Source organism: Podarcis bocagei (assembly GCF_964188305.1).
Source record: "Podarcis bocagei genome assembly, chromosome: 10".
In the NCBI taxonomy this organism is placed as follows: Eukaryota; Metazoa; Chordata; class Lepidosauria; order Squamata; family Lacertidae; genus Podarcis; species Podarcis bocagei.
Window position 1 is genome coordinate 39,920,360 of NC_138135.1, and position 576,716 is coordinate 40,497,075.

The 576,716-nt window shown below is 42.1% G+C and overlaps 6 protein-coding genes and 4 long non-coding RNA genes across 28 annotated transcripts; 7 read left to right on the forward strand and 3 right to left on the reverse strand.

Annotated features, from left to right (window-relative positions):
- The first annotated feature begins 6,792 nt into the window (after positions 1-6,792).
- Positions 6,793-11,007, forward strand: BTG1 (BTG anti-proliferation factor 1). The gene is made up of 2 exons (XM_081210965.1): positions 6,793-7,230; positions 9,669-11,007. The coding sequence occupies exons 1-2, from the start codon at positions 7,083-7,085 to the stop codon at positions 10,031-10,033; spliced, it is 513 nt and encodes a 170-aa protein (XP_081067091.1). The 5' UTR covers positions 6,793-7,082; the 3' UTR covers positions 10,034-11,007.
- A 138-nt stretch (positions 11,008-11,145) lies between these two features.
- Positions 11,146-281,874, forward strand: LOC308596132 (uncharacterized protein). Of its 10 annotated transcripts, XR_014012332.1 has the most exons (7): positions 11,146-11,559; positions 76,267-76,347; positions 90,804-90,939; positions 159,965-160,088; positions 238,655-238,833; positions 239,900-240,016; positions 241,097-242,346. XR_014012332.1 is itself a non-coding variant. In XM_081210966.1 (6 exons), exons 1-6 carry the CDS (start codon positions 69,862-69,864, stop codon positions 279,062-279,064), a joined length of 483 nt encoding a protein of 160 aa, XP_081067092.1. In that variant the 5' UTR covers positions 69,534-69,861; the 3' UTR covers positions 279,065-281,874. The 10 variants fall into 10 exon arrangements, 2 of the variants coding, with proteins under 2 accessions (XP_081067093.1, XP_081067092.1); XR_014012333.1 differs by lacking the exon at positions 239,900-240,016; XM_081210966.1 differs by lacking the exons at positions 11,146-11,559; positions 238,655-238,833; positions 239,900-240,016; positions 241,097-242,346 and adding exons at positions 69,534-69,866; positions 274,977-275,059; positions 279,011-281,874.
- LOC308596139 lies at positions 140,898-372,583 on the reverse strand. 6 transcript variants are annotated; one of them, XR_014012350.1, is made up of 16 exons: positions 372,396-372,583; positions 370,033-370,134; positions 284,295-284,415; positions 277,226-277,312; positions 220,853-220,911; positions 176,424-176,584; positions 174,312-174,575; positions 161,280-161,395; positions 153,071-153,213; positions 149,181-149,312; positions 148,604-148,760; positions 147,757-147,899; positions 146,172-146,230; positions 144,543-144,690; positions 143,324-143,588; positions 140,898-141,009 (listed from the first exon to the last, which is right to left on the reverse strand). It is a non-coding gene; the product is annotated as an uncharacterized lncRNA (long non-coding RNA). The 6 variants fall into 6 exon arrangements; XR_014012353.1 differs by lacking the exon at positions 372,396-372,583 and adding an exon at positions 371,850-371,949; XR_014012354.1 differs by lacking the exon at positions 372,396-372,583 and adding an exon at positions 371,460-371,843.
- DCN (decorin) lies at positions 299,441-324,794 on the forward strand (the record flags this gene model as incomplete). The annotated part of the gene is made up of 7 exons (XM_081209449.1): positions 299,441-299,645; positions 308,021-308,133; positions 317,423-317,636; positions 318,297-318,410; positions 320,182-320,275; positions 321,642-321,780; positions 323,346-324,794. The coding sequence occupies 7 exons, from the start codon at positions 299,441-299,443 to the stop codon at positions 323,538-323,540; spliced, it is 1,074 nt and encodes a 357-aa protein (XP_081065575.1). The 3' UTR covers positions 323,541-324,794.
- Positions 335,772-347,403, forward strand: LUM (lumican). The gene is made up of 3 exons (XM_081211928.1): positions 335,772-336,070; positions 340,140-341,054; positions 346,330-347,403. Exons 2-3 carry the CDS (start codon positions 340,160-340,162, stop codon positions 346,482-346,484), a joined length of 1,050 nt encoding a protein of 349 aa, XP_081068054.1. The 5' UTR covers positions 335,772-336,070; positions 340,140-340,159; the 3' UTR covers positions 346,485-347,403.
- Positions 360,920-366,357, forward strand: KERA (keratocan). 2 transcript variants are annotated; one of them, XM_081212122.1, is made up of 3 exons: positions 360,920-361,077; positions 362,606-363,498; positions 364,981-366,357. In XM_081212122.1, exons 2-3 carry the CDS (start codon positions 362,613-362,615, stop codon positions 365,145-365,147), a joined length of 1,053 nt encoding a protein of 350 aa, XP_081068248.1. In that variant the 5' UTR covers positions 360,920-361,077; positions 362,606-362,612; the 3' UTR covers positions 365,148-366,357. The 2 variants fall into 2 exon arrangements, with proteins under 2 accessions (XP_081068248.1, XP_081068249.1); XM_081212123.1 differs by lacking the exon at positions 360,920-361,077 and adding an exon at positions 361,114-361,285.
- EPYC (epiphycan) lies at positions 370,388-402,588 on the forward strand. 3 transcript variants are annotated; one of them, XM_081210957.1, is made up of 7 exons: positions 370,388-370,406; positions 376,383-376,561; positions 388,413-388,566; positions 397,890-398,048; positions 398,306-398,508; positions 399,295-399,390; positions 401,766-402,588. In XM_081210957.1, exons 2-7 carry the CDS (start codon positions 376,394-376,396, stop codon positions 401,934-401,936), a joined length of 951 nt encoding a protein of 316 aa, XP_081067083.1. In that variant the 5' UTR covers positions 370,388-370,406; positions 376,383-376,393; the 3' UTR covers positions 401,937-402,588. The 3 variants fall into 3 exon arrangements, with proteins under 3 accessions (XP_081067083.1, XP_081067082.1, XP_081067084.1); XM_081210956.1 differs by lacking the exon at positions 370,388-370,406 and adding an exon at positions 373,489-373,756; XM_081210958.1 differs by lacking the exon at positions 370,388-370,406 and adding an exon at positions 375,853-375,872.
- Positions 389,988-414,928, reverse strand: LOC308596144. Of its 2 annotated transcripts, XR_014012362.1 has the most exons (4): positions 411,768-414,928; positions 406,122-406,235; positions 398,921-399,085; positions 389,988-390,134 (listed from the first exon to the last, which is right to left on the reverse strand). It is a non-coding gene; the product is annotated as an uncharacterized lncRNA (long non-coding RNA). The 2 variants fall into 2 exon arrangements; XR_014012363.1 differs by lacking the exon at positions 389,988-390,134 and having other exon boundaries at positions 398,826-399,085.
- Positions 414,929-416,000: 1,072 nt separating this feature from the next.
- On the reverse strand, positions 416,001-422,598 carry LOC308596145. Its single transcript, XR_014012364.1, has 2 exons — positions 420,748-422,598; positions 416,001-416,894 (listed from the first exon to the last, which is right to left on the reverse strand). It is a non-coding gene; the product is annotated as an uncharacterized lncRNA (long non-coding RNA).
- Positions 422,599-434,115: 11,517 nt separating this feature from the next.
- On the forward strand, positions 434,116-448,382 carry LOC308596061. The gene is made up of 3 exons (XR_014012292.1): positions 434,116-436,029; positions 445,632-445,812; positions 447,593-448,382. It is a non-coding gene; the product is annotated as an uncharacterized lncRNA (long non-coding RNA).
- The last annotated feature ends 128,334 nt before the right edge of the window (positions 448,383-576,716 follow it).

Below are 576,716 nucleotides of genomic sequence, written 5' to 3' on the forward strand. Positions count from 1 at the left end.
TTGTTAACTGATTCTCTGAGTTCTCAAATCCTTTTTTCAAAGCAAGCAAAATCAGAGTGCATTAAATGCAGAACAGTTCTGGATACTGGACTAAAATCCTGGATACCTGGATTCTTTTTCTCTGAGACAACCAATGACATCTCCACCATGCAAGACCAGCAGTAAAGGGCTAAAAACATACCAAGAAGTTCCTTCTCTACATTCTCCTTGATAATGGGTCTTTCATTATTTCTTTTTGTCTGACTGAGCTTGATCTGCTTTCATGTCTTCATTCATTGTCTAAAAACCCAGGTGTTCCCCACAAAACAAATGAAAAGAGCAATGTTTGCACATTTTGCTGCCTATCTTGGGTTCTACAAGAACTAGAGGCTTACAGTTTTTACATGAAAACTGGGAATCAGGGGTTTATGGCTCACTTGGGATGGGAACTGGCTCCCTTGCACTCCTCAGCAGATGCCCAGGCTGCATTTCATTCTGAGTGGGACCTGGAAAATTTGTCCCCAAAGCTCTGCCCACAGTACACTACTATGCACTGGTAGCCTGAAATGATTAGTGAGGGTACAGACCAGGGATCTGAAACAGTTCATCCAGTGCCACATTTAAGTACTGCATCTAGAATGATATCATTCTTTTTCTTATTTTGCTTGTGTACATGAGTGGGGTTCTTCATCTTTTGCTATATCCATAAATACATCAGAGGCAAGCTGAGAAAACTGGTCATTGTTTGAAAGAGACTGGAGAATAATCAAATGGTCTCGTTTTTTGGTTTGCTTCTTTAAAGGTAAGCAGCAAAGATACGGAAAAGCAGTTTCTCCTTTTCTCCAGTACAGCCACTATTCAGATATGCAGTTGATAGAAAGGGAATGATGATTTCCCCACTAAGTGGTAATTCTGGGGCACTTTATAGGAGATGGGCATATTTATTCATTTATTGCATTTATTTCCCACCTTTTCCTTCAGGAAATTTAAGGTGGCATACATGGTTCCCACCTCCCTATGTTCTCCTCACAACCTACCCTGTGAGGTAGGTTAGGATGAGAGGTCCAAAGTCACCCAGTAATCTTCATGTCTGAGCGGGAATTTAAGCCCTGGTCCAACTCTCTAATGACTACACCAAACTGGCTGTCCATTTTTGTTCCCATCACATATTTGTTTTTAAGAACTGCTTTGGGCCTGATCTCTGGGTAGCAGGAGGAAGTAGGAGTGGTGTAAGAGCAATGCAAGTAAAAGTTGAACAGCAAGCAAGCAATGGTTGAAGTAGCATGATGCAAAGTAGGAAGGAGCCTACATCCCAGATAGGATGGCCACCTCAGAACTTCATTGTCTTCTGAGACAGCTCAGGAACAGCAAAAAGGATACCTAACATGATGTTCAGTGTTGGCTTTGGGGTAACATGCACAAGGACCATTTGCTAGATTAGAAAGTCTTCCTGAGTGAATATTAACAAGTTCTGACGAAAACAATGCACACTAACACAAAATCAAATATGTGATCTATAAACCTCTTAATTAGGTCCTGTTGCAGTTAATCAAATGGCGCCAATGTAAATGCAGATCCACCAGTCTAATTGATTTATGGTGATTAACAAGCCATTTGTCTTTCAAATAATCTTGGTGCAAACAGTTCACAAATGCACATTTTTTGTGCATTTAAAGCTTTCTTGTCCATAACCAGGTGCAAATGTATTGAATTAAAGTAATGATGTTGAAAGAACAAGAAATGCCAATACAGTATGGGTTGGGTCAGCTAGCAGAAATCTCTGTAGTCCTCTTAAATAATCAATATGTGCTGTGCTTTCTAATGCCTCAGATTATTGTAAGCAAACAAAAACTATTCCTTGTATGAGCCACCTCATTTGTGATTGAAGCTAAGAAAGTGAAGTAAAATCATTAATGTGTTTTTCTTTTTTATTCATTGCCTAGAACACTGCATAAAATTACAAATGAATGACATTTACAATATAATCCTATAGATGTTTATTCGCAAGTAAACCCCACTGAGTTTAATGAAATGTTAGGGCTTATTCACATTTACCCTTTGTCTCATTCTTTCCACGCACACGTCTGTGCTTAAAAGTCCCATGTCTGAGTATGTGGGGGTTTTGGTTTGCTCCAGAGCTCTCTTCATGAAAATGTGCTCTTTAGTGCTCACAGGAGCAAACGTCAATTCAGGTTTTCTGCAGATTGCTGTTTGCTCCTATTGAGCTTGAAAGAGCAGGTGTTTGCAGGCAAAACTCTGGAGCAAAAACAAACAAAATGCTTGGATATGGAGCTTTATAAGCCTGGAAAGAGCAGGGCAAAAGGTAAGTGTGGATAAGCTGCTTTCCTAGGAGTAAATCCCTTTGAACTCAATGGGACATACTTTTGAATAGATGTCTAGGGTTGTACTGTTAATCGCTTTCAGCCCTGATTCTATTGATTTGTAGCCAGTCATACCCCTTCTCATCCATTACTGACCTGTCCTTTCCTCAACACAGTTATGTTACAGTTGATGATTAAAACATCCAGCGATAGTGAGTTCTAAAGGTCAGGAGTGTTCTTTGTGAACCTATTTTCTTTGTTCAGCCATCACAGAATATATCTGTTCTGTGATGTAGCAGCAGGCTTTCGATCTAGGAGTATGACCCAGGGAAAATTAATCACTTTTAAGTCTTATTGATTTCAAGGGCAGAGTTGCTCAGGTTACCTTTGGTTGGGCTACTAGCATTCTAGCTTTGTGTGTTCATGACTTTAAAAAAATGGACTAGCAGCCTGTCTCTAAAGAGTTGGCTGATAAAATTCCAATCAATGCATAAAGTTCAGCCTCCTTGGGTTCCACATGGAACCTCCAAGATCGAACCTGAGGCTGTATACCACGACAGATTGGTTGCAGAGGAGCAGCAACAGTAGGAGAGGGCTTCTGCCTTTATGCCCTGCATGTAGGCTTGTGGAGGTAGCCAGTTAGCCACTGTGGGCAGCAGGATGCTTGAGTATGATGCTGCCTGCAAATTCCCAATGAAAAGGCCGCCCCAGATGTCAGCACTCCCCATGGCATGCATGCATGACATCAGCATGCATGGTGGCATGCTCGAGGCATGCTGACGTGTCATGTGGAGGCCCTGTGATGCAAGCATGGCCCATGGCGTGTGCACATGGCCCTGCAGAACCTTTGGGGGTATGGCCCTTTCATTGGGAATTGGGGGGAGCCATGGTGCCCTGGCCCCCTTTCCCAGGACCCTTGCTGCCATTGAACCCAGCGTGTTTCGATTATACACAATTTTGGCTTTAGACGCGACCGCAGAATGTAACCCCTGCATAAGTTGCAGGCTTGCTGTATTTTAAGGGCATGGTCTGACCCCACCTGTCTAAAGCATAATCAAAGACGTATGTACATGCCAGAGCTCAGGAATGCCCTGATGATCAAGCAAGGTTCAACTGCAATAATAATAATAATAATAATAATAATAATAATAATAATGTACTTCACTGATAGGCTGCATTTCAGCAGTTCACCACATAGGGCACTGCACCCAGACACAGTAGCTCATGCTGCTGCTCTTGATTTGCCTTGCCTCCAACTGTCTTGTGTCTCATTCTCACACCCACCTTCTCCTGGCAGAGAGGTTAGGTAACCAGCACACTGTAGCAAGCAAAGCCATGCATGTTCCAAATGGCCTCTCCCCGTAGCTGCAGCCTTCCCGGTGTATAACACACCCCTTTCCTCCTCGCACCATTCCTGCTGCTGGAGCTTCACCGCCTCGAGCACCCTACAAGAGGCTCGGCTCTTTCCTCAGTTCAAAGCAGCTTGTGAAATTAAAAGGTTACGTACTCTAAAAGCAAGTGATCTAAAAAAAGATTCCAAAAACCATTCAACTCTCCCCAAAGTCAAGCAGCAACAACTGAACTTGACACAGCAGACAAGCAGCAGCAAAAGATTAAGGCGTACTCTGGCAGGCGTGTCGGAACAGGGAAGCTTATAAAGCCTAAGTGCCTCCAGGATTCAGCACTGGCAAATATTCCCAGGGAAACCGATCTGGAACGCCAGGCCCATCAGGGCTGAAGATTTAGAAGGCCCTGCTTGGACAGTGCACACCAGGCTAGAGGCCTCTATGCTGACCCTTACATATGGAATGAAATACACTGGTACCTCGGGTTACAGACGCTTCAGGTTACAGACTCCATTGACCCAGAAATAGTACCTCAGGTTAAGAACTTTGCTTCAGGATGAGAACAGAAATTGCCTGGAGGCAGTGCAATGGCAGTGGGAGGCCCCATTAGCTAAAGTGGTACCTCAGGTTAAGAACAGTTTCAGGTTAAGAACGGACCTCCAGAACGAATTAAGTTCTTAACCCGAGGTACCACTGTAGATAACGGGAAACAACATTTGAGGTATGGAGGACCTTGGCCAGAGATGGGGAAACTGTAGCCCTCTTTGGCCCCAACTTCCAGCAGCTCTAGCCAGGAAGGCCAGTGAAGGGTGTTGTCCTGCAACATCTGGAGGTCTACAGATTCTCTATCCATGACCATAGACATATTGAGCTTTATAGATGTAAACCCGCACTTTAAATTGGCTCTGGAAGCGAGTAGATAGCCATCATAGTCCAGGTTTTAATATGCTCACTCCTTCCCAGTAGTTATAAAGGCTTTAGAAATCCACCAATGAAGGGGTCATGCCTACCAATCCTTGTGGCATACCTACCTTAGATCTGATAAAGATCCACCCCCTGCCCTGTTCCCAGCATATCAAAGGGCTGCTTGCCAAGGTACATGGAATTACACATTTGGAGGCACTGCTAGGATTATATTTAACAAGGGGAGCACAAAATGCTAAATTAATTGGTTTTCCAACTCTATTGAGTTCTGTGTTAAAGCATTATGTATATTGGTACATTGTGAATAAAAAATTATAGAGAGATCATATAGGCCTACAGTGGGATTTAAAATACTATTCTACATTGTCATCTGCTTTCAAAAATCTGATGACACACACAAGATTTAGCAAGAGTGTAGTCTTCCTGGCTATATTATAAGGTTCTGAGAGGTAATTCAACCTGGATTGTGTTCAGTCTGTTTTTGTTACTGCTCCCTCCCCCATCTCCTCCATACAAAGGCGATTTCTCAGCTGACAGCCACCGAAGAGTTCAGATGAAGAAAAGCCTAATAAGGGCCTGTGACTCTTTCCTATCTGCAGATAACATGACACATTTCTGCTTGAGGAAAAGCAAGATGAAGATTGAAAATATGTTGACCCTTTGACCAGCAGAAATTAGTCCAATGAAAGAACCGATAAATGTCTCTCATATTGTCTGAAACCCAATGCAGCAACAATAACCAAGCAATCATACTGCTGAGCTGTTTCAGGCACAATAACACGAGTGTGGTTGATTTTTTGTTTTTCTTTATGTAAAGCAATCGTATCTTTCCTATGCTGTAATGCAGCATGATAACATAAAGCAGGGATGAGTATTATGAAGCCCTTAGAAAGGGATAAAAACCTCTGAATCCCAAGTCTGACCAGCCTCAGCCAGTGTGGTCAATGGTCAAGGATGATGGGAATTATATGTTATAGGTTCTCAGCCCTGGCTTAGAGAGACCAGGCACCTATTCTTGGGTGATTTTCTTTTACACAGTATAGGGGTGTATGGGTGTGACTTTAAAAAGAAGAATGGCTGAATGAAGCCTGAGAAAATGAACAGTTCATAAAATTTCTGTCCCATACAACTTACTGTGCTGACACCAGAACACAGCCTATTTTTTTAATTTTTGTGGTGTGCAAAGAATGATTTGTTTAGGCTACTGCTGTGAAAGCATTAGATGACAACATGATCATTGATAGGTTCTAGAATACTATGATTCTATGATCTGGAGCACAGTTGTTTTCCCTTGTTATGAGAAAGTGTACCAAGTCCACCAATGTACGGTCAAGGGGACAAAGACGATGCCTCTTTAGTTCAAGGTCGGTTAACCTTTGATCCACCAGATGTTGCTGGACTACAACTCCCATCGCCCCTGACATCTGACCGTGCTGTCTGGAGCTGATGGGAGTCTTGGGACGATGCCCCCTCCGTCTCACCGCTTTCCATCTACCGGTTAGAGCACCAAAAGACGCTGCATTTGTTTACAATGGTGCTGTTTGTGATATGGCTGCAGGCACCAGAAGCTTCCTGAGCCCTTCTCTCCCAGGCCTCGCCACATTCGTGACTGCTGCGGCTTAAGGAAAGCGGCTGGTTTGCGAGCTCCCAGCTGGAGGTTGGGGGAAGGGGGGGATGAGAAGGCAGCAGGCTCTGCAAAGGCCCGGCCGCGCCTGGTTTTGCCTCTGAGCAACCCCGGGGTCCTCCGCCTTCTCCCCGGTTCCGCGCACGCTTCCAGAGCTAGCTATGGATTTGCACTGAACCGGGGCGCGGATCAGTTGGACGTGAGCGGGAGCATGTGCGAGCAAGCAGGCAGCAGAGGACTGCAGATGCGCAGTCGGGGGAAAGAGGAGCGGCGGCCGGAGAAAGGCGGCTTGCGTCGTTTCTCCCTTCCGCGCTGGCTGAGGCGAGCGAGGCCGGCAACTTTGCGCTCCCTGCCTTGCGCGTCTCGAGGGCCAGACGCCGCGCTCTCGAGCAGCTGCTCCCGCCGCCGCTGCTGTTTTCCAGCCCGACGACGCAGCTCCTCTTTCTTCTTCTGCTTCTATTTGTTTACAACCGGGTGACATCACTCCTCCCCCGCGCCCCTCCACTCCGAACGCGACGTCACAATGGTGCGATCCCCGGATTGGCCGCGGCGGGTTCTCAGCCGCCATTGCCGCCCGGACGTGGTTATAAAAGGCGGCGCACGCACAGCCACTTCCTTCGTGCCTCGTAGAAGGAGATGCTGGAAGTGTCTGCTAGTGCAGCCGCTGCTGCCGCCAGCCTACGTCACAGGGAGGCGGCTGAGCAGGGGGGCCTGCTAACTTAAAAGTCCCTTGAACTCGATCGCTCCGTCCCCCTTCTAACCCGCTTCTTTCTCGCCTGCTCTCTCGCCTCCTCCTCCGCTTCCCACCCCCCTTTGAGGCGGCCCCGTGTGCGCCCACCGTGCCCCCTTCTACTCAACGCCCGGAGCTGGCTACCCCTTGCCGCCTCCATGCATCCTGCCCTTTACACCCGGGCCAGCATGATACGCGAAATCGCCGCGGCCGTGGGCTTCATCTCCAAGTTCCTGCGCACCAAGGGGCTGATGAACGAGCGGCAGCTGCAGACGTTCAGCCAGAGCCTGCAGGAGCTGTTGGCAGGTATGGGGCGGGGGGGGGGCAGCAGAGGGGGGTGGGAAGGGGACGATTTTAAGTATTTTTCTCTTCTCCGCCACCCGCCGCCTCCTTATCTCCCCGCTTTTCTAATGCTGCCTCATCCGCCCTCTCCAGGTTTCTCTTTCCATCGCACCATTTGGAGGAGCGGGGAACGCTGCCTCGACTGCATACTTTTTTTCTGTGGTGGTGGTGGGAAGGGTGTTCTGGAGTTAATGACCTCCTATAAAATGTGCCGCAGAAAGAGATGCATTTCGCATAAGACCAGGAAATGGCTCTCTCCCCCCCCCCACCCCCATGCGCTTTCAAAATTCGGGATTCACGAGATTGTAGTGCGTTGTTTTATAGTACTATCGCAGTAACGGTTCCTTCGTGCTGTCCCGTCCAGAGGGGCGCGGGGGTGGCACGTTCCCCCCTCGTATGTATGTTCAGCTGCGTGCCTGGAAAGTCCCTTCCTTCCCTGCCTTCCTCTGTTCCTTCTTCAGTGTTTGTACTCAAGTTCACGTCATGCAGATTAGTTCTCCTCCCCCCACCCCCGGCCACGCATACACACACACACAAAACCCAGACACCAATCGCACTTTTACGCAGTTATGGAAATAAAGGCGGGGCGGCGCTATTCCCCGCCCACCACAGTGGTTATTTGTTTTAGATGTTTTAATCTTTTCACATTTGGAGACTTAGAATCCTATTTATTTTTCCTCCTGGTTTCTTAGGGAAGGGATTTTTGTCAACACTTCATCTCTGTGGCAAGGCTGTGGTAGTGAATAGTACCGTTTACCCTTTTCTGCTCATTTGGGGGAGTTCTTAGCTGCAAACACACATTTACATGGAAGCAAGACCCAATGAACAGAAAGAGGACTTGTTTCTACGTAAACTTGTGTGAGATTGTGCTGCTAGTGTCCCTTTTCTACCTCAGCTGTTCTCCAAGCTGTAGTGGTAGCCCTTTTCCCTTCTCTCCCTTTGGTGGCTGCTGCAGGGGCATAATGCCATGCTAATTCCTGCTGCTGCTTATCCCACAACACACAGCTGCCCCTCATTTTCTTTTCGCTTTGTCTTAGTGTGCTTTCCCTTCATTGTACTAAGACAAAAGAAATGCCAGCAAGGAGATTGTAATGTAGTAATTCAGTATGATGTGGTTAGGTTCTGTGTGTACATTATAAGACTGGGTCCAAGATGCTCCTTGAAGTACATTTATCATAACAATAAAACAACCTACATTGGACTTGGCTATTATTCTTTTGCATATTTTTTTAAAAAAATAACCCCACTGTTTCTAAACAGTAAAAATGGTTCAGAGGAAGAAACAGCCCTTCCAAAGAAAACGACCATCTGACCATCTTATTGGATTAAATGCATCTTAATCTGAGTTGCTTACTTGGAAAGGCTCCTAAGCACAGTTCTGGAAATAATAGATAAATAAAATGATGAGTAGCATTGGAAGATTTTAGTTAAAGCAGTTTAACCTAGTGTAACAAGATTCCTGTTCTAATGTAAGAGCAAATGTTGTCCCGCTGAGAGTAAATACCTAATCCATACATGTAAACATATAAGGATGAGTCCAAATTTGAGCAAAACATTAAGATTATTGAGGGAAATGTCAAAAAGTTCATTTTTTCAAAAATCAGTCACCCAGTGTGTTTCAGTAATAATAGACTCAAGAGATAGCAAACCAATTCTAAAAAAGAAATATGCATAACTTGCCTATCCCAATTGTTAGGAATCCAGAATTCTGAAAAACTTATAGCCAAACATATAGGCGGTGTGACACAGTACTTAGAGCACCTCTTTGTTTAGCACTGCAGGCAAGGTTCCACTTGTTAGAATTTCATATGTGCATATTCTTATTTGCTTATGGAGAAGGTTGCACAAGTCTCTGTGAAATGTTGCACATATCAGGAAATAGATTTTGTGCTTATTTCAGATGTGTATGGTACATCTGAAAAAAGATTTGGGGAAATATTACTGCATTACAAACTACACATAATGAAACTGTGAAAAGAGGCCTTTGGATATATACTCAAGATTCCCCCCCGACCCCCAAACTGGTTTTATTGCCCTACTTTGAGGTGTCTGTGTGCCCAATTACATGTTTTTCTCACCCCCATTTGTGGAGGGTATCATTCAGTACTGATTTTATACATTCATAGGCTGTTAAATGTGCCTTTAGCTGCAATGAGCAAAATACTTGGTTTCTGTTGAGCCTGCCATTACTTTCCAGGCCATCGAATATTATTCTACATTTTTGCATCTATGTCGTATTTCTTTCTCTCTCTCTCTCTCTCTCTCTCTCTCTCTCTCTCTCCCCCCCCCCCCCCGTGCTCTTGTTCTAAGCTACCATTTTCAAGCGTAATAACACGACTACACACATTGGTTATCTGAAGAGCAAAGTATGATCTTTTGTTGCTTTTCATTTTGTTCTGTAGAACACTATAAACACCACTGGTTCCCTGAAAAGCCATGCAAAGGATCGGGCTATCGCTGCATCCGGATCAACCATAAAATGGATCCCTTGATTGGGCAGGCAGCACAACGAATTGGACTCAGCGGTCAAGAACTGTTCCGGCTTCTTCCAAGTGAACTCACTCTCTGGGTCGACCCTTACGAGGTATCCTATCGCATCGGAGAGGATGGCTCAATCTGTGTGCTGTATGAAGCCACACCAGCAGGAGCTAGCCAAAACAGCACCAGCATGCAAATGGTAGACAGCAGAATAAGCTGTAAGGAAGAACTCCTCTTGGGCAGAACCAGTCCCTCCAAGAGCTACAATATGATGACTGTATCAGGTTAAGATAATAGCCTATGGATGGATCATCTTATAATGGATGGATAAAATTTGGTTTTTACTTTGGGTGGGCTCCTCTGGGGATGGATTATGGAATTTAAACCATGTCACACCTGTGAAGACCTGGCACAAGATAGAATGGTAAACTTTTATTTTATAGTGGCAGTGCCATAGTTTCGACAGTACCTTTCAGTGATTTAAATAGCCTGTGAGTAAAGATGATTGCTTTATTTCCTAAGGTGTGAAGTTGTCCAAGGAAGGCTGCAGTTTTCTCCCAGATGTCTTGCTTAATTTTTTTCCTTTTTTTTTGAAAAAAACATCAGTTTTCAGCCTAAAGCTATAGCTATAAAATTTATTCTCTGCAGTAAATGTTGCAGAGTAAATTTGCACTATTGACATTTTTAGGAAAAGAAATTGTTAACATTTTTGGCAGCTCAGTAACAAGACTTGTTATGAACATGGTAGTACTGGAAATTTTATCTGACAAGACTTTTACCTAGCACTTAACAATCTGTATAAACTGTACATAAGTCACACTTGGTGAGCATGAACTGGGGGAAATGGTCAGATCTCTGTATATTGGCCTTCAAGGTAGCAAGTGAGCAGGATCTGCTATGCCAACAGGCTTGAGAGAGACCATATAAAGACACTGTCTGAACTGTGGTGTGTTTTACCAGCCAGCTATCTGTACATTTGCTAGCTTGTAGTTTTCTAAGACTGAGTAAACCTCTTATTTTTAGAAAGTGGAGGTCTGGTTTGTAATTTCCTTGTACTTAATTGGGTAAAAGTCTTTTCCACAAACCACCATCTATTTTGTGAACTTTGTTAGTCATCTTTTTTTTTTTTGGTAAATTATGAACTGGTGTAAATTTGTACAGTTCATGTATATTGATTGTGGCAAAGTTGTACAGATTTCTATATTTTGGATGAGAAACTTTTCTTCTCTCTATAATAAATTGTTTCCTATCTTGGCATTTTAATTTAATCTCTTGTCGTGCTTGCATAGGATCAGTTTAAATTATTTTTAGTCCTAGTGGACTTTTGTAAAGGATGGGAGCACTTGAGGTAGGGGAGAGCTTGATAAAAGTTTTGGATGGAAGAAGAGGATCATTGGGTATAAATGTTTGAGGAGCCCAGACCATACATTAATGTATCACTTTTAACACCTTTAAAAATGGGCCATAACGTGGAAATAATGCAAGGGTCCAATTATTCCTAAATATGAGGAAAACATGCAGAACGACCAACAGACATGCAGAACAACCAACAAACGAGCAGTGAATAAATCCAGCGGATCAATGTTTACATGGTTTCCTGATGAATGAGGAGCTAGAAACCATTAAAACAAGAAAAAATAAAAATAAACCTCATTTCCAACTTGACGGATGCCCAGCTCAATTGGTATTTACTAGGATCAATGTCACACAGCCCTTAGGAGCAGGTTAACCACTCAACAGAAAGGTTGATTGCCTTTTGGTTTTCTTCAAACACAAGATTCTCTTAGAGTTCAGTGAGATGGGATCCAGCAAAAGGTATGTATGTGTATGTTTTTCTTTCCCAATGATAGCAGGTGTTCTGGTGCTGGCCTGATGACACTAAGGCAGACATCTTAGGCACTTTGCTTGGAGGTAAGCAGGACTTCCAAGTAAATGTGTAGAACTGGGCCGAAAGTCTGAATTTATAAACTTGTAAATAGAGCTTGTATCCTGCAAGTTTATATCCTTTTCCTGGCTGCTGATGCAAATGGCCCTTCCCCTAGTCCATGGCTGGTTTCATCCTGTCTCATCCATCTGTGTCCATCCTATATGGCTTGGCACACTGCTAAAGTATTTCCTATTGTGGGAGGTTCATGTTGTATGATGAGCCTGCTAAATCTAAAAAAAGCCCCATTTTAGGGGCTAGTAATCTTGGATTACCTCCATACCAAATTGTTAGTTTATGACTTAGATGAGGGATGGGGGCAAATCTGTCTCTCCAGATGTTGTACTACCACTGATAATGCTTGTAGATGATAGGAGTTACATCATCTGGAGGACCAGAGGTTCTGTTCCTGTTTCAGACGTACCCTAACAATATTGATCATAACACTGGGAAGTCCAAGGTTGTTTACATTAGGAAATCTATTAGCTTGGATTCTGTAAGCAATAGGCATAGTCCTAGCTTCTGAAATTATCCACCCTCTCAAAAAAAATTTAAAAATCAAACGCTGAAGGGTGGTCTGAACTCCCACAGCTCATCATTTGATACATGTGTAACTTGCTTTCCTCAACTTTCCTTCAGTTTCTAAGTGGTGGAGAATGTGTTGCCCTCCATACGTCGCTGGACTAAAGTTCCCATCGTCCTGATTATTGGTCACGCTGGCTGTGGCTGATGGGAAGTCCAGTCTAGCAACATCTGAAGGGCCACATGTTCCTGAACCCATTCTAAGTATTGAGGAAATGCCATAGCCATCTGTAGAGATGATGCACTTCAGCTTCTTGGCTGAGGGTTATTGTTCACTTAAGCACTACATGAATGCCAATTATCCATGGCCAAGCTACGCTGGAAAGCAAGTTCCTAAGCACCTGTAGAAGCTGAATTATGACATGAGCTTGAAAGAGCTACATTTTCATGGTCTCGCACACAACTTTTCATTAGCTTTAAAATGCCCACACAGCCTGGTCCTTTCCAGTAGTGTATTATTTCTATAAAGCTCTACTGATTTTAATTGTAGGCAACAGTGAGTGCCACTTTTTCCTAAGCAATTAATAAATTAATTTCACTTTACCTGAAGGTCATAGTAAAATTGGGCTAGAGCGTTACGAACTTTTCGTATAGGGAATGAACACTGTCACATACTTGAGCCTTTTGGCCTTCATAGGTCCAGCTTCCTATGTGCTTGTCTTGAAGTGTAATTATTATCAATATTTATTTATTTTTTTTTAAAAAAATGTGTTGGCATTTGTCTTGGCAACCCTTTTTTAATTTGTGCATGGGTTTTAGTTGCTAAGTAGGTCAGCTGCTAGGGGGAAAAGGTGCTTTTCTGATAACACTGAAGACAGCTGCTTTATGTAAACAGTTTGCATCTTTGGTGAGCCAATGCTTGCTCTGAAACCTTGCTTATTTGAAACAGCTTGAAAGATTGCAAATATGTGGTTGCACTTAAGCAGAACACATAACCCCTTTTGGAAAAAAGTAGTAATTGAAAGTACATTGACAGTGGTTTCCTGTGACTGAAATACTATTTTGTTTTGCAGCTTCCTTTTTTTGCGCATGAAAGACTTGCAGATGCAGCTCTGCTTGATCTAGCATGCTTATGCTTTTCTCTTTGCTTTTTAACCAAGCTTTGGAACCTGAAGCATTTGGTTGCATTCATGATGTCAGTTCTGGCAGTCATGGAAGCAATATAAGTCTCGTCTTTTGTCAGGTGGCTGCTACACCTGCTGCAGGAGGCTTATTTGCGATACTGAATTTGGAGCAGGCCCTGTGTGATGGCTAACATTTTGAATCCTTTTAAGGCTTGGGTGACTTTGTTCATGACCCTTGTTAAGAGCTTTTGCATAACTTGTAGAGCTGACCCTCACTTTGTCTCTCACAGCTTGAGTAAATATTCCTCTTGACTACAGATCTTACTAGCAGCATTTAAAAAAACCAGGAACAAGGCATTTGCATTTAAAACAAACAGCTTTTGAGACTGTCAAACTATGTGGTGTATAGTTGCACAGAACCTAGTCAACCACAGGAAAAGCTCATCTGTTATGCTGAAGAGTAGTGCCATCACTATAAAACTGACTTTTGGACCAAATATTAGCAGAATAGTATAATTCTAACCTGCAAAGTTTGTTGCAGAGCAGTCTTAAATTGATCTCACAGGAACACTGAGAGGTAGACTGCTGTTAACTTCTCTCAGATGCAGAAATTCATTCTGAGAGGAAGCTTATTAACACAAGGTGACCCAGCAACTTCAGAGCTGAGGGAAAGTGTGAAATAAAGTTGTGCAGGGATAGGTAACATGGAGCCTTCCAGGTGTTGTTAGGCTACAACTCCCATAAGCCACAGCTGGCATAAGTTTTACTTAGCCAGATGACTATATATACATAAATCTTTATACGAATACAATAGTTCTAAAGGAAAAGTCATACTTTATTTCTAGGTGATGGAAGCAGGCCTAGCCTTAGAGGTACCGATTTTCTCACATAGGAGAGTGTTATAAGGTGACACCAACTGTAGTTTTTATATATCTGCTTATAGTAAAAAATAAATATGTGGCTGATAAATTGGACCTTGTTTTCAAATCAAATAAAAACCCTTTGATCAATTGGCTAATCAAACATGGCAGTCCTTATAACAATCTGTGTTCATAATTCAGTGATGATCTACCCCCTACTTCTTGTTTGACTTCAGAGTCAGTTTAAGGGTGCAATCCTATACACACTTAAGCTGGGAGTGAGTTTCATCATATTCTGTGCAGACGTGTACAGGATTGAACAGCACAAGTTAGAATAAGTAAAGCATCCTGTTATGCTTTTGAGGCCATTGCTGCTCCAGCTCACTCTAGGTGAGACAGTTGCTTGTTTTGCTGCCTCATGAACATAAGAGACAATATTTGTTTTTTTAAAGACTTATTCAGTCAGTGGATCAGTATTTAGTTTCTAAGCGGTAGCCTTTAAAGCAGAATTGGGCGTCTTCCATATGTTGTTAGAACCCAACGATATAGATAGCGAGATATCAAATTTTATTGTTTTTCAATATCAATAAAAATTCCACAGGTAAAGAAAAAGAATAAAACTCAACTGCTATCTGCTTCATCCAGCATGTGCAATGTTCAGAAATGATAAGTTTTGTAGGTTCTCCACTTGCCTTAAAGCATTAGAACGCTTACCCTACCTAACATCTTTTTGGAAAATGATATTAAATATGTCTTTGTGAGGTAGCAGTGGATATTTAGACCACAGAATGTTAGATGACACAGTCTTACCAGACTTTGTGCATGGCTAGAGGACAAATTATGACACTTCTGAAATGTCCATTATGAAGGGAGGTGACCTTCCTTAGCCACTCTCAGCTAAAAGCTGTGGTTAGGTTTTTTTTCCACAGCTAAAACTTCAGTAATAGCCTATCCTTTCTCATAAACACAGGTAACTGCCAGAAACAAGTCAAGTTTTAGCATCTGTGTGTTTGGATGTGTAATACATCTCTTGCCAACTGAGACTTCCAGGCAGTTGAGGTAACTAAGAGGCCTGCTGTTTCTGATGCCAGTGCTCAAAATGGTGACTCACCTCTTCAAACGAGAGTTGGGCTTAGAAATGGTTTGAAAGCAAAAGGCATTTTTTTGAGTTTCGTTTACAAAACACTCGCTTTAGTTTATCAGCTTTTGAAATACCTGGCCCACTTTTATGTTTTCTTTTGATCCAAGCCCTAAATTTTAGGGTTCTAGTGAAAGTCTCTTTTCTCTGTTCAGCTCAGCCTACTCTGATTTTGGTCTTGAGGGAGTTTTTATTCCTCCCCCCCCCCCACACTTTATGGCCAAACAGCTTGCCACACATTTCCAGGCAGAAAATGAGGCTCAACGCATGCTGAAGGACAAGTAGTCACTGTAAGTGATTGAGAATTCATTTGATAGTGTGGAATATGTATCTTCATTTGTAATCTCTGGAAACTGATCCAGCAGTTGCTCTTTATACAGGCTGAATTAATCCTGAATAATAAGCATTTAGAGCTTTTATAAATGCCCTCTAGACAGCACACAAAATAATATTTTATCTTAATAATACCTCTCAAATCTGTGGTGTGTGAACTATTATTCCTTTTTTATGTATTTTATACAGAAGTCACTGGGAGATTAGCTCCTCCATATTCATGCAATTGTGAATGTGAATCCTGAGGAACGAAGTCACCGTGTAGTGACTAGTTCATTTCAAAAAATAGTTGTTGGCCTTTCTGGATGCAGCAGGAACAACTGTACATTGACCATTTCCCCAGGTCTGCAGTCCACAGTTGGTTGTTTGCTTTGTAGGACTTTTGTTCACTCATCATTGCTGCAGTTCATAGTTGCAGGTTCTTTGGTGTATAAAACTAGGCCTCTAATGAACTGGCAATGTTATCGATGCGGCATAAATAACTTATCAGGACTACAAGAGTTGGTAATGAGGAATTAATAGGAACTCTATGAAGAAAGTACAGTGTTTTCTGACGGCTAATTATGACTTTTCCACTCCCACAAATATGATGCTGCATAAAAACATCAAGGCAGAAGGGCAAGACTTGCAAAATCAGTGAAATGGACAAGCATACAGCTGGGTTCTAGGTGAATTCTCTCTTTGCCATGGTTTCTTGAAACTAATCAAATTTCTACTTTGTTCCTCATAGGATGCTAGGGAAAAGTTTAAAGCATGTTAAGTGTACAGTTAAGAGTTTGTGATTTACAAAAATAGATTGTAGGGATAAATAGCCAGACCAAAAGCAATAAGAAACTGCGATTTATTAATGTGTAAACTTGTGACAGAAGGTTTTTTGTTTTTTGTTTGTTATACCTACATTCCTGGGTGGTAGCAAGGTCGTGTGAGAAGCAGGATATTAAACTAGCAGCTTTAAAATATTATTTATTTTATGAATCGATTCCCGTAAAACATCCCAAAGCGATTTGACAATTGAAATGTCAACAATAAAAACACACATAAAAACAATTTAAAGTCCAATACAGATACAAACATTGGATTTATACCCTAATGTAGCAACCACACTGTATACACGGGATCTGGGGGCGCTTGGGTGCAAGGTGACTTTCACAACCAATAAGGTCAGATACTGTTTAGCTTTGTTAGATATGGAAACAGAAAGCAAGCTGCAGCTGCACACATATAAACAGTTATCCATTGCTAGACCTCTGTTCAGGCAGACCCATCTGCTCAAAACATACAGTTGAAAAATGTCAGCATGGAATGCTCTTAAATTTAGGACAAAGCTAATTTGCCTTTAGGGACGCGAGTGGCGCTGTGGGTTAAACCACAGAGCCTAGGACTTGCTGATCAGAAGGTCGGCGGTTCAAATCCCCACAACGGGGTGAGCTCCCCTGGGTGAGCAGTTCGAAAGCACGTCAAAGTGCAAGTACATAAACAGGTACCACTCCAGCGGGAAGGTGAACGGCATTTCCGTGCACTGCTCTGGTTTGCCAGAAGCAGCTTAGTCATGCTGGCCACATGAACCGGAAGCTGTATGCCGGCTCCCTCGGCCAATAAAGCGAGATGAGCACCACAACCCCAGAGTCGGTCAGGACTGGACCTAATGGTTAGGGGTCCTTTTACCTTTACCTTTAATTTGCCTTTGGATTGTGCCCATTGTATCTTAACAGATTTTAGTTCCAATGCTACTATCTTCCTCAGGCCCAGCCCACCCATAAGGTGACTGCCTCAGGCGGCAGGATCCACAGGGGCAGCAGATCTTGATGTAGAGCTTTATTCAAGGCTGGCCCACCGATGAGGCACGGTGAGGTGACTGCCTCACGCGGCAGGATTCATTGGGACAGCAGATCCCAATGTCAATCTTTCTTTCCCCCTCCCCTTGTTCCTGATGTAGCTCTTCCCTGTCGGGGAGGGGGTGTTATTATGAATGGTTTCGAATGGTTTATGCCTAGTGGGCACAGTCCCAAGAACTGTCTGAGGCATGCTCTACTGCTGGTAAAGCATATCAGCTATATCGTATCTAGCTTCTCATATCATTAGTCAAATATAATATCTAGACAAAAATAAGTTTAAGGAAGATGTTGAAGTTTTAAGCAGCTTCTTGTGCAGTAGCTTCTTGGGTTCTTGTTAATCATGGCTCTCTTTTGGGTGCATGGATGTCTCTAAAAATAATTGTCCTCTTCCTGTGGAACTCTGAATGCAAGTAGGAATAGTGCATCTGTGACATTATACCACTTCCCAGGCATTAGATTTTTGACTTTGCAGAATCAGCAAGACATATGAGTTTAGGTACAGTGTATGCGCAACCATCACACATGCATTAGGTATTCATTTGCCAGTGTTTGAATTAGGCCTCAGCGAGTGAACAGCAGGGCATTTTATAACAGGTGAACTTCAGCAGCAGTATAAGGCTGGGGCATTGTGTGTGCTTGTTCACAGTGAAAGAAACTTCTGTCTTCTAGTAATCATCCACTTGACCTCTAATCCTTCAACTTGTTTGTGTACCCTTTTACAGGTATTTGGCTTTCTGTTTGGGTCATGGCCTTTCTTAACACCTTTTCCTCTCAAATGTCAGCATTTGACCTGTCGTCTCAGCTTGTTTGACGTAAACTAGAATCTGGATTGTTTTATTCTTATGATGCTTTGTTTTCATTCTTATAATATTGAATCAAAGCAATTATTTAGACTGTACTTACTATAGATAATACTTTACGTTCATCCAATTCATCCTGGGAAATAGGCAACTTCTATTACAATCCTTCACAGGTTCTTGACAAGTTGGTAATAAAATTGGCATTTGTACCACGTTGTAGTTTAACTTGGTTTGCATTTGGCCTTTCTGACTGGTCATGGAAATAGCTTTACCACAAACTCAGATAATTAAATATGTTTGTTAAAATGCTTTTATTCTGTCTTCCCACCCATAACAGAAAGTCTAAGGTAGCTAACAACAAATCAGTAATAAGGTACTTCAAGATAAGAATACAAAATAGCAGTGCCGGGCAATAAAAACAAACAATCATAAAGTGATAGCTCATAGGACAATTCAGTTGCCATGTAACTTGAATTCATGCTGCAATGGCAGTGTTTTAGGCAGGCATCTGAAGATGGGCAGGGGAGAAATAACAAGCCTTCCTGGGTTAAGGAGTTCCATAGCTTGGCTCTACCACCAAGAAGGCCCTGCCAAACATATCAGCTCAACATACCTCAGTTCATAAGGGGGGGATACAGAGCAGGAACTCAGTTGAAAGGGAGTGGAAGGTTCCAGTGCAAGGAGTCACTTCTTAAGATACCGTGCATGGCACTTTAAAGAGTATAAAATCCCAGGTTCCTGCCCTGAGGACCTTACAGTCTATAATTTGAGATAGGAAACCACAGAGGCACAGGATGGAAGCTGAAGGGGGATCAATAGGAGAAAAAAATATTAAGTTTATTTTATTAGTATAGTTCAGGCATCCCCAACCTGCAGCCCTCCAAATGTTTTGGCCTACAACTCCCATGATCCCTAGCTAAGAGGACCAGTGGTCAGGGATGATGGGAACTGTAGTCCAAAACATCTGGAGGGCCGAAGGTTGGGGATGCCTGGTATAGTTGTATCACACCTTTCTACAAGAAGCTTAAGGTGGCATCCACGTTTCTCTCCCTATTTCATTCTTACAACCACCTTTTTAAGGCAGGTTGGACTGAGAGATGGTGATTGGCTCAAAGTTACTCAGTGAGCTTCATGGCTGAGTGAGTATTTGATCCCTGGTGTCCCAGATATTAGTCCAACATTCTAGCACTATACCATATTGGCTTTAAGTTAAATATACCTAGACTAGACTTGGTAGCAGGGCCTGGGAAACTACTATTGCAATGTGTTCTGGGTCCATGGGGCTGTATTTAAAGTGTTTGGAAGCTTCAACTGAAGCAGAAATATCACCACCAGATTGCTGATAGGAATTGATTGACCAATACCAGACTAATACCCCTCAGTCAATCTGCACTGGTTCTCTGCTCAGTTTAAGGTGCTAGGTCTTACCTTTAAATATCTAATCACCTTGGGCCTTGGGTACCTTAAGGCAGTGTTTCCCAACCTTTTTTGGGCAACGGCACACCTGTTTAATGAAAAAAATCTCGCGGCACACCACCATTACAGCCCCGTGACGTCAGCGCGCAGCGTCACGCCGGGAGGGACGCACAAAAGTGAAAGTTTTTAATCTTTTCCCCTCCCCCTTGCTGGGGAACCTCCAAGCTTTGGGGGTGGGGGGGGAGGAGGCAGCAGAGCGAGGGACTGAGGGACGGCGGCAGCTGAGGCGGCGGCGGCTGTTGTGGTGGTGGCGGCGATAGCGGGCGGAGGAGGGGGCGGCGGCGGGAGTTGCTGCTGCTGTTGTTGCTGCTGCTGCCCGGACATGCCGGCCTCCTCCTCCTCCGCTGTCTCGCGCTCCTCCCTTTTGCACGCGCTGCCCCGCCGCTCGGCACCACCACCGCGGAGCCGCCCCCGGCTCGACGCGGATCCTCGCCGCTGCCGCCTCTCACCGCCCGACTCGCCCGCCTCCCTCCCACGGCACACCAGCCGATGTCTCACGGCACACTAGTGTGCCGCGGAACACCGGTTGGGAAACACTGCCTTAAGGATGGCCTCCTCTGTGCTCTCTAGGTACAAAATCTGAGATCCTTCTCCATGTGCTTCCACAGTCTGGGGCCAATGATGTTGTCTTGCAGTGGCAGCAGCCTTAAGGATTCACATTTACAGGGAGGCCCACTAGCCCCAATTTTGGGTGTTTTCATGAATCAGGCAGCAACCTGGCTTTAAGAAGGCTCTTTTGGATTCAGCTAATCTTTATATTTCCTGGTTTTCTGCTGATTGAAATAGTGGCTAGTCCCCCTTGTATTATTGATTACTGCTGCTTTATTCTGCTAGCTGCTGCCAGTTTATTTCTTTGTAGTTTGATATTTGCTGTTGCTATGATTTGTTACAAGCTGCCTTGGGAGAGCAAGAATGTGTGTTAGTAGTTCTGTCTAAGGAACAAGCAACATGTAAGTTTAGAAACAGAAAGAACAATTCAGAAATGGAAAGCATCAAGGGCATGGAGGCTTCGTTATGGTACTGGAATAGGCAGATGGGCACAAGAAAGCACTAGCCATTGAGGTACTTCACAGTCCAAGTTAGTGCTGTGCCGAAGTCTGTCTTCCAGTTTCTCAAAAGTGTCCTTCCTCTGCTGGAGAGGCGTTTGTTTTTCTGTCTCATACTCATAGTGTTTGAAGATCTTTTTACAGTTTCTGTCATTGCAGGGTTGTGAGCTTACCAGGATGGTTACACGGTCCCCAAAAGCAATGCATGCATTTTTCTCCCCAGTAAACATTTCTTCAGCAATCTCCAGCCCCCCTGACTGCTCACTCTTCCTCATCTAAAAAGGCCCCATAAATTTTCAGTACAGTAGCACTAGTCCAAGTAGCCATGCATTGCCCACGGAGATTGATCTAATTTGTAAGAGGAGGTTCAAGAACTACAGATCAAGGTGGTTCAAACTTGGGGGTTTCCTCTAATTCTGTGAAAGCTAATCACAAATACTGCTGGCTCTCAGGTATTTATGGGTCTCAAGTGCCTAAACTGGAAATTGAGAGTTGTATCCAATATTTGTCTTAGAGTAGACCCATTCAAATTAACGGACATAAAAGGGTTGTGTCTATTATTTTCAATGGGTCTACTGTGCTGGGACAAGCGTTGGACACAACCTTGAGGAATGGAAGAATCAGTGCCAATGTCCATGGATCTGTGGTCTCAAACGTTTTTTCAAGGATACTACACTGATTATTTTCTTCAAAAGAGTCCCTTATTACAGATGAATGCCTTCAAATTCTTTTTATCTACACAGGTCTTTCAGGAATATTTTAGAAGGCTTGTCAGTCTTCGTAATATGTTTGTGGAACTCTTCCTACAGCTTAAACTTTTTTTTTTTTCATTAAAGGCAACAGTCATCCCAGATGTCAGTTGGTGCCTGGAATTTAATAGGTGTTAATGAAAACAAATGCTTATGAAAGTCCATCTAGAGCCTGCTCCCTCACATCATTAACTGTCTCTCCCTTGTAATGCAGCTGTTTCCTCAGCTCCCTTTGGAGGTAAACATTCTATTTAAAAGGGGAAGGGTGCAAATCACATTTGATCTATGTGGAAGAGGAAAAACAGTAAGTGCTCTGGGGAAATTTCAAGTTGTTGTTGTTGTTGTTATTATTATTATTATTATTTTACAAAACTAAACCTCAAAGACAACTATCAAAATGTTTCTGTTTTAAAAAGATAAAGTAAAATACAGTTGCATAATATGGCTAATATTTGTTACCTTTATGTTGTTGTTTAGTCGTTTAGTCATGTCCGACTCTTCGTGACCCCATGGACCAGAGCACTCCAGGTACTCCTGTCTTCCACTGCCTCCCTCAGTTTGGTCAAACTCATGTTGGTAGCTTCGAGAAAACTGTCCAACCATCTTGTTCTCTGTCATCCCCTTCTCCTTGTGCCCTCAATCTTTCCCAACATCAGGGTCTTTTCCAGGGAGTCTTCTTTTCTCATGAGGTGGCCCAAAGTATTGGAGCCTCAGTTTCAGGATCTGTCCTTCCAGTGAGCACTCAGGGCTGATTTCCTTAAGAATGGATAGGTTTGATCTTCTTGAAGTCCATGGGACTCTCAAGAGTCCCATGTTGCCTTTATACTTGCCACTTTTTGTTTAGCCATGTCTTCTGCCCTTATCCATCCCTGTTTCTTGGGATGGTTTCTGCTGGTATCACAGTTGTCCTGCAAAGCAGTCCCTTTTCCAATAAACATTCAGTAATTTCTAGGCTGGCCTCAACAAATAGCAGTATGGGCAGCTGCCTTGGGTTTCAAAATTCAAGTGACACAGGGCTACTCTGCAAAGTTCTCCCTCGCCTTAAAAACCCAGAAACTTGGAATAAGCCATAATATTCCCCTCCCTCAAAGGACAATTAGCATACAGTTTTTGTATGTTTCATATGTGACATTTAGAAATAATTATTACAATTTAAATAGAGCTACAGTATATATAGTTAATGGGCAAGTTCAAGGTCCTAGCTGCTCTTTCTTATGGTTCTTTAAGTTGGCCTTAAGTTGGACAGCTATTTAAAATAAAATAAAAGGGTAGCCAAGCAAGGTCCACAGATGGAGGAGGAGGCCCACTAGATGTTATGTTTCCCAAAGCCCCCCCCCCAAAAAAAACCCCTGGAGCCTGCCCTGAATATAAGTTTTCCCCACTGACCTTTATTTTACATCTCCCCAAATGATGTCAGAGTACTATACTGCAGCTTTCTGTGGGATCTGAAAAGCTGAGAAACACAAACATTTATAACTTCATGTTCCAGTTTAACCCATGTAAACTGTGCTAAGCAACAGATTTTAGCTGTTCCCCACAGAGCTACCAATCTTGGCAGTTAATTCAGCCATCAGTAAATGAGTCATGGCAGTTGTACAAGGAAGGGGCTCCATCTTGGTGCCAGATTCTCTGTTTGGGGACTACAGGTGCAGGTGAGCACTTATTTATTTATTAATTATTCAAAAAACCCATCTGAAGGAAGGAAATGGAAGAAAGCTGTATGTTGGAAATATAGAGCATTACTGTTTCCAGCTTGGGCTGCTATTCAATTCAAAACTTTCAAAACAGATGCTTAGAGCGCTACAAACTAATTAATAACTCAAGGGAAGCAGAGACGAGCATCATTTTTTTAATGAATATACAGTTCTATATAACAACACATATTGTGTACTCAATGCCATCATTTTAACAGATGCAATACAGATGCAATTTTTTAATGAGTGACATTTTAATTCATTTTTAATCTTTGTTGGAAGCCGCCCAGAGTGGTTGGGAAAACCCAGCCAGATGGGCGGGGTACAAATAAATAATAATAATAATAATAATAATAATAATAATAATAATAATAATAATAATGCAAGTCTTACTGAAGATGCACAATTGTGACAGTACTAGTTAGCCTCACTCATTTCACACACATGCTGAAACTTTTTTGATGCAACTATTAAGACTTTTCCTGGGTGGGGTCAGACATTTGTCAGGACTCTACCATGAGTTTCCCTTGCCAACTGATCAGTGAGTGCACATATAAGGGCTGGGGGTTTCCCATACACACACTATTAAAAATTTTGTTGTTGTTTTCTACAAGCAAATATTTAACAAATGCGTAAAATAAGAGGTGCTACTTGGAAGTAAGCTTGCTTTAGCTGTGGAAGTTCCTCCTAATTTTAGCTGTTTTGAGACTGGGTTTGATTAAGCATTGAAAATGGAAAACACTTAGTACATTATTATGTGCATTGCCATTGCCATCATCATCTTTATGTGCTTTTGGGCAAAATGGGGAAAAGCAGAACGATCATCTTGGATGCAAGGACCCCACAAGAACCTGGAGATAGTGCAAAAATGGCTGGATGCACCATCTTCTTGAAAACTACAGCAACACTGAAATTTCAGATGTGGACACTTGTGTGAACAGTCAATATATGTTTTAATATTCCCCTGGGTTCTTTGTGCAGCTTGATTCTCTCTTAAGAGATGTGGGAGCAAGCTAACCTTGTCCCCGTACTCACAGTGTCTGTATTAAACAGGGTTGCTGTGATATCTCGATCCATCTACAGTTACCTGGGTTGAGATCCTGTTGCTTTGGAATAAGCCACAAGCTGGAATAAGGCAAAACATTTCCTGCAGCAAGTGCCTCTTAAGACTGTTTTCCATTTAGTGATGCCAACCAAATTATACGGGCCCTTTCTCTTGTGTTTATCATACATGTGATCTGATTGACCTCTCGCTAGCCAGTTCCAGCCTTGGTGTGTTTGTTTGCTCTGGTCTGTGCTGGACTTTCACAAGAGCTGCTCAGTTCGCTTTTTCCAGCTTGTTTTTTAGGCTTTGTATCTGATTTCGGTTGCAGTTGCACAATAATTAAGCTACCAAGCTTGCTTATGAACTAAGGAGTGACTGTTACATTTCCTTCTTGTCCCTTCTCGTTGCTTTTTCACAGAGCTCTTTCAGTGTTGAGATCTGAGGCAATGGTTTCCTTTCCTGGCCTGTCTCAAATCAATCTCAGTTTCTCATGGTACTTCACAAATGCTGTTTTATTTGCTTGATCCAACATGCAGGCATTAAACAGCAACAGATAACATATTAATATGGCACATTAGACACAAAACACTTTTTTTAAAAAAAAATGTGTTGAATTTAATCCCTCTGAAGTGCCTCATTGCTGCTTTTCTAGTTCATGGGCGAGATTTTTTTTTTAGATGGATAGTAGAGGAGAATAAGTTTGCAAAAGGAAAAAAATGCCAAAGCTAATGTATGGGCAAAAAAGATAGCTACATTTTGCATAGCATTTGCTCAGATGCAAATTTAGAAATAATCACTGTAACTTAAATAGAAATACACAGCATTTGGGCATCATGGAGAAGATGTGAATGGACGACCTGAGTGCCTGTCCAGTTTGCTATTCAGATGCTAGTTGCTGATAAGCAAGTTCAAGGCCCCTGCTAGTCTCCCATGTTAGGAATTTGAACCAGGCAGCCCTTCAGATAGAGTCCTGTTCTTAGTAACATAGGCCATATGGCCATCCTAGAAGTAATCCTACCTCCAAGATGGCAGCATCACTTTCTCAAGGATATAAGGAGCTGCCATATTGAATTGCATCTATGGCTACTCAAATCTACCACAATGCATGCTCTGGCAAGGCTTGCCTTAGCCCTGCTACATGAGATTTTAAACTGGGAGTGCCGGGAAGTAAACCTGGTGTTAGAAAGCACGACATAAAAATGTAGAGTTGTGAGTAGTCTTAAAACGTCTACATCTCCATTCTCTGTGGTCACTTAAACACTAGGGCCATTTAAATTGTCAGTTACTGTGAATGATCATATTTGGAGGTTCCTCTTACCACTGTTTACCAGAACTGTAATTCCCAGGACCTTTAACAAACTACAGTTCCCAGGATTTGGTGGGAGAGGACAAGCCATGACTATTAATGTGGTATAAGAGTGCTTTAAATGTAGAATATGGATGTGATATATGCTGTCCTGATCTACAACTGTAGTTAATGTAACCTATGGCTAATTTAAACCAACTTAAACTTAATCATGACTGATTTAAACAAATCATAAAGTATGGTTTGAAGTTGACTTGCTTGAAACTAACAATAGTTAAGATTAACCACAGTTTGTTTGCTAGTTCCAGAGGACATGACAAGCTTTTGTTAAGCAAAATTGGAATTAAAAGCTTCCAGACTGCTCCTTGTGACTGTACTGAAGGAAAGGGAAGCAGGGAGTGTGTGAATCTTAAAGTTCACGCCAGCACACATGGACATGGTCATTATCTTTTAAGGAGACACTTTCCCAAGTAGTACCTCACTCAGAAGTTGGAATCCCCGATGCAGTACTTATCATGGGTACCAGTGTGGCTGCCAGTACCTCCCATTACACCTCAGCAAATATCCCCTCAAAAATTCATAGTGTATCAGATACTATTTTTGTCTCTTTCTTGGTTCTTGTTTACACTGGCTCAGCCTCTTCCACACTGAATATGCCTCCTTAAACATGCCCACATTTCACTGACTGCTCTCCCTTCAATTTTGAACAGAGGAGGGGTACAAAGAGCTTTTCGTGAGCGAGCATTCTTCCATGGGAGGGGGATGACTGATGGGGGAGCGTGCCCACACCATTTTGTGGCCCTGTCTCTTTTTGCTGTTTTAGATGCGGCAGTCATTTTATGTTGTCCCCACCCCCATGGCAGCCATTTTGTGATTGTCACCCAGGGCACTTCCTCAAAATTCCAAATGTGTCCCCTGGGCCAAAATCCATTGTCAACCCCTGTCTTATCACACTCTTATCACATGGCATCTTGTCAAAAATAGTCATGCAATTTGCTTGAAGACCCTTTGACACAGAGCACTAAGCTGCTCACTCCTTGAGGCATACATTCCACATTTCTGCTGAGGTGATAAAACTGCTGCTTCAATGGAGGTAGCCCAGCCTGTTTGAGTTTGTCCTTGACATGCTTTTATGAAAATGAAAGCATAGACAGAATAAGGAAGGTCTTTGGAATTTGTTTATTGCCCAACAACTTCAAGCACCAGTGGCCTCAGTTCCCACATCCAGCTGGGTGATATTAAGTAAAGCCATTGGGTGGTGAGAGCATGTGAGACTCAGATCTAAGCATTTGCAACATTGTTGGAAAGGGAACATTTAACTTGTTGCTTATGTTGCCTCTGGGCTTTATGGTTTTCCTTTTGAGGGTTGGCAGGATAATTAAGGCTGCCTATCCTATATATTCTTACCTAGGAATTAGTCCCATTGAACTCAATGCTTCTAGGTTGGCACAGGATTTCAATATTAATTCTTTGTTTGAAATGAGTTAATGTCCCAGCAATGAAAAAGTGATGAAAAGTGTGTCATCCTATACAATGGTAAATAAATGGACTTTGTGCCTAAGGAGCCAAATAGCATATTAAAACAAAAGGGAACATTAATCCTCTTCTCCTAAATTACAGTATTCTTGAGGCTAGAGTATTTGTTGTGGGCATCTTCTTGTTCTGCACAAAAGGCTTATTATTCTGTTGTGTTTTGGAAATCTTAATGGGTATTAGTAAGTGAGCGTTCAGAGAATTTTTTGGCAATTTGTCTTAGCGAGATTTGTGTGAATTTAAAAATAGCTTTTAATGGCTACTGCATTTCATGAGTTTGAGCAGCAAGACAGCCTGACCCAATCACTTAGTGCTCCGTCTCCCAGGTGGCATCGTTGAATGGAGCTTATGAGGAATGGCTTCAAAAACTGAACAAGCTGTTCCTAAATACTCAAAATGGACCACGGCCATGTGATTTTAATAGGCGCATCCTGCATATGCAACCTAAAAATGTCAGTTTCAACATTTAATTTTTTTTTAATTGCTTCTTTTATTTTTATCATACTGTGTGTCCTAAGTATTTTCAATTATTGGTCCTTCCAAACAAAACCTTGAGTTAGGTTGCCATTACTGATATTTTGCAAACTAGAAACTGATGAATGCTTGTTAAAGGCCACAGTGGGAAATTATGGAGAGGGATCTAAATCTATATTTGGTGCTAGGGTGGTCTAAGTTCTGCACTCTATTCCAGGTCCACAATGATTTTCAAGTGTATCTCAATCCAAAACCAGCCTAGCTGAATGTAGCTTGGTGCCAGCATCTCATCATTCAGCATGAAAAAGGTTACGTTTTTGTGAGCATTCATTGTGGGTCCTTGCAGTTAGACTCAAAGGCATTTGCATTAAGTGCTCGCCATTTCCATTTCCAGCCCCCTTTTTGAGTGCTGCTGCTGCTCCTGCCACCACTTGAAAGGTAAGAAAAGAGGAAGGTGGGGAATATTTCGAGGAATGGAGACTAGTGTGGACGAATTTGGAGAACTGTAAGGATTGCTGGAAGGATCCAATAATTCATTTCTGACATGGATTTTAATTGAAGCCAGGAAACCTATTTCATGGTGAGCTTTTACCAGCTCTGAAAGTTCATTTTCTTTAAAACAAAAAAGGGAAACGGGGGAAAAGCTGTGCATGCCAGTGGCCATCAAAATACTGCGAGCTTGATAATGCATTGAATGAATGTTTGCCCACCCTGAGCCTACAGGCCAAAAGACTTAAGAAATGGACTCTACACTAATCATGCATGCGGACTAAAAGTACGGAACTGCCTTATACTGAGTCAGTCTAATGGTCCATCTAGCTCAGCACTGTCTACACAGACTGGCAGCATCTCACCAGAGTTTCATGCAGGAATCCCTCCAATCCCTATCTGGAGATGCTGGGGGTTGAAGCTGGAACCTTCTGCATGCAAAGCAGATGTTCTACTCTTGTTACAGCCCTTCCCCAACCCTTCTCATAAATTTCTATTGTTTCCTCTTGATCATTAAAAACAACAACAACAACAACAAAACACCTAAGCCCCAAAGATCCAAATTCTTAAGTCTCCCACATAAGGAAGATGTTTTGCTTTCTCTGTTTTAGTTGTTTTCTGTGCCCTCTGTTTCAAGTTGAGGCATGAATTTGCCTTGTGACCCTTTGCAAAAGAGGGAAAAATCTGTGCATGCAGCATTAGCACAGTGAGCATAAAGCCCTTCTTGTCTTTTGTGTCTTTTGTCTGAAGGCAACTGTGCACGTGACAAAAGCCACACAGATCTTGAGCAAATGTTTGAAGAGCTTCTTGCACAACAGAGCTGAGCAAACATTCGGGCATACCATTTTTAACGCAGTGAGGGAACACATGGCAGCAAATGTGCTGGCACCAAGTGCATTAAATGACGTTTGTACTGCAGAGAATAAATGGCATGAGAATTTGGTTCCTGTGCCCGTTTTTGCAAGGAAGAGGTGCTGCACATTTTAGATGTCATTCAAAACTAACAGAATAGTCCCATTGTAGGACTGCAGTAACAAGCTGCAATCCTCCAAGCCATTCCTCTAAAATAGGTATGGGGAACTTGTAGCCCTCCAGATGTTGTTGAACTCCGACTCCCACTAGCCCCAGACAGCCTGGTCAGTAGTCAAGAGTGATGGGAGCAGAAGTCCAGCATAATCTGGAAGGCCACAGCTTCCCCAGCCTTGGTCTAAAATTTGAGAGCCCATTCTGATTAGTCACTCATATTCTCAAACTGTCCCTATTTTTTTTCCACGTGTCTCTGGTAAAACACTTCCACTTGCATGTCCTTATTTGCTCTTGGGATGGGAAATTCTTGGGAATCTGGATATTTGTTTTGTAAGCGGACTTAAATACATTGAATGGAGAGGGACCATAGCTAGGGGGTACAAAGATCATGTTTCATATATGAAAAGTCCTAAATTCATCCCTGGCCTGTCCAGTTAAACGGCTGCAGAACACTGGAGAGATTCTGTCACTCAGGGCATACAAAACGGGTTAAATTATTTGACCTTGCAGAAACCAGTTTCCTATTTCCCTGTGGTTGTTCAGGTTTCAGCTTCTTCTACTGGCTCCTTGGATGATAATTCTCTTTAGTGGAACCGGAGGCTTGTTGATCTCAGTGCACTTTCATATAAATGTGCACTCACAAACAACGTGGCAGAAAGTATTGTGCAGCATGACATATATATCACATGTTGCCACTTACAAGGCTCATTTAGGATTATTGCAAATAATGAGCATGTATCAGTCACAAGGGCTGAATGTGATCCTCTAAGCCCCTCTATCCAGTCCTTGGGAGTCTCCACAGACCATGCCCCCTCTCTCAAACCTAGGGCTGCCATACGTTCTGGATTTTCCTGGACATTACCAGATTAGACATCTGGGGAGAATTTCCTGGATCTTAGGCAAGTCAATTTTGGGGTGTCCTGGTTTATACTTTTTGAAATATGGCAACCCTTGATGGGCTGCACCTCACAACGGTTGGGAGGAATGTTTTTGCCAAAAATCTCAGAAACCTCATCAGGAGGGCTTTAAACTCTCTAATGTGGGGGAGGCAGTGCTCCTGAAGGTAGGAGTCTATCAATTGAGGAAGATGATAATCCAAATGTCATAGACCAAATGGAGCAAACAGCACGCAGACCTAGTGGTGGGAGGAAAAAATCCTTAAATAAGAGACACGGGGGAATGATTAATAGACTTCAATGTCTGTACACTAATGCGCAAAGCATGGGAAATAAACAAGATGAGCTTGAGCTCTTGGTACAGCAAACTAAATATGACATAATAGGCATCACTGAAACCTGGTGGGATAAGTCCCACGATTGGAATGTAATAATGGAGGGATACAATCTATTTCAGAGAAACAGACCAGACAAGAAAGGAGGAGGAGTGACGTTATATGTCAGGGATGTGTATACCTGTGAAGAGATCCAAGATTTAGAACCTCAAAGCTAAAGTGAGAGCATTTGGGTCAAAATTAAGGGAGAGAAGAATAACAGAGACCTCATTGTGGGAGTTTACCATAGATCCCCAAGCCAAACGGAGGACATAGATGATGCCTTCCTGGGACAGATGGCCAAGCATGCAAAAGGAAGGGAGATAGTAGTAATGGGGGACTTCAATTACCCGGATATTTGTTGGATGTCAAACAGATTCCTCACTGGCCTTGCAGACAACTTCATTGTCCGGAAAGTGGGAGAAGCAACAAGAGGAACAGCCATTTTAGATCTGGTCCTAACCAATATTGATGACCTGGTTAGTGGGGTAGAAGTGGAAGGATCATTAGGCGCGAGTGATCATGCTCTTCTGAAGTTTACTATACAGCGGAAAGGAGCAGCCAAGCATACTAGGACTCAATTTCTTGACTTTAAGAAAGCCGACTTCATAAAACTTAGGGAAGTGCTGGGTGAGATCCCATGGACAGTAATACTAAAAGGAAAGGGAGTTCATGATGGCTGGGAGTTTGTTAAGAGGGAGATAGTAAAAGCACAACTTCAGGCAATACCAATGAGACGGAAACATGGAAGGTGCCCAAAGAAGCCAGGGTGGCTATCTAAAGAACTTTTAACTGAGTTAAGATTAAAAAAGGATGTGTACAAAAAATGGAAAAGGAGGGAAACCACCAAAGAGGAATTCAAACAAATAGCCAGCACGTGTAGACACAAAGTCAGAAAAGCTAAAGCACAGAATGAACTCAGGCTTGCTAGAGAGGTTAAAAGCAACAAAAAAGACTTTTATGGGTATGTCCGTAGTAAAAGGAAGAACAAAGAAACAGTGGGGTCACTCAGAGGAGAAGATGGTGAAATGCAAACAGGGGACACAGAAAGGGCTGAACTCCTCAATGCCTTCTTTGCCTCAGTCTTCTCCGATAAAACAATGCCCGACCTGAAGAATTTGGAGCAAATGATTCAGCAGAGGAAACACAGCCCAGAATAACTAAGGAGATAGTACAAGAATACTTGGCTAGTTTAGATGTATTCAAGTCTCCAGGGCCAGATGAACTGCATCCAAGAGTATTAGAAGAACTGGCAGATGTGATCTCAGAACCACTGGCAGTCATCTTTGAGAATTCCTGGAGAACAGGCGAAGTCCCGGCAGACTGGAGGAGGGCAAATGTTGTCCCTATTTTCAAAAAGGGGAAAAGAGAGGACCCAAATAATTATCGCCCAGTCAGTCTGACATCAATACCAGGGAAGATTCTGGAGCAGATCATTAAGCAAACAGTCTGTGAGCACCTAGAAAGGAATGCTGTGATCACCAATAGTCAGCATGGATTTCTGAAAAATAAGTCATGTCAGACTAACCTGGTCTCGTTTTTTGACAGAATTACAAGCCTGGTAGATGAAGGGAACGCAGTGGATGTAGCCTACCTTGATTTCAGCAAGGCATTTGACAAGGTGCCCCATGATATTCTTGTAAAGAAGCTGGTAAAATGCGGTCTTGACTATGCTACCACTCAGTGGATTTGTAACTGGCTGACTGACCGAACCCAAAGGGTGCTCATCAATGGTTCCTCTTCATCCTGGAGAAGAGTGACTAGTGGGGTGCCACAGGGTTCTGTCTTGGGCCCGGTCTTATTCAACATCTTTATCAACGACTTGGATGATGGACTCAAGGGCATCCTGATCAAATTTGCAGATGACACCAAACTGGGACGGGTGGCTAACACCCCAGAGGACAGGATCACACTTCAAAACGACCTTGACAGATTAGAGAACTGGGCCAAAACAAACAAGATGAACTTTAACAGGGAGAAATGTAAACTATTGCACTTGGGCAAAAAAAAAATGAGAGGCACATATACAAGATTGGTGACACCTGGCTTGAGAGCAGTACATGTGAAAAGGATCTAGGAGTCTTGGTTGACCACAAACTTGACATGAGCCAACAGTGTGACACGGCAGCTAAAAAAGCCAATGCAATTCTGGGCTGCATCAATAGGAGTATAGCGTCTAGATCAAGGGAAGTAATAGTGCCACTGTATTCTGCTCTGGTCAGACCTCACCTGGAGTACTGTGTCCAGTTCTGGGCACCACAGTTCAAGAAGGACACTGACAAACTGGAACGTGTCCAGAGGAGGGCAACCAAAATGGTCAAAGGCCTGGAAACGATGCCTTATGAGGAACGGCTAAGGGAGCTGGGCATGTTTAGCCTGGAGAAGAGGAGTTTAAGGGGTGATATGATAGCCATGTTCAAATATATAAAAGGATGTCATATAGAGGAGGGAGAAAGGTTGTTTTCTGCTGCTCCAGAGAAGCGGACACGGAGCAATGGATCCAAACTACAAGAAAGAAGATTCCACCTAAACATTAGGAAGAACTTCCTGACAGTAAGAGCTGTTCGACAGTGGAATTTGCTGCCAAGGAGTGTGGTGGAGTCTCCTACTTTGGAGGTCTTTAAGCAGAGGCTTGACAACCATATGTCAGGAGTGCTCTGATGGTGTTTCCTGCTTGGCAGGGGGTTGGACTCGATGGCCCTTGTGGTCTCTTCCAACTCTATGATCCTATGATTCTACAAACCACTCCCTTCACCATCCTTCCTTGCATGATTTTGTTAACCAGAATGTGGCCTTGAAATGTGGTTCTGCTTCTTGTTTGTCTAGATGGAAGGGTTTGTTTTATTTTAAAGCATTTATAAACTGCACAAAATTTCAAAAATCTCGTAAGTGGCATCCAGTTTTAAAAAAGCAAACAATATTCCATTAAAATACAACGTAAAAGCAGTAAGGCACACAGTCACACCCAAAGCCCATATAAAAGGTGGAGGGAAGCAAATCCAGAAGATTCAGACATGTAAAACAAAATCCAATCTTCTGGGTCAGGGAAAGCCCAGGCAAAGAAAAAAGTTTTTGTAAGACGTCTGAAGTAACTGATGGGTGCTGCTTAACTAACGGCACAGAAAAGACATTCCACAGTACAGGGGCAAAATGGCTAATGATACTCAGTAGGTTGTGGTGCTATAAGGAATCTCTCTCTCCCCCCCCCCCCCCGATTATCTAAGTGATTTTATGGATCTATACAGGCACATGTGATCTTTCTTGTAACCTGAGTTGTTCATATGTTAACAACAAGACCGGTAGCTGATTTTATATATGCGAAGAATTTAAATTTTAAAAAAATCCTCTAATATTGTGCACCAAAGAGCTTTAAACCATAGGCAATTTAATGTGAAAGGGTTTAAAATTGCAGTCTGCAAAATCATGAGACAGGCTGTCCTATGGAGGCAAAAAGTATTGCTAAAGAGAGGTTCAAGCACAAGTAGGAAAAAGAGGAGAGGGAAATCTTGGAACAACAACAAAGGAAACAGGAAGGGGACGCAAATGTGAAGTGATTTCAGAAACAAAGGCTTGCAAAGACTGTTCGCACTGACGAAATTTTTGACTGAAATGCTAAAGTACACAGTATAGAACAAAAGCTGTGTTGAGGCTGTTCTCGCTTTCAGCTGCCCCACCAGCAAAACCCAAGTCCACGGAGTAGCTTACCACATTAAGTGCACCATCCATGCCATCAAAATTTTATGCATTTATTTATATTCATTTGAAATATTCCTGTCCCATCTTTCTTACAGGAAGGAAATCTGAAGCAGCTTAAAATATTGTATTTAATTACTTAAGTGGGGAAAATATTTAGCAGCAGTTTGAGGCTTGCTTCTGCCTTTTGAACCATTTGATTTATTTTAGTTCTCTGGAAAGTTTATACTTGCTATTTTGTGTCAGATGGCACATCAAGCCAGATTTTTTGTTTTAAAAAAGAATGGAGTGGGAGTATTGCACAAGGGATAAATGGGGGGGGGCATGTTTTTGAGTAGAAACTTTCTTAACCTTTTCCCCTTTAGGCTTTTGAACATTCCCTCCATATCATAACAAACCTTCTTCTCTTCTCTGGGTATAAGACATGTCTAATGTGGCACTGGCTTGGAATCTACCACAAGGAAGTGCCAAATATGTGAAACTGATGATTGCCGTGCTGTTTTCCCCATGTTCTTTGCTGCTGAATCAATTCAGTGCCAGCCGTTGTTGTTCCAAAAGAGTAGAACTGTTAGTGTGTTGTGGCAACCCCCCCCAACAAATTCTGTGACATCTTAAAGCAAAGGTGAGGAACCCTCTACCCTCCAAATGTTGCTGGATGACAATTCCACTGTCCCTGAAATATACTCGGAGTCGAGTGTGAATTTCATGCTCTTTATTCAACTTGTAGTAGCAATGAATGAAACTTTCCCCAAAAAGTCTAGCTACATATATACATTATTTACACAATGGGCCCCGCATGATTGGCTAATTCTGGGCTGCTCCTGCAGGCCAATCAGGTTGCGGATTCACTTCCTCCAGGAGCCTGATTGGCTGCTCCTGCAGGCCAATAAGGTTGCTGATTCACTTCATCCAGGAGCCTGATTGGCTGCTCCTGCAGGCCAATCAGGTCTCTGATTCACTTCCACCTGGAGCTGGATTGGGTGGCTCCTGCGGACCAATCAGACTGCTGCATTCTGGATCCTATTGTTGTAGGATCCAGCTCAGTACATAACAGTCCCCAACTGTGGCATGAACTTCCAAGGCAAAGGCATTGGAGGTGAGCTTCATGCGTCTGTTGGAAGTGGGTTTTTGCTTATGAAAGATCATGCTACAGTTCATCTTTTAGTCCCTAAGGGGCCATGAGGATTTTTACAGTGCAAATCTATACATGTCTACACCATTGTGTTTAATAGGTCTTATTCCCTGAGTATAGGATTGCAACCTTAGTTGCAAGCAATACGTGAGGTCAATCAAGCTGAATTTGAGTTGTGCATTCCCTACTTAAGCAGTTGTCAGTGTGATGTCTGTGGGCACACACATGCCCTTAGATGTCCTCCTTGGTGCCCCAAGTGACACAACAATAACAACAACATGCAACACATTGTGCTAAGGTCATGGGCAACTAATGGATGTGCTTTAGATTTATAGCATGCCTCAGCCAAAAAGAACCTCCCTCTTATCCCCATAGGCAAATAACGTCAAATTAAGCATTCACTGTGATGTTTCATGCTTTTCTGACTTATGTTTGAGCCACAAAGAGCAGCTTAAAGAGATGCACTTGGACTTGACTTTCATGTGTGTATGAAACTCAGGGATTGGGCACTGAGGGCTGTGTTCCCTTGTGGGCAATCTTCAGGAACCACATGTCAGTGGTGGGTGAGGAAACAGATGTGGCTCTGATATTTTCACAGCAAGCTGCACTCCAGCCATGCAGAAGCGAGAGGTTTCTACATGAGTATCTGTCCATCCAGGCAAGATAGAAGTATTATCATAGTTCAATGATATCTTCCAACCAAGCAAAAATAAGGAAACACCAGAGCAGGACCAGTGTGGGATATAGTCTTGGTAGTTGGGGTATGATGTGGTCTGGACAGAGCACTGAGGGCCAAATAGAAAGGTCTGGAGGGCTGCCTTAGGCCCCTGGGACTAAGGTTATCCACTCTTGGTGTACGGAATAGCTGCATAAGGTGTTGACCTTCTTGTTAATTCGGTTGTTAACTGTGATAACACATTTGGGAGATTCATAGTGTAAGAAGAGGTTGCATCCTGCCATTTACTACCCAACAGAGCCAGATCCTGAAAGTTAAAAGAAAACCCAGTAGATATAAAATCCTCAAATGCTGAGAAAATAGAAACAAAGACATATCAGTCGTGAGCAGAGACTGAGGCTGCTGGCGATGCTGGGAGAGAAGGACCCTGTTAAGTAAGAGACAATACTGGAATGATTGGACAGGCTTCAGCAGGTCCTGGCTTCACATCGTATCACACCACGCTCCAGCTCCAGACAGTATGGAACCACTTGGGCATTTGACGTCCACTCTCCTGGAATGCAGACTAAGTCGATTAGGTAGTTCAGCTGATTTAGAGAAGCTTCTGGTTTAAATACAAAACCTGAAGCTTACTAAGTACTTCAGCTGTCTTCAAAATACATATGGTAGAGGAGGAATTCCTCTTTGCATCCTATAATTCTGAATCCGTTCATAAGAGTGACATCTATTGTCATAACCTATTATTACATTATGCCCAAATACTTGTCCTTTAAGCCAGACAGTTCAAACGAAAATGGAGGTGGTGGTGGTAGGAATTCATCTGCTTTTCTACCTTGAAAAAAAGCCTCACAGTCTGATGGGAGTTGGTGTGCAGTCTCCCTGTGCTACATAATTCCCTATGAAGGGGAAGGGGAATGCCAGCCCATAAGGCCAAATCGGAATGATAACTCTTTGTGCCAATGCCATTTGGACACCAAAGTGGAACCCTGAAGGGGAAGAGTGTCCCTGAGAAATACTTAAATATTTCTGCTGTAGGATGGAGTCCTCCTGAAACCTTTGGCCTGGTGGGATTGGAAGCAGTGGAATCAACTTCTAAAAAACACAAAATTTGGGTATGGCTAAGGTTTTAAAAGTGTGTATGTGTGTATGGTAAAGGACCCGAGAAGATAATAATAATAATAATAATAATAATAATAATAATAATAATAATGTAACATATGAAAACTATTATTATTATTAGTTCATAGCTTTTAGTAAAATGTCTCAAACTGGCTTACAAAATACGGCAGTAGGCAAATTACTATGAAGGAGGAATTTTTCCCCACTAGGTAGGAATGGGTGCTTGAGCCTCTAAACAGAAGGTTTGGCTCAGAAAACAATACTCTGTGAACTCTTGTCCTAATTTCTATATACATAAAACTAAAATGGCTTGAGGAAATTGGTGTGGTGTGTAGAGTGTTTGTCAAAGAATTCACATCCTTTCATTTCATTTTGGTTTCCTTGTATTGTGGTATCACAGCTCTATGTCTTTACTCATTAACTGTTAACATTAAAAGTGTTGTTTTAACACTGACCTTGACTTTAGCACGGTTGGTGCTTTTTCTACAAAGGTTAGGAATTTGCAGTGGCATCTAGTGAGCTGGAAAACAATCAGACCTGAAAGTTTGGTGTGTGTTTTTTTTACATCACTCCACCTGAAACAATACACAGAGACAATATTTTCCTTTGCTCTCTCTGTCACGCACCATTTTGATTTCCAAGGGCACATGTGCATTTGCACAACTTTCTTCTTGGATTTTGTAAAACTCAGTTTAAATTAAAGGGAGAGAAAATATTAGATAGGAATATAGGGAGCTGCTTTAGTGCCTTATACCAGGGCAGACATTTTGATCATTGGGCACAGTAATGTCTAAATGCTCTGTGAATAGTCCTACCCCCAGCCCCAAACCAAACAAACAGGTACGGGGAGCGGGGCAGGATGGGCTTCACAGTGAAACATGTGAGAAGGATCTTGGAACTGCAGTTTATCCCAAGCCAGCAGTGTAGTGCGAAAAAGGGCAAATGCCATTCCAAGCTGCATTAATAGAACCAGAGTTTCCAAGTTAATGAGAAGTAATAGTTCCACTTTATTCTGCACTATTCAGACCACATACTGAGCATTATGCTCAGTTCTAGGAATGACACTTTCAGAAGGATGCAATCTGGAATGGTTAAGTTTATTAATGATTAAGAGACTAGGGAATAAGAAGACTTACTCTGTTTTATTTCCCCTTGTTTGCTTCATTGTTTCTGAGACCTGGCCTTCTGCAATTTCTTTTTTTCTGTGCAAAGTCCAGGTCTGTGATTTAATTGGCGGGAGTGGATTCTGCCCACAGTCTGCAGGTACCTCCTAATAATAGCGCTAGGCAGACATCAGCCTAGACATGTCCAAGATAAGTTTTTAATCTGAATTTTATTACTAATGACTAATGGGGAGAAAAAGTGTGATTGGATTTTTGGCTCATTTCTATAATTGCTGGCTGACTCAACAGAATTTTTACCAGTTCTCTCTCTCTTGTAACTTCTTTATTATCTGTGGAAAATACACCACCAGCACCATCAACACATAGTTCCTGACCTTTGCAACAGTTCTGAAACCAACAGGCACGTTTTGCACATAGTAGCTGTAATTTATTGATGTCCATGGGAGGTAAGAGCAACATTTATTTTCCAAGTCAAATTGTGGCTTAAGAAAAGCATTAGAGAAAGTTGATAAGGCTCTTCCTCTTGATGGAAATTTTATGCATACATCATATTGCACTTGTAGATGAACCAGGGAAATCCCTCCATATGGAACTGCACTCTCAAAACAAACAAACAAACAAACAAACAAACAAACAAACAAACAAACAAACCAGTACCCCTGCTCTATCAGTTAGATTTTGTACTAAAACCATAGAATTGTAGAGCTGGAAGGGATCTCAAGGATCATCTAGTCCAACCTCCTGCAGTGCAGGGATCTTTTGTATGTTATGTTAAGAGTGCAATCCTGCACTTATTTATCTGCAGGCCAATCCCATTGAATTCAATGAGGCTCACTTCTGAGTAGACATGTATAGAATGGCACTGTTAGTATCATACAAAATGCATATCTTCTGCCTGGAAATGTTTATGTCCTGGGCAGACAAACCGGCACAGATGGTTAGAAAGTTGATGCAAATCTTAATATATTTTTAGTCCATTTTTGATCTAACTTTTTGAACGTCTTAAATTATTGTTGTTAATTTTTCTTTGTGATAATTTTAGTGTTTTCTCTTTTTTTGTAAACCACTCTAAGGTTTTTTTTTAAAACAACCAAGCAGTGTATAAATTTTATGTTTATATGTAAGTGGGTGTGGGTGTGTAACACCTCATCATGCAGATCATGTTCTTGATTCTTTTCCTTTAGTTATAACAGGTTAACCCTGTTGTTCAAATGAATACTGCATTTTGAGGCTGATCTTATTAATGGCAGGGTTGGGACTGTTAGAATTCCTGCTCCATGATTGCAGTCATGGGATTGTTGTCTTTCACATGTCGGTATATGTTTTGACTCCACAGAGTGGAAGGTGACGGAGACAGGCTGTTTGTGTTACTGTGTTCCGTGAAGAGGGACTATTGTCCTTTGTTCTTTTTCTCTTTGCTGTCTGATGCTAGAGAGAGAGGGAGTCATGTTGCAGTGCTCCGTATGTTTTTATATGTAAATAAAGTAGACTAGCCAAAATGCTGAGTTGCTGAGGTCTGTTACGCAAAGCTGTGAAGACTCTGCGGATCCCTAAGTGTGCCAGTGTCGGTTGGCATTGGTCGCTGTGATGTTCGGGATGAAGAAAGCTTTTGAAGCTCCCGAACGATCAACCAGGGGGGAGAGAACATGCCAGTTGGGCATGTGTCTCTGCCAGGGTCCTACTCGAGTGTAGGCCAAGCTCCTGACAGGGACATTAATAATAGAATAAAGATTGCAGCAAGAAGGAAAGGGACCCAAAGCCACACAGGAGTTAGCAAAAGAACTTAAGGAGGAGTCATTCTGGATTGGTCATGATTGAAAAGTCAGGGCAGAGAGGCTTGGACATAAGGGATGGACAATGGAAGAAGGTGGAACATGAGAGAACAAGAGCAAGATGAACTGAAATCCCTTAAAGTACCTTGTTCCATTGCCCAGGCAAAAGCTCATGCTGCATTTGCCCAGAGACATATTACTGGTAGTCTATCAATACCACTGAAGTCTCTCAGCTAGGTAGGCATTTCTGGTAAAACCTAGTTCTGTGCAGCTTATGAGGCTGTGTTCCAGAATTGGCCGTTGAGATGGCCAGTCCCTGGAATAAATCCCCCGTCATATTCCAGGAAATGGAAATATTATTACCGCAAGCAGTTATCCTTTGTACATACATAAATGAGAAAAAGACACTTGGAGGCATGTAGGAAAAGTTTATAGTCTTTACTCTTATTTCATTTTAATGGATTATATGCAAAGTGGCATAATAGTGTACTGCTTTTGATGCCAAAGCAGTTCTCTTTCATTGCCTATAGGTAAGCCATCCTAGGGGGCTAACCATAGCTGCAAAGGGAATTTAGTTCAAGAAAATAGCACAAGAGAAACGGCAACCCTTCCCTCCCCCTGAGCTCCTCCTCCAATCAAATACAGAAGCCACTCTACAGTGGCTTCAAAGTAAAAGCAAACCTTTGGGGACATCCAGTCATACAGTTTGGCTCTAAACAAGTCTATTCTCTTTATCCTTTTAGTAGAAAATGTCTTATTTTTGCTGCATTTTCCTGTCCGTTTCCCACAGCTCTTTACAAAATAGCAGGAAATGACTATTGTTTTGAGGCTAGTTTGATTTATTTTTAAATGTTGACTGCCAAAGGTTGTTTCTTCTTCTTCTTCTTCTTCTTCTTCTTCTTCTTCTTCTTCTTCTTCTTCTTCTTCTTCTTCTTCTTCTTCCCAAATTCATTTGCAAAAGAAATCCAGCTGTTACAAGGAGAAGGCACTTTTGAGCTTCAGGGCTTCACTACATGTAGGAAATACAAAAGAGGAGTTGTCACAGGGACAAATCCAAAGGGCTAATGATGCTGCAGTGTGCATCTAAGGGCTAATCCAGATTTCTGCTTGTGCTGCTGCTTCCCCCTGGGAAAGCCTGCTATTTAATGCTGAATCAGAGCATACTGTACGTCAGTCAGGTTTTTCACAGATTTACATTTGCTCTGATTTAGCACTAAAGAGCAGGTTTTGCCTCGGAAAGTGGCCGGACAAGAGGAAAACCACTAGGACCTGTGCTTTCTAGCCACAATACAATACATATGTACAAGCAAAATGCCACTACCAGTTCTCTTGAGTGCATAAATGAAATGAAATACTTACCAATTCATGTGATGTGGGAATAGTGCAACAAGAAGTCCGAGTGACTTCCACTCCTTTCCCACATTTCCAGGGTAAAGTGAGAAGGGGCATCCCTTTATCGCAGGTAAAGGTAAAGGGACCCCTGACCATTAGGTCCAGTCGTGACCGACTCTGGGGTTGCGGCGCTCATCTCACTTTATTGGCCGAGGGAGCTGGCGTACAGCTTCCGGGTCATGTGGCCAGTATGGCTAAGCCACTTCTGGCGAAACCAGAGCAGCACACGGCAACGCCGTTTACCTTCCCACTGGAGCGGTACCTATTTATCTACTTGCACTTTGACGTGCTTTCGAACTGCTAGGTTGGCAGGAGCAGGGACCGAGCAACGGGAGCTCACCCCGTCGCAGGGATTCGAACTGCCGACCTTCTGATCGGCAAGTCCTAGGCTCTGTGGTTTAACCCACAGCTCCACCCGCGTCCCTTTATCACGGGTATATTATTATTATTATTATTATTATTATTATTATTATTATTATTATTATTATTATTATCTGGTGAACCTATGGCTCTTCAGATGTCTTTGGACTACCATCAGCCCCAACCAGCATGACCAATGGTTGAGGATTATGGAAGTTGGAGCGCAACAATGTCTGGAGGAGCACAGGTTCCCAAACCGTGCTCTATGGATACTCAATGTGGAGTCAGCTCATACATCTCCCCCCCACCCCCATTCTGCTTTGCAGAATTTCCTGGATGTGAAGTTCTTCCCATCTGCACTTTCCCATCTCAAACTATCTGAAGTGACAGTATAAGTATATATGAAAATCTATGTATTTGGGGCTGATGGAATGTAATAATGAAGAGCTATGAGTCAAAGGAATCCCTCACCCATAATTTTTTAGGCAGGACACCACCAGTACTCTTACCTCCATATTGCAGAAGGGGACAGGAAGCTAAGGGGTAGAAGAAAATGCCTAATGCATTCCAGACCTCTCAGGTCCTCCTTCAGGGAATTCTACAGATAAAATTATTTGTATGCAATTTTGTTTGGGAATTCTGAAAACTGCATGTACTACCTTTGTATATCATAACAGATTTAAAAAGAACAATGAAAGAATAATTGTAACCAATACAGATGGAAAACGTGCATAAAGTGTTTGTGGTTATATATTAATACGATGAAAGCAGTACAGTATAACTACAATGACAAACACTGATTACTTAAACACAGCACTTCAATCTTTCTTTGTTGTAGGCTCCTCTTCTACTGAATAATAATGCTGGCTTATTTCACACTGTTGTTAAACAGATTGCTGAGATAATGTCCAAGAGCTGCCATTTCAGTACTACGTTGTTATTTAAAATATAGCTTTATTTCAAACTCACAATCTGATTTTTTGTTGAACTAAGAAGCATTTTTCCCAGCAAAAAATGCACTGTTGTACCAAAGTATGAAATGTAGCAATAAACCACTAGTAACAAAAAGTGAACCCAGGGGCTATGGCAGCTGGGAGGGATATTGTAGGGTTGGGAAAGGTCCGGAAGAGGGTAACAAAAATGCTCAAGGGCACAGAGACACCCTTATGAGGAAATACTGCAGTGTTGGGTGGGTGGGGAGGTTTAGTTCAGAGAAAAGCTGAATAAGAGGTGACATGATAGAAGTTTATAAAACAATGCATGGCATGGAGAAAGTAGATAGAGAAAAGTTTCTCCCTCTCTCTTAACACATGGACATTCAACTCATGGACATTCAATGAAGCCCAATGTTGGAAGATTCGGGGCAGATAAAATAAAGTATTTCTTTACCCAGTGGAAAAGTAACTGTGGAACTCACTGTCACTGGAGGAAGTCATGACCACCAACTTCAATGGCTTTCAAAGAGGATTGCACAAATTCATGGAAGATAAGGCTATGCTGTGCCTCCATGGCTGGCAGCAGTAATGTTTCTGAATACCAATTCCTGAAAACCACAGTGGAGAGTGTGCTCTCGCACTTGGCTACTGGTTGTGGGTTTCCTGTAGGCATCTGGCTGGCCACTGTGAGAACAAGATGCTGGACGAGATGGGTCACTGGCCTGATTCAGCGGGCTCTTCTTATGTCCATCAATAAGGTTATGGTGGTAGCAGCTCTTAAAAGGAACTACAAAAATCCTTCTACATACGTTGCATATTTTCAACCGTAAGGCTAGAGCCATTTAAAGCAAACAAACAGACATACAAAAATTGTAACTGTAAGCTTCTCTTTCGGTTTCACTGCAGTATCTATACAAAATCCCATATATGTGGCGAGTTCCCATGTGTGGCGAGTTCTACCAGGTTCGGTAAGCCTCCTAACAGATTAGCCCACGTTATCTTTATGATTGCGTGCCACAAGCAGTGAATAGGATGGAGAGAGAGAGAATGAGAATGATTTTGAACTACTGAGCTGTGGATCAGACAAGGAACCCAGCCAAGTGAAACAGACGAATAGTAGCTCTAGGCATTGTCATGCCAAGTACCTAGGCTGCTTTGCAGGCAGCTTTAGAGAGGGTTTTTTAAAAAAAACAGAAGTGGGAGGGGGGAAGGCGGAGTGTCTTCTTTCTGTCTTAGCCAAGCAGAGAAGCCAATCAAAGGCTGTTCTTCGTGGTCTGCCTCCTTTGTTTCCATAGGAGGTCCCGCCTTCTACCTTTGTCCCCCGTCCCTCGTTTGCTGCAGTTCTGCTTAACGTAAAACAATGGGTATGCAATGATAACAGGCACTTGTTCCAAGGTCGTCTTGTTTATCAGGATTAACTGTTACACCAGTAAACAAAGCAGGGTGTGTAAGGGCTTTCTCCCTCCTGCTGGTCTGCCTGGTCTTTGTGGCTCCGGATTCCAGATGGCACTGTGTACGTACACACACACACACACACACACACACACACACACACACACGGACAGACTCACTCACACACACGCACACACACACATTTTAGAGTGTTGTCCTGGCCGGGTTACTTCCACCCCACCCCATTGTTTGGAAATGGCTTTGATGCAGAGCTCCCCCACCCAGCCCCCTTTCAAAATAATGAAATGCAGTGGCAGCTGGCTAATGGCTGGGAAAGTGCAGACCTGGCACTGAACTCTTCCCATTAGACTATTCAGCACCAAGGCAGTGTCAGTCTCAAGGAGAGGGCAAAGAAAAGAGGCTGGTTGCCACGCAGCTTTTGGACAGGCTGGTGTAGGTGGGGTTTTATTTTGGTGCTGAATGGAGGTGGGGTGGTAGAGGCAGTGGGAAAGTGGATTCACTGTGGTTTACTGTCTTCACTTTCCAAGAATAAGCAAGGCAGAGCAGTAATTTATATATTAAAAAGTTAGGCAGGCTTTAAAACTATGGCTTGTTCAAAACATTCAAGGCCTTGTGAATTTCCTCTCTTTCTTCACAGATGTCAGCTGTCCTTACCTAGAATGCAGGAGGTTTTTACTCTGCACATTATTATATTAATAATAACAACAGATACTTCACTTTGATACTGCAAGCTCATATAGAATATATATCTATGCGGTGTGCAGAATTGCAGTTGAAACCAAAACAGCGTAGCAAATAAAATCAAGCAGAACACGTCAATGAAACAGAAATACAAAAAAAAAACAAAAAAAAAAACAGGTCATACAGCATGTAGGTTATAAAAACTATAAACTGTTTTCATAGGAAGGTTGGTTGAAGGAACCAAGTCTTAAGTAGCTACACCACCATGTTGTACTAAATTTCATTAACTCTAGTGGATGTTTGCACAAAAATGGTGGGAAAGAACTGTGTGCCGAAATACTACCCCAAATTTCATGATGTGGGCAGCAGTGGTGTGATCCATGAAAACTGTATAGAATTTACTCTCACAACCCCCTGGATTATCACACACACATTTTTTGAAGCATTTAACATGGTACACTTCTTCTAGAATTCATTAGATTTTCTGCTAATTCCCCCATACAATGGAACACTCTTCCCTCTTACATACATAAAAGAGCAACCAAGAATTGTTTCAGATGTTTTGTAAACTCTTCTCCTTTTGCCCATGCTTTCCCCAATTCATAAGACCCGACATTGTTTTCTGCATTTGGATCCGCTTAATTTCTCTGTTATTTGTTTTTGTGTTTTTATATTGCTGTTTTATTGGTTGTCTGTTGTATGTTTATTGAAATTATTGTTGTTTTAATATTGTATACTTTTTAGAGCTTTTTTTGAAAATTCAGCAGCCTGTACATGCATTAAAATATATTAATAAAATTATAGGAATTTGGTTCCAGTTCATTGCTTATGGGGATATGCCAGATTCATACATCATAAAGCTGTCCAAATATTGATTGCTTTGTGTTTATTGATCACTGACAATTTCATAATAATTCCTGTTGTTTCAGACGATCACATCTTTTTTCCATTTCCTCTGATTTAAAGTTTTTGTGGATGTTATCAGATCTATCTACTTGGTAGTAACTCAGGAGTTAGTTCTCCCTTTCTTTTAAAATTGTTACTGTTACATTGTGTGGATAACATTTTATCCTTTATTAGAATTAATATGTTGTCTTATGACAGCTTTGAGTTGTTTTTTTAAATACAACCCTTGCTGAAACTATACCAAATTAAAAAAAGGGGGGGGGGTATAATCTATGGAGCTTGAATTCTAGATTGCATTATCTGCACATTAAAAGTGTACAATTTATACAGCAGTTGAGCCAACCTTTACAATGAACACAGTTTACAAATATACATGCATATTCAATTCTAGAAAACCTTATAGACTCAGACCCATTAACGCTACTCTTACTGGTACTTTGCTGTGTTCTAGTAGAGGTGAGAGTTGCAGGAATTTTAGCCTTTAGGATTTATTTAAAACACTTTTACATAAAATGCCTCAAACACAAAAGAAGCTGAAATGTGACCTTTTTTTCTAAATTGCATTAAATTTAAGTAATTTCCTTCCCTATTATTTCAAACTGTCTACTTCCAGCTGAATGAGAAGCAAAATCCAAGCATGTATTAAATAACTTCCTCTCTGCCTCAATAGGGAACATTTGAAGATGGGCTGGTGATCACATTTTTAGACCTTTGTGCTGTAAATGTAATGAACTGGTAGAACAATAGGGAGGAGGAAAAGGAGGCATAGGATCCCGGCAAGGGGTGTAGCCAGGACTGGGACAAACTGGGGCAAGCTGGGGATGGGGAAGGACAGGTTGGTGTAGGAAATGCTCACAGGATGACAGAGGAGGAGGTCAGTGTACAGGAACCAGAGTAGCAAGACCCTTCCCCTATCTCCATGAACATGGCAAGCTCTGAGGCATAAGCAACAATGGATAGTACACTCTAGGAGGCTGAGGCAGGCAATGGCAGACAGCCCAGCTCCCTAGCTGGCCAGGTGGGGCTCGCTAACTCTGGGGAAAGGGGTATGATTTCTCAGCTGGAGTAGGCAGAACAGGTGAGGGCCATTTGCCTCATCGAGACCAGGTGCTGCAATCAGCCTGCAAAGGACAAAAGGGAAGCTATGTGGGCTCAACTGCCCTTTTGATGGATCTTGACTTGGATGCTGTTAGACCTCGGGTTTAACTCCAGACTGCTGGAGTTCAGACTTGGCTACTTAGATGGACTGTATTCCTGGCCTTTGAACTTTTGGACTTTGCTTGTGTGGATTGACTCTGGGACCTTGAACTATGGACTTGGCCTACTGACTTCCTGCCAGGTAGGCCAGGGGTTCAGAACAGTAAAGGCTTCTGCTGATCAGAGCCAGGGATGCAATAGGCTCACTTATTTGTTAGGGTTGTATTACTCAATCCTGGATTTTTAGAGGAAAATTGAGTGCCCTTTCATTTTTATTTTGACCGTATTACAAGTTTTACAGCCAAAGATAATTCAGTTTGCATTGCTGCCCATAAAACATGCAACATTCTACCATAAAATGGGTAGTTACTATGCTCTCTAAGTGCATAAATGTTTGCACGATAAGAGTTTGTATAAGGTATTTCAACATAGTCCTTTGAATGAAAGTAAGCAATAGGATTACATCAAAGTCTGTAGTTTAAGGATGGATTTAACAGCTTGAGTCCAAGATTTGCTGTGCTAGCATGTAATTGCTTATGGTGGGACATAAAACCATTGCACCAGCAGGCATAACATAACTTAATGCCAGTGTTTCAGAGATATTATGCTGGCAGCATAGGTAAATTCATTGGTGTAAATGTTTGCAGTCACTGTGCTGAGATGCTTTGTGTATCCTATATTGTTATAGGTTTGTGGGTGCCAGACTCTCCTAAATTCCTGGATCCAGTAGGTGTTTGAATTTAATCAAGGCTTGGGGAGCTGGACCCAGCTTCCCATGTTCAGGAGATCACCTGGGTGATGGACCATTAAGAGAACAAAGGAAAGGTGGCAAGCCATTAAGAAAGCAAAGGCTCTGTGACAGACAGCAAATGGGTGGTGCCCCTTCCTCAACTCAGAGTTTTAAATATTTTAATATGGACTTTTATTCACATTATTTGGCTGGGAAACTGCACTACGAAATTTAGAGGATTGCAAAGTCTGGATCATGGCTATGTTTTGTGTCTTGTATGGCTTTGGAGAATGTGAGCTAGGCAAATTCTCCTTTACATGAGAAATGACTCAAATGTCTTCCCCATCCCTAGTTAAAAGGCTGGGGTGCTACTTTCTTCAAATGATTCTGTCAGCACAACCCAACAGAACAATTTCTCCTCTCCTCCCCACTGCCATCATTCTGAGTGTTTTCCAAATCCCATTGTGCGAGTGGTGCTCACTGTACTCAGAGGCGGAGCAACCTGCTTCAATACCTGGAGCAGCGCTCGTCCTAGGGGGCATGTCACACATCCTGAGAGGTGCACAGTGAGTGCTCCAGGAGGTGCCGCTTATCATTTGTCACCCCTCCTTTGGAATGGCACCCGGGGCGGACTGCCCCACCTCAGAATGCCCCTGAATGTACTGACTCCAGCTAGCACACCTACACAGGCCTTGATTAGTCCATGCCTTAATGAGGCCTATTGATGTGGTAAACCGAGAGAGAGTGAGAGAGCAACTGCAAAATTCACATGATGAGAATGCTTTTTAAGCATCAACCTTGTGGCAAGTGGCTCTGTCAGGAAGCCATAACTTAACACCGCTAGTGATATTTTCATTTTTCTCAATGAGAAAACAGAGGTACCTTTTTGGAGACTTTCGTATGTGTGTGTTGATTTTCTTGTTCGTTTCTACCCTGGGACTGTTGGTTGAAGGGTGGACTATGAATGCTTTTAATAAACAAAGAAGTATGGTGTACACATGGCTCTGTGACTATAATAGTCTTTGACAATAGTTTGAGAAACAGCCATTGCCACAAAGCAGTCTCACTAAAGCTCTTTAATGACCTTCCTGTCACATCTGACTGGCTGTCTGGGGAGTGAAGTGTCACTTGAAACTTTGTCTGCCAGGAAAATTTAAAGGTGGCTTGGGAAGCAGATACTATACTGTATTTGAGCCTTAAAACAGAAAGTGAACAGGCTCAACCTACTGATTTAGGCATCTTGTGCCCTGATTTAATAAAAACCTGTTTTCTAGATGATGCTATACACAAAAAGAAGTATAAATATCCAGTTGGTTGCCATTAGATTTCATTTCTAAATGATGCCAAAGAAAGATGTATTTTAAGGAGCCCCCAATAACCAGGAGGAACTGTTAGGAAGCTTGGGGGAGGAGATACTGGGTCACAAACATTCTTTGCACCTGACGACATAGACCATGAGACTCACATTCCATACCTAATACTTCTGTTTTCCTGAATATTAAAATGCTGCAAAAGACCCAATGGAACACTCTAAAATTGCTTATTTCAGTCTTGTTCCTTTCCCCTTAGAGAATTTGGGCTTTGGATCCAGGTGCACAAAAGGATGGAAATGTAAACTTTCAGGAAGTGTTATCTGAAGGCCTCTAGGCAGGATTGTTCAACTCTCCAGACACTGATTGATATCATTATCAATAATTTCTAGTCAGAGCACCTGTTATTCTGGGCTCAATTTTGCAGACGAGGGGTAAAATGTAACTGATGGGAAGGGAACATTTTTCAGCTCGAGGGCTGCATTCTCCTTGGAGAAACCTTCTGGTAGCCACATGGTAGGTGGAGCAACAACTGGGAATTTTAGTTCTGTACAGTAGGTTAGTCTTTACCCTGGCTTGAGAAGTATATATATTTTTATATCTCCCACCTTATTTCTGTAATTTTGTTTTAAACCGTTTTTAATTGCTGTAACACGCCCTGGGATCTTGGGCTGAAGGGTGTGACAACATGTTCTACACACCCATACCCCTCTCTGTTCTCCATCCAGGTAAAAAAAGCAGCATTATTGGAGTTCTAGAACATATTCCAGCCAGATAAAAATAGTCAAGGAAGGTGCATAGGAGGGCTTGTGGGGGTGTGTGTGGCCTGGGGAGAATTTCAAGGGCCAGGCAGAGAGTTCTGGAGGGCCACATTTAGCCCCCAGCCTGAGGTTCCCCACCCCAGGGAACTTGGGACAATGCAGTCTCAGGGATGACTATTTTCACTGGTAATGGAGGAAGACTCAGGATGAGCTCTATGCTGTGGTGACTACAGCAGCAAATAATATTTTCTCCATTGTCACTATTACATCTGCACAGACTTGTCCTGCTGAGCTGACTTGAATAGTAAGAGGTATATTGTATCAAGGACTAGAGAAAATCGAAGATGAGGTCTTAGCAGCCTGCTGGGACAATTTTGCTAGACAGTTTGTGGATAAAGTTGCTCGCATCCACTCTGATGCCATGGTTATAGCTGATCCTGAGAGTGTACTGTTGGCACCTATTTGTCTGGTTGTGATGGATACAATTCAATTTGTACAGCCTGAGGAAGATAAGATCTTTCGTAATGTGAGATAAACCACATATGCACTTAATCCTTGCCCATTTGGGCTGATTAAAGGAGTCAGAGGATGCTTGGTGGAGTGGATAAGGAAAGTGGTGAATGATTCCCCAGAGCAAGAAAAATTCCAGCTAGTGTTGTAAGGCCACGGTAAAAAAAGCCCTCTCTAGAGCCTACTATCTTGGATCATTACCAGCTACTCCAAAATTGCTTTTCCTGAGCAATATTTTTGAGAATGTAGTAGCATCTCAGCTCCAGTGGTTCTTGGATGAAATAGACTATCTAGACCCATTTTTTTATTTGATTCAGGACTAGTTTGGGGATTGAGATAGCTTTGGTAAATTGGGTAGACAACCTTCATAGACAGGGAGATCATGTTGTTTCCGCTAGACACTTCAGCAGTGTTCAGTACCATTGAACCTGGTATCCTGGACTTAGTGATGCAGATGGGAGTAGGAGGAACTGTTTTGTGGTGGTTCTGGTGCTTCCTTGAGGAAAGTTCCAGAAATGATGTTAGAGAACCCCTTCTTTGCACCTTGGCTACTTGCTTATAGTGTCCAGAAGATTGTCTCTCCCCTCCCCCCATGTTACCCAGAACTTCTTTGAGAAATCATCCAGGGATTAAGATTGTGTTGTGTGCAGATGACACACAACTCTGTCCCTTCCAGAAAAGCTGCCCACTTCCTGAGGTTATCTGTGTCCCATCTAGGGTGCAAGCATGTTTGAAGTGAATTAGACAGGAGGACTTCTCAGTAGCTACACTTACCGTATGAATTTTCTAGCCTTGTGATTTGACATTTTCCTCCTGTCTCACTTACTCAGCATTTTATTCTGGCAGGCTTTTGTTGCATGTAGTAGATAATGTTTTTATACAGTACTTGGTTTTAACCACTATCCCTGTTTTCTTGGTTGATGGTTTGTTGTTTTCTGAAACTAATTTTAAACACCACAAGTCACCCTAGTCTTCTTTGACCAGGGACAGCTCTATTTAGTTCCCAATCAACCTCCACAAAACCTTTGGAGTTCCCTCCCCCCCAAATCATTATTTTAGTGTTTTGGTGGGTTTACATGTGCCATGTTGGTGTGTTCACAGGTGTTTTATCATGCTATGAGTAATGCACGCATGTTGGGACAAGTTTGTTAAAATAGTTCCTAAAGCCACGAAAGAAGTGGTGTCAGAACTTAAATTCAGAAAATTTATTTTCTCAAGTGGGGAAAGAAAACATTTTACTATTTAAATTTAAGACATATCCAGCTACTGGGGGAAAATAATAAAAATATTTGTTCTAGTTAACTGTAATCTAAGTTTAGCCATCTGGAGGTCAAATCCTACAACTGAATCAACATGCTCTGATCTCATAAGGATATTATATCATATTTCCCAGCATAAATAGTTAGTTTCTACTCTGAATCTCTGCAGTTCCATTATAAGCACCCCTATTAAGAATTTGTTGTTATCAAGTATTTCCTACATGAGAAAAAGTGCACTCAATTTGCCTGGGAAAGTGAACAATGGTGAGTTGTGTGGATGGCCTCTCAAGCAGTTTCACCTATGCTAGGAACATACATCAAAGTTGTCTAATCCTGAGGCCATAGAACGGAATTTTATATACTACCTTGGACAACTTTCAAGGGGTCTGCCATTAAAAATAGTATTCTGGGTCTTTCTTTCTACAACCATTTTATGTAGCTTGGAAAATTGTCAAGAGACAAAGTTTAGCAAAAAAGTTGAAAGGGGAGGGATGTACAACAGTTCTGAAAGCTGCCTTGCACGTGTTAACAATTTGCTCAGTTCTCTTGTTGTCGATCATAACAACGTTTTATAACCAATACAGCAGCAAACATCTCACGTAGGAGTGTCACATCATACTATCCATGTTTGTGGAAATTGCTCAGATTTCTTCTTGATGGAACTGACTTCTGAGCAGGAATGTGAAACGGCCCTGAGCACTGACAATTTTCTCAAGAGATTCTTGAACTGCCATTTGATTTTCACTCAACTTTGCGGTGACATCAACCCACTGCAACGTGCATGTTTAGATGCTAATGAATTTGTGCACTTAGAAATACAATTCCCACCTTTTTCTAATGTAGTGGGGTCTGTCCTCTGAATGTTCAGTTTCTGTATGAAAAAAATATGGGGGCTAGCACCGGGTGACACTCTTCTTTGAGTCAGTATCTATATATAGAAGTAGGAAAATGCAAATCCAAACCAAGTTCACATGGAAGCTTCCCAAATCTTTGTATGGTAATGCGCTTTGCCACCATTCAGGTTCCTTTGGCTAGGCCTCACAACATTTTCTTTGAAAATTGCACTACGGGCAGGAGCACAGATAGATATTCCCAACAACATTTTTCCAGTCCAGCCTTTCTACCCAGTATAAAGATGTCAACCAATGTGTGAGGGAGTATCCAAAACAAAACAAAACAAAAAACAAAACAAAACAAAACAACAACAGTATTTTTAAGGAAAACATAAGTACTTTCCAGTTTTGTTTTCCTTCTCACACAAAATGACTTTGCTAGTTTTTCTAAATGCATTGTTGGGTCTTCAGTTATTTTGGCTACGAACAAGTCATTTCCTCTTTCTGTGAAGCTATCAAATTGGCACCCCTAAAGGCATTTTCCATTGCAGGCCCCAGACAGTTAAGATGGTTCTTTTTCTATTTTCCCTTTATAGTCTCCCTTTATAGAGGATGTTATTGGCAGGTAGGGATTTTTTGGCTGTTAATATCACACCGAGAGAGATACTGCTACTTGGTAAATCTGTATATTATGTTTTCTTTACATTCCTTTCTTTGGTGATTGTAAACTGTTGCCTTCGTATTTTCTTTTTTTAGAAAAAGAATGACCTATTTGTTGCATCTCTGAGTTTCTGACACATACTTTGAAATACATTTTCTATTCTTAGGATGCAGTGAATGTTTCTAGTTTTAATTAAAAAGTCTTTCTATCTTGGCACTTCCCACACTCAGATTATGCTTTTGCTTTCCTTTGAAACCTGGCTGTAAATTGTAGCTGACTGGTAATGGATTTCCCTTATAACCCTCCACTAAAATCTATTCGTTCTTCATGTTACAACTTCCATGGAGAAATATGATGTGGGAGTCGGAGACTACACCAAAAGGCTAAGATTATGAAACAGAAAATAACTATCTTGAGTTTCTTTGCCCTGCTAAATGAATATTTTCACCCAGAGTACAATATAATTTCCCCTATGGGGATTCCATGAGGCTTGACCAGTGGAAGGGCCACGGTTCATAAGCAGAACATCTGCACTGTATCCAGATGGTTCCAAGTGAAATCTCAAGCATCTCCTTAGAGCTGGTAGAGACCCCTGCCTGAAACCCTGGAGAGCCACTACCAGTGAGTGTAGCCAGGACTGAGCTAGATGGACCAGTGGGGTGACTTAGTATAAAGCATAAGTTCCCTGTGGATTGTGCTTTGTCCCCCAGAACTACAGTGGTACCTCGGGTTACAGACACTTCAGGTTACAGACACTTCAGGTTACAGACTCCGCTAACCCAGAAATAGTACCTCGGGTTAAGAACTTTGCTGCAGGATAAGAACAGAAATCGTGCTCTGGTGGCGCAGTGGCAGCAGCAGGAGGCCCCATTAGCTAAAGTGGTGCTTCAGGTTAAGAACTGTTTCAGGTTAAGAACAGACCTCTGGAACGAATTAAGTACTTAACCCGAGGTTCCACTGTATAGGGGCCTTCTGGCGGTTCCCTCATTGCGAGAAGTGAGGTTACACGGAACCAGACAGAGGGCCTTCTTGGTAGTGGCGCCTGCCCTCCCATCAGATGTCAAGGAAATAAGCAGCTATCTTATTTTTAAAAGACATCTGAAGGCATCCCTGTTTAGGGAAGTTTTTAATATTTAATGCTGTATTGTTTTTAACACTTGATTGGGAGTTGCCCAGAGTGGCTGGGAAAACTCAGCCAGATTGGTGGGGTATAAATAAATAATAATAATAATAATAATAATAATAATAATAATAATAATAATTATTATTATTATTATTATTATTTTATTTATTAGAGAAAAGCTTGGTCATGTTGAGTGCTGTGACTAACATCATGTTTGGTTTTGACCAGAGACTGGTGCCAGTCTCATGATTACCTTGAGCTGTGATGAAAACATCATTTTACCACATAACTGTCATCATTCTAAATGATGCCTTAGCAAAGGATTAGTCAGCATTGATACAGTTAACCATGCAGCCTTCTACAGCAGCCACAAAGCTGACATAAGAAAATGAATAACACTCACAGCACAATCCTGCCCTACCTATTTAGAAGTGAGTCTTGCCAAATTTAATTGATCTTGCTCCCAAGCAAGTGTGTTTGCAGCTGTGCAACCTGAATTTATGCATGTTGTCTTAGAAGTAAGTTCCACTGGGTTAAAACTGGGCCCAAGTAAGTGTGCATAAGATTGTTATCATAAAAGATACAAGTGGAAAAACATGCTCCTACCTTCCCAGCTGCACTGTGAATTTACAATTTGATAACGGCTTGTGTTAGCTTGCATGTGGGAAAATGATTGCTTATACATGAGAGCATGAGCAAAGTTCTTATTGTTGCAGGGTGATTTCATAGCTAAAAGCATCCTTGGAGCATGAACAGCGCATGAATAGCTCGTGCTGTCCCAAATGATTGGTCAACTAACATAGCCTGATTGCTCGCGTGGTCTAGTGCGATGGTCCTTATCTGCTGGCTGAGAACAAATTGCTTTGCTTGTATTTTGTATCATTCTGACTTCACACAATAAAGGCTGTGCTGCAGTAGCTCTAAAGGAGCAAAGGGCCAGAGGAGCCAGAGGAGCCAGAGCAGCCATATTTCTTCAACCTATCTTGGTGTGAGACTGATTTCTTCAGATGTCGAGCTGGCACTCGACACTTGCACCAGCTGCCCATACGCTACAAAGCCAGGTTCAAGGTTCTTGTATGAATGTACAAGGCCCTTAACAACTTGGGCCCAGAATTCCTCTGGGACCGTCTGAACCTTTATACCCCCCCCCCCCGAATCACTGAGTTAGTGGTCTGTCATGGCTCAGATGCACAATTCACATCCTCCAGGAACCATGCATTCTGTACTGCGGGCCCAGTTTTATGAAACTCCGCAACTAAATCCTTATGTATTTCAGTTTAGGAAATACATAACTTCCTAACTTCGACTTGTGGGAAAACTCTCTCCCAAGTGGAAATAATGTGGCATCAACACTTTAAACTCATATACCACTATTGTGGTAGTTTCTATGTTAAAAAGAAGCACAACCATTGTCTGTACACAAAATATTATTATAATCACTATTACCATATCTGATCCTAAACCTCCACTGCCTTGCAGGATATATTCAGGAGAAGAAAAGGCTAAGGAGTAAACCATACACAAATCTGGAGTGGAGTTCCTAAGATGGTTGGTTGGCGCCTTGTATGCCTCCTTCCAGCACCACCTGCAGCCCGTTGTTGTTGTTTGTTGTTGTTTAGTTGTTTAGTCGTGTCCGACTCTTCATGACCCCATGGACCAGAGCACGCCAGGCACTCCTGTCTTCCACTGCCTCCCGCAGTTTGGTCAAACTCATGTTGGTAGCTTCGAGAACATGTCCAACCATCTCGTCCTCTGTCGTCCCCTTCTCCTTGTGCCCTCCATCTTTCCCAACATCAGGGTCTTTTCCAGGGAGTCTTCTCTTCTCATGAGGTGGCCCAAAGTATTGGAGCCTCAGCTTCAGGATCTGTCCTTCCAGTGAGCACTCAGGGCTGATTTCCTTAAGAATGGATAGGTTTGATCTTCTTGCAGTCCATGGGACTCTCAAGAGTCTCCTCCAGCACCATAATTCAAAAGCATCCATTCTTTGGCGATCAGCCTTTTTTATGGTCCAGCCCAGCTGGTGCCAAATGCATTGCTCTGCTTTCCTTTTGACCACATCAGCAAGGCTGAGAGGGAGGTCTTGTTGTGTGGGCAGCCTAGGACCTTCAGACACACTGCCTAGGCTTCTTCCCCAGGGAGGTCACTTTGGTGCTGCTAACCAGTACCAGTTTGACTTCACCCCCAAATGTGCACTCCATTATCTCTTGAGACAGATGGATACCAACAACGTTACCATATATGCACTATTAATAACAGTAAGCAGAGTGCCTTAAGGAGTTACCTGGACAGAACCCTGCCCCCAAAGATCTTATAATCTAAAACAGACAATGAGGAAACAACAGAGGGAGGGAGGGTCCCTCAATGGGGTGAGGAGGAATGTGGGCAAATACTGTTACACTTACTTAATTCTTGGTGGAGAATTTTAAGATAACAGTAGTCCTTGGGTTAGCAGAGGGTGGTAGGGATGGGCAAAGTTACTGATAAGGATGTAGTGAAACAAGGGCCAAAGGATAGCTTAATTGACACATCTTTTCCATTTTATCCTTACATTGACTAGTAACAAAGTCAAAGAAACAAAACAAAATGCAGCCATGACCACTGAATTTATTTTTTTCTTCTTCACAAAACATAACTAGGAAAAGAAATGAAAGCTTGGGTGGGGGAAAAGGTTCTCTGTTGACAGAACAGTATGCCAAGTTATATCTTATATTGGGCTGGACTACTCATTTAAGTTTGAACCCAGTAACTTTTCCATCAGGCATGACTATTCTAAGCAAAGTGTAAATGAAATAAGATGGGGTATGTTCTTGTATGTATTGTACTACCTTTTGGTCACAGAGATACCCTGGAGAATAGGCTGTGGGCTGTTGATTTAATGACATACATAAACATTTTGCCCCAGAAGAGACAGGCAGTTCTCAGACCGAGTAATTTTCAAAACTGGGGAAGGTAAAGGAATAAAGTATTCATATTTGGTTCAACATTTTCCCATCTCTAGAGAACAGTACATTGATGGTAAAGAACTCCCCATTTTTCAGAGCTATTTTGTTTCTATTCTTGATTTGTGCTTGGCAGTAATTGGAAAAACAAGCTTTATTGCTGTTAATATTCATTGCTAGTATGTTATGTAAGCTCAAGAGAAAGGTAACAAATTTTGTTACCAGCTGAAACGGCAGGTTAACTGGCTCTTGTTGATTTTATCTACAGAGAATGTTGAAGGACTCATTTTGTGTCAAAGTAATTGCACTAGCAAGTGCAGTTGAGCAACTGTGTTTTGCTTGCGACACTGCTGTGTCTCACTGCTTACCACAAATGTTGATATATATATATATATATATGTATAAAAGAGTCAGTTCTGCTTTTACCATCTCCTGCAAACTGCCTGAAAGAATGGCATAAACAAGGATAATGCAACAGCTAAAAATTAGCAAACCAAAAGCCCACTTGTGTAGCTGTCTAGAGGATGAATCTGCCTAATGACTAATTGCAATTTAGATGATTTCTCAGAAGATGGTACTAGATTAAGCACTGAACAATTAAGAACTGTTATGAACTGGGCTCAGGCTTTTTCTTAGAAACTCATATCAAATGTCCTTCGTTGTTCAGAACATAGAGTACACAATTGCCAGTATTGCAAGGTAACTCTGGCAGAGATGGGGGATATGTAACCCTCTAGATGTTGCTGGAATATAACTCCCCTGACCTTTGTCCATGCTGTCTGAGACTGATGGGAACTGGAATCAACAACATCTGCAGGGTCTCAAGTCCCCCACTCCTGCCCTGAGGGTTATATTTGTGAAGTATTGGTTGGGTACAGCATTGGCTGTCCTATCAGACCCCATAGCTATCCTGCTGCCTCCAAGCACTACAGAGAATAGAGTTCCTTCACCTGTGTTGAAGTAAGATGCAGATGACAGGCTGCTGGAATGAGGAAAGGAGGCACCATTTTGTCTCTTGCCTCAGGTAGCAAAGCTAGGAAATTTACCAAGCCATTGGTGGGACATCATGCGTGGCTGTTGATGGTAGTCAGCTTTGTGGGTCATGAACTACACAGGCCTGCGCTGTTTCTTCCAGTGATTCACAACTTGTGACCCACAAAGGTGAGCACTGCACTCCATCCATGTATATGATGTGCAATCTGTGGATCAGCAAATCTCTCAGCTTTGCTACTTGCCTGAGACTTCAAAAATCAATGAATTGTCAAGCTACAGTTCAACGGATGGTGCTCCAAATTTGGTTTGATGGGTAATGCATTATAAAGGCCCAAAGTAGCTTATGTTGCAGCCCACTGACATTATTGCCAGTGGCTCACCCAAATGTGCTCCAATTCCACCAGCATTGCTTTCTGCAGGACCTAGAATGATCCTGGAGGAAGGGAGGTATGAGCATGTTCAGTTTCATTCTGCAGCAGCAACATGGGCTGTTCACTTCCATTTCTAATTTAAGATGTAATTTTCTTACCTTCTTCATAGCTTACGTTGAGTTTATCTCTCAGAGATTGCCTGCTTGAGGCTTATTAAGGTCATTTTGGGGAGTTCAGTTTAAGGTGCCTTATAGTCAAATCTATAAAATGTAGGAAGAATAATAGAACTGTAGAGTTGGACGGGACCACAAGGGTCGTCTAGTCAACCCCCCGTGCAATGCAGGAATCTTTTGCCCAATGTGAGGCTCAAACCTATGACCCCGAAATTAAGAGTCTCATGCTCTGTCGACTGAGCAGGAAACCATTTTCAATGCTGCGTATACGGCTAAAACTTTCTGCCCATTACCTGCCTTACAATGACCTATGCTGCTGTATTTTCGGAAATAATTTATATAACTCTTATTTTGGAGGCGTTTCAGAAATCTGTGATGATCAATGTTTATATACTGGTGGTTTAAGTACAGTGGCACCTCGGGTTACAGATGCTTCAGATTACAGACGCCGCTAACTCAGAAATAGTACCTCAGGTTAAGAACTTTGCTTCAGGATGAGAACAGAAATTGCGTGGTGACAGCAGGAGGCCCCGCTAAAGCTAAAGTGGTACCTCAGGTTAAGAACGGACCTCTGGAATGAATTAAGTTCTTAACCCGAGGTACCACTGTACTGGATCCTGCATTTCTAATTTTGAATTTGTTGATTAATTATGCCTGATATTATCATTTTCAATGTATTTTGAAGCTTTATCTATTGATACTGATAAGGCAGGATGTAAATGATATAAAGAAACAGGTCAGGTTCAGGCTGCTCACTTAGTGAGGAGCAAGGCCCCATTATCCTTATTAAGACCAGCTTCTGAATAATTGTGCTTAGGATCCTACTTGTTCCATGAAAGAAGCAGCTGGTCACTTTTTGAGGTTTCAGTAACCACCAATAGAATGAGGTGTATGTGAATGGCTAATTAGAAACAATGGGTGGAACCTAATGTCACACTCTTCCCATTGTTCCTTCTGTGCATGCATGCATTCTTGCTTGCCAGACAGAACAATGCCCCCTCTCCTCAGGCATATTGTTCTGGGTGATCTCTTGACCCCCAGAGCCAATTTTGGGGTGCAGCAGGACAGGGGAGGGAAGCCCTGTTGTACAAGCAGAAGTCTTTGTGCAGGGCTGCTGCTCACAGGACTGGTTAGATGCCTCCCTACCAATGCGTTGATCCCAACTAAGTCACACAGCGTAAACCCACTGAAACCAATGGTCGCGGTTAACTTAAATCCATTTATTTCAGAGACTCCTGAGTTGGATACAATCCAGAGTATTTCAGATGAAAACATAGAAGAAAATGTCTCCTTGCAACAGCAGGGAGATTAGCTGCTCATATAAACTCTACATTTGGAAAAATTGGAAGAAACTGTGATCTCAGCAAAACAAGCTCTGTTGCTAAGAGTTTATCATTCAGTTGATGACTGGAAGCAGATTGTTCAACATATTCCACACCTTTCAAGCAGCTTTTAATATTTTTTTTTTTTGTTATATACATTTCTCCTCTGTTTTTCTTTTTAACACAAACTTGTGAAATGTTCTCTTCTGTAGCTTTCCCATGGCTCATTTATTTGCCACCAGGGAAGCTTTGTTCCTGATCTAAACCAGCAGCATGAGGATAGAATTACTACAATAAACCATGTTGCACGGGCAGAAACTTTTCTGCTGGAATACTGAGTTAATGTTGAGTTGCAATACTTTTCCACCCCATTTTATTTTTTTTAAGAGAAAGAGACCTGGCTCAGTGGTGGAGCAGATTCAACCCCTAGGTTCAACCTCAAGTAGAAAAGGGTCTGTTTTTGATAGCCTGGAGAGTTGTCCACCATCACCCCCCCCCAGTCAGTGTAGACAGTGCTGAGCTGCATGAATGCAGTATAAGGCAGCTTCTTAACTTTCTATGGCAAAAATGAGACATCTGGGATGGAAGCATGGCAAGGAGCTGCAGTTTATATCACAAATCCTATCCTCAGTCAGAGGTGGTGCCTTCTGCCAGCAGTAATGTAATGTTACATCTGCAAAATAGGTGACATAAGTAAACACATTCCCAATGGACATCCCACCCCCCAGCCATGGCAGAGGACTCCAGCTAAATTAGGAGCCGATAAGGGTATAGTACCTATAGGTTTTACATGTAGGCTCTTCACCAATGAGCAACTGGAGCCTCCGACAGGAATTGCTGAGGGTGTGTGTTGTCCAAGGGAGGCTGTAAGATGATGGATTTCTGACCATCATTATTGCATTTCTGCCATGACTGTGTGTCGACTGGTGCCTCCCATGCACCAGTGTGTCACCTGCTAGCATTCTTCTGGCTGTGGAATTGCCAGGGAGCTTTTAGGGTGGCTGTTGGTTATGGTTATGTTCCTATTTGTTTATACTACTGTTGTGCTTTTGACTTTGCTCTTGTTTAGTATGGGATCCTGATTCCATTATGTAGGGGACCACAGGTCTGGACTGACCACCTTTCATAATGCATGGTGTGTGTGTGTGTGTGTGTGTGTGTGTGTGTGTGTGTGTGTGTGTTAGTTACAATATGTCGAAGATGACTGTATATTTTTCAAGCTAGAGCAGCTGGTAGTCTTTCAGTTAGTAGTGTTTGTTTATTAAATCACATGACTGTGGGGGCTGGTGAGCAGGATGGTTCTGCTTTTGTTTTTTTTAAAAAGTGGTTTTGTTATTGAACTCCTCAAGAGATCGGCTGCTACATATGTTCAGATAAGTCGTCTCTTCGGTGAAGCTGTACCACAGAGGAGAAAAATAGCTCTTTTTAAACTGAAAACCTCTATCTGAAAAATGAATACAGTACTTGGTAGTTGTTCCTGTTTGTAGACATTGCTCAGTAAATGACTAAGGCTAAGCAATCGTGTCTAGGATATGTCGGACGACAATAGCACACTTATGAGCAATTCTTGGTTCCCTTGAGAACTCAGCCAAACTTCCACCGATTTCAGTGTCTGCACAGAGGTCACTCCCATCCCCCAACGCTGATGTTACATCACACCAGCAAGATAGTTGACAAAATCAAAAATGCAATTGCCAAAAACAAAAAGGGGACCTGGTTGGCTGTCCCCTTCCCTTCCCTTCCCTTCCCTTCCCTTCCCTTCCCTTCCCTTCCCTTCCCTTTTCCTCATAAGCCATAGCAGAAGTTAGTAATCTGATTAACTCAGGAGTCAACCCACAAGAGGAGTATCTAAGCCCCCATAAGGGAACATGGACCATCTAACCAAGAAGCCCAGCATGTGGTTATATCAGCTTTCCCCAGTCTAGCACCCTCTAAACTCCAGTGGAGGCTGGTCCATCAGGGGAAATGGGGCAGTGCCCCATCAGCATCCATTTTTATTCTTCCAAGCCCTCCTGCTTTATTACTTACAGATCCCTCCTCCTTATACTCAGTTTTGCCCTTGTAAAACTCAGCAGGGGGAAAGATGGGGAGAAGAGTAGAATTTGTTGCCTCTGTTTCTCACTGCATCTTGCTCAAACTGTCATCATCTTTGCCTCTGCCTACTGCTGGCCTCTCTGCCTTCCAGCCTACCAGTGCCAATGGGCATTCCCTCCCCCTCCCCAGTGTTGGACTCTGTCCTGTTCAGGGATGATAAGAACTGTTGTCCAACAACAGCAAGCAAGACACGAAGGCAATAACCCTTTCCAGTTGATGCTCCCCAGTAACTGGTACTCAGAGACTTAGACCACATTCACACCATACATTGAAAGCTCTATATAGGCTCAGGCCAATGTGTTTATTGAGGTGGCAGCCCAGCTTTGGAATCACCTTTCCAGAGAGTCCTACCTGTGTATCCCACTATTACAGTGTAGGCACATAGAAAACAGCAGTTTTTAGTTGTCTTGTGCATTTTAAGTGTTTATGCATTTTAAGTTCTGCTCACCCGTTATATATTTTAGATGCTTTGGATATTTGCAATGCTTTGGCTTAAAAAGTGCTTTTATAGCACAATTAACACATTTTACAAAATGAATCCTAGATCAGACCACCTGACAATATCCAAGAATAGGACTGGCCATATCAAATATAGCCCTGATCTAGCCAGTGGGAGAGCTTGAGGCACAGGCTTCACAATCCCACTTGAAACCAATGGGGCTTCTTTTGGACTGAGTTGTGCCCATATTGAATCATTCAGCTAGGGCTCTTGCATAAATGTAATCTCATTTTACCTGCTTCAGGTCAATTTTCCGTACAGATGGCTGAGCTTAAAAGCTCTAGCGGAGCTTGCATGAATCACAAGAAGACAATGCTAACCTCCAATTTCATGGTTGTTTATAGCACACTTATTATCAGAGCCTTTTACCATCACTGCACATGAATTTATATCTCAGAGGTCTAGAAAATTATTTTGCCTGATTAGTTTTAGGTTGGCATGTCAGAAAACATCAAGGAATAGTCCATTTGACTCTGTTTCCAGTGCTTGAGGAGGGTATATGTGTGTGGTAGCAAGAAATCACATTCTTGAGTTGGAGGACATGTTTTTTCTGGTTTGGAAGAACCATGTTTTTGATAAAGTTTAGAGATATCCTGTCAGCTTTTGATAGGCAGGAGGGCATGTCTTGCATGTCTTAGCAAGATTGTGAGAGTGTGCAAGATCCTGGAGATTAGATCATAGCCTCTGCTTTCCTCCCCTGGTTCTCCTGCTACTGCAGTAACCTGAACTAAGCTATAGCTTGGCTTCACATCACTGCAAAATGTCTGCGGCCCTCACATCATCCTTTCCCATTTCTGTTTCATGTGCCTCCTCTGGGACACTGAGCTTCGTTCACACTAAGGGAGATTTTTTTAGAGTCTCTGCGGAAATTTGCTTGCAGTAATGAGCTACTCTTTGTACAATGGCAAAATTCCAAGGGAAGCTTAAGCATGTGTATAACAGGGAAAGAAAACCTGTATCATGTGATGTTCACTGGAAAGCAGAATGTTGCCCAGGGCGGTTATTTGCTCTTTAGTTTTAACATAAACATTTTAAAATGACATCTGTTCTGTGTTATGTTTTCGAAGCTGAATTCTCAGTTAAACTAGTATTGCGCAATATTTTCACAGCAAACTGCAATATTTCATCTATATATTTATTGATTAATTATTAAATTTACATCCCACCCTTCCTTCCAAAGGAGCTCAGGGCAGCAAGCAGCAAGAGATAAAACAATTTAAAAAATCTTAAAAAAATAATTTCAAGACAGATGCAGACTGGGAGGAAGGGCTTCAGTAGATGCTGAAAAGCCAACAAAATGGCACCCATCTAAAAGTCCTACAATGTGCGGGACTAAAAGTCCTACTTTGTGCAGAACAGGCCTTCAGAAAAAATGTTAACTACAAGAGACCCTCACCTGTAGAGCACAATGATCAACTGAGTATATAATGAGTGAGATGATCTTTCAGCTATCCTGGTCCCAAACTCTATAGGTATGCATTCCCCCAAACCAGATACGGTACATCCATTAAAGAATTTTCAAGTGAACCTGTGCCCAAAACTAGGAGATACAGTGAAGAGGATGTTGTCAAGTACAGTGGTGTCTCTGGTTACGTACTTAATTCGTTCCGGAGGTCTGTTCTTAACCTGAAACTGTTCTTAACCTGAAGCACCACTTTAGCTAATGGGGCCTCCCACTGCCGCCGCGCAATTTCTGTTCTCATCCTGAAGCAAAGTTCTTAACCCGAGGTACTATTTCTGGGTTAGTGGAGTCTGTAACCTGAAGCGTCTGTAACCTGAAGCGTATGTAACCCAAGGTACCACTGTATGCTAAACTAAAACCAGCCCACTTCATTTGGCAAAATAGGGTTTGTCCCCCACCCTGGCAGCCTTCATATCTGCCACATTCATGGAAGAAAGGAAACATTTTCAGGCAGAAGTAGCAAGACTATTGCAAGTTGAAAAGGAGGAGGCTGGGGTGGGGGAATGCAGAAATCTACCCAGAAGTAGCAATGCTACTTCTGGATGCATTTCTGCATTCTCCCCCACCATCCATTTCAACTTGTAATTTTCTCTCTGTAATGGTGTGTTGATGGAAGTGAGCAGATTGTAGAAAGCACATTTCTCTCAGGAAAGCAACACAGACAAAGGATATGCTTTTAATTTGAAATTCATGTCATGCTGGGGTTATATTTTTATTTAGAACATTGTTACCCCACTTGTCTCCCAGAGACTGAAGATGTACAAAAACAAATGCATTGTACTGCAAAGTAAAAGATTTCTGTTGTAAATTAAACTCTTCATAGCTTTCTCCTGATACATGACTACTTTTCCTCAGAGAATCTGCTAATAGTCAACTGCCTCAGGGTGCTTGCAGACATGGACAATTTAGCAGTACCCAATCATTCTGTTCTGCTTTAAGCTGGAAGCAGAACAGCAATTCTGAGTCTAGACTTCTATCTGGATGTCACCAAGTGGGCAAATGTTGGAGGGGGAGATTTTCATTGGGACCATTGGGGTGGTGGTGAATGGTTAAATACTGTCTTCTCCCACCATTACTGTTATTATGATTCCCTCCCCTGCAATTTAGGAGAGAGACAAAAGGGGGGGGGGTAGGTTATGAAGCCAATCTTATTCAGAAAATGAAGGGTTAAAGTGACAGAGTTGATTCCAAGAAAGGGAAAACAGGCCATAATTAAATAAATGGTTAGAGCCATCTATCCAGATCATTACTGGCCAGAATAGTAGTGCAACAAGCCATGTACGCTTGGGGAAATTGTACAGCCATCCAACTTATTTTTTAAAAAGATGGTTTTTCTGAGCTTTGGGGGAGGGGTGGAAATGGCTGAACAGGGGGGGGGGATGGAGCCCCATCTCCTTCATTTCCTTAGCTAGATGGGACTTTTGCTGGCTGTAAAAGGAAAACTGGGTCAAGGCACTATGAAGTTTGTTAGACCTTTAGCTGAAAAATGAGGAATCGGAGTGGTACCACACTGGTTTTGCCAGGAAATTGATGCACTGTTCTGATACAGGAAAAAGAGAAGCAGTTTCTTGGCGGTCTTCCTTTCTATACCACTTGGAAAGTACAAGATACCAAGAATCTGTGCAAAATGTTTTATGTAACTTAAGTTAACCTTAACCACATTTCTTTAAATTGTGAAATAAACAGTCCCTTTCTTCTTAGATGCACTGGAGGAGGAAGTGCAAGTGAGCCAGAGATACTTCCCTTTTTTATGACACCAAAGTAAAGTTCAAAGGGAGGAATCATCCCTTCATTGGAAGCACTCACAACCGTCTGTGGAAATTTCCTGACTCATACAGCTTAGGCCTGACCTTGTGATAATGCCCGAAAGCCCCCTTATTTGCACATTCCAACCATTACCATAATGTATCTTTGTTACTATCTGTATAAATGCTGCAAAAGTAGACGCATTTCTACTTGGCACATTCTCCCTAGAACTTCTACACCCCATACACCTAGTTGCTGAGGTTCCTGTTGTTTCTTCCATATCCTTTGACAAAATATGAGATGCATGTAAAACAAATACGTAACAGAATATATGCTTTGTCCAATGTCACCAAAGGCCCCTTTACAGTTGTCAGGGGTAATGCGTGATAGGAATGTGTCAGGAAACTGACATCAAAGCAACAGGCGAAGGAGAGGCTCTCTGATTCTGCAGGGGAAGGAACAAGCACTAGGGGGAGACGCAGCTTGATGGAGGGGGAAGGAAATCAGCGTAACACCAAGGAGCCAGGAGAGCAAATGGGAGAAGAGGTGGAAGGGCTCCGGGATTCTTCCTTGGAAGTCAGTGAGGAGAGCCCTGGTCCTCCACTACCCACGCCCTCCTTGCGCAGGAGACTCCCGTGCAATGAGAGGCGGAGACAATTGGGAGTCAAACAACTCTTATGCTGGCAACGGTTTAAGAAACGCCCACAGACAGACTCTGCGAGCGACTGAGGCAGCCACGCTGAGATGGGCTGTGCAGTCAGGACGGTTTAACCCAGGCAGCCAAGCTCCAAAAGGGGACAGTTTACGCACGAGTAACTCCAAACCACTACAGAATGATATAATGGTTTTGATCCATCCAAGGCAATGGCTAGAGAGCAACATCAACCCTCGCCAGTTTGCCACCACCAGGATTTAAATGAAGCTTGAAGAAGAGAAGCTGAACATTCCCTCCCAAGAGGAAGTTCAGAAGAATGAAGGAAGGCATGGGGGTGGGCTATTCAAATTCTTCATTTATTGAAGATAACAGGAAAGTTGAATTTGGGGTCTGATCCTCTTTGAAGAAAACCTCATGGTGTGGAGACTTGATCTGGTTCTCCCTTACTCCCACTTCATCTATAGCCCTCATCCTCATTGAGGAAAGGAGTAGAGCACATGCAGCCATCACAGTTAGATGGTTTACCAGTAGGCTGCCATTTAATCTCTTTACATGTTGCCATGAAGAAAAGCAAAAGACAGAGTTAGCAAACATGGTGTTGGTCATAAACAACAATTTGAGAGAGAAGTATTTCTGCTGGGTTTGCTTCTAGAATAATCACAATAATGTGAAAGCCTATTTGTTGGAGGTGTAATTTCGTCCAGATCAGCTTTCAGTTGCTATCCTCATAATTATCCCCCTGAACTTCTAATTTTAAATTGTTTTTGGACCAGTTGTGGCCAGCTATCATCAACAGATTACATCATGTAATTGCTCCAAAGCCAAAATCCAAAGGCGAAGATGCTAGAAATTCTGAATGGTTGGTGTTTGGAAAACTGAAAGCTCAAATCTGTATGATCAGCTTAAGTGTAGTTTTTAACACTCCCTGGACAAGTAGTGAGATACAACTACAAGTATTCCCAACGTTTTGCTTCTTCCCTGTACTGCCGGTTGCAGTTTAGGATTGCTTTGCAAGTCTTAATCCAACACATGCATTTAAATGGAAGGGTTTTTATTTTGTTCCTTTTTGAAGCAGGCTCCAGGAATTTATTTGTGTGTGAGGTTTTACTCATTACTTTTATTTTATTTTCACATATGTTTTACTTCTAAATATATTTCTCAAATTTTATGAGGTGAAAAGCAGGTGCAGTTTATGAGGGAACGTAACTTGCTTTTCATCGAAACTCTTACAAATTAGTTTAGTCACCCTGACTGGTCTTCCTCTTCCAGCCTTCACTGCCATTATTCTCACCCGCCATCTGGAAACCTGGGCATTGGTATATAACAGGGGTGGGCAACCTCCAACCCATGGGCCAAATGTGGACCACCTGGGTAATCTGTCTGGTTCTCAGGTCTTTCCCTATGCCAAGACCTCTCCAGCCCAGTCTGTGCCCTCCTTGAGTGCTTTTACCTGGTTGAGAAGTGTCCCTGAACAGTGATACTACCTCTTACATGCTTAGCTGAAGAGGCCTGAATATATGGGTGTAGAAACCTCTGACGTGTGCTTGGAATGCAGCCAACTGCACAAATCCAACTGTACAAAGAATCCATTGCTCCATCCACTTTTACCCCATGCCCTAAACAGAGCTGGTATGTGGCTCACAGAAAGTTACCCTGGAAGAAATATAGCCCTTGGGATGAAAAAGTTTCCCTACCTCCTGACATACAAGATGTTTCAATAAGTGTCTGTTCTAGTTCAGAAACCAGAAGGGGTCCATGTCATGCTTCCAGTACTGTATGACGGCGAGCAGAACTTCAGCATATTCTGTTTTCTGCTTGCAGAATTTAAGCAGTTTGCAGAATTTGTTAAAAGGTTTGTTCACTGCTTGCTTCTGCAGCATGCAAACCTGGGATGTACAGATGTTGCACTGTATTTTGACCAACCAGGTGATCTTAATGTTCAGGGTGGTGGTGTTTTTAAAGAACCTACATTTACTTAGATACTCTAGTCCATTTATTAGGTTCATAAAGAAATATCGCCAGAAAATGCTCTTTTGCACTGGCACTCATTAGTACTTGAAGTAATGAACTTCTATTAGCAATGATCTGCAAAGAGGTTTCTCTGCTTTAGGATGCCCCCTCTTTCTACCCCCTCCTCCCCCACTAAGCATATTGGTTTTCACCAGGCATTTTGAAGGACCCTTTTAATTTTGCGCAGATATACAAAGCCCCATTTGCTATGTAAAGGTTAATCATTCCAGAATTCTATCTCGGCTCTCCAATAAATAATACATGATAAACAAAGCTGTGTGAAGCTGAGCATGAAGGATGCTGTTGATTAGTCATTTATCTTTTAAGCAGGAGACGGGCTGTTTTCCTGCCAATTGGCATGGCGCACTCTAGGCAGTTGTCATATGAAAGTTCTGCCCCCAGGTGTGTGTAAAAGCATAAAAAAGAAAAGAAAAGAAAGGAGATCTATCCTAGTGTCTTGTAACTCATCTAAACACAGCCCACTAGCTGTGGACAGGGCCAGTTCAAGACATTTTGCTGCTTGAGGTGTAAGACAAGATAGCATCAAGCACTCTCTCCCCCAGCATCAGTTTGACATATAGATGGAGACCAGGCTGGCAGCTGAATCTTACTTCAACGCTAGCAACAGGACAGCCTTGTCCTTTGCATCGGAGGGACAGCAAGCTAGCTTAGGAATAAAGGGCAGACCACATGGTGCCTGTCCTCCAACACCTCAGCACCATTTGCTCAGTACTCTTAGATGTCAAAATGGCACGCGGGTGGCACTGTGGGTTAAACCACAGAGCCTAGGGCTTGCCAATCAGAAGGTAGGCGGTTCGAATCCCTGCGACAGGGCGAGCTCCTGTTTCTTGGTCCCTGCTCCTGCCAACCTAGCAGTTCGAAAGCACGTCAAAGTGCAAGTAGATAAATAGGTACCGCTCTGGCGGGAAGATAAACGGCATTTCTGTGCACTGCTCTGGTTCGCCAGAAGCGGCTTAGTCATGCTGGCCACATGACCGGCTCCCTCAGCCAATAAAGCGAGATGAGCGCCGCAACCTCAGAGTCGTCCGCGACTGGACCCTTTACCTTTACCTTAGATGTCAAACAAATGTTTCCGTGCAGATGCTGGTGTGCATCACATGATCAGAGCTATGTGCATGTGTGATAACTGCTGCAGTGCATGGCCTGGGCTGGGCTAGCTGCTTCTGTCTTTGCTTGGTTAGCCTTTCCCAGCAGCATAGTCTGTGAAGCACTGGGAGAAGCCGACTACACAACAGAGCTAGCCAGCCTAGTCCGCAATGAGCAAACATTTCCTCCATTTCTGGGCAGGGCTGACAGTGGATAGGTAGAAGAGGTTGGATTTTGGTGAGCCTAGCAGAGCTTCCAGATTCTTAGGGTTTTTGTTTTTATTTTTAAAGGAAGTTAATTGGACATTTCTGAAGAAAGTGAGAGGACAAAACACAAACACAGCTGTAATGCTTTAGCACTAGGCAGGCAGCACCATTGCTAAGGACACTTAATCACTGTTGCTAGGTAATTAGAGGAAGGGATGTTGACCACTCTCACCTGGAACTTGGGAATGGCCTCTCCCAGAGCAAAAAAAAAAAAAAAAAAAAAAGCAGAAGCTGAATGGGGGGCGGATAATGGGGTAAGTTTGTTAAAGCACTTTACTCATGTCCAGATTGTTTTATTTGCTCTACAAGTGTGTTGCTTTTACAAGAATGGTCTGCTTTCCTTGGAAGTTACTCCCTTGAAATAAAGGTGCATTCCTTCCTACTGAGAAAAAATGGTGATATTGCAGACCCCCACTTTGATTTCCTATGCCCTCCCCCCAAGCACTACTACTCTGCTTGTCATCACTGGGTGTCATTGATTAATATACAGTAAACATCTTTAGCATGCATTAGGGATAGGGGAGAAATTTGACCTGGATCTCATTTAAAGGTGACCCTACCCAATTCATTTCCCAAAACAATATGCAAACCAAAATGCACTTCTCCAAATGTTGCAGTGCAGTTCTCCAGCCAAGTAATGTGTACAGAAATGCATATACTATATGTAAAGTGTAGATAAAAAATGCAGGTATTGGTGAAAATAACACAAAAATACATATTAGGGAAGTTGTTTTGCAAAAATGGCACAAATTTTTGTATGTTGGTAGGCAAAATTGCATGCAAAAATTATGGATATTATGGGAAAAAAATCACTAAAATGCTAATTTATGCTAGGACTTAAAAAATTCTCAAACTGAAATCGACAGATTCACCCATCCCTAGTGTGAATGTGAGAATGCAGAGCACATACTAAACATTTCCTATGCATAACCCTTCCTGTTTCATGTATATTGATGTCATTCATTGCTTTCCACCCAGACCTTCCTAGTGGTGCCTTGCCTGCTGGCTCCCCTACTTCTAAAAATAACTGTTTCTCCCCTAACTTTGGCCTGCGCTGGTGAGTCACTTTGCATTCTTGGTGGGCAAAATTTGGGCTGTGGTTAATAACTGAAAAACCTTAGTATGAAAGTATTCCTCCATTTGCCTTAGCATTGAAGGAAAGTGGTGCAGAGTATTTTATTGTGGAGCAGGGATGACCTAGGTTCTGCTAGACCACTGCTCCCATCACCCCTGACTATTGGCCATGCTTATTGGGGCTGATGGGAATTGGAGTCCACAACGTCTGGAGCACCATGGCTTCCCCATCCCCATTGTAGAGGATGGAGCAGAGTAGGGCTGAATAATGCAGGATCGTTTGCTCTGAAAGAGCAATTGCATAAGTTAATGTAATCCAGTTTGCAAGGTGAAAGGTATTTTCTATAGCTGTACAGTACATACACTGAGTTCTGCTACAATTACAAAAATAACCTGTCAGGAAGAACAGTGGGGCATAGTGACAGCTGAGTAAAGGTTCATAATGTACTCATAACATCCTCTGACTCTGTGGTTGTGGTGTGCTCGCACATGCTCTTTTTTGTGTCAATATCTCATTATTTCCACAGTGGTTGATTTTGCTGCTGTATATCAAATGCACATTACACTGTTTTGTTATTCTGCCCGTTTGACCAAAATGATGTTAGTGATTGCTGAGAGAGGATTTTCTTCTTCTTTGTGATTGATTTGATAAAGTAATGATAATTCTAATAATTTCCTGAGGCTTTTAACAATGCTGTGCTCTATTTTAGTGTTTGTTTTATTGGCATTTAGGAATCATTCATAACCTGAAACAGTACTGGATTAAAACTGTGCAACCTGTTTTGGAATACAGTTGTTGCATCTAGAACTTTGTGACTAGCCTGATGGACAAATAGGTCAACTTTGGTTTCCCAGAGGGTTTTTTTCTCTCTCCTTCCAGTGTTAAGTTCAATATTTCACATTTCTGCATCAGTCTGTGATTTTCTCTCTCTTAAATTCCTCATAAAGGTTTGTCAGCATTTTAGCACACATTTCTTCTAATACAGGTGACTCACAACTTATTTTACTGACACAACCACAGCTTTGTGCATGTGTGTGCGTGGGAGGACAAATTTAAAAAATGGAGAGTGGGGGAAACCCAATTTATTTACTTCCCCCACAAAACTGTGCAAAGCTGCAATTGCAAAACTCTATAATCACTTTTTAAATATTATCTTATGAATATTTATTACAATGATGGGGGAACCTCAGGCCCACAGGACAAAGACAGTCCATCAGGTCTTTTTATCCAGCCCTTGGGACTTTCCCCAGGCTACACCCTTCTGCTTAGGATGGATAGCTCAGTTGGTAGAGCATGGGACTCTTACTATCATGGCTGTGGGTTCGAGTCCCACACTGGGTGCAGTGGCTGAACTTAGATGATACTCGTGTTTCCTTCCAATTATGTGTCTATGACCTTTCACTGCCTCTGTGCCCCCCTGGATTGGTTTTGCCTGGGTGGAGCATGTTCTTGAACTGGGATAATTCCTCTCGCTTACCTGGATAGAGGACGGATGCTATGTGTGTGCAGAAGAAACCTTTGACTTTTTTGTGGCTGGAATGTAGCCTACTGTTCAAAGGAAAGAGTTTTTATCCATCGCTCTGCCTGCTCTTGCTTTTAGCCACACCAATTTTTGCCTCTGCCCTTCCCCCTACTGGCCTGAAGCTTCTGGAAAGTTACCCATGAGCGAAAACAGACTTTGGGCTGGAAAACATTTTCCACTTCCATTTCCGATTAATTGCAAGATACAAGAGTTTTAACACACCTTAGCACTGTGCATACAAATGCATGTTTCCCTGCCTGTAGGTTCACAGGCCAGGAATTTTGCCTGGCAATTTAAAGCAATGCAGTTTTTCTATAGAAAACATTGAGGATAATTTCAATGGAACTGAATGGGTGCGTCTAATTGGGAAAGGCATTTGAGACATTCATTTGCATGTATAGTGTCTGAACCCTTCCATTGTCCATTTGAAGCATAGAAGTTCTAGGCAACTCCTTGCTTAGGAGTTGTCTTAGCTCTGAGCCAGCAAGGCGGGATTGAATTAAAATACAGTAGTTGCGAGCTTTTTTGTGGAGCAGGTCCTGTTGCTCCGCCACGACCTCCCTGCCAATTTGGATACAATAAAGGAACTGGAGGCCCCTCGACTGTCCTCGGGTCCAGTATTGGACCACTTTGACCGGATATCTCCAGCCGATGTGGACAGACTCCTCCAAGGTGGAAAGCCCACCACCTGTCCTCTTGACCCGTGCCCATCATGGCTGATTAGAGTGTATCCAGATGAGGTGCGGCCCCCCCTGGGGGATATCATCAATTTGTCCCTTGGCACTGGGATATTCCCAGGGGAACTGAAGGAGGCAGTGGTGCGCCCGCTCTTAAAGAAAACATCATTAGATCCCTTAGATCTATCCAATTACCGCCTGGGTAAGGTGATTGAGAGAGCGGTTGCTGAACAGCTTGGTAGGTTTCTGGATGAAACATCGGCTCTGGATCCATTCTAGTCCAGCTTCCGCGCTGGTCATGGGACCGAGACAGCTCTGGTCGCCCTAACAGATGATCTCCGCAGGCAGCTGGATCGAGGCGGGTTGGGGCTGCTGATTCTTCTAGATCTGTCAGCAGCCTTTGACATGGTCGATCACGAACGCCTTGCCGACGTGGGGATCCAGGGCACAGTCCTTCAATGGCTGCGCTCGTTTCTCTCTGGTCGGGGACAGAGGGTGGCGCTTGGGGGGGGAATTGTCATCGCGCCACTCCTTGGTGTGTGGAGAGTGCCTCAGGGTGCGATACTCCCCCCGATGCTTTTTAACATCTTTATGCGCCCCCTCGCCCAGCTTGTCCGGAGTTTTGGGATGGGTTGCCATCAGTATGCCGATGACACCCAACTCTATCTGTTGATGGATGGCCATCCTGACTCGGCCCCAGACACACTGACCAGATGTCTGGAAGCTGTGGCTGGATGGTTACGTGGGAGCCGGTTGAAGTTAAATCCTTCGAAGACAGAGGTCCTCTGGCTGGGATGGGACAATATCATAGGCGCCGACTCCATGGGGCTTGAGGGGGCCCGAGCCCCCTCAAAAATTCGTTTGGGGGGGCTCTGCCCCCCCAATAATCTCCGGCGCCCCTCCAGCAGAGCGCCATCGCCGCCCCTCCCCCAGCCCAAAATGCACAGGGTCGGGCTGCATGCCTCCTGCCCTCCCTCCCGAGCAAAAGCTCCACCCAATTTCCGCTCCGGAGCTGATTAATAGGCGCAGCACGCTCTCCCCTATTTGCGGCGCCACTTTATTTGCATATTCATGAGCTTATTTATTATTCATGAGCTTTCCCGGGCCCCCCCAATATTTTTTATAAGTCCGCGTCCCTGGACGATATGGGATTGAGGGGCAAGTCCCATCTCTTGCTCGGGTGCAATTAGTGCCAGCACCGCCCGTTAAGAGTTTGGGTGTAATCTTCGATACCTCCCTCTCTATGGAGGTACAGCTATAACAAAGGTGGTGTTTTTTCATCTCCGCCAAGCTAAGCAGTTGGCCCCTTATCTCTCTCGCCCTGACCTAGCCACTGTGATCCACGCGACAGTCACCTCCAGACTGGATTATTGTAACTCGCTCTACGTGGGGCTGCCCTTGAGAATGACCCAGAAACTCCAGCGGGTGCAGAATGCCGCGGCGAGACTCCTTATGGGGTCTTTGCTGCGAGATCACATTCATCTGGTACTATACCAGCTGCACTGGCTTCCGGTGGAGTACAGGATCAGGTTTAAGGTGCTGGTTTTAACCTTTAAAGCCCTATACGGCCTAGGACCCTCGTACCTACGGGACCGCCTCTCCTGGTATGCCCCACAGAGAAACCTACGGTCTGCAAATAAAAACATCCTGAAGGTCCCAGGCCACAGAGAGGTTAGGCTGGCCTCAACTAGAGCCAGGGCTTTCTCGGCTGCGGCTCCAATCTGGTGGAACGCTCTGTCACAAGAAACTAGGGCCCTGCGGGACCTGACATCTTTCCGCAGGGCCTGCAAGACAGAGTTGTTCCACCAGGCCTTTGGTCAGGGCGCAGCCTGACTCCCTTCTCTGGCAACCTGCACAGAATTTTGCTTAACGGTTGCCATCAAATTTTAATTAATTTACATAATGAAATGTTTTTAGAATGTTTGATTATTTGATTATTTGATTGTTGTTAGCCGCCCTGAGCCCGGCTTCAGCTGGGGAGGGCGGGATATAAATAAATATTATTATTATTATTATTAATTTTATTTATTTACTGTTAAACTATCCGAAGTTCCTGTGTCTGGTGGGCTTGTTGTTGTTTAAATTAAGAAGTTGCTGTGTTGTACACCAGCTGTTTTTCCTCAGCCTCATCTCTTGTGAAATCACAATTCCTCTTTTGTTTGGTGTTAACTGTTTTCAAGCAACCTGAAAACAGTTTTTTTTAAGAAGATAAGAAGAGCCCTGCTGGTTTAGCCAAAGGTCCAACATCACCAGTATCCTATTTCCAGTAGTGATGCCCATTTAGATATTGACAGGAAGTCTACAATTGGGGCCCGAGGGGTTTATTTTTTACATTCTGTACAGTCTCAAAAATCCAAACAAAAACTATTTCAGACTTCACAGTTAATTGACGACATTATGTTTTAATTTGATGAACATATTGATACATTAGGTTATCATGCTGTTCATTGTTTCTAAGTTTTACTCTTTTCTTAAATGTAACTTCTGGAAGTTTGCATTGCCAGAATCAATCATTATTTATTGGAACACTTCAATGGCCATTGGCTGAAAGCAATAGAAGCTGATGGAGAGAAGAGGCAATAAGCTCTCTCCAGCAATTGGTATCCAGGTGAATAAAAGCAGGCTTTGGTCAGGGAGGGTGCCATTTAGCTATCCTCATGAGGGATGGAGTGACCTGTCAATTACAGTTCTCATTTTTCCTGTCTTAAATTTGGGTCTCCACATTTCTGCAGTGATGTGCAAATTTTACTTTTAAAAAAAATCTTCATCAAAATTCTTCAGCATTTAGTGTGAATTTCTCTTAATAAACATATTTTTGTATGCAGTTTTGACTCATACACATTTCTGAAGCAATTTCTCCTAATATACATTTTCTGTGTTCTATTCAACAATATGTTCCCTTTGATTCACACTCCTACCTAATATATGCATTCTTGTAAACACTGATTGGTTGGAGAACTGCATTGCAAAATTTGGATAAGTGCAAATTTTGAAGGAAGGCTGTGTTTTGGTTTCCATATTGTTCCAGAAAGTGCAAATTTGATAAACCGGGCTTTAAATGCAAACTGAATCAAATTGGATTCAAGTTACAAGAAAGAAGATTTTGACTAAACATAAGGAAGAACTCTCTGACAGTAAGAGCTGTTCGACAGTGGGATGGATTCCCTCAGGAGGTTGTGGGCCTCCTTCACTGGAGGTTTTTAAGCAGTGGTTGGATGGTCATCTGTCATGCTTTAGTTGAGATTCCTGCATTGCAGGGGTTGGACTAGATAGCCCCCAGGGTCCCTTCCAACTCTACAATTCTATTATTCTTCTCCATCCCTAATCCTAGCTAATAGTTCTGACTGATAGACCTGTCCTATTTGTCCTTTCAATGATAGGATGTTTTTAAAGAGGAGGAAGATGGACATGCAAAGTAGAAAATCAAGACTGAGTTCCACATTGAAGACGTACTTTAGCAGGTGAGTCCCATTTCTTAAGAGATTAAAATAACTATTCTACATAACCCCTAGGAATGCTGTGCCAGTTGTTCAAAACAGGCCAACAGGTTTTTACGCATGATGGGAATAGTAGTCCCCTAAGATAGCTTGAATGTCTTCTAGCCTGGTATAATACTTTCCCTCATTTTCTTAATTATGGCTGCCTTTACTGGGAGATGCTGTTTGGATTTGGATTTGATATCCCGCCTTTCACTCCCCTTCAGGAGTCTCAAAGCGGCTAACAATCTCCTTTCCCTTCCTCCCCCACAACAAACACTCTGTGAGGTGAGTGGGGCTGAGAGACTTCAGAGAAGTGTGACTGGCCCATTTCTTAAGAAATGGGACTCACCTGTTGTCTGGACAGACCCATAGTGACTCCATGGAGTGCCTGTCCTATTTACAGGAAAGTGTTCATGACCCACCAAAACAACCTCTGTCAAATGTTTCCCACACATTTCCTTTTTGCGCATCATTACAGCTCTGTTGACAGGCGATATATCCCTTTGTGGAGTGTTTGAAACAAAGAGTATTCCTGTGTTGCATCACACTGATATATACAATGTGGTAGTGTGTATATAGCCTTGTTTTATTTATAGAGGTTTTTCTGACCTAGAACTGTGAGCCTTGAAAGGTACGGTAACTCATTCTGGCAGATAACCGCTACACCACATGAGAAGTATGCAGAACGTAGGAGTGTCTCAATAGGAAGAAGTAGAAAATGTGAAACAAGTGACCTTTATATATTTGGAAGGGAGATGTCTCAGGCTTGAGATGCAGTTTATGGCTATCTATGAATCAGAGTGCTGGTATTGTGCATCCAAGAAAATTCAGTTTCTGTGTAAAGAAAGATGGGTACGTTGTGAAAATATTATATTCATTCCAGTTTTGTGTGATGCACGAGGTGTTTAGGCTTTCAAAAACAGTCAAATAGAGAGAGCATTAGTAAAACATGTTTAGTGACTACTGAAACTGAATCAAGAAGATGTATGTTAAAGGTTTTTATATGGCTTCCATTTTACCAGAAGGGCTCTGGAACAAACCAATTTTGACATTTTCTATTTCTGCATCTGCACTAGTTCTATGATAATGATACCAAATTCTCCACCAAGAAAGTCCTGTGTTCTGAGCAAGTTGAAGATACTGTGGTTTTATAAGTTGCTGGAAGTTGCCCAGTCAGATGGGTGACAAATATCTAGATAGGTAGATAGCTAGATGCTGCTGCTGTTAGGAACATGGGGGACTGACTTCTACTGAATCAAGCCACTGGTCCATCTAGCTCAGTATTATGGACACTGGCTGGCAGCATGTCTCTAGTTTTTCAGACAAGAAACATTCCCAGGGTACTTGTAGATGCTGGAGATTGAACCAGGGATACAAACTGTCTGCTCTACCATTGAGCTATTGCGCTTCTTCCTATTCCTCCCCATTACACAGAGAAGGAGGAGGAAAGAGGAAGCACATGGAACTTTACCCCAAGAATTCTGGGAACTGTAGTTCATTAAGGGTCATGGGAAGTGTAGGTCTATGAGGAGTAAATTCTTTGTGGTGGAGCGATGTGCTTTAAATATATGGTGTGTGTACAGCCATAGTTCAGTTAAAAGCAAGATATGCTATTAGAGGGCTGAATGTAGCATTAAGGAATCTCCCTGTTAATATGGAACTTTTCGTCTCTCTTCAGCAGTCTCTAATGCACTGACTCTTCTCACAAGAAACTATGCTGGATGGTGTAATCAAATGACTTTCAGTTGCTGGCAAAAATCTAGGCTCTGAAACAGAATCCAGCTTATTGAAAATTGATGCTTGGATTTATTGATATCACCAAATCCTGCCCTTCTGGCATCTGGGCTAAAAGGCTAATGTCTTGGAAGCTGAGGTGGAAAAATTTCCACAATGGGACTAGAAACCACTCTAGGAAATAACTGCAGGCCCCCAGAGCATGGAAAGGATAATGGTTTTGGCTTTCCCTCTCAAAAAATGTAAATATGCTAGTTAAGGGCTCAAGTTGCTGGAGTTTGTGTCCAGAACTCAATTGCATGCTTTCCCTATGGTTATGTAAAACCACAGCATACCCAAAGCCTTGTCTATTCCTTTCACCCTTCCTGTATCAGAGACAAACAAGTGTGAGCACAGCAGACCCATATATTAGCTTGTCCTATCTTGACAAAAAGCACCAGCATTTTATCAAACATGTTAGGAGTTTTGGGAGTTGAAAGAGTAGAAACTAAAGAAACAGGATTGTCAGATCTAATCTATCAATTTACCAGCATTTTATAATCAGGACATGGACTGACTGTATGTTGGACCATAATTTTCTTTCATGAGTGGGCAAGTAAACAGTAATTCTGCACTCCAATTATCTTTGATGATATGTTTACGTATACATTTTGGGGTCAGTTATTCCCTCTCCCCTCTCCCCCTTCCACATGTCTATGAATGGACCTATTGACTAAATATTTGCAAGACCACAGACAGAGGTGTTTTCTTTTCCTATTAACTCTTTTATTTCTCAACATATGAAGTATGGATGAGATATGGGCGTACAAGGGAGTTAATGTCATTGTGAAAACCATCAAATTCAGCAAGCTGAAGGTTAAAAGCTTTCCCTGGTCATTTTTGGCACCTGGGTTGGCTACTGATCAGGTGTGTTTCGAGCTAAAAGTGAATATGATATTAAGGAAAATAAAATACCATCTTAGCTTTCAAAATAAGACACCAAGAGTAGAATGCACATTTAACTCAAGAGAATGAACCAAACAAATTATTAAACATTTCAAAATAAAATATTATTTCTAAAGGAAGTAAAATATAGAACACACATTTAAAACAGCACAATTAACAAGAGAATCAAATGTTAACTTAAACATAGAACATATCTACTGCTTTTGCTGTCAATGGTGGTTCACGGTGACTGTTGGCTGTGGGAGCTTGGTTTCAATGGCCTGGATCTGCACAAAGTGACTTTGTGGTGGCAGAGGAAGGAGAGGGGCTTGGGGACTCTTAGTGTGGGTAGAAATTCAACTGCATCGGTGGTGGTTGGACTTGGTGGAGACAGGGCAGCAAACTGTACTGGAGCCAGAGGTCAGAATAGGTGAAGCCATCACTTTTTCTCCTGGTCCCACTCCTCTGTCTTTTATCAGCAGCCCTTGTGGAGGCCGTGTTCCTTCTGCTTCAGCAATACTTTTTATTCTATATGTTTGGGGTGGTTGAAGCTACTTCAGACTGCAGTGGTAGAGGCCCTGTTGAGATGGTCTTTCTTTGGAGGCTTACAGCATCTGATGGCTTCCTGAATGCTCCGGGGGACTTTCTGGCTGGCACTGCTGGTGCTGCTGTTGAGACTCTTGTCGCACAGTGGAAAGTTGAGATATGTAGATTGCTCCTGAGTGCTCTCGCCTTCTCTGCTGGAGCATGTAGGTCAACGTGACACTCTAGTGACCTTCAAGGTATCTCAGCCAAGTTTTGCTTCTTCAAAGCCTGTCAAACTCCCAGTAGAATAATGTTCAGCCCAAGCTCTCAGGTGCTCAGAGGTATTTGCTGTGGATGTCAGCAGATGTTAACACAAGGAAGGACTTAGTCTTCAGACTGCAAAAAGTTTTTTGGGGGGGAGGATTGGAGGCAAGTACCACTGTGATCACAGCTTTCCTTCCCACTCTACATGGGAAAGGGCAGTGACTGAGAGGGATGATACTTTGTTGTTGTTGTTTGTTTGAGTGTGTGGGGTTGTTGAAGCACTCCAGTTTGGCTATTGGGGACCATAAACAATCAATACATTTCATCTTGTGGGCAATGAGAGCTCTTACCTTTAAAACTCTAAAATGCCATTATATCCATGTATCCTTATGAAATTAGACTTGTAATGAACTATGGTAGGAGGTCTGTTGCCTCAAGTAACTCACCTAGTGTTAGGAATGTCTTGCTCCAGTCAGGGGTATATGAAGCGGGGGGTGGAGGGGGCAGGCCGCCCTGGGTGCCACTTGGGGGGGTTGACAAGATGGCCCCTGCCTCCCCCCAGCTGTAGAGCAGCTGAGGGCACCCGCTGTCCATATGTGCAGCATCCTGTACGGTCGCCGCACATGCGCAGTCTGTACGGGCTGCCACTTGCATGGCGACTGTACAGGCTGCCGCACATGCGCAATTGGTACGGTATGCCGCTCGCGCGACAGCCCATATGGACGCCGCGCAAGTGGCAGCCCATACAGACTGCACATGTGCGACATTCCGTACAGAGTGCGCACGCGCGGGATGCTGCACATGTGCAGTCCATACCCCTGGTGCCGGAGAGGGTTCCTCAGCCACTGGCTCCAGTGAGAGCCAGTGTGGTGTAGTGATTAAGAGCGGTGGACTCATAATTTGGTGAACCGGATTCAATTCCCCGCTCCTCCACATGCAGTTGCTGGGTGACCTTGGGCTAGTCACATTTCTCTAAAGTCTCTCAGCCTCACTCACCTCACAGAGTGTTTGTTGTGGGGGAGGAAGGGAAAGGAGATTCTTAGCCCCTTTGAGACTCCTTAGGGTAGTGATAAAGCGGGATATCAAATCCAAACTCTCCTCCTCCTCCTCCTCCAAGCAGCTTCTAATGCTATGAAAGCAGCCCCAAGCACTTTAGGACAGTGGTTCCTCCCGTCCATGTAATAAACACTTTCTCCAGAGGAAAAGCATAAAAGGGGGATGAAATTATGTGGGCAACAAACACTTCTTAAAACTTAATCTACAAGTTTTTCATATGCAAATACCCTGGGTATTGTAAAGCCTTATTCCAGAGCTATCAGGTTTTCTATTTGTTCCTATAGATGAGGGTTGCTGCATAATTCATAGAATCTCTTTGGCAATGATGCTCTTGAGGTATGTAATTGGTTTCAGAACAACGAAACAACTCCTCCAAGAAACAGTGCCAAGGTGTATTTCAGGAACTACCCTCTAGTTCTTTATCTTTTCAAAATGGCTTTCTTTTCATATAACACTGTCTTTTTAATGAAGGGTATAGTATACTTCCTCAATGGCAATATTCTCACAAGGTGCTTTTCATAGTAGCACCAAAATTATGTTTCCACATAGTTTTCCTGAGCTGCAACCCTTTACTCACACACTAATTAAATGGCATTGACTTATGGGTAAATGTGCCCAGGATTCACTGATAGTGAGATAATTTGTCCCTTACCAGTGTGATATGGATTTGCAGCATAGTGAAACCAGCATGGTGAATTCTCAGATTATTTAATGCAGAATGATCAACCTCTGAGAGGTCAGCTGGGAAAAAAAACATTTGCTTAAATTTGCATGAGAAGGTTAAATAGGGTAAAGATTAAGTGCTATGATCAAGACCTCTTCTTCTTCTTCTTCTTCTTCTTCTTCTTCTTCTTCTTCTTCTTCTTCTTCTTCTTCTTCTTATTCTTCTTCTTATTATTATTATTTTCTATACCGCTCTTCATCCAAAGATCCCAGGGTGGTTCACAACAATAAAAGACAAAATAAGAATACAAAATACATAATAACACAAAAACAAACCAATAACCTCCCCCCTCTAAAAAGCCATAGAATTTTAATCAGCTAAATGCCTGGTTAAAGAGAAATGTTTTAGCCTGATGTCTAAAGAAATGTAATGGAGTTCCCAGGTAAACCTCCTTGGGGAGAGCATTCTACAAACAGGGAGCCACTGGGGGGAAAGCTCATTCTTGTGTTGCCACCTTCTGGTGCCCTCTAAGGCCGGGGTTTCCAGATTGTGGTGTAGGGAACCTCATTTCATTCCAGTGGTCCATGACATGTCTGTGCAGAACACACAATTTGAATTCTGTAGGATTTGGTGGAATTCCGATTGTAACCCAATGAAATACAACATAAGGAATAAAAGAAGCAATAAAAATATATAGAGAAAGAATAGGTTGTGCAAAGGGAAACACCGGGGCTACAGAAATCTGTTGTGCAAGCACTCATGAGAACCGTGTTGGTTTCCTTTGCCTTCTCTTGCGCAAGCCACCCCGCTAACACAAGTCATTCTGCAATCAGTACACTGCTAAGGGATTTAAACTTAGTGCTATGTTGAATTCTTCCCTGTGTTTCATGGTTGAATTTATTATTGCAATTTACTTTTTGGAGAAGCTACTTATACATCAATAAACAGATCTATGGCTAGACATAAATAGTGCTCTCATAATTTATTTCCACAGCTTCTACAAGCCATCAGGGCCCATAAAGAACTGCAGATTTAAACCAGATGGGACCATCCACCTCTCTCCTCCTTCCTGCTCTAATCTGAGTAGCACTGTCCTTGCATAGTACAGCTGGGGATAAGTTGTCATCTTTTGCCGGTGTCAATACACTGATGCCTCATCACGAGACCTGCCTGCTGCCTCTGCATGGCATTTCATTGGGTTTCAGCATAAAGTTGTAGTGGATAAATAAGCTTTCTGAAAAGGTTTTGTTTATTTATATATATATATATATATATATATATATATATATATATATATATATCACCAGCTGATTCTCTTTTCAATAAATACATCATTTTTACTTCTACATAGACAGCTTGGTGGGCGTCGTTTTCTTTATTCTGGTGGTGTTATCAAGCACTGGTGTATGCAGCAGTGCTGATAAGGAAAGAGAAATGTCACCCATGAGACCGTCAGGGATTATTGTTATTCACAATTGTATAATGAGACAGCCGATCACCTAGAATGGGAAAGTATTCTATTGTTCTGGCTGGGCAGTTGCTATTATTTCTCTACCAGGACACTGGCGCGGCGGATGCATCTGGCTTTGTGTGCGACAGATTGAAATTTCATTGTTCAAAGAAGTTCGACAGTGCTGACCAGGGGAGGTCTCTTGATGTAATTTCTTTGAGGAGGCAACTGAAAGGAGCAAAGATGTAGGGATATATGGAATGAATGAACTCAAAGATTCTGAGGCTCCCCCCCCCTTTTCTTTTTACAGGCAGAAGATAGAATAAAAAGTCAGGTGTTTAGAGCGCAATTCTTTCATGAGCCATAAGTCCATTTTTTACCTTTATCTGAGGAACGTTTAATAAGGCCTCATCTCAGTGATTCCCCACCTACCCCTGCATTCATGAGAGGAAACTGAGTGTGGACACAGTTCTTGTTCTTTGTGCTCCAAATCCTACACTAATGGAGGGGAGTTATTGTCGACTTGGTGCTGCTCATGCTGGATGTGTTTTGTGTTGGCCACACAACATCTTCATCACTGATACGCCCGCCCATACGTTTGACTTGGATTCTCCCTTAACACAGAAAATCCAGTAAGTAAGCTGTGATACATCTCTAGCCACCATGGACATGAAAGATCGTTATTTTCCACTGGGTGGTTTGTCATGTGTATGGTGAGGTTTTAGTTGATTCTCTTTATCACAGGGTTGGGGAAGCCATCTGGCCACAGGCCTAAATAGGTCAGTCAAGGGTCCTAATTGTGCCTGTGATGCCATTCAAAGCCATATTAACCTCCCATATACCTGTTGTGTGTGGCCTCAGATATGTGACAGGTAAGGACATCTTTCCAAAGGGAGAATTGGGATATTAAAGTGATTCTTTGCAAACATAGCTTGCTGGCAGTGCTGATCACAAACAAGAGGTTCCCAGAAACTACCTCCATCCCTCGTATATACCATTGCCAAATATCCTGAACTGGAACTCAGTAGTGATGATGATGATGATAAAAAACGAAAATGATAATTATTGTAACGTCATTTCAGATAAAAGTATTTAAGTGCAGAGGATGCTTGTACTCTTAAATTCTAAATAATTTTATTCATCTTTAAATCACAAAAAATAGCTGAAACATTTATCTTCCAAATGCTATATCATGACCAATAGTTACAGATGAAATAAAAATAAAAATAAAAAATTGTCCTTTAGCACCTTAGAGACCAACTAAGTTTGTCCTTGGTATAAGCTTTTGTGTGCATGTACACTTCTTCACAAAAGCTTATATCAAGAACAAACTTAGTTGGTCTCTAAGGTGCTACTGCACAATTTTTATTTTTTAAAAAATATTTCGACTGTGTCAGACCAACACGGCTACCTATCTGAATAGTTACAGATTTCAGCAAATAAGTTTTGATTTCAAAGGAGATCTTTAGTTCCCTTTCCTTCCTTTATGCTTTTATGAAAAGAACCTTCTAAATAATTTTATTATTCATTTCATTTCTGTATTGCTTTATATTTTTTAAGAAAAAAAAATCAAAGCAGTTTGCAGTCTATATTAAAACATCAGCTGAAACAATCCAGAATAAAACATTACTGAAGAAAGTCAAATATAAAATATACATTCAAAGCAGCATAATTAACAGGAAGCTAAAATATTATCTTAAAGATTTCAAAATAAAACATTACTAAAGGAAGTCAAATATAAAATGCACATTTAAAATAGCATAATTAACAAGAGAAGAAAGCATAGAACATATCTGCTGCTCCAATCCTGCCAATGGTGGTTCATGGGAGGCAATGGTTGTGGAAGCTCAGGCTCAGTGACCTGGGTTTGCACTAAGAGTCAACCAAGATGGTCCATGGGTTCCCCAGTAGCCTAGGTTTTTGTAGCTGGAGTCAGTCAGGGCCTAGGCAGGCAAGGAAAGGCCTGCAAGGCAGGGAACAGTCTTCTGGCTCTCACAGCCAAGATGAGTTGTACTAAAACACTTGGGGTAAGAATCCTACCAGTTCCTGGAAGGAAACCTCTGTTTGATTTTACAGTGGCTGCCATTTATTCTAATTTTCAGCGCTCTCTCTGTGTGTGCTGCAGTTTTTAGATCACATCCGATAATACAGTGCAAGTTGCTGATTGAAAAGAACTTAATGCAAGAAGCCCCTTTTCAGAAAGAGAATGCTTTAATGCTGGCTACAAAACAGAAACATGAGGAAAGTATCAGAACCAGATAGGCGTCTTATCTGAGAATTGTTTTTTTGTTTCTACATTTTTAGAAACAAAAGGGGAAGTGGAAGGGAAAGATTACAATGACACACTTTGTTGAGTTTGGATGGAATAAGTAAACCACATGTTGAACTCAAACCATGTTTTAGCTGGTGAGTAGCTATTCCTAGCAACATTTGACTGGATAATTATGCAGTACTGTATACATGTCCTGAATAAGAAATAACTCTTCTTAATTATTATGAGAACTTTTCTGAGCTGCAATAACTCAAAAATGCCTATTAATGGATACCATACAGAGAAGCTTTGTCGTCTGCCTGAAACAACTGGCCTGAACTCTTGTGTAGATTATAATGGCATGATTATAAAATAGTTCCTGAAATGTTATGCAAAAGTTGTAATGAATAAGACCTTATATTTCTGGGTAGGTTAAGGGTAGTCAATGTAGTGTTCTTCAGATGTTGTGGACTACAATTCCCGTAATTCCTGACCATTGGCAGTTCTAGTTGGGACTGACGGAAGTTATAGCCCAAAATTAACAGGCTACCTCTGAGGTTGGTGATAGGAAAAAAAGAAATCTTGGCAAAGTCAGATTGCAACACCTCCCTCTTTGTCCGGAACTACCAGTGTCATTTCAGTTAACTTTTGACTGTCCGTTGTCACCAGGAACACAAGGAGCAAAATCTGTTCTAGAATTTTAAATAGGAAGGCAAAGGCAGGGGCAGACTTTGGTAATCTTTTGTAATATGGTGCTCTGTGTGAGGCCAAAGTTTGGCTCTCCCAAATGGATTGTCTCAATAGTTTGCCCTCCTCTTCTTGGCTCCCTGTGCGGGGAGACTGTCTGCACTGCCCTAGATCCAGCGCTGCAAAAGGCTAGCAAGGTTAGACCTTGTGGTCAGAGATCATATGCATGCTGTGAACAGAATGCTTGTTTCCCTCTCACTAGATCCCCCAGGGTGATCCAGTGAAGCTGATTGACAGAACACGCAGAAAAGACAAAAAGAAAGTACTGTTTTGTACAATGCCTGATTTATTTCTGGAATTTGCCATCAAAAGATGTGGTGAGGGCCAATAGCTCAGATGGTTTTAAAGGAGGGTTAGGAATGGCTAGAGCTCTCAGTGGCTACTAGTCATGGTGGCTTTATGCAGCCTTTCAGAGACAATGTACTACTGAGTACCAGTTGCTGTTGAGCAAAACAGGAAAGGGCTTTTGTCTCCATATTGGGCTTGGGAGCTTCCCAGAGACATCTGGATAGCCACTGTGGGGAAACAGGATGTTGCACCAGATTGCACTTTGGTCTGATCTAGCAGGGCTCTTCTGTTCTCCTGTACATTGTGCATAATTGACTGGAAGTGATGGAGACTCTGATGACCCCCATAACTGTTGGTTCCCTTGACTGTTATCAGACTTCTGCTTTTACTGCTTATGTTGGAGAAAACTGTAGCAGAGAGAAAGCGATGATGTCACCCAAGTGCGCAATCGCCTTCTTCGGTATGGACACTTCTTCATTTTGTAATGTTTGCTGTATTACAAGGACTCATTTGCTATGCCTGCAGTTTCTCCCCAGAAGTTCTTTCTCCTGCTGAGAATGCAAAATAAGATTCTGTGTATTCATGCTCAGGGTTCGGCAGTCGAAGAATCCAAAGCCAGAGCACATGCTTTGAATGCAGAAGGCATCAGTTGCTTCTCCCCGGTGTCTCCAGTCAAAGGGCTCAGATTGCAGGTGATACAGTCCTCTGCCAGGAAGCCTGGAGACCTGCTGGTAGCCAGAGTGGTCTAGATAGGCTAGATCTGGGGCATCCAATATGGTGCCTTCCAGATGTTATAATGCAACCCCCATTAACCTTGGTCTTTGGCCATGTTAGCAGCAGCTGATGGGAGTTGTAGTTCAACAATGCCTGGAGTGCTCCACTCTGCTTACCTTGGATCTAGCCTAACAACATATGGAGAGTACTATACAGTGGTACCTCGGGTTAAGTACTTAATTCGTTCCGGAGGTCCGTTCTTAACCGGAAACTGTTCTTAACCTGAGGCACCATTTTAGCTAATGGTGCCTCCTGCTGCCGCGGTACCGCCGGAGCACGATTTCTGTTCTTATCCTGAAGCAAAGTTCTTAACCTGAAGCACTATTTCTGGGTTAGCATATGTAACCCGAGGTACCACTGTATTGGTTACCAAAGGGATAGATGGACAAATAGTTTGACCTGGAATAAGATATTTTCTTAGGTTCCAGCTTGAATTAGAAAGAAGAAAAGAAACATAGTCAGTATAAAAATAAACACATTCCAACAGTCCATTTCCAGACCAAATCAATATTACAACCTGTTTAACAAATAGCTTCTAGATAATGTGCCTGTAACAAAAAGCTAGTGCTTCCCCTCTTCTTAACTCTGTGTTGATGCCCAGAGACACTGTCTTCAGTCATATACCATACAGCCAGCCAACACATAGGCCGTGAGGTTTGTTGCCTGGGGCACTATATATTTTCCAGCTATTTTGACTTGTGACACCTGAGATGCATTATTTGTCTTTTTAAAAAGCATCTGTGTACCACATAACTTCTCAGTTATGCTATAACTCATTTAAGAGGAGGTGCATGAGAATCATATTGTCAAACCCAGGTGTTTAGTGGATTTAAGGACTGTCCTAGGCACAAGAAACCCTCATAACTCTGTAGCAGGCCCAGCGAATGAGTAAGTGGGCTTCATGGCAGTTACCCCTGTATAAATAACAAGTTGAATACCTTTCAGCATTTTCCCTGCAAGACACAGCTGGTAGTGTATGCCTGACTCATCACAGTAACTTATTTTGCCAGGAATCAATAAAAGCCTTCCAGAAAATTCATTTTTTTAAAGAAATGTGCCTTCCTTCTTAGTTTTGCTATACTGTGGCATCATACACCAATTTATATTTGATGAAACTCTTGTTGATTATTACTTGCTTACCTTTTGTGTGGCGGTTTCTCCTCCCCACTGTCCTCATTAAAAACCTTGCCTTGTTTCTGGGTGTATTTACTTATGAATGGAGCAATTGAACTTCCAAGCACCTCTCTACCCATGCCTGGTGGATAGGGGAAAGGGAATTACAATTCCCAATGAGCAATATGATGGTATATATGCTCATGACAAGAACTGCATATACCGTATTTTGCGCCCCATAAGACGCTCCGGCCCATAAGACGCACCTAGTTTTTTTGGGGGGAAATAAAGGGAAAAAATTATTTCCCCCCCAGGCGCGGGGCTGGGGCAGCCCGAGCTTCCCCCGACCCCAGCCCCCAAACAGGCAGCTCTCTGCAAGCCGTGGGAGCCCAGCGGTGGTTCCCGCTGCTTGAGGAGAGATCCGCGAAGCCTGGACGCGCTGGGATCAGCGCGTGCAGGCTTCGGGATGCCGGCAACTCTCCCCAAGCAGTGGGAACGTTCCCGCTGCTTGGGGAGAGATCCGCGAAGCCTGCGCGTGCTGGGATCAGCGCGCGCAGGCTTCGGGATGCCTGCAACTCTCCCCAAGCAGTGGGAACGTTCCCGCTGCTTGGGGAGAGATCCGCGAAGCCTGCGCGTGCTGGGATTAGCGCGCGCAGGCTTCGGGATGCCTGCAACTCTCCCCAAGCAGTGGGAACGTTCCCGCTGCTTGGGGAGAGATCCGCGAAGCCTGCACGTGCTGGGATCAGCGCTTGCAGGCTTCGGGATGCCTGCAACTCTCCCCAAGCAGTGGGAACGTTCCCGCTGCTTGGGGAGAGATCCGCGAAGCCTGCGCGTGCTGGGATCAGCGCGCGCAGGCTTCGGGATGCCTGCAACTCTCCCCAAGCAGTGGGAACGTTCCCGCTGCTTGGGGAGAGATCCGCGAAGCCTGCACGTGCTGGGATCAGCACTTGCAGGCTTCGGGATGCCTGCAACTCTCCCCAAGCAGTGGGAACGTTCCCGCTGCTTGGGGAGAGATCCGCGAAGCCTGGACGCGCTGAGGTCAGCGCTTGCAGGCTTCGGGATGCCTGCAACTCTCCCCAAGCAGTGGGAACGTTCCCGCTGCTTGAGGAGAGGTCCGCGAAGCCTGGAGAGCGAGAGGGGTCGGTGCGCACCTACCGCTCTCGCTCTCCAGGCTTCAGCGAAAGCCTGCATTCGCCCCATAAGACGCACCCACATTTCCCCTTCATTTTTGGAGGGGGAAAAGTGCGTCTTATAGGGCGAAAAATACGGTACGTACCAAACATTACAGGTACGGTCAGAAAACAGACAAGCTACTTCTAAACATTGCACCAAGATGATTCTGAATAGAGCCAGCATAAGGAGATTTTGCCCGTCTCTGTTTTGTGTCCCATCTTGCTGCATCTTGGACTAGCACATTTCCTGGACTGGACCTGACTTTGTTTCTACTTTCAAGGTCTTTGGGGGATTTGGACTAGCATAATTTCATGTATAATGTGCTGTTTAAAGGAAGATCAGTAGGGCCATTCATAAATTATCATGTCCTGAAGAAGCATATTCATTAGTAAGATTTAATTTTTAGCTCTCTGAACTAAAAATCAGGTCAGATAACACCGAAGTCATCCATACAGTAATCTTAAAAACTGGCATTCTGCATTTACAGGCACAACATTCATTAAATTAGATTCTGAATATTGAAAATTCTCTGCCTGATTCAAATGAACTCAACTGTACTGTAGAAGGATAAGATAAACTACAGGAAGGCTTTCAATGTGGCTAAAGGGGATGTAATTAACTGATATATGTAACTTACAACGTGACTCTCATGTGGCCCAGAGCACTGAAGACTCACATAAAACTTGCATGATCCTATTAATGTTCTAATGAGAGTGTACCATAATAGCATAGTCAGCAGTGGGGGAATTAAAAGGACAGGGTGCCATTAAGCAGAATATGCGCTTTATAGAGAAGTTTAGTAAAAAAACAAAAAAAGCCTTCAAAATGAATTAACCGTGTTTTTATTACCCTACTCTATATCTATCAGATTAAACTATTTGTTTTCCCCCATCTGGAACTGATAAAGAATGAAAAAGTGGCACTGAGGATTTACTCAAATTCACGGTCTTAAAGTCACCAGGGATTTCTACACGGATTTCACTGCCCGTGATCTAGAATCCCAAGTGTGTGCGCACAAGGTGTCAATAGCCAGCTATGACAGAGTTTTGTGATCATATACATTTCTTTCCTTTTGTCATCTGGCTCTGGGGAAGCTCCAGTTGCACATGTGCAGGCTGCTTTCTTGGCTCATAGCCAATGGCTTCTTTTTTAAAAAAAGAAAAGAAAAAACCAACACCGCCTTTGTTCTTTCTCCAGAACAAATGCTGCTACTCTTTCTTAATTTTCTGCCTACCTCAGTATTCAAATTTAGTTCTGTATTTTCTTACTGCTCATGGAACCACAAAGCCTATTGAGTTCTGCTGACTTCTGCATTCTGAATAATTTCCAACTATACCATGATGAGAATCAGTGTGTCATGGTGGTTAGAACGCTGCGTTTTGAAGCAAGAAATCCAGCTTTGCCATGAAGAAATCATGCTTGGCCATGGACCTCACATGGTTGGTCTTGGGTAAATCTCACTGCCTTTGTTGCAAGACTCTTGTGGAGATACAATATACAATGTGGTGGTGGCGGCGGCGGCGGCGGCGACCTCTGGAGCATTCAAGGACCCACTGTGACCAACTGGCTACACATTTTGATTCTTCTTCTTTGGCGATCACTCGTAGCCAAGTAAGATTGTCTTCCATAAACACGGTTTTAACAATGAGTCCGTAAGTGACTGTGGAGGCCAGTTCTGGACCCACACGTCCTTCCACAGTGGGGACATTGGTTACCATGCGGGAGCTGATCACAGTGTGGATTTGCCAAGTGTGCCTTCCTCCTAGCACGTTTCTCCCTTGCGTCCTGATTTCGAGTGTCTTCAAAGCCCATGACACCTTTGGTAAAGGCTGTTCTCCAACTGGAGCACTCATCTGGAATTGCAATAACTGCAGATTCTCATGTACCAATTGAGGTGAGTCCAAAGTTGAGCATCTTGAGTTAAGGTCACTCCAACTTTATAATCAAGATGTGATAACAAGCGGTACACATTTTGATTATAAAGTTGGAGTGACCTTGACTCAAGATGCTCAACTTTGGACTCACCTCAGTTGGTACAACATGAGAATCTACAGTTACTGCAATTCCAGATGATGCATCCAGTGCCATAGCAATGTGTTGTGGGATAGGCTTCAGTTTATGCAGTCAGCAGGTGTGGATAAGGTGTTGGTAGCGATACACCTGCACACATGCCTTTTCATCCTGGCTTATTTAATGGAGCAGAGGGAGTTTGACTGTTTGGGTCCAGAGCATGGTTCATGGTGTGAGAGGGTGGATATTAAATAGCCTTGAATGCTATTTTTAATATCTATATGAAGCCACTGAGAGTGTGATACGGGCAAGTTGCCACCAGCATTTTCTTTTTAAATTACAAACTGATGAGGAAATAGGGCAAAATGAATTTACGATTGGGGGGAAAAAGAGAGAAATCTAAACTGGGATTCACCCACCCCTGTTAGCAGCACACATACATAAATTAAAAATCACTCAGTCAGTCACTCAGAATGCATATTGGGACTTGAACGATCAGTTTCAGGAAGGGAGGAACTTTCAAACTTGAAAGACCCTGAGAGACACAGATCAAAAGCTTCAAATTGTTGTGTTTTTTTAAGCAAGCTTTTGCTTCACATGCTGCTTTAAAGGCAAACATGGACATAAAAATGAGTTGCTTACATTGCAGATAAGCAAACAGAGATATGGGGTGGATGAGGCTATTTTTGCTTAGAGTTAAATAAGGCTTCACAGCTGTCCACGGGACAAACATTATTATTATGATAATTTTATATTCACATGTCTTACATGATTGACTTCCCCCAGTTTCCCAGTGAAAAGAAGGTTGACAGGTAATTTCTTTAGGAGTGCTTCTAATTACTCCCCCACAAAGCAGAACTTCTGTGTGAGGGGTTTTTTTAAAACACACATTTGCCTTTGTGAAAGTCAGATTCATGAAGAAGTATATAAAAAGGTGCCTCGGAAAGGAAGGGAATAACGGCTGTTCATAATGAATATAGAAAATTGCCACTGCTTTCACAGCTGTTGCTGGATTTGATGAAGCCCTTGGCCTCCTCCTTCCCAGGTAGGGATAGCAGCACCGTAGGAGCCAGCACAGCTGCCCACTATTCAGGTGGCACCATCAGTGGTGGAGGAACAACCCTGCTGGGTAGGTACCCCAGGTGAAAGTAGCTCAGCTCTTCTCTCGTGATAGGTGAGCTAACAGCCTGGCAGTAGCAAAAAGGTGAAGGCAGCATACGAGTGAAACATTGGTGCTGGTCCCCAGCATTTTATCCACCCCCATTGTCTCTAGGGACCCCACATAGTTACCCCATAGGGGCTTTACGATGGGGTCACTTGGGAGGAAATTAAAACACCAGCCGTCAGCAGCAGCACCTGCTAGCTGCACTGACTTCTTTAAAAACATTGCTGCTGTTGGCTCCTTCCTATCTCAAGGTAAACGGAAATGAAATGAGGCAGAGTAGTGAACCCCCCCCCCAAGGGGTAGGGGACACTGGCAAGTGCCCAGTGGTACCAACTCTTCCTTGGGTGTGATCACTGCCCCAGCTAATTTCAAAAACTTTTCAGAATCCTTTCTTCCAGTTAACTGGCATTTTCATCTTTTCAAAACCACTTCAAGCTCTGCCCACCCCCAGCAATCAGGCAATGTATAAACTTTAAGAAATAAATAATCATAATTCTTTAGTTCATCAGATGTCCCCCCCCCCCCAGCTACTTGCAGAAAGAAGTTCTGCTTCCTTAAATTGAGTGTGCGTGTTTTGAAAATTGTTGGATTATAATTTTAATTTTTTAGCCCATTTTCGAGCCTATCCTTTCCCACATGCTTAGCCCCAACCCTGGGACTGGACTGTGTCTCAGCACACCAAATGTTTTGAATGAACTGGGACATGGGCATTTGCAGACTCCACCCCACATTCCACTTTAAAGACATGAGTGGATCACTAGCAGACATGTTAAATGCTTTATGTGCTAGTGGTTGAATCCAGGCTTCCTTCATATCAGACCTCTGGCAGAGGAGCAAGAAGGGCTGGTTGTGCCTCACTCCCCTTGGTCACTTGGCAACCCTAGGAGGGAGTTGCCTGAGGCAGCTGACATCCACTTCCCTAATGGTTGCTTATTGCTAGGTTGGAACCTGTTTGGAAATACTACATTAAAAAAAATCCAAAACCCATGTCTGCATTAATTTACCTCTTTTCATTTAGGCTTCATGGGAGACTTTGATCTTGTACCTGAACCACCAGCTAATTAAGGGATGGATTCTGCTTGCCCTGTTGGTACACATTATTTTTGCATGGAGAATGGGGCAGTTGAATCCACAGTGCTAATGGTTTGTCAAATAGGGGGATTTACAATTCTGAATTGGTACATAGATAAGCTTCTTATGAGTGGGCAACATCAGGGGTGGACTTTGGTCAAATGGGACTCTGAGCAAGGGCAAAATTTGCCCCACCATATCTCTTATTTTCATGCCCTCCTCCCTCTCGCCTTCTGTTCTACGCATGCTCTCAAGTGCACCACGTCAAAGTTGTGGCATATTTTGTGCCCCCTCATCTTGGCATTCTGGGCGGAGGAACCGTCCTCAGTGCCCTAAATCCAGCTCTGCCTCTGGCTCCGACTCCATACCCTTCAGATAAACAATATCACAGTTTTGAACTTCATTCTCTCTCAGTTTGATGGTGATAAATAGTTCCTTTAACAGCTCCCTTTCCCAAGAATATTGCTTCAGCATCTTTCTCTACTTCCCATTTGACTCACGGTACTTAGCCATTGTCTTTGCTTGCCATCCTGTTACTGGACTCAACCAGAGGTCCGTCATCTTGTGTTGCCTGCATCTCTGTTGGAAGGGTGTTCTGCACTATGAGACATGTTTATTACATTTATATCCCACCTTTGCTCCAAGGAACTTAAGAGTAGTGTACATGGTTGTCATCTTCCCTATTTTATCCTCACAAAAACTCAGCGAGGCTAAGAGACAGGTCACCCTGTGAGCTTCATAGCTGAGTGGCAATGGGAACCCTGGTCTCCTAGTCTGGCATTCTAACCATGACACCATACTCTCTCTCTTTGTGAAAGAGTGGTATGTATATACTTTTATAGAGAAAGAAATATTGATTTAGAGGTCTTGAATAACAAACTGATTTCCTCAAAAGGTGGAGCTTTTTGTGATAAGGCAAGTGATGGGGGGAACGTGCTGGAAAGTGTAGGGTAAAACTTGCTTTGATGCATCAACTCATCTCCCGACAAATACATTGGGGTGAGTGTTAAATAAGTAGGCTGCCTGGAAGTCACCTCACCCATAGGGGTGGCTTAACCTCTGTCTTCTACACACTGGTAACCTCTAGGTTAGATTACTGCAACATATTATACGTGGGGCTGCCTCTAAGGACAGTTTGGAGACTTTACCTGGTGCAGAATTCAGCAGTGAGTCTGCTCACCAGGGCGAGATGGTTTGTGCATATGACACCAATTCTGGCCCGACTGTACTAGCAATCATAATCTGAGGCCCTTCTTCGTGTTGCCACCTCTACGAGAGGTCCAGAGGGTGGCAACACGAGAATGAGCCTTTTCTGTGGTGGCTCCATTTGTGGAATGCTCTCTCCAGGGAGGCTAGTCTGGCACCTTCATTACATATATTTAGGAGCCAGGCAAAAACATTCCTCTTCTTCCAGGCCTTTGGCTAATTAAGATTCAATAGCAGGCATAGGCAACCTTTGGCCCTCCAGATGTTTTGGACTACAGTTTCCATCATCCCTGACCACTGGTCCTGTTAGGGATCATGGGAGTTGTAGGCCAAAACATCTGGAGGGCCACAGGTTGCCTATGCCTGATCTATAGCCTTTTAAACTGTGTTGGGAAGAGAGTGTTAATGTTTTCACCCATTATTATGGCATTAATTTTGTGTTTCTATATTGTAAACCACCCTGTTATCTTTAGATGAAAGGTAGCATGGAAATAATAATAATAATAATAATAATAATAATAATAATAATAATAATAATAATAATAATAAATATTTCTCTTTAAACACACACACCAATGTCAGTTGTCTAGGCTTTGTGAAGGAATATCTGTTTTGTATATTTAAAAGTTCAGAATAAAATCAGAGTTCTCAGCATAAGGAAGAGGTTTCTATTACATTCTCCGCTAAACTTCTTTTCTCCTCATATTTCCTCCTTCTCTTTTTCTTTTTGGTTTGGTTTGGCCAGGATACATGTTGCCAATAGTTTGGTGTTTTGATCTTGTTTGAGCTAGATTTACCAGATGATACAGGGAAGCTATATGTTATTAGAGAAGGTTATTATTAAGTTACAACATGCAGAGCATGGAACACTTCACTCATTAATTACTAGATTTATGTCTTATGAAACTGTCAGGCCATCACATATGGCACGATTCTCCTGTTTTTACCATATAGATCAGTTTAATGAGCGTTTCCCAGAGTTGCAGCCGTGGTAGGAATATAAAGAACAGATTGTCGACCCATACATGTTTAAAGGAACAATTCATATGCAAAGCATTGGGTTTTGAAAGTGGCCCTCAACCTGGAATAACAAATCTGCTGGAAAAGAAAAAGAAGGGGTGGGAGTGAGGGAGGGAAGGAAGGAAGGGAGGAAGGAGGCAGGCAGGCAAGCGAACACAGTACCAGGGGTTTGCCCTGCCCTGCCCACAATTTTCACCAACTCCAGTGAGGCTTAGTTGTTTTGGTTTTTTATATATAAAATAGTTCTTGGTGTATCTCTTGTGATTTATTAGCAGCTTTGAGAGTTCTAGTTAACAAAGTGGTATGGAAATCCGCTAAATATATAAATAAATCTACATAATCACTGATTGGCTAGGATTACATATTGAAGAAGTTAGCAACCTTTAAGAAATCTCTGGCCAGGGGTGGATGTCATGGAGGTAGGGGCTTCTGGCTTCCTTGAGATTGTGTTTTTCACTGCAAAAACACTCACAGGGGGGGAAATCAGCATAGTGCTAGTGTCTTGTGGTTCCAGGCGTGGGAGCTGTGTGGAAACTATTAGTCATGAACAACTCTCTTAAAACGAGATGCACTCACATGCACTCATATTAATCTATATGCAGTTGATATTAGAGATCTGTGGGGTGAAATCCTTTTAGCTCGAGGATGTGGATGTCAGTGGAGCACATGAGACACTGCTTCCCACAGAAGCTGCATGCTAACAGTGTACAGAAAGAGCCATCATACTTATGAAACTACATCATGAGCCCCCCCCCCTCTAAGGGTTGTCAGTCTCCCCTTCCGTGGAGCTGTGCTCAGTAAGAGAAAGTGGTAGTCTTGAAGGTCGGTAGTAGTTGGACTGTGTCTGGTGTATAGCTCACGTTTTGATCACGATGCATTTATAGGTTTGCTGTGTAACCTTAAAAAATGCATTGCTGGCTACCTGCCTCCCTGCCTAGGATGGTCATTTGAAAAATAATGAACTCCTGTAGCAATCTTCTTTATTCATCATCAGAATCTCCATGTCAAGTCTTTGTCCCATACTGGAAAGAAGTTTCAACCGTTTTAGAGGGTTCTGTGAAATTCCTTGATGTTGGGAGAGATGGAGGGCACAAGGAGAAGGGGACGACAGAGGACAAGATGGTAGGACAGTGTTCTCGAAGCTACCATAGCATGAGTTTGACCAAACTGCGGGGAAGTAGTGGAAGACAGGAGTGCCTGGCGTGCTCTGGTCCATGGCGTCATGAAGAGTTGGACACGACTAAACAACAACAACAACAACAACAACAACATGAAATTCTAATGCTTAACAGCTGTCAGAAGTGGACAGCATCTACATTCATCCAGCCTACCCATAGATAGCCTAAAACTACTGAAGCCCTGTTAATTTCTGTGGCAGACTCGGCTCGAAAAGTCCACCTGGGATATAACATTAATGTGAATAAAAGATTTCTACCTGTTCTAAAGTTTGTGGAAGGTTTTTGTGTATGTGTTTGTAAGTTCAAATTAAAAACTCCATCCCATTGACTAGTGAGTGGACGTAACACACAAACTTCCATCCCCTGCAGCAATTTATGATACCAGCTATCTCTGCAATTCTATTTTGACTACTTTGCCAAATTTCCAAGTGAAGAAATCTCACAAAATGCATTCCCCGAGGTGGGTCCACTGAAACATAAGCTCCTGATTTTAGAAAGTGGAGTGGTATCCTTGCATATCTCAAGGTTGCAAAGCTGTCAAAGTGGGTCTCCAGGCATTTTTATGACCTATTTATTCCTCATATATCCTGGTGGATTTATTTTTCTAACACAAATGCATGTGAGCAATCAACTTTACAACAGCAGCAAAACTCTGATTGTCAAGCAGCCTGTGAAATCATATATGCAACAGTGATTAAATTTTCTTCAGGAATGTATAACATCTCATTCTCTGAACGTCAAAGGATAAAAGTGTATTCCTTGGTTACTTCACATCTGGTGACTGGCAGCTGAATATGTGAACTGACTTTACTCTAATTCATTTGAGGTGAAATGAAAGTTTTGTCTGCTGGGTTTTATCTGTGGCTACTCACCTACTCACCTGTGGAGGTTATCACCTAATCTAGCAATGCCAAGTGAACATGCATATGCTAAGAACCACTCTGTAGCTCAGGGATGGGGGACCTGTGGTCCTCCCAAACATTGGACTCCAACTCCCACCAGTCCTAATCAACATGACCAATGGTCCAACAACATCCAAAGGGCCATGGGTTCTGGCTGTACTTGGGGTGTCTTGTGTGTTTAGGAGTGGGCTGCCATGATCAGTCACCACCACTTAAGGGCAACTGAGAGGGGAAATGGACTCACATATATAGCAGCAGGTGTCACTGAGTTGGAGGCAGGAGAGAAATGGGCCACATCATAATGGGGAGATGGCTTTGTTGAGGGTCTGCACTATGTGTTCCAATATCTAATGGGACAGTTCACACAGGTCTTAGGACATGACAGTGGTACCTTGGGTTACGAACTTAATTTGTTCCAGAGGTCCATTCTTAACCCGAAACTATTCTTAACCTGAAACTATTCTTAACCTGAGGCACGCTTTCGCAAATGGGGCCTTTTGCTGCCACTGCGCACTGGCGCGCGATTTCCATTCTCATCCTGGGGCAAAGTTCTCAACCTGAGGTACTACTTCCGGGTTAGCGGAGTTTGTAACCTGAAGTGTTTGTAATCTGAAGCATTTGTAACCCAAGGTACCACTGTACTGCTCAACCCCTGCGATCCCAGCTTTCCTTCCCTCTATTATCATGGCTAACCTGGCAGCTGTTGATAAGCTCTGTCTTATCATTTGCTTCTCAATAATAGCAGCCTCTAGTGGAGTTTACCATGACCATACTTCCTGCACACTTGACTGGCCTGGCTTTACCCTGAAACATCCATAGGCAGCAACTACTGTATATAAATTTTATTGCTTAAACATTTTGATGTTTGCTACCCTAGGCTCCTTTGGAAGAAAGGGCAGGACAGAAATATTATTATTATTATTATTATTATTATTATTATTATTATTATTATTATTATTATTATTATTAGCACCATCATCATTTGGGCTATTACTGCTGTACTAATCTTTTTATATATAGCTCAGTGCTAGAACACATGCCATGCATGCAGAAGGTCCTGGGTTTAATCCCTGGCCTTGCCAAGCAGGGATCAGACTCTGCCAGTTGGAGCAACATGGGGAAATGGTCTGGCCTGGCACAGGGCGGCATCCTATGCCGATATATCTTTAAGCAACAGCAGAATGGTGTCCTCAGCATTCATTCCAACAGCAGAACTGTGTGAGAATGAATTCCAGGAGCAAGATTTCGGCCCATGGATTGCTTGCTTCTTAGATCACCCTGCAGCTTCTGTTTGTTCTAGCACATGTAATGCCTCCACATAGCTGTTGTCTTGTCAGCAATATGCAAAACACAATCCACAAAACTACATATAATTCAGCCTCCTCCAATATCCTCTCTCTGTTTCCTATGTCTCTGAGGAAGGAAGGAAGTCTCAGCCCACCATGTTCTCATTTCTTAGTTCTTTATTTGGCCTTTCTACCCTTTGGAGTTGGCAACTTTTCCAGCAATTGCATTTTGGGGATTCTAGAATGAGAACAAAGGAAGGTATGTCCAGGCCAAATATGTGTATAAGTCAATGTTTCTGTGTTGTGAAATGGACGTTAGCGAAGGTCCTGCTTGCGGATTTATCATTTGAAGGCCAGAGTTTCATATGTACATGATGGGGAATTGCTGACTGGCTAAAGTCTCCTCTGTGTGAGGCAGCTGTGGAGTTGATTAGTTTCATCCATGCACTTGGCAATGTCACAATGAATTTCATTTTGTCGGTGGCTAAGCAGTAAGCAAGGTTCTTTCGGAGCTCTTCCTCTCCCTTGGTGAAATAATTCCCTTGCAATAATCAGAGCATGAGAGTTCACACAAGGCAAAATGAAGAAGTCAGACATCTTGAAGGAGGAGAAAGGCAGAAATTATGCCATTACGACAAAGAATACCGCTTCTATAAGGGTTAAAGAAGGTCCATAGAAGCATAATCAATTTATAGAGAACTAAAATATATGTATGTATAGATTGTGATTTGGGGCATAAGGAATTAAGAGTGTAGTCCTACACTACCACCCAAAGTTGATGGCTGGCAGGAGTGTAAAAATAGGATTATACATAGTCTCCTCTTTGCTGGCATGTCAGTGGAGAGGAACTGCAGAGCTCCCCTTCCAAGGTACATAGGATAGCTCTGTTTATAGGAGTCTAAAAAAGAGAGAGGTGTTAACTAATTATTCATTATTTGTAATTATATTTTAAATAAAATATTATTTTAATGAAAAAGGGGGAAATAAATTAGGGCTGTCACCTGATGCAAACTCACTTGGAATTACCGTAAGCTCCATTCAATGCATCATGCTTGCTTCTAAGTAAACATGCATCAGATTCTGCATTTAAAAGTAATCTGAATGTCCTTTCAAACTTTTGGTTAATGAAATCTGGATAACAGCAAAAACACACAAACTTACTAAAGTTGGGGGAAATAGTTTGTTTTTAGAGAATAAACAAATGTATGCACCAAACACCCCCATAGTAAAGGATACTTGTTTTTCTGTCACACAGGAGGGATGTGTCTTCTAAGCTTGAGATTCTTATCCACAGTTTTTAAAAAGAATTTGCATTTAACCCCCCCCCCTTTTTTAGATCCGCTGCTCAATTAATCAGGGCTTCATTGTAATCACTCAAAATGTTTTACATTGATTAATCTAGCCAATTATGGTGGCCTCAGTAGAAATTAATAACTATTATGACTTATTAGGCATTGCATAAGGGAGAAACAATGATTTTCATAAATATCTATTGGCAAATTGAATTGAATTGAAGCCTTTAATGAAAGCTCAGAAGCAGTTGCTTAATCTGGCTGTCATTTTAGCAAGATGAATTATTTTGAGAAAATTAATACACCATAATTTAATAATTATGCAGATTATAAATATGCAATTCCTTTGCAGTATGCTGGTGACAAAGCACTTGCAAAATGTATATGCAGATCCCACCCTGGAAAAACCCAGTGTTTGAACACTATCAGTTTCAGAAACTCAGCATAACAGGTGGGACTTGCTGCATAGGCAAAACTAAGGTTGCAAGTATTGTAGTTCCCAGGTAACCAAAGAGGGAACCGCACCCAGAGATGGGAGGGGAATTTCTATTATATACCAGGCATGTCTCTTAAAGAGACAGGCCACACACTGCACCCCCCCCCATCTTATTGTGTGCCTGGCTAGTGTTCTCTGTCCCCCAAAAATGACACTTCAGTTCTCACACGTGCTCTTGATTTTCTTCTCACAACAGCTTTCTTCAGGTAAAAGCATTACTCTCTCTCTCTCAAAAGAATGTTATCCAAGCACAAATAGCCACTCTGGAGTAATACCTACAACTTAGGTCACCGTTGTTGTCCAACCAACCATCTCCTCGTTTGTGCCTGTGCTCTACATACGTGTTAAATTGAAACTGCTGGTGTAATATGCTAGGAAAGTGGTTTGTTGGGTATAAATAGAAACATGGTCACTACCTGCTTTAAATGTCACTGTTTTCTGTGAGCTAACAGCATATTCCGCTATACAAAATCCAGTTCCATTTGCGCAGAAGTTGATTAATAATTCACAGACGACGCAGAGAGTGAGCTCAACAGGTGTTCCGTATGCCTCTGTAAACCTGGATTTCAGCCTTTGACTTGCTTAGCTCCAGGTTTAATATTTAATAGAGGTTTAATAATATTATTACTAGTGGCATTGCCAAGACTCGACCCTCCATGCTCGGGGCGAGTCTCAAGGTCTTGCAATGCTCACCTCAAATAAGGGATGGGCATGATGACTTCCCACACCAGGTAATTCTCTGGCTCAGAGTTTTATCTTGAAGGATCATAACTCTCACCTTGTATTGAAAGCGACCACGGAGTCACAAAGGCTCACATTCCAAATCAAGGAATTGGGAAGCGCGGTGACACATTTAGTGACACAGGAGTTGTTGCAGTGCAGTGTCCGTCCCCCGTGTTCCTGAAATAACAAGGAAAGCCACAGGTCTTGTGAAAGGAGCCTATGTGGTTTTTCCTCGTGCCATGGAACTTCCTCTCTAGGAAACCGAGGCAACACTGGTCTGCGTAGGGGGAACTGCGCAGGCTCCTCCAGCATTACCTCAACAGTCATGAGAAAGGGGTGTCAATATGACAGCTCCCACGCTGACACTGTAACATAAGAGAGTGTGTGGGGACTTCAAAACAGGGCTCTGGATAGCAATGGCTTTGCAAAAACGAATCTCCAGAATTTTTTGAGAATTTTATCCTGTTCAGCTGTTGCCTTTCTATTTTGAATGAAGAACTTGAAACACATTTATTGAATTCTGATCTTTATTTGTACTTTAGTGTGTTTTGATTTTATAATCTCTCTAAACCACTTAGGGATTCTTGCACAAAAATGTGAAGTGGTATGGTATATTACCCCTACCCCCCACATGTGGTTTCGTGTGCATGTGATCAAGATACGCTAGCACTAGCATTTTACGGAATTCCAAAAACCAATTTGGTGAGATAAAACATTTGCAGTAATGTTGTGAAAGGCTGTTCTATACATTTAGAAGAATTAGTTGTCTGTGACATTAAGCGAAGGTGCTGGTATTTGACTGTCCACCCATTTTATATTTTGATCCTCAGTTGCAGACTATCTAATAATGATGATGATTAATAATTTAATTTGGAATATTGGAGGAGAATTACAGTTGTGAGCTCTTATCCACCCCCTTAGGAGCTCTCTTGGGCCCAGTTCTCATGGGGAATTACTTCAAAGGACAAAACTAAAGTAATTCAATTCTGCTATTAATATGGGCCATGGCAAGTATACGTCTGAGGAATGTTACTTGGGCATTCTAATAAATTTGAGCATTGTTGTGTGCTGATATTCCCCCTGACAGTCTGAAATAATCATGTTTACAGCTTTTCTGCTTAAATTTCTATAGTACACATTGTTGCAGTGTTGTGTGTGTGTGTACACACACAGAAAGAGTCAGTATAATAATTAAATTTCAAATTAAAAGTAGCAAGAATCCTGCTGTTTTAATTATTTAGAAACATTTAGAGTGGAATTCAATGTTGCAGTAATACAATTGTTCCACCGGTGTAAGCATCTTTGTTTGCCAGATGAAACAATATTCCCTACCGCCGTGTGCTGTTCAGGGGGTTTCCTTGACCCCACAGTCAATTTGTGGGGCATGGTGGACATGCAGAGGGAGGAGACACAGTGAAAACCTTGTGCTGGCTCCCACTAGCAAGATTGTTTAGCTGAACCTGGTCCTAAGAGAATATGCACAGTTTCACTAACATGTAATTCCTGGGTTTCTGTCGAGTTTCGGGTAGAGAATTTTCAAATCCCCCATCAACTGAAGTGCTGTGCTGGTTGTTTGAAACACAATACTGAAAGTACTTTTAACACATCTTGAACTGTAATCCTATGTGCACTTACCTAGAAATAAGTCCCACTGAATAAGAGATCCTGTACACAACTTCTCAGCATTCTACAGGGTTTACTCTGGAATGCGAACACATAGAATTGCACCCTTAAAAGTGTTGCGCTTTGGGAATGGATTCAGGCCTACACTCCTTTGAAGGATTAATATGAAGGAGGTGATTTTCCAAAATGCAACACTTTATGTACACTTTATGTATAGGACCACTCAGGTCAATTTTATTCTCTTGCTAATTACGATGTTTTAAATGTGCATTTTGTATTTCACTACCTTTAGCAATGTTTCCTTTAAAAATGTTACAGATAATTTTTTTGGTCGTTAACTTTCCTGCATTTAATGTTCATTTTGCTGTTGCCCTCCTTTGTAATGCTTTCTTTTGAAATCTTTAGGATAGTTGCTTTGAATGTATACTTTATATTTGACTTTCTTTGGTAATGTTTTTGTTCTGCATTGTTTTATTTGGTGTTTTAATGTAGGCTGTAAACTGCTTTGAGATCTATTCTGCTTTTATAAAGCAGTATAGAAATGAAATGAATAGTAATAATAATACATATAAACCAGGTAAAATTTGTGCCGGAACAGAAATGCTAGAGGAAATTCCTGGAACTTCGGATCTTTTGCCACCTGGGAGCTTGTCTACAGAAAAAGGAAACACACACACACACACACACACACACACAGAGAGAGAGCGAGAGCGTGCTCAAAATTCCCATGGTGGGAATTATAAATGGAGCAGGATAAGTGCTCACTACACACGAGGAAATGGCGAGGATTTCTTTACAATATAATTTCAGTTGGGTTGATGTGAAATTGCCATCACAGTTAATTCTGCCCTTGTAGCTGAACCATTTTACAAAGAACATTTAACCTGTCTTTTACAAAGGGAGCAGGTTATATGCCTCTAGATACATTATATGTCAGTGAAAAGACTGTATGGAAGGGAAATCTTCCACCCAGTGTCAAAATTACTTTTGTTTGTGTTGCGATGTAAAAACTGGATCTCTGCAGATTTAATTCCATTTGGTTTTTAATTATGTTTCATCCCTATTCCGGAGGTCAGGGAGGGATGTTAACTATTATGCATTTTTATTGTACACACATGCCCAAGGGCCCTCAGGCAGAGGATACATTTAGAAATCAAGTACATAAATAATGCTTTTTCCAGTTTTCTTTAGAAGCATATCCAGAGTGCAGTGGTGACTGTGATGTACAAGCACCATGTGAGTGTTATCAGCATTCTGAGTCAAATTAAACTGAAATATGCTAGGCCATGGGTGATTTTATATTATCACCATAGCTTTTCTGAGAAATACAACCAAAGCCAGTGGGATTTAGAGATAACGCTTCATGATAGAAAACTGAAATTTGGCACTACATGACCTTAGAAATTATGTCAACTTGCTGGTGTATCTTCTATTTCTTTGCAATTCAAGGATTTCAAGGCACAAAAAGCCCCTTGCCCCACATTATTTTTTATGAACTCGTCTTCCCCCATTTAATTTGTATGAGCAACATTTATCATTTTACCCTGAGTGAAGCTGGGTGGTCTTGCTGAGTTTCTTGTTTATCTTCCTCCCAAATATTTAATCTGATGTTTTCGCTTTGTTGCTGCTTCTTGTCATTTTGTTCCAGCAATGTATATCTGAGAACATAGCAATTAACTCATGCCTTCAGGTCAAGTGCATTCTCTTTTCGCTTGGAATGTCACCATCGATGGTCCTTGGCCAATGAAAGAATAATAAACTTAAATTCCTCATGGGTGACCACAGGGAGATAAACCACATTTTCTGGATCCCCAACTTCCATTTTTTTAAAAGAGAGAAAGTTTATAAAATTTGTGGAACCAGAGATATGGTGTCAGATATACAGGTGCCATTCTTCACTTTTTTGTGTGAGAAAGTAGCACACCCACCATGCTTCTTACGGACATGTTACGAACTGCCTTGAGCTCTATGGGTATAGGGCATTTTTTAATATATTGTTGTTAATAAAAACATTTTTTGCAAATTGTGATGATGATGATGATGATGGGCATCCTTGTGTCCCTCATCTCCCACCTGATGTATTTGCCACATTTTAAAATTCAGATCCAGGGGCACCCTGAGATGTTTTGGCACCTGAGGCTAAATGCTTTGCAGTTGCCCCTGTATTGAGTTAGGGGCATGAGGCTCTGCCAGGGCTTCCCCTCAAGGAAGAGCCCTTGGAATGCCTTGCCACTGGGTATGGGAAGGGACCCAAGCTTATCAAGGGGAGGTCATTGCAGATTCTCTCCTGTCACCTGACGGTGAGGCTTTGCAAGGGTTTTTCCTTCGTGAGAAGCCATTGCCGAAACTCCTCGCCCCTGACTGGCGTGGTGGTGAGGGTTTGTAAGGACTTTTTCTTAAGGAGACACCCTTGAATATTCTTGCCACCCTGCTGGGCAGGAAGAAATAAATCAGCAAAGGCTTTCCTTAAGGAAAAGCCTTTGCCGAGCCTCGCTGCTGGGTTGGAGGAAAGACTCCCTGCCAGGGTGCAACACAGTGCACTGGAACAGCTGCCTCTTGCCCAGACTCTCAACAAGAGCGGGGCATTTTGCAAGGCTTTGGTGCTGGTACCCCCTAGTGGTGGGGGAGGCCAGCAAGAACTGCTGCTCTGCCCTGCCGTTGCTGAAGCCTCCATTGCCTGGGTTGCTTCTCCAGTGGTGGTGGAAGCAGGAGGGCATGTGGGGCACCCACTGGGGTGCTTCTTCTGGCACTTCTGCTTCATCACACCTCATGGCTCTGATTCTAAGATCTCATTCAAAGCTAAAGACCATGGCCAAGTCTTCTGGGTGTCCTAGCTTTAATATTTCAGGAACAAAATATTTGCAAGAAGAATACAGCGGTACCTTGGGTTAAAAACTTAATTCGTTCCATAGGTCCGTTCTTAACCTGAGGTACCATTTTAGCTAATGGGGCCTCCCGCTGCCACTGCGCAATTTCTGTTCTCATCCTGAAGCAAAGTTCTTAACCTGAGGTACTATTTCTGGGTTAGCAGAGTATGTAACCTGAAGCCTCTGTAACCCGAGGTACCACTGTACATACTTTTTAGGCAATGCAGGTTTATGTTTAAAAAATTTAATCACATGGACATGAAAAAAGTCTGCCTGTTCTCCCTGCCCCCCTTTAATGTCAGGAGATGTAATCATGCATCGCCTGCACCTAGTGTCATTCTGCCCTAAAGCCTAGTTCTTGCAAAGAGCAGATGATCCGATATACCTGTGTCATTTGACCAAAGGTCCCTCCACACAAACATACAAAAACTTCACTGCACATGGAAAATGAGATGAAAGAGCAAAGAGCTTTTACCTAGCCTGGAGTGCTGAACGCTGCAAGAATAAGTCCCAACTCTATTTATAATTACTGGCTTAAACCCCAGCAGGAATTATGCTTAATCTTTTAAATTCCTCTCTGAGCACAATAATTGCACACAGCTATATTCTATGCCACTTGAAGTATCCCCCCCCCAAATAAACAACCTTAAAATGTATTGTTTGAGGTGAGAGAAGGAAGCACGTAACTGACCTTGAAGACTGCTTTTCCAAACTTGCTGTGAGATTTCCCTTTGCATCTCACTGGATGCTGTTCTCATCTCCTCTATAGCTCTGTTCAGGTGTTTCCCCTGACACAATTCCAGTTGCACAAGGAAAACACAACGATGCATTTCCTACTCCCCTGTCTCATCACAGTCTCCAGATCCCAGAGTACTCAAATGCACACAATTTAATGAGTTGATATACAGATATATGGAGGATATATATTAGTATACAGAGGCGTCGACTGCCTGTTTCATTCATCTACCTTATGCTGGAAAACCAAAACAAACAAGATGATGCAGCTTTCTTTATTTCTTCCATGCTCTTCAAATGCCCATAATGGTGGACCTGCCACTGACCATGTCCTAGGTCTATGTTGCTCAGTGTGCTTAACTAACAGAACCTTTGATAAAAAAATTTAAGTGTTGGGAAGTCATAATATCTTTAATTAATTTGGCCATGCTTTCTTGGAGGTGCTTACCTTTTGCACTTATAAAATGCTTATAGTTATATCAGAAGATACTTATCAATCTTTTGGGACACTGCTGAAGTGACATAAGCTATAAAACGGTCTTTGTAATCTAATAGGCAAGCCGCCTCATTATTAAGGTACTTCATCAAATTTTATGTGACAGTGTGTAGCAGTTGGAAACTGTTATCTAAGATCTGTCATTTATAATTCCATGTATTTATAACCATTACATTAGCATTTCATTAAACTCATGGAAGAATGCGTGTGCTGGATTTTTTTTTTTTTTTACACATTTATCATTTTAATGATAACAGCCTACAAAAACATTATTATATACTGAAGCTATAAACATTCTATTGTCATGCACTGTGAGCAAAGATTTGGTCCTGGAGCGTCTCTCTAGTTCCCTAATGAAGGGTTCAATCCCAATTCCCTGAGATATGAGCTTGGTAACATAGATAGCTCTGGAAATACCCAGCCATTTCCTCTTCCTTCCCATTTAGTCGTTGATATCATACTTCTTTCCAATGCAAACTTTCATTCGAAGAGAATTTGGAATTTGTGATTCTGGTGGGGTTTTTTGTTTTCTGTCTGGATTTTCAGTTTGAAATATGGCAACCCTACCCATGTGTCATTCTCTCAAACTTCCAATGTGCCCTCAGGCCTCAAAGGTTTGGTGACACTTGTCCTAGAACATTCTGGACCATTGTGGAATCTCATGAAACCTTACAGGCTTTCTTAGAGCTTACGTCTGCTTCAGTCAAACCTCCCGGAATTTGTCAGCCAAGTTTTATTGTGTAATTGTGAAACTGTCTTTGTGTGATGTGATATGCTAACAAATGGAAGGGCATCAGTGCTGTGGTAGATACAGGGATGAAAACTAGGGATGATGAACTAGGACATCCCCATGAACCAGGACATCCCTAGTACAGGGATGATGAACTAGAACATCCCCATTTAAAATACCAACTCAGCATAAAGTCACCAAGTGGGCTTTACAGCAGACCACTGTCTCTCGGCCTATGCCACCTACCCGCTCTTCACTATGGTGCTAATGGCCTTGCAGCCTATGGTAAACATAATTGAGACCAGAGAATTATTTCAGGTGGGCACCATTGCTATTATAAGAGAACAAGGGAGGTGTTCATGGTGAGTTCCAGCACCTCTTTTTCATGAAAAATAGCACTGAATGAAATAGCATACAAGAAGCACATTGGCCATTCCGAATGGTGTGTAAATGCTAAGGATTATTATTTTAATGAATCCTGAGGCCCAGAATATACCCAAGATGTTTGCAAGGTAGTGAAATGGGACACCTTGAAAATTTGCCACACTTTTCTCTCTCTTCACCCTCAAACCTGTAAACGTACCTTTGCTAGAAAGTGATCCCCTAGAGCTCTCTGTCCTCAGGACCATGAGTCACCAATGAACAACAGAGGTGGGGCTCCACAGGTCTTAGCTGTGTTATCTTTAGCATAAATAAACATTATGAGAAGAGAGAACATTCATTTTATATGCCAGATTCGAAACAGGGCGGAGACGATTCACAGCTATACAGAAATTTAACATTTCTATTTTTGTAAGAGCTGGGGGCCAGCAGAATCTGAGAAGGAAGTGCTGCCAACTCACAGTGAAATAGAAAATGACAGTAATTAGTATTTGCCCCCATTTCCTGCCATGCTTGCAAGGTGCATTGTTTTAGTTGAACTGCTGATTATAACATCCGAACAATGACTTCTCCAATTCCAAAAATAGGTGTATGCTGGTTTACATAAAAAATGGCAAATAGCCAGCAAGATGCTGTTTGGATGTACTTTCTACAGTTGGGAAACTCGATTCCTTGCCAAAAGAAAAACAACAACAGCAAAATAATTAAAAAGCTGATCTACAGGCTTTTCTCTCCGTAAATGTATTTTCTTTCATTCCTTGTGGGACTGGGGAGTCTTCAATCAACATTTTTTTAAAAAACAGCAACAACAACCTACATCTTACCTGGTGTCTTTTAAAAAGTAGCAAAAATAAAAGCTAGATTAGACACATTTTTGGTAGCCGTAAATTAAAAGAGATTTGTGTCACAAACAATCACGTGTAAGTTTGAGTTTGATTTTAATTTATAGCAATACATTACACACATACATACATGCACACATGTGGATGCAGCTTTCTGTCAGATCAAAATGAAACTGTCTTGTCACTAGTGCAAGAGGTAATGGATAACTAATATCAAGTGGTATGAAGCCCTAGGTGTATTTAGGATTGCTGCCTCACTGTTTTCTGATACAGGCAATCCTTGTTTTGTGTGGGGGGTTACATTCTGCCCCCCCCCCCACGTTAGCAGGGCCTCCATAAAGCATTCTGCCCCATTTTGCTCCTGTTCCGCCCTCTCAGTGACATTTTTGGGTCACTTCCGGGTTTGGCGCAGTGCACGCGCATGTGATTGTGCATAAATTGGTTGTTGCCTGTGTTCTTCCTCAAATTGTGTGCAATACCTTCAAGGCAGTCTGTGGATCTGTAAATTATAAAAGAATGTGTAAAAAGAAAAAAGGTGAAAAAAGGAGGACAATCCATCTGAAAACACCAAATGGATAGAGCTGCCAAGGAGAACTTTAGGGCAGAGGTTGAACTCACAGCCATGATTTTACCAGGTATTTATTGAGGGATCATTGCTCTTCATGCAAGTTTCATCAAAATGCCAGTTGTATCCTACATTTGATCTGGAGGTACCCTTTCATGGGGGGGGGGGGACCCAGCATGGTGTCGTGGTTAAGAGCAGTAGACTCATAATCTGGTGAACTGGGTTCACTTCCCTGCTCCTCCACATGCAGCTGCTGGGTAACCTTGGGCTAGTCACACTTCTCTGAAATCTCTCAGCCCCACTCACCTCACAGAGTGTTTGTTGTGGGGGAGGAAGGGAAAGGAGATTGTTAGCCGCTTTGAGGCTCCTTAATGGGAGTGAAAGGTCCAAACTCCTCCTTCTCCTCCTCCTCTTCTTCTTCTACCAATGACCCCCTTTGTGATATCTGAATGACCCTCTTGCAGATTAAAGTGTTTGGGGGAATCTCCTCTCCTGGAAACACAGAACAATGCCATATGCTGAATGGCATTTCTAGACCACCAAACAGCTGCAGGTAAAAATGTTGATTAATGGCCAGCTCTGCTTCTTCGGAACCCTTAATCTTTTAAATAATGCACCAGTCAAGTTATTTTTTTGCATTGATTTTATACAGTTTCTTCTGGATTCTAAACTGAGCACATGCACACTTCTTTGCATGCTTGGCTTTTGCATACAGTGGTGCCCCGCAAGACGAATGCCTCGCAAGACGAAAAACCCGCTAGACGAAAGGGTTTTCCGTTTTTGCGTTGCTTCGCTAGACGAATTTCCCTATGGGCTTGCTTCGCAAGACGAAAACGTCTTGCGAGTCTTGCCATTTTTTTCCACTCCCCCCCTTTTTCTAAGCCGCTAAGCCGCTAAGCTGCTAATAGCCTTTTAGCCGCTAAGCCTTTAATAGCCGCTAAACCGCTAATAGCGCTAATCCGCTAAGCCGCTAATAGGGTTGCTTCGCAAGACGACAAAACCGCTAGACGAAGAGACTCGCGGAATGGATTAATTTCGTCTTGCGAGGCACCACTGTACTCTTTAAAACCCCTGATCTCAGCAAAAGATTAGCATGACTTTAAAACTAAGCGATGAGACTACTGATGTGGCCAAAGTAAATTGTGGGCTTAATGGTGTGATAGAGTTGGGTGTAACTTTGAGAAGTCCCCTTTCCATCCTTCCAAATTTGCACTGGATGCCTCTCTAATTTGTTTTGCCAAAATTGCTGACTCTCCCAAACTGCTTTCCCACCCTTCTCCCTGCCCATGGTTCACAGGAATCTCTCAGCTTCTATAAGGCTTTTATTGCAGGATGGTGTCCTGGGTTTAGTTATAGATTCCCAGTGCCTGCCTCTGTGTCCAGCACAATGGAGCATAATATCACCTTTTAAAACGGTGTGCCTCATTTCCCCAAAGGAAACACATACCCTGGGTAAGTGCCTTGATCAGAGATTGGGTTGGCATGCAACAATATTGTAAACTTCCAATGAAGGGTGGTAAAGAAATTAAACAAATAAATGCATTCAAATAAGTTTTATGACAAAGAGCCGTAGCCTTATTCTTTCAACTGTCACCAAAAAAATCACAAAAGGCCTCCTGCAATTCAGATCAATGATCTAATCTAGAATCAAACAGGAACATAAGTGTGATAGAATCCTCCTTGTCTCCAGTTATGCTAGACAGGTCAGAATTGGTGATCCATGTTTTGTCTGCAACCAGTGCCTTTAGACTTCAGGAAATTTTGAACATTTGCAGACTATGCACATGCCAAAGGATAATTTGGATGACATTTTAGCAAAGTGAGGCTTGTATGTAGCCAGCTATTCTGCCTCCTTTGCTGCCGTTGACTGCAGAAATACCTAAGAACACTCCCCATGCCCTACTGCACTCTAGGAATTATAAAAGCTAAATTCTAAAGTTGGATCTGCAGCAGGAAAGGGTGGCTGCTTTCTTCAGGCCCAACAGGCTTTCCACAGCTGACCTTTTCCATAGGATCCAGTGGGCTTTCTGGAGGCATCTAGTTATGCTTTGGTTGGATCATCTAATAATCTGATATCCTTTCATCAGATTGCATTTTGCACAGAGTCTCCATTATATGCTTTTTAAATAACTGTATGTGCATGTTCTTAGGTCACTCTGTTAATACTTTTTGCAGCGTTTGAGGTTTTTCTTCCATATGATTCTTGGCCCTCTAGAGCATGTCTGTGGATTTCACTAAACACTGGATCAGACCTTGTAATGATATTTATGTTTGGCTGAGTGCTCTGGGAAATGAATACTGCACTTTCATGTGGAGGAAGAATAATTATGCTGTATCACAAAACCATATCCCTCAGGATTCAGCATTTTAAATTGGTTGCATCGTATAATTATTGCCAGTACCTGCCAGAGCTCGTCTATTCTGCATAATTAGTTCTTAAAGCCTCTGAAATTATTTGTAAGATATGTTCTTGGGGTCTCCCTCTCCTATCTTTTGCAAGTCCCATGTCTTCTTCACCTTTTACATTGTACGGGAGTATCAGGAAGACACATTTGTCCTCTCTTTTGCACATCCTGTCACACAATCCTGTTGTATGACAGTAAACCAAAGTTATAGCCGATGTACTCAGTTCACGTTCACTTATTTTTCTTGCTAGATTTAAATTATTATCATTATTAGTTATTACATTTGTATACCGGCCTCCATATGTAGATCACAGCACTTCACAACATAAAAATACAAGAGAGTTGGGGCGAGAATAAAATTGTGTTGCAATAAAAAACTTTGTGCTACACTGAAGATGAACCATTTTAATGAAATAGGCTTTCTTGCATTTAGAATGTGCTTCATCAGATGGAGGGAATGTGATCCTCTGTTGTCAGGTATATCTGCACTTAGCTGCAAAGGTGGGGGTAATGAAAAGGTGGGACCTGGTTAGCCACAATGAGAACAGAATATTGGACCCGCTGGACTATTGGCTTGATTCACCAGGCTCTTCTTGTGTTCTTAATGGAATGCAAAAGTACAGGGTATCACAATTCATTTCGAACTGGGGTGGAAACCTGGATTCAGCCTTTTGGCTGGATCTCTATCTCCACATACCCTTACAAGCCAGGTTTGACAGTGAGGTCAGCTGCCCCATTTTTCGCAGCATGGTTTGAAATCAAACCACACAGGCAAAAAAGTGTGTGCAGCTCTTCCCAAGCACTGACATTCAGCTGTTTGTGAACACGTGGGTGACATGAAGAGCAGGGCTTGCTAAGCTCCTTCTGCAATGTTTCCCATCAGCAGATTGTCAGCACTTGTGTTTTAGAAGCCTTGTGCGCAGAGTTTCTCAAGCGCTGACAATCAGCTAGTTTTTGGCACTTGGGAAAATATTGCTAAAATATCAGTGTGAGTATGTTATAAACGCTAGCCTCAAGATCTGAGATCACTACTCTCATCTGTTTTGTCCTTCTCTTCCTGCCTTGTCTTCTAGTTAGCTCCAGGTTTCCTTCTATGCTAGTACTTACGGCCACTTCCCGTGACACTCAATCCATTTTAAGTTTGGAGTTGTTTCCCACAAAGTAGGATCCCGAAAGATACCAATGAAGTCCTTTCGATTCTCCCAAGCACCATTTCAGCACAAGGCCTACTGAAATGGATTAGACTTATGCTGGTCTGAGCAACAGAATTGTTTCGCAGATGGAAATTTGGATGAAGTCCAGGAATACCATTAAGTATACATGGAGCCTAAGAATGGCCTCTTTGGAACCCCCCAGAAAGCAGGAGTGAGGAGAGAGGATTTTGAGGACCTACCTTGACCCTGGAGAAGACTGAGGATGATTAAAGTGTCTCCTCTTCAGTCTTACCTCTGAACAATTTAACAGGGAAAGTGGAATATTTGTTTCCTACCCTGGGGTTCTTCAAAAGAAGGGAGAGGACAGTTGGTTGATAGAACCGAAGATATTGTTCACCAGCAGCTACAGGAGGGAGAGGGGTCCGTGACTGGACTACATGGGTTCTCCCAGGGCTCCGTAACAAAACTGACTTCTTAAAAGGCCAGGTGTTTCTATGGAGACCCATGGAATTTTATTAATGTACAAATTGGAAGAGAAATCAGCAGATGGATCTGAAGGATTCATCATGCATTGTGTAATAATGTCCTTCCATCATTGTGGCTGCCAAAGGCATGAAGTGTTCCGTAAGAAAATGTAATAATAAGTCTGAGAAACTAAGTTAATGGCAATGACATGAAAACTGTAGAGCGCTCCCTCCAAACCTTCCTTCATTTACTTGGCAAATGTTTTGGGGGTTATTTATTTATTTGGCAACATTGCTAATTATTGTAAACTGATGAATTATGAATACGCACTCAGGCAGCATTTGACAAAAGTAACCCTGAAAGAATTATTGTTGTACTGCTTGAGGAAAAGGTAACAATGACATAATTGCTTCTGTTCTTTTTCTTTCTTTTTGGGGTTTAAATGAGAGAGACTGCCGCTGGCTATGGCTAAATGTAGCCAGCATCTTTCTATACATCTTGTTCAAATTAATATTGTTTTTCAGTGATTTGCTTGATAAAATAACAAGATTATATGCTTTTTTTTCTTCAAATCCCCGAAAGTTGTAAATAGAAATCTATCTTGTCACAGACAAACTATGTCCTGCCAAAGATTTATTTTATCCATTGGAAAAGGAATCCTTATTTCCTGTGTAGTGACACTAAAATAAATAGGCTGCCTTTCCTGTTTTAGGAGTTTATTCGTATAAAAATGCTTAGTGCAACATCTAATGTTTGCAAATGCTCAGGAGCCAGTATGATAGCAGTGTAGAAATCTCAAAATTTCTGAATAATTAAGTGAAATTGTGAGCTTATTGTCTGAGGAAGTTTAAGAAATGCAGCCGGTAAGGGATTGCTGGATACTTATTGCTGTCTTATCAGATCAACCAACTTTGAAAGCAAACTAGGAACAAAATGTAGTAGAACATCTACCTTCAAGCTTGTATGCAAGGAAGAATAGACACAAGAACCCAGGACAAATTGTACAATCACTGTTTCTAAATAAGTAGTTGTTCTCAAACAGCACAGATTGGCCCTGATAGTTCAATTCCAAACGTAACAGGATGTCATCAATCCACAGGAAATAAATTTGAAGTAGTTCTAAGAGGCTGAGCCTGCTATTGAACCGTTCTCCCACCCCCGAAAGTTACTGTCTGAACTGGAACCAAACTGGAGAAATGGGAAATACTGATGGAGCTGAATCATAGCTTAACCCACATTTTCAAAATGGTTCCATGGTTATTCATTTATTACTAGCATTTAGTTATTCAATTTATATCCCATCTTTCCTCCTGAAGATGCTCAGGGTGGCAAATATATAAATAAAACAAAGCATTTTTTTAAAAAGCATTTAAAAAAACCCAGTTAAACACATTTTAAAATGGCAAATAGAAGGGGAAGAAATGGAGGCAGTGAGAGATTTTACTTTCTTGGGCTCCATGATCACTGCAGATGGTGACAGCAGTCACGAAATTAAAAGATGACTGCTCCTTGGGAGATAGGCGATGGCAAACCTAGACAGCATCTTAAAAAGCAGAGACATCACCTTGCCAACAAAGGTCCGTATAGTTAAAGCCATGGTTTTCCCAGTAGTGATGTATGGAAGTGAGAGCTGGACCATAAAAAAGGCTGATCGCCGAAGAATTGATGCTTTTGAATTATGGTGCTGGAGGAGACTCTTGAGAGTCCCATGGACTGCAAGAAGATCAAACCTATCCATTCTTAAGGACATCAGCCCTGAGTGCTCACTGGAAGGACAGATCGTGAAGCTGAGGCTCCAATACTTTGGCCACCTCATGAGAAGAGAAGACTCCCTGGAAAAGACCCTGATGTTGGGAAAGATGGAGGGCACAAGGAGAAGGGGGCGACAGAGGACGAGATGGTTGGACAGTGTTCTCAAAGCTACAAACATGAGTCTGACCAAACTGGGGGAGGCAATGGAAGACAGGAGTGCCTGGCGTGCTCTGGTCCATGGGGTCACAAAGAGTCGGACACGACTAAACGACTAAACAACAACAGGAACAGTGTCTTTCAGCCATCGATCACCTGGGTAAACAGGAATTTTTTTAACTTCCTCTTAAAAGACAATAATCAAGGAGACACCTCACCATGGAGGGCATTCCATAAACAGGCAAAGCCACTGAACAGGCCCTCTCACAGGTCAACACAAGCTGGGTAGCCCATAGTGGTGGCACCACCTCCCATGCCAAATGTAGAGTCTGAGATGGTTGATACTGGGGAAGATGTTCATTTTAGTACTTGGATCTAAATCTGTTTAGGGCTGTGTATTATGGTACTAGCAATTTGAATTTGCCCTGGTAGCTCACTGGCAGCAAGTGCAGCACTTTCAGGACCGATCACAAATGGTCTGATAGGGTCACCCCACTTACCAGCCTAGCAACTGCGTTCTCCAAACTCCAGCTTCATGAACAGCGAATTACAGTAGTCCAGATGGGAGGACATCATAGCATGGACAACTGAGGCCAGGCTTCCCTAAGCCCAAGAACAGTGAATTAGTCTAAGCTGGGCATACGCACTCCAAGCCACAGAAGCCCCTTTAGACTCCATTGACAAGTTGGAATTCCCAAACTGTGAAGTTGTTCCTTCAGGGGTGAGCACAGCTCCTCAAAAGAAGGTTCTACATCTCACTCCTGGACATGGGAACTGTCTGCCCACAGCCCTTCCACCTCATCAGCACTCAGCCTCAATTCATTCCCCCCATCCAGTCCATCACTGCGCTGAGGCACCTGTCCAACAATTTAGCAGGCTCTCCTGATTCTGCTGGAATGGAGTGATAGAGCTGCATACTGGTGACACTGGGCTCCAAATCCCCAGATGACAGCAAACAGAGATGTTAAGTAGCATAGAAGACATAATGGAGCCTTTTGGGACCCCAACGCCTGAAAACCATCGGTGGTGGCCTTGTAGGTAGGGGCAGAACTGCTGTGTAATAGTGCCTCCAACTCCCACCTCCTTGAGCCTCTCCAGAAGAATACCATGGTCAATGATGTCAAGAGCTGCTGAGAGATCAAGGACAACCAACAGAGTCTCACTTCTGCTGTCTCAGGGTGACCAAGGCTGTTATTAACCACAACTGCTTCAATCTACAAGTGCCACATATCGTTCATTCTTCGCTTGCAAGGAATTGATCTTTAAACATGGCAGTTCCTACCCTTTGGAATTCTCCAACCATTAATGTCAGGCTGACTCCTTTGCTGCATTGTTTTTGGAGCCCCCTAAAAGTGTTTTTGTTTCACAAAGCCTACCCAGTCATGTAATTTTAATATGTGGTTTTATTATGCATAATTGTTTTTATATTGCTGGTTTTATTTATATTTAAAAATTTTATGCTAACTTGGTTTTAATGTCTTCTTTTATGGGTATTTTTAAATGTATAGTTTAGATTGTCCTTTGTACACCACTTAGATGTTTTCTGTTCAGTAAGCAGCATAGCTGTTTTTTGAATAAAAATGAAATAATATCCAGCCCTAAGTACACTGGCTCTTTTTTCTTCTTCTTCTTTTTCATGGAAGTTAATTCTCTAAATGCTTACTAAGCAAGGAAAGTGAAACCCTGACCTGGAAGTATAAAACCTTTCTTTAGACTTGAACGCTGATCCAGTAGAAGAGGATGGCATTTGTTTATTTTATTTTAAAATAGGTGATGTGCAGAACTATAGAACAGAAGGAATCCAGTTTTTAGTACGATCTCATTCTTGTAATAATGACTGTATTTATCTTGAAATATGGTTATACAATATATTATTTTATGTAGATGTTTCTGAATATTAGCAGTACAATCAAATGGCATTTGTTTGACCTGCTTCCTTGATTCTGTTATTTTGTTAAAAATGAAATCCAGTTCATCTGAAACATGAGAATAGAAAAATACACGTGCCCTAAAGAACCTTGCTTTCTCCTATGAGCTGGACAAAGCATAGCATCTAGATTCTCCCTATTGAAATGACAGTTGTGTTGTTATTAAGAAGACATCTTTTCATTTCCTTTTCAAACTTTACATTCTTTGAAGCTCCCTCACAAGAACATGTTTTATTTAGCCAGCTGCAAGAACACAATGTTCTCTGGCACTTCCTGTTGCTACAGTGGTGGAACTGTCACATACTGATAATGTTAAACGGAGTTAAAAGAGGCAAGTGTGAATACCTGTAGAAAATACAAAACAAAACTGAAATCAGTTCAGATCTCTGCCAGAGATAAGGCATGTTTAACATCACAGCAGAGACTGCTGTCTCTCTCTCACACTCTCTCACACACATGCACACACGTCTCAAGAGAGAGGTTGGTTAAATGTTTAAGCTTCTCCACTCCAGAACAATGCACCACATTGCAACTTACCAAGAAGCTCAGTTCTGTTTCCCAAGGCAAGGTTGAAGATCCTGTGGCTCTCCAGGTATCATTGGGCAGCTTGGACTACAACTCCCATCATCCATGACCATTGGATATGCTGGCTGAGGATGATGTGAGTTGGAGTCCTACAACATCTGGAGGGCCACAGCTTCTTCGTCCCTGTCCCTAGGCTTTAATCAGAGAAACAGTTTTCTATCTCACTGCAGCACATATGCCTGAATACACAGGGGTTACGTGAGAATGGGGGCCGAGGTGGACACACAAGTCCCGCCCCCCCGTCCCTGTGCACATCTGACCCCATATACTTTGCCTCCAGCTTCCCTGTGTCTTACCAGGGTTCATAATAATAATGCAGAGGGCTCATTGTGTGTTTAAGCAAATGCGAGTAAAAGCTCCCTGCAGCCTTCCCAACACATGAAGGTCAAGGATTGAGTGGGCAGGGCTGACATGCAGAGGAATGTATGAGGTGGAGCTTGTGCACACAACCCTGTCTCCATCCTCATTTTTGAACATGTTCAGATGAACACTTCAACACTGCTAGCATGCGCCAATTAACTTAGTAATGCTAGAATGTTTGCGTGGACAGGCGGAGTCCCCAGATCCTGCACGGTCCCCCCGTCATGTGGAATAACGACTCAAGACAACGTGCTATGGGATTAAATTGGCCACAACTTTATTAAATTTCAAATGTGGGTAGACCTTGGCTCAGGCATTGGGCGTTCTCCCTCCCCGGTCCCCAGCCGGGGACTTAGGGAGCATCAGGGTTATCCAGTGTGTGTGTGTGGGGGGGATGGGCCGGCTCTGGAGAACATATGTTCAAGCAGAGATGGCCGCCCCCGTAATGCCGCCGCCGCCGCAGGAGAGAGCAATGACGACCTTTCGGTGTACGGCCAAAGCCTCCCTTCAGAAAACCCCTTTAACGGGGAACCCTGGTATCGCCACCGCAAGAGGAAGATGGACAAAAGGATTCCACCCAAGGCCTGATACCGCCAAAGTTGTGACGTTTTGCTACGGGAAAGGCAAAACCTGCCAATGCAGGGAAATTCCTTTCCGGCCCTTTAACAGCGACCTTAACGTAGCAGCGCCCGCATACCTGTGAAGAAAAGTTAACCTGCAAAACCTGTGAAGAAAAGTTAACCTGCAAAATAAGACATTAACTGAGGGTGGGTAGGGTGGGAGAAGCTCTGGAGCCAAGTGAGGATTCCTAGGTAAGATCCTCCCTCTATTGTGTGGGCAGGTAATCCCTCCCCTACCTGGCCTGGTCTCCTTGGCAACGCTTCCCCCAGGTGGGATTGGACAACTGACTGAGGTAGGCGGAGACCTCCAGGTATCCCACCTGAGGGAAGGCAAAGCCAAGCCTATGCTGTTGGGGCCGCTCCAGATCTAGGGGCTGCACGCGTTCACGCAAAGGGCGCCCCCCGTTTTAAGCGGGGAGCGGTCATTGTGCTGTCATCTGTTACTACTGGTGTTGGAGTCATTGTGTACAAGAAGCTGGACATTTCTGTCATATAACACCAGGGCTCTGTCATCTGCACTGGCTACCAATCCATTTATGGGCTTGAGTCAAAGCGATGGCTTTGAACTTTCAAATCCCCCGAAGGCTGCTTCCTATTTAAAGCAATGCTTCTAGCAATGCAGACCTTGATAGATCTTCAGAGATCATTCTCTGAGTGACCTCACCAAGTGAGGTGTGTCAGGTGGCCACTGAGGAGAAGACCTCTTTTGGTTGTGGTGCCCCAGCTGTGAAATGCTTCCCCCGAGAGGCTGACCTCATGCTGAGTGGCTTACCTCATTACCTTTAAAACCTTTTAAAGATATTTTAAAACTGCCTTGAAATATTGTTAGGTTTCCTTAGGAGTTTGTTTTAATTCTCTGCTGCTAGATTTTCCTTTTTGAGTGTTGCATTATATATTTTGTTCTAACGGGCTATATTTTGTTCTTCTGGTTTTTTAAAAAGGTTTTTATTACTATTGTAAGCCGCCCAGAGAATTTGGTTGCTGGGAGGCAGAGAAATGGTCTTAATAAATAAATAGATGGGAATCTTAGATCAGCTTTTCATGCACAGAGCTTTATGGCAGTTGCATCAACGTTATAAAACTGGAACGAGCAATGATACATCTGAATGCTTTCAAATGATCAAAAGTAGCTCTTGCTGTGCTTCAAGCCTTTAATCCCTCATCTGTCAGCCTATTTTGCATTGAGACAAAAATATACAGGTAATTCATATGAGCCCACACTAGATATGATACTTTTGGGGACGACAAAGGCCATGCCAAAGAGCAATTCTTTGCCGACTTTCAAAAAGTATATTAACTCAACCCACAGACAGACTCTGAACATCACCTGTTGATTTATATACTTGTATTGGTAAGATATACATCTTTAAAATATTATGCAGGATCTGGGTGATAGCTGTAGGATTCTTCAGGGTGGCAAGAAAATGCTGAGAAGTGGTTTGAGCAGAAGATGGTTTTATCAACATATTTAAACATTATGACAACCAAGAATAATTGCAAAGTAGCTAGCATGTAAGACCTTTTTCTCAGACATTCAGGGTTTTTATGAATGCATCTGTGTAAGGAGAGTGGCATTGTGGCAGCAGCCTCCCCAACCTATGTGCACCCATTTGAATATGCAACAAAATCTCCAGCACATATCACTGAATGCTCATTGGCCAGGGGAATACCATTCCTGCCACCATGCATCTGAAAATGAATCCAATAATTCATACAGGGAACTGAGCCTTATTTTAAAAGGGCATTTATAAAGCACATTTCAAGTTCAAAGCAGTTCACATTTGTCCACGCCTCCATTATTCTTAGAGCAGCCGTATACAGTAGATCAGTATTATTCTCCTTGCACTGTGAATGGGTTGTTGGTGCTGAGAAACAGTGGGCTGCCTAATGTTGCCAGATTTCATAGCAGAGATGAGATTCTGAGCTGGGACTTTTTGCTTTGCAGCTCACAAGCCACTGTGCTAAAACAGCCTGTGGTTCACATCCTGATGGCTTCTCAATAGCTGAAAATAAAATGTATTTATCCATTCTACTGCATTTTTATCCCAGCTTCTTCTCCAAGGAGCTCAAGGTGGTGTACATGGTTCCTCCCTCCTTATTTTATCCCCACAACAACCCTGTGAGGTAGGCTAGGCTGAGAGGCAGTGACTGGCCCAAGGTCACCCGGTGAGCTTTGTGACCCAATGAAGATTTGAACCCTGGTATCTCAGGTCCTAGCCTAACATTCTCACCATTAATCCACACCAGCAAGCCGGTTCAGGAGGGATTTGCAAACAGGTTGAAGGACAGAATTCTACCTTCTGGGCCACATTTACGGCTTACTTACACCAACCAGTCTAAAACTGGTTGAATTGGCATGGCCATTGTGCCATGTCTCTAAGAATTGTAGAGCTACAAATTGTAGCTTTATGAACACACTGATGATTCTTTCTTTCAGATCCCTTGTGTCTTCTCAGAACTACAGTTACCAGGATTGCTCGCTTATGAGCTGTGAGAATTAAACAGGACTGTCAGTGGTTTCAATTTATAACGCAGACACACTCACAAAAAACAGCCGAAGTAAACGGAAACAAATTGACCATGTAATGACATAACCAGGTGGCATTCTCTAGGATCAAGGTAACCTTTAACCACAGCTGCCACTACAAGGCATCTGCCGTAAAAGATTTCCCTCAATAGTGCTAAAGTTAACAATTTGTCACCTCTGCAGTCAGAACAAATCCCTTTATCAATGGGTTTTATGCGCAAGTACTGTGTGTTCTCCACTGCTGTCTCTGAAAAATGTCAGCTGAGCAATGGTGACATAAATATGCCAAAATATTTCCCAACGTTTTCTGTTTGTTAAATAACACAGGCATACTGGCTTCATGAAGATGTTCCAGACAGGAACTCTTCAGAGCTGCAAAGTTCAGGGCAAACTACATGTTACACAGAAGAGATGGTGCTGGGCAGTCAAGTCCAGAAGAAGGAGGGCAGGTGGGGAGGAGGTGCTTAAACCTTTCCTTACCAACCATTTCCCTCTTAAATCAATCGTCTTGAAGCTGCTTTTCTGCCCATGAAGGAAAAAAAGTATGTGCAATATACCCTTTTTCTTTGGAGTGGGAAACAATAAGGCCAATTTTGAGAGTTGAAAGCAGCTGGTAGAGAAATAACACATGCCTCCTCCACTTTCTCATATTTTGCATATGATTGCAGCTGCTATTGGCTTGCTTACTTTTGTAAAAGGTTGACCGTAAAGGGAAGTTGCACAGAGCTCCCTCCCTATGTGTGGTTTGGGGTTCAACGATTGTTGCAAAGTGGAATGGTGGTTGCAAAGTGTTTCATATAGCTGTAAAGAAAGAAAAGAAAAAGGTAATTATACTCGGAATGGAAAAATATCAGATTTGACCCCTGGCTCCTATCCAAACGATGCAATGAATAGAAAGAGCTGAGATTTGCAACAGAAGTGTTTGCTTAGCATTTGTTTGTGAAGGGAAGGTTTTCAAGACTGTAGGACTTACTTAAATGAATGCAAAATCAAGTTTGCTCTGACACTGAAAAAGTAACTGAAAAATATGAAACAGTTATCAGTAAGCACCTTTTACATTGGCTATAGATCTAACCATCTATGATAAAGTTGTAATTTCAGAAGCGCTAGGCTGTAGAAGAGTGGATGGTAATATGTGGTAAACAGAGAGAGAAAGAGAGTTGTAGCATCTCCCCTTCTCTTATATACAAAGACAGGAAGTTGCCTCTGTTGACATTTGCTTGATCTGGAATGAGCAAAGGAGAGGCAAGAAAATGCTGATATTTCTGTGAGTGTTTGTATTTTATAATGTAGTTGCTGAATGCTGCATTTGTTGTTTAGTCATTTAGTCGTGTCCGACTCTTCATGACCCCATGGACCAGAGCACGCCAGGTACTGCCTCCCGCAGTTTAGTCAAACTCATGCTGGTAGCTTCGAGAACACTGTCCAACCATCTCGTCCTCTGTCATCCCCTTCTCCTTGTGCCCTCCATCTTTCCCAACATCAGGTTTTTTCCCAGGGAGTCTTCTCTTCTCATGAGGTGGAAAAAGTATTGGAGTCTCAGCTTCACGATCTGTCCTTCCAGTGAGCACTCAGGGCTGATTTCCTTCAGGATGGATTGGTTTGATCTTCTTGAAGTCCATGGGACTCTCAAGAGTCTCCTCCAGCACCATAATTCAAAAGAATGCTGCATACCAGTGGGCATATATAATGATCCCTCAATGTTCACTTTCATTTTGCACTGGCAGAAAGAACAGGATTAGCAATAGGATGGCAGGCTCATTCCCAATACTGATGGTATAATGAACCCATCTCTGCCCCTGAGACATTCATTGGCATTTATGTAAGACATAAGAAGAGCCTGTTGGATCAGGCCAATGGCCCAGCTAGTCTAGAAACCTGTGCTCACACCCCCTTATGACTTCAGAGCACAACTGTAGCAGATGCTGACAGCCAGGAAATGGTTGGAGATCTTTGTCATGTGTTGCTTCTACAAATATATTCAAGATTTAATGGACTGCTTATCATTGTTAAATACTGAACTGCAAGCTTCTCCTTTCTCTTTTCTGTAAGAGTGTCCACAGCAGCTGTTGCATTGCCACATAGCAGCAGGACACACAATCTTCCAACGCTTCTTGTTTCCCCATAACAAACAAGATAATCAGGCCTGGCCCTACCATTAGGTAGAATGAGGCAGCTGCCTCAAGCAGCAGGTGCAGAGTGCTGCTGCTGGTAAGCAGTTGGAGGACACAGCTGCTATGTACAAACCTATCGTTAAAACTCACAACACAAGCAGTTGACAACAGTAAAGAGAAAGCAATTGAGTCGGCATGGAGTAGCTTTGAAATAATTTCTGTAGCACTACTATACATGCCACTGTTTTCACATCGTTAACAGAAGCATAAAATGAAAAAGTGAGCTTAATGTTCTGCCCTGAGCCACTGCTCAATTAAATCAATGAAAAGCCCCTGCGTGATTTCATTGGGCTTTACTCTACTGCTGTTTGAGTCAATGGCACAGACTTTGTTTTAATCAGTAAAATCAATGAAGGTTTGTGAGTTCACTCTCTTACACAACAGGAAGAAGGCATTTTTGCCTCTGATGCAGCTCTTTATTAAACGCGTGAATCAAACCAATGTAGTACGTAACATAGAAAACAGCCATTTTGTCCGAAATCCAGCATTCAGATAAGCATGGCTCTCTCTCTCCCCCCCCCCCTTTCTGCAATCCAGTGGCTGTGTACTTTTCTGCTTCTTGATGTGGATGCAATCTCATCAAAGTGGATTTTTAAAAATAAATGATCTGTTCTTATTTTGAAAACATGGAGGACTGGAGCTGTTCTGTACTTGTGTACGTGCCCTTTCCCAACCTGAAAGCGATATGAGTAGCATAATGAGGATCAGAGTCAGGATCACAAAACTGGCTCTGTGCTGCTGCATAATGCATCTTGGTGTGGTTTTAAGATGGAGACAGAAGAGATTTTAATAATGCTTAGGTATTTTCTGGGAGTGGGCCAAAGACAGCACCTGGCCTTCAATCTACTGACAGTGCAATTCTGCCCATAACTACTATTACTAGAACCAAGGTGTGGACTAGAGGTGCAAGGTGCACCAATAAACAGGAATGTACATTCATTTAACAAATGGAAAATTAATCAAACGAATCTCATTTATTTTACTTGTAAAAATGAAAAGGCACTACAAATTAATGACTTTTGAGTGAATCTTCTATTCATATTGTTGCACACCACCCCAATCACCGAGTGATGTAAGATTCCAGGGGTTCCAGGTGCTTATCCTGGATTCATGTTTCCTTTTGGAAATGAGGCACTGTGGAGACTATGGTGTCTTTATGAGACATACAGTGGTACCTCAGGTTAAGAACTTAATTCGTTCTGGAGGTCCGTTCCTAACCTGAGACTGTTCTTAACCTGAGGTACCACTTTAGCTAATGGGGCCTCCCGCTACCGCCACACAATTTCTGTTCTCGTCCTGAAGCAAAGTTCTTAACCTGAGGTACTATTTCTGGGTTAGCAGAGTCTGTAACCTGAAGTGTCTGTAACCTGAAGCGTCTGTAACCCGAGGTACCACTGTAGTTTATTTACACATACATACAACCTGAGGGGTTCACAGAATTACCCCAAAAGGTCTTGTTTCTTTGATAGCCACAGCCTTAGATTCAAACAGAACTCAGACATTGCTCTCAAACGCTTCTCTGACTCTCCAGCTTGCTGCTTTACCTAAATTGGGCGCTGGTACAGTTCACAGAAAGGTTACTGGGAGGGGGTGAAGAGGCAGCAGGCATAATCCAACCTGACCATTCTGTACCAACGCAACAGGTCTCCAACAATGTAATAGGCCTTTTGCCCTAATTGCCCACAGAGAACTCTCCAGTCATGGTGGTGAAAGGCAAGCAAGGGGAGGGAGTTTATGAAAGTGAGCGACATGTGATTTACTTTCCTTGAGCTGTTTCTCTCGCTGTCTGGTGGTTCCCTATGGTGTTTCCTATACACAAAATCAGTTCAGTTTCTCTCCTACGGCTTCAGACTACCTGGCACCTAAGTTCCTCCACCTTGCTTCTTAAGATTAGCATCCATCTGTCTACCTGGTTACTCCTTTGCTGTGCCACTTAGTAGTTCTGCTTCATTCACATGGCAGTTAGGACAGGTGTAGCCAACATGCTACTCTCCAGATGTTGTTGGACTACCCTCCCATTCCTGACCATTGGCTATGCTCCCTAGGGCACTTGTAGTCTGAACAACACCTGGAGGCACCATGTCATGTTGGCTGTCCCTGTTAGGCTGTGTTGTATGCCTTTTAGTTTCTCATAAATGGGGGCCCTTTGTCCTGAAATGTCACAGGTCTAATCCTTGGGCAGTGGGGGAGTAGAGTACCAGAAAACCCCATGCCATTTGGATGAAAAACAGTGACAGACGAGAAGAGCACTTTCTGGGTCTCCCATTGAAATTCATAGAAAACAAACAAGAGTAACAAGAATGTGTGGACTGCTTCCAAATCAGTGATGAAAGAAACAAAACTTTTAATACCCAAAAAGGCATGGTGTAACAAAACAATTGTGCCTGCCATCCCTCTGGCATGCCTCTGGCATCAGTGTCTCCCAATGCGACTTTCCTGCTCTGTGTTTGCCTTTCAGAGGTGCCTGCGTTTTACAGTTCTGCGCAGGATCCTGCACATCTTCTGCGTGCCCTCGTACATCAGGTGGCAGGATCGTGGTGCATCCTGTCCCTTTCAGCCAGAATGAATGTTTGCATCTCTCTCGCTTTGGCTCGGGCTCTTGAGTTCTTCATAGTAATCATGAAAGCAACCCTGCGAAGTACACCGTGTACTTGCAGCTGGGGTCGTAAGCAGACAGAAAGGCCGTTGCTGAAAATAAAAGTGCTTCTGTCCTTGATGATGTTTCTTTGGTGCTCTTAGCTCTGCAGTTCTTCATGCGGTTGTTTTGATCCACAAGGGAGGGGGATGATTTGCAGCCTCAAGGAACAATATGACCTGGCACGCTGCTGCTTACTGATATCTTCCTCAGACATGTGCAAATACAATTTGCCAATGATGATGTTGTGAAAGCCTCTTTCACTCATGATTGTGCAAATGTTTGAAATGCTTAAAAGCAACATCAGCAAAAGAAAAGTACTGTTTGTAATGGATAGGTTGTTGCCACGAGCTATTGATTAAACAGTATTTTAAAAAATAACCTTAAATTAAACACTTAATATTCATAAGAACGTAAGAGCCCCTGCTGTGTCAGGTCAATGGCCCATCTAGTAGCTTGCTCCCATAATAGCCAACCAGATAGACTTATCTTCCACAAAGTTGCCTAATTCTCTTTTTAAAAACCATCTGAGTTGATGGCCATCACTCCATGTTGTGGTACCAGCTTCCGTAGTTTATGCACTGCATGAAGAATACTTTATTTTGTCTGTCCTGAATCCTCCAACATTCTGATGAGAGAGAAATAGAGAAGCTTCTACATATCCAATTTCTCTACAGCATACAAATATCCTATACACCTCTATCATGTGCCCCCTTACTTGCCTTTGTTCTAAACTAAAAAGCCCGAGATTCCTAGGAGAGTTGCTCATAGAGGAGAGTCTACTTTAGAAATACCACAATTGGTGGTGGGGGTGGGAGTGAACCTTGCAATCTTCTTGTCCTGTCCTGGAATGGGATATGTACTTTCTCTGGTCTCCTTCCACAATGCTGTCAGCATAGAGATGCATATGTGCCAGCTCCAGAGACAGCTTGCACAAGCCCTGAGCAGAGGAAGGTGCAGAAACTGGATATCAGCAGGGCTAACCCAAGACATTCTGCTACCTGAGATGAAGGGCAGGATGGTGCCTCCCATTCTGTTTACAAATACCAACCAGAGTGGCAACTGAATCGTAGTTCAACACTGGGGAACAGCACCTGTGCCAGCATCTTCCACTATCCCTGAGAGCAGCAGGCAACCTGCACAGGCCTCATAAAACACAAAGCTGCAGCAGTTGTTGGCATGTACAGTCCACCGGAATGCACTTTCTGCATTGTATGTTGCTTTGCAACCTAAACTTCTGAAACATCAGGTCACGGGTGATGATTAAATGAACAAATATGTAGTTGTCAGATCTGGTTATGCAGATTTTTACTTATGCAAGAATTAGTTAAGTAGAAATTCAGCTAGAAGTGGGTTGGAAGCAGCCTGGGACTGCATGGTTTGGAGAAAAGCGCTGGCAGGCTACATGCAGATTTCAGCCTTACTTTGTCTACTAGAGAACCACTATCTCTCCCTGCATCCACCACCGTTCCCCACCATCTTTGGTAGCTTGAGATTAGACAGGCCTATATTTCAAAACATGAATTTTATATGTATAGAGATTATGTATCTGATTGGGAGAAGCCTAGCATCGCAGGGAGTTTAAAGCATAACCAAACCACACATTCCATTTCCCCCTTATCAACTCAATTATATGTAATGATGGCTGACTCTTATGGACCAATATCTGCATAAGTTTAGATACCATTAGAGCATCATTGTTAAAGTACCTAACATCACCCAAAATATCATAGAGGCATCTTGGAGGCATCTTTCTAACTTGTTGGCTGCAGTCTGGGTTCAATTGACCCTGCATGATGCAAACATGGCCAGTTCTAGGATTATATTGATTTGCTTGACCAGCAACAGACACAGATCAAAGAGTAAAATCTAGTTGAGGGAGCCCTGTGCAAATGACTTCCTAGCAGCCTCCTGTATAAAAAACAGCACTGGTCAGTCCCATAATAAATGCAATGTAAGCACTTAGGCCTTCTAAGATGTACAGCACAGGGGTTCCAGCACCTCTCAGGTGGGTGCCATTGCCATTATAGGAGAATAAGGGAGGTGGTGAGTTCTGGCACCTCTTTTTCTAGAAAAATAGCAGTGTGTACAGGTATATATGTTCTCTAACTTGTGCACTTCTTATCGGTGGTACTTATTTACATCTACTTAATTGTACCTGCCATACCTTTGGTTGTCTGCTGCCTCAGTCTAAAATGTAATGTTCAGTATCTAGGCTGAACATCTTTCCACCTAGCTTACATTATTTAGTTTTCACTTGCTTGTTGTGTATGAACATGTCACCATGATAATTGGCGGTTTGGCATCACCATAATTTGAAAGCTGTGCTTAGTTATAAGTGCCTTAGTTATAAGTGCATTCAGGATGGGGGTTATGAGTTAGATTGCCACAGTGACCGGGCATAATTAAAGTCAAATAGGCCGTAAGCCATAGTAGAGGGGTGGGGGTGGAGCCACCCTGCTGATACTGAAGCTCCGCCTCCTCGCCCTGCCCCAGTGCTGTCCCAAGTAAGCAGCAGTGATGCTTGTGTTGGGAGGCAGCGTCCCTGTATCTCTGTTTCACGACATGCTAGTTGAAATCAGTATGAACGAACCCACGCGGTATAAAATATAGTGTTATTAGTTTGGGAAGGGAGGAGTCGGTGGCATGCCAATAGCCTTCTAATTCCTGGAACCAGAAAATGTTAAAATCTAAGAAAGGATTCAAATTCCTGGAATAGCCAGGCTAGCTTCCTTGTGAGGTAACAGCCTAAGTATTTCATTTCACTTTTAACTTGTATACCTCTTTTCTATATTACTATGCACAAGTTTGCATCAACAAAATATACAACAAAGAACATAACCTTATAAGCATGGGTCATTAAGGTAACAAAGGAAGTGGTTCAGTGCTGTGGGTGGGTTCCCTTCCCTCAACTCACAGACAGACAAAGGCCAGAGTGGAGAATTAAGTTATGGGAGCTAGAAGCTGGAAGCAGCAGGCTGGGAAAAGTGCTGCTCAGCAGGACTGAGCAGTGCTTGATTTCTGTCTGAATCCAAGGCTGTGGCTACAGGAGAAGCAAGACCCTTTGGGGATGTGAATGCTCTGCACTTTCTCCATCATAGGCTCATATATGTGTGAATAAACCATTTATCATAGAGGCACCACACAGTCTCCTCTGTCCCTCATTCTGAAGGAGACACAAACCCTGGGTAAGCACCTGGAAAACCTGGAATCTCTCACCATTCAGAAACTGGAGTGGCATGCATCAATATATTAGAAATACTGTACTGCAAACACTGTCTGAAACCATGTTTATAAAATCATGGCTGTAGAACGCAGGACATCTGGGTGGACTTTGTTTGCACTTTTCCTCATGACACCTTGGTGCAGGAGGTTAGACTAGATGGCCGCAAGAAGGAACGTTCCTTCCTTACAATTCCATGACTGACTTTTCTTTCATTCCATTTCAGTTCACTCGGAGAGCCCCTTTGCCTTTAGTTAAATTGCTATATAAAGCCTACAGAGAGACAAGAATACTGAATTATACATGGTTTTTTCCCTTTTCTTTTCCTGTCCCAGAAGCGTAGAACTGCCACTTTGTGTATATGTGTGTGGATGTGTTTGTTGGCCTAACGTACGCACCTTTGCACAGTGTGTGTTGAAAAGCAACATTTAAAGTGCTGCGGATTTTTGGCTCCGTTTTTCTTTTTTCCTTTTTGGTGGTGATGGTGGTGTTTAGACCCAGGCACTGTTTGGATGTATGATCAACTGTGATATGAAGCTGATGAAAGAACTATATCAACAGTATGAATAAATGATGGCCCTAACATGAACAGCATAAATAAATGATTCCCTCCCTCTTCTCCCGCCTGCTTCCCCCCCTGAATATAAGATCAGTTAATTGAATGCCTAGTTAGCTGGATTCCCACCCCACTGCTCCATATAGACTACTTGACCAAGCAAGCTTGCCTCCATATGGGAGCATTTGTGCATGCCCACCCACACAAACAGCTAGATCCTATGGTGCTCCTCCATGCACAGAATTAATCCCTCCATAATTGAAGGTTCCTATAAATGGTAGGGCCGGATATGATTTTAGCTGACTCCCCCAACCCCCACACTTCCCAAAAATCTGTTCCAGAGGTTTAAGGAAGCCTCCAAACCCCCAAACTGGCATAGGAGGTAGTTCAACACAGCTGCAGATTTTTTATTTTTAAACCCTACTACCTTCCTTCATGGAAGGACATTTGCTGAGCAGGGAGGAGTCCTTTAGGATCAAACCTTCTGTTTGTGTTCCTGGGGGTTTGTTCTCCCACAATGATATAAGCAACTGGCACTATGTGGGCAGTTTTATGCCCTAGACCAGGGATGCAGGAGGATGAGGAATCGGTTAATAGTGACCTTGAGCATCCTTTCTGTAAGCAGAATTCTGCTTATTGGTTCTTTCCCAGAGGCTCTAGAATCTGTGTCTATGACGGGCATGTGAGTGTGAAAGGGGTTGTGTCTGAGTGTGCGCTAATAGGGGACTGGAGGGTGTGCGAAAGGCATTGTGCGCCCTCCTCGACAACAGCTCAGAACTTTGTGCAGATTTCTGAGCATGCAGAGATCTGTTTACCTGCATTCGTGAAATATGTAAATACTTTTTGAAAAATGTGTCCAGGCTTTTAGGCTGACAGTTTTATGAAGTTTTTATTCCACTGGTTTTAACTGCTGTCATAATGTTTTGAATCATTTCATGTAATTTTACTGCTGTGAGCAGTCTTGGGTTCCCCTTGGGGAGGAAGTGTTAGGGTTAAACATCTGAAATTATAATACACATAAACAGTAATAAAAAAGGGAGCCCATCCCTGCTGTAGCTTTTTTACAAGAACCTAACTAATTGTGTTTATTCAGAAAAGTCCGTTCAGTGCATAGAAAAACGACAATCAGCCATTTCTTACAGAGTTATCACAAAATCAAGCAAGCCAGTTTTTCAGGCTACAAGGTAGTATACTTAATGGGTCACAAAATGTGCGGCAACTGTCTTTTGATCCATAGGTCATGCAAAGTGTATGACAACACCCTTTTTACCCGAGGCAGCCTTGCATCAGTATGAGCAGACACAGGGACTCCATCTACAAATTCCTAAATTTAGGACTCCTAGATCCCTATCAGGAAGCAGGTATTCACTTACCTAGATTATGTTGCCATCAGGTCCATCAATCTATATTGTAATAAGCTGGAGCTAAATACAGATCTATATACGATAGGAGTAACCAAACGCAACATGATTGTTTAATTGGACTGGTTTGTTGTGGCCTGTGTCTGACGTTACATAGCTCCCTTTGCAGTTTCCAGCATAGAAACAGTGTTAGATAACTGAAGAAGGGATCTGTGTAAATTACAGTAATTAAGAATAATAGCAAAGAAGATTCATTTGGGGGCATTATGTAAGCACACATCAAAATTCAGGTAAGTTTCGTGCCATATGGTATTGTAGTAAGTGTATGTCACACCCCTCCCCTCAAAAAGAAAGTTTAAAAGGCTAAAGGCTGTTTAATTAGCCAGAGGCTGGGTGAAGAGGAATGCTTTTGCCTGTCACCTAAAACTATGTAACAAAAGCACCAGGTGAGCCTCTTTGGGGGAGGTTGCCCTGTGAAATGTGAAAGCGCCTTGATTTACTTGGGAGGAGGTTTACGCTAGGGAGGCATGCTGTGACAAAGTGTGAGAACTCCTGCATCATAGAAATCTGGCCTCAGTGGTATTTTAATCTTCTAGGAAGGATTGCCCAACCTGGCTGTTGGTTCAAACATGCTGACGGAGACGAATAATTTTTTTTTATATAAAAAAAAAGTAGGAAAACTGTAGTATATCAAAAGGGCTGTTGAAGGGGTGGAGGAAGGCTGTCTATGTGTGTGTGGGTGCCTGTGAATGCATGTCTTTGGAGTTCTTTGAACGGTCCACGTGCTCCCTTTATCTCCAGCTCTTGTTAAATGCAATTGCTTGGCAGGGGTCCACCTCACATGGTCACCTGAGCTATTTCCATTCCCATTTCCATGGCAGTGCATGAGAGAATCAGCATCACGTGGCTCCTTCAGTGGAACACACAGCAATCAGTTATTATTGCTGCCAAGGAGAACGGCATAAAACCCAAAGTAATGAAGCCACATCAGCGTGTAATAAGAATGCAGTCTTTATGTACACAGGGACAGAGATTTGTGGCAGGTGTGTGGGGTGGGGGGTGCAGAATAGGTAAAACCTCTGCAGAAACAACATATTTGACAGATCAGTAGCATGTGGATCGCCCCTTCCGCTGAATTACAAGACTGTTTTTTCTCTCCTAGCTGCTGTTTTAGACTCCTGCCTCAGACAGGCCAGTGGTCAGGGATGATGGGCATTGTGTTCCAAAGCATCAGGAGGCCACCGGGTTGAAGAAGGTTGCTCAGGCTAGTGGAAAATAAAGAACTGAAAATAAAAAGAGACTGGTTAAAACTAGGGCTCTATGGGAACATAATTCTTTGGAAAGAAGAACCGATTTAGCCAGATTTTTCAAGTCCAGCTTCTTCTAAGCTTAATCATGGCTGTGAAGCCTTAACCTTTGAGGGGCAAACTACAAGATAAACTGTCGTAATGAAGCCTGACGGGTCTTTTGTCATTGCAAAGCACTACCAGGGAGAGGCAATTGCCTCACAGGAGGGACAGGAGTGCTCCTGTAAATATGGATCCAGAGTGCTGTTAGGTGTGGGGAGGTAGAAGCACCTGGGGGGGGAATAATCAACAAAGCTCCTTCCTGGAGTCTTATTTCCACCAGAGACCAGGCAAACGCAACTTCCAAGGGCTACTCACTCCGCAACTAGAGCAGGTGAACTTTTTCAGAATGTGGCTACATTCTGAGGGCTACATTCCATTTGATGGCAGGGCTAGAGGCAAATGTGGGCAGAGCAATGAATGTGGCCTGTACCTTCATACATTTGGCTAGCACAAATAACCCTCTCTATCCTCCATCCATGCAAGTGAGAAGCATAATCAGAGTTTCAAAGACAATTTTGAGCCAGGTAAAGAGGGTGCAGAGCAGGGTGAGGGGCGTGACTTGGACATGTGTGTGACCTGATAAGAATCCTGAGGGCCAGATAGTGATTTGGATTTGGCCCTCAGGACTGAGGTTCCCTCTCCCCCTCTCTACATCCGTTAAGTGGTTGCTGTGTATTTGGCAAAAAAGTATTTGGCAAGCCTGCCAGCTTTGAAAATACGCTTCATGCCTTTACAAGCCTTTCCCCCTCCTTCAGATTCAACTTTTGCAAACACTGGCTCACATAAGGAACAGCATACATTTCTCCTTTTGACTGTGTTTGTGCGCAACGGTTTAATATGCAGCGGTAGACATTGCCAGTGCCTGAGTGACAGATGGGGTTGGGCATACGTTGAATTCCAGGTTTCAAATACAGTATTCTTCAATAATGGGAGGCATAGCCTATCAAAGGCTTAGCTGAAATAGGGACCGCTTTTTGTGAAGTGTTTCACCTCAACTCATGCCCATTTTGGAGAAGTGTTGGGGGCCTCATTAACATTTGCCCCATCCACAGGGTGATCTTTCCCCTTCTGTCAGCAAGCGCTTTGCTGAGAGTAGAAGAGACAGCGAGGAGAAGGTAGAGGTGGGGGAGAAATTGGGTCAGTTAGTATTTTAATGGGAATCAACCTGATTTGCCCTCATGGAGCCAATATGCAAACTGAAATGCAGCTATCTTTCAGAATGCACACATCTCTGAATTTTGCAATTTGGTTCTCCAACCAAAACTGTTATACAGTGAAGTATATACTAGGGGGGAAATGTCTATATTAGTGAAAATAATGAAAATAATGGTCTTATTTTAGGGGAAATACTTGCAGAAATGTTTATATTATGTCAAACATGCAAATATGCATATATTAGGAGAAATGTGAATGTTCATGTGGATTTCCTTTTTAAAATTGCAAATGGGGAGAACTTCAGGCTGAAAACGTGAGAAAGTAAAATTTATGGATTTGTCTCTCCCTAAAGACAAGGAGGCAGTGCCTGCTGCCAGGGTCTGGGATCATCCCTGCTGCAGGTGGGCTTGTTTTGGGGTTTGGGGAGGGGTGTGTGTTTGTTGTCTGATGGCTGCCTTTGTTGTGTGTATTTCATAGGGTGCTTTCAATAAAATATCCACAGGCATCTCCCCATGTGTGTTGCACATTCTATGGTGTAGCCCAGGCAGTGGCAGCGTGTGGAGTGTGGGATGTGTTGGTGTGCTCCACCTGTATTTGTTTTACCTGGTTGATATGTGTCATGCTGTTGGTGCTCATGGCTATGTGATTGGTAAAGTGTGCGGTATGCATGCCTGGAGTGCACAATGTGTGGCCTGTGCTGATAGGCTGATGAATTGAGCATTGCTAGGGACACCACATGTGCCCTCTTAGTTTGCATTCCTGGGCCGGCGGTTGAGAGCCTCTTCCCATGAGCTACCTAGAATGGTGCTTGGGAATTCTCCCATGTGAGCACCATTCTTGTGGCAATGCTGGCTGAGATGGATCTCCGTTTTCATGGTTTCTTTTCACTATGCCAGACTGGGACCAGCCCAGCTGGTATGTATCTCCAAAACAGGGTTTGGATCTGGCATACTTTACTCTGGCTTAAATTAAGTCAGTGTAACTTTTGCTGGCTCCCCATAACCAGGATTGATCTCTGAATTAATGAAGAAATAGAATGTCTATAAATTTACTCTCCATCTAGTTCACTGAGCATTTCAAAGAGCTGTTCTTTTGTGAAGACTTGGTTGCGTATACAGTTGTCTTGTGCTGTATCTTACAGGAGCTTAAAACGCCATTTCTTTCACTCAAACACACCCAATTAAGGCTAGCATTTTAGCATGGAAAGCATGTTAAAGTGAATGTTCATGTGTGTGGCTTTGCAGAGCAACACAAAAGCTATTATAAGAGTCAATTGGGAAGAAATTGCTTGTGTATAGATTTTTGTCATGTGGGCTCTCTCTATCTGTGTGTGTGTATGTGTGTGTGTGTGTGTGTGTGTGTGTGTGAGAGAGAGAGAGAGAGAGAGAGAGAGAGAGAGAGAGAGAGAGAGAAACATCCTGGAGGTTAATTGCAAAGAACAATACATAACTTTTAAATAGATTAAAAGTATATAAAAGTTCAAATAATGTGATCAGTGAGTGCAAATCTTTGTAGATCCCCATAACAATCCTATCCAACTGTACCCCATGAGTAAGGCCCATTGAGCACAGTAGGCTTTACTTCTGAGTAAACATGCACACAATTGTGCTCTTGGCCTTCCAGCATGACAACCTAATCAATCCAAGTAGGCAAGGAAACAAAAAAGACAAACAAAACTGGAAATATATTGAGGGGAGGGGATGTACGTTGCATAAAAAAATAGCAATTAACCTTTGAAGAAGCAATGTGACTGATTAAGTGAGTAAAGAAAAACAAGAGGGCTTGGTATTTTCATGTTTCTCAATTCTGTTACAGGAAAATCCTCCAGGGAGAACCTTTGAAGTTGCTTCTCAAAGTCTGCCGTTTGTGATGTGCTCCACCCTGTGCTGAAGGGGTGGGACGGTGGGGAACCGCTGGGCTTGGGTGAGGTTTGCATGTGCAGACCCCTTCCTACTTGAGACAGCTCTTCTTAGGAAGCGAGGCTCCCTCCCTGTCAGCGTCTTCCTTCCTCTCCCCCCCCTCCCAGCACAGCTGTGTGTGTTGCTTCCCTGCATATGCTGTGTTCTTGCAGGTTGATTTCCACAAGATACTTGCTTGGCTTGCTTGGGAGGCAACCCTGTCACGATAGTAATCATGAAATATCCGCAAATTATCCTAACCTCTGCCTTCAATTAAGATCTGTATCTGGGTGGATTTGTATTAAAATTACAAATTCAAATGCAAGGCCCAAAGATACCCTCCTCTGCGTGTCTTCTTTCAAGTCTGGATTGCTCACTAGCAATGCTTATAAGCCCAGCATTGCTTATCTGAGTTTTTGCCAGTTGTGTTTTCCCTTTGTGTAGAACCCAATTGGCAGTTCTGCCCTTCAACCCAGAAAGACAACTAACATGCTGCCCTCCCTATGCTTTGGACCGTCTCTATCACCCATCACCCTTGACCATTGGCTATGTTGACTGAAGCTGATGGGACGTGCAGTGCAGCACATTGGGCACCACTGTTAGGCCTGCTTTACTTTCTTGCACCAGCTGATTTCCACCCACTAACCTGTCCCCTGTCCCCCACCGACAGCCAGTAGCATTCACATACCCTCAACTCCCCAATGGATCTCTCCAATGGATTTCTATCCCGGCTTTGAGAATCACTGAGATTCAGTGCACCAGATTCTTCAAGTTCATATGGAGGAGGTCTGCTATCTGCCTATAAGATCTGGGCAGCTTAAATGGTCCTATACAGCAGAGAGCAGTTGGTTTTGACTCCTAACCAAGCAAAACCTAGCTAAGCTTTGGAACATTCAGGCTGCGTTTATAATTTTTTTTGGATACTGCATTATTTTTACATTTACTGCTACATACATGAAGGCTCTCCTTCATCCTTATCCTTCCCAGCACACACCCAAACCCTCACTTACCACCAGGCCCACCAGGGCTGGAGACATTTAAACCATAGGGCAAAAGGTTGTGTAAACCTCCATTAAGCTAAAAGCCTCCGCAGATCTTAAGTTGCTAAAAACATCTGAGGCAAGACTATATAGCAGACTCCCTGGTGGGCAAATGTTATTTGGGCACATGAAATGATGGACATACTTAAAGATCCCATTGAATTTGAGGTATGTGTCCTTGGGCTATGAGGTTTCCAAATGCTGCTGCCATCCGCACCACTCCCAGGTTTTCCATGTGGCTATGGAAGCCTGCCTGAAGCTCTCTCTGCCTGAGCTAGTAACATCCAGCTTCCTGTAATAATCCTATGGCGAGGCCGACTGCAATACATCAGACTCATATAATGTTAATGGGATGTCATGCTAATGGGAACTTGGAAGCAAAATCTCCCGACACATCATTGCAGGCATGTTCTGCACTATTTAGTGATAATTGTATTTATTCGTACAGTTGTCATTGTTATTGGAAATCTTCCTAAAAAAATGGAATGTAACAAAATCATGGAGAAAGGCTGTACAGAAACAAAAAAAGGTAAAGGTAAAGGGACCCCTGACCATTAGGTCCAGTCGTGACCGACTCTGGGGTTGTGGCGCTCATCTCGCTTTATTGACGGAGGGAGCTGGTGTACAGCTTCTGGGTCATGTGGCCAGCATGACTAAGCTGCTTCTGGCAAACCAGAGCAGCGCACGGAAACACTGTTTACCTTCCCGCCGGAGCGGTACCTATTTATCTACTTGCACTTTGACGTGCTTTTGAACTGCTAGGTTGGTAGGAGCAGGGACTGAGCAACGGGAGCTCACCCCGTTGCGGGGATTTGAACCACCTGCCTTCTGATCAGCAAGTCCTCGGCTCTGTGGTTTAACCCACAGCGCCACCCGTACAGAAACAAAAGGCAACAACAAATTGCTCTTTAGGATTTTGTAGTTGTTGCAAGGATAGAGGGAGAGCATCTCTTAAATACTCTGGCCATGACTGAGAAGTATTTTGACAAGATGTTTGCAAGCAACGCAGTCTGCATGCTAGGGGAGGGGAGGGTGAGATTTTTTGGGAGGGCAGGGTTGTTCCAAAACATTTGGCTGTCTGAAGCAAAAGATAAGATGGAACCCTCCCATTCCTGTCAACAGCAGTTACTGCTCGAGTTAAAGGAGAGTCACGCATAGATGGTTTACAACAACAGTGGTGGTGTTATGGGTGGCATTCAACTAAGTTTTACCCAGAGTAGACAAATTGACATTAATGGGCCTATTTTAGTCACCTTCATTAACTTCAGTGAGTATACTCTGAGTAAAACTTAATTGAATGCCATACTATGAATATTAATAATATTAGCAATAGCAATAATAACCAGCACTAAGTGTCTTTTCACAAGGGCCATGTGTTATTAGAAACCAATTTAAAAGACATTATGTAGCCTGTGATTTACTGCACTGCTTGCTTAATTACACTAGCGCTTTGCCAAAACCTGACCTCTAATTTCTTGGAAGTTTTCTTTCCCTGCAGAAAAGGCGTCCCTTTTTCTGCCTCATTCCCAGGACTCTTTGGAATTCCTTTAGGATTTTGCTGGGTTTCAGCTTCTCTTCTCTCATTATGAGGTGCCCATGGGTGGTGTGTATGGGGTTTTGGGGGTTTTTTGCATGCAAAATAGATTACATACGGTGGCACTTCTCAGTGAAATGAATGTCCATTGGCACAGCCTCCATTCTGTGTGAACCAGAACCCTGTTTGAGTGACTGTATATGGGCTTGAAGTGGATCAGAGCACATATAAAAGCCCTGCTCCAATGTCCCCACATGCAGGCTCCAGTTCAGACCTTCTTGCAAAAGGGGTTTTCTGAGATGTGTTCAGTTCAGCTTGGTTAGTATCCTATGTACAAGAGAAAAGGAACATATCTCAGTGAGAGAGCATCTGCTTTGCAGAAGGTCCCAGGTTCAACCCCTAACATTCTAGGTACTCAAGCTTGAGGTCCACTAAGGCCCATTAGATCCTTTTCACATGTACTACTGGCAAGCTAGGTGCCCCCCCCATCTTATATCTGTGCAGCTGGTTCTTCCTGCCTAAGTGTAGTACCTTCATTTGTCCCTATTGAATACCCTAACTGTTATGTACTGAAGTTCTCACCCTGGGCCAGCAGGGGGATACTGTAGATAGTTTTCACTCAGGTCCACATATGCAAATAAGGGATTGAAAGTGATGTTCAGTGATTGGATAGTTACAGAAAATGGTTACTGTTGCGTTCTAGTGGAGCTCTATATAAGCAGGCTGGCTGAACCCTTCAGTTCAGTTCTGTTCTGGCCTATGAATAAACAAGAGCTGTTTGAAGAATCGCTGTGTCGTCTGATATGTTCACCCACAACTTAACACTAACCATGCAGTTCGAATCGCAATGCAGACCTAAATGTGTGGAGATCAGGAGAGGAGGGGCAGGGGCAGTGTGCATGGGGATATTGGCAGAAGCAGCCAACACAGTGGAATGGCCTGCACAGCACTGCCCCACCACACCAGCCACTCCTGGACAGGGGTGGCTAGCCAGAACACACTCTCACACACACATCATTGCCCCTATCCAGTCCGAGTTCTCACATGTAATTGTAAATGCTTGAAGAGGACTGCGGACTTGTGAACAATATTGTATGTGGTTTTTGTGTGTGGGTGGTAAGTAAACAAGAACAACAACAGTATATGAGGATCTGCATAACCTATGGGTAACTTCCTCTCGATTCCAGTAACTAAAGTTCATAAACGTTTGCAATTTATTACTACCCAAAGGGGATATTATATATATATATATGTAGAGAGAGAGAGAGAGAGAGAGAGAGAGAGAGAGAGAGAGAGAGAGAGAGAGAGAGAAATATGCTAGCAGCAGTGCTCTGTTGCTGCCATGGGCTAGACCTCTCATTCAGAAACATGCCCCTCCTTAGCCATGTGAACCACTCTGCCAAATGCCTGTGAGAAAGGAGCGCACAAAGCAAATGAAGCTATTTCTGTGCTTCACCACAGAAACACGAAGTTTTTCTCGTAAACCCTGCGAATGAATGTGGAAGCAGAACAAACCGAACCAAAACAAACACCACTTAAATGTGACTGCCAAAAGGCTTATATACCTGAAAATAAGCTGCATATGCCCCAAATTGCTCAGCCCTTTGCCCCAGGAGGTTTCATTTCAGAAGATTTGGATAATGAGAATTACATTGCCTAGACAAACCATTTTTCTTCCAAAGCATACTTTATCGATCCTTTTTAATTTTTTATAAGCCTTTAGAGAAGAAGGCTGTTTTAACTACATATATTAGGAATGAGAATGAGGTCTTTACGTGAACACCATGAACCTTGCAGGGGTGGCCCATGGCATGGAAAGAGCAGCGCAATCAGCGCTTTCTGCCCACATACCACTGTGGTGCAGAACTGAAAGGGCTCCCATGCTCCACGGTGAAGAGAGCCTTACAGTGGTTACAAGAAATAGAATAGCATACTGCAAATGAAGGGTGTGCATTTGTTTCAGAACGAGTGGGAAACTGAACAGAACAGGACCCGTTCAGCCCAATTTCCATATGTTGGGAAATGAATGCAGAGGAGTTTGTTTGGGAACCAATTTCTTCCATTTGTGGTTCTGCTGTGATGTCAGGACTGTCTTCAACTTCCCTTTTTCTTTTGACTCAACTTTTGACACTGGACACTTCCGGTGGCTGCCATTTTGTTCTTCCTAGGATGCTCTGGATGTTGTTCTGAGGTGTTCTTGGGAATGGGGGTGCTGGCTGCTGAGACAGAAGACAGCTCATTGCACTACTTCCACCATTGCTTTTCCAAAAATTAAAAGAAAGAGAGAAAGAGAAAGAAAGAACTCAAGATGAATGCGAGTACTTTAACAAAGTAATTACTAATGAATAAAACATGAAGCAAACTAGATTTTGACAAATGAAAGGCAAACCAAGTAAGAGTTTCAGTAATGGGTATGGATGAAATTCTGAAACGAACATACAAAAATTCCTTATACATCACTCTTGTGAAAAAGGCATTGATGAAGTAAATTGAAGAAGAAATGTTTCATTTTCTCTCTCACTCTTTCTCTCCATGACTCTTATAGTTGTGCATTTGTTTCAGAGCCTCTACGGTGGTTCTCACAATTCTGTATAACTGTTTTATAGAAATCACAATAGTCATGAGAAACTCCCACCACTATGGGCTGGTTTAGACTAACTAGTAATCAGGGATGGGCGAGTCTGTCTCTCAGTTTCTCATTTTTCCAATTCTAAGTTCAGTTGCCCTCATTTCTGCATCAGTTTTCAAAGGGAAGCCCATTGCAGTAATCCAGCGTTGGAGTAAACTACTGTGGTCAAGCTTGCCCAATCCTGTGGTCAAGCATTTGCATGCTACTCTCACAAATGTAAGCATTTTAATGCACACTTTACCCTAGTATATGCATTTCTGTACACATTTACATAGCTGGAGAAGGGCAGCACATATTTTGGATTTTGAAAGATGTGTTTGTGTATTGTTTTGGAACGTTCATCTTTAAATGTGAATGGAATCAAATTCCCCTCCATCCCCGTGTAGTAGTCAGGGCTTTTTCCCAGCAGGTACTCACTGGAACTTAGTTCTGGCACCTCTCAGGTGGGCGCCATTGCCATTCTAAGAGAACAAGAGAGGTGTTCATGGTGAGTTCTGGCACCTCTTTTGCTAGAAAAATAGCACTGTTCCAGAGCCTATACCTGCCCACAAAGGTTGTCGGTTTCATGCCTATAAAAGGTGCCAAATAGGCCTGTGACTAGTTCGTTGGGTCACGGCTGTCCTCCAGGCCTAAGTAAAGGTGGTTGCAACCAGGGGTGAAACTAGGCTTTATTTCCCCTCGGTCAAAGACCCAGTTTGGAACCCCCATGCGCATTTGCATACACACACACATACACAGGCTGGGAGCTTCAATGGGGGCTTCACCCAGGACCAAAAACCTGACTAGTTTCCAGTAGCTATGGCCCTGATCGCAGCACACCAACAGTTGCACAGGAGCAGGGGCAGATCTACTGTGAAACTAATCTCAGAGGGGCTCCAGAAGTTACTTTACTCCACATTGCTTCTAAAAAAATGGGTCGAGTAGATCCAATTTGAGTAGCAAAAACTTGAAAATTGTAAGGCATAAGAAACTTTTGTTCACACCAGTGACTTTGACATGTGAGATAATCCAGTACAGTGGTACCTCGGGTTAAGAACTTAATTCGTTCCGGAGGTCCGTTCTTAACCTGAAACTGTTCTTAACCTGAAGCACCACTTTAGCTAATGGGGCCTCCTGCTGCCGCCGTGCCGCTGGAGCATGATTTCTCTTCTCGTCCTAAAGCAAAGTTCTTAACCCGAGGTAATATTTCTGGGTTAGCGGACTCTGTAACCTGAAGCGTATGTAACCCGAGGTACCACTGTACAGCAATTTAAATCAAAATCTGAGATCATAGAAACATAGAGTTGGAAGGTACCCAAGGGTCATTATCTATTCCAACCCCCTGCAATGCAGGAATCTCAGCTAAAGCATCCATGAGACGGGCATCAAACCTCTGCTTAAAAACCTCCAAGGAAGGAGAGGAAGTAGTTAATGTAGCAGGATATAGTAATCAACTTTTTTTTAAGTTGTAGTGATCTGTCGTGGAACCACCCCATTGAATAAGATAACAGTGATTGCCCAGACTTTGTTGTTGGTTGCAAAGGGGTCATCATAACAGTTCAAGCTTCAGGGCTCCAAAACTGTAGGTCTGCCACTGCACAGGAGTATTTCCAAAGTTAGACAAGGCCACCCATAGTTCATACCATTCTGATACAACGGCAAAGGAATTGCTTTCATGGAGGGGAAGGAATCGTAAGAACAAGAATATGGAACATGAGAACCCTTCAGAATGGGAGAAGTGAACAATATTTACTTCATTCATTTCATACCATTTGGATTGCAATTACCCGGACACTTAGCCCTCTGCTATAAGCATAATGGGATTACTGAAATGTGGGTTAGTAGCTGGCATTACTGGTTATATCACCTGCAATTTAAGATAATGGGCCTTGAGGAAGAGACCTAATTTGAAGAGAACTGACCTACAAAGACTCAAGTCATCTGGAAGGCAGTTTCTGTCACCGCTGCCATTAAGCAACATCACTCTTAACGAGTCCAGGCCATTGATGCAATCCACAGGGCACCGCTGGTGCTCAGACATCATTGCCCTGCATAGACCCCCATGGAAATGAATACAGATGGGCAGCTTCTGTGCTTAGTGGATTGCTTCCAATGTTTGCTTAGCATTTAATTCCGTGCCAAAGCCCACATTCGCTTATCGTGGCTTTCCAGAAATCGGAGCCATTGCTACAAGAAGCCATGGGGAAGAATTGGAGACTTGATTAGTAAAGCTAACAATAAATAAAGGACTAAACTTTGATCGACAATGTCAACGTATAATATGTAAAAACACCCACTCAGATATTCATACTACATAGGATGGATTTACCTATGTCCTTTCCTTTAATTCAAAACCCATGGTTTTTTGGATCAGGGTAATGAAGCTGTGTGAGGGGTGATTTAGCCCTTTGCCCTATGCAGTTTCCCTTACATAAACTGCATGGTATTTCCCCTTCCTCCTCCACTGCTAATAGCTTCAAGGGGGAAATTAAGTTGGGAGATAAGGCATGGAGAAAGCAATTAATTCACTCTTCCCCAATGGTCCAAATATGACTACATTATGACTGTTTTTAATGAAAGAAACCGATTTTTGGAAACCCAGATCTCCTGCATCACTTGAAGTCTGACTGAATTCAATGAGGCTTACTCCTAGGTAAATGTGTATAGAATGCAGCCATAATAGGCTACTGCTGTTCTCCCTCATATGTCCTGGCACTGTTCAGTTGGTTTGCCACATTTTTTATCTTCCTGCCTTCCTCAGAAAAATATGCGTAAGGTTCCCAGGAGACTCCAGATGCTTCCTGTACCCATGGGCAGAGCCAGTCTGGCATTCCTGCTAGTTTTTTGCACCACACCAACCTCCCCACTGCCTCGCCTCTCCCGGGAAGCAACATTGACCCACCTGCCAGGAAAGTGCCCTAGTAACTTGACCCCATTTAAAGCAACAGCCCAGTTCGTTCATTCAAAGGAACATGTCAAGATGCAATGCTGGGGTGGGAGGAGTGGGCCTCTCCTTGACAGGTAAATTATCTTGTGTGTTTGATTTACATAGACACAAGTGTTTGTGCCAACATCCTTAAAAATAAATAAATCAGACCAACAAATCTAAGTTGCCATTCTGAAAATGAATCCAATAAACACCTTCAGCTTTCAAACACTCTCAGATGACTAAATCAGCTTGCAGGAATACTAGCAGTCTATGCAGCCCCATGAGGAGGATTGAATGTAGAAAGAAAGTCTTCCTTATAGAACTGCTAACAAGTTCCAGATGGCGAATTGAGCAATGCACCTTAAAGAAAGAAGGAAAGGGGAAAAATATGTACTACCACATTGAACGGTTTTTCTCATGAGTAAACATATGCAAGGATAACAAAGAGACAGACTGATTCCCACTTTTTTTTACACATGCTCTGTATACAAAGAGAACTAATTAGGCCCATTGAAAACTTTATCTGCGCATACTTGACACTGATTAAAAGGGGGGTTCATTTTTTTCAATGTAGAGTTTGTGACATGCACATTCTGTAGTGTACATAAGATTGGAGGTGCTGCAGGAGGTTGAGAAACTGCAAACAGAATAAACCCTTTTATCCACAGGATTAGTGAAGGACTTGTATTTAGGAGTATGTTTACAAAGCACACAATGACCACATGAATAATGTCCCGTGGGCATAGTTGCACCCATGCTCTTGTATAAGTATTAGTAGAAATAAACCAATATTTATTAATAACGCTGTGTTAACTTTTAGTCAGCACATAAACCAGGAAGTTCGGCTTTTTCCATGCAAATTCTTTCGTAACAGAGCTTTCTTGGTTAAAGTTGCAAAGAAATAAGAGAATAAGCTCTTGATAAGGCAATCATGCTGAAACATGTTAGGCACCTATCTATAATAAAACATTTCCTCATTTTGGCATATTTGAGACATTTCTCTTTATCAACTTTTAATAAGAAAATGAGAAGGGAGACTACAAAACTGAGACTTTCCTATTGTTCTGCAGACAATCACAAGGAACAAAAAGCTCTTATCTTATCAATGGTAGACCACTTGGAGGTATTTTGTTTTAATAAGTGGTACATAAAATTTGTTAAAGAAGATGGATCTTCCTTGCTGATTTGATGACTGCTGACAGATACCCTCTGTCTTCTAACTTGGTCTAAAGAGCAGCAGCTTCTTGCTCAAAAGTAGAAACTGATGAAGAATAACAAAGCATTTACAAGCCCATTTCAAACCTTTCCACTCAATACAGGAACGATGGGGAGAAAGGGGGTGTTCGAGGCGTGAGCAGGGATTCTGAGGGCACGGGCAATGAACATTTTTGTATGGCCTCTGTCTCCAGTTTCAGCTGCCGTGCATTATTTTGAATGCATGAGGAAGATATAAGAATGAACTCTACATTTCCTACGTGCAGCACCTGCTACATCTTGATTGAGAATCATCAACATTACATTCATGCCTTCTGCTGTGTTGGCAAGAACAATATAGTTCCACATGATTCTGAAGAGTCTTGCCTTGTGCAACTACTATACAGCATGTTCCTTGGAGGCCAAATCTCCTCAGCAACACCCCCTCTTGTCAAATAGGAGGTGCTGCTGGTGTCCTCCCACCCTTGTTCCCAATGGATATCTTTATCTCCCTCCCCACCCCCTTGTTCCTGATGTAGACCTTCAGACATCCTTTCTTCCCTGGCAGGGATGGGGCTTGCCTCAGGTGGCAAAATGTCTTGGGCTGGCCCAGGCATCCCCACCCACCTGCCTACCTTCTTACTTACAATCATTTCAGGAGGTTGCACTGGCTCGCAGCCTTCTCCTCCTTAGTCTCAGTGTTGCCCTTGTAGAAATCAGCAGACAGGAAGGCAGGGACAAAGGTAGAATTAGTTGGTTGCAGCTGTCATTGGCTTTGGCTTCATCTTCAGTCAGTCTTTCTGCCTTCTGACCTATCAGTCCCCAAAAGCCCCAGCCCCCACTACACAGCAATCTTGAGTACTGTCAATGTCTAATGATTGCAGAGGAAGGAAAAATATAGGGGGACCTTTTTCTCTGTAGAAAAACTTTCTGCAAAGGAGTGTATAAACAATTGCATGCAGTCATATCTGCAGCATAGTCTTTTCTGGACCCATCAAGTGAGATTCTTTATGTCTCTTCTCTTAGAATTAGGCCCGATGTTGCATGTGATCAGGAGTGTATATTTTTTCAGAGGCTTTTATGAGCTCATTTCTCCTCTTTCTCCTCACACATTCTGCTTGTTATAACTACTGCATGGAAGCTACTATAAATTGCAATGAAAATGCTCATGCTTTGGGGGATATAAATCTACATTTGAAAATGGGAAAAATGGGATTATATTATTTCACAATGGGCCCTGTGTGTACCAAGGCTGCAGGGACGCGGACTTATAAAAAATATTGGGGGGGCCCGGGAAAGCTCATGAATAATAAATGAGCTCATGAATATGCAAATAAAGTGGCGCCGCCTCCTCGTGATCGAATAGGGGAGAGCGTGCTGCGCCTATTAATCAGCTCCGGAGCGGAAATTGGGTGGAGCTTTTGCTCGGGAGGGAGGGCAGGAGGCATGCAGCCCGACCCTGTGCATTTTGGGCTGGGGGAGGGGCGGCGATGGCGCTCTGCTGGAGGGGCGCCGGAGATTATTGGGGGGGCGGAGCCCCCCAAACGAATTTTTGAGGGGGCTCGAGCCCCCTCAAGCCCCATGGAGTCGGCGCCTATGCAAGGCTGCCACTTCTTAGAGTTAAAACCAGCTATAATGTAGTAACATATGCAAAGTAATCTAAATGTATGCAAATTGTACATTGATTAAAGGTGAGCCTGTGACCTTAGACTATGTAGTCAGGGGACAAAAGAATACTGGGTCAGTTGATAGCTAGTTATTTTGAAACCATTTTGTGTAAGTGTAATATATGAAATCTTGACTGTTTTAATTTAGAGAGATGAGGGTCGGGTCATTGGTTGGTTGGTTGGGATTGAGTGTTCATTTTCGTTTAGTAACTGGTTGGTTGCCATAATTTTTGTGTTAGCATTCCATATTAAATCCTGCCTTTTTCAGTTTGGGGGGTTGGGTAGAGTTGTCAGCCATTCATTGTAATATTGGGTTGTTGCTGTTTCACTCTAAATATAAATGTTGCATTAATCTGATAAGAAAGATTATCAGCTTTGGGGAAGCAGTTTCCACTTTTAAGTTTTCCAAGTGAAGCAATACCTTGTCTGTTCCAAGTAGGAAACAGTGTATCAGACCAAAAGTTTAATTAACTTTTTTTTTAAAGTGAGTTACTCAGCAACAAGAGCTCTGTTATCCTTTAAAGACTTTAAGATGCTTCTTTAGTCAATCAGGGAAAGCACTTACTTGCAAACATAACACACACAAATTCCCATTGAGCTGTGAGCGTGGCCTTTTTATAATTTAAGCAGTTAAGCATAATAAATATGTCTTGCTTTTAGTACTTCTCACAGACGAGGTTGACTTTGCTGCTCCCTGTACTGGCAGTCCTAGAATGATTAATTAGGCATAAATGGAGGATGCAAAAACACGTGCTCGTATAGTTTATTATAATAGATATAATTGAGAAATATATTTTAATTGAAATTCCAATCAGCAGCAGCACACAAGACAGGAGAGGACACTAGCTAAGAGAGATGCATTTGAAGTTTCTTTTAATAACACCCATTACAGAAGAATGAATAGAGCATGGAGCTTATGGGCTAGAGAAAAGTGCGACCCTAGGTTTTCAGCAGGACTTTAGACAGCCTATTCCATTAGTATTGTCAAGGTGACTTGTGATGGAACAACACTCCAACAGTCTACCTTTTATCAGCCTAAGGTTACAGCCAGATGGATGTGCGTTCAAGTGCCACTTGGACCATTTCAACCCTTTGGACTCATTTAAGCCAGTTACACATTCTCACATAACATCCCATATGAATTTAAAGTTCAAGAATGGGGCATCCGTAAGCTATTAGGTCTCGACAAGAGGTTTTCTGCACTTGCTATGGGGCTTTCCCAGACAGTAATTGCCCACATGGACTGCAACTCCATTGGCCATGCTGGCTGGCACTGATGAGAGTTGTGGTCCTCAGCGTCTAGAGACCACCACGTTGGCTGCCCTTGTCCTTGGAATTATGTGCATTCATCCTTCCTTTGGGGCACATCTTATATGGATACATGGAAGGCTGTTATCTTTCCAATTACCTACCTCAGCAATTTGTCCCTAGAGGCCAGCCACATCTCCTAAAACAGGCTTTCCTAAACTGTGCTTGCTTGGGCTGATGGGAGTTCCAGTCCAAAACATCTGGAGGGCAGCAGGTTGGCAAAGCCTTCCCCAGGAAGTTTTTCAGGAGGCTTGTCTTCCCCTATGGGATCAACACGATCCAGTTTCTTATAAATGAAAATGGAGATTGCATTTCTAACAATCATGACTAGAAGGCAGTGATGAAAATGGATTATATCTTTTACCAGTTTTCTCATAAAGCTATAGCATAACTCTGACCTTACAGACAAAAATAAATAAAAAACTACATTGGTATCAGTACTTGTGTGTTCTTCTCCCAGTTGACCTATCCTTCATTAACACAACTAATCCTTTAAAAAAGCTATTGCCATGTTTATTTGTGGCCATCATGACATCCTCGCTCATTGAGTTCCATATGTTCTCAGTTCTCACTTGATGACCTTGAGTTCTTGTATCTGTGCATGTGTGGGAGAGAGAAGAAAGCATATTTCTGCAGTCACACTTCCCATACCATCTTACATTACATTCTCCTTTCACTAACCTTATTTGCAAAGCAACCATTCTCAACTGTTTGACGCAGGAGTGGGGAGTCTGTGGCCCTCCAGATGTTGTTGGATGTGCTGGAGCACACATCCTAATTCTTAGGCTGCAGAGCTCTGCATAAGGGGACTTACTTTTGGGTAGACAAGAATAGAATGGCATTTCTAGTTAAGAACTGATAGATTCCCTTGGATCATTTATGTTACCTTCTTTATTTCCAATATATCCATTTGGAAATGGGCAATCATAAATGTACAGACTGTTCCAAATTCAGACACACCCTCTCTTTGTGCAATTATCATGATACTTCTTAATTCCTTTTCTAAGAATTCTTAACAAGCCTTTCCCATTTTTTACTGTCACGGCATATTGAGAGCATATTATTTACTGTGATTGTTCTCTTCCACTGCAAGACTGCTTTCTGTGTCAGCAAAGCCGCATCAGAACCTATCAAAGCACATATGGAGGTAGGATTATTTGACATATGGTGCTTTGCATGTATTAAGCTCTCTCTCACACACACTCAATTCTTTGTCAAGTTTGAGATTTCTCAGACTTTTTGTGGGTTTTACTATACTACTTTTCCCTCACCTGCATAGTATGCCAGCTCACCTTTCATTATTGTTTTAAATAAAATTTATTACATTTTTTTTCTGGGGTAAGATTTTGCTAGTGTCTTACCCTGCTGTTGAAAGAATTGCAATGGCTGGCCATTAGCTGCAGGGCTAAGTTCAAGCTGATTTTGGTATATGAATGCCTGTACAGCTTTGGACCAGATACATGAAAGATCATCTCACTCCTTAAATGCCCATTTCATCATTGTGCTCTGCAGGTGAGGGCCTTCTGCAGATAACATCTTATCAGGAGATCTGCTCTGTACAATGTTGGAGTCTGGCCTTTAGTGACCTGCCCCTTGGAATCAGCTCCCCTTGAATATTAGACAGATACTATTGCTATTGTCTTTTCAGCACCTGCGGAACACCTTCCTATCTCAACAAGCCTTTTAAGCCAGGGGTGTCAAAACTTTATTCAAAGAGGGCCAGATTTGATGAAGTGAACAGGTGTGACGGCTGACCAAAGTTGTTGAGATTTTTTAAGTATTTAACCCTGAAGTTGTGGAGCTTTTTTTAGGATTGAAGTTGTTGTGCTTTGGGGGGTATTTCCCCCCAAAGTTTGTATTTGATATCCCACTTTATCACTACCTTAAGGAGTCTCAAAGTGGCTAACAATCTCCTTTCCCTTCCTCCCCCACAACAAACACTCTGTGAGGTGAGTGAGGCTGAGAGACTTCAAGAAGTGTGACTAGCCCAAGGTCACCCAGCAGCTGCATGTGGAGGAGCGGAGATGCTAACGTGGTTCACCTGATTAGGAGTCTACCGCTCTTAACCACTACACCACACTGTTCAGCATTTTTGGGGATTGAAGTTGTTCAGCTTTTTTCAAAATTTTACACCAGGAAATAAACTGCCACAGGGGCTGGATTAAATCGACCAGTGGGCCAGACTTTGAACATGCCTGCTTTTAAGATGAGATCTTTCCCAGACTAGGAATTGTTTTGAATATTTATTTTATTGCTTTATCACTTGTTGCTTTCTGCCCTGGGCTTCTCGTGGACGATATAAATTGAATAGCTAACTAAATAATACATAAAAAAGAAAGAGGCAGATGAGTGTGATTTAAAAAAAGATCAAAGTACTAAACAAACTGCATTTTTATGGGTTGCTCCACCCCTTCCTTTTAACCTACCACTATTTAAAGTAATGTAATTAAATATTTACTAAGTTGCCTTAGACAGGTAAAACAATATTTCAAGTTTCACTTTTTCTCAACCTCCTCCTAAACCCCCCCCCCACAACTGACTTTATTTACAAAGCAGAAATAAAGAATTATAATCACTCTAACGTCCAAAGCCATTCTCATTAACTTCAAAAAAGCATTTCAGACTCAGGCAGGAAGTTTTAATTCTATGCATGCATTTTCCTCAGCTCTTTCATAAACATTCTGCTTATCTGCATAATAACCGTAACAGGGTGCTAAGGCTGAACTAAATGCTGTGGTGCTGATTCCTGTCTTAGAACACGAGCTGTTGCCAAGCAGGTGCAAAGTGGAGGTTGCTGGGAAGCCGGGTGCAAATAAGCTGAAGGAATCCACCTGCATTGTAATCTTGGAAGAGCCAAAGATCACATGCACACCACACATCTAAAGCGTATTTGTACCACTTTAACAGCCATGGCTCCTTCCCCTCAAAATAATACTGGAAACTGTAGTTTTTACCCTCAAAGAGCTAAAGTTCCCAGCACCCTTAACAAACTCCCAGGATTCTTGGTATAGGGGAGCCATGTGCTTCAGATGCATGGTGTAGATGTGCTCAAAGTTAATTTCTCAACCATGATGGTCAGATAAATTCCCTTAATAGGAACAGGCCGGTCCTACTATTAGGCCGAGTAAGACAGCTGCCTCAGGCGGCGAATGCTGGGTGAGCAGCGCAGTAGCAGTGTGGTGTTGGAAGGCAGAACTGTGTGTGTCATGTGGCATTGCCTGCATCCCCTAAGCTAGCCTGCTAGCCTGCCCACTTCTGAATTGCCACTAGTCAGCTGGCCACAGAGCACTTAGTTTCTGTTGCGGGGGGAGGAATTGGGGACATGGAAGAAATGTAGTACGCTGCAAAAAAGTCTGGCTGGCTGGAATCCTGATCCAGAGCACTTTGCGCTGTCAACATTTTATTGCAAGTCCCATTTGTTTACTAGTGTATGCTCAAGACAAATATAGTTGAACTGAACCCTTCTAATAAGCACACCCAACATGTAATAATAGATATTAGACACATAATGGTCACATATACAGGCTTAAAACGTGAAGGGGGATCAGGGTGTGTCTTCAGTACCTTCTAGACAATATTTTAATCTAAATGATACATAAACCGAGTAATTTGAGCATTTGTGAAACTGAAGCCTGGCCGTAATTATTCTAAGCCATCTGAAGCTCATCTTGAATGTTGCTTTCTGGCTAAGAAGGATGAACTGCTAAGCTTCCCCCCTCCCCTTATATATTTTTTTCATTTAGGAAATTGAGATTTAAAATCCTCCCAGATGACTGAATAGGGTGATCTGGCTGATTAATTGAGGAAAGAAGCAATATATGCTAGACCTCGAGAGGAAGGGAGGAAGAGAAAGAAGATGACTGGCTAGAAAAGACTAGATTTCTGAACAGAAATAAGTAAAGGGCTGCATTTGCACGTCAGTTTATTTCATTTCTCTAACTGTTAATTTCCACATTATAGTTGAACTTTAACATGACCCCAAGAGCCACTTCCAGAAATCTAGCAGCATATAGTGGAGGTTTAGCACTTATTGGTGTGTTAATTACTTCCAGGAAGAAGAAGAAAAATCTGTTTGCAACCCTGTTAACCCAGAAAATTGTGGGAGTAAAGTGATGAAATTTGGGGCAGTGTGCCAGAATCTAGTTCTTTCCTGCCATTTTTCATGTGTGAATACTGGGTGAATAGAAGCACATATGTGTGGAAAGGCTGAGGAGTAGCGATGTTGTCTGGTGGCATTCATTGCTGTGTCACACCACACGACTGGTGTGGCTTATATTTAGCATGAGAGATCGGTATATCAGTGGAAAAGCCATCGTTCCACAGTGCAAACAGCACTGCAGTGTGCAAGAAACATTAGGAAATAGAACAGAAGCACTAGCATAATAATTGGGAAAACTAACACAATATTTCTCATGTCTGAATGATCCAAGGTGCACCAAAAACTGCCCCTTTCTTCTGAGGGTTCTTTGTTCCCCCCACAGAGATGGGAACCCCTTTTCATCTCCTTCTGAGTGAAGTGGGTGAATGTAAAGAAAAATGGCAAGGTTTGGAGTTGAAGGTTTGGTGTATACCTTACTCAAGAGCTGCATAAGACTACAAGTGTTTTTCATTGTTTCTGTTGCTTGAGGAACAGTCATGACTCAGTGCTCTGGGTGTTGAAGTTTCACAGGTTCAATCCCTGGGTAAGGACTGGGAATGTCTCCTGCTTGAAACCCTTAAGAGATAACATCTGTCAGCACAGGCAATACTGAGCTATATGGATCAATGGTCGGATTCACCATACGGCAGTATCCTACACTGCTGTTTTCCTTCCTTTGAGCTTCTCAGACTGCTTGCCAGCAGCACAAGGGACTGCAGCTGTCTAGCCTCGCTGCAGCACTTTCAGAAATGTCCCTGAGAAGATGTTACATCACAAAACCTTCCCATGAGAACAGCCAGAGGGATAGGCTCCAGGCTTAACAACAACAACAAAAGTTTCAAGGAAGGAGCGTCCTTTTCCATTTACAAAACCTTGTCCCAGACCTTGTCATGGTCTTTCGTGTTGTAATTACTTCCAGATTAATCTCCTGTAATGTGTGTTCTACGTAGGGCTGCCCTTGAAAAGGGTCCAGAAACGTCCACTGACACAAATGCTGTATGTTGACCACAGTGAAGTATTTTGACCATATTATTATTGTTTGATCTACACAGGGTGACAGCTTGTTTTCTGGTTCCATTCAAGGTGCTAATCTTCACCTTTAAAGCTCTAAATGGGTAGGGACCTGGGTATCTTAATGACCACTTTCCTCCACAAATCCTATCCTGTCACTGTCTAAGGTACGGCAGTGGTACCTTGGTTCTCAAACAAAATCCGTTCTGGAATTCTGTTCCAAAACCAAAGAGTTCCCAAACCAAGGCACGCTTTCCCATAGAAAGTAATGCAAAATGGATAAATCCGTTCCAGACTTTTAAAAACAACCCCTAACACAGCAATTTAACATCAATTTTACTATCTAACGAGAACATTGATCCATAGAATGAAAGCAATAATCATTGTACTGTACTATAAAATAAATAAGACAGTATTGTAGATGATAAAAATAAAAATTAATGTTTTTTCTTACCTGCACTGATGATAGTCACTGTTTGGATGGGGGGCTTTTATCTGTTTCCCCAGCCACCCAGATCAATCAATCAGTAGCCAAACTGGGTTCCACACATTCACAAAAACAAATTAACTGAAAAAGCCTCAAAAACAAAAATGCAAAATAAATAGCAAAAACAAAAGCACCAAACTTAATCTATTCCGGAAGTCCGTTTGACTTCCGAAATGTTCAAAAACTAAGGCACAGCTTCTGATTGGTCAAGGCACCCTGGAAACAATAGCTGACAGCCACATTGGACGTCCGGCTTCCAAAAAACATTCAAAAACCAGAACACTTCTGTGTTTTTTGAGTTTGGGAACCAAGGCGTTTGAGAACCAAGGTACCACTGTACTCCAGATTCTTTAACCACAAAAAGCTTGGCAGCTAAAGGCTAGGGGGCTTTTTCTGTTCTGGTTCCCCCCATCCCAGTGCAAGGTCTTTCCTACTGAGATCACACATGCCATTGTTTTAGGTGGCAAACAAAAACTTGCCCTTTGAAAAAAGGGCTTTTCTGTTTCGACTACTATTCCCAGAGAGTGGGCTGTAGTCGACTAAGTTTTGCTCAAAGCAGTTGAAATTAATGGTCCTAAATTAATTGTGTTCATTAATTTCAGTGCGTCTACTGAGTATGAGTAATGCTGGATACAACTCACAGTCATTGTTTTTGGTTTTTAATAGCAAAATTAGGATTCTGTGTTGGCACATAAATGTGGATGTTTATTGTTTCATCTGCTGCCTTGAGAAATAAGCAGGAGATACCTTTAAAGGGACGCGGGTGGCGCTGTGGGTAAAACCTCAGTGCCTAAGACTTGCTGATCGTAAGGTCGGCGGTTCGAATCCCCGCGGCGGGGTGAGCTCCCGTCGTTCGGTCCCAGCTCCTGCCCACCTAGCAGTTTGAAAGCACTCTTAAGTGCAAGTAGATAAATAGGCACCGCTTTATAGCAGGAAGGTAAACGGCGTTTCCGTGTGCGGCACTGGTGCTGGCTTGCCAGTTGCAGCTTCGTCACGCTGGCCACGTGACCCAGAAGTGTCTTCAGACGGTGCCGGCTCCCGGCCTCTTGAGCGAGATGAGCGCGCAACCCTAGAGTCGGTCACAACTGGCTCGTACGGGCAGGGGTACCTTTACCTTTACCTTACCTTTAAAATATTTTTTTTGAAATGAAAAACCTTGCAAATAAGGGGAAATAAGCTAAATAGCACCTAGGATTGATAGATCTATATGAATCTCATATTTTTATATGTGGTGCTTTTCCTAAGTATTTCTTAACAAAAGCCCCAGTACAAAAATACAAATCGAAAAAGCGTTATTACTCTCTTATTGCAAAAGGGAGTGGCAGTGGCAGATGAGTTTCAATGCCTGCTGAATTTTAATTAATTATTATTATTCGCTGTAAGAACAAAAGAAGTCATACTTCCCCCTGGACTTTTCAACATTACTTTCACCTTTATTCACATTGCCCAACATTTATTCTTCATTGGAGATCATTTATGAAAAGCTAACAAAGGATGGAGATGGGAAGAAATGGTAGATCCAGCTGCGTAGTTGTAGTTCTAGCTGATCATAAATACAGCACACACATACAGACATGATTTACAGGAATGTAACATGTCAGTTCTTGAATGCTTGCAATTATTCAAACCAGGCCAAACCATTGAATTTGCAGAGATGAAACCATCGTTTGATTTCACTTTCCCAATATTTCATGGATTTCCACAATCCTGTGATGTCTAAAGTTCTTCAACCTTGAAATTAAGTAAGGTATTGATTTTGCTTATTTGTTTTGAGCTATAGTGAACCTGCAATTTATCAAATTGAGACTTGTTGTGGGGAGGGCATGGTTTTAATATTCAAGGGATCTGCATGCTTCTAAAGACCAGTATGAGATCCCAGTTTTTGCATGCCTGGTTTCACATTTATATTGACTTTGAGAAGAATGTTATTAACTAGTGTTGGGGCAGTCATGCTGCTATTCCCCCCTCCCCCCCATTGCCCCCCATGGCAGAAAAAAGGCAAATGGAAGAATATGATTAACTTCTGGCACTCCCATCTCTACACACTGTCCTCCAAACTCTGACGTAGTTCTCTAAAGACTTACCGTATTTTTCGCCCCATAAGACGCACCGGCCCATAAGACGCACCTAGATTTTAGGGGGGGAAATGAAGGAAAAATTTTTTATTTCCCCCCCAGGTGCGCTGCGCTACACCAGGAGCTTGGGGCGTGCGGAGCTCAGCGCGCCCCAAGCTTCTGCGTGCCGGCAAGGTCTCCGCTGCCGCCCCAAGCCTTGCGCACCCAGCGGGACCTCCTGCCGGGTGCGGGAGGCTTGGGGCGGCAGCGGACTGCTTGCCGGCATGCAGAAGCTTGGGGCGCGCTGACCTCAGCACGCCCCAAGCTTCTAGGTGCGCGCAAGCAGTCCGCTGCCGCCCCAAGTCTTGCGCACCCTGCCTTCAGGGCGCCCGACGCTCCGAGAAGCAGGCTGCTATCCGCAGCCTAGACATCCCTGCGGGTCCTCCCACAGGGCTGCCTGGGCGGCGGAATGGTTCCCGAAGCGTCGGGCGCTCTGCCTTCAGGGCGCTCGACGCTGTGAGAAGCAGGCTGCTATCCGCAGCCTAGGCAGCCCTGTGGGACCTCCCACAGGGCTGCCTGGGCTGCGGAATGGTTCCCGAAGCGTCGGGCGCTCTGCCTTCAGGGCGCTCGACGCTGCGAGAAGCAGGCTGCTATCCGCAGCCTAGGCAGCCCTGTGGGACCTCCCACAGGGCTGCCTGGGCTGCGGAATGGTTCCCGAAGCGTCGGGCGCTCTGCCTTCAGGGCGCTCGACGCTGCGAGAAGCAGGCTGCTATCCGCAGCCTAGGCAGCCCTGTGGGACCTCCCACAGGGCTGCCTGGGCTGCGGAATGGTTCCCGAAGCGTCGGGCGCTCTGCCTTCAGGGCGCTCGACGCTGCGAGAAGCAGGCTGCTATCCGCAGCCTAGGCAGCCCTGTGGGACCTCCCACAGGGCTGCCTGGGCTGCGGAATGGTTCCCGAAGCGTCGGGCGCTCTGCCTTCAGGGCGCCCGACGCTGCGAGAAGCAGGCTGCTATCCGCAGCCTAGGCAGCCCTGTGGGACCTCCCACAGGGCTGCCTGGGCTGCGGAATGGTTCCCGAAGCGTCGGGCGCTCTGCCTTCAGGGCGCCCGACGCTCCGAGAAGCAGGCTGCTATCCGCAGCCTAGGCAACCCTGTGGGACCTCCCACAGGGCTGCCTGGGCGGCGGATATCTTCCTGAAGCCTGGAGAGCGAGAGGGGTCGGTGCGCACCGACCCCTCTCGCTCTTCAAGCTTCAGCGAAAGCCTGCATTCGCCCCATAAGACGCACCCAGATTTTCCCTTCATTTTTGGAGGGGAAAAAGTGCGTCTTATGGGGCGAAAAATACGGTATCAGTCAGGTGTAGTCTAATAGTTAATCAGAGAGCAAACTGTGATATGTTTACATGCCTTCCTGATTGGTGCTGTTGGTGGGGAGATCAATGGCTGAGTTGAAATAATTGAAAGTGTTTTGTGAACATGTGTCATGGTCAAAAAGCACCTCCTATTTGGGAGTATTCCCAGCGATTATCTTCTCTCTCAGTTGCTTTTGTTTATTTGCAATGATGTCATAAGGCAAAAAAATTGGCTACATACGGTAGCATTGTGGCTTTGTGCTATTCACTATGTAATCCCTGATTGGCTGGGACCATCCATGTAATTGTATCTACAAAGGTTTGTCAGCATCAACACTTCCCACAGAACCTCCAGTGAAGTCTGCTATGAGCCAGAGAGCAGAGAAATCAAATAGCCCTAGAAGTAGGTTACAGCCATTCCAAAACTTCAGATATATGTACTGGGATAATGATGGCTGCATCCTCATGCCCACAAAAGACAGGGACTGTGGAATAAGCTATTTATGCCACATTCCCAATTATAGACTGGGTGGAGCACACCATAGCAAGCTCCTTCAATGCTGGTGGACTACAACTGCTGGCCATTAACTAGGCTGGCTGAAGCTGATGGGAGTTGGACTCTTAATAACACCTGGGTGGCAATGCATTGAGTGTCCCCGGCTTAAAAGCTTCAAGGGTGGGGCCAGGTTAGGGAATTTAAGGATGAGTGGGATCTGATAGAAACTGGAAATTGGTATTTTTGTTATCTAACAAAATTTACATGGCACTTGATGGTAGTAAAGCCGGTAACAAGTATTAAAATGATCAATAAAAACAGTTTAAAACAACTAAAATATTTAAAAATAATTAAAATGAATAGTGAAAGAGATTAAAACATGCCAGCTTCTGCATGCCTGGATAGACATGCCTAAACAAACATTTAATTCAAAGCCCCTGACCTTTTCATTTTTCTTTTTTACACTGATAATAAGGATCTCTGAACCACACAGCAGTGAGGCATATTTACCCTAGGTTTGCTGAGTTCCTGGAGGCCACACACCTATTCCTAGGGGAATCTATGTCGTATTAGGTAATAAAAAAGCCACTTTGTTATTACTTAGCCTGTGTTTAGAGTTCAGCTGTGTCACCTCTCTCTCTCTCTCTGCCTCTGTCTGTCTCTCTCTCTGTATGTGTGTGTGTTTAAAAAATTGTGTAATGCAGAGCCAAAGCAAAATGTACCCTAAATCATGCCTCTGTTAAAAAAAGAGAGAAAGAAGTGCATACAACAAATTCTCATTCCTCCCTGTTCCAATGTTTGTAGAGAATTTAGTTTTGTACTCCTGGCAAAATATGGCAGGACAAGGGGCAATTGACCAGGAGAGCAAGAGTGTCCCTGGGGCTGCATTAATTTCTTCCTACTTGACCCACGACATCAAAAGAAGCAGGGAGCCCTGTAATCAGTCCAAGCCCCTCTCACTTCCTAAGTGTGACAAAGCAGTAGTAGCAAATACACGCTCTCTGCACCCTGGGGAGGTGAGGGTGGGAGTGCAGCTGATTGCATATTTATATGGAAGGGAGTCATGAAGGATGGGGAGAATGCAGAGAGAGGAGTGCTTTCCCAAATGCTTTCTATTGAGACACAGCCCTTATCTGTTTACTGATGCCCACAGCCTTGTTTCCATAGATAGCCCTGTTTTGTGATCGCAAAGCATCAACGATGGCAGGAAAAGATTGGACCTGATGCCATATGTGGAAACTAATTTAGTAAGAAATTGCACAGCGACAAGGCAATGATGCTTTATTCTAAATGGCAGATGCCTCATTAGTGATGATTTATTTAGATGACCTTCTCAGAGTGATGCCAATTCTCTCCCTTCTTCCCAAGCCCCCCTCCCCTCTCCCGGCTCACTGCGAAATATTCCTTAGGAAGCAGAAGGAAGCACCTCTCATCTAAAGCTCAAACTGGCTTAACCTTTCTGTTCCAAAACATTTCAGTAACACAGTAATTCATAAGGTTTTGCATCGGGTTTAGACACTGCGACTAAAATTTACAATGTGTATGAAACCCTGAACAGGAGCAATGTTTTCCTGCATGTCTCATTTGTAAAACATACATTTTCTTGGTGTTGCTTTAATCTTAAGACTGGGACTAGCTGAGTAAAAGGGTTGCTAGAGACGTGCAACACAGTCAGAAAGGCTTGTGTCATAAGGTGTGTTTTGGACATTACCCAACGACCACACAAAATATCATCATTCGACTTTGGGGTGGAAGTTGAACATTAGCAAAAGGCATTTGGGAGAGCGGAGAAATTTCCCAGTGAAAGTCAGCATGTCCTACTGGCTTCCTGAAATGTTAGAATTATCAGGAAATGCCAACATTCACAGAGTTTCTGACATTTACCAAAATGTATTTTGATTGCGTTTTTTGTTCTGCTTTGTTTTGTTCTAGAATGTGGCAGGCCTTGGAGGGAAAGGGACATACACAGCCAGTTTGGGCTCAGAGACAGAAGGTCCATGTGTCCTTTTGTGGGCTGGAGCCCCTAAAGGACAGCATTGCAGTCAACCACTAGCAGGTAGGATACTCCTGACATTTGTTTATAAAGGGGTCTAATTGCCATATTTATATTCAACATGACTGAAGGTAAGTAGTAAGGGAGCAAAGGTTGCCCATCGCAGGATTTCAAAGCTATCTAATATTTTTCTCTTAATTAAAAATTTTCCCTGAAGGGAGTCATGTCTTTTGACATGTTACTCATAAGTTTTGATAGGCATTATCTTCCTTAGTAATGGTAACAGAACATGCTGTCAGTATTACTGGGTAATGTTGCTATCCCTACGGGGGACCCGATCCCTGGTGTCATTATCATATCTTGTTTTATTCAGAAACACCTTCAACAGAACCACAACAAACTGTTATATAAAGGCAATAATTAGCACTGGATCAACCGTTTGCATTTTCACATCAGTGATTTCTCTCTCCCTCTGGAGCAAATGTTTGTTGCTATGGTCTTATTTTTTAATTTACACTGCAATACCCAACTTGAAGTTAGACTCCATGTGGCATTTCAACTTGGCAGATAAATATATGAATATACACAAACACATCAGGTGTATTAATTTAAGAAACAACATCATGCTTGATTGGATATATTGGGCATGAGGAACTGGATCCAACCAGTGAATTGGAGTCTGATCTTCCTTAAACCCTGTGGGCCAAGTTTGATGGGTGGGTGGAGCTGCTCACCAGTCACCTGACTTCACAATGATGTCGGGGCTAGCAAAGCACTGGGCAGTGTGCTATGCAAGCGTGTAAAATGTGGTCCATTGAGCTTTGACCGGTTTGGATGTGGAGCTTCTGGGATCCTGCAGCAGGTGCTGCAATTATGAAGTCCAATGGAAGGAGAGAGGCGAAGGGGACACCAGATTTTGGCATCACAGTGTGCTACTGAAATTTGAGGTGCCAAAGTCTGCCACTGATTGTTGGGGCTTCTGTACACAGTGCTATGCAAAAATGGGCCACCTAAGGTCATTCTGGCATCAGGTTATTGCTCTAGAAAGTCATGGCTCTGTGTAGCTCTGTGTGGCCAAGCTGGAGGGAGCCTGCAACCCATGTGCTCCATTTGGCAAGCAAGACTGTTTTTGTCAAGAAAAGTTTCCCATATTTTCTCTGCCACTACATAATACATGTACTACATTACTGCATTATTGGAACAATTTCTTGTGCTGCACATTGGGATAGCTGTCTTTGTGCTAATTCTACCTACTTTTCTGTGTTATTTGGATGTATGGTTTCAGCATCTCAGTATGAATTAGCCTAGTCTGGCACTGAAGTCAATCTGTTTGCATTCCAGCATCTCATATTGTGCAATAACCCAATGATCTGTATAGACAAACAGAGCAACGTACCCTATCAGCATATTGTTCATATTATTGACACTCTTGGAAAATAACTTACAAAAGTTGACTAAGTCTGTTGTTTTGAGATGCTCGCCTGGGTTGTGCATCACTCAGTGTTTTGATATTAGGTGGCCACATTCTGCCTCAAGATGGGGGACCTTTTAAGTTGCATAACCTTCTCGTGAGGCTACAACTGCTAATTTGGTGTTTAATTATCTATATTTCACACTGTTTATTTGACAACGCTTAGATTAATTTCTCTTTCCAAGCAAATCACATTTAGGGATGCATTTGCATATCTTGATTGCGGTTTAATGCCCTGGCTATCACAGTGGGTTTTTTTCTTTTCCGAGAAGAGTACTTAAAAAAAAAAAGGAAACAGGGAATGGTTTCACATTACTGCATTGCAGATTGCTGGATGGACATACTTTTATTTGAACGAAGAATTAACTTGACCATAATAAGGATAATATTTTGACAATCTGCAACCTTCTTGGCTTTATGTGATTAAATATTCCAGTAAATGTTGCTGCCCTTGGCTTCATTGGTAGGAAGAGAAAGATATAAATTTAATAAAATATTCAATAAATAAGTGAAAATAAGGCTATATATGCATGTGTGTGTGCATGCACATGCATATACTACAATCATGCATTTCAAAATGGAAGGCAGAGCAATATTACTAGATCAGAGGGAACTATACCCAAGCACTGCCATTCTGTCATTAGCAGGGTAGAAGATGAAAGGAGAGTGGATTTTCATCTTTTCTTTCCCTGCTTTTGGCCTCCCCCTGCATTCACTTTTAAGGAGGTTTTCTCCAGGACAATACCAATACTAATACCAATAATAATTTTATTATTATCCCACCCATCTGACTGGGTTTCCCCAGTCACTCTAGGAGGCACTTTCTGTTCTACACCAGGGGATTGGTCCAGAGTTTGGGGAGCACCAGCACCAGTATTTTCAATGCTGGCTAAGAGGGTGTGCTTCTAAGGATGGATCTCCTCCTCTGAGAGTAGCCTTCCTACTCTGCTCAGGGTACATCCACACTCCTGCTTGCCCCCATCACCTCCCCCCGGAAAACCTGCTGCTTACTGCTGGATCAGAGCAAACGTCAGTCGGGTTTTCTGGGGATTTTCTCCGATCCAGTGCTAAAGAGTGAGTTTTCTGGGGGAAAGCAGTGGGGCAAAGACAAAACTGCTCAGACTTATGCCTAGAAAGCATGGGGCAAGTGGAAAATTGCCCAGACATAGGAGCAGCAGAAGTGTGGAGAAGCCTTCAGAGGGAGAAATATTCTGAATACCACAGGATGCCTTTGCAGGGACCTTTGGGATTGTGCCCTAAGCCTTTGGAATGGAATTGTTGCCTTTGAGAGCATTTGGGTCCAAAAGCAGGCCATCAATATAAGAAACCCAGATCCACACATGTTATATAATTATATGCATTTGCAGACATTCAACACACATTAATCCATTGAATCGGAACTCTTACACAGTTAATGATTGCACCCATAAATCTATTTTTCAGTTTCATGCAGCCACAGTTCAGAGCTCATTGCTGGCTAAAGAAGATGGAGTTTTTCCAGTATCCTGTGTCCATTTTGCATACTACTTTTATGCCCACATGGGATGATTGTCCTTTCTCTGCCTCAGTAAAAAACAACAACAAACCACTTTGCTCCTCAACTCCACCCACTCTTTAGGGCTCTTCTGATTCATGCACATTTCCAGAAGATACACATTCTCTTGAATGTAGGAGAGTCAATCTCCTGGGAACAGTCTGCAGTAGTCTTTATGATAACAAGACCCAATATTTCCCATTCAGATGGAGACAGCTTCTAAACACTATAAATTGCACAGCACCACAGAATACAACATGCACAACTGAATATATTTGAGGCAGAAAATTTCCCCCGCTATGATTTTCTTTTATGATATGAAAACATTTCCCCTGTAAACATTTTTGGTTTGAAGCTAAAATAGGATGGAGATCACATAGTCCAGAGTTAATACAGACACTGCATAGACACATGTACATACCCCATTTAATCAATGCTCTGCAGCTGTTCCCCCATAAGAGGAAAAGGACAACTAAGATCCAACTATAAAATATGATCCTTGAGAATTTCTGTGCACAACCTTTTAAAATAAATATTGTTTGAATTATCATCCTAAACTTGCATGCAAATACACAACAAGAGAAATATGACAGTTTATGAGAAGCTACTATGAGAGTATTAGACTGTTTACCAATGTTTTTATGGGCAATTGCCACAGTTTCACAATACTTCATATAGAGCAAACGCTAAAAGACCTGATGTAGGCACATGTTTTTCAATTCCAAATTATAAAGTGCTTTAAAGTTTGTGGGAATCAAAACTTTAAAGTTCAATCAATCAGTTGTCTGGAATATATTGTATACTTCTTTTATACCTGATCATGATTAGCAATATGTATGCATATGTGCTGTTATGAACTCCTTAAATTAAGCAAAATGAATCACTTTGTTGCTTGAATCGTCTTGTTGCACGGAGCAAATAAACTAAGCCTCATGTGTCTGAACATGCAAACAACAAGCGCACCGGGGAGGAGGAATCATATCTGCAAGCTTGGTGCCTGCCTGCACGCTTGCTCATCTGCAGTGCCTCTCGGTGTGCATAAACTAAATGTGTAGGTTTGAATGTGTGGCTGAGGCCCATGCTTGCAAGGACTCTTGGTATCATGTATGAGCCTTTACATGTGCCCTTTGCAGAAGCAGCACAGGACAAGGCTTAACTCCAAATTTTAAACCCTTCTGTGTATATTCCAACTCTGAACCAGGTTCTTGTAACTCACTCTGCTTGTGAGGGATGGCTGTTTCCACCTGTCTAGCTCCCAACCACCAGTTCTGAGAGCTTTCCTAGGGCAGCTGTTTCCAGGAGAACGCTCTAGGCAGAGGCAAGAAACCTTGGGGAGAGAGCATCTGATTGTTTGGAAGTCAAAGTGCTGTGCAGAACTCCATTGTTGCACACTGTGGTTTGAAGAGCTGGCAATTAGCTGATCATTGACACTTCAAAGTGGCATCCCGAGCTCTTTGCAAGAGGTTCACAAATAAACCTGCACTGTGCTTTGAGGTCCCAGAGATCAGCCAGCTTCAGCACTTCAGAAGCCAGGTGTGCAAAACTTCTGAAAGCTCAAGTGTAGAGCCTCTTGAATATCAGACAATTGTCGGTTCTTCAGAAGCCCCTTTGGACTCAGCCCAGCTGCCCTTTTACCTGCCCATTCCTGATGATGTCAGTGACCAGCAGGTGCATGTGGCTTGGCCAAAGTAGTCAGGTGACCCATTTAGGTCCACAGGCTGGAGGCACCTCACCCCTGATCTATACATCCAGCGGGGGGGGGGGATTGTACTATGCCCTCAATAGCAGCAGTCACCTCACATTCATCCCAGTTGGGTGGACACCATGAGCAGAATGAAGGGGCCATTGTTGGGTGAGAATTATAAAGCCCAACTGTCTCTGTCCATGTGTGGCAATGCAGGGTATAGCACAAGATCAGTTCATCCATAGTTGGTGGTGGACACAGTGCCTTCCTCCACTGATGAAGCAAGCACAGGAGAAAGGGAGGAGAGCCTTTGTTTTTGTTACTTGTGAGAAGAAACAGAAGGAATCCAGTGAGATTGCCACTAGTATCTTAATTGTTTTCCCATGTTATATGACCATGTGATAATGATAATGATAACTTTTTTGTACCCCACCCATCTGGCTGGGTTTCCCCAGTCACTCTGTGGCTTCCATAGTTCATGTACTGCTGAGTTCCATTTCAAAGCATGAATGTTCATTCCTAAAACTGTTGCTCTTCTGCGTAATGCGTCTACCCACCTCCATCTTTCCTGTTTTCAGCATTCTCTTTCAAAAGCAAGGGAATTAAAAGGATGATGAGCAAAATGGGTTTTGTTGTTGTGCTCACCCAATTTTGGCTGCTTTAGTTTTCAGTTTAATGCTTGCAGAGGAAGGCTGAATGGATTTAATTAATGTGTCTAAAATTATGTATTTCAATAGCTATAAACAAATGTACTTGCATTTATTAATATAAAAAGCTCTGCAAATGGCTGCTCTTTTGATTGTAGCAGTATCAGAAAATTAAAGTAATGATACACTGTGATTAATTGATTCAGGATGGGTTTTGTTGAGTAATTTTGTGCTTAATGAGGTTCCATCTATTCAATTTCGTTTTCCATTTCCACTTGTTTCACTCCTGGTCTTCCAGAAAACATGAATTTTTAGAAAAAGCAATGAATAATGTTATAAAAGATATATTGCTGACCACAGAGGCTTGTGTTTTAAAAAAATAACTCACCTTTTCAGTGTGAAGCTGAAGCATGTTAAATGCTTTAGTCAGTGCTTTTTTCTTAAAAAGATGTTTAGGGGTACTCTCATTTTCCTACTCATATCGAAATACTGCCCCTTAATGAGACCAAACTTAGATTCACAAAATGTTTAGGGGTATGCGTACTCCTGCGTCCCCCCAGAAAAAAAGCACTGGCTTTAGTCCTTCGGAATTAGTTTTCTTAAAACCTTAAGAGCATCAGATAGTCAATTAATAGAGCATGGATACATTATGAAGGGAGGGGGGGAGAGGAGTATACATTGAAGATATGTTAACACTACAAAAAAAATGTAAATTTTTGCCATCTTGCGTCAAAATGGCATCCACTTGTATCCAAACATAGATGAAAACATGTGCCTTAATCGAAGGAACCATAATGAAAAATTTGGTTATGATATCTTGAGTGGTGTCTAAATACAAAGCAAACAGAAAACTTTCCAAAGCACACAGTAAATGTTCAACTCTTTTTTGTTCAGTCAGAAAGTAGGAGCAGGAGCAAGAGTCACATACTCCTCTGACCCTCAGGTTTTTTAAATGAAAAACTAATCAAAGTTTCTATTGGGTTCAGTCCATCTTATGGAACTCGGCTTCCCCCACTTTGGATTTTGTGCAACCAAAAAGGAAAGTCACCTTGGCTTTCTGATAGCAGGGAGAAATTTGCTCTCCCTTTTTATCCTGACAGAAAATCACTGCACTCTCCATTGCCCTGGCTATCACATGCACCGTGGCTTCAAAACCATCCAGCAGGAGATTGATTTCTGCAAATGGAATCAGGCTTATGGCAGATGGAAGTCATATCTTCCTGGCTGAATCTCACTCCTCTGTGTAAGCGATCCTTCTCACATGCGAAAACACATTAGCTTGGTGAGGACAGTGGGGAATTGAATCATGACATAATCCAGGGATATCTTCTGGAAGCAGAGGAAGTTACTTGGGCTAATGGATTGATTGATGAAGGCAAAGAAACCACAAATGAATATAAGAGATGTTCAAATTAAAAGAAAATTCAATTCACAGACTGAAGCAGCATTTAGATCACAGTCATGATCTCATGGAAAACAGGCAAAAGTCAGGAAGTCCTTCAGGCAAGAAAATGACCTGTTTCGACTCTAGGATTTCTCTGACTTGGCTTGGTCTATGCCAGAAGTATTAATGTTGCTGAAATGCAATTAGATATGCTCAGTATTAAATTGTGCACTATTCTAGGACATTTAGGCAAAGAGCTCAAGCACACTAACTTGAGAGTTTATGATGAAATCAAACAAGCTGAGCTACATGCTTAGAATTGTTGAATGGCACAGCTATTCTGATTTTAAGCAAACAGTGCCTAAAGCAAGATTGTATTTTACATATATGGAATACTGTTCATACTGTATATAGCAAATCACAGAAGCCTGTGCTATTTTTCTCTCTGCTATGGTTTCCACAGACTTGCTTTTAACATACAACATTCTACTAGTCAGTTCCCCACTTGCTTTCTGAAGCGGTGGTGTTCAGCGTACTGGTTTTTGCATTGGACTGGAAACTGAAAGAACAGGGTTCAATCCTTTGCTCGGCCATCACTGGGTGACCTTGGACCAGTCACCATCTCTTATCCTAATACCTCACAGGGCTGTTGTGAGGATACACTGGGGAAGAAGAGAACCTTGTATGCCACCATGAGCTCCCTGGAGGAAAGATGGGATATAAATGTGGTAGGTAGGTAGGTAGGTGGACCACGTGGTGTTTCTGAACACAGAGTTTGGCTCCAATACTGTGAGCTGAACAGGATTTCAAGTTGTGAGAAATCAACTTTCCAAAAGTAATAGGTAGGAGTGTGTGTGTGTGTATGTGCATGCAGGTACAACAAGTGTCAATATTTTATGTGCCTCTTGCTGTCTCAAATCTGGCAGTGGATATGGGTGACCCTGGAGCCACCATGGATTATTATGACCCCCCCCCCATTCCCACACCCCCTCAAACATCAAGACAGGTGCAGGAAGCAAGGGAGGGCCTATGACGCCATGGCTGTCAATAAGAGACCACATACTCTCTCTTTGTTTAGGTATACAAAATGGTCATGTGATCCAAACAAGGATTCCATTCCCCACCTTCAAATTCTCATTGATCATGGCAAAGCACTAACATCAGAAGCGTAAAAAGGGCTTTCGCTATCTCATGCTCCAGTGCTTCTAACATCCCACGCAGTTGTTTATGTGTCAGATTCAGCCGTGAAACTATCTGAAGGTCTTATCTAAACTGAAGAGCCAGCATGACCAAGGATGGCAGGAACAACTTGCAGATTGTCCTGGGGAGATAAAGGCAATCAAGGCTGCAGGGAAGGAGGAAGGACTGGGTATTAATAAATCTAAAGCCTGACACCCAAGGAGAAGAAAGAAGTGCTGTTGGTGAGAAATGGGCATGTGTCACCAAGTAACCAAGCAACCACAAGTGCAGGCAAACTCACCCACATCATTTCCTCAAATACCCTTCTTAATGTTTTCTGTTATGAAGCTTGCACAAAGAAGCTAACATTTTGGGGTGAAGGGGGAAAATCATTTCCCTTTCCTCAGCATTGAGCAGGTTCTGAACCATGTGCCTAATTAGGTCTAGCCAGCCCAAGCCGTGCCCACTCACCCCACACCTGATACCATATATGCCATCAGGTGTCAGACAGGTAAAGATGGAACAGGTAGGAGCCTTAGAGTGCATTCCTGATCGTTCTTTGGCAAACTGTGGTTTTATCTAGTGCCTTTAAATTTGGCACCAAATGCAAGCCTGGCAAAGATTGGTTCCACTCAGGAACTAATCCCTGCCAAAAGTGTGGGGCACTAGTAGGACCAGTGGTCAGGGATGATGGGAGTTGTAGTCCAACGACAGCTGGAGACCCAAGTTTGGGAAACTGCTTTAACTGTCCTTTGATGCCTCCTGGGGACATTGGCTCTTCCTTTTTATCCTTACAGGAGAGCACATGCCTTTCTCAAGACGCAGACGACAGGCTTTCATTAAGGAGAAGAGCACATCGGGGGCAGCTTATTTGCTTCATGCAGAGTGATCTATGCCATTCAATTACAGAACTTTCTCATCTGCCCTTGCTGCCCGCAGTCCTAAATAACTACCTTGTAATAGCAGGCTGTTATTTATGAGTGGCAAAAGGCACTAGTAAGTTTTGAAATGCTGTGTTCCACTGACATTTGCTCACTAAAAAAAATATTAAGAGAGAGAATGACTCAGAGGTTTTGAAAGCACACACACACACACACACACACACACACACACACACACTCACTCCTGATCAGTCTCCTGCCCTGAAGTCTGCTTCTTCTCTAGAACCCTCAGATTCTTTTAATTATCACTTCACCATTTCAATCTTTCCACATTGTTCCAATGCTCATTCATTAGTTGCGAATGACCGTGTCCCTTTATAAAACATCACAAAGCCTTAACCAAAAGCCCACTTGATGGCTCTGAATATTAGCAACGAAGAAGAAAATGACTGGCATGGATCATTCATCATTATTTCAGTGACTAAAGCCATTCTGCAGTAGACAGCTATTTAATGAATTCAATTTGATGGATGGATGAAAAAATATGTTAAGTGGGGAGCGACGAAGGTTCCGATCCTATGCACAATTACGGGGTGCTAAACACTATTAGACACAGTGAGGTGTAATTATGAGCAAAATTGCATAGGATTGGAGACAGAATTTGGAGACTAGATTCTTGAATTTTCTGCTTAATCAACCATTCTTTTTCTATGATTGTACATCAGTTGGTCACTGTGTGGTTAAGCAAAGCAAAAGAGATTAACATAGCACACAGCACATTCATGTGCAACAAAGAACATGTGTGATTTCTAATTATAGCCTGAACTGGTCATCAATTTGAATGGATGAGACAGTTTCATGTTATGAAATACCCTGCACAATTACAATTTTGACAGTGGCTCATTATTTCTTCAGCTTTGTATGGTTTAGAGTTGAATCAGTTATTTTCATCTCTATATTCCTTTGCTTATACAATTTCTCCTGCAAAAAACAGTTGATTGATTGCACACTGAATATTGTCTTACCTGTTTCTGGTAAATAGGCATTGTTCCTGTAAGAAACAATGCTAGCATAAAAAAGTGGTGTGTCCATTCTCCAAATTACAACCCTGATCACCTTCCAAGGGCTTGGAGTTGGATTACTTTTCCACCCAGTCCAGTCCTAGGATTCTGTGCTGCTTCATGGAGACGGAAAGTCTATAAACACTGAGGCATTAACCCAGTAGTTTTGGTACCCTTGGTTCTCTTGTGACTTTCATAGTATAAAATGTGTAGAATTAACAATTCGGGACAGTAGAATGTTGCAGCGTATGAGTACAGACAAGGGCTTGTTAGCCAGTTCTTGTTCTTTTGTGGGATTAGCAAACTGAGAGATTTCTCTTTGAAAGCATATTGAATGTTTTCAGGCCTAGTAGTTAATTGATTTCAAAAGCCATTTCCTGCACTATATTTTCCTCGGGACCATATGATGGCCAGATTTCAGAAAAGTACAGAAAAGCAGATGAAAACCAGAACTTAGTTTTGAAAGGAAGAAGGATCTGTTTGAATCAACTTTTGTGTGGGCGTGTATATTCCCTGGCAAAGCCTTCCCAGTATTTCCTTATGGATAATGGCTTCTGCATCATGCAGGGACACAAACTTTGGCTCAGGCCTCAGCAACTATTGCTACCTCCGTGGATTGCAAGTGTAAAATCTAGTGAGAATACCAGTTATGAGCTAAGCAGTAGAATCCCAAGGGACTTAAGGGAATGAGTGGGAAATAACTGTGGAATCTGACCCAGTCCTATTATTCAGCAGGGATGAAGCGTCCACCTCAGGTGTTGGGGTACAAAGCTTTGTGGGCCACATGGCCTGTTCTGCACAGCTAATCTACTTCCCTCAGGTGTGGTGGCCTGTGGCACCAGAACATTATTACTACTACTGCTGCTGCTGCAAAATTTTCCAAGGGGTTCAAAGTGATGTATATGGTTCTTCCGCACCCCCCATTTTATCCTCACTACCTACCCTGTGAGGTAGGTTCAGCCTGGAGAGGAGGAGGTTAAGGGGTGATATGATAGCCATGTTCAAATATATAAAAGGATGTCACATAGAGGAGGGAGAAAGGTTGTTTTCTGCTGCTCCAGAGAAGCGGACACGGAGCAATGGATCCAAACTACAAGAAAGAAGATTCCACCTAAACATTAGGAAGAACTTCCTGACAGTAAGAGCTGTTCGACAGTGGAATTTGCTGCCAAGGAGTGTGGTGGAGTCTCCTTCTTTGGAGGTCTTTAAGCAGAGGCTTGACATCCATATGTCAGGAGTGCTCTGATGGTGTTTCCTGCTTGGCAGGGGGTTGGACTCGATGGCCCTTGTGGTCTCTTCCAACTCTATGATTCTATGATTCTATGAGAGGCAGCAACTAGCCCAAGATCACCCAGTGAGTTTTTTGGTTCACTGGGGATTTGAACCCTGGACTCCAAGGTTTCCCAAAATTGGGTCTCCAGCTTTTGTTGGGACTACAACTCCCATCATCCCTAGCTAACAGGACCAGTGGTCATGGATGATGGAAATTGTAGTCCAAAAACAGCTGGAGACCCAAGTTTGGGATACCCTGTCCTAGTCTAACACTCTGACCATGCTGGGTATGATACAACTGGCAGGCTAGTGGGCTTCTGTATGGAATGAGAGCCATCTTATCCTTTGCTCAGGCAGAAAAATGCAATAGGCTGACCCTGAAAGGCAGTGTTCCCCAACCTTGGGCCTCCAGCTGTTTTTGGACTACAATTCCCATCATCCTTGACCACTGGTCTTGCTAGCGAGGGATGATGGGAGTTGTAGTCCAAAAACAGCTGGAGGCCCAAGGTTGGGGAACACTGCTGAAAGGCATACCAGGAGTTTCACAAGGATCCCAAAGTGCTGCAGCTGACTGGGAATCACATCCCAAGCCCCTGTGTGAATTGACACACAGAAGCTTCGGAGCAATGGAGGTGAGGCTGACAAGAAGGAGGTCTTCAATGATTGTTTTGAATTTGGGTGGTGGGAGCTATTTTATTTTTATTTTTAAATTAAATAAATTCAAGGCAAACATTTGCCGTCTTCTGGAAAGTTTTATCTTTTTGCTGCCTAAAGAGGAACTGAAATATGTATTTTATCTAGGATCCCCACCCCCACCCCATCTTCTGCCAAACATATGCTGAAATCTTATTCATTATGGGGCTAGCAAGGTCTTTCATCCCTACCAACAAAAATCATAAAATAAAAAGGGAGCTATTACTCCTTGCTCTTTAAAAAAAGATATTGGCAGAATTCTCTCTGTCTTCCTTCCCTGTCTCATCAGGATGATTCTCCCCCCCCCCCTTAGACCTCCCATCTCGCCACACAGGGTTCATAAAGCACAATTTGGAGATAATGAAAGAAATACAGGACACAACATGTTTCTGGCTGATAGTATTGATTCCAGGTTTTCTCACAGAGAATTAATTCACCCATATGCTCCTGCTGCAATGCTACAACTGCTTCTATGACTGCCTGTTGAAACTGTTTCGCATATGCAACAGACCTCAAATCACAGATCAAAACTAATTACCAAAAAGTCACCCTAATTGCTCAGCAGAGGACATATCTGAGATAAATGCAGGTTCACATTGGCACCTGATTTTCATTATCCGTTTAATGGAGAGGCTAATAAAGAGGATACAATACAAATAACGAGTGACACATTTGGTGCAAATGATGGACTAGCCTTCGTACAAGAAGGCTGCATTTGTTTGTTTTTCCTCTTTTCAATTTTCCATGTTCCCTCCCTTAATTCATTTGTATGCCATTATCTTTGTCATAATGGAAACATCCTACAGCTTATGAAGCTGCTTTGTGGGTTGGTCCACATAGAACGCTAAACCATTATGTGCAATGTTGTGTGAGCTAGGCTACCCACTGCCCCGGCTCATGTCCCCCTCATAAGCTGGCACACTTCCATTAAAAACAACAAAACAAAACAAAAACTGGAACCTGCCATGTTGTCTGAAACCAAAGAAACTACTATAGTTAGTGAAAACCAGTCAACTTCAAACCATAGTTTATAAACTGGCTTGTTTTCATTAGCCACACTTAACCACAGTTTATGATATGTACAACACTAAGCTTCTGAACTCCTCACACCCACCCTGGAGAAGGGACAGGATGCATGTACATGTATGTGGAAGCTAGGCTTGTTCTCAGAATACTAGGCCATGGCTTAGTGCTGTGTCTGAAGGGAGCTTTTGACAGCTGGTATAATTGCCAATTGCCACTGTCTTACAAGGATTTTTCTCGCTGTATTGGTCATAGAATTTTTGTAGTGGGCAGAAGGGGAAATGGGGAGGTTATTTTGAGAGGATTCTCTTTTTTTGGAGTTTATTTCTCCTCCAAAGCTGAGTCAGAAAACTGCAGCAGCTCTAGACAAGTTGTATCCAGTAATTTTTATCATACTGATAGCATCACCTTTCTCAAAATACACACTGCTGGAATAAAAACAATTTATTCCTTGTGAGCACCAGCTGCGGTAAAAAGAGCATGGCCAGAGATTTAGGATTGATTTGTTAGTGCATTTCTCTGATGGTACAATCTTATTATCACATAGCTCTGCATCACTGTTTTAAGTATTAAGAAGTCCCTGAATGATTTATATGCATTTGTAAATGCCTTTTTCTTCTTCTTTTGCTGTGGCCACTCTTTCTGGGCTGCTAGCCCTGAAGGCAGAAGGGATGGGGGGGGGGCTTCCTCAACGCAGGAGAGTCCCATTGAACTGCCTCCTCATCAGCAACTGATGCATGGATTATCATTTCCACCAGAGAGCTTGACAACCACTGTGATCTCTGGCAGAAAATGAAGTCCTCAAAGCTGTGCATTAATTGCAGCCAAAGTGTGATCCTTTGAGGTCTCCCTTGTGCTGTGGAGATCCCTGCATTGCATGGGGGTTAGACTAGAGGATCCTTGGAATTCTTTCCAACTCTATGATGCTGTGGTTCTAACACACACTATGCCCTATCCCCCGCACTATGTTTTTGGCATTGGGAAGGGAAAATATTAAGGAGTGGCAAGGAGCACAGAGGTGAGCCTTCAGAGAGGGTGGATGTTTTCACTTTAAAGTAGACCCTCTAAGCAAACTTTTTCAGCAGGGGGCCAGTCCACTGTCCCTCAGACCTTGTGGGGGGCCGGACTATTTTTTTTTGGGGGGGGGCGAATGAACGAATTCCTATGCCCCACAAATAATCCGGAAATGCATTTTAAATAAAAGCACACATTCTACTCATGTAAAAACACCAGGCAGGCCTCACAAATAACCCAGAGATGCATTTTAAATAAAAGGACACATTCTAGAAGGCGATTGGGCCGGATCTGGCCCCCAGGCCTTAGTTTGCCTACCCATGCTCTAAGCTGTGCTTTACTTTGAATAATCAACCCATTCTAAATAATCTTCAAAGCCACCTCCTTGGGAGTAGGGGGCATGAATGATTCATAGATCCCTTGGGATTCTTACTTCTTCTTACCTGGCTATGATGTTGCGATGCTGGCAAATCAGTTCATATATTTACTTTCATATATTTAGAGATTTCCAAACAATGCTTTGCTGTTATTATTTCTAGTTAAATTTATCCCACTGGCACTGATGTTGCAAGTAAAGTCGGGAAATTATCTCTCCTGCTCTTTCCCTCTCCTTGCTTTCCGAAGTGTTTATTCACCAGAGTCCTTTAATTTTGAGCCCTGTAGACAAGAGCTGCTCCTTTGGCTTCATAACTCAGGTAGCTACAAGGCTGCAGAAATAAAAATGAGAAACAGTTATGTAATTGAGAGACAATGAAAATCTCTATCAGCCCTGACAAACAATTGTTTTCCTCACTGCCTCCAAAATGTAATTATATGGGCCTCTCTTGCTTTCATGTATCTAATTACTGAATTACTATAGATCATATTGTCTGTGCCGTATCCAAACTGCAGCTTCTATTGCCTTCCAAAGGGTTTATTGTTCCGTATCAATTTAGGATTCTCTTTTCCCACACTTCTCTTTCATGCTTCCCTTTATGTAACCCTTACAAAATATCAATAACATGCCCTGAAGAGGTTTAGACCTTGTTTCAATTTTCCATGACTGTCATGGTGTCCTTTCATCTCTGGCTATGAGCTATTATTTTCATAGATCTTGTGTACATATTACCCCCACATTTGCTTACAAATGCTGAATGGCATCCTTAGGCAGTGGCACTTAATAAATGTATAGGTTAATGATAGCTTTAGTTGGGAGGACTACATGCAAACAAACGTCTCTCTGCACAAATTATACCCATGCCATCTTTCTTTTTAGTTTTTTTTAAATTCCTCATTGTACAGCTTTTACTTGCACTTTGGGTGATGAGAGCTCATTGAACATTATTCTCAACTCACTTTCCAAATTAAAATGCCTGAGCCAAAACCTCATGATGCTGCACATCTTTTCTGCTCCTGCCATTTGTTGCAAATTAGTGTTTTGAAAATGAAAATAATGGTCCTGGGAGGAGAAAATGCTTGTTTCACACTTAGGTGTCATGTGACGTGCCCTAGATAATTTAAAGACGCGCTGAAGCATGTGAGCCGAGTGCGAAAACAGAGTCATGACAGGCCTTGTAAAAGATGCGTGATTCTCAGTGATGTCTGCATAAATGCAGTCCCGTTTCATCTAACATATTCATAAGCATGTTAATTATGCGAGTTTTCATGAGGAAAATACATTGTGTTCTTCATATAAAGGAAATATTCGAAATTCTCCGTAGCTTAGCTGATTTCAGTTTATGAAACAGCAGTGTCTTCAGCCTGGGAGAAAAGGCATTCTTTCCCTGTGTTGTGTTATTTGGTAAAACTTGGACATTACTGGCAAACTGCAAGAATTTCTAACTGTAAAAGGAGATGCTACAGTCTAGTGGCCCCTTAGAAGGTGTCTCAGGGACCATATGACCTACCCTCCAACATTTTTCTGATGAAAATTGGGTCGTCTTGAGGAAAAATTCTTAAGGAACTTCTTTCCCAGAGAAATTGGCCTGGTGGATTCATTATACACCTTTAGGCACCAGGCGAAAAAGTTCCTTTTTAACCAGGCCTTTGGTTGACCGGACTGACATCCGACATCCTATACCCTTTTAAACTGTGGCTCTTTTTTTTGTGTGTGTGTGTGTGGGGTGTTATTGGGTCATTATTCTTATTTTGACTTCATATATTGTAATATTTTCTGTGAACTTCCCTGAGACCTCCGGGTATAGGGGGGTATATAAATTCAATAAATAAAATAAAAAATAAATAAAAATGGGATATCCCAGGATCAAATCAGAAACTAAGATGGCTTCTGTAAATCTGGGACTGTCCCTAGAGGATAGGGACTAAGGACACTTGGGGGGGGGGGTCTGATAGGGTGGATCAGGGGTTCTTCTCTGACATCAGAGAAGGACATCCAATGTTGGACCCCCTGTTCCTGCCATTGCAGCAACTTACATATCCCTGGCCAAACTGACTCCAGAGTTTTGACATCACTAGAGCTCCAAAGAGGGTATGTCTGGGATGGTTCAAGGGCATGCTGGCAGAGGCAAACTTCTGCTCCTCTAAGCAGGCTTGGCAAATAAAACCTTCTCTTTTACCTTTCAGTGTGTCACTCTAAAAGTCTTCCAGCTTTGATGCTTCTACCAACATCTCTGTTCTAGATTAATAAGACGCCTTGCAGCCACTGACAAATGAGAAAGCATTCTGGGGGGAAAGAATGTATCATCATGTTGAGACTTCAGCTGAGGTCTCAAGCCACCTGGAAAAGAAGAAATTACCAAATCCATCATTAGAATCAGCTTTGTGGTGACAGCAAAGGCTGGGGAAGAGAAGGGATCCAATGATATCACGTGCCATTCTCGAGAAAGTCAAGGAAGTTAATGGATCTGTTAATTTGATTATTGCTGCAACTGTGGCCCTATCACACCACTTTACACAATCATGCTTTCCCCCAAAGAATTCGGGGAGCTGTCATTTGTTATAGGTGCTGAGCTACAATTCTCAGGGCATGCAAACACAGTAGTTTAAACCTCAAATGAGTGTGTCTATAATAGGCTTCCAAACATTCTTGAAATTACTACAACAACCAAAAGCCACAATCTGCAATAGAACTTCAGTAAGTTCAATTGTAATAGATTTTCAGCATTTTCATGCTGGGTGAGGAAGGCAGACCAGCCACACTTAATTTATTGAAGTATAATTGTCATGTTCAAATGCAAGAATAACACCATATGGAACATTATGCTAATGTGTTATCACACTAATTACTTATTATATTACTCACCCTTGGAGCTAACAAAAACCTGCATGTCTGCCTAGAAAAAGTACTTGAAAAGTTTTTGTGCTGTTGTTCTGCTTAGACATCTATATCTATCCATCCTTTCTCTATTCTAAAAAAAACAATTGGACCAAAATGTACACAGAAAAAAGAGCCTTTAAAATCATATAGGTGTTTATTTGCTAATGCTGGAAGCCTGAAAACCCAGATAGGTGGATTGTTGTCAGAGTGCCTCAGACTAAATATTCCATTGAACATTTGAACACCTATGGGATACATTTATCTATGGAGATTAGAATTGGGTACTTTCTAGTTGAATGTTGTTGTTGTCGTTTAGTCGTTTAGTCGTGTCTGACTATTTGTGACCCCATGGACCAGAGCACGCCAGGCACTTCGGTCTTCCACTGCCTCCCGCAGTTTGGTCAAACTCATGCTGGTAGCTTCGAGAACACTATCCAACCATCTCGTCCTTTGTCCTCCCCTTCTCCTTGTGCCTTCCATCTTTCCCAACATCAGGGTCTTTTCCAGGAAGTCTTCTCTTCTCATGAGGTGGCCAAAGTATTGGAGCCTCAGCTTCACGATCTGTCCTTCCAGTGAGCACTCAGGGCTGATTTCCTTAAGAATGGAGAGGTTTGATCTTCTTGCAGTCCATGGGACTCTCAAGAGTCTCCTCCAGCACCATAATTCAAAAGCATAAATTCTTCGGCGATCAGCCTTCTTTATGGTCCAGCTCTCACTTCCATACATCACTACTGGGAAAACCATAGTTGAATTCTAGTTGAATAGTTCAGTGCAAATCTGTGTGTTTAGTGATAGAGAAAGGGCAGCAGCAGCAGCTAAAAAATGGGTGCAGCACATGGTCGCAGGAGCATCAGACTAGTTCCACTGCCATGCACTGCTCCACACTGAGCTTCCTGCACCTCACCGCTTCTCTTCTTGGTAAGTGGCAACGACCTACAATGTTGGGAAGCTAGGAGATCTAGGGCACCCTACTCACACCACCACACTGGCCACGATTCCTCTTAGCAGACTCTGTGGAAAATAACTGGTGCTATGGCACTGGTCCTGCCTCTGACACAGAATACTTCATCCTTTCTGTTGTGCACATACATCACAAAGAAAACTGAGCTTGGCTGGCATTTATTTAGTTTAACCCCATAGTTGCCCCCATGGCAGAGAACTTTTCTGAGTGGCTCAGACAACAAATACAACAATTAAACTACAATGCTGAAAACAATAAAAACTATTAACAACTAAAAACACACACACAATAGATCCATAGACACAGAGGTATTTTTAAAAGCCTGGGTGAGCTAAAAGGTTTGCAGCTGGTGCTGAAATGACCCAGTGGGTCTCTGGAGAGCAGGGGGGGTGGCAGCTGGCTAAAGCAGTGGCTCTCAGCTGAACGCCAGCTGCCTGCGTTGCTTCTGCATACTGGGTCTGAAGGAGGAAGCGCAAGATGGTGGTGAGGTGCGCACAAGCATTGCATCAGTGTTTGCACTCCCTTGACGTTGCCGCAGCAGCTACCCGCTTTTACACGCATCCTCCAGTCTCCTCCCAGCTCCAGAGCTTTAATTCTAGTTGTTGACATTTTTGGATACAGTATTTTTTGTCCAGATTGTAGAGAGACTGGCAGAGAGGGTGTTTAAAATGTGCTTAGAGGGTGCTCCCCATTTATTCGATTTTTGCTTATGCTCATGCGCCTGGAATGTAACCCCCACGTAAAAGGGGGGAGGTGCCCGTACTGCACATCTATGTCAAACTGAGTTTTGATTATTATCATTCAGGCCATGCCTTTTCTCCCCTGTTTAAATGACAGTGAAGTTAAAGACAGGAGATCTCTTCTACCTGGTTACATTTCTTGATGCATATTGTTTTACCCTGACTTTCTGACACTTGATTATGTTTTTGTCATTTTTCTACATGTACATGAAATTGTATTAACAAATGAATTCAATTGACATTCCATTTTAACTGGGCTGCCCTCATAAATCATGTATTTCACCAAGTTTCACAAAGGCCTGTACCACTCATCACTGTCATGCTAACTCAGACGGGGTTAATGGTACAATATAGGTACAGGCTCCTTTTTGTTTTGGATGGCCACTGATATGTTTGGTTTTATAAGCACACCTTGAATACTCAGTCGCTGTATTTGGGACCAGTGAGGAATTTTTCTTGCAGACAATTTGGGCCTGCTGGAAGGTTTTCACCTGCCTCGTAGCAATCACCACAACTTCTTGGCAGATAAGGCATTGGGTTGGATCCTTAGACTATTAGGTACCCCACTAAAGGGGTCCAGGAAGTTGTGTTTCTGTCCAGAAGCCGACATGGGGGCTGATGGGCCATAGCACCCATCCAAACAGCAGTCATGATAGGATCACCCTGATTTGATGCTGCTCGACCCAGTCTACTGGTTGATTCCAGATACATACCCAAGGCCTTTGCCATAGCTTACTTACATCTGTGATGAATAAATTTTGTGGACTATTTTAACCCAATACCAATTTCTTCCTTGGCCTGTTCCTTGGCACCTGGGCCCGGAATATAAGAGCAGGCAAGGCACTGGCCAGGGGGAGTCACTGTCTCTCCACCCTGCCTCTGCCATGCATCTGGAAAGACTCCATCATGAAATACTTTCATTCAAAATGTGGGGTGATGGAAGGATATGGTGACTGCAGACTCTTGCTATTTCTGCTGCACGAAACAGCTGAGAATATTACAGTTAAATAAGGAGAGAGAGAGAGAGAGATGATGCTGGTGCCTCTACTTTGATGGTGAAACCTCCTTCCTCTTTTCTTTTTTAAAGTTCATTGGCCCCTGAATGTCATAAAAAAAAGGTACTGCTTGACTCTAAACAAAACAAAACAAAACAAAACAAAACTTCAGAGCAGATTACAAAAAGAATAAATATCTGCATCTAGCCAACTTCAGCTTGAAAAGTTTGTGTTGGGGGCTCCTTGCAGCTATGTGTTTTCAAGACACATAGAGGGAATGCTGTCATGTCCCGTCACTCCTGGGGGACTTCTGCCACGCACACTGAAACCATGCACTGGAGCACCATGTGTCATGCTATCGGCTCAGGATACACAGTTTTAAAGCAAACCATTTGGGGCAGGGGAACAGAGATGGCATACAACCCCTTAGAGTACCACGCAAGTTGACCACTTGGAGCACCTTGCAAATGTTTATTCTAAATGTGTTTCTGGGCAGATTTTTAAGGATTTTCCTGTAAATATCCACCTGGAAATGGAACAGGATGGATTTAGTTCCAATCTTCCTGAAAATGGGGGTGGGCTGGACTTTAATGGGCCCATTCATCTCTAGTCTGAATTCTGGAAAGTACTCAACATTGTATGCAAAATGACCCACATTAGCCAAACTCAATCCACATTGTGCCTGGGGAACCTAATCCATCACTATTTTGGAATCTCTGAAATATCTTTAATAAAGAATTCCTGGGTCTGTCCATTTTAAATGTCCTTCTTGGTAATTCCCATTAAATGTGTTCTGGTTTACTTCTGAGTAAACATTTGCTGGAGCATGCTGTTGTGATCCTCCTGGGAGCCAAGTGAAAGCAAGCCAGGTAGCTTTCATGCACTTCAGTGAAATTAAGGTCAGATCCACGCCATACATTTAGGCACATCCAATTCACATTTCAAATCACATGGCTACCCTCAAAGAATCTAGATGTAGGGACTTGGACCTCTGTGTAGGGAAAATATGGTTCCTATTATTCTTTGGGAGATGTCGTGTGCTTCAAATGCACATTGGATGTGCTTTCAATGTATGCACAGAGAATATGATGATGGAGCTAGAAAGAGGACAACTCTGTCCACATCCTGTGGTTTGCAGAAACTGTTTTGCAAGAGGCGAGAGTTCTTGTTTACTTTACCCACAGAGACTTCCTCAACCCCTGAATAAAAGCCTGCTGTTGTTTTGGAGGTGGGTGGTGTTTTTTTTGTACAAACAGCTTAATACACAGAACCCACACCCAGGTTCATTGAAGTAAATGGCAAGACTGCTATTGACGTCACTTGTCTTTTGATCGAGTCCAGAAGCAAGGCTTCGCTAAACCCTTAATTCTTCAAGGCCGGGTGACTCATTCTTTTGAAAGAAGACAAATTACCTTGCTGAATCATGGCTTAAATCTCTCAGATTGGCCATAAGAGCCTATCTTGTTCTAGGAAAAAATAAAGACGGGGCTGGTTTGCATGGTTGGAAATATTAAAATGATGCATGTGCAAAGTGGAATGGATTTATGAACACCCTTCCACTGTGCCTGTGATGGAACATAGCTGAACCTTGCCTTAGCTTTAGCAGCTCCAAACTACCTTGTTCTGGCCACAGATCATCATTATTGGACTTTCTTTACTGCCATTCTTAACCTAAGAGCATAAGAAGAGCCTGTTGGATTAGTCTGGTGGCCCATCTAGTCCCAGAAACCTCTTCTAAGTCACCAACCAGATGTCCATAGGAAACCCAAAAGCAGGACCTGAGTGCTGAGGTTGTCACGGAAGAATTCAGAGTGGACCTGGCCTCTCCAAAATACCCAAGCTTTTTTGCAAGGATTCTCTGAACTAGCTTGGAACAAATAAGAGATGGGGGACTTTGCCAACCTTTCATTACAAACAGTTTCAACATGGATTTAACAATGTTCTTCTTTTGAAAGTGCATGCTTTCGCTTAGCACTCAGAAGAGACCATGTTTTGCTAAGCACCCAAACTGAATATCTGTGATTGACAATACAATTTTATGTTGTGTAGGACTCTAAATTATCTGCTGGAATTGACTACCTAATTAAGGCCTAGCAGGCAGCAGTAAGAAGGCATGTAGCTCTGTATTATACCCGTAAACAATGTCAAGCGTCTTCGCTGATATGCATACAAATGGGACTTGTCCATTTATTAATATTAACTGATGTCATCCCCCCTCCTCACCACTGCAAACAGTTTAAGATGCCTCTGAGATGAACTGCCCTGCTGTGAAGTTTGCCAACACCCCCCCCCCCTGAATATAATGATGAGGTGATGGAAATCGAATCTTCCCACTGAGTTTTAAAAATCTAGAAATGAGTTGAAATTAGTGAACCTGAGCAGAGGGAAGAGGGAAACCCAACTTGCAGGATTAAGAACACAAAAGCATTGTGCAAGTATAGGAGGGATCACACTTAATATACACTGACTGTAGCCCAGGGTGTGTCCTGCTGATGGCTTTCTGCAGATGAAAGCTACCACAAGGTTCATGTTGCGGGCTTTGTCCCTGAGAAAAATGGAAAACCAGTTCACATGACCCATATTTGCCCTGGGCACATAATTGCTGCAATGTGCATCTATGAAAGAGCACTTGGCACACAATCAGATTAGCTTTCAACCATTGATGAGGTGGTGAGTGAAAAAGATGGATCATGGCAAACGTTTCAATTTTAAACCCAGTTACAAAGTTTCTTTTGGATTTTGTGTGGGGTGTTGCAAAAGGCCAGAATTCGTGGCAGTTTGTATCATTACAATATTTAATGATGCAACTATTACCTACTTCTTTTACAGCTTTGACTGATTGATTGATTGATTGATTGATTAATTGATTGATTGTATAATAGAGACAGCGGTGCTCATACTAACTTTAAAAGCTTTCATTTACTGATTCTATAATGGGTCACAGATTGGCACAATAGGTTGTTTTTTTAAATAAAAAAAAACTTCAATTGCTCTGGATTATGTGACTTGGAGCCCAGGAAATGGAGGGGTGTTCAGGTTAAGTGTTGTTACTACTGCTTCTGCTTTTTGGTAAATTACTTACTTACAAACTCTCCAAAGGTCAGATTCATGTACTTTTTCATACAGCATTCAGAAAAAGTCACACAGGCAGTAAAACTTAGTTTAGCTACAGCGAGGTATATGAAGTGGTTTGTTGTGCAGCCTGAGCTTAGAGCAAGCTGCTCAAACCTCTTTACATGCTAAGCTTAACAGGTAGTCTGGGACTGGGGTACAACAACAGGCATGACTACCCAATTCATCCCAAGGTAAAGAATGTGACATAGCTAAGCCTGGCAGAACAGTTTTGCTGTTGTTTAGTCATTTAGTCGTGTCCGACTCTTCGTGACCCCACGGACCAGAGCATGCCAGGCACTCCTGTCTTCCACTGCCTCCCGCAGTTTCGTCAGACTCATGTTTGTAGCTTCGAGAACACTGTCCAACCATCTCGTCCTCTGTTGTCCCATTCTTCTTTTGCCCTCAATCTTTCCCATCATCAGGGTCTCTTCCAGGGAGTCTTCTCTTCTCATGAGGTGGCCAAAGTATTGGAGCCTCAGCTTCACGATCTGTCCTTCCAGTGGGTACTCAGGGCTGATTTCCTTCAGAATGGATATGTTTGACCTTCTTGCAGTCCATGGGACTCTCAAGAGTCTCCTCCAGCACCATAATTCAAAAGCATCAATTCTTCAGCGATCAGCCTTCTTTATGGTCCAGCTCTCAGTTCCATACATCACTACTGGGAAAACCACGGCTTTAACTATACGGACCTTTGTTGGCAAGGTGATGTCTCTGCTTTTTAAGATGCTGTCTAGGTTTTAACCCCTTTGTGCACTAATTGCACCAAGCATGTTGGTTATATGAGGCTGGTTATCCCACATTCTCAACACTCCTTAACTGGACTTTAACCTGCCACCACCTTCCCTGGAAAGGACTTTAATGCTACATACTGCTCCTTATTTGTCCAAACTTCCCCTGCATGCACCTTATTTCCACAGGAAGGATATACACTCTGCTTCCCTGCAAATACTTTTATTTGTAACCAAAACATTCTCTAATTAAAAAGATTCATTTGTTTTGTGACAGAGCGAAGGGGAGGGTTGGACAAGTGACAGTGAGTCTCTTTGTATAATAAGTATCTATTTTGTAATAAATCATTTTGCTTTTTTAATTTGGGAATTCAGAGGAGAAATATTGGACGGCTTACATATGTGCTACAATAAACTGTTTTAACCATTTCCTTACATGCACACATTAAAAGCTACAGCAGCTGCGAGGTGGGGCAAGACAGGCAAGGTAGCTCTGAGCCACATGAAATTCCAGAGAATCTGCAAAAAAAGGTGTGGAGATCTGCTTCCAACTAATCCCTTTTCTACCAAAGGATATATAGTAAATACACAGGAATGCAGGAAAATGCTGCCACTATTATTTCTACCTTGTTCTTTTGCGAACTCATCAGTGAATTTCTAAAATGAAAAGTTTGGGCTCTGCCCATCTAGATATGAGTCTGCATCCTTCCCCAAACTCAGATTATATTTTTCCAAATCACAGCCATTTTTAGGCTGAAAAATTGTGTGTGTCCATCAGAATCATAACGGCAGCATCAGGGAAGAATTGGTTTCCCTCTCTTGGGTAGAGATGGCGTGCGAGTTGCCTTCCTGCCTGACTCTCCATGTGCCACCATTGTTTCATGTTGAAGAAAGCGCAGTCTTCAGAGTTTGTGCAGATGGAAACCACAGATGAGATTTCCCCATATTGATTAGATTTTTCTTTTCTCTTTCCAACATCTGAATCGTAACGGGCTGAATTATTAGCTGAAGCACACACTTTTCATTCCCAGAGATTCTATTAGCGCCATACAGTATCCAGCATGGTGGTATCGATTAGGAGCAGGCTCACGCCTGCTCTGCCAACCACCTGTTTTTCCCCTCCCGCAAAAGATGTTTCCATTCACATATGGCTGCAATTGCTGTTGGGCAAAAAAGAACATGCTCTGGGGGTAGGGACGATGCATTTTGCCAAGATGTTCAAATGATCATTAAGACACACCATTTTCTTGAACGTGTGTGTGTGTGTGTGTGTGTGTGTGTGTGTGTGTGTGGCATCCTTCCTTTTTATTACTTGTACCTCACAAAGAAATAAGAGCGCTCAGGGGGGGAAAGACAGCCATAATTGTGAAAGAAGCACCACTTGCAGTTGTATAGGTGAGAAATGAATTTGTTCCAGGTCTCATGGCCTCCTTGGCTGCTTTTCTGAGCTTGATGCACTGAGGAAGCAGAGAATGAAACCACATGAAACGCTTGGTAGAGAAAGGCCTTTTGGCCTGCCTTCCTGCAATTGCATTTTAAACATGTTGCTTCCACCTTTTTTATAGCACTGAAGAATTTATGTCATCCAAATTTTTCAGGTCAAAAACCAGGATGCGCGTCTTCTGCAATGCGCTTCTGGGCCTGTCATGTGAGCAGTGCTGCAATCTTGCCTGTCTGCCCCCAGGTGCCTCCCAAAATGGCCACCACAATCTTGCATTAATAAACAGGATGTTTCATTTTTCCAGGACACTTGGCAGGTATGAAAATTACAGCTGCTGCCCTCTGCAGCAGGGGCAGGGGAACTTCCCTCAGCCCCAGCCAGCATGGCTGGTGGTCTGGAAGGCATAGGTTCCCCACCCCTCCTACTCTAGGTACAGTGGTACCTTGGGTTACAGACGCTTCAGGTTACAGACGCTTCAGGTTACAGACTCCACTAACCCAGAAATAGTACCTTGGCTTAAGAACTTTGCTTCAGGATGAGAACAGAAATCGTGCAATGGTGGTGCGGCGGCAGCAGGAGGTCCCATTAGCTAAAGTGGTACCTCAGGTTAAGAACAGTTTCAGGTTAAGAACGGACCTCCGGAACAAATTAAGTTCTTAACCTGAGGTACCACTATACTGCACTGTGTGCTTTAGGGGAGACTGGGGAACCTTAGGCCCAGGGATGCGGCCCTCCTGGCTTCTCTGCCTGGTATCTAGGATTCTCCACAGGCCACACTCTCACTTGCCCTCCTCCCTCCAAAGGTGGTAGACTCTCCTTCATTAGGGGTTTTTAAGCAGAGGTTGGATGCCCGTCTGTCATGGATGCTTTTGTTGTGATTCCTGCATTGCAGGGGGGTGGCCCTTGGGCTCCCTCCCAAATCTACAATTCTATGGTCTCCTAAACAATAAGGTGCCAGACAAAAACACCCCTCTTCTCCCAAGGCCTTTGACTAATTAAACAAACTATGGCCTTTTGAACTGGGGGTGTTGACCCCAAAAGGCAAGCTGGTCTGGAAGCCCTCCTTGCAGCATATTGATGGTCAAGATGATTGGTAGCAGCTGTAGCACTGAGCTCATATGTGTTTCACATGCTTGGATGTATCCACAGGCCCCAGGCATAGCTAGAGGGGGAGGTAATGAACAGCCACCTGTGTTCCCATGTGACGTGGCCTGCCTGGGCTTATAAAGGCTGTGAGTATGTTTCCTTGGTGTAGACAAGACCTCGCTGTGGAGGCTGTCTCGTGGAATGCTGTGAGCTAGGCCAAGCAGGGAGCCTTTGGACCTTTGCGGTAAGTTTGTCCCCTTCTTTAATAGACCTGACCATTCTGATGATTTCTTTGGAATTCCTGCATATCTGAACCTCTGTGAGCCCTCCTCTGGCTCCGCAGGGTGCTTCATGGGTGTGTGTGTGTGATTGTTTGTTTGTTAGTATTTTATGCAATTTTGTGTTCTTGTATTATAAACTGCCCTGTGGATGAAGGGCATTATAGAAATTCAATGAATAAGTAAATGAAATGAAGTAAACTCTGTCAACAACACTGTTGGAGGCAGTATGCCTCTGAATGCTAGTTGCTGGGAGTCACAGGTGGGGAGAATGCTGTTGTATTCAGGTCCTGCCATGGGCATCTGTTTGGCCACTATGAGAATAATAGCGATGGAGCTTTGGCCTGATCCTGCAGGGCTCATCTTATGTCCCTTTCTTTGGTTTCAAGGGAACACCCTCCCCCTACTCTGTTCACAGTAAATAAAATACTCTTACACAGCCAAATTAATGATGATATTTCATCAAGGCTTTTTTTTAGCTTTGTTTGTTATCTATCTCCTTTCAAACTTTGCGAAGGGCGAGCTGAATAATGTGATTAAGAGGCTGAGCTCAGTTAAGTTTCCAAGAACTGGGTCATTATTGAGATTAAGTGCTAGATTAAAAGGATTTAGGAAAGTGGTAGGATTTGATTTGCATATTGCTCTGAAGACCTTTGACTTATGCAAAGCTTCCTCTTAAAGATTATCACGCCGGAGTATTACATCAAGCAATTTAGTAGTTGCAAATTACTCTTGTCTTCTTTGACCTTGTGTATGGTATAGCACCAATATTTCTAAACTACATTTATTTTCTGTCGTTGGCAAAATGTATGACTGCCCCATAGAACAGCGTTGGAATGGAGAATATGAATAGCCACCTTGTGAAGGAATGAACTTTCCCAATAGATGTCTGCAGGGTCCTAACTGAGAAATTCTTTATTTAAATATTTGTTAAAGAAAAGGCAGGGTGGGACTTTTAAATCTAAAATGTCAGTAAAATTCCAGCACTTTGAAAGGCGCCCTTTAATTTTCGGCAGCTGCAACACAGCAAAGTTATTTTACCTTGCATTTTGTAGCAATAGATAATACAGGGGGTAGAAAGATAAGGGAAGGCAGCTTCCATTCTGCTTTCTACTAGGGATGGGCAAATTTCTACCAGTCCTTTGTCTTATTGTTCTGTTCATTCACACTGCCATACTTTTTCCATTCCTCCCAAATTTCACCAAAACTAGGAGGATTTCTAATGTTAATCTTGAAATTGGAGTTATTCAGGAATAGTAGTTGCTGAGATCCCAGGACAAGGGATAGCTTAGGCTGGTCCATGAGGATACTAAAGGGTAGGTCTGGGGTTTCTGACAAGCGTCAAAAAGGAGAATGTAATAGAGAAGGCAAAATAGAGGCTTATTTCTGCCCTTTGGTAGAAATGAATTACTTTTGAAATTGGAGAGTTTAAACTCCTCGTTTTGGGGAAGAGATGTAAACAAATAAGATGCAGTGTGGAAACCTGTATCTAGTCAACAGAACCTGCAAAAATTGCACACCTTTAATAGGTATTCTGAGCTGATATTAAAAATAATTTTGACTTAGAAGCCAGCTGTGTGCTGGAGCTGAAGCGTGGTGGCAAGGTGGTTTAAGAAAAACCTTTGTCAGAAGTCCTTCAGTTTAAGATGGGGTGGATGGAACATATTTATTAGTAAAGAAAAGGGGTACCTAAGAGATCTCCCCCCCTTTACCACTAAGTGAAATGTCTCATCCCCAGATAGTTTTGGGGACAGTTGCTGTCAACCTGACATAGGCGCCGACTCCATGGGGCTTGAGGGGGCTCGAGCCCCCTCAAAAATTTTTTTGGGGGGGCTCGGCCCCCCCAATAATCTCAGGCGGGCGCCCTTCCAGCAGAGCGCCGCCGCCGTCCCCCGTCTCCTCCCAGCCTGCTCCTTCGCCAGCCAGCCAGCCGCGCGCCCTAATCGGAGAGCCCCGGCCAAGGCACTGCCGGAAATCCCGCGAGAACAGGGGAATCCCGACTGGCCACACCTCCCAGCCAGCCAATCGGCTGGCTGGGGGGGCGTGGCTTGCCCTATTTAGGGCCGGAGCCACTTTATTTGCATATTCATGAGCTTATTTATTATTCATGAGCTTTCCCGGGCCCCCCCAATATTTTTTCTAAGTCCGCGTCCCTGCAACCTGATAACATTGGCAGTGGAGACACTCCTCTTTATTCCTCCAAATCACGTACTTATTCGCATTGGCCAATCACTCATACCTCAATTGCAGTCTATTTCCTGCCATCACCATTAACCTGACTTCGACTCTTGTCGCTCTGGTGCATACCCTCTATTACTTTAAAATACCAGGCTCAGCTGGCTAGCCATTTTACCTCGGTGCTTTATATTACATTCCTACTTTATAATACAGAAGCTAGATTAAGTCATTTCGAATTATTCTCCTGTCACCCTCAGGTTCAAACACACATGCCTCACTAGGGCTGCCGAACCGCCATTGCTGCTGACATATAGTTTTGAACACGGAATTCAGAAGAGCTGCTCATGAAAGTAAATGAGCTTGTACATAAGCACTTTCCAGGAGCAGGGAGGGAAAGGCCCAATCCATCTCTTGCCTCTGTCAATGTGAAAGGTCCATTCACGGTCCCCTGAATAGCCTAGAGGAGGGGAAGCTGGCATGGTGCCCTCTGCATGTTGTGGACTCTCAACTCCCATCAGCCTCAGTCAGCAGGGCTGATGGAAGCTGCAGTCCAGAACTTCTGGAGGGAACCACCTTCGGTACCCCTGCCCTGCAGAGACCCAATGCGGTGATCTGGGAGCCTGAGGCTTTTTCATTCATTCATTCATTCATTCATTCGTTTAATTTATACCTAGGGAGATAGCTCTATAGAGTGTGAGATTCTAAATCAAGCCCCTTGTTGGGCAAAAGATTCATGCACTGCAGAGGGTTGGACTAGATGACTAGATGTGTTCCGTGAAGTGGGGCTATTGTCCTTTGTTCTTTTTCCCTTTGCTGTCTGATGCTAGAGTGAGGGGGAGCCATGTTGCAGTGCTCCATGTGTGTTTATATGTACATAAAGCAGATTAGCAAAAATGCTGAGTTCTGTCACGCGAACTGTGCAGACTCTGCAGATCCCTAAGTGTGCTGGTGTCTGTTGGCATCAGTTGCTGTGATTTTTGGGCAGAAGGAAGCTTTTGAAGCTCCCAAACGAATGACCAGGAGGGAGATAACATGCCAGTCGGGCATGTGTCTCTGCCAGGGTCCTACTCAAGAGTAGGCTGAGCTCCTGAAAGCTTCATGGCTCAGTGGAGTTTTCAACTTCGGTCACCACACTCTAAGCGCTTGGCACCCTAACCGCTTCATCACACTGGCTGAAGGACTCCAAAGCAACACAAGGCCGGCTTTTCTCCAACATTTTAAAGCTGGCCTGCATCTGGACACCCCTGTCCAGAAAATCACCCACAAGTCATGTTAAAGGATTTGTCTGAGCAAATTAATGCTCTAGTTGCAGGTGGTGGCAGTGGAGTGCATGCAAACTATTGATACTCAGCAGCTCTTTCTCATAGGACTTTATTGAATGGTATTAATCATTCTGAGGAATGATTTTTTTATATTTTCTGATGTTTTGAATTACCATGACTTTACTGAATTTTCTTAGTCATGTTGATGAATTTGCTATTTGCTTTATTTATATGTGTTTGTGTTTGATAGCACAGTGATTGTAATGGTGTGTTTTTTAATGCTTTTGTGATTATTGTGAGCCGCTTTGAGCTCAACATTTGTTGTTGAAAGAGCGGGATAGAAATATTAACTCCTCACGCACATTACATTCCTCCTCAGACTCCCAACATTCCCTGTTTCACATGGGAAAGATCTGTAGGGAACATTAACTTGCATTCAGTGGGGATGAGGCTTGTGCCTCTCTCCCTGTCCACATTTTGTGTTCTTGTGTGTTTAGACAAATGCACACACAGATACGTTTTACACATATGAGCATAATCTACTCTCCATCCCCGTTCATTCATAGGCCTTTTGTAACAGTGTTTCAACCATTATGAAGATGAAAGCAAAAGGGAAAAAAATCTAGTAGTAGCCAGGTTCCACCTTGGTATAACTTCCTGGCCATTATCAGTGGAAGTTGCTGTATAACAAAGGACACGAGCAGCTAAATCACTCTGCTTGATCAAAGGAAGGTATGTAGCATCAGGGCAGAATGGAAGAGGCAAGGAAGAAAGGATGCAGAATACATGTGAACAAAGGAACATATTACCTCTTCATGCGTTGTAGCCACTATGTAGAGCAAATTGGGAGCAGGAGCATACTGAACAGCCCCACCATTGGTGTTTGTTCCATGTGCTAAACCATTTGCAGCTCCCCCACCCAGTGTTATTTATCAATGTACATGTGTTTATTGATGAAATAACCTTCTCCTAAAATCTGCCTTGTTACATATACTTAGTTCAATTTTTTTTTTGTCACTGTTTTGCTAAGTGCATGCTCGTAAAACATAGCAGTAAAATAATTGTGATTATGCCCGTAGGCACAATCTCATCAAGATTGTTTCTCAGAGGAGGGAGGGTTCAGTGCTTGTTTCCCTTATTTCAAGCAGTGTTCTGATCAACATTCAGGTGCATATTACGTATAGTATTTTATTATTTCTCTTTTTTTATTAATCCAGACACCACAGTATGCCAAAGGTGGCTAATCTATCAGGATAACATCTTTAAATCAACCCTCCAAAACTCAAATGCATTCACCTCCCCGCAACCTAAAAGCAAAATCAGCTCCTCCAAAATGTCAAAAGAAAGTAGGAGTCACCAGAGCCCCACTATCTCATTGATAGTGACCCAAAGATAATAATAATAATAATAATAATAATAATAATAATAATAATAATAATAATAATAATAATAATAATTTTTATTTATATCCCGCCCTCCCCAGCCGAAGCTGGGCTCAGGGCGGCTAACAACAGTCAAAATAGTCCAACATTCTAAAACATTCATTCTAAAATTAATTAAATCAAATTAAAATCAAATTAATGGCAACCATCAAGCAAAATTTTGTGCAGATTGCCAGAGGAGGGGGTCAGGCTGCGCCCTGACAAAAGGCCTGGTGGAACAGCTCTGTCTTGCATGCCCTGCGGAAGGATGTCAGGTCCTGCAGGGCCCTAGTCTCTTGTGACAGAGCGTTCCACCAGGTTGGAGCCGCGGCCGAGAAAGCCCTGGCTCTAGTTGAGGCCAACCTAACCTCTCTGTGGCCTGGGATCTTTAGGATGTTTTTATTTGCAGACCGTAAATTTCTCTGTGGGACATACCAGGAGAGGCGATCCCGTAGGTACGAGGGTCCTAGGCCGTATAGGGCTTTAAAGGTTAAAACCAGCACCTTAAACCTGATCCTGTACTCCACCGGGAGCCAGTGCAGTTGGTATAGTATCGGATGGATATGATCTCACAGCGAAGACCCCATAAGGAGTCTCGCCGCGGCATTCTGCTCCTAGCTGCAGCTGCTTATAAAGTTCCCAGGCTGGGGTGAAGAAGCCCAGGTATAAAAGCTATCCCAATATCCTCAGAACCAGGGTTGCCTTTTCCCATATTCTCAGCAAATCTGCAAGTGAACACCCTGCAGTCGTCTGCCAACCCTGATCACTCTGAGCTAGCAACATCTGGGGAGTTGTAATGAGGAGCAGAGGTGCCAGATAGGATGCTGCTGAGCATCGGTTTCTAGAACAGCACAGGGGACAGTTGTTCCAATTATCTAATGAAAGGTGAGCCCTGAATTCAAAGCAAGGAATGACTGCAGATGCATAAAAACAGACATGTGCCAAGTGAGAAAGACAGGGGGATAAGTGCAAGTCAGGAATATATCTTAATCAACCGAGAAGATGTAAATCAGAATTTCCTTACCTCTAGAAAATGTAATTGCAAAAACATTAGCAGAAGGAAACTAGTCTATATCATTCACAATATTAGTCAGTGTTTGTCACAAACCTCCTGACACCACAAATAATTGATTTTTTTACTTTATTTTTGGACAGGATTCAGTGCTTCTGTTGGAGTAACTTGTCATTTATTCTCAGTTTAAAGTATGGCAAATGTCCAGATCACATGCTTTTGAAACGCACACAGAAATTCACATGGTGTACCAGATGAAGGCTATATGAGTTTCCAGAGGAATTTGCATAATATTAATTTGATGTTTATCTGAGAATTGTAGAGTTGGAAGGGACCCTGAGGGCCATCTATGCATTATGATCATGTGCCTGTAAAGCCGTCTATCTGGTGTGCTGGGAGGAGAATATGCTGGGAAGACAGGAACATTTTCATATGCCAGCTACTGCAGTATATTGGCAAATATATTAAACACATTGTCACACACGGGAACTGTAACATGTAACTCTGTTTCATCCATGTGATTAATGCTCTCAGTTGTGACACAGACATACAAAGCATGGACGACAAATGAGTAAGAAGAAATGCAGAAGTGGCTGGTGCCTTTAAAACAGGGGTGGGGCATTGCAAGTCCCACTAGGCCACTCCCACCAGTGGAACCAGGTGCAGGAGGGGATTGAGTACAGTGGTACCTCGGGTTAGACGCTTCAGGTTACAGGCTCTGCTAACCCAGAAATAATACCTTGGGTTAAGAACTTTGCTTCAGGATGAGAACAGAAATCGTGCGGCGGTGGCGCAGCGTTAGTGGGAGGCCCCATTAGCTAAAGTGGTACCTCAGGTTAAGAACAGTTTCAGGTTAAGAACGGACCTCCAGAACGAATTAAGTTCTTAACCCGAGGTACCACTGTATGGGCAGTTGTGGGTCAGGACTTGGTGGTTTCTGTTTAGTTAGGTGGAAGGTTCCTTAGACAATGTACGCTGAATAAGGTATGCAGTGCTTACTAGTGCCCCAAAGAACTTTGATCCTGCAAGGAGAATGTTCTTATTACCATTCCCTCCTTCAATCTAAGGGCATCCATATTTAAATTTAATTATGCAATTAAATTCTGCCTTTCCTCCAAAGAATTCAAGGTGGCGTCCATGGTTCCCTCCTCCCCATGTTATATTCCCAGGAACTCTGTGGGGTCAGGGTGGGCTTCAGGGCTACGGGGGCGGGGGGGTGCGTGTGACCAGGTCATAGTCAAACTCTCCAAGCACAACACTGACTCTTCCGCATGCTGAGATGTGCATGTGAGGCAGGGTCTAGCATATTGCACGGGAATGCACTAGGCACCTGCTTCATTTGCCGAAGGCAAATGAGACACAGCTTCCCATTCATGCCTAGCGGCTTCCCTTTATTCCCAGAGCCCTCAGAGAGCCTGCCCCAAAGCAGTAGGTCCTGGCCTCATTCTGGCAATCCAGTGAGGCTGGTATTCCCCCCTCCCCCCATTCCTAAGTTCCACTGCAGTACTAAACCATGAGGAAAAAGGTCAAACACTGTGGTGTGTTTGTACTACAATTGCTATTTTGGACTGTGCCTCCAGTACTGCAAATGGTGGTTCCAATTCTTTGCAATGAACAGGAAATCCCTGTGTGGCTAAGAGGTGCCAAGTATGTTGAATTAGCATGACTGGCACATAAAAAGCTGTTGTTAAAAGGAATATAAGGGGCAGACACAAATCTTACTTTGCTGGTGAATCTAACCTGCTAGTTAATGCAAATAAATTAACACTGAAATATGATAAGGAAGCAGCATACAAAGCTACCTTGGAGATAAACTTTTAATGTGCCAACAACTATAATAAGCAATTTTAAAGTTGCAGTACCATTTCAGTTCTGTGCTGTGAACTTCCATGAGTATTTGGAGTACACACAGCATCTCTGTTCTTTTGAAATCTTCCTTATCCAAATTCTTAGTTTTGCAGTTCCAAATCACCCGATTTTGTTTCCAAGATGGAATTCTTCCCCTGGGTACATGAATCTTGTATGATACACTGCCCACAGTTTTGTTGTAGCTTCTCCATTTTCCTGTTTCTTCCTCCCGCCACACAAACCTGGGAGCCTCTGCAGGGGTTTCTAGAAGCCTTCTACACAAGCTCTGCTTCCAGTGAAATATTATGATGCCTGCTGTATATTCATCCACTTTAGTACTTTAGACACTGAACTCAGTAGAGCCTGCTTCAGAGTAAACATATTTAAGTTTCTGTTGTCAGGCTATAGGGGCATTCATTCAAGAAAGCAGCAAAATTAAAATTCCAAGCTGAATATCCTTTAAGAAAGATGTGTAGCATCTGATTTCTTGGACAGACACTTGTGATGGCCTTAGGCATTTACTTTAATTTTAATTGGGCCATTAAATCTTTGCCTTTTAAACAACTTTCTGTGGGGCAATGGTACAGCCATTGTAACAAGTGCCTTTCAAATTACCCCTTTCCACTGAGTTAATTAAAAACACAGATATAGTGCCACAGGGTCATTTAACGATGTCTTTATATTTTTGCCTGAAAATTCAGTTGCCACATCATGTTCAACCTAATCATGTTTTTAGGGAACTTTATATGCCATTTTGTTAAGTCCGGTAAGTTCAGGTTTAATTCTCACATTAAAAGCGTACCCTCTGGTAGCAATTTTGATCATTCAGCAAATGCATATTTTACGACAGGAGGGCCTGGATAGACTTGAATTTCAAAACCACAATGTAAGAGCTCCAGGACAATGCAAAATGCTAGTAAGGTTCTCATTAATATGACAGGCAGAGTGTGCATGTGGAAGGAAGGCTTTCTTATTGCATTTCTTTGTGCTCTGCCTACAGGTAAATATTGAACTCCTTTGGGGATATTTTGTTATCGAGGGCCTGAAAAATCACTGTGATGGGTAGAGCTGATCTGGAGTGGGCACAATTTTCACACTTTCTGTTTGGGGCCAGATAATTTATGTGATTTCATGCACTGTTTTTACAAGGTAAAATTTCTTCCAAATGTGCCTGATGAGGGTGAAATTTACTACAGTTTGGTGACTCATCTGTCAAGATTTGCTTGTGGCAAATCTCATATCTCACAACAGTGGAAAATATTCAGAAACACAAATAGTTACCACAAAATAATACACAAGTTAAAGTACCATTATGGTTTTGTTTGCCATATCAAAAATAAATGCATGGATTGGACCCAGTGCGGCAGTTTTTCTGGAAGCAGAAGTGATTTAGGGGGATCCTCTGGTACAATTGAGTATAACATAGTTTTCTGGATTGCCAAAGCCTGGGTCGAGGTCTGAGCGTTTCATGGAAGCAGCAGATAAATGAAAACAGTTATGCTTTGTTCACTCTTTTTACTAGGCAACCACACATGAGGCTGTCATCTAATCATTGTACGGATTTCGTTTTCATTTATTTATTTTGCAGGTGAACAGAAGTGTAGCACCACATTTACAGGGGCAGATACAATTAGTGCTACCTATCCATCTTTTTAAACAGATGTGGTTTTGATGTGGGGAGTGATCTAACAGGTCATTTTGCCTATCACAGCTCAGCACAGAGTTGTCATAGTGTTGCAGCTCTCATATAATGTTAATTTAAAAGAAAAGCCAATCTTTCTGGTCACTGCCATTAAACATTGTGAAAAATGGTGGCAGACAGCATTACAGTGTTCTAGAGCTATAGCTCTTTCTAATTCATTAATATTTTAATTTTTAATAAATTTCTCAGAAAAAGCATTTTGGCTCTAATTAAAAGATAGATTAAAAATAAATAAATGGGTTGATAAAATGGCATCCGCATCAAATGTTACAATGGCTCTGTGCTGAGCTTCAAAGGGCCGCTCACTTTTTGGGGGCTAAGTGCTTCCTTTTAATTCCATGCAGGTTCCAGAGAAGAAGCAGCCGAAAATTAGATACAGACTAGGATGCTAAAAATGATTCCTTGGTTATGTCCTGCATCTGTAAGTTAAGTTTGCACACAAGGCAGAATAAGCTGGTGGAGTTCTGAGGTTGTACAACAGATTCTACTACTTGTTTTGGGGTACAGTGCCCAAAAAAGTGCTTTTTGGGGGGGGCATGATCTACCAGAATCATGCTGCCAGCTTCACATGCTAAATGTCTTTTGTAACAAGGGTCACAACTACATCATACATTTAATGCACATGACTTCTGGTTGTGATTCCTGCATTGCAGAGAGGAACTACATGACCCTTGGGGTCCCTTCCAGCTCTGCTATTCTATGACTCTATTGCTTCCCCCAAAGAATCCTGGGAACTGTAGTTTGGTAAGGTGGCTGGGAACTGTAGCTCTGTGAGGGGTAAGCTGCAGTGCTAGGATTCTCTGGGGTGATTTTTGTGTGCTTTAAATGTATGGTGAGGATGTGAGCTGAGTGAAATCTGAAAAATAGCTTTTTTATATATAGCATAGGAGTTTGCAGTTCCAAGGGAGGAAAGTCAGAAATCCCACTAGGCCATGCACAAATCCTTCTACATGCATAAAATAGGTCTTTGCATCCTGGTTTTGGAACTGTTCATTAATCTTCACCTCATTTAAATGTCCTGGGGGAAAACTGGGCTGCAACAATAAGACTCCAAGGATGGGAATAGTAAAAACCTTTTTAATCCTAAATGTTTAAGATAACTCAAATCTCATGTTGACTAAACATTCCTGATTTTTAGATCACTGTAACTGTGACATATTTAACTAGCTCAAACCACAAAGTCATGTGGTAGAAAGTGTATTTAACTTAAAAATCTAAGAAATCTCTTAATATGCCCTTCAGTAGAAAGGGTGACCTAGATTTTACATCTAATATTTGTTTAAAGCTGTGCTCTGCTTTAAAAATAATTTTATGCATTGGTTAGTAAGAAATCAGCAAGAGCCTAAGGCTATCAATATGGTAAGTAAGCTGCTTTCCTGGATGGGTTCCGATGTATATTCAAGTATCGCCAGAAGTTTCTTGTCAAATCAGAAAAATGAACAGAAGCAAGAGAGAACGAGGTCCTCCCCCTAAACAAGCCACAAACAGTTAACATATCTATTTTTACATTCTTATGGACCCATGCAGATCTTACAAAAATAAATAAATTCCAGCAACCGAAAAACCTGAAATATTGGGAGGTAGTGGTAACTCTTTCCATTTGGAGGATATATTCTCTGTATCATGCTAATGCCCTTTCATCCTCTCGTTATTCTAATCCGCTTTCTACCTCTGCTCAGTTTCGGGAGTGCTGCAGGCAAAATAGAAGGCTTGCTTGGAGCTTCTTTTTTGGCCCAACATAAAAAAGAAGTTAGCCCACATGATTTTCCTATATTTTATCTCGGAATCAATTGGAGGCTAGGATTTTGCACTCCGAATTTTGCACTCACTGGCCATTGATCATAAGGGTGATTACTGTGGCCCATGCTCTGTAGCACAGTAGTATCATTACCAATAGAAAGCATATGCCTCTATGCCTCCCTCAAATAGGCATAGCTGGCACAGCTGTTTGCATCAGCTGTAAAATAAAGCATCATTTCTGTTCCTTTTATTCTGAGTTGTTTTTTATTTGCTGGCATGGTGTGGGGCCGCTGCTAAAATATGTAGCAAAATCTGTTGTTGCTTTCTTGTAGCTAGAAGGCTCTCCTGTGCCTCCTTTTATGTGCCAACATGTGCTTTTTTTCCAAAGCTGAGCTCCTCTGAAATATTACTTCCTGTTGGAATTGGTATACAGCTGGACATTTTTCACTTTGTTGTTCCAGAAGATGCTTCACAGTTCTTCAGATTGACAGAAATGATCAGTCCCATCGAGCACCCAAAATTATTTTAGCGTTATCGTTGTCACTTAAGCACATTGGACATGGGCAGCTTCAGCTGATGTGCAAAGCCCAGCTAACTGATCAGCTGGCCATCTTTGCACTGCACTCCTGGTCAGTGGTTTTCTTCTTTGGCAATCACTCGGAACCAAGTAAGATTGTTTTCCATGAACATGGTTTTAACAGTGAGTCCATAAGGCCAATTCTTGATCCACACGTCCTTCCACAGTGGGGACATAGGTTTCTGGGTGGGAGTTGATCATGGTGAGGGTTTACCAAGCCTGCCTTCCTCTTAGCAAGTTTCTGCCTTGTGTCCTGAGTTCAAGCGTCTTCAAAGCCCATGACACCTTTGGTAAAGGCTCTTCTCCAATTGGAGTGCTCGCAGGCCAGTGTTTCCCAGTTGTTGGTGTTTATACTACTTTTTTTAAGATTTGCCTTGAGAGAGTCTTTAAACAGAGGTAAAGAGATGGCCAGTGGTAACACAGTTAGGCGAATGATCTTTTGTCAAATGCCCATCAGAGTGCTCTGATGGTGTTTCCTGCTTGGCAGGGGGTTGGACTCGATGGCCCTTGTGGTCTCTTCCAACTCTATGATTCTATGATTCTATGCCCAGTATGGATCGGCTCTTGACGCTTTGGCAGCCTGTTGCCTGGGGTGTGGTCTCTTGGTTTTGTTTTGTTTTTGAAGATCATTGCCAATGGTAAAAACACCCCCCCCCGGGAATGCAAACAACCAGTGTGCAATAACTTTTCCTTCGCTTGATCCATTGCATGCAAAACCAGTAACTGAAGACTGAAGAGTGGAAAGGTGGAAGTCTATGTATCTCTTAGGCTGTCTGCCAGTCTTCTACTTGAAGGGGAGTGTGGTTCAAGGCCAGTTTGAAGATAAAGATCCATAAAATGGGAGAGCAGGGGATTTAAAGTTGCTCATCAACACTTGGTTGAGCAGGCAGATACGTCACCTCCCCATAGTCTCCCTCACTATGGTGAGATGTACTATATTTCTAATTTGCATAAACTAGCACATGCAAATGTTAACGCAAATCTGTATCCTCTTTTTTGATGATGCATTTCCTGGTTGCTGTTTTTTTGTAATGCATATTTGACCACCTAGACTAGAGTGGACATAGAATCAGAGTTGGAAGGGACCCCTAGTCCAACCCCTGCAATACAGGAATCTCAACAGTGATGGATCTCAAATTTAAGCGGTGCTCTGCGAGACCCCAAAATTTTATGCACCCCAACCCGACGCCTTCCATTCTATATAATAGTTGCATCACCCCCTAGGATTCACACCCATTGTAACTAAACTGGTTGTGCTCCCCTAAATCCGCCACTGATCTAAACAAAGACATGAGAGACCTGGTTCAGCCAAAGATTCATCTGTTGCCCTATCACCGCCCAGTGCAGTCTAGAGAAGCACAGCAACATTGCTGTTGGGAGACCAGCCCTGCAGCTCCAGCCCACCAGCTGCCACTGGGATACATGTGCAGTTGCGAGGCCTTGTAAAAATACCAGCTTAGTGTTGATCTTTATTTCTGGTACGAGCATTTCTAAAGTCAAAGAAGATGGCTTTGCTTTGAACCATTTCTCATCTCTGTCACAATATGAATGGGTTAAAATTATGCTATCTTCTGGTTTCTGTTGCAATCTGAGGCATTGGAATAGGAATGGATTTACTTTGTGTCATTGTCAGTTCTCGTTTCTGTCTCTGTCAAGGGAATGAATTATAGCAGCACTGTAATGCCAATTCCTCTTGTTATAGACTTTCATTTGTGGGATGGAGATGGTAATCAGAACAGAACATTGTGTAAAAAATGGGGGCCATTCATAGAGCAATGCTAAAGGTATGAGGAAAATGAAAGTATCTGCAGCGAGGCACGGGGGAAGGATTAATCAGCTACTCTTGCACAAATTATTCTGACAATTAACCCATCTTATCAGAAATACTCATTTTAGTAGCATCGCAGCCATATGCCTGCTGGGTGCCTCTCAGTAACAAATGCATCAATATAGCCAGAGATTATATTCATAACAACAACAATGCCAGCAACACAACAACAGTCATATTTTTATAACCATTCCATAACAAGTTCTCTAGGTGACTGACAAAAATGGGTGGGGTGGGGAGACTGTAAAATTAAAATGCAGTATAAATCAATAAAACTATTAGAAAATAATTTTTAAAAACACAATTTAAAGCTCAGCTTAAACCCCCCCAAAAAAAGTTTTTAAAAATGTTAACTCTTATAAGATATCGCCTACTCTCGAATGATTTCAATTTGAGAGCCAGTGTGGTGGTTTTGGTTAGAGGGCTGGACCTGGGAGACTGGGGTTCATATACCTCCCACTCAGCCACTACTGATGATGTCGTAGCCCCCAGTTTATAAAAGGAAGCTGGGTATTCACATAGGCAAAATTCTGATTCTTGAACCCATGTCTCCATAGACCAGAGTTGACATTATTAAAAGTAGTGTTATTATCAGTAGAGATGAGGGGAGAAGTTCAATTTGGTGAGCATTTCGGTGTGAACCTGCTTAATTCATGCCTTTCCCAAAATAACTGAATCAATCTTTCCTTTGAAATACAAGCTTTTCTGAATTTTGTGATGCAGTTTAACAAAAAAGGGGGGTGTATATCAAGGGGAAATTTGGAAGAGGAAAAAACAAATTTGTGAAAATGCTTTACACTTTGGGGAAACTGCTTGCAAAAAGTGCATATTAGGTAAAATTACACATTATAGTTGTAACCGGTTTTGGGACCTTGTTGTGAAGGATGAGTCAGTAACCTATAATATTCACAAGGTGATACGAAGATGTGGCAAACTTATTTTAAGATTAGAAAATGAGAAGCTAAGATTTGACACATACGTTCATCCCCGGTTATCACAACAGTTAACAGGGCCATTGTAAACTGTAAGGTTCATACATTTAATTTGCAATTGTGTGGGGGACCATGACCTTAGTTACACATGATGCATGTTGATGCAGAGTACTCGTCTGAAAATAGAAATTGTCTTACTGTCAATAGGCTGTTGAAATCTGAGTAACGTAATGCACAGTGCAGTTTGAGAAATCCATTTGGGCACCCTTGTGCCTTGCTGAGATTAGACTGAAAGCCAGCCTGTGAAATTGAAAAGATGCTTAGAGAGGATGTTCATTCAGCTCTCTGCTGCTACTGCTTAGGAAAAAATAAACAAAACTTAAAATGGGAGCCACTTCAATGTAGAAATATTTGGTTCTGAGCAATTTCAGAATGGTCCATTTTAAACAGTTAATATGCATAATATGTTTTGCTTTAAGGGAGAAAGCAAAATAGCTCCAAACCTTGCATAGTAACTTAGTCAGTCCAGCTTTTTAGTCACACTTCAAGTATAATAGCATTATGTAAGTGTCTCATTTGCATCTATGCACTGCCTTGATTGCTGAGGAAAAAGTTTGCAGTTTAATAAGCTTCAGACACAATGTTGCCTTTCTTCTAATTTTCTTGCAGCCATGGTGCTAGCTGACATTATGCGTGCTTTCCCCTTTCTTCCACTAATGAGCACTAAGGTTACTGTGAATGACTTTTGTCCTCAGATGACTGAAAAGCCTGTTAAGAGGTGTGTGTGTGTGTGTGTTTGTGTGTGTGTGTGTGTGTGTGTGTGTGTGTGTTTTAAGTACTGGCGGTATTTTGAATTCAGCATGCATATGAAAAAGGCCATAAAATTGGGGTCACTGAGTCAAAAAAGAAAGCATATGATCCCTGATCCCTTAGCAGAAATGAATGGGTTGGTTTTCAAGCACATATTTTCTTCTAAATTGTAAACCTGTTATGACTCTTCCCTGATATTCAGCCAGCAGATCATAATAAATGCTTTTAGAAAGACCCCGTTTATACCAGGTGGAGGCAACCTGTAGCTTTCAGAAGTCCAGTTCAGACTTGCAGTTGGTCCCTCCAGTGGCATCTTGCTGGATAGGGATGAGGGGTAGAGAGAATGAGGAGGAAGGGAGGGGGAGAGAATGAGTGTGGCAGCAAGATAAGGAAAAGGAAAAGGGTGGTGCTATACACTTTTGACTCTGGTCCTGCCCTCTGCAGGATTCTGCCCTGCTTACTGTAGCCCCTGATAAATTACTCCCAATGAAATGCAGCCCTCAGTAGAACAAAAGTTTGCCCACCTAGATCAAAGTCCATCGATCCAGCATTTTGTATCCATGGCTTTGGAACTTCACAGATGGGAAATGCAAGTGAGAGCCATCCCATCATTTGTTCCTAGGATCTACTACTGAAAGGTATACTGCCACTCTGCATGGAACCATCCGTGAGCTTTCATGATGATCAAGTGGATTTCTCTAACTCATTTGAAAGCCACCTGAGCTACTGCCTCTCAGAATATATTGTTAATGAATTTTGTACTGTGGAACGGGAAGGTCAGATGAGACTATAGTAATTTCAACCACTGTTACTCTTTGGAATCTTAGTATTCCAAAAACATGAAGGACACATAATACTTTACTATTTTTGTACAGCCTTTGAAAGGGGTTCCAAATGAGTTGGCCTTGGACAAGTTGCTGATCCAATCTACAGATTTTTACATTTTAATGAAGTCCGATTCTGTCAGTTTTATGATGACTTAATATTATAGTATGCTTTATCACATTACTTCTGTTTCAGGTGTTTAAATTTCATCAATTGTATTGTATTGCTTAATGTTGCAGTTGGATTTTTAGGACCACTTTGTGAACTTTTTCTTGAGGAAAAGCAGCATAAAATTGTATGAATAACTAAGTTACTGAATGTTTTCCCAGTTTTTCATTTATAAGCCTGGGATTCCTGTGTTCCATCTTGCCTGATTGCTGTGAGCATGAACCAAATAAAGACTATAAAACTTTCTGCACGTTGTCATTTGCAGAAGGAAGGCTTTTAAAAACAAGCAACTGAGTTTCTGCTTCCATGAATATTTGCACAATGGTAAAACAAATTAAGACTTTGGACCACGTGCAAATAAAGCTTTCTAAGCATTTTCAGCCTGAAGAGTTCATGCAATTATTTCTTTTTAGTGATTGTATTGTATTGCAGTTAAGCTGATTAGAGAACTGCCTTTGATATGCTTCTTTTCTCTATATCTTGGATGTGTGGACTTCTAAATGTTGTTGAACTCCAATTCCCATCAGCCCCAGCCTGCATGGCCAACAGGCAGGGATGGTTACTGTAGAGCTGTAGTCTAACAATAAATGTGGACCCTATTTGTCTGCTGAAGCCAAAAGGGCAGCCTCTGCCCATCAGGGAAATCTGAAAAGACCAACAACAAGTGATGTGCTCTAGACACGGAAACTTGAAGAGTGGACATTTATCCTCTCAGCCTGCAGTGTCAGAAACTCTTTGGAAGGCAGCAAAAAGTTATTGCTAATGGCAATGTGACTAAGTATCAGTAGCAAAACTCGCTTCCCCAAACAGTTATTTGCAGCAGGAACATATGTATACCTTTAGGCTGAAATCCACCTCGTAACTATGTCTTCATCAAAGCAGCAGCAGCAGCAGCCACTGCATCACAGCTCACAGCAGGCTCCAAAATAACTCCTAGTAATAACTGAAAAATGTCAGTAGGGCCTGCATGTATAAGAACTGCCTAAGAAATAAGCACAATATGGTGATTAACCAGGCATGATGCACAGATGTAGGGGATATGAAAAGGGCACATTAAGAGTGTCCTGGCTTAACACAACGTGTCCTGAGTTGGCCTTTCTTTCTTTCTTTCTTTCTTTCTTTCTTTCTTTCTTTCTTTCTTTCATGTTGATTGTATTGTATAGCATGGATAAGAAACCTGTGGCCTTCTGGTGACTTACAAAGAATTAATGTAGCAATTCCCTTTATTATGGGCCGATTCTTTTGCAATGTCTATTCACAAGTATGTTCACAAGCAAAGGTCCATAGCAACTTACTTACTTGCAGATTTGGCTCATTTTACTGCTTCCTTGACTGGCAGCAATTGTCCTGGGTTTCAGAAACTCTCTGTACTGAGAAATGCCAGGAACTCAACCTGGGTTGTTGTTTTTTTGCATGCGAAGCTAACTCAAATATCACATTGCCTTGGTTTTTGAGCTTACCTCAAACAATGTTTGCTGATAATGATTCTCATTTGGTTGTTATACTGGCTAGATAGGCATTAAAAGTCCATTTCTGTTTTTCAAAACAGGGGAAATGTGTCACTTAATAGGTTGCCTTTAAAAAATAATCACTGCACAAAGTAAATTTGAGAGCAATATGCCAGACTTCTTTCAAATTACATGTCTCAACTAGTTTTGGCACAAATTATGCTACATTCAGAGACTCTGTAATTAAGATTAGAAAATGGTTGCCATAAAGCTGTATGTTGGCTAAGACAATCACTGCAATATTTCATCACTGACACACACCTTGTTGTTGTTTAGTCGTTTAGTCGTGTCCAACTCTTCGTGACCCCATGGACCAGAGCACGCCAGGCACTCCTGTCTTCCACTGCCTCCCCCAGTTTGGTCAAACTCATGCTGGTAGCTTCGAGAACACTATCCAACCATCTTGTCCACTGTCATCCCCTTCTCCTTGTGCCCTCCATCTTTCCCAACATCAGGGTCTTTTCCAGGGAGTCTCCTCTTCTCATGAGGTGGCCAAGTATTGGAGCCTCAGCTTCAGGATCTGTCCTTCCAGTGAGCACTCAGGGCTGATTTCCTTAAGAATGGATAGGTTTGATCATCTTGCAGTCCATGGGACTCTCAAGAGTCTTCTCCCAGCACCATAATTCAACAGCATCAATTCTTCAGCGATCAGCCTTCTTTATGGTCCAGCTCTCTCTTCCATACATCACTACTGGGTTAAAGCTATGGTTTTCCCAGTAGTGATGAGACACACTATACTGCAGCCCATTTCACACTAAGATGCTGTACACCAGTGTTTCCCAACCGGTGTTCCGCGGCACACTAGTGTGCCGTGAGACACCGGCTGGTGTGCCGTGGGAGGGAGGCGGGCGAGTCGGGCGCCTAGGAGAGAACAAAACCAAGTGAGCAGCGCGCGAGAGGGAAGCGACCCGAAAAAGAAGCGCGTTCGGAGTCCGGAGGCACTTTTGGGACTGCGTACGAAGGGAGGGGGGGGCACGGACGGCGGAAGGGGGCGGGGCGCGGTTGCAGAAACCCGCCAATGCTTCCACCTCATTGGGAAAGGGAAGGGGTTGGGCCACCTAAAACTCTCCGCCGGGGCCACATCCTGCCTCCCAGCCCCCTTTCCTCCACCCACGGAGGGAGGGATGTTTTTAACACACACACCCCCCCGCTCACAACCCTTTGGTAGCGTTTCTCCAATCTGAGGCGAGCGCCCGCCGACGCCCCCTTCCCCCGCGCGAAAACCGAAGTCTCCTCCCCACCCCTTTATTCCCTCAAACCCCGTTTCCATAAGGGGGGGGGGAGAACCCTTCCGTCGCGCGCAAAGCCCAGCTCCCTCCGCCCTTCGCGGTCTCTTCAGCTCGGAGCCACTGGGCAAAACTCGCTCTCAGAAGCGCAAGCGCGCGCGCGCGGAGAGAAAGAGAGAGGGAAACAAAGTTAACTTGTGGGGAGAGAGAAAGAGCGAGCGGGAGCTAACTTGTGTCCAAAGGCAGATACAAAGTAGCCCCCCCCGCCCCGAAGGCGACCTCTCTTGCTCTGCTCCTCTGGGGTGGGGAAACCAACTCCACCACGCGGAGCAGCCCCGAGGCGGGGAATTTCGCCCCTTCGTAATGTATGCATGTAAATGAGGCGGGCGCAAGGGGTGGGCGCGGAGAGGAACTCGCGCCTCTGAGGCCGCCGCCTCCTTCTCCTCCTCCTCCTCCGCCCCCCCCTCAAACCCAGGCGGCGGCGGCGGCAGGAGGCAGCAGCGGCAATAACAGAAGCAGCTGCGCTGACAACAACACGTGTTCGCTCGGGCACCATGGAATTCGAGGAGCTGGGGATTCGGGAGGAGTGCGGCGTGTTCGGGTGCATCGCCTCCGGCCTGTGGCCCACGGAGCTGGACGTGCCCCATGTGATCACGCTGGGGCTAGTGGGGCTGCAGCACAGGTAGGGGACACGGCGGTGGGGGGGGGAGACGGTCTGGGGAAGCGGGGGGAGGGTGGGTTGCTTGCGAGACAGCGGAGGAGGAGGAGGCCGGCATGTCCGGGCAACAGCAGCAGCAGCAACTCCCGGCGACGGCTCCTCCTCCGCCCGCTATCGCCGCCACCACCACAACAGCCGCCGCCGCCTCAGCTGCCGCCGTCCCTCAGTCCCTCGCTCTGCTGCCTCCTCCCACCCCGGCAAGGGGAAGGGAAAAAACTTTCACTTTTGTGCGTCCCTCCCGGCGTGACGCTGCGCGCTGACGTCACGGGGCGGGGCTTTAATGGTGGTGTGCCGCGAGATTTTTTTCCGGTAAACAGGTGTGCCGTTGCCCAAAAACGTTTGGGAAACACTGCTGTACACTATGGATCTCATACGCCAACTTCTCCTAATTTTGGGCTACAGCTCCCATCATTCCTATCCACTGACTATGCTGTCCCTATTTTCAAAAAGGGGAAAAGAGAGGACCCAAATAATTACCGCCCAGTCAGTCTGACATCAATAGCAGGGAAGATTCTGGAGCAGATCATTAAGCAAACAGTCTGTGAGCACCTAGAAAGGAATGCTGTGATCACCAATAGTCAGCATGGATTTCTGAAAAATAAGTCATGTCAGACTAACCTGATCTCATTTTTTGACAGAATTACAAGCCTGGTAGATGAAGGGAACTCAGTGGATATAGCCTATCTTGATTTCAGCAAGGCATTTGACAAGGTGCCCCATGATATTCTTGTAAAGAAGCTGGTAAAATGCGGTCTTGACTCTGCTACCACTCAGTGGATTTGTAACTGGCTGACTGACCGAACCCAAAGGGTGCTCATCAATGGTTCCTCTTCATCCTGGAGAAGAGTGACTAGTGGGGTGCCACAGGGTTCTGTCTTGGGCCCGGTCTTATTTAACATCTTTATCAACGACTTGGATGATGGACTCAAGGGCATCCTGATCAAATTTGCAGATGACACCAAACTGGGAGGGGTGGCTAACACCCCAGAGGACAGGATCACATTTCAAAACGACCTTGACAGATTAGAGAACTGGGCAAAAACAAACAAAATGAATTTTAACAGGGAGAAATGTAAAGTATTGCACTTGGGCAAAAAAAATGAGAGGCACAAATACAAGATGGGTGACACCTGGCTTGAGAGCAGTACATGTGAAAAGGATCTAGGAGTCTTGGTTGACCACAAACTTGACATGAGCCAACAGTGTGACGCGGCAGCTAAAAAAGCCAATGCAATCCTGGGCTGCATCAATAGGAGTATAGCATCTAGATCAAGGGAAGTAATAGTGCCACTGTATTCTGCTCTGGTCAGACCACACCTGGAGTACTGTGTCCAGTTCTGGGCACCACAATTCAAGAAGGACACTGACAAACTGGAACGTGTCCAGAGGAGGGCAACCAAAATGGTCAAAGGCCTGGAAACGATGCCTTATGAGGAACGGCTAAGGGAGCTGGGCATGTTTAGCCTGGAGAAGAGGAGGTTAAGGGGTGATATGATAGCCATGTTCAAATATATAAAAGGATGTCACATAGAGGAGGGAGAAAGGTTGTTTTCTGCTGCTCCAGAGAAGCGGACACGGAGCAATGGATCCAAACTACAAGAAAGAAGATTCCACCTAAACATTAGGAAGAACTTCTTGACAGTAAGAGCTGTTCGACAGTGGAATTTGCTGCCAAGGAGTGTGGTGGAGTCTCCTACTTTGGAGGTCTTTAAGCAGAGGCTTGACAACCATATGTCAGGAGTGCTCTGATGGTGTTTCCTGCTTGGCAGGGGGTTGGACTCGATGGCCCTTGTGGTCTCTTCCAACTCTATGATTCTATGATTCTATGATTCTATGATTCTATGATTCTATGGTGCTGATGGGAGTTGTGGTCCACAACATCTGGAGAACACCAGGCTGAGCAAGGCTGTCCTATGCAATGGTGAAAGGAGGAGATGCATTAACTGCAAAACTGAAGGAACAAGATTTCATTCTCTACAGCTTCAAGTGACTACTCTATATTAGACAACTTTAGATATAGAGTTAAACAGGCAAGAATATAACAGCTTACTGTCCCCCCAACACCTACATTCTGTTCTGTAAATGCCTTTTCCTCCTTTCAGTATAAACCACCCTATCCCTGCCCTCTCCTTTCCTGATATATATGATCTTCATGTGAGATCTGCTTTGAAGTGAGACATAATAAGCATTGTATACAAAGTAATTTAGCTTGAGGTTTTTGTGTTGTTTTTTTTGATGTTTTATAGTGGCTTAATGATAAGATTTAGAATAGTCTTTGAGAAAAACCCTGCAAGTACCTTAACCACATTATAAAATAACACTTGGCTAAAGAGCTCCAAACGATGTACACACTTTAAGACAATACATTGTATGGGCATGTGCATATGAAGTGGAATCAGACACTCAACTTTTTAATATCTTGTGTATTGGCTACATCAGTGTTTCCCAACCGGTGTTCCGCGGCACACTAGTGTGCCGTGAGACACCGGCTGGTGTGCCGTGGGAGGGAGGCGGGCGAGTCGGGCGATGAGAGGCGGCGGCAGCGAGGATCCGCGTCGAGCCGGGGGCGGCTCCGCGGTGGTGGTGCCGAGCGGCGGGGCAGCGCGTGCAAATGGAGGAGCGCGAGACAGCGGAGGAGGAGGAGGCCGGCATGTCCGGGCAGCAGCAGCAACAACAGCAGCAGCAACTCCCGCCGCCACCCCCTCCTCCGCCCGCTATCGCCGCCACCACCACAACAGCCGCCGCCGCCTCAGCTGCCGCCGTCCCTCAGTCCCTCGCTCTGCTGCCTCCCCACCCCCACCCCCAAAGCTTGGAGGTTCCCCGGCAAGGGGGCGGGAAAAAAAGTGAAAACTTTCACTTTCGTGCGTCCCTCCCGGCGTGACGCTGCGCGCTGACGTCACGGGGCAGTAATGGTGGTGTGCCGCGAGATTTTTTTGATTAAACAGGTGTGCCGTTGCCCAAAAAAGGTGGGGAAACACTGGGCTACATGACAACTGAGCAATTAATTTAATTATCAGGTTGCCTCTGGGTTTTACATGCCCTTAGTGCTGTGCCAAAACCTGTTCCTCAATTTTGTAAAAGATCCCTTCCCCTGTGAAAGAAGCCTCTATTTTATTTATTTATTTTTTTGTTCCTTCATTCTCAAGGAGCTTTTGAATTCCTTCAGGATTCTGGTGCACATTTGGTTGAGCTTATTTTCTTGTTGCTAGGTGGCCCTGGCTGGTATGTGAATGCTTCTTTCCAATAAACATTTTTTCAGCACTCTACGTCTTCCCTAATTGCTTGCATTCCCTGATATACAACAAACAAACAAACAAACAAAACCATAGCTACCTCGAAATTGGTGCTTCCATGTGACCTATTTATTGAGCATTCATCCTGATCTGTTTGCAGGGAAATTAGACAGCAATGGCTACTTCATGAGTAGGTGTTCTTATTTGTTTGTGGAAAGTAACACAATGGTGCATCAAAGCAGGTGTTATCCCACACTTTCCAGGGCATCTTCCTATCACCTTGCTTATTGCAAAAAGTTCAATCTTTGGAGGAAGCTGGTTTGTTGTGCAAAAACCTCCCAGTCTGTTATAATTGTGCTACCTGAATTTGTTGGTATGTGATTGTCACTCTTTTAGGGTTGGGATTCAGTCTGGAAATGTCCAGTGTCTTCTTCAGAGTTTCATCTGAAGCACCAGAAGCTGGCTAGTGAATTCCTTGAGATTGGTGTGATCACTTGTTTTGTTTTTAATGGAAGTTACCTTGAAGGAAAAACTTCACTTACTTCTTGAAAGATCAAAGCAAAACATGAAGATTCAATTGTAAAACAGCTGCCAGGTACTCTGTATGCAGCTTCCTCACCTGCCTGTGTTTACAGGAAATCCCAGTTAAGGATGCCATGGCGTATTTAGAAAACACAAGCACCCGGGGGGATGCAAAGTGCCAGAGAGCTGATTTGTAGAATGGGTAGGACACTCACAAACAACGCTTGGCCACTTTGAAAGTGAGGCAAGTGCAATAAAAATACTGTGGCATACCCATAAGAATTTCTCTGACATTTTCTGTCCCCTTTTATATTTCTTAAATGCTATTGGTTTTCTCATAAATTGCATGGCTGAAAAAATGCGGAAGAAATATTGAGCACAAAACTAGTCGTGATGTAGAAGTAAATGCTCAGGAAGTCTTGTAAATTGTAGAATAGTATATTGCCAAGTAAGAAATTATACCTTGAACTTTGACTTCCACAGTGCATGATGTTTGTTTGAAAGGGAAGAATGATATTTAGACAAATTAAGCGAGTCTCCATAACTATTCTGCTGTATACATTTGATCTACAATATGTTCATGCCATCCAAGTTCTGTTTTTTATTATATATGGGATTTTTTAAAAAGAAGAGTAGAAGGGGTGGTTTAGGAGTCAGTTAACACTTGAGAATTCAACTGCGAAATTCACACAGGTAGGGATTGTATGATAAGTCGCGGTCTAAGGACATGAGGAATAAGTTGAGTCTGAAGTCATGTGCTAATAAGAGGCAACCATGTTACCAAACCATGGAAGCAAAACAGAGAACAGATTAATAATCAGGCAAAGATAAATATATATGTGCATAAATAGTGTAGAATGCAGTATTGGGGAACATTCAGCAGCCAGAATATAAGGACACTCAAAGCAAATCTTACTTAGTAGTAATATTTGAAATATAGGAGCAAAGAAATTAAGATGGCGTCTCTATAATATACTCATGATTCAACAATAGAAGGAAAAGGAATTTCTGTCTGAGGTGTGTTGTTTGATCTTCAACACAGCTATGAATGGCTTCATGTTGGATTAGGAAATCTCTCACTTAGTCCCTGGAGCACTGATTTCTAACCACTCTATGGATAAGTAAGGACACACTGAACACTGCTCAGAGAATTAATTACTTTCCATGTTCCAGATAAGTGGGCAGAAAGGAAGCATCAGAGGCATAGCAAGAGATGGTAAGATCTCAAGCCTTCTTAGTAGTGGTGCTCCAGTTATGGAAATTTCATGTCCAGGGAGGCTTACTTACAGGGAAGCTTATAGATATATTCTTTCCACAGTTTTAGGGAAATTGCCAACTTCTATTTTGGAGGATATTTCAGATGCTGATTACTGCTGAGAATGCTATTAGAGGAGGCAGTGGAATATCTGTAATTGCATCTGAATTTATTTGGTTTTGTTGAAATGGTTTTAGGTTTAAATTTGATTTAGGTTTTTTAAACCCCTTCTCTTTAATCATTTTCTGATCTGAATCTACACATTCATGCTTTGATGTTTTAAATAGTTGATGTCATGAAAGGCATTTTTTAAAAAAATCTTAATTACTTTATTGCTTTATTTGAGGCAAACAAGCTTGTTCTTTGTCTCCTCATGCATTCTGGGTGTTATGTGAAACTGGAAGAGGCAAAGTCTTTTCCTTCATTTTAGTAGAGGTGCAGCTCCCACCGTAAAACGTGGCCACCCACTAAGAAATTAGGAGGATTAAGTGCAAACGACATATCCTTCCTTTCTTGTGGTTTCTCTGGAACATCTGCAGTGGCTCTGTGTCCATTGCAAAGGTGTGTGACCTGTCCTGTGACAGGTTCTCTAGAGGAGTCAGAGACTTCCAAAAACTTCATTTAACAAATTGATCCCACTATTGGATGCTTATAGGCTGTGCATTATTTCAGTCAAAAGCAGGAAGCTATGTGGATTAAAGACAGGCAGTTGCCAAAGCCCATTACCTAAAGATGGAACATATAATAGGAGCTCTTGGTGTGGCAGGCAACACTGAGGTCAGATTTAATCACTTAGAAATATCAATAGCTGGAGTAAGGCCAAGTGTCGTCCTCCTCAAAGGGACATGTCTTCTGACTGCCATGAAAATGATAGCCTTCTTTTGAGGAGGCAGATTCTTGATCGATAATGAATCTCAAATTGTTTTTTGGAGAGGCTTTTAATTATTTGTGACATGCTTGTAGAGTTCTGACAAAGATGACAGTTTAATGGAGACCAAAACTTTAAAAAGCTGCATGGTTAAAAATACAGATATATTGTTCAGTGTATGATTTATGAAGGTAGAAAGAAAAAATAGAATTGGCATCAATTATTTGATTTCTGAAAATATATCCAATCATGTTAATGGTTGGACTAGATGAGCCTCAGGGTCCCTTCGAACTCCACAATTCTCTGATTCTCCGAATAGATTCTTAGTACAATGCACACAACACTGTTATCTCTAACTTTCCCCATATCTGGCAGGCTTAAGTTTGGCTCTTCAATCGGTCAAGTAGGGAGGTTTCAGACTACCACAAACTTTTCAGAGAACAAAGTCTTTAACTCTGCTTATTTAGACTAGTATCTTTACATTAGTACTACGTTTGCATGTAAAGTAAATGTGGACTTTGTCTATCTTTAATATACTTGAGTATGTATTAAATGGTTGATATATTGAAATGCAATATATTAGAATAAAAATAGTTATCTGTTTTATTACTTCTATGCACCTGGATCAGATCTGGTAGCAAATTTATTCCTTTTTCTGCCCAAGAACTCCAGCCAGTAGGGTTTGGCTGTATCTCTGTAGTGGGCAATGAAAATAATCTTATTGCTGCATTAAGGAGTTGTAAGAATTCCATTTGCATGGAATACATTTTTTCAAGCATATATATATATATATATATATATATATATATATATATATATATATCACAGACTCAGCTTTAGCTTCACAAAGTTAAAATGGACATATGTAGGACATGTGACAAGAGATGACTTAGGCTGATGGGTTAAAGCAGTGTTAGTATGGAGACCCTACAATTTTAAAGACCAAGGGAACAACCACCGATGCAATGGGTGGACAATCTAAAACCAGCAGCAGGGCTTACGTGGATGCAGAAAGCAAAAAACAGTGAACAATGTTTTTTTAAAAAAAAGATCACTCGAGGCATTAATAAATCTTACAAAGAGCACCACGAAATCTCAGCACACAAATACATTACAATTTTAAATTTGTACATTTTTCTGTCTTCTCCTTTGTGGCAGAATTGTATTTATTATTATTATTATTATTATTATTATTATTATTATTATTATTATTATTATTTGCAGAGCTTGGAATCATATTACTGAGTTCATAGTTAGCTGGTCTGGTTTTCAAATGTGCTGATTGTTCTGAACCATCAGCGGATTTAAATAGATGTGTATTTTAGCATCAGACTTGTTGATCTAACCCCTGTTATGGCTACTGGATGCTCATATGAGTAAGTCTGGAGTGTGGTTTTGTTTTGCAAGACGAGCTGAATTCAGCTGGTGCAATAACATCCTCCCAACTCCATTTTTTGAATTAAAAATGTATTTTATTACACTTTCTTTTGCAGAAGAACCATAAACACAAACTAAACAAAACTTGGAGTATAGTTTGTCAATTTGTCAATCACATTTGTCATAATTAAGGGACACACAATGGTAATTCATTGCTGAATTAAGACTTTCCATAGCAAAACATGTGTCATGGGAGGCTGTAAGCCAGCCTTTCTCAACCTGTGGGTCCCCAGATGTTGTTGGACTACAACTCCCATCACCCCTAGCTAGCAAGGCCAGAGCTCAGGGATGATGGGAGTTGTAGTCCAACAACATCTGGGGACCTACAGGTTGAGAACCGCTGCAAGCAATGAGGCTGATTTGTTTATATACTCAATAAACAAATACCATGTACTTAGAAATTTGTATTGCTTGCTCTGCCCTGCTTTGCTGAGACAAGTGTTTGAATGCTATTTCCCATATATGGATGAACCAAGATTACAAAGTAAGACACGCCCCTGTTTTCCACCTGACTGCTGTTTCCATTCTGGCAGTGGCTATCAGAAAAGAAACCAAGGCCTGAGATGGAATCTTGGGGTAGAGATCCCTCTCAAGTGCTAAAAGTGCTTGCAGCAGATCCATGTTTAGTTTATGATCAATTATGATGGAGATTTCGGGGTGGTTTTTTTGTTGTTGTTGCCAAAATGATCATATCAGGTTGGTAATGGATCTGTTGGATCCAAAGCTGAACCCATTTCCTAGAGAATGGCCCAGTTTGGACCAGTCCATCACACAAGCCTGGACCCAGCCTAGCACAGAAAAAAGAAGCAGTTTGAAATAGCCAGCTCCCCACCCTGTCAGTTGAAGTCACAGCGTTCTGGATGCAGCAGTAATCTGGCACTCCATTCTGCCCCATTGCTCCCAGCTAGGGCTTCAGATTGCTCTCCAACTCTGAGGTCACCCAGTAAATATTACTGAGTAAAGCCTCATTCCCAGAATCTCTTACAGATATACAGAATGCAGTAATAAAATTCATTGGGCTTCATCCACTGTAAGCTCTTCAGCTATATGTCACAAGGAAATAATAAGTGTTCCATAACGGACTACGAGACCTCAGTTGAGCAAAGTATAAGCTTCTACTTAAATATTTTACTCAACTGAGACGGAATGATTTCTCCATCCACATGCCTATTTGTGGAGAGATAAGATAAAAGTACATAAGGGATTTTGCAGCCATATCTTTAAGGGACCTTTGATAGAAGTTTGGAATAGATATAAGAACATATTAGAACCAAAAACCCCACACTGGTTATCACCAGTGGAGTTAATAAGTGTAAAGAAAGTCAATATGGGGAAAAAATGGGGTAGGTACGAAGAATTGGTATTGAAGGAAGGAGGGAAGTGGAAAATTAAACCATACGACCAGGTAAAAAGATATACATACGATTGGCTGAGCTACTATCAGATAAATGAGATATTTAAAAAAGAAGTGAAAGAGAGGGGCTACGATGAAAAGACATCGAAATTTCAGAGAGAGATAATAAACAGTGATCGGAAAAATCTGTCAAGTATGTATAAAATACTGTTAGAATGGAACATGAAAGATGAGAAAGTCAAAAAAGTGATGACTCAGTGGGCAAAGGACCTCGGCTATGATATTCAATTGGAGAATTGGGAAAAATTGTGGAGAGTGAATATAAAATTTACAGCATGTGTACTGCTAAGGGAGAATATGTTAAAAATGTTATATAGGTGGTATATGACACCCGTTAAACTAGCCAAGATGTATAAAACAGATAACAAATGTTGGAAATGTAGACAAAAAGAAGGGACGTTCTATCACCAATGGTGGGAATGTGGGAAGGTTAAAAGCTTCTGGGGCGAAGTCTATAATGAAATCAAAAAGATATTAAGCTACACATTTGTAAAGAAACCCGAAGCTTTTCTATTAGGTATGGTCGGAAAAGATATTAAAAGAAAGGATTATAAAATCTTCCAATATGCGGTAACAGCAGCTAGAATCGTGGTGGCGCAGAAGTGGAAGCAGGAAGAAAGCCCAACGTTAACAGAGTGGAGATTAAAATTGACGGAATATGCGGAGTTAGATAAATTAACAGGGAAAATTAGATATATGAAGGATCAAAAATTTATAGATGACTGGGGAAAATTTGCGGATTATCTGGAGAACAAATGTTTAGTAAACACAACGCTAGTAGGATTTAAAGAGGCACTGTAAAACACTAAGAAGTATTGCTTATGGAAAACAATGTCTGAAAAATGGTACTAATGGCAGTACGAAAGATTGGAATGCGTTATAAAGAGATAAATACGAATGAATGTCAAGGACGTTGAAGGAAGTCCAAAAGAATGAGATGTATGAAACACGGATTTAATGTATATATATGGAAAGATTAATAAAAATTTTTAAAATGCAAAAAAAAAAAAAGGAATGATTTCTCCATCCAACGTTATGTCTAAATGTCAGTCTTCTCATTTTGCACATGAGCTCAGTTATTCACTATCAAAGACCCAATTTAATTGTGCACATCCATGATGTATTAACCGCTTAGTGTTTTCAGCTGAACAAAGGTAGAAAGGTTAATCCAGTATGTCTGATCCCATCATAGGTATTTACATACTATACCATTTGAATCTTTAATAACTCAAACGAAGCTGAATGTTGGAAGATTCAGGGTGGACAAAAGTTAAGTACTTCTTCGCATAGTGCACAGTTAAACTATGGAATTCGCTCCCATTAAATGTAGCAATGGATGGCTGCAAAAGAGGATTAGACAAATGCCTGGAGGTTAAGTCTATCACTGACTACTAGCCATGATGGATATGTTCTACCTTCCACAGCAGGAAGGAGTATGCTTCTGAATCATAGCTGCTGAGTATCAGAGGTGGGGAGAGTTATACTCAGGTCCTGAGTCCAGCTGCAAGCATTTGGACAGCTACTGTGAGAACAGGATGCTGGGCTAGAAGGGTAAAAATAAAGGGACCCCTGACCATTAGGTCCAGTCGTGGCCGACTCTGGGGTTGCGGCGCTCATCTCGCTTTATTGGCCAAGGGAGCCGGTGTACAGCTTCCGGGTCATGTGGCCAGCATGACTAAACCGCTTCTGGCGAACCAGAGCAGTGCACGGAAACACTGTTTACCTTCCCGCCTGAACTGGTACCTATTTATCTACTTGCACTTTGACGTGCTTTTGAACTGCTAGGTTGGCAGGAGCAGGGACCGAGCAATGGGAGCTCACCCCGTCGCGGGGATTCGAATCGCCAACCTTCTGATCAGCAAGTCCTAGGCTCTGTGGTTTAACCCACAGTGCCACCCACGTCCCGGGCTAGAAGGGTATTCGGCCTTATTTTCTTACTTTTTTGTTGTTGTTTAGTCATTTAGTCGTGTCCGACTCTTCGTGACCTCATGGAGCATGCCAGGCACTCCTGTCTTCCACTGCCTCCCACAGTTTGGTCAAACTCATGTTGGTAGCTTCGAGAACACTGTCCAACCATCTCGTCCTCTGTCGTCCCCTTCTGCCCTCCATCTTTCCCAACATCAGTGTCTTTTCCAGGGAGTCTTCTCTTCTCATGAGGTGGCCAAAGTATTGGAGCCTCAGCTTCACGATCTGTCCTCCCAGTGGGCACTCAGGGCTGATTTCCTTAAGAATGGAGAGGTTTGATCTTCTTGCAGTCCATAGGACTCTCAAGAGTCTTCTCCAGACCATAATTCAAAAGCATCAATTTCTTACTTTAGCATCGTGCTATTGCATGCACAGTGACAAAACACATTTATTGTGCTTTGGTTTGCTGTTTATTAAAAAGCAGATTATAGCTTAATGAGACACCTTTATGTTTAGCTGTTAAATGTTTATAATCCACATCCATTTAGTATTAAGCATTTTTACTATTACCATAAATGAATGCCCACAAATTAATACAGTAGATAGGTGTCAGTGTTTGGTCGCAGTGTGGCTATATCCTTTAAAGATTCCTGGGTCTCTACCACTGTGTCCAAAATGCAAATGTTGGAATAAGTAAACTATACCTTTAAAAAGAAATTCCAGTTGGTGGTTCTCTAATATACAGGTATCCCCCGTGTATATGCGTTCTACATGTGCATGTCTGCATATATATGTGGCGTTGAGAAATAATTAAATGAATAGAATTATACCAGGAAATGGTGGGAAAGAACTGGAGAGTCCTTGTGGCTTGCAAGGAGACCCTCCCTGGAGCCCAAAGAGGACAGAGGAGGAGCAAAACAATGTGTAAGAAAGAAAATGCCCATAAAAACACGTGTTTAAAAAATACTGCTGTGCTGCCTTCCTCTGTGCTTCTTATATTGGATAGCTTTAGCTTACTCAGGAATCAAAAGTTCTATATCTCTTTTGTAGGAAATGTATACCTTTCTGTGCATTCTGCCACCCACCCCTAACTCGGACAGCCGCTCCAGAAGGATACCATGGTTGATGGTGTCGAAAGCTGCTGAGAGGTCAATGAGAATTAACAGGGACACATTTCTCTTGTCTCTTCCCCTGACAGGGAGAGCAAAGCAGCTTCTGTGCCAAAACCTAGAAAGAATTGCGAAGAGGAACTTCAACAACAAGAAGCTCATGGAATGCATGTCATGTGACCACCCCAGGCTTTTGATCCCCAACATCTCCAGGTGGGGCTAAGAGAGACTCCCACCTGAAACCCTCGAGGAGCTGCTGTCAGCCAGTGTAAACAGTACTGAGCTAGATGGATCAATGGTCTGAGGTGTTGTAGGGCAGCTTCCAATCATCATATGTTCCTAAGGCTTGTGCCTCTCAATTCTTCAGCTAATTCTCCCTCTCTGTAATATTTTGCCACTACTGCATCTCAGACCTTCATTGTTTTTACTATCCCACTGCAACCTGCAGAAAGGAGTTCAGCTTTATATTATCCGGCGGTGTGACCGGTCTGATGGCTGGGGTGGTTGGCTATGATTGTGGCTCTCCCTTGCCGATAGGATCTTCATTTGCATATATAAGAGAGGGGAAATTCCAGCTCATAGTCGCCTTCCTTGCTCTTGTTTCCACATCTGATAAATCCGCTGGCAAGAATTCTGTGGGAATTTTTTTTTAACCTAAGCAGCGATACACCTTAGCGTTCAGTCTTGTTTTTTTTTGAGATAATGTGTATCTAAGTACATGCACAAGCCATTGGAACAATAGCAACTGTAGAGTTTCTTTACTTGAGCTTCACCGAGTGACAGCATTAGAGGTTTTTTGGGCCAACAGTGGCCTCTAGTGGAACCATTTCAGCCGTGTAGTTGATGCTTATCCCATCTGAAAAGCAAACTGAATGTCCTGCAGGATTTTCATATTGCCATAGTTACTAATGGCAATTTTGTTGGTTACAGAACACAAGTCACAGCATGGCACCAAGCTGCTCTTGTGTGTGTGTGTTTTAAAAAAAAACCTTGGGTAAATGAGTTTAGAAAGCTGCAAAGAAATATTCAGTGATTTTGAAAAAGCTATGAGGGGTCAAAAAAAGGGGTGCTGGAAACAACAAAGTCTCTTGAGTCTTTTGTTTGTGCATGCATTTTGTAAAATCCATTGGGTTTTTTTGCCTCTCCTTCTTGGAACTTCCAAGGATTCGCAGCTCTGTATTGCCAAACATTTGTGCTTTGTAGATGCTAATACGCCTTTGTTTTGTCCTCAACCTTCTCGGGCGGGCTGAGCTGATTATTACCTTGCTAAACTGCAACCAAAATAATTTCTACAGCCGGGAGCTCTTTGACGTGGATAAAGCGCTTCACACAAACACAGGCTGAATTGCTTTTGTTCTCAGCGGCTCCCATAGGCCAGGCAGATTTTGTCGCTAGCCAATCAGAAGCCAGTTGTTAGGCTGCACTTTCTATTTTTAGCATCTTCCATCCACACATGCCCACAGGCTCAGCCGGTTTCACAATGAAAGATAGGAAAATGAACGTCAGCAGAATAAAAGCAAACAGTTCCTTGTGTTTAGTAAAAGCATCTTAGCCCTTGAGTATAATCTGAAGTATTAGAGACCTTTGTTGCTAGCTTTTAGCGGAGGAAAATTGTCAGAAAGATGTTTCTGGCTGTTGCTTTTTTCAAAGGGAAGTGCAGGCACAGAAAAGAATAAAATTAGCAAGATCACTAAACATCAGCATTAATATTTATGGAGATCTGCAAAGGTATGGTTTTATGGTTTTGCATTTCGATTGTCACTATTATCCACACTCCCACACTTTAGGATTTGGAATAGTGAGTTGGCAACACACACACACACACACACACACACACATGCACACAAAGACACGTCTCCCTAATTTATACAGCTCAAACCGTTCAGTGCTAGCCAATGAGATAGTTTTAAAAAAACACGCTGGAAAACAAACAAACAAAAGAAAACAACAACTTCCCAATCCCCCACTTACGGAAATGCAACTGAAGCATTTGAAGTAAAACAGAAGCACTTCTTTTCTGGTATCAGGGCTGCATAAAACATGTACATTAATTTTTTTTAAGTCATAAAATTTTATATTTTAAGTTCTGTGTATTTATAATATTGTGCAAAGATAAATGACGGGATAAACACCGGTCATCTAAAAGCCTATTGTTATTGTTTATCAAATGACAGAATTAGGAAATGATAGCATCTAGGTCTTTTGTCCCAATGCAAATTGAAACTGGTTTGGGGAAAACACATCAAAACACACCATTTCATTAGGAACAGCAGGATAGATACAGGATCAATCTGGATTGTGGCTAATGCTCTATGTACATACACCATCTCCCAGACTAGTGGTGGGAGCACATTGGGTGCAGAGTAAATGGGAGCATGTACACACCTGGGTTCACAGGTGTGCCCACAAGAAGGGTCAGGACAGAGGAAGTGAGTCTGTATAATTATAAAGAAATGTTGACAAAAGGATTCCAGTGCTACTAGTTTAACACACCAGTCAGAGGGCCCAATGCAAAAGTGTGCAGGACTTCTGCGTCTCTTAGCACTTTTGTAGTAGGGGGAATCTGGGCAGATGTAGCTTGCTGTACAGCTGTCTGCCCTAGTCAGGAAGCTATAGAAGGTGTTCCTATCACCACATAATATCATATGGGGACAAGCATCCTGTTTTGTGTTCCCTCCATTGCCCTCCACAAGTTAGAGGGTGACTCTCTGCAGTAGGGAACTATTTGTGCAAGCTCCCCACGTGTCTAACAAGTCTGGAAAACCAGGTTCCTAAAATACGCAGTTAGCATAAATGAGAAGAGCAGGCTCCCCACTGCAATTTCATAATACAATAAAAACACATATAAAACATTGCATATATTTTAAAAAACAGTTGGAAGAATTACCTGTATCTAGTAGCCATTGGTAGCCTCATTTGTCTATTTGTCTAATCCCCTTTTTAGAGCTGTGGGAAATAAACATGAGGTTAATGTATGGCCACTGCCACCACCTCACAAATAGGCTTGCACCCTTAGCTACTGGCCATTCCCATTACTGACTCACCTCTCTACTCAAGGGCATCAATTTGAAAGGATGACCACCTTCATCTTTGCATACAATGGCATCATATAGTATGCATCTGGACTACTAGTAGGGTGTAGTCTCTATGGAGAATTATATTAATTAGGGCAATCGTATTGGAGAGCAAATCTCGGTTCTCCTAAACCAACAATGCATTGAAAACATTCATTCAAATCTGCTTTTACTTTACTGTTATCAGGACAACAACATCGGATTCTAGTCTACCATCTCCTTCTCACAGTGACCAACCAGATGCCTCTGTGAAGCTCAGAGCCAGTGTGGTGTAGTGGTTAAGAGCAGTGGACTCGTAATCTGGTGAACCGGGTTCGCGTCCCCGCTCCTCCACATGCAGCTGCTGGGTGACCTTGGGCCAGTCACACTTCTTTGAAGTCTCTCAGCCCCACTCACCTCACAGAGTGTTTGTTGTGGGGGAGGAAGGGAAAGGAGATTGTTAGCCACTTTGAGACTCCTTAGGGTAGTGACAAAGCGGGATATCAAATCCAAACTCTTCTTCACAGGCAGGACATGAGCACAGTGACATGGTCCCACTCATGAGCAACTTTCCCTGATACTGGATGCAATGGTAACTATAAATAGTAACATAGGTAAGGATGCCATTACCAGGGTTGTCTGGTTATGTGATTTTCATGGCACCTAATGGATAGTGCTTGTGACATCACTAATGATCATGCTATGAAAATAACAATCCACTTGCAAAGAAAAGGACATCCAGCAGAAAATGAAACAAGGTAACATATGGAGAACCCTCTTCTGAGTTTTACCAAATGATTAAGACTTGAGTCTAAACTTGAGACTCATTGCTGAGATGAAACTAAGTATCCATTGTCATTCAGTCTTTGAGTAGACAAAGGGAAACAGTAGTGTATCTATTCTTCCTCCTCTGAAAACAAATACTCTAACTCCATAACAAGGCTACCCCCAACTATCCTTTATGGTTGAACTGGGTGGATGCTTGTTTTTCCAACAATATTTATATCCCATCCTTATATCACAAGAACAATATGCAGGGAACAATAATATATCTTTTAAAAACAAACCTATTAAATAAGCATAAGCACAGGTAAAATTCAGTTACATTATTATGCTATTGCCTTTGAATTGTGAATAATCTCATAAAGGATTTAATCAAGAGGAGGGCCAGTCTTTGAGCTTCACATCTGAATAAACCATAGGAAAATCTGATCCAAATATACATGTATATGCAGAGCTTGAAACTTGCCTGTGTTATTCAGCGACAACTAGAAAGTGGTGCTATCAACAAAGATGTCGCCTTGGGCTCTTTCCTCTAGGGAGACAGGATATAAATTTAATAAAATAAACATTAGATGTAAGTTCTTATCTTTGTTGGACACATCACCTAAGGCATCAGGAGTTTGCAATATGATTTTTCCTCCTTCCTTACTTCCCATCTCACTCACTCACAAACACACACACAGCAGCTGCACCATATTCCATGTCTGAACCTGTTCCTGTGAATGCTACCCCAGCTTAAAGGCATAGGCCAACATGTTTTAACGGCTAATAAAAGTTAATTTGCTTAAAGAAATACTTGAGATTAATAAACGCTCACAAGGCCAGAAAATCATTCCAGCTATTCATTTTTCTTCAGTTTCCTTAGCTTTGAATTATTATGCAAGATTCTTCCCCCTTCCTATATTACCTATTGGAATATAGACACATTTCGAAATTAGAATCTTTAATAAATATTTCACATGGTGTTGAAGGCTCTCTCTTGGCTTGTGGGGTGTCCGCCTAATGTACAGATTAAACTAAGTTTTCACAGAGTCAGCTCACCCAGCAGGAATTCTGCTGATCCCATTATGTGCTGTGATGTGAGAGTGAAGATCGTGCTGCATAAATATTCATTTAGCATCTTTTGAGATTTCACTCCTCATTCATTTGCTGCCTGACCCCCTTTGCCATTTCTCTCCTGCATAATCATCACTGCTGAGCAAACCAATTGGAGGGGGGGGGAATGAATTTGCAAGATTAAAACACCAGAGAGAAAACAGATTCATGTGCACGGGAAGGAGAGCAAGGAGAAGTCCATTCAGCATCCTTTGCTTAGAGGTTTAAATCTATGGTCTGGTATATCTTGCCTTTATTCTCTCCTGTGTCTGTATATGCGATCAGATTAAAATTCTGCCCTAAAGGATTGGTAGCAAGAAACTATTTCTAATCATGTTGACAGATGGTGAAAACATAGACTATCATCCTTCCTCATCCGGGTGCAACATCTGCATGCAGAGGACTCTCCATAGCAATCAGTGGAGCCATATCCCCCCTCCCTTAGGGAAAGCACCCATGTTTTCAGGTTTAGAAATAAGGACTTCAGGGCGCTGGGGCCATGAGATTTCATTCCCATGCCATTTTGAGTGCTTTCCCTTAACCTTGACTCAAAAAGTCTTCCCTTTCTCTCTTTTTCTGCATGAAAAGGTGATCTGGCACAGGAGCAGTCACAAAGGGTGAATTTGGCTGCAAGTGTACAAATATCCTGTTGGTTCAGAGAAGTCTCCCACCCTCTCTTCAGATACTGTAGACCCTCCAGATCAGGCATCCCCAACCTGTGGCCCTCCAGATGTTTTGGCCTACAACTCCCATGATCCCTAGCTAACAGGACCAGTGGTCAGGGATGATGGGAATTGTAGTCCAAAACATCTGGAGGGCCAAAGGTTTGGGATGCCTGCTCCAGATGATATAAACAACCTTTATCCACACAGTTCCAGGCCGATCAAAGCTTCAATATATACCTATTGATGGGCTTCCTGGAGACCTAAAGGGGAAAGGCAATAAAATTTTCCACCCAGTATAGAAAAGTCAGTCACATGCAACCTCTTCCTCCCTTATTCATCAAGCCATGGACTTTTCCTTTGTTTCTGCATAGAAAGCACTTGTAAAACCATTCCAAGGTCTGTAACTGCTTGCATATCCTAGCTCTCCCTTACTCGGTGGTCTGGAGTCCTGCTTCTTCCAGTCCACAGGGAAGAGCTCAGCCGTACAGCACCTGCTTTGTGTGCAAAAAGCCCTAGTCTCAGTATTTCCTGAAATCCTGGAGAGCTGCAGCCAGCCTGCTTCGCTCCAGCCCTTTCCCTGGAAAGGTTATAGCCAAGGATCTTACCCAATCTCTCTTGAATTCTAAGCATAAACTTTCCCACTGGGCTACAGCACCACCTAGGGCCTTTTCAGTATAGGAACAACAGCAACAAAGAGGACAGCACCCCATAGTACATGGTTCTGAATGAGTTTTGAGGAACTTATTTATAAAGAGAAATGTTTAGCTCTTCTAAATAAAAACCAAAACTGCTTGGGACAGCTTTTCTTCTCCAAGGTGCCCTTCCTAGCAGTGTGTCTGAGTTTGCAGTGTTGAAGGACTAGGCTCTGTGACATCTGCCCAATGCTCCAGCAGTTGCCACCCATGTATTTATTTGTTTGAGCTACTTATACTGTATACTGCTTAATTACCCAAAATTTCTAGGTGTTCTGGCTGTTGAAGATTCATGATTGGCAAGCATCACAGTAGTTGGTGAAAGGAGCTGCCAAGGATTTTGTAGAAGCTGGTGGTGTACCAGTTTTTGCTTTTAGAGCTATCCTTGTGATTCAGCTTTGCTGCTGATAGTCGCATAGGACTGCCACTGCATTATAGTGTCCCAGTGCTGGGGTAGTGGCCGTTGATGTAATGTAGGGTCAGCCTACTAAGAAGCTCATCGTTCTAATTAAACTGACTTATAAAATGGTTTACAGCACCACAGCCTGCACGGAGATGTGTCACATCACATCTGAGCATATCAGTCACGTTAGATTACATGCAGCTCAGTCAATCAGCCAAGAGAGTGATGCCATATGTAGAGATTTTTTGTGTGCTTTGGGCTTCAAGCCCTTACAGCTGTAGGTCACAAATACTTGCGATCATAAGGCAATGGCAGAAAAGAGGAGGGAGGTGGAATGGAAACACAGAACTCGTAGATGCTGCAAGTCTCAACACTGTATTGTCAGTGCAGTGCAGTTTTCGGAGAAAGGAAAATGGAAAATACCTTGCACAGCTATATGTTGAACATTAAGACTTGCAGCATCTATGAGTCTATTTTTTTTTTTTAATCATATTCAGTAGGGAAGCATTACTAGAACTTACTAACTTTTGACTTTCTTTCCCCCCTAGAATCCATGGTTGGTTACAATATATTCTGATTTCATCCTCCTACAACCCAGTGAAGTAGGCTTGATTAATGGGCAGGAACGACCCCAAAGCTATCAGTGAATTTCGTGGCTGAATAGGGTTCTGAAACTGGCAGCTTGGCAGAAGACTTTATAGTGTGAGTACAATAGATGTTTTCTTCCCTATTTGAATAAATGAGGGTAAGTGTCTCCAGTTGCTAAATAAATTCTAGGTGTAAATGTTGGAAGTATTTATTATTTAGGAGGCACATTATTTCAGCTGGCCAATTGTCAAATCAAGTTTCCACCTTCATGGAAAATTCTGCTTCCCATAAGGAAGGTATTGTCAACCGGGATTGGGGAAGCCATGGCAAACCACTGACAGCTGCTGTAGACAATACCAAGCTGAACAGACCATTTTGATTAATCAAGCCAGAAAGATGTCAGGCAAGCTAGTAACTCTCACGTGATTTCCCCCTCCCCTACTCCCCAAATTCCAAATGTACTAAACAGAGACGAGCTGAGAGTTGTTAAAACAACATATTGTTCTGAAGCAGTATTAAGTCTTTAATCTGACCTATACGGGCTGCCAGTTTCTGGCTTGTTAATGTTTGAACCTACCTGCATGTCACCCAGGCTATTAATGGGAGAACCCCAATAGTGGTCATTTGCTTTTTCTCCCCCCTTTTTTGTAGCTTTATTCCTAGAGGAAAGATAGAAAAGTTGTGTGTGTGTGTGTGTGTGTGTGTGTGATCAGCTTTAAGAACTGCCAGAGCTGCAGAATCCTTGTTCACACTGAGGTGCAGGGTAGTGCCTCAACCTCCACACAGTCATTATGCATCTAGACATTGGTTCTTATTTGACCAAATCAACTGGAGAGAGCCAAACTTGAAGAGGAGTACAAAAGATGCTTGAGACGAGGTTATACAAGCATTTCTGCCAGAACATTTTACTTGCTTCCAGTGTGATTTCCATTAATTTACCTTGTTCATAGGCTAAAAGGCACCTTAGGCAAGAAGAGCACAGCATGCTCTTCAGCCGCACTGTAGAGCCAGTTCGTCATTCAAGAAAATGAAAAGATCACCTTAAGCTGCTGCTTTGAAGTTTCACTGATGTGTTTCCCCCCTAACACATTTCCTCCCACGTGGAAAAAGCTTGCCAAAAGCAATCCCAGGAGAGTAAAATATGATTTGGCTAACTGAGATGCATCTGACTGTCAGAGGTTGTCAGCAGATCAAACAGGTAGGTGGGTCAGGTTGTTTTTTCCACAGAAATTTTGCTTTAAAAAGCCATGTTTTCCAGCTTAATTGTGCTATTCATTTATTTCAATGGTAATATCTAGGGGAGATGTTAGTGTGGTTGTAATTACTTTCTTGTTTTATCTTTTTGTAAACTGGACCATAAAAACTGAGCACATGGTCGAAAAACTACACTGAGGATTATTATAATCTCCTGTAGTGAAATAGGTGAAAATTTTATTAAGACCAAGTGTGCAGTACTTAGTATGTTGATGTAAGTACACTAGCTTTTCTGAGTCAATACACCATTTATACTTTAAACGGTCTGGTTTCAATAATAAGATTATTATAATTATTCCTATTTTGTATGCCTTATGGATGCCCTGGTGACCTTTCCCCCTCACTGAATCTGTTCTTTTGACTACATTGACCTGAAGGCCTCTTGAAAAAAACAACTTTGTGACACACACACACACACACACACACACACACACACACACACACACCAGTTCTTATGACTTTCCTACACATATTTGGGATTTCATCCTCAGCTCCAGAAATTGCCACTGGCTATATATGATATTTTGCTTGCTGTGGAAATAAATGTTTCTCTGTGTGGTTCATTATTTTATTCCTTTAACGGCTTGATCAGCTCTTTCAAAGCAGATCGCTTTATTTACGGCCTTCTGGTTTTCCAGGAATCAGCAGTACTTAGGTCAAATTTTGTACCATACAAAGAACCCTGGGTTATGGATCTCAGGTTATTTTTGTTTGTGTCTTTGTTCCACTTTAAATGAAGGTTTCTAGGTGGTTGGAATCATACAGAAAAAAAGAAATGCATAAATGCATAAAATCCATGATAGAAATTAGTCAAAATATCAGATAAATATATAACAATGAACAAAGTAAAATACTGGAGAGGAAAAGAAAATCAAGCAGAGGTCAGGCCACTGACAATTAAACCACACTGAGAATAATAGCTCTGTGAGGGGAATAGGGGTCTCCTAACAATTCTCAGCACCTTTAACAAATTACAGTTTGCAGGATTCTTTGGATTAAAGTGGTATAATACTGATTTAAACATATAGTGCAGATGGGTCCTATGCCTGTCTGTTTATGTTTTGTGCTTTGGAGGGGGGAAATTATGTGGCCGCTGTTGATCTTCAGAGAACTGTAGAGTTGGAAGGGACCACAAGGGCCATCTAGTCCAACCCCCTGCAATTCAGGAATATTTTTGCCCAATGTGGGACTGGTGTCAGCAGTGCTTTTTTTCTGGGGGGACGCAGGGATATGCATACCCCTAAACATTTTGTGAATCTAAGTTTGGCCTCACTGAGGGGCAGTATTTCAATATGAGTCGGAAAATGAGAGTACCCCTAAACCCTTTATTTGGAAAAAAAAGCACTGGGTGTCAATATGAAACTGTCAAAATTTGAGGTGTTGTGCAGCACTGTTTAGCAGTAGCTGATTGGTGACAGCTTCTGAAAAGGGAGAGAGAGAGACTATTGTTTTTAATGGTTCTTTAGACAGGTCTTGGATCAGGTAAATTCATTTTGATTGCTCTGGGAAACGGCAGACTGATAAACTGGAGTTTCTGGTTAGTGAAGAATGGGCACTTAGCTGTCAAGAAAAATAACTACCAGTTGAGAAAAGGCATTGGGAAAATCAGTTGATGAAGGAGGTGTGAAGCAAAGGCTAGAGAGCTGCAGTCAAGGTGGATAGCAGAGACCTGAATATTAAGTTATGGTATGTAAATAGTATATTGCTAGTGAAGATCAGAGGAAGGGTTGGACCAGGAGTCTGCCCTGTGTAAAGGTCTTAACAGAAGAATGTTCACAAGGGGGGGGGTTGTTGTTTTAAAAAAGTTAGCTAAAGTGTCCAAGCGGCCAGCAGTATTATTGAATCAAGAGTTGGAAGGTACCCAAAGGACATCTTGTCTCACCCCCTGCAATGCAGGAATCTCATCTAAAACATTCATGACAAATGGCCATCCAACTTCAGCTTAAAAACCTCCAAGGAACTTCCAGAGGGAGTCTGTTCTGCTGTCAAACAACTGGAGGAGCCTGTTTGTCAGAGGCAGACTGTCGCTGCCAGTTGGAGTAGGTTGTAACTGAATTTTGCTGGAGCGGTGATTTAGAGAAACTAGATGGATGGTTGACTTCAGGCTTGCAGAAACTATGTTTCCCTCCTTTAATAGAAACCCAGTCAAAGCCAGGTGCAAAGTAGTGGCTCAAGGGGCAGGGAATTCCTTAACACAGAATTAAGGAACAGGATGCCTCTGTGCACATGCTCAAACCAGAAATTGGTTTTCAGTACCGGAACCGAACTCACAGTCCTGTCTATCACACAATAATCCTCTCCTGGACCCCCATCTTACAGCTTTCATCATCTCAGCAGCCTAATTTTAGATAGTGGGGGAAAGGCCTTTCTATTGCTGCTATGATGAAAAAATTGGGAGAGAGTAATTCTTGGTAATTAATTACAAATCACTGTCCCAAAATCTTTCAATCAATCATAGCCTACCTTCCGCTCATAAAAAGAAACACGACAATTCTTAAATATCACCATATTGATTTCCTGTAGGAGCCTTTAAAATGTACGTAGGCGTAATGTTAACAAACAGATTAGTTAGGCTTTTAATAGAGTAGCACGTGCCAAGAAACCAGGGGGGAGGGAGATACACAGAAATATATACTGCCTTTTAAAGCTGGGGGGGGGAGTTTTTTTTACACTAAGGCACACATGTTCCCTAGTCCTCTTATCTAGAAATGTTAAACTGCACAATTTAAATGCACTGTTATCCTATTTATTTTTATCCATGGTATAACACTGATAATATTTTAAATCATTTTTACACTGAGCAGAAGAACATAACCGTGTTTGATTAAGTACACAGTCTTACTGGCCACTTGGTGTCACCATTGCTCCCTCAGTTTTGAATACTCAGTACTATAAACTACTGCACATGATTACTGTTTTGTAGGTTGCCCCATTGAAACCATTATGATCCCAGCTACATAGTGGGAGAGGCTAAAACATACAAAATATATTGCTGTACACAGGTTGAAGGAATACAAATAGCAGTTGAACATGCAATATAGAAGCCAAGGTTGGTCTTGCATCCACTGTCAAAATGCTCCCACCTGAGGTTCTTCTAAATGTATATTTTATTAACATCATCTTGCATAGAATGGAAACAAATGTATCATTAAAAGAAGGGTTCGTTTGTTGCACGGATACTTTGCTCGGGCATAGCACATATACTTTGCATATGTAAAATTTTTATATGTATAATGTTTGTGTGTGTGTCCACACACACACACACACACACACACACACACTGCTGTTTTCAGTATAAGGATGTTTCATATGTTCATAATTCCTAAATTCTTCAAGGGAATATGCTGTTTTCAAAAAAGACCATGCACTTCTACCCCCCCCCCCAAGAATCTGTATTCACATCCTCTGTCAGAACACTAGATGGCAGGCAGTACTTGATTTCTTTCTAAACCCCTTTGTGCCTGCTGAATTTATTGAATCACCTTCTCCATTTTCTCTTATAGGTAATAGGAGAGTCTTTTTTAAAAAAGCAACATGAACATGAGAAAGGACATCCCTGTATCTGCTTAGGAAATGTACTTGACTAAAAGAGCTTGTTTTAGCAGACAGTTAAACTTAGAGTGCTTGGATTTATTTAGTTTATCTCTGTGGAAGTTCCTGAGAGTTTTTAAGAAAATGGAAGAACTTCAGCCTAAACTGCTAGTGAATGGGGCCTAACAGTCTAGGCTTCTCATGGAGCAGTTTAGATTTACTGTACTTGGTATGGTGACCCATTTATTGTTACATGATTTCTGGCCCTTAGGTCTTGAACAGCCATCGGTTTTTAATTGCTGCTTTGCCTATTTTGTAACAATTACTCCAAGAAAACGTCCCTAATAATGTTGGCCTTTATATAGTAGTTAACAAAGCTAGTCAGTTTTGTTTATGGGAATGTAAGAACATCAACCATCTGATTGCAGATATCACTTCAGAAGCTATAAAACAAAAGCATAATGAACTATGAATATTTTAAATAGTTTTATTCAAGTCCATTTTGACAAGTGTAAGTGGGATGACTGGGCTTATATTTTGTCAACAAGTACGCAAGTGCAGGGTTTGATGGCTGTTGTTAAACATGGGCTGTACACATCATATGTTTAAAGCTTTATGATAACACTTCAATCAGCCATTACTTCTCACAGAGAATTCTGGGAGCTGTAGTTTGTTAAGGGTTCTGAGACCTCTAATTTTCTCATAGAGTTAGACTTCCCAAAGTTCCCTTTGAAGAGGGACTGATTGTTAAACCACTCCCAAAATTCTCCTCTCAAAATAGACTTCATTTATCCAATACTGGAAGTGACTTAAAATCAGATAGTCTGAGTGTGTGGAACATATCTTTTTTTCTTACTTATTTAAAGCTCATCATAATATTTCATTAAATAGTTTGGCAAGCATTTCATTTTAGTGGACATAACTTTTATATTTCACAAAATGAGTCTGTGCTATTTCATTTCAGTAAACATATTCACATGCAGGGATCCACAAAGCAAATCTTCTCAGTCTGAACACCTCATAAATCAGTGAGAGCCAGGATCACATCATGTTTAGACTGTTTAGAAAAATGAAGAGGGCACTAGCATCTTTTCAGGGAGATATATTTTGCTCTCTTTAGGGATGTATGAAGGCACTTTTCATGGTGACGTGAATCACTCAAAACTGAGTGAATGGAAGGGCCTTCTGTGAATGGAGCTCCATTCACACAAATTTCCTCTCCTTGAATTTAGGGGATAAAAAATATGCAAAGTCCCCCTCACACTTCAACCCTCCATGAAACAAGCTATGATGTTTAGGTCAGCTCCTTAAAGGTTTTTACAGGATATATCAGAAAACAAGATAGATGATATCAGTTGCACGGCTGACCTTCTGCAGTTTTTGGAACCAATACACTATAACAATCATTTGAAAATGGCGGCTGTTAAAGAGGGGCAATGAATGTGGAATGAAAACCTGAGGACTAGGTGGGGTTGGGCGATGCACCTGGAAGGTGTGCTCTGGGTGAGTGCATAATGTAGAGGTGTAATATAATGATGATGGTGGTGGTGGTGATGATCATGATGATAATAATGATAATAATGATAATAATGATAATAATGATGATAATAATAATAATAATAATAATAATTAATAATAATAATAATAATAATAATAATAATAATAATAATTTTTACTTATACTCTGCACATCTGGCTGGGTTTCCCCAGCCACTCTGGGTGACTTCCAACAAGAGATTAAAAATACATCAAAACATCAGTCATTAAAAACTTCCCTAAACAGGGCTGCCTTAAGATGTCTTCTAAATGTCAGATAGTTGTTTATTTCCTTGACATCTGATGGATGGGTGTTCCATAGGGCGGGTGCCACTACTGAGAAGGCCCTCTGCCTGGTTCCCTGTAGCTTTGCTTCTTGCAGTGAGGGAACTGCCAGAAGGCCCTTGGCGCTGGACCTCAGTGTCCGGGCAGAACGATGGGGGTGGAGACGCTTCTTCAGCTATACTGGGCTGGGGATTGAACTGGGCACACAACAAGTTAAGGACATGGATTTTCAGGGGTTAGTTGAAGGCCCCTTCTTTCAGAAATTGTTCCCCAATATATTTGTGTTTGGATGACAGGAAATCTTTTCAGATCAACAAGTATCTAAACTCTCTTACCTTCCCTAAATTGTGAAGAGCATTTATACTGGTGCACCCTAATCTCCTGCCAGGAGCATTAATGGAGGGTTGATTTAGCCAGACCCCATTGGAAGAAAGAGCATGCCTCTTGTGACGAGATCTGGTAGGAATCCCTTTGTTTATTGCATATAATATATGCAATATATCAGGGTTCTGTCCTCTCCCCCATGCTTTTTAACATCTATATGAAGCCGCTGGGAGAGATCATCAGGAGGTTTGGGCTGGGTGTTCATCAGTATGCGGATGACACCCAGCTCTACCTCTCTTTTAAATCAGAACCAGTGAAGGCGGTGAAGGTCCTGTGTGAGTGTCTGGAGGCGGTTGGAGGATGGATGGCGGCTAACAGATTGAGGTTGAATCCTGACAAGACAGAAGTACTGTTTTTGGGGGACAGGAGGCGGGCAGGTGTGGAGGACTCCCTGGTCCTGAATGGGGTAACTGTGCCCCTGAAGGACCAGGTGCGCAGCCTGGGAGTCATTTTGGACTCACAGCTGTCCATGGAGGCACAGGTCAAATCTGTGTCCAGGGCAGCTGTTTACCAGCTCCATCTGGTACGTAGGCTGAGACCCTATCTGCCTGCGGACTGTCTCGCCAGAGTGGTGCATGCTCTGGTTATCTCCCGCTTGGACTACTGCAATGCGCTCTACGTGGGGCTACCTTTGAAGGTGACGCGGAAACTACAACTAATCCAGAATGTGGCAGCTAGACTGGTGACTGGGAGCGGCCGCCGAGACCATATAACACCGGTCTTGAAAGACCTGCATTGGCTCCCAGTACGTTTCCGAGCACAATTCAAAGTGTTGGTGCTGACCTTTAAAGCCCTAAACGGCCTCGGTCCAGTATACCTGAAGGAGCGTCTCCACCCCCATCAGTCTGCCCGGACGCTGAGGTCCAGCGCCGAGGGCCTTCTGGCGGTTCCCTCATTGCGAGAAGCAAAGCTACAGGGAACCAGGCAGAGGGCCTTCTCGGTAGTGGCGCCCGCCCTGTGGAACGCCCTTCCAGCAGATGTCAAAGCGATAAACAACTACCTGACATTCAGGAGACATCTTAAGGCAGCCCTGTTCAGGGAAGTTTTTAACGTGTGATATTTTACTGTATTTTTGGTTTTTATGGAAGCCGCCCAGAGTGGCTGGGGAGGCCCAGCCAGATGGGCGGGGTATAAATAATAAATTATTATTATTATTATTATTATTATTATTATTATTATTATTATTATTATTGGCATTAGGAAGGATTAGATCTTTGCCCTTTTGAAAAGCATTTACCTGGTAGCCAGATCAGCATTATGTTGGAATTCTGTATGAAGGGAGAGGTCAAGAGGGTATCCTTTTTTAAAGTTTGGCTATCAAGATTGGAGTTCTGATCTCAGAGTGGGTTTTAGATGGATAGAAGGTTTTGTATGTCTTGTTTGTATTATGCTTCTTGGTACGTGTAATTTGGGGCCTGTTACTCCAGTTACAATGTGTTTATCGCCATATAAATAAATCTGATCTGACTGTAATATGCAGTGAAGTGCTGTAAACAAAGGGCTGGGAAGGAAAGCCAGAAGTTGGCAGGGCAATCTGTTTATTAAACTGATAAGTCTTAATCAATTTAGCTCAATTAAGGAAAAAACCTGCTAGATGAAAATGGAAATGTTTATAATATCTACATAGTTTAGTTATATACTCATTGGTGCATAACGTGTTTGTAAACCATTTGTGGCACACCCAGCTGTACTGGTAAAGTATACCAAGAAAGTATGTTTAATGGCTTAGGTATATAAACCATAATTTGCACCATGTGTATATTTGTAATAGTGAGAAGGATTGTTTCTTCAAATTTCCATTGTCACATTCTATATTAGTGAGGAGGGAGGAACATAAATGCTTCTAAGTTGCAAAGTCAATTTGGATTGCCTAAAAGGATATATATTTTCTCTGGGGCTTGCCAAATTACATCACACACACATAATCAAGTTATCTTATTTGGGGAAAGGCACCTGGGGAGTATGATGAGAGCATTTATTGGCCAGCCTCTGAATGGGGCAGAACCTATGAGTCTGAATTTGCAAAGCACACTAGAATTTCATGGAGAACAAGAACCAGCAGATTCACCACGTATTCAGTTATAGGATTTACTTGTGTATGACATGATGATGCCCACAAGCTTAGGCAACTTAGAAAGTGGATCTAAGAAATTCATAGGAAATAGATCTGTCTGTCAGTGACTCTTAACCACAATAATTCAATGGTACCTCTGTGGATGGAGGCATTATAGATCTGAATTCCTGGTTTTGAGATCAAACCAAAGGATAAGACATCACCTTCCTTTTCTGATTTTAGGAGGAAAGGGTGGATGGTTGATTCTATTTCCAGTCTGTGACAGCTTCATATGTTTTTATTACAGATGGGTAGCCGTGTTGGTCTGCCATAGTCCAAATAAAAAAAATTCCTTCCTGTAGCACCTTAAAGACCAACTAAGTTAGTTCTTGGTATAAGCTTTCGTGTGCATGCACACTTCTTCAGATACACTCTGTATCTGAAGAAGTGTGCATGCACACGAAAGCTTATACCAAGAACTAACTTAGTTGGTCTTTAAGGTGCTACAGGAAGGAATTTTTTTTATATGTTTTTATGTCACATTTCTGCATCAATTGGTGACTTTTAAAAAGAAATCCATATATTTAAACTTGTATTTGAGCTCAAAGAGCAACCTTCTACAATATTTGTTTTTAAGCATGTCCATTATTTGAGCTGAGAACTGCATTACGAAAACTGGAGAAGTGTGAAATCCAAAGGATTATTGCACTCAATTCTGAACATTGTTTGAGGTGAGATATATATCATGCCAGCATGAAGAAGGGCCATTCTCCAATGGTTAAAACACATGGTTTGCATGCAAAATGTCCCCGACTCAGTCCCTGGCAACTTCAGTTAAAAGGGTATGATAGATGATGGAAATGGATAAAAGAAGCTGATGGGAATGACCTCTGCTTGAGATCCTAGAGACATGCTGTGGGTTGAATTAGACAGTACTGGCCTTGATGGCAAATAATCTGAACCGGTATAAGGCTGTGTTCCTAGTTGTACAACTAGAAATAATAATGTTTGGCAACCATATCAAAATCCTGAGTTGGCCATGAGACATGTTGCAGGTATTATCTTTTTATTATTATTATTATTATTATTATTATTTTTACTTTATTATTTTATTAGAAAAAAGCTTCACGTTACATATCAACTTCAGATACATATGTACGTATCAATAAAAGGTGAAAAAACAATAAGCAAAAGATAAATTACAAAGAAGAAGACACTCCGAAGAAGAATAAAAAAGAAAAGAAAAACGAAGAAAACAGATAAAATAGAACAGTAAAAAGACAGACTTCCGTTCAACTTGGTCCAGGATTACACAGTCAACACATAACATTTGCAGTAGAACTTACACTAGTATTTAACATCGACGGTATTAATTAACTTCTGCTGTTGTATTACTGATACCCATATTATTCTCAACATAAATTAAAAATTTCTTCCATTCATCTTTAAGTTTCGTAGTGTTATTTTGCCTTAATTTCTGTGTTAATCTCGCTAATTCTATGTATTGATATAATTTCACTTGCCACTCTCCGATCGTAGGCATATCGGGGGATTTCCATTTTTGTGCAATTAGGATTCTCGCCGCAGCTGTCGCATATTGGAAAAAGGTTTGATCTGGTTTTTTTATTTCCTCACCAATCATACCTAAAAGAAACAACTCAGGTATCTTGGGGAAATTATATTTTAAAATTTTTTTCAGTTCATCAAAGATCTTTCCCCAGAATTCCTTCACTATCTCACAGGTCCACCAAATGTGGAAAAAGGTCCCAGTCTTCTCTTTGCATCTCCAACAACTATTATCAACAGTCTTATACATCTTTCCTAGCTTAGCTGGGGTCAGATACCAGCGGTACATCATTTTCTCTAGGTTCTCTCGGAGAGTTGCACACGCTGTAAATTTTATACCCTTCCTCCATAGTATCTGCCATTTATTATAATCGATATTATATCCAAGGTCTCTATCCCATTTCACCATCACGCCCTTCACCAAATCCTCTCTTGTATCCCATTCCAATAGTTGTTTATATAATTTAGAGAGGTGTTTCTCATTACTCTCTAAGATTTCTATCTGAAATCTTGATTTTTTATCACTCATCCCCTGTTTCTTGTGCTCACTCCACAGTGCATTGATCTGATGGAATTGAAACCATTCTTTTATCTTATCTTTCAACTCGTCATAAGGCTTCACCTTCCAACCTTCTTCTGTCTTAATTAGGAGATCCTCGTAGGTCCATCTTTCTCCCATCATATTTGGTTTTTTTATTTTGACAATATCCACTGGAGAGAGCCACCAGGGGGTCCCTTTTTCAATCAATTTTTTATATCTATTCCACACCTCCAATAGTGAACCTCTAATTATGTGACTAGAAAACCCTCTGTGAATCTCACCTTTCCCCTGCCACAGGTAGGCATGCCACCCGAACCTAATATCAAAGCCCTCCAGGTCCAATAGATCAGTGTTTCTAAGGGTGGCCCATTCCTTTAACCAGCTTAAACAAGCTGCCTCATAATATAACCTTATATTCGGTACCGCAAATCCGCCCCTCTCTCTTGCATCTGTCAGGTATTTAAGCTTTATCCTGGCTCTCTTCCCCTGCCAAATGAACTTAGTCAAAGTTCTTTGCCAATTCCTGAAACGGGTGGTGCCTTTAATTATCGGGATATTCTGGAACAGGAATAATAACCTTGGGAGGATGCACATTTTAATCGCCGCCATCCTCCCCGTCCATGAGAGCTTCAGCCTCTGCCAGATGTCCAGATCTTTTTTTATTTCCTGCCATATCTTATCATAATTTTCTTCTACCAAATTTATATTTTTTGGAGATAGCCAGATTCCCAAATATTTTACCTTATTCACAATTTTTATACCGGTCCTTTGTTCCAATTGAATTTTATCCTCAATAGCCACATTTTTTGTTAAAATTTTTGTTTTCTTCCTATTTAATCTAAATCCTGACAGTCTGCAGGTATTATCTTGATCCAGCTAAGCAAGGCAGGGCTGTCGCAGTACAGTCACAACTCATGTGAGTTTTACCGTAGTTTTCTGTGTATTCATAGAATCATAGAATCATAGAGTTGGAAGAGACCACATGGGCCATCGAGTCCAACCCCCTGCCAAGCAGGAAACACCATCGTATTAGACGATGTTTTTCTATTATAACAAAATGTTAGAAATTGGGGGTTGTCTTGCACATGGATAGTTCAGAGGGGGAACGTGTGAATGGTTGCACCTGTGAGCAGGAGATTGTCAGTGGCGATTGGGCAGGTGATTGGTGGCTGTGGCAACTGCTGCTGGCAGATGATTTGTTGTGATAGGCAGTGTTGGTCAGGCAGGGGAGTGATTTTCTGCAATCCTCCCCAAAAATAGCTCAACAACTCTCAGCAATCCCCCCTCAAGAAAAGCTTAAAACTCTGGGCAATCTCCCCCATTTCTTAATTTGGAGTTTCAAAAAATAGGTGTTGTCTTGTGTTATACATGGGAAAATATGGTACTTTCCAGAGGCAACACACAAACACAAAATCATGCATAGCCAAAAACTGCCTGCTGGAAGTGAGGGAAACCCTGTAAAGAGGATCTCTGCTGCAACCATCACTGGGAAGGCCACTGCCACCAGTTGAGCCAAGCATGTATAATTGAATTTGTGCAAGTAAAGTGAATGTGTGTTGTGACTGCACTCTATATCTAAAAGCCTGACTTGCCATCCTGCATTCATAAAATCCAAACTTCCACACAAATAGAACAAAGGATGCTCAAAGGGGCTTTTTGTGTGAGAAGATCTCCTTGGTTGAAAGTCTTAAGCATGTGTTTTCATATGGGGAAGATGTTGTATTTTCAGCACTTCAAGAAACGAATATTGCAACAGATTAGTATTAAAAGAGTGGTTTAACTATTTATAAAAAGCTATTTGAATGGCATAGTAGAAACGTTGCAAGATTTAGCCTTGGACAAGACTATATGGTTTGAACCTACCTAAGATAACATTTCCTACTAAAAGTGTTGGATTTCCTTTTCATGTGCCTGTAGAAACATTTTGTAAACCCCCTCTATGCTTTCACACACAGACCTAGTCTCTTTCAACTTCAGCCATGATAAAGCATTAGCCAAATATTCAAAGTCCTAACATGCAGAAGGAAAAAACATGTACAAGCCTATTTGCTATCACTTCTCAAATGTATGATCACATTTCCAGTGGTCTAAAGTGAGCCAACATGAATATCTTAATACTCAATTTTACTTGATTTATTACTCCAGCTTGCTCCTACACAAACAAAACAAAATAAAAAATCTACCCCTGGGTGGTGTCCTTTTGTTTTCGTAAGATATTCATTCCCCCATTTCTTCTGAAATTTTCCAACTCTTTGTTTCAGGTATATATGGCATGCAAATACACTTTGAAGTCTTATTAATTTCAGTGGCAGAGCTTCAAGTACATGTTTCATCAACAGAACTTCAAAGTGCTTAGTTTTGGCTAGATCATGCCCCACCTTATTCCTAAAGCAACTGAATTGGTTAAGAGCGACATGTTCATCCTTTGAACAAAGCAAAGGTAAGAAAGATTTTCCCTAATGACTATGTTTTTAACTATCTTCGCTACATCATGAGAGTAATCCTGTTGCTTCCTTGGGCCCATGGAATTGGTGGACATGCTGATCCACCATCAGAGAGGGAGCACCCCTAGTTGGTGACATGATGCTAAACAAAAATCTAATTAATCTTATCAAACTTCATTGTATTGGAATCAAAGGTACCATTTGAAAGCTTAACTTAGGTGGATGTGTATCTGGAAACTAACTTGTAGAAATCTGAGCAACTCCACACTGGTATGTAAGAGGCTTGTTTTAGTTGAGAGAAGGAAAATAGGATCTCCTTCCATCTATTGTAGTGCAGTTGGAAAAGGAATTGGCAGAAGGTGGTCATGTAAAATAATATAAAACTTAAGATTGTTCCATTCCTGCAAGGAGGAGAAATCCATTCCAAATAGTTCCTTTGGGCATCAGCACTCCTTCTTGGAGAAGAAATGAAGAGCTAAAGTTGGTAACTATCAAATTCTGTCAAATAGCTGTTTGCTGAATAAACATAATTGGTGCAGGAATAGAAGCCACGATGCTGGGAAGATGAACTAATAATAATACTGACAAAAATCAATGAACCCATGTACAAGATCAGTAATACTCCTTTTGATAAAATTATGTAAATTATTAACTTCATTAATATGGAAGTTTTCAGTTGAAAATCAGAAATACATATGAACAGGTGGCAAATTGGCAGATTTGACATTGGATATATTTATGTAATGGGGTGTAAGTTTGCAGAGATTTGCTCCATGGTGAATTTCCCCATAAAATTACAAATATTGTTGCATCCATGGCAAATATCTGAGAAAACCTCATTTTCCTGTGGAGCCTATTTATTTTATTTTTTATTTTTTTAAAAAAACAAACACTTGCAAATGTTTTGCTTTCAGATGTAGCCTAAAATCAGCTGCAGTCTTCAAGTGTTAGGCATTGGCTGAACAGCCATGATGTCACAGAACAATGAAAGATAAAGCTCTTAAAACATCAACTAATTTATTGCAGCATAAGTTTTCATAGGCTGGAGTTTGTTGATTGCAGACAATGGTCCATTATAGCTGATGTGTCGGGAGAGGAGAAATAGTCTTACATTATGACACAAAAGAAAAAAAGAGAGACCGAGTAAGAGATAACAGAACATGATGAAAACAAAGCCAGGTGTGTTCCAATTCCTTACTCAAACTAAGAACTAAATGCAAAATAAAGATAAAGCACAATCCCATATCTGTTAATGTGTTCCACTTCCACTGTTGCCAAAAGGCATAGGGTGTGCCAGACTCAAACCAACTCATGGTGAATTACTGTATGCAAACAACTAAATCTGGTCAAATCTATAGTCTTGGTCAAGTGACAGCGATTTGATCGCATCCAATCAATATTGTTCATACAACAACCCCACATATGGAGGGAGATTGCATCTTTTGAATCTGCCTTTGCCCTCCTGGTCTGAGCAGAGCCCACAAGTGTACAAATGCTTGCATAATCAGGGACCCTGACTTTGGAAGGGTTCTCAATCAAGCACAAAGATCCCACACACATACCATTTGTACATTCACATGTTAGAATCCTGTTGCCCCCTTCCCTGCACACACACATATGAAAAGAATTTTTACTAGTATCTGGTATTTATTTTAATAAATGTGTTGTACATATTTGTGTGTCATTTTTAAGACTATGGCATCTCCTTCATGCAGCTCCGCTCTTGCAGTAGTCTAACTCCCACGTAGAGTGCATTGCAGTAGTCCAAGTAGAAGATAACTAGAGCATGCACCACTCTGGCGAGACAGTCCGCAGGCAGGTAGGGTCTCAGCCTGCGTACCAGGTAGAGCTGGTAGACAGCTGCCCTGGACACAGAACTGACCCATGGGCAGCTGTGAGTCCAAAATGACTCACAGGCTCCACACCTGGGTTTTCAGAGGCATGTTTACCTTGTTCAAGACCAGGGAGTCCCCCACACCCACCCACCTCCTGTCCCCACAAAACAGTACTTCTGTCTTGTCAGGATTTAACCTCAGTCTGTTAGCTGCTATCCATCTTCCAACCGCCTGCAGACACTCACTCAGGACCTTCATTGCCTTCACTAGTTCCTATTTAAAAGAGACGAAGTCAAGTCAAACTGAAATCAATATGTCAAAGGGACTTAACACTTCATTTCAGTGGGACTTAGGTGTGTCTAACATTCTTCTGGATTATTTCCATCATCTGTCCTTGTTGATATCACTTACTTTTTGCTTGTAGAGCATCAACTAGAAGAGACAGACTGTTTCGCAAAAGCCTTCTCAGCTAAGATTTCCTGGAAATATCTTTACTTGTCTGTGTTACAAGAACACAAGGAGGATGGAGAATGATACAGACCAGGCATGATGCTTTAAAATAATAACAATACTTTGACAAAGCTGATATAACATGCTTTCAACTCTTTGGTGTTCTGCTTCTAAGCACCTAATAAAACTACACAAAATTGCATTCATCACCTGAAGTTCTCTCATAAACCTGTTTGGAGCAAATACTGAAAGAATCATAGAGTTGGAGGGCACCCAACTGTCATCTAGTCCAACCCCCTCTAATGAAGACATCTTAGCTAAAGCATCCGTGACTGGTGGCCATCCAACCATTGCTTTAAAAACTCCCAAGGAAGGAGAGTCTACCACCTCTCATGGGAATCTGTTTCACTGCTGAACTGCTCTTACTGTCAAAGTTTTTCCGAATGATGAGTTGAATCTCCAAAGTTAGCAGCCAACTGCTTTTTGCTGCCATTTAGAACTTCACAGTTCACTTCATTTGCCTGTCACTCTAGAACTCAATCCCAAGAAACAGTGCTTTTGTGAAAAGATATTAAGCTATATATTTTGTCTAATTCCATATATTAATTCTTTAAAAATGTATTGCAAACATCTGTGCCTTACTGTTTCCCCCTCCATAATAAAAGTCTGCCTGATAAAGCTGAACTAGGACATTAAGGGCTCTCCGTCTTTAAGGCTGCAGTAATATCCACACTTTGAGAGTAAGCCTTATTGAAAACAGATATGTACAGGAATGTGCTGCAAGGACCCCTTTGGTAAGCCATCAAAATTTCCCATTGCCAGCTTATCTCCATCTTTGTCAAAAATACTGTCTTTTTCGCTCCATAAGACACACTTTTTCCCTCCTAAAAAGGGGAAATGTGTGTGCGTCTTATGGAGTGAATGCAGGGGGGAGGCAGGCAGGAAAAGCCCCCAAGAGCTGCACACAAGCTCCGCGCGGCTCTTGCAGGCTTTTCCCCAGGAGGGAGAAGGGACTGATGCGGCCAGTCAGTCCCTTCTCCCTCCTCGTAGAAAAGCCCACAGGAGCCGTGCACTCCTTAAAGGGTGCACGGTTCCTGTGGGCTTTTGCGGGAGGTGGGGGTATTGCCATAGCTGCGTGCAGCCCCTTCAGCCGGCAGAGGCTGCGCGCGGCTGTGGTTTCATTAGCCGCGAGCAGCCTCTCCTGGCTGGAGAGGTTGCGTGCGGCTAAAGAAGCCAAGACAGCGAGCAGGATGGATCCCGCTCACTGTCTTGGCTTCTTTGCTCTTTGGGGCTGGGGGAGGGAATAAGATTTTCCCCCTTGATTTCCCCCTCTAAAAACTAGGTGCGCCTTATGGTCCGGTGCGCCTTATGGAGCGAAAAATACGGTACGTGTCTGTTTGCTTTTGTATACATGTGCACTCATATATCTGTTTGAATGCAGGGAAAATAGGTGTCAAATAATATAAATAAATAAAACAAGGTTTCTACAGAAACAAATTTTAGTCCTATAGAATGAAATGAACAAGGACATTACAGTAAAGATGCTCACTTAACTCCTCATAATATTGAAGCATTTCTCTTTTGAACAGTATCAGCCATCAATTTCTCTAGTTTCTAGGGCTTTGATTACATTTTTGGAGCTTTCCAGGATAGAACCTTTTTTTCCCCTTCCCACTACAGACAGATTCAGAGCCAAAAGCCTTACAGAAATGTGTAGAGAATTATCCAAGCTATTAAGCAAAAGAATTTTATGATCCAAAATAAGTGTGGCCCCCTCGTCCTTGATCATTTACCTCCAGAACTTGTTTCCAGTATCTTTGTATCGTATTACAACTCCACTAAAGACATAAAAACCTTCACTAATTGCAGTGCTTTCCCAGCTCATAAACCAATTTGCCTCTGATATTTCATTTGATCTACCAAAGCTCATATCTCAGAAAACAATCTTATGGAACAGAAGAGACTGAAGAGTTTTTAATGTTGCTACATAGACCATTTCTTCCCAGACACTTGAACATTCAGATTTCTATCCAGGAGCAGCCAAAATGGCATGGCACAGCTGCAGAGCTGGTATTCTGGCAGTGGATGCTTACCAGGAAAGTGTGGGGTTGAGGAAGGGCAATGGCAAGGTTTGGGTAGCACAAGTGCACCTGATTGGTTTCACAGCACTGTTCTGGTAAATGGTAGTGGTGCAGCTGCCCAGAGGCCGAATCTGCACTGCCAGTGCCACAATAGCTGCTCCTGTCTCTATCCCAAGCTGTTTTATAAGTAATATTTAGACATCTAACCTAAGGTAGACCTTTAAAATAAGAATGAGATATTAAGGATGGCTGAATGAGGTGAAATTTGGTCCATTTGATGACCAGAAAATAATCTGAACTTTCCTGTGTTTGGAAAGCCAAATAGAGAAATAGTTATGGATCCCAAAGGAACTAGGCCTGACAATGTGAGTAGTTAAGTGAGCTAAACTGAAGTTTTAAAAAGAATCAAGCACTGCAGAAGTATAGAAGAAATCAAGATGTTTCGTGAGATCCTTGAAGAGAGTCAGAGTTCAATAAATAAGCAAAGATTGACTTTCTGAAATCCAGAAAATTAATGTCACTGTCAGCAGCACTAACACTTAAGGCAGAGAAGATAACTGAGGGGTAAAGGTAGATTAGCTGAAACAACAGCCTGCTCAGCCGGAAATATAGATATGTGGAGAATCCATTTCTGGGAATAAAGATACAAAGTTGGGAATTATATCTGTCACTGAAACCTCACTTGAGTAATGGAAAAGGCATGTCCTTTATGGAAGCTTGACCTTTTTCTCAGTTTAGGGGACTTGTCCAGGATTTGCAAATTGCAATACAATGCTGTCTTCCTGGCAGACAAGCTGGAAATTCTGAAATCACTTTTGAACTGAAAAGCTTTTTGTGCATCAGTATTTTGGTTAACTCTTAGAATTAGAACAGGGATGTTTCCTCTTAATTTTGCAGTGCTGGGAGTGACTGGAGTAGGGAAAATGGAAGAGTGGCACATTGGGAAGTGATCCTAACCATACCTTAAAGTAAGAAAGTGTAGAGCTCAAGTTGTATGTACAAGTCACATACTGTTTAGAACCGTTCCAATACTATGCTTCTATTGATTTTCAGTGTTTGATTGGAAAATTCCAGGGTTTGACTCTGAAACTGGGGGTCTTAATTCTACATCTACACTTGCCTAATGAACATGTTAGTGGCCTGTTTAATCCTCCCCCCCCCCCAATCTGTAAATAGGGATGTCAGAGAATTCTAATGAAAATGGCCTCTGGAACTATTAAAGATTGGTGGGTGGGTTTCAAGGTGCCAATATCATCAGCTTTGGGGCCACTTTTGGATATGAAGTTATTGGATATTGTTACCTGAGCTTTATTTTTATATATTTCCAGTGAACTTTTAATTGTTAATTTTTTTAGTGTTACATTGCATACTGTAACTTTTATTAGGCTTCATGGTTACTTACTGTACTACTGTATTTAGGCTGCACCTTGAGAACAGATGTGTTTGTGGGAAATGTGGTATATAAAAAAATAGACTAAAACTATAACTATGAAAGAGAAAAAATAAGGCATTTCAAGATATTGCAAATACATTGTAATAAATGTAAACATACATTTTGTATATTATGCAAAAAAAGCATTTGAAATGAACTCATGAGTCTTGTTTTAAACACTGTTAGTAGCTGTATTCTAAGTACACCAGCAGTGTTTACTAAACTATATCCCTTTTTTTGTTAATACTGGGCTTCTGGGCTTGTCCAAGGCAAAGTGGGATGTGTCTGAGGTGCCCTGAACTGAAGTGGGGACCTCTGAAGCGCTTTGGGGCTACAATGTGGGTGAACTACAGGCACTCAGTTATTTTTAAATGGCCTGCTCATGAACATTCCCCATGTGATTTAGAGCCCAACAGGGTAAGAGTGCTAAACCATGCATGGAGGCCACACAAGTACAGCAGGCTCCCCACTGCATACTTCCCCCCTCCAAAGCATAGAGAGCAGCTATAGTCATGGCTGATTATAAGGGCTCTTGTCATTTCATAACTTTTGACATGTTCCCTGCATATTTTAGGCTTTTCTTCCACAACAATGAGCACTAGGAACTTCCTTTTGTTAAAATGAACACTTTGGAAATCTAACATAGGCTCAGGGGGCAAGAAATCCACATTTTGTCTAAATTAGCTCAAACCTGCTTAGCTGAGACATTTCTCTTTGCCTAATGCAATTTTAATCTGTGCAAGTAGTATGATCATATTCAGTGTTCATTATCTTTTCCAGGTGGATATTTCTGGCACATAAAGCAGAAAAAAAATAGCAGCAATAAAAGAAGAATTTTGCCTACGGTGTAGTGAAAGCTGCAAAATGTGCCGAGGCATATATAATCAGCAATAGGAATGATTATAAAAATGATGTATGGGGAAATAATAAAAACTATAATCCCTAGAGGGGATTTTGGATGTTTCAGAGGGAAAATACTGGAGGAAATTTTAAAGCTTAACCATCTTTTATCAAAACAATTTGAGCAGAGATATATTATATTCTGCTTGTTTCAAGTCAATCAGCCACAGTTATATGGAAAAGCATAATGAACCCTTTGTTATACAACAAATATATTTTTACTTATGAAAAAGTAATGGAATGTGTATGTTTCATTCATTAATTTAATGTGCACTAATATATAATAACGGCAGTAATGGATTGAACAGTCATTATTGCCTTTATTATAAATCAGTACTCATTAAATGAATTAATTAGCACCATAGATTAGAGGCAGGCAATGCTTCACCTGTAATGCTGACGGGATCCACTATGAATGCTTGGACATTGAAGGTAAGAGGGAAAAGGAAGGCCTTAGTAGACTGGACTGGATGCAGCCCACCCATGCAACCTTCTCGACATTAGAGCAGCCTTTCACAACCAGGTGTTCACCAAATGTTGTTGGACTACAAGACCCACCAACCCATCAGCATGGCTAATTGTCAGGGATGATGGGAGTTGTAGTCTAACAAATAATGGAAGTGCATCAGGTTGGGAAAGGCTGCATAAGAGCTTCAGGTATGTAATACCCACTGCTAATTCAGAAATGAAGGGCTCTCAAATGAGACAAAGTTCCCAAACAGAAAGGCGCCTCCATTTACCTGCTGCTTTTCTTTATTGTCAACACAATAACCTGTGAGCAGGCAATGTACTGAAGAGGCCAAAGATGTTAGACTTTGAACTTTTTAGTACATCCCCAGCTACTGATCATTTCCTTAGCAGACGGTTGCTTTCCTTTTATTGCTGTTTCCTGCACATATCTGCAACATAGATTTAAAGTAGTTTAATAGTAATTTCCCTTCCCCAGGGAATTCTGGGAACTGTAGCTCTTTGAGTAATCTTGAAGTGAACTTTCAAAATCTTCACCCAGCTACAGTTCTCAGGATTCTCTGGTGAAAGACATGATTGCCAAATTTTGTTCTCTTGTCTCTTCATGAGTGGCGAAGGGTCTTCACTTCAGAAAGGCACTCTACAATTTGTGGAGGGTTGCAAAGGTGAGGTATGTGATGGGCTGGAATTGGTGGTGCTTGCTAACCTGCCCCTACTTTCTCTCTCTCATGTGAAAGTTGGGGGGGGGGGATGAAGGACCAAATAGGGCTAATATGAACTTACAATGCAGAGAGTCATCTGGTTTTTGTCATTTGGGGGGGGGGATAGCGAACCTGATGTGAACATACATTTCTGGGTCTAAAAGGCTCTCAGGCTGTCTATTTTTATTAAACATATATATATGCTAAATTGGGGTGTGCTCAGGGTTTTGTTTGGGGCGGTTGAAAGTGGAATGCAATTATGAAAGAATGTTAACCCTAGATTAACCTTTGACCTCTGAATCAATTTAGCTGGTTTGCCCTATTCACCCTAGATAGAAATACTTCACAGAGGCAAAAAATACCAAATGACTTTGGGAAAGGAACAGCAGAACTTTTTGAAATGCTATCCAAATCTTAAAAAGGGAAACTAAAAATTACTGTGCTTTTAAGCAATTAAATTAACATTAAATTGCAATCGAAATATAAGTTTCTGTGGGGTTTTTTTTTAATTGGGATCAGTTAAGAAAGATGCATGTGTTTGTGTCTGCCCATGTGTATGTGTGGTAGGTGAACAGGATGCCAAAACAAATAGCACTGGAGCTTTTAAGAGCAGATGCACCAGCCTCTTTAAGGGAAGTGGGCACCATATTATCATGCAACAATGCATTCATTACACTCAGAACCCACATGGCCACCCCACTCAAACGATCTTAAACCAACAAGTCCAGGGTCCATGTGATCAAATGACTGCAATTATTCTGCCCACATCACCAGACTACATCAACTGGAAATAATCTCATAACACTGGGCCCACAGAGCTAGGTGATTTTATCCCCAACTGCTTGCAGCTAGCCAGTGATCCACAAGCCAGAGAGGCCAGAACCAAAAGTGGGTAGGCCAGCACCCCATTCTCCCACTTTTTCTGCCACCCTTCCCCCTATTTTCCTCTCCTTGCCACCTACATGAAACTAGGCTAAGCACCCCACAAAATCAAATCAGAGCGTCACATCCTTGTGTTGCAAGTTGCACGCCCCTGCTCTTAAGACAGAGTAGTTGCTTCTCCAACAGGTGGAGCTATGAGCAAGCCTCAGTGGTACTGCAGGGACATTTACAGCTAATGTATTTGGACCTGTCCATCCAAATTATTTTTGTGAATATCTTTGCTCATCGAAGTGACATAACATGTTCAAGAACCTCACCAACTAATGCAGTCATAAACTTTTGTGTGGATGGGTTTTCAGAATTGTTAGCTCAGCTGCTGTTTCACCTTCTGTCTAGCCGCCATCCATCCTCCAACCGCCTCCAGGCACTCACACAGGACCTTCACTGCCTTCACTGGTTCCGATTTAAAAGAAAGGTGGAGCTAGAAACCAGAGGCCTTTCTCTTGGGCATTGTCGGCCAATTGGTGTCAAAGAAAGATAGAATTTTCTTTATGTATGCTACGACAGCAGCAAGAATACTCATCGCAAAGTATTGGAAGACACAAGATCTACCCACCGTGGAAGAGTGGCAGATGAAAGTGATAGACTATATGACACTGGCTGAGATGACTGGCAGAATCCGTGATCAGAGGAAAGAGACGGTGGAAGAGGACTGGAAGAAATTTAAAGTTTATCTTAAGAACTATTATAAAATTGATGAATGTTAAAATGTTGAGGTGTGGAGAAAGAAAAAGGGATTACAGTGACATAAGATTAAGTCGAAGAAAAAACTAAGAGGACATATATTTGATAAAATTACTTAGAAGTTGCTGAAATAATTTTGGAAATTGGGATGCAGAAAGGGGAGGTATGGGGGAGTCCGAGAAATGAGGGTTATGAAAATAAGGTTACGAAATTATACGTGTTTGTTTGTCTTTTTATTTGTTTGTATTGTTTAAAAAAGGTTGTAAAACCAATAAAAAAAATTTATAGAAAAAAAGAAAGAAAGGTGGAGCTGGGTATCATCTGCATATTGATAGACACCCAGCCTAAACACCCTGATGATCTCTCCCAGCGGCTTCATGTAGATGTTAAAAAGCATGGGGGAGAGGACAGAACCCTGAGGCACCTCACAAGCAAGGGCCCAGGGGTCTAAACACTCATCCTCCACCACCACTTTCTGGACACGGCCCAGGAAGAAGGAGCGGAACCACTGTATAACAGTGCCCCCAGCTCCTCTATAGACGGTCCAGAAGGATGTTATGATCAATTGTATCAAGAGCCTCAGAGATCCAGCAGAATTAGGAAACAGCTATGATTTTTCCTAGAAATATGTCTTATTTATTTTTATGTATTTAAAATATTTATATGTCAACATTTGGAATTTACAAAGTTCCTTTTTTCTTTTCTTTTCTTGAGAAGAGACATGTTGGCAATTCCCTTAGGGGAGTGTAGCTAGAGGAGGGGTAGGCCATGGGATGCCAGCCAGATGATGTTGGAATCAGCCACCATCAGCCTTAGCCAATGATCAGGAATGATGGGAGTTGTAGTCCAACAATATCTGGAGGCAACACATTGCAGCTATCTTTGAATTGCTTGTTACTAGTATGTTAGATAAAAGACCAAAGTGTAAGTTAGAGACGAGATGAATTTTCAAAAGTTTGGTATAATTTACTGATTTATATATAAAACTTCATCTGTAAACCAAACTTCAACTTTCCTGTGCTGTTCAGTGCCTTACCCATACCCCACAGTACTTATTTAAAAAATAAAATAAAATCTCTCCATCTTATATTACTTCCTCAAACAAGGTCACACAAGACAGGTGAACACATCAGATAACGTGCTGTAAATAGGACAACAGTATGCTATGTCACAAACTGTTGATGACATTGTTGTCCTTCAGTAAATAACATTACTTGGGTCAACACAGCCAGTTGGATTAAATCACCACACTTTTCAAAGCATGAATGAAAATGAGTGAAAAGTTCAAGAGAGTTGAAAAAATGTTTTTTAAAGCCTCCTTTTAAATATATGCAAAAATAAAATCACAAATGTGTGAGTTATTTCATCTTAGCCCTTTTCCAGACGACTCAGCAATAGTAATCACATTTTAATTTCAAAGCTAACATTGGGCTTGGAATGTATACTCTCTTGCATATTTTGTGGTTAAGCTGTTATAACTCAGATTTCCCCTTACATTTGGTCAGACTAAGTCACATTTATTGCTCTTTGGGCTAATGCACTTCTGATGGGAGGTGCATAGCTTCAACAGAAACCGGGAAAGGTGGAACAGTTCACAACACCCAAGTTTCTGTGAAAAAGACTAGCCCACAGACTTCCCTACTTTGAAAAGTGAAAAAGATAAATTGTGGAGAACTAACAAAAGACAGTGACAGCAAATCATTTCAGCTGGTTCAAAGTGCAGCTGCTGGCATTTTGACTGGAGCTAATCAATCAGGTCACATTACATTGATCTTGTACCATCCACACTGGTTGCAAGAAAGTATGAGCATGAATGGATGTGCATGCATGGGTGAATGTGAAAAAGTGTGGGTTGGCCCTGGCCACCACTGCCATGTGACCCCTAGGTAGTTTGCTCAAGAGAATGTGGCCCTTGAGCAGAAAAGGGTGTGTGTTCTTGTATCCTAACATGGAACCTTTGTTTGGCAGAAAAGACTATGACCTAAGAAAATCTTTAAGAAAAACAAATTTAAAAAAGAAAGGTTTGGTAGCATTAATGTTTTTATGTTTTCATTTCTAACATCTGTACACCTATGACTACCGAAATGTCTTAGTAAAGCTTATTCATTTTTATTATTTATTTATTACAATTTTATCCTACTTTCCCCAAAGTGTTCAAGGGGGTATTCATGCCCCCTCCTTACCCTCACAGTAATCCTATGAAGATAGAAGGCTGAGAGACACTGACTGGCCAAACATTACCCAGTTGCCTTATGGGCGAGCATTAACTTGAACTCAGATCTCCCTGATGTCAGTTCCATCAAGGCTTCAAACATTGTACACTATAGGATCAGAATAATAAAAGCACAGAGCAAATGACTTTGAGGCTTTGAAACAATATCACACAAGTCTAGTTTTTCCCATTTCTGTGTGTCCAGAACTCCAGCATATATGACGTCCAGTCCTGCTGGCAAATGCTAATGAGTACTCCAGAAGTCCAACAGATCAGGGAATGTGGTCCAGGTTCAATACAGCAGGCCAAGTCTAACAGTCAGGCCTGATTCCCACCTCTGAAGCCAGTCCAGAGTTCAATCCCGAAAGGACATTTCCATGGAGCTCCTAGGACACCAAGCTGTGGTCCATCAACATGGGAAGTTGAACAGACACAGCACCTCAGCTCAGCTGCCCTTTCATACTTTGCCTGCTGATTGCAGCATTTGGGCTTGATGAGGCAGATGGCCCTCACCTGTTCCATACCTACTCCAGCTGAGGAATCACACAACTCCTCCCAGAGCTAGCAACCCCACCTGGCCAGCTAGGGAGCTGGGATGTGTGCCCTTGCCTGCCACAGCCTCCTAGAGCATCCCTTCCGCTGCTCCCTATGCCTCAGAGCCAGCCATGTTCATTGAGACGGGGGCTGCTCTGGTGAGGCGTCCTGCTCCTCTGATTCCTGTGCACTGACCTAGGGTTGTCATATTTCAAAAAGTGAAAATCCAGACACATAAGTTGTTGAGCTTTTTGGGAAATTTGTCAAAAAAAATCAACACTTCTGATATGGGCTGCCATACACCCCAGATTTCCCCAGACATTTTAACTAATTTCTGAAAATTCTACCCAGGTGCTACCCAGGGCTATGGCAGCCCTAACTGACCTCCATCTGTTTGCCATCCTCTGTCACCCCATGAGTGCTTTCTACACCCCCAATCTCTGCTTCTCCACCCTCAGATTGCCCCAGTGTGTACCAGTCATGGCTACACACCTCACTGGCACCCTCTTCTTCTCCCCATTGTCCTGCCAGTTCATGACACTAAGATACTTTTATTATCTTCTGTGCTGTATATTTTCAGCATTTCCTAATAATATTTTCATTTCCTAATAAATTTAAACCACATTCAGGCCCATACCTTCCTTCAGTCCAACATTACTTGTCTGCCAGTACTTTGAACACTTAACGATTGCAAGGTATATAAAAAGTTGTGTTTTTGTTGTGAGTGCACTTGAAAGAAGATATTCAAGATGTAAGCTTTAAAGAAAAGAAATGAAACACACAGGAAGAAAAGGGGGAATTAATGTTGATTTCCCCCATCTTTAAGTTATATTAACATTTTTAGATTCTTAAGACCAGAAGGGCATGCTCAACTGGAAGCAAGGAGAGGTTGTTGCTTACAGATGTTTGGTTGGTGATACATGCAGTTTCCCCTTGAAGTGTCTGCAAGAGTGAAAAGGAAACGTTTGTGAGGTGCTCTATACATTTTCTGTGAATTGTAAATGATGAACAATGTGTGCATACAGAATTCCTCTGCTGCACCAATACAGCCTTATGGTCCTCTAGGACCCTCCCAATCAAAAGAAAAGTTCATTACCAAAAAGAAAAGAAAATGCAGCAACTATTTCTCATAAAACTCACAACAGAAACTCGAGTGAGAATTAAGAAGCCTAGTAAAACATCCACCTTTGGAGTTTTATCTCCTCATCTGGTTTTAAATTGCTTTCTGTTTCCACAGGTGTTTTCTATAAGGTCTGCCTTTTTTGTTCTCACAGTATGGATGACACGTTCAAAAAGCCTTGGACAGGCTTTTCCTCACCTGATACTACAGAGACTTCTTAAGCAGAGCTGTGTGGGAGGTGTGCAGCTCCTGAAACAACAGCATACACCCCCAGAGGCTCTGTCTGTCTGATCGCTTTCAAACTACTTCACAAGGTCTAGCCTTTCAAATGAAGGAAGGTCTGCCATCAGAAACAACCCAAAGGGAACAATGAATGACGTACTTTGAAAGATAAAAATCAATGCCAGGGCATAGTTATCTCTGATTTGTTTTCCCATGATTTGTGCATTAGTTTAGTATTGAACTGAGGAATGGATTCACCTCATAGGAATGCTGGAACTGGCTTGCCACACTACCGTTGCTGGGAGTTATATACAGAATCAGGTTTATCTTGTAGCAATGGGATTTTCTCTATTATGAAACTTATTTAATTCTCGCATAAAAATAAGGAGGGAGGGATATGTGTGGAAAGTGTCATTACACAGTTTTAAGTTATATCTAGGGAGTTTCCTTTTGCTGTTCTGTTCTTGTTTGAGAGAGAGAGAGAGAGAGAGAGAGAGAGAGAGAGAGAGAGAGAGAGTTCTTGTCCATTCATGTGTCCTATAAGCATTTCATATACTAGTTTTTTGTTACCAAGCTTAGCATACAGTACAGGCATCCCCCCACTTATACACAGATGCACAAGTTGATTGTGTGTATGTGCAGCACTGGGAAATACAAAACAATTCAGACCTGGAAATGGCAGGAGAGAACAGGACAGTGCTTGTGGCTCGTGAGGAAACCCTCCCTGGAGCCCAAATATATGTCAGTGAGGGCAGAGGAAGCGCCAGAGAGAACAAAGGCACAGCACAGCCTTGTTTATGCTGCTCAGTATCCCTGCCTAACAGCTGATGAGCAGCAGCCACCACTTTCCTGCACATCCTCCAGCTTCCAGTTGTCCCCAGAGTGTCAGTTCCAGCTGTGGATACTTTCGGATACAGTATTTTTGGTATGGATTGTACAGAGAGCAGCCGAGGGGGCATTTCAATGGTTTTTAGAGGGTGCTCCCCACTTTAGGCTATTTCACTTATGAGTCCGGGGCATTGGCAGGTCACAACCACAACCCTTTATTGCTAGAATGATCTTTCTCTGGATTTCAGTCACTTCAGTGGGAGTTGCTAGTGGTCATTCTTCAGGCTTCAGTCATTTCCCCAGGTATCTAGGCATTAAATTTCCAAGGGGACATATTTAGTAAATGTATTTAAATGCATGCACAGGAACCATAAGGCACCATGTCACACAGGACCCATCATTTTCCACTCTGCAACTGCTGCTGAGGTTTCTTGATTTATATTCCAGATTTCATCCTGTGATTTTAAAATGACTTCTATTTAAAATGAGTCAAACCAAAAGGCAAACAATAGTCATTTAAAACCACAAAGGATATTCAATGAACTGTCAATATCCTATTGTAGGGCAATTTTCTAGTGCTGTATATCTTTAACCCGAAGAACAACATCAGTGGAAGGAAGTCTGTTACAGAGTGAGTGAGTGCCACATACAGTCAATGGAGCAGTAGCTTCAGCAATCCATAAAAACAGTTTGGGAAGGTCTTAGAGAATGACCTTTTTTATACGAAGAGGGGTGTGACATGGTGGAGGATATATTCCTTGAAATGTCCAGGAGCTGTGAAAGTTGATGCAGCTATATTCCTTCCCCCATCCCATTCTTTCTCTGGAACTCATATCAATCCCTCTCCTCCTGTCTGCTGGTATGGCTCTTTTGTTCCAAGTGAATGTCAGCACACCCATCAACTGTCCCAGTTTGAGCAGAACATCCCAGAATTATAGAAGCCACCCCAGTTTCTGATTGCATCCCAGGATGCCCTGTTTTAGTTCCTGCAGGTGTGCGGCACCAAAAGTTGCCCGATTTGGAGGGCCATGCTCTCATGTGAGTTACCTGGCGCCTGCAAGAACATAGCTCCCAAAGATGTGCATTCCAGTTTTCCTCTGTGAGATGTTGGAGGGTATGTGACAGCTGGAATCTTTCCTCTGTATCATTCAGGGAATGACAAATGGAAACTCTTCCCATATCCTCCTGCCCACACACTGAGAAAAAATGAGGGCAGATGAATTCTCAAAGGTACACAAAGCAAAGTTTATGTAGTCAACTATTTAAGGGGCCCTCCAAATGCACCATAACTCTATATGGTCATCTGCAGTTGGCCCAAGGTGGGGGCTTATCTCTTCCCTTCCCCACTGCAATCAGAACAGCAGTCCGTCCCCCACAAGGCTAGGAACCTCGTGGGGGAAAGGCCCCACTGGCAGTACAAAGGCTCCTAGCAGCACCTGTGATTCATGAAGGAAAAATCAGATATGTCAGCTCAAACTGTTACTGCTTATGGCCAAAAGCCTTTGCAAAACTTCAAACTGGATCAAAGGTATGCAGCAAATCGCATTTGCACATGCAAATACTAAAAATGCTATATGTATAAACCACATCAAATAAAAGTCAGAATCATGTTGTTTTTATAAAAAAAATAAAAAATCCAACTACAATAAAACAATTGATAAGGGAGAAAAAAGCAAAAAAGCAATAAAATAAAATTATCTTTAAATCAGGATCTCACCTATATTACAGCTATCTCTGCCTGAAATCATATATATGCAACAGCCAGCACAAACAGAGACACCCTATAAATCATAAAAAGGCAGTATCTGACAATGTATTTTTCCTGGGGTGGTTTTGACTATAATGCCAATAACACAGTATCCAGAAATTTAAAATGGGCTTCCAAGAACAAAAAGCAAAACAAGATGTAATGTGGCATACCTTCTATCGCACTGGTTCCACAAATATATCTATGCTGAACCAAAAGAATCTGAGGATAGCCACCTATCATGGCTGAAAACTATGTAAAGCAGGTTTGATGAAACTTTTGCCCGTCAGATGTTGCTGAACTACAACTCCCATCAGCCACAGCAAGCCTAACTAATGGCCAGGGGTGATGGGAGTTCAGCAACATCTTAAGGGCCATAGTTCCTCCACATTTTATGTAAAGGTTTTCATTAGCTTAGAAAAAGTAAGAGTACCTCTAGAATACCACTATTTTAAGGAAGGGATTCTGACATGTACTGAAAATTTAGGTTTGCACAATTAAAGTTGATTAAAGTGCTCTGTTGCCCTAGTGCAACAAATCCCTCCCCTAGTGCAACAAATGCAACAAATACTTTTTGTATTAGGGAAGTGATGAGGAAATGCACTGAAATACGTGGGACGAACAAATCATGAATGGGAAGACTTGTAAACACCACACACAAAAATCAGGATGAATGCTCATTGTAGTATAAGCACCCCATAAACAAAGCAGCATGGATGCTCAGTCAAGATCAGACATAGTTTACCACCACATAAGTTTTGTGTGAGCAAATCAGGATGAATGCTGAAAGAGCCTTTCGCCTAGCAATCTCCCTCATGGCTTTCTGGCCCAGAATTGTTTCCCCCCTTCAGCTGGAACTTGTAAGACAGGGGCTTGAAAAATGTACCCCACCCATGGGCCATATTCCTTTCTGGGCAGGAAAACAATAGTCTTCAGAGAGTACTGAGGTTCAAATACAGAGGCCAGGAAGGCCACATTCAGTTCACAGACCCAAGGTCCCCTGACCCCACTGCTGCCATAAGATTCACATGCTTTTCTATATGGATGATTTGGTTCCTCTAACTTTAGACATGTATGTCTTTTTTTAAAAAGCAGTTGTCAAGTGAATACTGCAAACAGCATGTTTTGTTCAGCCATGAGCCACTCCTCTTTCAGAGGTGAGACCTATGTCAACTAGAGAGGATACATTTTCAGTACCAGCCCCCCAACTGAAACGTTGTCCTCCCTGAGAAGCAGTGCCGGATTTATGTATAAGCTAAACAAACTACAGCTTAGGCCCTCACTCTCTTGGGCCCCCCCCCCAAAAAAATGTAAAGGACATAAAAACCTGGATGTACATTTCCAAAATATAAGATAAAAAAACAAAATAAAAGCTGCATACAGCAACAGTGTTTTGTGTTGTGTAAGCTCCTATTTGTTATGTGCAAATGGCTTTAGATACCTATTAGGTCCATAAATTACCTTACAGCATATATTCAGCACAAAAACAGCGACAATTTGTTGTTGACAAAGGACAGCTGGACATATAAAGGGCCCCATTACCTTCATTAGCTTAAAGGTAAAGGGACCCCTGACCATTAGGTCCAGGCGTAGCCGACTCTGGGGTTGTGGAGCTCATCTCGCTTTATTGGCCGAGGGAGCCGGCGTACAGCTTCCGGGCCATGTGGCCAGCATGACTAAGCCACTTCTGACAAACCAGAGCAGCGCACGGAAACGCCGTTTACCTTCCCGCCGGAGCAGTACCTATTTATCTACTTTCATTTTGACGTGCTTTCAAACTGCTAGGTTGGCAGGAGCAGGGACGGAGCAATGGGAGCTCACCCCGTTACGGGGATTCGAACCGCCAACCTTCTGATTGGCAAGTCCTAGGCTCTGTGGTTTAACCCACAGCACCACCCGCGTCCCTTTTCATTAGCTTAGGGCCTCATCAAACCTAAATCCGACCCTGCTGAGAAGGATAACCTGGTGCCAAAGCCTTTACGCATGAGGCAAAACCTTTCTTTGTTATCTCCACACACTTTAAATATTGTTTCTCTCAGTCGTCATCTATCACTTTTTAATTTTAATTCTATTCTGTTTCAAGTATTCATTAACCACTTAAGTGGTGTACAACATAAAAACAATAAACAACATAATTAAAACAAAAATACCAGCAAACAACCAGCAAAGCAGTTACAGTATTTAGAAACATATAAAAACAGGAAAACAAGGCATTCCAACAAGTAAAAACGGGGTCCAATTTATGGACCAGGGAAAGCCCAATCAAAAAGATATGTCTGAATTAACTGATGGTTGCTGCTTTACGTATGGCAAAGACATTCTGGACTGAAGGGGCAATAGTAAACATGCTCATTTGGGGGTCAACACATTTTGGTGCCAAAAGTAGAATTTCCATGGATAATCTAAACTATATGACTATAGATTATCCATTATAGATTTGGTTACTATAGTAAGTTGCTCTTGAAGGTATTGTGATGAACATTTATTTACATGTTTTAAACAAATGAAGAAAGCAGTAAAAATTGGGGCTGCAACCTTTTCAAAGCTTCAGGGCTGTTTAAAGAAGGATGCATCCCCAGGTTATAAAATACTGACTCTACTAAGCTGGAAATGCTTCAGAGTCTCTTGGCTTTTCTACCCTAAAACAGCACCATGGGAATTACTCTTCCTGGACTTCATTCCTCTGCTCTGTTTTGAATATTCAAAGGCCTGCAGCCCTGCGGGTATGTTAAACCACGTGGCATCTTTCCCATGGCATCAGCACCTTCCTTCTCTTTGGGATCCACTTTGGTGGGAAGCATCCATATGATGATCATCAGGCCTGGCCATGTGGCTGCGGGCTTTTCAGCATTACAACATCACTGATGGAACAAAGCCATGGAAAAGTGACTCTCACAGCACCGCACCTTGGGAACATTAACAACAATAGCAAAACAATGGAAGGAGGGCTCTTGGACCAGAACGAAATGTTATGGCACTTTCAGCAACAGCCCTGCCTCTATCTAGAAAGACAGCACATGCAATCTGATGTCATCACACTGTGAATTGCTGCACCCCCTGCAAATAGCCGCAAACGGAGTGGAAGATCAAAGCAGCAATAAAATGCGAACAGGATCGAAGTTGGATGCAAAAACAGCTCTCTGTTACTTCAGCAATAACTGGCGAATTTAGAGGTATTCCCTTTAATGATGTGGTGTTGTTGCCATGTAGCCTACTTCTGTCTCTTCATCAAACACCAATAAACTTTCCAGCGAGGGGAAAAAACAAAACACCATCAATCAATACATTACTTGCAAATATCTTCCTTAACAACAACAACTTTGTTAGAATGCACAATGCATACTAAGAAAATGCATGCTGCAAAAGCTGAGCATCCTTTTTGTTGCTATTACACCTCTGAAAGTGAGGTGGCGCTTGTGTAGTCTGTCTTTTACTTTTGCTCGCTGTCTCGGAGCCAGGGGAGCCAAGCGGACCCACCGTCTGATTTTCTACATTTCCACACACCAGAGCATAGCTGTAAACATCAGCGGGGGCATTGCTGAGTCTGACATTACTGCGTGTGTTTCTGCAAGGCACAGACTGCTGTTTAAATTCCAGTTAAAAGTTGAGCTTTCCTGTTTGCAATGAGACATGCCTGATGTATTCCACCCATGCTTTATTTTTAATTTGATTGATAACACTGAGTGGGGCTGTTTTTCATCTCTCTCTCTCTCTCTTAAAGCTTCTTCCCATCTTTGTCATCTAATTAATACAGAATTTCAACAGGCTTATAAGCCAGCTTGTACCTTTCAAGCCCCAGTATTCTGACAGTAGATCTGAAAAGCTTTGTCACAGCTAAACTCTATAGGCAAAGGAATTGTATTTTATGATTTTCTAAACTGGGAAGGAGGAAGGGGCATTACTGGCTTTTACTCAGATAGGAGGGGCCATAGCAGGAGACAATCTCTGTATCTTCAAAGACCAAACAGATCTCTGGAAGCAGATTGTGTTTCTTGGTAACACAAAGCAGCCATCTATCAAATATAAACTGCATTTTTGTGGAGTTGTGTGTCTCCCTAATGTAAATAATCCAAAGCATTCCTCATAAGGGGCTGAAAGGGAGAAAACATGATCAAGTTATCCCTCCTCCCTCTTCCCCCAGCCCCCAGCCCAAAGTCTACACATCAGAGTCCTACAGCGTTACCCACATGGAATCAAGTTAGTTTCGCTTTTCAACAGAACTGGGTCAGATTGTGGTTTTGAGTCTTAATAATGTAAAATGTGTTATGAAATTGGTTGAAACTCTTTCAATGCTGTCTGCTTTTAATGATAAGCCTGAGGAATGATCGTAAGCAAATTGCAAAAGAAAGCAAAGGAGGAGGACAGGCGAAGCCACAAAGACCAGCACATGGAGATCTGCTTGAAACCATATGAAATAAAATGGCTGTAAACCATTCATCCTGGCTTTGGAACACCCATATTTTGCAATTCATTGCAACATCAGATTGCATCCGAGGGTAAACCACTTAGCAGGCTAGATGGCTCAAGGGAATCATAACGGCTATGCAGACTGAGGGTTACTGGTTCAAATATAACTGTGTCAAAAGTATATGAAAGCAGATCCCATACAGTTATTGCTCAGTGGCTTGTGAAATACACTGCATTAGTCTCCCATCTGGTTTCCTAAGAAAGGATAACTCACATCTTTCAAATCCTGTAAAAATTAAATTCTTAATTTAATGGTCTCAGCTGAGAAATCAAGAACTGAGAAGCTCTATAGTTTACCCAGCCTTTTTCACTTGATGGAATGAGAAAGCCTTCGTGACAATGACTGCAGAATCTTCTTAGAGTTGATTGATATGATCTGTTTTCCTGAAACACACTATTAAAACAGCTCAGATATGTTTACTCAGGCAAGGGAAACTGTACTAAAGGCTGAAGTAACTGACAAAGAGCCCTTTACTTGCATAATATATATGCCTTTGCTTTGTTGTGAATTGATGTACCTTTTAAATGGTCTTAGGTTGTCTTCATATGGGTCATCCCACAGTCTTGCTGTAATTTAAAGGTTCACAACCATGTGCTCAGGGCCAATCACATGGGCTTAACAAAAATCACCACCTGACCAGGATCAAGGGCAATGATGTGATGCTAAGAAGGACCCACTGACCCACAGCTGCAGGTCTTTAAACATTACAGTAGTGTCATTCAGGAGTGGCTTCCATAATTCTACTATAATGTCTAAAATGTAGCTATGTGACCAGCATTGTCAAAAGCTTGGGGGTATAGAGAAAATCCCTTTTGTTATGTTCTGGACCCCCACATGTGTAAGTGGGGCCCACGTAAAGCATTGGTCAAAATTGCACGGCTGATTCTTGGGTATTTATCTGGGAACCAATCATGCAATTTTGGTTAATGTCTGTAGGAATTCATTCATATGGGCTGCATTTTGGATAGCTTTCTCCTGCATGGATGGCCAGAGCCAGAGCCAGGGTGAAGCCAGGGAAAAGGGCTGGAGTGGACCTTTCAAGCATCAGCTGAACTGGCCCAATGAGAGGAGTCAAGCAGTTTAAGAGTTTAATTCCAGAGTGTCTTAGATTGAGGGGAAAAAAACCTAAATAGTCCAAAGGTTGAGCAGATAATCAGAAATTTCAGACAAATAAGAAACCAAAACGAATCAAAGATCTCCATTGTTATGCTTATGACTCTGAACATTAAGCCCAGAAACATTACACGAATTATCAATGTCTATGTAAGTTTTATAGATGTATGGTAATAAAAAGCCACTTCAACTAGCCAAACATTATGTCAAGAAGAGCCCACAATGTAAACCAGAATCAGTCCATCATCTGATGTGGAGATTGGAAATAATATGGTACAGAAAGAGACATGGGAAAAATAACATTGCAAAGGGCAGTTTGCAAACCCTCACTCAGCTTTGCAACTTCATTACATCCATGCAATGGATTTCTATATACAGCACTGTGCTGTCAACATTCTTGTAGGCTGAGCTTCTGTGGCTTTGTAATCAGCCTCCCTTTCCTTGCTGCAGTTAAAGTGAATTGTTAAGAAGAATGTGCACAAGGGTTATTTTAGCAAAGCCACCAGTAAATACAGTGTGGTCTGTTTTCAACATAATGGAGTGGAAACTTGGGATAATGCACCCTGCAAAAGAAATTAGGGTATATTTTTTACCATCTGCCATTTGGAAGCCAAGAGGCAGTCGTGTTTTAGCTTTAGGTGGACTTTTGTCATTACTGGCTTCACTTTAGAGTCAGGAAGTAGACACTCCATGCATTGGAAAGGAGGGAGGGGGTTGTGCCACACAGCTTAAGATAATTCATGACCACTAAGCATGTCAGCATTCTGCCATTACACGTATTCCTAGTGAGGAATTGCTTAGGTTCAGTCATGCTTTATACATCTGTAGTGTCATTTCTTCCCATCAATGTAATATCTGCAAAGTTACTATGCAGGGATGCCAAGGTGGTGCCCTGCAGATACTGCTCCAGCTAGCATGGCCAATCATCAGGGATGACAGGACTTGTTGTTTAGCAATATTTAGAACCACTCCCCGAAATCCTATGAGATCAACTTCATGTTTCTCCTCTTCCCTGGTCCTACCAGTAGGTGGTTAGATAGTCTATTCTGGTGTAAACTAACATAAGGCAAATCTATGTTTAGGAACACCATTTGCTTAGCCAAGGGGAAAATGTGATTATTACAAGACTGAGCTGGATTGAAGCAAGTGCTGCAGTGGACAGAATCGGTGCAGTTCTATGTGTATCTACCAATAAGTAATCCTCACTGAGTTCATTGAGCCTTATTCTCTGGGAGATCTGTAGAGGGTTGCAGCAAAAGTTGACATTGCAATGCTGATCCAGCCTACCATAGCTCTGAGACCTGTGTGGCCACAGGCAGCTCACTATTTCTTAGCTAAATGTATTTCATGTGTTGTCAAGATAATTAATGTTCAAAAAGAATAAATTCTAACTTCCCCAAGTCCTTAGGCTAGAGCAAGGAGAAATGCAGATAAAGTAATACATCCTTGCAAATGCCAGCTTCCATTGACTTTTGAATAAAAAGAAACCCTCCTTCCAATGACTTACTGCAGGAAGAAAACCTCTGATGCACACATTGCGTGTGCACATGGTGCAACCTCTTCCCTAGAAGTGAATGGGAGAAATCCCATGTGTGCGTGTTGCTTACTCCTGGCGTATGCAGGTCCTAGTCTGACACTGCACCACTTTGGCTTTTTTTTGCAACATGTCTTTTTCACCAGGGAGGTTCCATATAACCAGACTGTAGCATTTGTCCATTTGCTTCTCTTCTCCAGAGCTGCCAATTGATCCCCTTTTGCATTTGTTCTGCTAGTAGGATTAAAAGGCAACAATCCCTCTAACTAGGTGGTCTCACGTTTTTCTTCTGTGGACTGCCAACACAGCCCACTTTTATTTTTTTGCCTCAAGCATCATCCTATTCTGAAACATCTCATATTGCTTTTGTTGATATTTGGGGGGGGGGGAATGGATTAAATTTGGAACAATAGTAATTGCTTGTATGTGAAGGCATTTGTCTGTACTTTGGTGACTTGCCAGCACTTTTTAGTCAAAAAAAGTTAGATAAATGTTGTTTCAGCAAATGATTGTTTTTTAAAAAAAATTGGAAAGCACTTATAGCCCATATCTGAATACCACCACCTGCAATTAAAGAGAAACCTCTCAATTACTGCTTGAGGATCTTGAACAAAATTAACTTATTTTATGAAGCTGAAGCAATTGTGGCAGTAAGGGGGATATGTTTAGGATTGGGCTGTTTCCTTTGTATGTTTGTATTAATGTAATCTGTTTTGACTACTGCTTGTTTGTATTTTAATTAAGAATATTTACATTTAATTGTATTGATCTATGTGATCTTTTACACACACACACACACACACAAAACTAATTCTTAAACGTTTTAATTAAAAACAATAACATTTATTATAAAATATAAAGAGAGACTTCCAGGTCTGAGATTACTCTCTAGTTCCTTTTTAGAATTGTGTTGCTGTACTTTAACATTGCATGGTGTCAAACTAGGATTCACCCTTTTCTCTAGATGAATTGTGAGAAGGAAAGTGCACTCCAAGCTGGTGAGTGAAAAAAGGCCAATTTTAGGACTACAACTAATTGCTTCCACCCACCCCAATTCATCACCCCATTCACAAGAGGTGCATTAGGGAATTACATCTCATTAATGGGCCATGTGCACAGCCATCCTTTTGCCCTTGCAGTACCCCTGGGAATGATGCTCCATAAGGCAGAATCAGAGTTGGAAGAAACACTGAGTATCAAGGTAGACATTTATTGCCTTCTGCTTTCACAAATAGACATGACTCCCAGATTTAAAATTGGGGGAGGATTGGGGAGGGGGAGTCCTGTTGCACAAGGGCAAGTCATTCTGCTCTCACAAAATGCTACTTAGTTCTACGCTGAATGCAACACTGAGTGACCAACTGAAAGTCCAATTAAACTAACATCTTACACGTCACATATGATCATGAGTGAATTTGTAAGAATCTAAGAGAAAAGTTAGGGACGCGGGTGGCGCTGTGGGTTAAACCTCAGCACCTAGGACTTGCCAATCGCATGGTCGGCGGTTCGAATCCCTGCGGCGGGGTGTGCTCCCGTTGCTTGGTCCCAGCGCCTGCCAACCTAGCAGTTCGAAAGCACCCCCAGGTGCAAGTAGATAAATAGGGACCGCTTACTAGCGGGAAGGTAAATGGCGTTTCCGTGTGCGGCTCTGGCTCGCCAGAGCAGCTTCGTCACGCTGGCCACGTGACCCGGAAGTGTCTGTGGACAGCGCTGGCTCCCGGCCTATAGAGTGAGATGAGCGCACAACCCCAGAGTCTGTCAAGACTGGCCCGTACGGGCAGGGGTACCTTTACCTTTTAAGAGAAAAGTTAAGAGAAAACTGGTTTTCTCAATACTATTAACAAAAATGAATGGAAGAAAGAATAGCTGATTTATATACAGTGCTGCCCCACTTATGGCATACCACACCCCCTAGGAAGATTCCTTTGCACCCACAGTTAAGTTTCAGGCAACAGATCATGACCTTTAAACATTTATTGAAGCATTTTAGTCTGTCTTACTGTGTGGTATATAGTTGGTTTTATTCAAAGTGATCTTATCCTGCTGTTTTGAGTATTTATTTTATTCTCTTTCTGTCTGCATAAGTCACTGCTGCTTAAACCCTGCAGCTTTTCTAGTTTTTAGTAACCCCCCCCAAAACCCCCCCCACAATTGTGGGAATAATTCAATGTCGTATTGTTACAAATGTTCCACCAGTGCAAGCATTTCTGCTTGCCTCGTGGAACAATCTCCTCTTTCTTCCCTCAATGTGCTCTTTCTGGAGGTTGTTCCATCACCACCTTGAACCAGTTTGGGGGTGTGCAAGGTGGAGAACTGGTTGGAGAATTGCATTGCAAAATTCAGAGAAGCGCAAATTTCAAAGGAGGGTGTATTTTGGTTTGCAAGTGCAAATGAAGTAGGTTCATCTTTAGAAATGAACTGAATCCAATCTCTCCCTCATTCCTAGAGGTAGTTAAAGGCAGGAGCCATAGCTTAGAGTTCCTTTGGTTTTTTACAGCAATGAAATATAACTATTCTCTTAAATAAAAGTGCAGCTAGAGTTGGATGGGGGCATGTAGAGGTTTAACCCCTACCACAAGTATGTCCAAACTTGGCCCTCCAGCTGTTTGGGGACTACAACTCCCATCATCCCTAACAGGGCCAGTGGTCAGGGATGATGGGAACTGTAGTCTCCAAACAGCTGGAGGGTCAAGTTTGGCCATGCCTGCCCTACCATTTTGGGACAGTTTATAGTCTGATACTTTGAGGAGTCATTTGCTCTTTTTTCTTTTATATTTGCAACACAGTGACTGCCATTCTTCTGTTGTTACATTTTTTATCTTTCCCCTGTTGAACTATATTAGGTTTTATTGCTTTTCAAAAAAGTACATGCCTAAAATTTAAGAGCATACAATACTGGATTATGGATATTTATTCAAGAAACCACAGAAATGTTCAAAGCAGTATTTGAAGCTTCATCATAACACAGTTCACAGGAAATGATACCAAGGCTATGTGCAAAAGGGGGGGTGTTTCTTACCTTTTAAGCTTTTATGGAAACATTTAATTCTTTCTTATCTATATTCAATAACCTTTTTAAAAGAAAAATATTTCTCATCTGAAGCATACCACCTGGTGAATATGAACTGGCATTGTTTTATGTGAAGACCAGATTCACATATCTAATTTTTCAACAGTTCCAAATATTTTTAAACATTTCCCCCCCAACATGAGGTAGTTATGAATTACAACCAACTTCGGAAGCCAAGTCTGCTGAATTCATTTGGGAATCTATATTTGCAGTTAGCAGCTCAACTGGGGGGGGGGAGAGATAAAAGTGCATAAAATGATTTATTTATTTTTAGTCATTATAAAATAATTCAAATGCACAGAGCAAGTGAGACAATATCCTACTCGAATCAAACTTGCAGATACATAAAGCTCTTCATCAAAATTGATGCTTAGACCTAGAACTCATTGGAGTGATGGGGCATTGCTTACCTGACTTCTTAGCAGGTGGGTTGCTGTTACTTACTGGGAGGGAGAGTGGAATGGGCAAAGGGGAAGGAGGTCAGCGCTGTGCAAACGCACCAGCAGGAGCACCACATTGGTTCATCCAGTGCACCCGCACAGGGCTGAACTCCCTGCCACCTTGACCCTCTCACTTTCTCTCCCTGCAAGCAGCTGTGATCCACATGCTGGGAGGTCGTGTAAGCACCGCTGTGCCGTACCCCACCATCTGCTACTGGCTGCCATCCTATGTAGAGTAAGCACCATATTTCAGCATAAGATCACTTTTTCAAAATATTTAAAAAAAGAAAAGGCCATAATTTGAGATGAGGGCAAGATTTAGTTCCAGTTGTGCATCTTCGAATGCGTTCTTTTCAATGAACAAGATACACATGCTTAAATCTGAATGAAATGGGTTCATGCTTAGTGGTAGAGCATCTGCTTTGCATGCAGGAAGTCCCAGGTTCAGTCCCCTGGGAACGTCCACTGCCAGAAAGCCTGGAGATCTGCTGCTAGTTGGTGTACACAATGCAAAGTAGATGGACAATGGTCTGACCTGGTTTATGGCAGCTTCCTATTTTTCTGTGTTTCTCTGGACCAACATTTCTGAAAGTGCATTAGGTAAATCAAGGGTCAACAAACTGTTTGGGAATAGTGGGCACATTTTGAATTTTTAGAGTGCTGGGGGTGCCAGTCACAAAATGGGTGCCATGGAGGGGGCGTGACATAACACAATATGGCTGTCTTGGGGAATGACATAATTAGAACAACAACCTTATGCTTACCATGAAAAATCAGCTATTTTCCGCTGATCCTGACACACAACACACACACACACACACACACACACACACACACACACACACACTGATGCTGTTGCTATCTAATAGCAACAGGGAGCATTCCTCAGCACCAGAAAAAATATGAAAAGTTGCCACACCATTCTCATTTCACAGAAATTGCCTAGAAGCAATTTTGGCCCATAGCTTTCTTTCTAGGAGAGCTATAGACTTAATTTTTAAAATAAAAGTTCAGAGTCTAGGGCACCTGTCCAAGGACACCAATAAAAACCTTTGCAGGTGATATGCCACCCATAGGCACCAGGTTGGAGACTCCTGGGGTAAATAGTGAATGGCTGAGAGAACAGGTCACAGCTGTGCTGAATGATTCCCCTCCCCTGAAAAATCTGTTTGCCCTCATCCGGTGGGCAGCTTGGCAGGTGGGCCTCAGGCCTCCCCTGTGAACTGGCCTATTGTAGGCTGGATCATCCTCTAGCTGCTGAATTGGCCAATGGCAGCAGAAATTTAGGGAGTGTTTCACTGGGTGCAGTGCCAACTGACCAGTAGCGGTGCTTGGTACTGTGCCTGGGGCAAGGATAAATGCCCGGCCTGCAGGGCTTTTTGGCCTCTCTCGTAATGGAATTCCATAAGGGATGTGGCAAGATGAACCAGACTCAATCTTGAGCTGCCATTGCCCATGGTGCATATATGCTAGGTGAGATGGAAATTAGTTGAGTTACAAGTGCAGTAGTCTTTACTGCTCTTTTAAGGAAGCACTGAAGGGCATTCTCCTCAATAAAAACCTCTCTCTCAAAATGTTGGGAACCTGTTCCCATGTGCAGCCATCCTTTTCATTTTCCTTAAAGCCCCCCAAATGCCTTCAATTAATTTAGAACATTTTGTTTAAAGCTTCACACCTGCAATTAAAGCCATTCAAACAGTTGCTAGTTGCATAAATGGCACTGTGTCTAGCTTGGGGGTCTTGATGTCCTGCCTTGGCCCACAATAAAGTTTCTTTTGTTTGTTTCTTTAGCACTTCAAACAGTCCATATAGCCCTTAAAGAACAACAGTAATAACAGCAAGGATACTACCCACTCCCATACAACGGTGCCCCACAATCTAAAGCGAAAGCTTTGGTATTCTTCTCTGTCAGATAAAAACAGGAAATATGCTGATAAATTAAGGGACTGACATGAAAAGACAAGATTAGCCATTTACAAAACATCACATTTTGACTAATGCTTTATAGCTGGGTGTACACAAAAAGAAGCAAGAAAACCCACAGGAATGGGGAGGACAATTGTTTTTTTAAGTGCAAACTTTTTGCTTCTATTTTTTAACCTCACACATCTCTTTAAAATCTGGATTAACCTTCAAGGTGGAAGAATGGAATGAAATAAGCAGCCTTTCATTTACTTCCAAAACTAACAAAAATGTTCTGTGTGGAAATTTATGTCACCAACACAGACTGACTCTTACTCACAGGGAGCAGAGATAGAATTACTGCCAATGGAATACATTCCTTCACGTACTTTGCCTCCAAGACACACTCACTATGCCACGTAAATTCAGGCAATAGCCATGCTCTGACGGCTGAGGGCTATGCAAAAAACCCTCAGACAGTTATCCTGCAGTTATCCTGTCCAGATATTGGGGGACTGCATGAAACAGTCTGGGGGTGCATGTTGCACCAATGTAAAGCCATGCCCTCCCCATGTTGTAGGATGACCACTTACACAGCCACAGAAAAGAGGAAGCAAAAACAGAGTGGGATCCACATTTTCATAGAAATGACTTATATATGTATCATATTACCCAATAACATTTGGGTAATGAAAAGGAGACTGGGGATCAGTGTGCTTGCTCTAGAACACCCTCCTGCCACAAGACCTTAATAAGATGCTTATTGTGCCACAATGTCATTGAATTTCCCATGACACTTAATGTTGTTTTCACCTCAGTTTTAAGCAAATACAAACTAAAACCAAAAAAAAATCACCCAAACAAAATCAGTAGCAACTGGGAGTCATGTGTCTTTTTGTGAAAGCAGAAGGCAATCAATGTTCAGTTGGTAGTGCATGAGACTCTTAATCCCAGGGTCCCTACTTTGGATAAAGGATTCCTGCAGCTCTGTGATTCTAAACAAATAGTTTCTCAACTCTGAGTGTTGAAGACAACAAGCAAATCATCTTTCCCCTCCCATTTCTCTTTCATATTCTGTTTGAGTAAAGTTTGACTTCAGGATCTATCTTACAAATACTTCCACCACCACCTTCCTTCCTGTTTCTTTCATCTTAAATAGATGATAACTGCTGCCACATAAATCTCGGAAATAAATCAGAGAACATGTTGCAGTTGCAAATCATTTGGAACAAAGACAACAAGTATTTTGGTCTTGGCAGCAATTCATCTGATAGTGTCAGATTCATTGTCTACATTATGGACAATTTCTATAGTCCAATTTATAGGACATAGACTGGAAATATGGTAGCAGATCATGCTTCTTTTCTATTTAAGGTTGATTTGTTACCTCCTCCCCTGCATCACATCTGTCCAAACTATCTGGCCACTAAGTTGTGAACTCTTATGAGAACAAGGATTGTCTTCTTTCTTTCTCACCTGTGCATTACACTGTGGAGGAAATGTGGGCTGAAGACAAAGGAGAATATAAACTTACTCCGTGTGCATCAAAAGGCATTTTTGTTGACAATGTGATACGTCAAGCAAGATATTTATGGGTCCTGTCATCATAACTCATAAGCTTCTATCAGAAGAAAGCATAATCCAGTTTCATTCCCAGAGAATTTCTGTTATTATTTTCTATCTGAGCTGGAATTTGTTACGATTCTACTCACAGTGACTGTCTATTTTCCTATTTTAGGCCTGCATTGTACAATGTTACTCTATGCTTTGGTTTTGAAAAACAGGTTCAGTCATCTCTTGAGATATCATCACCAAATTTGGCACAACGGTTCCTAAGGTGGAGATGGCAGTCTTAATCAATATTTGGATTCCGGGCATAATTTTGATTCAATATGGCAACCAAACAATAACTTTGGTGTGACTTCACCTGGGTTTTTTTGGCACAGGCTTGGTCACCTCCCAATATATCATTTCCAAACTCATCACAAGGTTTTCTGAGGTGAGGCAGAGGTGGATTTAGTTCAGTCACACTGGGCACAGAGCCTTGAGGACACTGCTGGGGATGCTGCAAATATGATTTAGAATGGAGCGCGAGAGGTGGAGGGTGTCACTCAGGGCGCTGCTGAAATTTGATGCCATAAGAGCTGCCACTGGGGTTGGCGGTGTTTCATTGGTGTTTGGATGCCAGGTGCCATTTTGAATCAAGATGGTGAGCCCAAGTGTGACTTTGGTGTGACTTCACTCGATTTTTGGCATGATGGGCACAAACTCACAAATTACACTATGTATTCTAAAATCACAATTTTTTTGGGGGGGGGGGTCTGAAAATTCCCGGGCATTGCCAGTCACACCCTGTTAGTGCTATATAAAGGAGAAACATCTGCTGATTTGGGAATCTTGCCAAGTTAGAGGCTGCATTAAATTATGGCTGAATGTTCACGTCAAAAATTTCCTGGTTATTAATGATTAACTATAAAATATAGGTCCTCTGCTAGTAGACCCAGTGAATATCTGAGATAAGATCTCCCTCTAAACATGCTATGATTTATTATTATTATTATTGTTGTTGTTGTTGTTGTTGTTGTTGTTGTTATTGTTATTATCCGTAATAGTAGGGAATCTACCATATCTGAATCTACAGAAACTAGGCATTGTATAATGATAAAAATAGCTTGCTTCTACTGAAAAAGAAAAGAAACACAAGACTTTAGTTGTCTTCTTTTCATCCCCTTTAAACAATGTATGCATTTCAAGTCATATTTCTAACTTTATTCTTCCTCAAGTGATTTATTTTTCAACCCCCTTGCCCCAAATAATTCTACGTAAGCTAAAGTGGTTTCCCAAAGGCTTGTTCTCACATCTTTCCCCCTTGAACTTCTTCATGTTTTTGACATGTCACAGAGTTCAACTACTTTGCTAACAGGGTATTTAAAGCATGCTTTCTGTCAGAAAGCTCTCCTGACACATCAGCCTACGCATTGTTCTGTTTCTGCCAATAAGCCTTTTAGCGATATAGAACTGCATGTTTGTTTAGCTGTCAGGGCACAACACAGTTTGAGCCTCAATCAAATGTTTTAAGTTGGCTTAGAGCATTGAAGAGATTACAAAATTTGTTTTGGCCTCAATAGCCTATGTCAATTTATACATACTAAGTTTAGAGCTTGTTCTGCATTTCATTCTAAGAACTCAATCTTATGCTTACTCAAAAGAAAGCCAAAACTTACTTACTTCCAAGGAAAAGTCAAAGGCATGCAGCTTTTTTTTTTTACATTTATTTAATTGTAAATAAGATCATAAGGTCAAGTGCCCAAAGCTAAGAGCATCTGCAGAATGGGTAGATGTCCAAGTGTCAGAGAACTGTAAAGCTGGCACATGTTTGAGACTACAGTTCCCATCAGCCCCAGCCAGCATGGCTATGGCCAGTGATGATGCACAGGGCACCATGTTAGCCAGCACTGGTATTTATACTCTCTGTTTGGAACAAGAGCAGCTGAAGCCAGAAGTGCATATTTACCCAAGAAGTCTAGTTCCTGCCACCACATGGACCAGTTTTGTTGAAAGGTGACTACTTAATTCATCACTACTTCCCAAATCCATAGTCCTCCAACTGTCCTGTTTTCAGTGGGACATCCCGGATAACAGAAACCAATCTCAAAATGTCCCAATTAAGACTGGCACCCTGGTGTGAGTCAGCCCAACCCTGCTGACAAGCACCAGAGCACTTTCTGGGATGGCTTTGGCAATTGTCAACGGGTCGCACCTCTGCCCTGGCATGTCCCTTTGACAATCGCCAAGGTGCCTTCCAGGAAGGCACACTAGCAATCTCAAAGGGATGCACCAAAGCACCTTGGCAGGCCTTGCGGAGGAGGAGGAGACAGCCTCAACATGCAAACCTGGTAGACCTTCATAGGTATTGGTTGTTAACATCATATTGTCCCATACCCTTTTGGAGAGGTGGGCCTTAGCTGTACCTGTCTTGCCAAAGGAACCAGGCCTGTTGGCAAACCAACTCCATGCTGCAAAGATGTCTGCAAACATGACATGAAGACTGGCAACATCAACCTTGCCATGTGGGAATCCCTTGAAGATCATCCATAACAGTGACCAGAGGAAGAATGGCCACTGGGAGGAGCACAAATGCCATGGTGCATCTGCATCAGCAAAACCGGATGCCTTCATCTACCCCAGCTGCAACGAAACATCTCCTGTATCAATCTCTACAACCACAGAAGGCATTGTAACCTTCCAACAGTTTGACTTCACCCCTAAAGGCACACTTCTCCGATGTCTCCTGAGACAGGCGGATGTCAGCAACAACTGAGAATTGTAGCTCTGGTGTGAATATGGCCAGTAAGTGTGAGGTGTATCTTGCATCTATGATACTTGCTGGTGCAGCTCAACCTGAGAAGGCATTAAAGAAGGGAAGAATTTTGCAGTGCACAACTGTAAATGAAGCTATATAGTCACACTGAGTGTGTGTGTCGGGGTGGGGGTGAGGACAGAGGATTTCCATTGTTCATGAAGCCAGGATCCCCCAAAGCTAACCTGATGGACTGACTAAGCATGTGGTTTAGGTCTCATGGCATTTTAGTTCCTATAATATCTCTCTAGCCTCTCTATGCATCTATAGTTGTTTGAAACAGTTGCTCTTAGAAGCCTGAAAGCAACAGCTGCTTTCTTCATCTTATGAACTTTATATAACCTACTTCATAACATTCTGTGGAGCCTATTTTCCCTTTGTATTAAAAGGGAAAATCCAGTCCACAATGCAAGAACGTGAGCAACCCAAGCAGCTAAGAACTGCTTAGTTCTTTTTGTGCTCAGTGAAGTTGAATTTGTAATAAGAGCTGAACCAGATGTTTTCAGATGCTCACAGACAACTGTAGGAAGAGAAAGAGAGAGATGAGGCAATGAAGGGACTGTTCTGAAGGGATTTGATTCTCTGCAAGAAGCCTTTTTTCAGTCATTTATCAACTTGACAACACTGTTGCAGCACTCTGCCATGGCTGGTGAAGCACTTTCCCCATAAAAGTCATTTCAATGCATGCAATCAGCATCGTCTGAGAAATGACAGAAAATGGACTTCATGTAGAAAACTACATGTACTCAACCTATGCCACAGATATTAGAGAAAAATGTGGATGTAATATCACTCTTCTCCCAAGATGGGGGCACCATCTTGTCACAAAACCATAGAATTGTAGAGTTGGAAGGGACTCCAATGGTCATCTAGTCTAACCCCCTGCAATGCAGAATTCTCAACTAAATCATCCATTCTTCCTGATGTTTAGTCAGATGTTTGTTCTGAAGGGATTTGATTCTCAAGCAGAAAAGTAACTTGGGCCAGCTCTGTCTGTATTTCAGATTCATTTTAAAAGACTTTTGTGACTGGCTGCTCCTCTTTCAGATATGTCTCTTTCTCATGCTAACAAAAGATAACCACTGCATTTATATTTTATTAGGAGCTGTTGCCAATATGAACTTGGCAAGCAGGCAACACACCCAGCTGTAAGGCTGCTTTTGATTAGGTTCTTGTTCCGTAGAATTATGGAGGCAAATTTATTTTTTAAAGTTTCCTGTTCTGTAAACATAGCCTGATTCAGCAATGAGTGAACCTTGAACACTTTTATAAACTTATTTTAAGTGACCGGCTGATGTTGGTTTGGTTGATGGAATCAACAAAATGAGTCAGAGGTAGCTTTGATGGTTATAGATCACAAGGGAAATGCATTGGGAAGAGTGGTCATTTTGCACTTACCATCTGGAGAAAATCTTTCTAATGTATATTTTCACAAGGTACCTGTTTCATAAAATAGGTCTCTTAAGGGATGGCTTAATATTTAGGTAGCCAAAGATACTATCTATGTTGCCTTCTTTAAATACAGCATATCAAATTTTCTATTTCTTTCTTCTTCTTTTTTAAACCTTCCTTTATATAAAGAACTTACAGTGGCCTGGTCTGTACATCAAATTAAACCACTGTTAAAAATAAACTATGGATTCATATCAATAACCAGCATGTTAGTGCATGCCGCTCAAAAGTCCCCACTTCACTCCACTATCACTTGTACTGTTACCATGGAGGAGGTACTAATGGTTTGTTCTTTCTCTCTCTAACACACACATACACAGAAACCAAAGTCTAGCAGAACTGATAGGGGAGATGGAAACTCCCCAGCTGGGTCAACTTCTTTGCTTGCAGGACAGAGTTGAACAATGATACCATGTTGTTTTAAATGGATTGTTTTAGGCTTTATTGGTTGTCAGGGACGGGCAGGGCTCTGAAGAGCATGTGGCGGAGGCAGGGCACCAGGGCAGTGACCCAGGAGAGGAGACCAGTGCTTTGGGGGGGGGGTGACGCCACCCGCAAGGCAGGATCCAGGGAAGGAGGGAATATCAGGGCACCCCAAGGCAGAAGAAGGTGTGCAAGATATGGTGGTGGAAGAAGAAGGGACAGGTCAGATGAGGGACGATAGGTCAGTAGATTACCGACCTTTCTCTGCCCACTGTCTTCTAGAGCCAGAAGGGGCTTGAAGAGGGAAGAGCAGTAATCATTTCTGTGCAGGAGACATCTTAGGTTGCAGGCATGCAACCCAAAGGAGGGGATATAAGCCAGAGGAGGGGAGGGACCCCACTATTGCTGCAACAGCTCCATAGGGCCCAGACCCGTGGACAGGTGCCTAGAAGCTACAAGTGTGTAAGCATGTTTATCTGGAACAACATGAAAACTGCTTTGTTTCTTTTGCCAATAAGGAGTTAACTATCAGACATGTCCCTTCCTTATCTGGGCGGGCCATGATAGTAGTCTATTTTGGCATGTAATTTCAACTGAAAAGCAGGTCATGCTATCTGAATAAAACAAATAATTAAGTAAACACCTGTGGTCCCAGACAGACTTCATGGTAACAGTTTTTTTAAAATGTGATAGCTGTGTGAAGAGCTAACGTGAAGAGTTTCATATTTGGGATATGGTTCATCTCCTGCTCTCTCTGAAATTTGGAGTGGTTTGACATAACAGAAAAGAATCAAACTGAGTATAGCTTATGTTTCATCAGATCTCCCACCCTTGTGAGATTACAGGACAAAACTTCACTAGAGGACCTAAACTTCACTAGAATGGCGTAACCAATATGGCTTGCCTTTTAAAAAACCATTTGAACTGGAACTCTGTGATACTGGGACTGTGTGACAGTATTTGGGGGAGAATGAAAAGGTGTGGAGATGGAGAGACAGCAGTTTGCAGACTTCTCTCACTGTCCATTTTTCACATCAGACTTAGCAACCCACTTCAGTCACAAGCCATTGACTCAAGTGCCCTGCGCTTGATTCACTTCCTGTTCCTCTATGTAAAATCAAGCCATCGCTCTATCCTACCCAGGAGATGTGCAGATTGTCCTTGCATTGGAAGGGCACATATTTCTTTAATGAGGGTGATGTGAATTTTCTTGTTTGGCAGATGAACAGGCACGAACCATCTGCTCTTCCTGTGCTCTCTATGCCATCATCACATACAAAATGGAAACCTGCTTGTCTTTGAAGGTGTGTTGATGCATAATGAAGCACATTTAATCTCTGACCAATAGGCAGTAGAAATTTAAATGGCAATTTAAATTTAAATTTTTTATTAGTAATTATGCTTAAGGTTGTTGGGGTAGGCAGCTTTTTTCCTGTGTGATCATTTGAAGTGGCACAGCTGTGTTATATTTCTTATATGTCACATTGATATTGAAGTTTGCCTGCTTTCAGTGCAAGTCACATTGATACTGTAATGTTAGGTGATAAATAAATCAAATGCACAAACCACTCTACTGTAGATTGGCACAGACAATTAATTTTATTGCAAACTATTATCTGAAAAATATGTATTTTCTGAATAGGATCTTGGAGTACATTCCCTAATATGGGATAACACAACATCTCCTTAAAAGGGCCCTTAATGCATTTTTAGCAAGTCACTTCATGACATTCTTTACAAAAAAATCCAAGAAGTACAAGATGAAAGAATGCTGGCCTAATGAAGAAGGCAACGTGACCAGAATGTTGGGGAGGAAAGACTCCTCTAAGTCTCTGTGTTAGAAGTCTAAAGTGCACATGCAAACTCTGAAAAAGCAGGGCTCCTCTTGGAAATATGAGGAAAGTCTATGTCACAAGGCAATAAACTACAGTCCTGTTCCTTTCCTTGCCACACAAGCAATAGGCTGGATCCTGGGAAACATCCACACTGATTAAACAAATTAGAATAAACATCCTGGAGCTTTTTCTCCTTCTATTTCTTTTTCCTGTTGCTTCATTATCATGTCTGAAGCTTTATTTCACAAATGATTAACATTTTATTGTGATACACTTTTAAATACATCCATAATATGCATATGTCTGTCAGGTAGCATGTAAAGTAGTCCAGGAGGTACGGATTAGGCCAGTTCCTCAAACAGCCTTATCATAAGGTATGTGTTAACATTTCTCTGGATCATGGTCGGCTTAGCTTCAGGCTCGTACTTGTACAACTAAAAATATGCCATCAGGGAAATCCATCTTCCATTGTAATACTTTTCTCAGTTTGAGCAGAAGAGGCAAACAGAATTCGGTGCACTCGACAAAATACTAATTCTTAGCCAATTGTCAAGCAAAGGGTTACAAACTGGAAACCACTAGGTCCTAAACTGGGATCAACACCCATAAATCCATTGCTATACCACACCCCTGCACAATCACTCATTTTCATGCTTCTCAGTTTTAGCTTACAATGATAACATACTGCTCACAACAACTGCAATATCTGATGCTGCCACCATGGTTGAATAGGAGGGGTTTAATTTTCTTGCAAGATCTTGGGGGCCCTGCATCTCACGCAGCCTAGCAAAATCTCAGGAGAGAGTGCTAGCTTCCTTTAAAAGGATGGGCCACCATCTTGCCTGAATTCTTTCCTCCTTTCCTCAAGTAGAGTAAACTTTCCCAGCCCTCCTTCCCTTGGTTTAGAGGCTCTCATTGAGGCTTGCTGTGGTCACTGATTAACAGGGGCAGCATCGTTCTTGCTTTGGATTACTACATTTTGGTCAAGCCAAGCAAGGATCATGTTATGTACTGAGTTGAATAGGATCCAAAATGCAGCAGTCTGATTGGTTCTAGAACAATAGGATCCAAAATGCAGCAGTCTGATTGGTCCACAGGAGCCACCCAATCTAGCTCCAGGTGGAAGTGAATCCACAACCTGATTGGCCTACAGGAGAATCCCGGAATTAGCCAATCACGTGCAGCCCATTGTGTAAATAATGTATATAAAGCAGATATTGTGGGGGAACTTCCATTCCTCCTCACCACTATGAGCTGAATAAAGAGCATGAAATCCATTCTCGACTCTGAGTATATTTCAGATCATGTAAGGGGAATTCAGATGTGCCTGAAAAATATATATGAGTGGTATTGTGGGGCTGCAAATATTAGCTTCATCTTCCTCTGCCCATGCACCTGGTGGTGATGTGCCCAGTCATCTGGGCATGGGGTATGTGATGAAGCTCTACACATGGACTGCTTGGACCAATGGGGTCCCTTGTATGGAGAAATTCCATGTGCTTACAACTGTATGCATGTAGAGTCCTTTCACGCACCACGTAAACACGCAGATGAAGGCATGGCCAAGACCAGAGTCAGTAGGAAACAGATATGAGGCAACCATTTGGTTCAGTACACATTTAAAGGTGAACTTACTTAGTCTACACTTTCCAGAATGATGTGCAAACAGGGCCATTCTTTGAAATTCACACTGCTCCAAATCTTGCAATGCGATCCTCCAGCCTAGCAATGTGTACAAAAGCATGTATGTATCAGTGTAAAGATCATGATTTCTCTTTCCACTTAGATTGAACTTATTTTCTTCTCCTCAGCCACCTTTCTTTTCTCTCACTTCACTTCCCAGTCTCTCCAGCAGAAAGTTGTTCTCTCTCCCCACCCCCAGCATTCCAAAGCTCTTAGCACTATGTGACTCCTTTGGTTCTTTCCTCAGGCTCTCTGACGCTGCCGAGCATTCACATTCACAAAAACAAAAAGTACTTTTGGCTGAGACCCCCAGTTTAGGCTGTTCCCTCTGTGTGGATAAAGCAGAGAGAGAAAAGTTTTTCTTCCTCTCTTATATAGTATCAGAATTCAAGGATATTCAATTAACCTGAATGTTGGAAGTTTCAGGAACAGACAAAAGAAATTATTTATTCACACAGTCCATAGTTATACTATGGGATTTGCTCCCACAAGAAGTAACAATAGCCACCATATTGGATGGCTTTACAAGATGATCAATTTTAGTATATGTGCTGCCGAAGCGAGCACTCTACAAGATGCACTTTACAAGATGATCAGACAGATTCATGGCTGACAAGGCTACCACTGGCTACTAACCACAGTGGCTATGTTCTGCCTCCACTGTTGGAGGCAGCATGCCTTTGCATGGCTGTTGCTGGGAAGAGTGCTCTCAAGCTCAAGTCCAGCTTTCAGGCTTCCCATAGGCATTGGGTTGGCCACTGGGAGAACAGGATGTTAGACTAGATAGACTTATACCTGATCCAGCAGGCTCTGCTTACATTCTCCTATTATAGGAGTCCTATATCCTCTAATAGTTGCAATGGTATCATTTTAATAATATCATAGCGTCAAAAAGCCCAAATGAATCGCCTGAAAGCAGAATTTGATATTGAATATTAGCAATGAGTGAACTCGCCTCAGCTTGATTCAGTTAATGTTCCTACCTCCCACCCAAGAAAACTACCCCTTCTTTCTCAGCTTCCTTAAACAGAAATAAGGAATGGAGAAATGTGCCCCTGGTTCACTGTCAATCCCCCACCCAGCAAAATATTTAATCTTGAGAAAGTGAAGAGCTGGTGGGGAGCGTTCACTGGAGACATAAGCTTCACTGTTGCTAATTGGAATGAAATTCCACTGCATGCTCACAAACATCACTTCCTGCTAGGACCATGGGTCTGATGGAGAATGCCTTCCCAAACAAATTCTGACTCACCTGATCTCTATGATACAATATATATTGAAACTCTTAAGGGTAAATAACAGCATCACACAATTAATGGCTCATGTCTTCTATAAATGCTGAGCCAAAATATTTTAGTTTCCTTATGTTTATGAAATTATGGACTCAACGCAATGGAAAAAGCAAGCAAGGTAATGAAAAACATGGCAATGTGGCAGATTTAGCTCAAATGGTCTACTAAAAAGAACATTTTGAATTTAAACGCCACATATTTTACCTACCGTATTTCTTTTGTGTAGCGTCCGATGGTAAGGGGGGGATTGTGTGTCTTATAGTCCATGAATGGAACTATGAGTAAGGAGAATGTGCCTACTTCCTTTGTAAATCGCTCATAGGAAGCCCAAATGTATCAGAAACAGATTGTGAAGAAATGTGTGGTCCCAGGACAAATGTTACAGATATATTCGTTTTCTGGGAAGTGTATTAAAACTAAGTTAATCATTTCTCTTTTCCTTTAGTCAATTAATGGGAAACAGCCATCTCCACCAGCCCAAATGATGAGGATATGCTAACAGACCAGCGATGAACATCAATAACAGACTTTCTGGATGTTGTCTGGAGAATTAGCTGTCCTGAGCAGCAGCTGGCAAGTGTTGCACTGAAAGGTCAAGAAACAGCAATAACCTGCTGCTGCTGAGGGCAACCAAAAGAGGGAAAGGAACCTATTACCTAGCAGGAGATGCAAGATAAAAGTAGAAGCAGAAGGAAGCTGGAAAAAGTAAGCACCATGCTGATGTGCAGCTGGTAGAGGTGCTCAGTGCAATGTTGACATCAACAGCCCTTACTCAAATTTCCTACTTCTCAGCAGTTATGTGCTTCCATGACTTTATACAACCTCTGCTTCCCTTGGTATCTTGCTTCTCCTTCCAGTATGGGTACCAGAGCTGTCACCCATTTGGTCATCACTCATGACTTAGCAGTGGCCATTTATTCCTGCTGCTTACATCTGTCTGCACAACCTCATTGGCTGCTCCTGGAAACTAGCAGAAATCATGGTCACAAAAATTCTTACTTTTCTGTGTACCGTGCATGTTGACTCTAAATTCTAATGAAACTGACATTTTTATGAGCTTGTATTTGGTTGAAATGCTCTACTTGCATTTGGAATATTAAAACAGCAAAGCTTTGCAGTTCAAATATTTACATTACTGGAATAAATGTTAAACATTGGCATCAATTGGGATAAGCAGAATACTCTGAGAGGCTACAATGCAGTGGTAGAGCACCCTTTTTGTATGCAGAAAGCTCCAGTGTTTCCAGATTAAAGGACCCCAGGGAACAGGGCTGAGAAAGTTCTGCATATGACAACTTGTAGAGCTGCTGCCAGTCAGGGAAGACAATTGTTTCAAACAGAAAGTAAAACACTGCCAATAGTCAGTGCCATTTTTCTAGAAAAAGAGGTGCTGAAACTCACCATGAACAGCTCCCTCATTCTCTTAGAATGGCAATTGTGCCCCCCTGAGAGGTGCTGGAACTGAGTTCCTGCGAGTTCCCTATAAAAACAAGCCCTGCCAGCAGTAATGTTCCATCAGCTGTGTTTTCCACTGCAGTAATGGGGGCTTCTCTGATGCAAAGTCCCCCTACCAGAGGAAGTTGGTTCATGGGCATGTCCACTATATTCTAACCCCACCCAGCTGCAAAGATGAGGGGGTCACAATTGTACACACAGAGCTGAGCTAAACTCTACCCTTTTCTATCCCATTCATAGGCAGCAAATGGTGGATGTGGGGTTTTTTTTTTGGGGGGGGGGTTCTTTCATAAGCTCATGAGGCTACAATTGGTAACAGCTGCAGATGTTTTAGCACAGCTTAATAGATCTGCCTTCTCACCAAAAAAAATACACAATGTAAATTGTTCCATGGCATTTGAGAGAGGGGGGGTGGCAGCCATTACTGATTGCCACCTCTTTGAAGAAGAGCTCTGCCTCTATTGCCTGTGGTGGCGGAAGGAAGGAAGGAAGGAGATGACAGATAGATAGATGATAGATGATGATGATAGATAGATAGATAGATAGATAGATAGATAGATAGATATAGACTGCCATCACCACTAAACCTTTCAAATAATTTTGCTCAACCTACAAATCGCCCACCTCCCTTCAAAATTAGGGATCCTCTAAAATTCACTCCCCATCGCAACTTGAAAGCTTTCAAGCAAGACATTTCAGGTTTCTCCTAATCAGACTCTGTGAACACATCCAACATTATCATTTAAAGCAAATCAAACACACGGGGCCGCAAGGGGGCGCATTGGAAGATGGCCGACAATACCATCTCTCTGGCTCACACAAGGTAATTAAGAGGCTGATATGGGAGTATGCAGCCTCCTTTTGTTACCCCAAGGGAATGGGGAACACTGCCTTGCCTGCTGTTGCCATATATCACCCCCGGATTCGAAAGAAGGGGGTGAGGGCACTAGGCACAAAACCCTTGTGTGGGTCCGGCTCTCCCGGACGCTGTCTCTGATTGCGCAGATAGTTGTAGAGCTCAAAATAAACAATTAGAAAAAGAAGCAAATGCACATACTTCAAGTGAAGATTGGGAGTAAAGACTGCTAATTAATGAGATCTCTGTGAAGCGGAGCGACGGACTGGACAATAAATCAAGAGAAGACTCATCATTAAAAGATTGGTATGTTGGAGCGAAACTGAAAAGGGGGGGGGAGGAAAAAACTTTTCTTTTTTTTGTCTTATGTGAGTACCCAATAACCCTCCCCCCCAGGAGAAAGAATCGTTGCAATTACTGATCACAAGCAGGAGATTAAGAACTGTGTGGAAATAAATTACTAATCAAAGAGAGGATTTGTGGGAACATCGGGAAAGGAAGGAAAGCTTTGTGACGCAGTTACAAATAGAGATTCGTTACAGCAGGCCTGCCCACAGGAGGACGAGGGGGAGGAGGACCATGCTTATCGGAATGTGAGTTTGACCTGGCAGGGCCCCCTGAGAAAATTGATGACAGACTGGCAGACCTGTGGAAATCAACGGACAGACTGCAGGAATGTTTTGTACGGAGGTGTGGAAATGGCGTCTGTCCTTTATGTGATATGGCTCTTGGGGAAGCGTAAAATCCACACAGGATATGTTTGTTTTTAACCCGCTTGTGAAGACTATCAGAGATCACAAAGAAAGGAATATATGATAACAACAACAAGATGAGGAAAATAACAAAGAGACTATCTGGACAGAACTGTGTAATTAAAGCAGCAGTAAGAGTGATGTTTGGATCCCTTTCGGAGCTTGAAGTATGGGTACCCCCAACAAAATTTTAACAATTTGGCTGTGTAATTTGGAACTAATGTGATTTGGAATGAATGTGATCTGACTGGCCTGTTAATAAAAATTATTTTTTTTAAAAAAATAAAGCAAATCAAACACACATTTAAATCACATGACTTCCGCCAAGTTTTAAATGTGTGTTGAATATGCTTTAAATGTATGGTATGGATCTGCCCTCAGTGTGTACAAGACAAATTTATTGCCCTTTATATTCTACTGATTTAAATGAGCTAGGCTCAGTGGTGGGTGGGGTGGGCACAAACCCATGGTACCTTTATTGTACAGTTTGCCCAATTTGTGAACAGGGCTACAATCCTACTCAGAATGAAAGAAGCAGCACATAACTGTGAGAAATGTGATGCTTCCAAGTTCCTGGAGAACATTCATTCCCATGTAAAGTGGCAGGACAGTTTTACATGTAAAAGACAGGTCTAGCTACAAATGAGTTGCTGCACACCTTTCCACTTGATATGAATTACTGTAGAAATGCAAACAAGAGGATCAACATTAGACCCCCAGCTGACCTGCTCTTAACATTTCTGTGGAAGTCTATATATGGATCCTTCCCACTGGAAGCTACTGCATGTCTGCATGTGCATTTTGTGCTGTACTTTACAAAATACTGTATTTCACAAAATAATGGTTTCTAATAATACTCAAGACAGTAGCTGAATTGCAAAAAGTACTAGCCAATGATGCCAAGGGTTTAACCAACACTGCAATTGTCAGCAAAATGGATAGCTACTTTGGTAACCATCAATCATTCTGGCCGCCAAGAGATCAGAATAAATACAGCAAAAACGTTATCTAATAGCTTTCATGTACTGTACACAGGAAAACTTGAAATAATTTGGTCCTTCTGAACACATTTTTGTTGTTGTTTACCAATCAGCTAAGCCAGGAGTTGTGTTTCATCTAACATTTTTGTGTAACAGCCTCAAAGAACCGATCAATAATAGAAAGATTTCCCTAGCATTCAAGTAGTAAAGGTAAAAGCATTCAAGTATGCATTTATTTTACCTCTGTAGGCTACCTACAATGCATTTCCCTCATGGAATTATTGCTTTCGGGTGGTGAATTTCACACACGTTCTCATGGCGGGTTTGACATATCACAGTTTCCTGATGAGATGGTCAAGGAACCTTTCACTTACATTTTTTTAAAAGCCAGGGTGAAACCATCCTTTCCCCCCCAGGGAAAAACAGTTTAATCACAACAAACCAATGCTTTAATGGGCATTCTGGCCCAGGAAACACAACTCAAGAGGCTTTAGAGAGTTTTACTGCCACTAACAGTTTTTGGGATTTTTAAAAAGCTCTATAAGAAGTGTAAAAAGGGATGGGGGGCCCTCTGTTGACTACCTTGTCAAAATTAAGGTAAGCCACCCCATCCACACCTAAGTCTCCTACTCCTAAACTCTGAGGGCATTTTCTTTTTGCCTCATGGCCCACACATTGCCAAAAAAGAAAAGGAAAGTTGGGATGGTTCAGCCAACTTTTAGATACAGCAAACCAGGGGTAGGCAACCTAAGGTCCAGGGGCCGGATGTGACCAATTGACCTTCTCAATCCAGTCCGCGGACGGTCCAGGAATCAGCATGTTTTTACATGAGTAGAATGTGTCCTTTTATTTAAAATGCATCTCTGGGTTATTTGTGGGGCCTACCTGGTATTTTTACACGAGTAGAATGTGTGCTTTTATTTAAAATGCATATCTGGGTTATTTGCAGGGCATAGGAATTCATTAATTTCCCTCCCCCCAAAAATATAGTCTGCCCCCCCCAAGGTCTGAGGGACGGTGGACGGCTGAAAAAGGTTGCTGACCCCTGCAGCAAGCAATATAACCCCACTCTGAAAGGGCACAAGACTTGGCTCTCAGTATTTATACAAGGCCTGGCCTCAAGAGACCCCATAGCACCTGCCAACTGAAGGAGCCAATGCTGCCCATGCACTTGAAGGGGGCTCTGAGGCCTGAGAACCTATACACCCCAGTATACCTCTCATGTGATGCCCAGCTTCAGAAATTTTGAGGTTCCCAGTTCATTTCCCAGTGACCCTAACACAGTTGTACAAGAACAGGCAACTTGTGGGACTTAGGACCTTTTCACACTTACCATTTATAAAGGTATGGTTGCTGTTTGATCTGACATTTTTAAGAGTAAATTTTCAGCAGACCACCTGTTCCTTTGGCTACATATTCCTATTACTGGAGAGCTAGTGCATTTTTTGCCTTCCATTTATGGCAGGTTGAGCCCAAATTGAGAAAAGTTCTATGACTAGAGTCTCATCCATTACAAAAACACAAATATACTAGTTATGGGCAGTGTCTGGCACTCCCCACTAATGCCACTATAAAAGGTAAGTGTGGAAAGGCCTTTAACCTGCTGTTCTAGTGCAAAATCTTAGATATCTGTATACCAGATTGAAATTTGTAGTTTTATCCAATGATGCTTTATCAATGCCATACCTTGTGAAACTGCTCTAGGATGCGGATCTATTGTTCACTGAATTAAATTAGGCAGATGGGGGTGGGGTAAATCCTGCTGACTTCTGTATACTTTGGATTAATGAGCTGTTTGGGCAGGTGCCTGAAAGAGAAGAAAAACAGCTGTTATAACCTTATTTTAAAGATACACAATACTTGGTCGTCAAAAACTTTAAATGAATTAAAGCTATGAACTTTCATACAGCATATTTGAGAAAGGCATTCTTAGGCATTCAGTCTTCATGTCTGGAATTCCTTTCTCAGCAAAAAATGAGTAGAGCTTTCAGTATAAGTTATATCATTTTGCCATGAAAGTGCCTTTAAAGAGTTTCATGTGTGCTTCATCTGTTATACCTAACAATGAAATAATAATAAAAATTGCAAGGTAACTAAAGTGACTTCAGTTTCAGTAGGACGAACGTTATGGTCCTATATACCAGGGGGTAATTCCCATTGAATTCAATGTATCTTACTTTTGGGTAGAGCTGTATAGGACTGTACATAGGATAGCAAAACCCCAAGATCACAAAAGAGCTAAAACTAACCACAACTATAGGCCCCTTCATGTATTATATGTGTGGGCATTCCATGAGATTAAGGAGGTGGGGACACCACCCCCAATGTGATGCATCTCCCTGACTCCAACTCTATGTATTGAGCGTGGACATCTGAGGAGGGCACATGTGCATATGTAGAGGCCATGTACATATGTTTCCACATGATGTGGAACCCTGGTTGTGGCAGGGATCCAGACCATGTGGAAACCAATGTGTGTAGAACTCTATGTAAGCATGCTTCCCTCTTTAGATATCCATGCTCAATGTGTCAGAAGTGGGGCTGATGTCATGCGTGATTCCAGGAGTGGAGCTTGAGAGATGCACATTTTCAGGAGAACAGGGTAAGTGAAAACCCCTTCAGGTGTATAACATCACTTCACTTTCCATGCTCAATGAGGGCCTACACTCCCTCCATTAGTGCATTCCTTGGCTACCTACATTGGAATGAAAGTGCTACTTATGGTAATTTTTTAACACAAATGGAGATAAGGTTGGCAGGTCATCTGTTATCCTGTGCCAAATTATCAATTCATTTGTGCATCTATAGCAAGGACCTTTTCAAGGCCAAAAGTGCTGTATACGTCTGTGCACACCTCTGCAGCTAAATCTGGCCGATAGCATTAGGCTTCTAATTTAAGACAGCTGTCTTCCACTATGGTCTTCAAGAGCATTAAAGCCAGCTTCAGTACAAGAATGTCAGCTTAAGTGGTTAGTGAATTACAGGCTTTTTTCTACCCTTTTATCAATCATCCTCTCCATTTGTCTTCCCAAAACAGCTTCTTCTACTTTTTGGATGCTAAACTTGCTCTTGTTTGTTAGAATGGAAAAACATAGTTTGCTTGAACTTTTAAAGCAGTTACCCAAATAGTCATCGTTAATATGTCATATTCTAATATTTTATAACAGTTTTTATTTTTACTTTTCAAAGCATTGCCTTTTGGCTCCCAGCTTCCATCAGTCCATTCCAGGTAAAAACACACAATACTTGCTCCTCTGTTTTTTGCTCTTTTCTTGGAACCATATGCAATTTCAATCAGAAACAACAAAGAACATTTCTGGAATTAAATTTGGACATATAGAACTTAAGATGATGCATGCAGATGCTATTGCCTTAACCCTGACCCACCCAATTAACTCTTTCAAACAACCAATGGACACTATTTTTATTCAGCAAAGCATCTGGTTACAAAATAAACTTAGATAAGTAAGAATGATTAGCAGTAACATCAATTTGAAACAGAATGCAATTTACAATGGAAAGACAAGCCAGCTGGATACTTATCCTGACCTCAAATCAGTCACAGAGTATAATCTTAATATATTAATAACCATAATTGAAAAAGATTATAAACAAAAGATTAATAATCTACCATGGCTCAGGAGAACAGCCAGAGTTAAAATTAACATTCTATCACAAATAATATTTTGTTTATTAACATCTCATTGAGACTGAATTACACAACATTATACAATTGGGAAGCGACCATAACAAAATTTATATTACTGAATAATGGTTCTGTGCAGAATGATCCCCCCTTTACCTTCTTGACGTTAATAAAGGATGGATAAATGTACAAAATACTAAACACTATTATAATGATGTAACAAGACTAATTTCTATTAAAAACTGGTACCAACCAGGCAAAGTATTTATAGCAGAACAGGAACATGCTAAGGGAAATTTCAAAGATGTGCAATGGTTTAAACCATGGAGTTTACTGCATGATCCCACTAACTTGTAATCTACAAAATCTATTACAGGCCTCCCCCGTTTTACGTGGGGTTTAAGTTCTGAGGCACTCCTCACGTTGATGAAATCACGTATAATTGAAACCCATTGAAAAAGTCTGAAAACACTCCATTCATCTCCTGCAATGGTTTAAACCATGGAGTTTACTGCATGATCCCACTAACTTGTAATCTACAAAATCTATTACAGGCCTCCCCCGTTTTACATGGGGTTTACGTTCTGAGGCACTCCTCACGTTGATGAAATCACGTATAATTGAAACCCATTGAAAAAGCCTGAAAACACTCCATTCATCTCCTGCTCTGCCCCACTCCGCCCCACTTTATGTGCCACAACTGTCCAGAAACCTGTGAGAAATGCTCATTGACTTTGTTTACTGATTGTGCTCCCTTTATAGCAGATCACCTGAATACTACAAAAAAAGTTCCAACTTTCGTAATGATTCTGTAACCCTACCCTTTGCATATCATTCACATGCTGATCCTAATTACTTCTATCAGTAAGGAGCAGACGGGCACCTTGAGAAAGGAGGTTGCTGCCACTTGGAGAGCCTGCGTAAGCTGCACATCCACACAAAACATATCAAACCTGCACCACTGTTACCCAACTAGCAAAGCACAGATGACCAGCCATATCATTTGCCATGTTTTGCAGTATTGGAAGGCCTTGGTGGGTTGCTTTACGTGGCTGGTTGGTTGCATGTGGTTTGGTGCGCTACGGATTGTGTGGATCTTCAGCACAAATTAAAATTAAAAATATATGGACAAAGGATAATCACATAACTGATTCAGACACGCACAAAAATTGTAGCCCTAAAATAAATTTGTGTCTACTCTTTTGTGGTTGGGTTCAACAAGTCTATACATTTGGTAATTTCTGTGGCTTTGTGGTTTGAAAGGTACATACTTGTGGATGTAGGTATGGCAGACATGAAAGTAATGTGGTGCAAAACAGACAACAGCCCTGTTCAAACACTGAAAATAATGTGTGTAAGAATTGAAAAATAATTTGCTTAACAGACATCGTTGCTATGAAGGTCTTTGCTAGAACTGTGTTGCAGGATTACATCAACTGTAATGTTGTTTTTATTTACAGGAAGACAGTACTAGGAAATCTTGCAAAACTCAAGTCTGGATTTTTATTTATATTTATTCCATCCTTGTGGATTTCAAAAAGCCCTTCAGTAGAATCAGCTGGAAGGGTTTCTGGAAATGACTGATCATAGCTGGGTCTATCCCAATACTTTTCTTACTTTGATGGTCAAGCTCAAGGCAGATGGTGAAATGTCCAGCTCTCTGCTGTCAATAACATCTACATGCCATCTCCCCCACCCACCCCCAATGCTATTCAGGATCTTGCTTCTCTGTTTGTTTACGCCTCCAGAGATTTTGATCAAGACATTTATGTTTACCTCAAAACAGATAGCAAATTGTTCAGTCTTCATTATCAACAGTCCGTAGAAAGAGCTTTGAAGAAATGTTTGTTTGCCAATCATTTCACTCTTGATGTCTGTACAGAAAATTGCTTCCAGATCATTTATTTTCAGATGCTTGTAAGACAGCTGACCTTATTGCAAATCTGAAGTAAGTAGATATGAGAGGCAAAGTTTCCATTGAAACCGGGATGGGGAACTTGTGGCCCTCCAGACATCGCTGGACTACAATCGCCACAACCCCTGACTATTAACCATGCTGGCTAGGGTTGGTGAGGGTTGCTGTACAACAATGTCTGGAGGGTCACATATTCCCCACCATCTTGCCTTAAAATATCATGCTCCACAGATGGAACCTGTGGAACCAGTTCACATAATGTACTCCTAGACAGTGATGAGCAAAGCTCACTAGAAACAAAGATCCCTATTGCAAATCTCAGGCTGGCAAAGGGTAAGGGATTAACACATTGCAGAACGAGACGAAACTGTCAGGTTCAGTAAGTCATATATACATCTGCCAAACCCAGGAGCTCCTGAATCAAATCTGGAGGCTAAAAGACCACCTTATGTTAAAACAAAAAGTTAAGGAAAGATTTGTGATGGATATACCTAGCTGACAGACAAGGAACGAAAGAAGTTCAGATCATCTACTCATAGGCCATTGTAGCTCACGTGAGAGTCCCAAACTACCAATGGATTCATTTGGAAATTAGATAATGGTGAGCAGTAACAAGAAGCATTCCAATTGTTAAAGAGTGTAGGATAAAGGAGGGACTACAACAACTATAATTCCTGGCCATTGATCTTGCTGCCTGGGGCTCATGGGATTTGGAGTCCAAAACAACCAGAGGACGACGTGTACCCCATCCCTGGGATGTTTCTGTACCCACCTATCTTGTGCTTTTAAAAGGCTTTTGTATAGGAAAGTAGCCACCACGAGGAGAATGTTTTAAATTGCTCCCTGTTGCATCACCTTCCATATGACAGAACATTTGCTTGCAGTCACTTACATGAAAGATGGAGGGATCTTCTACTACAAAGCTCCCATTCTACCCAAAAAGATTTATACAGTGTGGATAATATAACTTAATCTGCACGAGAAGCTGATGCTTGGAACATTTTGAAGGATTTCATACCAATTTCCCCCTTAGAGCCTTGTCTCATATTCTGTTAAACAACTGCAGCAGCAATTTGGATTTAGTTGCAAGCTCCCAACAAGGTATAAGGTGAATCTAGAATGGGAAACTGTCCCTGCCTCAGAAACAAACACCTGCTATTGAGCCGTTTCATAAAGTAGCTATGGAACTGAAGTGTGTGTGTGTGTATGTGTGTGTGATGAGATGAGATGAGCAGATGGAGAAGAGATGAGATTTAAGAATCACTGAGCCACATCACTAGGTGTTTCACAGAGTTTCGCATTTGCACTAGGGCTACACAATGGATCCCAGCCTTCTCTAAGCAACAGGCTTGACCTCTACTCCAGTCTTCCTCTATTATCCCATTCAGCCACCAATATAAACTAACAATAGAGTTTCATTTAAGATTAATAGAGCCAAAATTGAACAGAAGAGAGTTTTCTGAGCATTTTTGCTTTCACTCTCATCCAAACTGAGATTCCACTTCTCCCCAGAAAATATCTGGCAAAATGCTCCCCACCCTAATATTGCCACCCAGAAATAACATGAAGACTGAAGAGGTGATTTTTTTGCTCATTCCTAATCTAAAGATGGACAAAGAGGGAACTCAGAAGTTATCCACTACAGATTCTGGAATTATCTCAGTGCCACCACCAAGAAGGCCTTGAGTCTCATGCTGATCCCATGTATGGACAGGACAAATAACAAGACCTCTGAGACTAATCTTAAAATCAGGTTCCTATGGAAGCAGGGAGTTTATGAGGTTTAGAAGATGTCTGGTGGACAGAACTCCAATTGGGAAACCCCCATCAATGGCTTATCTCTTTCCACACATCAAAATCTGGTATTTATTGTCCGTCAGGTAACATTAAAAAAAAACTCTTTGCTCACAACCAGGTGGGAAGAACAGGAGTTAGCAAAATCCACCTTTTTTATAGTAGAGGCAGAATTCTTATAGGAGAGAATTCTTACATCAAACAAGCCCACACAAGTCTTAAACTAAACTAATATGTCCCCAAGCTATACGAATCAAAGTTGTGCAAAGCTTTGTCATAAAGCAATAACACAATTCTATTTTTCCTTGATGAAATAAAATACATTCTTTGAACAAAGTTAGACCTGAAATACAAACCAATTCAGTTTAACAATCCTCAGTGCTTTAATTATAAACACAAGTACATTTTGTGGTCTCATTTTTGAGTAAGAGCTTTTCAGATGTAATTTCACAGGAGAAGCTATAAAAAAGTTTCCAGACAGACTAAACCTTCCCTTTGAGGTCCAAATAATATTTCAGCCAATGTAGAACCTTTCTGCTGTCTCCAGTATTTTTAATGGAAACATTTTGTGCATGTTTTATTGTGTTAACATCAGTAACTTTACTTTCTCAATTTGAAACATTCTTAAGATGCTTCCTAAGGACTTTGAAAGGACTGCAGGAGAAAAATACTACTTGCTTTAGTTAAGACCTATGAAACAAAATGGAGTGATAACAATTAGTAAAAAGCAACAATGCCTCTCTGTCCTCCCAGCTTCTATTTCATATGGCACATGCACCATTATGAGGCATTTCTTCACTTGCTATAGAAATCACAGTGGGCCATGGAGGGAGGAGTAGTTTAAGATAAACAACACAATTTTTAAAAAAGATTATCCTCAGCGCTTTTTTTCTTTAAAAATGTTTAGGGGTACTCTCATTTTCCTACTCATATTGAAATATTGCCCCTCAATGAGGCCAAACTTAGATTCACAAAATGTATAGAGGTATGCGTACTCCTGCATTCACCCAGAAAAAAAGCATTGATTATCCCCCATTTCCCCCAAGGAATTCAGAACAGGAGCGAGTGGCGCTGTGGTCTAAACCACTGAGCCTCTGGGGCTTGCTGACTGGAGGGTTGGCGGTTAGAATCCACACAACGGAGTGAGCTCCCATTGCTCTGTCCCAGCTTCTGACAACCTAGCAGTTCGAAAGCACACTAGTACAAGTAGATAAACAGGTACTGTTGCAGCTGGAAGGTAAATGTTGTTTCTGTCCACTCTTGCTCTTGTCACGGTGTCCCGTTGCATCAGAAGCGGTTTAGTCATGCTGGCCACATGGCCCAGAAAGCTGTTTGAAGAGAAACGCTGGCCTGAAGCAAGATGAGCGCCGAACCCCACAGTCAAGTTTGACTGTTTTTAACCATCCAGGGGTCCTTTACCCTTTACCATTATATGATCACCCTTTTAAATCATCACACACACTCTATTAGGTGGGTTAGGAGGAGAGATGACTGGTCTCTATAGCCTCCCTGCAAGCTTTGAACTGAGCAGTGCTCTGATATTGGGTCTCCCTGGTCTATCTATGTCCAATACTTTAGCCACTTTATCACAATGCAAGCACAAACTGATATTGCAAATATATATATAAATATATTTGGAGAATGAACTCGGGCCATGTCCATTTGTCCATCAAACAAGGGCTCCCACTTACCTTCATCCCTCCACTCTATGCATTTATTCTTACTCCTACAACCCTACTCAGACATCTTTCTCTCCCCCCACAATCCTGCTTGTAACCCCCTGAAATCAGGCATGATTCTCCAAATAAACACAGTAAAAAAATAAAAAAAAATACAAAGGCAACCCAAGAAGCACAAATGCTTAAAGAAAACCCTACAATATAAGGGTTCAAAAACACACACTTTTCAAAAAATATGTTTCCCATAGCTTCAAATCTTAGTTGTTTTATTCACTGACAGTTCAAAAAATACATGGAAGAGAAGGTAGATCAAACAACAGTAACTAAAGTAAAAAATTATCAGAATCCCCCCCCCCCCGAGAATTTCCTTTGGGAGGCTTTCTCCAAAAGAGTTGGAAAATTCCAGGAACTCTGACAAATATTCCCAGCTTCACCACACACATATAGCATGGTCAGTTTAAATGAAACTGTGGATTCTAATGTATTGTTGTGAGTTGGGGGTGGTTGAGGAGGCCATATGTGTTTCTTCTAACTCCTGGATCCAACAAGGATTCAATAGCTTCTTGGTAATGGCCCACTAAATATGGGTCATTAAGGTAACAAAGGAAGTGTCCCTGTGCCAGACAGAAAATGGTTGGGCCCCCTTCCTTTAGCTGCCTGTTTGTTAGAAGGACAAAAGCCAGAGTTGAGGTGTTTGAGATGTAGAAGCAAGAAGTAGGCTGGGCAGCTGAGAATTAGAGCCATGCCTGATTTCTGCTAGGATCCAAGGCTGTGGCTATGAAAGAAGCAAGATTTTATTAGGGTGTTAATGCTATGAGCCCCTCCATCATAGGCAACTATCGAATACTTATTTATTAACCATCACTGACAGTGGTGCTCTACTTACTAGCGGGAAGGCTAGGGAGTCAATGTCCCAGTTCAGGCACACTGAAAGTGCTCCAAGGGCTGAGCAAAGTAGGAGGTAGGAAGGATATGTGTTCAAACTCCATTCTTTCCTGGGGAAAGGCCCCATTAAATAGAGAATAACTTGCACATGTAACATAGAAAGTTCAGTTATTTGTGCAAGAATTTTGCTGGAAGATGTTAAAGAGAACCTAAAGGAAAAGTGACAATTGAGGAGGTTCAGAACTGACCCACTGCCTGACCTCCTGTCAATCAAAAGTCTTGCTTCAAACATTTCCGAGCACCAGACATAGCAAGTGACCTGGATTTGAATACCTGAAATTGCTAAGAAGCCATCGCAATGTCAGTGAACCTAAGAGTGGCTCATCTGAATAGGATTAGTTTCTGCTAGATGGTTGAAATGTATAAGGGCAAAAGCAATCATGTACACTACAATGTCTCATCTGAAAGAATTGCCAACTATTGTTCTCAATAGTTGTGGGTAGCACAAAGGGACTATCAGCTCCCTGGAATGCCTAAATTGACTCAGCTTTGTTAAAAAGATGGATAAGTAACCCTCATAGCACTTCTAAAATATTACTTTAAGTAGCATGCCTTATTTAAAACAACGCCCTTGATTTGAACCCTATACTGCAATCAAGTCGTGCTAAATGTGACTTGTTCTTAAATCCTACTTTTGGTAGGAAGGAATGAGAACAAACTTAATGACTTTTAGGTCTCTGGTGTTCAATCAGGAATACAAAGCAAGTAAGATTTAAAAGTCTCTTACGAGTCTAATAACTTATCTCTCTCCTAAAAAGCCTTTAACTGACACTGCACTTGCACCTGGTTGCAGCCTGAGGGGAGGGAGAAAATTACAAGTTTAAACATGGCAACTCAAACCCACATATTTTAAGCAAAAAAGGTGAGAACAGAAGGAAGCTCCATGTGTTCATTTGGCATTTGTATCCCAGTCTGATGCAAGTTTGTTTAGAAGTAACTCACACTGAGTTTAATGGGCCTGACTCCAAGGTATACATGGGATTATAGGCTGCTCTAACCACCAGTTACTGTAGGTGACGTCACTAGAGCATATATGTATAACTCCTGTATAGTTTGAGAAGCCACATTGCAACATCTGTACAAAATGTTTCATGTAACAGTTGCGATCCTGGATCACAAAACAAGTAAAAATGTATTATTAAAAATCTCCAATTTGTATTTTTTATTTCTGTTCTGCACTTTTAAAATTGTCAGTATGATACATTTCTGTGTCATACAGAAAAGGTTACAATCTTATATACATTTACCTGAAAGCAAGCCTCATTTTACACATTGGGGCTTGCATCTGAATAGACATATACTGGATTGCACCGTGCATTAGTATCTTAATAAAGATACAGACTGCAAGTTCCAGTCCTACTTGTTTTTTAAAAGTACAAAATCATGGGATTATGTATGCACAGCAAAGGCATGTCTGCTTGCTTACTTTATTCCTATTGTAAACCAAAAGGTACCTGCAGAAATATTTGACTTAAGACTAACTCATTTATTTTCTCCTGTAAATCTGTGTGGTTTTGTTTTTTTTACTAACTTTGAGAGATTACTTTCCTTCCACTTCCTTGGGTTTCATACACTACTGTAAACCAGAAGCCTCTCTCGCTCTCTCTAGACATTTTTCTTCCACGAAAGAAAATGATCGCTCAAAGTTAGAAAGCCATCTAACTAAATATGTGATTTTTAAAGAAAATGACGGAAATAAGAAAAAAATGGCATCAAGCAAAGCTTTCTGTGCTGATCTGTAAAAGCACTTAGGATCCTGAACACATGAAAAAGAAATAAGGGGAAAAAGGGGGCTGATAAAGTTTCTGGCTACAATACAGGAGACATATCATTACCATATGATCTACTGTGGGTGTCAGCTTGGATTCTGTTCATTGAGGGAAACCTTACTTTTTTAACTGTGCTATGGAATAGAAGACGCAGGAGGGCTTTCCACCAAGTGACAGACAACTGAGCAGTAATCTACCCCTCCTCCTTTCCACACCTGCACCTTCTTCTGCCTGGCTTGAATATTTCAGTTTAATTGCATCTCAGCTCTGAGGGCGCCTTTTGCAAATCCCTGGATTAAAAGGTATGGCTTTCAATAATTATCCTGAACTCTGCTCCAGTACAGTAAAACTTCTGTAAAAGCTAGGAGAAACAGGGAGCCTGAAAGAAGTGGCTTTAAAAGAGATGTTTAGTACTGTTATATCTGCATTATTTGGGAGCATTCTAGAGAACTGTGGACATTTCCTAGCATTCTTTTACATTTGGGGCCATTTCTTTGTATTTTTGTAAGGATTTGTATGTTCCGAGTTTTCCAGCTGTGCATTTTCTTGCTCTAATGCAAAGTTTGAAGTATATGATGTTGTAGGAGGAAAACAGAAACTTCATGTTTTGTAGTTTGAAAACCAGAAGGTATTTGTTTTAAGTTAAAGGGGTGGTGGAGGAATGTTTTGCCCAGAGTAGCAGACATCTTTCTAAACACTGCAGAGTGGTATATTGCATATGTAAACAGCGATTGCATATTTAAGACAAGAAGTTTCTTGACTGGAAAAACTAAAGATAAACAAGCAGGCATTCCATACAGTTTTAAAATGGAAATAAACATGCTTTCAAAATCTTGAATGTGCCCTGTAGCATGTTCTTTACCTCATCTGTTCTAAGAAAAGTATTTGCTATGAAAAGAAATGCAGTATATTAGTTGCTGTTGTAGTAGATTAAACTGAGATAGAGCTGTAGTTCTCTTTTTAGAAAAGTCCTTATTCTCTCAATTTTCTAAATAGTATAGACATCTTTTTATTCCACAAACTAGTTACACCAAACATTCAGTCCTAGGACTCTGGATCAACTGATTTATGGATCAGGCTGTGTAAGATTTAAACTCCTAGAAAGAAATACCACAGCATAATTCAGTATAGAATTAAATCACCCCACCCGTCCCCACCTTCAATATAATATATATGTATCATCTCACAATCCTTCTCCCCATATGGTTTGTTTATTTTGCTGTTTGTCTGTATATCTTTTTTCTGGCTATTCTGGGGTTTTTATTTACATGCCTTTTACAATTGTCTGTTAGTTGATCTGATAAAAGAATCACTATAACCTCAAGCCTTAATTGCTGTTCTCAGAAATAACTGATTGAACTAATACATGGCACAATTCTATGCATGCTTACTCAAAAGTAAGTCTCACAAGGTTCAATGGGGCTTTCTCTCTGCAGCTACAGAATAGTTGTGGAAGGAATACTCCAGCAATTACTGAAGGATAAGGCCCATCGTTAGTTGGCAGACACAGAGTTTTTTCATTTATTTTAGGCTGCTATGTTCATCAGATTTATTTAAGTTCCTTTGAAGTTCCTTTGAACTTCAGTTCCTTTGAGATCTTTCAGAATATCATTGTTAATCAGGGGTTTTTAAAAATGCCTTTTACATTATGTGGGTCATCATTTGTGACATAAGTGACATAAGCAAAGGATGTGCCTCTTTTGTAAATCATCTTTCAACAATGACTTACATGGAATTACCATGACATTCTTCATGTGCCAGTTATGCCCCTAAAGTGAGAATCCTAATGGCCGATAGGATCAATTGATTATTTACCAAAAAATATTACAGGTTTCATAAACGAAACGAAACCCTTACATTCTAGACTCTAATTTAAGGCACAGAAATATTTTCAAAAAATCGTAACATTTTAGCAACAGGGGAATAAGAGCTCATATAAACCATCCTTTGGCCTGATTAACTGGGAGAAGAAATAAAATACCATTTATGTTATTTTATGTTTCACCTTTGGATTTGCTAGAACATTTGTCCCTTATGATACTCCTCAGGATTAGATAATTAATCTATTAATCTGGAAACATGCCAAGGTCTTTTAACTTCAAGTAGAGTTAATAGACTTCGAGACCTGTGTGCCAGTGTGGTGCAGTATCATTCTAAAGTGTTGGGTTGAATCAGGGAGGCATGGGTCCACATTTTTGCTCACTGGGTGACTCTGAGCCAGTTAATATCTCTCAGCCTAACCTCCCCCACAAGGCTATCATGAGAATAAAATATACTGGGGGTGGGGAGGGTATATATGATATGGAAACCAGAACTCCTTTGAGGAAGGGTAAGGTCAAAATAAAACCAAGTCCATTGCTTCATTGTGTTGTGCTTTAATTCACACGCACCTACATAGAAAAATAAAAATACCACCCAAATGACTTCAGTAGTAAAGTTCAGTACTAAAAATTCTGCTCCCATTCTCACTACAAAGAAATCTACAAACCTGCAACCATCTTACAGAACTTCTGCTACAGTAGCTTTGTCATCCTCATCCTCATAATGGCAAACTGAAAAGATTTTGTCCTGGTTCATGCTGGGAGAAAGAGCCTACAGTTAGCTATGATCTGTGGGGATGCACAGTGGAGTATCATTGCTGTTTGTTCTCTATTAAGTTGTAAGAGCCTTCCAATAGAGGCCTTATAACTTGGGGCATGGTGCCGTACTGGTAGGATTACCACCTTTGTTCTGGCAAAATACAGGACAGGATGGGGACAAGATTGATAGGTGAAGTCCCCCCACACCTGGTGCTGAAATGACTTCAGCACAATCCATTACATTGCAGCCTAACAGGACAACCCTTCTGGGATTTGTCACATGCACATGGATGTGTAAATACGTCTGTGCTTTGCTACCCAGAGCTTAAATTCATGACCTTTAACACACATACACCACTGTATGTAGGCTGGGGCAAAAAAATAAGCAAATGGGGTGGGCATATTCTGATGAGGAGTATGTTAAATTTCTGAAAGAGAGAGAAAAATTTAGGGGGTGGGGAGCAAGCCTTCTGGGGAGCTACTTCTTCTCCTCCACCCTCCTCTCTCAAATATCATGCAGATAATTATGTTCAGAACTGGGGCTTCTAGTCTACACTGACCAAACCCACTCAGACCCTCTTGCTCCCTGAGAAACAAGGCCTGGCACTCCCAAGCTGCAGCCCTGTGGAAGACCGCCTCAACCCACCCTGGAGCTGAAGGGAATTGGAAGCAGCAACATGAAAGCCTTGCCCCATTGTTTGCTCATCCTTGGGGGCGGGATGAGAGAGGGAGCAATGAGAAAAAAAGAAAGGAAAGAAGCAAGAGGCGGTTTCTCCATCCAAGCCAGCAATGCCTTCCCTGTAGGAAAGGAGGCAGTCATTTGGAGAGGGTTCCCAACTTGGCCAAGAAAGAGCAAGAACAAGAGAGCAGGACAGACATGCAGGAAATACAGGACAAACGATGTCCTGTATTGAATCAACACAGGATGTTAAATTGTGCATTAAAACATGGGGCAATCCTGTATTATACAGGATGAGTTGCAACCCTCCCTTACTGGGCTGATTTTCTATATTGACAATGCAGGCTGGGGGCTGTTTCCCTACAGCAGGGTTTTATGGTGTAAGCAATAATTATAAACAGCAAGCAAGTAGATGACATGGTTTCTTTCCATACCAATGCCACTCTGGCAGTGCTAGTGTGGGAAATAACTGTGTCATCAGTTCATCCTGTGTGGTTTCTTTTGACAGATGTTACTGGTATAGGATGGGATCCAGATATGAGGAAACAGCATTTGAGCCACAATGGTATGAGTGGTCATCGTAACATGAATTAGCCCTAAGGGTGCTGACAATAAGCAGCATACATCTGTGAGGCTATGTTGTTGAGTTTAAAAATGTACTATAGAAAAACAAAACTTGGGGGGGGGGGAATTGCACACAGCTACGAAACAGCAGAGATAGCCCAATCCTTTCTGTTATTGCATCTGAGTCAAGAAACAACAGCAGAGGAGCTTCAAGGTCCTGCCCTGCCTCTTCCTGTACCACCCCCCTTGAGATACCTGAAACTTCAGGTAAAGGCCATCCAGCTGAATGTCAAAATTAGATGTAAGGTGCCTGGCTGTCATTTTTTTATCAGTTTTAGGGGCACCTGTAGTACTATGGCAGATGGTTTAAAATTGGACTATATTTTGATATACAGACAAGAAAGCCAAAAATAACAAACTTGAAATTCAACCTTTTCCCTTAAAATGCTTTACAGGATTTACTTTAAGCAACTAAAGGTTCCTTTCACATGATATTGCCAGCCTGGCAAGTTTTGGGCTTAAAAAAAATAATCAACAACAGAATATTATCCCTCCCTTCCCAATACTATCATAAGTTTCACAGCCTCAGGCTAACCGTGACAATGGGAAAAAAACAATTCAGTCCATTTGCTATCTTGACTATGAACTGGCAAATAATTCTTCCCTTAATTTTTGTGAAGAATCCTAACACAACTGTTTGTTACTAATAAATACAAGTCAAATCAAACTATCCAGGCAGTTGTGCACAGAACTGACTCTGTGTTCCTCTGTGAATCTCTGTTTTATAAATACTTATTGGTTTTCTACATAAATTATATCTGGGTAATGCTTTATCGGGACGTGGGTGGCGCTGTGGGTTAAACCACAGAGCCTAGGACTTGCTGATCAGAAGGTTGGCGGTTCGAATTCCGGCGACGGGGTGAGCTCCCATTGCTCAGTCCCTGCTCCTGCTCTGGTTTGCCAGAAGCGGCTTAGTCATGCTGGCCACATGACCCAGAAGCTGTACGCCGGCTCCCTCGGCCAATAAAGCGAGATGAGCGCCGCAACCCCAGAGTCGGTCACGACTGGACCTAATGGTCCAGGGTCCCTTTACCTTTACCATTGCATTTACACACTTCAGCACAACTCCACCAAAAACTGTTTCGATTATAATTATGTGAAAGATATGAGTATGAACACAATGCCACTAATTTACAAATCTTTGCTTCTTCTTTTTTGACTTCTACATTCACAGCTGCCACCTTGAATAGATGAACTAAACCATGAAGGTAGCCGTTTTCTTCCTTCTACTCCTGCCACTTTGCTTGGCTAAGCCATTCCACCAAAAAGGCTTGTTTGATTTTATGCTTGAAGATGAAGCAGGTTCTGGAACTACAGATACTCCAGATACTTATCCTCCACTGCAAGGCCCAGTATGTCCATTCCGCTGCCAGTGCCACCTTCGAGTTGTGCAGTGCTCTGATTTAGGTGAGCAAAATGAAATATTGCTTCATAAAATGTTTGTTTATGCTGGCTCACAATGACAACTTAAGCTATTTTTGGGTATCAACACCAACATAGTTACTGAGTTCTCCTGTCACACTATAATTTTGCCATTGTTGTGATAGTATCTGTATGATAGTCTTGTCGAAAACAACAAGGAAAATAAGGAGAGAGAGTTCAGCTGAGAAAAGGTCAGCTGAAAAACAGGGTCTTTGTGGTGGTAGACCATGAAAGAAACAGTGGTAGTCATTTGCTTTCTGTCCATTTTACGCTGCCTTTCATTCAAGACCACAGGCATTTCTCTTTAGGGAAATGCCAGTTTGTCAATGTTCTATCATAATAAGCCCGGAAGCTGTATGCCGGCTCCCTCGACCAGTAAAGCAAGATGAGAGCCACAACCCCAGAGTCGTCCGCGACTGGACCTAATGGTCAGGGGTCCCTTTACCTTTTTTTAAATATGGTTGGGTGACACAGACCTATATTACAAATCCAGGTAAATCTAAATTCTGAGTACCAAACTCTGCTACTCATAATTTCTTGAGGAAATTATGATTCGCTCTATTTCCTAATCAATAGGTTACACGGGCCACATAAAACTGGTTGTTACAAGTTTTAACTTGGAAATATGAGCATGTGGACTCTAACATTTTCTACATTGGCTTTAATTTGGGACTTTCAGTAATGCTTTTAATTATTCTAGTTTGATTAAAATATAACTATTTTAGTCTTCATTGACAAATACAAATATACATGTTTGTGTACTGGATGCTTTCCAGACATGAAGAGGAAGCAAAGCAATGGGGTAAGGTCAAACATCTAGGCAAGGAAGTAGATCCCAAGTAAAGGAAACAAAACCCCATAAAACTTAGAAATTGTGGAAAAGTTAAGGATCAAAAGAGCAAAAGTTTTTTTGTTTCTTTTTTTAAGTTTCTATGATGACTGTTTTTCCTGTTGAGTTGACAATTTTATTTCTCTGTCTGGGGTTTTTGGTGAATTCTTTCTAGGAAGTTAATTATCCTATCACTTCCTTATATGAAAATGCATGCCTCTACAATTATATAGTCAACCTGTATCTTCTAAATAAGCAACATTGTGCCTGAACTAGAGCTTTGGGTATGCTTTGAATTTTCAGTCGGGCCTGTTAAAAATTCAGCGCAGTTTTAAGTACTGTAAGTGGAGATGTCAATGACATTGTCATAAATAATGGAGGGGATGTGTACTGCAGCAATGAACAGCTACCATTTATTTATATGAGAGAAACACAATTCTGAGACAATTACTGGAACAGGACAGATTTCTGTTTTGATCAGTTGTCTTCTAAATTGAAACCAGAACTCAAAAGGAGTCAATGAACACCAAACTTATTCCATCTGCATAGTCCTTCACATTCTTCTGAAGAGATCTGCTGACGGCCTTGATGCTATGAAGCTACTGGATGTTGTTGGGTTTTTTGGAAGAGATATATTTATGATGCTTTTTGTAATATTTGGCTGGTTGGGAGAGGCAAAGAGCAAAGCTGCTGCCAACATATGATTCCCAGAGTTACACAGAACCCAAGATATTTTTAGCCTTCAATAAAGGGGCAAACAAGATATTACTTTAATAGCATAGTGATTGCCAACTATGCTTGGTTGTTGTTGTTATTTAAATATTAAGCTGTGTGATTTTCATTAGGATTGCAGCTGAGGACGGAAGTTTAAAACTGGCCTCCCCTAATTTCCGTAACCCTTATGAAAAATCACCCCACTTTCACAACTATCAATTTAAAAAATATGGTTGCTAATTATGCTATTAAAGTAATGTCTGGTTAGGCTCCAATTCTGTGCTCCAGTTAGAAACTGCTTCTATTATGACACACATATAACCATTCAACAACCACTTCCCCTCAGCTGGAGGAGAGGTCACCTTCTCAAAGCTGAGATCTCCCAAATATTAGCTCCCATTTAGAAAAACATTCCCCATCAATCCTGTGCCATTAGAAATCTGTTTAGCAAGAGATGACTGGCTAATCACAACTTGAATCATACAGTTCTCAACAAAATGACAAATATTGTCATTTCTAGCTTTCAGTAGGCCAGTAAAATCAAAATTTAATTTCCTTGACTTACAGGTAAAGAATATCCATTACTACGGACTGATTGTGTATGTCCAAAACAAGTTTAATGAAACAAACATTTTTGACATTGTTCGTAAATCTCAAAACCAACCCATTAATGATGGAAATAGTTCAGACTGAGCTATGTCCACTGATAAATGGTGCCATTTTGAGGGTTTTAATCACAGTCCATTTCATGAATATACTTCATATATGTATGGCGTATCTCACTCACATCCCAAATTGTTGCTAGATTCTAAATTACGGTAGTAACGTGTCCGAATAGGGACTTCATTTTCTATAGCTTTTCACACCAGACAAACTATTGCTTTGCTCTAGCTGTTGGAGCCTCAGAATGCTGGCTGAATTAATTCTGTTATGCTGTAAGAATTCAAGTTGACTGTTATCCAGACTTCATCCTCCCTAGTGTGCAAGGGTGGAACAAGATAACATTACTATATCCCATCAACAAGCTTTTTACAACATACTATTTATGCTAAAATTCCCTCTGGACTGAATGATCAAATATGAAAATATTCTTGGATGGTTTGCTTAGCTGAGTTGAGAGCCTGTTTAAATATCTACTTAAATGCCCAGCAATTTGGGTGGATAATTACTTTTCCTGATTGATTCTCTTCTCTCCACCCATGCATTACTGAATGTTATTGCAAACAACATTCCAGTCTCTTAAGACTCAGGGGGCAGATGTTGCTGGATTCCAACTCCTATGCTCCCTGACCACTGGTAAGGCTGACTTGAGCTGATGGGAACTGGAGTCCAGCAACATCTGAAGGACCACAGTTTCCCATCCCTGAATTCAGTAATAAAAATATGTGCATTAAGTACATCCTTTGTTAGCATATATGGAGTCAAAATCTCTGCACTGGAAGATTGTGGCTTAATCAAAACATCTTCTCACACTTATCATATATAGTGGTACAGTTGCTGTTTGCTCCAATAGTTTTAAGAGCAAATTTGTAACTGATTGTCTGCATGTTTGGTCACATGTCACTATTATTGGATAGTGCAAGTTTTTGTAGCTTTTTTGTATTTGTATTTAAAGTGGACTCAGTACCATCATCTCTCTGTCATTTATATCCTTCGGTCTGAGTCTGCAAACCGACAGCTCACATTGGTCAGAGGTGCAGAACAGATGTTTCCCAAACCACGCCCACCTCCACACAAAAAGCAGGATGATGCTGCACAAATGAAAATACTGAGGATCTTTCACAAAAGTCTGTTTTTTAGCAGCAGAAGAAAGAGTTTCACTGTTGTTTTGATTTGGCCAGCACTTGAAAAACTGATGAAGAGTCAAATAAATTTGAAAATATACTTTGTGCATGTGTTGTGCATGTAAAGGAACTTCTCTGAATACTTTCTTTTAAAACTCTCCAGCACATTTAGCAATCAAGCATACATTGCTGAAGAGTTGACCTGAGGCATACATTCTACCCATTTGCTGTTATACACATCACATAGGAAGAGTCATATGAGCTTTTTGCTTTGTTAGGGTTTTGCAATCAATATGCCAATGGCTTGCTTAAAAGTTTTTTCCAAGAACACTATATGGGGGGAACGAACAGGGGAAGCACACCTTCCCATCTCTACCAGTCTGCCATTCCTTCCCAAACAAAAAATAAAATAAAATAAAATAATAAAATAACAAAAAAATGAATGAATTGTATCACATAGCAATTAGGGTTGTTGAGGAACAAACCACAGGCATACTAGGCTTTTGAAAGAATGTCCAAACGCTCAAACAGAAATTTAATACATGGCATCACTTCAGTGTAGTGAACCACATGAATCCCATGTGGTGTTCGTCATGAACCACTAACACATTTTGCAACATGCACATGTGGTGGCAAGTTGTTGGCAATCAAGACTTCATGCCTCATGTGAAATAGAGGGCACAGGAATTGTACCATTTTTTGCACAGAAGCAACTTGATGGAAAGATAAATGGAGGTAACTGTCATATGGGGTCTCCTGGAAAGACTCCAGCCATTTACACACAGGGAGGAACTAATGTTGCAGCCAAGGTTCAGGCACATGCCTCCATCCTCCCAACTTGGAAAGTAGCACCAGCCTGTAGGAAATTTGTGCTACCTGGATGCTTGGCTCAGTCTAAAACAGAGATATGAGATATAAGGGGTTATTCCTGTGCATGCAGTTTCATGTCAGGGGAGAGGACAAGTACTCTGAGTAATGGAAATTTACAATTGCTACCATAATTGTATATACTGCTACACAATATTTCTGATAACTTCAGCTGTGGAAATGGTGTTATGAAATACTAGGATCAAAAGGTCTTATTATTTGGAACACATTTTAAGGGTTAGTCATTCCAGAATATATATAAATGACAAAGGCAATTTATAGGCCCGGTGGCCCAGGCTGAGTCATGTATGAGCAATGAATGGAGAAATCTTCAAGAAAATCAATCACTGCCATATGGCTTCCTGTTGCTAGATCAGTTTCGTATGTTTTGATTTGCTAAGAGTCCAGATGGATGAAATAATTCAAGCTTATTCAAGTTGTGCTTGCAACAAGTTCTGTAAGAAAATGCAAATTTTATGCAAACTTGTAGTGGCAATAAGTCTTCTCTTAAACCTAATCACAATAAGTAAATCCAAAAGTATGGGTTTATATAAACACATTAGGCAATTCTATCAGCTCCTGCAACAAGGAATCTATAACAGCAAGCTATTATGAGTCAACCTTTGCAAGCTTCAGAATTCATGCAAATTGGACTTTGAAGTTCTATTTAACTTATAAACCAACAGTAAGCCAGTAAGATTTCTTGGTTAAAATAAATAAATTATTTTATTCATAAACTTATGGATAGAAATAGGGCTGACATATGGCATTCAGAGATAAGAAGGCTGCAGTATTCAAGGCATGAGAAAACCTGAGCACAAACCATACTTTTCACTAGTGAGCAGAGAGAAATGACCATAGGTTTGCAATAATGTAAGGGGGGTAGGGTAACATAACTTGGCAATAGACTGAATATGAGAACTTAAAAAGAGAGCGATGAATCAAGATAAGGCTAAGGTTCTACCTCTGGTTTTATTCATAAATCAATCAATCTAGTCTTACCTTCAAAAGTTTCAGCTTGTACTTCTATTATATTTTCTAGTGTTAGCTTTGTTTGAAATAAATTGTGGATTTTATATAAATTGCCCAGACTCCTCACTACCCTGTCTTTCTGCTTACTTTCCCATATGTACCTACTTGAACCTTAAGATCCATTCAGAGGCACCTTTCAGTTTTGGTGCCAAGTGAATACCTTTCTTTTCATCCAGGCCTTTGAAATATTATTCTGGGCCTCTGCGTTTTAAAAACTGTGTAGCCATTTAAATTAATTGACCCAAGTTAGTCATGACTATGAATTTCAGGGCTAGTGTCAAAAATGGGCACATATCGCAGTACTGAGCAATTCTTTCTTTCTGTGAAAACTTTCTATACTAACAGGACAGACAGAATGAATATGCATACTTACAAGATATTTTGGTTAGAAAAGCAAATGTGGGTGACAGTGTTATTTAATTTAGATAGGGCTATGTAATATGCAGTGGCGTAGCGTGGGTTGTCAGCACCCGGGGCAAGGCAAGTAATTTGCGCACCCTAACCCTAACCCCCAGATGTTGCGCCCGGTGTGGCCGAGCCCCCCTGCGCCCCCCACGCTACGCCACTGGTAATATGAAATAATTTTAATTTTCTTCCTTCACCTAAGCCACATATATGAAATGGTATCACAAGTGTTTTTAATTTAAACTGACTGATGTTCTTCGGGCATTCACAGAACAGAAATGAATCTGTTTGTAAAAACAACGCTCTGTATATAGTTTCTGTTTCAAAAAAAGAAATGGCAGTGGAGTCATTTAAAATTGTCTTAGTTTTTATAAATCTAATAGCCTGGACATTTTAGATGAGGATAAATATGAGAGCACTGATATGTGGAAAAGCCTGAATGTAAAAATAATGCTAAACATCTTTAATTATATTCTGATGTTTTACTCATTACAATCAGTGATCAGCTCTGTACTTTAGTGGAAGGATACAAATCAAATGAGGCATGTTTTTGGTCTGACTACGTTGATTACATACAATTTATTCTTTTTAGATGTATGACAAGGAACTGAATCCAAACATGGCCTTTCTTCAAGCACTTCATATTTGCTGAAGTCAGCAGAACATGGTATTTGGAAAGTTTCCAAGACCGGGTCCCTGACTGTCATCCAGAATTAGAGTTTAGGATTTAACTGACCATAATTAGAACATGGAGGACTTGGAATTTGAAGCAGTGAACTTAAAGCTTGACTTGACATTGTATGAAGAAACTGCTTGTTTGAATTGGTGGGAAAAGGGAAGCTATTTTACTTCAATGGATGGCGGGGGTGGGGGTATCAGTAGGACTGGTTTCATTCAAAATTCAATAGAATAAGTAAGAGGTAGCTCTGATTATGAGCCGTGCTTGCTAGGGCTGACAGAAGTTATAGCCCAACAACTTCTGGAGGGCACCCTGGAATAAACGATAGGAATAACTCCTATGGCACTGATGATCAATGATGCCTTGGCTAAGGACCAAAGTGAGAAAAGAACTACAGATGAATTGTTATAGGACCAGACTACTGTGAACAGTTGAAGATACAAGGTAGCAAACTGGATGTTTATGATATTTTTACATTTCATTGTGTGACTTCCCCAGAATAAGAGAATAATGGTAAAGGCACCCCTGACCATTAGATCCAGTCATGACCAACTCTGGGGTTGCGGCGCCATCTCGCTTTATTGGCCGAGGGAGCCGGCGTACAGCTTCCGGGTCATGTGGCCAGCATGACTAAGCCGCTTCTGGCGAACCAGAGCAGCACAAGGAAACGCCGTTTACCTTCCCGCTGGAGCGGTACCTATTTATCTACTTGCTACTTTGCACTTTTGCTAGGTTGATAGGAGCAGGGACCGAGCAAAGGGAGCTCACCCCGTCACGGGGATGTGAACCGCCGACCTTCCAATCGGCAAGTCCTAGGCTCTGTGGTTTAATCCACAGCGCCACCGGCATCCCTAATAAGAGAATAGTGCAATAAACTTGAGAGAGATCTGTCTGTCTTTCATCTAAACAAATGTTTCCCATTCTTGGGTCTCCGGCTGTCTTTTTAACTACAATTCCCATCATCCATGACCACTGGTCCTGCCAGCTAGGGATGATGAGAGCTGTAGTCCAAAAACAGCTGGAGACCCAAGTTTGGGAAACACTGGTCTTAACCCTCATTGAGGGAACTGGCTATTATCAAAGACAGAATGCTGAGGTAGATGAACCACTTGTCCATTTCAGAGTAGCAGTTGTTATCAATCTTTTCAATTTTTAGGTAGTGAAAGCTTGAAATCAGTTGCTCTGCTTCAATAATGAAGATATAAGTAACTATTGACCCTCTTTAACACATCTTTGTGCTTTTGTATGTTGTGATGGTGACCAGCTTGGATAGCTTTAAAAGAAGAAGAGATAAATTCAAAGAGGATCCCTCGGCCGGAAAGCGAGATGAGCATCACATCCCATAGTCATCTTTGACTGGACTTAACCATTCAGGGTTAACCATTTAACCTTATAAGTGGCTACTAGTCATAATGGCTATATTCTCCCTCCACTGTTGGAGACCATATGCCTCTGAATACGAGTTACTAGGAATCACAAGTATGGACTGTTGCATTCAGATCCTACTTGTGGGCTTACTGTAAGCATCTAGTTGGCCACTATAAGAACAGGATGTTGGTCTACCTGGACCTTTGGTATGATCCAGCAGGACTGTGATGGGATGATGAGCTGCTTGTGCGTAAAATCGTAGCCCCTCAGAGTTTGTTCAAGTCCACAAACCTCTGTCTGTGACGGAGCCCCTCAGACATGGCTCCTCTAGTCACTAGCAGATTCCGACAGTGGCTGCTTTCGGAATCACTTCCAACATAAAAGCTCCTTAACGGAAACACGTCTTCTGGACTCACGGCATGACAGTTTCCGGCGAGGAGTGGGTCTCCCTATGGGAGGTCCAGAAACCTCCCCACTGTTCTCGCTGGACGTGTCCCTGAGCCCTCCCTCTTGCTCGCTTTCCCTCAGAGACCCACCTCTCCCCCTGCTGGTTCCTGCTTCCGCTGCTGGGTCTCTCCCAACCTCCGTGAGCCCTTCCACCACCTGTCCCTCCGATGGCAGTTCCCTGACAAGGACTTTTATCTTGTTCTTATTAATTGCTATTTTTAAAATCCCATTACAGGTCTGGATCAAGTTCCAAAGGATCTCCCTCCAGATACGACTCTACTGGACCTACAGAACAATAAAATTACTGAAATAAAAGATGGAGATTTCAAGAACTTGAAGGATCTTCATGTAAGTTGCAGTGAAATACACATTACATGTTAGTCACATGTTTGATCAGTTCCAGTAGGTTCAGAGACTGACCTGGAATAATATCTACCTTGCTGTTGGTACTATAGAAATATTTTGCATATAAACATATAAAGGTTATGTACTAAGCCACTATTGCTACTGTAATTGTGGGTTATAGTCAATTTAGTATTACTCAGAGTAGATCTATTGACATTAATGAGCAGGAATAAGCTAGGTGCATTCATTACAATGGCTTCAGGTCTGGTCATGGCCCTGAAACTGCCTTGGCTACCCTGGTTCATGACATTTATCAGAAGAGAGATGGGTGGATGTGATCCTGCTCTTTCTCCTCTCAGTGCTTTTTCCTATTGGTGGCCAGAGTATCCTTCTGGAGCATATCAGAGGGATAGGGGAATTGTGCTTCACAACAACAAGAATACTGCTACTAATAATGGTTTACATTTCTACTCACTGACCCCTAGTGGATATATCATTTCCCGTCCCCCATCTCCCCTGTAAAGCCTAACAAGAAATTTAGATGTTCTAAACTTAAAGGATATCTCTCTCGCAACATCAGACAGCAAACAACAGGTATTTGCAAGAGACAACCTTCCTTTCTGAGATCTTAGCAATGGGTGGATGCAATTGTTTCTGAAATCGATTTAGTAGTAGGATGTGGAGTGATAGCCTGCCCTGGATGGGATTATACTGCCCTGGAAGGATTGGGTTGGCAGGTCCTGGTTTCTACACGGTCACTGGAGTGCTCAGGTGGCCTCAGTGGCTAAGCGTAAAGGTACCCCTGCCCGTACGGGCCAGTCGTGACCGACTCTAGGGTTGTGCGCTCATCTCACTCAAGAGGCTGGGAGCCGGCACCGTCCGAAGACACTTCCGGGTCACGTGGCCAGCGTAACGAGGCTGCACTGGTGAGCCAGCTGCACACGGAAACGCCGTTTACCTTCCCGCTATAAAGCGGTACCTATTTATCTACTTGCACTTAGGGGTGCTTTCGAACTGCTAGGTGGGCAGGAGCTGGGACCAAATGACGGAAGCTCACCCCGCTGTGGGGATTCGAACCGCCGACCTTACGATCAGCAAGTCCTAGGCACTGAGGTTTTACCCACAGCGCCACCCGCGTCCCTCAGTGGCTAGGAGTGCCCAAATGAAAAACAACACCAATATATCTGAATACACAGCAGAAGTTTGGTTATTTTCCTGGTTCCTCAACTACCATTGAAAACATCTAATGGTACCTATTAGAACTGCTGCAGGAAACACCAGTGTGAAATAACTGTATATGCAATGCATGCGCCTGAGAAATAAGGTTGTTCTATGTTTCCCAGACACATGTACATGCATATCTTACTTCCAGACTTAATGAGTTTCTTACAACAAAATCAACATGCAGTACTGCCCATAGCAGGCCTGTTTTAATATTTCAGTTGTCCCCATAGTTTGGACAAAGTTGTCATCCACAGGACAGATGGTAAGAGTGTGGACAAATTATACCCATCAGCTGTGCAATAATTTAAAACTGAGCTGAATATCTCAATTTAGAGATATTTGGAAACACATCAAAATCTATACCAAATGGGGATTTGTATGAAAGGATTAAAAATGAGTGAACCCCTAAGGAGTTCTGTGGAATCATTTTGGATAGTATGTGAATTGCTGTCTGTGGATATAGAAGGATGAAGAGAGAACCTGGTTTACATGGCTGCACAAAGGACGCAAGGTGCTAGTGATTGGCACCTGTTGATTTCTACAGAGGCTGTTGCCTACACAGAATAGATGAAGTCTCTACTGATACTGCCTGATGGATCTGGGTTGAGGTGAGCCTATAGGAACCCTTATGCCTACAAGCCTTTGTAGAGGTGCTACATTCAAACACTGTGTTAGTACTGAACACTGATGCCCAGGAGCAGCAGTGGCATCTGTGGAGGCTGCATTCTTCATAGGAAGAGGCACATGAAGAGCAGAAACAAAATAGAGGACACCTGCAGCAGGCCACAGCATGTACAAAGGCCTTTACGCTTTGAGGTGGGCTGATTGTGGCTCATAGTGCTTGGGACAGACCTTTGTCTGAAGGTCTGCTTGGAAGGCAGAAGGGATCAAGGCATATGGTAAGACTAGCAAGAAATCCTGTGGCTTTACTTCTCCATCCTCAGCATAGGAAAACCCAGCAAACATGATTAAAAATGTACTATCCATTATATTAAAACTGGTTAGTATATTTGTGGCTGCTTTTGAGCTAGATTCAGAGCAGAATAACCCCTCAATTCAGTATGTTTTGACTGTTCAGACTGAGTGTTTCTTATTGTTTAGACTGCTGACTTCTCTTCCTCATCGCCCTGGTTTCCAGAGTTACAACCAACTATGCACTCTTATTGGGAGTTAGGGACACAGTTGTACTGAGCAGGATTAATTTCCAAGTTAATCATATGTTGGATTGAGCCACAGGAGTCGGCATGCACTGGACAGTCAGGGAGAAGCATATGGAGTGAGATGAGGGCAGGCACTTGACTGGTTGCTTTACCTGTAGCTTAGCAGCTAACTGAGAAATGATGAATTGGCAATATTTTTTGAAATGTTGTGCTGGCCTTAGGTAACAGTAACATCTTTAGGGAATCATATAGTTCTGTTTCCTTCCAGGGACTCAATATTGTGACTAAAAGGCCACTGCCACCAGCAACACAGCTTGATGGAAAGGGGGGGGAGGCCTCCAAAAACATTATAAATGAATTAATTATGCAAAAAGAAGTAATGGATCTAAAAAAATTTAACATTTGGACAGATTTGGCACAAATTCCATGCAAGACTGAACTCAAGATGACTCAAACAATTACAATTGCAAAATACAAAATCCCAGAGAGATTTCACCAAGACTAGTCATATAAACTATTGGAAGAACATTTGTGTGAAGAGAATTCCTTCATGCAGAACTGTAACTGTCACTGCTTTCTTTTCTTTTTGAGCTCACCCAGACTGCTGAAGAATTTTACTGTGCCCCAGGATTATTAGATGTTTGTGTGGTTGCCTAGCAGTAACATATGGGCTACATCCCTGTTTTCCCATTCCAGTTTAATTTTTAGTAATTGCCATGAGCATGTCTAGCAGCCTTGGTCCAGGCAAATCCCTCCTCTCAAGTTTTCCCACCTGGCTTCTTTGCTATATGTTCTCCTTAGGATAGGAGGAGTTTGTGTTTGATAGCCAGCTAAATCTGGAACTATTTACTTGGTATTCTAGCAGCCCAAGTGCTACATGTGTTTCTGCCGTAAGTTCACCTCTCACCAGAATCCACTGTCAAATAAGTGAAGTAATGCTAAAGACAAGAGTGGCTCTGGGTGTTTTTCTACTCATTCACTTTGGGTTTGAGGGTGGGGTTTATTTGCAGCTTGCTTCTGAAAATGCAATTTATTGTATTTATTGGTTGGTGCCTATTATGCTTGACGTGTTTATTCTGTGAACTTCCTTTTGAGTGGTTTTACTAACCACTAGAAGATGGTTAGTAATTTGTTTAAGAAATAGTAAAAATCAAGGTATGGAATTCCCATAAAAAGGTAAAGGGACCCCTAACCGTTAAGTCCAGTCGTGGACGACTCTGGGGTTGCGGCGCTCATCTCGCTTTACTAGCTGAGGGAGCCGGCGTTTGTCCACAGACAGCTTCCGGGTCATGTGGCCAGCATGACCAGAGCAGCACACTGAAACACCGTTTACCTTCCTGCCAGAGTGGTCACCTTAATTTAAAGTAGTGGGAAGGGAAGGAAAAGTTGTATTTATCATCAATTCATCCACCTAATGACTAGGTTCAGCAGTGATGAGAGGGTGTGAGTTGGAGGGGATATTATTGGGTTGTTTTTATTTTGGGGAGTTTTTATTTTGTGTTGTCAGGGTTATTGGGTTGTGAATGGCCCTGAGACCTGCAGGTATACAAATTCAATAAATAATAGTAATAATAAAGTAAAGGTGTTTGGGACCATTTGGATAGGTGAGTGACCAGTCAACTAAGTATGTGGCACAAGATTAGCTTGCTGACTGGAAGAGCAATCCACACCCCATTTAAAACAGGCTTTGGGGTCTAGGGTGCTTAGACTAGGTAGAGGTGTCCCTCTGCCTGACCCTCACTATCTTTACATACTGAATGATGCCAGGAATAGTCCACTGGTGTGTAGCTCCACTTTCCACCCACTGAACATATGGGTGACAGCAGTGGGATCCCCACCAGTGGCAGACAACAGAAAGCCCTGAAATGAGTCATTTCAGGGTGGAGGGCTGATTTGGCAAAGGATGTTGGATTCCAAGCTGGCGCCATTGCTGGCTCTGATCTAGGCCCGATCACTGCATCAGCTCCAGGCTGACCCAGCAATGTGCCTGATGTTGGAATTCAAGCCATTATCAGGAGAAACTGGCCATTCTCCAGGCACCCGGCTTGATCTCCGGTTGACCTCCCTGTCTGCATTTCCCGGCAGGATACAGGCGAGGTCGCGATCGGCGATCTTCCTCAGTGTGAGAAGAACACACCACTCTTTCTTGCCCCCCCAGGCAGGGGAAAGAGATAGACAGAAACGTATTTACATGTCTTTATTTCTGTCTTTGCAGCGTTACAGAAAACACGTCTGCTCTCTTCAAACTCCAGCAGCCGAGAGACAGACTCCTCCTGTACTTCCTGTACAGCTCATATTACACTCTGAGCTAATTCCGGTGCTTCACACTGTGAATAGACTGTCCCTCTGTTTCCCACGGAACAGTCCCAACATTCCCATTTATGTTTTGCTTTCCAGCTAGCAGCTCGCGGCCGCATTGCTTCTATATCGTAACACGTGATGCCACCTTCACCTTGTACTGGTGGCCCTGCAGCTCTCTAAGTCCCTAATCTAGTTGCTGACCCCTGGCAACAAAAAGTGCTCTGAAGCTCCTACTGCATGCAGGGGAAGGGTGTGTGTTATTTTTAAGCAGCTTGTGTTTGTGGTGGTGTATAAACATATATAGAACATTATCAACAATGTTCAGAGATTCGTATTAAAATGGACTGGTCATTTATATCTCAGTGGTAGTCCTTGTAGCTCTGAGTTGAAGAGAGAAAAATATGTCCACAGCTAAATGAACAGTAAATGTTTTTGGGAGAGGCTTTCTGCTAGCACTGCTGAACTTTGAGTAACCTCTTCCTCTCAGAGATCTGGCCACTCCTGGCTAGTATACAAAATTAAAACCATGCACATCTATCATATACACAGTGGAGCCATCTGCAAAACATACCTCCTGTTTTACTGACAATGAACAGGAAATCAAATACACTAGAGAGAAAATATACAACACATGAACTGTTCAAAATAATAGTTTCTCCTCTTTTTGCTTTTTCTTCATGTTTTCCCTCCCTGCAGCTGTTTATATATTTTCTGATCTTTGCAAATGTTCAGCTTTTCCTCCTGCACGTTTTAAAGATAGCTGGCATAAGTTTAATTATGAAAGGATTTAGAATGGCTAGAAATCAAAACAGAGAGTTGAACCATCTGTTTTTCCATTCTTACAAGTAAGATAATGCATTCAGTGAGCAAATATGCTCTACAGCTGTGTTCCACTGATCAAAATAACAAGGGAACATTATTCCTGAATAATTATTGCTTTCCAAACATCTCAAAGCACTTTCCAAATGTAAATATATTTAATCTCATATTTTTATGAGAGTCTGAAGAGGAAACAGGTACACAAGAAGTAAGGTTCACATAACATAGTAGGGCCAGATGACTGCTACCGTAGTCCAGTGATTTAGGCTGTGGTGACTATGTGGCAGTGAGCAAATCAATCTCTGCCTCAGTTTACTTGCTGCATATGAAGTGAATGCAATTTATATACTACATTATATTGTGGTTGTAGTGGTGTGTCAAGAACGAAGGGGACAGAGAACAGATGAAAGATTAACCCTGTCACCTCCCTGTAGTTATTTAATAGGTTGGTCACCTAGCTATGGAGTGTGTGTGTGTGTGTGTGTGTGTGTGTGTGTGTATTTGTGTGGAAGAGAGCACTCCATTTAAAAAATATCTCTTTGAAGCTCACTTTCTGATCTCCTACTAGTTCTACCCATTCATTTCAGAAGATCGACTTCCCCTCCACCTCACAGATGTATGGCTACTGCCACCAGCCTCCTTTCAGAGACTGAGGGAGAACAGAACAGTGAAATCAAAGTTCCTGTCCGGGAGCTTACTCAGGAAGATGCCTACCTTTTGTAACTAGAAAGAAGCAGGTGTGGGATCTGGAATGGACTTCCTTGGGGACCAGGGAGGAGAAGGGATCATGAGTAAAAATATTTTCCTGGACTAACAATGATGTGCAGTTTTGACTGTACAGTATGATGGCAAAGGAGGGGGCAATAACTGCTAAAAATAAAAGTGTTGGGGTTAAGGACTGCATGAAAGCCATGCCATTTGCCCTGGATCCATAGGGGCAAACAATGTAATACATTGAATGTGTGGTCCTATTTAAGGCCTGTTGGTAGTGTATTTTTTTAATAGCAGCTATGGGTGGGATCCAGTCAGAATCAGGTCTACAGCATGCATGAAGAGAAGTCAATAGCTTTTCTCTCTCATCAAACAGCATTGATACTACAGCACATAGAGAGTTAAACCCTCCATAATCAGACCCCTTGCACCTTTAAAAAGAGAATATTGTTGGCTTCAGGTACCGTCTCTCTCTAGGCCTCCGGTTGGCCACTGTGAGAACAGGATGCTGGACTAGGTGGGGTTTTGGCCCGATCCTGCGGGGTTCTTCTTAATAATGACCTTACATTTAAAGCAATGTGTAGTTTGTTCCTAAGTATTTGAGAAGACTGTATATAAGCTATAGCTGTTCAGTGATGGAGGAAGCCTGCTCTTCACATTTTCAAAGGCACTTTAGATATTAAGACACAGACCAGATATTTAAAACATATTCCAAGTCTGAGTTCAAGTAGACACAAATTGTGAGCAAGGAACACTTTTTTTGGTTCTACACACAAGAAATTTATGTGATAATCTGAGGGGCTTGAATTTTGAGGTTTTTTGAGTGATTCAGACATAGCATCAATTCGGAACTTGTGCAAGATGAATAGTTGTGACAACACAGAATGTATGTGCTGAGCCTTAAATCTAAAGAACCAAAGTACTTTGTTTCATTATGAAAAAACTGGTTAGTCCTGTATGAGCTATATAAATCAAATTCTGAGCAAACTATGACAATCATGGGAATTCTGATTAGGACGTGTACATTTATGTTTACGTGTGTGTGTGTGTGTGTGTGTGTGTGTGTGTGTGTTACAAGATCTGCTCATTTATGTTCACAGAACCATCACTCCTGGGAGTTTCAGTGGAAATAATTTTATGTCACAGAGGTTATTGCAATGGACCTGATTACTCTGCAAAACATTGCTTTGCTTATTTGCAGAAAATTAGTAAACACTAACAAAACCAGTTCCAATGACTATAAGGTTTATTTACACAAAATGGCAGGTAATAAGTAAAATGGCTTTGTAGCTTGAATAGCTGGCAAAGAAATATAGAAAGATGGTCAGTTATTATGAGTCACAGTCTACCCAAACCCATGTTCCCTGAACCATAAGCTTAAAATGTTCCTATTACAGAGATGGAGCTTAAAGAATACCTTACATGGAATATAGATGGAAACCAGGCACAATATAGATGGAGGCCTAAATGCACCAGGGGGGAAAGCTTGAATGTCAATGACTAGAACTGGACTAGTGTGAGAATTCAGAGAGAACATGACTGAAGAAATAAGGAAGACAGGAGAATAATAAATGAATGAGATGTAAATAGCTGTTGCAAGCAAAGGAGATATAAATGGTTTTCTAATTTTCACTATTGCCTTTATGTGCACAATCACAACCAAGATTCCTAACAGATGCTTGCATGTCAATGTGCGTTATGGAAGTTCCCAATGGTCAAGCACACTTGGATTAATTATTATGTCTTCTGTGACAGACTTGATAATCTAATCAACCCTTAGGCTTCCCTTTAGGCAGATATCACCCTGGCTTATGAGAAACCCTCCCCTAAATAGAAAAATAAAATATGTTTCTTTTTGTAATGATACTTCCTCCTGCAAAGGTCCTAACTAATGTAAAACAGAAAAACAAGTACAGCTGAAAAATAAGAAGTTGTGGAGAGGAAATAAGGATAGCTATCTAGCTAAAGGTGAGGCGGTTTAGTTCCCACAATCATCTATAGGGTTGGAGTGTCTTGAAAAAGAGTGATATGATGCAGCTTCCTGGAAGTTTCCAAAAAAAAAAAAAATGGATCAGGGCAGTGATCTCCTGTGCAGAAAGCTGAACTAAGTAGGGACTGAGAGATGCCCACATAGGAAAAAATCTCATCGATTGGCATTAGCTTTAACCCAAAGGGTGATCTTTCTAAAGACAGGGCTGGACAGAAGGGGGACTAATTGTTAATTAATTTAAGTACTGAGTCTTTACAGTCAATATATGTTTCCTGCTGCATGGTGACAAGGATGTCATAACTCTCAGACAAGTGACTGAGACATCCCTTGTGGAGAAATATGATGATTCCCAGGAAATGTAAATGTAGGTTTAATTCAATTAATGGAAGAAGGTTCTTGTTGGAGGCAACCTCAACTTCTGTCCAGAGTTGAGAGGGAGAGGCTATTAAGGCTTGCATTTACATGATCCCTTATGCATTTTCTTAAGCACAGATAACTTTTCTGTACAGCAGCTACTATGGAGAGGATACAGTACTTGGAGGGAACTACTGGGGCATCCCCCAGTACTTAGTTTGTACCACTGTGACTTCATCCGATTCCTTGCAGTGACACTGCAGTCATTTCTCAGAGCAAAGCCAAAGTACAGTAAACTCATATTTTCAGAGTATGCACTAGGTTCCAGTTGAACAGCTGGAGAGTTAAAGGCCCCCTTCCCCATGTCACAGTCCTAAACATGAAGGCCAAATCACATTACAGTGGATGCTCAGGTTGCAAATGTGATCCGTGCGGGATGCACGTTCGCAACCCACAGCGTTCGCAACCCGCAACGGCGTGTCTACGCACACACGGGTTGTGATTTGGCGCTTCTGCGCATAGTGCGATTTAGCACTTCTGCGCATGCGCGACCTCTGAAACTCGGAAATAACTCGAAGCGTCTGTAACCTGAGGTATGACTGTACAAACTTGTAGGACATAGAGAATTAACATTCTAATGGATGTTTGTATCTTTAGTGGATACTTGTATCTTCCTTTAACAGTATGCCCATGTGTGGCATTAAGTTCTATTTTATTGTTTCTTGCTTTACAGGCATTGATCCTTGTTAACAACAAAATCAGCAAAATCAGCCCAGGAGCTTTTGCTCCACTCAAGAAACTGGAGAGACTTTACCTTTCCAAAAACAATTTGAAGGAACTTCCAGAAAACATGCCTAAAAGCTTGCAGGAGCTACGAGCACATGAAAATGAAATAAACAAACTAAGAAAAGCCGTCTTCAATGGACTAAGTAATATGATTGTCGTAGGTATGCATCCTGCTTACAGATAGAGTCCATGATAAGATTTTATCAGATGAAAGATGGTAAAATTCAAAGTCAGTAGAATTTGACAGAATCCAGACTACGAAATTTCTTAATTTTATTATTGATGTAAACACTTCCAAGGGGGGGATGTAACAGTGGGTGGTTGAATGTGAAAAAGAGAAGTGTAATTGGGCGTATCAAGTGTTTTGGTTCATACTGAGTTTGCTAAAGTACTTTTCATGTGTTAGACCATGTGTTAGATAATAACCTTCCCCCTTTTTTCACTTGTAACAGTTGGGCATTATAAAGGAGGGTGTAACTGAGAGAAATCAAAAGGAAGAGTTGAAGTAAACATTTGTCTCATAGTGTTCAGCTAGGCTGTTAAAATCTCCAGCTTCCAATTTTTTATGGAATGAAATTGTCACCCAGAAAATATAATCAAGTAAAAGAAAACTCCTGTGAATTTACCAGCTGAATGTTATCACTTCTTATAAAGAACCTTTACAGAGGTATCACAACACTAAATGTGATTTTTATTTTAAAAGTAAGGCTGGAATTATTTCGCAAAGTACAGTGCAGCCAATTTAACACAATTAGAGAAGAATTAAGGAGGGATGGGTATTAATCTGTTGGTTAAGAATTGTCAATGTTGTTTATTTTTAGAACTGGGTACCAATCCATTAAAAAGCTCAGGTGTAGAAAATGGATGCTTTCAAGGGATGAAGAGACTCTCTTACATCCGTATTTCAGATACCAATATAACAACTGTCCCTAAAGGTAAGCACATTACTTGGGAAACTGAGCCTGTGTACAGCATCACTGCCAGAATATTATGAAGAACTTTATTTTATATTTTTATCTTAAATTGTGTAAATTGTAAAAAATATTAAAAAATTGCTGAATGCAAATAATGCATCACATGCAGAATATTACTTTACTTTTAGAATACAGTAACAAAAGACACTCAAGTTTAAATTGAAAGTATATATCGTACTTTTCTGTGTATATGCTCAACAACTCCAATCCTCCCCCCAAAATTTCAACAATTTAGGGCCATTCTCCCCCCAAAAAGCTCCACAACTCTGGGTCATTTTCTTAAATTGGAGCCCCCAAAATTAGGGAGCGTCCTATACATGGGACCGCGTTATACACGGAAAAGTACGCTATGTGGTATCAAATATGCATTTATCATTCACACTTAGGAGGGCGGACCTTCCCACAGAGAAGCAGAGAATAGTAATATAAAGTATGCATATACTTATGCTTTATTTAAACTTGTGAGATTAATTCCATCATTCTGCATGGTCAGCCTTTATTATATCCCATTTACATTCTGCTTTTAAGATTTAGGAATGATTTTAGGAATATGTGTACAATCACAAGCATGGGTGAACCACTGACCAACAGTACTGTTTCCCAAACTTGGGTCACCAGCTGATTTTTGGACTACAACTCCCATCATCGCTAGCTAGCAAGACCAGTGGTCAGGGATGATAGGAATTGTAGTCCAAAACCAGCTGGAAACCCAAGTTTGGGAAACACTGCTCTGCACATTGCATAGGCTGGACATGAAGAGGGACAGAGTCAATGCTGAACTGATTGGAGTAAATAAGGAATTTATTTTGTGTGAATTCCAGTGTGAACTGACCTGATCTGCTCCTCATGAACTCCAGATCATAATATAATTATCCTTCAGATTTTCTCTTCAACTTTTGCAGTACAGTTCTTGACTCAAAAACTGAACAAGATGTGTTACCATAATTTATAATAATACATATTCATATATTAATTGGTAGCTTTTAAAAAAAAATCACATAAACATAGAAACAGGATGGAACACGTGCAATTGCAAAATATTATAATGATAGTGATCCATCCATATCTTGTACCACTCTATTTTTCATTTATAAATCTCCAACTAATTAGCAGTCTATCTATCTGAAAACCACATTGTCACATTCTAGCAAGACCAAAAAAGAGAGTCTAAAAAGTAGCTATACAGAGAAGAAAAAGCTTGATAAACAAGGCAGCTAGGACCTTCTTGGACAGCGAGCAAATTCAGATTCTTCCTTCATAATGAACCTAGGGTTGCCATATTTCAAAAAGTAAAAACTAGGACACTCTGAAATCCTGGACGTATGGCAGCCCTAAATGAACCAGAAAGTGCACATTTACTTCTTCCCATATAAGTGAACGATGCACGCAGCTATAGAGCCCAGTCAGTGCTGCATGACTTGATTTTATTACCTTTAGTCTGTCCCCCTAAATGGCAACAGCAAAATTTGCCCAGTAACCCAACCGCCCAATCACTGCGGATGGTCAGCCATACTATCCCACCCAACAACAGAGGGGTTGCCTGTCAGACCCCACTGCAACACGTCCTCTCTATGAAGGAGAACACGCTTTATAGTAAAGGCCAAACATGCCTCAACGCCCCTGAAATGAAGTGACCACTGACTCCCACAGGAGCTTTGTGTGCAATGTGTTTTTGTATACAGTCTACCTTTCACGGGTCTTTGCAACACATGTTCTCCATCTTTTATTGCAGGTCTTCCCACATCTCTGACAGAACTTCACCTTGATGGCAACAAAATCAACAAAGTTGATGCAGACAGTCTAAAAGGACTCACCAATTTGGCTAAGTAATTATTATTTTATAAAAATGCCCAGCATTATGCAAAACTGGTAGCCTAAACCTTCCTCAACAGCCACAGCTCACTGCATCTGTTAACAAGTTTCAGGCTGTTTAGAGTTGGATCATTCCAAGCACTTTGGCAAGAAAAGAAGCCGTTACTGAAAATGTATTGAATTTTACATTAGCTAGTTTTCTAGCTTTAAATTGTTTCATCTTTCTGTGTTTAATAGTCTTCAAGGTAGGCTAAAAAATACTAAATGAACAATTTTCATATACTAATGTAGTTTGCCCTACCTTCGTTGAGTAAATGTCTAATATGAGACTGGAATACATATTTCCTGGAGTTGTATACATGCGACCACAAAAACAAAGCTGTAAAGAACCAGTTCTTAAAAATTACATCTATATTGCTGGGTTCTCCCAATTTCCACAAATAAGTCTATTTTTTTATGCTGCACTACAAAAAGCAACCTCCCACCTGTTTTGGCGTGCATTCATATTCCAGTGTATCTGAAGAAGTGTGCATGCACACGAAAGCTCATACCAAGAACTAACTTAGTTGGTCTTTAAGGTGCTACTGGAAGGAATTTTTTTATTTTATTCATATTCTTGTTATACAGGTATCTCTAGCTGCAGCAATATGTATAGAGATATTGCAATCTTATCTGGTACTAAAATCTAACTTTAAAATAATATGGTACTAAGTAACATGTTACTAAAGGACGTGGGTGGCGCTGTGGGTTATACCACTGAGCCTAGGGCTTGCCACTCAGAAGGTCGGCAGTTTGAATCCCAGTAATGGGGTGAGCTCCCGTTGCTCAGTCCCTGCTCCTGTCAACCTAGCAGTTCGAAAGCACGTCAAAGTGAAAGTAGATAAATAGGTACTGCTCCAGCGGGAAGGTAAATGGCATTTCCATGCGCTGCTCTGGTTCGCCAGAAGCGGCTTAGTCATGCTGGCCACATGACCCAGAAGCTGTATGCCGGCTCCCTTGGCCAGTAAAGCGAAATGAGCACCGCAACCCGAGAGTCGTCCGCAACTGGACCTAACGGTCAGGGGTCCCTTTACCTTTACCTTGTTATTAATTTGATATATTGTGCACATAGTGATAATTGTATGATGTGAAATTAGCTTCGTAATAAGCCTATGTAGGCACAATACATGACTACAACTGCCATGTGCAATAGAATTAAATGTAACCATAGTACATGTTTTTTAGTATAGCAACTTGTGCACTATTTTCCTGTTTTTGTGGCATGGCTAGAGAATACAGATAATAGCTTACAAGGTGTTTAATGTGCGATGAATCTACAGAAACAATTATCTATGAGAACAGTTATTTCACTACAGCTTGCACAATATTTTTCTCTTGCAGGCTTGGTCTCAGTTTCAATAACATTGCTAGCCTGGATAATGGCTCTCTAGCTAACGTGCCACATTTGAGAGAATTACATTTAGACCACAATGAGCTTGCCAAAGTACCTCCTGGGCTTGGAGAACACAAATATGTACAGGTAAAGTATACCATAAGACTGAGATATACAACATTTCTAATTATTGTATATCTCACAGGCAACATAGGACTGGCAGTAGTACCTACATCTAATAAAGATGTTGGAAAATCTAATAGGGCAGTAAACTGCATTTCCTCCATCCACTAACTAATACATAAATGCTTAGCTGTAATATATCATTCTGATGAACCTTTTTAATTATATGAAGTAATGGTGCATGTAGGGATGTAACAATTGGTCTGAATGCCATTATCCAACAATCTTTCTGAAAGTTATAGTAACCTTCCTGAAGTTAACACAGGATAGTCTGCGTCTGCTAGCTACCTGGGTGGGACACCACCTAGGAACCTGATGTTTGCTATTTGCACTTCCATCATAGGAATAAAAGCATATATAAATTAATAAATAACAGATAACATAAGACTAGTTTAATTACCAGGTGGACAAAAAACCATTTTCATTTATGTTTTTCCACCCACTTTGCTTAGCTACTGATCTTGTGATAATATCTGCATTACAAGGTATCTTATTTTCATTTGTTGTAAAACAATATCAATAGTCTTTTTGTAATCCAGTGGCTCCAGGGGGGGGAAGCAGGGACTGCAGCAGACAAGCAGAGATTGGCCACATTATTCTCAGTGTCACTCACTGTTCCACATGTGTAACAGAGAGCATTCCTCAACAGTGATAAATTGGGGTTGTTCAAGTCTACAGCCCTACTCTGGTGCTATTGTAATTGTGCTTAAACCATGGGTGCAGGGGGATGCTGTCCCCACTTCCAAATATCCTCATCTCCAACCGATCCATTGCTAACATTCCCGAACTGAGTGGGAAGGCCTGAAGAAAGTTTTTAAGCAGGTTTGGTTGAACACACTTAAAAGTTTTCCTGCAATAACAACATCTGCATTATCAGTGTTCCCAGACACAAAGAAGCTTCTAAGTGCGTGCAATCAAAGGAAAAGTTGGGAGAATGGGGCTGGGACATATGCCCCTCACAACCCAATTGTGTAAGCACAATAACTCCTGCATAGGACTTATATATGCTTTGGAAATGTATATAAGAGGAGCAAAAGAGCTTCTGCCTTCTGGTCTTCCTGTAGTATCACAAGGATGGCAACAAATATATGAAGATGTCAACACAATGCAGGGACATAGCTGTTAACCTTCCCCTTTTTTGCGGGAAATTCCCTTATTCCAGTGCCGTTTCCCACTGCTTCCCACTGCTATCCCGGATGGTTAGATATCCCGTAGACTGTCCCCGGGACAGGTGAGGCTGCTGATCCCTTATTTTCGAGGCTGCTGATTCCTTATTTTCAAATCTGAAAGTTGACAGCTATGTGCAGGGAACTTTAGTGTGTTACCCGGTGGGCAGAGTGAAGTATTAATAATGAGTGGGAGCAAGTTTCTTCTACTCTGGTTACAGTGATTGCTCAAGGGATGATTTTTAAAAAGTGATTTTGGCTTAAGTATGTGGAAATCGATGTAAGAAATGATGATAAATGACCCATGTTAGGTTTCTGCAACACAATAGCCTGTCTCACTTCTACAATGTTTCTACTTTCCAGGTGGTCTACCTTCACAACAATAAAATTGCTGCCGTTGGTCCCAATGATTTTTGTCCTCCTGGATACAACACCAAAAAGGCTTCTTATTCAGGAGTGAGTCTGTTTAGCAACCCTGTGCAGTACTGGGAAATCCAGCCATCCTCCTTCCGCTGTATCTATGAACGATCTGTAATACAACTTGGAAATTACAAATAGATGCACAAATGCATTTCTGCTAGAAATACCTGTTGCCTGTTAAAATGTTTGCTAACATTAAAGCCAAATACTGGAAACTTACCTGCAGAGTGGATATCATTATGTATGTAAAAAAAAAAAAAGCAAAAACCTAATAGATCATTCCAAGACAAAATTGCTGAATTTACTATGTTTTACTTCCTTGCCAGCATGTGGTATATTTCTGTGGTCTCTATCAATTAGCTGAGCGCAACAGATTTCAGTATTCCACTGTGCATGAGATTTGGGGTAAATATTTGTCATGCTTTTCACAATTAGAAATTATATAGATGGTGGTATTTACAACAACACAAAGGGATTTCTTGGAGGAAAAGGAAATGAAACTTCCAATATATATATATATTATTCTTGGTGTGGGGCAGGAATAGTCAACTGAAGACTCAACCAAACTCCATAGGAATAAAGCCTGAATGAATGTAGGTACCAGTGTGCTTACATAACATAAGCAATATTAAAATGTTGCTTTTGTTAGCATTCTTGGTTAAAATACTCTCTTAATATATTCAAATGTTCATTTATAAATATCCTAAATATAATTTTACGCAAGATTAGGAAACATCTGCTGCACAAAATACATGAGTTATTGTATCTTGGATGCTGCTATTTCTGGACTACAACAGCTAACTTGTAGAGGAGCAATTTGCTTCTCCTTGCTCTCATTACCACTTCTCTGTGTCATAATCCACCAAACAATATACCCATATGATTTCCATTCATCTGAGCATCTGCAGTAACCCACTCAAGGGGATGTACGCAGTGAAACTGCAGGCATGTGTAAATTTAAGCAGGCATAAGCCCACAACATTAATTCATTGCTCTTAAATACAACAATGCACTTTCATCTTTTCACAGCATTTGAGTTTCAACAACCTTTTAAAATAGAATGTAGAGAGATATGCAGACTTCCTTTTCAGCAGTATCTAGAATTACATCTGAGAATATGTAACTGGCCAGAACTTGATGAGCAGATTTAGAAGTCTTCTCTTTTAAAAGTCATCTGAAACCAAACCTTCTACATTCATCTCTATAACTGGCTTCAGTTAGTGGCAAGCATACCAAAATAAGGATGTATATTTCTGGGATCACTGTCTTCAAAGTTAACTATATATCTTTCCACATGTCAAAGAAAAGTTTGGATACCTCTTAATTGTCTAAAATACAATATTTTCAATGTATGTATGTTTTTATATTAAACAGTACTGGCAAACTCCAAAACCTTGTTGTGTGTTATATAGCTTCTCCTGTACAAAACAATGTCAGAATAGCTTCAGAAAACTAATAGCTATTATAAAAAGCAACAGTTAAAGTTAACATGGGTTATCTTAATTGTTTTTACATATATATTTTCAAATACATATGAATATATTTTTTCTGAAGAGAAAATCTTAAGAAAAAATGTTCACCTCTAGTTATTAATAAGATACTAAAACACATTTGGAGAAGAAAAGAGGAATTCACCTTTATGTGTAGGATTCTGTTGTTGTGTACCTTTAAACTCTGTCAGAGAATGTTGGATATGGCCTTGACGGAAGTGCTTTTTCACAATATATTTAAATTATGGATCTTACTACCACAGATTTGGTGTGTTTAAAAGGGTATTAGACAAATACATGGAAGAGAAGGTTATCAATGGCTACTAGCCATGCTGGTTTCAGATTCATGGGCTCCGAGCTTCCGATCACCAGTTGCTGGGAATGAGTGTTGTTCCACTAATATCATGAAGAAGGCTATTCCAGAAAGTAACAAATAAACTCTTAACTCCTCAAAATTTCTTTCTATTATACCAAATGAAATTTTGACTTTTTACACTAGGATAATTAACATCATTATGGAAATTGGTTGCTTTTGTTTGCAGTTGTAATTTAGGTGCAGTATTCAAATCCACAATACTATGATTATTATTATATTTTTTTTTAAAAGCATTAAGGTGTGTGGGGGAGAACAGCAGAACAGTCACCTGGTAGTTCTGTGGGAACAACAAAAAGTTGAGATCTTTGAGGGGGTAAAGGGTTTTCTCAGATAATTTTGAAAAAATGGAGGGTTGAGAGATTCCCTTCCTACCTGGAGTACAATAGGTAAAGGTAAAGGACCCCTGGAAGGTTACATCCAGTCAAAGATGACTATGGGGTGCATGCTCATCTTGCTTTTCATGCCAAGGGAGCTGGTGTTTGTCCACAGACAGCTTTCCAGGTCATGTGGCCAGCATAACTAAACCACTAATGGCACATGGAGGACCGTGGTGAGTACCAGAGTGCACAGAAACAGGCAGCGGTACCTATTTATCTACTTGCACTGTGCTTTCAAACTGATAGATTGGCAGAAGCTGGGACAAAGCAATGGGAGCTCACCCCATTGCGGGGATTCGAATTGCCAACCTTCCAATCGGCAAGCCCAAGAGGCTCAGTGGTTTAAACCAAAGTGCCACCCGCGTCCCTACCAGGAGTATACTGATATAAAGCAACATGCCAAAATCTAATGTAATTAATGCAAATTTAGCAACTGCTTTTTAAAAGGAAAGGAAAAGAAAACAATTTTCTTGAAGAAATGCAATCAGATCTTGAGTTAGCAGAAAAAGTTGATGAAAACAGAAAGAAATATAAACATAGACACAAAGCATGTTTAACTGTTAAAATAATGTAACAAGGTCTGAACAGTAATGGTGAATGGAAATCTAGGTAAGGTTTAGAGTTGGGAGTTTTGGGGAAACAGGTGGGATATGGGTAAGCTAAAGGTAAAGGGACCCCGGACCATTAGGTCCAGTCACGGATGACTCTGGGGTTGTGGTGCTCATCTCACTTTATTGGCAGAGGGAGCCGGCGTACAGCTTCCGGGTCATGTGGCCAGCATGACTAAGCCGCTTCTGGCGAACCAGAGCAGCGCACGGAAACGCCGTTTACCTTCCGCTGGAGCAGTACCTATTTATCTACTTGCACTTTGATGTGCTTTCGAACTGCTAGGTTGACAGGAGCAAGGACCGAGCAACAAGAGCTCACCCCATCACGGGGATTCGAACCGCCAACCTTCTGATCGGCAAGTCCTAGGTTCTGTGGTTTAACCCACAGCGCCACCCGTGTCCCATGGGTAAGGTAGAACTGAGGATATCCAAGTTTGTGTGTGTGTGTGTGTGTGTGTGTGTGTAAGAGAGAGAGAGAGAGAGAGATGGAAACAATAATAAAACAAACAAATGAGGTCATAGGATGAGGAGAGCCCTTCCCTCTGTCTCTTACTTCTGAGCACCCTTATCCTGTAAGAAGGCCAGGCAGTTAACTGCTTACACTGTGTCCCAGCAGCCTCTAGTGATCAGATGTTTTTCTTGCATTCACCATGAACGATGGGATAGATAGATGTGTCTTAAATAATGAACATTATCATGTTCTGCGTTCATACATTCATGATTGTACAGTTACCACAAAATGTGTGCCCGCCCCCCACCCCCCGGAATTGGAAGAAGTCCTGGATGTTTCACACTTCAGATAATTTTAATTCACTACCTTGCTGTTTTCACCAAATGCACCAACATTTAAAATGAGAGTTCCTTCAGAAGAAAGGAAATATACTGCTCACATGTATCCAAATTTGGATGATTTGAATGATACACCTGGCTCATTTTTCTCCTCCAATTCCTTACATGTATATTAAGACGTGAAAAGAGAAAAACAGCACAGGGTAAGCAGGCAACTAACCTTTGCTCAGAGTACAACCATTGAAACTAGTGGACCTAATGTAGTCATGTTTATTCATTTCAATGGGTCTACTCTGAGTAAAACAGCAGACTACCACCTATTGTCATGCAATTTGGGCATTTTAATTTCCTTACTTTCTTAATGTTCTGTAATAGGACTAGGAGACAAAAGAAATACATTGAAGAACTTAAAGGGAGTAGATGGCCATAAAATGGATCATTATATTTGCATACTTTACATTTACATTTCTAAATAATAAATAATTTAGTAGTAGTAGTACCCTGCCCATCTGGCTGGGTTTCCCCTAAAGCAGGCAAATTAAACAAAGACTTGTGTTCTAACTAGGTGCTGGATATTGGGGAAGGGGTATTCTGAAGGAAATCCACCAGTTCTGGAGTCATCAAACTGGTTTGGGAATTAGAATGTGATCTACCTGGTTAAATCATATTAAACACCTATATATCATACCTAGATAACTGTATCACAAAAATAATTTTCTAAATCTTGCCTGTGACTTGGAAAATTATTTTGTTAAGTGTCAGTGATTTTAGTGAAAAGCAAGTACAGTATATGCAAGTATTTATTTCTAAAACTCTTCTTCCTGCATATCAGATTTTGCATATCAGATTTTGAAGGAAATGTCCTTTAATCATTAATTTTATAAGTGAGAAATACACTGTTCCAAAATTGTTGCAGGATTCAAAACCAAATGAGAAATGAGCTAAAAGCCTCATCGACAGATTCTTCTGATACTCACAGGTAAAAAGGTAGAGGTAAAGGACCCCTGGATGGTTAAGTCCAGTCAAAGGTGACTATGGGGTGTGGCACTCATCTCACTTCAGGCCGAGGAAGCCGGCGTTTGTCTGCAGACAGCTTTCCAGATCATGTGGTCAGCATGACTAAACCACTTCTGGAGCAACAAAGGACCGTGACGGAAGCCAGAGTGAGTGGAAACACCTTTTACCTTCCTGCCACAGTGGTACCTATTTATCTACTTGCACTGGTTTGCTTTCGAACTGTTAGGTTGGCAGAAGCTGAGCCAAAGCAATGTGAGCTCACCACCATTACACAGATTCAAACCACCGACCTTCCAATCGGCAATCTTAAGAGGCTCAGTAGACGAAAGCACCACCCATGTCCCTGGTACTTACAGACTGCTCTTATACACAAGCCCTCCTGCACTGATCGTGTGATAAAAATAAGATGTCTGCCTCTCCCCATTGCTTCAATTTATCCTATACCACTTTTATTCTCTGAAGTTGAAGATATGAAATTGTATTTTCTAAGCATCTTTTACTTTCTCTATGTGACTGTTCATAATGAATAAATAAGGGTTAAATGGTTTTTGACAAACTAATATATGCCAACTGAAATCCAGATCCTTTTTTTTGTTGGTAAAAAACAGTTAATGTAGCCAAGAACCACATGACACAACCCATAGTTTCACATACAGTAAATTCACCTCTGACACATGCTTCACTCTATTTGAATCTGCCACAGATCTCACCAGGCCCGCTTCTGCATATGCAACTCTAAGTGTGCAGATTTCCCTCATATCTGGGATTAACTGGATCCGCCCCTAATCTTTTTGCCCTTTTCACATTCAAAATATATCTCTCTTCCTGCTCTTTTGAAGCTTTCTGCACACAATTTTTCTCAACAAATGAATAAGAAAACCTGTTTCTGTAAACATTGTGAAATTAGACATTAATAAAGAGAGGGAAGAAATGGGATAACATTAGGGAGTTTTAGACATTTTCAAGAAAGAAGCAATGCAATGAGTAATTCTGAATTCCCATAAAAAAGATACAGGGATCAGATTAATACTCTTGTGGTCTGTTAATAGGTTGTACTAGGAGTACCACTTTGTAAATCTCCAAAGCTGCCATTTCCTTTTTAGGAATAAGAAACATGTCCAAGAGTACCACAACTTCTCTAACACTTATATTATGTACTCTAATACTTTCCATTTGAAATGCAAGTAAAGTGTGGCTATCAGACAAGCAAAATGACAGTTTGGGAACATTCCCATTAAAAATAATGAATGCCTTGCACGATTGGAGGCAGATTGTTTTTCATGGAACATTTATATGATTCAGTATGATGTTAAAGTTCTAAATGGGTAAAAAGTTTTTTTAATGTTAAGAGTTATGAGCAGTATTTAAGATTGCAATATGTTTAGGGAACAGGCAAATGATGTGAGATATCACAGAGGATGGGGGGTTAACACCGTTTCGAATTGGCAGTGACGCTCCTTGAAAACAATCCGATGCAGAAGATGGTCTAATACCTGCATGCCAATGACTGCAGAACAATTTAGAATAAACTGATAAAATTTCACACAGTACACTGAAGCTTTTTGTAGCTATGTTTTATTTTCTCATTCAAGTAAGCAACCCAACATCCGATCCCAGGATTTATCCTTAATTTCTCAATGATTTAGCAAGGAAATGGAAATGTGTAGCCTAAACTTGAAGACAGAAGTGCATTCCTTCCCCTAAAATTGTAAAGAAGAGAAGAGAAAATAATTCATCTCTCCCGCTTTCTCATTTCTTCTATGCTGGGGAGGTCCTGAGGAAGAAGATAGAGGCAGATGGTGTGATGCTGCATTCGGTTGAGCTAGACAAAATGAAAAGGGAAGGAGGAAGAAACCAACACAACATGGAAGGCACCCTCTTTTTCGAACACTGCTCAGCAGTAGCAGCTGGTTAAGTGTACCTGCCCTCCCTGACTCATTACCATCACCCATTGCTACATGTGAGTGACCACTAATAGGAAAGCTGACACCTAAAAGCAAGTCATTCATCCTTCATTAACAATAACATAATTTATTTTAGAATGCCTATCCCACTGCAGTTACTCTCTATACGTTCAGACTCTACTCAAGATATCATTGCCCAAATTAGCAGAAAGGATCACAAGGAGTGGGTGGTGCTCTTCTCCATTTTTTGAGTGTCAGATGCTATTTTGAATGAAGACTTTGGTAAGACTTCACCCAAGGAGATACTGTTGCATGTAGTTCTGATATAGTTGCTTCTCTATACTTTTCCTTATGGCAACAATACAAAATAGTGTTTTGATGCCCAAATAGTGGGAGGATGTGTGGGCAAAGGAAGCATGTGGGGAGGAAGAGAATCAAGGGGGAGGGACCAATGATTTGTGGGGTTCCATGAGGCAGCTGAGGAGCCTGCAACACCCCCAGAGAGAGTTGTATCTTTGGGATCCTTTCTGAGCACTCCAATCCGCTGTCTCCATGCTCAAGGGGGTGATGGGAACAGCTGAAACTGCTGTTGATGAGCTTTCAGGTGCTTGTGTAATCCATGTTAGACAAGGGGGTTTAAGAAAGCAGGTGGGCAGGGCCACAGTGTTGCTTCAGCTGTTGAAGATGGAGCACAGGTCTGCTGGTAAGTTGCCTAACCAGGTACCTTGGTTCTCGAACAGAATGCATTCCAGGAGTCCGTTCAACTCCCAGAACCGTTCGAAAACAAAGGCATGGCTTCCGATTGGCTGCAGGAACGTCCTGTAGCCAATAAGAAGCTGTGCCGGATGTTCAGCTTCGGAAAATTGTTTGAAAAGTGGAACACTCACTTCTGGTTTTCGATTGTTCAGTAGCCAATACATACGAGTTCCAAGGTGTTCGGCAACCAAGATACAACTGTAGTTAGTGGGGAGTGCTGTGTATATCACTTGCACTTTATAAGCTGATGCAATTAAGTGCTTTGCCAATAAAAAAACCCAAAATCCAGTTGCTCATTCTCATTGTTCTAGGTATGATCAGGACACTTACTCAAGATAGTTGGTTGATTGTGTCGTTTTATGATTGGTTAAATGAAGAAGAATCCATTGGATTCCTAGATCCAAACATGAGGCAGAATACTCAGCAGTAAGAAAGATCCCCAGCAGAGGTTTTAAAACACAAAACATGCAGCAAAGTGAAGCATAAGAATATATGCTTATAGACCTTTTAAATATCCTGTTTTAAGTCATTTGTAGCACTTTTGCTTTATACAGTTTGGTAAGTAAAAATGGTTGTTATTTACAGACTTTCAAAGGACAGATTCATGGGCAGAAAAATTGGGTTACAAAATATGGTAAGAAGTTTCGTAACACTCGGTCTGAGCTTGGAGCAATCAAGTTGAGGTGCCCTATCTGGTTGGTTCACATGGTGGAAGAGAACAAACAGGAAAGAAAGTGAACAAATAAATTTCCTACCTGTTCATCACCAGAGGTAAGGGGGCACAACCTAGCTGAGTCCAGTAAAACAGCTTACTCTGTGGTTTTAACCCCTTCATGCATTAACTAGAGCTGAGCATGCTGGTTAATATGATGCTGAATTTCCCACAAATCTCTTCTCAGGCAAATACAGTGGTGCCTCGCAAGACGAAATTAATTCGTTCCGCAAGTCTCTTCGTCTTGCGGTTTTTTCGTCTTGCGATGCACGGTTTCCCATAGGAATGCATTGAAAATCAATTAATGCGTTCCTAGGGAAACCGCCTTCAGACCAGGTCCGGGGACAGTCTGTCCCCGGACCTCCTCTGAAGGCTGGGGGGGGGACAAGGGCTTTTCTTCCCACCCCCAGCATTTTAAAAAACCCTGGGACAGCGGAGGACTTCTCCGCTGTCCGGGGCGATTTAAAAGCCCCTGGGAAGGCAGGCAGGGGGGACAAAGACTTTTGCCCCCCGCCCGCCTTCAGCAGGTGTTCCCGCCCCCCCACCCCGCTTCGGAGCAGCGTTCCGAAGCGAGGTGGCTGGGGCAGGTGTTCCCGCCCCCCCGCCCGGCTTCGCAGCAGCGCTACGAAGCCCGGCGGCTGGGGCAGGTGTTCCCGCCCCCCCACCCCGCTTCGGAGCACCGTTCTGAAGCGGGGTGGCTGGGGCAGGTGTTCCCGCCCCCCCCCCCGCCCGGCTTCGCAGCAGTGCTACGAAGCCCGGCGGCTGGGGCAGGTGTTCCCGCCCCCCCACCCCGCTTCGGAGCACCGTTCTGAAGCGGGGCGGTGGGGGAAGGTGTTCCCGCCCCCCCCGCCCCGCTTCGGAGCACCGGGAGAAGCGATCTCCCCGCAGCCGCTTGCTTCAAAAGAGGTCCGGGACCTCTTTTGAAGCAAGCGGCTGCGGGGAGAAGCGCAGCCGCTTGCTTCAAAAGAGGTCCGGGGGCAGCGGGAGCACTTCCCGCTGCCCCTGGACCTCTTTTGAAGCAAGGGGCGGTGGGGAGAAGCGATCTCCCCGCAGCCGCTTGCTTCAAAAGAGGTCCGGGACCTCTTTTGAAGCAAGCGGCTGCGGGGAGAAGCGCAGCCGCTTGCTTCAAAAGAGGTCCGGGGGCAGCGGGAAGCGCTTCCCGCTGCCCCCGGACCTCTTTTGAAGCAAGGGGCGGTGGGGAGAAGCGATCTCCCCGCCGCCCCTTGCTTCAAAAGAGAAGACCCGCTGTCCCCAGGGCAAGCTTCGTTTTGCGAAGCAAGCCCATAGGGAAATTCGTCTTGCGAGGCAACTCGAAAACGAAAAAACCTTTTGTTTTGCGAGTTTTTCGTCTCGCGAGGCGTTCGTCTTGCGGGGTACCACTGTATAAACAATTGCATGCAATACTAATAAACCACCCAGAATCTTGGCTTGAAGGTTCTCACAACTGTCTCTTCGGAGTGGCTTGATGATAATGTTGGCTGTCATCTCTTTGGTTTGACAGTATGCCAACTCAACAAGTCCATCTTGTATTACCTCACACACATAGTGGTATTTTACCCCAATGTGTTTGATTCTTGGAAAAATAAAATCCCACTTTGAGATACTAATTTCAAACAGCTTTGGTTCTCCTAAATCAGGCATGGCCAAACTTGGCCCTCCAGCTGTTTTGGGACTACAATTCCCATCATCCCTTACCACTGGTCCTGTTAGCTAGGGATGATGGAAATTGTAGTCCCAAAAGAGCTGGATGGCCTGGAGAAACTGGACAGGTTTCTCCCCAAACAACCTAAAGCCCATAGTTAGTTGGTCAGTTGCTCAATCCAGACCAGTTGTCTACATGCCTCAATTGTAGCTATGTATTCTGATTTTGTGGAAGACAAAACTACAGATCAGTGTTTACAACTGGCCCAGGAAACAGGACCATTTCCAAACATAAAGAGAAATCTACCTGTTGATTTGTAATCCTTTCTGTCTCTGGTGCAGAGAGCATCTGTGTAACCTAGAAGTTTTGGATAGTTGTTGGCAGTTTAAGTATACAATCCATGGTTTCCTTTAAGTATCTAATAATTCTTTTCACAACAGTCCAGTCCTCCTCAGTGGGAGAGCTTACTACTTAGATTCCCACTGCATTTGCTATGTCTGGTCTGGAAATCATGGTCATGGGATTGGTTATGTGCCTCACTTAGGGGCTGAGTGGGAATTTTTGGTGCCCTATGATTGGCCAATAAAACATTTTGTTTTGTTTATGTGATGCTGCTCTTTATTGTTGAAAATGGTGTTATTTAATTTGGCTAACTGCTATTCTGTCACAACTTTAGTGGTCATGTAGTGTGGGCAGATAACAACATTTACCCACCAGCAAGTACTTGGAGGCACCTTTGGACGTAGGGCATGTAGCCAACCTACCTCATATTACTGCCCTCCTCATTATCTTGGGTTCTGTTGGCTTCACCCTTCCAAAAAGCAACCGGGGTGGGCAGGATGGCCAAACAGGTACCTCCTTAACTCACCTTTATGGTGAGCTGATGAAAGGCTTGCATTAGTCAACAATGGGTGCTGGGACTGAAGCTAGAGTTGCCCAGTTTCCCTCTTAACTACTCGTAATAGACATGTCCACAGAAACGACGTAGAGTTACTACTGTATTGCTGCAGATTCCCTAGAAAATTGGGTTTATGGCAATTTTTCACACCATAGCTTTGACTTGTATCTTCATTCCAAGTCCACCCAAACTAATGGAAAGGATCAGGTGCTTGATGTGTGCAGACCTAACAGTTTGTTGCGGTTCTGTCAGAAAGTTTCTGATAGAAGCTTGTGATTAAAGTTCTCATTGGCTAGGCCCTGGAGATCTGATATGTGGTGGCTGATATGCTGCACACACTTTTTGCTTCTGTTTTTTTATCTATTTAAATTGAATTAGACCATTATTGTTCTTCATTTCTTCAAGGCAACTAACCTACGTTAAAATAATCACAACTATTTTAGAATATGTTGAACATTATTGCATTATAAATACAATAAAGCAGCCATACAGCATTCAGGCGGGAGTAGCGACTAAGTGTTCACTACATTTATAAGAACTGTTGTTCTCAAATTATCTTCTCTTTATATAAAGCAACAGTCTAAACACAAGTCTAAATACTATGGGTTGCCTCCAATGTTAGTCATACTCAAAGTAGACACACTGAAGTTAATGGACATGACTACCTAAGGTCTATTAATTTCAGTAGGTCTACTCCAAGTATGACCAACATTAGAGACAGCCCTAGGGTGATTGATTGTCTAACACCCTATGCAGACAAGGTAAACTTAGCATAAGATCAAAGTGGGAGAGCCCATGAAGATAAATGTAGTTATTATGCTATTAATACACAAAGCAGAGGCATTTTATTGTATACATCTGCCACACCAATGATATCTGCAATCTGTAAAAAAAAAATTATCTGATGCAATAATAAGTTTGTTCTAGATTGTCTGAAAGAATCATGCTTTGCCCCGTCTTCCTTGTCCCTCACCAAACCAGTTGGTGTAAAGATCGCTCTTTTAAAGGAGCAATGTGTCTCAGACAAAATGGAGATCTTTGATGGGAATTTTCTGGATATATTGGAACCAGAAAGAATATTTAAAGTTTTGCCAATTATTTTCCTTATTTTTATAGCATTATATTTGGCAGTGTCTTATTTCAATAGCATTCACATCCAAGCTTTAGGAAGCATTCTTGAACAGTATCCATGAAATAAGAAACAGACAACACTCAGTTGATTGCTTCCAGATTCTGAATGTCTTTAAGTCCTAAAAGGGACAAATGTTAGTATAATTTTAAGGAAGCTGCCAACCATTTATTTCTATCTCAACATTATACACACACACACACACACACACACACACATACAGAGAGAGTTTTTGTTATATAAATATTTAGGTTAAGCCATAAAATAAAATGTACATGGTTTATGGTTAGATGTATATTTAACCAGACCCATCATATCCAACCTTCCCTTTTACTAATACTTTTTTTACAGTACAGTAAAGGAAAAACCTCATGTAGTTTCACCATTTGGGGTTATATATTTTTTCCACTGCTAAGGCTTTCATTGAACCATTATGTACTGTACATAACTTAGCAGAAAGAAAAAGAAGAAAAAAGGAACGAGTCATTTGGCTTAAGAACTGTGGCTACACTGAGGTTTGAGAGTTATTTGTTAGATTTTGCTGAAGGCTATAAAATGAGCTAGGGAAAATGCAATGTCTGTTTGCAATTTGACCATTATTTAAAATTGGTTTTCCCCCTTTTATAATTCTGTTGTTCATGCTGTGGTAGTCAGCTTGAACTTTTTCAGGTTCCTTAAAGGGGTTATCTCCATCCTGTTCCACAGGGAGAACAGATGGGTTGTCCTTTACAATTCAGTGTCCACCTGCACTTGATTAGACAGCAGCAGTTTTACATACCGCACCACCAGAATCCCATGATGACATAGCCTCAGACAACAGCGTGACTAGGATTTTTCCCCCCAAGCCCTTGTATCACAGAGGATCTGGCAGCCAGTTACCTTCTGACACTGTTTATAGCATATATTGGTTGATCCAGTCCCTTACTGAATCTGCTGTGGGAATTAAAGCAAGCAGCTTCAAGTCAGAAAGGTAAGTGCTCTCGCATGCTTTAACACTAACAATCAAACAGCTGAAGGAAGCAGTAACAAGAACATGCCACAACTTTGCCAATTTGCAAACTGAATACAGTTGCTTTTGTGCAGTTGCCTTCACAGTTTGTTTTTAAATGCTCCACATGTTTTGTGGGTTATTGTTGTACTCCTTTGTAGAACATGTTGGCTTCTACAAGAAGGGACATTCAGTACAAATGACCAAGCATTTGAGAGGGGGGTAAATCCTAGCAAACGGAAATTTCTATATATCCAACTACTGATTACTATGTTAACAAAATTAAATAAATTTAATTTTTAAATGGAGTTAAAATTTAAATCAATATGCTTAATTTGACTCCACTATAATTGGAATATTATGATGCATGAAAGAAGACTATACAAAATATTATATGCTGGAGAGTTTTGTGTGCAGCAGTTTACAGTTTAGTTTCCCTGTTTCATGGAAATGTTCTGGAGTCTTCATAATGAAACTTTTAAAACTAGCACACAAGTAATTTGCTTGCTTACTGCAAAGTAATAGGCTTCTTTTTTTTCATGGAAGAAGATACCAAATGTCAAAGTAATGCTTGCAACAGAAATTTTAAGGAGATTTTTAGAAGATTTTCAAATATATGTGTCAGAGAAGTGTTCATAAAGTACCAGTTTACTAATGACCCAATTCTTGATTCACACACATGTGAAATGGTAATACTTAGGACTACAAAGCACAATGATGAACTGTCAGTCAAATTTTAAAGAGAAATCTTGAAGGAGTCATCCACATACTATGCCATCCTAGATCTTTTAAATATATTGGTTAGGAGTTAAAATATAAAACCTTTTGTTTGAGTATTTGTCTAACTTCACTAAAATCAATGAAAATTTTCCAGTATCTCCAATGGAAGCTCAACCATCTCATCCATTTGTCTTTCATTTCCCATATTCTATCTTGTCAAAACTTCCAAGGTCCTAATTACCTCTAATTTGCAAGGATTCACTGAATAAATAAATTATATTTCATAAATACATACCAAGGCCCAACATTTTCTGTACATCCAACTATTAGTTCTCTCAAAGATCTACAAAGAAATGTTTTATTTTAAAAATAAATTGCTACAGCTAAATAATAAGGTGCATTTATATGTTATGGTCTCAAGGGCAATATTTTAAAATTTCTCTGGGATGGAGAGGATGCAGTGTTTCAGAATGATCACTGCCTAGGGCAAAAAAAGCTTTTGCTGCACAAGTAATTAGTACAAGCAATAGGTTTTTAAATTTTTATTTTCATGTGCAGCACACAAACGATCCAGCCATTCCATTAAGATGTTGCTAGGCATATTTATCCAAGGCAAAAAAATCAAGTGGCAAAAGAATATGCACTTGTAACATGAGAACATGAAATTTGCTTATGGCTGTCCAAATCTAATGCAGCTGTGGCAGCTGCACTGCAAAGATTAGCTTCCATGGAGGCATTTATTCCTTTTCTTACATTTATATCCTGCCTTTCTTCCATCACAGAACCCAAGGGGCATACATGAGGTTCCCAGATGATCCCCCCTTCCAGACACTGACCAGACCCAGACTTGCTTAGTTACAGCAAGGTGATGATGGCCTCATTTGCCTTCAGACCATATTCTGGGCAGCATTTATTTATTGATTTCCTAAATTTCTGTGCTACTCATTCTGCTAAATTTCCCCAAATTTCTATCTCACTTCTATGTCAACCTATCCTGTTTGCCTCTGCCAAGGCTACCCCTACCAAAACAAACTCTTGTTCATTGAGAACAGTATGGACTTACAGAAGCTCCTATGAGTACTAAGTTGACAATTGACCACATAAAAGTTTTCAGTTGATTCCACTCTGAGGTTGTGCAGATACGTTTTGGCCACATTTCCCCTGCACTAATGACTGGAATACTACTGACAGTCAGACTGAAGTGTGTTCCCAAGTTTTGAGATGCAATTGTTACTTGTGGAATTTCAAAGGTAAACAGCTGAAGTGCTCAAGTAGCCTATCCCCATCAAACCCAAATAAAGTATCCCACTTTGTGGAGGTATCCTTAAAAAGGTGTATGTTATGAAACAACAGAAACGTTTACTACAAAGAACTCTTGCTTTGGGAAAAGTCTGAAGTCAAATATATTTATAATAACCTAAAATGTAACAAATAAGGAACTACATGAAAGACACATGTTCCATCCAGTATGTGAACGTGCTTTAGTGCATGTGTTAACCAGCATATTCAAATGAAACATGTTAAACAAAAATACAATAAGACTTGCTATTTCCAATATGTATTATCCATCCATTTCCTAATATTTTCTGATTTTCCTAGTGAAATTATTACAAATATTACAAATAAACATGCGCACCCCCAATAAAGTCTGATCCAACAACATGAATGCATGCCAAAGTGTGTGTTCATAACATACAGTATTATTTATTAAATTTATGTAACACCCTTCGTGCAAGGATTACAGGGAAGTCTGCAATCTAAAAGCACATAAATACCCACCATAAGGTAAAGGTAAAGGGACCCCTGACCATTAGGTCCAGTCGTGGCCGACTCTGGGGTTGCGGTGCTCATCTCGCTTTATTGGCCGAGTACAGCTTCCAAGTCATGTGGCCAGCATGACTAAGCCGCTTCTGGTGAACCACAGCAGCACAGGGAAAGGCCGTTTACCTTCCCGCCGGAGCGGTACCTATTTATCTACTTGCACTTGGACATGCTTTCGAACTGCTAGGTTGGCAGGAGCAGGGACCGAGCAACGGGAGCTCACCCCGTCACAGGGATTCGAACCACCGACCTTCTGATCAGCAAGTCCTAGGCTCTGTGGTTTAACCCACAGTGCCACCCATGTCCCAATACCCACCATAGTAACAAACAAAAACAGCAACACCTGCCCCACAGAGTTTAAAAGACAATAGATTGTTTAATTAGCCAATTTGCCTGGCGCCTCAAAGTCTCCCTGGAGAGAGCATTCCCTAAATGAGGGGCCACCACAGAAAAGGCCTGTTCTCATGTTGCCATCCTCCGGACCTCTTGTGGAGGAGACATGAAGAAGGGCCTTGGATGATGATCACAAGGTCCAGGTCAGTTCATATAGAGAGAGGCAGTCCTTGAGGTATTGCAGTCCTAAGCTGTTTAAGGCTTTCTGATCAAAACCAGAACTTTAAATTGGGCCTATAAACTAATTGGCAGCCAGTGCAGTAGGGCCAGGATTGCCTTCATATGCTCTAACCTTCTTGCCCCAGTTAGCAATTTATCTGCTAATTTCTGCACCAGTTGAAGTTTCCATCTTCAGAGGCAGCCCCACATATAATGTGTTGCAGCAATCTAATCTAGAGATTACCAGAGCATAGACAGAAGTTGGGCTATCCCTGTCCAGATAGAAGTGTGGCTGGGCCCCCAGCTAAAGCTTATGGAAGGTACTCTGTATCACTGAAGCCACCTGAGCCTCAAGGATCCAGAAGTACCTGCAAGCTGCATACCTGCTCCTTCAAAGGGAATGTTATTCCATCAAGAACAGGCCACCTCCTACCCATACAGTCTAGGAAACCACTTACTAACAGTGCCTCAGTCTTATTTGGATTGAGCTTCAGTTTATTGGCTCTCATCCAGTCCATTACTGAGGCAAGAAAATGGTCTAGCACATGATGGTTATGTGAAAGTGATATCTATGTTGAATCTTGGACATGTATTAAGAAGTTCTTGTAACAGATAATGTATGACATTGTCTTCCACTTTGCACCATGGTCATCATACATGGGTGATCCCATTTTATCTTCACATGGACAGGTATGTTACATTGAAACATTGACAGGCCCAAAGTATCCCAACTGGCTCAATCCCTGACTGGAATATGAACACAGATATTCTGAGCTATATTAATTTCTCTATCCATCATAATTATTAACAATGCACCGAATTTCACTATACTTTCATACAGTCAGTTCATTTTCCATACATCCCTTCATAGAAAAATGAACTTCTGTTTTTACTATTTTGATATGCTTCCTTGTAATCACCAGTCAAGTAACTGTATGCATTTTATCTCCCTCAACAGGAGCAACACACACTGCAAAGATGCATCTGAATTCTCTTCCTTTCTTCCTTTTCTTGATTAGTGGCATCTTCTGTCAATATGATTATGATGGGTATTATGCTCCACAGCCTGATTATGGTTATGCTGTTTCAATGTTTGATCACTCAACAGCAGTCTGTGCACCAGAATGTACTTGCCCTATAAGCTATCCATCAGCCATGTATTGTGACAATCTTAAACTGAAGAGTCTCCCAATTATTCCTCCTGGAATTAAATACCTGTATCTCCGCCATAATATGATTGAAGGCATAGAAGAGAAAGCTTTTGATAATGTAACAGACCTGGAGTGGCTAATCCTAGATCATAACCATCTGGAAAATTCAAAAATAAAAGGCAGAGTCTTCGCCAAGCTAAAGAGTTTGAAAAAACTTCATATTAATAACAACAATTTAACTGAAGCTGTTGGACCACTTCCCAATACTCTGGATGACGTGCAACTCACTCATAACAAGATTTCAAAAATCAATCCCAACACATTTGAAGGACTAGTGAATCTGACTGTCATTCACCTACAGCACAACCAACTGTCTGAAGATACACTTTCTGGAGTTTTTAAAGGCCTAAATGCACTTTTGTATCTTGACTTGAGCTTTAATAAGATTACTAAACTGCCTTTGGGACTGCCCCCTAATTTAATGATGCTATATTTTGACAATAATCAGATTTCCAACATTCCTGATCAGTATTTCCAGGGTTTTAAAGATCTTCAGTATTTACGTCTATCTCACAATAAGTTGACAGATTCTGGAATACCAGGCAATGCTTTCAATATATCTACCCTTGTTGAGCTGGATCTCTCCTATAATCAGCTGAAGAGCATTCCAACAGTAAATGAGCATCTCGAAAACTACTACCTCCAAGTCAATCAGATAAACAGTGAGTAATGTTTCCCTTTTTGAAAAAAGGTAAAGGTGTTACAATGAAATGTTAGCTAAATAACAGGTGTGTCCTTAAGTTTGACCTATGGAACTCCCTCCTGCCTGCACTGCTTAGTACTCCTTACAGGGAGTGATATTATTGCCAGGATGCATTCATACATTGGTTTCCTCACAGAGGTAACTATAGGGTCAGGGGTGGCCCGTCCCATTCTGCCACCTGAGGAGAAATGGGAAGGTTCCACCACTGAAGCCCTATCTCTGCCAAACTTTCCCTTACCTGAGTTGCCCACAAAGCAGCAGTGAGGATGGGTTCCAGTGAGATCTTGCAGAGCACGAGATCTTACAAGATCTCATTATATTTTGGCAAGAACTCGTGAGAACTTAGCAGAAGCCACTACCTCATAGTGGGCCAGCCCTGGTATATTTCCACAGAAGTGAAGAACCAACCTTCTTGCCTGAATATAGTTCTGCTAAAATACAGCACTTGTGTATTTTATGATGTCAAAAATTTTACAAGACATGCACATTGGGATGCCAACTTGTAACCAACAAAACCAGTATCAAAATAGAGAATAGTGTACTATAAATATATAAATAATAATATGAAGAATTAGAATTAAGAGCAGTGGGATCTGACATTCCCTTCATAAAAAATATATTCACTGGTGAACAAATGTTCTACTCCACCAATCAAAAGATGCCTTTGTTCAGAAATAGGTATACTTTCCATTAATAAAAATATATACCCACATGTACAAATAGATTATTTCTTCATAAATAGCCTTTCCAAATAATGAAAAGCATGATAGTTATCAAAATTTCTTTCCTGCAGTTCTCCTGCATTTCCCTTTGCTTCATACTTGTCCATCTTTCATCAGCTTAAATATAGTTCTTCTGCCTACTATTACCAGAAATCTCAGCTCTCAGAAGTTGTATCTTTTTAATACTTTGGCTCAAGTAATCATCACAAACAGGAGTTTCATTTATTCTGTCTCACCTAGCAAAGAGCTGGAGGAGATGAATGAAACCTGCCTGAAGGTGACACATTGGAAAACAACAGGCCTGGTGACAAAAATGGTGTTTTTCTTCTTTCAGAAAAGTAGTTCTGGCTGTCCTAAGCAATACTGTATGGTGATAATACATGCACTAGATGGAGAAGCAGGTGGTCTTTATAACCTGTATTCAATTAATAATGTGGCATGAACTTGGTGCGTACCATCTCTTGTGGGAAGCATTGCTTTCAAAACAAACCTGGTGTTTTGATTGGTAGCCCCCTTTGGCTTTCTTTTCTAATTGTGATATACTTCAACGTATCTATCTATCTATCTATCTATCTATCTATCTATCTATCTATCTATCTATCATCTATGAAAACCATAAATCCATTCTACTGCAACATAAGTAGGCATAGTTCACTTAGAAAATTGTTTGCACAATCCCATCTCTAATTGTTAGGGTTCATTTGAGCACCAGCTTGCTCTCCTATGAATTTCAATGGGGCTCCAAAGAAGCTGCCTGCAGAGGAATACCCACAGAATTTACCCCCTGCTATTTGTTGGGAGGGGAGGAAAGAGAACAACCCCCCCCCTTTCTGGCTGTATGTTTGATTAGGGCTTAAAACAAACACACATACACACACACACAACCCCCCCCCCAAACCCACCCCAAATTAAACATAAGCCCCCCCAAAACTACTTTGGGACCAGATCCAGGGCTAGGCAGGTGCTCCCAATTTTAGCCCAATGTGGGTCTCCTTGATTCAGAACCCATGGATTGAGGTCATGAGGTGGCTAGGAGGCTGTACCCAGTCCCAATAAGTACTAGTTACTTTGGTCCAGAGTAGACAGTGCATAAGACATGGGAAAATCAATTAATGATATTGAGTGATATCCAACATTAGTCATACTCAAACTAAGCCCACTGAAATCAGTGGGCTTAAGTCCACTGATTTCAATTGGTCTATTTTATGACTAATGTTGGCTATCACCCATTTATGATCTGAATTTGCACACAAAAAACCAAAAACCCATCTAATGAATAGGATGCTAAGTGATGACTCCAGAAATAGGCCTAAAAAGCAAACACTAGGTGAAAATTATTTGAAAAGAAGTCCATTAATATGCAAGAAACGTGTCATTGTAATGTTGCTATTGCTGCTACTAGTAATAAATAAAAAGCTATAACAACCTAAAGGGAGCACTGTGGTATTCAACAGATGCATGAGAACTCAAATAACACAGTGGACTCAAATAACACAGAATGGGCGACTAACACTTTCCATCCTTATTCCAGTGAAAGTATTCTAAATGGCATGATCAAACTAGCATGGGGTGAAGAGGTGTCAAATTTCATTTTGAAAAAATCAACACAAGGAACATGCCTACTGTAGATGAGCTTCACTGAAATTTCTTTGCTGGAGTAATAAGTCACAGTAAAAGGAAAACAATTTGGCAAAGGCAAAAAAGAAGACTTGGAAAGAGGCAAGGCAGTAAAGAAACAAGCAGCCACTATTGGTCCTCTTCATTTGTGGCTATTAGTTTTCAGAATAAGAGTTGGGAAAGGGTGACTAGAAGACTCTGAAAAACAATGTGCGCCCATGGGTACCCAAGGTAATGTATAAACACTAAACGTATACAACCTCTTGGTTATTGGGTGAATAGAAGTTAAGCAGTAGTATTCTGCTTGTCTAGACTACAGCACCAAACCAGGAACCAGCTTCAGCCAGTGTTCAGTTCTTAGTAACTGTTAACACTGCTAAATTTGCACATGGCCACTATGAACGGTGGCCTGACAGCTTAAATATAGCAGCTTGACCATGATTATTAGTGCAGTGCTTGATATATATAAAATGTATTAGATGATAGATATTTGACACACTTTTAAAGAGCTCCTGATGAAGCAGATGCTTTATTTATTCCTATTTATACAAAATGTGTATCCCAAAAAGGAGTTGCTCAAAGCAGCTTACAATATATATATAAAGCATAAAATCACAATACTGTAATCTCAAAAACACAATAGACTAAAAACAGCATCAAAGAGCCAAAACAATCAGTCAATAAAGTAAGTTAAGCAGCAACAGAATCAAAAACTTGTTTAAAGAACAATGTCTTCTGTTGCTCCAGGACATAGAGAGAAAAGATACCCTAGCTCCACATAACCAGTGTTTTGGAGTACCTTGTAAGAACCTTTTCACCAGAATACAACTGAAAGAAGATATTGGCATGCTGATGAAAACCCATCCCCAGATAGTCTCTCCCAGTGGTTTCATGAAGATTCTGAAATGCAAAGGGGATGAAACTGAACCCTGTGGAACCTCAGTCAATGGGTTGAACACAAGTCCTCAAAGCACTATCCTCCGAGACCTACAGACAAGAGAGGACTTGTGTCACTGCAAAATGGTCTCCCATCCCAGCAAGGCAACCCATGGTTGATTGTATAGAAAGTTCTTTTCATATTCATGCATCCATACATCAACAGGTCATCATTTTAAAATCTCCAGGTGTTTCCAGTGAGATCAAGCAAAGGTATCACATCAATCTGCACCTTGCAGTCAAATAAGAATAAGAATAAAAAATGTTCCTACTCAAACATTTCCCCACATTTTATGGGCAGACTGATGTTCTCATTGCAGGACAGTAATATATGATTGGATTAGCCTTACTTTGAATGCTTTCAGTTGCTTCATGCCATTCTTCTTTAAAATGTCTGTAATCTGTATTTTGGTATATTTTATCTGATTTTGGTATGCTTCATCAGATTAATCAGCTCTTAATCAGTTTTGTAGTGGCCAGACAACTGTTGAGAAAGTAAAAAACCTCAGCTTTACCTCTACTTCTCCTCTCCAAATCACAGTGTGCTTCTGCTGCTTTTTAACTGTGTGGCAGCCACCTGGGTTAACAGACCTGGATTTGTCATCAAACCAGTAGCACTTGATGGGACTTTGCACGTGGGGCTGCATTGTCCTCCTGGTTGCCCAATGATTTGCATCACTGCTGGTTGCTAGGGCCGTGGAGGGTGGGGGCAAGGCAGCTGGGAGCTCAGCATGGTGCAGGCCCCAGTGATGCATGGCAGGGGGAAGTCAAGCGCTCAACCAACACAGTCCCACCTGTGCAGCCCCACCAACCACTGCTGCATCAAGTCTAGTTTGGCCTCAGTGGCAATGGAAATTTAACTAGTGCCAAAGAATGCAAAGATAAAACCTAATTTATGAGTGGAAGTATTAGTTACAGTTACCATTACCAGCCAGCTAAAACTCTGATGAGACCTTCAGTCTCAATTGAGCAAATCTCTCCCTAAAAGAGCACTTCTTTAATCTACCCCATACAAGATTGAGGGGAACCTTCCAGACCACAATGGACCACAAATGAGGTCTCGAGTTTAAAATTACAAAATCTACTCTATAAATTTACCCCGTCTCTTTATCTCAAATCTAGTGCAAATCTTTCACTTACAATTGTTATAAGGAGGCCGATTTTAGAATCCTAAAATTGTAATAATTAAAAAAAAACTTGTTTTGATGGCCAAAATTTGTTAATCACCAGTTTGTTTCCACAATCTTTTGCAATAATTATCTTCATTTAATAACTTTGCTACCCCTTCCAATTTATCTACAAAATGAAATACACTAGCACTCAGTTTGAAGTATTTGTTAGCAAACTTCACTAATTCCAAGAATTTCAGGAGATACTGAGTTGTTGATAGTAATTATAATTTAATGCAGCAGGGGGAGGAATTGCATAATTCTCATGTGTTGTAGAGAAAATGTCTTAAAATAATACAATATCAGAGGTTAATTCATTTATTTTTATAATTAGCTATGAATCTAAGAACACAGACATGGATCCCTTTGACTATGACTCATGAGATGATCACATGCCACAATCATGATGTTATTGCAAAGAAGACAAATCCAATAGCCAATATATGTTTCAATATACAAAATCTTGGTACATTCCAGGGAATACCACTTGGGGGATACAGTAGTACCTTGGTTTAGGAACTTAATCCGTTCTGGAAGTCCGTTCTTAAACCAAAGCGCTCTTAAACCAAGGCATGCTTTCCCATAGCAGCGGGGGACTCAATTTACAAATGGAACACACTCAACAGGAAGTAGAACATGTTCTGCTTCCAAGGCAAAGTTCACAAACCAAAATACCTACTTCCAGGTTTGCAGCATTCTTAATCCAAGTTGTTCATAAACTAAGCTGTTCTTAACCCAAGGGACCACTGTATATGATTCTGCTACTAATAATGTGCCTTTGATATTACAGAATTTCCAGTGAGCAGCTTTTGCAAAGTTGTTGGAGCGCTAGCCTACTCAAGGGTCAGACATCTGCGTTTGGATGCAAATAATCTCACAAGATCTGATCTTCCTCAAGAAATGTACAGCTGTCTCCGAATGGCTGCTGATATCACCGTGGAGTGATTTGTGCATTACTTCATTCAGTGGCCATCTCCATTTTCGTAATTTACCACACTTTAAAGCTAGAATGCCGTATTGCAGAATGTCAATTGTGTTTGTTAACAAGCAACATGGCCACCTTTAAAAATAATGCTTCTGTTCTAGAAAATCTGTGAGGTCAAAGTTTTGTAAAGCTAGGAAGTCCCCATAGATTGTGGACAAAATTGTTTTCATGTTTCTTTTCTAGACAAGTACAGCCTGAGTTTGAAAAGGATATTTTTAAAAAGCACTGTACATGCATGATAAACACACACCACTCCTTGTGTGCAGTCCTACTCAGGTGTGCAGTCCTAACTCAGGTTTGCAGAAGTCAGGCATATTCTGATCTAGATAGAGTATTTAGTACTTTAGGGCTGGACCAATATATGTACATTATTTTCCTATATTCAAATCAAAGGTTCTCATCCACTTTTATTCCTTTGATTTGCTTTCTTGTTGTGATTATATTACACAGGAAAGCAATAAATCATTATAGCTATATAAATTGATAACACATACAAAAACATATTTTAAAACCCCAGTTAACTATGATTTATGCAAAGAATTGAAAAAGCAACATTTTCCAGGTTTTTATTTTGTTAGCGCATTTTATATTTAATCAGTAAAAATGTTTTGGTGTGGTTTGTTTAAATCTTTAAAATGGAATTGTTACTTTACAGTCAAACATGTACACCATTATTGTTATTCAGTTATTTGCATGCTACATTTAACATGATTGTAGAAATAAAACATAGCAAATAAAAATACTGAGTGCAAATTATTGTCAATGTATGTTTACATTTTTAGAAAACAGTAAGTGCAGATGAAAACAAACCAAAAAATACACTATATTTTGCTGAATTATTGTAAGACTACAACTCCATCAAATAAATTGTTTTATGTATTTCATAGTTTTAAAAGTTCTTTTTTAAAAACAAAACATAACAAAACTTATCTACCATGTGCCTTGTATCTAATTCCAATGAGCTGAATTATGGATAAGAGGATACTCTCATAATAACCTTCATAGAACTCCCAGGAAATCAGTGGGACATAAAGGTAAAAGGTAAAGGTACCCCTGACCAACAGGTCCAGTCGTGACCGACTCTGGGGTTGCGTGCTCATCTCGCTCAAGAGGCCGGGAGTCGGCGCTTGTCCGGAGACAGCTTCTGGGTCACGTGGCCAGCGTGACTAAGCCGCAGCTGGCGAGCCAGCACCAGCGCAGCACAGGAAACGCCGTTTACCTTCCCGCTGGAGAGCGCTCCCTATTTATCTACTTGCACTTTGGGGTGCTTTCAAACTGCTAGGTTGGCAGGAGCTGGGACCGAACAACGGGAGCTCACCCCGTCGCGGGGATTCGAACCGCCGACCTTTCAATCAGCAAGTCCTAGGCACTGTGGTTTAACCCACAGCGCCACCTGCGTCCCTCAGAGGGACATAAGCATATTCAAATGTGTGCAGGGTTGCAGTCAATACTTTCAAATGTAGCTACACAAGTTCTGCATGGAGGATTTAGACTAGCCACACTGTATGGCAGAAACCTATTTTATTGCAGCACTAGAAGCAGGAAATTCTGAATCAACTCCAATGACAAATTCATTTTATTATACAAGTTTTACTGGACTGGAGACCAGAAACAATGGCAGAAACGATAAGAAGGTCCCAGATGCAGAGACTGCCCTAGCATTCCAATAGCTTCCTTGACTGAAGTGGTGGAAGTGGTCTCAAGTGTGATGTTAGATAACCTAAGGTTTTATCTCACAGCAACAACCTTGACCTGTGCAGGTGGACTATTAAGATGTTCTACCCCTGGAGACTTACGGAATCTGATGGATTCTTGAATGTTCTGAGAGTTTCCAGTAGCTAGAATCTTTCTTGTAACTTGAACCCATTGGTTTGAGTCCTGGCCTCCAGACCAAGAGAAAACAAGCTTGCTCCATCTTGCATGTGACAGCCTTTTAAGTATTTGAAGATGTCTATTATATCTCCTCTCATTCTCCTCATCTCCAGGCTAAACATACCCAACTCCCTCAAGCATTTCTCATAAGGCTTGGTTTCCAGACCCGTGATCATCTTGGTCACCCTCATTTTGTTAGTATGGGCCCAGTTCTCCACTTTGTTAAGATCATACTGAATCCTGATTATAACAATTCTTCTGTGACATTAACTACCCCTCCCAGTTTGGTATCATCTGCAAAACTGATGAGTATCCCCTCAATTCCTTCATCCAAGTCAATTATAAAGATGTTGAAAAACAACAGGCCCAGATACTTTGAAACCTCTAATGTCACATCAGACTTACCCGTTACTTGGGTCTTCCCCCCCTTTTTGAAGATGGGGACATTTGCCCACCTCCAGTCTGCAGGGACATTACTTGTTCTCCAAGAATTCTCAAAGATTACATCCACAAGCTCCTTTGGTACCCTTGGGTGCAGCCCATCAGGCCCTGGAAATTTGAATTTGTGTAAAGTAGCTAGGTGTTCCCTTACCACCTCTTCGCCTATCTTGGGCTGCATCTCCCTCCTTCCTCATGCTCGCCCATAAAACGTTAGCATAAGAATACAGTGGTACCTCAGGTTACATACGCTTCAGGATACATACTCCGCTAACCCAGAAATAGTGCTTCAGGTAAAGAACTTTGCTTCAGGTTGATAACAGAAATCGTGCTCCGGCGGTGCGGCAGCAGAGGGAGGCCCCATTAGCTAAAGTGGTGCTTCAGGTTAAGAACAGTTTCAGGTTAAGTACGGACCTCCGGAACGAATTAAGTACTTAACCCGAGGTACCACTGTACAGTAGGTCAAGCAGTAAAATATAATACAAACTCATATTTCTTAATAGTAGGAATCCCATTGAGTGTAATGTTGCAGGAGTATACTCATATCCCAGTGCTCTGGGGTACAGCAATATGTTGCATTGGGGAAGAAAGAGGTGCCACAGTTTCTAAAGGTGAAGACACCTGGAGAAGGACCATCAATAGCACCTCAATGTACAGCAGGTTTGCCTGGTGAAAGATGGTCCTTCAAGTACTCAGGGAGCATAGTATCCAAAGGAGACATAGAGCTGAGACCAAATATATAAATGTGTGGTACTCAGTGCAGCTTTCCTGCCCTTGATGCTTCTAACATCAGAGCAGGGTTAGGGAACCTGTGGCCCTTCACATGTTGTTGGACTCCAACTCCCATGCAACTCCAACGCCCCAGGAAACATGGCCAGTGGTCACGGGTGGTGGGAGCTGAAGTCTAGTAACCAATGGAGGGGCACAGTTTTCTTACCCCTAGTTATTCAGTGCTCACTGAAATTTCTGTGTGCCAAACAGAGACATCAATTTCACAAAATTATATATTAAGCATTCTTTCGATGCGATTCCTGCATTGTATGGGTTTGGGTTTTGGTCCCTTCCAACTTTATGATTCTATGATTCAGACAACCATATATTCTACTATTTGTCTAGATTGCCAATTGACATAGGTATTTCTGCTAAATGAATAGAAATTACAGAGATACTTGCAGGCATTTGGTTATCTACTTTATAATTTAATCAGGATCAATGAACAATGCAACCAGGTCCTTGTGCAAATTATGAAACAGATTTATGTCAAGATTGATATACCAGCCTGGTTAAATTATACAGCCAAAAGAAACATAATTCTTAAGCACTTGCATAGAATCACAAAAACATTATGGAATCACTATGGTAAAGAAACAGCAAGAATATGTTTAAAATGACTATTATAGATCATGCTAAATAAAGCTGGAAATGTATTAACAGCAGCCAAGTTAACATGTTCTTTTTGTGTACAATAATGAATGACTATAGCAGATTGTCAAAATTATTGGTGTTATACACAGACTCATTATGAAACATCAATTAGAAACCGAACTCGGCTGCCACAGAGCTGACTGCTGCAGCCTCCAGTTAGTACAGGGCAGAGTGCTCCTTCCTGGAGCAGGTGCAACAAACAAGGCAACTCAGAATTATAAAATACCAGACTGGTGTCACTAGTGATGTTTCAAATATGAAACAAAATCCAACAGACACATCATACGAGGAAAATGTGTGTGTGATGTCACAGGTTATTAGATGCAGGATATTTGTTGATAGGTACAGCTTCCAATCCAAGACTGCAATACCTCAGGGACGGCCTCTTCCCATATAAACCGACCTGGACCCTGCATTCATCATCTGAGACCCTTGTTCATGAGCCTCATCCATGAGAGGTCCGGGGGGAGGCAACATGAGAGTGGGCCTTTTCTGCAGTGGCTCCATTTGTGGAATGCTCTCCTCAGAGACACTTGCCTGGCACCTTCATTACATTTCTTTAAGTGCCAGGCAAAAATGTTTCTCTATAAACAGGCCTCTGGCTGATTAACATTCTATGACCTTTTAAACTGGGGTGGTGGTGAAAGGGGGGGATTATTGGTTTGTTTTTGTTTATGTATTTTATGTTCTCATTTTGTACTTTTATGCTGTGAACTGTCCTGTAATTTTAGGATGAAGGGTGATAAAAAAATTAAATAAGTTCAGCCATAAATCCAATCCAACTAAGTGATTGCTGGCAAGTCTCTGAAGCTCAAACACCAGAAAAAAGGTAGGATGCAAATTCCACTAATAACAATATTATTGCAGACCCATGCGCAGCGAACCCTCCCCAGGGATCAAGGCATTAAGGCAAGTGAACAAACTGGACAAGAAAACACTCTGGTATTGTAAAACTGGTCACAATTTTATCAATTCCAGATGGAGGTGGGATTTGACTTAAGCACTGGGTGTATATCCCTCTCAGCCTCCTGGTGTAGGGCTGAGGCATGACAGGGTCGAGCCTAGGATTAATGGGCTATCCACAAGAGGCAGACCTACACAGATGGCCCTTCCAGGCTGCTGAAGGCAGCTCTATGGACCATCAGCCAAATGCCTTGGCTTTTGGACAGACTTCCATCTAGACCAGGCCTAGGCAAACTCGGCTCTCCAGGTGTTTTGGGACTACGATTCCCATCATCCCTGACCACTGGTCCTGTTAGCTAGGGATCATGGAAGTTGTCGTCCCAAAACATCTGGAGGGCTGAGTTTGCCTAGGCCTGATCTAGACCTCTCTAACACGCCTTTTCTGAGGTTGGGGTGACACACCACTTCACCCCCCACCTGCTGTTAGACTAGGATTCCCTCTGCCAAAGTTGTGACTATTGCTATCAGGAAGGCAAAACCTGCAAAGGGAGCCAATCTGTTTGAAGACAAATTCCTTCTGGGCTCCAAATACAGCAGGATGGGGGCTGCTTGAGCCTGGTGGGGCAGTGCCTCATTCACCCTAATGGACCAGTCTTCAAAGATGCCTCTTTGTCACTTGTATGTTGCATCCAGAAATGTACTCCCTCTGAATCATTTAGCAGTTGTGGCTAAATGTGTGGAACTTCTGTTGGCAGACCTCTGGTAGAAGAGGTAGGAAGAGCTTAAGGATGGTGGACACAAATAAGTTATAGTGCTTTTGTCAGCATCGCCCTAGAGCCAGTGCGCCAACTGGACTCGTGTACCTCAACCCCGACTGGGCTGGACGAGCTGGGTAGCACCGCCAGAGACCTCCTTCTCACAGGAAACGGTCACAGTGCTGTGGACTCACAGCTCAGAGCTGAGAGCACCGGATTCACTGTCTCAATAATACAGTCGTTGCGCAGCAGAGTTTTGCAGAGTCTTGCAGAGTATAAACCACTCGGAGAGCAGCTCTGTAGAATATCTTCCTTTTATTCTGTAACTACAACTATGATACAAAACTATATACAGAGCTGAATATTCTAAGCATAAATCAATGCTACACCGAGAGTCTGCAGCTGCTCTTAGCAGCAATCTTATCTCTAGGATCTCTAACACTCTCACTCTCTCCGATACACTGACTGACTGACTCTCTCTCACACACACAGATATGTTGCTGGGCAGAATAAGTAGATAGGCAGGACACGCCTCCTCTTCTCTGGAGAGTCAGCAGAGACCATCAGGAGATGGTCAGGAGATTCTTGGGTATGGGAGGGGTGAAATCTCCTCATTCTCCCCCATTTCATCCGACCATTTCAAGAATCTTTTACATAACTGCAATTTACACATACACTCCAAAAGTTGTTCTCTGCTTACAACCTTGGTTGATACATTTGCAGGTATCTCTCTCCCGGCATATAACACACTGTGACAATACAAATGAATAAGCAGCTTCTGGAAAAATCTTCATACACGTTTCTCTTTCTCACATGCAAATTGACATCTCTAATTAGGCAGATTTGAACAACCCATTTTTCAGAACTGAAATACACGCTTTCCTTCAAATATCAGGTAAGGAAATAAATAAAGCGTTTTGTGCTACTACTCTCGGCACACTTCATGCTTGGTTTAAAAACCCCACCAGAGTTGCTCGTGACCGCAGTCTTTGCATACTCTTCAGAAAACCTTTTCGGTGGTACACCCTTGGTTGTTCTCTCGGACCTGTGCAAAACTCTCTGATCCTCTTGTTCTGGTGCTTCCTCCTCTTTAGGAGAATGGGGAGCTAAAGTATATGAAGCTGCTAAGTCTGAGTCAGCATCAGACTCACCTGAGGCTTTTGGGCTCTGATAATCTGTGCCATCATCTGGAACTACATTGGCATCAGGATTATCACCACCAACACTTGCCTCCCTCTTAACTTTCTTTGCCCCTTTTGCACCATCATCACAAATGGGATGGCACTGAAAAACGCCAACTCTGTCCCATTGTGGATTGTCATCAATACTCCTGGTCAGCCTTATGGTTTTCGTGTCTGTGATCAGAACACGATAAGACCCTTTCTCATATCCTAGGAAAATACCATGTTCTCCACGCTTGCTTAGTTTGTCACCCTGCGAGGTGTGCACCCAAACCTCCGAACCAAAAATTTTAAAATGCTTTACACATGGCTTTCTTCCGTGAAGCATCTCATATGGGGTGCAATTTATACTAGACTGGTATCTCCTGTTATACACATGACAGAAAAACGAAAGAGCTTCGGCCCAATAGGGATTGGGCAGCCCCGAATCATGTAACAGCGTTCTGATTCCTTGCTGCAGGGTCTGGTTTACTCTCTCACATAAACCATTCTGCCAGGGTGATCTGGGCGTGGCCGTCCTGTGCTCAATGCCTTGTTCAGAAAGAAAACTCTCAAACTCTTCTGAACAAAACTCTCCACCCCTGTCTGTGAAAAGAAAACGTACATTCTCATTATGTGCATTTCTGAGCCATTTACAAAACTGGCGAAACTTGGTAAAGGCTTCAGACTTTTTCTGCAGCATATAGACCCAAACATATTTTGAATAGGAGTCTATCAGAACCATGAAAAACCTTGAATTGCCTCTAGAGAGCGCTAGAGGCCCCACTAAGTCTGCATGAATGACTTCATATGGTTTCTTGGCCTCTCTCCCAGACTCTGTACCTTTGGGAGCTTGGCCTTGCCTTACTCTCAGCACAAGAAACACATTTCATGTGGTAGGGACATTCTTTCAACCTCATACCCTGAACCATATCAGGCATTTTTGCCACAGCCTGGAAATTCAAATGAGCATAAATACGATGATAAAAATGAATACATTGGTCATGCAACTTCTCATTCTTATCCACAGATAAATTGCAACACTCTTTCTCAGTTGCTTCTGCAGTGCCTGTACCTGAAACAAAAGGCAATTGGTACAATCCATTTACACATTTTGCATACAGAATGAGCTTGCCATCTCTAAGAATTTCACAGCGAGATTTAGCAAACACCACCTTAAACCCTTGACGATCAAGCTGGGAAACACTCAACAAATTGTCCTGAATATCAGGCGCATACAGGACATTCTTAATAGTTGCATTCAGGCTCTTTAAGAACACAGTTCCCTGAGCCACACTCGTGAGAACTGTCCCATCTGCTTGATGAATTTCTTTCTCTTGCTTCTCAAGCTGAACAAAGAGATTCTTATCTTTGGCCATGTGGTTTGAACAGCCAGAGTTGACCACGAAGAAACTCCGCCCACGTTGACTGGAACAGCGAGAGATCAAGGCCTTTGAAGTAGCAGGTGCTTGGGGATTTCTTCCTCCTCCCCCTCTGCCTCTGAAGTTTCCCTTCTTCTTTGAAGACTTCTTGCACTGGAAACTCAAATGGCCTTGTGCTCCACACGAAAAGCACCGCTTCAATTTCAAAGCTTTAACAGCAGCAGTTTCACTTTCACTTTCCCCTGCTGAAGACTCAGGCACATTTTCAAGCACATTTTTTACAGCACAGTTTTCCCGGCTTTCTCTAACAGCCTGTCTGCGATCCCACTCATTCAGAAGCACGCTAGACACATAATCTTCTGTTAGCCGGTCAGAAGGCATTGTGGAAATCTGGGCAGCCACTCCATCATAAGACTCATCTAGGCTATTGATCATCAGCATTGCAAATACAGCCTCTGAAATAGCCAGGTCTCGCTGAACAAGGTCCTGTCTGAGACGCTTAAATTGAGACAGATGGCTAGGCAAATCACCACCTTTCTCCAACTGCAGCCTGCACAGCTTCTTAAAGAAAATCACACTGGAACCAGCATTTTGTCTCAGATGCATATCTCTCAACTTATGCCAAACAGCTTGTGCAGTCTCTTGACCCTCTAAATTCACCAGCAAGTGGTCTGAAACACTCAAAACAATTGTCCCTCGGGCTTTCATATCTGCAGCATGCCATTCAGCCCAATCATCATCATCCTTATCTGGAGGGTCATCTTCTATCGTGTGAAATAGCTTTTCCCTCTGTAAAAGCGCTTTCATCTTTACTTGCCAAACTGCATAGTTTTCAGGCGTGAGGAGAGGAAAGGACAGAGCCATCTGGCCAGAATGTGCACAGGCCATGTCTGCTATTACTTAGAGCAAGACACTTCCCTCGTGCAACACAGATAAAGCCTTGACTCCTTCAGCCACTCTCTCTCCCACTCAGAGCGCAATTAACAGGCAAACAGGGATGCTATCTTCTTCCTTTGGCAGTCAGCAACATACCTCCGTAAATCAAGCAGCAGCAACAGCAACAGCGGCAGCTTGAACACTCTGCTCCAAAACAGCTCTGCTTCTGGGCACCACAAATCAGTCCAGCATGCAGCGTCCGTTCCACCGTCCGGCAATCAGCAACAGAAACCTGGGACGCCTGGGACAACGTCAGGTCAGACGACTGGAACAACAACTGGGCCCATAACCGATGTCAGCATCGCCCTAGAGCCAGTGTGCCAACTGGACTCGTGTACCTCAACCCCGACTGGGCTGGGCGAGCTGGGTAGCACCGCCAGAGACCTCCTTCTCACAGGAAACGGTCACAGTGCTGTGGACTCACAGCTCAGAGCTGAGAGCACCGGATTCACTGTCTCAATAATACAGTCGTTGCACAGCAGAGTTTTGCAGAGTCTTGCAGAGTATAAACCACTCGGAGAGCAGCTCTGTAGAATATCTTCCTTTTATTCTGTAACTACAACTATGATACAAAACTATATACAGAGCTGAATATTCTAAGCATAAATCAATGCTACACCGAGAGTCTGCAGCTGCTCTTAGCAGCAATCTTATCTCTAGGATCTCTAACACTCTCACTCTCTCCGATACACTGACTGACTGACTCTCTCTCACACACACAGATATGTTGCTGGGCAGAATAAGTAGATAGGCAGGACACGCCTCCTCTTCTCTGGAGAGTCAGCAGAGACCATCAGGAGATGGTCAGGAGATTCTTGGGTATGGGAGGGGTGAAATCTCCTCAGCTTTAACTGCTTCAATGGGATCTGGAGGAGGAGGAGGAGAAACAAGAGGGTGAAGAAAGAGCTGTGCGTGAAGGGAGAGCCTTTCTCCATCCTTAGGACCCCCTGGGAAACTCAATAAATCTTCTGTACCTGGAACAGAGTGTGGAGAATGCAGCTGAGTGGGACACAGCTGTTGGCAGCCTCTGGAAGTACCATCTACCCTAGGCCTGCCCATAAAAAACAAGTAGAGTGAGAAACTAGGGTGATATTTGCTGTTTCCATGAACTCCTTGTTGTGAGACTTTTGTGGATGTACATTTTATAGGTAATTGTATTTTTGTAATATTTTGTTTAAGCTGTCTGTTGTTGCTTCAGTTTTTTGTACCCTGCTTAGAGATATTTTTAATAATTAAGTGATGATGATGATGATGATGATGTAGAATCCACACTTTTAATACCCGCTGCCTCTGTTTCTAGTGTATGATGGATACATTTTTTTAGAACTCTCAAGTCCCAGACTCTGTAAAAGAGCCTCGTGGCTTCATTTTCCTCTAAATAATCCATCTGCTAGATACAAGTACTAGACAAACCCATAAAAGCACAAATTCAAACCAGATTTGGTATTTCATTTAGAATAACAATGAATAATTTTTCCCCCAGAAAGCTGGTCAATATCACAGCCAAATTGATAAAACAATAGCTAAAGTTTCTATACAACTGTGTTTCTAATTTATTTTTCATTCCTGCCTGTTGATGTTACCCTTCAAATTGGTAGTAGAGGAGTTGTAGCTCAATAGTAGAGCACATGTTTGGCATGCAAAGGTCCCTGGTTGAATCCTGGCATCTCTAGGTTGTAGGTTTTTTAAGCAAATCTCAAATAGGTTGGCAGGAAAATCACCTACTGAGTGAGACCTAATTCAGTGTAAGGAAAAGTTACTTAAGCTACTTTTTCTCTAGCAAAGCAGATGTACTAAAAATAAAATACTATGCTTAATGGTGTTTAATGTGATACTAATGGCAAAAGAGGCACTAAAATGTCTTATTTTTTGTAAGTCATGGTTCTCAAAACAGTTCCGGGAGCCACAAACACCCTGTGCACTGCTGCTGCCAGTCACAAAGAGCAAAGAAGAGTATTTTATCATGGTCGTTTACATCCTTCCAAAAGCACTGTGACAGGAAGCGAAAAAAATAGCCCTGGTAAAGTCATTCCCTGGTTGGAAAATAAAGCTGTCTGTAACAGAATTACACCCCACCCACTCTACCTCGCATTTTCACTTTATGGATAACACCGAGTCAAATGTGGGAGCTACATCAAAGTATCAACCTGAGGAAGGACCCTAAAAATGAAAACCTTTCCAAATCTCCAAAGCAGTTCCAGCTGCTTTGGTTCAGACCACTTCAGATTAAACTTGTTTGGATGTGCTCCAAATACATCTGAAGTGGGAGCATTCACCTCCAATTCTTTCCTTGACTGAGTTCTTTTGTAGAAGTTTGGGCATATTGATTGGTTGTCCTTGGAACATTCTGCTCTGCTGCTTCCTTCTAATAAATGCTTTTATTTAGTTTTTCTAATCTAACAACACAAAAAAATGTGCATGTCGCAGTCAGTTTCTGATACATATGTTACTAAGGCATCCCATATTTCTACAGAAAAAGGGTTCCCCCCCCCCTTTCATGATGACCCTAATCTAGATTGGCTGAGGTAGGCAGAGACCTCCAGGTATCCAGCCTGGGGAGGATGAAGCCAGCCCGAACTACCAGGAGTCGCACTGGGATCCGGGGGGCTGCACATGATCACATAGAAGGCACCCCCATTTGATGTGGGGAGCGGTCATTTGTTAACAATAGTCTGCTTATTAGAAATGTTTATATAGCACTAAATGAATGTATATTTGTCCGGAATATGTAGCTATCACAATACATAACATCTTAGGTGTCTGTACATATTCTGCAAACTTCCATTGTTTTTTTCCATTGTGACTTCACACTTAGACTGCAACGCTGCATCCTCCCTCAAGAATATGCCCAGAGGCTCAAACTAGAGTGTTCCTTATTAATAAAGATGAGGGTATGTAAAATAGACAATTGACAAACCTGTGTTAAATGAACCAATAGAGGTCAAACCAGACATAACATTAAAAGTGTATTTGCATTTATGTGCAAATTTTAAAAATGCAAACAGAACCCATTGTTGAGAGGATGCATCACAGCATGTGTGAAGTGAGAATTTAACTGTTTCCTCCCCTGCTGCAGCTATGAGAAAGATCACTATTCCGAAACCGTATTTCTATTAGGAGGAAAGTCCCTTTAAGCACCTATGGGGAATTTCATGCCACCGCAATAAAAGCTTCAGAGTAGCTATTTTATTCAAGACCAAAACAAGAAAGGGTTAAAAAAATTCCCTACATACATGCTACAATTTTGACAGTGATCACACACTACCACCTAGCAGCTATTTGCATTTAAAATGAAGAAGTAGTGCATGTTAAATTCAAATATGCATTTTAGTAAGTGGTTGCAGGTCAGTGGAAGAGATCATGGCTTTGCATGTAGAAAGCCCCCGGTTCAGTTTGTGGCATCTCCACATAGGGCTGGGGAAGATTCTTGTCTGAAACTCTCTTTACCCCTGCCAATCAGTGTAGGCAATACTGAGATAGATGGGCCAACAGATATATGGCACTTCCTGTGTTCCTAATGTCACATTTATTCTCGCTCTTACTCTGCATCCTTGCAAAAGCTTGCACAATTCCTTGGTGCAAATATGAATGCTTCTCTATACAGTGCATGCAAGGCACCATATTATGATCACATTTTGGGTTTGATTTTTTTAAAAAGTTCAACATTAGTCAACAGTATGATGCAGCAGCAAAAAACACACACACCCTAATACTATTCTAATGCATCAACAGAAGTATAGTGTGCAGATCAAGGGAAATAATAGCACCACTCTACTCTGCTTTGGTCAGGCCACACCTGAAGTACTGTGTCCAGTTCTGGGTGCCACAATTTAAGAAGGATATTGACAAGCTGGAACCTGTGCAGAGGAAGGTGAGCAAGATGATCAAGGTTCCGGAGACCCTAAGTAAAGGTTGGATGGCATTCTGTCATGGGTGCTTTAGTCTAGATTTCTGCATTGCAGAGGGTTGGAGTAGAGGACCCTTAGGATCCCCTTTCAACTCTACAATTCTATGATTCTCTGATTAAATTGAATACAAGAAAGATTACTGAATACAAGACAGATTAGACATAGTTTAACCCCACTAGAATCCATGGAACTTGTCTGTTTAAAGATGCACAAACGTTCTACAAGTTCTAATGGGAACAATCAAGTCCCAACACCCTCACCTGGGAAAGTAAATCACACAGTAGGTACGGAATTCAAGTAAGCATGTTCCTGATTGTAGAATTAAGCACACTTTCCATGGATCACATTGAAAGTGTTTCTATGACACCTGTCATTGGCTTTCTTCCTTTATCACTACTATTTTGAGGAATGAAGAACTCAATGCTATAAAACATTGTAATTATATGTTTTATTAAACCAAAACGCCACAGAGTTAGAACTAAAACTGTTTTGCATTACAGGAGCACTTAGATACCAATGGAGGGATTGACCCAACATGCCCCAGCACTAAAAACCCTAAGCAAGAATGTTTCCTCCCCAGGGCCCTCCCGCCCCACTATCAAAATTGGGTTGGGGGCGTGTGGGATTAAGAGAACCCCCAGAATAACATGCAGTGGGTAGAGAATGGTAGTAAGCTGCTAGGCTTGTACAGGCAGAACACTTGTACTAGCCCAACACTGAATTCTACCCCAAGTCCTACTAATTAAGCAGAAACACATTTTGCTGTCAATATTTCAATCACAGTTTCTTTAAAAAAATTGTTTTGCAAATGACAAGTAGTCAGGTTGTTAGATTGGTAATGTTTTTGTCTTAAAATCTGCCTGTGGCTATTGGCCAACAGTAGAGAGAAACATGCGCCCTTGCAAGTGGCAGGTGGAGGTTGGGTGAGTACCATGCTAGTGCTATTGATACTTGTGCCTTGTGCCCCAACAGAACACTACAGGCAAGTTGTTGCACATCAGTAACGGCATAGAGGCACCATTCCTATAACTACCTCCTACCCCACTTTAGTAGTTGCATCAGCCAATTTCAAAGCAAACAGATTCTTCAAATCTGGAGACCACTTTATGTTTTGTTTTATTATTATTTTTAGTATCATGTGGGATACATATGCTTCTCACTGCAAAACTCTTTATGCTTAAAACTAATTAGCATAAAAATTAGATCAGGTGGCAGAAAGTCAGTTCCATTTCTGAAAAGTTATTCAAAAATAACATATGCAGAATAAGCATCAAATTATATCAAACTATTCTAAGAGTATCAAAGAATTTCTTAGCAAATAATCTTACTTACTTTTCCTAATCAAGAATCATATCTTTAAAAACATTCCTGCATCTGTTTTTGATCATAATCAAATAAAAGGTTTCCGCAGGAACAGATGGCACAGTTTTAATGCTTTGTTCCCTAATTAAGATGAAAATGATTTATTAACATTTTATTATATATGTAGTAATGATTCCTTTTGCCCAGTCTATTCATTCTTTTAAAACTTGAGTTTAACATCTCTGGGAATGACCTTAAGGGCTGCAACTGTTTGATGTGAAAGCCAGGATTTCCTGTACTTTAGCATGAAGGTGCTGAGGTGCATAGCTATTTTAAGGGTTAACAATTGTAGTCATTGATGCGTATATATTAGGCTGTATTCATAAAACACTGCGTGTTGCCTGAGTCAACCTCTTACAGTCTAACCGCAGTGACCAATAGGAAGAACAGAAGAGAATCCAAGAAAGCTGAGGTAAGCTAGATTCTCAAGCATTGTCAAATTAGAAACAACAGAATGTTAGGTGTCTTGGGTAATGTGTCTGGGGATTACTGCTGCATATTTAGGGTTTTATGCTACAAATTTACAAGAGCTCAGACTACAAATAATGTTAAAAGGAAACAAAGACTTTTGTACTTAAATGATTTCCAACAGCCACCAGAAATCACCTAACCTGTACAAGGTAAAATATTTCAGTTACTCATTATAACAATGTTGGTATATATTTCTTGTAAGAGAAAGATGTCAGAGACATTGTGCTAAATCCAGTATGACTTTCTCTGGAAATAATTTAGTTTCTCTCACTTGCTCTTCTTTCTATTTTATTACTTCAGGCAGTATTCTGCTATTTTGTGGACAGCAGTTTCAAAGCCTGTTAGCTCTTTTCAGCTGTTGGACTTTAGAGAAGCAGCCGTTTAAAAAACAACAACCAAAACCCATGTAAGGCATTGGTTTTCCCTTTGATTCAGTGATGCTTATGACTTATGATTTTCTTTAATACTTCCCCCCCCCCAAAAAAACCCTCCAAAACCCCCCAACCTTTCTGCACCAGTGTATCCAGCTTATTTTCTTTCTTTCTTTTGAAATGTTATATATACTTACTTTTAGAAAACCAAGACAGACATAAAAATTTGGGATGCATTGTTGCTGTATAATTACTACTGCATTGTAGTAACTTGGCTTGCATGTTAGGTTTTTTTAATGTATAGCTATGGAAAATGTTAGTTTTAATGTGAACAATTTAAAAAAAGAACTTGACAAAGAAATCTGAATACATGGCCAAGCAATAAAAGTGAAGTTCTAGGGAGAATTTGTTTCCTAAGTAATTTACATTTTAAAGAGGAAAGCCAATAATTTGGGGCACAGGGGAACGATTGAAGAAGAGGAGTAGATTTTCAAACACAGCTCTCTAGACTTCTAGGGAACATACCCAGCAAGCAGCTGTTAAAATATTCTTTGATCTTTTTCTTGTGTGTGATGAGAACCAGGCCTAGAAAATCAGATCCATATGCCTTCTCATCTAGGAGTACAAAAGAAGATGTGAGTTTCTTCATGGAGGACCAAACTAGGACTGGATAGCAGTCAATAAAGGCAATTATGTCAGTTACTATATGCCACCTCTGTTTTGGGTGATGTTCTGGGTGATTTTTGCACATGAAATATTCTCCCTAGTTTGGAAAAAGGCAAGTTTTTAAATGTTACTGAAATTCAGTAAGAGAAGCAAGCTCTGTCTCTAGCTTCTTTTAAACATGAACTGAATGTGTGCACACTTACCGTATCTGGAAAAGGAATGAAATCCAGATTGAAACATACTATACTTAGAGTCATAGCTTGTAGTTCCCCCTGAATTTAAGATACGACCCTTCTTTTTTCTCTTGAAAAAAGTTGTGACACCATGCAAGACAGCATTTCACCCTTATAAAGGAATGCACATTGTTGCTTTCAGAAAAAGATACTGTGGAGATGTATACTTTCTTATAACTATTTTCCCCTTTTCTCCAAGGTTAACTATGAATGTACAATTGTATTCCAGACTATTGGTAGTCTTCTTGACCAATACCGTGTGGACTCGTAATATCAGGCCAATGTATGATCAGCCTGATACATATGACTGGTCCTTCTACAGCTTTGAGTGTCCACAAGAATGCTTCTGCCCTCCTAGTTTCCCAAATGCCTTATACTGTGATAGCAAGGAACTTAAAGAAATTCCAGCCATCCCAGCAAGAATCTGGTATCTCTACCTCCAAAACAATCTCATTGAAACAGTTACAGGGAAATCTTTTGTGAATGCCACACAACTAAAATGGATAAATCTGAACAACAACAAAATTACCAGCAATGGAATTGAAAAGGGTGTATTCGGCAACTTGAAAAATCTGCTCTACTTATTTCTTGAGAATAATGAGTTAGAAGAAGTGCCTGCTCCATTGCCATTGAGTTTAGAGCAGCTGCGTTTGGCAAGAAACAAAATCACTACAATCCCCGCAGGGGTCTTCAACAATATGGAAAACCTCACTGCGCTAGATCTACATCAAAACAAACTGTTGGACAGTACTCTCTCAAGTGACACCTTCCAAGGACTTAACAGCCTCATGCTACTCAACATCGCTCAAAATTCACTTACAAAAATGCCACCAACCCCTCCAGCTAATGTAATACAGCTGTTTTTGGACAATAACTCCATTGAAGCAATACCAGAAAATTATTTTGATGCAACGCTCAAACTGATTTTCCTTCGATTGAACAACAATAAGTTAACCGATAAAGGTCTACCATCCAAAATATTTAACATTTCATCTCTTCTTGACCTTCAGCTATCTTACAATGAACTCACCAAAATCCCATCTATCAATGTTCACCTCGAGCACCTTTATCTTGACAACAACAGGATCGACAGTAAGTGCATATCAGCAATCTCAGACAGAAGTTTTTCCACAGAAATACCCCTCCCCCACACTCTTCCCGTTTATAGCACAAATGTTGCAGTGCTGTGCACACATGCCCATGCACACACACATGCATTCACAAGTCCAAAAGTGTATAGGTATTAGAAGCAAGAAGAAACCAGACCAGCTCTGGTTTAATGAGAACCTATTGTATTTCAGAAATACAAGTTCTGTACATTTGATCTAAACTGTAAATTCCATTGGCTAGTGACTAAGCCCTATTTTGTCTAACCTCAGTTTTTGAACATAATCCATTCCGGAGGTCCGCTTGACTTCCAAAATGTTTTAAAACCGAGGACCAAAGTTCTGTCAGCAAATTCAATGGGGAAACTTGAGAAATGCGCCTCGGAAGCCATTCGACTTCCAAGGCGTGTTCGAAAATGGAAGCATTCACTTCTGGACTTTTGGCATTCAGCATTCATATTTGTGATCACATATAATGGGATGAGGATCAAGTACAAGGAACATAGGGTCAGCTCCCACAAAACAAATTCTAGCACATGGTTAGAGATCCAAAGTAAAATGTAAATGGGTCTTATTAACTGGAGGGGGGTGGAGCGCACAGAATGCTCTGTTCACCTAAGACAATATTGCAGACTCTGTGGCCCATAGCTTAACTTCATGTGGCTATGGAAGCCCACATGCAGAGGAGGAGGAGGAGGAGGATTGAGCTGGGGGAACAGCCAAAGGGATGGATTCACACAATAATGATTTATAATTCACAATAGATTGCCGCAGAAGGAATATACTTGTTAACAGAAGAATGGTCCCCATCCCTGACCTAAGGTACACAGATATTTTGTGTGCTGGCAGATCCCTTACCATTAAGCAAACCATCCAAGCATGATACCGGGCCAACAAAGATCAGCTTAATGCAAACCAGACTGCAATTGCATCACAAGAATAAAACAGAAACAATTAGTGCATACCATAAGCTGCTGAGCCTAACCACAAATCACACATCGAGTCACATTATCACACACATGCATGATAGCACGACAGAATTAGGCATTGCTTCCAAAAGCAATTTACCCATTTTACAGATGGGAAACACTAAGAGCTTCTAGTTCAAAGAACAATCACGCTAGAAAATTTAAATCCCAGGCAAATCAAAATTACTAGACACCACTCCTCACAAGGAGTGAAGAAGATACTGCCAAGTTTTAAGAGGGAACATGCAGCCTCATCACCTGGTGACTGCTGAGCAGCAGCCACTTTTAATTTGCTCTGTTACCTTTCTCATCTTCCATGATAAAAAAATAGAAGGAAACAAATGCTGAACTGTGATTCCTCTGGCTTCCCAACAAGTCCTAATCTTACAGGATCATATTTAAAATATTTACTTGGTGAGTTTTTTGTGGGGAGGGAAGACAATGACTCCCAACCACTTTTCTTATGCTCTTGTTTTTTTTGTTGTTTTTTTTTGTTTTAGGTATTAATGGAACCCAAATATGTCCAGTTCCTATCCCAGGGGATCATGTCTATGAGAGGAACTTACCACGACTCCGCTATCTCCGCCTGGATGGCAATGAAATCAAACCTCCAATTCCATTTGAACTCATGTTATGCTTCCGACTTCTTCATGCTGTTGTTATTTAAGGACAGCTTAGTGTTACCATTATTGCGTTAGTAAACAGGTTTTGCTGGCATTAAACTTGTTAGAACTTCCAGGTGTTTTTCGATCAATTATACTGTCCCCCCATGGAGTTTGATTTTTAATTGTTAGTGTTTCATCACTTCTTTTTCTTTCTCAAAAATACTCTCTTGGTACAGCCAACCTGTCCCAATTATTTTAAATGTCACTCTATTAAGACGATGCTTTTGCTACTCAAATGTATTATCTAGCTGTGGGTTCCATAAAAGTTTTGGCATTCTTCTTCTACACTCTATACATATTGGCCTGCAGATTCAGGTGTAGTACATTTCACATATTAAGCAAAAGTAGAATATATAATTGCTTATTTTGTTATCTTTTTTTAAAAAAAGAGCATTGCTGTAGATGCCAGATAGCATGTTTAATGATAAAAATAAGTAGCAGAAATCTCTTTCCCACCCTCTTCATTCACGGAAAGTGTTATATTGAATACATTAACAGCTGCAACATTGCTTCATTTTGTTAAAATGGGGCCAAATATCTCTCTTTACAAAAATGAACATGTAAAATCGTACAGTTCAGAAGCTCCATATGCATGGAGCATGGCTTTCCACCAGCAGTGATGTTTACACAGTACTTTCTTACTTGCACTATTCCCTCATGATATACCAGCAGAATTACCAGTAAATTCCACCTCTAAGAAATTTCAAGGTATACCTTAGCAAACCATCTAAGGAATTTTAAGGGAAGAGTTATAAGAAGATGAATGCAAGTTATGTACATCCCTAAAACACTAACATTGCTACAAACACATTTCATTTATCATTGCACATGAACAGCAGAAGCAGCCTTAGGTATCTGTTTATTGAAAAAGTGCACAAAGATATCTGAAAAAATGCTTTTGTTAGGAGAAAGGCACATGAACTGTGTTCAAATTTTTGTGCAGGCTTTATTTAACCAAATGTAAACTGGCATAGAAATGGAGCAAACTGAACTTAAAATTGGAAAAATGAGAAAGGGGAGCTGAAATTGACAAATCTGTTCATCTCTACTTGGTAAATGTTATCTTTACCTTCCGAAAAAGTAGATTTGCATGCTAAATTATACATAACTAGAGCCACAGTAGCCATAGTAATTTATTTTTAGTCAAACAACTTTACATGATGATGATGATGATGATGATGATGATGTTAATAAAGAAATGTGACTCACTAATTAGTTTTTGTCATATATTTAGTTTTGAACACTTGACCATGTTCCTTTCTCTCCAATTGCAAATTTTACATGTTTCCTAGCCCTACTCTGAGAAGCCAATCATCGTCCTGTTCAAGATTATAGGGCTATAACAGAAGCAACTGATGACCTTGCCACCCAAAGTCAATCCTGCACTAGATAATAAGATAAGTGCAGATATACATAATGACCCAAGCCCAAGCTTTTTGTGTTGGGGAGGGAAATAAGAGAATACATAAAAGCATAAGGTTTTCCAGTCGGCGAACTTATACCATGCTGTTGCCTATGAAAGTCTTAGTTAGTTTGCCTTTAAGTTGCCACAGTAAACCAATATTCCCATCTGTTTGGAATTGCCCATATATAAAATATGCTGATAAGCACTATTAAGAATCTGTGTCAGAAATATAGAAAATGTTTGCTATATGACTGTATGCAAGAAATGGAAACTATAATGCATAAGACCAATTCAAGGCAACACCGACAGTTCCTGGGGTTTTTTTTGGGGGGGGGGGGGTTGCAGTACTATCTATGTGAACTCCATGGTATTCTTGAAAGTCCAACAGAAAAGAATTGAGGATGCAGCACAGCAAGGTTTATCAGTTTTGCAACTTTTTTAAACAATAACAGCTGTGTCTAAAGAATCTGTTGATGAGGAATGGTCATTCAAAGGTGCAAAAGAACTACAACTCAAGTATAAATGAATGTCTAACAAAGTAAATTACAAATGGCACATCACAAGGTACAACTTCATGTAATTAATGCATCCCTTGAACTTGTATTAAAAATATTCATAGCAGTTGTAAAAAGGGACACACATCTCTAGGATCATACCCATCTGTCCTTTTTATGTACCACATGCAAGAAATTTCTACTCAACCAACTGTGTAGCTGGAAAGAATTAAATCATCTATCACTGGCAAGTCTAAAGGAAAAGTTTGCAAGAGCTATGTTTTATATAACAAAGAGTCTCATATTTCATGGCTGAAGGAGAAAAAGTAACTGCTAAAGGAAAAACCTACGTCATATATTATGCATCTTTATTCAGTGGCATATGAGATATAATTAATGTATATTTAGTATTGATTAATTTAACCAGTAAAGTCTATTAAAAGTGTTGAGACAGCTGATTCCAGAACTGCAGAATCATATGATGCTTATTAGGAAGTAAAGCCTACTGTAAGCATGTTTAGGATTTCAACCTAATAGTACCAAACGATACAAACAAACAACTTCATTTTGAAGCTGTAGTCTAATGGTATGCAACTCCACAAGTAACACTTCATTTATTTTTATTTTGAGTTCTGAATTACAGTATTTTCCCTACCTAGTACCAGCATATCTACAATAGCCAACCTATCATGGATTTGGCTGGCTCTCAACCTCCACCCCCACCTCCATTTCTTTCATCCTAAATTATGGTGGGCTTCAACTGTGCAGGAGAGGTTGACACAGCAGACCACAGAAGTATTCCACGTGTCCAAGAAGCATGCACTGAACTAACACGAGATATTTTGTTCCTCCCACTCCCAGCCATCACTAGTTGTTGGATGAAGAGATGGAAAAATCTACTGTGTATTGTAGTCCAGCATTTGTACTAGCTTATAATGAGAAAAATTCTTAAACAGAATTCTTAGTTTTTGCCCTTTCAAAATATTTTCAGTCTTTGGACTCACAAACTGCAGAACCGGACTGTCATGACATCAGTGTTTCATTACACATAGTTTAATGAGGCACTGGTTGTGAATGGAGAACTTGCCATTTTAATTTGTGCTATCCCCTCTCCCCACTATTTTTTGTCATCCAGTTTGGAGATGTTGTCCATGAGAGCCAAAAGCAAACAATAGTCAATAAGTACAACTGATACAACTGGGAACAGATGGTAAACATTTTCATATGGCAGATTTTGGGAAAACAGAGTGACATTAGGTCTTTGGAATCAGATTCCATCAGATTCCAGAGCCTGGAATCAGATTCATATCCCAAGCCTTCTAATATATTTTTTTGTGGGGGGAGGGGAGAGGACAACATAAATTACCCTCACTATTTTTCCCAAATATTGCAGTACCTAACAAATGCAGAATTTGAACTGGTCTACTAAAACTGTTTATTTCAAGTCATGATAGACTAATTTAAATTTACCGTATTTTTCGCCCTATAAGACGCACTTTTTCCCCTCCAAAAATGAAGGGGAAATGTGGGTGCGTCCTATGGGGCGAATGCAGGCTTTCGCTGAAGCCTGGAGAGCGAGAGCGGTCGGTGCGCACCGACCCCTCTCGCTCTCCAGGCTTCGCGGACCTCTCCTCAAGCAGCGGGAACGCTCCCGCTGCTTGGGGAGAGTTGCCGGCATCCTGAAGCCTGTGCGCGCTGATCTCAGCGCGTCCAGGCTTCGCGGATCTCTCCCCAAGCAGCGGGAACGCTCCCGCTGCTTGGGGAGAGTTGCCGGCATCCTGAAGCCTGTGCGCGCTGATCTCAGCGCGTCCAGGCTTCGCGGATCTCTCCCCAAGCAGCGGGAACGTTCCCGCTGCTTGGGGAGAGTTGCCGGCATCCCGAAGCCTGCGCGCGCTGATCTCAGCGCGTCCAGGCTTCGCGGATCTCTCCCCAAGCAGCGGGAACGTTCCCGCTGCTTGGGGAGAGTTGCCGGCATCCCGAAGCCTGCACGCGCTGATCTCAGCGCGTCCAGGCTTCGCGGATCTCTCCCAAAGCAGCGGGAACGTTCCCGCTGCTTGGGGAGAGTTGCCGGCATCCCAAAGCCTGCGCGCGCTGATCTCAGCGCGTCCAGGCTTCGCGGATCTCTCCTCAAGCAGCGGGAGCCACCGCTGGGCTCCCACGGCTTGCAGAGAGCTGCCTGTTTGGGGGCTGGGGTCGGGGGAAGCTCGGGCTGCCCCAGCCCCGCGCCTGGGGGGGAAATAATTTTTTTCCCTTTATTTCCCCCCCAAAAAACTAGGTGCGTCTTATGGGACGGTGCGTCCTATAGGGCGAAAAATACGGTAGGCAATTATTCTCAATGTTGGTTTTCTTGAAGCTACAAAAATATACACATTCATAGATAGATAGATAGATAGATAGATAGATAGATAGATAGACAGACAGACAGACAGACAGACAGACAGACAGAGACACACACACACACACAGAGAGAGAGAGAGAGAGAGAGAGAGAGAGAGAGAGAGAGAGAGAGAGAGAGAGACATATATGCTACAGTTCAATAATCTGAAACATACTGGGGTTGTAAAAACAAAACAAAATGGAGCACAGCAACAGATTTTCTCATTCCAAATCATCCAAAGTGAAGCATTTGAACACAAGAAAGCATCATCAATCTACTAAAAAGGCAACCATATTATTAGTTTTTAAAAGACACTGTTTTCATATAATTATAGTGAAGTGGCATATCTAAAGGATAGATATGTATCTAAGGGATTGTTTAGTACTTTTTCCATATATAAGCTAAGTCCCAGGATGTGAAAAATGCATTAGCATATATTCTTTCCCTGTTAGAGGCACGTTTATCTCACTTTTCTTCCCCTTTGTTAAAATTTAGATTGTAAACTGTGTGGGACAGGGACCTGTACAGTGAGTGCCATGCATATCAATGGTGCACTATCAGTACTATTACAATGAAGAAGAGGTTTGAATACAAGAAGTAGACATTCTTACCTGTAATCAATGTCCTTTTAGATCTGCTGTATTGGGTATCTTTTGTGAAACTGCATTTTCTTTTTCAGAACCCAGTTTCCAGAAAAATCCATTCAACTAGGCCTGGTTTAGGGAAACAAGGCAATGTTAGGACTTGGAAGTTGGTTGAGTGTAGCTTCGGAACATACCAATAGAAAAACTGAAGACAGTGGAATAGTTACTAATGCTGTTGTCAGGATTATAACTACTTGCGAAATAAAAAGTAACTAATTCTTTTGAACCTCACCTACTGTAGCTCTTTAGATTCCAACAGTTATTAATCTTTGACTGCTTATATATGGCAGCTGTGAAGACAATCTCTTTGGGCTGTGTTCCCTAGTTCCTCTGGCAACCAGGTCATGAGCACAGCCCAACACTCTCTTTTAATCTAATTCCTTACATCTGTGAAGGAAGATAAACCTGTTCATTGTAGATGCCACATGGAAACAACTTTAAATTGCACCACCTAATGATTGCTTCCACATGGTCATCTATTGGCATCAAGCATGTAATAATTCATTGCTTTAGTTGGGATTATTTTGTCCATTATACTCTGCAAAATGCAACAACATTAATAATGTCAACAAGTCCTTACTCTAGATGAATTAAGATTAACATATTAAATAGTGAAGCCACTGCAGGAAGATTTGTGTATTTGTGTGCATGTGGCAGCCATTCCTTTGAGTAGTGAAATTAAATGTCAATGCAGCTCACTATCTCCTAGATATTTAAATGTAGGATAAGTTTGGGAAGTTGCACCACACCACATGTATATAAATGTTTCAGAACTTCAAATACAATTAATAAAATACCCGGTTATAGCTTTGTCACCACAGTTACTGCTTCAGCTGGTAGAATCCAGGTGATTCTGCTTATTGTGCTGCACTCAAGCCATTTATCAACCTGAAGCCCATTTATTACAATTGTCTTTCTGCTTTCCTGAAGAAAACTAGTTTGGAGTAACCTGTTTCCTTTCCTTGCAAGATAAGCCCTCTTCTTCCCACCCTGAAATGGCACCCCTGCAAAGGAGGAGTTATATACACTCTGAGGGGAGAATTCTCAGGGTTAGAGCTAGAGTTGGGTGTGAGGAAAAAGAAGTAACTAAGACTGAGGGAGCTAGTGAGATGAGATTGCAAGGGGGAAAGATTAAAAAAAGACATAAATGCCCACTAGCATCCAGTAAATATTCAGTGCAAGCTCCCTTTGTTCAAACTGCAAAGTGATTTAAGTAGTCTGAGGTCACCTACAGTTCACCTACATCAAGCCATTGGAAATATACCTTGATGCTTTACAGCCTGAGTTGTGGGGAGGAATTAGTTTGGGATTCGCACAAGGACAAGGCCGCATCAATGTTGACAAACAGTATACAGTACTTTGGAGAGAGAAAAGGGAGATCTCAAAATAATTACTTAGCAAGCAGGCCTCTCAGAAATGAGGAAATATCTTGCAGAGTTCAGGCTTAACTAGGCCTCAGCTAGAATTCATTACTGTTTTTTGTTTTTTTAAACTATACTACAAGGCCTTCTCTTTATATGGGGCGCACTTGTGTATTTTCTTTTGTTTACCCTGAACACTTCTGTTTGCTACTATTTGGTTAAATGAATTGTATTTCTCCAATACAATCTGTGACCCGTTTAAGAAATGACAGCCCCATCTAGGTTAAGAGGGTGGGGGAAGAAGGGGGCCCCATTTGTTTATTTGTTTTCTATATCCCCCTTTATCTAAACATCACAGGGCAACTGAGAGAGCTTGTTAGTTATTTAGTCTATTAGTAGGGAAGTAGGAGACCTATCTCATACCCAGGGTGTGGGTGGATGTGGCATTGAGAAGGCTGTGCCTTGAGAGAGCAATGGCCGTCATTACAAAAGTGCCACAGTTCCTGCTGAGGAGAAGTGGCTGTGGAAAAACCCAGTTGCTGAAGTTACTACACCCGGAAGGACTGCCAGCATTATGGTGTGGGCCCCTTTCACCAACATGCCACCAAAGTCACTGTTACTCGGAAGGAAGTCTGTGCCCCCAGGATCACTGAGGAACAAACTTTGTGGACAAACATTTTCAATTCCTCTCCATGCCTTCACTAAGGCACTTTGCTGACTGAGGTGTAGGAAAAGATGCCAAAAGATGACCAGACTAGCAGGTGCTGTGTTCTACGTGCAGTACAAAACCTGACAAAGGTGGCAACAGTTGTCACTGTTATTTATTTTATATTCTGCCCATCCTCCCGAAGGAGCCCAGGGCAGCATACCAAGCACTAAGAAAACATTACAAAAGAGAACTAAAAATAGTTTATGAACATTCTATTAAAAAAGTTAAAAATATACTCCCATCAGCAATCTCAGGGTTACCTGGATGTCTTTCAGCCATCAAATGGCAGGGTCAATTGGATTTTTTTAAATAAAAAATTATCCTGCAAATCAGTAATGAGAGATACTCCTCACTTAGAAAGGCAATCTGCAAATGGGGAACCACCCCGACCAGGCCCTGTCACAGATCATTGTTAAACAGGCAGCTCCGTGTGGTAACAGTACCAACAAGCCCTCACCTACTGATTCTAGGATCCAAGATGGATGATACTGGGAAAGACACCTTTAGGTACTGGGTCCAAGCCATGTAGGGTCTTATATGTTAGTACTAACACCTTGAATTGGGCCCACACTGACGGTCACTGTGTGCTTTCAAGCCTGATGTCAGATGGCTCCATAGGGCTGCCACGCTTACCAGTTTAGCAGCTGCATTCTACACTAGCTGGATTAAAGATTAAAGAAGAAAGATATGTGTAAATTTATGTCGAATACTCTGCTAGCTACCAAGGGCTGCAAAATGAACACCGCTTGCTTGGCATCTTCTCATGCACCAGTGTTGGTCAATCCAGAGCAATTTCTGAGTATGGCAGGCATGTGTTTCACTGTGAAAAGCATCTTGCAAAGAGACAATAGGAGCTAAAATGTGGTAAAACATGTGAAACCCTACCAAATGATTTCCAGTTGCGATTTTTGGGATTAAAATACGCATTGTGTGGAATGCACTGCACTGGGTTTCATTTATAATCATAATTAGCGAAGAGGAAAATCCTTCTGGTGATTAGACTGAAGTTATTGCAATGTTTTAATTTGGGGATAATTGGGTCAAACGACTGAGCCCCGAGCTCTTTGGATGGCCTTGAGCATGTCATTTCCTCTTAGCTTCAGTTGCTCAAATGTCTAGTGAAAATATTATCGTATTTCTCAAGTTTCTTGTTAAGAGGATGGATGTAAATATTTCCTGAAACACACTTTGCACACTAAATGTTCATTTGGCATAATAAAATAATAAATAATTGTATTAATACTAACAGAAACTATATAACAATGTGTTTAGTTGTTCCTTTTTTTACTACTAGGCTTAAAAAACACAGGCTCAAGTGTTCAGAGCTTTCTGTTTATTCTTGGAAATGCTGAATGATGTATTAGCTGGTGCAGTAATGGGTTTTAAAATCCTCTTTCTGCAAAAACAAATTGCACCCAGTTACATCATTAGCTTTTGCACTTAGATTTCTTTCAGAAATTGTGATATGAAGGTGTTTAAGCACCAATAATTTTCTCAGGATTAGAGCTTCCTGTACCACCCTCCCACAAACCAGGCACCCCACTGCCATTGGTTAGGGTCAAATACCACAGGCTCTGCATTCAGAGTAATTCTGTGCCATTTGAGAAAGCAAGAGCCAAAGGTAAGTTTTCTGTTTCTTTCTTTATTGATTAGCAAACTGGATTTTTTATATATAAAAAAGCAGAAGCTATTTTTAAGCAATGCATTTTAATATTTTGAGAAGAATTAGAATTATAAAAATGTACCTTATGTTATTTTTATATGGCTATTTCTTAGTACCTTCCTGTGAGAGAGTAATACATTATTGGCATCAAAATATTTGACAGCTCTTGTAGATGCCAGTGTAATTACAGTATGTTCCAATATTTTGCTTATACTCTAAAAGGCGTACAGAGACACACAGATTTCATAAGCAGTTTTTAGTGGACCAAGCAGATTTACAGGTGTGTGTGTGTGTGTATACAATACATATACAGAGACATATATATCGTATATGAGAGAGATTAGTGTGGTTTTTTTTCTTTAGATGTAGTCTTCAACAGCCAAATATGCTCCAAAATGCTAGATTATATTTATTTATTTGTAAATGTAATCTAAATTATATAATAAAACAATAAAATAGTAATATGATATAATATCCTCTTTTGCCAGGTCCAAACTCTTATTCTTCCAGTAAAACAAAACAGTATGTTCAGTGGGTAGTGTGATGGTTTTGGATCTGGAAGACATGGGTCCAGTCATGTGTTCAAGACACAGTCTCTCAGTTTCAGCATTACATTTGCACATTTAGATAGTCAGGGACTTACTTCAGAGCTCCTTGTGAGAATGTAAACAACAAAAAATCAACTACTTTGCAAATTAGAAGTTCTAGACAATATGAGCAGTAGTAAAAACAGTACAAGCTACAATATGAACAAATCAACACACTGTTTGGAAATATAAATAAACAGAAAAAATAACCAAGTTAGACTGTCCTTATACTATTTATTACAAAAATTTCCAAATAAGTTCATTGACGTATAAGAGGTTCCTAAGTTATCAGCATAATAGCATATCTGTAGAGCAACTCTTTAGACAAACCTTTAACACTGTAAATAAATCAGTTCTGAAAAATGCAATACAGTTAACCCTTGGTTATAGGCAAAGAGAGTCTGCCGGCTGTAGGTTATGTCTTCTAGGTAGCTAAAAAAACTGGAAAGTGTACAAGAGAAAAATGAGCGCCTTGTGCTGTTCACCATTCCCATTGGAATTTCATGCCTACATGTGTAAACCTGCTTCACAAAGGCCTTCTTTCAAGAGGCTTAATATCAGTTTGTTTCAGTCTAGGGAACCTCAAAAGACAAATTGTCTCATGAATTTCTAATATCATACACTGTGTGCTGTTCTTTAAGCACAGCTTCTAAATGTGTGAGAAGTCATGTGCTGCTTTCTCAGTTTAAATACAGTGTGTGCATGTGTGTGTGTATTCACACTTTTCCCATATAAATCCCTCAATGTATGTGAATGATACAATGAAGATTGGAAATTGGATGGGGGAGGGGTATTTAAAATTTGATGTGCATTGCTTTAAAATGATAAGAGAAGACTGTTAATGTTCAGACCACATGGCTCCTATCCAACTAAAGCTATTTGTGCTTGGCATAAGTTAGTTGCAACTAACAAAGCACATTGATTCCACTTTGGCTTAAGGGTGACTAACTAGTTGGGCAGTGGCCAGTATTTTAAACAAAATTCAAACCAGTGTTCCAGATCTACTTTAGATTTCAATAAAACAATTGTAAACAATATAGTTATAACCTAGCCCAATCCAGCACGCTTAAGCGTGCAGAGGCTCTGTGAGTTCAAAATCCAGTTTCATGGGCTGCATTCACATTGCCACCAGAACTTGCATTCAGCCCATTGGAACAACATGTGCATGAACCTGGAGTCACTCATTGCAGAACCAGGAAGAATATTCTAGATAAGTTATTGTGCAGTATAGAGTTTAGGCACCGTACTTCTAGCCCAGAATCTCGTGGCCTGAGCCCATGCTTATGAACAGATTAGCCCCATTTGAGCCATATGGGGGTCTGGCTTTATCCCATAACCAAACTGTATCTATTCAGAGCACCTGATGCTATAGGGTAGCAGTCTCTTACAGGAGACCACAACACTAAAATACAATCCAAAGTATTGAAAGAAGCTGAGTGGGAAGTGGGGAGAGCAGGCCTAGAGTATCCTCTGATTTCTGGATCCAGGTGATCACTCTTCATAATGTATTCAACCTGCTCTGTACAACCACCCCACTAAGAGTCTCGACCAACATAGCGATGGAGCACAGCTATGCACCTGTGATGTCCACTGACCGCAAAGGAGGCAATATGAATCCCATCAGGACTTCTTAACCATGGAGCCAAAGTTTATCACTTTTAGAGTAGTGTATAATTGGGAATGTTGCCCTTATACATCCAGTTGCACAAGTATGTATATTGTTTACTTGACAAACAATTCCAATTATATATGCTGAAGTAGAATGTCTAAATAGAATAAGTATCATTTGAAAATGTTTCTCTCTGAAGTGTTGCACTCTCCTGATTTCCATCATGGCTCATGTGACCGATTACTGTGTATACACACATCAAATTATTTGTAAAACTCCTTAGCTCATCACATTTCTAGTTAATAGTATTCAATAACCTATGCATAATATTTCATATGATATTTGCATTTATATTTTTAATAATCACGTATATGCTCTCTTCCTCTAGGAGACTGAAGAATGAAGGCCATTGCAAATATTTTCATGCATATTTTTTTCTTTGATGCTGTTTTGGCTGGTCCGACAAGGAGTCCTGTAACTTATGACTCTGAAACATATGATGTTGGTTTGGAAGATCTGGATAGCCTATATGACTATGATGAAAATCTGTCTGTTGATCAGGCACAGGTAATTCTAAATTGTGGGGTTTATTTTTCTCTTATGTATTATATTGTACAATTGTTAATACAGTGGTACCTCGGGTTAAGTACTTAATTCATTCCGGAGGTCCGTTCTTAACCTGAAATTGTTCTTAACCTGAAGCACCACTTTAGCTAATGGGGCCTCCTGCTGCTGCCACGCCGCCAGAGCCCGATTTCTGTTCTCATCCTGAAGCAAAGTTCTTAACCTGAAGCACTATTTCTGGGTTAGCGGAGTCTATAACTTGAAGCATATGTAACCTGAAGCGTATGTAACCCAAGGTACCACTGTAGTGATAACAAACACGTTTTTATATTAGGTGGGTTGGGGAGAAGAAATGGTTTACATTGAGAGGTACTTGTATTTTCTGTTTAATGGACTCAGTTTACAATTCAGATCATAGTCAGCAATTTGTGTGTTTCTGCAGGAAGTAGGTACATATCGGAGGATCTCATTAGGGAATCACTGAGTGATGGCATGCTAAAATAGAGTAAAGCAAACATCCATTATCTCACCTGTTTGCACTATGGTCTGTTGGCATCACCTAATCTGTTGATATACCATCATGTCTTTTGATAACACACTAGAACAGCTGGTGCTTGAGCCCATCTCATGTTCTTGTGGATCACTTGGGGTATAGCCAGGAGCTGATATTACATTAATATTGGGAATCTGAGGTGAGGTACCCATGTAGCGGAAGTTGTCCCCAGTTCTAGTCACCATGTAGAGGCGTCCAAAACAGTTTACTGCTGCAGAAGATAAAGCTTCAGTAATACAGTTCCAGATGTTCATATATACATACAGCTTGTAGGCTTTGCAGCTACAGATAGATATAAACAAGTTCAAAGTATTTCTGTTGCTCCAGTTTCAAGGCATAACACAGACTCCAGCTCACAGACAGACTCAAAGACTGACTCTGACACATAGACCCCAGATCCCGGCAACGCTGAACTGACATGCCTTAATCACTTATATAGACAGCACTGGGCCATTGCCATAGCAACTGGCTTGGTTAACCTTGTACCTATTGGCTTATGATTCTGTCTGAAATGTCAATAGTGACCAGGCCTGGGAGGAAAAAATAGACAATTTTTTAGAAGTAGTTGAAAATGTTTTGATATTCATGAGAGAATTTTGTTTTACATTTGCTTTCAGAATAGTCTCTGTGCGTGAAGTTAAGCAACTGGAATCTGATTGATAGAAGAATGCTAAAGAGAAACAATTTCTGACAGTTTAGGGCAATAAACATTATATTTTGTTGGGCATCTTAGGGACGAAAGTCTGGCTATATTACACAAGGAAATATAGGAAAGTAAAACCAGTGTTTTCTTCACATTGTGAGGAAAGTGTATTTCTTTTTGTGATTTATAGCCAAGATAGAAGTCTAGGATTTTTGCCATGGTGTCAGTGGGAGGTCTTCTTCCCACACTGGAATTCTTTTTACAAATTCATACAAATGGTATAAAACTTTAAAAAATGCATGCCTGGAATTTTATGTAAATGCTCTGAGTTATGTATCTTCTCGGATAGGCTGTGTTGTTGCCATCCTCCAGGTGCTAAGGAAAGTGGACAGCTTGTGCAGATTTTGACGTGTAGGATGATGAATTTGGCTCCTGACATCTCCCTTTGTACATTGCTATCTCTTGTATCACTGTGATCCTTCCAGGTAGGAAGGTGGAAGATCTAAACAGAAGTCTGGGTTTACTTTAATTGTCCTATTACCATAGTTAAGAAGAATACTAGAGTGGAAAATTCTGGAAGTTTACCAGTCTGCAGATGAGGTGGTATATTGGCTTTTGTTTCTTCTTTAGCTTTCAAGTTCCAGGAACTTGGCTCCTTTTAAAATATTTCATCTTAAGGGGGCTTATTGTTCAGGAGAGAATTGAGGAAAAGAAAGATGCCATTCAAGTAGATAATTTATGTGTCTGCTGCCAAGCAGAGACAACAGGAAAAAGGAAATGTTAAAAGAAAATAAACATAAGAACAAGGAAGGGATGGTTAGGTCCAGCAGGAGAAAGAGACTAGAAAGGGAGTGCAATTTGAGGAGTAGTCTGTACTTATTTACATTTTTGAGCTGAGCCTCAAAATGTTCCTCAAGCTTCTGAAATATAGTATTTATATTTTTCTTTGGGGTTAGCATATCAGTCTCTTTTGAAAAACGTGTCCATGTTTGCCTGTAGCTGTTGAAAGATTCCCATGTCTATAAAAATCTTAAAGTGGAAACATTTTTATTAGCTCTGATTCAAACCTTGAATCATGAGGACTACCATAATTGCACTCCAGACCTGAACAAGTAAGCTGAGCTACCTGCCTGAAAATGAAGATGTATGGGAATTCCCTTTCACATGCTTGAACCAACCCTAGAATAGCAGAAGAGGGAATTGTAGTTCTAGGCAGGAGTGTAAGTCTGAAAACAAGACAAGTCATATAAGACATAACAGAGCAGTGTAAGACATCCTCCTTCACACAGGTGGGGAAAGGAGTGTTTCTATTTGCAGTCCACATTTAATAAGATGCAAATTGCACTTACTGACACATGTATTATTGTGACACATGTACTATACTCAACTCATGTGTCAGTACTCTTACGATAGTATTTATTTATCACATTTCTATACTACCCATATAACTAAGTTGTTTGCAGCATCTTATGTATAAGATGTATAATGCATTTTTATTATACAATCCAAAGTTTAAAACAATAAAACCAGCAGTAGAGAAACTATCTAAAAGCCAGCATAAACAGAGCAGCATAAATGTAAACCACCATAAAACCAGCCAGGGCGAAGAACTTGGTGCAGTTATTTAAAAGTGCCAAACAAATATGCCTATTATAAAGGTGTGATAAAATAAAATTTAAAAGGCTTCACCTTTTCCTTTTTACTATTCCTTGCACACTTCTTGGCAAAAGTTATCCCACAGGGCAACAAAGAAATTTTCCATTCCAAAACCAGGCCTGAAACCCAACTCAAATAGAGAAAACCCAACTAAAATAGAAAATCAGCATTATCCATGAGAATCTAGAACTAGATCACCCAGTCAAATACCTTACTTAGGAAGGGGATATTTGTGACCATCTTGGGCTTGTTAATAGGTCTAGGCTAGTTTGTTTTTCAAGACAATCTAATTATCACCTTTTTTAAAGTGGCTGGGACTGTTTCTTCTTGCAATTATGAATTCATAGCCTACTGGATCCAGATAGACATTTGATATAATACGGCAAGATATGCAAGGGTCCAGCACATGTGATTGGATGAAGTCACTCTTCCCTACTAAAGTTTAAGTGCCAGTAAAACAGGACATTGAACATAGACTCTGGTAGTATTTTCCATTACTTTCATAGAAGCAATCCTTAGCATAATGTGATAAAATTAAAAAGCAAGGATATCAAGAGAAGCATCCAAGAGAAAATTGCTAAGCAGCAAAAGTAAGGGAATGACTACCCCTTCTTTAGAATCCTTGAAATTAAATTTGAACTAGGGCAATGGACCGGCGGGGTGTGTGTGTGTGTGTGTCAAAGTCTCTTAGATGGTACATGTTTAAATTATTTAAAAAGAATGAAAATTCCTGTGTAATCATTCTGATTAAAAGGCATACTTAAACATGATGATTTTCTCTTCCTTGAAAATTTTCAAGACTAAATAATAGCAGAAGGGGGTAAAGTTAAAAAGCTGACATAATGAGAGAAAAATATTTTCAGCTGTGATGGTATAAGAGATTGATTGTAGCGGGGGGGGGGGAATGAAAGAGAATCCTATCAGCCTTGACAAAAATACTATATGGTGATCCTACATGCATGTATACAGGCTGGGAAGCAATTGACTATATCTTCCCAGGTCATGTTACACTATGTGTACAATCACGTCATGCTTAGAATTGTGGGTTGGTTTTTAAATAATGCATTAGAAAATACAAAATCGGTAATATCATGTATTTGTACACATCTGGCAACTGTGCAAAAGTTCACTTACTTTCCATGGCTGAATGACTGCTTTTTGTCTGAGGAAGGAGATTAGGATGCAGCTCATTTTCAGGAAGATAGGTGTGTAGAAATCAGTGGATCCTCATGGGAGGATTATGCTGCTGCTGCTACTATTTCTGTCTTCTTCAAAAATAGGCTCTTACACCTCCTCCCTCTGTTGGGGTTGAGAGGAGATAAGAGCAGGGTAAGAGGAGAAGGATCAAAGACCTTAAAATCTTTGGGGGGGTTAGGTCAGGTCTTACTCAGATGTAGCAAAGGAGCTTTGTTTACAGCACTTCTGGCAGCAGTTTTCTGAGCTCAAAGATTATAGGTGATTGCCTCACCTGTTTTACAAACAGAGTTTGAGGTGAAAGAGAAGATAATGTCATTGTGAGTCACTTGGGTTGGGACTAAGTGAAGATCTTTTGATCAGCTGATTTTGATACAAAATCATTCGGAACTAGTTTACTTTGCTTTGGGGGGGGGGGGAGATGCAGATCCAAATAACTACTTGGGCTTGTGTTGCTAAAGGTAATGGTTAAAAAATGATTGCCGAAGGGAGAAAAATCATTCATATCCATCAGCTATGGAGGCCAATATGTTAAGTTCACATATACTGTATAGTGTAGGTCATGTAAACAAGGGTGTGTGTTTTCCCTGAATAATTTTCATTTTCCACAGGTATTACATTAACACAGAATTTTCTGAGGGTTTCAGGACTTTAGGTGGCTTGGGGATTTTGCCAGGGTAAGCCAATGGGCACTTAATAGAAACCACTCAGGAAACCATTTTAAAATTTCATTCCTGTTTACCACAGAAAACACAGTAGCAGACTGCTTTGGAAGAAACTGTAGAATATATGCTTAGTTTAGGAAAACTGAATGGAAAGTGCATAAGATGGACATTAAAAGGTTTTTAGAATGTATTTAATACTTTATTTCCCCCCGTTATACCATTCACAGTATGCAATTTGACTTTGAAGAAACATGTACTACTGCATATCTGAGAATCCCCATACTCATGCTTATGTAGCCAAAACCACACTACTTGTGGACAAAAGAGAGGTATTGCTAGACTCAGGGTAAACTGAAGGTATGAGAAATTTTTAAGAGGAAAATATCCTAAAGGGGCAGAGACTCCCCAAAGAGTTCCAAAATAGCCCAATTACATTGAATTGGGTTCAGTGAGAGAAAAACATGACAACTGGATGGAAAGGAGGACTAGAATGGAGTGACTGAGAAAGGAGGACAAATAAACATGTTTGTGGTAGGAGGAGCCAGTTCCTTCTATAGATAGGTCACTTCCTAGGTTAGGCTGAGAAGCTATATTTAAATACCAACAGGGACGAAAGAGAGACACGGCCATATACATGAATGGGGAAATAAGAGAATTCATTGGAGCTTAAATGGTGTACATGTGTATCCCCCAGCAACCGGGCCCCTCCAAATAAATTTGACAGCCCAACGGGTACTGACTAAAGGCTGGGCAAACAAGGAGGGGGGGGAACAGTGTTTGTGTGAGCAGATTTAGGTGTCTGGAACCCTGAACACAGCCACTTCACAATGCAACATTTTGTTGTAGGCCACCACTTAGACATTCTAGGTAAGAGTAGCAATGTTGCCTTCTTGACAAGCATAAACAGCACCCAATCAAAAGTTTTAAAAGATCCCTAAAGGCATTTCAGTTACTTCAGTTTTATTTGAGAATCTGTAAGAACATAATGAGGTCAAACTTACAAGGAAGAGTTTAAGTCCCATTGATTTCAGTAGAAAAGTCTTCATGGGGATATCTTATTTCTTCAAAGATACAGTTCAGATACATTGCTTGTTCCTACTGTTTCTGTTCACATGAACTAAGTGTCTTGATGTCATGCTGCTCATGAGACCTTTTAATGGCACACTGTATTATTAATTTTATTAAATTATATACTACTGATATATGAAAATTGTTTCTGTGAAGCAAACCTCTTTTTACTTTTTACTCCCTTCATATATGACATATAATTTCCACTGTATATTTATTTGGAGAAAATGCTGTCTTAGAACAGCAGAGGAAATAAACAAAGAGGGGGAAAAATAATACATCACATGGACTATTCCTCTGCCCCATCACAATCTCACATTTCTGATTTTTCAAGTGTTGCCAAAAACAAACATTTGGAAGATAAAAAAACTATTTTCTGCATTATTGAACCTAGCAACATCTTTGTCTTGTTAAACTCTTGTTTGAGCTGTCAAATATGTAAAAGACAGACTAGTGCATGGCTTAGGATAAAACTAATGAGAAACAGATTTTCCTTGTAACCTCCAGGTCACATGTTCTCATTGTGTGAAATGGCATAGTAGCATATTGATCAGTGCTTTAAATCACCTGTCATTGGATTGATGGCCAAAAGACAAAGCCAGAACTATCACTTTATTGACAGTCTTGTGAAGCTTAAGATTTAGCAGACAGGAAACACATCTTTGATTCTTGTTTTTTGGAATGCCTTCTGCAGTGTTTAACTTTGGAAGAGTCATGTCATAAATGTTCATTCTAGATGGATTAAATAAAAGTTCTTGCCCAAGGCACAGCCACATAGAGGGTGAATATATGAAGGATTCATGAGGAGTGTGAAACTACATCCATGAGTCATTATCCCTTATGTTCCATTTTCTGGTTTCTTCAGCTGAATCTGTCTGTTGAGAGATTGTATTGCCCTGCCTTTCAGATCATGACTTTACTTGTTTGCTTTCAGATTTTGGTGTGAATTTGCACCATTACACTAATGCACCACAACATGGCTGTACACCTAGCAAATTTTGATTTCTTTAGTTATGAAAAGAAATATATGCATGTGGTATTGTGAGAGGGAAAGCATGTGGAACAAAGAGCCATTGTGGAAAGAAGTGAGAGGAACAGGCAGAAAGAAAGCAGAATAAGGTGAGAAATGAAAGAGTGTTGGACAGTGTTCTCGAAGCTACAAACATGAGTCTGACCAAACTGCGGGAAGCAGTGGAAGACAGGAGTGCCTGGCGTGCTCTGGTCCATGGGGTCACGAAGAGTCGGACACGACTAAATGACTAAACAAAACAGTGGAATCCTTGTCATTCATCTCTCTTCCAGACCAAACCAAGTCCCCTGAGTTGTTGCTGCCATAAAGTGATATTTCAGAAAGAGAAAAGATCATAAGAGCTGCAAAAGCTTTTATCTAAATGTAGATCTTTAACACAAATAGCCATAGTGATAAAATTAGTAACCACAAATTGAAGCTTCAGTTCTGCGTGCACCTACCTGGGAAGCTGAAAACAGTGAGATTTATCATAATAAATAAATAAATAAATTATTGCTTATAACCTGTCAGTCTGACCAGGTTGCCCCAGTCACCATGGGCAGCTTCCAACACAATAAAAGCACAGCATTAACATGCATACGGTTACACTGCAAGAGATATAGCTTCCTAAATGTAAAAACACTTCTATAAGCTCGTCAGTCTTTATTGTATTTTCTAAACATGCTGCAATTACTATTAAAAAATCATTTTAGAAAAGATGATATTCTCTGATATGGCCTTGATCAAAAGTAAATTGCTCATCATGTCTGCTTCTTCAAGTGGATAAGCTGCCATATTTTTACATGGCATATGTTAGCACTTTTGCATAATGCTCCTGCTGGGTCAAGTCGTCTGGAATGTGTTCCTCCCTCTAGACTTCCTCCATGAAGAAAACATCTGCCTTGATTTCCTGTGTTCTTTTGGTCTTCTTTTGATTTGTCCCAAAGTCCATTCTTGTCTAAGCTGTCTCCTTTTCAAAATGACAGATGGGAACAATGTGTTTTAGAGACACGCATATGATAACAGTCATTATCCTTGTCACCCTGCCTAGAGGGACAAGAACTTATATCTCATCTCATCAAGATACTGATATCCCGAAAACACTTTCTTAGCTTCATAGTCACAAAAGAAGGCATTGATGGTGGCAGTTCCTGTTCTCTGTAAAGAAGAGGAATTCCAGGTTATCTATTGAAGGGGGAGGTGAGGTGACTTTTGCCTCTTTGCTCCCTGTTTCAGGATTACAAAACTAATCAAAACCCGGTGAGAGAGGTTTTGATTAGTTCTGTTTCTGTTGCATGGTGTGTTCTCTCTTTTATTTGATTAGTTCTGTTTCTGTTGCATGGTGTGTTCTCTCTTTTATCTCAACATCACTTCCCTAATCACTGCAACTTGAGTGACCTTAGGTTTAATTTTTAATCACAGTGAATTATTAATTGGTGAAACCAACCACCTGTCTCCTTGATCCTTGCCCATCCTGGCTAATAAAAGCAAGCTGGGAAGGGCTGGGCGATGGGCTCTGCGGGGTGGTGAATGCTTCGCTCTGTGAGGGAACACTCCCAGATCTGCTGAAAGAGGCGGTCATTAAACCCCTTCTTAAAAAACCATCTTTAGACCCGGCCAGTATGGCCAACTATCGCCCAGTCTCAAATCTTCCATTCTTGGGCAAGGTGATTGAGCGCGTGGTTGCTGAACAACTCCAGGCACGCCTGGAGGATGCGGACCATTTGGATCCCTTCCAATCGGGATTCAGGCCTCACCATGGGACTGAAACTGCCTTGGTCGCGCTGGTTGATGATCTCCGGCGAGCTAGGGATAAAGGTGAGAGTTGTTTCCTGGTTCTGCTGGATCTCTCAGCGGCCTTTGATACAATCGACCATAACATCCTTCTGGACCGTCTAGAGGAGCTGGGGGCACTGTTATACAGTGGTTTCGCTCCTTCCTCCTGGGCCGTGTTCAGAAAGTGGTGGTGGGGGATGAGTGTTCAGACCCCTGGGCCCTCACTTGTGGGGTGCCTCAGGGTTCCGTCCTCTCCCCCATGCTATTTAACATCTATATGAAGCCGCTGGGAGAGATCATCAGGGGGTTTGGACTGGGTGTCCATCAATATGCAGATGATACCCAGCTCTACCTCTCTTTCAAATCAGAACCAGTGAAGGCGGTGAAGGTCCTGTGTGAGTGCCTGGAGGCGGTTGGAGGATGGATGGCAGCTAATGGATTGAAGTTGAATCCTGACAAGACAGAAGTACTGTTTTGGGGGGACAGGGGGCGGGCTGGTGTGGAGGACTCCCTGGTCCTGAATAGGGTAACTGTGCCCCTGAAGGACCAGGTGCGCAGCCTGGGAGTCATTTTGGACTCACAGCTGTCCATGGAGGCGCAGGTCATTTCTGTATCCAGGGCAGCTGTCTACCAACTCCACCTGGTACGCAGGCTGAGACCCTACCTGCCCGCGGACTGTCTCGCCAGAGTGGTGCATGCTCTGGTTATCTCCCACTTGGACTACTGCAATGCGCTCTACGTGGGGCTACCTTTGAAGGTGACTTGGAAACTACAACTAATCCAGAATGCGGCAGCTAGACTGGTGACTGGGGGCGGCCGCCGAGACCACATAACACCGGTCTTGAAAGACCTACATTGGCTCCCAGTACGTTTCCGAGCACAATTCAAAGTGCTGGTGTTGACCTTTAAAGCCCTAAACGGCCTTGGCCCAGTATACCTGAAGGAGCGTCTCCACCCCCATCGTTCTGCCCGGACGCTGAGGTCCAGCGCCGAGGGCCTTCTGGCGGTTCCCTCATTGCGAGAAGCAAAGCTACAGGGAACCAGGCAGAGGGCCTTCTCGGTAGTGGCGCCCGGCCTGTGGAACGCCCTCCCATCAGATGTCAAAGCGATAAATAACTACCTGACATTTAAAAGACATCTTAAGGCAGCCCTGTTCAAGGAAGTTTTTAATCTGTGATATTTTACTGTATTTTTGGAAGCCGCCCAGAGTGGCTGGGGAAACCCAGCCAGATGGGCGGGGTACAAATAATAAATTATTATTATTAATTATTATTATCAGTCAAAACATGAGATACACAAACACACAGACACCCCTCCTCACCTCTCAGGCTCTGTCAGCTTAGTTTTGATTCTTAGAAAGGAAAGGAGAGGAAGAAAGTTTATGTGTTTAACTTCTTGAAAAAAAATTGTTGTTGTTTAGTCGTGTCCGACTCTTCGTGACCCCATGGACCAGGGTACGCCAGGCACTCCTGTCTTCCACTGCCTCCTGCAGTTTGGTCAAACTCATGCTAGTAGCTTTGAGAACACTATCCAACCATCTTGTCCTCTGTCATCCCCTTCTCCTTGTGCCCTCCATCTTTCCCTACATCAGGGTCTTTTCAGGGAGTCTTCTCTTCTCATGAGGTGGCCTAAGTATTGGAGTCTCAGCTTCAGGATCTGCCCTTCCAGTGAGCACTCAGGGCTGATTTCCTTAAGAATGGAGAGGTTTGATCTTCTTGCCGTCCATGGGACTCTCAAGAGTCTCCTCCAGCACCCTAATTTAAAAAAAATAGACCTCAGGAAAAACATGGAAGCTTAGTAGGTCCCTGATCTTTCTTGTTAATAATGTGATCTGGTCAGGAACATGGAATCATGACTGGAATAACCCCAATTCACCTTATTCAGCATGCACACAGAACTTACGCAGACTCCTAAAATATTTTTTATCACTTCATCCAAAGATCACATGGCAGTTCACAACATAAAAATATAACATTAGAACACAGAATACATAGCAAAACAATAAAAAACAAACCAATAAGCACCCTCCCACAAACATATTCAAAGGGCCATGTAATGTTAATCAGCCAAAGGCCTGGTAACAGAGAAATGTTTTCTCCCAACACCTGAAGATATGTAATAAAGGTGCCAGGCAAGTTTCCCTGGAGAGAGCATTCCATCTGTTTTTGTGGTGCTATCTTCAGGCCCTCATGGAGGAAGCACACCAAGAAGGGCCTCAGATGATGATTACAGGGTCAGGGTTGGTTCCTATGGGGAGAGGTGGTCCAGGTTCTTATCCAAGTTCTTTGTATTTGCAGCTTTGCAAGCACTGTTGCTGAAATTCTGAACAATGGTTGTCCCCATAAACACACATGGAAAATGTTCATTCAGTCAGTTGGGGGGGGATTTTTATAAAAAAAAACAACCCAGCAAATGATTTATTAACTCAGTCCTTCACTCAATTTATTTCAGTATATTGAGAATACAGAAAGTTTTACAATTCCATTAAAAAAAACCAGCCCACCAACAACAACCATTTGGATTTTATTTTTGCAATATGTTACTAATTTATAGAATCTGTTGCCAGCTTTCTCCAGAGAAAACAATCTAGCATGTATGAGAAAGAAAGCTTTACTGAAAAGAAAAATTAAAGTGAATTTTAAAGAAGAGTGGGTTAATGTACGATTTTATAAATTTGTAGAGTTATGGAACAGAAAATAAGCTGATATTGTTGTGTTCCAGGGAGTATGTGCCATCTACTGGTAAAATAGGATTCTGAAACTACTATTTCCAATCTGTGTTGGATACTTACTACGTAAACCAAAGAGCTATTCTAAGTCTCCCAAACATGTAGGTATACAAAGTGGGATGCTTTTGTCAGAAACCACACATTTAATCTTGTAGGGTGACCTCTGCCCAATATCTTAAGGTGTCAAGTTTCATGAAAACTGCAGGTTATCTGCCAATTTGGGTTGCAAAGATACATTGGTTTTTAAGTATGTGAACCTAGAGTGGTTGGTTACAGCAGCAAGATGGTGAATGATATATCCTGCTGTAAAAGGTACTAATTTGTATGTGATATGGATATTTCACATTTCCTCTGAGCTAGCAGAAAAAGTCTTCCCATCATACATTCTGCCTGCATTTAGTGAATAATGCTTTCTTACTGACACATTCTTTCTCCAACCTCACCAGAGACTCCCAGGCCTTTAATATAAGTCCAGGTAACTTGAATATACGGCAAATTATAATAAAAATTGACATTGCATACCGATACCACATAACTGCTTTAATATGTATGTGTCTCCTAGGTAGAGATTGGAACAGTAGTACCATCTGTAACTCGAGAGATTTATTTACCTTCTCCACTGCCAGAAGAACCCGAAGAAGAAGCATCTACACCTAAGCTTATTGATGGCTCTTCACCTCATGGACCAGGAGTTCTTGGTCCCCATACACATGAAGGTTTGTAAGAGAGAGTTGAGGGACATGATTTTGACTTTCTGCTTCGTCTAGATTTGGGCCTATAATTCCAACACAAGCTAAGGAGCCTTTTCATCAGGGAATATGTAATGCAGTTTTCTACACAGGTTTGCAGTACGCAAACTTGCCTCCTTACCATCTAGACTTCTTAAATTATCTAGTGATCAGGGGGTGGGGGAGGCATCGTTGTGCTGTTATAACTACCACCAGTAGATGGAAAGAAGTATGGGAATGAATCTACGTTCTTTTCACAGAAGTTATCAGGTTTATGAGTGTGTGGACATTCAAGAGTGACAGATAAATTGGGCAATCTAATCTGTTTTCTTCCAGTTTTGAAAAGCAAATTGCTGATTTTGTGTTATTTTGCCAGTTATGGTAGAAGCTGAGCTGAGTTGAGCCAAGCAGTGAGATGTCAGTTGCTAGAGAAAAGGAAATAACTAAAGCCTCCACCCCAGAACACAACATTGATCCTTCCTATAAGTCAAACAAGCCTTAAAACTTGGTTGTATGTTAATTAAAATAATGTCACTAAATTTTAGGTTAATTAGTATAATTATACTAGTACTTCCTCCCTGGGCAATGTGGTTGAGAGTGTGGTGGCTAAATACCTGCAAGGATGGGGTGAGCTCCGTTGTTCGGTCCCAGCTCCTGCCAATCTAGCAGTTCGAAAGCACATCAAAGTGCAAGTAGATAAATAGGTACCGCTCCGGCGGGAAGGTAAACGGTGTTTCCGTGCGCTGCTCTGGTTCACCAGAAGCGGCTTGGTCATGCTGGCCACATGACCCGGAAGCTGTACGCCGGCTCCCTTGGCTAATAAAGCGAGATGAGCGCCGCAACCCCAGAGTCAGCCACGACTGGACCTAATGGTAAGGAGTCCCTTTACCTTTTAGACCTGTAAGAAACAGATTCTAGTCTGGTTTCAGGCCAAGAACAATTTGGCCCTTTCCATGTAACCTCCTTAGTCCCACTCACGTGACCTTATTGGTCCCTGCCTACATAACCTCCTTGACCACAGGTTGCCTCACACCAGGTTCAGGGGTGACCAGTCACTGCTCAGGAACAGTAAGGGAAAAGAGACCAGCAGAAGCAAGGGCAGTGGAGTAAATGGGGCTTTAGGTCTCAAGCAACATGGGAGGTGGGAGGCCCTGAATTCCTTACTTCTGGAAAACACTCTAAATCCCACTAAAAAGAATCCAGTAACGTTAACCAGTAATGTTAAATATTGCTTTCCAGTCTATCCTAAACACCCACATTAACAGCATTAGACATATAAAATGGCATCATTTTGCACCATTATGTTCTATTTTCTATAAATATTTGTGATGTTTCTCAATCCCACCTCCTTTTTCAGAAGGCAATAGGGAAATGCAGAGCTCTTCCCAATTACATCCACATACCTGTTAATGAAGCCCTTTCATAAATTGGTTTAAATGCTTTAGATCATTTTCTTACGTTCATTCAGCAGTAGTTTGATGTTCTATTTAATAATCTACAGCTTTCAAGCAGTTTTTCCTCAAGGGTTGGTTGAAGCCTTTCCTGATGTCATTGTTCTGCATGAAAGATGCTAATTAAAAACAATTCTAAGGAAATTGAGGTCTCATGAGGGGGGGGACCAATTTCCTCAAATATCAAAAAAGCATGCTGGTTACCAAACTAAATGTATGCAGGTTTATTAAGTTTTAAAGGGAAGACACAGATCCTGGAGGTAGAATATAAAATGAAGATATCATCCTGACTATGACTTGAGAAATCTAGTATGGACAAAATGCTCCATTATTCATAAGAGTATTTCCTATAAAACATTACAGATGTAGTGAATCACTAGGATTTTTCAAGCAGCAATTTTCATATCCAGACCAATCTAATATACAAGGGAATCCACTTGATTTGATTACACTGAGTCTTTCAAAGTTGTTGGTTTTGAACAGCCACATTGCCTCCAGTAATAAATCCACTTAATAACTTCTTGTGTGTTTAGGACTTCCGGGGGCGGCGCGAAACTGTAATGGCGGTCCTCTTCGGGCTCTGAAGAGGGGCTCCGCGGAAAAGGGTCGTTCGCTGCGGCATAGCGACGACCCATTAAGATAAACCACGGGTAGAGTGAGCCCGTGGCCGTGGGACTCGGCGGGCACCAGAAGCTGCTCCGAAAGCACAGAAGGGACCCCGTAAGGAGACCCGGAGTGAAGGAGGGGTAGCGGTGCTGTGAGTTCATCGCTCTTTCCGCGGAAGCGAAGCCGCGCGGCTGTTACAGATGAGCGCTGATCCTTCTTCCTAAAATCAACGCTAAACTGCAAGCAACATACCCGTGAGTAAAGGGGTTTAAAATTTGGCAAAAGAAATTCGGCTAATTTGGCTGAAAGCGGGAGACGAGAAAAGGGAAGTCCGTCTTCCGACATTGCTGACAAGATCAAAGCAAAGCTTTTAGAAACGGAAGCATTTGAAACGGGACTTTGGGAAGTTTAAACTTTTTCGTGCTACAAAATCTGCCTATTTTATTGATCTGAAGGTGGAAATGGACATTGACTAAAAGAAGCAGCAGATGGTGACTTTCCTCCTATCTTTTTTCTTCTTTGGGCTGTATTTTTAAAGAGCCAGATTGTCGGGCTGCCAGAGAGAGAGACTGTGTCAAACTGCGGAAACAGTTGCAAACTGTGCTAGAAAGTAATTGTTACATTTGAGCAGAAAAGTCTGATTGGGATATTGTTACAAGCACCTTTTGTGGAACTCTGTCGATTTATAAAAGGTGCTTTGGGAGATCTTGAATTTATGAAGGGACTTTTGGATTAATGAATTTACTGTTCTGAAACAATTTGGAACTTTAATGGCGGATTACTTCCTTCTTTGTCTTTGAAACCGGGTGGCACTCCCCCTACAGGGCTTTCGGATTATAAAATCCTGGGAACTGACTTTTGTTTTGAATTCCATCTCACTGGCTGTTTACTCCTGAATTTGTCTTTCCCATGGAACAATAGACAATTTGACCTTGAACATTGACAGATGTGTAATGAGTGGTGCAGGGAGAACAAGAGCGTCTAAAGCAAAGGAATCTAAAGAGGCTAAGGAAAAAGAAAAGGAAAAGGAAAGAAGACCAGCACAATTTGTACAAACAACATTGACCCAAGGACGCCGATCGTCGGTTCCAGCTGTACTGGTGTCTCATAGAGAACAAGGGGAAATAACTGAGAAGTCCACTGAGGAAGATATGGCAGCAGGTGGGTCAGACACACTATTAAAACAAATATTGGAGCAACTATCAAGTTTAAATCAGAAGGTGGACGATCAGTCTGTGAAGATAGATAAAGCAACTTCCTCGATCCAAAAACTGACTGACCAAGTTTCCCAGCACACGCAAGCCATAGAGAAATTGCAAGGAGCAACAGCGGAAAATCGAGAATTAGCTGGAGAAGCAATCCAGAAAGTGGGAGTCCTACAAAAAGAGGTTGAAGAAATAAAAGGAGAAGTTAGGCCCCTGCACAAACAGGTGGGTGAACAACAAGTCTATCTGTCAATGGTGGAACTGAAAAATCGTGAGAGCAACATCAAATTGAGAGGTATTCCAGAACTCGAGCAAGGAGACTTGATTGGATACTTAACACAGGAATTCTCGAAGTTCTGGGGTTTAAAGGAAGACACGGATTTTAGGATTGTCTCGGCATACAGATTGGGAAGACTGGTAAGGAAAGACAGATCCAGAGACTGCTTGATAATTTTAAGAACAAAGGAAGAGAGAGACAAGATCCTAGGCCTTCATTTCAAAAAAGCAATTGAAATACAAGACAAAAGAGTGGAAATTTACAGAGATATTCCGAGGCAGCTGCTGGACCTTAGAGCCACCTATACAGAATTAGCAAAATTGCTGAGACACAACGCAATTCCCTATAGGTGGGAGTTTCCACAGGGATTATCCTTCACCTACAAAGAAAGGAAGGTTAAAATAAGAACACCTGAAGATAACCAAAGGTTCCTTCACGATCACGGAGAAGATCTCCAAAAAGGAGCGGATTGGCTTCCAGTTTTACCAGCACCAGCACCGCCCGGAAGTGGGCCAACGCCTATACCTTCGGGATCTGAACAAAAGAAAGACACCCCATCTTAAGAACATCTTAATTAGAACAGGATGTCTCTGCAGCTACTTAGTTGGAACATAAATGGCGGGAATTCTCCGGAAAAAAGGAGAAGGATATTTCATATCCTAAAAAAAGAACAATTGGATGTAATATGTTTGCAAGAAACACATGTGACTAGGCTCCACAGGAAAGTATTAATCAATAAAAGACTTGGCCAAGAATTTATCTCATCAGATAAAGTTAAAAAAAGAGGTGTTGTAATTTATGCAAAGGAGAACCTGTCGCCAAAATTTTTATTTAAAGATGATCATGGAAGAATCCTCGCAATTGAAATCCAAACACAAGGGGAAAAGATTTTGATATTAGGAATCTACGCGCCAAATGATGGAAAATCAGAATTCTACAAGAAGCTGCATGAGACAATGATGGACTATCTGGACTATGCAAATATTATTGTGATGGGAGACATGAATGGGGTGGTGTCTACAAATATGGACAAATCTCAAAATCAAAACTTAACAACAGACGGCAGACTCCCTAAAACTTTCTTTGAGATGACAGACAATATGGACTTGATTGACATTTGGAGGACAAGGAACCCCTTGGGTAAAGAAGGAACTTTCTTTTCTGAGGCCCACTTGTCATGGACACGAATCGACCAAATTTGGATATCCAGAGGGCTGGCTCCGAAAACGAGAAAAGTGGAAATCTGCCCAAAAACCTGCTCCGACCATAATGCCTTAAAAATGGAATTGAGACTTTTCCCAACTGGATCCTTCAGATGGAGAATGAATGACACCTTGCTAAGAGATCAAGAGATTGTTAAGAAGGCCCAAAAAACGCTAAAGGACTACTTTGAAATAAATTTGAATACTACGGTGGAGAAAAGAATAATCTGGGACGCTAGCAAAGCTGTAATGAGAGGGTTTCTGATACAACAGAATACAATAAAGAGAAAATTTTGGAATGGAAAAAAGGAAAAAATTCTAGAGAAAATAAGTGAAGGAGAGAAAAAGCTGAGAACTAATCCGAAGTCAAAGGAGGTGCTAAGAGAGATCAAATTCCATCAAGCACAATATTCGAAATTGATTAATCAAGAGATTGAGTGGAAAATCAAACAAATGAAGCAGAGATCGTTTGAATCAGCAAATAAATGTGGAAAGTTGCTAGCTTGGCAATTGAAAAAAAGACAAAAGCTAAACACGGTCACAAACTTGGAGATTCAAGGAAAAATAGTTCAGAAACCAGAAGAAATAAGAAAGTGCTTCCACAGATATTTCAAAGAACTATATGCACAGGGGCCTCAGAAAGAATCGGAAATAGACCAATTTTTGAGGACAAATGGACTATCCAAAATAAGTCAAGATAAAAGATCAACTCTCAACAGTAAAATAACTCAACAGGAAATTGAAGGTGCCATACAAAATATGCAACTTGGCAAATCTCCAGGCCCAGATGGTCTCACCTCCAAATATTATAAGACTTTGAAGGATTGTTTGATACAACCGTTGCTGGAGGTTTGCAACCAGATTATGGAGGGGAGAAGGGCACCGGAAACGTGGAAAGAAGCATTCATCACATTGATTCCTAAGTCAGAGAAGGAAAAGACTCAGCTTAAGAACTACCGTCCCATCTCACTCCTGAATGTGGATTACAAAATATTTGCAGACATTTTAGCAAGTAGACTTAAAAACGTTTTAAACGAAGTAATTCACAAGGACCAAGCAGGCTTTCTCCCTGGTAGACACATGTCTGATAACACCAGGAACATCATTGATATATTGGAGTTATTGAGAATTAGAAACACAAGGGCTGCTTTAATCTTTATTGATGCGGAGAAAGCATTTGACAACATTTCTTGGATGTTTATGAAGAAAAACTTGAAGGGGATGGGAGTGGGACGGGGGTTTGAAAATGGACTAGAAGCAATTTATTCAGAGCAAAAAGCCAAGTTGATAGTGAACAATGTGGTGTCGGATGAACTTCTAATTGAAAAAGGGACACGACAGGGGTGCCCTTTATCCCCTCTGCTATTTATCTCTGTTCTGGAGGTATTGCTGAATATGATTAGGGAGGACCAGTTGGTGCAAGGTATAGAGGTCGGAGCGAAACAATACAAACTGAAAGCCTTTGCAGATGACCTAGTTTTGACAGTACAGGAGCCAGTATCTAGCACAAAAAGAGTTTTGGAACTTATCCTGGAGTTTGGTCGGGTGGCGGGATTCAAGTTAAATAAACAAAAAACTAAGGTTTTGGTCAAAAATTTGACATCTACAGAGATAGAGGGGTATCAGAAAGAGACAGAGCTAAGTGTGGTTAAGAAAGTGAAATACCTGGGGGTATATTTGTCCACCAAAAATTTAAATCTTTTTAAAGATAATTATGAAAAATGTTGGTTGGAAATTAAAAAAGATCTGGATATTTGGTCAAGATTGAAACTTACCTTGTCAGGCCGAATCGCAGCTATAAAGATGTGTGTTTTGCCAAAAATGCTGTTCTTATTTCAAACCCTTCAGGTCGTGGACAGAATGGAATGTTTTGGAAAATGGCAGAAGGATATTTCTAAGTTTGTCTGGCAGGGCAAAAAGCCCCGAATAAAATTCAAAATACTAACCGACTCAAAAGAAAGAGGGGGGTTTGCCCTGCCGGACCTAAGGTTGTACTATGAAGCTGCAGCCTTCTGCTGGTTGAAGGATTGGTTCCTGTTGGAAAACACCGATGTCCTAGATCTGGAAGGGTTTGACAACGTATATGGTTGGCATGCATACTTGTGGTATGACAAGGCGAAGGTGCATAAATTGTTCAAAAACCATATTGTCAGAAAATCAATTTTTGCCGTCTGGACGAAGTACAAGGATTTATTAGAAAGCAAGACCCCGAGGTGGCTATCACCTGTGGAAGCCAAGATTTCAAAAAAAAAACCCAATATGGAGGCCTACTGGCCAAAGTATTGGGAACTGATTGAAAGAGTTGGAGATAATTGGAAGCTCCAAAGCCAGGACAAATTAAAAGGTAAGGTGCGAGACTGGCTACATTATGCTCAAATTCAAGAGGTATTCAAAATGGACAGAAAAGTGGGTTTCCAGTTGGAAAAATCGAAACTGGAGACGGAGTTGCTAGAACCAAAGATTAAGGTACTTTCGAGAATGTATGACTTGCTGCTTAAATGGAACACACAGGATGAGACAGTTAAATCTGCTATGATAAAATGGGCACAGGATGTGGGACACAACATTATGTCTGAAGACTGGGAAAGGTTATGGAACACCGGTATGAAATTCACGGCATGTAGTGCCTTGAAAGAGAACATTATGAAAATGGTATACCGGTGGTACATGACCCCAGTCAAGTTGGCTAAAATATATCATCTTTCTGATAATAAGTGTTGGAAATGCAAGGAGGCAGAAGGGACATTCTTTCACCTCTGGTGGACCTGCCCGAAAGTAAAGGCCTTTTGGGAAATGATACATAATGAGCTGAAAAAGGTATTTAAATATACCTTTTCTAAGAAACCAGAGGCCTTTCTCCTGGGCATGGTGGATCGGAAGGTGCCAAAGAAGGACAGAACCTTGTTTATGTATGCAACCACAGCAGCTAGGATTCTCATCGCTAAGTTCTGGAAAACACCAGATTTACCCACACTGGAGGACTGGCAGACGCAGTTGATGGACTACATGGAGTTGGCAGAAATGACTGGCAGAATCCGAGATCTGAGCGAAGAAACAATGGAGGAGGACTGGAAAAAATTTAAGGACTATTTGCAAAAACATTATAAGTTGTTTGAATGTTAAGATAGCGCACGATTAAGAAATACTATGCTTCTGCATTTTATTTTAAGCAAATGATAAAGTAAGCATTGATGGAAAAAACGAGACATATTTGAAACAAAATATTATGTTTATCAAGAGTCTTAAAATTAAATTACAAATTTTTGAAATTGGTAACATAATATATTTAAAGGTACAATAAGATGGGAAACAAGATAACAAATTGCTGAACTGGTTAGAATAATGAACGCAATGCTGAGAGGATGTGAGGAGGTCCAAAAGTGAAATGCTGAAGGATGTTAAGGAAAGCTTCATAACATTTTTTCTTGTTCTTATTCTTTCTTATACATATATACAAAAAATGTTTCTTGTATCTTGCCATGTAAACAATTTTGTAAATCTATGAAAAGAAACGCAATAAAAAATTTTTTAAAAAAAAAAAATAACTTCTTGTGTGTTTGTTTCATTTAATTGTAAATTTACAAAAGCGTGGTTTGCAACTTTTAAAATAAATATTAAGGGCAAAAAATTGGAGCATTGATACTGTACACATGAATCATAGAATCATAGAGTTGGAAGAGACCACAAGGGCCATCGAGTCCAACCCCCTGCCAAGCAGGAAACACCATCAGAGCACTCCTGACATATGGTTGTCAAGCCTCTGCTTAAAGACCTCCAAAGAAGGAGACTCCACCACACTCCTTGGCAGCAAATTCCACTGTCGAACAGCTCTTACTGTCAGGAAGTTCTTCCTAATGTTTAGGTGGAATCTTCTTTCTTGTAGTTTGGCTCCATTGCTCCGTGTCCGCTTCTCTGGAGCAGCAGAAAACAACCTTTCTCCCTCCTCTATGTGACATCCTTTTATATATTTGAACATGGCTATCATATCACCCCTTAACCTCCTCTTCTCCAGGCTAAACATACCCAGCTCCCTTAGCCGTTCCTCATAAGGCATCGTTTCCAGGCCTTTGACCATTTTGGTTGCCCTCCTCTGGACACATTCCAGTTTGTCAGTGTCCTTCACATGTTTGCATGTGCACCCAGTTTTGAATGGCGTAACACAAAGTGCATGAAATATTCAATATAATGTTTCCCAATATCTGAAAAATATCACTATGCATTACTCCACAAAGAGTGTAAATGTGGAACTTTTATCAAAAGTGCATGACCGGTGATTATTCTGCTACACTAAAAGGAAAGTTATTCATGAGAACTCAGATACCTACACATGAGCCTAAGCCTAGAACCACTAGAATAAAAGGAGCCAAATGCTTTTCAAAATCTCAAACAGAACCATAAACTGGTTCAGCAAGATACTTAAGACCGTGTGGCTCTGGAGGACAGTATGGCTTTGTGTGAATTTGCAGCAGGTTAGATTTGACAGAAGTCATTCCATGTGTCTCTGAACAAGGCGAATCTAAATTTTTACAAGTGTATAACTAAGTGAATGGTTTCTTCTTTCACGTTTTAGGCCTCCCAACTTGTCTTCTGTGTATGTGCCTAAGTACTTCTGTCTACTGTGATGATCGTGAACTCGAAGATCTTCCCCCCTTGCCGAAGGAAACCACACATTTCTACTCTCGCTATAACAGAATCAAAAGGGTCAACAGGGATGACTTTGCTAACCTAAGTATGGATGACTTTACTATTGGTTACTACACTTTATTTTATTGCATGCAATGCAAAGTACTTTCTCATACTGAAAGATAAGTGCATAGTAGCATACATCTTCTGGACATAATATCATATTGTGAACTATAATTTGGGACTATTTGCATCCAAAGAATGGTGATTGTCTGTCCTCCCCACCCCCACCCCTGGTGTTGGTCTTTAAAAGCAGGCAGAAATGCTGTAATTATTTCGCCTGCTTTGGTTTTCCCTGACTAGGCAACTTAAAAAGGATTGACTTGACTTCAAATTTTATATCTGAAATTGATGAAGATGCCTTCAGGAAACTACCACAACTTCAGGAACTGATACTTCGAGATAACAAGATAAGGCAGCTTCCAGAATTACCACCAACCTTGATATTCATTGATATTAGTAACAACAGGCTTGGTCGCAAAGGAATCAGACAAGAAGCATTTAAAGTGAGTTCTGTATTTAACTGCTGACTAATTTGAAAAAAACCCCTCTATTTCACTAATAAAAAGAGTCATTATAAGAGCAGGAGGGAGTTCTCTCATAAAGTGATGTGAGATAGCTCTTCCAGTGCAAAACAACATGGTGGCAGAGGCTTAATTCCTAAGGTCAATGTAGAAAGGATCATGGATTAGGCACATATTATTTTCCTGTGCACTGCTTGATTGTGAAAAAGCTCCAAGCAGTTTACAAATATAAAACAATAACATTATCAGTAAAAACAACCAAAACATTTTTTTAAAATCAAAATTTGCCATTAGCATGTATTTTTAAGCAACCTGTGCCATGCACATATACATCAAAACTGATACAGAAGCCGTATTTTTGTACTCAAATTTAATGATCAAATGGAAAAAATACCTTGCATGAAGTCACTGTCAGAGTAAGGTGGCAGCTGTATGGCTGCATGGTATGATTCTTTCTTCCGTGCTCTGAGAACAACGGAGAAATTGTGCAGTGATAAAGAGAGAAGTGCAGTGAGGTCAAGCTCAGTCTTATGGCCTGAAGTAGCCAGGCTTTGCAAACCTGAAAACAAGCAAATAAAACAACTAAGCCGAATGTTCCACACAACTGGAGCTTTGACATTCATTGAATCTCTAAAAAGAATCAATCTTGGTACAGATGTTTAAAATGATTGGCTGAATTTAAGTGTCTGTACTCATGGGTGGCTCAGAACAAGAACAAAGAAATCACTTCTTTTAATAATAATAATAATAATTTTTTGTTTTCTTCAGGATATGTTTGACTTGCACCATCTTTACATCACTGATAACAACTTGGATCATATCCCACTTCCACTCCCTGAAAGCCTCCAGTCTCTTCATCTGCAGGTGGGCTAAAACAATCAATAAATTCTTTTGTATATAGTGTTTACTGGATAAGAAGTGTGCCAAATTTCATACAAATAGGTTTAGGGGCTTTCGTGCTAGGAAGAACTAAATATCATTTCCTCTTGTTAGAAGTTGGACCCATTGGTTACAAAGGTGCTCTCTCCCCCTCTGCATCCTCGTGCTTTTGTTAAATTTGGAGACATAAATTACATATGCATACACAAAAAGTATCAGGTGTTATAACCATAATTGAACAACAAACCAACAACACCAGAACTGGCTTATGAATATAAAAAACAATTTCACTGTAATAAATATATACCCTCATAAACGAACTAGACAATGGGCAAACTAAAGTGCAATGTGCATAACCAAGCATGGAGATATTCATAAACATAGAATGTACCAGTGTCTCTCTCATTGCTGTACTGGTTATGCATGCAATAAATATGTCATAACACAGCTGGAACAAATAGTCGTTCACTGGGAGCACAACGCAATAAATGTAGGAGTGGTTGCCAGAAGGCGTTCTTCAAGTGGTTAGCTGGAAATGCAAAGCCAAATGATCAATTGAAGCCAAATAGATGAGACCTGTTCTCCGGATATTATCCAGGTTTCGCAGCGAGCTTCATCAGTCCATGATGCTAATCACTCAACACTGTTCGCTCAAGACAAAAGGTACTCACAGGCACAGCCTACATATGGTCTTGCAAAGCTGTTTCTCCCCATAGCATGGGGAATGTGGACAATGGTAAAATCATGTCCTCTGATAGCAAGCTAGACCTGTCAGTCACAACAGAGTTCCTCCTCTGTGGTCCCTCTAATCCTGGTGTTCTCCCTCCTCCTATCCTCCCAACATAGTGGGTAAGCTTAGACACATCGGGCCACATCCAGCACTTCAGCTTTCCTGACGCAACAAACATCAGTGTGTGCAGTGTAGCTTCCTTTCCCCATCCTGTCACCCTCCGACCTTCCCACAAAAGTAGCTTGGAGACGGGGAGGACACCCTCCAGAGCAGATTCCGGTATATGCAAGAGGTGGAGAGAAAATGGAGGTCCTATAGCGCCAGTAGAGCCACATACATGGAGCATTGGATAGAACCAATATCTGGTTGCAGCAGATATTTGTCTGCAGCATTATTTTGATGTCTGGATATCTAAGGTGCCACAAAATAATAATAAATAATAATTTTATTATTTATACCTTGCCTATCCGGCTGGGTTTCCCCAGTCACTCTGGCCAGCTTACAGCATATCTTAAATATATATATATAAACATCAAGTGTTAGAAACCTCCTGATACAGGGCTGCCTTCAGTTTGTGTAATTCTTGATCTCCTTGACATCTGAAGGGAGGGCGTTCCACAGGGAGGGCACCACTACCAAGAAGGCCCTCTGCCTGGTTCCCTGTAACTTAGCTTCTCATAGTGAGGGAACGGAACCAGCAGAAGACCCTCAGAGGAGGATCTCACTGTCTGGGCTGAGCGACGGGGCTGGAGACGCTCCTTCAGATATACTGGACCGAAGCCGTTTAGGGCTTTAAGGCATAGCTGTCAACATTTCCCTTTTTAAAAGGGAAATTCCCTTATTCCAAACAGGATTCTTCGCAAGAAAAGGGAAAAGTTGATAGCTATGCTTTAAGGGTCAGTACCAACACTTTGAATTGTGCTCTGAAGTGTACTGGGAGCCAGGGAAGATCCTTTAGGACCGGTGTTATATGGTCCCGGCCGCTGTTTCCAGTCACCAGTCTAGCTGCCACATTCTGGATTAGTTGTATTTTCCAAGTCACCTTCAAGTCCCATGTAGAGCGCATTGCAATAGTCCAAGCAGGAGATAACCAGGGCATGCACCACTCTGGTGAGACAGTCTGTGGGCAGGTAGGGTCTCAGCCTGCATACCAGATGGGGCTGGTAGACAGCAGCCCTGGACACCAAATTGACTTGCGCCTCCACAGATAGTTGTGAGTCCAAAATGACTCCCAGGCTGCGCACCTGGTTTTTCAGGGAGTCCCCCACATTCGCCCGCCCCTTGTCCCCCCAAAACAATACTTCTGTCTTGTCATGATTGAACCTAAACCAGTCAGCTGCCATCTATCTGCCAGCTGCCTCCAGACACTCAGAGTTCCCTGCTTTTATTATTATTATTGATTCAATTTCTCATCTGACCATCACAAAGCCCTAGGGCTTTGACTTGTGCCTCTTTGATATCCCATTTCACCTCTAAAAAAAACAAAATTCCTCTGAGGCATCCTGCTTGGCCCCAGGATTTATCCAAATCCAGTGCACGCTATTACTAATTATTAGGTTATTGTTGACAAACTGACATTTAAATTGGAATTTAAATACTGGCTTTAATAAATCTTTTGTTTTCTTTTTAGAACAACAATATACAAGAAATGCATGAAGATACTTTCTGCAAAATGAAGGATTATTCTTACATCCGCAAATCTCTCGAAGACATCAGGCTAGATGGCAATCCCATTAATCTGAGCAAAACCCCTCATGCGTACATGTGTCTACCCCGTCTGCCTGTTGGGAGCCTTTTTTAGGCTTAGGCCATAACGAAAATGTCATGTAACATAATTTCTTTTGCAAGTATGCTTTCTAAAGCAAACTGCTTCAAAAGCTTCTGACAGTATGATATGGTTGTATTGGTGTAAAATAATAAGTAAACAGTTGCAGTCAGTAACGCACAGTGCTGAATACTAATTCATTCTCTATTAAAGTATACCCTGCTTCCATATTGTAACCAGTGCATTGTAATCAGTGCAGAATAGCTGACATGATAACTATGATGAAAGGAGAAGGGAATGAATAAGTATTAGAGAAACTGAATATTAATGATACATGGTTCATAATTTTATCCACGTTAAAATTGTAATAGTAAAGCTATAAGAATTGTATATAAATAGAAAATGACCCACGCTACCTTGTTTTTAATCATATTCTATATGTAAAGCTTTTCCATAATTTTTTTCATAAAAATGTAACAAAAGTCCTGTCTGGATGAAACCAAAGCTCCATATAGGCCAGCGTCCTACTTGCTATAGAGGGCAGCTAGGTGCCAGATCAGGTTATTTTACTAAAACATTAATATTAAAAATAAATACACTCTCTTGTAAAATGTTGAACACTGCTTTGTACTAAAGAGGAAACATGGAAACTGTCCTTATACTGTATAAGTAAAAAAATGTACACCAAGTATGTGTATTGTCTTCACAGTAATTTTGTGCTAGATAATAGTGAAGAAATAAAATTCCCCGCTTCTCTACTAAACTCACCAACCAACTCAAAGCAACAGTAGAAGACTTCTGTGAAATGGTATATTTCAATAGTTCCTGACACTATGGAAATAAGTGCAGAGCAATACCAAGTGTATTGTAGAAACTTTACAGAATGTTTCTGTTCATATATTTTAATACACCAAAGGGGAGAAAACATTCAAATATGAAGCACTACTTCCTAAGAAACTCTGTCCCCAACATTCAGTCAGTATTTACCTTCTACATATATGCTTTCCTCTCTAGCATCACACTACCTAATACTTACTTCAAGTGTCCATGACAGTTTAGAAGATACTGTCCTTATTGTCTTGGAAGATGTTTTGTAGGGCCAATTCTGGGGTGGTTTCTAATACTTGCTTAGTTATTTTACATATTTCTCGTATGGCTGTTGTGCAGAATAGTTGGATTTTGGGGCACTCACACCACATGTGGAGGTATGTGCCTGTGGAGGTGCACCCTCTCCAGCATTTTGGTGAGGTTCCTGCCCATTTACACCACAAAGAACTCATAACCCACCTACTTTCAGCAGTCAGAAACATCATAACCAGACACTGGAGAGACCTGTCAGGAGTAAGTATGGTACCAAATAGTATGGGAATCAGCCTTACTAGAAAAGTTAACCAATAAACTGAAACTGACATGGGGGCAAATAGAAGAAGACACCTTCACCCCGGTATGGCTCCCCTTTATCACATACACAGTCCAACAAGACAATGACAAAAATCCACCAACATACAAATCAATATGGCTAACCTGATCCAAAACACCCACCCACCCCACTCACACATGAAAACGAAGACCACCACAGCCAACCACAATTGAACAACCACACCCTAGGCCAACCCCAACCTCTCTCACCACCAAAGGAACACAAGTGAATAGCAGAGAAGCTGCACAAGCGACGCTGACACAAAACCCCACATATATTAAGTAAAAATTCTATTACTCGCCACCTGACCCCACCTCCACTCATATTTCCACCTTTTCTTCCTAATGTCTCAACAAATGAAACTGATCTGTAAAAAAATGTTACTTGGAATTAAAAGAGAGAGATTGCACATACTTCTGTAAACCAAGAAAATCTTTAATAAAAATACATTTAAAAAAAGAAAAGAAGATACTGTCCTTAAAACAGAGCAGTGCCTACAGTGGTCAGTTCTGCTTAAATTAGAATTGTCCTGTCCTGTCTGTGACTGGTTCCAATAGGCTGAGATTACATGCAAGATAGGAATGTAGCAATTAGTCAGGGTCAGAGCAGATAGATGGCTTGGACTTACTGAATCAACTGACCTTCCCAAAGCTCTGAGTGTGGCAGTTTGCTCCTCCTCGTGCTGCCACAAGCTCCCCTCCCTCCCTGCTTCCCAGAACCAGAATTGGGCTGAAATGGACGGAGCAGCAACAGGCTGCACATAGGCTTGGTCCCTGATTGCTTGGGGAAAGCTCTGGAGAGGAGAGACTTAGACGGCTGCAGGGAGGGTGGAACTTTTTCTTGGCAACTGATTCATGGCATAAAACTACCAGGGATGAGCTGCTGTGCTCATTAGGCCTGACACTCAGCCAAGTCTGTGAAGGTTGTGTTTTTGCTAATAAAGTGTTAACTCCAACTTTGAATGGTGTGATTTATTGCAGACTCACTCTTTGACTGTCTGTATTTTAGGTGTTTTCTTTTTTTATTTGTGTTATATGCAATGGTCTATGGCTGCAAGCAATAAATCTTCTATTGAATAAATAAATAACATTCATTTGAGAGCAATGTGATTTGTGCTTAAAGGGGCATTCTTACATGTGTTCCAATGTGTACTCAGATGTTCACTCCAATGCCTAGCCAGCCAGTGCTTCCCATTCTGCTGCTCTACTTTCATTGCTACAGTACAGTGCAACAAAATTTTATGCAGGAGCAAAGGCATTGGTCTGGTTGCCAAGACCATTGAGACTAGAGGGTGTCTATACAGTTACTTGCTCACAGGACCAGCATTTATTCTCTGTGGCCCTTTCATTACTCCCTTAAAAATGGTCAAAATAGGGGCTTCTTTTCAAGGGCAAATATTTGTTAATATTCAATCGAGATATCACAAGTGTTGCTATCTATTTGTTGTGAGACAGGGATGTCTAATCCATGGCGCACAATCTACAACTGGTTCCCAAGAGCTGTAGTCTACTAAGACCTGCCTCCCACAATTTGCCATGTACATTTTTTAATGGCTTCTTTGGATCCCGTTTCGATGCCATGATGACAAATACTTTTTTTGTGGCCCTCTAAGCCAGTCCTGGTACATTTTAAAACAATACTTTAATGTCTATATTAATACATATTAACTGATTGATCCTATAGTCACCCAACTATAAAAAGCATGGGAACCCTTGGAGTATTCTTTAGAAAAGAAACAATCGTCACACTTGTTTACATTTTGGCGACCTGCACTTTGGCATGCAGTCTCTGGAGGGGTTGACCATGAGTCAATGCAGCCTTCAGCCCATAAGGTTTATTACCTCAGCTGTAAGAGTTGAGCTTCTTAATACAGGGTGCAGATTAAAGTCAAAGCCACACTTGCACGCATATGTGCAGTAGAAATGATAGGAGCCACATGCATCTATCTTTAGACCTCTCCTTTTCCTATCCATGTGGTTTCTGTCAACAACTGTTGATCTTTTTTTACTAGCAACTAAGACGGCAAATACTCGGAAATTTAGCCAACCTCTGGTTTATTTGTTTTTTTAAAAAAATCTTTGCAAATAATATCAGGTTCTTAGAATGTTGATAATTTACTTGCATTGGTATCACCTTTTTAAAGAGTACTACTGCCATCATGTGTTGAGATATTATAAATAAAGCTTGTCAAATCCTCATATTTGTATTTTGTGTGTGTATTTAAAGTTGGGTGCTCTTTAACAACAGACTGGATAAGTCATCTAGTAATTCTGGCTGAAGTTTCTGTGTATCAGGATTACAGAACTCTCATGCTTTTTAGCTTCCCTAAAGTGTCTGGAGAATCAAGCTAGGCAAGGTGGAAATTAAGCCTGTGTCTGAATTTGTGACAGCTCCTGTACTGATAGAGAATAAAAGGAGATAATTCATTATCTTTTCAAATGGTCATTCTTCTCAGTCACGCTGATAAGAATCAATGAAGGAACATATTAGAAGCAGAGCCTTTGTTTTATTTAATGGCCAAGTTTCTGAAGCTGAACTTTCGGCATAGCTTGGAATGGTACTTCGGTTTCTTTCCAATAGAATGCAGTGTTTTGCTTTTTTCTCATAAGAGTGAATAGCAGCCTTTTATCTGAGAAAGCAAAAGGGTGCAGCATTCAAATGTTTATGGGGCCACCTGGCCTTGATGACATAGGGAAAGTAATAACTAATAATAATATTTATATGCTTCCCATCTGACTAGGTTGCCCCAGCTACTCTTGGCGGCTCCCAAGAAAGTATTAAAAGCACAATAAAACACCAACCATTAAAAACTTCCTAGAACAGGACTGCCTGCAGATGTTAATGAAAAGCTTTCTGGATCAGACCAATGGCCCATCTAGGCCAGCATCTTGATCTCACGGTGGCTGACCTGATGCCTGTGGAAAACGTGCATGCAGAATTAGAGCATTGCTGCACTCTCCCATACTGGGGTTTCAAATAACTGGTATTCAGAAGCATTTCTGCCTCTGACTGTGGAAGCAGAACATAACCATCATGGGAAGTATCCATTGATAACCCTCTCCACCATGAATGAAGGAGCAGGTTTAGCCCCATCAGCTGAGCCATAGATTAAACCCTAGATGTGGGTGGCGCTGTGGGTTAAACCACAGAGCCTAGGACTTGCTGATCAGAAGGTCGGCGATTCGAATCCCTGTGACGGGGTGAGCTCCCGTTGCTTGGTCCCTGCTCCTGCCAACCTATCAGTTCAAAAGCATGTCAAAGTGCAAGTAGATAAATAGGTACCGCTCCGGCGGGAAGGTAAACGGCGTTTCCATGCGCTGCTCTGGTTTGCCAGAAGCGGCTTAGCCCTGCTGGCCACATGACTCGGAAGCTGTACGCCGGCTCACTCGGCCAATAAAGCGAGATGAGCGCCGCAACCCCAGAGTCGCCCACGACTGGACCTAATGGTCAGGGGTCCCTTTACCTTTACCTTACTTTATTGCATACATATCAATAGACTATTGATAGGCTTGGTTACCTGCATAAACACAAAAACCTGGATCCTGAGCTCCATGGCAACATTCTGCTTATGATGGGGCTTTTCAACACACACACCCTGTCTCACTGCAGCCCCTCCTTTCCCCCTGGAAGCTAATCCTGAGGGTTGGGAAACACGTTAGAAAGCCATGGGATGGTGTACAATGGGTTGCGGAGCAATGTGGGAGTCAGGGGAAAAGAACCTGGGATGAACAGAAGTGTTTCTGATCATATTGTGGCAATTTTGGATCTCATTAAGTTATTTTTCAAATCAAATCAAAGACCTTTATTGGCATCACAATCTAAAACATTTCAGGTCACTGGGATAATTAAAAGGACAAGGGTGAAGCTGTTGAGGGTCATAAAGTCACACTGTGATCGTGTGCACTTAGATATTCTGCTTCGCCCTGTCTGTTCCCTGAAAGGTTGGTTCATTGGGAAACCTTTCGGGTAAAATTGTGGCTAAAAAGGAAGCTACTAAAGCAGGGATATCTTTGTCCTGATCTGTCAGGAGAAACCTCATTTGACTTCTTCTCAGAGTTACAGGCCGGAGGTCCAACATTTTGCTCAGTATCAGTTGGCGAGGTCTGCTGTGTAGAGAGCAATCTAAGAGAATGTGGTCCATTGAATCAGGTACTTCTTGGTTGCAGGCACACAAATGGGCTTGATATGGGGCATGTGAGAATCTACCTTTGGTCACTACAGAGGGGAAGGCAGTTAATCTTGTGAGCATAAAGGCTCTTCAATGGGAAGGGAGTAGTAGATCCTTTGGCACAGGTTCCGTAGGGTGTTGTAATACCTAAGGCCTCCAGAGAATAGGATCTCAGAGTATGAGGTAACAAGCGCTGTCTTTCACGGTCGCTGTTTGATTATTTGGAATATGTAACTTTCGTCACATGCTTCAAGGCTCTCAAGAGCAATGCCCAAACTACGGATTTTATCTTGAATTGCTCTATACCATCCAGGTCTTCAAGCATAGAGGTTAAGAAGGAGTTAGATGTTGTTCTAAAGTGGACTTTCAGCCATGCCTTGATTGTAGTGAGCCATGCATTGATTTCCATCAGATGTTGACCAGTTTCAACACATAGGGTTAAGTAACTTATGCATTTAGGGTCACAATGAATCTTAAGAAGAAAAGTCACTTGAATTTGTTCAACTTCTCTGTTAAATGCTTGTATCCAAATTGGAATGCCGTACAATAACTGAGAAAGGGAATTATTTTATATTCTGCTCCAGACCTAACTACACATTACACAGAGACATTTGAAACTGAATCCAAACCAGCTTTCTTAAAAACAACAACAAACCACAACAACAACTGGAAGGGAGGAACAGGAGGGGCCCCGGGGCCCCTATACTGCCTGCTAGGTCTCTGCTACAAACTGCCCTGTAGCCTTTCTCCATGCATAGATCAAAGCACGTTTATAGTCAAGACGACGAAAAACCGGCTGGAGCAGACCTACTTGTAGCTGAGTAGCACTGGGAAAGGAAAGGGTTCTAAGAGAACCCTCTCCCTGCTACTTGTCTGCTCCAAGTCAACCCCCCCCCCCAATATGGCTATAGTTAATCCTTTGGGTATTTAAAAGTTATCTTCTTCTGCCTTCAACCTTTTGATAAACTGGAAGAAGGGCATATTCTGTAGGGTGTGCTCTATCAACTCAAAGTTAAAATTTAACTATAACCAAATACATACATTTATAAGAAACAGAGTTTCTAGCTATAAAATCCATATGAGCATTAAGATATTAGCAGTTTGTGGGCCCAAGTTTGTTACCCAAGCATCATTTGTAGGAACTGTCCTGAAATAAATAATAATAATAATAGTAATTTATTTATTTATTTATTTATTTATTTATTTATTTATTTATTTATACCCCGCCCTCCCCAGCCAAGGCCGGGCTCAGAGCGGCTTACAAGCAATAATAAAAACAAGTTGAATGATTACAACTTAAAAACAAAATTAAAAGACAACATTAAAATATTACAACATTAAAATAAAATGTAGCCTCAACGCAGGAGGAGAAGGAAAGAAAAAAAGAAAGAGAGGGAGGGAATCAAATTGGCTCCAAGCCAAAGGCCAGGCGGAACAACTCTTACAGGCCCTGCGGAAAGAAATCTGATATATATATATATATATATATATATATATATATATATATATATATGGCAGACATAGAAAATTAAATATGGGGTCATGGGCAGTTTATTCACATCATCCCTGTGTAATTTGGACAGGGAAATCATGAGATGGGTTTGTTTTTCTGCCTTCTGTTCTGAAAAGCAGAACTCATTCATTACTTAATCTTTGGTAACAGCTTATGTTGAAGTCATTAAAGATGTCATATGGCACAGGGCAGTCTTTATTGATTACTGTTACACTGGATTGGGGTATCTGAAAATAGTATTTGCCTTAAGCTATGTCTGGCTAAAAGATGCACGCCAACATGGCTACCACGACAGTTGTGTGGAGTCAGTTGCCCTGGAGCCTAAAGAAGACAAGAGTCTTTGATTCTACTGAGCTGCTCTCAAAAGAACACCTATCACAACCCCACCCTGTTAAAAGCTGGCGGAATGTCCAGTTACAGCCCCACCCATTGCTTTATGATTGGTTCCCTGTTGCCTAGGGTGATGACGATGCTTTATTCAATCTATACAAGGCTCCCAAGAGGAAAGGAAGTCGCCACCCCTAGTGGCATGACACCTATGGCCCACTGAATCTGGGTCAAAGCAGCATCTCACACCGGGGTCTCATTGTATTACGAGCAGTGGCACCAAAGCCACAAAGAAAGAGGGAGCAACAGAAAACGACCAGGAAAAGAAAGTACTGGAAAATCAGGAGTGTGTGCCCAGCTGGTTAAGGGCAGAAGGCACAAACCACACAATACAGAACTAACAGCACAAGCAGTGGCTGCTGTGGAAGGAGAAACTCCTAGGGAGGAAAAAAACGAAAGTTGGAAAGGTATTTTTTTGGAAGAGGCTTCCCAATTATCTCCTGAAATGTGGAGACAGGGACGGCGGTGTTATCAGCAGCTGTCTCTGCAACTAGGATATACCAAACAATGGCCCAACATGGGAAGAAGGGACCAAAATGGTGAAAGAAGTGATCCAGGAGTGTCTCAAGGTAGCCATCACGATACCAAAGTGCAGAAGCCCAAAGCTTGTCACTTTTCCGAACGGAAGAACGGTACGTTCTCTGGGAATGGTAGACCATGGAAGAAAAGGGGAGGCTATTGGAAGAAGAAAAGATCACCTAAGAAGGAGAAAGCAAAGCATTGGTGTGCAAGTCACCAGTGGAAATCCAGATGTTGTAGGATTGGGAGAAGTCACCGCCGTAATCGGAAGCGGAAGAGCCAGCGTTTGTTAGCATTTATGCATGCAGCTGTAAAGGGGAGACTGCGCCCCATGAATCTGTGTGGATGGAGGGCACCAGGAATGCGTGCCCCTAGGAACACAACACAGTTTATCATGCATCAGGTGTACCAAGACATGCGCCAGGAGGAGAAAAGGGCAGCGGCGGAAAAAGCAGCTGCTGCCGACAAAAGAGAAGAAGAGAAATCAGAACAACAGCAATCTACCGGAGAGAATGATTGTGACATGGTATTTCCAAATGCCAGTTGCATGGCCACCATTTCGGCTATGAGCCCACAGATAAATATTTTCATGGGAGATGAGGAAGTTGGAGAAGATGAGAGTAGTCAGAAAAACCAAATATATGAAGATATAGGTCTGGAATCTCACCTGAGTATTTCCTGTGAGCCATAAAAATACAATGACTGGACTATGCGTTTGTATTCCTCGATAGTTCAGAAGAGATCTTGATCTCCAGATTCTTAAATAAATGTATATTCTGCTCTCTCAACTCTGTTCCGTCTTTATCTGGTGTGGTTCACATGCTTGCAGAGATGTGCAAAATGCAAATATACTATTCTTAAAACTCTGTGCCCTCAAAGTCAAAATTGATTCAGGAAATCATTTAAGCTTAAATCCTGATGAATATAAACTGGCCCTAAAGAAAGTTAATTATTCAAAAGTCTCATTGAAAATGAAGTGGGAGTCAAGTGTGGCCAAATTTAATTAAATTGGGGCTATTGAGTTTGATTTTGACAAAGCTTCACATGTTGTGGAAGTGTTCAGTGGGTCTTACTCCCAATGTATAAGATTGCCTCTTTTAAACCTGCTCTCAGTGACAAGTTCCAAAATGTTGGTGCCACTACCAAGAAGGCCCTGGTCCATGTTGCCACTCACTTTATTCTACATTAAATGGGTAGGTCAAACATCTGAAGAAGGTCTTCATGTGCATGAAGGTTCAAATGGGAGACAATCCAATGTCTCCCATACAAATCCAGCCCACATTCCAACTTGTAAATGTGGTATCCAGTACTGTACAGGTGTGTGCCTGTGTCTTAGTCCCTATACCACAGTAAGCTCATAGGGGGAAGAGCACACACACAGGTTGGGTGGGTATCAGCAAGGATCCTAATGGGCCTTGGTCAGGAAGGTCAAGAAAGTTGCCAGTTGGACTGGTACAGTTTGGTTTAACCTTCATCCAGAAATCACAGGATCTAGGAGGCCAGAATGCATGGTACCAGCTGGTTTCTCCCTCTTACCTTGGAAGTCAAGGTTCTCAATATGATCTCTATGGGCTCGCTAGGTCCCTGCCTGCATTGCACCCTTGCTTGGGACAGAGCCTCTGCATAGCCAGTGAGTAACCTTCACTCCTGGGCTGTTAGCCTTGGTGTCTTGCCAAAGGAGTGGCAAACATCCCATTGCTAGATCACTAGGTTCCATCTGGCCTGTAGCGGCAATTGTGTGATTTGACTTCTGTGGGTCCATATGAGAGATGACAGGATTGTTCTCTCCAAATGAAAGAAGCAAGATGTCTACTACTATTAATAATAAAATACGTCAAATGTATTCCAACTTGAGCTTACTGTACAAACTCCATTAATCCAGCCTGACTCCATAAATTCAGTGCGCTCGTTCTGTCTCATTCTGTCCCCTGTCAGACTGATCACTAAATCTTTGTTTCATGGTTGGGTTGGAGAGTTTAATTCTGGAACCTGTAAGGCCAATAAATTGTAAAAAAGAATAGATCAGTGTAGAAGAGTGATATCTTTTGTATTCAGTAATGCTTCCACAAATAGAAAATCAATTCCTATTTCCTGTTTTTCATTATAGAGAAAAGATTATGGCAATCCTCAGGGTACTTACTCTAAAGCAGTCTTATTGATTGCATTCAAAAGCTCTAGTTCAGGTGTCTACCATTTCAATGGAAAAGACATTCAGAGGAGTGCTTAGGATGATAGTCTGACTTGGCGTTGAGCTGAAACAATATGTTCTGTGCGGTGCATTTTTCAGAGGATTAAAATGTAAGATGTGCTGAATGTTCCCAGCACCATTACTTTGATAGGACCCCGGTAAAAGTGGGAAGGATAGTTTCAGGAGGGGAATTTAAATAATTGGCAGGAATGGGCAGGTCTTACCCTTAACAATAAGATGGGCAAAGGCTCTTCTTGTAAAATAAAAAATAGCCTCGCCACTGCTCCATATCAGAGTCGCCCCCCCTATTTTTTCAAAGAGGGCAGAGGAGGATAACTTGACCATTTTGAAAGGACTAGTTATAGTCTTGATACAGCAATGATTAGAAAGGTGTTTGGTAAATTTTGAAATATTCCGCTAGTTTCCATGGCACTTTTGGCTATAATCCCCTTTCTGAGCCATCTATGCCAGGAGCAATTGCTACAAATGGTGGTAACAAATTCTGTATGCTAATCATACATTGTGTGAAGAAGCAGTGTCTTTTCTCTGTCCTGAATTGACTGACAATCATTTTAATTGAATGACCCTGAGCTCTTCTGAAAGAGGGAGAGAGAGAAAACCTCTCAACACAATTTCTCTTCAATCATGGCTCCTCCTTAGCCCAGAGGCTTTAGCTTTAGTCGCCCATTACCAGCCTTTTTTAAAGGCTTATAATATCCTTATTGAGATTTTCAGGGAAATATCAATCAAAAGTCCAAACTACTCTTCCTGATTAGCCACCCATCATCAGGCCCATCATCATATATGTGGCTGGGGGGTTGTGTCATAACTTAATGCTTACATTGGATATAATTTGCCAGTTTTTTTGCTCCTGAAACTGCTGGGCAGCTTTGGACCCTTAAACTATTAGTGAATCTTTGGGGAGGTTGGAAGGGTTATAGGATGGAGGTGTGTGCTCAGGGCCAGCCCTACCATTAGGCAAAATGAGATGATGGCCTCAGGCAGCAGATACTGGGGGACCAGTCCCCTAGCTGTTCCTAAGCCTCCTTCCACTCCTAGTCATTCTGTCAGAGAGCAAAGCTTCAAATGCTTTTAGGGTAGTTTAAAGGTAAAGGGACCCCTGACCATTAGGTCCAGTCGTGGCTGACTCTGGGGTTGCAGCGCTCATCTCGCTTTATTGGCCCAGGGAGCCGGCGTACAGCTTCCGGGTCATGTGGCCAGCATGACTAAGCTGCTTCTGGTGAACCAGAGCAGTGCACGGATATGCCATTTACCTTCCCGCCGGAGCAGTACCTATTTATCTACTTGCACTTTGACATGCTTTCGAACTGCTAGGTTGGTAGGAGCAGGGACCGAGCAACGGGAGCTCACCCCGTCGTGGGGATTCGAACCGCCAACCTTCTGATTGCAAATCCTAGGCTCTGTGGTTTAACCCACAGTGCCACCCGCGTCCCTTTAGGGTAGTTTAGGCCACCCTAAACTAGCTTGTTGTCTCAGGTTCAGTGGGGCTGGTGGAGTGGCAAGCAGGGAGGGCAACAGCCAGAGCCACACCCTGGATTTGTTATAAGTAAGAAGGCAGGCAAGTGGGGGCTGGTTGAGGACAAACTGTGGTCAGTGGGGCAGTATCTCATTTGTCCTCATAGACCAGCCTCCACTGAGCAGAGGGCAGTGTCATGTCACCAGTGCTGAAGAAAGATTCAACTGGAAGTCTAGTTGAGTTTTGTATGTGGGAGGGAGTGCCATTTTATTCTTCACCTGAGAGAGCAAACCTTCTTAGGTCAACCCTGAGGGTTCTTATTATTCCCAGCAAACAGTGGCATTTTTCTTCTCTCTCTGTTTTTATTCGCTTAAATTGTTTTTGTTGTTGTTCTGTGTGGATTGCAGTGGTGCTCCTGCTGGCTGCATTAATCTCCACCACTTGCTTGCAGGAGGTCACCAAACTACATTTTCAAAAGTGAAAGACCTGAGAAAATGCCATTGTTTGCAGCCAGCAGTAAGTGTCCCTCAAGCTGTTCTAAAACAATCTCTCTTTCTGAAAGATAAATGAAATGTCTCCTGTTTGTTGCCCATGAGTGGTGTAGCAAATTCAGAGAGGGTTTTTCATCCCCCTTTCAGACCTCCAGTGAGGAAACTGGTTTTAATGATAGATTGTGTCATTCTCTTAGGAGGTCAGCAATTTCACTTGACATCCTTCAAGAACTTTTATATCATATGGACCCAAGGATTTGTTGACTGTTAATGTGTCAATCAGCATAGAACTTCATTTCATCTTCTGTATGTGACTTACTTCTTCTGACGCCCTCCCTGAATCAAGCGGTTATGTGTATCTGTACAGTACTTATCCCATTCCCATTTTATTTTGACAATCCTATGACATAGATTAGGTTAAGTGAGACAGGGACAAATCCAAGGTCACTCAAGGAGCTTCCTGGCTGAACAGGGATTCAAACCAAGATCTCCCTAGTCCTAATCTGACACTAACTACTTCACCACACCTCAGTCTGAAACTGCATGAAAGCTTGCAGAAAGCTGGCAAATACTGAATTGTGCTGACCCATGACTGATTTCATAATAGAAATACTTATAACTTTGTTCCAAATGAATGGTCTTGTCTCCTGATTTTTTTATTTACCTGGCACTCTGTGTGTGCACATGTGTATAATGAATGATCAAATGCAAAAATAACAATGTTTGTCCTTAAATTTAATTCACGAATCTTAGATGAGTGTAGTAATGATCTCTTCCACTTGGAGGCAATCTTTTCAAAGAAGAAATTAAACATTTTCAATCAGATCTTGTTATGATTGACTGGACAGATTAAATAAATAGTTCCAACCTAAGGAAGAAAGCATAAAGTATTCTCTGTGTATTTCAGCAAAAAAAAGTCCTGTCATTTGTCTATGGTAGGTTTTTTTAAAAAAATAAATTCTTAAAGTGTGTTCTGAAAACTTAAACTGTGAATTTAAAGAAGCTTCAGACTCCTTTTAGATATCTCCATGCTTAGAAGATGTTCATCATAGACTCATCCACCTAAGTAAAATAAGACAAAAGCCCAATTCTGAAGTGAATCAAACCCAGAAATGTTAAAACTAGTTGAACAGCAGAATGAATAAACCAATATACTGTATGCTGACTGTTGTGTAAAAACAGGTTCATACTGAGTACAATTTTTTCAGGAATGAATTTGGAATGAAACGGAATGTGATTTTCAGGGACGAATATTTGAAGTGGTTAAGGAAGGGAGAAGAGGTTGTGCATTATGTTTACTTTAGGTATGCAGTGTGGCAAGTGCCACTGCGGGCAGCTTCCTGTTCTCCCTGTTCCTTGCCCAGTGTGTGTGTGTGTGTGTGTGTGTGTGTGTGTGTGTGTGTGTGTGTGTCATAGCTGTCAACGTTTCCCTTTTTTTAAGGGAAATTCCCTTATTCCGAATAGGATTCCTTGCAAGAAAAGGGGAAAGTTGACACCTATGGTGTGTGTGTGTGTGTGTGTGTGTGTGTGTGAGAGAGAGAGAGAGAGAGAGAGAGAGATGTAGTTAGCCAGCTGTAGAGCAAATGTTCTGCTAGCAGAGGCCTGAGCAGAGGATATCATTTTCCACACCCAGAAAGATGCTCTACAGAGAACCAGAGGCAGCTAGCAATTGTATATTAAAACAAAGTAGCTGCTGTGGATTGGTCTGAGGGAAGTATTGTACTTTTTTAAAAAAAAATCCTCAATAACAATAGTATTTTCCTAACTTCAATGCCTTAAATCGGATCTCTGCCAGTAGTAATTAATAACAGTCAGATAATGACTTGCAGGGACTTAAGTAAGGCAAAATGAAATATTAACATGAGTGCAAAAAATAGAATTCATGTGTTGAACAAATTATAGAGAAGAATAAAGAAAGTAAATGTTGGAATACAATATTCAATCTCGGAAGAGTTTTTATTGTTTAAAAAAGAGAGGCATGTAATGGACAAAATACACAGATCATTATTCTTCCTCCCCATATATTTTCACTTGCAGATGCCTATTTCTAATTTCTCTAACAGCTGACACCCAGTGAATCAATGAAGTTGAACTATTGCCTTTGCTATTCTTCACTTTCACAATTCCCACATTGCCTCTTAGTCACAGTGAGAGGCTGAATACATTACACACTTAATGACTCTTATTGCAGATTTTTTGTTCTGGCAGAAGAGCACTTCTCCTACACTTTTTTAAAAAGCAACAGTGAATTGGGCTGGGTGGGGAGGAGGCTATATTGAAATACACTGATGATTCATCACGAATCTCTCATCTATTGCATAATTGGCCTGAAATCAGTAAGATGTCAAGTGCGAGACATTTCAAAAAGCACCTTGAAAGACCAATGAAATGCTAGAACATTCATTTTGGTTCTTGGTTGAATAGGAGATGCGGGCATGGGTAAAAACTAGTCTATACAGTGTCACCCACCTGTATTTGGTCACTGTCGTTGCTAGTCATTATAATAATACATTATAATAATAATTTAGTACTTATACCCCACCCATCTGACTGGGTTGCCCCAGCCCCTCTGGGTAGCCTGAAACATAAATCTGTTTCTCTTTAAACAGCCACCAGACTGTTGCTTTTAAAAATTCATACACATTAACTGTGCTTGGATGATCATCTCACAACTAAATCTGCCATCATATGAACAACTCTTGTGATGACATTCTCTCCTCCTGATCTTCAGGGAACCATAGTTTCCCATTTTGTCCACACTTGGAAATGATAGTCATCAGGTTTGGAACAATCCAGGGTCTTAAACCAACTTCAGCTAACAGGTTGGCTTCCTGGTTTGGAAGAAACAGGAAACTATGGTTAGTAGAATACTTCCTGGATTACTGTAGCAAACTGTGGAGGGAGGAGGGAAGGATAGATGCTAGTGTAACCCACTGCTGTCTCATTTTATCAAGGCTGAAACTTATTAATCACGATGAGTTTCGTAGAAGGATACATAGTGATCAAGGTGTTGCTTTTCAAACTGAACTTCGGGAGGGTGGTTCTCTATTTTGTTGATTTATGGCACTTGTGTAAATTAGATCATTTGTGTAAAATTCTTATGCACTGCTGTTCAACATTTGAGAGTTCTATGTGATTTGCCTCTATAGAAATCATTTGCTGTGAGTCCCTTCAGAGACCCTTAATCAAGACTTTTGGTGAATAAAAATAATCATTAAAAATAGTTACACAAGCATGGACCAAGGGCAAAGCCTCGTGCATGTTTTGATTTAATAAGCCAATATAGGATCCTCCAAAACAAGCCACAGACATATTCATATGGGAAATGGATGGATGAAACTATCTTCTCTCATTTTTACTGCTGCAAAATTGTTACATAGCTAAGCATCATGTTTCACAAAGGATATCCTTCAAAGCAAAAGAGGGGGGAATTGTTGCAAACTATTTATTAACAAGAGTTTTGAGGAAATGGTGTGAATATAGAGAGTGCATACTTTGCGCTGCAGTATTTTATACTATCTGACTTTGGGGTCTGTGACTATTGTATTTGAGAAAATATGTGTGCTTTCATATATGATTTAAATGCAAAATTGTCTTTCTGGCATTTGGTCTCGAATGATGATGATGTTCTAACTCTGTTTTGCTATAAAAGGGACAGTACTGATGTGAGCTTAATTTGTAATGTAAAATACTTTCCAAGCTTGTTTTGAGGCCATGTGGATGACTGTTTACAAGACTCAACATCATGGGTTTTTTTTGTCTTGGAGGACAACACTTTATATTTGATCATTGTTTTAAAATAATTCAATCAAGTTTGTTTAAAAACAATGGGTTAGTAAAATGAGGTTCCATAATCAAAACACATTTGAGGGTTCAAGATTTTGCAGGTACACTTTTCTGAAAAGGGTGGTTTCTTATTGGTGAAAGAGAGATTATTTAAATGAGAAGTAATGGAAAGAAGAGGCTCAAAAGTGCAATTTAAAATTTGATTAAAATAATACTTAGTGAATGCTATTATTTCATATCTCAGTAGTTCAGCAGAGTAGATTTCCCCCCATTTCCAAAGACATTTTTTAAAAAAATTAAGATTCAGATGGCTGTTTTAATCTGGTATGGAGATATGTCTTAGCAAATATCAGAAATGTTTGAATAAGCTGTACAAATATGAGAATGTGTAAGGAGATATCAACCAAGGGTAATGCAGGATAAAGTGCTAAATTTTTGAAATATGGACATGTAGTTAGGAAGGCTCAACAGAAGTGTTAACCTCCTTTGTTGACCTGCTTGCTAAAATGTGAATTCATATTCCATCAGGTAGATGCTGCTAACAAACATATTCATCAGTATAAGAAAATTGACTTCCTAATGCAAAATTGACTTTAAGTCATCAGTAGATGGCTTTTTCTTTCAGTAGACTTTGCAAAGAACATAGGAAGTTGCCATCTTCTCTGGGGGTTCCCTCAGTCTTCTGCGGGAGGAGAAGGAAAGGACATTCTATTGCAGAAGGTGTTCTTCGTGCTGAATGACTTTCCTGAATTCAACGCAAAGCAAGCAGATGGGATAGGCAAAGGATAGGCTATTGGTGCAATGTGGCAGACAGATCAACCCTGATTTAGTCTGGATTGCCTCAGCGTTAAGTCAAACTATTTCCTAATTTCATGACAGTCTTAAAGATAACACTACTTATTTTGAGTCAGTTGGAGGAGATTAAGATGGAAGGCTAGGTTCACCTGCTCTTTACTCTTAACTCCTTTCTGCCAAGACAACCTGATCTGAACTGCATCAGCTATGCCCTTCAGCTGCATTTCATTTCCTCCTTCTCCCCAAACGCATGCTGCATTTTACTTTTGCAGTACAGAACATGCCAATGACATTGGAAACAAATACACTAGTAATCTAGTGCTTTTCACATGCCAAAGGGAATCTTGTCAGTGAAAAAAATGATTTTTCTGTGCATGAGTTTCCTGTCTTCTGTTTCCAAGCTACTTTCAAAAGAGTGCAGAGTTTCAAAGTTGAACCTCCAAGATCCACACATTGGATCTACAGATAAATCAAGGATCCATCTGAGATGGCCAGCTTAGAAGGTCAGGTCATGGACACTGGCAGTCCATGATAGGAAAACTTTGTTCCTGCCAACATGTTGTTATTGCATGATTGTGTAGGTAGCTAATCGCCCTATGATTACCTTCATGGTTCTAAAATGACTATTTTCTCCTTTTTTGAAAGTACAACTTTAACACTAGATATAGAATTTGAGTCATTATAGGTAACAATTTTTTCCATGTGAAAGTAAATATTAGCTGAATATTTTTTTAAAAAAAAAACTATGTAAAAGATGCAAGAGTTTAGTTACACCAATTATTCAATTGCTTTATAATTCTCTTTCAAAAAAAGGAAAGAAAACCATTTCCCTTAATCTTACATAAAAATGCTAATGATGTCCTTATATAATCTACTCCCTATTGACAGATTAAGTTTGTATTGGATCTTAAAAGAGCACACAAGCATTAAGAATTATTATTTTCTAATAATCCACTCTAATTACAAATACTTAGCCAAGTCTGGTACTACTGAGATGGAAAGTTTTATTAAACCAGGTCTCAGCAGAGGCAATTGCTGATTACTTCAACAGAAGTATATTATTCCTTAAAACTTTTGGATCCTGCCTGGTTGGGACACATACTCTGATTTTCATAAATCCTAATGAACACAGATTGCTGTTGGCCTCCTTCTGTCTCTGAGCCAATGGAGTGCACCTCCAGGGGTGAAGTCAAACTGCTGTGTAAGCAGCACCAAAGTGACCTCCCCAGGTTGCAAGTCTGGACAGTGTGTGTGGAGGACCTGGGCTATCCAGACAACAAGATTCTGCTCTTAATGTCCAGCACTTCCCTTTTGACTATATGTAGCCTGAACCACTAAAGGCCAAATGCCGGATTTCTGCATTCATAACAGCCTGTCCCTGTTTTTTGCACCACCCTCCATGCTCCTCAGGGTTCTCTTAAGAAACAGGGTCTGATCCTGAGCAATACAGTGGTAGGGATTGCAGCTGGCTTCCTGGGTCATTTCTGCTGCTTGGGTCCCAACCATCACACTTTTTAGGCCATTACTTTTGCCAGCAACTGTCCTGAACCACTGGTTACCTGATATGTCCCATGAGTGCACACGATCCCACAGCAGATACTAGCGCATAATCCGGCAGGCCAACAGGTCCAAAGCCCAGTCAGGCCAAATTCCCGCCTCGGCAGCCAATCCAGGGATCGGGGCACTAGGATGTTAGTCCCACACAAGCACAGTCCAAAGGAGCTCCCGATAACATCCAAGCTGTGGTCCAACCAATGTGGGACGTTGAGCAGACACAGCACCTCAGCTCTGCTTCCCTTGTATACCTTGCATGCTGACTGCAGGATCTGGGCTTGAGGAGGCATGTGACCCTCACCTGTCCCAAGCCTACTCCAGCTGAGGAACCACACACTCCCTCCCAGAGCTAATAAGCCCCACCTGGCCAGCTGGGCTGTGGGCCTTTGCCTGCCTCAGCCTCCTAGATCATACCACACGCTGCTCCTTATGTCTCATAGACTGCCGTGTTTGGGGATTTGGGCCCCTCTGGCTCTGGTTCCTGCTGCTCTGGTTCCTGTGCACTGACCCCCACCCCCCTCACCATCCTGTTGCCCCATGAATACTCACTGGAATCCTCTTCCTCCTTCCTGCTTTATGGCAGCCAGTTTATGACAGCAACTATTCCTTACAAAACATTTTGTAACATGAGAAAACGGACCCTTGTTGGTTGACTCCAATGTTCAGTAATTATAGGAGTTGGGAATCTGGCAACATCTGGAACACCACAGCACAGACAACAGACGTTAGGCTATCCCTGTCCAGATAGGGACATAGGTGGGCCACCAGCCAAAGCTGACGGAAGGCACTTACCACTTAGGCCACTTGAGCCTCAAAGGATGCAGTAGCACCCCAAAGCTACGTACCTGCTCCTTCAGAGGGAGTGTAGCCCCATCAAAAGCAGGCAACCTCCCACCCATCTGGTCTAGGGAACCACCCACTAACAGTGCCTCCGTCTTATTTGGATTGAGCTTCAGTTTGTTGGCTCTCACCCAGTCCATTACTGAGGCAAGACTTCCAGCACTTCCACTGCCATACCTGCAGATGTAAAGGAGAAGCAGAGCTTTGTGTCATCAGCATGGGGGCTGGATGTGCATAATTCTTACCTCAAAAGTAGAGGGAGTTAGCTACACTTACATCAGTGTGGGTCTCCGTGTATGCTATATTATTATGATCGCAATTGTGATTTTAAGGTATTTGTATCCCACCTTTCTCCCAAACACATTGTATACGATCGCATTGTAAATGAACTGAGCCTGAGGAAGCTGGTTTCTACTGAATCAGACCACTGTTCCATCTATCTCAGTACAGTGGTACCTCGGGTTAAGTACTTAATTTGTTCCGGAGGTCTGTACTTAACCTGAAACTGTTCTTAACCTGAAGCACCACTTTAGCTAATGGGGCCTCCCTCTGCTGCCGCACCGCCGGAGCACGATTTCTGTTCTCATCCTGAAGCAAAGTTCTTAACCTGAAGCACTATTTCTGGGTTAGCAGAGTCTGTAGCCTGAAGCGTATGTAACCCGAGGTACCACTGTATTGTTTACACTGACTGGCAGCAGCCTTTTGTCACACAGAGGTGTTTATTGGCTCAGTGCTTCTGAAGTTGATAATAGTGTCTACATTCACCTCACAGAGAAATAAAACATTCCACTTGTCTATCTACATTATAAATAAAGTAATTAAAATAAGAAATGTCATCCATTTCCACATCTGCTTTATATAATGGGGTCACAGATGTCTTCCTATCATTTGGATTATTAATCTTCAAGCATGGCAAGAGAAAATGCAACATTTTCAACATTTTATGATATACTTTGCTGAAGTCATTCATGGACTGGGGTATATACAGTCATCTAAAATTCTAGGGTTTTTTCCTATTAAAACGCATCACGTTAAACTGCGAAGCACGTTGTATCATTTGTCATTATTTTTAAAAAATATAAATTTCATGTGTGTATTTTCTTATCTGGTTTGGCCAGGTACGAGAAATAAAACTTGAGGAAAATTTTAACTGTAGAGTAGGTAAAATGTGGACAGCTTTTGATGGCAGCTTATCTTGGTTCTCAGATACTCTTAACACATTTGTTAATAGCAAATTCTCTCCCAAGAAAATGGAGGTTTCTAATGGGAGCAGAAAGAAGCCAGGGAACAGCATGAATTATGCTGACCTCCACACACAACCCCCTATTTTTACACACAAACACACAACAATTCCTATTAAAAGGATGAATGCCACCACCACAACACCAGCGGAACACTGCACACAAGCCCTCCACTATCCTGAGAAAAACCCTTAATCCTGATTTTATTTTATTGTATTCTTTGGTAGATTTACGGAAGGAAAAACACACACCAATAAATAAATTTTAGGGAGGGGCAATATTAGATATGGACACATAATATTTTTTATTTTATTTTAAAAAATCAGGATTCCTTATGCTGTCCTCTGCTCCGCTCCACTCCTCCTTCACTCCCCCTTTCTTCCTGCCCATGGCATCCGTGCTCTCTGCTTGCCCCAAATGTCTTAAGAGTATCTGAGGACCAAGAGCTAGCACATCATGTGGGGCTGTGCCTCAGTGGCAGCAGCCTCTCCTCTTCCTCGCCTGCTCTCTAGCAGCTACCATGAGCTGCCCAAGGGAGGAGGCTGGTGGCAGCAGCCATGGAAAGGCCATGGCTGAGAGGCTGGTACCCCTGGGATATTGCTACAACTCAGCAGAGAGTGGGAGCTGCACTCAACCTTTGTAATAATCTATATATATGTCACACACAGAGAGAGCGCCATTTTCCCCAACTGACAATTCCCAACTGCCATTCTCTCCCCTGGATTCTGTTCAAGAGGAGGGACTTCCCCCTTGATGGACAGTTCTTCCAGCCAAGTTGCAGAGACTGCAAAATCACTTAGTCCAGCCTTTCTCAACCTGTGGGTCCCCAGATGTTGTTGAACTACAACTCCCATCACCCCTAGCTAGCAAGGCCAGAGATCAGGGATGATGGGAGTTGTAGTCCAACAACATCTGGGGACCCACATGTTGAGAACCACTGACTTAGTCACAAGGCTATCAGCAGCTGGGGGTGAAAGCAAACATGGTCAGTGGACTGCTTGGAGGAGGGCTTTCATGCAGGGCCAAGGAGATGCTTGGCAAGTTGTAAAGCTAAAACTCTGGGACAAGAAGTATCACTTTTATATCTTGCTTCTCATTCTACATGAATGACTGAGGGCCACTAGGGATTGTAGCTCTGGGAGGGGAATGGGGGGTCTCCTTACAACTCTCAGACCCTTAACAAACTACTGCTCCCAGGAGACTTTGGGAAAAGCCATGACTACTACTAGTACTATAAATATACTGTATGTTGCAAATGTTTTATACATTTTTCTCAGTGTATAAAAGCAACTTTTTCTTTTCACTGTGACCCATGTCAAGTGAACAGAATGGGATCTTAGTAATTACTGAACTTTCTTTTTAAATAAATAAATAAATAAATCAGCAGTTAAGGACACTTGAGTAATTTGCAAAACATGAATTAATTTGAATATCGTTAATTTGACCTGAACTTGGAGTTTCAAAAGCAATTAATGCCCTGGGATGCCAAATGCAAGGCTCGTGTAGGGCACTGAGATCCACTCTTGACAAAAAGATTCATGGCTAAGGTTGACAGCTTCTGACTCAAAGATGACCTCTGCCTTAAATAGTTGCATGACAGTGGGAAAGAAAGGCTTCCATAATGACAGCGCAGCAGTGACAACAGAAGCTGTACCTGTCAAACTTCTTCTGGCCATGTAATTTTTAAAAATAGCCCCCAAACATCCTATAAAGGCACATGTCAGGACACCAATCTAGAAAAAACACTTGCCAATGGGCAATTCCAGTTCTCTAGATCAGATATAACCTGAATGCAGAGGTTATAACTGAATGAAGCATGACTTCATTGAGTATATGTTTCCATGTGTTTATTCCGCACTTAATATTTATAATGCCACAGTCTAGCTCTCAGGACAAATTTCATACTGATACAGATCCATATTCCCATTGTGCTGCTCAACTGGGGCCCACAGAACTGTTGGGAATGTAGGTACACATTCCCATTTGGGCTAATGGATTTCAACCAGTTTAGAGCCCAGGCCTTCCCCTCCTCTAACATCTCTTCCTTTTTCCTTTGATTAAATAATTCACACAAAGAAATGAATGTCTGTGATAGGATTGTGCAGAAAAGATCTAATAACAGAAAAATGAGAATGGATTCCTTCATCCCAACACAAGGTATCTTGATGGCACTGAAAATATAATGTTTATAGGTAAGAGGCCCTTGTCTCTTAGTGTCCACTTTCAGTCAATCAAAGCCCATAGGGCAAGGTAGCACCCATGGTGGTGAACAGAAGGCACCCAGGGAGAAACCAGAGGCAGCAGACAGTGATGACACAATGTCGAAGGCCTGGGCTAGATGTGGTAGAGATCCAATAGTCAAGGAAGGGAGTTGTCCATACATGATAAGGCAGATATTCTCAAGCACATATTTTGTTCTAAAGCTCCCATAGAAGAGCTGCACCTTCTATAGCAGTAAATGTGCTAAAGACCAATTTAAGCTACGTCCCTTTGATGAAGAATGGATCTTTTGGAAAGTTGTGTTCCTGCCTGGAGTCTAGAACATTTTCAGAATTTTGTTTTCTCTCGGAAGTGCTTCTACTATCTCAGCAGGTCCCATCCTACCATTAGGCAGAGTGAGGTGGCCACCTTATGCACCAACTGATGGAAGGCAAAGAACAGTAGGGGGGTGGGGAGTTGGAGGATACAGATTAGAAGTTGACAATGGTGCAATTTGGAGAGACTATCCATAGCACTGGAAACACTTACTTATTTGTGTATTTATCCTGCCTTTATTCCATCATGGAACCCAAGGTGGCAAAAGGATTGTCTTTCATCCATGCACTGACCAGATCCAAAGCTGCTATCCAAACCCTTTGTGTGTGCTCAGACCAAATGGGGAACATCGTGTATGGGGGGGGTATGATGTGGTAACACACACATAAAGCCACTCTGAGGCTGTTTCCATAGGCTGAGTGCTTTCACATTTGCCAAAGAAAGGTAATTTAAAATCAAAGGCTAGACTGCCACAGATTTCATAGTCAACCTTCTTATTATGCACCAAATGCAAGACTGCAGCTTTTATTAGCATAGCATCTGAGGGTATCTGCCAATAGAATATGAACTGTCAAGAGATTAGAATGCTATTTTTATAATCAAGCTTCTTTCACATTCTGTTGAAGCGCCACTATGCTGGCATGAGCTCAGGGGATTGAGCCTTGGCCTAGCAACTGTTGCAAGGCTAATTACATGGGACACAATGGGCCGTCACTAACGTGCTAATAAATAATTGGAGTCAAAATTAAATTCACCCATGTATGAATTGTTACAGTGAAGACAAGACCTCATTAGGCTATGAACCAAAATGGGTAACGCAGAGAAGTTAAAACAGATCTGTGATCATGCATTGCATTTAATTACATTTCTTTTTACTAACTATGCTGCATTATTATATTTGCTTTGGATTTGGCAAACAGATTAAAAATAAGTGGCAGATTTTGTGATATTAAACATATGGTAAATGTTTCCTGGCATTTAATAGCTGTCTACATTAATTTGCATCCGGTGAGTGAAAGTCAGCATGGGAAGAGGAACATCACAAGTTATTGCTCACCACTTCAATAACTATATTATGATGGAAAACCCAGATACTATAGCTTAGTTGGCAGAGCATGAGACTCTTGATATCAGGGGCCTGAGTCTGAGCCTCACATCGGGCAAAAGATTCTTGCATTGTAGAAGTTGGACTAGATGATCCTCATGGTCCCTTCCAACTCTACAATTCTGTGACCAACACACAATGTTCATGTTCAGGAGCCATGCTAAACTATATTTTAGTGTGCCAAAAATGAGCCTAGGCAATCCCTGGTCCTTCCCCTTTTCCTGAATGTCTGCAAGGAAAGTTTTGTGTCTATTTTTGTTTAACCATTGTTTGTTGCCCAATCCAAACCAGCAAACTGTGGTTAATGTTAACTCTTGTTTATCTGAAGCAAGCCAACTTGAAACCATGCCTCTGAAGACAACTCAGAAACTGCAATTAGTGTAGAATCTAGCTGCCGGGATGTTAATTGGAGCACATGGATGAGAATGCATAACACCAATATTATACAATCTGCAATCATTACCTATTTGCTTCCTGAATTAATTTTAAATGCTGGTTCTAAATGGCTTTGAACCAGAATACCTTTAGGGAGTGCCTCCTCCCATAGGAATCTGCTCAGTTCTCAGAGTCTAATTCAAGGATTAACCAAGGCAGTGCCCGGGGGAACCATCATGCCTGCAAGGACCTCCTATGGCACTCAATATATATCCCACTCCAAAATCCATTATGCACCAGAAACTGTTCACTCTTCCAGCTCAATTCCTGTTTGTACTGGCTTGACCTTTCCTGCACTGAGCATGGGCCCTCAGACATGCCACCATTTCATTTGTTACCAAGATAGGACACCCACTTTCCCTTCACTTCTGAACAGAGGACAGGTGCAAAGAGATTCTCTCTGTGAGTGCAGATGTAGTGGTTGATGTAGGTTCCTGTATTTCATTGATTGGGATGGCAAATGTGTCCACTGACCCAACATCATTGATGGTGACTCCTAGTTTAATTCTCAGTCTCTGCTCCAAGTTCCCCTGTATGGTGGATAGGCATGAAAGACAGAGCCTTTTCAGTTGTGGTGCCAAGATGCTGGAACAGCTCTGTTAAAGATAGAAATGTACCTGGCTTCCTGGCTGCTCACCTTTCAGCAGATAACCAAGAAATGCATTGTTTCCAGCTGCCATTTTTAGCTGTGGTCCTTTAAAATGGATTTCAGTGGCTGATGTTGGAACCATTTTTAAAAACTTTTATAGTGTTTTCATATAATGCTAACTTGAAAATTCAGGATATATTAAAAATTGTGCATGTTTTCTGCCCTAAATATTTTTATAGGAAAGCAAGGAAAGAATTCAGAAGATCAAATATTTTATTCATCTATTTGAAAACATTTGAGCAGTAACTCTTTTCTGTATGCTTTATCTCTTTGTCGTTGTTACACAGAAAATAGCATACCATTTTACACGGTGAAGTGAATTTACTGATTTACCTGCAGCAGCACTAAATCATAGCTGAATCAATAGATCTACCTATCAAGAAAAATTACTAGGGCCCGCTTATTACTGCAAGCTTAGAAATATCACTCTAAGCCGTTCCTTTCCCACTGATATGCACCATTATTTTTGTATTTCCTTGCTTCAATATGAAATAATATCTCAGGTGATCAGCAGCTTCCTTCACTACAGTTTCATGGGTTTCACTATCAATAAGCCAAGCTATTTCTCCCTCACATTTGAAAAGAGTTCTGACACATCCTCATATCATTTGCTTTAGTCTGACGTGCAATCCTGTAGATTGAAAAACATTTTCCTCCTATATGAAATAGACAGACAGAAGAAACCAGTGCTGGAATATATCAGCATTTCCTAACATTATGACCCACCATTCTGCTGTATATTCAACCTTCCATATTCCACACTGCCCAGACTACAGAACACAATGTGTCAGAAACACATTTGGTTATCTTTGACTTCCCAAGTCAGTTGGTCGGATTAATATTTGAATATTAGTTATGGAAAGTTGTGCTCTGTTTTCAGAGTTTAGTCTGCATGCAATGCAAAATTGCTCCAAATTTGTGCACATCTTTCCTTAAACCACAAAGCATGTATCATAATAAAGTGATTAATAACAGTGACTTCTCCAGGTTCGAGTCAGAAGTCTAATTTTATTTATTTATTAATTGGTGGGAAGGTAGGAGTGGCACAGGCAAAGAGTACTTTTCCAGCTTGAAATCGCAATCTGAGCTGAAGAAGAACTATCAGGGCTGTAATGCACACCATGGCTTGAGGATAATCTAGATATAGATTTCCCCCCCCCTTGGAAAAAGCATGAGTCATAAAACATTCACTGGATGTAACAAAGTAAAAGAACCACTGTAAGTCTTCCCAAAGAGCTCCACATTCCCTTATAAACAAGCCAAGTGTAACTATTCAATAATGGGATCTTTATAAAAGTCCATCACCAATTTCATTATGGGCCAAGAACAATCAGGTCAGCTCAACTATTTCTTTTGAAGTTATTTATAAATGATACACTGAGTTGTTGCTGGCAAAGTTAGTGGAAAATGTAAGATGATGTAAGATTCATGAGCTTCTAATATTTTGAGCACCAAGGAATATGATAAATCTTTAATGCTTGAGAGCACAGATTTGCAATAACATTGGATTTCTTGAACAATGAATCAAAATCCTGGGCACTGTCTACCATTCACCTTTTGTCTAAAATTCCTATTGAAAACAGTGGATTTTTCCTCTTTCAGTTCTTGGACCCTCTTAGTTTCTTCTCTGACAACTCTCAATCTAATCAACCTCACAGGGTTGTTGTGGGGATAAAGTAGGGGGCTGAACCCGGTGCACCAGGCTGAACTCCTTGTAAGAAGAGTAGAGCACAACAATGAATGGCTTCCAGAAAATGAATGGCTCCATTCAAATATGAATGGAGAAATGAATGAATGGAGTCACCTGCATTGCTAATATCCATTTTTATAGTTCTTCTGGCACATATGGTGTTTAGATAAATGTTTATGGTGCTTGGATCAATGGTATATTCGTGCAGATCTGTCCCCTGATCCACAGTAGCTTACTGGTTTGATGGTTATCTTCCTACATCTCGCTACCCAATGATTGGTGACCATTCTGTGATTCTCCATCTCATCTGTTACAGCAGGTGTACAGAGATCGAATTAAAAATATTTGACAGGATGAAATAATTCAAGCTTGGCATAAATTTTATGAATTTTACCTAAAGTTGGCCTGGAATAAAATATACCATTTAGAAAACGCTTGGTATATGCAAATCAGGTTTTTCAGATTTGATATGAAAGCAAGGCAACTGATGTTGTCTCAGTAAGTTAAGTTCAATCAAGTATAATTAAGTACAATTGGATATACTTTGGCTTTTAATTATCCTTGGACTTCTTGAGGGGGTGGGATATTTTAATCTTGCCTTTTAAAAATATGATTGCATTTTATAGTTTTCTGTTTTGTTTTGCTTTTGGTTTATGCTGGTTTTGATGTATGTGTTTGTTTATTTTTCTCTGTAAGTTGCTGTGAGTTTTAGTAAAAAAAACAGCAACTAACTAATAAGTTTAAGAAATAAATAAAAAGTGCAAATCAAGTACCACCACCACCTGGTACCTATGATGTAAAAATAAGACCCAGACAGTCAGATGCATAGAGTTCAAAAGATGAAAATCCAGTGCCAAGAAAGATTATTGCACAAGGAGTTGTTGCTGGCAAAGATGACCTTTTCTTAGTGTTTTCAGATGTGGGATGACCAGATTGGATCTTTATGTTCTTTGTAGAGATAATTCATGCATCCCAAAGAGCAGCCATTGTTTTTGAAATATCAACAGCTCAAGTTGTGGTTTGTATTGTTGCACAAAAACACTAATCAACACCATATTATCAATTATTATAGCAGTGTATGAGTCATTCAAGCAAACCATTCGATTCCTTAGCACCATGTGGTGAATGCCAGCAATACTTGGAAATACTGTATTTGCAGCAGCAGTATTCAATTTAAATTGACCTCTTTAAGCACCCTTATGTAGGAAATAGCACTAAGATGACCCTCCCTTATGTGCAGCCATTTTTTATTAATTCTGTTCATTTGAGGACAGCTGGGGGCCTTCCATTGTGAGAAGAGACAGTGGAGGGTTCTAGTTATTCCCTTGCCACTTGGAAGCAGTGGCAAAACTGTAATCCCCAAGCTGGAAGTGGTTACAATGTCCTCCTACACAATGGCCCAATGGAAATGGCACCATGTCCTGGCCAGTAGGGGCATATACCTTTCTCCCCCCACAATGCCCCTGGTGCTACATGATGATGCAGCATTGCTCTCACTGGACCACAGGACATCGTTATGCTGCCAAACTGCTCCTTGTAGCCCTGTTGCTTTTGAAGCAGTGTCAAAGCATTGTTGTTGTTCTTTGAAGGAAAGGAAATGGAACCCTTTGGCCATAACCACTCATAATGGAAAGCCCCCCATCTCTGAAAATGAATAGATTTTGCCGTGCCCATGAAAAGATGGACATTCCTGTCATTTAAAGTCTACTCAGTATTGATCCAGAGTAGATTCCAGTGTATAGTTAGCAGAGTAAAAACTTAAACACGTTGCAGGATTCCTCCCCCAAATAGACCAGAGACAATTGTATTTCATCCAGCAGAGCTTTACCTCTACTGAACGCAAATGGGAATAATGGTCACAAATCCAATACATTCAGGACTGGCACTGTCCATAAGAAATCCAGTTGCAGCAGACTTAACTTAAACTTACAATAACTTATAATAAGACTAAAGCTTAACCCTACATACAGAATACCACACCAGAAGGGGGGGGGGAGAGATAGAAAGAGAGCGCGTGAAACCCAGGCTCCTTCTGGCCTCACTGTTATAGTCAGCATGACCTTGACAGAAAGAGATAACAGAACCAGTTTAAACCAGCTGTATTCAGTTTCTCTTAAGGAATAGCTCAAACATCACGAACCTTCTGCTTGTTTCTTTCACACAGAGAAACTTCCAGAAGCTTCTTGAATTAAGCAGAATAGGAAAAATCTCTACACATCAGATCAATACTTTCTGTACAAAGAAATGTAAACGGACAATTCCTTCCTTGCCCTTTTTGGCCTGCCCCATGACGTTTTTAAAAAAGAAAAAGTGGGGGGGATGCTTTGGCCTGGCACAAGACCAATCTTCCCAGGTTTGCCAACATTTTTGCTACAGAGGTTTGCCAGAGACAGCCACTGAGAGAGCATCAGCACAAGTGCAGAAAAAGAGTTTAAGGCAAACCTTTCCCTCTCACTACAAGACCTTTTCCCTTTCCAAGCCAGGTTGTGTACCTGTCGAAAGTAAATGAAATGGTCCTCATCTTGAGCACTGAAATAAGATACAAACATGAAGGTGGGCAGCGTTTTCTTCATCTGCTCCTACGCCTGTGCTAGAAAGAAATACGCAAAGCTGGCACCACGTAACAATTATCATAAAATGTATGCATGCTGGCCTCTTATTCTGACAATGCAGTACAAGTTGACATTTCCAATTTTAAGGAAAGCTAAGAGAACCTTATCCTTCATTAACGAGGACAGAGCTTCCCACTCTGTGCAAACCAGAAACCCAAAAGCCTCATATAAACAATATTTCATGACATTCAGAAACTTTGAAATGTACCTATTTAGCAGTGATCCATTTTTTTGGAAGCCTGTCCAGTATAATGAGAGTGGTAGTGGTGCTTAGCCTACTAAATAAAAGCAGTTGCCACTCAAAGCTTTCATAAGTTATTTGAAGTCTCCGAACTCACTTGTCAAAAGCAGGGAACAAGACCATCTGACGGGTGCTTAACATAGCTCATGCAACGTCTGGGGTGATGTCTTTAGATTTAAATGGGATTCTTTATTTATACAAAGCATGGGCATCTATGATTTAGAAAGGAAAAAGGAAAGAAATGGGCCAATGAGGAAGAAGAAAAGGAAACCATTTTTTTCTGTTTCTCTCATTCTCCCTCTTCCATATCTGCCATACAGACAGAATTAGGCCTTCCTGAATGCTTCTTACTAAAAGCTATTACATAATAACTCATTTGAACTGGTAAGGCTCACAATGACAAGGCATCCCCTGCAAAGTTAATAAAATGAATGTCTCTGTGACTGAAGAAATGCAGCTGTGCTAATATTTAGGTATTTAAAATGTTTATATATCACCCTTCATCCTATTTAGGATGTTAGGATCAATTCCATCCCCATAGAAATAATAGTAAGGCAACATGTAAGATACTTCAAATAATTAAACTTTAAAACCTTGAAGTGCCTGGGTGAATATGGAATAACATTTTCGTCAGGCACCCAAAAAGACTTGTAGCACAGGCACCAGATGTGCCTCTTTGGAGCCCCTTAACCAGGGTACAACTGCCAAAAAACCCATTAATTTTGTTGGGAACTAGTGTAAATAGAATAAAGAATGTATCTGGAGAAAGGCCTTGACATAAAATCTCAATATCATTATTTGTTGACCTCATGAAACCATGAGCCATATGTGCAGAATCAATGCTGACAGTAAGTGAATGCAATGAGAAACCTCTAGTGTAATAACCAACTGTTATAAACTATGGGTGGTATCCAACAAAGGAGATCTCCTAGTGCAAAGATTTTCAGCTGCACAACAGAACTTTCCCCCCCTCTCCCCTTTCCCCATGTGCATTCTCCCCAATCTGGTCTGGATTGTCCTCAACCCTCTAAGTCAAATTTGGGGAGGGTACAAGAGGTGCACAGGAAGAGGAATGGAATGGGAAGTTCTATTGTGCAATGTTAACTACCACGGAAGACAGAACAGAACCCTGGGGAACCCCACAGGCCAATGACAAAGGCATCAAACAGAAGTTCTCCAGCACCACCTTCTGGGTTCACTCCTCCAGGAAGGAATGGAGCCACTGTAATCAGTGTCTCCAAGTTCCATCCCAGCAAGGCTGCCCAGAAGGATATCATGGCTGATAGTATCAAAAGCAACTCAGAGGTGCAGCAGAACCTACAGGGACACACTTCTCCTATCCAGTTTCCAGCGTACATCATCCACCAAGGTGACTAAATCTGCCTCCATCCCAAATGGATTTAGATACTCAATCTTCTCCAGTAACCTCTGGAGCTGAGATGCCACCACACGCACCAGTACATTGTCCAAAAATTGGTTATCAGAGCAAATTGTTTACAACTCGGGCTGTCGAGTGGTCTAAATTATTTTCACGTGGGCCAGAGTATAAAACACTCCTGACCACTGGTTCGCTGGACAGCTCCTTGTTGATGCAATGGAGGCCAAAGAGCTTTTTTAATTTTTTTGCTGCCTCCACTGCCACAGAATAGGGCTTCAAACATACTGTATTCCAGCCTGTGTTCAGTCAGACTCATACTGAGTTTTCCAGCAAGTTGCTATCTTACATGTTTTATTATCACCAGCACTCTGGAGAACCAGGGGACTGGTTTAGCTCCACTTTGTGAGAGGGGATGTTCAAGAGCTAGCATATCCACCATCCTGGTGATTGCTCCAATCCAGAGGTCCCTGGCCCATGTGTGGAAGGGAGATCAGGCCAATCAGAGCACCCCACTCTGCCCTTCCCTTCCCACAAACTTTCCTGCTGCCACCAATCCAAAGTCTTTATTTTTCCCTGACTGCCTCTACCAAACAACCTAAGCACCTTGGACTGCCTAGGGAATGTAGGGTTTGGCTGTTAAGTGTGGCATGTATTATAGAAGACAAGGATTTATGAACCAAGTTTAAAAGTTTACTAGGAGAAGATTATTCTTAGGTAAAAGATCTTGCCATCTGAGAAGGCACATGCACACACACAGGGCCGGATTTAGATGAAGAGAGGCCCTAGGCTACTCCACTTGTGAGGCCCCTCCCCATCCCCCACCCTCACAACTAGGAGAAAATGGAAGAGTGTTATAAACAAAATTGAGTGAAGCCAAGAATGATGACGGGTATTTAAAATTATACAATTCACAATTTCTTCTCTAAAGGACATAAGATATTATTGTTAAATACCATGGTGATTTTAAATTCAAGTTGCGCCCCACTGTTTAAAATTGGGCCCACTGGCTAGCCCTGAGTCTAATGAGTTGCCCTGCCCTTGCATGAAATCTTGGGTTTCCAATTTTTGGAGAGGGGAGACTGCGGCACTGGGAAGAGGGCAGGCTGGCGAGGCCCCCTAGATTTAGAGGCCTGAGTTGCCCTGCCCTTGCATGAAGTCTTGGGTTTGCAATTTTGGGAGAGGGGAGACTGCCCGTTGGGCAGCGGGAAGGCTGGTGAGGCCCCCTGGATTTAGAGGCCCTATGCTTCAGCCTACTTAGCCTATACATATATCTGGCACTGCACACACAACAATCTCAAAGGAACATTTGCGTACAGAAATAAAGCAGGTTAAACACATCTAGCTAGTCCTGGGGAAAACTGATTCCTATCAGCTAAGATTCTGTTAAGCAAGTCTTACAGTTAGAGTTCTTGAGATCTTAAGACAGTTTACAGTGATGGTCTTCTTTCTCTTATCTCATTATTTTCTAACACATTGGCTGGCTACCTGCTCTCAGACCACCTCGTACGAATTCCATACATTATCTAGGGAATCCAGCAATCTGTGGATTCCTGAGTGGACACCCAAGTCAATCCTCACGTTGGTCGGGAGGGAGCCGGTGTTTGTCCACAGACAGCTTTCCAGGTCATGTGGCCAGCATGATTTAACCGCTTCTGGTGCAATGGAACACCGTAACGGAAACCAGAGCACACGAAAATGCCGTTTACCTTCCCGCCACAGTGGTACATATTTATCTACTTGCACTGGTGTGTTTTCAAACTGCTAGGTTGGCAGGAGCTAGGACAGAGCAACGGGAGCTCACCCCGTCTCAGGGATTTGAACCACTAACCTTGTGATTGGCAAGCCCAGGAGACTCAGTGGTTTAGATCACAGCACCACCTGCGTCCTGTAAGGAATAAAAGGCTGGTTCAGATGAAATATGGCATGTTCTCCACAACTAAGAAATTGGGAAACAGTTTGTTCCATTAGTTTGCTGGGAATCAGAAAAGGAAAACAAATAGTGGATGCTGTGTTATTCTGCATGTAAATACTAGAAACTGTACAGCTAGCTTTCCTAATTTGGTCTGAGAAGAGACATGCATAAAAAAGACTTTATATGCAAATTGGAAATTAGACAAGGTAAAAAAACGTATAGCAAAGTTTTTGACAGAACTGCTTAGCATTGCAGAAGTGCTCTCACCTCCTTCTTTATCCCATTTTGGCATTTCACACGCAGAGACAAATTAGAGACACCCTTTGACATTTCTGTCTGTTTCATCTCCACACAAGTGATATCAGTCAAATAAAAAGAGGGAAAATGGCAACTAGCTTCTTGTGTGTTGATAGAAAGCCATTAGTGACTTTCCACAGAAGACTTGGATTGGGAATCAGACATGAATCTCTGAGGTAAAGCCCTTCCAAAGTGACCCTAAGTGAATGCCACCTTCCAAGCTATTCAAAATATTCAGAGCTATTAAAAAACAAAAAACCATACACAGTTGCCTAGACTAAATGTGACATCCACTTGTAGCAGCCTTGTGCAGGACCCAGAAGAGAGTCTTTTCTGTAGTGGCACCCTACTATAGAATTCCATCTCCTTGGAACATGAATGGTCCCACGAAGACCCATGTATTTTCTGAAGCCTTTTGAAAGATGAAACTTGATTTATTTTTGCCTGGATCATCCCAGATATGTATGTATGTATTATTATTGGAATGCAACTGCCCACTATGCTTTAATTGCATTGTATGATGTTTTAGTGATGTTCTTATGTGGAAACTGCTTTGAGATTATTCTGATAAAAACTAGTATATAAAAGTCTCAAATAAATAAATAAAATAAATAGATCTTTCAGAGTAGGTATCCAAACTAAAGTAAGTCAATTGCACATATGATTCTTTGTCTTCTTTCCTACTGTTTCAGGCACAAATAATCATAGTAGATGTCAATATGAAAAGTACAGACCCTCCAAGTGTCCCTATTTTCCAAGGACGTCCCTGATTTAGAGAAGCCACCCCGGTTTCTGATTTGATCCTGGAATATCCAACTTTTCCTTAGGATGTTCCTATTTTCATTGGATAAATGTTGGAGGCTTTGGAATTATCTGACTCCCCAAGCCATCGGAAGGTAATGCTATATAGGGAAGTGGGTTTTTTTAATGGTTAATGCTTTATTATGTTTTTATATATGCTGGAAGCTGCCTAGAGTGGCTGGGGCAACCCAGTAAGATGGCTATATATAGTAAAATCATCATTATGTAATGGGACATCCCTATTTTCATCAGAGAAATGTCGGAGGGCATGCAAGTAGAGGTATTTCAAGCGTATCATTGAGGCTTGTAGTATGAAATTATTCAAGGCTTTGGCAGCAAACCAACCAAAAAGTCACTACTGTAAGACACAGAGGAAGAAATATTCCAGGTGCTTGGAATATGACTTGGTCCAGGCTCAACATGTTTTGAGATGAATCCTTCTTCAGAGGTGCATTTCTACCTATATCCCAGTGTGTGGAATATTGTCATGACTGCTGTACTGTATCCCATGTATCCAGTGAGAACCACCACTAAAAACATGCCCCTGAGGAAGGATTTCCAAGGGCTTGGAATAAATATCACTCTGAGCACTTGGAATTTTCTCCCTCCCTCTTAATTTGCGTGTTGAGGTCCACCAAAACCCCCCTTCCCAATAACTCACACATCACACATAATTTTTGTTTAAGGTTTTTGGCATAATTTTGGCCACAACTTTATTTGAATACAAATTGAGAGTGGTTGCTTAGGCATTGGTTATGACTATCTGTCACCCCCCGCCATGGGGGACAGCACTGACTCCCTAGTCAGTCCCGGAGGAACAAGGGACAGAGTCAGCCGGAGCTGCGTCACAGGCCCTCAGCTACTCCGTGCTTGTTCCTTGAAGCTTACGCGGCCCGCACCCTGCCGTCAGGGTTTGGACGAAGGGGATGGTAAGCTTCAGAATTCCTTTAACGGAATACCCGTCAGCAGCAGCATTGGAGGGGCAGGCACAGCCAATCCATACCCCTCCACCAACCAATTTTTAACCAATGCCTAACCGCCATTCGAGCCCTTACGCTCGCCGCCAACCACTCACAAATCAAGCCACACCCTCAACCTGGACGCCAAAGCATCCAACCACGCATCATTCCCAACTGGCGAGAGATGAACCCCGTCATCCCTATAAAATTCAATCACCTTGAATGAGATAAGAGGGTGAGGGATAACAAACCCACCCAAATTCACCACCAGCTTGCTTGCTGCAGAATTAATCCGCTTCCTTGCGCGTTCGGTGGCAGCAGGGCAAGGACTACCTCGCCAAATGCGGCGTTGAAGAAGCTGTGACCAAATTAACTTGGAAGTCGGCACCAGTGCCGCCAGCTCCCCCAGGTCCTGTAAAATGGCCGCACGCAGCCCGTAGCAGGAAGAAGAAACCATATCGTTCTCCCCGAGCTGCACCACGATCGCCGAAGGAGGGCCGAACTGGAGGACACGCCTTCGCATGAGAGGTAAAAATTCTCTCCACAGCATCCCCCTTCTGGAGATCCAGGACACATGTACGTGCTGCGGGAATCCCAGGCCTTCACCCAGTCCGGACTGGCGAGCTCTGTCCGCAGCCCAGTGCACAATACTGTGCCCTACTACCCAGATATGGATAGCAGCCTGACCTAGGGTTAAAACACACACATGTAAGTACAACAACAAATCATTTCCGCACATAGACCTTGAATGTGTCCAATCTCCATCGACCCAGGTCCTTAATCCTTTTTACTGACAAACCCCAGTGGGCAGCGGTTGTGGCAGCTCCAATCCTAAAGGAGTGAGGGGCAAACTCCGGAGCCGGGAGGCCGCAAGCCGCAACAGCTTTTTGCAAAACACTGGTAAACTGGTGTCTCGCCAGCGGGCGGCCATTTTCATGAACGAAAAGGGGCCCTTCACCGCCGGGACGCAAGGCTAGGTACTTGGTAAGGTCTTTCACTGGGCAAGGGCCACTTTCACCAGTTGCCAGGAGCGTAATAATGGCGCCCCTGCCTAATTGGTCTGTCTTCGAATTCCTGACATTAACCTGCAGGTCACGAGAAGACACACTAACGTCCTGTATCAGCAAACCCCTAGAGCCTCCGTTCTGCTTAGGCTCGAGAACCACCTCACCAACTCTTAGGGCCCCAAAGAAGGCTAATGAGAAGGCTGCTGAAAATAGCCGAGCCTCGAATTTGGACCAACAGATGCTCCGCAGTTTGGAGCGCATTTGCGCCAGCAATTCAAATGTAATGGGGCGTCTGGGAATGGGCCTGGAAGGAGTGAGACGCCCCCATCCCTCCAAGGCCCTACGGACCACAAACTTCTGACATGGGTCTTTGTTAAAATAAGCCCTGTTAAAAAAGGAAATTGCTGCTGAGTGCAGACGAAGGGTCCTAGCCGCCCGACGCATCTGGAATAAATGCGCCAGATACCGGAGCACCTGAGAGGTGGAATGGGAGGTGATAATTTCCCCAATAGACTGCCCATTAAATAATAAGAAGTCCGCCCAGGCCTTCTCATAGGACCTCAAGGTAGAGGGTGCAACAGATGCAGCTACTCCCTGTAAAACTAAGTTCTGCCAAGGTTCCAGAGATGATCCGGGAAAATTTCCGGACGGTCTCGAGCCACTGGCACCAGGGACCTGAATCGCTGCATCTGAAAACGGGACAGAGCATCGGCAATCTCGTTAGAAATTCCCGGGACAAAACGAGCAGAAAACACAATATTAAAACGCAAGCAATGCAACACGAAGGCCCGTAAGAGGGCCGATACCCTAGGGGAGCGTGAAGACTGCTTGGCCAGTACATTCACCACCGCCTGGTTATCGGTCCAGAAACAAACCCGATGATCCCTGAAATGCTCGACCCACAAGTGCACTGCCACTACAATGGGAAAAAACTCGAGAAAAGTTAGATCCCGAGTAATAGCCTGCCCCTGCCAAGCGGGCGGCCAGCGCTCAGCACACCACCTGCCGTCCCAATACAAGCCAAACCCCAAAGACCCAGCAGCGTCAGAATGTACCTGGAAGTCGTTGTGCAGGTTCAAAGTGTCCTGCCACAAGGACACCCCATTGAAGTCCTCCAGAAACTCCAACCAAATATCAAGGTCAGCCCGTACCTGACTAGGAAGGCGTACCCCGTGATGCGGGGCTTGCAACCCTGAGGTAAGTTTGGCCAATCGGGAGCAAAATGGTCGTCCGGGGGAGACCACCCTACACGCAAAATTTAGATGGCCCAGCAACGACTGGAGCTGCCGCAAGGTAACCTTTTTTAAGGGCAGAAGATCCTTAATAACCTTTTTCAAATTGATTATCTTCTCAGGCGGTAAGCTAGAAGTTTGGGCCACAGTATCTAACAAGATACCCAAATAAGTCAACTGTGTAGAAGGACCCTCGGTCTTTCCAGCCGCTAAAAGGACGCCCAGATCTTCCGTTAAGGAAGCGAAGGCCTGCAATAACGCCACGCAGTCCCCTGTATTTCCTGCCGAGGCGACCAAAAAATCATCAATATAATGCGTGACTCCGCCCAGTCCGGTCTTCTCACGCAAGGCCCACTCTAAAAATGAACTGAAACACTCAAAAGCCGCACAGGCAACCGAGCAGCCCATGGGCATAGCCTTATCAAAATAGAATCCTCCTTCGAACTGAAATCCCAGCAACCAAAAATCGTCGGGATGAATTGGAAGCAGCCGAAAAGCCGATTCGATGTAGCATTTTGCCAGTAAAGCGCCCGTCCCAAATTTCCGAATCATCTTGATCGCATGATCAAGAGAAGCATATTTCACAGAACAAAGCTCCGGGGGAATCACGTCATTTACTGACGTGCCTGTAGGATGAGAGAGGTTATGGATTAGGCGGAATTCCCCCGGAGCTTTTTTGGGAACTATACCCAAAGCAGAAATGTGGAAATTGGGAAAAGGAGGGGCGGCAAAAGGACCGGCCATGCGACGTAAAGCCAATTCTTTTTCAATTTTCTTGCGCACTACTTCTGGCATGTCCCTGATTGATTTCTGATTTGCTGGGTTCCTGGCAACTGGGGTGGAAACTATCGGGATTCTGAAACCTACGGAAAAACCCTCACGCAAATAGGACGCCGATTTGGTATCAGGGTAGGATTCTAACAATGATAGCAATGGTTGTAACCTTACCGGAGTGTGAGCTAAGGAGGATAAGACTCTACTTTCCTGCTCCAGCAGCAGGGACCTGGGCAGCTGTTTTTGGAGGCTGCTGAGAGCCCCCCCCTTTTCGAAAGGGCCGGCGACCCCCTGCACACGTGGATGCAGGATGGTTCCCAGAGCACTTGTCGCACACATGCGCGTATTTACAAGGCTGCCGCGAGCAAGCACCCTTATTAAAATCCCAGCAGAACTGCTTGCGGCCCGACCTAGCCGGGGCGGGCCTGAACTTCTGCGGATCGGGCAGCTTTTTATCAATACGGGGGGCCACATAAGTGGTCCAGACATCCAAATCTTTCCGATCCCAGCGGGCTGTGGGGATCTTGGCAGCCCTACGTCTGAAGTTCTGATCGTAGGCCAGCGCAGCAGTCTCCCCGGCCATCGTAAAGGCCGAACGGACAATGGACAGGTATACCCACAGATGCAAGGATCTCCTGGGATAAGCTGCAGACATGACTCCAGCAAAAACCTGGAAGCTATCTAACCACCTTTCAAAAGTCCTATCTGCTTTTGACAAGACCGTCCGCTTCTTAGATACCGGCAGACCCTTGTCTAAGGGCTCCTGACCTTCGAGCGGGGGGGGGGCAAGGCAGAAAATAACAACATAGCGGCCATCCAGGATCCTGGACCGCAATTTGGCAGACAGGTGGGCCCCGGGGATAATGTCTCTGGCCGAATTGGTGGAGACTTTTACGTCAGGCACCAATGCCCCATCAAGACAATCCTGAACCGCCCCATACTTGGCCCTATGGGAGTTGGCCCTCCGCTCCCACACCCATTTTGGGAGCCCCGAGGTCTCCCCAAACCCCCAGTAGAGCTTAAGCGGCGCTTCCTCGTCACTACTGGAACTCTGTGAAGAGGTACCTGAAGAAGAAGACGAGGTGCCTCTACGTCTCTTCTTGGCACGCCTCTTGGAGCTTCTCTTGCGGCGACGGAGCCCACGAGAAGATGACCTTGGAGGTAGGGGAAGGCTATCCTCCACTGAAGAATCCGATAAATCAGCCTGCTGAACCGCACCTGGGATCGACTGACAAGAAATTGACTGTGAATGACCCGGCGCCTGAATCCCTGCTACCGAAGACCGCGGAGGTGAACCCCCCATGCGGACCCGTGCTGATCCCCTCCTGCCGGTCCCAACCCTGATACGGCCACGACCCCTCGCCACAGTAACCTGCGACGCCGGTAAGACCGGGGTGCGTGCTGTTTGAGTATCATGCAACAACCCCCTGGCTAACGATGTTCCTCCCTCATCTTCACTAGATGACGCCGCCGGAGACGAGGCGCCTAAGGTAGGACTCAATATTGCAGAGGATGACGACGGGGTAGAGGATCGGCGGAGCAGACCATCCATCTCGGACTCCACCCTTGCCAAGGCCACTGGGTCACCCGCCAGGCTGTTGACCATGGACCGGATGCGTTGTAGAGCTTGGGCAGGTTGCGGGGAATGCAGAGCCTGCGATGGGCCTTTTATGGGCCACTTTGCCGTAATAGCAGGACCAGACTTCCTTGCTGCCTTCTTTGGCGCCATTCCTGCTATAAGCTTAAACAGAAAATCAATTAAAGGAAAGGGTTAAATTCCGGACCAATATAATTAATTAATTAAAGTTAAACAAATGTAAAAGTAATAAAATAATAATAAAATTAATAAAATTAACGATAGTTAAAATAACGAATAATCAAAAATTAAGGAGAATCAGCAGGTACGGGAATAACCCCAACACCGCCGGCGTAACAGGAGGCCTATGCAAACAATATAAGCACAGGGATTAAAAGGAACTCTGACAGCAGGTAAAAACAGCACCCTGCAATACCGAAACAGCCACTAGAGGCCACTGCAGAGTGAATTCATGAATTACAGGCAGACCCTGTAATTGCAAAGTCTGGCCACCAGAGGCCACTGTTCAGGTAGGAAGCACAAAGGAAGCAAACAAGAGGATTTCCCCCCCCCCCGAAATGGAGGACCTCTAGCCCACCAGCGGCACCCGAGGCGGGCAACCAGGGCTCAGGCCGCTCTGAGCCCCCCAAGGCCTCCACTATCCCCCTGTGCGCCCCCAAACCGCTTGTGCAGAATGGGGGGGCGCACCGGCTCCCCGGGCCGAAGCGGCAGCCCGAAGCCAGAAAAGCAGCCGAGGCCGCGCAGGCCCGAACTAGGCCGCAGCGGGCCGCCGATCCCCGCGCCGCCGAGAGGAAGCGGCGCGGAGCAGCAGGCCCAGCCGGGCCCAAAGGTAAGGCGGGGGCGACGGGGTGGCCAATCCAGCCGCAGCCGGGCCGAACCCAGCCGCAGAACGCGGGCTCCCCGGAGCCGCCGCCAGACGCGGCCCGCGCAGCGGCAGCAGCCGGAGCGGGCCCCGGGAAGCGGCAGCCCGCGGATCGGGGCCGCGATCAGCCGGCGCCCGCAGGCCCCAAGGCCGGAAAGGCGGCCGAGGCCTACAGGCCCCAACCAGGCCGCAGCGGGCCGCGGTAGACCCCGCGCCGCCAAAGGCGGATAGCGACGCGGCGCGGTAGGCCCGGAGAGGCCCGCGGGCGGAAGCGGAGCAGCGAGGGGGCGACCCGGGGCCTCAGCCGGGCCGAATCCAGCCCAGAACAGGGGGTCCCCAGCTCCGCCACCGGCCGCAGGCCGCGCGGGGCAGCAGTCGCCCCAAGAGACCCCAGACACCGCAAGCCGCGGATCAGGGCCGGGAGCCTCCCTCGGGTAAGGGAGGCCACCGAAATGAGCAGGCCCTAACTGGGCTGGACCCGGCGGGGAGACCTAGGGCAAATCGCCCCCCCGTCCCAACCAACGGCTCGGCCGAGAGCGGGCCGTAAGCCAGCCGGGACCGGGAGGTCCCGCCCCCCCCCCACTGGTGTCCCAAGGGCCACAAGGAGAAGGTAAGAGAGTATAGTGAAGAGGAAAAATAAAATTAATTACCCTAGGGTAGCTTAAGGATAAATCAAAGAGGGGAAGGAAAGAGAAAAGAGGGAAAAATTGGTTTATACGACCAAAGTCTCTTGCTGATACGCTCCGGTGCTAGAGATAGATCCGGTGTCCACAGCAAAAGAGAAAGAGAACGCTGTGGACCCTGCTTATAAAGCCATTGATCCCACCCCTAAATTGGCAACATCCAAATTGCCCCAGTAACAGCATCCTCCAATCTGCTCCCAGGCCTCTAGCCATCTATGGCCTGGTCACTAACATGGGGTTTTGTTCGGCCCCAACCGCAACACGTGCTCTCTTTTGATGTGAACACGCTTTCTCATTCAAGACCTGAATAAGGAATGATGTTTCAGGCCTACACTATTAGATTGCTCCCTGCTCCCTTAATATTTTTTTTATTGGCAAGGATTTATTAATAGATGTTGGTGTTAATAAACTAATCCCAAAACCTTTAATTGGTAGATTAATTAAATAAAGTTTTACTTGATCGGTAATGGCAAACTTTAATCAGCAGGTTGAGACTAAAAGGCATGTTTGTTTATATTTTAAGCCAGTTTGGCTGTGCCATATTACTCTTAATGGGGAAGGAAAAATAAACTCTTAAAAGACAAGCACCTCTTGCTGCAACAAGAGTCAGCTTTGCTTGATTAAATTTAAATGATCTTTCAGTTAAGAGCTCAAAAAGGCACATCATCCAAGTGTGCTGATATGCAGAGGGGTTTAAAAGGAAGATGATAAAGCAATGAAAGCAAATCTTGAATCATGCACACATCAAGCTCTTCTCTTAGGAAAGCTCAGAGGATGATAGAAAGGGAGAGGGTATGAATGGAGTAGGCCAGGGATGTCCAACTCCCAAAAGAGTGTGATCTACTCACAGAATAAAAACTGGCAGTATCTACCCCTTTCTGGCAGGAAAATCCCATTTTTTTAGGGAGAAACGACCCATTTTGGGGAACATGTAAAAATTTAGTAAAGGGGAAAAGTCGCTAACAAAAGTATTGCTAAGGAAACAGTCTGCCTCACAGCGAAAGCTCCGTGTTAGGTTCCAGCGACCGTGTGGAAATGGAGGAGGGGGCAAGGGGCTGGGGCTGGATGTTCTTGCCACCGCAAAGGAAAGGGAGCCCGCAATCAACCACAATTGACCAGAACCTCCCAGGGATCGACTGGTAGATCCCGATCGACCTGTTGGACACCCCTGGAGTAGGGAATTGGATTCAGGTCTCATTTGAAGCCACATATATCAAACCTGCCCTTTTCAAAACTATATGTGAACCAAAATACAACCTATCCTTTGAAATTTGTACTGTGCAGTTAATCAACTAAACAATGTATTTTTGAAAATTCCTACATTAAGGGAAAGCATGCTGAAAAATGAATATATTGGTAGAGTTAACACAAAAAATGCATTACATTGGGATAACCTGCTTACAAAAATGTGTACATTCATCAATACTGCATATTAAAATGTGTTTATTAGGAGAAATTAACACTAAAATGCTGATGAATTTCCATTAGATTTTTTTAAAAAAGAAATTGTTGCAAAATGTGGTGAACTGAATTTAAGAATGGGAAAATCAGAAACTGAGAGAACCAAAATTGGCAGATCCTTCCATCCCTTGCAGAAGGTCTTTTCATTTGTGATTCCTCATCTGCTCAGTGTTGTCCCCAGTGACATCTGCTTGGTGCTTTTGCTGATATCTTTTCAGCACGTGCTGAAAATTTACCCTTCCCCGCACAACTTTTTATGGACTAGGATAATGTTGCTTTTGTTGTTAGTGTGAGGCCAAAGCTTTTTGTGGTTCTTGGGTTTCTCTTATTCTTTTTAATTGCACGTGTTTTTGAAGTGATATGTTAATGTTATAATGTAGTTTACTGGTGCTTATGTTTTAAAATATGTTGTAAGTTGCTTAGAGATGCTTGCATAGCAAAGAACAATCTAGGCTAGGAATTAAAGAAAATGTTGAAAATCCCAGTTGTTAAAAAAACAGAGGCTTGATAGGTATATCTCCTAGGCTTGATAGGGAAAGATATACTGCAAGTAAAAAAAAAGAATCTTTCTATATGCAGCTACAGCAGCCAGAGTAGTGATTGCTTCTAAATGGAAATCTCAAATCTTGCCCTCAAAAGAGGAGTGGATATGCAAATTAAATGAATATTTAGAACTGGCAAAGCTAACATCAATTATAAGATATCAGTCAAATCAAAAATTAAAAAAGGGATGGAAATGTTTCGAAGATTATATGTTAAAGTATTGTTCTAAGAAAGATATGCTAATATGATGAAAATAAAAATGTAAACCATATGTATGGATTGGAAAAGAAAAGAGATAAAAGAAGTACAAATAACGATACATTTGGAGAATGCAAGGATAAATGTGGAGATAGAGATTTAAAGAGGTTGAATTGTGGCAGAGGGAAGCTGCGGATGGGTGGAGGAAGTACTACACAACAAGTATGTTTGTTTTCAATGTTTTTGAACTGTGTTCTTTTCCTTCTCAATTTCATTTTTTCCTTTTAGTTGATGTTCTGTTTGCTGTACTATTTTAAAAAAAGAAGAAGAACGATCTAGACTAATGATGATGATGATAATCAGGGCTTTCCCCCCCAGCAGAACTCACCAGAACTCAGTTCTGGCACCTCTCAGGTGGCGCACCGTTGCCATGATAAGAGAACAAGGAAAGTGTTCATGCTGAACCCATGCCAATCTGTGGGCAGACTAGAATCCACCCAGGCAATTTTCCCAGGTCGCAGACATGGCTGTGGCCTGACCACAATGCTGCTGACCACGGAAGGTAAGCAGATTTGTGGAATTTGTCATTTTAAGACTCTAATCCTGATCATACTTACTTGGAAGTCAATGCAACTGATTTTCATGCAATTGATTTCCACATTTATGTGAATAAGTCCCTTGAGGTTCAAAGTTTGCTATAGGACTGAAGCTTTTGCATGAATGAGGACAGACCCAGTCTGAAAAACTCAAAACAAAATGTGCACTCTCTTGCTCTTCATATCTGACAAAGAAAAAATGAGTGGCATTAAAAAAAAAGAAGCCAAATCAAATTGATTTTGGTGGAAAACGTCCTGTACTTTAGCACTGAAGTGTTTATTGGCAGAGAGGCAAATATGCTTCTACACTATTTTCATTTTCCCAGAGCACAACTTAATTAATGCTGTCATCTAGCTGAGGGAAACAGACTCCCACCATAACAGTCCTCCCACGCCAGAAGATCAATGGACCCCTGCAAGGTACAACAGAAAGAAATTAGAACGTGCATCAAATTTGTGAAGCTGATAAAGAAAACACATTTGCCCTTCATGTATTTTTAAAGAGGCTCTTTTTCATTATTCCTTATAAATGACTGTTCAGTAAAAGCTACAAGACTATGTGGAAATAAACGTTACTCCTTCGCAAATTGCCAAGTTTTCTCTAGCTTTGCACCGAGGCCCGTATGAACCTCTGTTCTGACGATTCTTTACATTTTCTTTCATTCTTAACTCAAACAGTTTCTGGGCTGCTTCTTCCATAGGATCAAAATGAGAAACAATGGGAAACAAATAAAACAACATGCAAAACTGTAGAATAAAAGTCATTCTGAATCTGCTCACTATTGAGAAGTCAACACTGACATCAACCGGAACTTATAACATCTTTCATTTTTGTTCTGGAAAAAAACCAAACTATCTTCAATGAGGCATGTATAGTTTAAATGCTCTATTCCACTGATCTCCAACTGATGGGTTGCAATCTGATCCAAGGAGGGCCACAGCAGGAGCATTACCACCATGCAAATCTGTGTTAAAAGAAATGGGTTAAAAGTGGTTCTTGGGTCTGAAAAAGTTGAAGATACCTGCTCTACGTGAATATGTGATACGTAGAAGAATGTGTAGAACATGGGTAGGTAAACTAAGGCCCGGGGGCCGGATCTGGCCCAATCGCCTTCTAAATCTGGCCCGCAGATGGTCCAGGAGTCAGCATGTTTTTACATGAGTAGAATGTGTGCTTTTATTTGAAATACATCTCTGGGTTATTTGTGGGGCATAAGAATTTATTCTTTTCCTTTTCCCCAAAAATATAGTCCAGCCCCCCACAAGGTCTGAGGGACAGTGGACCCTGCTGAAAAAGTTTGCTGACCCCTGGTGTAGAAGAAGGATTGACAGCATGGGAGTGTGGTGGAATGCTGAGTGGCATTAGAGACAGACAGTGGTATCTGGCTAAAAATTGGCAAATCTGTCCGTTTTAGTTTCGGTTTTTCATTTTTCCAATCATGAGTTCAGTTTTCCACATTTGCACATCAGTTTACCAAGTCCTTGTTAAAATTTCCCAGCATTTTAGAGCAAATTTCTCTTAATAGACACATTTAATGCAATTTTGCCAATATATACAATTCAAAGCATTTCCCCTAATATAATGCGTTTTTGTCTCCTGTTTTCAGTGAGATATGCATTTTTATGCACATTTTTACTAGCACATGCATTTTTGCACACATTACTTAGCTGAAGAACTGCACTGAAAAGATCCGAGAAATGTGAATTTAAAAGGATGATTGTTTTTTGGTTTGTGTATTGTTTCAGGAAGTGCAGATCAGGTAGATTCACCTTAAAATGTGAACAAAATTGAATTTCTCCTACATCCCAACATCTAAGAACAGACTATCAAAATCAGTGGACTTCATTTCAGTGTGTGGCTGTGCATCCTGGAAGACCTTTTCCCTGCCTTTCGGGCCTTTTTTTACCTGTTCTGGGAAGAAGGGAAGGACTGACTCCAGCTACAAAAGCTGAGGCTGTGAACTGGGGTGGAGTGTTGTTTAGAGGTTATTGTTGTGGGGTGGGGGGTTGCTGTTATTTATATATTTTTTGTATTTTAGATCTTATGATTTGTGTGGAATTTGGTTGTGCATTTTTGATGTTTTATTTATTATTGATGACTACTTTTGTTATGTATGTAACTAGGACATTTTTACATGTTGTAAGCATGAGTGAAGAAAGGACAGAGAATGTATAGAACGAATGCTAGATTAATCTTTCCAGCCTCTTTAAATGTCGTGGAACATAGGAGAGCTCGCAGATTCTGCACCTCCTATCATTCTCTCTACTCATTCACTTCTCCCTCTCAACTCATGTCCAAAGCTCTCATTTCCAAAAGCATTTTTTGAATTGAAAACAACTCCATAGTAGTGCATCTTTCACCAAGTATATCAGGTTAGAAACCCTCGATGCAAATCCTCTTCTTCAAAGCAGCATTCCTTGAGCTACAAGTGCTACTTTGTTCACACCTTAATGTAGATACTACAAGAACTGGGTATCTCCTCATCCCTAAATGTGATGCATTTGTGCCTAGCTGAAATTCAAATGACCTACTCTTATATGCCATGTGGACCTTGTGTATATATATATATTTATTTTAAAAACTTGCTATCTAGTATCTGTGTGTTCTTAATCTCATTTTTTCAATTGTTTGAGAACCCCTATTTCATTGCTCAAGACAATTGACTAGTGTTGCAAACATAATGCTTATATAAATAGATTCACATTTTCAGGATGATAAAATATCATCTAATTTAATTATTCAGCACACCTCTCTCTTTTAATGTCTTGCTAATTCAAGCAAGAAATTAACCTAAGGAATCAGTCTAAACCCCTAAGAAAGAAAGAACTGTGCCAGCAGGACACTCAGTATGTGCTGCTTTTGAAACCGTATATGCTAACCCTAAATACTCCCAGATGCATTTGAAAGAGCTCACAATTTAAAGGGACTGATGCCTTAATAGGGAGTGATTCATTTTCATTCACTGAATCTAATATCTGGTAAAATAAGACTAAGGATAATATCCAATGTTGCACAAGCAGATTTCCCCTTCCTGTCTTCTACCAAGAGGCTCCCTCAACCTTTTGAAACAGATTTGGTTGACATATAGGGAAAGGAGTGGAAGGGGAAGTCCTGTTGAATGAGCGGATGCCAATTTCATTATTGGATAGACATAATTAGATATCACCCATTATGATATCCCGGGAATGCTGTTTCACTCTTTCGTTAACATCCATCAATCTACATGTTTTTCTTGGATCTGGGGGTTTTACACTTCAGGTTTCTGTTTGAGCTATGAAGGGCCAATGATGATCATAAAATCATAGAACTGTAGAGTTGGAAGGACCCAAAGGGTCTTCTAGTCTAACCGCCCCCCCCCCATGCAGAAATCACAACTAAATAATCGCTTGAGAGATGACTAGCCAAGCTCTGTTTAAAAACATCCAACGAAGGAGAGTCCACCACCTTCTGAGATAGTTCATTTTACTCTAGACTAGCTCTAAACATCAGAAAGTTCTGCCTAATATTTAGTTAGGATTTTCTTTAAATTTGAATCCACTGGTTTGGATCCTACCTTTGGGAACAGCAGAAAACAAGCTTGCTTCCTCTTGCACTTGACAATCCTTTAGATATTTGAAGTTGGCTGTTATATCATTTCTCAGTCTTCTCTTCTCTTTTCCAGGCTAAGCATACCCAATTCCCTTCAATTTGCCTATAGTCCCTACTTTCTTTAATCATAAGTATCCAGATAAAAGGTATTATTTACAACAGGATACTTGTCATGCTTTTGCTTATGCATTACAGCACACAGGCAGAAGAGGAGGAAACTATTACTTGAAAATTTCTATTGCATCAGTTAAACATAGATGTGAATAAGGAAATCTGTTGTAAAATAATGAGTAGGTAATCTTACTTACCTAGAGTTAGGGTTTCTTACAATGGTTTCTGGAAGGACCAAGCCAATATCTGCTCCTGCTTTCTGTACTAGCCTCCACTTCCTTCTTGAGTGTAGCTGCGAGATAGGGCCATGTTCAGAGAGGGGACTGTGAGGAGAAAGGGGACTGGCTGCAATAAGGCTATTACAGCTCTTGTCTCTGAATGGAAAGTCGTGGAGGCAATGCCCTACGTGGTTCCTCATCAAGTAATACTTTAAATACGTAAAACAAATGAAGTTATTTGTATTTGTGTTCTGCAAGGATTTCCTACCCTTTAGGTTCATTCACCACAATATTTAGGTTCATTCACCACAATATTTATGATCTTGCTATGAAAGAGGATGTCCTGCAGGGAAAGGAGTCTTTATTGCAGTGTCATTCAATCCTGGCAAACAGAATACCCCCCGTTTTGTTCTGAATCACAGGACAGTGGCAGCACCATGGAGAGCTCCAAGTGAACAACTCGCTCCATCAAAGGGTGAAGAGGAACTGAGGCCTTGTGAATCTCTTCCTCCAATCCACACTGCCCAGGCTCTATCCCAGTGGTGGGGGACCTTAGGCCCTGCAGATATTGTTGAGCCACAGCTCCAACCATCCTTGACCATTGGCCATGCGGACTGTGACTAATAGGATTTGAAGTTCAATAGCACCTGAAGGGCTATAGGTTTCCCACCCTTGCTCTATCTCCTTGGCCTGAAGACTATGGATATTAAAGGGCAGCTGCTGCCACCCAGCCTGAAAACAGACATCATCCCCTTTCTATGGCCTGTGTCTTTGTGTGTTCCTCATGCCTTTGGGCGGACATGGCACTTGGAGAAGCACTTGAATCTTCAATTGAGTCAGGCTTGGAGAACAGCATCTATGAAGGTCCCAGCACCACCAGCCTCTGAATTGGCTCCAGCAACAGGAGGCTGATCTAGTTCCCCAGCAACGTGGTACGGCAGCCCTGGCCTGGCCTGGCCTCACCTCCTCAGATTCTGAGCTTTAGACCAAGGTCACAACAGGTTGTGATTTCATTTAACTCCATGCACTATATTCACCTTCACTTTGTATCTTCCCCCTTCGCTGCTTAAAAGACAGCCATGATAATACTTGGTACAACCCGCATTTGGCAAGTTTAAAATAAGTTTAAATGGTGATACCTAAACTCATGTGTCTTGTTGGCTAACTTGTTCATACAGGTTTTTGTCTCCTATTCCTCACTACAATCCTCCAGAATTCTGGCCACAAGCCGGGAGAGAGGCTAAAGTAGTTGCTATTAAGACTGCAGTGAAATCTGGGCAACTGCCTGTGAAGTGCCTCATGCACTCCCAGAGAGGTGATAATAACACTCTGCTTGTAGGCATATTTATTGGGCATCATAAGGAATGATATTCCACAGAACAAGAAAAGAATATTTCTATATGCTACAGTAGCTGCCAGAATAGTTCTAGCCAGCAAATGGAAAAGCGAGACAGTGCCCTCCAAAGAAGAATGGATTTGTAAACTAAGTGAATACACAGTTGGCAAAACTAACAGCAGTCATAAGATCTCAAACAAATCAAAAATTAAAATCAGAATGGAAATGTTTTGAAGAATACATGGAAAAATGCTGTTCTAAAAAGAATATGTTAATATGCATAGATTAAATATGTAAAGTGGTTGTGAGAATAAAAGTATATGTTTAGTATGTATAGTTTAAGTATGCAAAGTAAAGGAAAGAGTAAAAGTAAGATGGTCGTAAGAGATGAAGATTTCTAGGAATGCAATGAAATAATCAAATTTAAAATTAGGGAAGTTGAGTCATGGTGGAGGGAAGTCACGGGGTGGGTAGATGTTTTGTTTAATTTGTAGGGGTTATATGCATCATATGCATTCTCTGTGTATTTGTATGTCATTGTTTAATGTATTTTCTCAGTAAACAAATAAATTAAACAAACAAACAAACAAACACTGCTTGTCATTCACTAGATGGCATGCACTAAGCACTGCTCGCAGCATTTCTTTCCTCATGAGGGAGACAGAAGAGACTTGACTTCATTGTCTAGAACATTGTGAAACTCTAATTCACTGCAAAATACAGATTTTAAAATTGAGACTTTTTTTAAAAAACTACAATGGTACCTCAGGTTAAGAACTTAATTCGTTCTGGAGGTCCGTTCTTAACCTGAAACTGTTCTTAACCTGAGGTACCACTTTAGCTAATGGGGCCTCCCACCACTGCCACCGCATGATTTCTGTTCTCATCCTGAAGCAAAGTTCTTTTTTTTAAAAAAAGATATTTATTGCAATTTTCTTTAAACAACAAACAGATCACCAAACAAATAAAGTACCATCACCACAGAAAAATCAGGATAGGGTTAAGAAGGATGGACAAAGAATAAAAGAAAAGTAGTTATAAAGTACAGTTGTTAAACAGTCATATTTTCATGATCTTAAGACTTCCTCGCGTCTCCCTTCTCTGTGTTCTCAGTCGGATAGTTATAGGCAGCAATTTATTACCTTGTTTCAATTTTTAACTTTTCTCAGATATTATGTCCCAGATTTTAAATATCTTTATCAACTTAATTTCACATATCATATAACCAGATTACTGCTGCCCTGTTACTTTCAAACGTGCATTCTCCTAACATTCGTACAATTTGTAGTGTTTTTGTAAATAGTCTTTGAATTTTTTCCAGTCCTCTTCCACCGTCTCTTCTCCCAGGTCCCGAATTCTGCCGGTCATTTCAGCAAGTTCCATATAGTCTATCAGTTGCGTCTGCCATTCTTCCAGTGTGGGTAAATCTTGGGTCTTCCAGTATTTCGCAATGAGTATTCTTGCTGCTGTAGTTGCATACATAAAGAAGGTTCTATCTTTCTTTAGCACCCCTTGGCCGACAATGCCCAAAAGGAAGGCCTCTGGTTTCTTAAGGAAGGTATACCTAAATACCTTTTTTAACTCATTATAGATCATTTCCCAGAAGGCTTTCACTCTCGGACAAGTCCACCAGAGATGAAAGAATGTTCCTTCAGTCTCCTTACATTTCCAACATTTGTTATCATGCAAATGATATATTTTTGCAAGCTTGACTGGGGTTATGTACCACCTGTATATCATTTTCATAATATTTTCTTTCAAGGCATTACATGCCGTAAACTTCACACCGGTGGTCCATTAGCTTTCCCAGTCAACAAACATAATGTTGTGCCCAATGTCTTGCGCCCATTTTATCATGGCTGATTTAACTGTTTCATCCTGTGTATTCCATTTCAACAGCAAGTTATACATTTTTGAAAGTACCTTAGTCTTAGGTTCTAACAGTTCTGTTTCTAGTTTTGATTTTTCCACCTGGAAACCTGTTTTCTTATCTGACTTAAAGACCTCTCTAATCTGAGCATAGTGTAGCCAGTTTTGCACTTTATCCTTTAATTTCTCAAAACTCTGCAGTCTCCAAGTGTCTCCTTCTTTTTCTAATATTTCCCAATATTTCGGCCAATTGGCCTCCATATTGAGTCTTTTCTGGGCCTTAGCTTCCATTGGTGACAACCACCTTGGGGTCTTATTTTCTAATAAGTCTTTGTATTTTGCCCAGACATTAAACACTGCCTTCCTGACAATATGGTTCTTGAAAGACGTATGGATTTTTACCTTGTCGTACCACAAATATGCATGCCATCCGAAAGCATTGTTAAACCCTTCCAGATCCAGGACATCAGTGTTCTCAAGAAGAATCCAATCCTTCAACCAGCAGAGAGCTGCAGATTCATAGTACAACCTCAAATCTGGCAGGGCAAACCCCCCTCTCTCCTTAGCATCCGTTAGCATTTTAAATTTTATTCGGGGCTTTTTGCCCTGCCAGACAAACTTAGAAATATCTCTCTGCCACTTTGTAAAACATTCCACTCTGTCCACAATCTGTAGGGTCTGAAACAAAAACAACATTTTTGGCAGTACATTCATCTTAATTGCAGCAATTCGGCCCAACAAGGAAAGTTTAAGTCTTGACCAACTTTCTAAGTCCTTTTTAATTTCTATCCAACACTTCTCGTAGTTGTCCTTAAATAAGTTCAAGTTTTTAGCAGTCATGTTCACCCCTAGGTATTTCACCTTTTTAACCACTTTTAGGTCTGTCTCTTTCTGAAACCTTTCTGATTCCTCAGTTGCTGAAGCAAAGTTCTTAACCCGAGGTACTATTTCTGGGTTAGTGGAGTCTGTAACCTGAAGCGTCTGTAACCTGAAGCGTCTGTAACCCGAGGTACCACTGTACTTACGTTATTGCCAGTGGAGGCTTGTCCATTAGGATGAAGGGGACAATTCCCACCATCCCCAGCCTGTCCTCTGCTGGCCTTCTTCCTTGCAACTAGTACATGGAGCAGTAGCACCTATTGACTGACATGCTCTGAGGTACTCATGAGGATACAAGCCATAATACCCTGATCTTCCCAAGTGGCGTGGTTGTGCCTCCTCCACAGAACTTGCAAACACCAAAACTAAGAATGCGACAGGTCAAAGTTTCAGAGTCCAGGATAGAGGAAAAGTTGACTGGTTTCATTAAAGGGGCTCTGGGGGATTATGCAAACATGCAAGAGAATAAAAGCATAGGCACTTTTCTGTTTTGTGGCCTTTAAAATAAATATTCATGTGTTCATGCTGTGACCTAAAGTAGGAGATCTCCGTTATTATAACCACTTATTCACTTCTTATTTCTACCCTTTTTAATGCGTTTTCCATGTATATTGTTTATAAAGTGCAGGAACACAAGAACTCCAGTGAGCACATTAAAAAGGCTGTTTATGTGCCTGCCTTCTATTTGTTTACTGAACTTTCAGCCTTCAAAATACACTTTGGCATTACTTTAGCCTGCAATCTTGCAAGGTATTCACTTAGCCTGTGGAGTCTTGTTAGGATCCTGAGAGTCGATATTTATATATTTTTTAAAAAAAGTTTCTAGGTCTCATGGATTCAGAGACTAAAGTGAATGAATTTACCAATACAATGTCTTAGCAAGTGGGCCCTGTTCTGAAACCTCCTTCCTGTGTCCTTAGGTATCAGTGTCACTATGGGGAAGAAAAGTACCCTTTCTACCCCTTCATGAAAAACTCAGTTGTTTGCTTTTAAATGCTTCAAATAAAATGTAGCTTGGTATTTTAGAGATTAATAGAAATGATTTACAAATTATGTTAACTGCACACAACCAAAATATGCAAACTAACCCAAACATTTATTTGACTGTCCCAGCAAGACCCTTGTGTCTATACAATTCCTAAAATGAAAATGAAAATGAAGCAAGCTATACATTGTGGGGCTTTCCCAAAGATAGGATACAAAAATCAGCATGTGTTGGTTCTCTTGCCCTGGTATTCTTCATGAGGGAAAATGTAAAGTCCATAACATTTTAATTTACAGGGCAGAAAATAGCTTTGTTCTAATTAAAATGTGCAATGGCTATGTTTAAGAAAATGAGAGAGAAAGTCAGATTGTCTTTCTAACCTGAAAACAAAATATTAGAAGCTGACAAATGATATAAGTTGCAGTCAACACATAAGCTCCTTCAAGGCATCAGTTGTGATGAGTGTGGCTTCAAAGCAGAGATTTCCATTTTAATTTCCAAGTGAAATGATTCAAAAAGCTGTTGCCCCGGTTATTTTGAGAAACGTGTCAAGAATCTAAAAAGGACAAGAAAAAAAATCAGTCAAAGAACATACAAAGGGCCTAATTTTAGAAATGTCATAAGGAACTCAAACCTTTCCAACCCACACGGGGGAAAGGATCTGCCATTTCCAGCAAAATACTGCTTAATGGTATCAGGTGGCTTCATTCTCTGAGCACCCCACCTCCGCATGGGGCAGGTCAACAGAGATAAATAAGCAATCCATGGAGGTCATGATGGCGAATGTCTAGTTATAACACCTTCAATTTCCATTATGTTTGCAACTATCGTACAGGGTTCTGTGGAATTGTGCAGGGATGCTGTCAGCAGCTCTCTGCCAAGGCTGTCCCCATCCATCAGCTGACATTTTACACTAGCAATTCTTCCTTTTTATGGCTAAAAATGTTATGGGGGGGGGCAAATGGTACACAAAACAGGAGCATTTTCAGTTGATGTGAAATAGCAAAAATCTAAATAGGTTCCCTCACTGCGAGAAGCCAGTGGAACCAGGGAACCAGGCAGAGGGCCTTCTTGGTAGTGGCACCCGCCCTGTGGAACGCCCTCCCATCAGATGTCAAAGAGAACAACTACTACCAAACTTTTAGAAGACATCTGAAGGAAGCCCTGTTTAGGGAAGCTTTTAATGTTTGATGTATTACTGTATTTTAAGCCGCCCAGAATGGATGGGGAAGCCCAGCCAGATGGGCGGGGTATAAATAATAAATTATTATTGTTATTATTATTATTATTATTATTATTATTATTATTATTATTATTATTATTATTATCCTATGCATATCCAAACATTTTTTCAAAGAGAGCCAAATTTGATAGAGTGAAGGGCCATGAAGGCTGACCATTGCGCCAACCAAAGTTGTTAACCTTTTTGTAGGGTTGAAGTTGTTGAGCTTTTTTTTAGGATTGATGTTGATGACATGTTTTGGGGATATTGGGATATTACCCCTGGAAATAAACTGCCACAGGGGCCAGATTAAACCAACCGGCGAGACGGATTAGGTCCCTGAAACGGACTTTTGGACATGCCTGCTATTAAGTGTGTTTAGGCTTGCTGCCTTGACTAATTAATTAATGTAAATTAAGATGTGCCAGGTTCCCAGGTCTTCATCTAGTCCCTCTATTTTAGGGTGACCACCTATGGAGTCCATTCAAAGCAGAGAGGTTATTTCCATGCAATGTAGCGTTTTCTTTGCTAAACGGTGCTTGCACTTTACAAACATTAAACCGAACCTCATTAGCAGTTTCAGCGACGTGGTAGGTAATTAGGAGGCTGCCATAGCAATTCAATGCATGCTTCTCCACCCTCTTACCTACCTCCTGTGCAGCCCTTTCTGTTCATCTCCAGTCAGAAGTAACTGGGCTATAGCCACTCTCCTCCTTTGCGACAATCCCAGCATTTTTTATATGTGTGTAGATTCTACCTAGGTGTCCAGTCTGGGCTGCTTCTTAGGTTGGTCTCTGAGGCACCTTCTGCCTTGAAAGTAGATATGGGGAAGAAATTCAGTTCTCATTGAAAGGTGTACTTATGTAACTTACTTTATGTAAGAATATGAAAAATGAAACACAGCCATCCTGCAAAATTCACACTTCTTCAAATTTTGCAATGCAGTTTCCAGCCAAGTAATGTATATAAAAATGCACACCCTAGAGTAAAGTGTGCATAGAAATGCACACATAAGCGGAAAAAACATTATAGCATGGGAAATGGTTTTGCAAATATGCATAGATTTGGCAAAATTGCACACAAAAATATGCCAATTAGGAAGCCCACAGCACTGAGAACATGTATGGAGAATCTTAAATAAGTTGCAGGTGTTTTTTTTTTTTTTTGGAAGGTAGGAAGGTAGGTAGGTAGGTAGGTGTTGGGCAACATAAAAGATCTCTCAACCACTTTGGTAAATTAATAAGGTAACCACTATACCTGCTCTCTCACCATCTCACAATGATAAATTTATTTGAAGTTTTCTCCCTCCTGACAGAAAAAAACCCCTATGCCTCTATCATCCAGAGCAAACAATTTAATGTTAACAGGGGATCAGGGTTTAGCACAGCGCTACTATAAATACAGAACACTGTCAAGGTTTGGAACAGGTCTTTTCAGTAAAACACACAGAGAGATTACTTCTGTATTGCAAATGAAGCACTGTTGAAAAGAAGTCGTGAGTTTATGCCATAAAACCCCCAGTGAAAAGCTTATCTGGAAATTCAGAATGCTTCATTGCTTTTCAGAGAAAGCAATGGTGATATTTTCAGTTCTCGTGGGCAAATGTTTTCCTAGTAATCAAGTGAGGTATGGATCAATGTCACTGGTAAATGCACACTGTTATAAATAGGTTAGAATTTTGGGAGTTTCAGAAACTTCTGGATGTCTTCCATGGGCAGCATAATTACGCACCATTATTTCACTTCACAAATTATGTAGAACTTGTTGCTGCAGTTAAGCTTCAGGAGGAATCTCTCCTACAAACTTAGTTTGGCCATGTGGGAGTTGTGTACAGGAAGGAAGTTCGTACTGTTATTATTCATTTCATGATACCACTTTATATTTTTTAGAAAAAACCTCAAAGTGGTTTAAAAATGTCACTATAAAATATCAAATACAGTGGTACCTCGGGTTAAGAACTTAATTCGTTCTGGAGGTCTGTTCTTAACCCGAAACTGTTCTTAACCTGAGGTACCCCTTTAGCTAATGGGGCCTCCCGCTGCCGCTGCGCCGATGCCACACGATTTCCGTTTTCATCCTGAAGTAAAGTTCTTAACCTGAGGTACTAATTCTGGGTTAGCAGAGTCTGTAACCTGAAGCGTCTGTAACCTGAGGCACCACTGTAGAGCAATCCAGAACAAAACATTACTGGAGAAAGTCAAATATAAAGTATACATTCAAAGCAGCACAATTAACAGGAAACCAATGTAAAACATTACAAAGGAGGCCAGCTACAGAATGCACATTTAATGTAGCAAAGTTAACAAAAAAACAAAAAAACTTTTGAAATCTTAAACATTTCAAAAGAAAACATTACAAGGAAGTGAAATATAAAATGCACATTTAAAACAGATAATTAACAAGAGAATAAGATACTGTCATAAGCATAGAACGTATCTGCTGCTGTTGCTGCCAGTCCTGCCAATGGTGGTTTATGGCGGGTGATGGCAGCTCAGGCTTGATGACTAAGAGACAGCCAAGATGGCCTCTGGCCTCTTCAGCAGTCTCAGCTTTTGCAGCTGGAGTCAGTCAAGGCCCATCCTGCTAGGTAGGCAGGAAAAGGCCTGCCAGGCAGGGAGCAGGTCTTCTAGGATTCACAGAAAGATGGTCTCTTATGTAGCTTGGCATGCCATCTTACAGTGAGCCAAACTATGTGCAGAATTGGTAGTGCCTGGGTCAACCCAAAACATTTTGACCCCTGAGGCAAACCACAAAATGGCACCCATCCTGACCAGGGAAGGAGGCGTGTGTGAAGATCTACATCAAGAACAAGGGAGGAATAAAGATCTACATCTGGAACAAGGGTGGGAAGAGACCAGCAGCCCCTCCTATTCATCAATAGTCCACTGTAGAGACAGCATGGTGGGGTGCTGCTGAGATGACAGCAAATCCAGCCTCCAAGGATTATGTGGCAGTGCATTCCTTGAGTCCAGATCTGCTGTCCCTGTGGATCCTGCTGCATGAAGCAGTTGCCTCACCTTGGGTCACGGGTGGGCCAGCTGTGGGTAGTGCTGAGCTGAAACATGAAGCCATAATTCCCAAGCACAGTTGCCCATTGTGAAAGCTCATTCTTGGCTCTTGCTCAGGGTTGCCTTTGAAGGTGTGTGAACATGTAAGCTAGCAGTTGCAATGTGCACCACTTGACAATGTCATGAATTAGGGCACACACAATGTGGCTTCAGAAAACCATAGCTGGTTGTGGAAGGTCAGGTTTCTGGAAAGCAACTTCCTCCGTCTCTTTGGCCGTGGAGAATCAGAACAAAGCAAAAATAGTCTGTTACTATTTAAATATATTTTAATGATCACAGCTTGAGAACATAGAGTCTATCTTGGAGGAAAGGTGCTCCCAATTAAGGTTCCCACCCACTCCCCCCCCCTAGTCACTTCCACTGCTTGTAACCTGATGTCACAATCACTGTGCTTTTCGTGTAGCCACCTTATCTGCTCTACGTGACTTGGACTGATAGGCTCAACACTTTCAAGCGAGAGAGTCTGTTAGCTCTCTCTCTTCCAGTTCTTCTTCACCTTGCTGCCTCCCCCCCCCAGTTCTTCCCAACTGTTGTCTTCAGAACTATGCCCCTCTGCAATCCACTGTTCCAAATTTATATTGCTCCACTGCTCCTGGGCAGCTTCAGGATCCTGGTCAGGAGCAGGGGGAAGGGGGAAGGGGGAGGCTCCCACCATTCCTCATCAGAGCTGTACTCCTCAGCCTAGTCTCTGACATGGAACTATGATCACTTCGGAGTGCCAGGATTTGTGGAGGAGAGAGCTAGCCTATGAAGGGATAGGCCGAATACCAGAGTGATTTCTTTGGAGTGAGAGATTTGGAAATGGGTTGGGCTCTACTATACACTACTAAATAGTTAAACAATATATGGAACAACTAATTTCAAAAGTTGGAAGTTAGCATGAGCTGATTTCGGGTCATATCTAGATACATTCAGACTTTCAAAACAGTAAATACTGAACTTGTGAAGGGAGAACAGGTTCATGGCTACTTACTCTGTCCTTGACTGCCACATGTATGTACCACTGAAGGGCTACATAAAACTGTACCCATGCAGCATTTCCTTTTACACATTCTGCCAAATGCCTGGAGGCTAGGATGGGCTCAGTCATCAGGTCTGGGATGGTATCTGCTTCAGTTCCTCCTCCATGCATTCAGTGACCAGGAGGGTGAACAGGTAAGTGAGGTGTCTGTCTGAAAGGATTCCTGGCTTTGCATAAGATCTTTGGAAATCTGTAGCAAATCATATGAATGATATTATCAGATACAAAATCCCAACTGATCAAAGGATTTTTCTGCTACAATTTCTTAAGAACACAAGTAAGAAAGGTCAGAAGCGATGCAAAGTTTAGTAACTCCATTTGCATATTAATTGCAAACCAGTGGAAACAATGAGAACTTCAACAAAGAAGAATAGATAAGTCCCCCCCCCCATACAGGGCTGTTGAACAAGTTTTCAAAGGCCTAAATACTGAAGGACTGTTGCTCTTGGAGCAATAAAATATTTCCTCTCCAACTGGAATTGAATTAAAATGCAACATAATATACAGAATGACATTCTGGCTATAGTTGTACTTTTTTTCCTTAATGACTTAACGTTTCCCTAAACTGGTGCCCTCCAGATATTTTTTTATGTGCAGTACCCATCATTCCTGACCTTTGACCATGCTGCCTGAGCTGAAGTCCAGAACATCTGGAGGGCAGCAGATTAAAGCGATTAAATCTGTTTAAGTAGTATTATATAGGAATTATTTATTGTATTTCATTTTCTGTACACTTTTGAGCACTAAAAAAAGTGCTTTGAAAAAGTGATGTATCAATTTCTGAAAGGCCCTCACACCTGGGAGGGGTTCTGAGAAGAAGCTGTTTCATTCCAAAATTTGACATTCCAGAATCTGAGCCGCTAACCAAAATTCAACCAGGTGAGAATCAACCAGCTATCAAACTCCTTGAACAATTACAGAATGGAACTGATATGTTCTGCTTGCCTTTATTACAAGTGTAGGCCTAAGGATGGGTACTTAAAGCAAATCTCATCGAAATATAATAGAACTCACAAGTAAATACGTTTAGGGCTGAAGAGTAACAGAAAAGTGCACTAACTGAATATTCTGGAGCTGTGGCTTTCGTTTCAAATTGTGTACTGAACAAAGATTCAGATAAGAGACTGAATGTATGCAGTGGTCATCATTTCATAATTATTGGTTCCTTTTCCTTCAGACTTAGTTATCTTTCAGATAGCACTTAATAAGCAGAGAGCTCGAAAATATAAAATCACATATTGAACTGAGATAAAGGAAGGCCAAATTCTACTGAAAAAGAACATATTTTTCATAGTACTGATTAAGCACCCCTCCACACAAAATCTATTCATGCTGAAGTGGCTGATGGGAGTTGTAGTCCAGTAACTCTGGAGGGCACTTCATGGGGGAAGGTTGCTCTAGAGAGCTACCACAATGAATCATGCCAAAGATTTAAAAGAGGGAGAAAATATTTTTATTCTTTTAGCGGCCATGCCAGTTTCTTAGGCAAGGCCTCAGTTAAAATCAGGTTCGGCCTGTTCTGCACAACTGTAGGTGCTTGTGGGGAAGATATTTTACATTGGACACAATATTTTCCATTGTGGAAAAGTAAACAGATCATAAGTCTCTTTTGCTGCCAAACTTCCAGTGAAATTCAGAGGCAAAAGAATGGCGTCTTTGAGGCTGGTTTCTCCACATTTACTTTTGATGGAGTCAAGTCAATATGAGGTGGTTTATAGACTGACGGGATTTTAGAGTTAGAAGGGCCCTTCGAAATCATCTAGTCCAACCCCAGCTCTATGCAGGTACAACTGCAGCATCCCTGACAAAAGGCCATGCTGTCTCTGCTTCAAAAAGAAAAGAAAAACTAGCAAAGAGAGCCCGCCGTAACTTTTACAGAATGAGAATTCCTTCTGAATTCCTTCTGAATACGCCTTCATGTGGTTGTATCCGAGGATGGAGTCATACACCGATTTGTAATGTGTGCCCATTTATGAATACACAAGGAGGCTACCTGAAACCTTCTGAAGAAAGGTGGGTCGTCTTATGTAACATGACAACTTATATATTGCTCACCTTGTCATGAAAAACCAGCCAACGGTGCTAGGCTAGGTGGGCAAATAGTTTGACCTGGTGTCAGACAGCATCCTATTATCCAGCATTGTGAGCAAGCTTTGCCATGTCCTGATGTGTCAGATTTCTATTTCCCTGTGGGAACACAATAGAGCTCACACTCAGGAGTGGCTGGTGCAGTGGGAGGGTGTGTGCTGCGAGTCTGTCCTCCTGACTGCTGCTTACTGGGGCAGCATGGTGAGGGAAGTGGTGCTCTGTGGACACATTGCTTGGAGTTCCACAGAGTTCCGCTGTGAGTGCACCCACACAGACCCAGCCTCGCCACTGCTCTGACCCACCCCACTCCAGCGCTGTGTACTTAAGCAACAACTATGCCAGTGTTGGGGTGGCAGCTCTGCAGCACTGCCCCACTGCATGGCTGCTCCTGTTTATATTACTATGATTTTTAAAATATCAGCCACACCACACTGCTCTATTCACCAGGTCCTGGAAAAGACAAGACCACAATGTCGAAGCTGACTTATTTACGGACACAGGAATATATTCAGACTGAGATGCTCACCGTGTGAAGGTGATTCATAAGTCTCATGTCGCTGTGACTTTACCAGGTTAAAAAAAAAAAAAACAATGTGAAAAACCAGGCTCAGAGGTGACAACATTAATCTGGCAAAGGAAATTACATATTCACTTTTTCATTTGATTAAATGTTTAACACAAAGGCAATAACCCACTAATGTTTGAGACCTGAGAATTGAAAGAAAAAGGAAAGAAAGAAAACTTTTTGAAAGTTTTCTCTAAACAATTTTTTTCTTCAGGCAGTTTTTTTTAAGGGGCACACTAGAGAGAAGTAGCTAAATCTAATCTTCCTCTTCATATAGAAAAGGACCCGAAGACCACCTGTTTTACTCCACATTAATGTGTCAAGTTGAAACATTTGGTGCTGATATAATGACAGTCGAAGCAGTTCCCCAGCACTGTAATCTAAAGGGAGGTGCACAAAGGAGGGGGGGATCTATATATTAGGCAGTGCTTTGCTCTTGATCAATCATTCCACTGAAATTTAGTTGCCAATATATTTGTAATCATCCAATGATCTGCTCTTCTAAAACCAGCGTCTTTCGAATAGAGCCACTGATTTAGAGTATTGGGAGTTTAATGCCAGCAGAACATTATGGAAGTTTTCACTAGAATTCACATTCAATATGAGCAGGACTCTATCATGGAAAGGAGGAGAATAGGTTAGAGGGAGGCCTGAGAGCTGGACAGAGAGGTTTGGAAGGCTCCACTTAGCCCCTGGACCTGAAGCTGCTGACCACCTGGCTTCAAGAGTTGGAGCTCTGGCATTCACCCCATATATGTTAATAAAAACCATTGGGATCCAATACCAATGTCTGAGAACTGGTTTGACAATAAGCGGGTAGTATCACACAGCAATAATGCATTTCCTACTAAATAACCCATTATTTTACTCATTCCTATAAGGCAACCTGATGTTTCGCATTAAAGGAAGGAACTAATTGTGGTAATATTTCTCTGGGCTTTAATGAATATTTTATATGTCGTATTTAATTCATAATATTATACATGAATGTATTTTTCCTTTCTTGGTGCAGCTATTAATGATCACAATGCAATACAATAGCAAGTCTTTTTAATATCAGTTTGTTGCCATGTCCTATTTAGCGATGTATATTAGGGAATGTTTTTGCAATCAGATTGGGCAACCATTTTGAATACTGATGGTCGTAATAAGGTTAACATTCATGCAATGTTTTGATTAATCTCATATAAGCAATGAAATTGAGTTATCACATACAAATAAGGGGGAAAGAGACAACAGTGCAATATATGCAGAGAGGAAATAAGCAAGACTATATAAGGGAGTAATATTGCAGGAGGAATATATATTCAGCTAATTTAGGGTGGATTCATGGTAAATTCCAGATTAGCTGGCCTGGAGAATAACTAAGTTTCCAGCATTCTTTTTAAACTGAACACCCAGCCACCCCACCCCCTTTTAAAAGAAATATCAACAGCAGCATAATTCTTTCATCACTCAGCAAAACAGAGGACTGGTGATTCTTCCTGCAGAAGATCCTACTGCACATTTTTATGCCAGACTAAAGTCTTAAGAATTAGAGGACAATTTGCACATGCAGAAATGTGGTGGGCAGATTATTAGCTGGAGCCAACTCACTTGGACTAGGGATGAATAAATTTGGAAAAATACGAAACTGAGATAATTGAAACTGACACTCTTGAATTCAGTTCTCTACATAGCAATTTGTGATTTTTAAAAATAAAAAAATCCTCATGAATATTCATCAACATCTTAGTGCAAATTTCTCTTAATAAATACATTTTTTAAAGCAGTCTTGACAAATAGATGCATTTTCCCCCAATACAATGCACTAATATACATACTTTTACAAGCACACTTTACACTAGTATATGCATTTTTATACACATTACTTGGCTGGGGAGCCGCATTGCAAAATTCAAAGAAATGCAAATTTTTAAAGATGGCTGCATTTCAGTCCATGTGTTTGTTTCCTGCCCCAGGATTCCCCAGAAGCAGTCAACATAATTTAGCCATGAGCAGAATCTTACCTCATTTTCTTCCTATTCCCATTCTCTGCACTTTACGTGAAAAGGGTTCTTTCTTGTGCTTTTAGCCCATATTCATCTGCTCCTAGGAGATCTCACTCCAGCTTGAATCACTGTTCTGAAACTAATAACCCTACAATGAGCAGTGAGGCTCTTCTTCACTTGGATGAATGTATCAGGACAGTGGAAGGATCAATGGTGGCCAGTGACAGAGGACACAGTGACCCTTATTTTGTGTATATAGTTCCTTCCCTTCCTGCTCTCCAGCATAGCAAATGAAAGAGATCCATGGACCAGTAGAAGACGTTGGGCTCTCAAATTTCATCGGCACTCTGTGCAATGCAAAAATTCAGTGTCCCCGCCTCTCTTGCTCCATTCTGCAGCATTGTTGTGGTGCCTCCTGTAGCACAACACCCAGTGCAGCTGAACTGCTCATGCTACCCTAAAAACACCTCTGCATGGAGTCACTGTGTTTTGGATTGTATGTTGTAGGTGCTTTTGTCTAATGAAGTTGGAAGGGAAATTGGATTGCATTCATGACACTTGTCTGTTTTTCAATCTATTGACCTCAGCTGACTAAGCAGTGTGTGTGTGTGTGTGTGTGTGTGTGTGTGTGTGTGTGACCCCTGTCCTTCCACTGTGGGAACAGTGTATAGGGTAGCTTATAAGCATTAACAAATACAACATTAATCGAAACATTAGCAGCACAACCTAGTAGTAGAAATTTATTTATTTACTTTACCAAAAAAATGGGAAAGGAGCAGTCTAAAAATGAGGGGTCAAATAATTACATTTATGTCTCACTTTTCTGCCTAGGAGTTCAGTGTTCACTCCACCATTTCATTCAAACAAGAACCCTGTGAGGTAAGAAAAGAGAGGGATTCATTTCTTCAGCAAAGTAATGTGTAGAAAAATGCATGTAGTAGGGTAATGTGCATATAAATGCATATATTAGTGAAAATAACATAAAAATGTGTAGCGTTGCTGGAAATTGTTTTGCACAAAAGTGTATATCAGGTAAAATTGCATACACAAATGTGTATATTAGGAGAAATTCACACTAAAATGCTAACAAATTTTCATGAAGAAATGTGACTGGGAAACTGAGAGGCTGAAATTGACATATTTGCCTATCCCCAGATGTTCTTGTGTGCTCCATGACTGAACGCAATTCCCTCCCCCTTTTCTCCCATGTATTATTGACTATACCCAATTTTAACTGATGTTGTCTCTATTGTATCTCTTTTGTAACTTCATTATACTTAGAAACTGCAGTGTTGAGCGGTATATAAAATGTTGAAAGAAGTGCATAAAAAGAAATATTCCTGATTACACACTGCAAGTATCAATGGCACACCGATTTGACTACTGCCTTCTCTGTGCACTGCCAGTTGGGAGTTCCACAGGCCTCTGTAGAGATGTTAGAAGTTGCAACCCTTTCTCCACGCCCAAATTACACACAGGGCTTCTATTCATTCTTTTTTAGGGACATATTTTTCTCCTACACTCTCTCGATGCCCAAAGGAATTGGAAAATTCAGATCTTCAGGAAGGAATGACTCATTAGTTTGCCAAAGAGAACTTACCAGTGGGGTTTATGATATAGCTGAGTTCCTTTTCATTTGCCCCAGGCTTTAATCCATATCAATTCAAAAGAACTGAATTTGGGTGAAGCTTGTATTCCCGGCTCTCCTTTGCATTTAGGTCAAGTGCCAACTGCTACTGAAGAATAATTGGTAGATTTATGGAGCTCTCAAGCTCCTCTAATGTTTCATTTGCAAATTGTCACAAACTGGGACAGGCAAGTGTTTGCAGCTTGTCTCCTGGAGTACGATGACCATTCTGGAAGATGTCATGTTACCTTCCAGTGTTTTCATTGAATGCGCTTGAACAATATGTGCTGATAGCTGATTTGTTCTATTTAAAAATATCGCAATTGAACAAATTGCCAAGCTGATTAATTCAAGACAATCTATATTAGATACTAAATTAGATGGAGTAGCCAGAGCAATTAGAGTCATGCAGGGTGTAATTCATCATTGATTAAGTATTTATTCAGTTAGAAACCACCTTTGTCTCACAGCGAGCACAAGAAAATGAAAGCCGCAAGATAGATGTATTTTCCCAGTATCTCTGAGTTGGCAGACAAGTAATGTGGACAACAAGCCTGGTGATGCTTGACAATTTCATTGATGGTCACATTTTAATGGGCATTTCCATTAAACGAAGACAAAATGTATACTACTAGCTCTGGCTATAACACTCCTCTGAATTTCTTAAGGTACAGTGGTACCTTGGGTTAAGAACTTAATTCGTTCTGGAGGTCCGTTCTTAATCTGAAACTGTTCTTAACCTGAGGTACCACTTAAGCTAATGGGGCCTCCGGCTGCCGCCATGCCATCACCACGCGATTTCTGTTCTCATCCTGAAGCAAAGTTCTTAACCTGAGGTACTATTTCTGGGTTAGTGGAGTCTGTAACCTGAAGCATCTGTAACCTGAAGCATCTGTAACCCGAGGTACCACTGTATATAGCACTAGTCTGCTTTATAAACCCTAAACCCCTAAGAAACTCCACTATGAGGTAGCTATTCCCTTTGCTGTTAGCCAACAGAGATCAGCTTCTGGGAGCAATAGTGTACCTTCAGATTAGGCAAGTATCTCCCACTTGCTGTCTCCTCTGGCTGACCAGCAGGGACTTGCCACTGGATTGCATTTATGGCATGGCTATAGAGCATGTGTAACCTCCTTCCTGCTCCCTCTACTATACACCCCACTTCCTTCACAATCCCATTGGCTGGGACTAGGTATGGTGGCCCCAGGTTTCCTTTATCAACCTAGGGAAGAGCCACAGTTCATTGGTAGCGCATCTGCTTTCCATGCAGATGGTCCTAGGTAGATGTGGATTCAGGGCAGCGCAACCAGTTCCATCGCCCTGGGTGCCAAGCTGAACGGACGCCACAGGGCATTGCAACTGTGACATAGGGAACTGAGCAGAACGGAAGGAAAGAGGCAAGGGGCCCTGAATTTTGGCCTCTCCCAGGTTCACTACCCTCTCTACTACCTTCCCCAGAAAAGGGACATTGGCCAGGGGCGTACGAAGTGGGGGGCGGAGGGGGAGGCCACCCCGGGTGCCACTCGGGGGGGGGCTGCCTCCCCCCAGCTGCAGAGTGGCCGAGGGTGTGCGGCGTCCATACGGGCTGCCGCTCTCGCGTATCATCCATACAGGAGTCTGTATGGGCTGCCTCTTGCATGGTGACTGTATGGGCTGCAGCGCATGCACACTCCGTATGGGATACCACACATACACATACACATGCAAGCAGCAGCCTGTACGGCCGTGTGCAGTCCATACGGGATGCCTCACATGCACACTCCGTATGGGCTGCCCCGCCCCGGGTGCCGGAGAGGGTTGCTCCGCCATTGACATTGGCAACTGGCCAGTAGCTGCTGCATTATTGCGCAATGCCTGATGAAGAGTTCTAGAGGACCTGAAGGTTTGTTGCATTTTTGTCTCATTTTGGTTGGTCCCAATATAAAAATATTGCCCAACTGTGGATTTTGGACCTCTGAAATTTTGGAACATAGTCATTAATACAACAGCTTGTTTGCTGTTTTGGAGCTGTGTCCCCCTGTCCCAATGCCCAATGCAGAGTGGAAAAGCATTTAAACATCCTGCAGGACACAGGACCAAAACAGAGGAGGATTTAAATGTCAAGAAAAAGTAAATAGATCAGTACCTGGGGATTTTGCTGCTGGAAATTATAAGTTGTTTCTGAGCGGCACACTGATATTAACTATGGCAACGGGTACGTTTTGTGGCCATAGCATTTTCATATATCGAACCCAGTAATAATTTGAAATGCTCAACATGCAGTTAACACATAATTTTGAGCAAAACATTATGTCAGCTTTTAATTTGCAGTCCAGGACAGCTCATTTGATCAGAATCTAAAGTCTGCATTCCTTCTCAGCCATTCAGAAATTATTTCCATGTGTTCTCATTTACCATAGTTTAATTTGTTTAGGAAATTAAAGTAATAAAACATGAGTTTGTTGTTTGTCTAAGAGAGCTGTGATTGTCTCAGCTGGTAGCTGTAAATGCCTGAAGAAGAAAAAAGACTTTGAAAAGATATGCATATGAAATAAGGTTCTTTTTACAAAAGAGGTTCTATTTATGCTCTACTTTTAGTGTTATGATCACATTAACTGATACTTCCCTTGGATATTATTAAATATATAAAAATAAATAACACTGATGGTGTCAACTTCCTGTTGTGGTGTATGACACATCATGGAATATAAATGGGTGACTGTGCACCTCTGGTCATTATAAAATCTGTTTTCAGTAGATGGCCTGAATGCAGAGCATTGCCCATTTTGTAGTCCTGGCCACAAAAGTCCTGCCTTCTGCATTGTGGTGGCTTACATGTATTCTGTCTTGTACCCAATGGACTCCATATTGACCCTACAATGCAATTTGCGTGTTGAGTCCCACAATTACCACCCCCAAAAAATTCACACTTCACACATCAATTTTTGTTTTGGTTTTTGGCATAATTTTGGCCACAACTTTATTCAATACAAAAATGTGAGTGGTTGCTTAGGCACTGGTTAGGACTATCTGTCCATGCCCTCAGGGACAGAGCTGGCATTCCGGACACCAGCGGAATCCAGTGTGGGAAACAAGAATTGGGTGAGAACGTGAAGCTGGGCATCAGTCCCGCACTTCTCACCCTCTTGTCCCTTTGGGGCTTGCACGGCCCAAGTCCGATGCCAGGGACAAGGACGAAAAGAATGGCAAGCCCCCGGATTCCTTTAACGGAATTCCCTTCGCATCATTTGGAGGGGTAGGCACTTACCCCTCCAAGCACCACTTTAACCAGTGCCTAACCGCCAACCTTACAAGTTGTGACGATTTGCTACGCAGTAGGCAAAAACCAACTGGCACCAGCCAATCAGCCAGATGGCAAAATTCCTACCGTGCCCCCGCACCAAGGCGAACGACACCATGACAGGCATAGCAAGGTCAATCGATCAAGAAAACCACCCTATTAAAGGGAGGGAGGGCGGGTGATCCGATGCAAAAACGGCCAAGAGGAAGTCCAACTTCTGGCCCCCTGTATTTATAACCTCTAACCCCACCTCCAAGCTTGCTACAAACAAATTACCCCAGCAACCCAATCTTAACCCCTTAGGAGGCTTGGGTTTGCCAAACTGCCTAGTCATGGCAAGGTGGTTTGTTTTCCCCAACCGCAACACGTGCTCTCTGTTAAGGAGAACCCGATTTGCGTGTTGAGTCCCACAATTACCACCCCCAAAAAATTCACACTTCACACATCAATTTTTGTTTTGGTTTTTGGCATAATTTTGGCCACAACTTTATTCAATACAAAAATGTGAGTGGTTGCTTAGGCACTGGTTAGGACTATCTGTCCATGCCCTCAGGGACAGAGCTGGCATTCCGGACACCAGCGGAATCCAGTGTGGGAAACAAGAATTGGGTGAGAACGTGAAGCTGGGCATCAGTCCCGCACTTCTCACCCTCTTGTCCCTTTGGGGCTTGCACGGCCCAAGTCCGATGCCAGGGACAAGGACGAAAAGAATGGCAAGCCCCCGGATTCCTTTAACGGAATTCCCTTCGCATCATTTGGAGGGGTAGGCACTTACCCCTCCAAGCACCACTTTAACCAGTGCCTAACCGCCAATGAGCCCTCAGCTCACCGCCAAACCACTCACAACCCCAGCCAAGCCTTAAGCTTGGCTACCACTGCACCCAGCCAAACCTCATTTCCCGAGGCTGAAAGATGCACACCATCGGCTCTAAAAAGGGATGCAGCCTGAAATTGAATCATTGGGTGAGAAATCACATCTCCACCCATCTCGGCCATCTTTTTTGCCACCGCAGAATTGATGCGTTTCCTGGCCCTTTCCGTGGCTGCCGGGCAACGACTGCCTCTCCAAATGCGGCGTCGCAGCAGCTTAGACCAAATAATTTTTGCTGTTGGAACCCAAGCCTGCAGTACCTCCAAGTCATTCAAAATTGCAGCCCGAAGTGAAAGACAGTCCATGGACACCAAATCGTTCTCTCCCAGCTGCACCACTATAGCCGTGGGCGGCTCTTCCAAGAGCAGCTGCCTCCGAATTCGCGGCAGGAATTCTGACCAGCGCATCCCGCGCCTGGCCAGCCACGATAGCTGTACATGTGGAGGGAAGCCGAGGCCTGGACCCAATCCGGACTGCCGTGCTGCGACGCCCGCCCAATGGACGATGCTGTGCCCCACCAACCAGATGCGGACAGCCGCTAGACCTGGGTAACAAAGCAAAAACAATGTGAGAGTCCGGAATTGTTAGCGGACATAACTTCGAAACGCATTCGACTTCCAACGGCCCATATCCTTTATTCTATCATCCGACAATCCCCAATGAGCCGCTGTCGTTGCCGCCCCAATCCGAAATGAATGAGGGGCAAAGCCACCGGCCGAGCCGTCACAGGCCAGAATCGCCTTACGCATCACCTGCGCGAACTGGCGCCTAGTTAAGGGCAACCCATTCTCATGCTTAAGCAGAGGCCCATCGCCTGAGGGGCGCACAGCTAAGTACTTACTGACATCCTTTACAGGGCAAGGGCCAGCCTCCCCCGTAGCAGGGAGGCGAACTACAACACCCTTGCCCTTCTGATCCGTCTTTGAATTCCTTACTGTAAGCCTTAGCTCAGCCGGGAATAACTGCAGGTCCCTGAGCAAAAGGCCCCGGGAACGACCATCTCTGTGATCTTCCAACACAAGCTCACCCACTCTCAATGCTCCGAAGAAAGCAATAGAAAAGGCAGCCGAAAAAAGGCGGGCCTCATACCTTGACCAGCACACCACCCGCAGTTTCTTACGCATCCTGCCCAACAAGTCAAAAGAAATTGGATGCCGGGAGGCTGGCTGAGGGGGACGAAGTCTAGACCAGCCTTCCAAGGCCTTGCGTACTAGAAACTTTGCACAAGGGTCTTTATTAAAAAATATCTTACAGAAAAACGCTATAGCAGCTGCCTGTATCCTAATAGTCTTAGCTGCACGCCCCAGCTGAAATAAATGTGCCAAATAACTTAACACCTGTGAGGAGGTGGGTGGGACACCCCCAAAATCACAGGCAGCCAGACGCAGGAATGCCAAAAAATCGGTCCAAGCTTTCGTGTAGGATCTAAGGGTAGAAGGGGAAACAGATGCCGCTACTCCCTGCAAAACTAATTGCTGCCAAGGTTCCAGAGATGATCCGGGAAATATTCCGGACGTATCCGTGCCTCTGGAACTAGAAGTCTGAACCGCTCCATCTGAAAACGGGACAGAGCATCAGCAATTTCGTTAGACACCCCAGGGATGAAACGCGCAGAAAACACTATATTATAACGCAAACAGTGCAACACAAAGGCCCGCAATAATGCCGACACCCTGGGTGAGCGTGATGACAACTTAGCCAGGACAGACACCACCGCCTGATTATCGGTCCAGAAGCAGACACGACGGTTCCTGAATTCCTCGACCCACAAATGCACAGCCACTGCAATGGGAAAAAACTCGAGAAACGTTAGGTCACGCGTGATCTCTCCTCCCTGCCAAGCGGGCGGCCAACGCTCTGCACACCATCGCCCTTTCCAAAAAAGACCAAAACCCAGGGAACCCGCAGCATCTGATTGAACCTGAAAATCATTGTGCAAATTCAACGTATCTTGCCATAAAGAGACCCCATTGAATTCCTCCAGGAATTCCAACCACATGGAAAGATCAGCCCTTACATCACTGGAAAGGCGCACACGATGATGAGGGGCCCTCAACCCCACGGTGAGACGGGCCAGGCGTGAACAGAAGGGGCGCCCTGGCGCCACCACCCTACACGCGAAGTTCAGATGCCCTAACAAGGACTGGATTTGTCTCAAGGACACCTTCTTCAAAGGAAGCAGTTCCTCAATGACAGTCTTCAAGGCTACTAGCTTGTCCCGTGGTAAGCTAGAAGTCTGAGAAACCGTATCCAATAGGATACCCAAATAAGTAAGCTGGGTTGACGGGCCTTCCGTTTTTTCCGCTGCCAGCGGAACCCCCAGCTCCTGTGTAAGGTCTGCAAAGGCTTGCAGCAACACCGAGCAATCGCCGGTGTCGTGAGCCGAGGCCACCAAAAAATCATCCAAATAATGAGTGACCCCGCCCAGTCCAGTTTTGGATTTGAGGGCCCACTCCAAAAAAGTACTAAAAGATTCAAAAGCAGCGCATGCTATGGAACAGCCCATAGGCATGGCCTTGTCAAAATAAAATTTGCCCTCGAACTGGAAACCCAGCAGCCAAAAATCATCCGGATGGATCGGGAGAAGGCGAAATGCTGACTCGATATCGCATTTTGCCAACAAGGCAGCACGGCCAAACTTCCGAATCATCTTGATAGCCTGATCGAGTGATGCATACTTCACGGAGCAAAGCTCCGGAGGTATAACGTCATTGACTGAGGTGCCCCTGGGATGTGACAAATTATGGATCAAACGAAATTCGCCTGGCGCTTTCTTTGGCACGATACCCAGTGGGGATACATGCAAATTATGAAACGGAGGGGTACCAAAAGGACCAGCCATCCGATGCATGGCGAGCTCCTTTGCAATTTTCCTGCGGGCGACCTCAGGTAGCTCGCGAACTGATTTTTGATTAGAAGGATTCCGTGCCACGGGTGGCATGGCTACTGGAATCCGAAAACCGATAGAGAAACCATCATTCAAATAACCTGCAGCGTCCCTATTAGGGTAGGACCGCAACCAATGTTGAAGGGCCGGCAGACGAATAGGGGTATGGGCTAAGGAGGTCAAAACCTCATTTCCCTGCGCCTGATGTAGAAGGGAGAGCGGTGTTTTGCTTGGGGGGTTGTTGAGAACCCCCCTTTCCCCCACGAAAGGGCCGCCGATACCCAAAACAAGAGGAGGCGGGATGCGAACCATTGCATTTTTCGCATATGTGTGCGTATCTGCACCCTGGGCGTTGACATGAACCCTTATTATACTCCCAGCAAGGTAGGCGCCGGCTAGACCGAAATGCAGGGTTCTTCGGCTTCTGCTGCTCTGGCCCCTTTTTATCGATGAGTGGAGCAACGTAGGTGGTCCACACATCAAGATCCTTGCGATCCCATCGAGCTGACGGGATCTTGGCAGCACGGCGCCTGAATTGCTCATCATATTTTATCGCTGCTTTTCCACCAGCGTTTGTGAAAGCAGAGCGAACAATAGATAAGTAAACTATCAAATGGAGAGACCTCCGTGGGTAGGCCGCCACCACCACGCCGGCAAAGACCTGGAAACAATCGAGCCATTGCTCGAAAGTCCTGTCCATGACGGGGGCGCCCAGGCGTTTCTTTGACGAATTACCCTTCTCCTGGTCCTCCGAAGGAGGAGCCAATTTGAAAATGTCTACATAGCGGCCGTTCAGTATCCTAGACCGCAATTTTGTGGACAAATGCGCACCTGGGATGATGTCTCTAGCGGAATTGGTAGAGACTTTAACATCAGGTACCAACACGCCATCCCTGCATTCTTGAACGGCCCCGTACCTGGCCCGGTGCGTATTGGCCCTCCGATCCCAAGCCCACCGAGGCAGCCCCGAAGCCGACTCGCCAAAGCCCCAGTAGAGTTCCCTAGCAGTGCCAGTCTCATCATCAGAGCTGGAAGATGACATACCAGAGGAAGAAGAAGATGATTCACCCCTCCTTCGCTTGGCATGCTTCCGGGAAGACCTCTTGCGGCGACGTTTTCCACCCGAAGACTTCCTGGCAGGAACCGGCAAACTGTCCTCCATGGAAGACTCCGAAGCAGGGCTCAGCTGTGAAGTACCTGGGGCTGATTGGGGAGACACAACGCGTGAGAGGCCCGAACCTGACGCCACCTCGTCCGAGGGTTGGGTAAGCACACCTCGGCGGGTGGAAACTGCCGACTGATCCCGCCTTCCCAGGGGCCTCCCAGAGGAGCGACGTGGCCGTCGCGACCGGCCCCGAGCAGCAGGTAAGTCGCGGGGCTGGGCTGGCTGGGAATCAATCATCAAGCCCCCAGACACTGAGCCATCTCTCCCTTCTTCACTAGATGACGGAGACACAGGAGACGACGCTGCTACTGGACGAGGACGCCTTCCAGACGTGTGCGGCTGGGCAGAGCAGTGTTGAAGGAGGCCGTCCATTTGAGCAGCGAAGCGAGATAAGGCTGCTGGATTGCCAGCCATACTTTCAACCAGAGATTGCACCCTTCCCACCGGTTGACTCGGGGTGGGAGAGCGAAGCGCCTGCGATGGACCTCTAATAGGCCGCTTTGCACCAGGGGCTGAGCCGGGACGGGCAGCGACTTTCTTAGGAGCCATACCTGCTATTAAAATCAAATAGAGAATTAACGATTGCTATAATCTGGCGTCACCGCCAACCACAGATGTTGTATGTAAGCAATACTATTAATCCCACTGCTGAAGAAAATGCAAATTAGAATCAATAAAACAACCTTATCTATCTGTCCCTATTTAATATTTATTATTTGTTTATTTATTTTTAAAAATTGAAGATTAAATTATTTATTTTATTATTTATTTGCCTTCCAGTGACTGAGTCTGAAATAAAAAAGGTAATGCACTTGCTCCCCTCCACCAGCAGGGGGCAGCCGCTAACCCCTTAGCTCAGTCAGGTCAGGCGCAACCCTGGACTGAGCCACCAGGGGGAGCTCCAATCCGATCACCCGGCTGCAGTGACACTGCTCGGCCACGAGGTGGAGCCGTCGGGCGAACTGGCTGCAGCCGCAAAATAATTCACTTCGCAGAAGAGCGCTAATGGGTCCCCTAGACAAAATGTCGGGCGCAAACGCAGGCCGTCGCTCCCGATCCCCAGGGAGCGGCCCCGCCACCTATTGCCGGAAGGGAAGGGGGGGGAAGCCGGGCGACCCGCAGGCCCACCCGATGCCGCTACTGCGGCTCACAGATACTGCCGCCGCCCGGCCCGATTCCCCCACTGAAAATGCGGTCGCTCACGCACCTCACCGCCGGTGCCAACGACAAGCGGCGGAAAGACCTCCGTCAGACCTCCGGGGGCAATTAACCGGGGAACAGTCCCCCCCCCCACAGCGGGCGCCGCCGCAGGCCGAGGAGAGGCCAAGGAACCGCACTGTCCCCTCTCAATCTCCGGCAGCAGGTAAGGGGGTTAATTCCCCGAAGGAGAAAATAAAAAATGGGGGGGGAGGCCTTAAGGCTGCGGGACTTCAAGAGGCCTGCGCAGGCCCACCGCACGTCCCAGCCGCCGGTCCCGAGCTTCCCGCCGCGGCACCGGGGACGACCGCCGTCCGAGGGGGGGGGGGAAACCTAAGCAGAGACCGCGGCGGCGGCCGGCAGCGAGAGACCCCAAAAATTAATCAAAGACCAGGTGCCCAGCCCGAAGGCAGGCACCCGGAAGGCCGGGGGGGGGACCCACCCTCAGGCCTGTGCGCTAATCAATTTAAGCTAAAGAAAAGGAAAAGGAAAGGAAATTAAAGAGGGAGAGGATCAGGAAGAATGGGATTATGAGAGGAAAAAACGCTAGATGAAGGTAAGGGAGAGGGAGGACAAAATCAAATGAGGCCAGGGAGTGACGAGGAAAATAGGAAATTTAGGTAGGCCCAATGAAAGCGAAAGCAAAAGGTGAATACAACCGTCTCCAGCAGCTCCTGATCCGATGCAAAAACGGCCAAGAGGAAGTCCAACTTCTGGCCCCCTGTATTTATAACCTCTAACCCCACCTCCAAGCTTGCTACAAACAAATTACCCCAGCAACCCAATCTTAACCCCTTAGGAGGCTTGGGTTTGCCAAACTGCCTAGTCATGGCAAGGTGGTTTGTTTTCCCCAACCGCAACACGTGCTCTCTGTTAAGGAGAACCCGATTTGTGGAATGATAGTGCTAGCACCCAAGTCTGTCTGGAAATGGTCTCATTAAGTTTGTCCTGAATCCCAGAAGTACAAAGGCATTTTGTGCTGAGGGGAAAGCCTGTTCCAGAACCAAGCCTGACAGAGAAAATAGATTTCTGGCTATCGTATAGGTACTGCATGCTGATTGATTCAAATAATCAGTTTCACACATCATGCATGATATTTGCAAATTCCTTACGCTGTTGTAAGGATGAAAGAGCACTGGCTTAGCACGCACAAGATCCTGGATTCAGTTTCTGGCCTCTCTTGTGAAGAGTCTCATGTAGAAGGACTGGGCTGCACTTGAGACCATGGATAACCTTTGTCAGTCCAGCTTGAACCAATGGTCTGGCTTTGTAAGAGGCAGCTCTTTTTATGTCGTTTAAAATAATCCAGTGTGTTCCTCATCAAGTTGCAATTTTGGGACTTGCTGAAAGCATTATGATCAAGGATCCCTAGAATACATGGGGAGTTTTTCTCCCATCCAGACTGATCTTGCACTTTCCTCTTTGATAGCATTCTGTGAACATTCTATGCCATCACATCACAGCCACAATGGTTTGGGGTGGTAGGGGAAGGGCTATTGGCAGTTAATATTAGCCAGTTTCCAGTGTGTAATATGTGTGCACAAACCAAGCAAAGGCATCTCTCTCTCTCTCTCTCTCTCTCTCTCATGTACCGTATATTCATATATAACCAGTTAGAAAAAAATAAAGATATTCCAGCAAAGGAAGTTGTATTATTATTATTATTATTATTATTATTATTATTATTATTATTGAGGAAAACACTTTTAAATCATACAGTACAGTCCATTATATGATGAAGCTAATGAATTGTAGTCTTGTGTAACAGCAGCTTGCCTAATGATGTCATTTGTTTGTGGGACTGGAAGAACTTCCTTTTTATATTAGAATATGTGATGGTGCTGGAGTTAAGTTTGAGTAAATCACACTTTAATGACCAACAAAGAGGAACTCCATTATGTGCTTTCATGTTCCTTAATTGTTTCAGCTGGGTGGATTAGTAAACTGAATTGAATGAGCTGCAGAAAGACTCAAAAGAAAATTAGAGTCTCATTTGATTTCAAAGGGGAATTAGTGTACAAGTGGGTCATGCAGAATGAAACTTACTTTTTACTTTACCCTTTTGAACCTCTAAGCTGTTTCATCAGTTAGATGTAGGGCTTCCATTTCTTCAGTACTAAAAGCACGAGAAATTTAAAATGTTACCATCATTTTCCAGCCTGAACCCATGAGTTCCTTTGCCAGACAATTAATGTGCAAGATAGGATCTAAGATAAAATCTGGAGCATATAATGGAAGACTAACAGCAATTTATTAAATTTGGGAACAAAGCTGCTCACCAGTGGTATCCATTCAGGCTTCTTGCTTTCATGAGCATACCCTGCTAAGTCATCTTCTCATCATAATGGACAAAGTTATCAGTTGGACCAAATAAGTAATTATATTTCATTTAGCAATGTGGAATAATTAAATCTGTTAATTATTAGAATATAAACTTTGACTTTGGCAGTGAATAAACGCATAATCTAGTAAAACCCACCTTTAAAATGGGATTTTACCGCTGGTCAACACATGCAAATCCAGCTGCCAGCAAATTCTCTTCAAACTCCTGAATGGACATCTTCAAGCTGTTGTGCTACAGGTGACAGACAAAGAGATGGCCAGGGTCATTTAAATTACTCACTAACACGAGTCTTTCACCCTTTTGTTAAGCAAAGCATACACAGAGTGAGAAGCAAACAGGGTGGCCGTTTTTAGCCATTTCTCACTAGGCTGGACAAGGTGAAAAATGGGCAGGAACTCTGGGGGAAAGACAGGATTTCCTCATCTCAAAGCCCCTCTGTTATGTACTAACCTTGGATCCTAAAACAATAGGCAAGTAGGATCCAGGAAGAAGTTAATCAGCCTATTAGGCTGGTAGGATCGTAGAATGCAACAACTGACTGGCCTGCAGGAAAAGACCAATCAGGCTTCAGGAGGGAAGCAGAATCAGCCAATCACACGGGACTAATTATGTAAATAATGCATATAAAAGCCTGAGGTTGGGGGAGGGGCAATTCAATCACTGTTTTACAAGCTGCAATAAAGAGCATGGAATTGCTACAGAGCTCTGAGTATATTTCACCCTCCCTTCCCTACTAGGAGACAATAGTCAAGAATATGATTTAAACCCCAGACTTTCCAGTAATCAGTAACTCTTCTAGCTGTGACAGAACAGAAGTTATGCAGCATTCCTCAGGATTCAGCCCCCTTCTGCTTCACTTTAAGGACAGGTATACTTTCCTCCCCGCCCCTTCTACTTCTGGGGTGGGTTTATGGCAAAATTGTCATGCCCACATTCTGTAGACTTTAAAATAGTTAGGGGGTCACTCTTCAGATCGAGAGGTGTGTGTGTTTTAGGGGGCTGCTGCCTGCTTAATTTGTATTTTTGTTATCTGAAGCAGTATTTATATATCCTGTCACTTCTATTTTGTATATTAAACCAAGCTTTCTTGGAAGTTACTTTTGTATTTACAGTGGTACCTCGGGTTACAGACGTTTCAGGTTACAGACTCCGCTAACCCAGAAATAGTACCTCGGGTTAAGAACTTTGCTTCAGGATGAGAACAGAAATTGTGTGGCGGCAGCAGAAGGCCCCATTAGCTAAAGCGGTACCTCAGGTTAAGAACAGTCTCAGTTAAGAACGGACCTCCGGAACGAATTAAGTACTTAACCTGAGGTACCACTGTACTGAATGTGGCTAACTGACATCAATAAAGGACAATCCTTCAAATAGAGGGCTGTCCTCTGTTATGCAGGACACATGGCTACCTTAAACAGATGTGAGGGGCTGCTTCTCTGAAATTCACCCTATATTGCATTTTTAAAAAATCTCAGCATGGGGGGAATGAAATGGAAATCCCTTCGGTTGGGAGCTTTCCCCAAAGAAGGAAATTATCATGTGGGAGTCACTTTCTAAAGAGCAAAGCCCAAATGTGCACTCTGAGGCTGTCGGAGTCACATGCAAGCACTACAGCACATCAGCACCTGCATGTTTGAATCAGCTCTTATACTGACAAGTATTTGATATATTTACCATCATTAACTTTTTAGGGTGGTTATTTTGGGTGTTGCTTCTTTTAAAAGCTTTAAAAAAATATGCTGTTCCCTTTATTTACTAAGTGTCTCAACATATAATTAGAGGAAATGAAATGACTCAGAAGTTAGGGGGCAAACAGGATTATTTTTAAACCAAACCTGCTGATTATGGAAATACAGTAAGGGAGTACACAGGGAGGAGAGAGATCTCCCACAGGAATTCTTGCAATGAAACTGCAGTTGGAATTACCTTCGATTCAATTACTCTCCTGGGATGACTAAGGAAGTGGTCATTTGACAGGTCTAGAGGGAGGGTCTTCAGAGCAAAGGAGGAAAGGTACATTTGGAGAGGCAGATCTGGAAGCTTAGCCCCAGGGCTGCTGATTCTTGGATGCAAAAATACTTGGGCCGAGCCTGAGGGCAGAGCCATTAGGCCAGAGATAAAGCAAACATTTAAGGGGTGGTGGTGGAACTGAGATCTTTCCAGCATTTGGAGACCAGGCCTGAGGACAGAGCCCAGTATAAAATCTGTAGAATTGGGTATGAATGGTATTGTTTTGCAGTGGTTCCACTCAGTGGAGGCTAATGAGCTAACGTGGAACCACCAGAGCCAGCCCAAGACATTTTGGCACCTGAGGCCAACTACAAAATATCCCCCTCCCCAACAGGGAAGAATGAGTGAGTGAAGATCTGCATCAGAAAGGAGGAGGGAATAAAGATCTGCATTAGAATCTGCTGCCCCTGTGGATCCTGCCACCTGAGGTGGTCACCTTACCTTGCCTCATGGGTGAGGCAGCCCTGAGCACTGTCTGCCACCTTCCTTTCCTTATTCCCAGCAGCAGCACTCAACAGGGAGAAGGACAAAACTAGAATGAGTTGGCTGTGCCTGCACTGACTCTGGCTCCACTTACCATTTGTCTCCATGTCTTCTGCCTTGCAAGTTCCAACAGGTAGTTTGTCCACTCCTACATGTAAGGCAGGTTTCAAAAAGTGGTGTGGATGGATTTCTGTTCTATCTCATGCAACGTATCATGGGTGGTGACACAGAGTTCCATTATGTGAGCCATGCATTTCAATATTTACATCAAATAGATGGAGAAGGAGCAGAAGGGATTTGCTGCTGTCAGTCCATCAACACTCAGGTATATATCTCCCTTTCCTCAGATCCCAGTGAGGCAGTGGAATCGTTGCCTAGAATCATTAATGGGCTAGATGAGGGTCGGTAGAATAACACTCAACCCAGAGATAATGGCATTGGGTATCTCCTTATGTCCTGTCAGATCATAACCTCATCTAACCCCATGTTGTCTACTTTGACTGGCAACAGCTCTCTAAGATGGATCTAAGGCAGGAAGAAATCTCTTCTGTCGCTTGCTACCTGATTCACGGGGATAAGGATCTGGCCTTTAGTTCCTAGGTTCCAAGGCGTGGTTGTAGCCAGAAGTACCTTTCTCCAGCTTTACTTTGTGAACTTCAGATAGCATCTGGAATGGTCTCAAGCAGGAAGGGTCAAGAGACTTGTCCATGGCCATCAGGGTTGCTGGCACTGGTGGCCTTGAATGAGCACATTGAGCCAAACAACAGGTGCAACTTTTCACTTGCTGCCATCTGCTAATTATGGAGAAATCTTTTCTCTTGGTCAAAACAGGACTTACTAGTTGCTGGAGAGTGGAGACAATCAAATAAGTCTTCACAACTCTTTCCCAAGTTTTGGTGATTCACCAGAAATAGAAAATGCAGAAAGTTTCACTTGTTCACTTATCTGTCTTGTACACTGAAGTCATCATTCCTTTAGGAAATATGTTCCCATGTCATTTTTATTAGTCATCATTGACAAATCATTGCCATTTATATAATTATTGTCAACAAATTGTCTTTTTGAGTGGCATCGGCAGAGATGATGGAATAATATTTGCCAGTAGTGCGTATGCTGATTATTTTCTGACAATATTTATTTGCAGCTCTGTGGGCTGCTACAAGATAACATATAAATAATTCATATTATTTCATTGATGATGAAATAAATCATTTAATATTTGTATAAGTTTATGTCAGTTAAATCTTATTATAGATGATATTTGCAGTGCACTTGCGTGTAGAGCAGCTGCCATGCAGTCTAACCCAGGATTTTGCAGTGGTTGAAGTGCATTATTATGGGTCAGTACTAGTGACTGCTAGTATTTCATCACAAGATATGGCGTGGTAGGATGCTTCAATTTGCCTAGCACAAATTCAGGCCTGCCCTGTGGCAGCTGATGCTGATCAAATGGAGTGAGCAGTTTGAACCCTTCACGTAATAGATTCTACAGTTTATCTGTCACAGAGATTGCAAAGCTGACCACTGACTAGAAAGGGAATAGAGCCAATGATTTCGGTAAGACTTCAGACTTGCAATTCTGTACAGAGGAATAATATAGTGCAGGGGTAGCCAACATAGTACCCTGATGAAGGCTCCCCCCCCAAAGCAAATTGATGCAGACATGTGGTGAACTAAACTTAACACTGAAAGAATGAAGTACTGAGAGAAACCAAAATTGACAGATTTGTGCATCCTTAACCACAAGGAACAATTTAAAGTACCATCCCTAACTTGCAAACAGGTAATTGAAGGTATAAGGCCATTTTAATTGAATACTTTCCCCCAAACATTCTTCCCTAGTATTTTCCCCCCACCCCATTATCTTTCTTTATACTTGCGCTCTACAATTCAACATAAATATCATGGTTACATCCGGCCATTTTCCATCATGGCTTTCCTTAAAAGTAAATGCACACAAGTTTGGTTATTCTACATGGAGCACAGTCTCATATGCATAATTAGGAGGCTGGATGAATAGAAATCACAAAATTAATTTCTTCAAACAGAGACAAGAATAAAAAGCAATCTGTATAGCAAATTGAAGCATGCTGCATGAGTGACCACAGGTTGTGTTGCTTTAGCAAACATTTGCCTTTCTGTTTTTCCTCCTGACGAATGTGCTTCTAATTTTCAGATTTGAAGAGCTAGGCCACTTTAAAAAAAAGAAAAGAAAAGTGTGACAAAAGCTTCTCACTTCAAATTTACCAATATGCTGGGATCCATATTGGAAGACTTTGTCTGTATCAACCCACACACCCTTCATAGGTGTTGCTGGAAGACTCAGTAGGTTGGTGTTGCAGGATGAGTGGAACTCACACTTCTCACTGTGCTTCTCCGTGTAGAAATGGGACTACTTTATCCCATCCTGGTACAAAGAATACAGACCCCAGGGATCCATCACCAGGCAGGGCACCAGGGTTACATGACCAGGTAGAAGGTGAATCCTCTTTCTGATGCTCCATGGTGAATGAAATAATCTCATCTAATGTACCACCCACTGTTATATCAGCACTGCTGTAAGGTTCTACTGAGGTGCATATTTATCAGTCTATCTTCTGCTTGTTCTCTCTTTGATAGAGGAGGGAGTTTCCTTTGTCTAATAATAATAATAATAATAATAATAATAATAATAATAATAATAATAATAATAATAATAATAATAATAAATTATTTATACCTTGCCCATCTGGCTGGGTTTCCCCAGCCACTCTGTGCGGCTTCCAACTGAATATTAAAAACAATACAGCGTCAGACATTAAAAACTTCCCTAAACAGGGCCACCTTCAGTTGTCTTTTAAAAGTAAAATAGTTGTTTATTGCCTTGACATCTGATGGGAGGGCATTCCACAGGGCAGGCGCCACTACCGAGAAGGCCCTCTGCCTGGTTCCCTGTAACCTCACTTCTCGCAGCGAGGAAACCACCAGAAGGCCCTCAGCGCTGGACCTCAGTGTGCGGGTGGAGACACACCTTCAGGTATACTGGACCGAGGCCGTTTAAGGCTTTAAAGGTCAGCACCAACACTTTGAATTGTGCTCGGAAATGTACTGGGAGCCAATGAAGATTCTTCAGGACCGGGGATGCATTGCCATGCAGAGGGGCAGCAATATTTTTCAGTGACTGTTCTGCATCATTATTTCATGAATTTAATATCCAGAGAGGGGTGGAATGGTAGTAGGGAAGTTGGCACAGTGGAAATGCACCAGCAGAGCCAATCTGGTGCTCCTGCTAGTGCATTTTCACTATACCAAACTTGTTGCAGTGACATCCACCCTTGTTCCATCCTGGTATGCTGCAGAGATTCAGATAGATGGTGATCAGGACAGCAACACCACTGCTAAAATGCTTGCTTGTTTACAAGATGCATCTAAGCTGTTCATTCAGTTTCTATGCATATCAGAGGATGGGCAAAGATATATTATCTCTATGGCCTTAAGAACCGAAGAAACACTAATTACTTTCTGTGAGCAACCATTCTTGACCAAGTATGCTATATGCGGTACAAGGGATGCGGGTGGCGCTGTGGTCTAAATCACTGAGCCTCTTGGGCTTGCCAACCAGAAGGTCGGCATTTCGAATCTGCGTGACAGGGTGAGCTCCCATTGCTCTGTCCTAGCAGTTCGAAAGCATGCCAGTGCAAGTAGATAAATAGGTACCGCTGCAGCAGGAAGGTAAACGGTGTTTCCATGTGCTCTGGCACTCGTCATGGTCCTCCATGCACCAGTAGCGGCTTAGTCATGCTGGGCCACATGACTCAGAAAGCTATCTGTGGACAAACACCGGCTCCCTGGCCTGAAAAATGAGATGACCACCACACCCCATAGTCACCTTTGACTGGACTTAACCATCCAGGGGTCCTTTACCTTTTTTTAACCTTTGCTATATGCGGTAGTGCCCAATGAAATTCTCTCTGAAATAGCTTCTGCTTTGCCTAAGGGAAAGCAAAGCTCAAGGTGCCCTATGCAAGGCATATTAGCAAAAACAGTTCATCTATGGCCTCAGGTAGACCGATTGCAACCTGAGAAATGGCAGAGCGAGAGTCTAGACAGCACCATAATGTTGTCTGAGGGCTCCCAGGCATTCGTAGTTTTTCCATAGACCGAGCCACAATATGAGCCAAGCCACAAACATTTGTCTTCAGGACCATATTTCACTTGTTACAGCATTATCATAGCGACCCAAGCCTAGCCAAAGCCACAATATAAGGCTTCCTATACTAACGACTACAATATATAAGCAATCAAATCATGCAAATAGTGTGAAGGGGGAAGAAGCAAGAGTCTCGTGGCAATCCCTTGCTAGGGATTGTAACCCTGCAATCACCAGAAAGCTGAGCCGAGAAATCCAGATCACCCTTTATTTTCATTTATGCACAGTGGATTAAGTGTCACTTTGCCATGCATCCAAACAGACTTTTAATATTAAATGGACCAACAATATCTGCATCAGGTTACAACATCCTATATTCAAATTTATTTTAGTTTTTTTTATTGTAAAGAAAGAATTTGAACAGAAATCACAGCATGCAGAGTAGGTGATATTTAAAGTGAATGAGTAGAAGAAGGTTAAAAATGTTGGTAAAAAAGAACCAACAGTGGTTATTGCTTAAAAGATGCATTATTCTTATTTTTGATAACTGAAGTGTCTATATTAGGAGTACAGGAGGTACAGAGGTGTAATTCTAATTATTGATCTTCCAAATCATCTGTTGTTCTCTCACTCAAGAATATAAGAAAGGGACATTGCTTGAGCACAACATTGGCCAACAGTGTAATTTTAATATACATTAAAAAGCAGCATTTTTTGGCTAGCAACATCTATATGTCTCCTTGTCAGGTGGATGATTTTCAAGATACTTCAATATGTAGATCTTTGGGAATTCTAATGCTAAGATAACAAGATCCACACCTTCTGGACAAATGTGAATTGGAATCAGTTTTCATACTTCCCAGGCGTTTCAGCACAGCTCTGTTTTTTTATTAAAAAGTATCAGAAAAAGAGTCACCACAATCTCTTGGGAGGAGTTCCAGAGTCTGAGTGCCACATGTCTTGAACCAGTGATGTGACAAGGAGCAAAGTCTTCCCCAATGGCACGGGTCACAAAAATGCAGGGCACGATAATCCTTAAGCCTCCTGGTCTTAAACACCTGAACATCTCTCAAGGGCATTGGGGCTTAGATGAGCTTCTGTGAGCTCCATGTACTTAGGTAGCCAATGCAGATGTTGTTGGAATTGAGCTCCTAACTGGCATGGCTATTGGCCAGGGATGATAGGAGGTGGAGTCCAGCAACCTTTGGAGAGAACCATAGTAGCTACACATTAATCAGACATTCTCCTTCATGGATCACTGCCTTGCTGTGGCAAAGGGGCTTGAATAATTCAGAGAAGCTATGAGCTATGCCGGAAGGGATGCGGGTGGCGCTGTGGGTTAAACCACAGAGTCTAGGACTTGCCGATCAGAAGGTTGACGGTTCGAATCCCTGCGACGGGGTGAGCTCCCGTTGTTCGGTCCCTGATCCTGCCAACCTAGCAGTTTGAAAGCACAAAGTGTGGTCTCTACCCATATGGACAAGTCACAGAACCAGAACCTGACCAAAGATGGAAGACTACCAAAGACCTTTTTCGAACTAACTGACAATATGGATTTGATTGATCTATGGAGGACGAGAAACCCCCTAGGTAAAGAAGGAACTTTCTTTTCTGAGGCCCATCTGTCATGGACAAGAATCGACCAAATCTGGACAACTAGAGGTCTGGCACCTAAGACCACAAGAGTAGAAATCTGCCCAAAGACATGCTCCGACCATAACGCTATGAAAATAGAAATGAGATTTACTACTGCCGATTCCTTCAGATGGAAAATGAATGACAACCTGCTAAGAGATCAAGAGATTGTAAAGAAGGCCCAAAAAACTTTAAAGGACTACTTTGAAATTAACCTCAACACCTCGGTGGAAAAAAGAATAATCTGGGACGCAAGTAAAGCTGTTATGAGAGGGTTTCTGATACAACAAAATACGATCAAGAAAAAACTTTGGAATGGGAAAAAGGATAAGATATTAGAGAAGATAACAGCCGGAGAGAAAAAATTAAGACTAAATCCAAAATCAAAAGAGACTTTAAGAGAAATTAAATTTCACCAGTCACAATATATGAAACTGATCAACCAAGAAGTGGAATGGAAAATTAAACAAATGAACCAAAGATCTTTTGAATCTGCGAATAAATGTGGGAAGCTGTTAGCTTGGCAGTTGAAAAAGAGACAAAAATTAAACTATGTTACCAATCTAGAAGTGGAAGGAAAAAATATTCAGAAACCAGGAGAAATTAGAAAGTGCTTCCAGAAATATTTCAAAAAACTGTACACCCAAGGGCCTGAGGAAGTGGCTGAGATAGAACAATTTCTGAAAGATAATGGCCTACCAGAATTATCTCAAGAGAAGAGATCAATCTTGAATTGTAAAATAACACAACAGGAAATTGAGGTTGCCATACAGAACATGCAGTTAGGCAAATCCCCAGGCCCTGATGGACTTACCTCCAAGTACTACAGGATGTTAAAGGACTACTTGACACAACCATTAGTGGAGGTTTGCAACCAGATTATGGGGGGAGGGAGGGCACCAGATACGTGGAAAGAAGCATTCATCACTCTGATACCTAAAGTGGAAACTGAAAAGACTCAACTTAAGAATTACCGTCCCATCTCACTCCTGAACGTGGATTACAAAATATTTGCAGACATTTTGGCAAATAGATTTAAAAGGGTCTTAAATGAAGTAATTCATAAGGACCAAGCAGGCTTTCTCCCTGGTAGACATTTGTTTGATAACACCAGGAACATTATTGATATTCTGGAACTTTTACAAACAAACATTAACACTAAAGCAGTGTTAATTTTTATTGATGCGGAGAAAGCCTTTGACAATATTTCTTGGAAATTTATGAAGAGAAACTTGGAAGGGATGGGAGTGGGAAGGGGGTTTGAGAACGGAATAGAAGCAATCTATTCCGAACAAAAAGCTAAGTTGATAGTGAACAATGTGGTGACAGAAGAACTTCAGATTGAAAAAGGAACACGCCAGGGGTGCCCCCTGTCCCCTTTATTGTTTATTTCAGTCCTGGAGGTTTTGCTGAACATGATAAGGAAGGATCGGCAGGTACAAGGAATACGGGTCGGAGTGAAACAATATAAACTGAAAGCATTTGCAGATGACTTGGTTTTAACATTACAGGAGCCAGAATCTAGTACAAAAAGAGTTTTAGAACTGATACAGAAATTTGGTCGGGTGGCGGGTTTCAAGTTGAACAAACAAAAAACTAAGGTGTTAGGGAAAAATTTGACAGCTACTGAAACAGAAGAGTTCCAGAAGGAAACAGAACTAAACATTGTTAAAAAAGTGAAATACCTGGGGGTTAATCTCTCTTCCAAGAACTTGAACCTATTTAAAGATAATTACGAGAAATGCTGGTTAGAAGTTAAAAAAGATTTAGAAATTTGGTCAAGACTGAAGTTATCCTTGTTAGGCCGAATTGCAGCTATAAAAATGAACGTTTTGCCAAAGATGTTGTTTTTGTTTCAGGCCTTACAGATTGTGGACAGAGTGGAATGTTTTGGAAAGTGGCAGAAGGATATCTCTAAATTTGTCTGGCAGGGCAAAAAGCCCCGAATAAAGTTTAAAATACTAACTGATGCAAAGGAGAGAGGGGGATTTGCCCTGCCGGACTTAAGGATATATTACGAAGCTGCAGCCTTCTGCTGGTTGAGAGATTGGATTTTGTTGGAAAACACTGATGTCCTGGATCTGGAAGGCTTTAATAACTCGTTAGGTTGGCATGCGTATTTGTGGTATGACAAGGCAAAAACACATGGAATGTTTAAAAACCATATTGTCAGGAGAGCAATATTTATGGTCTGGAAAAAATACAAAGACTTATTAGAAAGCAAAACTCCGAGGTGGGTATCACCAATAGAGGCCAAGGCTCGGAAAAAACCCAATATGGAGGCCGGATGGCCGAAATATTGGGAAATAATAGAGAACATTGGAGACAATTGGAGGTTGCAGAGCTTTGAAAGGTTAAAGGGTAAGGTGCAAGATTGGTTTCACTATGCCCAAATTAATGAGGTTTTTAAGCTAGATAAAAAAACAGGATTCCAGGTGGAAAAATCGAAACTTGAGACAGAATTGTTAGAACCAAAGACCAAGCTATTATCGAGAATGTATAACTTGCTGCTTAAATGGAACACACAGGACGAGACAGTTAAATCAGCCATGATAAAATGGGCTCAGGACATTGGTTATAACATCATGTCTGAGGACTGGGAAAGGTTATGGACCACCGGTATGAAGTTTACGGCATGTAATGCCTTGAAAGAAAACATTATGAAAATGGTATACAGGTGGTACATGACCCCAGTCAAGCTTGCTAAGATTTACCATTTGTCCGATAATAAATGCTGGAAATGTAAGGAGGCTGAAGGGACATTCTTTCACCTCTGGTGGACCTGCCCAAGAGTGAAGGCCTTCTGGGAAATGATATATAACGAGTTAAAAAAGGTGTTTAAATACACCTTCCTTAAGAAACCGGAGGCATTCCTCCTGGGCATTGTCGGCCAGAAGGTGTCAAAGAAGGATAGAACTCTTTTTATGTACGCTACTACTGCAGCAAGGATTCTTATCGCTAAGCATTGGAAGACTCAAGATTTGCCCACACTGGAGGACTGGCAGACGCAACTGATGAACTACATGGAACTAGCCGAGATGACTGCAAGGATCCGAGATCTGGGAGAAGAAGCTATGGAGGAGGACTGGAAAAAATTTAAGGACTATTTGCAAAAGTATTATAAGTTATATGAACTTTAAGACGCCGTATGATTTGGAATGTTAGCCCCAGCAACAAAAGTGGTTTATATAAGAAATTGGATAATTTTTATGAAAGAATTAAGGTTTAAATGGGTAAAAATGACAATATGCTATATTTTAAGAGTAAATGGAAAACAAGAGATTTAAACTTAAACTGCAATTGAAAGTAAAAAAGAAACACATGAAACAAGGTTATAATTTGCTGATAAATTTTATTGTTAAGAATGCATTATGCGGGAGATGTGGGGAAGTCCGATAGAATTCTGAAATAAGTTGATGAAATGGTTGAGATTCTCTGTCTTTTTCTTTCTTTTTACTGTTTATGTTCTTTCTTTTCTATCTGTAATTTGGAAAAAACGCAATAAAAATTATTATAAAAAAAAATACATTTGACACTCCATGTTCTATGGGTGACTAACAAAAAAAAAAAAAAAAAAAAAAAAAGAAAGCACAAAGTGCAAGTAGATAAATAGGTACCGCTCCAGTGGGAAGGTAAACGGCATTTCCATGTGCTGTTCTGGTTCGCCAGAAGTGGCTTAGTCATGCTGGCCACATGACCCGGAAGCTGTCTGCAGACAAACGCCGGCTCCCTCGGCCAATAAAGCAAGATGAGTGCCGCAACCCCAGAGTCGTTCATGACTGGACCTAATGGTCAGGGGTCCCTTTACCTTTGCCTTATGAGCTATGCCATGCAGGGCCACCCAAGACGGACAGGTCATAGTGGAGAGTTTTGACTAAACATGATCCACCTGGAGCAGGAACCGGCAAGCCACTCCAGTATCCCTGCTGAGAAAACTCCATGGACAAATCACTCATTAGAGTTCTCTAATGTGGAAGGGAACAAAGAAACTCAGCATCAGCCTCTGCTATTGGCCCTCATATATAACTTCCTTGGATTGCTTAGGATAGCAGTCTTACAGTCAAAAGGGTTCATTTGAGCAGTTTACTTCATGGACATTAATTTTGTCCTATGGTGAAGTGTGCAGTCTTTAACTGACAAGACAGCTGGAATGGCTCCCAATGGTGCAATCCAATCATATATATAGCAATTCCCTTTCCCAGAGCTTTCTCCCTTAGCTTGGTTCAGAATACAAATGGCAGACAATCTTACTTTCCACGAGGGTAGCTAAAGAAATCTTTCAGCAGTAATGGGGGTTGAGAATAAACATTTCAAGATTGAAACCCACTCATCTGTAAACAGAAATGGGATGGCTTGACATTTGCTGAAAAAATAAGGAGAGATTATCTTTTCACAGTAGCTGGAGGATGAAAACCTGCAGACGAGCAACACGAACTCTCCTCGGCAAACCAAATCAAGCCACTGGGATGCTGTGTAGATGTTTTGATTTAAGTACACTAATTGCTTTACTTCTGCTTTTAATGAGCATCCATTATGCTTCCTCGTTTAATAGCGAGACCTGACTAATTCACTGGAAAGAGCAGGAAAGGGCAAAGACACTGAAATGGTTACTGAAATAACTTCAGCGAAGAAAAAGATGCTTAAAGGACCTCTCCTAACAGCATTTAGAAAATGGGAGGGAAAAGATAGATGGCCTTCATTGTTGTCAGGTCTATACTAGCTGTGACTCTCACTGTAAAATACTGAATTTGAAGCCCAACTCTACAAAATACAGATACTTTGGAAGGGGCTGCTTTTCATTTAGTCGTAATAGTAATAAGAATAACAGTCATTCAATTGGCTTTGACAAGCACTGCAGATGCTTTACAGTGATATTCTGTGCTAACTACATATATAAAATTATTTTAAAAAGCAGATTGGAAATACTGATAACAAACACCCAACAACAGAAGAAAGAAAAACAGCAATTCATTGTTTGAAATGTGAGGGTCTTTCCAGGTGAGTGGAGTTATGGCTGAAGGATATTTCTGCACAGTTACAAAACTTGATAAAGATAAGAGGCTACTGGATAATAACTGCAAGCCCACATCTCAAGCCCACAGGTTTGGATGCAGACAAAGTTAGTTCCCATTGAAACCAATGGGTTGTATTCAACGCAGAGCTAAGTCAACCATTCCATCAATGCAAACATTTCTTCTTGTGTGAGGAAATGATCTCCGCTTGCCTCCTCCTGTGTGCTGTTCTGTGGGTTCTCCTAACCTCCTGAAGCAGATTCAGAGAGGAGAACATGGGGGCACATATGGGGAGGAGAGGGTAAAGTTCCATTGCACCTGCCCAGGAAGCAATTTTGAGTCTGCTTCAGCAGGCCTTAAGCTTCTACCTGATGAACCACTGCTGTCACTCTCCAACCCTGGCAGATGCACACAAACTCTTAACCTAGCATATTGCAGCTGAGCTACGGAGGGTCAGAAGGAAGTACTGCAGGAAGGACCATAGTGTCATGGCCTGGCTGGATGCAGAGGAGTGTGGGAGGCACCAGCCGGGGAACCACCTAGGAAACCCCAGGGGAAGAAGTCTGGGAGCCAGGGAATTAGTGCTCAGAGGGAGGAGGAGCTGGCTGGGAGGGGAAGGTGTAAGGAGCAGCAGAAGCTATAGGGTTTAGTGAGCAGGGAGAGGCTGTGGAAGAGAACAGTGCAGACTCAGAGGCCAGAGAGGAGCGAGGGTCAAGAGATTGTGGACGAAGACAGGGTATCTCCCCTCCTGCTGTGACCTGCTCCCCCCCCCCAGTCTCCCAGAAGATGCAGAAAAAAGATAGGCATGAAGGCGAAGCCTTAGGCTATTGGAGAAGGAACTGGAGGAGGAGCCTTAGAGAGCAGGGGGGGGGAAGACTTCCTGGAAAGCAGTGGCGTAGCGTGGGGGTGCAGGGGGGGACGGCCGCACCGGGCGCAACATCTGGGGGTTAGGGGGTGCAAATCCATGGGTTAGGGGGCACAAATCCACGGGTTAGGGGGCGCAAATTACTTGCCTTGCCCCGGGTGCTGACAACCCACGCTACGCCACTGCTGGAAAGAGTTGCTGAGACCACTAGGCCTGAGCTGTGGTTTGTTTCCTTGAATAAAGACTTTCTTTCATTGTCATTGGGTGATTTATTTCTTTATTGCTGATCTACGCCTGCATTGCATGCAGAAGCTGTAAGGTTCAATCCCTAGCATTCCCAGAAAGGTCTGAAACCACTTTCCTCTTTGCACCATCCTAAGAGTTGCTCTTCTCATACAACATCTCATGGAACTGGGTTGTTGGCTTTAACTCTCCAGCAAATGAATCTTTTTTTGGCTTTGGAAATACATTAAGTCAGTTAGGTGTGAATCACAGATACTTTATGTTTGTCAAAGCATACTGTGTTTCATGCATATTTATTCCCCATTGCTCTTGTCAAATTTCAAGAAGGTGGATTTTGGCTCTCTTAACTTCCTTATACTTTTAATGGATGTAATGCTCTCTCTTTCCCCCTGTCATAAACCAACATGCAATCATTCTTTCTATTCTTAAAACCAGAATTTAATTTCTCTCTGGAGACTACTATTATATCTCAGCAGTGGATGAAGTCATTTCTGGAAATATATTCCATGTTGATCTGGAAGCTTTTAAAAAAGAAATTGCTTGCAGGATTTAACTCTAAGGAAATGCCTGGTTGTTGTTGTTTTTTTGGTTTTTTGTTTTGGAAAAGTGCATACCTGTAAACGTTGTAAGCAAATATATTGGCAGCATAAGCAGGGAATAAATGTTGGGTGTTATCATGATATGACAGGAAGCCGTAGAAAAGGAAAAGGAACACTGAAACATGGTTAATACATTGGTGGGCCGGGTGAGGAACAGAGATGGTTCTAAGATCAGACAGTGCTGATTTGAGGTATCATGAAAGAATAGCACAGTTTTTGTTACTTCTTAACTGTTTTAGGAGTGGTTGAACTCCAGCTGAAGGAACAGGTCCATAGCCTTGGAGCACCCTTAAGAGTCCAACCTGTCAATGGAGTTCCAAGATGGTTCCTTGGCTAGTAGTGGTTCAGCCATTCTGGGATACTCAGGTCTCAATTGACCATGCTCTGACAATCTCCTACCTAGTTTACTGCAGTGTATTCTACACAGGTTGCTCTTAGAGGTCTGAAGGCTACAGCCAGTGCGTAATGTGGCTTCTAGGGACAGTTTAATGTGACCATGTGTCACTAGTCCTGAAAGTGCTGTGCTGACTGCCAATAAGCTAGAAGCTTTTATCTCCTTTCTCTATGAGCCTTGGCAGCCCCTGAGTTGTTGGTTCTTTGGTGGTGGTGGTGGGGAAGTGGTGCGCGGTGGGTCAGGCACGGAAGGTGGAGGAGGGCTGAGAGCGGGGATCCCTCAACTGCAGACCAGAAGATCTGTTTCACCCTTCACATTAGTGCAGGCATGTTTTCTTTCCAGTTGAGATGAATACATTGTAAAATCTCAGTTAATGTCAGTTGGTCTAAATCAGGTATAAATATATTTGGACACAACAAGTATTCCTGTTCATATGTTGTGAACTTAAAAGTTGACAGACAACCTTTATTACTGTGTACTGTACTTTACAATGTTCCTGACATATATTTCAGCTTTCTGGATTTATTTTTCATCTGGCCTTCAGATATGAAAGACAGAGTGATTTAACACCTGTATAGATTTGTCATCCATGTGGCGAAATGAAAAGTATGCCATTTGCAATAAACTTTGCATAAAATCGTTGCATAAAATTTGCATCTAATTTTAATGATTCTAAGAATGACAGGCAAAATGGCCGGGCCTCGCGCATGTTCACTTCATCAAATCAGGCCTCAGCTCTCATGCTATCTGTTGCTGCTGCTGCTGCATGTTGTAGTCTCCATCATCTGGGGCAACAGGTTGACAGCCCAGGAAAGGAGATGCCAATAATAATGGAGAGCTTGTTTCTTTGAAGTTTGTCTCCTCAACACCTAAGGGTAAATGCAAGTTAAACCCAACAATTTTTGTGGGGAGCAATATCCTAAAAAAAACACCTCAACAACTTCAATTAGACTGACTGGTGACAGTCCTTAGGGTCTCCCCCAGGTCTACCTGGAGATGCCGGGTATTGAACCTAGGACCTTTTGCATGAAAATCAGATGTTCTACCACTGACCTGCGACCCTTCCCCAAAAGCAATGGGGTGAAAGCATTGTTAATTTGTCACCATTAAAACGTAATGCATATGTATTTTGATATATTATTTTCTATTGTTATTCAAGCTCTGTTGGGATTTAACAGCTCATGGCTAATACCTCTGTCTCGTTTTATATCACTGCAGCTGGTATATCTTAAATGAGAAGCCACAGAAAGCAACAAGAGCAGCAGCACAACAATATATATAACACCACTCATGCATGACGTAAATATCAGACAAATGATACTCAAATATTCATTTGGCCTCCATAAAATTAGAGGTAAGAGCTGGAGGCAATATCTTCTATTTGACAAAAAAGAAAGGAGAGAAGAGAATAAAAAAATGGAAGAACAGATGGCTCAAGGACTGGTAACAAGACACAGAATCTATTTATCTTTATGTCAGTGACTTAAATTCATCTGAGGTTAGTGACTGAAATTTGTTCACAACTGGCTGTTGTTCAAGTGGAAAATTAGTTGTTGGTTTCAGTAGATATTTCAATGGTGGGGGGAATTAAAAAACGGAAAAAGCAGAAATCCTTGTGTAGCATACACACAGTAGAGACCACAAAACAGAACCAGGATGTAAATTGAAATACTAAATCTTTCAGCCAGGACAGTGAAGATAATTACAAACCAGACTAAATTTGCAGCTTTTTTTATATGAACTTCATAGACCTGCCTATAAAGGAAGCCACTCACTGGTTCAGCAAAAAACTCTATGTGTGCAGAAAAAAAGTCTCCATGCAGGAGTCACCCACAAACACACCCACCCATTACATGCAAGAGGCTGTAGCAGGTGGATGTGAAGAGCTGGTTCGAACAATTATATCTCTTAATATTAAACCATAGTTTCAGAACAAGGAAACTATGGTTATGAACCTTTGAACAAGCCCAGGCTTTTAAACCAACTTTAAAGCATGATTTAATATCTTGGCTTGAAGCTGGTAACTACAATTTCATGCTTTGGACACAACAGTAAACTATGGTTAATAGGAGCCTTTCTGCTTTGGTAACTGGCACTGCAAAGAGAGAAGCAAAGGCACTGAGTGAACAGGTAAAGGACTGCATATCTCAGTTTAATACATTGAGATGTTTATTATTATTATTATTATTATTATTATTATTATTATTATCCCGACATCTGGCTGGGTTTCCCCAGCCACTCTGGGCGGCTTCCAACAGAATATTAAAAACACGATGAAACATCAAACATTAAAAACTTCCCTAAACAGGGTTGCCTTCAGATGTCTTTTAAAAGTCAGGTAGTTGTTTATTTCCTTGATATCTGATGGGAGGGCATTCCACAGGGCAGGCGCCACTAACAAGAAGGCCCTCTGCCTGGTTCCCTGTAACCTCACTTCTCACAGTGAGGGAACTGCCAGAAGGCCCTCGTAGCTGGACCTCAGATGTGATAATTGGCTGAATATGGCCAAATATCCCACACTTAACGTCCCAGTTGTGTATGCAGCTATAGACATAATCTAGAGATCAATGTTGCACTATGTACACACCAACTTCTGCATTTCCTGATACAGTGGTACCTCTGGTTACGAACTTAATTCATTCTGGAGGTCCATTCTTAACCTGAAACCGTTCTTGACCTGAGGTACCACTTTAGCTAATGGGGCCTCCCGCTGCCAGCACGCATTTCTGTTCTCATCCTGAGGTAAAGTTCTTAACCCGAGGTACTACTTCCGGGTTAGCGGAGTCTGTAACCTGAAGCGTATGTAACCTGAGGTAGCACTGTACCTGTATACTGGCTTAACTTGGTTAGAGAAAGAGTGCAGGCAAGCCTATCACCTTCCATTAATCATCAGCTTGAAGGAGAAAAGTCAAGATGCGAAGCTTGAGTCTCTAGGTCAAATCCAGTCTGTTTGTTCTGCACATTTTAACTGGATGATCTAGTGTCATTTCATCAGTCTGATCCTCAACCCCACCTTGACCATACTTACACAAATGAGATCCAAATAGAATTACTATCAAACTACTCAGCGCTATTCACTTGCTCTCTCTCTCTCAAAACACTTAAGTAAATTAACAATAGATTTGTAAAGTCCCATGTAGGGCAAAGAAGAAGAAAAACACATACAATTGCAGAATATTGATGAAATATTAATTCCTTTGAATAAAAGCTTACAGTTTGCTTTTGATTTTCTTTCCATTTTGAGAAAGAATATTAGTAATTGTCAGATTGTGAGCTAGATTGTTTTCATCCTCTATGTTGATTGGTGTTCGTTTGTACACACATGTATGTGTGTCTGTATAACTGGATTTTGTTCAGTACAGTCCAAACCCACTTAATTTTGAAGAAAAACAAATACTCCTTATCTGAAAGGGTTGGGGGACAGGGGAACATTAAACAGTATTATAAAATGCAAAAAGTCAACTGATTTTTAATTGCTGATTAAACTGGTAGAGTTGATCATGGAACTTTCCAAACCAGGCAGATATACCAGTTCTGTCCTCTTTGAGCCAAACTGGATGAATACGAGACATCAAGGTTGTGTTCCTTCCCGTTTTGCACACTAAACTAATGGACAGTTCATCTTGTGGAGTGGCTTGCTATTCCAGCTTCTTGGTTAGGAAAACCACAGTTACTCCAGCACAGTATCTCCAGCATGGTGCCACGCCAGTTTGTTGTATTAGTTGTGTCATTGTTAATTATTTAACCTCAGAAAAATAAAAGCACACATTGAAAAGTAATTTTAAATGCCAAGGCTTGATAGTAGTAGCATAAGGTTGAATTGATATCTGAAAGCCAATTGGGAGGAAAGGAAACAATAGATTTGGGAGGTGTAAGGGGAAAACAAGTAGCAAACTTAATTTGTGAAATGCAGTAATCTGTAACTTTGAACTGAGGGATCAAAATAACATTTTTTAAATGAAATTAACTTTATCTTTATTTTTGCTGATATAGTTATGAAGATTTGGCAAGAAGTATGAAAAAGACATTCACAGAAACATTATAAGATCCACATCTGCCAGGATCTTAAGGCGTGAATGCAGGGTGAGAGTGTGAGCAGATCAGGCCTATTTAGAAATGTTTATAATTCTGAGGTTTTGCTATAACTATAAATAAATTACTCTTTGTATGTACTGGTATATTTTACTTTCTTTTTCTTTAAAAACACACACACCAGAGTTCTTCTGTGTTCCAAAGACAGACAAAAGGTACAAAAAGTATTAATTACTTCTATTGTCTTGTATTCTTGGATTGACAGCATCTTAAATACTGAGTGAAAGAAAGCTCCATTTTCTTCCAAATATATATATATCGAAAGCAGTGAGCTATGATTAGAGAACGCCTGATCACTGGTGTTCTTGAAAGGAATAGATTTTAATCTCTGTCTATAAACAGATAGCGACATTTTTAAAGGAACAATTATATGTTTCTTCAGAGGGATGATTCATCAAATTAGTCAAAGAATGCACATTATCAGGCTTTTTATATTTATGCATGAGTTGCCAACAAGCAGAATCTAATGGTGGATTCAGACAACCAGGAAATAATATGAGCCCCCCTTTGAAAGCTTACCACAAGGAACCTCTAGACATGTTGTATGGACATGCGAATGTGCCCTTTATTCAATTGGACCATTGGTCCATTTACCACACTATTGTCTGTTCTGACTGACAGTTGCCCAGGGACTCCATCACCATGAAACTGGAGATATGGGGAATTTCTCATACTTTGCAAGCAGAAGACCCTATCACTGAGCTCTAGTCTTTCTCTAGATACCAGGAGACATTTATATGGAGCCTTCAATCACATGGCCAACCGTAGAGTTCAAAGCCACCCAGATTCACATGTTTTCCCTACACAGGGAAAGGATACCTGAATGGGTTCATTTCAGTGCTAGCGCTCGGTAAATTATAAATTGGGAAAGTAAATCGTATGGAGAGCATTTGGGCTTAGGTAAACTGAGGGCAGGGTGGCTGGTGGCAAAGCCCAAATGCTCTCCATACGATTTACTTTAAAGAGGACAGGAAAATACTAGAAGGAGGAGGAGGAGGCTGCTTAATCAACAGAGACAGGGAGGCAGTTTCAGGCATAATATTTAACATTTTTGTTCAACACATTTCAGGATTCCTCTAATGTTTTCAGGAGGTTAATAAGAAAGGTGACTGAACGTGAGCCAAGTGAACTGATATAATGAATGTCAAAAGAAAAATAGCAAAAATGGCTTTGTCTGAATATCCTTTGGCAAAATTGGGCTTTTAGAAAGTGGAGGCTTTGTAATATAAAGTGTATTGCTTCATTAGCTTCCAATTGGCACAGAGCATTGAGTGCAATTAGCCCCTCATCACCAAACAACTTATTGAACAAGAGGATTTAGCAAAAATGACTTTTTGCTTCTAGAATAACAATGCCAGGATTTTGGAAATATACTTGACAACAAAAATTATACTAAGCTAACATTTGTTAACAATAATATCAGCGTGAAAACTTGATCATGATCCACAAATATTTGAAATAAGAGATGGGGACCTGTGACTCTCCAGATATTGTTGGGCTCCTGCTCCCATCAGCCTGCCCCCCCTCCAGCCAGCATGGCCAATGGTCAGGGCCCCAGGTTGCCAATGATTGTACACATCTGCTATCAGACACAGACTGCAAGCAGGACCACTGTGGTAGCTTAATGGTTAATCTCCTCCTCTTCAGGTGACATAACAGGCTGCTGGAGATAGAGTTCCATATGATTAAAAATGAGTTCTCATCAGGAAGTCGCATTTGGTTTGTTCCGTGAATCTTCCTTGTAAACTCAGCCCACTTTACAATATTTGGACCCCACCTTTTCCACTGAATAATTTTAGCTGCGACTACTTTGTAAGAAGCAGTTGTCAGAGGAGATATTCCTTTGGTCCAAGGAATAAAAAACAATTTCTGCTGCTTTTCAATGAATTTGAGCATCCCAGTACCCAAACCATTTAAACCAGACAATTTGTATTTAAACGTGTTTTTACCCTTTCCCCAAATATTCTTTCGACTAGCTGTAAAGCAGTCAGCCTAGGGATATCCACCTGCCTAATGTTGGGTAGTTATCAGCCAAGATCTCACATTTTCTGCTAATTATTTCAGCACTTATTTTTGCATGCACATTAGACAAGATTGCATTTTCTCTGGAAAAGTCCACTCCGACAATGTCAAAGAATTAGAAGATTATCTGTGCTTAGCGTGGGAGTGGGCACACCAGTGATGATCATCATGCAAGGCATTACTTAGTAATTTTCTTTCAGTAACTCTGTCAGTTTTACCATAGAAACTAAGAAAGAAAAACCCAGCAAATCTAATAATAATAACCAAGTGAGCTTTAGATACCATTAATAAGCATGTTATTTACTATTTTTGAAATTGCTAGCTTTGCTTTTTCAGGGGAGAAAGAAAATCTGTTCTCCTTCTTTGCAATTCTCCTGGAATGTACTGCATCTAAATTTATGCTCTTCACCATTTTTGACCTGATGCACACAACAATCAGGTATCAAGGAAGAGACTGGAGAGAGGAACAAAGTTTCCAAACAATCCCTTTTAACTGTTAAGAGGCTTCTTGTGGGGTTTTACCCAGACGCTGCCCAAGTAAAAAGTACAGGAACTCATCATGGCAGCCGCCATAGAAATTCCCCCATAAGAACACAAGAGCCTGTTTGATTAGGCCAATGGCCTGCCCAGTCCAGCAATCTGTTCACACAGTGGCCAAACAGATTGTTGTTGTTGTTTAGTTGTTTAGTCGTGTCCGACTCTTTGTGACCCCATGGACCAGAGCACGCCAGGCACTCCTGTCTTCCACTGCCTCCCGCAGTTTGGTCAAACTCATGCTGGTAGCTTCAAAGACACTATCCAACCATCTCATCCTCTGTCGTCCCCTTCTCCTTGTGCCCTCCATCTTTCCCAACATCAGGGTCTTTTCCAGGGAGTCTTCTCTTCTCATGAGGTGGCCAAAGTATTGGAGCCTCAGCTTCAGGATCTGTCCTTCCAGTGAGCACTCAGGGCTGATTTCCTTAAGAATGGATACGTTTGATCTTCTTGCAGTCCATGGGACTCTCAAGAGTCTCCTCCAGCACCATAATTCAAAAGCATCAATTCTTCGGGGATCAGCCTTCTTTATGGTCCAGCTCTCACTTCCATACATCACTACTGACTTTATGGTCCAGCTCTCACTTCCATACATCACTACTGGGAAAACCATAGCTTTTACTATACGGACCTTTGTTGGCAAGGTGATGTCTCTACAAACAGATACCTGTGGAAAACTGGCAAGCGGGACCTGAAGACAAGAGCACTTTCCCTCTTGTGACTTCCAGCAACTGGTATTGGAAGACAGTCCATAGCCACACCAAAGTTACCCAGTTTATTCACCTTCTGGTTTGACTAAGACCCCCTAGATCCTTTTCACATGTACTGCTGTCAAGTCAGGTGTTCCCCATCCTATATTTGTGCATCTGATTATTTCTGCCTAAGTGCAGAACCTGACATTTGTCCCTATTGAAATTCATTTTGTTCATTGGCCCAGTTCTCCAATCTGTTGAGGTCATCTTAAATCCCAATTCTGTCTTCTGCGGTATTAGCTACCCCATCCCGGTTTGATGTCATCTGCAAATTTGATGAGCATCCCCTCAATTTCTTCATCCTAGTCATTTATAAAGATGATGAACAACACCAAATATTTCTCATGCTCTGCTAAAATAAACAACCTACAATTGTGTGCCTCTCTTTCCCCTCCAGTACACCAATGATGGCACCACTCCTTCTAGATGCCCTATCTCAGCCTTTGCTGAGCTGGTACCATCATGGTTGGGGCTGAGAGGAATTGCAGTCACAAAAACGGGATGGCACCAGTTTGGCAAAGCCTGCACTCTCTCCTCACTAGTTATGCAATCATAGGTCCTTCATGGACATAATGGAATAAGACATCAAAAATGCACGAGCATTTATCAATAAAAGTTAAAACAATGCAAGAATAAATACAAAGGCATGATAGCAAAAAAATAACAACAACCCTTAGATAAAATACGCGTCTAAACTCTTCATCAGAATCTCCCTCTCTCTATATTCTCTGATAACAGCTGCTATAAATAAGCTTCTTTGCCCCTGGATGGGAGCTCTGCTTGGGATCCACAGTGTACCTATTTTATGATATTATTATTACTATTACTATTACTATTATTATTATTATTATTATTATTATTAGTAGTAGTAGTAGTAGTAGTAGTAGTATGCCAAGGGAATTCTCTGCAACATTTGCTCTTCTAAAGGACCATCAATTTTTATTTTTTATGGTTTGTTTTCCACCACCACCCCACCTCAGCTGAAACTAAAATTATTATACCAAAGGGTTGAAATGTTATGACCCCTCATTCCATGAAGACAACAGTGTTTTGCAACACAGAGTTTGCTATGCAGCTTTAAAAATAAAAAAGGAAAACACAGGCCAATAAACTCCTTCTTAAGCAAAATTGTGAAACCACGATTCCATCTGTTTTATCTGAATTGCAGGTTGTTCAACATAATCTACTTCAGCCATGTGTGTTATCCCAACGATTATACTATTAAAAAGTAAAATGGCTTTCTTGCAATCTTTGTGCCTTGTAATAACATACTCAGCTTTCCAAGGATGACTGATGTGGCTCTGAGACTCCTAAACAGGGAAAGGGAGCCCATTTCAACAATCTTTAAATAAGGCTGTTATTTATTATTTGTATCCCCAGTAGGAAAAAAAAGAACACAGTTTCACTGAAATGAAACAGACTGTTTTGTGTATTGAGGGGCTTAACTAAGAGAGCCAGGATGATTTCTTCCATAAAATGCAGTCTATATTCAGATGCCTCAATTGTTCTTTGGGGATAGCAAATTTAGAAAGTTAAGAGGAGGCCTCAAGGATTAGTCAGCAGGGAGAAGTTTTGTATATCAGTTGGGATGGTATCTGTCCTAACTTCGTTTTCCAGGAATAGTTACGAGATTGCCAAAATACTTTGGCTGTAGCTACCCAACATCTGTCCCTGCTTCACTGTCTTTATTCTAACATGCTTGAATCCTTTTGTAGCTACAACTTGGTTTTTCTTATGAATTTCCCTTTCTGAAAACAATGGAATAGGCACAGTGGCTCTTTTACGAACCAGAAACCTTTCTTTCGCTTAAGAAGAAGAAACACTGGTTGCCCAACTGAAGCTTTCCTGAGTAAACCCCCAGGGACTGGCACAAAACTATAATCATCCCCGTCTTGTTCATTTCATTTTCACAGGAAAATATCCAGATGGGTTGCGTCCGAATGAATTGTGCATTCACAGCGCATGCTGCAGTAGCTAGGATGTCCCAAACATCCACAAAGTACTGTGGGAGCTGTTATGGAGAAGCCCATAGTCTGTTAGGTGGCCGTTTTTAAATAAATAAAATAAATTAATAAGCCACACTCTTTCCCCTTGGCAACTTGATACATGGGTCTTCTGCAGTTTTCCCTTACAACATCAAAGCCTACCATTTGTTACATGGGCAGTTCTCCCTAGGTTGTGTGAAAATGCATAACAGAAGACCTATTTCCAGGAAAATGGAGAGTACCACTGAACAGCAGTCCTGTGGTATATGCTTTCATCCACAGGAATTGCTGCCAAAAATAGCTCTGACTCCGAGTGCCTCCCCCACCTCTCTCCTGCTCTCCCTCTTCCCTTTTGTGCTTTTCTCTTCTTTGTACTGATGCTTCCCCCTCACTGCATCCTGTATCTCACGTTATCGTTTATTCCAGGGTGAACGGGCAGAGCAATTTGGTGTGAAAATGAAAAACATTGAAACCCTTGACCTCTTCTGCTGAAGTCAAGCACATCAGTTTATCAGATACGCGCAACGCTATGAGCACAGAACTAAGAATTTACTCAATTTAAAAAAAAAATAAAAAGCCCCATGAACTAATGCTATTAACTTGAATAGAACTAAATTTCACAAGTGGCCCCCTCAAAGTGAGCAGTGCTATTTATGGACTAATGTACTATTCAGTAGAAGGGTGTGGGCTCCTGTAATTTACTGCTAATTTTCAGTAAAAGCAGTTGAAGCAAAAGGTATTTATAGTTAGCTTTATACAGGAGGAATATTGAATATTCCAACAAGAAGACTGGAGTCCTGTTCAGACAACATGTGTGCACTGACTGAATGCATGTGAGCATGGGTGGCTCAGGATCATGCCCACTGCTTCCCATGTGTCTTTATCATAAACTTTCCAAGAAGGCCCAATGTACGTAGGAAATACCTGCATATAGGCTATATTAATTAATCAACCACATTTTACACAAACTTGAAGGCAAATGAGGAATGTACCTGCTGCTGGCTCCCATTTTGGAAGGAAAAAACAGGGTACAAATATTCACACAAAACAAAATGGAAATGGGAGGAAGATCTTTGCTTTCTATAGCAGTCCTTACTAGTGGTTCAGCTAATGATTTTTCAGTTAAGGTTAAGACCTCAGGGAATGTTCTGGAGATGCATTTTGTTGTGTGAATACCATGAGTTTACAAAAATGTTCCCTAATGAATATTTCAAGCAAACAGGGCAAGGAAGCTTTTACTAAACTAGGCATTAAAAAAAGATGAATCAACAATTGCATACATATTTTACTGAGGCTGTGTCCCAAAGTGTTTATGTTATGAAGCTCCCGCAGTGCCATTTTAAAAAGATCACCATGTTCCCATGCAACCTAAGAGGACAGAGGCTGCGGAAGAAGTTCAGGTAAGGCAAAGAGGGGAAATGATTTCAGAGATATTTCAGACACATCCATGCCGTATATTTTAAGCATTGTTATACCACTTTAACAGTCATGGAGAATTCTGGGAACTGCAGTTTGTTAAGTGTGCTAGGAATAGTTCTGTGAGGTCAGCACCCTTATCAAACTATGGCATTAAAAGTGGTACAGTGGTGATTTAAATGTATGTTTTGGATGTGACCTTCCTGATCCTGAAATTGTTTTTATTCACATTTCCAAAGAAAGCTGAACAGTTCTGTCTTAATCCTACATCATAATGAAAATTGCTTTATTATGTAAACTGAAGGCCATCCATTTGCCTTATCTTCCTCAGGTGCCTTTCAGATCATGGGATAAAAGCAAGCAGTGAACATTCATCCACACATCCCATCTGATGCTGTTAGTCACAGAGGACATAATCCAGTGTAAAAACGGAGGGCTCCCCTCCTGAAAATTCAGCAATTCTGCTTATTGTTTAGATGCACCGTGCATTTTAAATATGAAGCATTAAAGTAAGAATCCAAACTTTTGCCTCTTCATATCTAAAAGAGCTTTTAAAGCATGAAAACTGAAGTAGGAGCAGTATCTAATCTATGTGCAGAAAAAGAAGGAGGTACACCTTGTTAGTATCATTGAAATTCTCTCTCTCTCTCTCTCTCTCTCTCTCTCACACACACACACACACACACACACACACACACACACACACCCTACATTAAGCTCTTCACCACGCACTCTTCTCTAAGTTGTCCTGCTTAAAGAGGGAAGGGCCTTTCTCGAGGGGGTGCCCTGGTTTAGGAACCCTCTCCCCAGTACGGCTCGCTTGGCACCTGCATTAAGATACTTTCAGTGCCAGACGAAGGCCTTTTTATTCTCCCACGCCTTTTAAAAGTATGCTTCAGTGTATTTGAGTCCTTGAGACAAATTCTTTTTAGCTGAGTCTTAATGCTGTTGTTCTGGTTCACCAGAAGCAGCTTAGTCATGCTGGCCACATGACCTGGAAGCTGTATGCCGGCTCCCTTGGCCAATAAAGCGAGATGAGCGCCACAACCCCAGAGTTGTCCGCAACTGGACCTAATGGTCAGGGGCCCCTTTACCTTTAATGCTGTTGTACAATACTTGTATGCTGCTTAAGGTGGTTTGGTGTAGATATTTGTATACAGATATTATAGTTTTAACTTATCACATTAACCTTGGCCACCTTGAAAGTACAGTGGTACCTCGGGTTAAGTACTTAATTTGTTCCGGAGGTCCGTTCTTAACCTGAAACTGTTCTTAACCTGAAGCACCACTTTAGCTAATGGGGCCTCCCGCTGCTGCTGCGCTGCCGGAGCACGATTTCTGTTCTCATCCTGAAGCAAAGTTCTTAACCTGAAGCACTATTTCTGGGTTAGCGGAGTCCGTAACCTGAAGCGTATGTAACCTGAGGTACCACTGTAATTGTAAGGACGCCCCCCCCAAAAAGCCTGCACCCTCAGCAACAAGAATTTTATAGAAATGGCCTCTCCTATTTCATAATGTTAGAATGCAGTTTCTCTTCTCCTGAATGGATAGGTAATGATTGCAAAATAAAGAATGCAGGAGACTTTTGTTGTTGTTGGTTGGCACTGTGTTCCAAATCATAGAGAGAACCTGCACGTATGAACACGGGGAGCTGCCTTATACTGAGTCAGAACACTGGTCCCTCAAGCTCATTGTCTACAGTGACAGACAGCAGCTCTTTAGGGCCTTTTTTATGCAGACCCGATGCTCTGAGCTATGGCCTCCATAGACAGGCTGCCTATGTCAGAACTTATTTTATTATTAATTTATTAATGTAATTGAATTAAGAAGTAAGAAATTCAAGGTGCTATACATGGTTCCCTTCCCCCATTATTTCCCCAACAACTCTGCAAGCTGAGAAACAATACAGTGGTACCTCTGGTTGTGAACGGGATCCATTCTGGAGCCCCGTTCACAACCTGAACGGAACGCAACCCGCGTCTGCACACGCGGGAGTCGTGATTCGCTGCTTCTGTGCATGCACATGATGTCATTTTGCGCGTTCGCATGCGTGAGTGGCGAACCCCAGAAGTAACCCTTTCTGGTACTTCTGGGTCGCCGTGGGACACAATCTGAAAAGACGTAACCCGCAGCATTCGCAACATGAGGTATGACTGTAGGTGGCCCAAGGTCATCCAGTGAGCTTCAGTAATGGCTGAATGGGGATTTGAACCCTGGTTTCCCAGGTCCTAGTCTAACACTCTGACCCCTACACCAAACTGGCTCTCACCTTCAGCCCTTGTGTGTGCGTGGTTGTGGCTGAGGACTCAAGAGAGATGTGCAGAGAGCTTCTCCCATCCCACACAATTATAACCGTGTGATTAGAGAACGACTGAAGGGAGCTAATAAGGTGTGGTGGTTGTAATTAGGTGACAACTATTCCATTTCTATTAAAAGATACTGCTGTTAGAAAAAGATATGACAGTAAGAGGGAGTGAAGCAGAGTGTGTGGCTGACTACACTCGAGCTAATTGTCAGACTCCCTAGATCAGTTTAACTAGCCTAAAGTTATTCTTGAGATAAGTTAATTGAACAAATTGAGCTGCACTGAGGAATAGCACTGAAAAACCCGGATTACTGAAAAGGGAAAAGAGTGGTGTGGGCTTGGAAGGGGAAAAACCAGGCTGACTGTTTCCTCTCCCCGATGCAAAGCTGTCATTTTGAGGCAGCTAATTAGGCACAGGGAGTTCTTCTTCTTCTTCCCCCAGATTTGTAGATGGGAAAGCTTTCTCAGCTTCTTACGAGGCTGCTTTCAGAATCCTCCTCTGCAGGATTCCTGCCCAGATTTTAAAGTTCTACCTTAATGGATGTAAGTGGGGTCTGCAAAAAAATAAAAAATAAAAACTGTGGCAGCATGGAATGCTCCTGTTCAGGATTCTAACCACCCAGCCAGCCATGCCCTTTCCCCAGCCGCTCTATTCCACCACCCTACTACAGCTCTCATTTCCCTCCTCCCAGCGTCTTGTGCCTACTGAGCACCCTCAGTCCTTATTTCTTGATCCTTTAGGGTTCTCAAGGTCAGAGTCTTTTTTGTACTTCAACAAACCACGTGGTCCTCTCCAGCCTGCTGATGCCTCCATTTTGTACATGGATGGTGCCATTTTGATGATGATGATGATAATTTATACCCCACCCATCTGGCTGGGCCTCCCAACAGAATATTAACAACACAATAAAATCAAACATTAAAAACTTCCCTAAACAGGGCTGCCTTCAGATGCCTTCCAAAAGTCAGATAGTTGTTTACATTAAGAGTTTGTTGTTCATGGGATGCAGGGATGCTAACTTGGATAAAACATTGTGCCTTGCTCTGCATAATCAACCACATGATGCAGTGCACACACACCATTTGAATAGGAGTGCCCATCAACTTGGGGGGTGGCCCCCTCAAATATTTTATTGTGGGTGCCGTAGCCCCCATGGCCCCTAGGTGTTGGCTCCTCTGGTGGGATGTTTACTAGAGTGGAAACCTTGGCTCTTCCAAAGGTACGCTTCTGGAAGGTGGCAAGGAATCATAATAAAATTAACTGATCAATTAGCTATAAACATGGGCTACAGGTTTTGTTTTTGAATGGGGAGATCTACTTAGGACCATGCCAGTTAATAGCTGGGGGGGGGGGAGAGGTGTTCTTTGAAACTCCATTGAAACTTGCAATTGCCCTGAAGATACAAGGTAAATGAAAGAACCCCTCTAAAGGAATGCTGTTGTCATGGAAACGAATCAAGACCACTCTTTAATCAGCTAGCTACCTTGAGCCAGACCATCAATTATAGAAAAGGATTAGAGGCTGCACATTGTTTCCTCTTCCTGCCTACTGATTTTCATTTGTTTCACTGAAGGACGGGATGCGGCCACCTCTCATTTGGCTGTTCCCTGAACTCTGTCCGGTGAATGGCTGCTTAGGAACACCCTCCAAACAGTTCTAGAGGCTGCTGCAACAGGTTTCCATGCAGTTTTCCAACTTACAAATGTCCCCAGAGGGGCCTTTGGATTGTCAGCAGGGAACTTCTGGCCCACAGACCCAGATAGGCCCATGAAGCCTCCCTCATTTGGCCTGAAAGTCCATCTTGGTTCAGTCATGTCCACTTGCTCTATTTTCTGACCGTGAAAAGTTAAAAGTGCAACTTAAATTCACAAACTTACAAAAATGGACTTTTATGATATCGCCGCTGAAATAGACATACGGTAAAACGGAACAAAAAATGTTTTGTTGTCGATTTGCGAGCTTGAGACAGTTGTGCAATTAATTCTAATGTCATTCATCACTTTCATTTGTGGGTCCTCTGTAGGATTTTCTTCTACATTTGCCATTTATGGTATGAGTGTCTGCGGAATTTTAAGGGAGCAGCTTATATTCGGGTGTTGTCTTTTTTCTCTCCCCACCCCCTTTAAAGGTGCGGGTTATATTTGGGCCAATACAGTATATGCACCTCCCATGTTTCTCTGGTGAAAATAGGGACATCCTGTTCCATAATGATAATTTTACTGTTTAAACTCGACACATCTTATTGGGTTGCCCCAGCACTCTGCCCAGATTCCAGCATATATAGAAACATAATAAAACCTTAAAATATTTTTTAAAAAAACACTGTTAAAATGGTGGGGGACTGCTTTAAATTTACAGTGTGGATGTGATCTTTATCCCTTCTCTGCAGGATATAAATTCAGAAGGCAGTTGCAAGATGCCTGTGTTCCTTTTAGCAACAGTTGTGTACCTCTGCCCACTTCCTCAGCTTTCACCAGTCCAATTCTAGTCCAAAATATTATAATTGCATAACAAAGATAACATATCCAAAGCAACATATGCAAAAAGCTGCTTTGGTGCCAATTTATGTGGTGGTTATTAGTTTGGAATCAACAAAATGTTTTTAAAGGTTACAATAACAATGGCTTTCGCAGGATATATCTTAATTACCAGAAGAGCATGAGATAATGGGTTTCTTGAACAGCAGTGCAGTAGATTTCCAAATGCTCCCAAATAAAAGTTTCTGAAACACAGTGACGGCTGGTATTTATGGGGACTGTATGGGGACTGTAGAGTGGGAGGCCAAGAGTAGAGGGAGCCAGAGTCAGTGAGAGGCAGACCCACCTAATTCTGCAATGCATAGACTAAAGAGTTGGAAGCTGACAGACGGGGGGCAGGGGAGGTAAAGGACGCCTGGACGGTTACGTCCAGTCAAAGGCGACTATGGGGTTGTGGCACTCATCTCTCTTTCAGGCCACAGATAGCTTTCTGGGTCATGTGGCCAGCATGACTAAACTGCTTCTGGCGCAACGGAACACTGTGACAGAAACCAGAGTGCACAGAAATGCTGTTTACCTTCCCACCGTAGTGGCACTGGTGGAGGAAGAGGAATGCGGGGGAGCGCACTGCCCCTGACAGCACAATCCCAGTGGGGTGCCATCGTGGCTGCGCCCTGCTTACGCTGGGCGCCCCACCGCTGCAGGCGTGGCATGCCCCGCCCCCAGGATGTGCACCAGCCCCACCCCCACCTGCTCTCTGCCCCCCAGTGCCGGAGCATGAACCTCTGCCACTGCGTACCTATTTATCTACTCGTACTGGTATGCTTACTGCTAGGTTGGCAGGAGATGGGACGGAGCAACAGGATCTCACCCCAACGTGGGAATGTGAACCACCGACCTTCTGACTGGCAAGCCCAAGAGGCTCAGTGGTTTAGACCACAGCGCCACCCTGACAGACAGTGCCACCCCCTGGATTGGTTGTAAGTGAGAAGGTAAACAGGTGGGGGCTAGCTGAGGGCAAACAGGTTACTGGGACAATGCTCCATTCGCTCTTAAGGGAGTAGTTTCATTTGCTGAAACAAGGAGTAGATCTGGAAGTTTCAAACATCTGTCCTTGGCATGGTTTTGTATCAGCTATCTCTCACATGTTTTCCTTGTTTGCTTGCCCTGTAATTTGGAAGAACCTCCTTTTGCTGTTGAAATGCCTCTGCATATAAAGATAATTTTACAGTGGTTGAAGTGGTGATACACTTTTTATATTGTCATGTTGCTTTAATACAGATTTTACGTCATGCGACTGTGTAGGCTCAGTTAGATTGCTAAAACAAACGTTACATAAAATACAATGCTCAGGACTTTAATTGCTTTTCCACTGGCAACAAAACAGTGTTTATCTCAGCCTTTTCTATGGGGCCTGTCCTCTGAATTATAGGATCAACTGTACTACCTGGGCATACCACATGATTTAACCTTTGTATCAGGAAGACACAAAAGGCCTTTCCGACAACTCCCATCCCACTCCAAGAATCGGAAAGTACATTGCGTGCCCAGGTGCAGAAGCACACAGGCCGGTCAAGGCAGCCCCAGGGAAGGAATAAGACTAAGGACACCAGCATTTGGGTTGAAATAGGCCACAGCTTTATTGATTACACCCAAGTAGGCACTGGGTATGGATTCTGTATCAGCCCACCCGCATGCTGATAGGTGAGTGAGCTGCGTCAACCCTGGATGGAAGGTTGCCCTATGACATGTCAAATTGAAGCAATCTCCTTGGGGTAAGGGCAGTGCTACTTTTTTTTTAGAAAAAGAGGTGCCGAAACCTCCTTCAATCTCTTAGAATGGCAATGGCGTCCACCTGAGAGGTGGTAGAAATGAATTCTGTCTGGAAAAAAGCCCTGGTGCTACCCTAGTGGGCTCCCAGACAGAAATCCCTCCTTAAACCCCTTTGATAGGGTACCCGTTAGCTAAAATTTGAACCCAATTCCTAATCTGCCTTATCCACCATAAATTGTAACAATTGCTTTGAGGCAGACAAACACCAGTTTGTCTGCAGGAAGAAAATCCTCGCTGGCCCTGAATATGGTGGCCAAGCATGCCATAGCAAGGTCAAGATGGCCCCAGCCTGCTCACTTTTGAGATGGAGATAGCAGTCTGCCAACAGCTAGAGGGCACTACATAGGCTACCCTTGTGTAACGGCAGAATCAGAGGAACTCGAGGTAAACTGTCAAGCAAAGGCTATAATCTGAAAAGCAAATTTTTAATGCAGAGTTGAAGAACCTGAGGGACTCCTGAGGTTGCTGGATTACGGCTCCCATCATCTCTGGCCATTGGCCATGCTGGCTGCGAATGATGGGAATTGGAGTCACACAACATCTGGAGGGGCTCTATTTCCTCACCACTCCTTTCACAGATTGCTTAGGCTGCCAGCTGAAATGCATTTTGATGCTCCCGTTAAATAACAGACTTTAGCACATATTGCAGTTGGAATGGATGCCGTGGGATTCATTTCCACCCTGACCTCAATCTGACAGTTAAAATAGGTTGAAACAGGAGGGGGAGCTCTCACTGCATGATCCAAGGAAACAGGGAGGACAAAAATACATTTGTCAGTCCTGACTTGTCTTGTGGAAATGACACTGACACACACACACACACACACACACACACACACACACTTGTAACACCAGGGCTTTTTTTCAGCCAGAACTCAACAGAACTCAGTTCCGGCACCTCTCAGGTGGGTGCCACTGCCATTATAAGAGAACAAAGGAGGCGTTCATGGTGAGTTCCAGCACCTCTTTTTCAAGAAAAATTTCACTGTTTTAAACCAGTATCTTCTTGCCGCATCTAATTTTTAAAATTACATTTTCAAAAATAATTTCTGCTACTTGGGAAAATAGCAAAAATCCTTGAGGGAAAATAAAATAAAATAAAATAAAATAAAATACTATTTTGTTGTAGGCAAGCCTGAGTATCAGCTATTTGGCCCAACTGCTGGCCCAGAAAGCAAAGGCAGAATCAACCTATGAACTGCTGAGGAGTTTTTTAAGGAAAGAGATCTTACGCAACAGGGTGACATTTCCGAGGAAGCAGGTTTCTCAGATTTAAAGCCACTTTAGAAAGAAAACATCAGTCAACCAAGGCTGGTTTTATAACGCTGACAACACTATTACTGAAATTGTTAATGAAGTACTAAATTCTGTGAGTCGCTAAGTAAAACAGATCCTTCACACTCACCGTGCTATACATCATCAAGAGTTATGAGACATCCCTTTGCACAATGGATGAGATCCCTGTATTGTGAATAATAGGAACACATAACAGTAGCTATTATCGTGGGCTCTCTGTTATTGGTCTGATCAGCATCATTTGATGAATAATACATACTTTCAGTAGAATAGCCAAAGCATTTCATTAAAGTGCAACGGGCACTATGTGAAAATGGACGAGAGACGCTGCCACTTTCCTTAGCTGGTGACTCCTCGCAGGAAGTATTATGTCTTTGAACAGCCTACCTCCCAAATATACCATTGATAAATAACAGTGATTAATCAGCATGTTCAAATTGCAATAAAGAACCAGCACCAATGCTCTGTTTGTCTATTAGTATACTGTTATCTTTATAGAGACTTTATAGAGACTTTATGGAGACTTATTGAAGCAGAAGGCCGCCAGTGTAAACAAGTCTGTACATTGTTCCTCTTCCCATGCAAGGCTTTTTAGACTGCTCTCCAAATCTCTCAGTGTTTAGTTTCAAATGTAAAGTCCCTACACAATTCTTTCCCTTTCAGATGCTGTCTGATGTCCTCATTTTGTTTCTGACCTGCATTTCTATCCCAAGGAGCTTGAGGTGGTGTGCCTGGTTCTCCACTTTCTCAGTTAATCCTCACAACAACTCTGTGAGGTAGGTTAGGTTGAGAGACAGTGACTGGCCCAGTGAGCTTCATTAACAAGATCGGAATTCAAACTCAGGTCTCCAACTAGTCTAACAACTACATCACACTGGGTGCTCAGAAAAATATTGAGCAATACAAAGTTTTCACTGAATGCCAAAATTTTCCAGTCACGTTTCTCATAAGTTCAGCTTGAAAAGCGATCCTGATAAGATGGTTAGACAAGAGGCAGAGGATGTGATTATAGGTGTTTCATACATGTTGTAAGATCTAAGCCCCTTCTTCCTCTCCTGTCAAGGGCTCACCTGTTATTATTGACAGTTCGCATACAGATTCTCTCTCTCTCGCCTGCAAACAGAAGCAAAATGATATTTTGATATTTGGAGATCCTCTGACAGCTGCTAATGTGAGCGCTCAAGTAGCATGAGGCCAGAGCAAGCCCAAGAGACTTTTTGAGTACAAGGCAGGAAAGGTGAAATATATTCCAAACCAGGGGGGGAAATGACTGGGCAGAAAAAGGTCAGGTGTTTTGGGAGATGTTCAAAAGGGTGACAGCCTGTGCTGCTGTTTCAAGGTCATTGTTGTGAAAGAGAATGGGTGGAAAGTTTGAAGTCTCGCACAAATATGTGCTTTTCGTGTGCTTTTATTTTCTCTGTGTGTTCCACGGGCAGCGCTGTCCGTGCACAGATTAGTGCTTTTAATACGGTCTTTTGGCAGAGCGTTTCATTTATTTATTTATTTCTAAAAAGGATTATTTTGCTGCCTTCGACCTTGTTGCTTGTGGCAGAGTTCTCTTGTGTGCACCTGTTGTTTATGCCCGTTCCCTCTCGGCAGATGGAAGCAGGCAGCACAGCAAATGCTGCGACAGAAATGCCACCGACCGTACATTAGGAGGTGCCCTTTCCCCCTGCCGTGGGGATGGGGAGAATATGCCACTAGCAGTTCATCACAGGCAGCTGCTCTGAACCTTTTAAGACTGGTGAAACAAAATGCTAATCACAGCCAAGAGTACCCCATTAAATCCATAGGATTCCTCTATACAGCCATTGTGAGTTGCCACATCCTGAAAATAACGTGCTTTTATCGATTGCCGTTTTACCTCACATACCACAGTGTGAAGAAAGATGGTGGTGGTGGTGATTCTTTAAGACATTCTGTTGGATGCCAGAATGATGAAGAAAGGACGAAAACTAAATAACATAAATATTAAACTAAGTACAATTTAAAATACAGCATCCAGCCACAAAAACAGCAGCAAGCATTTGTTATCTCAAAATGTCTGGGTGGAAATATATTATTGTTTTATATGATTAAATATAGTCTGCTATATAGTAGTTATATTTAAAGTTACTTTTTATATGGCACTTCTGAATGTACATACACAATTTTAGTAATCATTACAACAGGCCTATGAGGTAGGCTAATGGTATTGTCCCCATTTTGCAGGCTCAAATATGGCGGCTTGCCTAAGGTGACCCACTGAGCTTGTAGCTGGTATGTGCTGTGAAAGGCTTCCTATCTCACAAGAAAGTAAATGGGCCTGAAAGCCAGGCTACAAAATACTCAGCTGGGGCTGGCAAGGGGAACTGATCAGGCAGATGAGTGTCAGGAACTGAAAATTTGGTTTGCCAATAGGGGTGAAATGTAAAAGCTAAAAGGTAGAGGACCCCTGGACGTTTAAGTCCAGTCAAAGGTGACTATGGGGTTGTGGTGCTCATCTTGCTTTCAGGCTGAGGGAGCCAGCGTTTATCCACATACAGCTTTCTGGGTCATGTGACCAGCATGACTAAACCACTTCTGGAGCAACAGGTCACCGTGATGGAAACCAGAGTGCATGGAAACGCTGTTTACCTTCCCGCCACAACAGTACCTATTTATCTACTTGCACTAGTGTGCTTTTAAACTGCTAGGTTGGGAGGAGCTGAGACAGAGCAATGGGAACTCACCCCGTCAATTCAAACCGCCAACCTTCCAGTCAGCAAGCCCAAGAGGCTCTGTGGTTTAGACCCACAGCGCCACCGCTATTACACAAAGAGGAACTTCAGGAACTAGAAACTCATTTGGGAAAACAGCAACAACTTTGTGTGAGGTTAAGCCAAATGGTCAGAGAGCACACTGGAAATGAGTGACCGAGGGGGTGGGCACCAGGAGCAGCACAAAAGGTGGGTGAGACAAAAAGTGCTAAAGACTTCTCAGCCCTAAACACAGTCACAGAAGGAACACTTTCTTCTGCAGAAAGTGGTGGTGACCACACTGAATTGCCTTTCATGTTTTCTGTTCTTTTGATTAACCCAAGCATTCCAACATGCCACAGGCTATCTAAATAAGTTTCAGCCCTGTGGCTCTTATTGCTGGTTTATGACACTTCACTTGGGTCCCACCCACCCACCCACCGCCGTTCTGCTGCATTTTATATCAGCTCTATTTGGGCATTCGCTCTCGCATGATTACAATCTTTCCCAGTATTTAAGTAGGCCCTTAAATACCTGTTCATTTAACAACAAAAAAAGAAGTTTTCAGGATGGTTTTTTCCAACTCAAGCTACATTTCAATCTTTCTTGGGGATAGAAAATGTTCCAAAACCAAACAATGGACGTGGCATCAGAAGTAGTTGGGTTTGTTTTTTTCTTTCTTTTAAAAATGGAAACTCTGGGCACCTAAATGTGCGTCATTGGATCTGTTTTTGCTGAGGAGAAATGACCCCAATATGTTACAAATGGCCTGAACAAAAGTACACCCCAACAGCACAATCAATAGACTCTCTGAGGCATTTGTTTTTGTTCCAGGTGCTTTCTGTATATTTTTTGTGTATAGAAAGAAAACTGTAAATTTGCGGGATATTGTGTATTACTGTACAGAAGGACTACAATGGAGGTCTACTTCTGTGTAAATTCTGCAACAAAAACGGGTACTGGGGGTGTAATGTAACCACCATGGTCTGGGACATGGAAATTTGTGAACCTGTTTTTAAAATTATACTATGCTCGACTCTTTTAATGTACAGTATTCACATGTCAATTTATAATTGATAGTGCTATTGACTGTCTTGGCTTAAAGTATGTGGCTGTGTATATTCTTGTATATTTGCATAATTTATCTATGGGCCACTCTGTGATACAATTTTTCAAAAATGTAAGCTATAAATTGGTTAAACCAATACATTTAAATAAGTAAGTGTGGGGGAAGAGTGGGGCTGTGTCCTCTCTGCCATCTTCCCATCACTCAGCACCACCAGCTTCCACTGCATTGAAGAGGGAAAGTCTATAGGCGAGTGTCCCTAGGAGATTTAGAGCCCTGTGTGATGCTGCTCACTGAAAGCAGAAGTAGCAAGCTTTCTGAATGGCATCCATTTATAGCTAAGCATCATATGATTGCAGAGACTGAAAATCAATTTTGCTGCACATAAAAATAGTAAATAAAAAAAATCAATATGAGAATGCCATTAAATTATCTTTATGTCTTACAGGTAATTTACTTAAAGCAGAAACACATAACCCAAGACAAGGTAAGAACAAATAGCTGCTTTTTGAAAATTCCTCTTGGCAACTGCTGGATTTACACTAGTTAACATTGCAAAACATGAATTTGAAACTCTTCCAAGAGACACGTAAATACCCACTGACAGCTGTGCATTAATAAGCCAAGACTGGTGGGTGGGACACATCCTCCAAAATTTTGGGGAGAGACCAAAAAACTATTTTGGGCAAGGTGCCTGAGCATACGGTGGTGAATCTTATGGATTGTCTGGATCTGTTTCAGTATAGGTCCATTTATAGGGCAGAGGCAGTCTTGGTCACCCTAGTGGATGACCAACACCAGAATCAAGATGGAGGGAGAGCGTCCCTATTGATTCGGTAGGACCTCTCAGCAGCTTAGGATACCATCAGCTGCAGTATCTTTCTGAACTTCCTGGATAGGATTGGGCCAGAAATTAGTTTTGTTCAGTTGCTGCTATGTGTTTGTGCTTGGACAACTAGAAGCTAATCCCCTCTGAATCAGCATTCAACTCATCAAATCCAGTATAATAATGTTATTACTATATTCCCCTCTGGTAATTATATTACAACTCAATATGAGGAGTCTGTGATTTTTCTAGGAACTATAAGAGCTAGTGCTCACTCATCCCTTTGTGGTCTTCCTGCCTTTGGTGCTCTTCCCACAGGAAAAAGCTGCTTTCAGATAGCTATGGAGAAATCAATATCTCAATCAATCACAAAAATTATTGTTGTAATTGAGATGTGAGGGTAGGCTGGCATGTGCCTCTTGACCTTGTACTAAAGTGAGAGCAGTCTAAAAATAAAAAGTAGGACATTTCACAGTTGCAAATTTCACGATGTTCAATTAATAATAATACAAGCCATAGATAAATGACTGCTGTCATAGAGAGGGAATCTCATTTGCTGCTCAGTTGTTGTTCATTCCTAAGAAGAATGAGACACAAGCAGTCTGTTCCATGGAAAGAGATTGCACAAGCACAGCCCTGCGTTCCTCTGACCCATGTATTTATTGTAAGTTGAGTGGTTAATGTTAAGAACCATGGCTAGTGCACATATTCAGTACACTCCCTGGAGAATGTGCACATAATCTGTCCATGGAGAGGAAATTGTGTGCATTTCCTGGTCAATATACCTAGTCTTCAACAGGCCTTTGGGAATATGCATATCTTGATAGCATTTCATGCAGCCTCTGGCCATTATGCATAATCCTGAATGGCCCTTGGGGAATGCTCGTATCCCGATTACATTTGGTACATTCCCTAGCCATTGTGTATTAATCTCCAACAGTCCTTGGGAAATGTGCATATTCGGCTGCATTTTGTGTATCCTCAGGGCCTCAAGTGAGGTGCAATTTAAGCAAATGTGAAGCTTTCTCCATGTGACCCCTAGGAGTTGGCTCCTATTCCCTGAAGCAGGGCACCTCACCCTGTGGCCTGGCAGGGCTGTACCCAGCATGTAGCCAAAAATATGCTTCTAACTGTGGACTTCTGCAGAAATTTTTAAAAGGATGAATAACAACAAAAGGCACTTAGCAGAGTGCTTCAGTTCTTGTTGTTCAGACCAAGCTTCTGGTAGGTGAGGCTTTAGATCAGAACAGGCAACCAGGGCTGTCTTTAGCAGATGCGGCGTCAGGGTGCAAATATCCTCCCAGCGCCCCAAATTACCACGGATAGTGTTGGGGTGGCCGTAGCTGCGCACTGCCAGCCATGGGGGGGGGGTGCAACTCTCTCCCATGCCGCTGCAGGACAGTGGTCACCGCAGAGGCTTGGGAGTGAAGCTGTGCCCCTCCCAAGCCTCCTCTGGAGGAGAGCGATCCCCGCAGAGGCTTGGGAGGCTTGGAGGGGAAGCTGCGTGCCCACCAGCCTTATGGTTAGTGGGGTGCAGCTGGTGGGCATGCAGGGAAAGGGGAGGCTGCGCTGCTCCCCCACTTGCTGGGGCATCCCTGAGAGGCAGACGCCCTGGCGCAAAGCACCACTAAGACCTATGGGAAAGACAGCTCTGCAGGCAACCATGTAGTACACATTCAGGGCATTCTGGCCAACTTCATTACAGGCTCAGGCTGGGATTCCAGCTGGGGCTTAGGTAGTTTGTGAGCAGCCCAGGCTACAGCTAAGTAATGAATTTCTGAAAGTACAGAGAAATCAGGCCAGAGACAGTGGTTATATTCAGCCAGGTGAGGCTGTGTTTACAGTTTGGCAGGGGTGGACTTTGATGTTCTTCTGCAATATGGCTCCCTGTGTGAGCCCAAAAGTTGGTGCCCCCAAATGGATCTTCTCAATTATGAATCTTCTCAATTTTGTGCCCCCTTGGCTTGGTGCTCTGTGTGAGGGAAAATGCTCACACTTCCCTGAATCCATCGCTGTGCTTGAGTCAGCTGAGGGCCAGTGTGGCCTGGTGGTTATAGAGTGTTGGACAATGACTGGAGAGTTCCTGCTTCATATCCCTACTAAAACCAAGCAAGAGAAGAGTTGCAGCCACTCTTATAGTTTCATTTTTCATCCCTTTTATGTTAGTACACTGTGGCTGGTGCCCATTTTCACAGAGCAAAGACAACTCTTTTAAAGCCTCTGGAAATAAATTCTGTCCTCGATTAGAACAAATCGAGTGTTCTTCCTTTTAATTTATATACCAATTTGTTAAAATGACTTCTAGCAAGTGCAATAAAAATCTCTGTGGGGAGCTAATTCAGAATATGAATTAGGAATGATAATTTAATTTGTAGTGCCACAGAAAATGTTGGCTGAAGAAGTATTCTTCTCGGTGCAAATGTATTCCTTTTAAATAGACTGCACGCTACCATGGGTGTCCACTTAATAAAAAAGAAAGCAACACATTGGATCAGTCCAGTCTACTGGCCGCCCTAATTTACCAGCCCCAAATGGAATCAGCATGGAATAATCTGCCTCCATTATGCTTTCTTCTCCTAAATAAAAACTGGATTCAGTCCCAGAGAATTTGTTTTGAATCCATTCTAGCAAACGTAGGATGCCTCAAGGTGGGCCCCAATGGGCTTTGCTTTTTAAAAAGCATTTGAGTTATGGGCGGGGGATTAATCAACTATTATCACAGTCATTTCATATGGGAGGGAAAGATGACAGATGAGGGTCAGATCTCAGGGGGAAAAATGTAAAATACTATGCAGGAAAATATCCTATGCATTCTTATGCAGTATTTCTTTATTCCTAATTACATTTACTGTCCCTTTGCACAGTTGAACTGAAAAGAGATCTGTGTGTCTAACCCAAAGTAGACGGAGAAATAGCATGTATTAGTTTGGTGAATTTCTTTGCATTTTTTTCTGAGATGTCATGAGAAGGCCATGTAATGGGAAGAATAAGAAGAATCAGTCTTTTTGTTGTGAGAATAAGCATGGCTGGCCCCAAGAATGCACATGCTCTTGAACATAAGTACCCTGGAGAACTGAATGTTTATCTCCTCTTAAATAGTATACAGAGATTAAGATACTCACCATTGTGAGTAATGTGGTTAAGATCATGTTCATCAATGCAAATTCGTGGTCTTAGAGTGGAATAAGAACGCTTATGTCAAATTGATCACCAGTCTCCCACTCCAAATGGCTAAATTCTGCTGTTTGTTTTCGTTACCATGTCTACAGTTAATAGACTGTAGACAAGAGGACAGTGCTAATTTGGATACATTTGTAATGATTTGCATTTAATCCCCTGCAGAGGACATCCTAACCAATGGAAATGTCAAGTAAGGTTTTGAGCACAACTTTTCTGTGACATGTGATGAAAAAGTGATACTTTGAAATGTTGAACTAATAATGTCTGTCTCTGGCTTTTCAAAACAGCAGCTGTTCCAAGGCAGGTAATGAAACACCTGTGATGACAAAGATGCTTGGGACTGCAGGTGTGATTCACACAGGCTACGAAAAGGCAGAAGCCTCAGACACAATTCAGTTAAGGTAAGACTACACAGCGCCAAGAGCACGGAGTCTCAAAACTTAAATTATGTTCCTTGTAAGAACACCGTTTCCTTTTAAAATCTGCATGATTGGGAGGAGCAGTGTGGATGGGAAGGTAAACATGTCATCGAGACAGGGCCCCAGAGCTTTTGCAACACACTGGAAATGACTGTTCAGAGTAATGTTCAATCGTCTAGGTCAGTGTTTCCCAACCTTTTTTGGGCAAAGGCACACTTGTTTGATGAAAAAAATCTCGAGGCACACCACCATTACAGCCCCGTGACGTCAGCGCGCAGCGTCACGCCGGGAGGGACGCACGAAAGTGTAAGTTTCAATTTTTTTCCCTCCCCCTTGCCGGGGAACCTCCAAGCTTTGGGGGTGGGGGGGGAGGAGGCAGCAAAGCGAGGCAGGAAGGAGAGCGCGGCTTGGCTGGGTGAGCTTTGGCAGGGGCAGGGAATGAGAGCCGCGAGGCGGGCGCTGCGGACGGAGGCACTGCCCGCCGAGCTCGCAGGCAGCCAGGCAGGCAGACGGCGAGAGCCCCGCGCTGGGCGGCCTCTCCTCGCCGCCTCCGCCCCACCTCTCGCCGCCCGACTCGCCTGCCTCCCTCCAGGCAACATCTCGCGGCACACCAGGCAACATCTCGCGGCACACTAGTGTGCCGCGGAACAGTGGTTGGGAAACACTGGTCTAGGTATCCTGTACAGTGCGGAGCCAAGCAGGTTACAGTTATATAGATGAGAGTGGAGCTGTGGAGAGGAGACTCCTATTTGAAAAGAAACTGGGGTTTTGGCTTCTGGACTATGGCGAGAGAGATAATGGTTTACAACTCAGATATGGGATGTATTTAGACATTAAAGTAAAGGTAAAGAGACCCCTGACCATTAGGTCCAGTCATGGCCGACTCTGGGGTTGTGGCGCTCATCTCGCTTTATTGGCCGAGGGAACCGGCGTACAGCTTCCGGGTCATGTGGCCAGCATGACTAAGCCGCTTCTGGCGAACCAGAGCAGCGCCGGAGCAGTACCTATTTACCTACTTGCACTTTGATGTGCTTTTGAACTGCTAGGTTGGCAGGAGCAGGGACCGAGCAACAGGAGCTCACCCTGTCGTGGGGATTCGAACCGCCAACCTTCTGATTGGCAAGTCCTAGGTTCTGTGGTTTAACCCACAGCGCCACCCGCGTCCCTATTTAGATATTACTGAAGCGCAAAACTATGGTTTGGAGGATTGGGGAGTGTAATGTGTTTTCTGCACGTGCCAGTATTCCTTCCTCCCCCTGCCTTCCATTTCCTCCTGCTCTTTTGCACCTGGCTTAGCTGAATATTTCCTGGTTTCTAAAACCACAGTTTACCAAGATATTTTGCATTCCCATTGTGGATGCAGCTGAAACTGCCAGATTACTGGTGGAAATGTAAGGTAGTAAAATAATTTTGGGAACTGATATATAATGAGTTGAAAAAAGTGTTTAAAATAATCTTTTCTAAAAAAAACCAACCCTCAAACCTTCATTTTAGGAATTCTAGGTGCCAATAACCCAAGGGAGCAGAAAAGACTATTTATGTATGCAACCACAGCTACACGGATGCTATTGGCTCAGAGACGGAAAGAAGATCAAGTCCCTACCAGAGAAGAATAGCAGATCAAGTTGATGGATTATGCCGAAATGGCTAAAATGCCCGGAAGAATGAGAAATCAGGAAGACCAAAATTGTAATACAGAATGGGGAAAATTCATAATTTATCTTAAAAACCATTGTAAACTGTTAAAATTGTTAGTAGGATTGGAATAACACTTGTAGTTTAATGGTGAATTTTGTACACAATGGAGAGGTAAAAGATTTGGATTTTTATAAAAGATGTGGGAGGAAATGATTAACAATAGAACCCACAAAAGAGAGGAGGGAAGTCCAGGAGATTCTTGGGAATCTTGTTTCTATGTTGTATGTTGGATATGTGATTATAAATTTTAATATGAAAAACAAAATAAATAAATTTATTTTTAAAAAGAAACTGCCAGATTGCCAGATGAATATTGCCATAAACTGCAGCTGTATTCCAGGGCTGTTCATTACAGAAAGCAGGGTCCTCGAGAGACCACCTTCATACGTTCTGAGTGACAGTTCCCATTGGTACAAGACTGGCGATTGTGTGTTCAGGCAGGCCAGTTTGCGTCTGTCCTTGCATGAAAGGGAGTTCATATACTGATGAAACAGAATAAAGAAAAATTGGGTGAGTCAGGCATTGACTCGAGAACACAACGGTCTCCAGGAATAAATACCCTGGGCATTTTCTTTTGAGTTGCTTTGAGAAGTTCCTTCTTTTATTGGGGTAACTCAGGGACAGTGCATTGTATTTTAAGGGCATCGGTTTGGAAGCTGATTTCCTTTCCCTCCCACTTGGTATCTGAAAAGAGCGCTTCCTTTTACAGTAGATGGCATTGTTTTTCTGTCGCTTTGCCAGCTGATGTCAAAGCACTTCCACCGTAGATGCAAAAGAGTAATGGGAACAGAGGACTACTTGCAAACAATCATTTAAGTGGCAAGGAGAGAAACAGCGGGGGTGGGAGAATGATCAAGTGCTCTCCCCTCCAGCCCCCCTCCCCCCATGGCCAGCCCCCCTCCCCAAAGGAAGATGTGACATTGTCGGCTATTATCTGGCTCTTTGCCATTTTAATCTACTCACTCTGTCGGGAAACAATATTTTAAATACTAAAAGAAAACACTGCGATAAGAATTTCTTATTAAGAGAAAAGCCGGAGGGAGGGAGGAAATCCTCCCCGCTCCCTGCTCTCCCCAGCTCTGTAGAAAGAGGCCAAGCTCTGACCCACTCATCTCAGCCCATCCCTATTGCTTACATTTGGCTGAACCCAAAGCAATTTCATTTTGACTGATAGACTTGCATTAATGTAAAGTCATAATCTATGTGAGAATAAGATCAGGCTCTTAATATGCAATCTATCTGTCGCCCCATAGAAGGCAGCATGGAAATTCCAATAGATTTAAATGGCTTCTTAAAGAGGGAGGAAGCATCTCTCCACATCCATTTGAGATAAGAGACAAGAGAGTACTAACTGCTTCTGTGTTGGTGCAAGTGATATTGAGAGGGCCTTCTGCAAGGCAATACTCCTGTTCATACCAACACACAGATGTTTACTAGCCTTCGAGTGAAGAATCAGGATCACGCTGTCTTACAGTGCAAAATAATCTAGAATTATACACACTAATCCTCCTTTCCAAATACAATTTAGAAGAAGAAATGAATGCTGTTTCATCTGCCCTTGCCTATTAGGACTAGTATTTTGTATGTTCCTGACAAAGCTGCAACCCTGAGCTCAGATACTTCCATGCAAGGACCACAAATCTCTGTGAAATGGTGAGGCCCACGCTTGCATGTCCATCGCTTGATGACTGCAGCAATAAGTGATACCTTGAAGACCATTTTGGCTTATAAGGTTTTCTGGACTGGAGTAGGCAAAAGAGTGAAGGCGCCTAGTTTGCGCCGCTTCACATTGTTTGCTGTTTTCAAGCCCAGTTTTCAAGCCAAAAATTAGCAAGGGTGGAAGCAATAACTGTAACAGGATGCCAGTGGAGAAAATCACCTTTTTCCTGTTGGGACAAGAGAAATCAGCAGTCATATTGTAATCTTTGTTCAATTTAATACATTTATTTCTATAAGTATGTGTCCCACCCACTTTACGAGCTGCATAAATGAAAATTGCATAACTAAGGAGCAGCCTCTAAAAACACTTCTATCTCCCTCTCTGCCACTCTCTCTCCAATCCAGACCAAAAATACCGTGTCCAAAAATATCTAAAACCAGAGTTGAAGCTCTGGGGCCAGCTGGCGGCTGGAGAACGTGTGGGAAAGAGGCTGCTGCTGTGCCACCCCATGCACCAGCTGTTAGGCGGGGAGGCTGAGCAGCCTAAACAATGCTGCACTGTGCCTCTGGTCTCTTTGGGGCTTCCTCCACCCTCACTGACGTCCTGTTTGGGCTCCAGGGAGGGTCTTCTCACGAGTTGCAAGGACTCTCCAGCTCTCCTGCCATTTTCAGGTTTGAATCAAATTCTTTAATTATTTCCCGAGGCCACACATATATGCACAAGTCAATCATGTGAAAGTGGGGGAGGCGACGCCTGTATTTTGGAACCATTACAATTTTAATGACCTTTTTTATTTTTTGAAAGAAAATGCACACAGTGCACAGCCATGAGAAGATTAGCAAAAGCTGCAGAATTACCCAGCAGGTGCACCCGCTCCCCTCGCTGCATGCAATGGGATGTCTTGGGCTCTGCTTCACCTCCCAATTGAGTAAAACCTGTGCTTTCCCTCTGCACCCAAATTGCATCTGCCATCTGCCTCATGCACAATGTATGCCCAAGCTTTTAAAAAGTAAAGCCAAAGGAATGCCTGTCTGTGCTACTTCAGTGCTGCTCTGTCAAGCACTTGTCAAGCCAAAGCCCATACATGGACCCTGGTGCCTAGTCAGACCGCGGCAAGAGATTGGAAACTGGGTGCCATTTTTTATTATTTGTTTTTGCTGGAGTGACTTAATAACTATCTTGAAAATGAACACACATTAGGCTGGTCAGAACTCCGCCATGCCTTATATGGACTCAACAGCTTGGTAGGATTCAGTAGCAAGGCATGCTACAATTAAGCACAGATAACAAGACACTTCAGTTCAGTGGAAGAGAGCGAGAACACAAAGCTTTGTGGAAGACTTCAATGCAGAATACGACAGCACTTGGTAGGAATCCATGAGTTGCCTTCATGTTATGTCTCCTGCTTCAGTTAGTCATTTTGTTATACAACAGCACCATCAATGAGCACAGAACTTTATCGGCAGTTCATAAGCTGGGGGCAGTAAAAAGCTTAGTTGAATGAGGCAACCTTTCCACCTCGGGTCCCCAGAAGTTGTTGGACTACAACTTCCATCATCCCTAGCCAGCCAGGCCAATAATCAGGGGTGATGAGAGTTGTAGTCTGGGGACTAGGACTGGGGGCTCCAGGGTTCGAATTCCTGCTCAGCCATGAACCTCAGTTGGTGACCTTGGGCCAGAGACTAACCTACCTCACAGGGTTGTTGTGAGGATAAAATGGGGAGCAAGAGAGAAATATATGCCGCCTTGATCTCCTTGCAGGAAAAGCAGGATATAAATGCACTAAGTCAAGCTAAATAAAATAAACTCTGCTGAACACACACACACACACACACACACACACCTGCTCTCCCAATGATTTAGAACTCTGCTCAACATTTTGAAAGAAGCAAGGCTGCAAGATAAGCGAGTCAGTCAGGCTGCCTCCTTCTTGGGCAAAGGGCTCATAAGCTAGGACCTGACTGAGGAAGAGAATGCATTTTTTTATTTCTTTTAAGAAAATGACTTTGGTGTGGGAAGCCAGGGAGGGATGTCCTCTTTGCTTAGGCTGCTGGGACTCTGTCAGAACACCTTCATGTTTGGCATTTGAGAGGCTGACAGATAACACCTGGGATTTCCAGTATGGCATTTCCCCCCCTTAGGAAATCCCTCTCCAATGAAGAATGCGCTGAGTATGTGCCTCGCCACCTAAATATGGACTGTTCTTGGCTTTAGCAGCCAAGAAATCCCCGGAACAGGTGTTAAATTAAGCCAACCCTGCTAACATCTGACCCCTGCCTCAAGGTCACTAAGTGTTAACATGGGCAGCAGGAGTTTGGAGAAAATAGCTCACAGCTCAGGGAGGCAAAGGAAATTAGTATTGCCCAGCACCGTAAACAAAATCTGACCTCAGAAGTCCTCCTGTGCCTGTGTGCAAGGCAATTTAATTTTGCTTTGACAGGGAGCAGGTTCAGTGCTTCTACAGAAAACATACTCATCTTTTCCTGCCAGCATTAATTTATGCCACATTCCATTTCTATGAATACTCCCCAACCTACCTAAAAGTGCAACAGATGCATTCACATATAACCAAATGCATGAAATTGGAGGTAATCTCTGTGGAAGGAAGGGTCCATGCAGGATTGACTAACGATTCAACAATTTCTCCTTGCAGATAAAACATTTCCTGGAGAAGATGTTACAATATAGTTAAAATGCTGCATTTAGACATGGATCTCTGCTTAGTGCTAGAGGACAGTTGTCCCAGCCAGTAGTTTCTCTTTCCTATTTCTGTCTAAGCAGCCCCACCTTCTCTCTGTACACATTTAGTGTAGGAATGTAATGTGTGAATCAGCAGATCATAAATATAGTCAACAGTGGTGCCTCATGACTGTAGCATCTGGGGTTAATTGTTGTGGCCACCATGGAAATTACTGCTCGCAATAGATGTGATTCTTCAGATCATCCATGGCATGCCTCTGCATGACCACATCTTCAAAATAGGTTGGGTTGGGTTTACACATGCGAAGAAGGAATATACTACACAAACCCACCCCAAGACTATACATTTTTATATGGTTATTTGCTGTATTGGTGCAAATATAAGTAACCCTCAAATGTAGGCCACACTTCTATATTTGGATGAGAAGTCTGCTTATGACAGCAGCCGTCTGGGTGCCCATACTCCAGTTATGACCATAGCGAAGACATTGTCCCGGTGGTTCACTCTTCCCCCTCCCCCACTCCAGATTAGGAAGTGCAGGGTGGCCAAGGTCGCTGCAGAGTGCTGGATAAATGTTGACCGGAAAGAAAAACACACGCACAAACCCCTTGGCTGCCTAAGGTATTGTCATGTGTTTGGACAGGGGAGCAGGCTGTATGTAGTGACCCTTCTAATTCCTGGATCCAGCAAGTGTTAAAATCTAAGCAAGGATTCACATTGCTAGCTGCCCTGTTGAGGTGAAAACCCTAGGTAATGGGCTATTAAGGGAACAAAGGAAGTGGCTCAGGGACAGACAGAAAATGCAAGGGCCCCCTCCCTCAATTGGCTGGAAAGACAATGGCCAGTGTTGAGACAAGGGAGTTGAGTGACGTGAGCTAGGAGCTAGAAGCAGGAAGAAAACTTTCAGGGAAGCAACAAATTGGGAAGCGAGAGAGTCAGAGAGATGCTTGATCTCTGTTTGAATCCAAGGCTGCAGCTAAGGTGGAACCAAGGCCCTTTTGGGTTGCTGATACTGTGAATCCCTCCATCGTAGGCTCAAGGTGTATATATATGTAAATAAACCATATATCATAAATACACCACAGTCTCTGCTGTCCCTCACTCCAAGGAAAACATGAACCCTGAGTAAGTGCTTGGAACCCCTGGAATCAGAGATTGGGGTGGCACACAGTGGTATGCTCAACCCCCCCCCCCACCACACACACAGTGAAATTTCAAAGAAATTTTCAAATGCCCTGAGAATTAGACAGAAAAAATGTCTCTTTTGCAAGGGAAGTAACCTTAGGAGAAGTTGCAGGACAGGTTTCAGCACAGCACTAGTACCTAGGAAAGCCAGACTGCTCCCTCAGCCTCATCCCATCTCTGAGTTTTCTCCTCCTTGCTCTTGACAAAACAGAATTTGGGCCTCAAAGATTGTGAACAATAAGCATTATGAGCTCCAGCCCTATGACATTATTTACTGGCTTCTGAATGATATCATTCAAGGTATCAGCATATGCAGAATTTTGCCGTACAGCCTGCAGAAGTTTGGATATTGAACAGCAGGGACTGTATGAGTTGTTCTGTGAATAAACTATCTTGGCATACAAGGTTAGAAAGAGACAAAGATTGCCTTTGACTGTAATGTTGAGTGACTATCTGTGTGTGTGTTTTTGCCAGTAGTCAAATGTTGTGTGTATAAAAGAAACATGGTCAGGAATGTCGACATTCAGCACACAAACAAAACACTTGACTATTAATTATTATGCTCCCTACTGACAACTTAATATACGTCTTCTGTGCTTCCCATTTTGTTCATCATTTTAGGTTGTTTTTTTTTTTTAAAAAAAGACCTATAATTATTACAGAGCATCTTTTAATTGTGAAACCGTTTTCCAATGTTTTCTTGCCAACCTCTTCAAACAAGATGATAGGACTCTGTTATTTCAGTTCTAGAAATGGGGCTGGGCTGTCTTTCAGCAATGAAACTTCTACATGCAAATTCGCATGTCCACAGCTTCCGTTCCTAGCATTTTCTATCCTCAAACGCAAGAACATAAGAAAATCTCTGCAGGATCAGACAAAAGACCTATCTAGTCTAACATTCTGTTCTGACAGTGACCAACCAAATGCCTAAGAGAAGCCTACAAGCAGGATATGAGTGCAATAGAAGTCTCTCCCTTAGAGGCTTCTGATACTAGCCATATGATAGCCATCCTAACCAGCGGCCAATGTTTGCCTTATATTCTCCATGAATTTGTCTAATCCTTCTTAAAGCCATCCAGATTGGCAGCCATTGCTACATTCTGTGGTAACAAATTTCACTAAGCATGCACTGTCTAAAGAAAGAGGAACGTGTGGTGGGGGTGTAAATATGTACAATGGGGGGGGGGGCAAAGGGGGTTTAAGGAGATAACAGAAATCACTGGGTTAAAGCTGACTGAAAGTCCAAAGGTAGCATTATTATCAATTTACAATGGGGTGGAAGGTTCACAGGCTAGGAAGGACTTGCTCACAATCTATTGACAGCTACACTAATTATTATAGCCAGGATGTGAAAGGGGCAAGCAGATTATAAAATGGAAGAATGGTATAAAGAGGTGTGGGATATAGCTATTAATGATAAATTAACATGTGCCATTAAGGTAAGGCGGGGAATATGTAGGAGAAATTATTTTGAGGAGATATGGAGGGTGTTTGTAGAATTTGTACTGTTAAAATGGAAAGGGGTCAAACCATCACAAGAGGTGTTGACATTCTGGGAAGCTGGATAGTTACAATGCAATGGTCTCGGTGGTGGGGTGCACATTTTTATTCTTATTTATTATGATTATTACTTTGTCAAAATAAAATAAAATTAAAAAAGAAGGAAAGAGAAAGTGCTTCCTTTCTGTCTGTGCTAAATCTCCCACCTAACTTGCTCTCATCAGTTGATTCAAATTATTTTGATGGAATGAGATAGGCTTGAGTTTGCGAGGAGAGGAGGAAAGGCCATGCTCAATGATACAGCTCCTGTTTTGTATGCACAAGGTGGTTGAATCCCTGGCATTACCAGGTAGGGCTGGAAGAGACACCCGCCTGCAACCCCCGGAGAGCCACGGCCACTCAGTGTAGACAACACTGAGCTAGAAATAGACCAGATATAAGACTCTAACTCAATATAAGGCAGGATCCTACGTTCCTTGGCTCAAGTGCAAAGGTGCCAGCTAAGGTCTTTTGTGGGTGACAATATAATACTCCATTTGGTTTTCACTGGTCTTGTTAACAAAACTGCTTTCACCTCAGCCTCAGAGCTTAGCAGCTGATCGTTCTGGTTGTGAAACATGTGAGCGTTTTGCTAAATAGGTTACATGCCTGCTCTCTGCTGGGTACTAATAGCTGGCACATCAGGCTGCTTGCTGAACTGTGACAGACATACGAATATTTTCAGCAGACTCTGAATTCATCAAAGAAATAGAATTTCCACCCCGTGATCCAAGGGAGCCTACACTTAAACCTGCTGCATTTTTTCCATAACCAGCTGCAAGCAGCAACACATTTGAGAGCTGTCTGGAGAATGGCTTTTTTTAAATAAACAATGCTGAGACATCATGTATCTAAATATGGTTTCTTGGAGCAGTGCCAGAGGGAGCCCATGCAGTGTTGCATGATGAAGTTCCTGTCTGCCACCACTAAGTGGTGATGAAGGAAGAATCCATGCATTACCAATGAAATCGTGAGCAGTGCTGCTTGCTGATGGCTGTCGAAGCACAGGAAGGCTATACCTACATCAAAGCAAAACAGATCAACATCCATCCTTCATCAAAAAATGATCTACCGTACTTTGGCTCCCATTACGTTTCTGAGCACAATTCCAAGTGTTGGTGTTGACCTTTAAAGCCCTAAATGGCTTTGTCCCTCTATACCTGAAGGAGCATCTCTGCCCCCATCGTTCAGCCCTGACATGGAGGTCCAGCTCTGAGGGCCTTCTAGTGGTTCCCTTATTGCGAGAAGTGAAGTTACAGGGAACCAGGCAGAGGGCCTTCTCGGTAGTGGTGCACATGCTGTGGAACATCCTCCCATCAGATGTCAAAGAGCGAAAGATTTCTATGACCTTCCGCAGACATCTGAAGGATGGACATTTTTCAGTGCAGCAGGATCCTTCTTATGTTATTCTGCTGCCCCATCTCCCTATATCTCGAGTAAATGGTAATTATTTGACAGGGCACTTATTTCTACCAAAAGTCATACATAGTTTTAGTATCCTGTGCAATCTTTTCAAGTACTCTGCAGTGATGGAGGCATCCGTGGTGTGTGCGTTTATGGTGCATAGGCACATGTGCTTAAAGAGGTGCAGAATAAAGGAAGGCATTCACTTATCAGCCCATCTCCTATCGTTGAGCAGACATTTCTTGGTCCCTGTTGCTGGTTGCTTGCCAATCATTCGTAGAAGACTGACACTTCAGTGAAAGGCAGCCCATATCTATGTCATGCTTCATGGAGCAAAAAAGAAGGCAGGAAAGATCAACAAGAAGATTTCTGTGCACTTCTTCTTCAATTTTATTTGATGTATTTATGGCCCTTAAGAGATTTCGTAGGTCCTCTTGATCAGAATATTCCACAACAGTGTACAACCTATATATACTGTGATTAACAAGACACAGAAAGAGATCACCCAGAGCAAGCTTGTGTGAAATGCTGCTTGATTAAAAGGTAAAAGGTAAAGGACCCCTGGATGGTTAAGTCCAGTCAAAGGTGCTCATCTCACTTTCAGACCGAGGGAGCCGGCATTTGTCCACAGACAGCTTTCCGGGTCATGTGGCCAGCATGACTAATCCGCTTGCATGTACACTAGTTGTAGGGTTGGGTGAGGTCAGACTTCAAAGCAACAATGGGGAACTTGCAGTGAACTTGTGATTGCTATTTTGTTGAAAGAAGACATGCTCCCACTCACCCATCAGCTGGTGTGACGGTGCTCCAACAGTCTTTTCTGCCCAGTCTTTTTAGATGGTATCTCAGCTCAAGGAGAAAGTGTTTTCCATTCAGTGGGAACCAATTCAAGCACTGCGTTCCAGAGGTTCAAAGAGAAACACGGCTTTTTCAAAGCTCTTCCTTGAACAGACAAGCTCTGCTCCAGTTTTTAGAGGTTTAAGGAGCTGTGCTGGGGGATGTTTACAAAGGGTTTTCAAACAGGATACAGGGTTGCTTAGAAAGGGTTGTTTGAAAGCCCTAGTAAACTTTTCCACTAAGGAGCAGCACAAGGCTGCTTGCAGAGGGATTTCAAACAGTCCTGTGCTGTGCTTTGAAGTCCCAACAATTGGGGGTTCAAAGTGCAGCACCATGTCATTAAGCAATCCCTTCTATTACCATTCATCAGCTGAAATTCAAACCTTCAGGTGGTGCTTTTGCTTTTAAAAAAGAAGAAAATGTAAGAAGAAAAGATCCTGTATAATAGGTAGCTTTATACAGCTTAGCCCTGGTTTATTATCCTCCACCAACACCAGTACAAAATTCTGGCCTATGGAGCTGTAACCTATAGTGCCATAATTATTCTACACTTTGCTTAAGCATTGGTCTAGATGAATCTAATTCTCCACAGCACGCCGTACATAATATTCTTCCATGGACATTCTTATATGGAATGCATTATTATATTGCTTATTGTAAAGGAAGGTGATACTCCAAGTGCCTCAGTATGGTTAATGGTGTCACAATCTGGCTGAAAGTGACTTATAATCAGCCAACCACAGTAATATGCTGAAAGCGTTTGGAAAGCACTTGTGAAATATTTTAATTTATAAATTGATTGTCCCAAGGAATCATTAGATGTGGCACTTGCCAGGTCATTTTGGGCAGAAAGCCATTGACGCTTAGCAGCAGTTGCTGACATTTGGAACTTAGAAGAAAAGGGGGGGCAGAGGAAGGTGTGGTCACACATTGTTGCGCTGAGCCAAGTATTGGGGCTGCAGATTTTCTTTTAACTTTATAGGCCACTAGGGTTGTGCAAAAAGCTTCACACAAGGTATGGACAAAAGGTGAATAGTCCTACTTTGGAGGTAGTCATATCACCTCCAGAAAGGTGTGTTAGGGTTAGGGTCCAAAGTAGTAACATTGCTGAAATTTGGGGATACAATTTAACACTGACCTGGAGAAGAACTCAGCCCATCCACATTCCTCTGATCTAGTCTCCCAAAACCTTCCTAATCAACCAATCAACCAACCAACCAACCAACCAACCACCCATGAACCTATAAGTACTGTTTCCCTTAGTTATCTAAGATTTCTCTACTGATTGTGGAATCAGCAGGAGGTCTCTCCCACACTCCACTATGACACCTGATGAGACCTGGGAAAGCCATTTTTTCCCATAGGCCATTGCCATCTGCATGCATTACAGGGTTCACTGCATAGCAATATGCCAGGCATCAGCACAGGGAAGAGCTGGTAGCTACTGGGCAGATGGGAGGGAAGGCAAAAGAAGCTATGAGGCTTATGTACCGTATTTACTCCAATCCAATGCTCACCTTTTTTTGGCCAAATTACGTTGCAAAAATTAAGGTGCACATTAGATTCGATGACACATTTAGGTTTGCCAGCAAATACTTTTTTTGTTTTCAAGGTTCTGAAAACTGAGGTGTGCATTAGATTCGATGGCTCGTTAGACTTGAGTAAATTTGGTATTAATGTGGGAAGAAGGATCCTGTGGAACACTGTGTCCAGTTCTGGGCACCACAGTTAAAGGAGGATATTGATAAACTCGAAATGTGTGCAGAGGAGGTGACCAAGTTGATCAAGGGTCTGACAACCAAGCCTTATGAGGAATGGCTGAGGGAGTTTGGTATGTTTGGCCTGGAGAAGAGAAGACTGAAAGGTGATATGATAGCCATCTCAAATATCTGAAGGGCTGTCACATGAAAGATGGAGCAAGCTTATTTTCTGCTGCTCCAGAGGGTAGGACCTCTGAAAAGAAAATGAAAAGAAAAGAGATTCCAACTAAACATTAGGAGGAACTTTCTGATGGTGAGAGCTGTTCAACAGTAGAACAGACTACCTTAGAGGGTGCTAGACTCTCCTTCACTGGAGGTTTTTAAGCAGAGGTTGGATGGCCACCTGCCAGGAATTCTTTCACATCTAGAAAACAAATGGAATGTAGTGCATGTTTAGCAATTTCTGCATTATTTGATTCGGGGGGGGGGGGGAATTGCAGCCCCTTTAACCCAGAAAATTGCAGGCACCCCAAACTTTGAGGTGGTATACCAGCATACAGTTCTTTCCTGCTGTTTCCATTGGGGACTCATGGGGGAACAGAAGCAATCATGCTCAGAAAGGGTGGGAGAGTAACAATGTCACTCAATGATGTTCACTGTTGGTATCACACCAAACCCATTGGTGTGAATGAAATTTAGCCCAATGTAATGCCCGTATATCGGTCAAAAAGCCACAGTTTGACAACACAACAGGCACCACACTATGAAAGGCGTATTAGAAAATGGGACAGAATTGCTAGCATTATATTTCAGGAAAGTACTGCTATTTCCCCCATATCTGACTGCACCCAAAGCGTCATGCTTCTTTCTGCCAATGACTGTACCAGAAGAGCTCAGCACTATGCGGAGCTACTGCCACTTTAACATAACAAAAGCATATTCGGCTACAGCATGGCTCAGCTGTGTAAACTGAACGTCTTAAACTATGTCAAATAGTATTTCAGGGGCCGACACAGTGCTTTATATTTTAGCAATATCCTTTTTTTTCTTTTAAAGACAGGGAGTTTTATATCCACATTGAATCTGGACTTTATTTGATCCTTTTCTTCTCTTTCTCGCTCCAAGATGCAGCTGCCTCGCAAAAGAACATTTCAACATAAAGAACAAATGGATTCTCTGTGTCTTGTGGGTACAGACTGCTGCTTCCTACACACAGTTTTCTCCGTTTAACAAAGACATGTGAAAAGCAGCACAGCATCGCACTTGCTCATCCAGCTTCCAGGGTGGATACTTTAAACTTCCAAATCTAATCTTAGTGCTAAAATTACTGGCTGACACAACCTGAAAGGGGGCCACGGGATTCATTTCCACATAGGCAGACCTTTCTAGAAAAGGCCAGCAGTGTTGTGGTAAAATGGCAAGTTGTGCTGGGCGCTGTGCTTGATGAGGCAACCTCAGAAGTGCTTCTCTGGGTGTGCAAACTAGCTCCCGTTTCCATATACAGCTCATGTGCAGAAACCACCTTCTTGAACGCTGGACCTACTATTGGTCTCATCTGCTCAATCCACCAGAGCCTGTCTTCACATGCAGGGGAAGTCCCTAATTCACCGAGGGTTTGAGACTCATAGGCTACTCTCAGTTGGTTTAGCCGGCCAGTCGAAGCAGTTCCCAGGGTGTGGCTGCTGCTGCATGCTGACAGCTTCTAGGAGACATAGATGAAAGCTGAGTGCAGAGTGAGGACCCAAGGTGGACAGACGACCCCAGAAGGAACATAACATTGTCCCCCCAGCACAGGTACTACCCCTTCCCTAACACAAATTGTCACGGTCCGGCTCACGGGCGATTGAAGTCCCAGCTGGGGACGTTGGGACCGGGGGCAAGATGGTGGGGTGGGAGCAGGAATGGGAGTTCAGAAGCCAGGAGTCAGAAAGCCAAGAGTCCGAGGGTCAGAGAGCCAGGAATCAAGAAGCCAAGGGTCCGAGGGTCAGGAAGCAAGGAGTCATGAAGTCAAGGGTCTGAGGATCAAGAAGCAAGGAGTCACAAAGTCAGGGGTCTGAGAAGCAAGGCAAGGAATGTGTTGCTGTGGCAAAGAGCCAAAGGGAAAATGCTGACCTTATATCCCTTCCCGTCTCTTGCCACCAGGTGCTGTGAGTTACCAATCAGCCTCACCTGTGTGGCTGCACCTTGCCTCTTCAGAACAAACTTAGGAAGGCCCCAGTCCTGCAGAGTCCTATTGGTCACAGGGCCTGGCTCCTGCACGCACACCTGACACAAATCCACATTCAAAACAACAGCCCAGTAATTTTAGGTGCAAGATGAAACCTGCATAGCACTCAACAGAGCCTTATTTGAATGCCTGCCTCCTTCCTCATTCCATTTTAATACTATTATAATTTTATTTTTAAAGCCATTACATTGAATGAGAGACCAAGCCCTTTATATCTAGTAGCTGTTTTATGGGGATTGTGCCAGTGGGGCAGGCAGTGGTGGGGAATTATGTAGTGGTTACATCCAGACTAGACTACTATAGCGTACACCAGGCAACAACTCCCATCTCCCAATGGTCCTCTTAGCTAGGGATGGTGGGAGTTGTAGTCCCAAAACATCTGGAGGGCTGAGTTTTCCTATGACTGGCATACACTATGTAGGGCTGCCTACACTTGAATATTATGCAGAAACATCATCTGGTATGGAATGCGGAAGCCAGAATATTATACTCATACTGTACTGACAATGTTGTTTGTGGATTCAATTTAAAGTGCTGCTTTTGACCTCTAAAGCCCTGAATAGGTTATTTGAAGGATCCATTTGCATGGATCAGGAAATCTGCTCAGCTGTCTGATGTTAAGGTCTACCCGACTGGATACTAGAGACAGGTCCTTTGCAGTGATGGCCCCCAAATATTTGGAATTCTCTCTTCAAAGAGGCATTGATGATCTGTCTGTGCTTTAAGCAGAACTTGTTTAAGCAGAAAAAGTGTTGCAGGTTGTGTTTTACTCATATGTTTGTGTACTGGCATCTTAACTACAGCTTTAAGGAGCAGGGAGTTTTATAAAACTTATATTTATTATATTATTCTGTTTTTAAAATTTCCTCAAAGCTGCCTTGGGAGGGCTTTTGTCCTGAAAGGCAAGATATAAATTATTCAGAATAAAATAAAATAAAATGGGACTTTATGTAGCTGCCTACATTGGGAGGGGGGAGTCTTTCCCCATGTAATACATGACTACAATAAACTTGATAACTGGGGGAAGAGAAAGAAGGATAAAGGACTAATGGTCTGGCAGACTAAAGTGACCTAAGCTAATCTCTTGATGATGAAACTTCATCCTACCTAAACAGACCTGAATCCTCTTCACAAAGCCCAGCAGAAAATGTTTCTTCACAAAGCTAGGCAGCGTCCTTTATCCATTCAAAAGCATTTGAAAAGAAAAGGGGAAAGAGGATAAAATCTAGCACACATATTAGTTGTGAGTTCATTACTTATCTCCCCTCCACCCCACCCTGCTTCAAGCTTTTATTTTCCATGCTGCATATCCAGAAACAAAACCAGCAAGGACATGCTACTGGAAAAGATGCTCTGGCTCTCAGGCCTCCAGTTATGAATAAAATGTCGGAAGTAATTTATTCAAAAGGTGGTTTGATCCCTAAGGGGCAGTTCACTCCTCTGTAATCTGAATCACAATAACAAGCAATACTTCAATAATAAGACTAAGCTGGCCTCTTTATTTTTTAAATGCAAAAGCAAACTTATGCTTTGGAGACGACTTTATCAAAAGTAAGTACAAACTTGGCTGGTTTTTATTATTATTAATATTGCAAATTGCACTGGATAATATGGTAATTGTGTGTGTCAGGATTCATATAATTCTGAGTCATTCAGAAAGGTCCTGGAACATCCATAGCTACTGGGAGGGTTTCCTGAAAGAAGAATTGCATAATCCTGTCAAAAATTCTGATCCGAGTGGACATTTAGAAGTTTAACTGTCAATGAATTCCATATTTCTACTGCCTGCTTAGCAGAAACTGCTAAGTGTGCCCACATTCATCAACTTGAGAACAGGCAATCTGCATTTGGAAGGGACCAGTGTCTTCTAGGTCTTTAAATAAATTGTTTATCCTTTGCTGTTATTCCTTCTTTCTTATTGACTAGCCTGCCAGGCCATTGCAACCTCCATGAAAAAAACATAGTGTAAAAACAACCAAAAATACAAATCCCATTCATATAATAAAATATACAAATATATCAAGCAGGAGAATCATATGCACAATCAATACTTTTTTTAAAATAAGATCCCTTTATTCTTGGCACCTGAAGAGCAAATCTGGTAAGATCATTTGTAATATAGTTTTGGTCATCTTGCTATAAAGAGTTGACCCCTCCCCACCCCAAAAAGCCCCCAACAGGTCAGGTGTATCCAAAGGCAACATAGAAGCGATGGAAGAGATTCGTTTTCACGTGTTGTTTCCAGAGGAAGAGGAACAACGCTGAGGATTTATTTGAGTCATCATCAGGGTAGCCATACGTCACGGGGGCAGAGAGCTCCTGACAAGTGGCATGTTTTTCTGGAATAAAACCTGTTATGTACTGAAGTTCTCTCCCTGGGCTAGCAGGGGGATACTGTAAATAGTTTTCACTCAGGTCCACATATGCAAATAAGGGATTGAAAGTGACGTTCAGTGATTGGATAGTTACAGAAAGTTGTTACAGTTGCGTTGTAGTGGAGCTCTATATAAGCAGGCTGGCTTAACCCTTCAGTTCAGTTCTGTTCTGGCCTGTGAATAAACAAGAGCTGTTTGAAGAATCGCCGTGTCGTCTGATATGTCCACCCACAACTTAACAAAACCAACTTTTAATTGACTGTACGTGTACGCGTCTTGCTGCCACTACAGAAGCACAGCTCCTAGAAAGCCAGAAAAAAGAGTGGGATCCTAAAGGCCAATCAAGAAGTCCAGCCCCTTCCCAAAAAAATCCTACTCGTCCCCTTGAAAAGGCAACTGGCAAAGCCCACACTATTGGAGGGAGGGAGGGAGAAAGAAAAGAGTTGGTTTGGGGGGTGGAGCTGGCTTGAGAAGCCTGGCTCCAGCTACAGTTTCGTCGACTGGCCTTCTCAAACCTGTCCCTTCAGGATTGAATCTCCCAAGTCTTCCTCACAAGAATGGATGAGGCAAACTGCCCCTTCTCTCCCCCCCCCCCCCAGTACAAGCAGAAATGGATCTGACAGGAGTTTTCTATCACAACTATTTTCCAAATGCACATTGAACTATCTCAGATTTTTCTGTTGCCTTCAATGCTGAATGTAAACTGATACAAATTTAAGGTGGGGAGTCAAGGAGCAATACTCATTAGTTATCTTTTGACAGTCTCAAAATAAAGATGAGCTAAATGGGACAGATAGCTAGAATTTTATAGGAGTATCAACTGCCACCTTAAAATAGCAGAGAGGAAGTTGTTGAGGGGGCACAAGGAACAAAGATAGATCGGAAACTTTAGACTGCCACATAAATAGATAGGTAGGAAGATGTTGAGAAGAATATTAATCCTGTTTACCTCTAAGGCTGTTGGGTATTAAACTTGTTTTCCTGAGTTATGCTTGAATGAACATCTGATGATGAGGTCTGATGTTAAGGTCAGTTCTCTGGTTCATAGTGAAACTGAACTCTGAGACAACTGTATTTAGGAGAAAGTCTAAACGGTTCTTATTTTTCAAAGTAGCAATGGCACACAGAATGAGTCATGAGTTTGTATGAAGGACACAACAGACTGTTCCTGACTACATGGTAGCATTATTCACACCATTCTGAAGCAGCTCACATACTCATGAGTTTTCACATCAAAATGCACATAACATGCATTTTGAGGCCATTGACCATTGGAATGTATGGGACTTGGAAACCATCAAAATCTGGAGGGCCACAGGTTCCCATAAATGCCTTACACAGGGATGGGATTGGGAATGATTATTTTTTTGTGGGGGGGGGGCTGTTATATCAACTGGTGTCAAGTATGGCCAAAAACTTCATTTTTTAAAAAACACACCTTAAAATGTGAAAAGTTATTTCAGAACTTAAAAAATTAACAAGGCCGCAGTCATAAAACTGAACTGACACTGAAATCAAGCAGGCAAGTCATGTGTGCTTATAGCAGCTTAAGCAGCTTATAGCTAAAAATTTTATTTCATTTCATTTATCTATTGACGGTAGTGTACATTATCCCTTCCCTCATACATTTTCTTCTTTACAAAAATCCTGTGAGGTAAGTTCAGTGGAGAGGTTGTAATTTGCCCAAGGTGTCAGAAGTATATGTGCAAATGACGCATCTGTGTTCAGGGAATCAAACACAGGAGAAGCTTCCGGATGTAGAATAGAATATCCCTATTTTCAACTGAGAAATGTTGGAGGTATGAAAGCCCACCAATTGGCTTTATGGTGGGTCCAAATCATGCAAAATTGCCAGGTACTTGTGTGCAGTTAAATATTTTACTTGGCCACCTACATCCTCAGTTCATATAGAAGTGAATGGGTCTTATCCTGCTCTATCACTGCCTTACTTGTTGCCAAGGCATGTTTGAAAACGTTCCACCATGTGCTGTTTTCTCTTCTGATGGCTAATTGCATTTGGCATGCATAAATTTGCAAAGGCAGTTCAATCAATTCATCCTTCACAAAGATAAGAGATTTATTTTTAATGGGAATGTAGAACAACCAGGCGTGTATTTTAAATGTTAGATCATTGTGTCACTCAATGTACCTTACACTTTGTACCAAGCAAAGATTGAGATCTACAGCTTTGTTCTGTTTTGCAATGCATTGTAGTTGTTGAACATGTGCCACGAAGTATGCTAATGAGTCAGCCAGAGAATCAGCTGTGATAGTTTTACCCCAAAAAAGCACAAAACCCTCCAGAGATATATATATTCAGGCTTAATGCAGTAGTGTTGCTGAAGATTTAAAGAGGATTACTTTGAAATACGTCAATATGGCAAAATCTTTTGACAATCTTCATCTGAACTTGAAAGTGCACATTTATTCAAGTACTATTTTAATTTTAAAAGAATATGAATGAATAACCCTGCAAATTTAGTAAACACCTTTAATATGAAGGACAACATAGTCCTAAGGACATTGTACAAATCTATGGTGAGAGGTCCGTATAGTTAAAGCTACGGTTTTCCTAGTAGTGATGTACGGAAGTGAGAGCTGGACCATAAAGAAGGCTGATCACCAAAGAATTGATGCTTTTGAATTATGGTGCTGGAGGAGACTCTTGAGAGTCCCATGGACTGCAAGAAGATCAAACCTCTCCATTCTGAATGAAATCAGCCCTGAGTGCTCACTGGAAGGACAGATCCTGAAGCTGAGGCTCCAATACTTTGGCCACCTCATGAGAAGAGAAGACTCCCTGGAAAAGACCCTGATGTTGGGAAAAATTGAGGGCAGAAGAAGGGGACGACAGAGGACGAGATGGCTGGAACGTGTTCTCAAAGCTACCAGCATGAGTTTGACCAAACTGCCGGAGACAGTGGAAGACAGGAGTGCCTGGCGTGCTCTGGTCCATGGGGTCATGAAGAGTCAGGCACGACTAAACGACTGAACAACAACAAAATGGTGAGACCACGCTTGGAATATTGTGCACAGTTCTGGTCATCCCACCCCAAAACAGACGTTGCAGGGCTGGAAAAGGTGTAGCAAAGGGCAACCCAAAGGACCAAGGGACTAGAGATGCTCCTTTATGAGGAAATTTCCAGCATCTGGGGATTTTTAGTTCAGCAGAAAGGCAAGCAAGTATAAAAATATGCCCGATGTGGAGATAATGGATAAATACTAGAATGTGGGACTTTTCGATGAAGCTGAATGTTGAAAGGTTCAGGGCAGATAGAGGGAAAGACTTCTTTCCATATAGTAAAACTTCAGAATTCTCTCCCACAAAATATAGTGATGGCTACCAATGTGGGTGGCTTAAAAGAGGATTAGACACATTCATGGATATGAATGACTACTAGCCATGATGGCTGCATTTTTACCAACATCGTTGGAGGCAGTATGCCTCTGAATACCTGCTGCTGAAAATCACAAGTGGGGAGAGTACGGTTGTATTCAAGTCCTGCTTTGTGTGGAGAGCCCCAGTCACGTTTCTGGGGCTTACCTTTTCTTTAGAAGTAATTCAGTCCATCTCGCCAAGAGCTAACGTGCGTAAACTCAACAGTGTCCCTAGCACTGCTGTGAATCTCGAAGGTGGACTTAGTAGCTCATGAAGTAACCTGGCATAGACAGATTCTATTTGTTATTAGATCTGGAACTGATCCTCTGCCACGCCAATGTCTCTGGCATATCAGGGGTTGCTCAACTCTTTTTTGTGTATATGGTAAAAGTGACTTAATGGGGAGAAATTGTGTTGCTGGTTTGTCTCACATATCTGCTGTCATTGATCTGGCACAAGCCAAATCTATGGTCAAGCAGAGAACAAAAAATATAGATGTGCAAAGAGCTGCCTATGTCAGCTAATGAACTATGCACACCACAGTCTCTAGGCCTGACTTGGACTGCCTCTGGCATATGAATGCCACATGTAAATTTTCTTACAGAAGAGCAGGGTTTTCAGTCCAGTCCATTTCCATATTTCACCCACTAAGGTCGAAGTACGTCAGCGATAAAAACACCAGTGTCAGTGAAGTTAGCTCTTTATTCAAGAAACCAAAGCAGTGCAGTGATCGCACTATAGGTTTGCCCCAATGAGGCAATCGTGAGGCTTGAAGGCCTTCCCACAGCTGCCTAAGTCCCCTCCTTTCCAGGGTTTTTGCCAAGCAACCAGAGACTGTGCCTGCAACACAACCAACCTCTTCTCTGCTCTTTTCATTTCTCTGCATGTTCTGGGAGACCAGGGGGGAGGCGAGCTGGTTTCAGCTAGACAGAGAGACTCCCTAGATTCTTCCATAGCCTGTCTCCTCTCTGTCTCCTGGTCCCCCTCCTCTCCAGCCTATGAATCAGGACCGCTCTCTGCCCCAGCTTATTACTACTCACTAATCCCGCTTGTCTCTTCAGCTTCTGCCACTTCCTCCTCCCAGTCTGCTCCCTCTTCTCCCTCTGACCACTCATGGTCATCCCACCACCAGTCCCCTGGCTCTGAGCCTTCTTCCTCTGGGGGTTCCCTTGGGGGTTCCCCAGCTGGTGTCTCCAGCCAGCCCATGACCCCCTCTAAGATCCTAGACAGGAGATTTGACAAAGATCTTTTCATGGATAGGTGGTGGCATTGTAATCATTCAGAGACTGAAACAATTTCAAGGGCTTAGAGAATGTATAATTTATCCTCTTATGATGAAGTTTCTTTGCCTTTCCTTAGGGGCCCTTTTGAGCGGCTTCCCTGACCTTAAATTTATTACCAAACAAGTGGTAAAATATTGTAACTCTCAGACCTGCTATGACTGTTAGTTCCTAGTTTACCAGTGTTAATCATTCATAACTGGTTCCAATGAGGCTGCAAATTTGTATTTTGTTTATTGGTCAATTGACCATAATAAAACACACAAGTGATTGGTTTTTAGTGGTAAATTTTAAAGAATTTACTATTGCCATACAATCTTGATCATTTCCCTCAAGGTGGCCTTATGCCTGACATTTCCAGGCATCTTCACGTATGGTTGCTCCCACATAAAGAACTCACATCATTCTCAGTGATGCCGTGAGTCACAGATGGCTTCAACACAAAAAGGCTTGTGTTGAACAATTGCCTCCGCGTGTGCATTAGAAAACAAATTATTCATGAGCAACTGAACTTTTTGTTCAACAACTTGTGCTGCCCGAACTCCAAATTCACGAGGTTAATCGTGCATGGTCAGCGAAGAAAGGAGTCTAAACGCATGCTCTCAGATATCACCACCAGACTGCAGAGTCCGCTTTGTGTTTTAATTTGTTGTCTAGTAAGGTTTGTTAAGCAATTGGATGAAGTGTGTCAGATACCCACAAATGCAGTCATCTCCCTGTTTTTGGATCTTCTTCCATTCCTTTAGTCATGGGTCTTGTTAGCAGGGAATCATTCTCCCAGGTCACTTATAAATAGGAACACTCTTATAGTTTGCTGTTTGCAATTTGCTGATGAACAGAGTTGCCAAAGCTTACCAAAGCTGAGTCCCAGGAATGGTTTTCAGTGCTCTAGCTCCACACAGTCCTTTGTGAAGAAAGAGCTAGGCCTGACTATGGCTACTCCTTACCATCACTGAGCCTGGAATCACAGGACACAGAAGGCCGGTGGGTGTGGCATCTGGGGGTCCTGTAGCCACTTCACAGACTCACCACCTGCTTCACAACTGCTCTGACAAATTGGGGTAAAAAGAAGTAAATTTGTGAGAGGGAATAGAGAGTCCAGTAGTGTCTATTACCAGATGTTGTCAAACAACTGCTAAAGATCCTGCCAATTGCGAGTGAGCACTTCTATCCTGGCACATGGCCCAGTCAGGTCACAAGTGTGTGTGTTGTGTTCAGTCTACCCAAGTTCTGCACCAACAGATCAGGGACTCACAGGGTGCTTCAAAAGAACACCTGCATAATATGACCTCCCTCACAGACTGCCAAATCCTTCCTCAAAACCCACTTCTTTCATTCAGACTTTGGTACGAGCCCCTAGTTCCTATGCCCTATCTGCAGGGATGTCCAACAGGTCAATCACAATCTACTCGTCTATTGCGGTAGGTCCCTGGTCGATCGTGTGATCCTGATCGATTCCCCCCCCCCCCAGAAAAGAAGAAGCAAAAGCTCTACAACTTTGGCTCTTCCTCCCCCCAAAAAGCTCAACAACTTTGGTCAATACAATGGGTAGATTACTGCCAGGTTTTTCTTAGTGGGAGTAGATCGCAGTCTCTTGGAAGCTGGACATCCCTGCCCTACTGTAGCCAAGGTTGAGTATCTGCAGCTGATGCAGTTTGTACCTTCTTTCCCTATTTACTCCTGCCCACTCCTTTTTTCTGGGGGGACTAAACATTTTGTGAATCTAAGTTTGGCCTCATTGAGGGGCAGTATTTAATATGAGTAGGAAAATGAGAGTACCCCTAAACATTTTTTTAAGAAAAAAAGCACTGCTCCTGCCTCTACGTACTCTCCAACTCTATGATGAATTTTGAATTGTAAATTCCTCAGGACAGGTACCTGGCCTCTTGTATGCTGTAAAAAAGCATGTACAGTGTGTGCTCTCCCCAGTTTCAATCTATATAGATGGGTGGATGGGTGACACCTATGCCCATGCCTTTCAGTGGCATCTTTGGAATCACTCCTTTGGGCAGGAATGGGGAACTTACAGGCCTTGAGCTTATGTTGGACTACAGCTCCCATCATCCCTGACTACTGGTCATGCTAGCTGGGGTTGATTGGCGCTGTAGTCCAACAGCAGCGGGAGGCCCACAGATTCCCCATCTCTGCCTTTGAGTTAAAGAGGTCTCTCTGGAAGAAGCATGGCAGCAGAATCAAGATGCCCCTGGGCACTTTCTTTCCTGAAGGGGTGTCTGCATTGCAACCCGTAGTGCTTCATGGTGCAGTGAAATGGTGACAGATATATAAATATATGGAAAATGAAGGTCCATCCGTGGAAGAGTTAACTGGGAAATTGTGAATTTCTACTTGCAAATTGCTAAACTGTGGTTAAACTGTGACAAAATAGGGGGCATTATCTGTCTGGCAATTCACTGACCATTATAAATAGTCAGTGAATCACTCTCTGAACTCTCTGTGTTGCATTTTCATCAGGAGTTGTCAAGAGCCTAAAATTGCCTGTGTCATATAAAAGCTACAGTGGGCATCTTGCCCAATTTTAGCTGGTGTATCTTAAAAGGCTCAAGACATTTCCCTGCTTGAGGTGAAGGACAAGGTGACCCCCATTCCACATTCTGCACACAGAAGTAATTGGACAGACACTTGAATTTCATTTCCACAGTGGTAATGTTACAGCATCCATAGAATCATAGAACTGTACAGTTGGAAGGGACCCTGAGAGTCATCTAGTCCAATGTCCTGCAATGCAGAAATCTGAACTAAAGCATTCGTGACAGATGGCCATCTAACCTATGCTTAAAATACTCCAAGGAATGAGACCCCACCACCTCTCATGGGAGACTGTTCCATTGTCAAACAGCTCTTAGTGTCAGAAAGTTCTCGTTTGGTTGGGATCTCCTTTCTTGTGATTTTAATTCATTGGTTTGGATCCTACCCTCTAGAGCAGCAGAAAACAAGCTTGCACTATCCTCCACGTGACAGCCCTTGAGATATTTGAAGATGGCTGTCATCTCTCCTCTCAGTCTCCTCTTTACCAAGCTAAATATACAAAATTCCCTCAAACATCCCTAAGGCTTGGTTTCCAAACGCCTAATCATCCTGGTTACCCTCCTCTGCACAAATTCCAGCTTGTTAACATCCTTCTTAAATTGTGGCACCCAGAACTGGACACAGTACTCCAGGTGTGGTCTGACCAAGGAAGTATGGAAGGGGAATATTCTTCCTTCCAGGTTTCCTTGCAGCCAGTTTTGGCTATTGGGCAGGCTGGCTCCCGACTGTTGGCCTAGGCAGGTCAAGGCAGGCCCCCATACCCTGAGGTGATCAATGCTGTGCCCCCCCCCCCCAGATGCTGTTGTACTCGTTTCCATCAGCCCCAGCCAGGATTGCCAGTGATTAGGGATGATGCAAGTTATTGTCCAAGAACACCTGGAGGGCACTATGTTAGTTACTTATATGAACCAACTGGAAATGTAGTTAATAAAGTTGTGTCCCATTTATTCATGCAGTGCTGTGTGTTGGCTCCATCGTTTGTCCTGTATTCCTATTGGGGCAGAAATGAATGTTCTGTGTTCAGGCACTTGGGTCATGGTAAATTATGTTGCAGAATGTGTTTTATATATTAAACCACATTCATAATATATTACAAAGACGCTGGCAAGTGAAAGCCCATCATGGGTCTTGGGTTATATTGGAGAAAAAGTGACATGTTGGTAAAAAGATGCTTCCTAGCCATCCATGAAAGATGGGCAATCCACCCCGCTCTCCCGCTCCCTGAGCAGTGAATTTAGTCACTTTTTTTAAAACAGTGCAAGCTACATTGAAAGACAACTCATTCCATTGTTCCAGGGATAGCTAGCCATCAGTCAATGGGCCTTATCTAGCCCACAAAACAGTTTCTAAAAGTTCCTACAAAACCTTCCAAAATTTGGTGGCACCACCACTTCTCTCCTTATCACACCCTCCACCAACTTCCCTTGGTACCTTCTTGTTGCTGGTTTTCACTTGATACACATTTGAAAACCCTCCCGTTGCCTCTTCCTCTGCACATGCCCCAGGTGAATGAAGAAGGAAATGGTAATTGCGATCTTGGTATATGCTCACTCACAACATCATTGGGAAGGTGTGCATACACACACACACACAGCACTACATCTTTTTTTCAAATGTAGAATAAATGAAACCAGTTTCTCAAAAATTGCTTTACAAGGGCAAAAAAATATGCAATAGATCTCGGTTGTATGTGGATGACATTTATAAAAAAAAACAAATAACACTGGGTCCCCATTGATTCTGGAAAAAAATGTCATGTGTATGCAGCCTAAGTATGGTCATGTGCCTTGTTAGGGGTTTCAAACCAAACGCCTGTGCTTTTTTCTTGTTAGATAAGCATCCAAAATACAGCCACATGCCTCTAGGAGCCCAGAAATAAATATCTATGCTCATTACCTAAATTATATAGGAAGAGGCTTGGAAACAGGTGGCTAAATACTAAATATACTGGTTGATTTCCAAGCATCCTCAATGGGGTGCAATGAAAATGGCATGAAAAACAGAAAAACGGCAGCTTGCCTAGGGCAAGTAGAAGCCATGTACCACCCTCTATGTGAATAACAGAGAATCAATAGACCATTTGAGAGAGAGAGAGAGAGAGAGAGAGAGAGAGCGTGAGCGCAGTACATTTTGCCATTATTCCTCACTGCCACCCCCTGCCAACCCTTCCCCTTCCCATATTTGCACTTTGGAAAACAGATTGAAAATATTCTACCAGCAGACAGTTTCAAATACAGTGTTAGAAAGTTATTCTGCTTGAGGAAGTGACAGAAAGCTCTGTCACTAGATTTAGATTACAGTATTCATAGCCTGCGGCATTTCAGAGAGAGAGAGAGAGAGAGATTGGAAAAAGGAGTGAAGAAAACAGAGAACTTGGAGATGTTGTAGAGATGATGCAAGAACAATCTGGGTAATTTGAAGGAGAAGCAGATGAGGCAATCACATTCGGGGAAGTGAAACTGATTTGACTTTTAAAAAATGATCCGTGCAGCAACTGTTGCTAGTTTTGCAGTGAGAGCGCCTGAGCTTCAGCACCCAGCACTCCAACAGTTTATGATCCCGCTCCGCGCAAAGGCTTTTCATCCTTTTGGCTTTCCTCTCACACTAGTGCAAGAGCAGAGTTGACTCACTCGTGCATGTGCATAACTCGAGCCAGTGTCTCATCCCTCAGTGAATATGCGAGCCGGAGCACTGAAAGGTGTTTTGTCTAAAATGATGCAATGTGGTGATCCGAAAGCTCTGTCCACGGTGGCTCCCTCAACATCATTCTTCGCCATGTCTGTGCTTGCAAGTCTGCAGAGAGGGAGCTGCTTGAAAAGGCACCTTTACAGAAGCAGGTCCAACTGGCAAGTGCTTTTCTTTTCTTTTCCTTTGTAAAGCAGCCTGGGATTGAGCAATGCACATCTCCAAGGCCAACCTAAGCACATGGTGTCACTATGCAACATCCTGTCAAGTCCTCCTTTTTTGCATTCCAATCAGTGCTGAGCAGCTGGATCTGAGAGCTGCCATTTAAATCCCATCATGCTCCTAATCTGATCTCACACCCAAACATTGTGGTTCATTTAAATAGGCATTCCTTGACTCACCTGTGTGAGCATGGATCAAGGTGCTGATAAAGTGATTGCCACCAGTTTGGTGGCTATAACAGAGGATTACACAAAGATGGAGGATAAGGCTGTCCACTGCTGGAGGCAATATGTCTCTGAATGCCAATTGTTGGTCCTGCTTCCTATGAGCATCTAGTTGGCCATTGTGAGAACAAGATGCTGGACTAGAAGGACCAGATGGGCTTTTGGCCTGATCCAGCAGGACTCTTCATACATTCTAACTTCATACCAGTTAGTTCTGCCAGGGAAAATCTGTGAATGTGTGTCAGCATGTTGAAATTTGCTGATTAACCAAACCAAACCACACCACCTCTGTAGAACTACCTGCACATGGCAATGTTTTAGAATCCAATTGAATCTGTATCCTTTCCTTAAGTAAAGGTAAAGGGACCCCTGACCATTAGATCCAGTCGTGGCCGACTCTGGGGTTGCGGTGCTCATCTCGCTTTATTGGCCGGGTCATGTGGCCAGCATGACTAAGCCGCTTCTGGCGAACCAGAGCAGCACACAGAAACGCCATTTACCTTCCCGCTGGTGCGGTACCTATTTATCTACTTGCACTTTGACATGCTTTTGAACTGCTAGGTTGGCAGAAGCAGGGACTGAGCAGCAGAAGCTCACCCCGTTGCGGGGATTCGAACCGCCAACCTTCTGATCAGCAAGTCCAAATCTAAGCTGCGGATCAAATATTCCCAGCACATTTATAGTCATACCTGCCTCTTCCACCACTTTTCCAGCCAAGCATAAGGCCTGCCTATTGAAAGCAGAATGCACTTATGACAGATTTCCATTGAGCCAATATTGATTCTGGAGCTAGTGAACAAAAGCAAGAGGAACTGATACTGGATCAATGAGATTTACCCCAGGTGTTTTAGTGTAGACCAGTCCTCTGGCAAAATTTGAGAATAAACTTGTATATGCACACAAAATAGCATGCCAAATAAATGATCCTTTTAAAAGTGTGCAGATTCAAACCAAAGAATCCTGGGAACCGTAGTTTGTTAAGAATGCTGGCAATTGTATTTCTGTGAGGGGGAACTACAGTTCCCAAAATTCTTTTTGGGGAGGGGCATGTGCTTTAAATGTATGGCATGATCTGCCTTTAATCCGAAATGGCTTCTCTTCTGCTATGGCAACAAACATGTTAAGTGCCAATGAAAATATTTGTTTCTTGTTATTTGTTGATAGCACCGCAAGGAAAAAAGGCCCCCAAGGAATGAAAATCATAAGGAATGATACTCAAAGGTTTCTAAATGAATGTGGAGATGAACTCTTCTTTTAATGTTAATTTAAACATTTTGAGGTTTTTGCCTACATTGCTGCAGCTAACTGAACTTTTCAGAAGACTGATAGTAATGAACAAACTTGGCTTGTAGATGGATGCTGCCTCAAGGAGAATTTCCATAGTAATGCTGTCCAATTATAATTCAGAAATGATGTATCATTAGAGTAAACACTAACGGCATTTTGGTTATCTACAATTAACACGGGCAAATATTTGCTAGGTGATTTATCAGAGGAAAGATGGATGAGTTCCAGACGGATCTTGGGAAAGCACGTTTGAGAGGTTTCCAGCTCACAAAAGGCTCTTATTTTTAAGAGGATGGATAAAATTGAATGCACTCTGTGCAGTGATTAAACCCTCACAAATTGGGAGAATATATTTAGAATTAAATAAAAAAGATGAATATACTTAGAAAATATATGACTGTAACCTTTTTTTAAAAAAAAAAAAAATCCCCTCTAGGATAACGGTTAGGAAAAATCTTATTATATTATCATTGATTTAATACCAACACCGGCTGCACTCATTAATCTATGCAAGTCATTTCAAAACACTTGGGGTCTGATCCATTTGGCTTTAAGAAATGAATAAGTCTGCTTGAATAGGGCAAAGGGCCATTTAATCCACCATTTTGTTTCCCACAGGGGCCAGACAGATGCCTATGGGAAGCTCACAAGCTGGAAAAGAAGGTAATAGCTCTCTCCCACTCCTGGTTCCCAGCAGCTTATATTCGGAGGCACACTGCCTCTGAATAATGACTAGTAGCTGTGGCGATCACACAGGGTCCCCGGACGTTTCACCGTCTATTGATCCCTGTGTCACCACTTTATTTCTCGCTGCCACCACCCAGGCCCTACCTGGTAAAATACTGAGTCCAGTCAGGGTTAAATTGGAACATAAACTTCTGTTTATTTATTGCAGTTTAACAAGCGTGTAGTTTCATAAACGGTATCAGTCCATTACAATCATGGGTTGCCTATCCAGACCTATAACTTCCGCTCCCTGCTCTCACTCATTGAACCACCTCTGAGATATTTACTTGTCTTCCTAGTTGCTAACTGTTCCTGACTCAGTTTATTTCTCTACACTGACTCAACCTACCCACACTCTATCCCAATTCACTCCCACTCCAACCAACCACCCAACTCCCAACAAACTCCCTCCTCTTCGCCCCTCCCAGAGCTGGTTTTATAGTCCCTCTGACTCCACCCGCTGGGTTCTGATTGGGTAACCTCTTTAACTATTTCACCTCCAGCATTCTCATACGTTAACGTCACAGTAGCCACTGATACCTTATCCTCCATGAATATGCACTTGAGAACCCTGTGCAAGGGGTTGTGACAGGTAGTCAGGACAACCATCATTATGGCATGACGTGATTGACAGGTGGGTTGCCCCACCCACCTGACAAAGTTGGCCCACACGTTGGGGCCAGATGTGGAGCCAAAAAGGTAGTCTAGATCCCATGCATCAAAAATGGTTGCACTATAAACTGATTGTATGAAGACTCCCCCACATTCCAGGACTCCCACATCCATCTACTAGGCCCGGCTCATTGGACGACCAAAGTAGTATGAAAAGCTTTACTGTACATCATCAGTGCAAGTGTATGGACTTGTCTCAGCAGTGTGGAAAACCTATTTTAGTCATTTTGCCAGTAGCTGAAGATCACTCTCTATTGCATAAATGCCAGGGGCCATTGTGGTTTTTCCAACATAGTAGCTCTATTGCATAGTCTGCTCTAAACTCAGTGGCATTGTCACACAAGTGGCAAAAGGAATAAATAGTAATTGCCAAATGGAGAACCAAGTGGATTACAAATAGCACTGTTCTGTTCTTGCATGTAATTCAGAATACTAAACATCTGGAAGTTACATCCACTCACAACTGTCATAGACCGCAGTCTTAAAAGAGATGCGAGCTTTCAGTTTTATGTACATGATATTTAGAGGCATAGAATAACTTTAAATTAAAGGAAGGAAGGAAGGAAGGAAGGAAGGAAGGAAGGAAGGAAGGAAGGAAGGAAGGAAGGAAGGAAATACAAACAACTCTTTTGTCTAGTGCGCCAAGGGAAGCTTGCAAAAGGACAAGAAAAAGCGTCCTGATCTATTGGGGCTCATTGCCTGATTTACTGACTAGGAAGCAGCTAGCAGTATACAAAATCATCCCTATCACAATACAGCCAACCCAAGAATCACAGTGGTTCCCAATTGGTGGCTCATGGACTCCAGGGGGTCCACATAACCAACCCAGGGGGTCCAAGGCACCATTCACATAAAAAGACTACCTTAGAGATATCAACCTTTTCAGAAGTATGGGGTCCATGGATTGGCTTTTGCAAAACTGGGGGTCTATAGGGAACCGCTGCTTGAGAATCCCAGTGATGCATTGCATTTTAACAGGAGATTGTGTTTGCATAGTGTTGCCCTGCACACATATGTGCAGGACATTCTTTTTTTTTTAAAGATATTTATTAAAAGTTTAATAGTTACAGAAAGAAGAAGAAAAAGACAGTAAAAAGTTCACAATACATCAAAAATAAAGAGAAAAAAGACAAAAAAACAATGCAGCAAAACAACAAGAAAAGCAAAAACATTTAAAAAACACATCCAATATCTCTATATCTCTACCTTTCATTTACTTGTATCATCAACCTCCTCACACCTCCCTTTTTTGTATTCTTGTTCAATTAGCTATTTCAGCAAATCCTTTTCATCTTTCTCAATTTTTGTTCTATAATTTATCTTAACACAATCTGACCTTAAATTTTACACTTTGGCCCATTAACAATCTATTTTTACTTAGTTCTTTATAACATTTCTGCCAAAACCATGTAACCTCATTCCAGCATCCTTCTAACATTCATTAATTTTACAATATTTCTGTAAATATACTTTGAATTTTTTCCAATCTTCTTCCACCGACTCTTCTCCCTGGTCTCGGATTCTGCCAGTCATTTCCGCCAATTCCATGTAGTCCATCAGCTTCATCTGCCATTCTTCCCAGGTGGGTAAATCTTGTGTCTTCCAGTGCTTTGTGATAAGTACTCTTGCTGCTGTTGTAGCATACATAAAAAAAGTTCTATCCTTCTTTGGCACCAATTGGCCGACCATGCCCAGGAGAAAGGACTCTGGTTTCTTCAGGAAGGTATATTTAAATACCTTTTTCATTTCATTATAAATCATCTCCCAGAAGTTCTTAATCCTTGGGCATGTCCACCAAAGGTGAAAGAATGTACCTTCAGTCTCCTTACATTTCCAACATTTGTTATCAGGCAAATGGTAGATTTTTGCAAGCTTGACTGGTGTTATGTACCACCTATAGATCATTTTCATTAGATTCTCTCTTAAGGCATTACATGCCGTAAACTTCATACCTGTGGTCCATAACTGTTCCCAGTCAGCCATCATAATGTTATGTCCAACATCTTGTGCCCATTTGATCATAGCAGATTTCACAGTTTCATCCTGGGTATTCCACTTCAACAACAAGTTATACATTCTTGACAAATTCTTAACTTTGGGGTCTAACAATTCTGTTTCCAATTTTGATTTTTCCAACTGGAAGCCTAATTTTTTGTCCAAATTATATGCCTCCATTATTTGATAATAATGGAGCCAGTCTCACACTCTGTTTTTTAATTTTTCAAAGCTCTGCAGTTTTAGTCTATCTCCCTCTTGCTCCAGAATTTCCCAATACTTCGGCCATTTGGCCTCCATATTGAGTTTTTTCTGAGCCTTTGCTTCCATTGGTGACAGCCATCTCGGGGTTTTATTTTCTAACAGGTCTTTGTATCATATCCAGACATTAAACAGTGCTTTCCTAACAATATGGTTTTTAAACACTTTATGTGCTTTAACCTTGTCATACCACAGATATGCATGCCAACCAAATAAATTGTTAAAACCTTCCAAATCCAACACGTCAGTATTTTCAAGAAGCATCCATTCTCTCAGCCAACAAAAAGCGGCTCATTCATAATAAAGTTTAAGGTCTGGCAGGGCAAATCCACCTCTTTCTTTAGCATCAGTTAATATCTTAAATTTTATACGAGGCTTCTTGCCCTGCCAGAGAAATCTAGAGATATCTCTCTGCCACTTCTTGAAACAGTCCATTTTGTCCAAAATTTGCAATGTTTGAAACAGAAACAGCATTCTTGGCAATACATTCATTTTTATCACAGCAATTCGACTTAACAACGATAACTTCAAATTTGACCATATTTCTAAGTCCTTTTTCACTTCAGTCAACATTTTTCATAATTATCTTTAAATAAATTCACATTCTTAGTGATCATATTAACCCCTAAATATTTCACTTTCTTAACCAGTGTTAATCCTGTCTCCTTCTGAAACTTATCTCTCTCGATATCAGTTAGATTTTTCTCTAAAACCTTAGTTTTCATCTTGTTCAGCTTAAAACCTGCTACCTGACCAAATTCTTGAATCAGTTCCAGAACTCTTTTAGTACTAGATTCTGGCTCCTGTAAAGTCAATACCAAATCATCAGCAAATGCTTTCAGTTTGTACTGTTTGGCTCCCCCTTGTATACCTTTTACCAGTTGGTCCTTTCTAATCATGTTTAGCAAAACCTCCAGGACCGATATAAAAAGCAATGGAGAAATTGGGCAACCTTGTCGTGTTCCTTTCTCAATCTTAAATTCTTCTGTCACTACATTATTCACATTAATTTAGCCTTCTGTTCTGAATAAATTGCACCTATACCATTTCCAAAGCCTTGACCAACCCCCATCCCCTGCAAATTCTTCTTCATAAAACTCCAAGAAATGTTATCAATGGCTTTCTCTGCGTCCACAAATATCAAAACTGCTTTAGTATTGATCTTCACTTGTAGTTTTTCTAAGATATTAATTATATTCCTCGTATTGTCAGACAAGTGTCTGCCCAGGAGAAAACCCGCTTGATCTTTATGAATTTCTTCTGTTAACACCTTTTTTAATCTTCTAGCCAAAATGTCTGCAAATTTTTTATAATCCACATTAAGCAGTGATATGGGGCAGTAGTTCTTAAGCTGTGTCTTTTCAATCTCTGTTTTCGGTATAAGTGTAATATATGCTTCTTTCCATGACTCTGGTGCCTTTTTCCCTTCCAATATTTCATTACAGACTTCTTTTAAAGGTTGTATTAACCATTCTTTCAAAGATCTATAGTATCTTGTAGTCAATCCATCCGGTACTGATTGCATGTTCTGGATGGCCCCTTCTACTTCCTGTTCTGTTATTTTATGATTCAGCATTAACTTATTTTCCTGGGAAATTTTTTGTAGTCCATTAATTTTCAAAAATTTATCAATGTCCATTTCTTTCTGCGTCTCCTGTGTATATAGTTTTTTAAAAATACCTCTGGAAGCACTTTCTAATTTCCACTGGATTCTGTATATTCTTTCCTTCCACTTCTAAATTCGTAATAGTGTTAAGTTTTTGTCTTTTTTTCATTTGCCAAGCCAACAATTTTCCGCACTTGTTTGCCGATTCAAATGTCTTTTGTCTGTGCAGGACATTCTTAAGCATGTTAGTTGGGATTCAGTCCCCGCTCAATGGAGCTGACTTCCACATAGGTAATCATTGGAATGGAGCCCAAAAATGGGAAGAGGGGTGCACAGAAAGCCAGTGTGGTGTCATGAGTAGATTGTTAGGTGGGGGGAAATGTCATCACGTGTTTGGTTAGTGCTGAAGCTCACTGGGCGACCATTGTTGCAAGACATAACAAAGTTCTGGGCTTCTTCAAGAAAGAGAGGGATGCAAAATCCAACAAGGCAACAATGGCATTCTGGAATGAAGAAGATCTGGCAGAAATATCCCAGTAGCCAGGGACAGTTCCAAGCTGACAGGGTGGGTTTATATCAAAAATAGTGGTAGAGATCAGCAGGCAGTAGCAACACTCTTAATTTCCCACAAAATCCTGGAGCATTAGGAAAGGAGTATTTGCTTCATGTACTGTCGCATAAAGCTAAGAGTCAAGGCAAAGCATCCCAGTATCGAACAAGAACCTGAGCACAGGAATGCATCTTATGCAAAGCTGTAATCAGTGTACAAACTTAGCTTTAATTAGTTTAGGCGTGCTTTGGCTTTGCTACAGCAATAGTGACGGAGCCTCTTTCTAAATTAAATGTCTGTAAGCACACATACAAATGAAGCTGTGTATTTATAGTAAATCAATATACAAAGAGAAGAGCTTATATGTATGCAGTTACAAGACAAGGAAACAAAATAACCACACCCAGGTTTCTTCAAATTACTGTTATTCTTTTAAAAATGCTGCTCCTCTCTCTCTCTCTCTCTCTCTCTCTCTCTCACACACACACACACACACACACACACACTACAAATGATTAGCCACTGTTCTATTTTGGGTGGGAGAACATCTGAGCTTAGAACATTTCACAGATAAATTGTAACTTGGAATAGTGAACTCCTGCCTACCTTGTCCTTAGGCAGAGTGGAGGCATGGCAGACGTGCTGGTGCAGAGGTCGCATTTCCAGAGACAGTTTTGTAGGTCAAAGTTGCCCATCGTCAGTTAGGGATCAGAAATATCTGAAATTTATCTTTCACATTAGTATGTTCTTTTCATTTATTTCCTTCCACCCAGGAGTTTTTAGTGGGGGATGGGGGCAGGAAAGTCTTCACCACCAGAACCTATGCAAGTTCTAAACTTTAGGATCATACACTAGGCCATCAGATTATGTGTTCAGCTACGCTAATATATTCTGTGCTGACTGGTATTGGTTCTCCAGGATCTTAGGCAATGGTTTCCCTCCCCCCACCTGGTTTTTTTCACATCACCGTAGCAGAACCTGTGGTCCCTTTCCTTCTAAATTTTACATATTGTTGACTAAGGCCAAAGACATTATTTAAAGTCGGGCAACTGACAAAGTGGCAAAATGGAGACACCTAGGCATGGTATCTAATTGGCTGTTTTGCCTGTAGTTCAGAATGTTTGCTTCTCCAAAAAAGGTACTTAATTATTGTTTTTCCCCCATCAGCTGCACCATAGTAGCATCCTCCTAGAGTGCATCATTTGAGTCAGTGAGTCCCCTCTGCGCTCTTTTTCTGTTTCGCTCACTCAGGCTCTTCCTGGGTTGCTTAGTTCTGTGACGTCAATTCCCCACAGGCAGACAATGTCATTATCATTACCAGACAAAGACATGCAAGTAAATTTGTCCCATGGGATTGCTGATATTATTGACCCAAACTAATGTATCTGACTACTGAGAAATGCTGATTGAAGCTATGTGACATACTACGGCTTGCTAATATCAATAAAAAATGACCCCGTCACTTTTTAAAGTGGGTAGAAGCTTTTACGACCCGATACAGTCCTTGAACACAGTTGCCATCCACATGGCCAGCGCAGATGGCGCTGGGGCAAGAGTTGCCAGATTCCAGATTACTCACGCCCAGATCTGTTCCGACTGCTGTGTGACAATAAAAACTATTTCTTTCCTCAGGGCGCTTGGTCACCTCTCTTCTCCTGTTTGCCAGAGCGACCAGGACTCCTGTGTTGCCTCGTTGTAGGCAAAAGGGGAGAAGGGACGAGGGCAGGAGTGGGTTGGGAAGAACTGTGACTGCACCTCTTTTCACAACTGCAGAACTGTTCAAAGAACAAGCTGGTTCTCTTGATTGCAACTACCAGGATAGCATCACGGTTTTGCGACTCCATTGCAGTCCAGAAGGCCGTCCTAATAGAAGAGCAGACATTGTGAAAATGAAAATGGTGAGAAGGCCGGCTTGGGCTCACAAAGAAAAGAAAAAGAAATGCACATTTGGATAGCAAAATTCAAAAGTGAATAAACACAACAGAAGCGTAGAGATCTTTTGATATTTGGTGTACTTATTCACATTTCCCACCATTTGCAGGAGAGTTGACAGTGCAAACTTATTCAAGTAACTATGAAGGAATTGTTTGAGGGTCCTACTTATTTGATCATGTAGTTCTAATGATGTTTTATTGAGATATGATTGCTTTGTTATTATTGTAGTTTGCTTGCTTCTCTGAGCTTTAGATTGGAGGGAGGACAGGATATCAACATATTACATATCTATCTATCTATCAAATAAATAAATAAATAAATAAATAAATAAATAAATAAATAAATAAATAAATGCCTACCCAGAAGTAAGCCCAGTTGGGTTCTCATCAGAACCAGCTATGAATGGTGGGATGGGGGTGGTGGTCTAACAACATTTGGAGGCCCACAGATTCCCCGTTCCTGGTGCATATGGTTGCATCCTTGGACTCCTAATATGTGATTGGTGCAATAAATCTCCTAGGCCCTAAGACTTGGGGCATTTATTCAAGTGAATTAAAGGTAAAGAGACCCCTGACCATTAGGTCCAGTCACGGACGACTCTGGGGTTGCGGCGCTCATCTTGCTTTACTGGCCAAGGGAGCCGGCGTACAGCTTCCAGGTCATGTGGCCAGCATGACTAAGCCGCTTCTGGCGAACCAGAGCAGCACACGGAAACACCGTTTACCTTTTCGCCGGAGCAGTACCTATTTATCTACTTGCACTTTGAGGTGCTTTCAAACTGCTAGGTTGGCAGGAGCTGGGACCGAACAACGGGCGCTTACCCTGTCACAGGGATTCGAACCGCCAACCTTCTGATCGACAAGCCTTAGGCTCAGTGGTTTAACCCGCGTCCCACTCAAGTAAACTAGAACCGCATTAAAAGGTGTGTTAGAGGTTTCCTATGAGAAATTTGTGTAAGATACTTGACAAAAGAGTTTTGATAACCCATGATGTTCAAGCAATGCTTCTCAAAGGGAGCTAACAAGGCCCAGGAAGGTTGAGGTGATGGGCAAACCTAACACTTTCTTTATTCCCCTGACCAGCTAAGCAGAAGCGGGAAAAGGAGGTGTTTTGCAAAAATTTAGACTGGGAGACAGGGTCACACATAGAAGAGACTAAGAGAACTGCCCCTGGAAAAAAACTTGTTCAGTTTGGGTGCTTGCTTCCTCTCTGAAATATCTGATGTCCATGCAGTGAACTTCGGGATATCTTTAATGTCATATCTCTGCCTATGCTCAGCATGCATGATTGTAATTAAACAGAAATATTATTGAATACCATATATTCCCTGTGATTTCCTTCCAACTGAAAAAAAACCTGAGTAGCACTGTTCTCTTGGAAATTCACAACACTGGGAGAAATGGGGCAAAGACAACCAAAGAACCAACATGCATTCTTTAGACCAATATGAAATCCAGATTCTGCAAAAAAACAAAACCAACCCCCCTACATTCTTTTTCTATTCCCTTTCCCCCCTCATTGACGCTAAACTCTTAGTTAATGGTTTGTTTGTTTATTTATTTATTAGGTTTTCTTCAATGTATTTGTTTTGCAATGTTGATCACAAAATCAAAACAATTTAAAATGTATTTTCAAAATACTGTAACTTATCTTCTAACCTTCTTTAAGCTGGTTCGGTTTAGTATTTTGCCAGAGGAAAACAGTTATTTGTTAAAAATTGTTCAGATCATCCCACAACTCCACAGTTCAAAGCAGCTCACTGAAAGTCGAGATTTAAAAACTATTTGCACCTCTGTGCCTGTCATAGATCAATTCCTAAAATCTCTTTTGGCAATAAATGGGAAAGCAGTGTGTGCATCACCATTGGGGTCTGGTTAAAGAAATGAGCTACAGAAGAAGTAGCTGGAACCACAAGTCATGTGATATGGTGTGACCTATAAAACCTTCTGGGTCAGATTTCCCACTGGCCTGAACTGCACAGGGACACAGCTGACTGCTGTATCCTGTCTATGCCAGCCTTGCCTTCCTGACTTTGCAGAATAAAAATCTGTGCTGCAATACTTGGGTTCCAATGGTTTACACAACTGAAAGAGGCAAGAAAGAGGGTGCCATGCAGGGATTGGGATGTCTCACGTACGCTAAGACCTGTTTTGCAAAACGTTTGCCCTCCCCCTCTGATGGACAAAGCCTTATGGAAGTTGCATGCAGACATGCACAGAGCTGGTAGGCTGAATAAAAGGGGTGAGGAAGGCATTTTAACCTACAGGAATGGTTTGGATAGCAACAATGCGACAACAAGAGCTTTGGCATATTTTTGAATGGCAGTCAGAGCAATGCATGAGACACATTTGCTCTCTGACAAATCTTGAATGAGAACCTAAGGGAAAAGCTATATTATCTTGAGAAAGATTGAAGCATCCAGGGCTGCGGGGGGAGAGGACTAATTGAGAGAATTAGAGTGATAAAAGCCACATTGACTTTCTTTCTGTGGTCTGCATAGACTTCAGGCAATCACTTTAATGGAAGAATTGTTGGCATGTTTTAGAGGGCGTGGATTTGTTCCAAGAAACAGGGTCTCTGTGGCAGGACGTTACTCAGTCCGACTCCCCCCGCCCGCCGCCCGGTATCAAATTATTGTGGGTCACGTATTCTGTACTGCTTCATTCCAACATCAGCAGTATCACTGGGGTTCTATATTTAAATTTGATCCGATCCCATCCTGAAGACTCTGGCTATTAACAATAAATCAAAATGTACGTGCGTCCACCCAGAGCTAGGTACTAATCATGCCTGCATCCCGTTGAATTTAATGACCAAAACGGTTTATGAACCAGCACTATAGCACTAACAGAGCAGCTGCTCCACAGTGCCTCTTTCCTCCAGCGATCACTTAATTTCCCCCTTTGCACTTATGGGCAGCGAATCCTGGACTGTCGTGTCAAGACCAAGTGGCAAACCGGGCTTTGGAAAGTCTATGATCTACTGCTGGCCAGATGGTCATAGCCTGTACTTTGCGGGAAGGGAGGCAACCACGCAGCCATTCTGGCAGTTCTGTATGCGCTCGATAACATTTATACTGAATAACAATTATATATATATATATTGGGGCTGTCAAAGCAACTTAGTCTCCCTGCATGTTACATGCTGCCTGGATAGCTCAGTTAGATAGAGCATAGTGCTGATAATGTCACGGTTGCAGGTTCAATTCCTGTATGGGACAGAGGTTGGACTAGATTATCCTCAGGGTTCCTTCAAACACTACAATTCTATGATTCTGTGGACATTAGGGATGAATAGCGGCAGAGGAAGCTTCTCAGGCGCCTGGGGAGGGGCGCACCAAGTCTGCCTGCCTCCTCCCATTCAGCCGCCCTACAGCTGGGGCGGGGGGAGGCAGTGGGTGGACTGTTTGGGCAGCATGGAGCCTGCCTATGCCCAAGCCACCACGTCTCTCCTAGGAGAGACGTGTGGCTCGGGCACGCTGCAGGTCCCGTGGTGAGTGCCGCCTGGCATTTTGTCACCCTCCTCAGTGGTGACACCTGGGTCGGTCTGCACCCACCGCACCCCCCTTCCTCCACCCCTGGGGATGGACTGATAACTCTGCTTACTGTCCATGTCTGGATCACCTGCATTAATCATAAGTTTCTCTGCATTTATCTGCATAAAAAGCATAATACTATTGAATCCATACTTAAAAGTTCTTTTAAATGCTTGCTTATATATATTTAAATACATAGATATGGATCTCTAAATATGCTTTATCCTACAATACACATTTTTAAAAAATCATTCTGGGTCTTTTTCCTGAGTATAGAACCATATCTCAAAAAATGGAGAAGTGTGATAATTATTTAAAGGATACAGTGGTACCTCGGGTTACAGATGCTTCAGGTTACAGACTCCGCTAACCTAGAAATAGTACCTTGGGTTAAGAACTTTGCTTCAGGATGAGAACAGAAATCATGCTCCGGCGGCACGGCGGCAGCAGGAGGCCCCATTAGCTAAAGTGGTGCTTCAGGTTAAGAACAGTTTCAGGTTAAGTACGGACCTCCAGAACAAATTAAGTTCTTAACCCAAGGTACCACTATAATTAAGTTCTGATCTGCATATTTACCCTAGATGTACAGATTAGGTTTGTTTTCATCAGAATTCACAGAAAAGAGAAGTCTGAAATAGCTGCAGAAGGTGGGCATGAAGGAGATCACACATGATATATTTTTTTTAAATGTTCAAAAATCCACATAATCAATGGGGGCTATCTCCTGGACAAACCCTGTTGCAACACAAATGTAACTTGACAGGGCATTCTTAAGAGCCTGCTGGATGACACCAATGGCCTATCTAGTCCAGCATCCTATTCTCTCAGCTGGAAGGGAGTTCCACAGGCTTCTGCCCCCTGCACTGAAAACATGACTTCTGGCAGTTATGAGCACTGCATTTGAGCCTTGAGTGGCTACCAACAGGGACTCCCTGTGGATCTCATTAATCAGGAAGGCATATAAAGGATCAGGCAGTCCTCAAGATACTCTGGACCCTAACTTTTAAGGACCTTGTAAGTTAATACAAGAACCTTGACTCTGGTCCAGTAACATAGGAGCAGCCAGTGCAAGTTTTTAAGCACTGGCGTGATGTGTGCCGGGGGTATTTTTCACCAGCTGGCACTTCCAGACTAGCCACAAGGATAAAGACCATGAAACACTTGATACCTTCAATATTTGGCGAGCCTATTGCAGATTTTCAGAGAGACTCATTATATGGGAAAGCTGAAATGTGAAATGGTTAAAAAGAAGCAAAAGTCCTTTCATCATTGTACTTCATTATCCCCATCACTGTGCAAGCAGAGATGAGCCTTTAGGTATCCTGGTTAGCAGCACATCAGAGGATTAAGCGAAAGCCAGCTGTGATAATGTGGTGGCAGCGGGGAGGGCTAGCTGGCAACCACATACATAGCAGTACTCCCGTTGCTTTTAGGAGAGTTACTTCAATTTAAAAAGCTTGCTTGTTCCCATCATTATATTCTCATTTGTGCCACAGCGAAACCATTCTGTTTGATTTTGGCTAGATCTTTTTCTGGAAGGTGAACTATTCACACAACATGGAGCTGGAAGGTAATTTTGAATGGACGCATTCCACTTCTACTTTAGCACATCAAATTTTCTCTCTGTGTGTTTTTAAAAAAAGGACAAACCTCCATCCTCCATTTCTCCTCTTGCAAATATATTGCTTTGTCATACAACTGCCTCTGGGGCTAATCCTCCACACTTGCAAAATCTTCTTATTCTAGCCACCAGAGCACTGCCGAAGCCAAGGTTTTAAATCCCTAAAAATAGTAGCCGTAGCCGGATTTACTTGGCTTGCAGACTGCTGCAGCACTTTTAAGTTAGTATTCTTTCTTTTTTTTCCTGAGGGAAATTTGCCATTCACTAAAAGCTTGTTGATGGAAAAAATTAGCATGGTTAGCTTTTTAATTACTCAGCTGGTGGCCTTGGTTATTTTCTTGCACAACTGGAATAACCTTGGTGGATTAATGTGTATCTCTCTGACAGAGATAAAACACCCCCACTCCCCCTCTCCCATAAACTGTTAATTCAACTTCCTCTCTTCATCCCTCTCAGTCTAAGAATGTCAGAGCTTTGGATCACTGACTTTGCATTTTGGCCTTAGTTTTTTGTTAAGGCAGAGAATCTGGCCACTTGAGAGGAGGCCCACAATTTAGTCCTGCCATATACAACGCCTTTTGGTTGTATTTCCTGGAGATTGTCAGGGGAATGCTGCAGCCAGCACATATAGTAGCTGTACAGGAGTCCTGCTGGGAAACCCTGCCAGACAATCAGCGACAGGAGGATTTCTGAGTTTAATCCCGGCATATTTATTTATTTATCTATCAGGGTCAGTTCACTGAGGTGCCCCTAGCTAGGAAGTAATCAGGCACAACTGAGCCTAATTATTCAGTCAGAATCTTTGCAGGGTGAAAGGAGGATGAAGGGATTGAAGATGCCAGAAGCTAAAATGATGAGGCAAGTTACACACGCACAAAACACACACACACACACGTCAATGATTTCATGAGACGGAATGCATTTCTAAGCCTCATATTGGCCTCTATTCAAAGCTGATATCAAAGACTTTACTGGAGCACTAAAATGGAAAATTGTTTAGTTAGTTATCTGTCTATTTATTCGTTCCTTCGCTGATCTTTAAATTCCCACAAATGGCTCCAAGGGAGGTGTCAGGGCAGTTCACAGCATATTAAGCAAACCATAAGACACCCAATCAATAAAATATAATTCATTAGATTTCCCCTAAGCTGTCATCTACATATTAATACTGATCTCAAGTCTCTGAGTGCTTGCATTTACATAGCCAAATCTATACCATCCACATACAAAGTTTGGGGAAGGGTGTCCACTGATTCTGATTTGTAGGGCTACAAAAAAAAACCTTAGGAATAACCCAACCATGAGAGGGTCCCCCCCAAACAGCTGAAGAAGGACTGTGGACAACTGTTGTGAAAAAAGAGGAAGAAAAGAGGAAAACAGAGGTGAGGTGAATGGACTGGAATTACTTGGCAAACATGGAGGAAGTGTCACATAGATATAACTGGTTGGGGAGAAGCACCTCATTGCCAAGGCAGAATTTTCTCACTAAGAAACTACTTTTAATGTCTACAGGGATGGAAGTGAGAGCTGCCCATATAAATCAAAGGAAGAATTCAAGATTATTATTTTGTTTATTAAATTTATATATCGCCCTTCATCCAGAGGTCCAAGTGTGGTTTACAATATAAAAATACAAAATAAAAACACAAAATACGTAATAAAACAAAATGGGGGACAATTACCCCTTTCCCACAAACACATTTAAAAGACGATAGAATGTTAATCAGCCCAAGGCCTGGTTATGGAGAAACACTTTTGCCAGGTGCCTAAAGATATGCAATGAAGGTGCCAGGCGAGCCTCTCTGGGGAGAGCATTCTACAGACAGGGAGCCACTGCAGAAAAGGTCCGTTCTTGTGTTGCCATCCTATGGACCTCTTGTGGAGGAGGGTGCAGCCAGCTGACTGAACAGGAGTACCCCAAAACAACATTTTCTTGCAGGTCCCATGGATAAAAGCTACAGCCCTAATCCCACAACTTTTAAATTGAAATCAGCATTTCCACATAACACATAAGAAGGCAGTGCCATAACTCTGAGTCCAGTGCAACTTTGCTTTGTTGATTTCACTTCTCCAATCTGGGCTCATCAGATGCATTCTCTGGAATTTGAATGTTTTGATTTTTAAAGATCTGTTTCTTGCGTTTCATTCTTGCTTTTTTTTAAAAAAAAAGAAGAAGCACACACTCATTCTTGAAGGCTGGTTGACTGGCGGTCATATCAAGATTGCTTGTTGCACAAGTCTGCCTGTATGCAGGCAGACTGCTGTGGGTTCACAGTTTTACTTTCTGCTTCTACATTGATGCTTGGCCCTTTATGCGGCACTTACGTAATTTGACCTCCATTTTCCAAAGCAAGGCAGGATCTCTCAAGTCACACGGCAAAATGCTTGAGAGTGTCACCATAGTAAGCCCCACAGACATTTTGGCTGGAGACCTTCATGCATGACCTGGAATGACCACCCCTGGTGAGTCCATTTCTGAAATAGACTCACCAGGGGTGGTTATTCTAGGCTGATATGGGAAACCCTCACTGCTTGCAGTTATCAAAGCTTTAGTTGTCCCTTATTTCACAGCCCTGACCCTTTCAGAGGCGTTGGACAGAATGCAATATACAGTAATGTCTGTATATACTGAAAAAGAGCATAGCTAGTGTTAGCTTAATTGTAACTTTAACAATTGTTCCCTCTTGCCAACAGATCTATAACCAAGAATACCCACTGAACTACATTTCTTTGGTAGAGGACATGACCATTCAACTGATATAAAGATTGTGTATAGAGCTCGAATATAAAATATAGGTCCTATTCTGACATGCATATACATTCCTGTTATATCTGTTGGAATTACATACATGCAACAAGGGATCTAGTCTTGTGGCCAAAATATTTTATCCAATCAACTCTCCTTACTCTAGAGGATCAGTACATATCTAACTACACAGCACATATACCATACAATGAATGTAGGATGCTTTTAAATTCTTTCACAATCAGTGAATAATTTAGACATGGTTTTAAAGCTTGCATACCTAATTTTTTATATTTTTAAACAATTTATGAACACCAGTCCTCAAACCATTAGTTGGACACCAACATATGGCTATGCAGCAAAGCTTTAAAAAATACCATACGGGTAATGTGCAAAATCTATTCTGCAATCACATTAATCATATAGGAACAAATTAACAAGCCACTAAATCAAAGTATCTGTTAACACTGCTATTACTTTCAGGAAACTTTTCACCAAAAAAACCCCTTCTTAAATCTGTGGTGCTAGAAAGATTTGTCATTTTGTCAAAAATGCTATGGGTGTATTAATTGGTATAAGGTTTATCTGAAGGGTACACAGACAAGGCATTAAAATCACCAGCACATCAAAATGGGTGGTAGAGTATTGTTTGTGTATGTTTTATTAAGGTCCTGCACACATTTTAATTTGTGTATGTCTCGTTGCCACCCACCCTGAGAACATAGCTACAGGGAGGCATATAAATATTTCAAATAAATAAGTAACTGTTACTTGCTCCATTTTGCTTCCATAACTTAAATGGGTGTTTTACAGCGTTTTTTCTCCTGATGGCAACCAAGATGCAACTATTTGCACAGTTAAGGTATTGTAATAATGGAGAAATGCTTTAGAGTATTTATCTGATTTACTTCTCACAACAACCCTCTCCATTAGGCCAGGGGTGGGGAATCTCAGCCCCAGGAGCCAAATGCAGCCCCCCACCCTGGCCTCTCTATCTATCTCTTCCCAGGTCACCCCCCCTTCAGCCACACCCTCCTTCCCCAGGCTATATTTCTCACAAGTCTTGCTCCACACCCTCCTTCAGTGTTTTTGCCTGGTTGGAATTTGTCCTTGAACTCTGCAATTGCCTCTTGCTTGCCTGGGCCAAGAATGCAGAGGAGTGTGTGAGTGTGTGTGCAGAAACCAGCCTCCTATACAAAGTTAAAATATGTGGCTCCTCAGAAGGGAATGTGGCATTAAGGCTAAAAAGGTTTCATGTAAAAATGGCTACATGCCAGGCTGGGGGAGAGACTGAAGGGTGCCCAGAACAGGCATCAGCAGCTGGTCTTGATACCACCATGGTTCCTTGCAGCTGCCCAAGGATGCCAGGCATTGATGCCAGCCCTGAGTAAGGTGAATCTGATTAACAAACTTATATTGGCGCCCGCCCTGTGGAACGCCCTCCCATCAGATGTCAAAGAGATAAATAATTACCTGACATTCAGAAGACATCTTAAGGCAGCCCTGTTCAGGGAAGTTTTTAATATGTAACGCTGTACTGTTTTTAACATTGATTGGGAGCCGCCCAGAGTGGCTGGGCAAACTCAGCCAGATGGGCGGGGTATAAATAATAAATTATTATTATTATTATTATTATTATTATTATTATTATTATTATTATTATGATGATGATGATGATGTTGTTGTCCTGGTCATAATCACCCCACCAGGGCTAGACTTGTCATGATCTCATAGTGCGACCTTGTGAAATTTGGTTTTGATACTTGAGCTGACATTGACTAGAGAGTTCAAGCTTCAGTCAACTTGCTTCTCATGAAGTCTAGCCGCTTCCCATAGTAGTCTTTCAAGGAACTAGGGTTATTCTGACTCTCTTCCTTGCTTGTGTCTGGTGTCTTCCAAGGCAGCAGCTCTCACCAAAATCCTCTGAGATAAGAGAGTAGGGTTGAGCAGTTGGGTCTCCATCAGCCTGTGGTGGAGGCCACTCTTCCCTTGTTGCCAGTGGCCAGTTAAGAGTCAACAGCTGACTCCAAGGTCCTCTGATGTAAGAGAGAGGGGCTGAGCAGCGGTAACTCACACAGTCTGTGATGGAAGCCACCGACTTCACTCCTTCTTTGTGAAACTGTCTGTAGGCAGCAAAGCTGCACCAGCCTTTCTTCTCCAAGCTGGTACCCTCCAGACATTGTTAGACTACAACTGGCCAATATGGCTGGGGCTGATGTTACATTGCCTGTTCTTTGACCCAGCAGTTTTCACATCTTCTTTGCTGAACCACTGGTGTTGTGAGCCTTACCAAACACTATAATTTTTCAAGACCCCTTTAGTACAGTTTTGCTACCTCAAAGAGGTGCTTTCTTTTGTACCCCAGGCACTTTTCTCATCAGGTTTTCAAAATTAGAATGGTTTGCCATATTCAGTTCCCTTTTTCTGCCCAGAAAGCAAGGATAGGGTAGCTACCAGACAGCTGCCTTTGACAAGCACCACTGTGACCAGCCAATAGCCTTCCTTAGAAAAGGACAACAATTTGAATGTAATAGGTCTACTGTTGCTGACAATTCAAGCTAATTGAAGCATAATGGGTAAGAGGGTCTCCTGCTGTCACTTGCAATTTGAGCTAAAGGGGGCAGAAGCACTGAAAATGAGGAATGATTGGCCTAAATCTTCTCTGAGTGCCCTCTACTCCTTCCTTATGGGAAATCTGTGGTGGCACAAACCTTTTAAAGCTCTAAATAAAGCCCTTGTATTTTGATTCCTGTGGCTACATTTATTAATGTCCAGCAGACTCTCTGGGCACATCCTGTTAAAGTGGCCTCTTCATAGTTTCCACTTCTGACAGCACGAATGGGAGAAGGGGGTGGCTGGATAATGCAACCCATATGTCTGGAGCAGAAGGAAAAAGGGGCTAGCAGAGTAGGTCTGGCCCAAATGGCAACTGGCCCAACATATGCAGGAAAACTCAAGTTTGATTTAAAAAAAAATAAAATCAGAAAGATAATGGCAAGCAGGTGTATTTGAAGCTGTGGAGTGGTATTCAATATATTTAAAATAAAATAAAACCCCACTTAGGTAATTTGGAACGCAAACAAGAAATAAGAAAACTGATTGTGAGATATTATTCAAAAAGAACAAGTGTGGAGAATTCCCAAAAATATACCAAATGCTGATAAAGGAATATTGTAAAACAAACACCCCCCCCCCAAAAAAAAATCCCTTGTGCAGAATTTCACTGACTGGATACATTAGGGGAATCCCAACGACAGTGCTTTAAGTTGTTGGAGTAAGTTCTTATTTGAGAATTTCAAGGTATTTAGGAGATGAGAGATATGCAAGGAATTTGTTATTTGAGGAATGTGAGAGAAGTTGAGCTATTTAAGGCATTTGTTGCATGTAAGAAATCTAAGCTATTTATTACAGTGTGTTTGAATCATTTATATGGAGATTCCATTTTTTGTTTAAATGATTAGTGTTTGGATTGTATGTTGGTTTGTTTGCATATGACTTCTTGTTTTCCACAGTAAATTTGTATAATTTTTTTTAAAAAAGAAAACAGAAAAAGAAGCTGTGCAGCAGCTTCTGGTTCACTAACTTTCCCACAGAGGGAAAATTGGATATGAGGGAATGCAGCGGAGAAGGGAATCTACAGAAGCGCAGACTCTAGTGAAAAAGTGAGCCACACTAACTGGCAGTTTGCAGCTCATTTTCTGTGAGACAGGTTTATAAAATAGTAGGCAGAGATCTGAGGAAATTGTAGTGTTTAAGAGCGGTAGTCTTGCAATCTCGGGAACCGGGTTCGTGTCTCCGCTCCTCCACATGCAGCTGCTGGGTGACCTTGGGCTAGTCACACTTCTTTGAAGTCTCTCAGCCCCACTCACCTCACAGAGTGTTTGTTGTGGGGGAGGAAGGGAAAGGAGAATGTGAGCCGCTTTGAGACTCCTTAGGGTAGTGATAAAGCAGGATATCAAATCCAAATCCAAACTCTTCCATTGTTAGTTTCTTACCTCTGTGCCTTCTATCCTCCTTTGAAAATCAAGGGGAATTCCAAACAGAGCTCCAGAAACATTAAGTGGTGCAGAACTCAAATAAAATAATGTATCTGCTAGGAAGAGCTCTTGCAGAAATTTAGCTCACACAGACTTTCTAAATTCCGCGATCCTATGCATGTTTACTCAGAAGTAACTTCCACTATGCTCAGTAAGACTTCCTCTCAGGTAAGAGTGCAAAGGATTGCAGGCTAAATCAAACAGTTGGTTTTACCTTCTACTCTTTCACTCCAAACAAAAATAAAGTGTACCAGCCTGTTAGTGGGTTCAGCATTAGTCATGTAGTTGCTAAGCAAGTATAGAGTGAGTCTGTGGGGGTTTCTTTATGGCTGCATGAAAGACAGACATTCAACAGGTACAGCCTTTTTTTAGCAGAGACATAGTGATGTGGTGAAGTTTTAGCTGCTGAATATTCATTTGTTTTGCAGCTAATGATCCCACAAGAAGCTCCCAGAAACAAAGCTATCAACCCTACATATTTTGTTATTGTTCTGTTTTCCATTTACCGGTAATTATGCTTCGCATTCATTGGAAGGCCAAGTATATCATACTTAACCATCTGGCATTTGGAACTGTTATTTAGCAGGAGCTATTCCATCTGGCTATGACCAAGGGAGAGATGGGAATGCTGGGCATGTCCACTGGCCAAGTTGACAGACTAGCAACTTTGGGTTACTTCACTCCTTCCATTCCAGCAGGTTGCTACAAAAACACTTGCCCTAGTAACTATTTTAACAGGTGCTCTAAAGGCTTCCTCCCTGTCTGCACATCCTAACCCAAAATAGCCCTATGGGAGGAATTACAGGACACCCAGGAAGGCTGCAGAGTGCAGACCCCCTGGTGAGTTAGTGTGTAGAATGAAGGGATATTCTCTCACACAAACACACATCTCAGTCACTTCAAAGTTTTAAGTTAAGTGTGATAAAAAAACCCCGGTACCACACCAGGAAGAATGTCACCAAAATTTCCTCTCTGTCTCGATTTACGGTATTTGCATATTTATTTTATAAATTTGTATAACCCTCAAAGCAGTTTACGAAAAGAATAAAACAGTAGGATTGCTGGGGGGGGGGGGACACAATTAAAACATTCAAGAAAATTAAAACCAGCAATAAACTAAAAAAAACACATTCTGAATATCTGAGCAGGCCTGTCTAAACAAAAATGCTTTTCGCGGGTGCCAGAAAGAGAACAGTGAAGGAACCTGCCTTGTGTCTGTAGGCAGGAAACTGGTAATTTTCGAATGCAATTTCTCTCCTGAATTGATGGAGAATCGTTGAAAAAGACACAGGAGACATTTTTTGGCACAGCACCACACAGAACTATTGTTGTTTCAACTGCTCTAGGCCTCTCATTCTTTGAAACCAACATGGCAATTAAACCTCAGCCCAACTGCAGCTTATGTTGGTACCAGTTTACCATCTACTGTCATTTTAATCCCATCCCACTGCTGGAGAAAAACAACAACATCCTAACCGTTCTGTACCTCTTACCTAGCAGACCACAATAATGATGCCTTCCACGTTCACTTCTATTTAATTATTACAACATAGGATTAGCGCATAAACATTAATTACCTATGTAAACAGGAAATGCTACTTAAAGTAATGAGTGGGCCTAAGCTAGCTAACAGTGAGGTATTTTAGCAGACCTAGGTCCCCCCTCTGAAACAGCAACCAATTCCTTTTCAGTGATTTAATCACTTCCTTTCCATTTAATTACTTTGAGGATTAACTGCAGGCAAGTGTATTCCATTTCCAATAATAAGCTGATCTACAAAGAGCAGAAAGCTTCCGGGAGGTGGGGTAGGGGGGCTTCACCATGTCTGTCTGTAATTCAGCTACATAACTATCTATCATGTTTCCTTAGCTGTCTTAAGCCTTATGTGTCACCTTGCTTGAGTTTAAGAAAAGCATCTCTTCCTAGGCTATTAATGTTTTCCTTTCTATAAGCAAGGACATAAGTGGAGGCATTTAACTCAAAGGACAGGAAGCTATTTCTCCCACCATTGTCAAAAAAATAAAAATAAAAATCAAGTGCTGCTAATGCTTTTACAAGCTAAAGCTTCTGTCAAGACAAATGAAATTGCCAAATGGGCATGTTTCTTTCCCAGTTGCTCTAGCAGGAGTGGGGGGAAATGCTTTTACAGTCATCATAATGTAAAATCTAGTTGATATTTATTTCTAAAAAGAAAACACATTGGATTCTCTTATCTGAAAGCTAGGGTTAAAGATTCATTGCAGATTCTGTATCAAAGTGTCACAGAAGAGAAGGTCTCTTCCACCCTCACTTCACAACACAAGGAAAGAATTGTTTACATCTTCTTTTGCATCATCGGAACCTTCAGACCACACATAAATATTAGATTCCTATGAAGCTTGAATGAAAAGTAACCCCTGGCTGGATTCTGCAGGCAATTCAATCACCTCTGTACCGGTTATGTTCAAAGTTCTGCAAGCCTGTCCACCCTTCACTTACAGTGGTACCTCGGGTTAAGTATTTAATTCGTTCCGGAGGTCCGTTCTTAACCTGAAACAGTTCTTAACTTGAAGCACCACTTTAGCTAACAGGGCCTCCCACTGCTGCCACCGCGCCGCCAGGGCACAATTTCTGTTCTCATCCTGAAGCAAAGTTCTTAACCTGAAGCACTATTTCTGGGTTAGCGGAGTCTGTAACCTGAAGCATATGTAACCTGAAGCGTATGTTACCCAAGGTACCACTGTATTTGGTTCAGAAATACGCTGCACTTTTTTTGCCCCCAAATGGGAACAGTTCAGGATTTTTTTGAGGTAGTTCAAACTCAGATTAATCCCATACTCATTATTCCTCCCCCCTTCCCACCAAAAAACACCCTCCTCCTTTCCTTCATAAAATACATTGGTGTCAGGAGCTGGAGTCAGGAGCATATCAGCAATAAAAACCTGGTGTCAGAGAAGTTAACTCTTTAGTTAAAGAAACCAAAAAAGCACAGATCTTCACATTCTGGGAGATCAGGGGGAGGGGAGCTAGTCGTAGCAGGAGGGGGAAACTCCCTGGCTTCTTTAGCAGTTTGGCTCCACTCTGCCTCTTGACCCCCTCCTCTCCCGCTTCTGCTTCTACCTCTGATTCTGGGCTGCTCTCTGCCCACAGCAGCTTCCTGCTCACTAAACCCTGTTACTTCTTCAGCTTCTGCCACCTCCTCCTCCCAGGCTGCTGCCTCTTCTCCCTCTGACCACTCATTGTCATCCCACCACCAGTCCCCTGGCTCTGAGCTGTCCTCCCAGCTGGTGCCTCCTACCACTCCTACAACAGCTGCCTAGACCAGGGGCAGGGGCAACAGTGACAATCCAGGCATAGGGATCATGAATGGTGAACAGGGCATGCCTGCCTGCCTATAGAATCATAGAATCATTGAATCAAAGAACTGTAGAGTTGGAAGGGACCTCAAGGATGACAGGCTGGAGACAACTGGGAGGGGTGGCAGATCCTAGCTATCTCACCACCTCCTGTGCTTGTTGCCTACCCTCCTCCACCCCCTGCAGCCTTCTCCTCTCCAGCCTCCTTTCTTTTCTCCCCACCCACCTTCAGCAGCCTGGGCTTCCCTGGCCTACCTCCAGTCATCTCAGATGGTGGAAGAGGCAGCAGGAGGGCAAAGGAGGAGAAATTGGGTGCACAGCATGTTCTGTTTTGCCTCAAGCAGCAAAATGTCCTGGGCCAGTCCTGATGGTGAAGGTATCCCTTTAGCTCTTTGGCATGTGGCGCCCTTTGTTAGAAATAGGGAATTTCCCAAAAGCCATCAGGGCCTTGGGTCCAGTCAAGGAAGTGGGTGAGTGGAACATCCTATGCCTATCTCAAAGAGCAACTGAGTAAGGCGGCGTGAGACAAACTTTCAGATGCAGACCTGAGTTTATATGTCTTTCCCCTGAAAAGTTCTCTGAGGTCCCAGTATGAGAATGTATCTGTCTTTTTAAATATTATAGTAGAAAACAGCCCTTACTCTCAACCACTTCTAGATAGGTTATGCACACTGATGCGTCAAGCAAGCAAACCATCAGAAAGCATCGCAATAGAGCATCTCTGGGTCCTGATTTTAACAAATTGTAAATGCACACACAATGTGGAAGCTTTGTGGATTCCAACCATACCAAGATCTTGCGAATCCCAGTGCTGTGCAGGAGAACCTGATGAACTTTGAGATCATTTCCACCTCTGCAATTTTGTCACTATGTGAGTCAGCTTTGCCTAGCAGCTGAAATGAAAGAAGCGGTTTTGGGAAAAGAAAATTTAACTGACTAACCCTTGCAAAACTCCTGTGTTCAAATTTCCAGGGAGGGCATTCAGGAAAAACATTTTGCTTTACATCATTTCAAATGTAAGGAATATTTATTATTCTCAACAGCAGCACCCTATAAATCAACCTCAGCTTATGTAAGGAAATGTTCCTTTAAAATTCTGCACAGGTGGCCCTGTGCAGCTTTCTCATATGACATCAATTACCCCTTGGGATTGCATCCCCTCCAACATCCCACAGAGGAGAATCAGGGCACGCCTCTTTCAGAGTCACGCTCCCAGTCATGTGACACGTGTGAGAGCACAGCCCCTCAAATGTGTGTCTTTTGCGGCCACACTCTTGCAGGAGCCAAAACAGAACATCCCAGGATCCAATCAGAAGCCAAGGTGGCTTCTGTAATTCTGGGATATTCCACTCAAAGTCAGACAGCTGAGGGGTATGGGATTGTTGGTGTGGTGGTGGTAGCAGGTGGACATTTTTCCACTTAAGGCAGGTATACCCAATCTAAAACTCCCCACATCTTGCCCTTTTGAACTTGTGGGATGATCAAACAGCAGAGGGAAGTGGCTTACCACTTCTGGTGTTGGACCAGAGTTGCTGTCCTACCTTCTTGTCTGGTGGTTTCCTGCTTTCTTATGAGGAGGGAGAGAGGAAGGGGTGAGTTAGCAGGGAAGTTGCTGTGGTGCAAATGCACTAGCAGAGCCAACCCAGTGCTCCTGTCAGTGAGTTTGCACCACACTGATCTCCCTGTTGCTTTGCTGTTCTCCCTCCCTATATTCAACAGCATCTCACCTGCCAGGAACCTAATGTAGCAGCTTGGCCCCACCTTGTTGGTCCCAGAGGTGGAGTGCTCACTCAGGCCACCATGCTGTGACAGGTTCTTCCCTCTAGTCTGCGCTCAGCAGAGACAACTTCCTCCTTATTGGAAAGAACACATGGAACTGTAGCAAGGCCGCAAGGCACACACAGAGAGACAGAACAAACAAGAACAATACCAGGCCAGTAGCAAGCGAGGAAACCTGAATATATTCCATTACAGGCTCCTGAAATATTCCTTTGGTATATCAGATATGCTATGGCAACTTGCCTGTAGGCCACTGATTTGAAGGAAAGGGAGGGAAGCGAATCCAAGCCAAAGGCATTGGCAACTCAGATGTAGGCTCTAAAGGCATGGGCTGACTTCCCCTTCATCTACATAGTGAACCACAAATTTGTCAAAATGTTGTAGCTGTTTTATATATACTTATTTTAAAAAGAACATGGTACCTGAGAGAGTGACCGTAGCAGAGTATAAGACAGGTTGTTACATTTTCCTTTGTGAAATATGAGCAACTGTCCAACTCTCATGACTTTCTGTGTCAAGTATTGACTTTGATAGCATCTGAAGAGCAGGCAGGGCAATCCTGTTGAATCTGAAGGAATTAGGTGTCCTGCACAGAAAAGAGACAGCCAGCAAGCGAAGATTACACACCCACACACACCTGCACAGCAGAAAGCATTTGGAAGATGCTTTTGGCGCATTATCTCCTCTCATAAAACATTTCAGGGAGTAAACAGTCCAAAGATATTTTCCAGTGTCATGCTCTCTATTATAAGTATTTTAAGGTGCTTATCTCTATGGTATCTAAGCAACAAGCTTAACAAGCTTTAAGGAAAAATTAAGCATTTAAAGTATGCAGAACTGTGCAGAGGCAATATATCTGACATAACTAGAAGCATCTCAACAGACAGAGGCATGCTCTCTGGACTCATGTCTCAAAAACACTATTCCTGACACTAGCTTCTAATTATTCTTTTTAAAGGTGATCAGGAGTCCAAGATTTACTTAATAAGTGTTTGTTAGCAGAGATGATGAGTAAATAATGGGCAAAGATATAAAATAAATCCCTTTTGATAGCCCAAATCTCTGCTACAGACTGATTTCCATGGTTACTCTGCTCCCTGTTTTTCTGTACTACATTTTATCATTTCACCTCATTAACATACAAAGAGGAATGGACTTGCACAGAAGGAAGGCAAACCCAGAAAGGCCTGGCTTTCCATCAGTGTGATCATGTGTCCTTCTTTACAGAAGATGGTTCTCTATTTGAAGGAGCCCTGTATTTGATGGGCTATCTGCTCCAAGTCTGGTTTAAAGATAGGAAGGGCGAGCAGGAGCCTTGAAGCTGCCCATCACAGTTGACACCTAGAAGCACGTCTGAGCAGGCACACTTGCCACCTGTTTCTTCCCCACTGTAGTAGGTGTACTATTAAAAACAGTGTGGCAAATATATATATTTTTGGCTCAGAAGCCATATTCCCTCCTGGGGGCCACAGGCCAGCACTGGTGGCTAAAGTATGTTCATTCAGCCCTTGAGATCTCTGATGGTGCACTCCTATTCACATCTACTAAGAAACAAACCACACTGAGTTCAACGAAACTTATTTCAAGGTGTATAGGTACAGGATTTCAATTTGAGTTTCCTACATCCCTCTTCCTAGTGCAGACTGGGTTCTCCCCCTGCCCTGCCCTCCCCGTACTCCCAGACTGCTCCATTTGGGACACTGCAATCTTAATGCAAAACCATTACTGAAAAACAAATGGACATATCTATTCTACATGCATCTTACATTTCACAAACTGTCTTCATTTTTAATTGGATGCTCAAAATGTTGTGGGGAACAGACCGCAAGAACCAGCATCGGAAAAATCCAGCCTGACCAGTTTTTCAACAACAGATAGCAGCTGGAACTGTTATACATATATATAAAAATTCTCTCATATCTGAACTCCTGTCAAAATGAAGGTCTAATGTTTTGTTCATTGGTAATTAAAATGGCTGACTTTCAAGTATTCCCATAGAGTTTATTGCACGTGGGTTATCCCACAAATGGGAGTTTTTAATAGAAAATTTTCTTCTTAGCCCAAGTCCACTCTCCTTAAATTTTGCAAGTGCACAGGTAGTTATGATAACTTTAACAGAATCACATCCTTGTAGAAAATGGTAGAATTCACTAGTTCAAAAAGAAATGATTCTGAAATAAATAAACAAGCTCATCAGTTGTGCATCATGAACATTTGAAATGAAACTTGCCTGCATTTTATAGAGTTGGAGCAAAATCATTTACTGCTAGGATAAAGAAGTCTAGATGATACAGCTCCTTTTATTCTGCAGAATAAAAGCAGTAAAATGCCAATAGTCCCACAAATATACAGCAGATAAGCACCATTGTATTAAGAAGACACAGCACTATATGTCAGGCAAATCCAATATTCAGTAACTGGCTTCTTACTTGCCTTTCTCCAGAGTTACCTGTTTTCAGGTCGCAGTCAAAGGCCCTTTTATCTTGCTCTAAATAGTTCATTGTCTAGCATTTGTTGTTCT

Excerpts from the sequence above, each read along its gene's own strand:
- BTG1 (XM_081210965.1), top strand. The coding sequence starts at position 7,083 with ATGCATCCTGCCCTTTACACCCGGGCCAGCATGATACGCGAAATCGCC. Across the intron at positions 7,231-9,668 it reads CCTGCAGGAGCTGTTGGCAG|AACACTATAAACACCACTGG; the intron begins GTATGGGGCGGG and ends TTTGTTCTGTAG.
- LOC308596132 (XM_081210966.1), top strand. Across the intron at positions 76,348-90,803 it reads TTGAAGACGTACTTTAGCAG|GACTCTTGTGGAGATACAAT; the intron begins GTGAGTCCCATT and ends CCTTTGTTGCAA. Across the intron at positions 90,940-159,964 it reads TGGCGATCACTCGTAGCCAA|AATGTGGCAGGCCTTGGAGG; the intron begins GTAAGATTGTCT and ends GTTTTGTTCTAG.
- LUM (XM_081211928.1), top strand. The coding sequence starts at position 340,160 with ATGCATCTGAATTCTCTTCCTTTCTTCCTTTTCTTGATTAGTGGCATC. Across the intron at positions 341,055-346,329 it reads CCAAGTCAATCAGATAAACA|AATTTCCAGTGAGCAGCTTT; the intron begins GTGAGTAATGTT and ends TTGATATTACAG.
- KERA (XM_081212122.1), top strand. The coding sequence starts at position 362,613 with ATGAATGTACAATTGTATTCCAGACTATTGGTAGTCTTCTTGACCAAT. Across the intron at positions 363,499-364,980 it reads TGACAACAACAGGATCGACA|GTATTAATGGAACCCAAATA; the intron begins GTAAGTGCATAT and ends TTTTTGTTTTAG.
- EPYC (XM_081210957.1), top strand. The coding sequence starts at position 376,394 with ATGAAGGCCATTGCAAATATTTTCATGCATATTTTTTTCTTTGATGCT. Across the intron at positions 398,049-398,305 it reads GGATGACTTTGCTAACCTAA|GCAACTTAAAAAGGATTGAC; the intron begins GTATGGATGACT and ends TTCCCTGACTAG. Across the intron at positions 398,509-399,294 it reads TCAGACAAGAAGCATTTAAA|GATATGTTTGACTTGCACCA; the intron begins GTGAGTTCTGTA and ends TGTTTTCTTCAG.